The 440,769-nt window shown below is 47.9% G+C and overlaps 12 protein-coding genes and 2 long non-coding RNA genes across 29 annotated transcripts; 3 read left to right on the top strand and 11 right to left on the bottom strand.

Annotated features, from left to right (window-relative positions):
* Positions 1 to 8,740: 8,740 nt before the first annotated feature.
* On the top strand, positions 8,741 to 11,310 carry LOC115619341 (myogenesis-regulating glycosidase-like). The gene has a single exon (XM_030511359.1). It carries the CDS (start codon positions 8,973 to 8,975, stop codon positions 11,067 to 11,069), a length of 2,097 nt encoding a protein of 698 aa, XP_030367219.1. The 5' UTR covers positions 8,741 to 8,972; the 3' UTR covers positions 11,070 to 11,310.
* A 3,133-nt stretch (positions 11,311 to 14,443) lies between these two features.
* Positions 14,444 to 27,927, bottom strand: LOC115619339 (myogenesis-regulating glycosidase-like). 8 transcript variants are annotated; one of them, XM_030511351.1, is made up of 3 exons: positions 27,795 to 27,855; positions 24,521 to 24,616; positions 14,444 to 19,909 (listed from the first exon to the last, which is right to left on the bottom strand). In XM_030511351.1, the coding sequence occupies exons 2-3, from the start codon at positions 24,561 to 24,563 to the stop codon at positions 17,802 to 17,804; spliced, it is 2,151 nt and encodes a 716-aa protein (XP_030367211.1). In that variant the 5' UTR covers positions 24,564 to 24,616; positions 27,795 to 27,855; the 3' UTR covers positions 14,444 to 17,801. The 8 variants fall into 8 exon arrangements, with proteins under 8 accessions (XP_030367211.1, XP_030367215.1, XP_030367216.1 ...); XM_030511355.1 differs by having other exon boundaries at positions 14,444 to 19,976; positions 24,443 to 24,616; positions 27,795 to 27,831; XM_030511356.1 differs by lacking the exon at positions 24,521 to 24,616 and having other exon boundaries at positions 14,444 to 19,976; positions 27,795 to 27,927.
* Positions 27,928 to 29,801: 1,874 nt separating this feature from the next.
* On the bottom strand, positions 29,802 to 33,102 carry CZH9orf24 (chromosome Z C9orf24 homolog). The gene is made up of 7 exons (XM_030470580.1): positions 32,965 to 33,102; positions 32,554 to 32,698; positions 31,894 to 32,003; positions 31,705 to 31,780; positions 31,396 to 31,577; positions 30,728 to 30,784; positions 29,802 to 29,990 (listed from the first exon to the last, which is right to left on the bottom strand). The coding sequence occupies exons 1-7, from the start codon at positions 33,100 to 33,102 to the stop codon at positions 29,808 to 29,810; spliced, it is 891 nt and encodes a 296-aa protein (XP_030326440.1). The 3' UTR covers positions 29,802 to 29,807.
* Positions 33,103 to 34,013: 911 nt separating this feature from the next.
* On the bottom strand, positions 34,014 to 38,378 carry LOC115601062 (spermatid-specific manchette-related protein 1-like). The gene is made up of 7 exons (XM_030470579.1): positions 38,241 to 38,378; positions 36,937 to 37,066; positions 36,457 to 36,566; positions 36,267 to 36,342; positions 35,992 to 36,139; positions 35,257 to 35,349; positions 34,014 to 34,116 (listed from the first exon to the last, which is right to left on the bottom strand). Exons 1-7 carry the CDS (start codon positions 38,376 to 38,378, stop codon positions 34,014 to 34,016), a joined length of 798 nt encoding a protein of 265 aa, XP_030326439.1.
* A 1,796-nt stretch (positions 38,379 to 40,174) lies between these two features.
* Positions 40,175 to 136,511, bottom strand: FAM219A (family with sequence similarity 219 member A). 4 transcript variants are annotated; one of them, XM_030511346.1, is made up of 6 exons: positions 136,263 to 136,511; positions 83,097 to 83,196; positions 54,273 to 54,375; positions 50,087 to 50,167; positions 49,673 to 49,727; positions 40,175 to 48,761 (listed from the first exon to the last, which is right to left on the bottom strand). In XM_030511346.1, the coding sequence occupies exons 1-6, from the start codon at positions 136,320 to 136,322 to the stop codon at positions 48,603 to 48,605; spliced, it is 558 nt and encodes a 185-aa protein (XP_030367206.1). In that variant the 5' UTR covers positions 136,323 to 136,511; the 3' UTR covers positions 40,175 to 48,602. The 4 variants fall into 4 exon arrangements, with proteins under 4 accessions (XP_030367206.1, XP_030367207.1, XP_030367208.1 ...); XM_030511347.1 differs by having other exon boundaries at positions 40,175 to 48,758; XM_030511348.1 differs by having other exon boundaries at positions 136,296 to 136,488.
* On the bottom strand, positions 98,347 to 102,949 carry LOC115619338. Its single transcript, XR_003994976.1, has 2 exons — positions 102,364 to 102,949; positions 98,347 to 102,117 (listed from the first exon to the last, which is right to left on the bottom strand). It is a non-coding gene; the product is annotated as an uncharacterized LOC115619338 (long non-coding RNA).
* On the bottom strand, positions 108,547 to 114,107 carry LOC115619337. Its single transcript, XR_003994975.1, has 2 exons — positions 109,229 to 114,107; positions 108,547 to 108,846 (listed from the first exon to the last, which is right to left on the bottom strand). It is a non-coding gene; the product is annotated as an uncharacterized LOC115619337 (long non-coding RNA).
* Positions 136,512 to 136,688: 177 nt separating the features above from the next.
* DNAI1 (dynein axonemal intermediate chain 1) lies at positions 136,689 to 289,203 on the top strand. Of its 2 annotated transcripts, XM_030511344.1 has the most exons (20): positions 136,689 to 136,854; positions 147,799 to 147,867; positions 149,677 to 149,775; positions 150,698 to 150,778; positions 152,349 to 152,475; positions 153,846 to 153,925; positions 154,779 to 154,937; positions 156,722 to 156,781; positions 159,117 to 159,248; positions 169,097 to 169,181; positions 169,480 to 169,597; positions 171,677 to 171,720; positions 202,073 to 202,317; positions 223,491 to 223,580; positions 228,287 to 228,374; positions 230,212 to 230,291; positions 236,139 to 236,287; positions 237,168 to 237,267; positions 251,960 to 252,145; positions 288,921 to 289,203. In XM_030511344.1, the coding sequence occupies exons 1-20, from the start codon at positions 136,822 to 136,824 to the stop codon at positions 289,023 to 289,025; spliced, it is 2,130 nt and encodes a 709-aa protein (XP_030367204.1). In that variant the 5' UTR covers positions 136,689 to 136,821; the 3' UTR covers positions 289,026 to 289,203. The 2 variants fall into 2 exon arrangements, with proteins under 2 accessions (XP_030367204.1, XP_030367205.1); XM_030511345.1 differs by lacking the exon at positions 156,722 to 156,781 and having other exon boundaries at positions 136,690 to 136,854.
* A 922-nt stretch (positions 289,204 to 290,125) lies between these two features.
* ENHO (energy homeostasis associated) lies at positions 290,126 to 292,647 on the bottom strand. Its single transcript, XM_030470361.1, has 2 exons — positions 292,369 to 292,647; positions 290,126 to 291,833 (listed from the first exon to the last, which is right to left on the bottom strand). Exon 2 carries the CDS (start codon positions 291,518 to 291,520, stop codon positions 291,335 to 291,337), a length of 186 nt encoding a protein of 61 aa, XP_030326221.1. The 5' UTR covers positions 291,521 to 291,833; positions 292,369 to 292,647; the 3' UTR covers positions 290,126 to 291,334.
* Positions 292,648 to 294,960: 2,313 nt separating this feature from the next.
* Positions 294,961 to 297,441, bottom strand: RPP25L (ribonuclease P/MRP subunit p25 like). Of its 4 annotated transcripts, none has more exons than XM_030511929.1 (2): positions 297,389 to 297,441; positions 294,961 to 296,211 (listed from the first exon to the last, which is right to left on the bottom strand). In XM_030511929.1, exon 2 carries the CDS (start codon positions 296,200 to 296,202, stop codon positions 295,642 to 295,644), a length of 561 nt encoding a protein of 186 aa, XP_030367789.1. In that variant the 5' UTR covers positions 296,203 to 296,211; positions 297,389 to 297,441; the 3' UTR covers positions 294,961 to 295,641. The 4 variants fall into 4 exon arrangements, with proteins under 4 accessions (XP_030367789.1, XP_030367792.1, XP_030367790.1 ...); XM_030511932.1 differs by lacking the exon at positions 297,389 to 297,441 and adding an exon at positions 296,715 to 296,866; XM_030511930.2 differs by lacking the exon at positions 297,389 to 297,441 and adding an exon at positions 296,596 to 296,679.
* Positions 297,442 to 299,317: 1,876 nt separating this feature from the next.
* DCTN3 (dynactin subunit 3) lies at positions 299,318 to 304,198 on the bottom strand. Its single transcript, XM_030511928.1, has 7 exons — positions 304,025 to 304,198; positions 303,813 to 303,897; positions 302,507 to 302,593; positions 301,816 to 301,899; positions 301,099 to 301,157; positions 300,336 to 300,395; positions 299,318 to 299,710 (listed from the first exon to the last, which is right to left on the bottom strand). The coding sequence occupies exons 1-7, from the start codon at positions 304,121 to 304,123 to the stop codon at positions 299,621 to 299,623; spliced, it is 564 nt and encodes a 187-aa protein (XP_030367788.1). The 5' UTR covers positions 304,124 to 304,198; the 3' UTR covers positions 299,318 to 299,620.
* A 4,800-nt stretch (positions 304,199 to 308,998) lies between these two features.
* Positions 308,999 to 329,386, bottom strand: ARID3C (AT-rich interaction domain 3C). The gene is made up of 8 exons (XM_030511927.1): positions 329,186 to 329,386; positions 328,167 to 328,505; positions 316,411 to 316,483; positions 312,459 to 312,642; positions 312,019 to 312,263; positions 311,442 to 311,711; positions 311,187 to 311,276; positions 308,999 to 310,380 (listed from the first exon to the last, which is right to left on the bottom strand). Exons 1-8 carry the CDS (start codon positions 329,222 to 329,224, stop codon positions 310,238 to 310,240), a joined length of 1,383 nt encoding a protein of 460 aa, XP_030367787.1. The 5' UTR covers positions 329,225 to 329,386; the 3' UTR covers positions 308,999 to 310,237.
* A 5,641-nt stretch (positions 329,387 to 335,027) lies between these two features.
* Positions 335,028 to 338,598, bottom strand: SIGMAR1 (sigma non-opioid intracellular receptor 1). Its single transcript, XM_030511926.1, has 4 exons — positions 338,333 to 338,598; positions 337,378 to 337,578; positions 336,769 to 336,861; positions 335,028 to 336,485 (listed from the first exon to the last, which is right to left on the bottom strand). The coding sequence occupies exons 1-4, from the start codon at positions 338,484 to 338,486 to the stop codon at positions 336,259 to 336,261; spliced, it is 675 nt and encodes a 224-aa protein (XP_030367786.1). The 5' UTR covers positions 338,487 to 338,598; the 3' UTR covers positions 335,028 to 336,258.
* On the top strand, positions 338,586 to 342,184 carry GALT (galactose-1-phosphate uridylyltransferase). Of its 2 annotated transcripts, XM_030511924.1 has the most exons (11): positions 338,586 to 338,721; positions 339,001 to 339,170; positions 339,247 to 339,322; positions 339,453 to 339,501; positions 339,721 to 339,850; positions 340,119 to 340,175; positions 340,472 to 340,594; positions 340,723 to 340,855; positions 341,302 to 341,385; positions 341,475 to 341,629; positions 341,729 to 342,184. In XM_030511924.1, exons 1-11 carry the CDS (start codon positions 338,664 to 338,666, stop codon positions 341,792 to 341,794), a joined length of 1,101 nt encoding a protein of 366 aa, XP_030367784.1. In that variant the 5' UTR covers positions 338,586 to 338,663; the 3' UTR covers positions 341,795 to 342,184. The 2 variants fall into 2 exon arrangements, with proteins under 2 accessions (XP_030367784.1, XP_030367785.1); XM_030511925.1 differs by lacking the exon at positions 339,001 to 339,170 and having other exon boundaries at positions 338,604 to 338,721.
* Positions 342,185 to 440,769: the final 98,585 nt, after the last annotated feature.

Here is a 440,769-nt window from a genome sequence, read left to right as displayed (position 1 = left end):
GCAGTGTTCAAGGCCAGGTTGGACACAGGGGCTTGGAGCAACCTGCTCTAGTGGAAGGTGTCCCTGCCCGTGGCAGGGGGTTGGAACTGGATAATCTTAAGGTCCTTTCCAACCCAAACCATTCTATGATTCTATGAAAACCACACATCCCTCCTTGAAAGACATCAGCAAAGGCTGTGAAACAATAATAGGGGAAGCCAGAGTTATTATCTTGCTAGGGAGATGCTCCATCCAGGCATGTGCACATCTGTGTATGGAGCAGATCTCCAGATGGAGGAGACCTCTGGTCTGACACCTCGGGGCAGGGCAGCGGGCAGCAAAGAGAGCAGCTTAGTTCTGTGTTGTGGCATCCCTTGTCACCCCTGATGCCAGCCAAATGTGCTCCATCCAGACATGCAACTTAAGACCAAATCCAAAGGCAAATCCTGTTTTTTTGGATTTGGCAATCTTTTCATGAGATACAGGATGTTTAGGCTGCCACTGAACCCCCCGCTAGGATCGGATTGAGGAGGGTCTAATGCAGAAACTGATGCCATATTTAAGCCCTGGTGGACAGTAATCAGTTTAAAAGTGATGTGTCAGTACACACCAAAATTAACCAGTCAAACATCAGCTATTGAGATTTTTAGTGTTTCAGGACACCACTTTGGTTTTATTTCTTATACATGCAGGAAAATATTAGCATATAATATTGGTCTGTAGCCTTAAAGCTCATTCTTCTGTGATGCATTGGCTTGCTTACGGTATGCTATAGCCTCGTGTGTACGGATGCTTTCTTCAAATCATTTCCACAGCTTTTCCTGGGCTGCACCTAGAAGAAAGCAAGCTACTTTCCAGCTGTGATCTCTGCGACGTAGAGCAGGATAGTCCCATAACTGCTGGCTCTCAGTCATGTAATTTCCATGTCGATAAGTCCTTGCTGACCTGAGTCCCATAGAGCAGCTTTGTTCTTGGCTCCATCGTCAGTTTGCTGGAATGCATTGCTTTTTCTCATCATTTTGCAGCTCATGGTGAATTTAACCAGAGCGAAGTGATGATCAAGTGAAACTTCACCACCTGATGGGGTCATGGTATTACCCACCACATCTTCAAACACAGGGATCACTCACCAGACACCCAAACACAGCCCTGTCTGTTAGGGACAGGCACTGCTTTCAGGCACACAGAAACTGCAAGAACAAGCAGAGACAAATGTCTTGCTAGCCTAGAACTTGTGGGATGCTCAGGAATAGCAGGGACATCCATTAGGCTTTCACCCCAGCCTTGAAGCCAGCAAGGCATTGTACAACATGGGGTGCATCAGCAAAGCTTACAATCTGAGCTCAGCCCTGTATCCTTCATGTCATCCAGGACAGGGATGGCCCCAGGTCCCTGGGTGAGGAGAGCTGGGGCTCTGGGCGGTCTCCGGCTGTTCAGTGTTTTAGGGATGAAATCTTCCTCTCTCCCTAGGTAACCTCCTTTGGGCAAGGTGCAAATGCTTTCTTTTCAGCTGTCTGGCCTTCTTCCACTGCTTCAAAGTGCTTGTGAAAGGAACAGCTTCAGCCATGCAGAGTAATTTCTGAAAAACCCAGGGAAGTCTGTCTTGCTTATGACCAGGCTGAGTTCCATTGGTAAGACCCCTTCCACATCCCTCTGGCTGGCACTAATCACCATTCATCCCTCCATCCACATCCGCTTTGAAGATAGGCTTTCATTGCCTTGATCAAAGCTGAGGCAAGCTGAGGGGTCTAGCCATCGTGCTGCAGCAAAACCTTTGATCACACCGAAACATCAAACATTTAGGAAAATAGCCACAGTAAAGATCCTGTGCCTCTGAGAAGGAATGCAGAAGGAAAAAGATATTTTTACATACCAAAACTCTCCCACGTCCAGGAAGTGGAGCTGGTTTTGGCTAAAACAGCTTCTCCAGAGGTGTCTGGGTTAGGTGTGGTCCTTGCAGCCATGCTTCCATGTGAGCAGCAGGCTGAGACTGTGGAGAACCCAGAGCAGATGCCCTCAGCCTGGCTGAGAGCCTCATCTCCCACTGTGGGTGCATCAGTGCCACAAGAATTCCCACAGGGGCAGGTATGAGGTAAATTGCCCAGGACCCCTCACCCTGGCAGGCAGTTGGCTGAACCCATGCAGAGCCTGAAGCATCCCTTAAAGATCTACCTGGACCTCATGGTAGGTCTCTGGGTCATAGGTTCCTCACCTATGAGCTATTGGACCTCTATCTCACTGCTATTGCAGGCAGCTCCCAAGGGCTCCTTCTGAGCCTGGGTGTCAGCAGGAGAAAGCCCAGCTCAGACCCAGATCCCTTCCAGGCTTATTCCTTCACCTGGCACAAGCTCAGCTCACTGACTCCAATCAGAGCAGCCTGAGATGACAGCATCCTTTTCTCCCCCACCTTTTCCTATATTTTCACTGTCCTCAGCCTGCTCACATGATTGCAGCTGAGGCACACAATGACCTTTTTTCCCCTTGCCTGTGCTTTGCTTATTGCTCTCTGCTCAGTTTGCTTCTTCATCAGGGGGAGGCACCTCAAAAACTCCCTGGATATCCTCACAAGCACTGATCCTGGTGCAACAGGGTCTGACAGGCTCGGTGCTGCCCAGAGGATGCCCGATGACCGGTCACCAAACAGCCTGGGACAAGCCTGGCAATACTGCCTGGGTTTCAATCTCAGCCACTGACTCAGCAGATGGAGCTCCTTCACAAGGATGTGGGCAGAGCGGCTCTCAGCGTGCAATGGGAAGCTGTGGCCACTACTTGTGGCTTGGAGCAGCACATGGACACTGTGTGCAGGCTCAGGAGCCAAGAGAGAGCCATGGAAAGGGGGAAAAAGTTGATTTTGGAGGGTTTTTTTCTGACAGTTTGGAAAGGAGAAGTTTGTTCATGTAAGAGGATGAGACTGGGACTTTCCACTGCCTGCTTATATAGCAATTAGGACTGAAAGACCTGTGCAGTAAACTCCACTTTATTCCCAGTGGTGAGGTACCGTCATCCTCTGGATAAGAAAAACCTCAGGTAATATTTCTGCTCCAGACCTGAGCTGGATTTGCATGGCTTTAAGGGGCTTATAGCACTGTCAGGCTTGCAGGAGGTTACCAGCTTTGCAGCAGCACTTTCTACAGGCACAAGCCATCAGAGTCTGTGCAGTCACCTTCACACTGAGATCAGCTAAAAACCCTCCAGGCACCAGGAGCCATGGGGAGAAGCACACAGACCCTTCGGTCAGCACGGCTGCCAGAAATAAACCTGCTCAGAGCAGACTGGTGTGTGTGAGCTGGTGCAAGTCTCTCCATGCCTAGTGCATCCCCGCAGGACAAAGCCACAATCCTCCTGAGAGGTCAGACTCTGCTGCTGATATGGGGTTAATATGAGCCAAACTGCTGTTTCAGCCCAAAGATCTGGGTGAAATCCCCATGGGCCAAAGGTCGAGGCACCTCTGTTGCCCTCGCTGGAGCTATCAGGAATTGCTCAAAGCCCAGAGCTGGGGTGAGGGCTGCACACAGTGCTGTGGATAATATCCTCACTGCTTCAGGACACAAGTCAGCTTTGTTTCCAGAAGAAGCAGGATCCTGCACCACTCCAAGGGAGAGATTCTGTCTGTATCCCTCTTCAGCCACCTCCTTGGGTTGCTGCAGGAGCTCCCTTAGTGCTGTGTGCTGCTGGCAGGGATGCTGGTGCCACTACCTGCACCACATGGACTACAGAGCGTCCTTGGTAATGTCACCTTGCCCTCTGCATCCATCCCCCAGCCACTTCCCCCTTGTGCTAAGCTGTGTTGGCTTTGTAGCTAATCTGTGGCAGCTCATGCGATAACCTTGGCTCTCCCTCGCTCGCCCTCCTTGACTGCAGCGATAGCAGATACCTCTTTTGTCACGTCATCTTTACACACAGAGAAAATGGTAAGCTAACCTCTCCTGAGCCCCTTTTAGCAATAAATCACCCATACAATGCCTGCGTGTGCCAGGCAGCTATGGGAAATGAGAGCTGATGGGAACTGCTTTCTGCTTTAAGTGTGTTTTCTGTTAAAATGCCCCATTCGAAACAGTCTTAAAAGGGCTCAGTAAATGATTAATCAGTTCCTGCAGAGTTTGACAGGGCAATTGTTTATGACCATGACTTACAGCTACCTATAGCACTTTCTGCTAGAATGTGCTGTATACTCTCCCTATGAGTGCCTGATAGTGACTCTTAAGTGTTTGATAACCCCTTATAAAAAGAATCTTAAAATTGAAAACCATCCCTTTATTTAAAGACAGCATTGTTTCCTCATGGGTTGTTTGATGAGTGATGCTCTCCCTGCACCAGCAGGTAGATAAATGCATTGGAAAGGTGAAAGTCTGGAGATTCAGCAATCACATAGCTGAGACCTTAACAGAAGACTGAAAAAAATTAGTTTTTCCAGGGCTGAAGAAAGGGTAATATAACCCCCATTTTCAAGAAGGGGAAGGTGGAAGACCCGGGGAACTACAGACCAGTCAGCCTCACCTCTGTGCCTGGCAAAATCTTGGAGCAGATTCTCCTGGAAAGCATGCTAAGGCACATGAAAAACAACAAGGTGGTTGGCGACAGCCAACATGGCTTTACTAAGGGGAAATCCTGCCTGACCAACTTGGTGGCCTTCTATGATGGAGTCATAGAAATGATGGACAGCGGCAGAGCAGTTGACGTCACCTACCTGGACTTGTGCAAAGCGTTCGACGCTGTCCCGCATGACATCCTTGTCTCTAAATTGGAGAGACATCAATTTGATAGATGGACCACCCAGTGGATAAATAACTGGCTGGATGGCCGCATTCAAAGAGTTGTGGTAAATGGCTCAATGTCCAGTTGGAGACGAGTAACGAGTGGTGTCCCTCAGAGATCGATGTTGGGACTGATCTTGTTCAACATCTTTGTCGGCAGCATGGACAGCGGGATTGAGTGCGCCCTCAGCAAGTTTGCTGACGACACCAAGCTGTGTGGTTCGGTTGATATGCTGGAGGGAAGGGATGCCATCCAGAGGGACCTTGACACACTTGAAAGGTGGCCAATGCCAACCTCATGAAGTTCGACAATGTGTCCTACACCTGGGTCAGGGCAATCCCAGGCACAGTTGCAGGTTGGGCAGAGAAGAGATCCAGAGCAGCCCTCTGCAGAAGGACTTGAGGGTGTTGGTTGATGAGAAACTGAACATGAGCTGGCTTCAGTGTGCGCTTGCAGCCCAGAAACCAACCATGTGCTGGGCTGCATCAAAAGAAACATGACCAGCAGGTCGAAGGAGGTGATCCTGCCCCTCTACTCTGCTCTCGTGAGACCTCACTTGGAGTACTGCGTACAGTTCTGGTGTCCCCAACACAAAAAGGACATGGAACTGTTGGAACAAGTCCAGAGGAGGGCCACAAGGATGATAAGGGGGCTGGAGCACCTCCCGTATGAAGACAGGCTGAGAAAGTTGGGGCTGTTCAGCCTGGAGAAGAGAAGCTGCATGGAGACCTCAGAGCAGCCTTCCAGCATCTGAAGGGGGCCTATAAGGGTGCTGGGGAAGGACTCTTCATTAGGGACTGTCATGGTAGGACAAGGGGTAATGGGTTCAAGCTTAAACAGGGGAAGTTCAGGTTAGATATAAGGAAGTAGTTCTTTACTGTGAGGGCGGTGAGGCACTGGAATGGGTTGCCCAAGGAAGTTCTGAATGCTGGCAGTGTTCCAAGGCCAGGCTGGATGGAGTCTTGGGCAATATGGTTTAGTGCGAGGTGTCCCTGCCCATGGCAGGGGGTTGGAACTGGATGATCTTAAGGTCCTTTCCAACCCAAACCATTCTATGATTCTATGATTCTAAACTCGTGCCACATGTGCCAAGAGATCAGGGATGTTGCTGGGTATAGATTTGGTCTGGAGGAAGGAGGCTCTGAGAGTAGGTGCACAAAGGGGTTTAGGCACATAGCTGCCCTTCTTGCTGGCTGACGTATGGTTCATCACTCAAACTCCTTGCTTAGCTCCTATTTAACTCTAAGAGGGTCTAAAGTCCTGGCTCATTTTCTGCATGTCACAGGGCTGGATATGTCAATGTTTAATCTGTGCATGATAAGGGCTGCTTAGATCCTCAGGGTGTGGAATCCCAGCTCCTATCAGCCTAGGGGATCCCATAGGGCCAGACCCATATGAGATTAGCTTTGGGTAAAGCAGCCCAAACATAACACAGCAGTGCATCTGGCTTTTGGGGTGCTACGGGAGCATTCAGCCCATTCTTGCTTGGAAGCGGTTGCACTTTGTGTGGGTTAATTAAGTACTCACCGGAGCAGAGAGGCTCTGTTAATGTTCGTAGGAAAGGGACACTGTGATGCCATAACCCCACGGACAGAGCAAGGAAAAGGCTGGAGCTGGGTTCTGGGTCACCTACGTGCACTCCTTCTCACCAGCCCCAAGCAGCGCTCAGGGTACCAGCTTGGGCAGTGGCTATTTAATGTCTTTATTAGGCACAGGCCTTGAAGCTCAGGAGTTAGCAGCTTCAGAGACTTCCTTACCATGGTGGGATCTATCCCAGGAATCCCAGTTTTATCCTGCTCTGCCACCAGATGTGTCTACTCTTTCCACTGATCTCCCACATCTCGCCTCTCCTCCGTGAGGGGCAGGGATGGAGTGTCCACCACATCATAGGGAGGAGGAAAACATAGATGGCCCTTGGGAAATGACAGCTTGGCCCAGGAGCCCTGATTCCCTTATATACCATCTTTCTGCCACTGATCTACCCGTGGGGAAATTAAGAGATTTAAAGCAAATATCTGGGAGAGGAATCACTGCATAGAAAGCTGGGAAACTTCTCACACATCCTTTATTCTTGTAGGGATTTTTGAGTCCTGGTAAGTCCCTGTGTTTTGATGTGATTTTGGTTTGGTTTGGGTTGGGTTTTTTTGGTTTTGTGTTGTTGGTTTTTTTTTTTGGTTGGTTGGTTTTGCTTTTGTTTTGTTTTTTGTTTTGGTTTTGGTTTTGGTTTTTTGGTTTTTTTGGTTTTGGTTTTGGTTTTGGTTTTTATTTTAATGTGCTGTTTAACATAAACAAATAAAAAAATGAAAAAGAAAAAGCCGAAGTCCTGGAAAATCTACTTGCCCTGTTTCCCTCTTCCTTTCCCTTCCTTGTTTTTCACCCTGGAAAATGGTGGGGCTTATGTTAAAGGAGATTCCTGATGGGGAGAGCAAAAGGACGAAAGAAGGAAGGAAGAAGAGGATGCAAGCCCTGAGGGCAGCAACCAGGGACTGATCCAGCACATCCAAACAGCTTCAAAGCGAAAAGGTTGTTTTGCAAAAACACCAGGGCTTGGCTGGAAACCACCCACCCATGCTGGAGCTGCACAGCCGCACCAGGAGCCAGCCCAGCACGGGGAGGCTGCCAGCTCCGAGCTCTTTGAGGCTGGCAGAGTGCCCCGAGTGTGCATGTAACCCAGACTGCTCCCCAAAACCGTCCCTGGGGCAGCAGTGACCTTCCTTCTCTCATCCCCTACCCTGGACAGGGCTTGCTTGGGAACACTTTTATCCTTTCTGCCTCTTTCTCTCGGCAAAGACTTGCTCACCCTGAGAATGGATTACAAATACTGACCGAGTGGCTCATTCAGGTGTTTGGGAGGCTGCTGCAATTGACACGAAACTTGGTGACCTCTGGTATTTTCATGGTTCCCGGTGTGGCTTATCATCTCTGTATACTTAGATACTGATGTCATGGCAGTGCGAGTGAATATGCCCGGCGTGTATAGCCGGGCACAGCTCAGATGAGAAAGCTGGCTCTTTTTCCCTCTCTCCACACAGGCTGCTCCTGCAGTTTCCATCCTCTCAGAGCACACAGACCCCAGCATGTGGACAGGGAAGCTGGGAGGGAGCCCAGTTCCACGGAATGCGTTGCCTTGAGCCACCTGTCTTGGTTTCCCTGCCTGTTGTTTTTGTTGGCAGCGGATGCTCTGTCAGATGCTGTGAGCTGCACTGCACCGCCAGGCTTGGTGACTCTTGATGCAGCTGGGGTGTGTGTCACCTTCTTTTGCATTTCTCAGCAAAACAGGTTTTAATGAAGTGCTGGTCTTGCAAAAACTTCAGTTTAACATACCCATCCTCAGACTCTGTGCCTAAATATCATCCACCCCCACTACACCACAGTGTCTTGCCTGGCATGAGCCTGGGAGTTACAGGAACTGAATTAGGATAAAAAACGGAGGCGGATGTACGGAAACATCCTCTTTTTCCATTGCCAAGAGGGGCTGTCTTAGGCTGACGGCTCCGGGACAGGCAGTATGACAGGCAGCTGTAGGGCTCTGCCCAGCCATCCCGAAGCAGCACAGTGCCACAAAGTGTGTGCATCCCAACGTCCCCATGCAGCTCAGGGAAAGAGCAAAGTGCAGGGAGATAAAACATCACTCCCTGGCTGCATCACTGGAGGGTGTTGGAGAACAGCAAGAAGAAGCTGGACACTTCAGCACTGCATGTCTCTGACTGCATTTGATGCAGAGAAGTGAACAGGTGGAGAAATCCAGCAGGGCATATATAATTAATGTAAAAACAGATCTGCTTGAGATGTCCAGCTTGTATGCTCAGGTACCAGCCCCTTTCCCTGGCCTCATTCTCCTCCAGGCTCTGGCTTGACTTCCATCCCTTTACCCTTGCTCTGCAGGACGCAGTGAGACTGCAGCCAAGAGAGGGTCATGGGAATCCTGGCACATCCCCGCTCCAAAAAAGCTCAGCCCAGCTGCCAGTGAACAGGCTGTCACTGCACAGAGCAGAGCAAGCCAGAGCTGCAGGGACGGGGAGAGAGGAGCTATGGGCATTAGCAAGATTTAATTGGTTTTCTGCTGTTTATAACCCTCTGTTTCATGAAATAACACTGCAGGTGTGAATGGCCAGGCTTTGTAAAGGAGATTGTGAACATCTTCATGCAGCACCTTGGAGTTTTCTGGCCACCAGTTGGAGAAAAGCAAAATCAGCAGCAAAGTTTCTAACCGGGCATTGACGCTGTGAAAAGGAGTAATGGACAGCATGATTACCCACCGTGCGGGAAAACATGGGAATGCTCAACAGGAGGATGACAAAGAAACGTGTTTGCCTGAAAATGTCTCTCTAGTGAAGCAGAAACCATCCAAGGAGCTGAGGCCCAGGCTCAGGACCATCTTGCTGAGTCTCATCCTGTTCATTGCCGCGGTGGTGGCCTGGTGCTACTACACGGTGTCCCTGCGGAAGGCGGAGCGGCTCAAGACGGAGCTGTTGGACCTGCGTGTGGACGGCTTCGTTATCAGGAACCAGCACGGGGAGGTGGTCTTCCGTCTGGCCTTCCGCTCGGGCAGCCTGGACCTGGAGTCGTGCTCCAAGGAGGGCGAGATCCTGAGCTGCACGCGCTCGAGCCGGGGGCCGCTCAACTTCTTCATCCAGACGGTGAAGTCCAAGGACACGGTGATGTGCTACCGCGTGCGCTGGGAGGAGCTGGCGGATGGCCCCGCCGTGGAGCACACCATGTTCTGGGAGGACGCGCACTGGTACGGGGGCTCCGAGATGAGCACCCAGCACTGGCCCATCCGCCTGGCCGGCTACCAGGAGCCCGTGCCCTACGTGACCAGCGACGTCTACTCCTTCCGCGACAGCTTTGGCGGCATCCTCGAGCGCTACTGGCTCTCCTCCAAGGCGGCCGCCATCAAGATCAACGACTCCGTGCCCTTCCACCTGGGCTTCAATGCCACCGAGCGCACCCTCTTCTTCCAGGCGCGCTACAAGGACTCACCCTACAAGCCCCCGCCGGGGCAGCAGCCCTTCCCCGAGCTCAGCTACCGCGTCTGCGTGGGCTCTGACATCACCTCCATCCACAAGTACATGGTGCGCAGGTACTTCAACAAGCCCTCCAAGATCCCTGCCGAGAATGCCTTCCGATATCCCATATGGTCCACATGGGCCCTGTACAAAAAAGACATCAACCAGGATAAAGTTCTGCATTTTGCAAGAAACATTAAGAACTACCATTTTAACTGCAGCCACATAGAAATTGATGACATGTACACACAAGCCTACGGGGACTTTGACTTTGACCCCATCAAGTTTCCCAACGTAACAGAGATGTTTATAAAACTAAGGGAAGATGGGTTTAAGGTCACCCTGTGGATTCATCCCTTTATACACACAGATTCTTCCAATTTTGGTGTGGGAATTGAGCGTCAGCTGTTCATCAAGGAGCCGTCGGGGAGGCTGCCGGCCATGGTGGAGTGGTGGAATGGCATCGGGGCCATCCTGGACTTCACCAACCCAGCAGCCCGGGACTGGTTCCAGAGCCACCTGCGCCAGCTCTGGCACAAGTACGGCATCTCGTCCTTCAAGTTTGATGCAGGTGAGACCAGCTACCTGCCCAAGCAGTTCAGCACCTTCCGCCCGCTCTCGGACCCCAGCATTTGGTCACGGCGCTACACGGAGATGGCCATCCCCTTCTATGAGCTGGCCGAGGTGCGCGTGGGCTACCAGTCGCAGAACATCTCCTGCTTCTTCCGCATCATTGACCGTGACTCCATCTGGGGCTATGAGCTTGGCCTCAAGTCACTCATCCCCACCGTGCTCACCATCAGCATGCTGGGATACCCGTTTGTACTTCCAGATATGATTGGAGGAAACTTCCTCTCCGACAGGACGGATGGTGCGGTGGAGATCCCAGACCGGGAGCTGTACGTGCGGTGGCTGGAGCTGTCGGCCTTCATGCCCTCCATGCAGTTCTCCATCCCACCCTGGCTCTATGACAAGGAGGTGGTGGAGATTGCGCAGAAGTTCACGGAGCTGCACGAGTCGCTGGTGGCCCCGCTGCTGCTGGAGCTGGCCGGGGAGGTCACCGACACGGGTGACCCCATCATCCGTCCCATCTGGTGGATCTCGCCCTGCGATGAGGCCACTCACAGGATCGACTCCCAGTTTCTCATCGGGGATACCCTCATGGTGGCTCCTGTGCTGGAGATGGGCAAGCAGGAGCGTGACGTCTACCTGCCGGCGGGCAAGTGGCGCAGCTACAAGGGGGAGTTGTTTGAGAAGACCCCGGTGCTGCTCACGGACTATCCTGTCGACCTGGATGAAGTTGCCTATTTCTTTTGGGTTTCCTAACAGCTTCCTCCATTAGCTGTCTGAGAGACAGAATGGTCTCAGGGATTAATGAACCAATGACTTCAGTGGCCTGGGAATTTTAATAGTTTTTAAAGTAGCAATACTTCAGTATGAAATCTGAAGAAAACACCGTGACCTCCATTTTGTGTGGCAAGTGCTGTAGAATAACTTACTTATTAAAATATATTGGATTGCTGTCCTTGTTACTACAGTTTGACAAACACGATGTATAGAAACAGTCTCTGCTTGTAATCTTTTCCCAGTAAGAAATGCCATGCACGCTTCTGGTTTATAAAAGAAATTACATGGAGCCCTTTGTTACCCAGTTTCACGGGTGATCCCTTGAGATATTTACAATTTCATTTACTTAGTGAAAGAGGCAGTTGCAGCAGAGTACTTTTTTATAAAAAGCAGTCTGTGATTATCCTGAAGAGGAAGGCACCCAGTTTCCAGCCTGCATGTCAAATGGGTGCTGATGCAGGAGTAAAGGGAGTTTGTATTTCCCATGGCTTGAGCTATCTGAGCAAGGAGAAGGAAGCTATAGCACGTGGCATGGATTCAGCTGAGTCTGTAAGCTTGTGGTGAAATTTCATGGCAGTCAAGATTAAAACCCAGCACCAAGACATGCACAGGTTAGGACCTAATAGGATCCATTTGTTTTTTGGGATCACATTTAGAGCCAAAGTGTGCAATCTGTCAGGTCCCAGGAGAGGACTCGGCCATCATCCTCCTGAGAGGGTTCAGACAATTAGCAAACCAGCCCAAGTGCCCTGCTGCCTCAGTTTCCCCATGCCACCAGCTGTGTTAATGGAGATCCACATGATCTGACATCTTTCTGCCCATGGAGGTGACTTCTCCCACTGGAAGAGCTTTCAGCAGCACCTGCGGGCTTGGAGGGTGCACTCCACTTTTGGTCCAATTTTCTCTGGTTTTAGGCAAAGAGAAGTTTAAAGATGACATGACTGAGCAGTTTAGGAGAGTCCTGAGGTCTCTGGGCTGCAATGCACCATCCCAAAGCTAGAGACTGATGATTCCTTTGCTGACCTCAGCACGCTGCTAGTAGGCACCTGAGAGGAAAAGCTGTGTGTGGCCCCAAGGCAGAAGAAAGCTCCTTTGTTTGTGGTGTTGCCCCAGAGCTGGTCCATATAAAAAACAAACAGGAGCTGGAGAACATTGCACTCGCTCCAGCGCTGGTTTGGTGCTCAGGTGAAGCATTTCAAAACCAGCTCAGATCCCTGTCACCCATCAGTGGGTCTATTACACCGCCAAGACCCTGCATGGTCACAGCGGCACAAGAGAAGTGCCATGTGGGATGGGCCAGAACATCTTCTAGACGCCCCTGAAAGCAGCTTCAGCCACAGCAATGCTATGACTGGTGTGATGATGAGGAAGGAGGACCCCACTTTAACCCAGGGATGTGAAATGGAAAGCAGTGGTGTTCAGTGTTCACATACTGTGTCTGGTTCCTTACCATGGGCTTTCTCCCACTCTATAATAGCGGTTTCCACTAATGTATCTCCCCTGAGGATGAGAAAGCATTCAGAAATGCTTTATCTCCCAGTTGCTGTTTTGAAGCCCCAAGGGGTCCCTGACAGATGGGCTTGGGGCAACCAGGAAGTCCCAGGGGTAGCCCAGCAAAATTCCTTTGGCAGCAAGAAGAAAGCTTTCTGGAAAGCTGATGCTCAGGGTGCTGGGGAGAGGTGGGAGAGAGAGCCTTCAGCCCCATCATACTGCATCTCTGTCCCTACAATCAGTGCGCTCTGTATGCACATACATGGCTCTGCCACCTGCCTGCACGGCAGGCTGGGGGGAATTAAAAAAGCACCACAGAGACTTTCTGCAAACTCCAGGGATGTTACGAGCTGCCTGGTACCATTTTGCTGCAAAAATCTCTCCCCAAAATCACCATAGTTTTCCAATCTTTCCCCCAGTGCCTTTCCCTGCTGCCCAGCCAAGCCACAGGGAGCCACAGGGGACCAGTGTTAGAAGCACCCTGTGCTTCTAACAGTGCAGGTGGCACCTCTCCACACCAGGACTGCATGCTGCCAGAGGGACATCTTGTTTGCCTTGCTAGCTTCAGTCCTGGTTGGTTTTTTGCAGTCCCAGCACCAAGCAAGAGATGTTTGGTGGAGGTGCTGGTGACACGGGACTCTCCCCAGCCCACTGCTCACCACAGGCTGCCTGTTTTCTAAGGAAGAGCGTGTATGTTGCCCTTAATCTTTAATGATTGCTGAACAAAAAATCACCCAGCCCTACTGACAAAACATAATATCAAAATAAATAAAAATCACTACTTTTCTCTACTTGGCCTCTGGGATTTTGCATCTTTATGGCTCTCCTGGTGCGAGGGATTTGCAGGCTGGCAGCTTCCACCACGCTCAGGATGAGCTGCAATTGAGGAGGTTGGTTTTTTCCTGAGGCTGCCAGCCTGACCGTGTGCCCAAAGGCACAGGATAACCTGGCTCTGCTGCTGTCAGGTTGTCCTTTCACCATGGTGCTTCCCAGCCTTGGATTCTGCCTGCTGGTCTGTTGGTTTTTTCTTACTTCTAATAAAAACTTCGATTTTGGGCAGGCATGGACATGCTCCGGGACAGGATCTCATGGGTCAGCAGCCACTGCTCTGCCGTCACCCATAGGCACCTCCTTGAACACAAGGCAGGCTCTGGTTTGTGCACTAACAACAGGAAGAGCAGGAAAAACATTGTGTAGGGCAAAGGGGGTGGTGTGGGTCAAGGCATGACTCCTAAACGAGTTTCACACACTGCATTTATGCCACTGCCATAGCCACAAACATCTACTCCATCCCCCTCCTGACCATCAGCACTATCTGGGAAGGAGGACCCCAGGGGCACTGGGGACAGGCAGAGCTGGACGGACATTCCTGGAGGGCTTGAGGGAAGCCAAGAGCAGGATCCTGTTCTTCAGCACCTACAAATCCCCCAGTCAGTGTTGATGGGCCTTTTTTGGGTGGATGTCAGCAGAAATAGGGGTGTGATGGTCTGGTCCTCACCCCTGGGGTAAATGCAACGTGGGGTTCATTTGCCTGAACATAGTCTTCTCCAGGTCAGCCCCAAAGCACAGTTATTCCCTTTGCTGTCAGTTATTCCCTTTGCTGTCAGTACCCAAGAGAGGGTGATCCGTGCTCCAGTGGGTCATCTCTACATCCTCATCTCCTGCCACCACTGCAGACACAAGAGTAGGGTGGCTGCCAGCTCCTCCCTTTAAAACACGTATCAAAGCTGCAAGGTGCAAGCTTTAAATAAACCAACAATCTCAATTCTGATTTCAATGAAGTCTAGGGTGAAAAAAGCCCCAAATCTGCCTGTACCACCAGGCCCATGTACTTGGTACAGATGGACACAGTCAAACTTTTTTTGTTTTCCAAAATTTTATATCAATCAAGGCAATTCATGTTACAGTTCTGTCTTCATGACAATTAAGAATTAGAAAAGTGGTTAAAAACAAACCCACCAGCATAACAGTCCAACACAGGACAGCACGTACAAACATAAGCATCCAGAAAACCTGATACACGACACAGCAAGCTTCAACCTTCAATCACACAGGCAGCACTTTGACCTGCTGCTCAGCCATGGGCTGCTGTGGGCTGGGGTGGAAAAGACTGAACAGCTCCCAAACTTGTTTCAGCCTTTTCTTTGGCTGAGTCAAACTAAACACTGCTTTGGCCAGCGACCCATAGTGTCAATCAGAGAAATCTCCCTAGTAGCAGCTCCCAAAGTGTCTGTGCACAGAATACTTGTGGTCTGCGAGGTCCTAGGGGTCCTCAAGTCCTGCAGTGCTACAGCATAGTGTTAGAAATAGTGGTTTTGGTAGAGTTGGATGGAAGGGGCACCTAGAAGCCTCCTGTTGAGACAGCACTGCTGAGACTGTGCCCAACATGTGGGGAAGGCTTGGTGCCACGCACCCACAGAGAGTCACCCGTTTTTCAGCATCATCTTTTATCACCTCTCTCCCTTTCTCCTAGCTGGAACACTGAATAGCCACAGCCACTTATGCCCTAACTACAGCATTTAGAAAAATAAGGGTACTCCATAATTTTACCCATTTATTCATGTAGTTAAATAAAAAGAAAATTAAAACTTTGATAATAAAATCCTTTCTTTCGAGGGAAGGGGAAGAAGACGTGTGTCTAATGGAGAATTTCCTCCATGACCTTCCTGCCAGTGCCCAAAACCACTGCGAGGAGATTGAAGGCACTCGTCTGGCTGCTCGCATCATTTTAATAATAAACTCATGCTAACAGGAATGCTGTGTTTTCATTCATGTAGCCTCATGTCCTGTAAGTGAGGGATGCAATGAGTGGCACAGCGGAGACAGGGGAGAAGAAGACACGCAACATCTCCTGGTCACACTGGGATCCTTCCAGTCCTGTGTGAAGGATCCCACTTCTTCAGTGGCACATGAGCCGTGCAGCACCATCTCCTCCACCCAGTGACTCTCATGCCAAGGAAAGACATGTATTTCACAAGCAAAGGTTGACAGGGAAAAGCTGGAGCCCCTCAAAGCATGGCCCTTATGCATTTCTGGGGCTGGAGAAGCCTCCTCTGCACCCTCTCCTCCTTGCAGGCTGTGTTCAGATTCACCTCCAGGAGCTCCTCACCTTCCCCTCCACACTCCAGTCCAAGGGCCAAATCCTGCCAGTGCCCTGATAACTGATGCTAGGGCTCCAGGATGAACTCTTTGCCAGAGGGTGTCTGTAACTTGTAACATAACCACTACTTGCACTGGTGGCATGGAACAAACCTGAGTCCTTCATAGTTAAAAGCCACAAGAAGCAGTCTTTGGGACATGCTTATGCTCCAGCTGTGCAGGGACTACAGGGCTCCCCCGCATCTCATTCAGGCTGAAACACTGAACGATGCAGGGCAGATTCAGACCTCAAAGGGTGCATCTAAGAGTCCCTCTAACTAGACCTTCTCACATCCTAACTGTGAAAGCACTTCATATTTTGCCCCAAACACCTACATTTCTACTCCTGGACCCCATTACAACCCACCCTTAGGATTAATGCATCTCCTTTTCTGCCTCCTGCAAAGCCCAGTGGCAGGACATGGGCTTTGAGAAAGATCCTCACTGATACCCAACCCTAGCCAAAACACACCACCATCTCCCTGAGTGGCAGACTCATGCTGAACCCATGCTCAGCCCAGACACAATTCCATGGGAAACCCCACAGACGCTGAACTCTCCTTGGCTGGCCGTAGCCTGGGCAGGGTGCCCCAAACCTTCCTACCCAACACAATTCAATTACACAGAGGCTCATTACAAATCCAGGGGCTGAACCATGCTTCCAACCAGGGCACAGCTGGAAATGGCCTGCCCTGGGGAGGAAGGCAGCCAGCCCTCGATCCTATTTGCTTTGTCTTGGAGATTGCCCACAGCTCTCTGTAAATGCATCTTCCCATACAAAACCAAATGGAAAAGCCAGGAAAGAGGCACCTCTGCAGCTCCATCCCAGCTGTGGAGACTTGGGATGCAGGACCACATCACCCCGTGTGCCCTCCAGAAGCCTCTGACAACAAACCCACCTCCAGCACCACAAACACTGCGTGAAGAAGTCTCTAATTCTCCTAAGGAGAGGGGAGGGCTGCTTCAGAAAAAAACCTCAACAAAATAATCACCTCTAACCTGAGACACAGATGGATTTTAGGTTAAATTCACGGTAGATGAGGACATTCCCGCGGGTGCAGTGAGAACACCCGCTGGCACAGACTCATCAGTGCGAAAGCCGGTGTTTTCCACCCACCAGCAAGCTGGCTAGCAGCAAACGTCACCACCAACCCAAGACGTGTGCCGCTCCCTCGCGGGAACCAGCTGTTGCCAGGGAAGAGCTGCGTGGTCTTTTTGGGAAGGGCTCTGCTCCAGGCAGTCCTGCCAGCAACAAACCTGAAAGCTCATCTGTCCCTAAAAACCAAAACGGATGGTATCAGCAGGATAATCATGTAATGACGCGGGGACATAAATGCTTTAAAAAGACTAATGGGGCATGCTGGTAGGGACGGCGCTGTTCTAGGAAAGGCAATGTTGACACCTGAGGCAAAACACACAGGCAAGTGCCTAGCAGCTGGGGTTAAATGGGCAAGGAGGTGGGGTGCAGGAAGCAACGCGCAGCCTGTACAGTTAATACCTGGATATCACACGAGTAACCTGGCCTGCCTGGTACCCAGGAAAGCAGGAGCCTTGGGCAAATGTTAGTCCAGTGAAACACTAGACCAAAAGGGGAAAAAACTGTGCATGTATATCTACCTCTAGTTTGTCTTCTGGTCTTTAAAATGTCCTTTTAAATATACTTGCCTTATTACAAAACTTATGGTAGGCTCTGGTGTAGCAATGCTCCCACGTCACACACTCCCATGACCTCCCACGATCAGAACATTCCCATTGGCACTAACCAACCTCCACCTCCTGAAATCCTTGAGAACTGAAAAGGAATTGGGTTTACTATGCACCTGCAGACAGACTGACAACTCCTTCCTGACCTGTACAGAGAAAATTCTGCATACCCAAAACCAACTGGAGTCTCCCACCTGAACAACCAAATTCAGAAGAAAAATCACCCCCCCTTCAAATAAAAAAATTACCCCACGGACAGTGAGTCTACTTAATTCTGTTCCTCATCCCCAGTCTCAAACTAAATGTGCAATTAGAATTGTTATGTATGACAAAGTCCTAGGTAAGGCATGGTTATCCCCAAAGTCATGGAAGAGGCTGTTAGGAAACCCAGAGGAAATAGGCGACCTCATCCAAGTCAACAGGATAGTCCGTGAGCAGCACCGGGGTCTTCTCAAACAACTCCCCCTTGTAGCTGCGCCACTTGCCCGCCGGCAGGTAGACGTCACGCTCCTGCTTGCCCATCTCCAGCACAGGAGCCACCATGAGGGTGTCCCCAATGAGAAACTGGGAGTCGATCCTGTGAGTGGCCTCGTCACGGGGCGAGATCCACCAGATGGGACGGATGATGGGGTCGCCCGTGTCGGTGACCTCCCCGGCCAGCTCCAGCAGCAGCGGGGCCACCAGCGACTCGTGCAGCTCCGTGAACTTCTGCGCAATCTCCACCACCTCCTTGTCATAGAGCCAGGGTGGGATGGAGAACTGCATGGAGGGCATGAAGGCCGACAGCTCCAGCCACCGCACGTACAGCTCCCGGTCTGGGATCTCCACCGCACCATCCGTCTTGTTGGGGAAAAAATTCCCCCCGATCATGTTAGCAGATATGAAAGGGTACCCCAGCATGCTGATGGTGAGCACGGTGGGGATGAGGGACTTGAGGCCAAGCTCATAGCCCCAGACGGAGTCACGGTCAATGATGCGGAAGAAGCAGGAGATGTTCTGCGACTGGTAGCCCACGCGCACCTCGGCCAGCTCATAGAAGGGGATGGCCATCTCCGTGTAGCGCCGTGACCAAATGCTGGGGTCCGAGAGCGGGCGGAAGGTGCTGAACTGCTTGGGCAGGTAGCTGGTCTCACCTGCATCAAACTTGAAGGACGAGATGCCGTACTTGTGCCGGAGCTGGCGCAGGTGGCTCTGGAACCAGTCCCGGGCTGCTGGGTTGGTGAAGTCCAGGATGGCCCCGATGCCATTCCACCACTCCACCATGGCCGGCAGCCTCCCCGACGGCTCCTTGATGAACAGCTGACGCTCAATTCCCACACCAAAATTGGAGGAATTGTAGTTTATGAAAGGGTGAGTCCAAAGGGTGACCTTAAACCCATCTTCCCTTAGTTTTGTAAACATCTCTGTCACGTTGGGGAACTTGGCGGGGTCAAAGTCAAAGTCCCCATAGGCTTGTGTGTACATGTCATCAATTTCTATGTGGCTGCAGTTAAAACGGTACTTTCTGATCTTTTCAGCAAATCGCAAGAGTTTATCCTGGTCGATATTGTTCTTGTAGAGGGCCCATGTGGACCATATGGGATATCGGAAGGCGTTCTCGGCAGGGATCTTGGAGGGCTTGTTGAAGTACCTGCGCACCATGTACTTGTGGATGGAGGTGATGTCGGAGCCCACGCAGACGCGGTAGCTGAGCTCGGGGAAGGGCTGCTGCCCCGGCGGGGGCTTGTAGGGTGAGTCCTTGTAGCGCGCCTGGAAGAAGAGGGTGCGCTCGGTGGCGTTGAAGCCCAGGTGGAAGGGCACGGAGTCGTTGATCTTGATGGCGGCCGCCTTGGAGGAGAGCCAGTAGCGCTCGAGGATGCCGCCAAAGCTGTCACGGAAGGAGTAGACGTCGCTGGTCACGTAGGGCACAGGCTCCTGGTAGCCGGCCAGGCGGATGGGCCAGTGCTGGGTGCTCATCTCGGAGCCCCCGTACCAGTGCGCGTCCTCCCAGAACATGGTGTGCTCCACGGCGGGGCCGTCCGCCAGCTCCTCCCAGCGCACGCGGTAGCACATCACCGTGTCCTTGGGCTTCACCGTCTGGATGAAGAAGTTGAGCGGCCCCCGGCTCGAGCGCGTGCAGCTCAGGATCTCGCCCTCCTTGGAGCACGACTCCAGGTCCAGGCTGCCTGAGCGGAAGGCCAGACGGAAGACCACCTCCCCGTGCTGGTTCCTGATGACGAAGCCGTCCGCACGCAGGTCCATCAGCTCCGTCTTGAGCCGCTCCGCCTTCCGCAGGGACACCGTGTAGTAGCACCAGGCCACCACCGCGGCAATGAACAGGATGAGACCCAGCAAGATGGCCCCGAGCATGGGCCTCAGCTCCTTGGATGGCTTCTGCTTCACCGGTGTGAAGTTCTCAGGAAGGAAGGTGTACATGGTGCCTTCTTTTTTTCTAGAGCTTTTTCCAGAGCTGTGGGAAGGAAGATCTCTTTGCAGCAATCCCAATGCTGTCAGGAGAAGAAAACGGGTTGTTAGGAGTGTTCACACCTCCACCGAGTCCCACAGCACCTGTCTCTGAAAAAGAAGAGGATATATAAATAGTCTCAGAAGAACTTTTGAATCAAGGTACGGCTTGTCATTCATTTGCCGTCTCAATTTCACTAGCTCCCCCTGGCCCCTCACTGCGTGGAGCTGTACACCGAGTACCAGACAACAGCTTCAATTACCCTGGTCAGACAACACATGCAAAGACCAGCCCCAGCCGCATGCGGAGAACAACCCCAGGGCAATAAGGACCAAACCACTGCCATAATTACTGTTGTTTTGTTGGGAAGACTTTCAGCGGAGACTGGGAGCAGGTAGGAGGCTGAGCAGGAGATCCATCAGCCCACTGGCAGATGAAGGGACAGGGCTAACTAAGAGCCATAGAAAAAGACACCACATAATGAATTCCAGGCAGCGCTCCTAATTTTAATCAAACTGCCTCCCTGGCAGATTTAACTCAGTTTATCCACAGCACCATTCCCTCTCCGTTCCCAGCATGTCCTGGCTGCTCCAGCCTGCTGATGCTTTGCAGTGAAGGTAGGTAAGTCCCTCCTTCTCCACAGCTTCTGGATGGCCAAATGGGGCTGGAGAACTGGTGGTGCATTGCTGGTTTGGGGGGGGCATGTATGGGGTGCATGAAGGAGGTACTGCACCAGCACAGAGTGGCTCACTCCTGCCATGCACACAGACCCCTGCAATGGCCCCAGATGGCAAAAAAGCTAAATTATTGGGCAGTGAGTGGCGCAGGGCCTCCAAAGGGCTCTTCCTCTATCCAGCAAGGCTGTGTGCTGTTTCAGCTCCAGTCTGCTCCCCTCTGTGCGGCCCCAGGGAAGCAGGCTGTGCCAAGAGCCTAATGGCTTTTCCTTGGCTGCGGGCTGGCTGGGCTTGGCCAAGCACAGCGCTTGGGATCCAGAGGGGAAAAGTAAAGTAAGGACAGACGAGAGCGAGAAACAAGCCTGGCCACAGGAGTAGTGGAAGGAGAGGAGCTGTAGGGCTGCAGACACGCTGGCCAGTACCTGCCTAGCACAAGCCTGTCAGCTCAGGGCAAAAAGGAGGAAAAAGCCACTCTATGTGGGCACAAATGATGCTGGTTGCAGCCACTCCCTCTGAATGGTTTGTGGTTTTTGTATAAATAGAGGAAGAAAAAGATCCAAAATCAAATACTGAACCCCCTCCCTGCCACAAGCGTGACAATCTGGAGCACATTTCCCCTGTAACTCGAACAGATCTTTCTCCCCAAAACAGAACAGTGAAGCAGAAAAGGGTGCTGAGCACCACCTAAACCCTGCTCCTCCACTGTGGTATGCCCCACTGTAAAGCCAGAGTGGCATCTTTGCACAGGCTCAATAAAACATACAACATTTTATATTCATCTTGAACCATGTATCGGGCCAGACTTTGCAGCTGGGGATACCTTTTTGTTGCCAACTGTGTCATTTTAACCTTCTCCTGGGAGCTGGTAACTTTCTAGACTGCCAGTTGCTTTAAATGGGATTACAGCGGCATTAGGAAGCAATTAGCCTGAACAGGCGATAGGTTTAACTAAACAACTTGTCCCCTGTCCAAGTCCCACAGAGCCCTCACTCACTGGCGGGGAGCTCCAGCACGGGATGTGGTCAGCTCCAACCACCCCTGTGTCACAACTGTGTCACCCAGAGCTGGACCCTGCCCCCCAGGAGGAGAATGGGGCCCCCAGCCACCAGTATGTGTGATGCGAGGCCAGTTAAACCCAGCAAGAATTGGGCAATAAAGGCAGGAAGGAGATGGTGGTGGGAAGACGCTGTGTTTGGGATAAACCTTAATCCCCTCTATTAACCCCGCCTCGGCTTTCGGGTGAACCAGAAGCAGCACAGGATTGTACCAGGGATGGGGGAGTGGAAGGTTTGAATCATAGAATCATAGAGCGGTTTGTGTTGGAAGGGACCTTAAAGCTCATCCAGTTCCAACCCCCTGCCACGGACAGGGACACCTTCCACTAGACCAGGCTGCTCCAAGCCCCTGTGTCCAACCTGGCCTTGAACACTGCCAGGGATGGGGCATATACAATAATTTAAGGGGCATAATAATTATTTAATGGGTCATATATAATAGTTGAAGAAGGTCTTGGGTACTTGAGCAAAGCTGCAAGTAGCAGGATGCTTCTGGAAATACAGACGGGTATGCTGATCCCAAATGAGCTCCCTCCCTCCTGCTCAGCACTGGGAATTTTTGGGATGCCAGAGAGGGAGATGCAAATACCTGTCACTACGCCTCTGTCTCATACATGCCATATCTGGGGACTGCAAAGCTCAAGGGAGGAAATATATAAAATGCAGCCTCCACCGAGCAGGACTTGCAAATTATTTGGGAAAAGAATTTTTTAAAGTTTTCATGTTTTCTGGAAAAAAAGAGGAAATAAATGGTGTTTTCTTTCCCAGCTCTCATTTAGGGCTTTAAACCCAAAAAAATGGCCGATATTGATACTGTGGGGGCAGCCACCTCCTCACTCCATGTAAGATTTCTGGATTTTCTTCTCCCTTTCAAGAAGCCAGTTTATTATTTATGAACCACTTCGAAGCTGCTCTATTTTTAGGCTGTTTCTTTCTTTCCCCCTCCATGGGCTGGAGCTCATGACATGCAAGAAGGAGCTGTCAATGCTGCTGCCAGTAGAGAAGTAATGTGTTTTTCAAGAAAGGTTTTGCAGCCTTTTGTGGCCCTTGGATACAAATCTGCTCAGATGGATGTGCAAGCCGGCTGTCTGAGCTGGTGGATTTAATCCCGCTCCTGTTGGTGTCTGGGCTAGGATCAAACCCCTGTGGCTGTGCTGGACTGATGGACGTCACCCACTTGGGTACCACTCCAATAAAGATGCGCAGAAGGGTATTTGCAGGCATTACCCAGGACACCAATGCACTAGGGAGGTCTCCAAAACCCAGATCTTGCTTTATGCCCATCCAGCCCCTCTATTTTTTTGGCACTGTTAACAAAATGTACGTTCTCCAGTCGGTGATATAGGAAGTCTCCCAATCCCAACCTCCCTGGAGATGCCTCCTGCCTCACACTCATGAGCTGCAGCCCGCAGAGGTGCCTGCTTATGCAAAGCCTGTTTCAACATTTTTTTTCCTTAATGCAAACATGTTATTTTGCTCCAAGATGACATTGTGGCGACCTTTAGCTCCTTAAAAAAACAAAAAAATAAGAAAGAAAATGGGAGGGTTTCAAAGCCAAACAGCATGTTTGCGGCTTGCTGCGCTGGAGCGTCCCAGCTGACCCAAAACATAGCTTTTTCTTCCTGTTCTGTGGGAGCAGTGAGTTGTCTTGCCTCAGCTCGAGGTGAAAGCAACACATCTGAGCAGGACACACTTTAAGGAGTAAAAATAAAACTCCATTTTTTTGACCGCTTCTATTTTTACCAACACTGCTGCTAACCACAGGCTGCGAGACCCACAGCACCACTAACCCCAGCAACTTTGCAATTAGGACGTTCGTTTAAAGAGGGTCAATAACATGTAATTGGTCCCTATTGCCCTAGCAGAGTCAGGTCTGAACCATGCTGGGACCATGGTCATGCCAGAGACACGTATGCATTTCCCACACTGGGATGCTGGGAAATGCTTCCCTCTGGTGCAAGGTGCTGCGACCTCCTCCCCAAACATCTTGGCAGGAGTTAAGCTGAGGAAACACTGCAGATTTCATTGGGAAGCATCTCCAACCCCATAAAAGAGCAGGGAATTAGGATGGCAAATTAAAGGGGAAATTACTTCTCTGCAGAACAGCTGTGGGGGTGAAAAACTTCCATGTGCCCGCTCTGCAATCTGCCAAGGAGGACCAGCCTTACAGAAGGGACTTCACAAACCTGAGATGGGGGATGAGCAAACCAGGGGTTTAATTTCCCTTCGAGGGGTCTGCAGCAGCGCTGGAGTTCTCTGTAGGGCTTTTTGGAGTGAGAAAGTGTGAAGTCACCATTCCAGACACTTGTCACTGATGGGAGCGGGTAGGACAAGCAGGGGCAGCCGGTACCAGCACGGGGCACAGGGCTGATCCCCACACTGCTTCATATACACCCCATGAGCTCCCCCCATGGGTCAGAGACACCAGTTCCTCCCCCAAACCTGCAGAGCCACCCACAAGGATCACCTCAAGTACCGCACCGGATCACCCTGGGGTCCTGGGTTTGTCCCTGCAGCGCACAAACCACCCTGGGTTAATGTGGGTGGCACAGACTCTGTCCCCGAGCTAGGGCAGTGACTCTGCTTTAGCAGGACAGGGACAGTGTGGGGGACACAGTGCCCCCTTCCAAGGGGATCCCCACCTTCACCGTCCCCACTGAGGTCGCAGCAGGGAGTGACACACTGCCTGGTTTAAAAGGCTGTGGTGGGGGTGCAGTGGGGTCACTCCTGCAAAGTGACCCACGCTCGCTCTTGGGGCTGCTGCCTGCATATCACTCGGGTGCCAGGTATGGAGAGCCCCAGCCAGGAGGCAGCTCATCCAGCTGGGGACATGGAGCTGGTACTCACCCATCCATAGCCTCCCGGGAATCCCCGACTGCCGCCTGTCTCCACCACAGATGTCTTTTTAAGCACACAAAAACTGACCGCTGCTACGTCTCCACGTCCCCAGCAGCTCCGTCCTCTCCATCGCTCAGGGTGTCTCGGGGCTACGAGCTGGCTGCGGCCCGAGCAGCTTGTGTCCTGGGCAGGAGGAGGGACCAGCACGTCACCGGCGTGTTTTCTTAGGCACCGTGACGGATGCATGAGCAGCCAACCCTCCGGTCGGGGTGTGCCGAGGCAGCGGCACCCGGCCAAGAGCCGGCTGCCGCAGACATCACAGCGGTACAAAGGGCACGAACACCCGGAGACACGGGATTCGGGCTGGCATCTCACCTTCCCGCCAGGTGAGCTGGCAAAGGCTCGTCGCCTCTCGCATTCACGGTCTCTCCAGAATCGGAAAGCAAAGTAAAAACCAACCCGGGGTTTTGCCTCTTTCCTTTTTCAAGTCTTGTGGTTTTAAGCAGAGTCATGATTCAGCAGGGTAACGAGGGTGCCTTGAGTGAAAGGAAACGAGCAGCCCCTGCTGCTGCCGGCTGGTTTGTAAGCCAGGATTAAACAGCACTGGGCACCCAAAAGATAAACCCCAAATCCGAGGGGCCACGTGGATACAGAGCTCATCTGCAAAGTGCAGACAGGCTGACAGCACCTTGCTCCGTCTGCAAGAGCAGACAGGAGGTTTGAAGCTGTGGTATTAGCTCTGCCCAGCCCTAAATACATTCACCTATATTGTAAGAATCATCAGTTTACAGCTCAGTTATGTCCCTTAAAGCTGCCAGTGTCAAGGGATGCTCCAAACCCATTTAGACACCTCGTCTAGTGTCTGGCCATGAATACAAAAAAGTCACTGGGAGTCAGCTGTGGCAGCAGATGACTTAATATTTAACATTCCTGACAATTCCCCCTTTACAACACCGCCTTTGTTCTTCACCCTGTGCTAATTAGCAAGATGAAGTTTTAATAAGCTGGGTTTTCACTTTAACCCTGCACACTGCTTGTGGTGCTGCCTGCTCATGACGAAACCATGACCAAGGGCTCTCGCTTTCCCCTGCCTGGAGGCACATCAGTTTGAGCTGCAAGGATTTGTGAAGACTGAAAACAAAGTGAGCTCTCCTGGTCCAAAGTGCATTGGACACATGGGAGAGAAAGCTTCAGTGCTCTCCCTTCAAGGACATCTCTGTGTCCACCTTGGAGATGTGCTACAGCGCCTGGGGGAGCCCTGGCCCCAAAGCTGCAGTCCACGGGGTAACCCTGAGCCCAGCAGCCAGCTCCTTGGCACTTGTGGCGCCAGCAGCTCTTGGGGAGGCACCCACTAAACCCACCCAGCTTGTGCCTGACACTGGTGAAAGTAAAACACCAAATACAAGGAGCCAAGTGCCAGCATACCGGGATGATACAAATCTCTGCCCAAAAAGGAAATAAAAGTGATAACTGCAGTAATTTCATCACTCCCATCAAAGGAGCCAGGACCAGTCAGGGACGTGGCGCAGCAGGGCTGGTCCAGCAGGCAGGCCTATGAAACCCCAGCGCAAAGCATCAGTCTGCTATGAAAAGAAGCGTGACCAGCAGGTCGAGGGAGGTAATCCTGCCCCTCTGCTCTCGTGAGACCCTGCTTGGAGTACTGTGTGCAGTTCTGGTGTCCCCAACATAAGAAGGACATGGAGCTGTTGGAGCAAGTCCAGAGGAGGGCCACAAGGATGATCAGGGGCTGGAGCACCTCCCGTATGAAGACAGATTGAGGAAGTTGGGGCTGTTCAGCCTGGAGAAGAGAAGCTGCGTGGAGACCTCAGAGCAGCTTCCAGTGTCTGAAGGGGGCTAAAAGGAGAGAGACTCTTCACCAGCAACTGTAGCAACAGTACAAGGGGTAACGGGTACAAGCTTAAACGGGAGATTTAGGCTAGATATAAGGAAGTTGTTCTTCCCTGTGAGGGTGGTGAGGCACTAAAACAGGTTGTCCAAGGAAGTTGAGGCTGCCCCACCCCTGGCAGTGTTCAAGGCCAGGCTGAACAAAGCCTTGGGTGACATGGTCTAGTGGAAGGTGTCCCTGGCCATGGCAGGGTGTTGGAACTAGATGATCTTAAGGTCCTTTCCAACCCAAACCAAACCATTCTATGATTCTATGATTCTATTAGCTTATTTCATTTGCCACATGTGCTGTATAAGATACACAGCCATGAAGATTCCGGTGTCTTTTGTTGTCCCAGCCCAGTTCCTCCTGGTACAAGATGTGCTTCATCTACCACCCTATCACTCCAACAGCCCTCTGCCCAGTGATGTCTCCAGTATTCATCTCACTCTTGCTCATCTCCATCCTCCAAGACAAAACCACCCCACAGTGGGACCTGGTGCCCCATTTTACCCTCCCCAGATCCCTTCTTTAAAGAGCTGATTCAGCGCTTTGGGAGCGCTCAACATTTCGGATGCTGAGGCAGACTGAAACACAAGCTCACTCCAACACCCAAGTGCTACAATGCGATATGGGGAAGAAATGTAAACCTAAGCACATCCCTCTGGCACAGCCCCTGCGATTTTCCATACATTGAATCACCATGAAACTTCAGCTCCAGAGAGTGGCAATGGAGCTGGGCTGGTGACTCAGGACTCCAAATTTGCATCTATATACGACAGCCAAGGATGCTGGACAACCTTGGGCCCACTGCAATCATCAATCCCTTAAAGTGCTCCCTGGCAGCTCTTTCCTGTGCAGATCCAGCCATGCAGACACAACCCCCCAACCCTCATCCCGCACTGCGCTTTGGGTACCTGCTGCGCCAGGTGCCCTTTGGGGTATCCCAAGAAGGAAACGGAAAGAGAAAGGAGGATTTGTGCTTTCTGAACCAGCTTTGGCCACTCACTGCCACCGCCAGCACTTACTGATGGAGGAGCCGTCCCAGAAAACACTCCAAAACCAACCCAGCACATTGCACAACGTGCTGCAAACCCCATCTGCTCAAGTTTTCACTGCCAAGCATCTGTCTAGCGGCAGAAGTTGGAGCCGCACCTTGCAAGCGGAGCCGGGGACGTGTCTCCGGGCTCTGTTCATGTTCCCCAGGCGGCAAGCCTCCTACCCACCGCAAGAAACGCTTGTGCAGCTCCTACACCCCGGAGTGCGAGAGGCTGTCCCGCACGGTCAGGGTGACCGCGACACCGCGCTCCCACCGCGCTCCCTGCGCTCTGCGGGACGGGGCACCCCCTTCCCTGCCTCCAGCCCCGCACCCGCTCACCCCCCGCACACACCCCTCGGGGACGCGCACCCAAACCCGCCCTGGGGGCTGCTGCATCCTCCCCTCCGCGGGGGCAGCGCCGGGGGCCGCGCACTTACCGGCAACGGGGCACCAGGGCCGGGAGCGGCCGGCGGCGGCCGCAGCGGTTCCGGGGTTGGGCGCTCCCCGCCGCGCCGCCTCGCCCCGCCTCGGACCGGCCCCCCCCCGCCAAGGACCGGCCCCCCCCGGCCCGGCGCTCCCCGCTAGGACTTGCGGTTCGGTCCCCGCCACCCCCCGGCGGCCGGTCACGTTGAGGTTAATACCGGGGGGGCGTTCTCTTTGTGTTCTTGTAGCTGGGGTTTGTGACGATGTGTTTTTCAGGCCATAGACCTTGGGGAAGAGCTAAGCGAGAACTGGTGTGACTTAGTTTGTGCTTTATTTTTAGGGGTGTGTTTTGTTTTAGATGGGTTAGCTGTTGCGTCTAACCCCTCTCCCTGTAGTCGGTTTGGTTTTGGTATCTATAGTGGGATATAGGTAGGTCTTGAGTTTGGGGGTTTCTTTTCATAGGATCACTGGATGGTTTGAGTTGGAAGGGACCTTAAAGCTCATCCAGTTCCAACCCCCTGCCACAGACAGGGACACCTTCCACTAGAGCAGGTTGCTCCAAGCCCCTGTGTCCAACCTGGCCTTGAACACTGCCAGGGATGGGGCAGCCACAGCTTCTCTGGGCACCCTGTGCCAGCGCCTCAGCACCCTCACAGGGAAGAGCTTCTACCTAATGTCTAATCTAAATCTCCCCTCCATCGGTTTAAACCCATTCCGCTTGTCCTGTAACTACATGTCCTTGTAAAAAGTCCCTCTCTGAATTTTCTGTAGCCCCATTTATGTACTGGAAGGCTGTGTGTTTTTGTATCTTTGGTATAATTTATGGTTTATTTGGATGGGTTGTTGGTGGGTTCTGTTCTTTCTTATGGCAACTGAGCCTTTTCCACAAGCTTAGGGGGATTGGCATGGGGTATGATGTAGGTTCATGCTTGTTGTGGGAGTGATTACTGGGGGGCTTGTTGAGAATTGAAAGTACTGTTGATAGTGGAGGTATATTTTTTGTTCAGTTGGTTTTAGTGGGGTAACTATATTTTAATCCTATGAAGTGGGAATACTTTTAGTGGTGGAGTGAGGGCTGTTGTTAACTCAGTTTGTCGTGCTGGAGCTTGCACAAGGTTTGTCTCCCAGGGCAATTTGGGCAGTTTAGGGATGGGAGGGAAGGAGGAACAGGAAATAGTTTAACGTAAAATACCAGCTTTGGGAGCTGGGGATAGAGATTTAAGTCCTATTATTTTTCTGAGCTGTTTAGTGGAACTCTAAGAAGAGGTGTAGTCTTCACTCTTTGGTTTACAAATCCAATGATTTTATATTTTAGTAGTTGAGTATTTTGTTTCCTATTTTGTTGGAGATGCTGGGGATTCCAAGGGGAGCTTGGGGATAGGGGTACCCCTGTGGCTGTGCTGGGAGCACTTGGGGTTTGGCACTGGTGGGGCTGTGCCAGGATGTTTTAGGGTCAGGATGGGGCTTTCATGGGGTTTTCCCTGCCCCAGGCAGGAACATGGAGCCCCAGATGGCTCTGTGCTGGATCTTCTGTACCTCGGGGACCGCAGCCTGTGAATGTGTGATGTGCAAGCACACGTGAAAAGCCCTGTGTGGTGTTGCCTGTCGACACTGGGCTCCCAGATCATAGCCACAGAAGGGCATTTCATGCCTTCATTAATTATGTGCTGCTTTCAAATCCCCCTCCTTATTTAGCCCGCGCTGGGTATCCCAGATGGATGGCAGATCTTCCTGGATAACTTGGCAAAAGCAAGCACGTCCTGAGCAGCCCAGCACGAAGCTGACAAACACGGGTGCTAGTGCCTGGCTGCTGCTATTTCTGCCTGTGTTACCGTGCTCTGAGAGCTTTTCCATGCGTGCTTTCCTGGCCTGCAGCTCGCGGGTGCTGGCAGGTACCAGCCCGTGAGGGCTCTGGAAGCACTCACTGCAGTTTATTCCCCATCCCCAGGAACTTGCCCAGCCTGTAGGAGAGAGCCTGAGGGGAGCTGCTGTTCCAGCCAGTTTTAATGCAAGCCCATCTTTGCTCTTCAATAGGCAGAAGCGTACAAATCCTCGGACACAAACTCGGGGTGGATGGTGTAGCTGCCTCTCTGGACTCCTTGTGTATTTGTGAAGAGGCCTGTGTCCCACCTAGGAAAGCAGATAGAGTTATCAATCAGCCATGGAAGGAAAACTCCAGTGAGGAAGAAGAACAAAAAAACCGCTTCTGGCTGCCAGCATCACTCAGGGGTGAGTGGTGGATGTGCAGCTGCCCCTGTCCACTTTGGTGTGCGTGTTTGGGCACTGAAGCCAAATAAAAACTGAGGCAAAAAAGCTGAAGCTCCCAAGCTGGAATTGCAGGGGTGAAGGACAGGGCTGATTACCATATAATGAACAGCGTGAGCAGGGAACAGGCTCTTGGATGGAAAGAGCAAACGATAAGCAAACAGTGACAACAGAAAATACATGAGTGGCGGAAGAAACACAAATGTGGGCCCCAAACCAGGGAGACGCAAAGCTACATGCAGCCAGGCAAGATTTCGGGTGCCGTCCAGTCCCAATGATGCTGAATGGGGCCAAGCATAGAAACACCCATCCTGGGGGGAAAACTGGCAACTGCTTCTCCATGGATAGCAACAAGACACTCCACAGCCCAGCAGCAGGGTGTCCTGCCCTCCCTGGTCACATCAACTTGGCCTGAGAGATGGAAGTGCAGTGGCTGCATCGCTGCCTGCATGGACACCATGGTGGGACGTGCTACCCCTCGGGCTCTGCAGCCTGCACCATTGTCCCAGGATAACCCTCTGAGCACTTGTGTGTGAAACCCTAATGAAGAGTGAGATAGTGGCTGGCTGGCATTGGTTAAAAATGATAGGCTTCTCCCTAGGGCTCCCTAGGGCTTGGAGCAGTGCCCCGCTGAAGCTGTATGCACCTAGGCATCCTGCACTGCAAGGATGGTTGGCGGCACCGAGCAAAGGCATGGAGTATTGTTCTGGGGCTGTGATGGTGGCAGCACGGGATGTTCCTGCAGGAGACAGAGGAAATGGAGTGAGCGGTGGCCCCGAGAACAAGGGAGGTCATGTCCATCCCAATCCATCTGAACCCGAGGCAAAATAGAATGGCTTTGGTTGGAAAGGACCTTAAGATCACCCAGTTCCAACCCCCTGCCATGGGCAGGGACACCTTCTACCAGACCATGTCACCCAAGTCTCTGTCCAACCTGGCCTTGAGCACTGCCAGGGGTGGAGCATTTCCCACTTCTCTGGGCAACCCATTCCCGTGCCTCAACACCCTCACAGTAAAGAACTTCTTCCCTATATCTAACCTGAACTTCCCCTGTTTCAGTTTAAACCCATTCTCCCTTGTACTATTGCTACAGCCGCTGATGAAGAGTCCCTCTCCGGCACCCTTGTAGGCCCCCCTTCAGATACTGGAAGCTGCTCTGAGGTCTCCACGCAGCTTCTCTTCTGCAGGCTGACCAGCCCCAACTTTCTCAGCCTGTCTTCATATGGGAGGTGCTACAGCCCCCTTAATTATTTACATACCTCACCTCAAGCCATCCCATCCCATCCCATCCAGTCCCGTTCCGTCCCGTCCCATCCCTTCCCGTCCCCAGCAAAGCCATCTCAACCTTACAGCCCTCTCCTCTACTGCAAAGAGTTTCTTTCTGGTGGCAGGTGTCCCATCAAGATAGTAGTCAATCCCTCGCAGGCAGCAGTGTCGCCCAGAGCAGGGAATGTAGTAGTTCTGGAAGGGTATCCTCCCTGTCATGGTGTACACTGGCACCTTATGCAGCATGTCAGTAACCACCGCCTTCTCTGAAGCACAGGGATAGTGAGGGAAGGTTAATGTTAGAAGGAGCAGCCAGCCCGTCAGCCGGATGGACACCGGCATGGTACAGGCACAGCTACAGCCAGAGTGCAGGGACAGGGTGAGGGTAATTACCATATTGATTGAGGCACATGGGTCTCAGAGGGCACATCACGGGTATGGTGTACAGCCAGGTATTCATCTTTGTCTCCTGCAAGGAGCAATGACAACCCTATCAGGATTGCCACCCTTTTGCTGCAGAGCCTGAGGTTCAGCAGACCTAATGTGGCTCCACTTTGGGGACTCGGGAGGGGTGGGCTCTACCTTGGGCAGGAGAGGGAGGTAAGAAGATTCCTTACTCCAGGCCGTAGTGCTTGGACTTGTTCTCCAGGACATGTGTTTGTCATCACCGACAACAACTGACCTGTACTTTTCTGCAATGTGAAGGTGACAGGCAGCAGTGTCCTGTGGTGCTGGGGACATGGGGGATTATCTGAAGGATCCCAACTGTTCCCCCTCCCCTGAAATGCAATGCTATGGGGCCAGGGGGCATTTCAGAGGTGTTACTCCCAGGGTCCTTGTTAAGGGCCCGTGATGTAGGTGACACTCAGCACTTCCAGCTTGTTGGTCACTAATCCTTGCCTGCACAGCCTTGGCCTCTGGGGGTTGTGGGGTATGAAGAGGGGGTCCCCCCCGAGCAGCACCTACCACCAGGGCGTATTTAAGGGCCACAGAAGGAGAGAACCCTGGGGACCTGTGGACATGGCTGGGACAGGAACAGTCTCAGTGCTGGGGTGGGGATAGGAAGCCGGGACAAAGCCACAAGTGCAGATGCTGAGTGAGGGTCCCTTCGCCACTATGTGGAGGGAATGAAGAATCTAAAAGGGGGAGATGAACAGAGCCACTGTGCGCACCCGCATCCCCTTGACCCCATGGGGGTGTGCCCTGTGTGGCTCTGGTGGACAGCTAGGACAATTGCAGTACCTTTGGACCTGTCCAGCCAGTACTTCCCAGGCCCGTAGGCAACGGGGTCAATGGTGTTCCTGTAGTACTCCTGCATTGCTGCCTTTGCCATCAGCTCGGGTGGAATTTGGATGGCTGGAGTTGGCACCGGAGGCACCGTTAATCCCTGCAGAGAGTGGGGAGTGAGGAGGGACACCCGGCCATGTGGAGCGTCTGCCTTCACACATCAGGGCACATGGTGAAGTCGAATATGGAGATCCGTGAGCACAGACTCTCGGTGTCAAAGTCTTTCCTAACCAGGGAGCACAACCCTCCCACCCTGCATTGGGAAGGTTTGCTCCCATGTGCAGCAAAGCACCCCGAGTCCCTGTGCCATTGTCCTGCCCAGCCCTGAGCATCCACCCTGAGGTTTCCTCCTCGCACAGCACTTACTGGTGTCACAAACTTGTTTTCTTTCCAGGCCTCCAGCAGCCCCCGGTCACAGATGGCCTTTTTGACAGAGTATGGTGGTCGGTAGGAGTCGGTGTAAGTGCTGACGGGGGTCTTGTGCTTTTTGGAGAAGAGGAACATGGTGCAGCAGCCTGCCAGGATGGGAGCGCTCGGAGTGCCAGAGTGTGCCGGGAATGCCCCGCTTGGATGTGCCGCACTGCGCGGGGCTGTGTTGGGGAGCCAACATAGGAGAGGGGATGGGGCTGGTGGCACTCGGTGCTCTGCCAGCCCAGGGTGGTGCTTGTGTCATCAGTGATGTCATAACGCAGGAGCAGGGGGATTTGGTGTCTGTGTCAGTTCTATGGCTACGCTGTGGTTCCAACCTAGGGCACAGCGATTGCTGCCTGCATCCCTCCATGGGCTGTGCTGGGGGCACTTGGGGTTTGGCACTGGTGGGGCTGTGCCAGGATGTTTTAGGGTCAGGATGGGGCTTTCATGGGGTTTTCCCTGCCCCAGGCAGGAACATGGAGCCCCAGATGGCTCTGTGCTGGATCTTCTGTACCTCGGGGACCGCAGCCTGTGAATGTGTGATGTGCAGCACGTGTGAAAAGCCCTGTGTGGTGTTGCCTGTCGACACTGGGCTCCCAGATCGTAGCCACAGAAGGGCATTTCATGCCTTCATTAATTATGTGCTGCTTTCAAATCCCCCTCCTTATTTAGCCCGCGCTGGGTATCCCAGATGGATGGCAGATCTTCCTGGATAACTTGGCAAAAGCAAGCACGTCCTGAGCAGCCCAGCACGAAGCTGACAAACACGGGTGCCAGTGCCTGGCTGCTGCTATTTCTGCCTGTGTTACCGTGCTCTGAGAGCTTTTCCATGCGTGCTTTCCTGGCCTGCAGCTCGCGGGTGCTGGCAGGTACCAGCCCGTGAGGGCTCTGGAAGCACTCACTGCAGTTTATCCCCCATCCCCAGGAACTTGCCCAGCCTGTAGGAGAGAGCCTGAGGGGAGCTGCTGTTCCAGCCAGTTTTAATGCAAGCCCATCTTTGTTCTTCAATAGGCAGAAGTGTACAAATCCTCGGACACAAACTCGGGGTGGATGGTGTAGCTGCCTCTCTGGACTCCTTGTGTATTTGTGAAGAGGCCTGTGTCCCACCTAGGAAAGCAAATAGAGTTATGAGCAATGGGAGGAAAAAAATCCAGTGAGGGAGAAGAAAAAAGAAGCCATGCCAGTCATGGAATCATAGAATGGTTTGGGTTGGAAAGGACCTTAACATCGTCTAGTTCCAACGCCCTGCCGTGTGCAGAGACACCTCACACTAGACTGTGTCTCCCAAAGCTCTGTCCAGCCTGGTCCTGAATACTGCCGGGGGTGGAGTCCAGGAAAATCTTCCTGTTTCTTAGTGGAGGAGACCTTGAGAAACATCTCTCTGAGGCTCAGACTGAGGGACAGCTTTGGAGAACCCAGTGCTCCGTTTTTGTTCTCATTTGGTTTTAGTTTCTGGGCGCAGGAATTTAAAGCCAATCACATGCTTTCTGCAAAGCCTGATGCCTAATTTTTGCGCTTGGGGGGTAGATGCAGTAGCAGAGTGGTGGTTGAACAGCCTCCCCTCTTCCCTCACTGCTTTCTCAGTGCTGAAATAGCTGCCTCAGCAATGGAGACATCCTAAAGGTAAACATGTGAGGATTAAAATGTGCTGCTGGACTTGCAGGGGTGAAGGACAGGGCTGATTACCATATAATGAACAGCGTGAGCAGGGAACAGGCTCTTGGATGGAAAGAGCAAACAATGATGAGCAAACAGTGACAACAGAAAACACGTGAATGGCAGAAGAAACACAAATGTGGGCCTCAAACCAGGGAGACGCAAAGCTACATGCAGCCAGGCAAGATTTCGGGTGCCGTTCAGTGCCAAGGATGCTGAATGGGACCAAGCATGGAAACACCCATCCTGGGGGTAAATCTGGCAACTGCTTCTCCATGGATAGCAACAAGACACTCCACAGCCCAGCAGCAGGATGTCCTGCCCTCCCTGGTCACATCAACTTGGCCTGAGAGATGGAAGTGCAGTGGCTGCATCGCTGCCTGCATGGACACCATGGTGGGACGTGCTACCCCTCGGGCTCTGCAGCCTGCACCATTGTCCCCAGGATAACCCTCTGAGCACTTGTGTGTGAAACCCTAATGAAGAGAGAGATAGTGGCTGGCTGGCATTGGTTAAAAATGATAGGCTTCTCCCTAGGGCAACTTGGGCTCCCTAGGGCTTGGAGCAGTGCCCCGCTGAAGCTGTATGCACCTAGGCATCCTGCACTGCGAGGATGGTTGGCGGCAACGAGCAAAGGCATGGAGTATCGTTCTGGGGCTGTGATGGTGGCAGCACGGGATGTTCCTGCAGGAGACAGAGGAAATGGAGTGAGCGGTGGCCCCGAGAACAAGGGAGGTCATGTCCATCCCAACCCATCTGAACCCAAGGCAAAGTAGAAAGTGGGTTGGAAAGGACCTTAAGATCACCCAGTTCCAACCCCCTGCCATGGGCAGGGACACCTTCCACTAGACCATGTCACCCAAGTCTCTGTCCAACCTGGCCTTGAACACTGCCAGGGGTGGAGCATTTCCCACTTCTCTGGGCAACCCATTCCCGTGCCTCACCACCCTCACAGTAAAGAACTTCTTCCCTATATCTAACCCAAACTTCTATTGTTTAAGTTTAAACCCATCACCCCTTGTGCTATCACTACAGTCCCTGATGAAGAGTCCCTCTCCAGCATCCTTGTAGGCTCCCTTCAGATACTGGAAGCTGCTCTGAGGTCTCCACGCAGCTTCTCTTCTGCAGGCTGACCAGCCCCAACTTTCTCAGCCTGTCTTCATATGGGAGGTGCTCCAGCCTCCTTAACTATTTACATACCTCACCTCAAGCCATCCCATCCCATCCCATCCCACCCCACCCCAAACCATCCCATCCCATCCCATCCCATCCCATCCCATCCCATCCCATCCCATCCCATCCCATCCCAAACAAAGCCATCCCAACCTTACAGCCCTCTCTTCTAGTACGTAGTCAATCCCTCGCAGGCAGCAGTGTCGCCCAGAGCAGGGGACATAGTAGCTCTGGAAGGGTATCCTCCCTGTCACGCTGTACACTGGCACCCTATGCATCATGTCAGCAACCACCAACCTCTCTGAAGCACAGGGATGGTGAGGGAAGGTTAATGTTAGAAGGAGCAGCCAGCCCGTCAGCCGGATGGACACCGGCATGGTGCAGGCACAGCTACAGCCAGAGTGCAGGGACAGGGACGGGGTAATTACCATATTGATTGAGGCACATGGGTCTCAGAGGGCACATCACAGGTATGCTGTTCAGCAAGGTGTTCATCCTTGTCTCCTGCAGGGAGCAATGACAACCCTGTCAGGATTGCCACCCTTTTGCTGCAGAGCCTGGGGTCCAGTAGACCTGATGTGGCTCCACTTTGGGGGACTCGGGAGGGGTGGGCTCTACCTTGGGCAGGAGAGGGAGGTAAGAAGATTCCTTACTCCAGGCTGTAGTGCTTGGACTTGTTCTCCAGGACATGTGTTTGTCCTCATTGGCAAAAACTGACCTGTACTTTTCTGCAATGTGAAAGTGACAGGCAAGCAGTGTCCTGTGGTGCTGGGGCAGGCTTTTTCCCGGCGGTTGTGGGATACCAAGAGGGGGTCCCCCCAGGCAGCACCTACCACCAGGGGCTATTTAGGGGGCACTGGGGCAGAGAACCCTGGGGTCTTGTGGACATGGCTGGAACAGTGACAGTCTCAGTGCAGGGATGGGGACAAGTGGCTGTGGCAGAGCCACAAGTGCAGATGCTGAGCAAGGGTCCCTTTACCACTGTGGGAGGGGATGAGAGATCTAAAAGGGAGGATGAACAGAACTGTGAGCATCCCCCTGCCCCTGTGGGGGTATGCCCTGTGTGACTCTGGGGCACAGCTGGGACCTTGGCAGTACCTTTGGATGTGAAATTCCCAGGACTGTAAGCAGTGGGGTACATGGTGTTCCTGTAGTACTCCCGCATAGCTGCCCTCAGATCAGGCGGAGCTTGGATCGTCGGACTTGCCTCCGGAGGCATCGTTAATCCCTGCAGACAGTGGGGAGTGAGGAGGGACACCCCAGCCATGTGGCAGCGTCTGCCTTCACATGTCAGGGCACATGGTGAAGCCAAACATGGAGACCCGAGCACCAAGACTCCCTTCGCGGTGGTGAGCATGGAGGTCATAGCAGCACTGCAATCCCACCACCCAAGCTCCCTGCTCCCCCAAAACTGGGGACATGGTCTAGTGTGAGGCATCCCTGCCCATGGCAGATGGTTGGAACTGGATGATCTTAAGGTCCTTTCCAACCCTGACCATTCTATGATTGTATGATTCTATGGGTGAGCATCACTAGCTCCTTTTCCCCTGTGTCCACAGGCATCCGGGTGCTTTGCAGAGTGGGACATGGGGTGGGTGCACTAGGACTGACAAGTATGAGACCAGCAGAGGCTGGGAAGGGAGTTACAGGGTCAAACCAATGTCCTACAGCTGGCAAAGCCCAAGAGGGCTGGGGTCTTGCGGGGCAGATGGTTGCCCTGTTTGAATGAGCCATTTCTGTCCCTGCACAGTGGTGACATCCCTCTCCATGCCCTCTGCTGGCTCCCTTATTATAATGCACATGTTAAGGAGGCTGCAAGAGATGAGCCAGTTTGCAGCATGCTTCTCATTGGAGCCTGTATGCTTGTTAGTCCGTGTGGGGAGAAATAAACGTCCCACAGACACCCCCTGCAGTGAGGCCACAGCTCAGGGTTCCCTCCTCATCCAGGACCAGGGCCGAAAGGAGTCATTTGGTGCTCAGATCTCTCCCCATCCCTTTGCTGTGTGTTGGAGCATCTCTCAGAGCCACTCATGCCCCCACCATCACCACCCTGTCATACAGCAGCCCTGGGCTGAGCCCTGCCACTGCCTCAGTTTCCTCTTCCTCAGCAGACCCTGCCCCCTGTTCACTCTGAAACCTAATGATGGACAGGGCTGACGTGTGAGAGCTTGTGCTGGTGACTGCCAACCCAAAGAGCCTGAAGCCACCACAGGGTGCAGCTCCAGGGGACAAGAAGCCAGCAGGAAGCACAGACTCTGGGTGTCAAACTCTTTCGTAACCAGGGAGCACAACCGTCCCACCCCTCATTACACGCATGCAGCAAAGCACCCCAAATCCCTGTGCCATTGTCCTGCCCAGCCCTGAGCATCCACCCTGAGGTTTCCTCCTCGCACAGCACTTACTGGTGTCACAAACTTGTTTTCTTTCCAGACCTCCAGCAGCCCCCGGTCACAGATGGCCTTTTTGACAGAGTATGGTGGTCGGTAGGAGTCGGTGTAAGTGCTGACGGGGGTCTTGTGCTTTTTGGAGAAGAGGAACATGGTGCAGCAGCCTGCCAGGATGGGAGCGCTCGGAGTGCCAGAGTGTGCCGGGAATGCCCCGCTTGGATGTGCCGCACTGCGCGGGGCTGTGTTGGGGAGCCAACATAGGAGAGGGGATGGGGCTGGTGGCACTCGGTGCTCTGCCAGCCCAGGGTGGTGCTTGTGTCATCAGTGATGTCATAACGCAGGAGCAGGGGGATTTGGTGTCTGTGTCAGTTCTATGGCTACGCTGTGGTTCCAACCTAGGGCACAGCGATTGCTGCCTGCATCCCTCCATGGGCTGCACCCTCCTGGGTTTGTCTTGGCCCCTGCTTCCTCCCCTCCTGCAGGCAATTACCCTAACAATGGTAGGAAACAGTTTCAGCCGGTCCTAGTCAAGATAATTTTATTTTGGGAGGTGCACAGGCAGTGGTTGTGGCTTTTCCAGCCCCTCTCTCCTATGTTTCCTTGGAAATCCTGCAGCAACCCAGCTCCATGCACACAGCACAACACCAGTGCCAGGGCACATCACCTGGCACAGCGGTACCTATAGCTCTATACCCATACCCCATAGACAGGGGAATTATTGCCTGCTCTGTCTCTCCTTTTTAATTAAAAAGCTGGATTTAGGTGATCCTGTTTGGCTCGTTTGCTCTTCTGTCCCTAGTGATGGGCTATGCAGTCAGTGAGCAAACCTTATCCATCTCAGTGTGGAGAGGCAGCTGGGTTATGCCAGGGAGGGATTTGCATGAAGTGGGTTTGCTTTTCGCTGAGCCAGGGAGTGGAGCAGAAACCCCTGCAGAAACCTGGCTTGTCACACAGTGCCAGCTGAGAGCCCTGCTCTGCTCATGCCTCTGGCCCTTCTGCTGCATGTTCTTGGAGATGACCAGTGAAGACCCATGTCCATCTTGGCAGGGTGGATGCCAACCACCCCCCACCCTCCCTGAAGGGCTGCAGAGCCCTGCTCTGTTTGCTGGTGGGGCTGGGCAGCCTGGGGTACCTGCATGCCCCCAGGCAAATGTTGTTAATATGCTGTTAGAGATGAATACAACAAGCTGCACTTGATTTTCATACCCTGCTGGTCTCTGCTGAGCCAGGCTTAGTCTCTCCATCAGCCCTGCTCCCTCCAGGGATCCAGTGGGAAGGGCAGACATGGGGGTGCCTACCCTCCAGCACAACTTCATGGCCTTGGAGCACCCCAGGGCACAGATCTGTGAGGGTGGTGAGGCCCTGGAACAGGCTGCCCAAGGATGTGGTGAATGCTCCATCCCTGGCAGTGTTCAAGGCCAGGCTGGACAGAGCTTTGGGAGACATGGAATGGTGTGAGGCACCCCTGCCCATGGCAGGGGGGTTGGAACTAGATGATCTTAAGGTCCTTTCCAACCCAAACCATTCTGTAAGTCTATGATTCTATTATCTGGGCAGCACCACTCTGCAGAGATGTGAATTCCAAGCCACCCTATTGAGGAGGGATTAATCCTGCACTGGATAGGCTGCAAGCATAAGCCACTGCCTCCCCTATGGCTGTCTCCTCGGGTTTTCAGCTGCTGGTGTTGGGCTTCACATTCAGCGCTTGGCTCTTGTGCCAACAGCTTTGAGGGGCCAAAATGTCTGCAATGCTGGAGAAAGGGTTATTTCCCCCATTGATATCACATGGATACAGCACTTCTGCTTCTGTCACAGCTCAGATACAGGGGCATGAGGGCTTGCACCCCCTGATTTCAGTATCTGTGACTGCCGGGGCTCAGGGGAGATGGTGCAGTTCATACCTTCTCACCCTAGTTCGCTCCAATAAGAAAGGCTGGCAGGCTGGTTTCCATATGTATGCTTTTTAATATCATTAATTCTGTTACACTACACACAACCAGTAACAATGATAAATACTGCAATGGAAATGTTAAAAAAAAAAAAATATTATACATGTTTCATGTTTTTGGGAAGAAAAAAACCAAAACCAACCCACGTTTTTTAAAATAAATTAATGCATAAAACTGATGGTAGAAAAAAAGAAAACCCCAAACAAACCACAACACAACTGATCTGTTTAAGGCAATACTCTACGCAGACGGGAACAGAAGTACAACAGTGTGCTACATGTTCTGAATGGGAAAGAAAGAGAGAAAAGAAAACCCTTACAAGATGCAGACTAATGCTTTGGGAGCGAAAAATCTCCCCAAATCAGATAATAAAACCAATGGCCAAGTTAAGTGCAGCATTAATACACTCTGCATGTCAAATGATTAGCAGGTTCCTAACATGGACTAAGGTCAAGCTACAACAAATTTATCTTCCTAATTAAAAGGTTATTCAGGTCAAACCCTACATTTAACTCTACTTTGCATTTGGCTGTTTCAGCTATGTTTCACTATATGCAAGGACAGCCAGAAATCCCATCTCCTGCTCTTGATACTAATGCAAAGGTCGAAAGGTTTCTCCTCCTGAAAGATATTTCCATTCAACACATCCAAAAAGGATCTCACTTTTGGTGATCCTGAAATGCCTCCTGCCACCCTCTACCCTGGACACTGCACAGGGAAAGGAGACCTGGGAAGCATTCGCTTGGGTTGAGTTTTTCCCAAGCTGAGGACGTGAAATGGAGGTGCAGATTTGATCCGGACTTGGAGTGCAGTTTCCCTGCCTGCTGTAAATGTCTGTCTGGAGTCTGCTGAGAATGCTTTGCCAGCATGGGAGAAACCCAGCCCGCATCCAGGCTCTGGATACAGCCACGACATTTGCCGTTATGGTTGGTGTGAAGCTCCATACCTGCCTGGACAGCCAATGATCCCCAATTATTAATGCAGCCCTGAACTTGGCCACTGGAAGGTGGACTATAATCACAATGCCAGAAAAATCCCCCTCTTCTTCAGGAAAGAAAAGAAAAAGGACAGCAGCCACATTCTGCCAGCTTCCCCCAGTGGATCCCCATCAGCTGCCACCTACACAAGATGAGCAGTGCAAGATCTCATCAGCATCGACCCAGTACATTCCCAGTAAGGTGCATGTCTGCAAGGTGCTGCCAGGGGGCAAAGAAGCTTCTTGGGACAAGCCAGAGCCTCCTGTACTGCCCTAGAGTGTGAATGAAGCTATGGTACACAAGGAAAGAAACCCAAGCGGAGTTACTAGATGATGGCCAACAACTATTGAGGCTGCCTTGGGTTTGGATGGGAGAGGGGCATGCAGAACTGGGCTAACAGTCACTTTGGTGCAACTGCCTCTGATGCTCATCACTAGTGCATGTGGCAGGGAGGAGGAAAGGCAATGACTGCTTTGAGAAAAGAGATGAGAAGGACATGTGCAATATAACAAGGCTTGCAATTCTAGGACTAACCACTGGACACGGATACCAAAGATTACCTGTGACAACTAGCTATTCTACCATTGCTGCTCCTTCCTCCACTTCTTGGTTTGATTCTTCTTCAGTTTGGGAAGCTGTGGCTGGTTGGCATGATGGCCAGCACTGGCTCTCCCACCCCAACCCCGCAAAGCACACGTAGTGACTCAGCTACAGGATGTAGAGTGAGGTCTGGAAGCTGCATGTTCAGCACAGACCAGCTCTGCATGCAAGCAGCACCTGCTTTCAGACCTTTCAGAAAGCTATTCAATGGTGACTCGTTTCCCTTATTAAACTGAAGGTTCAATAACCTCTGTGGAAGGAGTAAAAATGGTTTAAAAATGTGCAAAAAGGGAGGGGAAAAAAAGCAACCTTCTGAATTTACTCCTCTGCAAAGACTTCATCCTCTACAAGAGTCTTTCTCCCTAAAGAACGACAGCCCTAACAGCGTGCCTTACAGCGTCCTGCCTCAGCATAGCCCACAGGCATCCCTCCTGTGCCTTTGCTGCAGGTCTGCAGCCTAAACCAGGACCATACATGCACTGTCAGGCGTGGGACCTGGTGCGTGTGTCCCAGATCCCCTGCTTCTCCAAGACATGGAGGGTGAAGGCGGCTGGCTCAGCTTGCTGCATCACACCAACTCTTCACACAAGCCTGGTGAACTCTCAGCCCCACAGCCTTCAGGAGGGTGAAGAGAAAATCCCAGCCTGCTCCCTGGCTCACCCACCATCACGCTGGTTGGATCTCCCACTGGTCTGACGTTTGGGTTTGTCTCAGCTATAAGCTGAACACAGCTGCTACCGCAGCTTTTCCATGTAAAAACTGAGCAAAGAAATCCGTGAGCTGGGGATGGAGGTGAAGATGATAAAAACCATAAGGGCTGCTGTGAAGAGAGGTTGTCCAAGTTTTCCAGCCCTCTCCATGCATCTGTATTACATCTTTGCATCTCCCAAATCATGCAGGCTTGAGGAAGGTGGGTAACACACAGACTCACAGCTCTTTTTGGGGTGCAGAAGCAAGAAGGCAACCTGGGTGGAGAGCAGTGCTTTCCAGTGAGCTCACCTGGGACAGCTGGATGGGCAACAAGCAGGGGAATGCTGCTCCAGGAGGGTAAACATCTCAGCAAGTAACGGGACTTATCTCAGCATGGCATTTCATTGGCCTTTTCTTTTCCTGGTGCCTACTGTGCTGGTTTCCAGTGGCATAATGAGGCTTCTTTTGTACTTTCCACTCCCTGACGCAGCCCCACGTCCTGTATCACCATCTTTTACTATAGAAATGGCACAATCCTTCCAGGAGCAAATCCATCTTTTGCTGGAGCAGCTTTTTAGAGAAAGAGGAAAGCTTGGAGGCACCACCAGTGGCAAACGGGTCTGGGAAGCAATGGGAAGAGCTGCTCTCCACAGGCACCAGGGAAAGCTGCAACCTGTCCTGCCACTGTCTGTGCACCAGTGCAACATGGCTTGTTCCATGGCTGCATGCACCATGATGCTCTGCTCCTCGTAATCTCAATTAGTCCCCAACCTTTGCCTCCCCAGCAAGTTGTCAAAGCACTGCTCAGCCACCTTTTAGCTGCTGTGGTCCTGGGGTTGCCACCAATATCAAGGTGGGCAAAAGAGGGTATGCAGCTGTAAATTTTTGGAAGCAATGCCTCAGCTCAGCTGGATAATACAGGGAGTTAAAATATGGATGCCAGCACCTGTGAGAAACCTGCACTAATCTTCTGCAGGTAATTCCAGGTCACAACCACTTCCTCTATGCTAAATTGCTGGCCCTTCTGCTTCATGCGAGCTTGAAGGGAGAATGGAAAAGCGAAGGAGGAGCCCAGGCAAAACTGGCAGTCTATACCCTCAGGTGGTTACATGGATGCTAAAAGTAAGAATGCAAATCTGCCGTGGGAATATCCCAACTGAGCCCTTCAATGCTCTCTTCCCTCTCATGAGCACTCTCTATCCCAGTTGTACTCCTAAATTCCTTAATTCTACTAGCAGGGGATGGTGCTGTTGGGCCACCAAATCTTCTTACACGTTCCCTGTGGCAGCATGCAGATTGAGAAGCCAGTTGTGCAAGGGCCAGCTGCCAAATAACTGGGAAACACATCCTTGCCAAACGTCGTTTAATCTCTCTACTAACCTCTACCCTGCAGCCTTCTGGCACATGCAAGCAACACCAGAAGCTGGTAAACAGAGGGAAAGCAAATTAGTGCTTTGAAAATATCCATAAAATGTCTATAGCATGCTTTTTACATCTTGCTGGCAGAGCTATGCCATCAATGGTTCCCATCGCGCATTTGGCAACGTCCATGCAGGGTGGTGGTAGCATCTTAGAAAGGCAGGTTTCCTGTCCGTTCCTTTCTGTGCTGCTGAAGGGAATGGAGGTCAAGAGGGTATGTGACTTGCCTGAGGTTAAAGCAAATGTGTACCATGTGCCAACAGCAGCAAGGGACCTCAGATCTCATTCCTGTGCTCTAACAGTCCAGCAGAGTCTCCGCAGTTGTATTTGGCTGCAATGCCAGCTCGGGGACATGGTGCTTCCGGTGTGTGCATCTGAAAGTGAGCTTTGGTCCCTGCTGGTATCAGCACTGCACTGAGATAGATAAACTCGGACAACTGGGATCTGCCCTAGGCCAAGACAGCACTTGGCAACCTTTCTAGTTACTGCTTGTTTTCCTTTTCCTGTTGTTCCATCTGGTGCCCAGCTGGGTCCTTCCTTTCTTCAAAAGCATCTTCGTGTTTCTGTTGAGTCACATACAGGGCGCTGTACTTTTCAAGCTTCCTGCCTGCTGTTGTACAGCTTGCAGGCCAGCCTGAGGACAGACTCTGCATGGAGAGGAAAGGATTCTGCTCAGGATCGTGGACCAATGTGCCAGCCAGCATGCAGCTGACCAGAGCGGGTGCCTCCTTTTGGGAAAGGAGCTGGAGAGACAAACCAGAAGCAGCTGAGTCCATCCTGCCCATGGGGGAGCATCCTAAAGTCCCTTTCTAAGTCTATGCAGCAGGCTTGGTCACCTGCTTTTGCAGCCACAAGGCATCTGCAGGCAAGACATCCAGAACAGCACAGCAGACCCAATGGCCAAGCACATGTGTTGGGGGTAGACGTGTAGCAACAACAGATAGGATCCAGTGGCTCTTCCAAGGGTTGGATTCAAGATATGTCCAGTAAGACATCAAGCGAGCCTTAAGGATGGTTGCCTGGACATCAGCCTCCTTTCAGCCAAAGTTTATTTACAACCACCATGACTAAACCATGCCATCTTAAAGACCTTCCTCAACATTAGGAGGATGTGCCTCCTCACACAGACATGTGGAAATGGGGAGTTTGTGGACTGGGGAGACAAGAGCTGAGTGCTGAGACACTGGAGTTCAAAGCCGGCTTACATTAAAGAGCAAAATTATCATGTGATAAAAGGACCTTTGCTTAAACTTGAGTAATTTGGTGACTGAAATTACATAAAATCCTAACAGAAAGCCAATCTGGCTTTAGGAGGAATCAAATGCAAGTTCCTTTATGAAGACACCAGCATCAACATCCTTAAATCCTATCCGCATGGTAATTTAGATGGACAACAATGTCTTTCATTGTGCTCCTCTCCTTGGTATTCTGTACAACTTTGGCCTGAAAATGGGGCCCGAGAAGACCATATGGTTTGGTGCAAAGACTGGAACAAAGAATAATTTGCTTTTTTGCATGCAACCTGCATTTAGGAGAGTGCCTAGCAGCTCTGCAGATTTTAGGGCTTTATAGTACTATGACAGAGAGTCAGGGCTTATACTCTTTGTTTTTCCAGGCCATGGTGGCGAAGACTGGTCTAAGGAGAGCAGTGCCAGAATGGCCATGTATCTATACACCTTCCCACAAAGTCATCACAGCATAACCTCCAATGAGGGCACAAAGAAAACCTTCTGGCAGAAGCAAAGGTCTGAACATGAGACCAGATAGGGAGAGCCAGCCTTATCTGCCGTTAATACAGACTGACAGGCTGTCCACCACATTCCATAATGAGCCAACGAACATGCCGCATGGTCATAACCTGCTTAAGGGGCTGTGGTTCAGAAGGGTTAGTGTTAAATTTTTTACGATAGCCACATGTGCATTGCCTTAATCCATTCAGCCTTCCTGATAACGACCCTACACAGGTAACTACTTTTCCCCACCCTTTCTACTTTATCCCCCTGATAAAATATACGAACACAAAGCATAGAGAGGAGAAGCCAAAAAATTACCATTTTATGGTCCTGTACTGTCACGCCAAAACAGCTATTTGTGCAACCAACACCTTCTGTGTGTGCAGGGAAAAACACTCGGCCTGTGCTTTGGTCTGTATTTGGTGAAAGCACTGGCTGTAACATTTAAATTCATCTCTCTCCCTCCCTAAAAGGTTGTGCAAGAAGTAGATGCACATTACACAATGCAAAGGGCTGAGGGCAGTTGCAGGGTTGAGGAATGCCTCAGGGCACATGGCAGGCAAAAACCAGCAATAGAGGCAATAAAAGGACTTGGTCATGGTGCCATGGGGTTATCAGGGAAGGTCTGTCCTTTGGAGGGGAGGTGTTAACCCTGGGAGATACAGTGTCAGCAAGCCTCTTTCTGTCTTAGACCAAACACGATGGCAGCATCACAGAGACCTGTGGGACCTGCAGGCTGACCCATGTAAACAGATGGCTTGTTGCTCTCGCAGGCACACTGAAATGCTCCTGAGCAAGGGCTGTGGGAAAGGCGCAGCATGTGCAGCCTGGGTGGAAGGCACAGAGACTGACTCAGAAGGATAGATGTGATGAAAATGCTGCATGGTACCAATGACGAACTGCAAAGTCCCTCTTGAGAGGAGTGATGATTTAAACAGACTCTGTCATGTCCTACAGGGTTTGGTTTGACTATGGTGTTCTGTTAGGTTTTGACTACAATCCCCATTAAAAAGACTCCTTAAGGAATGTTTTTTCCCTTTTATCTTTTCTCTCTACACAGTGTTGTTAGAGCTCTCCCCCCAACTCCAGACAACTTGCTAACCTCATCCTAAGCTATATTTTGGAAATATTCCCCCTAACATTACCAAGTGGTGCGAAAGGGAGAGGAATTCACTTGAGGAACACTCTTCCTAGAGGAGCTGGCAAGTTAACCAGCACTTCTGCATGAGAAGGCAGGGATGCTCAGTAAACAGCACCACTCAGTCCTCTTTCTGTGTTCTGGAGCCAGGGTGTCAGCGTGCTGTTTTAGGGATGGGGGGCCAAACATAGCTTTAGCAGTTTTCCATACCAGCTAGTGAACAACAGAGCCCAGAAATCTTTTGTGCCTGCTCTTTTGCTCACATGGTGGTATTGTGCTTTGTACTGCACAGAGTGAAACCACAGGATGTTAAATAAATCTTCTCCTAACCATGAAGAGGACTTTTTAAAGACTCAGCTCACTTCATGCAGATTTCAGATGGGGGATCTGTCTGCAGGGGTGGAGCTGAGGCTCTGCCTTGTGACTCAGGAATTCTGATGGGAAGCTCAGAATTGCCCTTGCTTTTTCCCTTCCCCAGGCAGTAAAACAAATGACGACCCAAGGCAGGCAGTCCTTCCTCCTGGCAGGGCAGAAAAACACACAGTTGTGGCAAAAGATTTCAACACAGAAAAATGCCAGTCCATCCCTTGCCTGAGCCCCACATATGCTGAAGCCAGCAGTGTAAGACCAGCCAGGAGAAGATGTATTTCCTAATTCCAGAAATTATTCTGCATTCAAAACAATCTGCTGGTGAACTGACAATCCAGTCCAGCAGATGTAATGCCAAGTCTCCTGACTATTCCAGCAACAAATAAACACAACTGCTCCTGATACGGGACAGCCCTAATACAGACCAAGCCTGGTTCACAAGTGGGCAGAAATGGATAGACAGTAGTTTCCTCTCATGGGTTTTTTCTTTCAGCTGAAGCTGCTCATAATCCTGCTGTTGCTGAAAACTCCCCTGAAGTCTGACGCCACCACACAGATGCCTTCAGCCTTAACAAATCTCTCCCACAGGCACCAAGAGGCACAGTGTCAAGAGAATATCAATAGATGAGCATTGTAAAAGCGTGCTTTCTTCAAGTAGCTTTTCCAGCACTGACCTTCAGGCTGTAAGGCTCCAGACCTGTCTCATGCAGGACTCATTTTTTCTTAGTTGAACAAAATTTAAGATTTTTGGAAACAAATGGGTCTCATGGGAATTAAATAAAGGCTAGAGTCAGTATACGTGACTGGACTGAACTGAGGAGTATGGTGTTCTTAGGCAAGGACTGATTCCCCAATGGATTGCAAATCAAATTGGATGTGTTTGGTGATAATTTAAGGGTAGATTGCATTGGATATGTGACTCGACAGTTAGTACTGACTCACAGTGAAATGCCACCTATTTGCCCTCTTTACAAGTGAACAAATTGTGCCATGCTAGTCCTGGCTAGCCTTGCCATGAGAAAGGATGCTCTGCTCATTCCTGTGCCCCGGTATCATTGCAAGTGAAACAAGTTTAGTGAATGAATTAAAACCCAACATCCTCTCACTGGTAAAACGTTCTGACTCCTCAGTCTCACCCCTGATCTTGTAAATGGATTGGTTTTGGTAAGGGGAATTACCTGCAGCCCCATCTGACCCTTCCCATTCTGTAACAGACACCTTACAAAACATCCCCAGTGCCTACACAAACCAAGGAGGTATCTCTAGACCACTCTGCATTCACTCTCCAGACCAGTCAGTTTTGCCAGGCGCTGCCTGGCGCTTTGAGCAACTTTTGTTTAACCATAATTTAAAATAACTTATCAACCAATCATAAAATGAATTTTTTGGTTTCTCCTGGCTCCATGAACACAAAGAGGTGCACGTCCTACCATAGGAGGAAGCAATGGCTGTTAAGTTTTACAGTTATAGTGGAAAGCATTGATCACAGCCTGCCGGCCTCACTACTGGATGTGACAGGCGGTGGAGGAGGTGGCTTGGCAACACATGCAGGTAGGGTTGACCGACTTCGGGGGGATTAGGTCGAGGTCCTCATCATCTGGGATCTCATCTAACCGGTACCCATCCTTTAGCAGCTGGATGTTCAAGTCTTGGTTGATCTGCTACAGACAAAGAGACAAACAGTCAAACACTTGAAACATCTGATGGTCAGAAGAGGAAGATGAAGGAGGTCCCTTATTCTGGAACATATTTCCTCATCATTAGCAGCTGCCCCACCAATGAAAGAGTCCCAGTTTTTGGCCACAGGTGAGGGCTGCTTTCTGTTCTAGTTTCTTCCAGAATAGGAATGTCTAGAGATAATCCAGAAGTCAATACTCTATTTTATTCTGGGATAATCTTTCCATGAAGACAAGCCCTCATTTAAACTGATGTAATAATAATGTTAATAAACCAACTGGCAGCTAAGCAGACCCGTCTCACAGTCTGGAGCACACTATAGCAGTTGAAAGGTGGTAAAGCTTTTTGTTTCTTTGTAATCTCAGATTCAAGTGCTGACTAACCAGATCTGGGTGAATAACACTTTATCACGGCCCAGAGATGGTCCAGACCATTTGATCTGGTCCCTGCTCTGGGTGAATATGCACTGGATGACCCTGACTGCCCCAAGAACTGGAAATCACAGCACACCCTCAGAACCTTTATTTGTATCCTTGGCAAGCATATGGTTGCTAAGCTGGCATGACAGCCAAGTTGATGCTTCTGTACCACATGGACCAACACTGCAGGACTAAGCAGAACTGGGAAAAGCTTGAGTGAAGCCAAAGGTAGCTGTGAAAACAGCCAACAGGCAGATTTCTGTGCCACAGCAGTGTGGGGATGGAGCCAACTGGATCACCAGGGAAGAAAGAAACATGACACAGTTTCTGCCATGGCCCCTTCCAGACTCACAGGCTACAACTGCTGGTAAATTTATTGTGTAGCCATTTCTGGCAGTACAAGACCGCTCTAAGCTGTTTCTGGCTGCTCTACTATTAGCATTCATGGCAAGGATGCACGGGAGAGTATAACTCACCTCAGCTGATGAGTATCCCGAGGACGAATATCTGGACATGTCAAAGTCATCATCACTGCAGGGAAGGATAAGATAGAGCAAAGATGGAAACAATTAGAGAGACCTGTATTCTCTGGTGAGACCTATCTTTCTCACATGAAACTGTCCTTGAGGCATAGAGAAGTTACCTCAAGGGGGCCTGGAAAGCAACTTTCATACGTGACCCTCAAATCTTTCCATGAAAGTGCTCTTTACTCACGTCTCTTCCTACTTGTTTACACATAGAGAGCAGTTATGGCATATGCCAAAGGGCACAGCAAGGAAGAAAATGAGCAGCCCGCAAAAGCTGTTTCAGCAGGCGTTAGCTTCAGTGCTGCGCTCTGGCATGAAAACTTGCTTGCCCCATAATGTATATTCTCTTAGCACTTTGCATACCTGTCCGTATCCAGGGCTACCAGCGGCTTTTCATCCGGACTCTGGTCTAATGACGAATAGCCCTTATTGGGAACAACGAGCCTGAAATAATTAAATGCCTGTTAACCACACAGGAAAGCTCTGTGCCACACATAGTCTACGGCAAAGCTATATGACAGTTAGTCTTTCCCCATCCCACTTCATTGCAAGCCTTCCCTTACCAGTGAAGATGTTTAAATGGGTGCAAGTCAGAGGAAGCAAGCGGTGTCTCTGGGTAGCTTTGTGCAATTTCACAGGGATGAACGCTGGACATGCATTGGGAACATGCTCTTCCCTGGTTAAAAAAAACTTTGGAACACTCCACCCTTCATTCTGGTGAATGTGTTCAGCTAGCATTGCCTGTCGTATCAGATTGCTGGTTTTTGTGCCGTTATTTTTTCCTAGCAATGAGTACATGACACTAGCAATAAGTAAATACGAGAAGGAGGCTGCCTAGGGAAAGGCAGAGGCTCAGTGCTCCTGCTATTCTACTGCTGGAAACCAGGGCTGTAGTCTTTCTGCCTGAGTCCCTATCCAGCCTCCCACAGCTGAACTCTTCTGAGGTCTCAGTCCTAAATTTAGAACTATGAGATATATGAGCTGGTGGGTGCAGCATAAGAGCCCACTCAGCCTAGCACTTTAAAAATCCCATTATTTTATAATGACTTTCACTTCATCAGGAGTGTTACAAAGGCTGACAATGACTTTGCACCTTTAACTGCCTGAGAGAGTGTGTGAAATGGAATACAGGCTTCAGAGCTTCTAGGGTAAGGAAAACACATTAGTACAATAGTATCTAGTTCACAACAGGGTTCTTTCATCCACAAAACTGCACAAAGACTTTGGTTCATATTTAACATAAGATTAAACAAACAAAGCAAATGGAATAAGATTCTGTGTTCAGCAGGTGGGAACTGTGGAAGTGATGAAAATCACCTCATTCAGTGGGTTGACTTGGGTTCTCTCCCAAATGAAGAACTGGTCTTTAACACCACACAATGACGCACAATGATGTTTCACTTAGTTTGGGAGATGATAGAAATTTAAAGATGATAATCCATCTCATCCATGCTCCAACTGCTCTCTAACTACCTGAAATGTTTTTCTGCTTCTGCTCAGAAGATTTCAGGAAGCCATTACAATTTTAGCAATACAAAGGCCTGCCAGGCACTGAAGATGGGCAGAGTTAGGGAGAGTCAATATATCAAGTGTTATCACAAAGCAGATATATAGGTTCATGACTACTTGTATTTTCTCACTGTGTTCATTGAAACACAAGATTAAAGAAATCAGTTTAAAAACTGATGCAGCATTTCCAACCTGGTGCACCAGGGGACTGAAGAAAACACGACCCAACTGCAAAATTCAATATCCCTTCTCATAGCACTGGGATGATTCTTCTGCTCTTGAAGCACATAGGAAGGAACTCAAGAAGCAAAGAGGCCTGAAACAGAAGCTATGATCTGGCAGCAGAAGCCTTTCCATACAGATACCAGAAGTACTGACTTCCATTCTCGCTCTCCAGTTTTCAAGTCTCTGCTCCATATATACTCACTAACAGTTGTTACTATACCAACAGCGAACAAAGCATTATCAGGGGATCTAAGAGAAGAACCCTTTGTAATGCTACCTACTTCATTAAAAACAAAACGAAACAAAACAAAAACCCCACTACATCTTTTTCTTGAGAAATATATTTTTTTTCCCTCAGTAACACAGAACTTCAGTCTTTCTGCAAGAGACAAAAACTGTGATAATGTCTCTTTCCCTCACATCCTGGTTGTCCTTATTTTCACTTCCCACTGTCCTTGGAACAAAGCTGGGTAGCAGTTGTAGCTGCTTTCATCCACAACTGTCCCAGTATGAAATTCTTGTCTCGGTGCCTTTGCTCACTTAACGCGAAATATGTTATGACACAAATCTGAGTTTAGGTTATCCTCAGAGTAGACTGCAGTATCTGGCTGTGCCCAAGTGGTGTGGGCTCTGCCTGTGCTCGTAGCATGTGTGCCAGCATCACCCCAACCTTGGTCACATCTTTTTGCTCTTAGGGAGACTGAGCATGTTATGGATTCAGATCCTTTCACCTCTAAGGTTGGCCGTCCCCTTGCTCCAGAAGAATGAATAGTGAAGTCAACGTGGTACTAGAGGCTGGATGTCAGAAATACATACAGATAATACAGAAGAACAGAAGCCTTAGGGAAGGAGGAGGCGGTGGAGTAAAGACTAGAAGAGGCAATGTGGTTTGCCTGAATGAAGGAAAACATATTTGATGAGAGCAGCAGAACTCTTACAAAGAGGAAAATGGCTTTAGCTTATTTTCCTCCTGCAGAGACCAGAGAAGGCCAGCAGTTAAGACCTGAAACATAACCTGGATGTTTTGCAGTGTATCTTCTGTTATACTGCAACTGTTACACTGTGAAAAGAAGCTGCTTGAACAAGCTTGCTGCATTTCTGCCTTCTTGGAGTTGCCCTGTCTGTGACAAGACAGACTGAACCATTCTGAGGTATTACTAGGGCTGTGCTCGTGGTACAATTTGGTTCCCAGAAAGCCAATGGAGCTGGGGGATGAAGGGACTTGGACTGGTGAGACTCCGTGCCAGACACCTCCCAGCCATATGGGAACAACAGAGCTTGGCTAAAGCAATGGCTGCAAACCTGTTTTGCAGATCCCAAGGGATGCTTCTAAAAAGATGTGTGAAAAGTAACTAAGAAAAGCAAGACTAGTGCCAGCAGGCTATGCTTGGCTGTGGAGGGGTGTACATGTCCTCTGAACAGTGCTCAGATGTCCCCAGTGGAATAAAACTTAGATGCCTGTTGGAAATCTTTTGTCAATAGGTGTCACTGTCACTGCTCTGCTCTTCCCAACTCAAATCACTTCTTTCCATCAGCAGTTCGGAAACAGCCTCTCCAAGCAGAAGTCACTGATTTTACAGGTAGGCACCTGTACTTATTCCATCTTCTCTCCCTTACCATCTTCCTCTGCTAATTTCAGTGCTTCTAAATCTCTCAAGCAACAAGCCTGCTGTGATTTCTCTCCGGAAGCTAGCATATAGCCTATTGTCAAAAGAAACCAAGTCTTTCCAGCTTTATTTGGAAGACAAGGAGAAACAGTGGGCACGGAAAACCCAGCATTTGCTGAATTTCTTGCTGCTACGAAGGGCCTGGCTCCTTTATATGGTCTCAACAATCAAACACAGAGTCGGGAGCAATGCAGTATATTACACCAACGTTGCAGAGGCTTACAGAATAAAATTTGACAAAATCCTGGCATGATTTATGACTACTATTTTGGGTTTTGGGAATTAAGGGGAACAAGGAACTTCATCTGTTGGATGTGTTGCATACAGAGAGGCTCTGACCTGCAGCTCCTGTTCTACTTAATATATGGTAATCTATGCAACTTTCCCATTCATCAGTAAACCCCCAGCATTCATGCAGATTCTTCTGTCATTTCAAGTGAGGTCCTGTACTAAAACCTGCTACCTTTCTAATAGCATGCAAAGCATGCAGTCCCATGGGCTCAGGGGGTTTCCTACCTCCTGAATGCAGGTAAGTAATACATTGGTGTACTGAAGCTTGCATGAAAAAAATAGAAATACTCTAAAACAAAGTATTCAGCTAGCAGTGTCTTTGTTTACAGTGGTCTGCAGCACTGTCTGATACTGTCATACAGAAATGTGCCAAAGCAGCTCCCGTAAAGTATGGCCATGCTGTTCAAAGCGTGGAGGAGATGTATGGCAAAGCACACAGACATGGATTATTTACAAGCCTTCATTGAGTCCATCAGTATTGGGAAAGGGTCACATCAAGAAGAAGCAGAGGAACTACTGTGATAAAAGCAGCCGAAGCAGAACTAAGCTCTAAACCAGTTTGTGTTACATGAAGCAGCATCGTGCCTCTCATGCAAGACAGCCATATCAAACCCCTGACTTTGACCAGGCTGGGCTGCACTGTCACTGGTCCTGGGCTTAGCTGTCCCTGCATCTCCCCAGGGCATGGGATGCAACACAGCACAGAGCATTTGGGCCTCCCAGCTCCAGGAAAGGCCAGCACTGCTTTCCCAGAGTGTTTGGCAGGGGGCAAATGGCAATGAATATGACCTTGCCCATTCTAAGGCCATTAGGGATCACAGTGTAGAGCACAGCTGAGTCCTTTTCCAATCCCTTACCTTGTTCGTGCCATCACGTTGTTCTTCTTGGGCTGCTGATTAACTGGGCTTCCCATGTTACCATTCTTCAGGGAGCCCTTCCGAGCCAGCTCTCTCTGCTTCTCTGCATATGGGATACAAAGGGAAAAGCAAAATCAGCACAACAGCTTGGCTGGCCGTCATACAGCTGCAGAAACCCAGGTCTGACAGCTGCAAAAGGCACAGCAGAATTAATAGCAAAGTACGTAAGCTGTCCACCTCCCAAGGAGAGACACTGCAAAGGCGGGATGAGCTGTGTCCCATTGTGTCCAAAGTCACCAGGGGTAAAACTCATGTACCTTGACTCATAGTAGCTTGTTGAGAATGCCACATGAAGATGCTCATGGAGCTTCTGGATGAGACCCAGACCCAGCTGAGGCAGAGAAAGGGCAGAGACCTTGTCTCTACCTGCACCCAGATGCTGTGTGGACCATAATACTGTGCTTCGTGCTGGGCAAGGGAATTTATCCTTCTACCTTTTCTCCTTCTATTGAGGCTGCTGCAGACAGGACCAGTGGGGATAGAAAAGTGTCTCCATCAAAGCAGCACCATCATTTAGTGTTAGTCCAGCCCAGCTTGACACCATGCCTGAGTTACTACTGTTTCCCTAGACAGCAACTCACCAGACTAACACACCCTACAGCAGAAAGTGTTGCTGCCTTTCCTGCTTCTCCTCCTGGCAATCTGTGATGTCCCCTGTGTAGCTTTCTCTTTTATCTCACATTGATTCTTGAGAGCTTGCTTTCTTTACTAAAAAAAACCCAAACAAACAAGCGAAACATTTTGCAACTGTATTTTTAAACAGCATATTGTTCGCATAAATTTTCAGATATGTTTTACTTGCTGCTGAAATGTACCTTAAAGCAGATAGTATGGCAAACTTTATGTATTCAGTGTAAAAGGGGATTTAAATTAGCTTCTCATTTAGGACAGATTGTTTCTCTTAACTTCTCACCACAGGATCACAACTAGAATTCAGGTCCTAAAGCTAAACAGGTATGCAATGTCTGTGCTCTATTAACAGAGCCCTGACTCCAGCAGGGATAGGAGCCCATGGATGATGGGTTTTCATATTAACTGATACTCAGTTTTCTGATTCAAAGTCCTTCCTTGTTTCCTGTGGGCAATCAGTTGAGTTGAGTTAGCAACTAGTTGCAAAAGTGGAGCTAACTGCCCCAATCTCATCCCACAACACCAGGCAAGGCTTGTAGGGAAAAGCTGAGGGTGGAGCCAGTAAGGCAGAAAAGGGACCAATTGAAAACATTCTCCAGAGTGTGAGAAAATGTTGGGAACTATTTTTGTGGCATGCCTGAATAATAGGGGTTTACCAGACTGCTTGCTGAGGAATCTGAATAGTGAATTCGTTTTGCTTCCCCTGCGGTGTGTGGAGTATGCTGATATATTACAGATTTTATTTGCTTTGGAGAGGCAAAAAAAGAACACTTTTTTCCCCACTTGTCGTGGAAAAGCAGCATGCCTACCAGGGTGTGCCAGTGCAAGGTCTCTGTCCCTTCTATACAGGTAAGAGTAGGGGACACATGTCCAAGGCTGCCTTTTTTGAGGGACAAATAAGCAGCAGGGATGCCTCATGACGATGAGAGTGGCTGAGGAACCTGCAGAGAAGAGTACATACTCCTGCGAACCATGCTCAGCTCTGCTGACAGCAGAGGTGAATAAATGCTCATTGAACTTGGCAGGAAAAGGATCGGATTAATAACTCTCTGTGGCATGAGCACAAAGACTGATATAAGATTGAAGTCAAAACCTTAAATCAGGGTAATTTCTCAGGACTGGAACTTGCAAATTCATTGGTTATCTCTGTCTCCAGAATAACAGGCTGGCATTTTGCAGGCCATGCGAATTTAGGTATTCAGACATAGAGGGATAAAGGGTGATTTATGGAGGCAAATGTTTACAACCCTAAATACAACGCAACTTCCACCCATCTACACCTGAAGCTCCATCGCTGACCACAAATACGCAGTGCTGAGACAACCTGCCAAAGCTTTAAGAGGGTGTATATCATATAGGGCACCTGACTGAGGAACAAGGTTACAGGTTTCATTTTCTGTCAAGGCAGTTAAGGCCTGTCTGAGCCTTTTAAATGGAGCAGAGCTTTCTGCTGTCTATTGATTGCCTGGTACAAGCGCTAATGCTCTTCTCCAACTCAGATTACTCATTCAGCTGATCAATCTGGACTTTTGCTAAGCTCCTTTTTCCTCCAGTAGGTCTCTCCATGACTATTTCTGTGCTATTACTGAGTCCCATCACACCATGTGGGTCTGAACAACACGAGATTTCCTATTTAACCCTGTCTTTCACTTACTTAGTGGCTTAGAGTGAACAATCCCAATGCATTGTACTTGCAGCAGGAGCATCCATGCTTGTCTTCCCAGACAAATTTCTTAAGCATGAATCAACAGTTCATCTCCCTCTTGGATGCTATGAATCCTGAGGCCCTGGTGGCTAAAACGTGATTGCTTCCAGGGTAAATGGGAGGCCTACTCAGCCCTGGTGCATTAGCAAAACGCTACTAACATGGTGAGGATATGCATGAGTCACATCAGGCTTTGAGGCAAGGAAACCTAGTATTTGAGCTTTACAAGAATTAGTAACTACTGCTACTTCCACGATCACCCAAGAGAGCTTTTGGGTGCTCATCTCTTGCAGTAATTCTGGGCTATAAATTCATGCCTTGCACACCAACGTTCAGGTCCATCCAAATGGAGGAAGGATGTTTTCAGTGCCTGTTTTCTGTGTGGTGCTTCCTTCTGGTGTAGCAGGTGGAGTTTGTGAACCCTATTTCTAGGCAGTGAACCCTTTCCCTCTTTTCTTTGTGACTGTTTCAGGCACTTCTGAGGATGTTACTTTCAAGGTCCACCATTTTAACAAACCCCCATAATTTCACAAATTAGTATTTCTCATAGCATCTGCGATCAGACACACACCCCAGGAAAGAAAAGACAAGGTGACAGAAGGAACAGCAAGCTAGCCTTGATAAATAAATGGCATTTTTCTTTAAAATGTGTCCCATATTGGCTGATGCTACACCCACAGAAGCACGAATCCTAAGCTCACAACTCTCCGCTGACCCACTTGCGCTAAGCTTTGTATGAAACCTGGCAACTGTGCACCTGGGCAATTCACAGAGAATGAAAAGCTAAGATGGTCCTTCCTTCTGGGACATCCCAGACACTCTGATATGGTAGTCAAGCATTCCCAATTGGACTTAGACAAGACCTGTGTTCCAACGTGTCTTGCCCGGCCTCAAGGCCACTGCTTAGCTTGAAACACTGAGCGCATGGTCCCACCACAGGGGATAGGAATAGTCTGTCCTCAGCACTTGGTGGTTTCTGGTGCTGGTTATGGAAAGGGTTTCCATGTCTGGTGACTGCCTGTGCTGCCCGCAGTGTTCCAGTACTCATAACAAACTTTTGGAAGGCAACACAGCTTGATGGAAAATTGATGCTGATCCTACAAAACTGCTTAATTCTGAGCAACTCTTGGGCACCGGAAGGATGAGGAAGGGTTAAGAGGCACTCCTGCCAAACACAGGGAGAAAATGGGACATAAAAGAACAATTGAAAAAGCAGAAGACTGTGATTTAAAGCCACTAGTTATTTTGTGTTTAGTGAGTTGACTGCTGATGATCAATGAAAAGCTAATACAGCAGAGATACAAGGTGAAGGACAAGACAAGAGACTTGGAGATGGGGAAGCCAGAATGAAACAAGGCTGCTCTTCAGCTGCTTCAGTGGAACTACTAATAATTGGCACTAAAAGAGCAGTGTAACAGCAGAGCTTCAATAATGCTCTTTACATGGCAATTACAAGTATTTGAAACAAGTTGATTAGCTTTCATTTCACTTGGCTGTTCTACATTTTATCTTTGTACCTAGTGAAATATGCACCCTCCTGTGATGCCCCTTCCCATGAAATGGTTATGGGTGACCAAGCACACTCCGAGTACATGTGTGATGGCTTGCAGAGCCAACAGGCAATCATTAGCAATAGCAGCAGGGCAGGTACAGCTAGGGGAGAGACAGCTTTAACCAAATCCAGGTTCCTGCGGGCTTTTCACTAATTTTCCAGACAGACACTTCTTTGAAGCAGCAGCATAGAGCAGAGGAGGTTGGGAGGGCATGAAACAGCCTGCATGTGCCTTTCACATTAGGAAGTATGCTCGATTAGAAGTCTGAAGATCCTGTCTGATCATTAGCAGGGTTGCTGTGTTGAGTAATGTACTGGGTTTGCAGGGCAAGGTTTTTGTAGTGGTGGGGCTACAGGGGAAGCTTCTGCGAGAAGCTGCTAGAAGCTTCCCCCATGTCTGATACAGCCAATGCCAACCTGTGCCAAGGCTGGTTGAACTGACCACAGCCCCCATTCTCCACCTCCCCGCTATACTTGGTGGAGATGGAGGTAAAGAAATCAGTAGTGAAGTTGAGCCAAGAAAGAAGGGAGGGGTGGGGAAGGTGTTTTTATGACTTGGTTTTATTTCTCATTACCCTACTCTGATTTGATTGGTAATAAATTAAATTAATCTCCCTGAGCTGAGCCTGTTTTGCCCATGACAGTAATTGGTGAATGTTCTCTCCCTGTCCTCACCTCAACCCATGAGCTTTTCATTTCTCTCCCCTGTCCAGCTGAGGAGGGGAGTGAAAGAGCAGCTTTGGTGGGCACCTGGTGTCCAGACAAGGTCAGCCCAGCACAGCTAATCTACCTGCTCCGTGCCTGAGAGAAGCAAAGCAGCATTAGCTTCTGTTTCAGTGGAGAGCTCTGAGAACACAGAGAGCTGTGCTGTCAGCCTGATGCACTGGGGAATTTGGCTGCACCAGTTCCATTTAAGCCAATCCTGGAGATTGTGCCAGAAGAGGAACACATGGAGCGACACATGTGTGTGTTCATGTGTGTGTGTATATGTGAAGAGGGGGTCCAAGATCCTTCTGACACCACAATACTACTCAGAACAGCACACAGGGCAGCCTTTCGTCTGGACCTGCCAACCACATCACATCTTGCCCCTCCTTTCTTGTGTACCCTGCCACTTTATCTTTAGGACACTTTGTCCCCTTATGACGTTAATATAATTTAAAGAAAGAACATGAATCTGCTCAGTGAGCAAGCTGCTACCTTTGTGCTAGCCTCAAGCTAGCCTGTCCTTCTTGCTGACCCCATCTGAGTCATTCAGCATCTGCTCCGAGTGATGCTCCAACGTAAGCTCTACTGGTTAACAAGACAATAGCCAGAAAGCCCACAGACCTTTCAGTAAGGCAGGAATAATACCCATGTGTAACAGAGCAAAGGAAAGGCGTGTTACAGACATAATCAGGATCACAACTGCCCCAGCCTTGCATCCTGTCTGGAAGGGGTCTTGTATTGTAGCTGTATGCAAAGGTCTTCATTAAGACGGTGCCCCAGCACGCTAAGCACTTAGCAAACCATCCCTGTGTGCTTTCACCTACCTGGTTTAGGATGTGTCAGAGGATGGGCATGCTGACAAATGAAGCATGGTCCCAGAGGGAACCTCTGTTAGAGAAAGTAATGTCTAAGTTGAGAGGGGCTGAATTCCCCCCTTACCATTGGGAACAGCTACAGCCTTAATGGACGATTTCAAGCACTGCTGTATTAGTGCAATTTTAAATGGTTACCTGTTCAGCTGGCTGGATGTGTCTAGCTACTTTATGATGAAGGAAAATGGTAATGGAATATGTGAAGCCGAATGGACTTAACGTGGGTGTATTTATGTCAGAAATCAGACTTGAATAAATACTTAAAATTATTCATTTACTTTCAGTATTTAAACAAAAGCATAACCAGTTTTAATAACATCTTCCTGTTTTGAAAAAATTGAATAGCTTCTTTGGTACGTTACTATGAAGCGGGGGCATTGATATTCCCTACACTCTCCACCAAACCAGAAATGGCAAAAGTAGTCATATGCTTCAGCCTCCTGCAGAACTGCTTCTTTCTCAACATCAGGCAAAGCAGACAACCCAGAATTTGGTCAACATCACCCTATACTATGCTGAAGAGCTATTTGGAGCACTCAGATCCCCCAAACCTAAGGTTCCCATTTGTCCCAAGATACTGTCTCTGGCTAAGGTCAGACAGTGGTGGGTGGAGAGTGGTTTAGGATGCCATTGCCTCTCACTGCCAGACCGCTTGACTATGTGCATCCCCTTCAACTGAGGCAGCCTCATGAGCACAAACACCACTCCGTGGCAGATGAGGCTGATTAGCTTCCTTTGCACTGTGGGTTGGAAGTATGCAGATGCTGACTGCTCCTGTCTCTTTGCTGAAAGCTGATGGCTGAACCTCGCTAATTCAATTGCTTGTGACCTGCCTGACCAGGAGGAGATGGAGCTTCCTGCTATGGGGACAGTGGAGTGTGGGTCCATGGGATTTGCTGCGGCGGGAAGACAAAGAGAAATTAATCCGGTGTGACCGAGTGGTATTTTTCCATCTTCAAGGTCTGTGAGATGAGATTTAGGGAGATACTTGCCTCTGTTCCCCACAGTCAGACGAACTGTTTCAGAGGCTTGAGGACTGCAGTGATTCCCTGATGAATTCTACCTTCTCAAGCAAGCCCGGAGTTTAAATTACACAGTAAATAAAATTAATCTGTCTGTTCAGATCCCACTGAGTGAAGAACAGAGTCATGAGCAGACAGAGGGAGAAAGAACAAAGTGATGACTGCAACTTCCTCTTCAAGCCCAAGTCCTCATTTCAGCTCACTTGCATCATTTAGCTCAGCGACATTAGCATGCATCTGGTTAACACTCGAACCTTCACTAACTTTCACCTCTAACAGAGAGTGTTTGTCAGTGAAGACTGTGTCACTTCTTGGAGAGATTTCAGGGTACATACATCAATAGGAGCTTTGCCTGCAGGCTGTATGGAAAGGGAGGTATAAGAAAGCTGTGTGCTGGAGCCATCCTGATATCGGTGAGGGCTGCACTCCCTGGGGAGTTTTGGGGAGAGTAAATGTGACCACACAGGTGGCATTAGCACAGGTGATGGCTGTGCCTCCCTGCATCACAAAGAATGGAAAAAGAAAAGTTCTTTTTACTAAACAGGGGTAGCAGAAGCAGAAAAAATCTCTGTGTGACCAGCTTTCTGCTCTGAATATAGGGAATATGGCTTCAAGCTGAAAGGTACCGGGTGTCAGTGCTGATTATTCAGGACAGGCCATCTGAATCTGAATCTTAATCAGGATGGTTTCTCCTAGCTTCAGAAAAAGCTGTTGAGATAAATGTCCTGGTTTTGGCTGGGATATAGTTATTTTTCTTCCTAGTAGGTAGTACAGGGCTGTTTTGGCTTTAGTGTGAGAATAATGTTAACAACACATGGATGTTTTAGGTGTTGCTAAGTAGTGCTTACCCTAAATCCAGGACTTTTCCCTTTCCCATGCTGTGAGGAGGGGCACAAGAAGCCGGGAGGGCAGCTGACCTGACCTAGCCAATGGGGTATTCTATAGAACATCCTGCTCAGTATATAAACTATAGGGAATTGGTTGGGAGCCACCAACTGCTGCTTGGGGATGGGATGGGCATTGGTCAGTGGGTGGTGAGCAACTGTGCATCACTTGGGTTTCCTGAATTTATTTCTGTTGTTGTTGTTATTATTTCTATTATTATTGTTATTATATTTTAGTTAATTTCAAGTATTAAACTGTTTTTATCTCAACCCATGAATTTTACCTTCTCCTGATTCTCTTCCCCATCCCACCTTGGGGCGGGGTTTAGCAACTGATTACATGGTATTTAGTTGCTGGCTGGGGTTAAAATATAACAAGACTCAGATAGCTAAGTTATCCAACTCCCAACTTGGGCTAGACATAGTATTTTTAGCTTAAGTACATTACTTTTGCTGACCCACCCAAACTTGGGGAAATTAGTGAACTACATCTAATTGTGAGACCTGGGTAGCAGGCATATAAATCTGTCTGCCAAGGTCTCTCTTGGACCAGGTTTTAAACATACAAGTAGCTGCATTTCCTTAAGTTTTGTTGATCTGGCTTTGGCATGGCTGAGAGCTAGCGCAAACAACAATGGGCTTTGGGTGCTTTAAGCTCCTATCAGCTTCCAAGAAGGCCTGACCAGACAAAGAACTGGTAAATGACATAGGGAGTACAAAGATAATGTTTGTGTCTCCTATTCAAAGATGCAGCTCTTTAGCTTCTCCTACAGGAGCTACTACAACAAGGGGTCAGTGCATTGCACACACAGTAACACAGGGCTCATTCTGGGGCAGTGCTCACTTAAGGCACTGCCTGCACAGGTTACAGAGAGGTTTATGATGGCCTGACTGATGTTACTTTTTGCATTTCCTTTCAGAAAACACACCAAATAAAGTGCTACGCTATTCTTTAGCACAGAGGAGGACGGGTAAATGAGTGCTTCGGTTCTAACCAAAGATATAACCTACTTACATTACAAGCATCTCTAGAAGTGGCTTTATGTTCTAGCAAGCATGTTCCAATGTCCTAGCCATGCTATCCCATCCCCAAAGCTCATTTATCTGACCCTCATGTGATTATAGGAGGGAGTGACTTCTCTGTTATTGGGCTTCAATGTGTAGGAGAGCAGGGCATCCAGTGCAACTAGCCACCTAGCAAAGAAAACCTTATGGCTTCTCCCCTTAGGCAAAAAAAATCACTATTTTGAACACGCAGCATTTTACCGCTTCATGGCACGACATAATCACAAACCATCTTTCTTAAACAGTAAGTTGTGTTTTACTGCCCGGAGAAACCATTTAACTGGTTTACCTTAAAGCCACGTAGAGCATCTGTGGCAGCAGGGTAGCAGAAAACCAGGATTCCTGGCTCTCAGTTGTATGCCTGCGCTGCCTCTGCATCCATTTTAGACAGGTTGTGACTATGTAGCAGCCAGCAGCAATTCATCTCTCTTCATCTCTGAACATCCTTCTGTACTGATTTCAAAGGCACCTATTGTTGCAGCTCCCAGCTCACAAGGACATTCTGTTGTGATTTAACCTGTGCTTTTTCACTTAATTTTAAGGGTTGAGACTTTTATTCCTAATGGCTGCAAAATACTGCATATAAAGATTTCATTTATCACCGTCAAACTGGAATATATGAACAGCATCAGTTTAATTTTTTAGGGGTTTTTTTTTCATTTTTCACATTTACCTTCAGAAAGGGATTTATTTGGTATTTTCATGTACTTTTCAAAAAATATTTTTCCTGTCAGCAAGAAGAATGAAGTTAGATATCCAGGGAAGTGTTTGCATCCTGACAAGCCCAGCTGAAAGGTTTCAGTTTGTAAACTGAACTCTACAAGATGTAATCCATAAAGCTGAGCTACTCTCTCCATTAACATATTTCAAAGGGACAGAGAGAATGAAGTTATTTCACCTGGAAAGAATTTCTGCAAATACCCCATTTCTACTCAACTGAACAGAGGTTTAAGTCAAAACCATTTGCTGGACCCTGCTGAATGTCTATTAAGTGCAATTTTACTCTCTTCATTTAAATAGCTCTCGTCATTTAAAGCATCACATGCTAATGGCATAATCTACCAGATAAACAGAGTTAATATTAGCGCCCACATCACATTTGTTATGGGTCCTGACATTCTGTGAAGAAGCATTAAGGTGACTGATGCATGTTGTTAAGTATGATGTATATTTAGGAGAGTAACAATACAAACTTACTTAGCTGAATATTCACAGCCTTCGGTTACTCAGGAGATCATCATATAGTGCATATTTGTATAATAAACACTTGAATAGAGTCTGACGTAAGTAGGCTTGAACTGCATACACATTTAGTCAAATGTACACACTCACATGAGTCTAAAATGCACATTAAATAACTTATCTATGGCAGAGAGCATGTGTTTTATAGCCTATATGAACTACAGATTTAATTTATTTTAAATATACTGTAATTGTGAAAGCTTTCACTGGCTGGCAGATACCATTGTTTGCAATGACTCGTTGCGTTCCCATCTAGTAGCCAAAACAAATAAGGACAGAAGTGCTAATGCCACAGGCAGCCCAAGAGCTTGGAAGGGACTCATAGGCCGCTGACTCCAGCTTCCTGCTTGGAAAGAACCCTTGGAATTATTCTTGTTGCCAGAACTGGGCTGCAGCTGATGTTCCTAGCTGTGTTTCTGGCTTTGATTTGGCACTAAAACATTATATATTTGATCCATTCCTCTTTATCACCTGCTGCATTGGGTTTCTGCAACCCTGTGCATTTCAAACAAAATTCTGTATTTTCTATTGAATAAAATGAAAGCAGATGGAGAAAGACAACCAGGCTGGTTAACATGGTGAATGGATGAATACTCCTCACCCCAGCCACGCTTTGAGAAATGCCTGCTCTGCAGTAAGATACCTGCTGGTTTCTTCCCTGGAAAAGAGAATGGAAGAGTGCTATTAATGCTGCTCCCCAAAAGAGGATTTTCAGGCATTGTTTCACTAGATGAATTGCCTGTTTATTATGAATCTCTATGGGAGAACAGGATATGTACAGCCCAGGGTGCCTCTTCCTGCTATTCAATTTATCAGACCAGTTCTGGGTACTCGGATCAGCAGTGGCTCAGCCAAAGAGCCATTGTGCACAGCAAACCTGCTCTCTTAACAGGATTACTGACCTGATCTCTCCCTTAGCGAGATTGCTATTGTCTGGAAATTTGACAAACAGTCTTAGAGCTCAATTAGTTATTTAATAACTTTATGATTAACCAATCTGCTGATTAAGCTTTCATTAATTAGGTTGGCAGGAATTCTATTTCAGGGGGATAGCGGCCCCTAATTTAATACATTTTCTCTTGGAGCAGGGTTGGGGATCTCTGTGAGCCCCTGTGTGTGGCATGTTCCGGCACTTCTCTCTCCTGCTGCAGCAGTACCTGCAAAAGCTGTTTGGGGCCACCTGGGGCATCATAGGGGCATGGTGGCCCTTGGGGACAGCTCAACATTGCAGCCCAGTTGTTACACATGATGCGGCTCAAAGACTCCCACTCCCCTCTTCTGAAGTCTTGCCAAACAGTGTGGAGAGAGGCAGGCAGGGTTTATCTAGGGCAGCCGCAGACCTCACAAGTGCAGTTTCAAAGAGCCTACACTGTTATTTTGATATCCATGCTGCTCTCATCTGGATTTGGGCAGGTGGCCCACCTCAGGGAGGAGCAGGAACTCCTTTCCTCTTTCTCTTTGCAAAGAGTTTAGAGAAAGCTGATGATTCATCTCTGGCCTTGTCCTCTGCCACATGCTCTGAAGGATGGGGTTCACCGGGTGCTGCGACCTGTTCCTTCTAGGGTGCCTCAGCAGAGGTGCAGGCTGTTGCCACTATTCTCCTCCAGCTAGCACCCTGCTTTGGTAGAGAAATCAGAACTGGGCTCGGGGATTAGTCCAAAGCTATCTTAAATGATTAAACCTTTTCCTATCCCCAAGGGATGCCCTGTCTCCTTTCTCAGGTAGGTTTGCTATCTGTCAGTCTTAGCCAGTAGAGGATGGTGGAGGGGATGATATGATGCTGTTGCCAGCTATTTTATGTTCCATAATGTCCTTCTCCTTCCAGATGCAGGGCTGAGGGTTTGGCAGCTGCTTTTTCCTTCCACCTCTCAAAGGGACTAGTGGCAAAACACAGCCATGCCTCAAATGGCAGAGGGAAACAGGACTGGCCAGAGAAAATTTGTGTCCCTGCTGAAACCCCTGAGGAAGGGGCTTGAAAGACAACATGAAAGACAACGTGCTGGGTGCAGCTGCTTTGAGTGCTGCAGGAGGGGAAGCAGGGCTGGGGGATGAGAGGATGTCAACCCAAACTGCAAAGTCCCCCAGCTGGAAATCAGATGTGTGCATTGCTGAGCTGAAGCCTCTGTCAAAGGAGCAGCAGTTCTGGTGCCAGGGACTCAGGGAACGCCTGACTCACACTGAAGATACCTGTAACATACAGGTAAAGATGATAGTTCTTACAGTGGAACTCTAACATCACTGAAACATGGGTTAATATTTTAACGCTGGTATATTTTACATCTTTGTTACCCTTTGTCCGGACAGCTCGGGAGCGATTTGTTAACACAAGCTGTTGGGTGCTGGTGTGCTCATTCATGGTTGTGGTTCTGGCACTGCCATCCCAGCACTGCTCACTGCTGGACCAGAGGCAGCCTCAAGGAGAGAGAATGGGTGCTAAAGCACCGATGACCTGAGCAAGGTTTAACACTGCTTTTAGGGGAACTGTAAAATAGAGTCTAGGCAAAAGGGAGGCAGGTATACACTAGGCTCTGACTGTCAGACCCACATCTCACTCCACATGTTACTAATCTTGTACAGACTCACCCTTTTCTGTCTTGCTGCAGCTAAAGGCCTGATGAGATCCCACTGATTGGCAAATGAGCCGACCTCCCCCAGACAGCAGGCAGGGGAGGTTTCCGACTCTGCCTCCCAGCTGCCGGCTCTTAACACCACAGCACTAAATGAGATTGCTGGAAATGCTGCAGCTGCCAAGTCCCTCCTATCTGACCCACTCTCCTAAATGACCCAGTGAGGCAGAAATCCTGGCAGACCAACATTTTTACCTCCCTCCTCAATGGCCAGCTGTATGCACTGAAGGGAGGAAAAATCCCAGCTTCGACTTGTTTATCAAAAGACCATTAGCTAAGGATTTTCTACAGCATTTCTAAGAGAAAAAGGAAGAGATAAGCAAAAGCAATTACAAGAATTATCATAATTTCTGTGCCCCTTGCATGCCTGGGTCAAGATGGTGTTGGGCCACAGTGTACACATGCTCAGCTTCACTTGGAACATATAGATTTGTGAGCTAAGCTGCCAACTGCATACAAACAGAAGGCTTATTGTTGTATAGTTACCTGTTTGGCTACCTAACTGGAGCTGGAGGTGAGATGACAGGAACACAATAATTGTAAGAGTAGAATAAAAGAGGAGAGAAACAGCCTAAGGGTCTCAACAAGCAAGGCTTTATCGCAGTAAGTGCTAAGGGACTAGTGAGTCTGTATAGAAGACATGTAGTTCCTTGCCTGAGGAAATTAAGACAGAAAACAGACTGTGCATAAGGGGCAAAACCAGCTAAAACGGTAGGTGTTTCAGTCATGTACCTCTTGGTTCCAACTTCAGATTGAATTGTCTTTCAATACTTAAGATTTACAACAGGCCTTAACTTGTATACACAGATACTTAAGCACAGTGAAAGCAGGTTGAATTTAATGATGAAAAAGTGGAGTGAGGGTCGGCTTTTTTTCCCCTCATAAAACACTTTGCCAGAGCCTGTGCTAATTCCAATCCCTTTTAAAGGACTTTATAAGAAATGACCCTCCTGCCCTTCAGCCAAGTGGTGCTGCCGTGTGGACAGGCAGAGGTAAAGGGATGCAGTGGGGAGGTGCTGGCTGGATACCCCACATCTGCCAAAGGAGCAGGCAGCAGGATGTGCAAGGAACAAAACCCTACAGACTCCAGTTTAGAGCCAAAGACATGAAGAGCAGCGGTTTGTTATCTTAAGGCATGCCAGGATTTCAGAGAGCCCCTGCAGAGACAGAAGCTTGCTTTATTGGTTTGTTTTTTGTTGTTGTTGGGGGTTTTTTCTCCCTTATGCACTTTTGTAAAGAAACTTATTTTCCTGTTCATAATCTGGTTTGAATCAAGAACGCAGATTTCCATTGCCAACCGACTGCATGCAGGGCTAGTAGTATTAACTGTCATGGTTTTTTCCTCATTATTTCTCTCCATACAAGCACTAGCAACTTTTAAATCACACTGTATCTCAAATTACCCAGGGGACAGCACATAAGGGTGATGGGATTATGTGTCCTGAAGACAACTTCAGTGTGAAGCAACATCAGAGACTTTCTGAACGCATGGGTTGGGGCATCTGCAGGAGACTGGGAGTGGGAATGAGGTAGCGGTTCCTCTAAGGCAGGAAGTTCAAGCAAGTGCAGGGAGGAGGAAGGAGCCGTGGTGTGTACACACGCACATATTCAGTGACTCTCTCAAGCCTGTAATCTCCTTCTCAGGCACAATATTCTGGAAAGAGCCTGGCTTTTGTCAAGACCCAAACAGGAATAGCTTTAACAGATTTCCCAACAGTACACCCCATCGATGCTGGCACATTCGGTGCCCAAAAAGGACTGGAAAAAGCCATGAACAGAGGGAAAGAGTGGCAAAAAATACTCTCTGCTTTCAATAGGCCTTTGTGGCTGCTAACAGCTGTGCTTGCGAGGTGAACAGAAATGTGCTGCCAAGCTTCAGGGAATAAAACACCTTTAACTTCTCTCCAGCTCAGCGCTAGTGGAGATGTGGAGGAATCCCAGGGACAGACAGCCTTGTCCTTCCCAGGGATGGCACTTAAGCCAAAATTTGAGGGCACTAGGACCTGCTGAGCTGTCTTCAACAGAGTCTCTCCTTGGACAGCATGTGCACTGGGGAACAAGAGGAATAATCTTCATTTCCCGATCACCCAATACACAACCCAGCAAGGCCATCTGATTGAGGGGATGTGTTCTGACTTGGAGCTCACAGGGATAAAAAACGAGGAGAGACAGAAAAACAATTCAAGCTAGCATTTTTCTATCCCCTCCATCTGTTCCCCAGGCGCCTTAAGTCACATTGGCTCAGCCCAATGACAGAAACAAGTCTTCTTCCTACCAGGTCTCCAGGGTCCTGTAAAATATAAAGGAAGGCAAGCTGCATCTCCTCTCCTGACCACACTGTGACACAGCTGTCAGAGCAGCTCTGACAGTGTCACCTCTGCAGCAGTGTATGTGGGAAAGGCGTGGAGAGCCATTGCTCTTCCACATCTCTCTGGAGAGGACAGTATTGGAAACCAGAGGCAGAAAGTCTTTTCCCTGTAAATGCATCAATTTGATGCTTAAAAGCAGTGAATTGGAATAAACGAAAACTCCAGCAAAGTGCTTCTGCTGTTTCTCTGCTGATAAGGGTGCTCTGCAGCAGCAAATTCCAGTAACACAGAGAGGTAAATTTGGGAGTTAAACCTACCACACTTTATCTCTGGGGGCTAGGACAGTGACTGGTTTTCTTAGTTTACTTGCAGTGTTAAACACACTCTGTTTACTTTGGTTGACCTCGTGAAAAATCATACTTAGGATTCACTGCTGGGTCCATCATCTGATCATCTGCAACAGACCTCATGAAGGTCAACCAGCATCTACCAGCGACAGTGCAAGGTGCTGGCGACCTGGCAAGGCATCACCCTGAGAGAGTTCATCAGATAATCTGGCAGTCTCCAAGTGAAGGAACAAAGCAAAAGGCAGCGCCTGGGCAGATGGTGCCCATGGGGTGCTCTCCCTTTGGAAATCTCTGAGGACCACCACTTAAAGGCCACCAATTGAAGCCACTTGGGTGACTTCAACACCACTGGACTGGCATAGGGATCCATATATAGTAAACCACAGAGGCTCTGAAGGACTGTCCCGAAGAACAGGTTTTACAGCGGAGTTGTTTACAAATGCCATTACTTACGCTTTCCTTCCACCTAATATAACCCCGTTTCCACCATAGAACACAGCTGAAGAGCACTCAGCTCTTTTCAACAGGCCTGTTAGTAACTGTTGCTAAGGGCTCTTTTGAGCACTAGCTACCTGATGAGGACTGAGGAAGCCGAAGTACATGATTTGTTGAGGTAAAGGACTCACGAATCTTCATTTTTAGAAACTCAAATACCCTCTGCTTAGTTTTTCACAATTCTGTGATTCTGCCTCTGGATAATAGAGCTGCTCTATGACAAGTTGCTTTATTGTTGTATCCTGCCTTTGAAAAGTTTTAGCATTGTTCTGTAACCTTGTTAGATGTAACAAACAGCTTTTCATAAGCACCTCTTTGTTCCAAACTCCAAGTCAATGAAAGAGAATTTATTTCTTCTTGGCTACAGATGACACATCAGCATACATTTTTTCCCAAGGCAACCTCCACACCTTTAACAATCTTGAACATCTGCCCACTGCCTCCACTCCTGCCCTGAAATTCTCATAAGATCAAAACAGTGTTTTTCAAGTTATTAAAATGGTAAACCTCATTCACCAGGATAGATTTTAACTTTCTCTACTTAAAATCCATTCACCTACAGAAAAAAATGCACGGATGCAAATGGGAATAAAGCATGGGATGGGAGGATTCAAGAGGATTCTTTCTTGTAATTATTGCTGGCATGCAGCAGGAAGGGATCTGTATGTGACAGCCAGCCTCTGGGTCATGATCTTTTCCTGCATAGTCCACTTAAAAACACATATTACACCAGGAAAAAACCTCTCTGCCCATGTAAGATTGAAGTGCATTTTCCAAGGACTGGCTGAGACATCACCAATACCAAGAAGAGCTCAAATTGTTCTACGAAATGGTGCTGGTGTACAGCTGCCTTAGCAGCTGCTTGATTGTCACCTGTGCTGCACCTCATATAAACATGTGCGCAACTGCCTTGAATCTAGTTCTGCTTTGTAATATCCCATTGGTACACTCTGTGAATGCCCTTTGTTTTGCAGGACACGGTGGGTACAAGAAATGAGCTGCTTCCTGGTATTAAAAGAGCACCCAGCATCGAGAACTATGGATAAAATGCAAGTCAGGAAACGTGTCTATAAAAGAACAAATTTCCCTCTCCATACACTGGAGTCTGTAAGATACAAATGAAGGAGAACATTAGTTCTAATATACTCTTAAATTCAATCACTGTACCATCGAGGAGGGTGAATTAAGGAGAAAGAACATTTTTAATGGAGTGAAAGTCAAGTAGCAATTGTGTTTCTCTTGTTTACCAGTGGGCATACCAGTGCTGACGGAAGAGGACTGCTTTGTGCAAATGTACGCAGGTTACCTAAATTACCTCTTGAAATTACTACCTACAGTGCTTGTGTTCGGAACTCAAGAGAATAACTAGACAGTTCTTAGGCAGGCTTTTTCAGTAGCAAGTAGAAAGTATATGACATCTATAAAATATAACTGCAGTCCTAACTAGAAATAAGTTCACAGGATTTGGAAGGGACCTCGGCACCTTTCCAGCCCAATGTCCAGCGCAAAACAGGATCAGCTATGGGATCAGACTGGGCTGCTCCGAGCTTTATTCAGTCAGGTTTTCAAAATCTTCAAGAATGGAGATGACACTACCTCCCTGGGAAAAGCTTTCCAGTGCTTGACTGTCCTCATGGTGAAAAAGGATGTTCTTAAGGTGATTAAGGTGAGAAAAGAAACAGGTTGGGAATGAAGCACTCACTAGATGCTACAGGCAATTTACTGCCAAATCAGGCATATTGATATCATTCCTCACTAGCACAGACGAAACTTCACATGAAGCTTTTCCATTCTTCTTACATCTCTCCAGATTACCCTGGTTATCTCCCACCTGATGGTCATTACCAGATAAATGGAGACAGCTGCCTCTGTCTTTGCCTCCTTTACTCCTGCCCTTTTTGCTTTCTCTTTCTGCCCTGAAGCAGAGGAGATTACAGCCTTGTTCTAGGTCAGATGCATGTCCTGTAGCCTCCCTAGATGCTTCAATTCACCCAGTCAGTAAGACCCAAAGCAGTCATAGCCTTTTCTAGTGCAGACATGACACTGCTTTCTAAGAAGGTGGAAACTCCCATGTATCCATGGATGTTTAATTGCGGATAGAAAGAAGAACACTGGCAACAAAGGAGCTTAGATAACTTCCTTGTGTTATTGGTCATCCTCATTCCATGAAGAGAAAAACCCAAGGGACTGTCCAAAGAACCCAAAGCCAGATTCAAGGACTGTCATGTATCGTAGCTCTTCCTCACATAGGCAGAAGTGAGTCAGCTATGTGAGCTGAGAGGAACTAAAACATAACATCTGCCTGCACAGAAAAAAATATGTTGAAGATCTGCTTTCACATTTTGCTTCACCTCCTGTCCCACAGATCAGAGGCCGTGTAAAGCCACGTTTCATCCTGGTAGTTAAAGCACTCAGGCAGAAAAAAAGAATTTAACTTGAGTCATTCATGTTCTGGCTGAAAATTAGCAGCTCCAAGAAGCACAGTTATTTTGTGACCAATTACATATTCTTTTAGTGAAATTACAAATAATTAAAAAAATAGTGCTAGGGTTTACTAGAGAGTTTTTAAGCCCAAGATACTTGTTTTTTCTTTAAAAATTGTAAGCAAAACCTGAAAATCTTAATTTTAAAAGTGGCTTCTATCCTGGACTCAAACTACCTATGCCCGACAGCATCACTTTAAATATTAAATATGCTAGCCTTGTTCAAGACATATTTTTAGCACAGTGTTATTTAATATGTCAAACACGGTTTCTCAGATGAATTTCTACACAGTACAATTGTCTCACTTGTACTATTCATCTCTTCCCTCAAGTTCCTAGTCCTACAACCAGTATTTAAAATAAATCATAGCAAATCCTTCTGTTCTGAAAATCTGCTCTTGGTTTTGGGCTGGATAGTGATGAGGGACAGAGGGGCTGTTTTCTGGCATGGAGCGACTGGTGTTACTTGGGAGCTCTATTGCAGTGAAGGGGTTGCCAGCAGCCTGCAGCTCTGAAACACCTGATGTGCTTAAACTTCATTCTCATAGCCAGATCACTGTTTACACATGGCTCATGCGCTTCAGACTACTGAGCTGTCTTGATTGTACCAATTTCATAGCAGTGAGCAAAAAAGAGGGCATGTAGGTTGTTTGTAAAAAGTGAGTATTCTCTTGCATTTAGAGCAGAAGGTAGAAGAACTCAGTTATAGCAAACATAACATGATAGTTCTGGGTTTACAGTAAAATTGCCTTAAAACCCCATAGAGAATTTATTTTATTGTGCTATAAACAGTGGTACTTTACAGTACAGTTCCCCATTCGCTAAGGCTTAGCCTGAATCACTTCAAGCTCTTCTCAAGGTATGCAGTGAGCATGGCAGGGAGGGGATGATGGATGATTTCACTGATAGGGAAAGTGGGAGGAAGCCTGGAAAAGGAGCAGTTTGCAAAGCAGAGTGGAAAGGACAGGAAACTGCTACTCATACTGTGCTGAGGCTGGAGGTAGAGATGAACGGATTGCAATAGCTACACAGGAGAACCTTGAGATGATTCTTTGAGCAAATATATGAAGACTTGGATCTACCTGCCAAGAATGTACTTGTTTCCCTTCCTCTCCCCTTGTAACTGGACCTGAAGAAAGGATGCAAATGTTGTCTATGGGGCATGCTTTTTCTTTAGGTCAGTTTAGAAAAAGACTTTGAGGAATGCTCACGTTTTAAAATCTGATGAACAATTCCCAGTTCTCCTTCTGGAAGAAGATTCAAAACTGCAGCTATTTTGCACAGCACCAGACCACGACATTTCATTTCCATGATGATGCAATAAATGCCTACCCTCAGCACAAGCTTTTCAGCCATGATTCAAGTAGTAATTAAAGCTTCTTGAACGATAGTTATGTTTAACAACTGCAGAAATGGGATCAGTCTGTCCAATTACTACTGTGACTTTACAACTTCTTAAATAAAATCTGGTCTTGGTAAATATATGGCATCTATAAAAACAGCTTTATTTTCTTTCAGTGTGACCTGCTTTGTAGAGAATGACTGCCAAGTGGAACAAAAAAAGAGAAGTGCCGAAAGTCTGAGGTTTGAAAGATGAGGAGGAAAGGTGCCAGAGGTGCTGCACAGAGCAGAGCCCAAAGACTGTGACTGGTATGGGCTGTGGTCTTCCCTGGAGAAGCCACTACCTTATCACTGCCGGGAGTGAAGCAACTGTCAGGGAACAGGCAAAGCTCCCTCTTAATTCCATCCAGGACTTGCAAGATCCAGAAATCTCTTTGCACAACTAGTCCCACCATCTGCACTGCAGCTTAATTCCTGGTCCTAAAACTCCATAAAGCAGTGGTGTTGGTTGGTATAAGAGGCTGGTGGTATCTCTGACCCCAAGCGGACATACTGAGAACAGATGAAGCTGCAGGAGAGTTGCTTCTAACAGTCTGCTAACCAAGGCAACAGCCTCTTTTGCATGTGCCCAGCATAGGTCCATATTGCTCCACGACCTGCTTCAGTCAGTTCTCACTCCATGAAACCTTTGTGGTTTCTTCTGTGCTGTCCCCTGATTTTGGGAATTGCTCCTCCCCCGACCTCTGAACCAAAAATGATGGATATGATGAAGTCTGACAGTTACTAACCAGGCAAAAATTGTGCTTAGTTTGTTACTGCTGCTTCTATCCTACCTTTTCTCCACCATTTCACGTGGTACATCTCCCTGCTTGCCACATTAAGAGCTTGGCCATGCAGGTGGATCTTTAGCTGCATCACTTGCTGGGCCTGGCACACTGGGCTCTGTCTGCCAATAATGCTGTCAGCTATAACTGGAGCCACAACTGTACCTGGGTTCAGAGGAGAAGGGCTCCTTAGGTGTTTCTCTGGTCATGCTCATTTGAGTTCTGCATCCAAGACCACTACAGTACCCTCACCTAACCAGGACCCTGTTACTGACAGGACACGATACTGATGACATCCTCATCTATTCTGCTCTCCTGCTGTGGTGCACCAAGGTTTGTGTGTTTTTCTGAGCTCAAAGGATCCTTTAAGATCTCAGAGAAGCAACACAAAGTTTAACAGGGTGCTGTGAGCATGCTCTGTACATAAGGATAGTGGATAAACAAGAACTGCAGTGAACTTCCTATATTAGCAAAAATCTGTGTATTATTTCTATTCAACAGAGCCTTACCTGCTGATGGAGCATTTTAGCTCCAACACTTAATAAGCAGGCAGTAACCTTTCCTGGCTAAGAGCTGAATGTGCAGCACAGAGAAGACATAGGACGAGCCCATGTCACTGAATAGTCAGAACAAATTCAATTAAGAACCAGGTGCAGTTTAAGGCTCATCATTAATAAATCAAATACATTAAAAAAGATTATGATCCAATACTGTCCACAGATGCTGTGATCTGTTCTGGAGCCAGTTTACATTAATTACACTGGGGTATACTTGCTTCCATTGATTGCTATGCCTAAACTCATCTACCTATGGAGACATCAGAAGGAATTACAGAAATAGTAAATCCTGGATAATTCAGAATCAGGGAAATATTCCCCTGCAGTGGGCCAGAGGATCAGGTGGAACCTACATTTAAGGACACAGGGTTCTGAGAAGCCACAAAAAAAGTACTAGTGCCATTTTCTGTGTTGTTATGTCAAAGATGCCAACACCTGAGCAGGCAGCCTTGTCAACTCAGCTGGTGTTAGTCTTTAATTTCAGGAACAAGGTGAAGATCACCTTTTGGACATCACTCTCTTTTAAACCAGTTTTCTAAGTACTTGATAGCGAACAGTGATGAAAGTAAAATGAGACCTCTGAACAGACCATCAGCCTATCACTGCTGTGGTGCTGCTTGCTGGGGTTAGGCTTTGCTAGACCAGGTAGTTTTTATTCTCATCACTACTTTAATTACTGAATTTTTCCTTCCTTCTATCAGAGAATCTCAATAATTTACTTGATTTGTTTTGCCTCACAACCTCTGAGCTGCTTCTCCAATGTAAGGTGGCAGATTATGGTGGGTCAGGACAAAGAAAACCTGTGATTTGGAGCTCTGGTCTTCTGCCTTAGGCAAAATCCCTATCCAGACACCAAGTGCTTTGGCCTATTCTCATCGCAAAGTAAAATAATTTGTATAGAAGCAGATCTTCACGATTAGCTTTTTCCTGGACCATCAGACCTGTAGGTACTGTAAAAATCTGGAGTGGCTAAAGGATGGCCAGATAACACCCAATAAAATGATTCAGCTAACTTAAAGCCTCCTCCTTCATAACCTTTTATCTGAAGGTGTATTAGCCAAGAGTGATGTGTACAACACAAGATGTGTGTCTACTGGGTTGTCTATTGGCTTGTGTGAGGGTTCCCAGTAACATGTCATGGGAGAGGTGCAAACATATGATGATGGAGGAATGGGAAAGACCAGTAAAACACTGGTGGGGTGGCATAACAAATCAAGCAAATTGTAGTGACAGAAAGAGTAGGCTCGTTTGGTGAACATCATGGCACATCATGCTCATATTCATGTGCTTATGCTTTGCTCCTGAGATTTGCTGACTGTTACCTCCCTTCCTTCTGTCTCACCCACTCACACAGTCCCTCCTGCCCAGAGCTCTCTGCTTAACTCCAGTGAATTGCTCTCTTCCAATTTCTCTTAATGGCTTTACTGTTTACCTGAGCCTGTGTCAGCCACAGCGTCTCACACACCTCTTCCTTTCTGCCCCTCTATTTCTCCTCTAACTAATCTGCAATAATATGCCTGCCACAACTGTTTTCCTGCCCTCATCTTTGCTGTTCTGTCTGCAGACAGCCCTACTGCCCTTAATGTGATGCAACTGTTCATTCTCTCATCCCCTCCAAAAAGACCCTGGAGATACCCTACAGGAAGGATGCTACAATAAATTGTGTATGCAATTTCTCTTATAAATGGGAAGAGTAATAACTCATGAAATAATGTTTAAATAAATTCCTCCCAAGCCCCAGGAGGCCTCTGAGTGGTAGGCTACGCTTCTATCTTCATGAAGAAAATCAATAGCAGTGCTATATTGCCACTGTGCTCTGGCTTCCACGCTACTCATTCGCCCCCCCCGCCATACAAAGTACAGACTGTGTTCAAGGAAATGGGTGCTCCCAGGGGAGGAACACGGCTTTGTGCACTTAAGGTAATGATGTCACTTGAGGTCGCCATGTAAACAGTTACGGATATGAAAATCTGCAGTTTTGTCAACAGAGGTGGAACCTGGGGACCTAGCTTAAGAGTTGGAGCTTTTTTATAAAATGTATCCCTAATTTACCTGCAGAGCTTCTTCCCAGAAACAACAGATGCTATACCTAATCAGCATTAATCGCCTTGTTACAGAAAAGCAACTGGGAATAGACAGTACTTGAGGTACTGACAAAAGGATACACTAATGGCATTGATTTGTCCAGCCTACTACAACCTCCCCTTACTATTCTGCCTTCTGTGTGAAAAGTTTAGAAGTCTGGGGGTTGGGCTGCATCTCCCAGCACCAGTTTTTCATCTTGATCTGCTGCAAGAGCAGCCCTGGAATGGGATCTCTGAGCAAGGCATCCTTTTGAACAGCTCTGGGACAGGATGCTCTGCTGTGGGCTTTGTGGCTTTTCAATGGAGAAGCTCTGAACCCACACCCAACCCTAAGAGAGGAGGTTAAATAACGACACCAACTGAAAGATCAGCCTCATGAGCCACATGGGGAGATAAAGGCATTCTGTTCTTTACCAGGATTAGAGGCCATCTGTAAAGTTTCAACCACAAATGTACGCATTTTGTTATGTTGAACCCTGAGGGCTTTGTAGTTCTCAGCTGATTGAATGATATTCCCAGTACTACTCCTCCCTGATCGTACAGCAATTCAGTATCTGCCATGAATACCCAGCAGCAGGCTGGAAGGTAGAAGCTAACACCACAGATTTGTCACCAGCCTCTGTCTCTAAATTGATTATCTGCTCTGTCCACTTCAGTCTCCACCTTCCAGCAGCAGGCTGGAGGGTAGAAGCTAATACCACAATTTGCCATCAGCCTCCTCTGTCTCTAAATTGATTATCTCCTCTGTCCACTTCAGTGTCCATCAAGAAGGGGCCCAGTCATAAATCAGATTCGCAGTTTTGTCCAAACCAAGCACACCAGAGAACAACATGCTACATTTCCTGACCAATCTGGCGGCCTTCTATGATGGGGCTACAGAACTGATGGATAGGGGCAGAGCAGTTGACGTCAATCTACCTGGACTTGTGCAAAGCGTTTGACACTATCCCACATAACATCTTTGTCTGGAGAGACATCCTTATCTGAAGAGACATTCTAAACCGGAGAGACATAAATTTGATGGATGGACCACTCGGTGGATAAAGAATTGGCTGGAAGGCCACACGCAGAAAGTTGTGGTCAGTGGCTCAATGTCCAACTGGAGACCAGTAACAAGTGGTGTTCCTCAGGGGCCGGTGTTGGGACCAGCCCTGTTAAACATCTTTGTCGGCGACGTGGACAGTGGGATTGAGTGCGCCCTCAGCAAGTTTGCCGATGACACCAAGCTGTGTGATTCGGTTGATACGCTGGAGGGAAGGGATGCCATCCAGAGGGACCTGGACATGCTTGAGAGGTGGCCAGTGCCAACCTCATGAAGTTCAACAATGTGTAGTGCAAGGTCCTACACCTGGGTCAGAGCAATCCCAGGCACAGCTACAGGCTGGGTGGAGAAGAGATTCAGTGACCACCAAGACTTCCTTCATCTCTCCTTGAGCCATCTGCTTGGCTCAGGCCCCACTATGGCCGTTCACTTGCTCTCATCTCCTTCTTCTCCTACAGAAACCCAAAAGGCCAGGCTGGGGTAACTCGAGAGGCTTTTATGCTCACTCTAGCAATAGGTTAAGGCTCCTGACGAGCAGAATTTCCTTCCTAGCAGTAGCTGGGCTGTGGCTCACCTACACTCTGTCTCCTAGAGAGAAAAAGCAACATTCTACAATGCAGCTGGCAGGAGGAATGTGTTAGTACCCTATTAATTAGTGAAACAGCTCTGCTCTGTTAGTGTTAAAATACCTTCCTGCCTCTTGAAGCAAGGAAAGTTCCTGGTTAGGCTGGTGGACTGATTATATACTTGACCTACAGGAGCTTACACTAAAGGCAACTTTATGACACTTGCTTCTCCTTATGGGGCTGACTAGAATTGGCCACTGTGCTTTCTGGTATTTTTGGCAAGATAAACACCAGCATGAGATCTAAGCTGGGAGGGGAACAAAACAGTAGTTACGATTTACTGCCAAGTTCCTGGTGTGATGAAGATGCCACTGCCACAAACCCTCATCATCACTGTAGCATTCCAACCAATTGCCACATTGCCCATTCTTTTTTAACATGAACTGTAACATCACTGACTGCTACATAAAAGACAGACAGACTGTCTGGATGGGGATTTCAGCACAGGGAAGAGAAATTAAAAATGCAAAATAGAAAAACAGATGGCATAAGCTTCATTAAAATAATATCTCGTCTCCTGGGGATCCCAGGAGGATCCATTGCTTTCTAGTGGATATGGTGCCCCTGAGACTTACTCTTGGGGATTATTCTGTTCCTCCGTCTCTCCTTATCACAACTCTCTTCTGTTTTCAAAAAGCTTGTGGTATATGCTCCATCTGGACATGCCTCCTAATAAGGATGTGCTGGAGACATCCACACTAAGCACTAATGTACACCCAGACTTCCCTCCCTCTCTCCCCCATGCCAGGAGCCTCCTTATCAAGTGATTTTAAAGACAGAAAAAAGCAGTTCTTGACAGAAAGCCAAAATGGGAGTGTTAGAAAAGTAAGAAATACATAATTAATATGGACATAATATCAATAAGGGTTTAGGATGATGAACTACGTGAACTGGGAGATGTTATTTCCACTTGGTGTGAGGTTCTCTTCTTTTTTGATGTGTCCCCAGCAGCAAGCTAAATGTTTTACTGTTCCATTTATAAACCAGGTGTAATCTTTAAGAATTCACTAGAAATATGTCACCTGCAACGTTTTTCTTGTATCTAACTGACCCCCAAAGCAAACACATGGCCAAATGTATTTATTCAGAAGGGGAGAAACAACAAAGGAAAAGACCATTCAAGCAGAAGGATGAATCTATGTTCCATGCACGCAGCACAGCAAATTCTTTCTGTTATACTTCAATCACTGCAGCCTCTGGAAGCAAAAGTTGTATTCATGCTGGGTTGGTATTTAATTGAGCTCACTTGAACCAAGCTTCCAGCAAGCACATATGATAGATTTATATATGAATCTTCATAGAGTGAAAAATGACATTTATCAACCTTCCATCCGAGCATTTGACATTTGAACAATTGATTCTGATTTAACAGTGAAAAATGGCACTACCCATATGGAAAACCCACAATAGGATTAAAACCCCAAACAACGGCTCTGCCAGTTAAGCTATCAAACATTTATGTACTACCTTAACTTTTTCTAGCCTTAAAGAGATTAAAAAACCAATCCAAATCCTGACAAGTTTAATGCAGAAGAGACAAAAAGGTCTAGTTGGAGGAACAGGGGCCAGAGCTAGGAGATGCGAGCCATTAAACTGCTTGAAAATTGTAATGGCTGGGCAGATTTTAAGCGTAACAGCAGCAGGAGCTGATGCGGATTAAAGGCATGCTACACTGGATTTAGACAATATAGACAATGTTAGTCTCATTTTGCCCCAGGTAACCCAGAGCTTATCTGGGTATGGCTAAGAGTAGAGAGTCAGTCCAAATGCTACTAGATATGTGTTCACCTAACTAAAGAGGCACGCTGTTTCCATAGGCAGAGAGAGAGGTGTTTGAGCAGATTTCTCTCTGGAGACAAGGCAGCCTTGCAAGACAATTGCAAGTGCCTCTTAAGCACGTAGGTTTCCCCCACTATTACCTTCATGAGTATATTGTGGTCTGCACTGAGTATAAACCAGGCAGGATCACTAGCTGGAAATGAGGTCCTGGCAATACTACACCTCTATCTACAGCAGAAATTGTTCAAACTCTTCCAATACCTCCTTTTGCCTCTTTATTGATGGACAGCAGCATTCAGCAGTAGCTAAATGAAATAAAATCTTCCCTGTGCGGAAAAGCAGAAGTTCTGGAAGAAAGACAAATCATTCTGTTGTATCTGACCTTGGGAAAAGTACGGTAAGCTCTGCAGAAGTGTAACTGTGGCGTATTTTCATGTATTAGTCCATTTTAATGATTAGTTGCCTTGCACTCAGCTAATGCAACAGGCTTCCTCTTAGCCACCTCCAGCTGGTAAATTCCAGTTTACATCAGATTGAGTTTTCCCTGTCATATTTTTCTCATTTCTATTATTCTAGTTTTCATGTGTTTTCTCTGTGGTATTTCATAGTCTGTTGTACTTTTGCCTCCCAAATACGCTATAACTAAATTTTCTTTGTAGACTCATGCATTTTGTGTCAAAGTCATTATTAAACACTCCATTAGCAATGTCCTTTCGTCTGATACCCTCTCCTTCTCAAAATACATTACCTGATGTGTTTTAAGTTCCTGGGCTTCTCAACCTACTGGCTTTGCTTAAACACTTAGAGATCTACCTCAAATTACTTTTTCATTTCATTTGCATGAATTGAACTTGTTATCTCTGAATCCAAATCTATATCCTATGATCAAATCACCTATAATGTCCTCATCACTTACTAAAGCCAAGTCACATTAGCAAATCTCTGGAGGGTATTTTTATTGCCTAGAAATGCAAGAATATCCCAGGCTTACCAATAATAGCATCAATTGCTCTCCAACTTGATTCCTGATGTTAAATTATCTAAAACAACTATTGCAGTAGCATTTATCTCTCTAATAACATCACAGAACTCTCTCAGCAGTGAAAAAGGATCCTGGTGGCATATGGCATGCTGGCAGTGATAATCCTTTACCAAACTGTGACTTGTGCTGTCATTAACACATATTGCTGCTCCCTGCCTTTTCCTGAGAAGCAGCCACTGGTTTTAGAGTATTCATGACTGCAACTGCAGGACAGGTCTTTTTGTCCCAGTGCACTTGCTCATACCTATATAAGTAGCTCAAGGTCCTTCTCTTTGCTGCATAATCTTGTTGCATTTGCATATCCAACTTTCTGTCTTCTCGTTCCTAATCACACTTTCAGTGAGATCCTGCCAATTCACTTCCTTTTCCTTTGCTGTCTATAGGTCTACTCTGTGACATTCCTTTCTGCACTGCTATGACCAGATTTGTCTGACTGTTCCATTTACCACATACTTAGGCAGAGCCTTGAGACTTCCCAAGTGCTCCCCAGCCTCTTCTTGTTTTCTTTAAAGCTGTTCTTAAAAATGACGGTAACACTAGTGTCTGCAGTAGGACTGCACGTACTTGGGTAAAACTATCTGTTGGAACATCTCTTCATAATCACACACCAATGCCCAAACTTCCCCAGATCTTCTTCAAACCTTAGCTGCCTGATGACCTTCCCTATCACTCATTTGTTAAGGGCCAGAGTTATTGCACTGAACATGTGGGCACCCACTTCTTTCAAAGCCTTCCCAACATGGCACAGCTACTCTCAATAAGCTTCAGCAGCACCCTCTCAGCATCATTTGTACTAATGTGAAGGATCAGGGGACTGCTTTCTGATCCTATTGCAAAATTTTTCAGATTTAAGATTCTATTTCATACCCACGTTCTAAGCAAAAAGCACACTGTTCCTTCATCAGGTTCTTGAGGCTCTGTGGCACAATAGTGGCTCAGGTTTTGGAGGCAGGACAGCCATGTATGGACTGCTGTCCTCTTGTTAGCATTGGCCTTACGAGGAAGCAGCGCATTGTGCTCACTGGATGATTCTGCTTCCAGAACTTAAAAAGTATTGCTCAGAAATAGAATGAGGTATGTGAAGCTTTAGAGACCTACAAGTCCTTCACCTCACAGTAACACAGCTCTATCTTTTCCTGGTAGTGGCCCAAGTCTCTGATCCTTTCCCTTTTGTTTGCAGTTATTCTGTCTTCTCTCCTTTTTACAGTCCCTCTATATTATCTTCATTCTTTATCTGGCCAAGCCTTGATCTTAGCTTGATAAAAATCTGTGGGTTTAAAAAGATACGCCTTCCTTTCAAGGAATAGCTTTCTTCCTCTACCACAGCCCAAGGTACAGAGTCCTTGCACATTTGTAGGTCAGTTCCCTCAGCAGCAGAATCACAATGATAAAACTGCTCTGTGAGCTGTTTGAGCTGAACTGGCATGCTCAGCCACATGCATGGAGATCTGCACATGATCCCATGAGCACCTCATTGTATTTCAGACCTTGGATTCAGCCTTTTCACTTTCCATCAGCAAAGACTCACCTAATTTCACTTGAAGTGGGGACGGCTTATAGTTCATGGCTACAGTCTCTCCCTCCCTCGTATCGCAATCTCTGTCCGAAATGGATGCAGCTGTTGGATCCTGTTAAAAGAGAAAACAAAACAAAACAGAATGGTTTAGCTAAAAGTTATGCAGGCTCTTCTCTAACTTGCTGTTAGGCGAGTCCATTCCCACCCACATTCAGAGTGAGCACAGAACATGCTGGTGTTTTGAATGGCTGAAACCCAGAGGCAAACCATAGGATTTTAGAAGCACATTTAGCATGCTAAAAGTACCTCTGGAAATGCCAGATTTCAACATCAGACTTACATGATGGATGATATTGGGAATACAATGTGGAGGGTGGGTCACCAGTTCAAGTTCAGCCTGGGTTGGCAGTAGTCCCAAACCATTTTCATGTGATGACTCTTTGGGGTTTTGTACGAAACGCATTTACAGTTTCACCTGGGTCTCAAGTGGACCAGTCAACCTCGTGATTAAAACTAAAAAGTTTGTGACCAGCTCTTTGTGAAAGTCCAGCTCAGAAGGAATGAGGGCTGAATGAGTGGGAGAATTCAATCTCCAGTTCATCCTGGGAGAGGAATGAAGATGCCTGTACTTCCAATACTGAATCTCTTTCATGGCTAACTGGGAAGATTTAATTTCAGTGTCTGTCAGCACAGCATCCTTCTCTGTCACTAAAATGCTCTCAAAGCTCCCCAAATACAGAGTCCGTTCCATGATGCCCACTTGCATCCAACCTAATCCAGGCAGTCTTGTACAGCACACCAAAGGGTTCAGAGAGAGACAAACTACAAATTCAGGCAGTTCTACCAGAACCTAAAAATATTTAAAGTCCTTTCAAGCAAACGTCACACCTGTTGGAAATCTCTCTAATCAGCACCATAACGAAAATTAAAATTGTTTTCAAACATTTGCCTTTTTCCTCCAAGAATCTAGAAACTAAATTGGACATGCATGCATATCCATACAGCTGTATGTGTATGTAAATTTGGATTTACCACACTAAACAACAAAATAAAGCAGCTGAATGGCAAAAATACAGCAGTTGAAATTAAATGAAGGTAAAAGTGAAGTGGTACACCAAACGACAACAACCCCAACTTTATAAATTAAAATTATGAGCTGTAGCTAGCTAGTATCGCTCAAGGAAGAGATCTTGGATGACAGGTTCCATCAGATAATAGGCACAGATCTACGGAGGGAGGGAACCAGAGAGGCACCGCCATAGGCTCATGCTGTTCTTCTTCTCTTGGGGACATGATACAGGGGTAGGTGAGACCTTTCATCTGACTTGAAATAGCCATCCTTATTTTCTGTGTCAGAACCTATTCTATGATCTCAGCTGAAGACCAGCTCTTGTGGTATCCTCTGAGCACGGGATCGGTCTCAAACACACCCAGATGTAGGGGCTAGACCAGAATCCAAGCTCTAGGAAAGGATATTCATGGGAATAGCCAGATAATATAAAGGGTATAGCTGTTTCCCAGGCATGCTAGAAATTCTCCAAGAGGGATGTGTAAGATGGTAAGTGGCATCACCCGAGTCCAGGCTTCCTGGGTGAGAACCTTATATCCAACAGTCTGGGAAAAGGCAGAATACAGCCATTTTTAAGGAGCATGACTCCAAGAGCTGGATGCTTCCTAGTGCTACTGAACACAAACAAGTCCTTGGAGCCCCAGTCTGCTGGCTGCAGGAAGGCATGGGAGTAGAAATATTACAGTTAAGGACATGGTGTGGTCGCCATATACTGCCTCCTATGATGGTGCAGTCCAGCAGAGAGCCAGGTGAGCTCACAGCCAGCAGTTCACATGGCAGAGAAGGAGCCTGGCCACCCAGACTAGCTCAGGTTCACATTGTTAAAATTATGCTTGAACTCTTTAAATCAAAACCAGCCCTTACTTTTCTCAGAAGCTGATGTGCTGACAGTAGCTTTTCCTTGTGGGTGACCTGCCAGTGACATTAGACATCCATTTGCATGAACAGAGTGAGAGGAGAAATATTTTGAGGTGCCTGCGATTATTTGGACTCTGGTCCAGAGGACTCAGACGGAGCAATCTCAAAGCTGGGCTCTAGACCAAACAAACAGAAAAGGATTCCTAGAACTCCAGAAAAAAACAAAGATGATTTTCAAAGAGCGATTCATTCCATCCTGTCTTAAGACTCATCTTAAAAGGAGATGAATCCGCCCTTGGAGATGTGTCTCCTTCTCCCCACTGACTATCGAGACGGTCTGGCAACTGGTGGAGACTGTACCCCTTCCTCTGACACAGGAGGTGGGACTGATGAAGGACACAGCAGCAGAGTCCATAATAATGCCAGTCCACACCAGGCATTCATCTCCAAGGTTTGGAACAACACTTTTCTGCCCCAGCAGCATGGCATCTCTACAGCAGACCTGCAGGGGAACATGTTATGGCCACACAACAGACCCATGACTTGCAGAGAGAGATCACAAAGCACCAGCAGCATCTGGGTGACCACCACTACACGCACAGGCCAGACTGCTTTCTCCAGAGAGTAAAATGGATCCAAAAGGAAACCAAGCTGGGCCAAAGACAGCATCCCCAGTGCCAGTGGGTATCCATCCCTGTCCCAGGAGTGCCAAGGCACTGTCGTATCTCCCATCCATCACTTCATATACGTTCTGCAGCAACGCACAAGACTCCATAGTAACAACCCTGGCTGCGAGAACGACAGCATTCCCACGCAGCTCGGCTGGAGCTGCCTCTTTGCACGAACACACTTTGCTTCTGTGCATACTGAACGGGTGCATTTCTTTCTTTCTATCTCATCCACTTAGAGAAACGTTTACTTGACTAATTAGCCTTTTCCTTGTGAATGCCTGTGAGTACACCGAGACTCACCGCAGGCTTTCGCTACTGCAATTCACTTGGTGATTTTGCCCTTTTTTACAAGCCTCTCCAGACCAACGCATTCAGCACTGACCCCGACATCAAAATCTCAGCTACATGGTGTGACCAGTCCCAGGCCAGACAATGTGATTTCTCTCTGCTTGCTGAGGGGAACACAACACTCCCAATCAAAAGGCAAGTGCTGAGATGTAGCTGCAGGGGCTCTAAATGGCTATGGAAATGTAATACTTTTAAGGGACTTTTTTGTTCCTGAGGCCTCCTTATGATTTCATTCCTAGGGGGAAAAATACATTCAATCAGGCCACTTTATGAATATTTGGCCAGAACCAGAGTTGAATCAAAGTTTTCTCCCCACATGCTCACAGCTTAATTGGGCATGCAAAACCATGGCATTCGAACAGTGGGGCAGTCAGTTCCTTACTAGCTTGTTTTTTCCTCCAGGTTTGACAAAACGGACCTCAAAAACTGCCCTCCTGCTAAGTACAGCCACGTCCTACTGTGTGTGTACCACACGCTGTTTCTGAACAACAGAAATTAATTCCAGTGAACCTTCATGGAGCATGAGTGCTGTGAATCCTTTAATATACAGGAGCACAGAGAGAAGCTGAAAACACTTCAAACCAAAATCAGGAGTTTAAGGAGGATGACACGCAGCAGGGTTTTTATTCTTTCTCTTTCTTTGAAATCCCTCCTTTTGTTTTTGTAGTTTTTAGCACAAAAAAACATCTGCCTTAATGCACCGGGTCAGTAGCCTTTTTACTCTTTATCATCTATCTCTCCCAGCACTGAATATGGGGTGGAAACAGCACCAAACAGCCAGCAAACTGTGCAGTTGCACCCTGATCAATGGAGCTGGGTGCTGAGTACAAACACACCATTGTAGCACCTTGGAAAATGCAGCTTCCTTTGCCTTCCTTGATAGTTGCTTAATAAGCCTCTTCTTTCCATCTGGTAAATCATAGAATCATAGAATCATAGAATCGTAAGGGTTGGAAAGGACCTTAAGATCATCTAGTTCCAACCCCCCTGCCATAGGCAGGGACACCTTGCCCTAAACCATGTGGCTCAAGGCTCTGTCCAACCTGGCCTTGAACACCGCCAGGGATGGAGCATCCACAACCTCCCTGGGCAACCCATTCCAGTGCTTCACCACCCTCACTGTAAAGAACTTCTGCCTTATATCTAATCTAAACTTCCTCTGTTTAAGTTTGAACCCATTACCCCTTGTCCTACCACTACAGTCCCTAAGGAAGAGTCCCTCCCCAGCATCCTTGTAGACCCCCTTCGGATACTGGAAGGCTGCTGTGAAGTCACCACGCAGCTTCTCTTCTCCAGGCTGAACAGCCCCAACTTTCTCAGCCTGTCTTCATACGGGAGGTGCTCCAGCCCTCTTATCATCCTCGTGGCCCTCCTCTGGACTCGCTCCAACAGCTCCATGTCCTTTTTATGTTGAGGACACCAGAACTGTACGCAGTACTCCAAGTGGGGTCTCACAAGAGCAGAGTAGAGGGGCAGGATCACCTCCTTCGACCTGCTGGTCACACTTCTTTTGATGCAGCCCAGGATACGGTTGGCTTTCTGGGCTGCGAGCGCGCACTGCTGGCTCATGTTAAGCTTCTCGTCAACCAACACCCCCAAGTCCTTTTCTGCAGGGCTGCTCTGAATCTCTTCTCTGCCCAGCCTGTAGCAGTGCCTGGGGTTGCCCCGACCCAGGTGTAGGACCTTGCACTTGGCTTGGTTAAACTTCATAAGGTTGGCATCGGCCCACCTCACAAGCGTGTCAAGGTCCCTCTGGATGGCATCCCTTCCCTCCAGCGTATCAACCAAACCACACAGCTTGGTGTCATCGGCAAACTTGCTGAGGGTGCACTCAATCCCACTGTCCATGTCACCGACAAAGATGTTGAACAGGACCGGTCCCAACACCGATCCCTGAGGGACACCACTCGTTACAGGTTTCCAACTGGACATCAAGCCATTTACCACAACTCTTTGCGTGCGGCCATCGAGCCAGTTTTTTATCCACCGAGTGGTCCATCTATCAAATTGATGTCTCTCCCATTTAGAGACAAGGATGTCATGTGGGACAGTGTCGAATGCTTTGCACAAGTCCAGGTAGATGACATCAACTGCTCTGCCTCTGTCCATCAGTTCCGTGGCTCCATCATAGAAGGCCACCAAATTGGTCAGGCAGGATTTCCCCTTAGTGAAGCCATGTTGGCTGTCACCAACCACCTCGTTGTTTTTCATGTGCCTTAGCATGTTTTCCAGGAGAAACTGTTCCAAGATTTTGCCAGGCACAGAGGTGAGGCTGACTGGTCTGTAGTTCCCCAGGTCTTCCACCTTCCCCTTCTTGAAAATGGGGGTTATATTTCCCTTCTTCCAGTCATCGGGAACTTCACCTGCATGCCAGCATTTTTCGAATATGATGGACAGTGGCTTAGCAACTTCATTCGCCAGCTCCTTCAGGACCCGTGGATGGATTTCATCAGGTCCCATGGACTTGTGCACGTTCAGGTTCTTAAGATGGTCTCGAACCTGATCCTCTCCTACAGTGGGCCTAAGGTCTTCGTTCTCACAGTCCCTGCATTTGCTTTCCAAGACTTGGGTTGTGTGGTCAGAGCATTTGCTGGTGAAGACTGAGGCAAAGAAGTCATTAAGAACCTCAGCCTTCTCCAAATCCTTTGGGACTCCAGTGCATGTGAAAGGGAACGGGCACGTGCAGTTTCTGAGCCCTTCAGCTGCCCTAGAAACGTAAGTGGAAACTGAGACATCTCTACCTGCCCACCCTTCCCAATTGTAAAAATCAGCCACTGTTACAGAAGATGTTCTCCATTTTGCTGTCTGTGATAAATTCTATGATTATTAAAGCAGCTCTGGTTTTTGATAAAAAACAGAAGGGCACAATTGTCCTTACCCCCTAATTTTGAGGGAAGACACAATATATAGGGTTTTACTCACCACTTCTCTCCATAGTTCAGAGACTTTGCTCTGATCATCACCAGCTGAATCAGTACGAGCTGACTGCTCAGGAGTATCATCCAGCTACCTTTGTCTCTCTCTACTACCAAGCAACGATGTGCTTGCTGTATTCTAACTTAAAGACGCTGGTACTCTCGGTACCAACATGTGTGACAGCCTATAGTGAGTGCTCACAGCTCAGCAGGCTCCTGCTTTCTGAAGCTGCCCATGTGGGTTCACTTGCTGCAAACAAATGCTAACAAGAAAGGACAAGCCCAAGTGTTTTGCTTCTTTTCCACATCAAACATTGAGTTTGGAGAAAACTGATAGATGTTCTGTGCATGGGAGACTGACTTAATGAGCAGGAAAACAAGTGAGAAACCACATGCACCCCAATACACGGGGTACATTCAGGTCACTGAGCAGTTTCTATCATTCCCACGTTGTCATCCGAGACTCTCAGGCCAGAACATTGCTCCTGTTAATAAATATTTATGCCTCAGTCTCTCTGCCCTGGGAACAGAAAATCCTATGCCCTTTGCAGATTTCCTCTGCCTCAAGCTGTATTGCACTAGGTTATCCTGAGAAATGCGGCTGTAGGCAGCAGGCTTCTGGAGAGCCTGATGTGCACAGGTGGGTAAAAGCAGCATCTCACCGGTATTTTGGACAACAGACCTCTGCAGCATCCAGGTACCTCTACAGTATAGACATGAAATATCTATGAACATAAAGTGCTTAAAAAACCCCACTGGGAACAAAACCACTGGGAACCGAGACATGCATCATCTGTCTGTGTAAGAAACAGCATAAAAGGAGAGGTTCAAAAGCTGTCAGATTTATAGTGGATGAAGCTGAATCCACCATATAGATGAACAATGATCAGTAATGGCATGTCCAGCAAGAGAAAGGAAAGCACAGGGGAACGAATGGCAGGAATGGAACTTGCAAGCCTCATAAAAGACTGTCATGCTCTCTCCTCTGCATCCTTTGGGCTTCTGCTTCAACACAACTGTACGCTTAAATATACAGTTTTTGAGCTCATTATTTCATGGAAGATGTAATCCCCTCAGCAGTCCTATAGATAAAACTTGAAGCAACAACCATGCAGGAGCACGGGAATAATGGGGTTGTTCAGAGAAGAAAAGGGAAGGCTAAGGAGAGATACAATAGATGCATTCAGATACAGAAAGGGCTGCCACAGAGAAAAAAGGAGTAATTTTTTTTTTCATGTTTCTTATAACCAGAGTAAGACATTATTACTTAAAATTGCAGCAGGATTGGAAGGCAATTTCAGAGGAAACTGTAAAGCTAAGGCTAAGGAGCTGTACATTTGCCCGATGAAGTTGTGAAATTGCTGTTGCAAGACCAGGTTAGAAAACAATTTGTCACACAGAAAAGTCAACAGAGCTGATGTGGTTTTGGGGCAGCCTGATCTAGATTTGGTACAAGGTGGTAAGATGCCTGATCTTTTTAAGTCTCTTTCCCCCATCTATCTTAAGAGAAGAGGAGCCTGCTTCTAAGCCAGACTCATTTAAGGCAGAACACCAGTTTATCCTGGGAATGAAGTTCTCCAAACTCCCCTACCCACTGCCAAAGATCATTACTGGCCTTCACCTTCTTTCTGGGTGAGCTGAAGAAAAGCACCTTTTTTCTAAGTCTCATATGTTGAAGGACCTCTAGAATCACATAGAGACCAGAGCAGAAGGCTCCCAGGAAGACATGGTTGTCACTTTTCATCGACACGTGCATGCTGCTGGATCCAGATCACTAACTGCTCATCTCAGCATCACCACCCTGTACCAAAGTGAAAATAAATGCATTTTGGTGACACAGCACCTAATGCACTGAAATACAACCCGATAGCTACTGACTCAGTTTCAACAAAGCAATAAATGACAACTGTTTATCGACTTTCTACTAGCTCTGCCAATGCACAAGTTACAACACTGCTGTTCTTCTCTGAGCAATCACTGAACAGATCTCACTTAACAGCAACAAATTAGGCCTGCAATATCCCTACAAGATCCGAATTTTGAACCTGATTCCTTTATAATTGTAAGACAAACTGGTATTTGAAGCCATTTTTTTCAGCAATTCAAAAGGCAGCAGCACTAATTTTGCTGCATGATTAAGACGTCAAGTCTTAACAATTAAACTCAACCAGAACGTCACTGAAGTGACTTTACACTGTGTACACCTGCAGTCGGGGTAGCTCAACTCACTGGCAGGTAAGTTCGGATCTTTGCTTCGTTTCAAATGGGGCAGAAAAGAAGTGCTAATCTGCCTGTGTGAGCCACACTGCTTGTGCTGAAATGCTCTCTTGGAGCCATGACCAGGAAGGGTCTGCCTGACTGCCACATTCAAGCTGAAAAAAATGCAGCAAACAGAAAGGCATAAGCTGTGGAAAGGGAACAAGATGTTTCAGAGGTCTGTTTTCCTAATCAAAACCGACATTTGCAGCACAGGGAAGAAAGTTTTCTTAGATGACGAGGTATGACTAATCCTGGGAGTCCACAGTAACAGAGGAAGCACCAATTCAGTAAACAGACCAAATGGTTTCGGAAAGCAACTGAGGGACAAAGAAAAATGGGAGTAATTACACGATTTCTGTTAGATTTCCCTCCGAGAAACCAGCAGCACAAGCAGCCCCCGGTCCTTTCCTTTCAATCATGATAGAGTATATTTAAGACTGTATTTCCCTCCAGGCTCTTCTCACGCACGTAAGCCATCACTATTGCCACATGCTTTTATAGGTTTGGTATCTTGTGCTAACTTTACATTACTTAAATTGGATCATTAACATTGCAAATTAGAGAAATGCCATACTGCACTCCTCTAACTCCCTGCAGCCCTTGCCAGGCAGCTGGTATGCAATAACTATTTAAAACCAGCTATTAACTGAGATATGTTTTCAGGATGCTTCAATACCAAAACATTTCCTTCCTTATAAAGGATATATATGAGGACATTACACCTTTCCTTTTGTACCTGTGATTAAACAGAAACAGCTTTGAGATGCAATGTGAGACACACGAGTATTTCAGGCAATAAAGCACCACAAATTCCTTGGTAGCTATTGTCAGAGTCAGTTTAGCAACCGGCATCTGGCCAAACCAGGATTTCAAAAACCCCCAAACAACTTCACAACTGCTCTTTAAAACTTGACACATGAGGAAGAATACCCTCAAAACGACTGAAAATTGAGAAGCATGTCAGAGCCAAGGTCAAGGTGTATTTGGAGGACAGAGACAGGGATAAGAGCCCAGGCTCTTGGCTACATGCTGTAGCTGAATCCTATAGAAAATTGGAGAGCTCTACACAGCCCTAGCACTGCCTGTAAGGGACCACAGCAAGATCTTGTAGTGACTTAAATTCATGCTTGCTGGTTAGTGTTTAGAACTTCTTTCAAAGGTGTGTCCCATCTTTACTTGTTCAAGGCTTTAAAGAAGCCTTAACAAGACAAAAAGTCTATTTTCAAAGAGCTAATTGAGTTTTCGACCTGAGATGAAGACAGAGACCCTCCGATGTGACAGAGAGGAACTGTGCTTCCTTCCCATGGGCAACTCCAACATCTGGAGAAACTGGCTGAGAAGGTGCAAGACGAGCAGTGCCATCTCTGCTGAAATGCCATGGTCATGGGCATATACAGAATGCTTTATAGATCCTTCCCACATGCAGCTAGGCTGTTCCAGCTGTACATGAAAGACGAGATCAAAGTCTGCCCAAAGGAAACACTAAGAATGTTGGCTGGTTCTGGCAGATATTGAAGAAATGATATATTCTGACAAAAATGTCCCGGCACAATACAAATGATAGCAGGAGAGTTTTGTTCCAGTGATCTAAGTTCCCTCCAACATCCTGGAAATTGGATAATAGCTTTCATAAGCTATGGACTGGATCCACCATAGCAAATACAACGTTACTAAGCTTTCAAAGCCTCTGGCTGTAAGAATAATAGCAGGAAAAGCTAGGATGGCTCCACATCCATACCTTTCAATAGACCGAAGGCTCAAATCTGTGGTTCAATATCACAGCTATTAGTAGCATTCCTCTGGGGCCACTTGTTCTTTTACAGTTAGCAGTTAGGACCCTTAGTTTAAGAAAGCTGGCTGATTTTTACACATTCAACTCCTATACATGTAAGATGAATGAGGTCTTGCTTTTTGCTCCTGGAATTCGCCTGGCACCTTTAATCCAATGTCTCAGGATCCTTTTCTGAGCTGTTTGATTGCTTCTCCTGTTCACTCCTTCTCCATCAATCATTTTGATCCTGCCTTTCTCCTGTACCTAGTAAATCTCCCTTCTCCCAGATGGCAGGGCTAATCTGGCTCTGCAGGTTCTCTGACTGAGGTCTCAAGTCAACAAGACCCCCACAATGGACAATGCCACCCACTGCGTGTCAGTTTGATGTCAGACGTTTCTGGAATGAAAATGTGTGCAGATTGCAGAGCTTTTTTCAGCCTCTGGATTCATGTCGAAACCACAGGATGTCCTCTCATCGAACACCTACTTCATGTTTGCCAAGTCTATTGCCTTCAACCTAAGGCACCCTCAGCGGGGTGCTTGCTGTCTATACAAGCTGAGTTTGTACACCTGCACTTTGCCTGCACTCACAATCAAGGGCATGGATGGATGCTGTAAGTGCTATCAGCAGGGTATCACTGCATCTCCCCTTGGGTACTCAGCCAAAACTGGGTCAGGAAAGAGTTAGAGTCACCAGCATGGAAATCTCAAGGACCCAGCACCCTGCATTCTAGGGAAGTTGAAGGTCTGTGAATGCTGTGTCAGGATGTTGAAGGAAGGATGCTGAATGCAGTCAGGATGTTGAAGGAAGAGCAAATACCTGTGCATTCGTTCACGGTCAAAGCTACCTCTAGCTCCAGGAAAGAAAGATGCTGAGAAAACCAATGAAAGGAGACAGGCTGTAAGCAGGATCCAAAAAAAGGCTTGAAGAAGCACTGTGAGGGCCCACCACCCTGGGATGGAGGTTTAATGAGATTTCTCAGAAATAATAATGGGTTCCTAGTGGCTTTTCAACAAATCTAAAACCAAAGACTGTTCTAACACAACCAAAAAGATGAGCAGCTGCCCAAGGCTCACACACCAGGCGTATCTGTCACACTGCAGTCAGGAGGGGATCTCCATGGCGGACACCAGCTTAGCCTGGATGGAGCAGGGCCACAGGCCATGCTTTCATACCTCCTCAGTGCTGCCTCCTGACCCCATAGCCCAGGCTGAGTGGTTCAGCCAGGATCATGGTGGGTAACACTAATGGTTTTGAGAGGGCAGCCCCGGGCAGGACTGTTCTTGTCCTCATCTTGCCATGCTCAGTGTGGCCACCAGTTCAAAGTCTTCAGCACATTGCAGTAAGCGTGGCCAGAGAAGTCGTTTGCTCATCCTGCAAAACCGGATCCCAGCATTAAAACCTTACTGGTTTCTCTCCACTAGTACAGAAAATAAAGCCACCAAGCTGAGTGCTCAGCAGCCCTTTTCTCTTTTGCATGCTTTCAACTTGTCCCAAGAGATGGAGAGCTCAATCATCAGATTTCCATATTTATAAGGAGAGAGTTTCTGTTTAGCCAAGCTTGTGACAGAAATAACCCTGCAAACAGCAGCAGGAGCAGCAGCATGGCAAACACATCTGAGGGGTGGGGATGTGAAAGCCGAGGGAGATCTCAAGTCGCTCTCTACCTTGGCACGGTTTCCCAGCCCGGCGTGAGGAATTGTGAGGGCACAAATCATTTCGGCTTCTAAAATAAGAGCTTGCCTTGCCCAGCTCCCCACGCCTATGTCTCCATGGCTAATTAGCATCCGCAGGGATACAGATTCTCCTCTGATAAAGTGCGATGTGGCTCCCTTGCCCCCGACACGTTGTTTTAGGAATATCTTCATTATGTGACTAATCAGGGAAGCCAAGATAAAGATACAGGAGCTGACTTAAAGGGAAATGGTTAATTTTATAAATGTGGCTTATAAATTATTCTGCCTCCAAGGGGCAAGGATGCTTCTTGCCCTCCTAGTCCTGAAGAAAAAAGCGCAAAACTGAGGTCCCCGATGAAAAACCTGTTTTTATGCCCAGAAGTGGCAGATTTATCATCTCCCCTATTCACTAAGCTTGCTCCCAATTCCCTCGGTTATTGCAGGGTTGCAGTTTAGGTCTTGGAGAGCCTGCCAGCCCCATGCTATCTGCTGGGGCTGGGGTCAGCAAGGTGTCTGACAGCCCCTCTGCTGCCACACACTGTGGATGGGAAGTGACAAGCCTGGTTAGCATTTTACCACATTGAACTTAAAAGTCAGCAGCACACAAAATGCCAGCAGCATTCCCAGCCATCCCTTGAGAGCGGATGAGGATACTCAGCACTGTTAGCTTTCATGTAGCATATCGGGCTGTGGAAAGACCAGAGCATACCTTAAATATTAAGGTAAATTGGGCTTGGCAGGAGCTGTGTGAAATAAAGGCAAGCAGACACCATTTAGCAGCACAAGGAGAGGGTTTTTAGAGGAGAATTTGTCTCCCCTTGGTGTTCCCTGTAATAGAGCTGGTCTCCATCCGGCTCCAGCTTGTCTCCTTGGCCTCCCGTTGACAGCACCAGAAAGAGATATCAGGCCAGACGGCTTCCGCCTCGCTTCTCCTTTGAAGGCAGCCCCTTTATCAGCCGAAAACAAGCCATCTGTCCCTGGCCCCCTTCGAGGAGCCGCAGCAGATTGCGGCGCATGGGAGGAAGCACCACTCAAGGTGGGAACAGGAGGTCGAGGGAGCTCATTGCACGCACAAAAAGCCAAACCAGATCCCTAGCTGAGCTGGGGAGGCAGATGAAAGGATGGCCGCAGCACCAGTGCTCCCTGGGACGGGCTCAGGCACATGCACGCCCGCTCTCACTCTTTATTCAGCTCCCTCAGGACTGCTGCTCCTTCTGCTGCGAAGATATGGACCAGCCCCAAAACCCTGTGTTGGGGATCCCAAAGGCATTGCTGGAAGGCAGATTGCTGTAAGCCATGGAGGATTTTGCCTGCTTTGCTCAGCAAGTGTGACTGCCCAAATCTTTGCATTTTGACATTTGCCAAATGTCTACTCTTTGGGGTGAAATTTTGCACTCTGGACATTTCTCTCAGACTGATTTGAAGTACAGATGTATTTTTACATTATTTATATTATTATATATATAAAAATTATTCTATATTACATACACAATATTTTTTATATCTATATTCCTATTTTTTGTTGGGGTGAGGTGCTAAGAACACATTTCGTCACCCTGAGCCTTCCCCTCTAAGTAACAACCCTCTCAGCATCTACAGTCTGAGGCTGAGGCTGATGAGGGCAGGGGACTAACAGGGGATAAGCCGGGAAGGCAGGCATGGTCTGCCAAGAGGACTAGAGCTGACTGGAGAAAGGGAAACAGGCTAGATAGGTAGCCGGGAGGGGAAATAGGAACGGCTGAATAATGTTGCTACAAGAACAGGACCAAGAAGACAAGGAAAACAAAGGGCAGGGACAGTGAAAGGCTACCAGGGTTAAAAGGACATAGCTGCCAGACATCTGTGGTACAATGCACCTCTGTGCTCTGCCAGGGCTTGTGCACATGAAGGACAACAACCAGCCATTGCCATTACTTCCCCAGCTGATCCCAGGCTACCTTTGAGTGACGCTCCAGAAGCCTTCTTGCATTGAAGGGATTTAGGAGCCTAACTGGCTCTGCAGCCTGAACTCAGATAAGGCTGGTGGAACGGAGCAATGTGTTCAGACAACCCTGAGCTATAATAGTGCTGCTGTGCTGGGCCATGCTGGGTTTCCCTTATAGTCCACTTCCCTCTGTTAACACTGCAGGGAACTGACATAAGAAAAAACTAGTGGAGCTGGTTTGCCAAGCTCTCAAATATATCTACTGCAGCCTAATTTGAGCCCCTGCAACCTACGTGCTGCAGAACGGTCTTTAAGGACATACTCATGTAAACCCTTTCCCTTGGTAATTCAGAAGCCAGCATGGTCCTACACTGGAGATGAATCAGGTTTACACAAGGATGGAACAGAAGCCCAAGTACGTGATTTGTTGCATAAGTTACAAGTCACATAGGGAACAGGGGAGCGGAGCGCAGAGAAGGAAAGATGTGGTTATACAACATGAGGCTGTCCTTGAGAATTGGGACCTTTATGCTCTTACATGAAATATGCCAAGCCTTTAAAACCAGGTTTCCCACAGAAGGTCACTAATAAAGTCTCCCTCCTCTGTTGGGCTCCTGGATCACAGCCCTGCAGGGGCTGAGTGCTTACAAATGCTACCAAGGTGATGAGGAGGTGCGCTTTGCGTAGGTGAAAAGAAAACTCTGGAGACAGCGAAAAATCATTAGGCCTTAATAGGTCTCTGTCTCAAGCCCTTATTCATCCAGCCACACGATCATGAGAGGGAAGGGATTTTGAAAGGATTAGGGGGATCTAGGCTTTCTAATCCACAACCTTGCAGCAGGGCTGCAGAGAAGAACAAGGACTTTGTGAAGTGCTCAGACACTATCTGTCATGCCAAACACCATGGAACAGCCCATAGAATTACCCACTTGGCAGTGAGGGGAACTTTGGTTTTATGCCTTCATCATGTGTGTACATGGCTCTGCCATGTCTTTCTGTACCTGGCAGACCCATCCTTCCTCTGATGCACTGGCATGTCTTGCAACCTGATTTGCAACCCTGCCAGTTTCCTTGCCAGCACCATGCTCGCTGCCTGCACTGCCATTCTCCACTGAGAGTTGGGAGAGTGGGAGCACTTATAAGAGCAAGAGAACTATTATAACAAATCAGAGCAGAAGCCCTGGTCTTTACCTCCAGCTTACCAAAGGCCTGTGCTCATTCACCCCAAACAAGGTAAGAAATGCTTTTGGGATCACATGGTGCTTGGTAAAGTTCCCTTTCAAGCTACAGTAACTAGAGGGCTGCCAGAGATACTGAATAGAGAATGTGTACTCCTTCTCAGACTGTTTGTTTTTATTTTGTGTAGAACCCTGCATCCTTCTTAGCCATTAACTGGTATCTTGTGCCAGCAGGTCCATAAGCTGTAGGAATGGATTTGCATCCCAGCCTCTTCCCCTCACCCCACTGACTCAGCTTTGGGATCAGTGTCTTTTAGTCCCACTAAGTTAACTCCTTGCTTATTTTCTCTAGAATGCCTCCTACTATTTGCTTCTTCAAAAAGAAACGATCTCTCAGTATTTTCACTGTTTCTTTCTCTCCTGTTACAGACCCCCAAACTCTTCCTGATTCCACAATATCCTTTTTAGGATGGGTGATCAGAAACACACACCATGTCCCAGGCAATACATTACTGATCTAGAATGCCTTCACAGTTTTTTGTCTGCATTTTACTCTCCATGACTTTTTGTTTGTCGTTTTGTCTCTGTTGCCACAATGCACAGATGGCTTCATTCGTGTTCCATGCAGTGATACTAAGTTATTTTCCCTGCGTCTCAGCTTTTCTACCCTCCTTTTCACCTTTCAAAGTGTTTTTGCAGGAGAGGTCTGAATCATCCCCTATTTTATATTTGGGTAAACTGAGATCCAGAGAAGTGAAGCTGCTCATTACAAGAGCAAGAAAGCTGGGTCCTCCTCCAGGGTTCTGGCCCCTGTGACAGAGCATCTTCATAAATGCGTTTCTACTGAATACATTTGATAGTATGCACCAGAAGGCAATAAGTACCAATATTACACTTCAAACGACACTGCAGGGGAAAAAAAGAGTGGTCAGGAGCTGCAGTTCCAGGGCTGTATTACAATCCTGAAAAGTGGTCCCTTCCTGCAAGCAGTTGATATTAAGCAGAAAATTACATAAACAAATCACAAGTCTCACAGGTCAGGCTGTTCCCCAAACATTTTGAAGGTTGGTCTCAGTATACAGGCTTCTTTCTTCATCCAATCATCTTCCTTTTCCAGCAAAATGTTTTTTCCAGAATTGCCTTGTGAACAACTTCATGCTCTTTGCTCAGTTAATTTTCTCAGGAAGTTACTCTCATTATCATCCAAACTACTGCTATTCAGACAGAGCTCCCCAATGTCACACATCCCTGATCAATGTAAAGAGTCGCCTCTTTACCAATCTGTCACACCTGACAATTTCTTCTCCCTGAGGGTCTCATTCATATAGGGATCTTGCAATTAAAAGGGGAAGAGCAACACATGACCTTAAAAAGCAAGTAAAAATGCACAACTACCCTCCTAAGGTATCTTTTTGGTTTTAAGTTTGGAGGCTAGGTCCATGTTTGTGTCTATTTCTTCTGCTCTGCACAGTGTGAGAAAAGCAGAAACTAGAGAAAAGCCACCAAAACGTAAGCATGGGATCTTCTGCGATGGGTTTCAATCTGGTTTGTAAGTTGCCTACAGAATTAATACAAGAGGAAGCATTAAGAAGACCTCTTATTACCACTGAAGCCTTTTAGCTTAATGAGGATGGCTTATACAAACGCAGGAGAGATGGTTCACATAAACTTTCTGTAAGAAAAGTCTCTTGAGCCTGGTTCTACCTCTTTGTCTTCACAGCTTTCAATTAACATGCGGGTGGGCACAGAAACACTTACAGTTCATTATTCTCTTTTCAAATACCAGTGGACATAAGATATTTAGCTGAAACAGCCCTTTGTAGATCTTTGAAATGCCATTATCATTAAGAAGACAGGCATCGGAAAGAGATACTGTTTTCCTTACCTATTACTTCCATGTTCTGCAGAGTAGAAGCAGTTTTGTGCATTAATTTAAGGTTTGCAACACCTATGCTGCTGGAAAACGCTATCTGAAATGTAAATCTTCAGAGTAATGATACATTGAAGCTGAACTCAGGCACTTGACTTATGGAGGCACAAATCAGGTACGTTGCTGGCTCAAATATCCGGAAGCCTCCCAATGAAATAAAAAATGGTAAGTAAATTGACGTCTCTCTGGGTGATCACTCTCATTATCTGGCTATACAAGATAACAAGAGAATCACAGAAGAAAGCTTGTCATTAGCTGTTAATTGAAGGCACTTTCAGGAAGTGCTGCTTAAACCTTGAAAGATTGACTGTCTTTCTGACCGCTACCTAATGTGTATGTTAGAGCTGTACTACAGCAGCCTCATTAGGTCCCTGCCTCCAGCACCACAGCTCAGAGAAAGCTTCTGATACTTTAGATGAAATGCACGTTTTAAAAAGCTCATCTCCATATAGCCTAACCCCTGGGCATATCTTCAGCATACTTTACTGCACACAGGTCTATCTTAGCTGATGCTCATGTTGTACAAACACAAGATACCTAAGTGCATTGTAATGACCTTCAAAAGAGGCAGCAGAGTCCTGGCCCATTACAATGTATAATCACAAGATGTACCGACAACACAAATCATAATGATTAGCCTGTAAGCTAAGTGCAGCTATCTTAGGACATGATTTTAGGTTTGCTTGTTCTTTACTGCTCTTTCACATACCTTCTTTTGCTCTTACCATTTTCCTCTCCTTACTCCCAGACCTTTTATTTCCACTCACTAATGGGAGCCATTAGTCTTGAAGAGGGTCTTCTGTCGAGATAATAATTCCTGGGTGAGACACTTCACTTCCCATGAAGCAGCCAGCCTCTACCTTACCTATAATGTGTGCTCTAACTTGACAAAACTTGGAAAGCTTTCAATTTACTTTAAACTGATTACATTTCCACTTCAACTCTTCTCCATTGAAGTAAAATTCCATCTTGTACCTACTTTACTTCCAAAGCAATGTTTTCAATCTAAGTTACAGGACCATCTATCATATCTGGAAATTGGGCATCATCACAAGAGCTTGTGGAAAGCATCTGCAGAACCAAAGCTTTTAACTGAGGGGTGTGATGTGGGATGATCCTGAGACAGCACACAGAGGTGGCCTGGGCCAAACAGAACAGGGTCACAGAAACAGAAATAAGGTCATGACCAGAAAACAGCCCAAGTGGTTCATCTATGGCAGGGCGATCAATAATTTAACTGTCATCTGTGTTTCACCAAGTTTGCACAGAATAAACACCATATGCAAAGAATGACATTAAGACTGAATTATGTTAACCATCAGGGCATGGTGTACATCTACCCTGTCTCTGGTTTTTACGCTTCCACTTCTGCAGAATTTGCAAGCATCTGAAGCAGAGCAATATTCAACACTGAGTATACACCTGTGCTTACACAGAGAAAATGTAATTCTCTTGAATTTCCCACCTCAGTCATTTCAGAGTTATCAAGAAGCTGTGAACTATTTCCTGTTTGCAGGAGAGCAAACAGAATTTAACATAGCAAAATTAAATTATTCTGCTCTTACACTATGTGAAATCCCTGCAGAATTACTTCGAGTAGAAATGGATATTAAATTGCACAAACAGTACAGTTTAGGGCCATTTACTCCAACTGCTCCAAGGGTTTTTCAGACATAACTACTCCCACAGCTGTAATGGAGCAGGGTTCAAGGAATTTGCGACTGCTTTTGAAGTTTCCAAAACCATATGAATGGCTGAACTCCAGTTTGAGCTCCTAGTTCTCAGGTCCAGCTTTCATATCAAGCAAATTATGGAGGTAGTTGCCTCCTGCCATCATGCCCACAATAATCCTGAGGTGCTGACAGTGACACATGCACAGAGAGACAACGTGTGGCATCTTAATTATACAGGAGCCATGCCAAACAGATTTTCATTTACAACCATGCCCAGCACCTTGAACTCATGAACACTCCTGCTCATCCTGCATAAACATTTCAGTAATTGTTCTGTATTTCCATCACACCAGTGGGTATCCAACTGCACTAACATGTTACGGTTTAGATCCAGAAATTAAAAGTACCCCAAGTAGAACAGCAGCTAGTATTGTGGTTCACACAGAGCCAAGGTGTATTTCACAACAGCTCTGTCATGTGGAGAACACAGATGCTGAAGTTGCATTGTCCCCCTGCTTCAGTTTAACTCCTCACTCTCTCCCTGCCACATCCAGCAACAGCTGTAAGGCTTCTCCTGAAGAATATTATTTCCCAAAAGGCTCCAGAAGTAGCCTGGGTCTTGTACCATCAATACAGTTGACTGAAGGTAATTACCACACTGAAGGTGTTTTCCTATGGGAGCAAAGAGGGTTTCTTACTGAGCCCCTGGAAGGAGGACTCTCTTACTCCTTCTGTCAACGTGACTCCTTGAGACTTCTGCCTGCAGATGATTGATAAAAAGAAGAGTTTGGAAAATCACTTTCCAGTCACATCCCCACAGACAGCACAAACTAATAAAGGCAGGTGAACACAAACCAGTCTACAGTAACAACTTGAATCACAGCCTCTTACTGAAAATGCAACGCATTCCCCCTTCAACTGCAATCAGCTGCCAAGCTGACAAGTCGTTCACCCACAAATTGTGACATTGCTCACAGTACGTTTTTGTATTTCCTCCATCACTTACAACTGCACAGTTCAGCTGGCAGCCCTGGCTGGTACGCTGCTTTTTCCTTGAAACAGGGTGGGTATGGCTCTTCTGGCAGCATAGGCTGCCTTATCATCCGATCATCTCCTCAAAGCTGTGGTGCTCACCAGCCTGAGCAGCTGCTGGAGTCGTGGACGGGATGGAATGGGGCTGGTATCACACCACTCCTTGCTCATGCACGCAGACCAAGTGCTTACTGCTGGAGCCACGACTGCATCAACTGGCAGGATCCAGCTCTGTGAAGCCACTGCAGCTGGGCTACACTGATTCACGGATTCTGCTGGCACATCAAAGGGAGGGGGTTGGTGCATCCCATGTCATATTCAAGATGACTGTCACAAAAATACCACAGGTGAAAAAAATAGACTCGAAGCATGAGACTCCCACATCTGTGTAAGTCTGTGAGGTAAGTGTCCATGCATCTCTGCAATGTGAAGACTCATCCCTGCTTCAGAAACAGGAGATTAGATGTCATCTGAGCAAGGCTGGCACTTCATATGCAAAGTATTACATGCTCCAAACCTCTTCTTTTTAATAAACTTTCCTCAGTTAAGGCAATGGGGGGAAGAAAGTTTCAAGGGCTAAAACAAGTGTCTTTGACATAACTGCGCTGAGTATCTCCTTGTAAAACTGTTTCCATCTGGAGGAGCTTTACATTTCCCTACAGAGCTCTCTAACTTCAGTGTTGCACCAGTGCTGAGATTTAAGAAAATAAGTCAATATTTTCGTTCTCTTTTTTTAGAAGAAAAAAATTAACAGGGAAAGGGGCAAGACTTCAGTGCAGAATTACTGAGGCAGCACTATAGTTACACTGCAATGAAAGCAGCAAAGTCTTACTTGAGCCTTGTCAAGACACCAGGGTCTAAGAACAAACAAGCCACACCAGGATGGAATATGCTGCTTTCATCCCAACCAGTGCGACAGCCATCTGTTAAGACATTCACTTATGTTGTCGGAGTAACAATTCCACAGCTGTTCTCCATGAATTGAAGACAAAGTACAAATCTAAAAGAATCATGTGTGTTTCAGAAGATGGTTAAAGAGACTCTAATTCTTTTTGCTGCATTTCAGAAAAACACAAGAAGGGAGATGCCACTGGCAAACTCCTTTCTCAGGAGAAAACAGCAAAGCACATCACTTTAATCCAAAACACACCAGTGGTCTTCTACATCTTATAACCCAAGGAGTTTCATTTAATACATATTACATCCTGTAAGAGAACATTTGAGAACTGTATTAAAGTATTGATCCTGTCTGCTAAGAATACTTCCCAAAGTATATTCAGATATATTCAGAACTGAATGCCCTGAATATTATGTTACCTACAAACAGAGGTGGAAATAAGTGAAATGAAACATAAGGATCACCAACCTCTTCCCTAGCACAAGAACCACTTTTCTAGGGCTCTTCTTCTTAGTCAAGTGAAAACTCCTCTCCTGTTGCTGTTTAACAACTAGGGCAAGCCTCATGCAAACTGGCACCTATTAAAATCCCACAGGAGGACAAGATGTCAGTTTTAATGTCCTGTGCCCCAAGCCAACTAACATAATCATTTAAGACCCTACCCAAGCATCTCTGATAGCATGTGAAATGCCCTTGGCTCCCACTGCAGCGAGCAGATGAAGAAGAGTCTGTATTCTGACTGCTAGCTCCAGATGTCAATCTCAGCCAGCATGATGGCTTCTTTTCAGAAGCCAGGACATGACAGCTTTAGACAGCGAGTACCCTGAATTATTCACTGATCTCTTGAACCTAGATGCATGTGGTCCCAATCCCTACTCACTCCTTTGTAGCTTTAGTTTGTTTCTTCCTCTGCCAGCTGCGACATTGCCACTCGTTCCTCCATGATAACTGTGATTAATCAGTGTTGGCTGAAGGTGTGCACCACAGCCTTTAATTAGCAGTCAGCAAAGCATTTTCATAAAGCAGCCAGGCTGGACCATCAGGATGCAACTCTGCACAAGGAATTAAAATCTAACCACAACTGCAGAACACACAAACTTAAAATTACAGTTATTCTTCCCTGTATAGAAATCTACATATAATGGGTTTTTTTTGGTTTTTTTTTACCCTGCAGGTACCAAAACCATGACTGAAAAACTAATGAAATGTAGCCCTTTCAGGAATGCTGCCTAATAGGTCTTGGTAAGGCAAAGACAAATTACTTTCCATTTAAACCAGACTAATGTGCAAAAGGCTGGGAATGTTAAAAAAAACCCACAACAAACCCATTATAAAAGAATTCTTTCCAAAAATTACACTGTTCTGCTTTTAAGAGACTGTCCTCTCAACTTTATGGACTCACAGAACATTACGGGATGTGTAGGCCATGCAGCACCATAAACTGTAAAGATCAGGGCTACTGCTCCAGGTTAATAGTGTAATTTTCCACTGGATGGTTTTCATTTACAATTCCCCTATTGAATCTGGAAGTCTAATTGTAGCCAAGTACATTTTCGGGTTGTTTAAGGTATAATAAAGAGCCAAATAGCTTAGAAAGGCATCTTTAACTTTATAATTAGAAACACGTGCTATTTTAGGTGGCTTATCCCTAGCATGTTTGTAAGTTTGCTATTATACATTTCAGCATGTTGTAAAAATAAATTATGACAAACCGCAGTGATTCACAGGTACAGCAAGAAACAGGGAAAAGAGAAATTACACAGGGGGAGTCTGAATAAACCTGAGACAGCAGAGTATCTGATGTTTATAAGCAAAGCGTCTTCCCGTAGGAGTGAGGACAGACAAGGAGCGTCTGCATTCAATTCCCGGGAGGCCCATTAAGCAGAAGGTGACAATGGAGATCAGTCCCCATTTGCCCACCTATGAAACATGAATAGATTTATCAGCAGATCTCAGAGGCACATACAAATGCTGTGCGCTGGTAGCCACCACCCTAGCGTAACCTCGCAGCTCCTACCCGCTGGAACAGCTAGAGGTGCTCCTCCAGCCACTTCACAGCCCCAGTTGATCCTAACACTCCAGACTGGCAGCAACCCAGCCTCTTCTAGGAAAAGTGTCAGATAGCAGCCTGTAATGCTGGAGGCAAGGCAGGCCATTCTGAAGAGCCTTGCAGTCTCTCCAATTTAAACATAATCATATGAAAACAGATCTATTGCTAGTAAGAAACAGCAAGTTCACCATCCTGGGGTGATGGCCAGCACTGGTTTCCTTTGTAGCTAGTTTGGTGAGACCAAGAATGAGCTAAGTACAACATGTGTTTCATAAATATTTTTTTATATGGGCTTTGGTATAGCAGAACTTGGTCTTAAACAAAAAGCTGTGGTTTTCTGTCCAAACAGCTTTGTAACAAACTCCTGGTTGTTGTCTTCACTGGGCTGGAACTGGCAGTTCAAATGTGAAAGGTTTTCTACCATGTCAGGAGTTCTCCAACTCAATAATTTGCCTCCTTGAGGAGGGTTATGAAAACCATGTTAGGGAAGACACAGAAGACAGAAGCTTGAATTTAAAAGGCCCAGAGCTGGTTGGTCCAAGCTTAGTGGAAGGGTCATAAATAGGTAGTTGAATGAAAATATGAGCATTCTTTAACTTGGAATAGAATTTAAGACTTGATGCTTTTCTACTGTTGCCCCTAAACAAGGCGTTGAACAATGCTGACCAGCAAGCACTATTTTCTGAACTGTATCAATGCAAATTATTTTTGCTTTAAAATATTTAAGGCTATGACTGCCGTTCCAGAATATTCAAGCAAGCACCACACATCAACTCTTCTGAAGACTCTCTCCCTCTTCCCCTGCTAGCATGGTTTGAATGTTGCTACCAGCATCCTGAATGGCATGCGTGATACAGATAAGCTCTCCTTAAGGCCATGTGTCACAAATATCTTGCGAACAGAATCACGGAATGGTCTGTGTTGGAAGAGACCTTAGAGCTCATCCAGTTCCAACCCCCTGCCACGAGCAGGGACACCTTCCACTAGAGCAGGTTGCTCCAAGCCCCGTCCAGCCTCGCCTTGAACACTGCCAGGGGTGGGGCAGCCACAGCTTCTCTGGGCACCTTGTGCCAGGGCCTCACCATCCTCACAGGGAATAGCTTCTCTGCCTAAGATCCCATCTCAATCTCCCCTCTGTCAGTTTAAATCCATCCCCCCTTGACTTGTCCCTACAGGCCCTTGTAAAAACCCCGTCTTCAGATTTCTTGTAGCCCCTTCAGGCACTAGAAGCTGCTCTAAGGTCTCCCTGGAGCCTTCTCTTCTCCAGGCTGAACAAGCCCAGCTCTCCCAGCTTGTCTCCAGAGCAAAGGTGCTCCAGCCCTCAAAGCATCTCCATGGCTTCCTGACTCACTCCGGCAGGCCCACATCCCTCTTGTGTTGGGGGCCCCAGAACTGAAAGCAGAATTCCAGTGGGGATGTCGCAAGAGTGGAGTAGAAAGGGAGAATTGCCACCCCTGCTGGCCACACTCCTTTTCATGCAGCCCAACATAGGGTTGGCTTTCTGGGCTGCAAGCGCACACTGCCAGCCCATGTTGACCTTCTCATCAATCAACACCCTATCAATCACAAAAAGGAGGTCAGGAATCTACTAAATAAAGAAAGCAGAGCTGGACATAAACACAAGATTGGACAACACCTCTTCCATGAAGTTCTGTGTGGCTGCCGAATCCTCCTGCTGCATCACTACAAGCTGTACAACCAACCAACATCCTCCTGTCCACCCTGTGCCACACACAGCCAGTGCTGGGAGTGCAGCTCTGGATGCCAGCAGTACCTGGGGTCACCCCATCCAGGCCGCACAGATGTTCAGTAAGCACAGGGGCATGGCCTGGGAGGTTTTCTTTCCCTTTTGCTGCTATTTTTTGGGTGTTCTATATAAGTAGACACATCACTGATGGCTGGGTTTTCTGCTTTGTAACTTCCACCGGTACAAAGATTTCCATGCTTAAGATGCAACAAAAGACTGTAGACTGCACTCTGCTTGCAGTCCACCAAAGAAACTGAAAAAAAAAACCAACCCCAAGCCCTTTTCTTTTAAGGCATTGTTTAAGGTTTACATTAGTATAATAGCATGCTTCTTCAGCTCCCGTTGCCTTGTTAACCACTCTCATTGCTGTAAAAAGATTACGAGAGAGAAGAAAATGTAACATCTAAGATGAAGCTCTTCTCTTTCTGTATATAAGAACATGAATGTCTCTATGCAATCCACATTTAAAAGGTATATTTGCTTTTAATATCTTTTGTATTAAATTCCCATTAGGCTGCCTAGCCAGGTGATCTGTTTAAACACACAGAATATTGAAGAGATGACAGGAGCCAGCTATCTTGGCTCTTCTGCATATAAAGCGTGAAAGTCTGAATCCTAAAACTGTATTTACATTCACTACAGAGAAGAAAGGAAATTTCCGATTTTGCAACCTGAGGAAACATTACCTCTAGCCTAAGGAAGTAAGCCAGGAATTAGATGACCTGATAAATTCTGTGACTATTGATTAGGTAAGCTTAAAAGGAGACTAAAATTAAAATTTTTACAAGTTTCAGCATAAACAAGAAGATGAGAGAAGCTATCACACATCTTACTGCCTGTCCCGCTAAACAGGCTGCAGCAGATGGACAGGCTGGGAAAAAAGCAAAGATGCCCAAGGCTTTTGCATAGAGCAGCATTCATGTCTGCAGCGCTTGCTGGATGCAGGGCATTCCAGATCACATTCTGTCAGTCACAAGGGCTTTAAAAAATGAGATTTCTATGTATGATAAAATAATGTCTTGGTATAATATGACTAGCTGTGTGATGAAACGTTGCCCCATATGCCTTGCTGTGTTCACACCAGCTTTAACACATCTCTACCCACAGCAGGTACCAGCGTGCACAGAAGTGAGATCCACCTACAAAACAGAGGTGCCTAGGTCTCACTTTAGGCTTAGATACACAATGCTAATGCACAGAACAGCAGCTGAGTGGCCATTCATTCATTATCTGCAATGTGTATCAGACTAACCAGCATCTCCCCAACAATATTCTGCAGTGAGAAGGATTTGTCTTATTATATCCAGACAGCACAACTGGCTTTCAAGTGTTCAGACTCACCTGAATGTAACAAGTTCTTCCTGTGTTATCAGCTGGCCACGGTCTTTCTAAGGATCACTACCTCTCTGCCATACAAATCAGCTCTGCAGGAAACGATCAGACACATGCCCCAAGGCAGTGCTTCTGCTCTGAAGTTGTTTATTTTATACAGCTATCAGGTTAAAAACCGTAAAGCAGAGGCAGGTGCTCTCTGGAGTTATCTTCTTCAGTAGCTAGCATTGGCTTGCACGTCAGGTAACATAGGGGCAGTTTTATGCCTGCAGTGCTGTTGTCCACCTTTCCATCCAAGGCTCCAACAATTTTCCCACCTCCAGACTGGCCATGGTGCTGCATCATCACACCAGCTCCCGGCTCATCAGCAGAAAGTAATTGAGGGTTTCCCGAGGCCATTATTCAGGTTCTCCCTGAGCTTATCTCTGGGCTCAAGAGATAAAATAGAAGACTTTAAAAAGGTTAGCGTAAAAGGCTGCAGATAACACAGTTGTGCTAGCAGACGCCAGCCAATGGGGAGGAAAGGATAACTAAGCCATTCTAGAGTGAAAATCACTGAGCCTATGGAAAATGCTTTAGGGCCACGGTAACACCCCGGTCATAATGATATGCAACAGACACCTAGTTATCTCAACTACAGCAGTTTACAGAGAAGAAAAAAAGAAACAATTTTCTTTCAAGCCTGCGGCATCTTTAACAAGATTCTCAGGCCTAAGGTAGAACAAGAAATGCAGGGAAGAGAAATGGAAATGCTAGAGATTAACTAATTTTAGAATCAACCACACGCTGTTTGCTTGCAGCTGGTGACTGACCTTTGCATTATTCTGTGCTAGCAGGAAATTCCAATCTACATTAATAAGCAGAATATTGCTCACTCTTCCAGCAGCACTTGCTTTAAAGGTTTTCTTGCACACGCAGTCCTCTGGCATTTTCTATCCACTTCTTCACACTATCTGCTCATCTCAATGCATCTGAATCAGTGCAGTGGTTTGCAACAGTGGTAACTACCATGTGGCTGCTCTCTCAAATGAAACACAATACTTAAAGAGTTTTATATGGGAAATGAGAGAGATTGTCTTCACCCCTCATAGCTATGCTGTAACAGGCATTTCCAGATGGCCACTGCTACAAGACAGTTACTTTCAACCAGGGATTCATGCAAAAACTGTCTGAGATCATTTTAGCAGTGGAGGATTTTATGAAGATGAACAGGGAGCCATTTGTTGCAGATATACAATTCTCATTAAGCTCAATAATGGCTGTACGCAGACGTGACTGGATTTCCAGGTTTTGGCTATCAACCGCTGAAATATGAATTCAAACTCTGGATTGTTTTCAACCACAACCAAGCAGGAACACAGGCTTGGCTGAGGTATGAAGGGACCTCTGCAAGTCATCTGGTCCAACCCCACCCTGCTCAAGGACCATAACAAGATGGATTTTGAGTATCCCCAGGGATGGAGACTCCACCTCTGTGGGAAACTCTACCTCTGCCCATGCTTCCATCAAAGAAGAGTATGTTTCTGTTGCCTCCCACTACCCGCATTCATCTCCGAGGGAAAAGCAGACCAGGGCAGGCAAGTGGGTGCTGAAGTGAAGAGTTGACTTGGCAGAGGTCACTGGTGAAAATTTTGGCAGCAGTGTTAAGTACAGGAATCCTGGCTTACACTAGGTTTGAAGCATTCAAATCCCATAAGCATACACACTTCTAGTAAGAAGGCATTTAACCAGCTAGGGAAAACAGCCAATTAAACATTTCTCTGCAGGTCATAACCATAGCTAGAAATTCTTAATTAAGTTAAAACTCATTTACAAAAGGCTTATTAAAATTTTTAGGACCAGTATACTCATCTTGCCATTCAGAACATAGCCTGAAACACCACATGGGAGTCACAAGATTAGAAGGCAGACAGCAGATTTACCTCTCTTACAGTTGACTTCTTCTCCTTTTGTATTTGTCTCAGTTCATATACAACAAGTTTCAGAAGGAGGCATCTAACATTCTGAAGGTGTATTTATCTCAGGGGTGTTTTCAATAATTAAAACAGCCTTTTAACTGTAGTTTATAATTGGTTTTGGAAACTATGTCAAGGTGTTTACTGTCCAAGACAGTGATTTGAAGGTTTTGAATCATTTAAGTGTCAGTGGATCGAACTGATCATCACAATCCAAAGGCAGTTAGATTAAAAAAAAAAAATGACTTGTCAATTTGCCAATTCTGTTCATAAGATTGACCCTGATGACTTAATGTTGTAAGGCGCTGCTGAAAGAAGACAGAGCTTTTCACCTCGGTGCCCTGGTTTAATTGTAGATTTTATTAGCAGTCATTTATGTAGCCAATACAAAACAGCAGCCCAGGACTCAGTCCCTAACAGAGATGACCACACCTGCTAGAAAAGCAAACTTTGCATGGGAAAGCAGCAAACCCCTGACCCCTGTGCTTCCGCATGTGAGGCAACACGATGCTGTCCTTTGCCTGCAGATGGACAGGACTTCTGTGGCTGTTTGTGCTCTGCCCACCAGCAGCACAGCGAGAACAGACGTTCTGCATGCTTCTATTCGGGAGGAGAAAAGGATCATGAGCAGTAAAACTTAGCAAAACTAGCTCTGTTTTACTCTGCTGATTTTGGAACAGTCTGGTTAGCAACTATCTGTTATTTAAAAATGTCAAAAAAAAAACCAAAGAGAAGGATGGGGGAAAACACAATGGAAAATCTCTCTTGTTCACAACTGAAACATGGCTTCAAACATATAATGCTCCTCCTTTCCAGCAATGAAACGAACTGGAAGATCCAACTCAGATACCTCAATTTCTGCAGGTGCTGACTAAATGGGGCTCCACCATACTAAAGAGCAGGACCACTTTATCAGGAATCCTGACATATTTTAATTCCATCAGCGGCTGTGACAGACAACGCAATGTTTCTCTCCCAGTCTTTTGTCCCAGCTCTGAGAATTCAGGGGTGCATAAGTATGTCTTTTGAGCCCAATATGAACTACAGAACTGCTGTGCTACTCCATCTATCCAGCACTCTGCAACATGGAAAACCTCTGTCCAAGTTTCCTGAAGCTCATCCCCTTTTTTGAAGGTCAGACTGTGCAATCTTGGAGACGGGGGACAGGTTTCTGGGAGAATGAAGCTGCTCTGTTGCCCTCCAGCATTGCATTCCCTCTCCTCTCTGTTTCCCACCATCCTCAGCCAGCTTGGAGGATACTGCCCCACTCTGGCTATATACAGCCGATAAGGAGGACCCCAAGAGGATGAGGGTTTACAGGTCATGATGACTTACACGTCACAGCTCCACATGAAAAGAACAAAACGATCCTCCCCCACAGTGCAGCGTTAGAGACAGCAGCTCTGAAATCTAAGATAGTGGGAGAAAAGCCACATTCACCAACACCCTTCCTTCCCTGTTTGAATTAAACAAATGATTAGTGGTTAGCAAAACCACCCCTACAGCTGCAGCCTGGTAGCAGAAACCAGAGAGGGCTGGGAAAGATGCTCTGGGCTGTGCAGAGAGAACAGCTTGTCTCCACAGGGACAAGCACAGTGCAGTGAACTGCCTTCCCTGCAGAAGTGGCTGTGCAAGAGCAGCTCAGTGTGCCAGGGCTCAATCTGCCAGCACTGTGTGTGGTGGAATGAGTATTTTTAGTCCACGGCATCACCATCTCTGCTAACCCCTGGCATCTGACCCACCCCAGATTCAGCTACTGCTTTCTCAGCCTCTCTGCAGGCTGGAAATGTTTAGGACTTCCTCGTTATCCACCATATGAGAAAGTGTTTGCACAAAGTTCCCAGGGCATAAAACACGCCGAGATTATTACAGAGCACTGCTGTGAAGGGCAGATGGTTCACACTGAATCTGGCTGGTAGGCTGGCCCACGCCAGAATGCCAAGGCTCCCCACTCCCATGGGATGTGCACAGGCTAGCAGAGTTGGGTGACAGATGACTTTTTGTGTAAGAGCACAGTCATTGCACTTTGCCCCAGAACATCAGAGCAGCAGAAAGCGATTAATTTTCGTTTCTACTTAGATTTTGAAGTGAATTTGTACAAGCAAAAGGAACTCTGCTAATGAAAATGGACCACAGCACGACTTGAGTGGCTATGCTCTGTTGTGATGTGATGGACAGCTAATTCATTTAAAGCGTCTGAAACACTAGTGCAGGTTTCTCCAATACGGCTCTTTTCCCAATCACATCTTTCAATATAAGACTGTGTGGGAGAGGGAAATGCCAACATTATTGTAACTGAGGCTTTCACAGAACAATTCAATCTGTTGCTTAGATTGTATTTTTCTTCCATCTTCTGCCTGAAGGAAATCACAATTTATCATTTAAACAACAAAAAAATCCCCAACTATCAAAACCTTGAACAATATACAGAGGAACATTGGGCTACTGGGGACAATAGGAGATGCATCAGAGAAGCAGGAACAAAGAAACTGAAGCACAGGGTGGAAGGAATTAAGCTTATGGCCTCAGAAACAAGATGAAAGTTAAGAAAACATGATGCTCAGAGGGCCCTTTCTGAATTATCTCATATAGTCCCGACCCCAAGCTCTTAGCTACCATGTGGGCAAAGTTCACCCTTCATCAACACGCTTTGTACTTCACAAGTTGTTAGATTACACTGATCCATAGCCAGATTTTTTCTCTAAATATCAACCCTTCTACTTTCCTTCTAAAATAAAAGTAACAGACTGTTCCATAATCAGGAAAACTAATGAATCTTGGTTACACAAAGATTTCTTTATTTTGCCCTTTAACCATCCTCTCCCCAGCTCTCTGCAATATAGCTCCCAGATCATCACTGTCAGGAAGCAGAAAGCATCACACGGACCAGGCGAGAGCACGGCCCAGCTTGCAGGCAGATGCCACACAGACCCCAGCCTGCCTTAATTCCACCCGTGCTTCCCATAGTGGGGCACTCATGTGGGTCTCTTCTACCCTTCTGCTGTTTTTCAGTGAACCTGAAATATGGTGTCCTAATTATCTTTGGAAAAGAGCTATAAAATTGGCTTGTATCAGCCAACAAAAACATATGCCAGAGGAAAATGGACAGATTCACTGTCGCATAAGCCTCCTGTCCTTCCGCAACCAAACTATGTTATGGAAGCAGGCTCTGCGCTCCAATAATTATCTCATGATACGCCTTCATGTTTCCACGTGCTGCTGAAAACATGCTGTCATTTTCTTGTGAGACACAAGCGCTTGAAAGCAGCACTTACCACAGCTAGGAAGCAGGGCAAATCAATGGCATTCACCTATATTTTAACCAAGATGAAGTGTATAATAGCATTTACCTCTAGAGATCTGAGCATTATTTAAAGATGGAAACATACTGGGCTTTTGTGCACATGCCTCAAAAACTGGAAGAAACTAGTGTGACGTTTCTGAGGGTCACCTTTCTTCTTATCCCCCCACCATGTGTATATCAAGACACAGTCTCTCTATTAAAATCCTTTTCTACTCACCCAAAGCTATAAAGCAGCAAGTTTTTAATTTCTAATTAGACCCATTAGACACAGATGTGCTTCTTCCAAACACGCTCAAGCATTTATAGGGGTCAGCCAACATGGTATTCTAGTCTTGCATAGAAATTAAAGCATGGCTCCACATTCAGAAACCAATTCTAAAAATACCATTGCAGAATTCAAAGTTAGCAAATTTCAGTGGCCCAGATCATAGAATCATAGAATCATAGAATCGTAAGGGTTGGAAAGGACCTTAAGATCATCTAGTTCCAACCCCCCTGCCATGGGCAGGGACACCTTGCCCTAAACCATGTGGCTCAAGGCTCTGTCCAACCTGGCCTTGAACACTGCCAGGGATGAAGCATCCACAACCTCCCTGGGCAACCCATTCCAGTGCTTCACCACCCTCACTGTAAAGAACTTCTTCCTTATATCTAATCTAAACTTCCTCTGTTTAAGTTTGAACCCATTACCCCTTGTCCTACCACTACAGTCCCTAAGGAAGAGTCCTTCCCCAGCATCCTTGTAGACCCCCTTCAGATACTGGAAGGCTGCTATGAGGTCTCCACGCAGCTTCTCTTCTCCAGGCTGAACAGCCCCAACTTCCTCAGCCTGTCTTCATATGGGAGGTGCTCCAGCCCTCTTATCATCCTCGTGGCCCTCCTCTGGACTCGCTCCAACAGCTCCATGTCCTTTTTATGTTGAGGACACCAGAACTGTATGCAGTACTCCAAGTGAGGTCTCACAAGAGCAGAGTAGAGGGGCAGGATCACCTCCTTCGACCTGCTGGTCACGCTTCTTTTGATGCAGCCCAGGATACGGTTGGCTTTCTGGGCTGCAAGAGCACACTGCTGGCTCATGTTAAGCTTTTCGTCAACCAACACCCCCAAGTCCTTTTCTGCAGGGCTGCTCTGAATCTCTTCTCTGCCCAGCCTGTAGCAGTGCCTGGGGTTGCCCCGACCCAGATGTAGGACCTTGCACTTGGCTTGGTTAAACTTCATAAGGTTGGCATCGGCCCACCTCACAAGCGTGTCAAGGTCCCTCTGGATGGCATCCCTTCCCTCCAGTGTATCAACCGAACCACACAGCTTGGTGTCATCGGCAAACTTGCTGAGGGTGCACTCAATCCCACTGTCCATGTCACCGACAAAGATGTTGAACAGGACCGGTCCCAACACCGATCCCTGAGGGACACCACTTGTTACAGGTTTCCAACTGGACATCTAGCCATTTACCACAACTCTTTGCGTGCGGCCATCGAGCCAGTTCTTTATCCACCGAGTGGTCCATCTATCAAATTGATGTCTCTCCCATTTAGAGACAAGGATGTCATGTGGGACAGTGTCGAATGCTTTGCACAAGTCCAGGTAGATGACATCGACTGCTCTGCCGCTGTCCATCAGTTCCGTGGCTCCATCATAGAAGGCCACCAAATTGGTCAGGCACTCCACTTGCGTTCTCTAGGAACATTTTCCTGGTGAGGAGTGTGCAACGTAACCCTGTGGCAGGATCCTTCCCCTCACCTAGAACTGAAGTTCGCAACGCTTTTAAGGACTCACAACCACATGCTGCCAACAGAGAACTGGTAGTGTCAGAGACTGTGCGATTTGGCCTGAGCCACTTCCATCACAAGTGATGCTGCGTGAAGCAGCATGATGATATTTTGCGGCAATCCAGTTCTGGACTGAGCTGCTCTTATAAAAAAGAGCATATTCCTACCAATGCAGGTGAGAGTTAACGCAGCCAGCAGATGTGGAAGAGTAACACTACAAGTCAGGACCACTCTTTGGTTGAAGATCTGGGAGGTCGAAGTCATCCTTTCTAGTTCAGAGTTCCAGTTCTTTATGCCAAATTGTTTTCCTTATTTGCTCTGTACCCAAAACATTGAAGTTTTTCAGTCTTACAGAGAACAAAACCCAGCAAGGTCTCACCTCCTCAAGTAAACCAGCCTTTGAATCATAGAAATATCAGTGGTAAAAAATAAATTGACTCACTAAGGCCCAGAGAGAGGTGGGAAGCTTCTTGGAATAATGTGCCTACCCTGTGCACAACTGCATAAAGCAGCACTTCCTTGTGACCCTTTGCTTGTGGAACTTGTGTCCCAGTTCCACATAGGGCACTGTATTGCGTCTATGATGCTGCTAATGGAAGGATTTTCAGACCTAAGTCTTACCAGGAAATCCAGCATGTCCTTCCAGCACTCCCTCCACAGACAGGACTGATGAACTTTACGTCTCAAGGTTAGGACCAAAGCTATTGAACGAAGACACTATATAATACAATGATTGTTAGTCCATGGGCAGCTATCTCTTGAATGAAAGTTTATTTTCCTTTTTGCAGTGATTCCATAAGCATACATTCTTCAGTGAGAGAAAACACACTTGTATTAGAACAGTTGAGTCTTTAGCAACTTTTTGAAACAGCAATTAGTGTAAACAAACATTTATTAATGAGAAAACCAGAACATGTTGAAATAAGACTTCATAAAGTTTTACGGAACATTAGAGTGGAGATCTGGTTGTGCTGTACCAATCAGAAAAGCACGAAGGCACAGGGCTTCACCAGGTTAGAATAACCTGGTACATAGTGCTGGCAAGGAAAGCACGTCTTTGCTCCTGCCAGTATATTCTTTGCAGCACTGATTGTTCTCATTGCATTGAATTGCCTGGTAAAGGTAGCAGGATGTGTTTAAGTCATTTATACCTTCATAACATCAGTGACTTATAAATAAAATCAGCAAGCATGGAACATAATTTTAAGTCACTGACTAACTTTCCCTTTATGCATGAGTTTTTACACCAATGACTAATGTCTCTCCATTTTTCAGACAAGGTTAACTTTCAATTTGCTACTAAATCTAGTCTTACAACATAGTACTATTTTTGCTACTGGTAACAGTCTGCATACAAAAGTAATCACCCACAGATATGTTTATCCAGTTTCTAGTGTCATAATAAATTAATCTGATTTCCCTCCCAAATTCCCACTCTTCTGTTGAAGCTACATTTGAATAGACCTGGAGGGCAAGTGCACAAATCCAACTTTAAAAAACAATGAAAAGCCTTAAACCCCACTGCATTGTCTGTAATTATAAATGCACATTTTGAAGTGATGTGTTGCAAAATTGATAAAATTTCTGACCACAGGTCCAACAGAATTTCAGAACAAACAGGTCTTTGCCTCAGACCTCTTTCACGGCCTAAGGAAAACAAAGACTTCTTCCCTTTTACTAACTCTCAACTGATTTCTCAACTATGAAATTATTATTCAACTAGTTCAGCTTAATAACCTGAAATAAAAATAAAATAAAATAAAAAATCTCTCTCTCATGCCCCTGAAGAGATGATTACCAAAGAAGCTGGGGTTTTGCATGTCAAACCTAGACACCAGGTGTTCAGATAATGACTTATCCACTTTGCCAGTTTGACCATAAAGAGTTTTTGTCACATGTTCTTCAGAATGTTTTATTTATACAGTAGCAAGTTTCTTTCACACAGGTTGATTCCAAAATAAATATTTGTCTTGAATCTTTAAAATAGCTGATTTGATTTAAAATCAAATTCAATTACATTAGGCAGTGAAATGCCTGGCAAGTTCCATATGGTTACCTCTTACCACCAGACAGACATCACTGGGTCGAGATTGCAACAATGAGCGATATCATCATCCGATTTTTCCAGCAAAGCACTGTGTCTGAACATACCTTTGCAATTTTCCTTCCACTAGACCCTGACGCATCTCCCTCTATTCTTAAAAAGAACCTTTAGTAACCACTACATTCCCCACTTTTGCAGGATTGTTCCCAAAGGCTTTTTTTAAACTGGAGTATTCAAAAAAAAAAAAACAAAACGGAAAAAAAAAAGTCTTTCTCTGCTTAACTGCCTCTTTCACACAGGACTGCTGTAAGTGCTTGGCTGAAAGGGAAGTTGAACAGTATCAGAGAACAGGCTGACAACTAACCAGACATCTCTAAAGCCTTGGTATTTGTCTCCAGGGTGCAGGAATGTATTTGTGCAGATTGGTACAGGACACGCATATACACCTAACCAGATGCTGTTCTCTTCCAGGAGCAGAAAGCAGTACTGCTTATTCACAGAAGCGATAAAATATGTGCAGCCTTGAATATTTACAGGAAGAACAACCCTTTCCACTTTCGACTTCTGTTCTGCTGACAACCAGGTGTTGAGAATTGCACTGAAAATAAGGAGGTATCTCAAAACCAGAGTCATTAATGCTTTAAGTAATTAACTGACTTATCTCCCCATAAACGTATTGACAAGAATTTCTCAAAGTGCCATTTACAATAAGTTAGCCAAAAAAACTGGATGATACTCAAACTTCAAGGTATGTTTTCTAATGTGGCAACTGCTTTTGGTCTCCGACATGTTGATTCCTATACCTGTACTGACCTTGGCTGTGCAACCCACTTACGGGGGCAGGAAAATAAGATGAGTCTAGCAGAAGGCAGACGCCTCTCCCCATGTAAATTCTGAAAAGGGAGGTAAATTTATGTTGACTTGTTTAGAAAAAGAGGCTGGTGCTGAGAGGATCACTGCAGCCATCAGCCACAGCTCAAGACCACTCCCAATGCGTATACCAAAGTGTTATATTTAATATTCCCTGGAAAAGCTCCCTCCATCCCACCAGGTTTTGGTGGAAGGTCTGTGTCTACCAAGGTTTCAGAAATTCTGAACTTGGAAAAGATTTGACTTTTAAGGGCTGTGCCTTCCCATCAAAAGCCTTGTTGGAGGACACTGGCCTCTGGCATTTCTTTATCAGCCCTACTGCTACCTAATTACAGCTTAATTGCCGCTTTCATGGCAGAACACCCACTGAACACCAGACAAGCTTGTGACTTCCTCTTCTGCATGTGGGACTGATGGACGGGTTGCTGCTTTAAAGTTCTCCAGGGGCTCTTTTCCTTTTATCTGCTACAACTTGTCATAGATGCAACAGCCTGTGTCACATCTCAGGTGGTCCCATGACCTGTATGCTGGTGTCTGCTGTCACCCCTTGCCAATAGCTACACCCTGTCATACAAAAACCCCCTTACAGACCTCTGCTCGGAAATTGCAAGCCATCTTTCCTTAGCTGCTTCATCTGCAGTCTTTTGCAGGCACACACAAAGCTCAGTGGCTCTCACATTAAGGACAGAAACCTGCCAATTGCACATAAACACACTTGGCTGTGTGCCAGTATTCAAAGTAGGATCTGACCCCACGGCAATCTGAAATAATGTGGGGGGGACAACAACAGGAGGTCTCGCAGCAAGGAAGAGTGCTTAAGGCAGGCATGTTTAGTGATACCTTTGAAAGCAAACTAGCTGATCTGCAGAACTGTGTCATGCAAAATGCCGACATCTTAATCAACAGAAAGTCTCAACCCAAACAACTCTCTGCACAGAAAAGCCTCAAATCTCTGCTGAGATATGGATATGTGTGAGTAAAAGGGCTGCATCACGGAGCTGAGTGCCTCACAGACTGGCCAGGAAACATCGCACATTCAGTCCTTTGGCACTACTTGCCCGAGAAAGACAAAGCCCTGCAAAGCAGCTTGAAGCCAGAACCAAGGCACAGCCATAATACAATCAATTGGCACCAACCTTTTACATCAGGGTTTTTTCACACTGACCCAGCAATCACTGTAGAGGTCTTCCTTGGTCTCCAGTTGCCTCCAGAGCTTAGCACACCATGGCAGCACAGGGCCCACCTACGGAAATCACTAGAACTATTGAAAAAGTTCTACTGAGTAAAATTATTTCAAGGAAAACCACAACAGATAAAAAGGCAGATCCACACAGCTTGCCCTGTTCTGAAACATTTTTCCAATAGTTGCAAAACATCCCCCTCCCAAAACACTTTCTAGACAGTTTTTTAGCAGGTAACATATCAGCAGAGTAACTCCTGTTACTCTGCAAAAGCTCTAGACACTAGCCCCATAATCATTGCCTTGCCAAAACTGCAAAGATATGCAACTCCATGCAATATTCTGCACCAGTTATAGGCTTCTTGGAAGCTTAACTACACTTCAATTATGCAAAGTGACTGTTGAGAGAAATCAAGCTTTCTTCCATATTCTTTAAGGAAAGACACTCGTGCCCAGCTTTCCTTGCTGGCACTCCTGCAGAGTTACCTATAAAACACATCCTTTAGAACCCATAAAACTAAAGTTGAATCAGTGAGCATCAAAAAACCTCCCTCCAGACTCTCTGTCCACAAGTAACCTCACTAGAAGCTGCTCAAATACGTTAGTAAGTGGAGACATGTAACCAAGAGGCAATACGACCTCTGCATGACTGGCACGCACTCTTGCATAGCTTAGAGGCAAATCTCTTCCATGTGGCTAATAAAATTACAGTGCTCTGAGGGACTCGATACTATCTAGGTTACTGCACTGCAGCTGAAAGGCAGCATTAACCAAGTTACCAGAGGTGTATTTTCATCAGAAAAGCACAAAGCTCACTGAAGGCTAAATTACCTGCCTTTTGGGAAAGACCTTGCAGTCCTGCCGGCCCCATCCTGGGATGCCTGGACAAAGACACTTAGTTTAGCATTAATTCAGGAATCCCTACACTATGTTGGAGTTGTTCATGCGGTTACAGCACAGGTGCACCCTCAGACATTCCTCAAAATGGAGAACGGTACCACAGACCCATTCATTTTCCCGTGTGGTTTTAACAGCCACCACCACCATGAAGCCAAGGACTACCTACCTATGTATAACATCCTATCTCATACTGGACAGGAGGTTCCCTCCATGAAAGAGACTTAAGAAACCCATTAGAAGAAAATGATACATCACTCTTAATGAAAGAGATAGTTACAGCCCATGCCAGTTAGCTGAAAGGCATGGCCAAATCATTAAGTTGTAAGACACAAAAACTGTTATAGAAGTATTTTTTCTTTCTGGTAAAGGCACATTCATATACTTCTTGTCTATCTAAAGTGAAACCATTTCAGAACTGTAGGTCCTATATTAAGTCAGCTTGTAACATCCTATTACATCCCTATGGAGGAATAAGAGGGGATGTGGACATCACACTCATCAGAAAAGGAGGTTTCTAGCCTAGGATGGCTGCTGACCATCATCTGACTTCAGTGAAAACAACCAGAAGATATAAAGACAAAAAAAAAATAAAAATCAATGCTGCAGGATCACATTAGAGAGCTGTGGAACACAAGTGCCTAGCACTCAGAAGCCGTATGGCTCCCTACACTGCTTCATTGCCAGGATAGGATTAATTTTGATTTGGGTTGTTTTTGTTGGAGAACCCCCACGGCTTCCAGGAAAGCCAGAAGCTGCTGCACTCCAAAGGACATCTGATGAAAACAGTCTATTCATTTAGTCCTGTTTCACCCTCATCTGCCTTGTTAGTTTCTTAGGAAGGCAGCCAGTACCTGCTGGAGGAGACCTGCCAGAATCTCAAAGGTGTTGCTTAAGTGTAAAATTGAAATTCACTTTTTAGCCTCAGATGTGCAGAGTGAGCTTCGTGCTGTTCCCATGCGTTTGCTCCTGACCACCCAGGATGCAAAGACAGACTTAAACAGAAAACCTGTTCTACAGTGGAAAGACATTTAAAAAATAATCAATTGAGAGCAGGCATCTAAATCCCTGATCTTGTTAGCATTGCTTCTGTGTACTCACAAGGCTGTCAGAGCTCTCTTCATCTATCGGAAGAAACCTTGTTTTTATCAGAAAGACAATGGAAACATTAAATATAAGTCTAATATTCAGTAAGTTTACAACGTGTTGGTTGCCTATAGCAACAGAAGGGCACTATCACCAGACACTATTTAACCGAGACTGCAATTTTAATCAATATTAACTAAGTGCACATCCAATCAGCGGTTTTGTCTTCACACACAGCTGACATTTAAGTACAACTGCCTATTTCAAGAGCTATTTTTCTAACACCCAGACCTGTTTATGAGAATATTTAAAGACACAGTGGTAGAGCACCACAAAATGACTATGTTCTTAATCAACACTGCATATAGAAAATGTAAACCTTACAAAGAAGAATCATTTATTCTAGAGAAAATACTTTAAATTTGAGGTTTCAAATGTCTGCCATTTCCTTCCTCAGGAAAGCAGAAGTCACTACCTAGTTTCTCTCCTGCAGCTCTTTTGAGGGATACAGGGGTCCACAGAAGCCCAGCGTGCCACCAAAGAGTGGCACAGCAGGGCTTTCCCACTATATCAACAACAGCTTTCACAATATGGGGACACACCACCCCAAGTGGACCATAAGCCTCTTTCCTGGAAGTTTGGGCAAAAGGTCTCTTCCACTCACCAGAAAGTGTTATTGATTTTGGCTCATCAGGAGGCTTCTGTGACTCTTACCCACCTTCTACATAGACAGAACTAAAAACCCTCCATGACCAGTTGTCCAGGTTTGTCCCTTTTTCAATAGCTCTTTAGTAGAGACAAGTTCACAATAGCATAGACTCAAACGATTTGGAGCAGAGATGAAAGATTTTGCTTTGTTTTTAAAACTCCTCCCTTCAACAGACTACAGTGCATGGAGCTTGAGTACAATTTTTACCTTCAACAGGGAAGAACCTTTCCTCAGGGCAAGGCCAGACGGATGGAAACAGCAGTGCAGGCAAAGATGACATGAGCAGGTACGATAGTTTTAGCTGGTGGCCACGTGTCGGATGCACACTGCCTACACCCCAAGTCCTATGCACGTGCTTTTGGAGCAGCCCACAATCTTTGGATTTCTTTACATAGCTAAGTGTGTGCCTGCTTAGCCAAAACAGCAAAATGACAGTTTACAAGAAGGCTTTACCTTGCAAGCTCTGAAGCACAGGTAGCAAAGGACCTGCCTCACATACCCCCTCCCTATCCATAGGATAATCAGCCAGATGGCAAGCCACCAACAAAGCCACCATAAGACAGTCCATATTCCTGTTCAGTGAATCTTGTAATGCAGCTTAATTTCTCCAATCTAAATACCAAGCCCTGAAAGCTGCTATATCTCTTGCCCATCTTCTACATAACATTAGTATCCAGAAGGGAGCTGTGTGCATTAAAAATAGAATGTGGCACATTAAGCCATTGGTGCATTTTGTACAAGCTGGAAAAAAGCTTCTTAAGAAAGCAATCTAAATAATACTGGCTTTTCTTCTTGCCACCTAGTCTCTGCATTCAAGGGGCATTCAGCATAGTAAAGGTTGGGTTCTAGGGAGGAAAGTCCTAACCTATCACCACAACCATTGCTCAATCTGTAGAAATCCTTCTCTGACCTGTGAGAGATACAGACTTCAAAGCGCAGGTCCTCTGGAGGATCATAAAAAATCCCTGATAGTTGCTTTACCAGCAACTTTTAACCCAGCATCCTGGATTCGTTTTCAACAGCTTTATCTTAGCTAAGCTTAGCTTTAGCTTAGCACAAGAGTCATTCAATAGGCAGCACGAGGCACAGCCTGACACACTGTGGCTGGCTGGTGTCCTGGGACGCTTCCTGGCATGTATGGTCACAAACTCATCTCCGGCTGTAACATCCAAGACTGTGACCATACAACTTGCCGTGGAACAAGTGACAGTAGTATGCAGCAACATCGATTCGGGTAGAAGGCAGCTAAGTTTACACATCCGTGTAAGCAGAGCTTAAACACACACTGAGGATGTTAAACACTGGCCATTGCACTGTAAGTCTACAACCTGGTGCTCCTGCATATTTTTAAAGGCTGAAAACAGGACTTAGGACTTGGGTTATATTTGTACTTGGAATATTATAGATTCAAACACATTAAGCCCATACTACACTCACCACTTACTGCTGCACCAGTCCTCTTCAGGAGGAATGTACCTGTATCCTCCTTCCAATCCACTCTCTCCTTACACCTCCTTTCAGTTCCTCACCTTCAGCTGGAGGATTCCCCTGCCACAAGTATCACTGTGCTCAGATCATCCTTCTTATGGCCCTGAAAAAAATCTGTCACTTGTAGGTTAGTAGGGTCCTCCTTTGTGGTTCTAACAGAGATTTTTAACAGCAGTTCTATCCCTGAGGTACCAGTCATCCCGATGGTCTCCCTTAGGTACTCAACTTTGTCACCTCTTCATGGAACACAACTTAGTGATGCAAGACAGGACAGAGACCAATCTCAGTAACAAGTAAAATGCCTTCCACCTACTGACTCACAGGTATGATGTCCTCGCGCATGTCGCCAAGGCACCTACTGACTTGGAGGCACATCATGAGGTAACAGCTCCTTAAATCTCCTTAAGATGATACTCTCTCTCTGCCCCCACCAGTGGGGCTGAGACCTCAGGGATCAACTGTTCTATCCCAAAAGACATGTTTACTTTCAATTTAGAGCTTTTTGATATACATTTATTGCTCAGCACACCCCTCTGCCCTAAAGGTTTTGCTCTTTCCTAGTACAAACCCAAACTTCAGAGCAGCAACCCAACTCAGGAAACATTAATTAGGCTGAAATAACTTGTTGGACATGGTTGGTAGTTTTCCAGGTGCTCTGCCAAATTGAAAGACGAGCAGATTTACAGAACCACTTACTACACTTCAGCAAGCAGTATAACAATTTTTAATAAACCCCAGTGGTTTATTAGTCGTTTCTCCATCCTTCTGTAGATGAATTACCAAGACACCTGTAAATATTAGCAGGTACAAACAGGATAAATTCAGACAGAGCTGTTAAATAAACTGGTAAAATACAGCAACAATTCCTTTTCAAGATTTTTTATTTCCAGTTTTTAACAAATGTTTCTGCAAGACAGAAGTAAGTAGTTTTAAAACAACTCTAGAAGACTTCCATCTGGTTGCTCTAGACTTCAAGAAGTCTGTAACTTGAACAGTTGACACTCAGGAGACATTTAGGAGACAGTTGACATTTAGGAGAGGTTTAGTCTGAATCCTGATCATAAGTAGCCATGTCTGTTAGGTGCCTCTTGCCTTGTGAAGGGGACAGTACACCCCACCAGCACTGGAAGAGATCACAGTGCAATCCTCTCTTTCAAACAGTACCATATGTACAGAGGACTTGGCTGGGGCACATATTTGCAGGACTTTATTGAAAACTAAGTAAGTATCTCTGGTTTAGAGTGCAATATGTGCTCACCACATGAGCACTGCCTGCACCAGTTAATCCAAAATGAAACTTGAATTCAGACAGTGTTTGCTTTCAATAGACTTTGGCTGTGGGCAGGCACTTGAAGTATTAACTAAATGTCATGATGACCAATACAGCAAAACTTACCTGGAAATTCGGGGAAAGACAACAGGTAACTTTTGAAAAATCTGACCAGGCAGTGCAAAACAGAAATTCGCATTGCTATCAGCGAGCTGTTTGAGTAAAGGATGGTATTTCCACATGCATAAGACTATTTTGAAGTTTGAGAAGATTCTGGTAACACTGACAAATCCATAATTACATTCACTATGCAGAGTAATGCAACCTGCCAGGGAAGAAGCCCTGTCTTTGAAGAGCAGGCATATGTCCATCTAAAAACTATTATTTAGGCACATTGTTGTAGTTATTCCAAAAGAAAAGACAGAATGAGGACTACTGCAATTACCAGAATACTCCTTTGGATGTGATCCCCGTTAAGGTTTTTAGATTTAGCAGTTAAGCTAAAGGAGTTTTCATCATTAGTGATCAACAGAATTAAGTCTGATGCCCCTAGTAATGACCACGAAAGAGCACTTCTATCTTTGCATAATGAAAAGGATGAACTGATTTTAACATTGAAAAAATAAAGGATTCATCATGTTTATCAATCAGGACCACAGCCTGAAGTACAGCTTCAGACTATGAAGAGCAAGTTCGTCAGCCCTGCTAAACCAAAAGAACAAGTTTGCAACATCAAGGGAATAAAATCTCAGCAAGAGTCTAATACACTTCAGAAGGTCAAGCTTGGAGCAGCATTTAATAGGCCTGCCTCAACCGTGCCTCCTGGCTGTCTGTGTATCAGCATGAAAACGTTATCACCATTGCAACCAACTGCTGGCAATTCCCTGTGATGTTAATGAGTTTTGAATTTATGCAAAGTCTCCCGGCAGGTTCTTCCGCAATACCTACCAACTGCCATGCCAATGGAGGATACCTGTGGTAAAAGCATCTAGCTTTCTCTCAGTTATTAATATAGCAAGCCAGACTTCAGTGGCCATCTGAAAAAATCTTTCAAAAACCCAAAATCAACTGGCCTTGAAAGGAGTCAACAAAAACACATCAGGACTGGTTTTGAATTCTTACATACCTATTAAAAAAAGCCCACATGTTCATATAGTTCTAAATAATCTCCACAAAAGACAAGTCAGAAACCAAGTATGAAGTGTTTGATCCTCAAGGCAATTAGGATTTACAAGAGCTGTCAGGATCAAGTGCAATCAAGTGAATCTGAAACTCTAGAATGACCTCACAGCCAGATGGATGCAGAAATTGAGAAGTCTGACGACTTAACATTGAATTTTTCTACTTTTTACAGAATTATTAACAGCCATTCAGCATCAGAGCCACTGTCAAACTACCACAGCTCACCAAGAAGAGTAAAATTGCTTGCTCGTAACACAAAATGATAAAACGGATGAGGAAATTAAGTAAACCAGCACCAAATACACACCTCTTAACACCAGTAAAAGCACTTTGTGCCTCTCAAGCCAGGTGCTAGGCTATTAGCCACCAGCTACTCAAATCAGCACTGCTATATAGGCACATAGTACTAAATATCGCTTCAAGGGTTAATCGTTTGGACAAGCAAGGGAAAAATCTGGCGCTATTAGAGTCTGTATCATGGACTAGTATCCAGATCAGAGATGAAAATTGCTGCTGTCTTGGCAACACGCACACTCTTTTTCCATCTCATAAGCAGACTGAAAAACAAGCAGGGTCCCTGTTACTGAAAAGAGGTTAAGTGTGCACCTAATTTATGCATCTCCATTTGTCAAATTGAGCACAGTCTGTGGCCACAAACCAAGTACCAAGCACTACAAATTCCACATCTCTGAAGGTTAATACAGAAGCACCTCTAGATTTAACACCCATAGTTAACCCATAGCTAACCTTATGGGACAAACTTTTTTTTGCTGGATTGGTCTCTACCTGAAGAAATTTACCCCTCAAATTCAGAGAGTAACCTTTAAGAATTCAGTGTTGCAAACAAAGAACTAAGAGTTAATGAAAGAGCGTATCTGACATTTCCCACTGCAGCACAAGGAAACTTTTCTGCGAAAAGCACGGATTACAAATTCTGTGTAGCTACGTAATCCAAATAAAGCATTCTCCCATAACCAGATAATCTCTTTATAATAATTCTTACATGCACAGCATGGATCATCTCAGTTATTTCCACAATCACTTTGCCCTAATTTTTGCAAGAGTTACAAGATACTCTTTTCAAGGAGAAGTACTTTTGTGATATGCTATCTGAAGTACATACACCAAAGGGAGGGCTTCACTCTGCTGGAACAGATGAAGAGAGGAGTGGTTTCACCTTCTACTCCATCAGAACAGCAGAGGAATTGCTATTGCTCTGCAGAATTCTAGACTCTTCAGGCTTTGCATTAACATCCTGAAGTGGCAACTCCTGCAAGACAAACCCCAGCACAGATGTGTCACAACACATTTTCAAGAAGAGTCGGACTTCCTTTAACTTTTTTATCATATACCCATTCCCCTTCATCCTAGCACAGTGATCAAAAATGGAATCTAAATCCAACTTCTGACACACACATTTACAGAAATGGAATCACTAGCCAGCAGCTTCTCCTAGGCTTATCAACTGCCAACAACCCAAAGAGAAGTGCAGCTTTTACATGCTCCAGTGGGCTAGGTGACCTCCATCTTGAAAGCCTGTGAACATGTTGTTCCTGCAACTATTCTTGGGACTGCTATTCACTTTTTTTCTAACCCTTACATTAAGGGAAATTAAGATTAGAGATCTAGACAGATCCACAGACCCAACAGATGTTGGCAGGGGGAGAGAGAAAAACGGTTAAGTGTTCCCTTGGACGATAACACTACTTTGCTGCAAGATTCTTTGAAGTTTAAGAATACTAAGCTTAGGAAAAAAAAGGTTTTCCTGCTGCTTCCATATCACATGGATCCTATAAAAGCCCTGTTACACATCCCCATGCTGTTCATATCCCTCCAGCTTGTCTCAAGGGATATCATGCTTGGCTTTCTCTTACTCTACATGTATTCCATAGCCAGATGCTACAAGAACCAAGGTTCAGGTACTGCGAATTCCCTTGTGCTTTCAAAATAAATCCATGTTTGCAACCATTAGGGGTCAATGCTACAACTAAGAAGATACTACACCATTTCCATGATGCAGACTGCACTTACACTATATCTATTTAGCCAGCGGAACAAAGCTGTCCCACAGAAGTGTGGGTCTGGAAGCGCTGCTGCAGAGCAGAGGCTATGCCAACCTAGCTGGTCCCTGTACAGGCACAGGAGCACTGCACATTTCTCTGTACACCCAAGACTCCCTACTCCAAACTACACAAGCCAAGCCTGGAATGGTGAACCTTCACTAGTTTTGATCCATCAGTGCAACTGCCTTTTTTCATGCCTCAGCTGACAAAGCAATGCCTGCAGAATGTCTATATGGTGTTCAACTGAAGGGTCTGCTCTGGCCATCACAAGCAATATATTTTCCATTTCCATCACGTGCATGTGCTTGGGAAGAAAATCATGCTTTCGTACAAAGGAGCGTATTGTTTTTAGACGTGTCAGTCACAAGATTCTGCCAGACCAAAGCTTTGCAAATGCCAGGAACACTTCTATTTGTTTTTTCTTTTCCATTAACAATAGGCACCCCATGCAATGCAGAGCTCTCTCCCTCCCACTCCCATTTCTCAGGTCAGCCTGCTCTGACAGCTCTGTGGATGTCCAGGTCCTGCAGACTTCATAAATTTTGAAATTTGTCTTTTACTACACCTTAAGCTACTTGCAACAACTGACCACAAAACAAGTTTCAGATTAAAAGCTAAGCCTTACAATCGAGTCACTACCAATGAGGATTAAGCCCTATGAGTATTAAAATAGTAGATATATTCCTCTACTGTATTAACAACTGCAGACAAAAGCCTTTATACTCAGAGATTTCTACCGTGGTCGCAAACACAGTAGAGGAGGAGAGGCTACCTCACGGTTTGAGCAGGAGAGGCTACCTCACCCCAGCTCAAAAGCTCTTTCCATGCCTGTGGCAAACTTCATGAACAGACAGCAACACACCCCAAATTCACTGGGGAGGGTAGGTAAGAAAATATTAATTAGATTATCATAAGCATCTCTGACATTGAAACGGGAACCAAGATTTGTTTTCACCTAGGACCACATAACAAAAACCTGAAACAAGACATAACCTAGGTAAACACTTTATTTGAATGTGGGTGTACTAAATGACTATCCTACATTCCCATGCAACCAGTACAACACACAAGACAGAGAGAAATGATGATCATTAGAATACCGCTGCTGTGCTTGGATTAGGAAAAGGGACTGTCTACAGGATTTATTAAACTGAATGCTGCAGAGCCCAAATGGTGAGCTCTTCATATTAATGGATGTTAGTTCAGGAAGGACACTGGAAAGAAACTAAGAAAAACAGTGCCAGTCAGTCATGAGGCAAGACACTGCTACTCACCTAATAAAAGCTGTTGGGATGCATACATACTCTGCATGTATGTAAGAGAGCATTTCTCTGCTAAGAACTTTCCCAAAGTGATAAACCTTGCTATCCTGTGAATCAGTGACGGATGTGTCCAACAGCTGCACAGATTCTCTAGCAGCTACTGTTCAAAATGAAGAAAAAGTCCACCTACAATTTCGTTCACTCCAACTCCATCCATTCACTGATATGATGGATGCCGGAGAGGGAATAGTTCATCAGGGACTGTAGCGATAGGACAAGGGTTAATAGGTTTAAACTTAAACAGGGGAAGCTCAGGTTAGATATAAGGAAGAAGCTCTTTACTGTGAGGGTGGTGAGGCCCTGGAACAGGCTGCCCAAAGAAGTGGGAAATGCTCCATCCCTGGCAGTGTTCAAGGCCAGGCTGGACAGAGCCTTGGGCGATATGGTCTAGTGTGAGGTGTCCCTGCCCATGGCAGGGGAGTTGGAACTAGATGATGTTAAGGTCCTTTCCAACCCAAACCATTCCATGATTCTATGATTCTAACTCACTATCCTCACAGTCAAACCAGTGAAGCAAGTGCTTGCTTTCTATTGCATACTACAAAATGGACACAAATCCATCGCACAACATTACACTTTAAACCTCAGAAAGAGTAACAGCCAAGAAGACTACACAGGGTTTGAGCTGGACTGATAGATTTACTAGTTGCAAGTGGCTGCATCACTATGATGTCAATTTTATAGTGCCAGATAAAAAATAACTCCAGAGGGACCTTATATTAAAAATGGCACAAGATTTCCCCGAAGATGCATGGGCATGAGCAAGTGTGAGTGGAAAGCGCAGACACGTTTCTATGTAAAATTTCTACCCAGCTGCAGAAATCAACAGATAATTGATCTATCTAGACGCAAAAAGCCAACTACTTCAGCCAAGGTTTTAAATGTCTGGAAAAAACAGGTACACCATGGTGACTGACGAACTCCCAGTCTTGCTGTTAGCCAGCTCCACTCTTAATCCCCTGCCCCATAGATCAAACCTGTGATAGAGTCTCCTCCTCTATTTTTATCAAGTTCAGCCTTCAGTTCCACAGCAAGGAATATGTAACTCCAGAGAGGCCACATACTCCCTACAGCCCTGCCGGTAAGCTGTGGGCTTTCCTTGAATGAAGGCTTGCAGAATGGAAGGTATGTGTTGTTCTCTTTTTTCACCCTGGCATTTTGCTCATCTTATCTGACTCTTTACGGATCTGCTACTACCTGCTGGCAGAAAGAGTATAACAGCTCTATCAATAGCAGAAATTGGTGTCTCAGTACGTATTAATACCAAGCTACAGATAACAAGCTCGTGGGAGTTATGGAAGAATCCCAGGAGCGCACTGTGCAGGTTTAATTTTTCTTACAGTACGGTGTCCCATTTTAAACATCTTTCTTCACTCAAGAAGGGATTTCCAAACATGACCGACAGAACAACCACAGTCAGACCTTGTGCAAAAAAGTGGAGAAGGCAAAACAGTGTGCCTGCAGAGAGCCTGCAGAGACAGTGCCAGCCACAACACCCTCCCATGTCCTGACAGGTCATCCTCTAGCTACATCCTCTAGCAGCCACATCCCTCACCACAGCTGTTTGGGAGCCTGTGCTGGATCACTGCTGGAGTTTCGGCCTGGAATGGGATGGTAATAGAAGTGCTCCCCTATGTCTGCACTGAAGGTCTGATACAAGACAGGGAGGGGACAGGACAGAACCCCAATGAACTGTAATGTTTAGACTACCACTACAGATGACACTGCAGCACATCAAACAGGGTGTATAACTAAAGGCAGTACTGTCTGAAATAGTTCTATTTCAGAACCCATAGCCTTGTGACATTACAAATCTCATGTATTGTAAGCATTTACAAAACATATAGCTGTGTAACCCTTGGGCTACATTACAACGAATACAGATACGGACATTTTCATTTTAGAAGTGTTTTCCTTCTAAAAAGAAGAGTTTATTGTGTATTTACACTAGAGACCTAATGTTACATTAATGCACTATTTATAAGCCCTACAGGTATAACCTTTCTTTTTGCCTCTTAGTTAATTTCGGTTTTCTATTTTTAGGTTTTTCCCCATTTTAGGGATGCAAAAGGTAAGACAAAGAGATCATAACACACAGTACACCTTCCCTAGGATGAGATAATCAATATTTTCCAAAAATAAAGAACACATATTATATAAGCATGATGAGCACTTCTACTGTCCACTGACTAAAATTATAGTTATTTTTGTAAAAATTAAATATCCAATAGATAATCTAATATTTTTCTTTTCTGTTTTTCTCTTCTAATGTTAAACTTTTGGGCTCTGCAGCATTCAGACTAGAAATGCACCTTTTGTATCTTCAAAGTTTCTGGAAATTTTACACTTCAGGACCAGTGTAGATTTGGCATCCCAGCTAAAAAGCCTACAGCATCACTGTAGAATGTGGTTACCAAAATCCTTAGGTTGGCTGTCATTATCACAGCTAAAGCTACCAGCCTGAGGTCTCACAGCCTGAGAAGCATTTGCAAGGAACCAGCCTGGCCACAATGCTTCAGAACAAGACAAAAGAACCATCAGCCCAATTTCTCTGCAAAGAGTTCCCATTTTTCATGTGGGCACAGAACTGGGAAACTGAAATGCTGCATTCCAGCTGCTGCATTCAGGAAATGAGCCAAAGCCTCAGGAGTTTTTTGTCTAAGCTCCTCAGAAGCTGCTGCACTTTGACAGGTGCTTTTTCTCAGGAAAAGTCATACTGGTGCCATGTGGGCAAGAGCACTTTTACTCTAATTCCATTTTTGTGCTAAGAACAGAAACTGTGTGCGTCAGTGTACAGGAGCAACGTGTGATCCAACACTCATCTGTCAGTTTGCCATCATATGCCAGCAAGTAGTCAGTGTGTGATCCCAGCAGAATTCAAGATACAACCCCACTGCATTGTGCTCAGTACATTTCTTTTCAACAAAAATACTACAGAATTTTCAAGAGTTTAGCTAACAACACAAAATACAGACTTATAAATCTCAGGGAGAGCATGTAATGAGGCTCCAGTGCTGATGAAAGGGTGGGTCTACATATAATCGCAGACTGCCATTCCTATTTCAGGAAGTATTTTGATTCTTTTTCTCTGCAGCATCCTCACTGTGCAAATGTCCCTTCATCTCCCTCTCAACAGTGTACCTCTGTAATCAGAACTACATGTTAGGAAACCTTCCTGACAAAAACACTTAGAGAAAACAAAGCAACACCAATCATCATAACAATACACCACCACCAACAGAAGTTTGAAGTTAGCACACCAAATACCAACCCCATCAGCCAACATAGCTATCTACCAAATATAAGAAATAGTCAATTTCAGACCTCATCACACCATGCATCCCTGAAATCCTGGGAATGGACTTCATCTGTTACGAACCCACTACCCAGCAGTTAACAAAGAGAGCCCTTTTTGTGAGTGCAGAAGGATTGTGACAAGTTGAGTTGGAGATCAAATAGAAACTAAGCAGAACTGAGTTTCCACAGTGGAGCTTCCAATCACATTGATAAGGAGAACATGACACTAAGCATTCAGAGTAAACAAACCCCTTGTAAATTAGTTTGTATTAATTTGAAGGGGCATGTATTTTTGGGATGGAAGCCAAGAGTCACCAGTACCCAAGAGAGGAAACGGGAATCAGAACAAAACATCCCATTTTCATGGAAAGGAGCCACATGAACGAGGCCAACTGATGGTTACGAGCCTTTCTTCCCTTCCTTGATGAATATGTACAGAATTGTGCCACAACACCAAAATAAGCAGAGTAACATGTCTTGCACAGATACAAAACACTGGGCTTCATTCCATCCCACAGCCTGCCAGTGTTTAACCAGGGTCCGTATGCCATCCTGTCCACCTGCCCACAGCAGCTCCCCCTCATTAAGTCCTGCAACGAAGCTTTCCCTGGGGCTGTGTTAGTACACAGTTCTCATAACACATGCTTTCAGAGGCAAGGCAGAGTCAAGACAGCTTATGCTTATCCAAACAGGCTGGAGACAGGAGGAAATGGTTGCCCACCTTCTTAACTTCACATCACTACATCCAATGCAGTGGTAAGGTGAGAAAGACTGAGGTGGCCAACATTGCGCCTGCAGACCAAATGGTTCCTGGCTACACAACCCCTATCTACGTGCTATTAGCAGAGAGAAAATTGCAGCAACCAGAGATCTGGCAGGCTTTGTTAGAGCAAGCAGCACTCCACCCAGCTCCAGTCTGTATTAGTTAGGTGCTGTCTTTAGCCTTGCATTGTGATGCCAGTGCAGCCTTTAGTTGGTAAAGGCTGTCAAGGAGAGAAGGTTCCCCCACCAAACATATTTGAGCTTTAAAGAAGTTACTTTTGCAAGAAGCCATGGATATGTCAGGTTCTCTGTCCCTGCTCAGTAAATACAAACTGGTTATTGTCAGGATGTACTCAATGCACACCAGATATTAGTGTACTATCATCCCTGGCAGACAGCTGATCAACAGTACCAGTATCAGTGGCAGGTTTGGAGGCTGAGGGTCCCAGAAAGGCTTCAGACTACTTTGCAAGAATGACTTCCCTTCAGCATTTAACGGCCGTACCTCTCTCTTAATTTCGATTATCAGCAGTTTGCAGACCTTTCTGTCAGATGGCTTCTAAACTGATCACCAGCAGATTGAGGGTGCACAAGATGTTGGGAGTGGACACAGACAAGACAGCTGATCCCGACTGAACTAAGGGATATCCCATACCAAATGGAGTCATGCTCAGCATATAGAGCTGGGGGAAGAAGAAGAAACTGGGGATGTTCAGAGTGATCTGTTGTCCCTGCTTGATAAAAACCTCACACAACAAGTAGGGCATGGAACTAGTCTGTACCAGTTTGTATGGACAAGTTTTTTCCCACCACGAAAGTGGGAAATGAACCAAATATCAACAAAACCAAAGAACCAAAAAACAACAACAAAAAAAGCTAAAATATATGTTCACAATTTGCCAACACTCACACCATTAGAAGTGTTTTTTCTTGTCACTGAGGGATACTTTGAGTTTGTAGACCTCCACAGGGTCCTTCTGTTCAGAAGACAATTACGGCGTTCTCAACTTTTTACAAACACTAGGTGCAACAAGGAAACAAGGATCAATAGACAACTCTAATGTACAGTTTGATATACTGGAAATCTCAGTAGTACCTTCAGTGCTAACATAAGCCTGCCAATAACCTATCCTCACTTGCTATCAAATGGATCCGTGCAAGCATTTCATTAAAGTTCCTTCCACCTCTTCAAACATTTCATATTCCCGTCTCACACAATCAGGTGCTGAGATGGAATTTGCTTACTCCAGGTGCCAAAGGGAATCAGCATCTTGAGTGAGTCAGCCCATCATCCAGCTTTCAATTTAATGCCAAGGTGAACTGTATTTCAACAGGTCTCAGGTTATGCATAACAATACACCAAACAGAGAGCGAGGCAGACGGGAGTAAGGGCAGAGGAACACACACCAAAACCTTTCCCAGATGGGAAACGGAAGTGGAAACATTCAGATGTTCTGTGGCACACAGCTGGGGCACAACATCATACAAAAGCAAGCTTGTAGCATCAAAGCAAAGCAGCTACATGCTCATAAGAAGTCTTTTGAGTGCTTAGTCTAGCATCTCCGATGGCTGCCAGCCAGCTGGCCTTCCTTCATAACTGTCATTTCAGAAGCTACCAAAAGCCCAGGACCACTCTACCTGCCCATTTACACAGCCGTGAAGCCCCACGAGCTGTATACTTCCTTTGCTGCAAAGATTCCCCAGAGTCCCATGTAGTAGTGTAACCATTATGTCAACCTCTTCATAGCTCATTAATTGAGTATAATTGCATCTATGAAGTGAAAAAACATCCTTATATGAAGAACACACGCCCTGGCAGAGGGAAGTGGGGGGAGGGAGCGGAAATCAAAGCACTCAAAGATTGGGTTTTTTTTTTTTTAATGTAAATTATTTTGTCAGCAAAACTGATTCCCAGAGCTGTTTCTTTGCAAAACACCTGGACTTTTCACACAATGAGCATCCAACAGCAGCTCTGTACTGAGAGCAGCGGCTGTTAAAACCAGCCATGGGGAAGGTCTTGGAGCCTCGCACCGCACCTATTTCACACTCATCCCGTGCGGATAATCCAGTCCCCGGGGATCACCGCGCCCCGCAGCTCCCACACCGCGCTGCGCTCAAACATCACCTAATTTTCACCCCAGATCCCTCCTTTCTTGTGAAAGTCAACTAAAACCCCGCCAGTGCTCAGCGCACCCAGCCGCTCCGGCCGCCCGTCCTTCCCGGGGGGAGCCCACCGCCTGAGGCGGCGGCGAACACCCGCCCCATCGCCAGCCAGGCCGGGAGGATGCTTCGGAGAGAAGCGGCGTTTGCACCGAAGCAGGAGCGGAGCCGCTGCCGCCCTGCCCGCGGGCGGGTTCTGCCGTAGCTCCCGGCGGCGCCGAGAGGATGGGACGATCGAGGCAGACTACGGTCGCCCCGGGATGACACAGCAGCAGCCGCCGCTGGGCAGATCCCGGCGGGGATGGCGGCGGCGCTGAGGGGACGGCCGTTATATAACGGCGGCGGCCCGCGGTCCCGACCCCAGCACTGACACCCGTTCCCCACCCCCTTCTTCCTCGTGGTGCTGCTGCTCCCGCTCCGTCCCCGCACACCGCGCTGAGGCGGCGGCTCCCGGTGGACAGCACGACCCCGCCCGCCCCTCCCCTCACCAGCGGCTGCATCTCGGCGCGCACGGCGGGCACCTGGAACCGGTCTATCTCCTCCATCATGGTGGCGGCGGGGCTGGGGCGCGGCGCGGCTCGGCACGGACGGCGGGCGGGACAGCGCGGGGAGGCTCCTCACGCTCCGAAGGACGACACCGACAATACCGCCACCCGCCGCGGCTGCTGCCTCATCGCCGCCGCCGCCGCGGTGACTCAGCCGCGCCGCTTCCGGGTCCGGCCGCCGCCGCACCGCCCCTCATCTGCATATTCATGAAGGAGGCGGGGCCACTGCCAGCACCCCCGGAGCCCGGATGCTCGGGTCCCCGCGGCCCACCCGCCCCGCCGCCACTGGGACGTACCATTGCCCCCCTCGGGGGGGGAGAAGTGGGGGGGAGGGTCGCGAGGGCACTTCGGGTGGGGGGGGTAAAATAGCTGTGTCTAACGGCGTTCTGCAGCCGGATTGGCCGCACGCCGCTTCCGGCGCGTTGCCATCGTTACCGCTGTCAACTTCCGTGCAGCGGTGGTGAGGAGCGGCCGGTGTCGGGAGGCCGCGGGGGCAGTCGCGATGCCGGCCAAGGCGGCCGATAAGTACCGGCAGGTAAGGGCTTGTCCCGCCCCGAATGGCGTCCCTGCAGGGCCTCGTGCGGCGGGAGGCGGCGGCTCGCTCGAGGGAACGCCGCTCTGCAGCCCCTGGTCCAGCCCTGCCGCCCTCAGCGCCTGCTCTGAGGGGCTGCCACAGTGCCACGGTGACATCGCCGTTCCCAGAGCCACCACACATGCCATCGGGTGTAGCACCGCTCATTTCCAGTGTGCCCCGCAGACCTGTAACCCCACAGGGCTGGTGAGACACTGGGGCTTGGCACTGCTTACGGCGTGGTTACACTGTGTGGCGTCACTGTCCCAGCACTGAGGTGTTGTCACCCTGACAGGGACACCCTGTGTGTTCCGTGGCGTATCATAGAATCAACGAGGCTGGGAAAGACCTTTAAGATCATCAAGCCCAACCGTTACCCCAGCAGTGCCAAGGCCACCACTCAACCATGTCACTGAGGGCCTCATCTGCAGGGTTTTGAACACTTCAAGGACCGTGATTCCACCACTGAGCCTGTTCCAATGCCTGATCATCCTTTTGGTGAAGAAGTTTTTCCTATTGTCCAGTCTAAACTGGATATTATCATACATGCCAGGCAAACCAGCATGTCCCAAAGCTGCAGCACCCTACACTGTGTTGCTACTGTGGCAACCTTACAAAGTCTTCAGACATCATTGTCATGCTGTTTCATCACTGTTACAGCATTTGACACTTCCCTTCAGGACAGGTTTTAATGCACTTGAGGTGTCCCCAGTCTGCCAGAGAATCTTTCAGGGACACTGAGCAGAAATTGAAATCCCTATTTCAATTTCAATTGAAATTCTTTCAATTATACCTAGCTGTAAGTTTTATCACTTTTCTTTTGTTTTATTATTTGGTCTTTGCTCAATTCGGACAATGAAGTGATGTCATGTCCTAACCTTTGTGGTCCTAATCCTTCCCTGTGAGCAGCGGCGTGGGATGTATCTGTGAGACCTCACTGTCTGCCTTCAGGCTCTGCATGGGTATGTCTGTGTGCATCCCTGCACAGGATGAAGGGCTCAGTCAGATCCATTCCTGGATCTCATCTACAACCAGATTATCAAAGTGTTTGATTTGGCCTGGCTGATAAAACTGTTTTCATATCTCATGATACTAGGTTACATCAACAAGGGCATCACTAGCAGAGACAAAGATGTCATCCTACTCTATTCAGCCCTTCTCAGGCCACACCTGTGTTCAGTTTGGGTCCCTGCTATACAAAACAGATGTGGACAGGCTGGAGAGGGTCCAGAGAAGAGTCACAGAGATGATCAAAGGACTGGGAAGTCATGTGAGGAAAGTTGTTCAGCCTGGAGAAAGAAGGCTCAGGGCAGACCTCAGCACCATGTTCCAGTATTTAAAGGGTGGCTACAAAGAAGATGGATACTCCTTTTTACAAGGAGTAACTTGGAAAGGGTGAGGGGTGATGCGCACAAGTTACTCCAACTGGACAAAAGAGGAAATTTTTTCCCAATGAGAACATTCAGCCATTGGAATAATCTCCCCAGGGAAATGGTGGATTCCCCAACATAGGACACTTTTAAGGTTTGGCTGGGCAGGGTGCTGGGACATCTAGTCTAGCTCATGCTTTGCCTGGAAAGGTTGGACCAGACAAGGTCCCTTATAACCTGGTATTCTATGATTCTATGACTCATAAATGGTTTAGGTCAATCCCAACATATTTGATTTTCGGGGTGGGGAGAAGAGCGTTAGCGTTGGTGGCCCACAGAACTGGGCTGAGAACAAGCAGCTCCTTCCTCAATCCAGAACATGTGCCAGAAAGCCATAACTAATCAAAGAAAGCAGAATTTAAAAAAAAGAGGGACCGACGTGCTTGTCCAGAGCTATGAGATGGTAACTGAGATCCCCAGGAAAGCCCCAGTGGTCTGCAAGAGGGTCTGGACTGCAGGAGCTCTTTCAAGGAGAGAACAGCAACCCTTGATGTTCATCTGATCCCCGTCCAGTTGCCCAAGCATGTTTCATCTTGTCAGTTTATCCATGCCACAGCTGTATAGACCCTACAGACCTATGTGACTTCTGAAGCTTCAGCTAATAAAGCCCATTAATGTAAGCTGGCTTTGCAGAGCCTGTGGACATCTTCCTGCTCCTGCAACCAAGGGCTGGAGCCCAAAATCCAGAAGTACTGAAATAGTTCCTCATGGCCCCTGAGGTCTCTGGGAGCCATCTGGGTGTTTCTGCACGTGTAGTAGGAGGGCTTGTGGGCTTTAGAGCAGGCAAGAATAAGAGAGGGGATCACTGTGACATTCCTAATTTTGTACCAAGAAGTAGAAATTTAGTAATTTTCATGTTACAAAGGGCTTTATAAAGTTTGCAAATGGCACAAATTCAGAACCATAAACCAGATCCACTCCTAGATTATGATGTTTATGCTAAAATTGTAAAACCCATTAATAGTAATAATGACACAAGCTAAACATGAGATGAAATGATTGCTCTGAATTTCAGTTTCTTTTATTTTTAGATTTCCACATAAATATTTCCAATCATTTTCAGTAGCCATTATCTCAAATACTCTGGAACAGAAAGGCTTTGATTCACAAGTTATTTGAAAAACTTAATTAATATGCAATGAAGGCATTAATTTTATTTTAGACATCTTGAAACATTATAAACTGTTTAAATTCTTAGGATTTTTGGCTTTTCACATAGCTTGCGTTACAGCGACTTAAAAGACAATAATTTTAACTTGTCCTGTATTGCCTTTCCTATATTTGCCTTGAGCTTGTTAAATCTGTGGCTGTTTCATGCCCTTTTACCTACTAGAATATTCTTGCAGTGGAGGAATTCTGTAGTTGACTAGCTGGCTCTGGAGTCCACAGGCTTTTGCTTTGTTTTCCCTGACTCAAGATATAGCCCACATCTCAGCGGCTTTGGGAGTTTGGGGCGTGGACAGCGGTGCCTTTGAACTGCTTATCCCAGTCGGGGTCTGATGATTGGTATTTACTGAGCCATAATGGCCACTATAAAGTTAATTGGTAAGTCAAGGTCTAGATCCCAGTTCTTGACAAGAAAATCTCTGAAAATAAGTAAGCTCCTGCACTTCTCCCTTATACACATCCCTTCTGTGTGCCAGTGCTTGTAGTAAGGCTGGAAACAAGCCTGCTATTTGCTGCTGAGGCTGTTTTTTCTGCTATGCATCATTTCCCTAGGCTTTCCATCCTTGTCCCTTTCATTGCTAATTCTCCTCTAGTACTGCTCTTTTCCCCTTTCCCTGTGTTTTTCACTCCTCTATGTCTGTATATTGCTTTGTTCTGCTTTGCCTCCTAGGTTTTTTCAATGCTGACTGCTTTCTCTTTGAAAATTTTCTGCCTGAGATTGTTCTCAAAGCTGAGATAGTTACGTGAACACTATCAGGTCCTTCTCTTTTAGTGTGTGTCACTTCAGCCTCTCCTCTGCTTTCATGGTTGTGTAGTCTTCAAATGCTTTGCGATTAACTCCTTTTGTCTTCTCCTTTTCCCTTACAGGTGGTGGTTGCTTGCCCTTCTTCTGTGCCTGTCTTGTATCTGCCTTCTTCTCTGACTTCAGTTCTTGCTTTATTTCACTCTTTTTTTTTTCATTATCAGGGTAACTTCAGCCTCCAGTTCAGTCTCCAGCCACCTGGATGTCTTTTTCTTTGAAAGAAATCTCCCATATTCCTGGGTGAAAATATGTCAAGGACCATCAGAGATAAAGACTGTGGTCTTCCAGATTAATCTTTTAACTTGATCTGAGCCTTGATTAGAAGCATCTTCAGGCTCTTGCATGTTTGTGTACATAAATAAGAAATGCGTTTGTGTGCCTGGATCTTTGTGTTCCCAGTGCAGATTTGTAAATAATAATACTTTCTTATGCTCTATTCTTCCATAACATCCTTCCTTTCAGTTCTTCCATAACATCCTTCCTTTCAGGTCCGAAATGTGTTATGAACAATAACAGAGCTCCACAGCATTTTGGGAAGATGTGGCATTTTGGAAAGGCATAAGCCAATATCCTTGCATCAGACTGAAGGGAATGGAAGAATTAGATTCTCAGCTCCCCTGACCTGACTAGGACAAACAGGACACTGAGAAGTGCAATATGCTTTAAAAACACTGACCTGTGTGGCATGTGCTGTGGCATGTGCATGGACATGCAGTAAGTTGTTGATAGGGCTGGGATTAGCACCTAACCTGGTGTCAGGCCCATGTGTGGTCCTGAGTAGTGAGACAAAGTGGCCAACGATCCTTACATTATTTTAAACCTGGCTATCAGATGTGCTGTTGAAGGTGTTGGTTCCAGGTTTCCCTGTCTTTGCTTTGTGGCTCAAGGAGAAGCCTTGTGTGAACTGTGGGAAGCACTCTGTGCTGCTGTGTGCCTCTGTAGCTGAACCGCACCAAGCAGAAGCAAGATTGGTTATGGTTTCTTAACTGAGATTGCATACACTTCTTCACACTTACAGTGTGCAAAACAAGGCTGGCCGGTCTTACCACTTAGGGGCAAACCCTCTGTCAGCAACAGATCACTTATGCAGTGTTAAGAAAGCATCTGAATTCAGACAGCAAGTGTTTCTTGTTATGCTTGATTTACAGTCTTGCACCCAATGACCTGTCAGCAGCTTCCTTCCTGTTCAGCAAGATGTCAAAGAGAATCAAAGACACTCCCCTCTCCAAACACAAGTCAACGATCAGACACATTTTACTTTTTTCCCAGCAAAGGCTTTTAAGGTGCTTACTGGCTCTTAAGCTATCCATGGAATATAAAATAAACAGTTTAGTGTTTCTCAGAAAACAGATTATAAGATGTATTGGCAAATAGCTCTTCAGTTGGCATCCCTAGTGTGTGCAAATGGATGTCTACTGCAGGGCAAGCTGGAAGTCACTTTGTTTCCTTTGGCTTTGTTTCCATTTATGTGCTTCTCTGCTCCTTGTGCTGAGCAGTGGTTTGGTACGTAGTTTGCTAATAATCAAAACAAGAATAAAAAGCTAGCAGGAATTTATTAAATGGTTTTACAGAAATGTCAGGCTTAGCTCGTAATGTCTCTCCCTCTTCCCTTTAGAATCCTACAAGCAGCTGTGCTCTTCTTTTCTTTTCAGACTACATGTTAACCTCTGTGCTCCAGAAGAAGTGGGAAGGATAATGCCTTTTCTCAGAAAGATGAAGTAAATTTAGCAAGAGTGTTCTGTAATTGCTCAGCCTTGTACTCTGATTGTCTCATGGTGATGGCTAGCATGGGGAGCAGAAAGGCTGCAGGAATGTCTCTTAAATGGTCCTACAAAATATAGTCTGTGTTTGCCATTGCCCTGATGAGTGTTTCGTTACTATGTAATTGATTTTCAGCCCTTGGAAAATTTGCTTAATATGAACTGACAGTTGAGCTTTGCAGAGTAATCAACCTGCATCGTCCCTGCCTCCTGAATTTCCTGGTATTTTAGGTTGGATCTGCAAATCCAGATCTATTCAGCCCACCCTATGCTTTAAGCATTTAGTTTCAATTCACTTTACTCAAGGAGTTACTCTATAGTGGTGTGTCTGGGTCCTCACCATGTAATGAAAAGCGGCAAGAGCTAGTCCGGAAGGGGCAATTTAAGCTGATAGTATAGGAGAAGGATGTACCACCCAGCAAAGGCTGTAGTGAAGAACTTACCCTGGATGGCAGGACTACACATGTGGTAGCATCATTGCATCTCCTACTTGATTCGCCAGGGCAGGCCTTGGATCTGAATATGAGGGATCTATACATTTTTTCCTGAAGGATTTGTGTGGTCGCAAAGTCAGGATTCAACCCAGTTCTTAAATGAACGCTTGCTCTTGAGAGTAAATCTCTGCTTGCTAAGATCAAGATGATTTATTTACCATCAGCACTGCCACTGACAAGTCAGAGGTTTTCTGCAGTGGAGGATGAAATAGTTGAAAAATAGGGCCATAGAAAATAGCTGTTAAAAAAGAGTCATACATGATTGTTCCAGGATATAGAAAAGCTTTAGAGCTTTTGCTATTCAGTCAAGAAGTCAGGTACTGATAGTCCTTGTCTGTTTTGCACAAATTCAGTTAATGAGTCTCAGAACAGCAATTTGTGGCTGTCACATTGCCAACGAAAAGAGAGTAGTAATCACTGTGGATAGAGGAAACAAGGACAAGACTTGTATGGATGCTTGAGTGTGATTGTTTTCCTCATTGCAGGACAAGCTGGGCTTACATTGCTAGGGTGTTGAGAGCAAAAGTTCCACTAGCCGTTGCATCTCTTAGATGCTTTCCCTCCCATTACATGTTTCTGTGATGCAGAAGCAAAATAGCTTTTAGGAAATGCCAGCCTGGTAGAGCTTTTTTCATTTACAGCAATGTCCTTTGGAAAGTAGCCAATTGTTTCTTCCTATTTTATTTTCCTGGTTTATAACTTAAATAAATAAATAAATAAATAGAGGAATTTCATTTGGAGACAACCCAAATATCCTACCTAAAAATATAATTAGAAATGCTTGTTGGATAGGTTAGCAATAGGAAAACTTCCTGCTGAAGGACTTGATTTTGCAGCTATTTGCACCTCTTGATGGCTTGTCTGCGTATAAAGGGAGCTGTGGCAAGGGAAAAGAAAATTAAATGCATTTAAAGCATCAATTTTCAGCTATTTCCTCTCTTCATCTGTATCATCCGGTTGGATTACTGTATCTTTGCTGTATTCAATAGTCAATTTGTCTTGTAGCATAGTCCATGTCTGGCTCAGGGAGGAATTTTTAGGTGCTGCTTTCATAAACACATCCTGGAAGAAAGGTCCAGAAAAGAACAGTCACCTCAGTTTTCTGTATCCTTAATTTAAATATCATGACTGTTCTGGGAATGACAATGATCTGTTAACTTATTCAATGTAAGATGGTCATCAGAGTAAAACATATTTAGCATGCATAAATTCTTACTCTGGCATTTTTTGCTGTAGTAGCAGAGCACCACCCAGGATGGTCAAAGTTATGACGGTGACCTGGAGGTGAGAAATTCCTTATAGCTCCTCAGTGCCTCCTACCCATTCCTTAGTTCCCTAGCAACAATGTCTCTTTTTTCCTAATATAAATCCCTCATAATTATTCACACTCCTCCTCTTGTTAATTATTATTAAAGGCAGGGATAATAGCACCATTTATTAGAAAGATTTAGGAAGACTGTTGATTTTTTTCTGTAGCAAAATCATCTTCAGTTTATACACAATTCACTAAGATGTGACTGTTTGGATTGTGATTGAAATGTTCTTTGCTGGGTGTCTGGCTTAGGCTATGCATTTAAAAAAAGAAAAGATTCTAGATGCTGAACAACATTAACCAAAACGCTAGTAGCAACATATTGTCTGAACTCTGTCCATGTTTGTAAGCCTGGGGGAGCTTAAATGAGGCAGGGAACTTACAAAAAACAAAGTGTATGATTATGGAATTAAGCTGTGTATCATGCCTGTGCCCAATGGGATGAATTGAAGGTTGCCCCAGCAACCTTAATTCTCACATTTTCTAACTTCTGAATGCTTCTCTTTCAGATGCTGATAATAGTCTGTTGACTTATTATTTTTTTTTTCTGTAGCTAATAACAGCAAAAATGTGCTTGAATTATAGAGATGTGTATGAAGGCTCGTTGTTGTGAGCATCTTGCTAGTGAATATATGATCCTTATGTTAATTCACAGTTATCCTTTATTGTTTATTTGTATTGCAGGTGCATTTGTGACCTCCTCCCTGTTGTACAAACACTGTGGTGTGGAACAAAGAAATGGCTTTTAGAGCAAAAGGTTTACATCTTAAATAATAGCTTATGGATACATTAAAAAGACGAATAAGGAATCAATGGCCATCATTCTGAGCCGTGGTGGAAGGTCACCAACTACCTGGGTGCTGATGAGGACTCTTTATAGCTAATGTGGCAGAGAAGTTTTAAGGAAAGGTGTGAAGAAGGACAGTGTGCTGGCTTTGGGGAAAGATTTACAGGGAGCAGGAGCTTGCAAAAGAAATAGCAAAAGGACAAAGCACAGGCATACCAATAAAATGGAATGTCAGGATTGCCCTTTTCAGCAAGTGGCACAGCAGTAGACTTTGTGCTGTTACCTGTGTTAGGAGGCGATGTAAAAAACTTTGTATTTTTGGCTGATGTATGTTTCATCCCCATTTTGCTCCCTGTAATAATTTTAAAGAGATCTACTAGTTTTGATGAGTGTTGTCTAGTGATAATATTGCCAGAATGCTAGGATCTTATCTATCCATGTTTGTGTCACCTTCCAGCTGGATTCCGCAGTTCTAGACCCACTTGGAGTTTATTCTGTATGTTAGCTAACACAGTTCCACATGTGTCTTCACTGGTATGGTGTTCACACTACACCTGATGTTACCTGGTGTATAGTAGTATGCTAGATGCTATTATTTTCTTTTCATTGTTACCCCTAAACCAAATTTTGTTCAGTTCCTCCCTCTGCAGATCTACATTTCTCTTACTGGCTAGTGGTGAGATGCTTACAACTGTGGGGTCTCCCTGTGTCAAGCCTGTGCCCCATCTCATCATCACCTGCCTGTACTCCTCTATGCCACACCCTAGGTCTCCTCAGGGTCTTCCTATCATAGCAGGCTTATATTATATCATTAAGTTACAGTCTTAAAACCATGATGTTACTGTACAAAGACAAAAGAAATAAAGAAAGCAAATTAGCCATAGGTCTCTGGTTGATTAGAAAAATTGCTCACGTTCTACCCTATGAACTCTTCACAACGCAGGGAGCAGGGCAGGGTTGGTGCTGCTTCCTTCCAGGGCACTCTAGCTTTTCTACAGTGCCACTTTTATATTTTAATACTGTTGCATATATGTATTCACAGGTGGCTTTTCGGATTATGTTAATTGAAATCTATGCAACTGCCAAAACCAATTACCCTCAGATTGCTTTGTCAATGCCTTTGCTGCAGGATAAATGCTTTTATACACTCATTTACAAAGGGTAATAGTGACTAGGCTTTGTTTCATGTTTAAAATCAAGAATTTGATTTTGATTTGGAGCTGAATAAAACTCTGCTCTGAAAATATGTTGCTTAAATTTTGTTGCTTCAATCACCTCTAATTAACATGTAGAGTGCTCCTTGTAGGATAGGATGCTCTATTGCCCTTTGCCAAGCAATCACACTGGGGACACAGGACAGCTGTGTAATCCAGTGGTCTCAGCAGTGGTTGTGATGTGGGTGCTTTTAGGCTATCTGATCTGCTCTGCTACCAGCCCACTGTGGGATTATAAAAGAAATGTCATAACTTTATTTTCTCCACTTGAGTCATAACAATTTGTATTTCAAAACGAGCACATTTTCTAAGCGTGGAACTGTATTGGTCTGTTCAATTTTCATTGCTTTTCATATGTGTCTTCCAGAATAAAAGTAAATGCAATTTTAGGTGGCTTAGGTGGTACAAAGAGAAGTAGTACTGAAAGACACAGCCGCACATCTCTGCTGCTGTTTCTTCTTCTCTAGAAATGTTTCTTTTCTGAATTCTTATTGTCATGTCTTAACAAGTAATGGGACTTTAGGAAAAAAGGCTTGGGGATCCTGGGTCGAAGTCATTATAGCTGCTTAATTGTTTAATACGTAGGAAGCAGATGGTAGAAATGAATATTTAATTTTCCTAATGAAGGGGGACTATGAGAGACATCTAGGAATCTCTGTAGAGACCATGCTCCTTAAGGTGTTCATAAGAGGTATGGAAAAGGGGATGAAAAATGGATAATATGATAAAGCTGGGATTGTGAGTAGAATAACTAGGCAAACCAGATGAAAACAGCAAGTGGCAGACTTGAAAAGCAAGCAGGGGTTCTTTGCATTTGCATGTAGTTGTACCATGGGAGTCCTTGCTGTGGAAGTTGTGCATGCTAAAAATGCGCATGGATTCCAAAAGGACTGAATAAATTTGTGAAGAAAAAGGTTCACTGGTATGAATAAAAAAGACAGCATTTCTGTTTTAAGTCGCTGTGGCAAGCCGAGAGGGTATCCTGGAGAAAGTTCCACAGATATCTGCTTTGAATACTGCTGGACGGAGATACTTGGCTAGGTTGACTTTTGATCTGAGCTGAAAGGCATGCTCTAACATTCTTCTAAAGAAAATCAATAAACCCATGGGAGCTTGCTCTTCCACACCTTCATTTTTCTTCCCTTTTTCTTTCTTTCCTGTCACAAAGTCAAACACTTTTTCCAAGTACCTCCTCTGCTTTTCCCATCCATCCCATCCAATGTTTTTTGGGATCCATCCTGAAACCTGTTCTTGCCCAGGTTTCGAGTGTTGTTTCCTTTCTTTGATTTATCAGCTCTCCCTCCACCATCTGGGTTTTTGGTCCTGTCTGTCCCTCAGTATCTTCTCAAAAGGATCCTCTTCATTTTTTCTCCCACCTTCTGTAAAGTTTTCATAAAGCTTTGTCACTAGTGCCCTTCTGTTATTCCTTAAACTCCATAAGGCTCCCTATAAACAACTATTTAATTGTTTTCCTTAAAGCCTGTCATAAATGTTTTTCTGTGCTTGGGAAGGTTGGCAGTGGTTAACTTTCCAGCTGCTCATCAGTGTTTTCCATAGTTTTTTGGCACTTGTGTATTTGTAGGTGTGCATCTGCTGTCTCCAGGCTCACCATGACATGCAGGCATTTGGGGTAAGAGCAGTTTTCCTGTGTGTTTGAGTAAGGCATTAGAACCCTGTGTGTATGTGACATTTAGGGGTATCACAGGTAGGCAGTAACAAGGAGAGAGCCTAGCGTTTCTTCATCCTGAAAACTGCTGTCCTGCAGTGTTAGAGTGACAGCCTTTCATTCAAATTATTTATAGCCAAAATACTGGAATGTTCGGCTTTTGAAACATACAATTGGAGCAAACATTATAAAACACATTACACTTTTATTCTGCTTTGGTTAAATTAGGAAAAAAAGGTGCTTTGAAGGTTTACATTTGGTATGTTGTTGCTTCAGGGCCAAGGTGGACCTTCAGGAGGAAAGGCAGGACCACCAAGGCTTTCTAGAGCTGCATCTAAAAAACGGGTAAGATCCACAAATCCACAAGTCTTAAAAAGTGTTTTTTTCATTCTTTATCTATGAGGTGAAAACTAGATGCAGTCTGAACAATGGCCTGTTTTATGGAATTGGTAACATTCCAGTTGATTTGGCAATAAGGGATTGCGCTAGATTTCCACTGAGAAGGGAATTACACTAGCACTTTAGAATAAAAATGGCAGCTAAAACAAAGGCACAATGTAGGTAATTTGCAATATGAAGAGATTAAAATAAAATGATTGGGGTGTAAATTCCAAAATATCTGCTCATATAGACTGTGAGAAAACTACCTGCTTGGCTTAGAAAATTCAAAACATAGCCCATATTCACTTTATTAACATAGAAATGCAAGCATTAAAAAAAAAAAAAAGACGTTAACTTTTTGACTATAATCCTCATTATAATGTTTTTACTGTTGGGCGAGTAAATGCATAGAATACTCTTATTTAATCTACCTTCCCCTTATTTTGCTCTATTGGCATGGATGGAAGAAAGACAGTTTACATGTATTTAAACAAGCATGGTAATAAACAGCTTTTCAGTTTCTTAGAAGAAATCACAGTCCTGTTAAATGTTCCTCTTTTGACCTTTTTCATTTACTTTTAAATGAAAAACATAAATAAAAACGTTAAACCCACAACACTTTTCATGTGATTCACTGGGGAAAACAGCCACTGAACTAATTGGCATTGAATTGTGAATGATAAATGGCCTACAAGCAGGTGGGGAGCATTAAATCACAAACAACTGTTCTGCCGTCATAATCTCTCGTGTATTGAAGCGCCTGACCTTCCTTACAGCTTGCCTCTTTTCAGCTCCCTGAGGGAAAAAAAAGACTGCAGCCTGTGACTTTCCCTGGATGCCTGGCATATGCAGAGTTCTCTCAGCCACTACGTGGTTTTTCACAGCATTGTGCTTTTTACTTTTGTGGCACTCTGCAGATAGCAAAGCTTTGCTGGGTCCGGTCTCTGTACCTGCAACAACCCTTCACTTATACCCTGGACTCACTAGCAGCTCTATAATGTTTAGCAGACCTGAAAGAACTGTATTTAAAGGAATGATTGATTTATTTTAAATCAACCCATTACACATTTCTAACTGAGGGATAAATTTTGCCTGGAGCAGTTAAACACTTTAATCAGCAACTTTGTGTTCTGGCAGTTTATCTGTAATGACAATTAATTGAAATTCATCCCTGCAGTGATTCATTTTCCTGTTAATGATATCATATCATGACATCAACCCAAGCGCAGCCCAAGGAGAGCAGCTCTCTGTGTTGGGAGAATGCAGACCTGCTGGCCTTCTTGAGAAAATGGTCAACATTCCTCCTGGAGCCCCATCCCTGCAGCTTTGTATCTCAAACTAATTTCTAGGTGTAGCTTACAGAATAGCACTTCAGAAGTAATTGCAGGTCCTTGACTTGTGCCCTTGAGAAGTCCTAAGGTATGGCTCATTTGGGTGTGTATGGTCAAAAGAAACAGAATTGCCAACTTTTAAACCAAAATTGAAGTACAGTTACAAAAGTTTTGTTATTGGAGTTACTCCAGTTTTGTTACAGGCCAAGAATTACCTTCAAACAGCAGCTCCTCCTTGTTGAACTCTTGCTGTCAAGTGTAGCCATTCAACAATCTTCAGTTTTGGGCCTGCCATTTGGGGTTATCTGCTCTGCTCAAAGTACAGATGAGTGTGTGTGGGGGGGGGATGCTGTTTTTATCTCCTTGCTCCATGCCTGGAGAAGTGCTGCTTTGGGAGGGAGTAAAACTTGGTGCACTAATGGGTTTGTCATTCCTCTGCTAGGATGACGACGTCTCCACTGAAGCGGGAGACGTGGCAGATGCAGGGGCAGGAGGAAAGGCTCTAGTCAAACCCCCAGATCAACTGGAGCTGACTGAGGCTGTGAGTAAAACAGTGCCTGTAGTTGTCATGAGATGTGTACAGAATTCTATAAGCTGAAGTCTACCTCTTACCCATTTGTTTTGAAGGGATTCCTGCGAGATTAAAACTCCAGTACTTGCTGAAGTACAGTGTCTGCTGCATAAACTGAAATGTCTTTCAGCATGAAAACAGAGAGAATGTACTTTGAATCACAGTTCTGGCCTTAAGGCAATGTAACTTGAATGGAGTTAATCCAAGAGGGGAATGGGGCTACGGCTTCGCTTAGACAAGGAGGACCCCAGACCCAACCTTGAGCTTTTCCGATATCTGTGTGTGATATACAGCCCTACAGTTTTATGGCCATTTTCTGTCAGCTTGGTTCAGTATGATTGCTGTCAGTCACCGTTTCAGCTGCAGTTGGCTCTTTCTTCCCACTGCCTTGTATAACTCTAGTTTGCTCCCTGTCCTCCAAGTAACTCTCAAAGGGAAGATACACCTCCCCCTACTCAGGTAGTGAAAACATTTAACTCCAGTACTGCATTTTGTCTGCAGTGGTCAATCCTGCAAGCACTGCTACTGATCTTATTGTTTACGCATTTTTGGACAGTGTACACTTCAAGACACAGGTGGTCTTCCTTGCCCTATAGAATGCAGCTAGCATTTTTGCAAGTGCTAACATAGCTAAGATAAGAATTAACATGAGCTAAAAGATTAAAGAAAGCCCATTGAAATATGATGGTGGGAAGCAGTTGACTGTTTTGGATTCTACTCTGAGCTTGCTTTGCCCCAAGCATTGTTCTTGTGAAGGCATGAGCTGCACATGAGGTATCTGCGGGAAATTGAACATCGTAGAACTACACATAAACCTGCTGATTTTTATATGCTGTATCTTGTATTAATAGTGGAGTTTTATTTACAGTAGTATTTTGTTTCCATTCCAAAGGAATTAAAAGAGGAAATTACACGCGTCCTGAAAGCTAATAATCCCCATGCTCCCCAGAATATCGTCAGATACAGCTTTAAAGTAAGTGTGGCATGACTTGTAAACCAGGATGACATTTTTTGCCATTAACTGGTTTTGTGTTTTCCTCTGATTTATAACCAGGTAAATTTCCTTTTAATGTGGCTTCATCTTGTTACGTATTTACTGTCAATGGTTCTTAAATGGTTTTTGCAGAGGGCAAAAGTCTAAAAGCATGGATGTATTAATTCATAAGTAGGATATAACAATTATTCAACTAGATCTGGCAGCGAACATAATTAGTACAGTTAATCTCAGGCGGTAACTTTCTCCAGTCTGTGGTGGTTAAAGGACAAAAGGCGATGCTTTACTCAGTCTGTAGGAAAGACAGTTATACCTCAGTATCCCCACATCAAGATTCAGTTGTTTGAATTATAGAAGAGGTCAGAAATATGCTTTGTGAAATCACTGACAAGCTCTATTCCTGATGAGTAGGAGTGGGCAGGAGAGGGTGCAGCAAAGACTGCCAGGAAACACCCAAGAGTCACACCTTCACATTGGTATGTGCAGAACATATGTTGCATTACCCTGGAGCAGTCTCTCCTGGTAGCATGAACACCTAGCAATGCAGGCTGTGGCAGGGGGAGAGTGGAACCATGTCTTTGCCTCGACTCCTCCCTTGGAAGGGTTACACCCCCTGAAAGAAAGGACACAGAGACAGCTCCTCCAGCTTTGTCACTGGATTATTCCCAACCTTGGTAAGGGAACAGGCAACCAGGTGGAATATTCCTGAGCCTGTCTTAACTCTGTACTACCGTAACTAGTTTAACCAACCAGTACCTGAGATCACCAGGGAAAGGAAATTAGTCTCGTGGAAACAAATAAGGTCACTTTCTCTTTTATTTGGAGTTGATTTTTTCCATATTCACGGGATAGAAACAGGTGATGAATGATCTGCATCTTCTAATCCTCCACAGTGACTAAAGTGGGCTCAATGCTATGCTTGATGCTATGCTGTGATTGACACAGAAAGCAGTCATATTTTTAAGAAGAAGCTATTGAAGCATCTGTGGTCTGCAGTGGCTTCTGATCACTGTTAGGTGCACCTCAAAGTCTTAATACATGGTTTGAGACCAGGTGCTTGCCTGCACTGTACAATGGTCCACAAGCAACTGCCGATCAAGCTAGCATCAAATAGCTGAATTAATACAGTGCTTTTAACCTGGGCACAGTGCTAAGAGCCTGTACTGTCTCCAGGTCAGAGTTGCTTTCTACATATGGTGATGCTTTTGTGTAAGTACAACATATTCTGGGATTTCAGCGCAACAGGACATGAGAGTCTCTTAGGGAGTGCTGTGTGTAGTAGAGGTCGATTAGAACTATATTTAAACTCCCTTGCTGTTACAGTGCTGGAGAACTAGAGGTTTCATGTTGTGCTTCTTTTTGTTGTATTTTTAATTTATGGATCTCAAGTGTCCTGAGATATAGGAAGAAATTCAGTGTAAATATGCAAATAGCAAACATATATTTATCAGTATGGATCTTCTTAGCTTTAGCAATTTAGTCTACATGGTATTTCTGTTTTTAAAATACTTTTTCTCCACTGATTTTGGTGTTTTTTTCCCCTTGGTAGGAACGAGCATACAAGCAAATAAGCCATGTGAATCAAATGGCTATTCACTTCTCTTACAATGGAAACCTAATACCCAAAGATTCAGATGAAGGCAGACGACAGAATATGAAATCAACCACTGGAGCAGGCAGGTTTATTATCTGAAACCACAATAATTTTCAACTGGGCGCTATTGACACTTACTAAACATGAGAGAATGACCATGCTTCATCACCGCAGAATTGAACAGCTCCTATTTTGGCTTGCATCCTTCTTGGGAAACAAAACTAGAAAAAAGAGTCAGCCAGATATTTGCTGCTTTGTAGAAAATGGTGCACGCTTCCTGAGCCATGTAAACACTAACACTGATATTTTCAGAGCTATTTAGCGTCTTTTAAACATCTTCCACTAACATTAGTTGAACATACATGTCTAAACTCCCTATCCTGCCTTGAAGGTTTCAGACATGATATCAAAGCAGAAATGTTTGGAGGCTAGGTGATCATACGGGAAACTGTGATATACTTCACCAATTTTTGCGCTCTAACTCTGAGATCTCCTTCTAAGCAATGTGAAATTCAAGATATAGAGCTAGTTGGACCTTTCATTTGGGCTATTATCACCATTCTGAGGTTTTCAGTCAAAAGACACCTTAATCAGAGGCTGAAAAGCTCTGTTGTTAGTAAAGAGTTTTAGGTTTGAATTTTCAGTAGGAAAGAGGTACTGCCTAGCAATTTTCTAGTATTTCTGCTGTTTGCCAGAGGAGTTGTGTCACAAAGAGTATACTTTCAAGGTGGTAACTGTCAGGCATACTGATAACACAGGATAAGCTCCTGAGAACAGTTGTAACTTGAAGCTTCTGAGGGTAAGCACATCTTTTATTTTACACTTAACAAAATGTGCATGATGATTTGAAGTAGAACAAAGTGCTGAATGGGATCTTCAATGCCATGAAAGCGTGGATTGTTGTTGTGGGCAATGTTTTTTGTAGATTCACAACTAGCTGGTTTCAAGCAGCTTAGTGCTAGCATGACTGCACACTCAAGACTGTGATTGTAATGTTGACATCCACCATTCTCTAACAAGACTAGTGTATTATATTTATCCATATAAACAAGAACAAAAAATGCTGTAACTCTTATATTCCTTGAAGGCATTCTTCATGGTTATATATAATTCCAACCATTTTTGGAGGGCAGAGAGGTCCAGAGCTGGTGGGATACCCAGAAACAAAACTATTCAGATCAGAAGTGGATTTAGGATTTGATTTGAGTTGAAATCAGATTTTTTATTTCAGCACAGCCAGTATTACTGCAGTTTTGTTCTAGTAATAACATTTTCTCCTTCTATGGCTTCAAGCAAAAAATCAGCCTTCAAATTAGGGATTGGTTACTGTGTTGTCTAATGAGAAAAAGATGCGTCTGTATATTAATGCTTCAGAAGATAGAAAGATCTGCAGAGTATGGGATAATACATCCTATTATCCTGGACTTACTCACTTATCCTTTGTGTCATCAGAAAAGGCTCCTGCTGAGACTTCTGCAGAAACATCTGAAGAAACACAGGTTAAAGATGAAGAAAGCACAGGAGATAGTCAGGTAATTCTCCATAGTCATCTGAGAGCTGTCCATTTTATTTTTAATATTAGATTTGACATTCCTTTCTTATAAAATGGGCTTGCTGAGAAGCTTCTGTTATTGATTCTTTTATGCCTGAGATGTCTCTGCTGTAGGTGAGATCCTGCAGATTCTACTCAACAACTAGGGTCCTGCTGCCATTTTTCAGTATGCAGAAGTTATGTAGGGGGATGGGGTCTCTCACACCAGAAATCTGTCTTTATGCAGATACTGTATCAAGATAGAGTGTACTTTGAGGGGATCTGGAATATTCCTGTGAAAGATGACCGTTCCTGAAAGAGAAATTGGTGAAAAAAAAAAATGTGGAGGGGTGAAAGCTGCAGGCATAACTACATGAGAGAAGCAGTAGCTTGATTTAAAGGCAGTTGGCTGATCAGGAAAGGGGTATGCTGTGAGAAGTTTGTTCTTATCTACACAGTGTCAGGCCCTGGAATTAAGTTCAGACTAGTTTCAGATAAAGCTCACTGTCTAGCAAGGAAATGAACACATAGGTTGGTAGGATTTTAACACAGTCTTCTGGTCCCCAAGTCCATTTTATCAAAGGCAGTCATGATCTCTTATCTTACTCATGTCAGGCTTTGTTTTAAAGTAACTTCAGTTCTTGGTTTTCTGTATTCCTGTTTAGATAACACTTAGGAACCTCATTGCTCTAATTGCTGGAAGTCTCCTAATTCCCATCTGAAATATTGAATCTTCAGTTACAATCTAACTCACTAGACAGCAGAAATCCACCAGTCTAAGAAGTAGTGCCTGTGAAGAAGGAAAGAGATGTCAGGTTCTTTCAGAGTGGAGTCACTGCTTTATTTTGTTGCAGGCTGCAGGAGAGGAAGCAGCAGAGGAGTCCAGAACAGCAGAAGCAGCTGAGACAGCAGAGGATGAAGAGGATCCTCCCCCAAAAAAGCAGGAGAAGAAGCTTGCAAACCAGTTCAACTTCACTGAGAGAGCTTCAAGGACTCTCAACAACCCTTTGCGGGTATGCTGCCATTTCCTTCAGTGACTTGAGTGATCTTTACTTTGGGATCATCTGTGTTTGTTTCATATCCTGTGACCTCTGTAGATACTATTAGGAGGAAAAACCAGTATTTTACTGTGGTAAAACATTCTGGGTGGTGAAAATGGTGACAGAAAAGTTCTTGCCTCTTGGACAGCCTAACGTTTTGGTGCTACTGTAAATCCTTAAACTTCTACTTGGATTTAATACTTTTCATGTTGATTTTCTCATGTGCAAAAGTATCGAGCAGTGGTTAGGGTAGTAGCTGAAGGCTTGGAATCCATGAATTCAATTTAAATTTGCCAGAGAGTCCCTTTATGGCCTTGTAGTTCACTTCTTGCCCATGGAGCAGGGATATAAGTGCTGTTATATTAAAAAGATAATGGTATTTATGCTTGTATTAAGCACAGGTACTACGGTAACAGACCCACGTAAGTATGACAAATCTTTACTGCTGCTACATGAGACATCTCCCTCCCGCTCTGTGCATGCACTTTCCTATCAGCACAGACCCTAGACCTTCCTTAAGCTTATTACTGAGCCTGCAGCCACTCCCGGTGAGTGTATCTTCACCAGGCCTTCTGACTGAGCAGTACTGGTGATGCTGGCTCCTGGCTCAGTGCTCAAAGAGGAGCTTTCTGAATTGGTGATACAAGTTGCAGAGAGAAAATTTTTCTATTTTCGTTGCTGCCCTGGAATCAGAGTATATACAGCTTCCCCAGAGAGCCTGTCTTGAAGCTATTACACCTCAAGTGAGATGCCTTTGCAACTGATGGGCTTGGAGAGATCTAAGAGTTACGTCATTGCTGGAGCTACTGTCTCCTAGAAGGCATACTGTCTTTGCCTGCTAGGAGAGAAGGAGGACCTCAGGAGAGTTTGTCCAACAGTGGGGTGCTTACTGCAAAGTCTGAGCTAAGATTCTGCATTTCAAAATCCCCTTTGGAGGCCACCGAGTTTGTCAGTTTTCTGCTCTCAGATCTGCATGTTCTCTTCCTATTGATTTTACTGGGAGAGGCTCGCACGCCACTGTGTGATTCTGCCTTTGAAAGCAGAATATAGACCTTAAATAGCTGTGAAGTACCGCTGTGTGCTGTACAGGATGTGCAGATTCCACCTCTGAGACTGCTCCATTTCAGAGGTCAGTGAAATACTACAGGCAGCTTCTTAAAAATGTCCTGACACAACAGTTTTTTGAAAGAAAATGCTGCTCCATGAAATGAAAGTATCAGAAATATATTCATTTATTTCAGAATGTTTATGAAAGGGTGATAAAAATATGATTTAAGTAACATCGAATTAATTGTTTATAGGTTATCATTCGGTTCAACTTTTTTGCTTTGACTGCTGTACCCAAGTGAGGTTTTAACATGTAGGTCAAAACTTTACAAATTTGGTAGGATATCATAACTGATACAATAATTGGTAACAGATTGTTTCAAATGGTAAAGTGAAAGAAGCCATTTCAACTCCTTCAAAATGAAATACTGAAATTAGTTTTTTTAAGTATGTTGGAAAAAAAAATCAGAACCTTCTTTTGATCCACGAGTAAATCTATTTGTAATTGCATGATCACTTATAATGTTTGTGCCATGCTCTAGGAGTCATTTGGATGTTGAATTAATCTTAGATCAATATTTTTCTAACTACCTGCTATGAGAAGGCTGTTTCCACAGAAAAGAAAAGAGTCACTGAAAAGAAAAGAAAACTGTCACTGAAAAGAGTTTCAATGCAAAGCTTACACTTCTTTATGCTTGTTCTTTATTCAGGAAAAAGCATGTCAGTCAGAGCCTACACCTTGTAAAGATTTCTCATCCAATGTTAACCAGGTATATCCTTTTAAAGTTTGTTAGAGTATATGTAGGAAACTGAGATATAAGAAAGGAAAAACCTAATTGCTATGTTTACATTCCTTGCAATGGAATGAAATCCCATACTGTGGCCTTGCTCTTTGGCTTAAATTTGAGAGCAGACTAGTATGGCCCTCTTTTCTGCCTTAATGGGTGAACTTGCTAATGGTTTATATTTCTAAGGTCAAGTGTATTGGTTTAATGGCTTTTAATTGATGTATCACTTGCCAGCCACCCTGTCCAGTCTTCTTTAGGAGTCTTAAATGAGTGGAAATAGGGAAACCACAGTGTGAGAATGGTTCTGGACTCAGCAAGAGGTGGGCTGCAGCTTGCAGGCACTGATTCCTCTGGGGACACGGCTCTCTCTGGGGTGGGGACTGTCTTGCTGCTGAAGATCTCCCATCACTGTGTGGTGAGTGAGCTGGTTATTTAGGAGGAGCTGTGATTCAGAATTCAATACCTGGTCAGCTACCCGACACCTCTATCAGCTGATCCCATCAGAGCCAGGATCAATTGGGACTAAAAATACAGGGAAATAAACCAATGAAATAGCACTTAGGTCACGTCTGCATGGTCTGTTTTGAGCACTGTGTTAAGAGAGTGGAGAACTATGAAGATTTCATACAGCTGGAATGTTACAAGGGTTCATTGAAGTTTTGGGAATGTTGTTAAGAATTTGATATATGCAACATTGTGTTTTTGACTTTGTCTAAGTTCAGCTGTATGTGAAAGCAGGTTTCTAAGCCTGCAGCTGAATGCAGTGAGAACTACTGCATAAGGAACGTGGAAGGTCCACACTAAGCCTATTGCAATAGGCTCAGCTCTGTTTTATATAGTGGGAATGTGCCAATTTACTAATGATGAAGAACTATATAATATTTTCTCCATCTCTTAAAAATGTAAAACAACCTTGCATGCTATTTTACACATAAAATATGCTATAGCTTTCCTTGGAAAGGGAATCCAGCCATTTCTGCTAATTAATTCTCACAGGTATTTGCAAAATGTGTTTGTGTTTGTCACTGTTGCAAATATTACTTCATGCTAGTGTATCAAACTGGTATTGAAAATATTATTTTGTTACCAGTGTACCACAGGAAGACCCAGGGGAAGGTGTAAGGTAATGGCAGCAACTTAAAAAATACTGTTACGGAAAAATGATAGGAAGGGGAGGGAAGGTGTCTCCGTAACCCAGTCTATTCCTAAGCTATCATAGAGTAATTGGCCTAAGATCTTCTCCCTGCTCCAGTTAGTTTCCTTTCATTTTTGATGGCCTGAGAATTAGGCCAGACAGAGCTATTTAAGACAATCAGCCTGTTGCTGAAGTTCTGCATGAAATGTTTGAAAATTAAGAGAAAAAGTTTTCTCTTGCTTTCTTTTTAGTCTGTTGAATTTTTGAGTGGATACAAGATAAGATAATATTTTAACACAAACTCTTCTTTACCTCAACTCTTTTTCCTTTTGTTCTTCCTTATGCTCACAATTTTCTTTTTCAAAGTTTTGTGTTCTGCTCCTTCTCTTACTCTTCTTATCACATCTTCTTTGTCATTTTCCTGATGTTTGGAATATCTTTCGATGTTTTGCCTGCAAATTTAAAACAAAATACAGGGGTTTTTTTGCTAAAGATTTCTGTTACCACTTTTTTATTCCAGTGCTCTAGTCTGTATTTCGTGTTTGAATCATATGTGCTTTCCTAAGCTGATGTGTCGGAATTAGATTGCCTTTTGTTTTGCCCTGTAAGTAATGTACCTGTTTCAGATACAGTACTAGCACTCCAATACTGATGAATAATTCTTAAATAGAAAAATTACTTTTGGGTCTACTCAAGTAAGGCATTTGTGTCATGCGGCATAGCAGAAGATATAAAGCTGCTCTCAGTTTCCATTTGATCATATGCTGCAGAATTGGAGTCCAAGATTTAAACTGTGTTAAGCAGCTACGATTTAATTTGCCAGCACCACATGAAAAATGTCATAAGGCGATGTTTAATGCATGTCTCCTATTAAGCTCTGATGAACTAGCCAAACACAAAGTCCTACAAAAAAGATACAGGGTCAAAGCACCGAGAAGCGTGTTGGGGGAATAAATCATCAAGAATGCAATAAGGTGTTCTTAAAAAGTAAGACATACCCCATCAAGCTTTAAAAATCCTGGGCTTCAATCCTTTACTCTTTGTGCAACAAGCCAGCTGTCTTCAGCTGATTGCAGTGGCAGTGTTACAGTTGTGAGGACACATATTTTTGTGATAGTGTAGATAGCTGTTTTCTGGCGTATAATCAGGTCCTGTTAAATCCTGCCTCTGTCTGTTGCTCAGTGGGAGATCTATGATGCGTATGTGGAGCACCTTCAGAAAATGGAAAAGGAGAAAGAGAAATCAAAACCTCAGACAGTAAAGAAAGAAGAGGTGAAGAAGAAGGGAAGAAAGTTTACCTCTCTGGAATTACAGGTACGTTTCATAATGCTGGAGGAAGGCTGCTCAGAGTGGTGGTGGATGGCGTCCATAATGCAAGTCAGGGGAAATAGAGCAAGTCATGCTGGCTGTGTAGCTAGTTGTCTCAGTTGGCAAAAAAATTAGTTGGAAAAAGTTTAGTTTCATTAGGAACTGTATTTCCAAAACAGGATTTCCATTTTGCTGTACTTTGTATAGGAATATAAAACAGGGTTAAGCCATAATCTTGTCTTAAAACCTGGTTTCCAATTGAGATATGTCTCTTTTTTTGTGCATTATCATGTTTTTGGTAGTGTGCATCTCATTTTTAATTAGCATGTGAGAGATAAAAGAATAAACTAAGTAGAAACACTGTGTGACTTTTCAAAGAATTCTAAGTGATGCAGAAGTTTTAGGTACAATCTTCCAATTTAAAAGGCAAAGAAATTCAGGATTCTTTCAAAATGTTAATAAAGCACTGCTATTTTAATGATAATTTTATAGATTTATAATTTATGTATTTTATAGTTATATGCATAAAAATGGTATATAATACATACTTTATATGAAAGTTAATCATAGTTAATTAAAATCAAAGCCTACATACTTAAATAATGATTCTGGGAGGCTTGACCTAATTTGAAGAAGGATCTTTGCGCATCACTTATTCATTCAGTTGGAAAGTGACAGAAATGTCTCTCTCCAGTGTCTGAACTGCTATGCCACAGTCAGTAATTACACAGTATGGTGATACCTCAGTCACAGTGATGTGATCATCCCAAGAGGGGTCAGCCACTCGAATTCCTACGGAGCAGCAGAGTGAATGTCAAGGGCTGCTGGTCTGGAGTGGCCTCCATTAGGCTGGGTTCTCAGATTAGCAGGTATCATAACTCCTGCCAAGCTCCCAGATGCTGTTTTTGTGATCTTGCTGTGAGGGTGATATTGACTCCTAATCCAGCATACTCTGTCAGGAGTGCCTTGCAGGGGTGCCACAGTCCATTCTGCTAAAGTGACAATATCCCCATCTTAAAAATGTGATCCCAGTTCAAGCACTGAGAATACAATACGGCAGTGCTGACAGATTTTATTCATGTTCCAGGATGTTTGGGGGGTTGAGGGGTTTCAGGAAGTTTCCATTAAGTTTTAACAGAGTTTGATCTATGCAGAATTGTGGTTGTACTTTCCCCCCAGTCCAAGTTAAACCATTTCCAAGACAAACTGAAATAATTTCTATCATGACTGGAGCAAAATGCACTGAGAGCAGTAATACAGAAACAGGGGAGTAAATTCTTAGTTTGCCCCCAGAATAGGTGTAGATATAGCAACATAATTAAGATATATCTATGTAATAGAAGCTGGCTACTGAAACTGGCTTTAGCACTTTCACACTGTGTGGCTGATTCAAATGTAGAGGATTTGGATTGCTTAGCTACCCCAACAGCAGTGTGCCAACAAAAGCCTTATTGTATAAACAGACCGGAAACATGTTCTGTTCTCTTCTTCTGAGAGGCTGCTTCTTGTGAATTGGGCCAATGGAATTCGCAGTCATTTTAAAAACTAATAAACCTTTCACCTGAGTATCTTTTGAAGAATTAAACCTGAAGTCAGTAGTACAATTAAAGGGTGTACTGCTAAAAACTAATAATAAAATGAAACAAAAATTCTACCAATGAAACCATATAGTAAAAAACCTTCTTCATGCTCCATGCTGGAGCAGGGGGATGCCCAAAGGAGGCTTTGACCCGGTGGGAAGCCCATGCTGCAGCAGGCCTTTGGCAGGAGCTGTGGCCCCATGGAGAGAGGAGCCCTGGAGCAGGTTTGCTGCAGGACTTGTGACCCTGCACTGGAGCAGCCTGTTCCTGAAGGATGGACCCCATGAGGGTACCCACGCTGGAGCAGTTTGTGACGAACTGCAGTCCGTGGGAAGGGCCCACGTTCGAAAAGTTCATGGAGGACTATCTCCTGTGGGAGGGATCACATGCTGGAGCAGGGGAAGAGTGTGAGGAGGAAGGAGCAGCAGAGACAATGTGTGATGCACTGACCACAACCCTCATTCCCCTCCCCTGCACCACTCAGCAGGAGGAGGTAGAGAATTTGGGAGCAAAGTTAAGCCTGAGAAGAAAGGAGAGGTCAGGAGAGGTGTTTTTAAGATTCAGTTTTTATTTCTCATTACTCTACTCTGATTTGATTGGCAGTAAATTAAACTTATTTCCCCAAGTCAAGTCTGTTTTGCCCATGACGGTAAGTGGTGAGTGAGCTCTCCCTGTCCTTACCTCAACCCACAAGCTTTTCTTATGTTTTATCTCCCCCGTCCAGCTGACATGGGGAGTGACAGAGCAGCTTGGTGGGCACCTGGTGTCCAGCCAAGATCAACCCACCATGGTCACTTAAATGGATCTAGAGAAAAGAGCACGTGCTACATCCAGGAGCAGTGATACAACATTTGAAACTTTTCTTCAGTTTTCAATAAAGGCAACAAGCAGAACATGGAGAGCACAGGATATCAAAGAAGAATGATATAAGATTTTCTAAGCCAAAAATAGTTGAAAGTGGAGAGAACTAGGCAGAAGTGTTGTATCTGCTTGTCCTGTTCTCACTGTTCCTGAGCCATCTGCTTATGGTTCTGATTACAGAGAGGATTCTGGCCCAGAGATACTCCTGGTCTGATCCAGTATGACTCTCCTCATGTTGTTATATGAGTGTAGAAATGACGGTAGCTGAGGTAGAAGCAAAATGCAAAGAGCTTAATGCAATTAAATTGGTGCAGGCTGGCTCCTCTCACCCTGAGATGGCAAGGAATGAAAACACAACTCTGATAGTAAGGATTTTTAATTAATCTGTCTGAAGAGGGGTGGAGCTGTGTAACTGGAGTATAACAAGGATATATTATATGTCAGAGTAGTAGAAACGGTTCCATGAGTCTGAGCTTGAACAGTATATGAGGCAATAGAATTAATAGCGAGGAAAAGAATAGAGAACTGGGAGTAAATATGAGATGGAATAAAATAGCATATGTTTGCCAAAGGTAGGTTGTGTCCAAATAACCTCGCCTCTTGCTTTGGTAAGAGAAGAAGTTGTGGTTTCCTTTAACAAGGGTAGTATAATAAAGATAATCTGGCTGAAATTCTGCAAAGTTATTGCTATAGTGTCTTTAGGAAGTTACCAGATACACCAGAAAAGTTGTTATTAGTACAGATTGGGAGGGATCACTGGAGAAGAAGACTACATTTTGGAGTATCAAAGCAATCTTTGGTAAGGTGAGGGCTTATAATTTGAAATGACAGGGAGAAACATGAGTGTATTTCTTGGTGAGCTTTGATATGGCTATGAAAAGACAAGTATATTGCTGGAATATATTGTGTGAGGGATAGCAGAGAAATACTTCTGTTATGCAATACGGGGTGGTATCTTGAGTAGTACAGGGATATATGATTTTGATCTTTGCAAAGATGATAGATTACAAGCCTGCGTAGATACGGGAAAGAATACAAGAAACGGAAAGCTTCAATACAGAAGACTAAAAGAACCTTTGCATATTTCTCTGGTAATGCAAACGTAGAGAAGGAGTCTGAGGTAACTAACAGAGAGGGAGAAGAATTACTAAGGCAGAGAATAGTGTTGACAGAAATACAGATGGATGTGACCCATTTAGGAATATGTTACAGCTGGAATTTACTGCACCGAACAGTCTCTAATCTCACCTGAAGCAGAGGTCGAATGGTTTCTTCAAAAGTCCAGATGAAATTTATATTTATCAATCAGAGAAAATACGCATTCCTGATTCATGTGAGGACCTGTCGGACTTGTCTATCTCACTATAGCCTTACCCCTTTCTGAGAGGGGTATGCCTGATGAGACAGCTCAGCCTACAGGGTCGTAATTACCATTTGGGAGCTCTTGGATGACCACAGTTATTTCTGAGATAACAGCTGAAATTCAAACGTAATTAACCTTCACATTATTGTTAACCTGTTCCTGGTTATTCCTAGGAGTGGATGAGTTGTTACTGACCCCTTCGTCTTCAATCTGCTATTTACAGCGTATCTAAATTAAAAGCAAATGATGGAAATGAACAGATAAGTACAATCCTGGAAATTAATAACTACCCAACAGGATTCAGCCTGGTGGTCCTTATTTGGGATTGGCAGTGTGTTTTTGCAGTGCATGGAAGTGTTGGCTGGGTAACATGACAAGACCCCTGTACTGCGCTTTTTTCTTTGCAAGCCAGGAGTTCTAATAGTCACAGTATATAGGCACAGATGGAACTAAATCTGGCCACTGCCATAAAAGATAATAAAAAGTACTTTTACAAATATATTAGCAGTAAAAGGGGGGACCTTATTGCTCTCTACAACTACCTGAAAGGAGGTTGTAGTGAGGTGGGGGTCGGTCTCTTCTCCCAGGTAACAAGTGATAGGACAGAGGAAATGGCCTCAAGCTGCGCCGGGGGGGGGTTAGATTGGATATTAGGAACAATTTCTTCACAGAGAGGGTGCTCAGGCATTGGAACAGGCTGCCCAGGGCAGTGGTGGAGTCACCATCCCTGGAAATGTTCACATCCCTGGAAGTGTAAATGAGGCCCTCAGTGACATGATTTAGTGGTGGTCTTGGCAGTGCTGGGGAATGGTTGGACTTGATGATCTTAAAGGTCTTCTGCAGCCTAGCTTATTCTATGATTCTGTATGTATTGCCAGAGGTATGAGCAGTTATACTGCACTGGTTTTAGGATGGGGTTTGTCTTCTGGATATGCAGTTATACACCAGCAGAAGGGTTTTTTCATGCTTTAGCTTACTGGAGTTACACATTGGAACTGACCAGCTGCTGAGAGGCAAATGTGAAGCAATTAGTGTTAATGAATAGTAGAGCAAGACCAAGACATTTATTTTGAAAATATTATCCCATTATCCATCTTACATATGATTCAATTAACATTATTGCTGTTCTAAAAATAATTTATGCACAGAAATAAATGAAACAAATTTGTTAGCTCATGAGCTCTCACTACATTTGGCTAGCTAGTCCAGAGTTAGCCTACAACAGAAAAAAAAAGTTTTAAACAGATCTTTCAGAAATAAGATAAATTAGGCCTATCACTTCCACTGAAAATTTATTTCAATAACACACAGAATAAATCAAACATGAGATAGAACAGGATGCAATGAGAAAACAACTTACTCTCATCCAGTGTCATGCCAAAAATGTAGTTATTCATGGCTGCATTGCTGTCAGCAAAGCTATGTAACAGAGAAGCTGACTTTAAGCTTTTTTGATTCATCTGAGAGTTTCCTGCATTGCAGGAAAAATTCCGTTGAATAATACATTGTTTCTGTATTTACAGGTGTCTGTGTGGGGATGCTGTTTAAAGCCTACTTCCCACTCACCATAAAGAAAAAAAATTATAGATTCTGAGTATCATAGAATCACAGGTTGGTTTGGGTTGGAAGGGACTTTAAAGATCATCCAGTTCCAAACCCCTGCCACGGGCAGGGACACCTTCCACTAGAGCAGGTTGCTCCAAGCCCCTGTGTCCAACCTGGCCTTGAACACTGCCAGGGATGGGGCAGCCACAGCTTCTCTGGGCACCCTGTGCCAGCGCCTCAGCACCCTCACAGGGAAGAGCTTCTACCTAATGTCTAATCTCAATCTCCCCTCTGGCAGGCTGAAGCCATTCCGCCTTGTCCTGTCCCTACATGCCCTTGTCAAAAGCCCCTCTCCGGGTTTCTTGTAGCCCATTTAGGCACTGGGAGCTGCTCTAACATCTCCCTGGAGCCTTCTCTTCTCCAGGCTGAACAAGCCCAGCTCTCTCAGCTTGTCTCCAGAGTAGGGTTGTTCCAGCCCTTGGAGCATCTTCATGGCCTTGCTCTGGACTTGCTCCACCAGGCCCACTTCCTTATGTTGGGAAGTAAATGCAGTACTCCAGGTCTCATGGGAGTGGAGTAGAGAGGGAGAACCACCTGCTGGCCACACTTGTTTAGATGCAGCACAGAATATGGTTGGCTTTCTGGACTGCAGATGCACATTGCTGGCTCATATTCCATTTTCCAGCCATGAATACCCCCAAGTCCTTCTCCTGAGGGCTGCTCCCAATCCATTCATTGCCCAGCCTGTATTTGAAGGTTTGGGATTGCACTTGGCCTTGTTGAACTTCGTGGGGCTTGCACAGGCCCACCTCTTGAGCCTGTCCAGGTCCTTCTGGATGACATCCCTTCCCTTTAGTGTGTCAACCACACCACACAGCTTGGTGTTACTACAGATGAGGCAGGATCTAGCATTCTGCTTGAGTACGCATAAGTAAGCCTTATCCTCTGATCTTCAGCCCAGAATGGTGTCTTAGGATGAAATTCAGAATGCTTGCAGTGCAAGTTTCCTTGGATGTGTAAGAGAACAAGAGCCGTGATCCTGCTCATGTCTGCAGGGTACAGCACTGTCATTCATCTCCAGCTTTTTCCAGTAGCAGATGCATATTGAAACTGAAGGGAAATTTTTGCCTGCATAATAGGCGAATGGAAGCTAACGCAAGTGATGGACCAGCAGGGCTCGGAGGATCTGTTCTTTATAGCTTGTATCTATGACTTTACAATACGGGAGAGAAAAGGGTTTATTTCGTTTCTCTTTTTCTAAATGAAAATGTAACCTTTTCAGTATTTAACCTGTGTCAGTTAAGCTTACTCAGAGCAATATGATGGTGGCAGCCAATGGCATTTTTATAGTCATGATCCTGATACTGTTGGGCAAGTGTTGGAAAAGGTTAATTGCCTTTTCTTTAGGAAGTGTTTTAGAGAAAGACAGGTCTTATTGTGGCAGAAGCAGTAGCGGTAACTTAAAGTCAAAAGAGAGAAATCTCAGCATCTGAGAGTGTTGATTATTATGTGAGATGTCTCGAGCATCCTCATTCTCTCCGTCTTTAATTTCTCAGTATTTTTGAATTCCTCATGTCCAGGGAATATCATGCTGTGGTAAAAGTTGGAATAGAAAAAACCCAAAACCCCCCTGTATCTTTTCCTATGCTTTCCTAAATTGCGAATGTGACAGTAAATTCTCTGTGCTGTTCTCAAGAAGTTTTCCCACAGATCCAGGGAAAACCTGAAGAAGATGATAGTGGCCACACTGATTCAGATCAAGGCTCTAACCACAAGTGAATGTGTAAAGGGTAAGAAGACAGCAAGAGTATAACCCAGACCCAAATACTCTTCTAGCCTTCAACTGTTTCCATCTATTTCCTAAGCTTTATATGCTTTGGCACATAGATGGAAACACTTGTTCAGTCTTCCTTGAAAACATGTAAAATTCTTGCATCTACATCTCCCTTTGACAAGGACTTCCACAGTTGTGTCATCCTTCTGTGAGAATCACCTCCTTTTCTTTATTTTGAACTTGGCTTCTACTAGCTTCACTTGACACCCCTACTTTTTTGTATCAGAAGAGAGAGTGAACAACCAGTTCCTGTCCATCCTCTCGGAGCCATTTAGGATTTCATAGACATGTCTCATATCTTCCCAAAGCATCTCTTCTCTAGACTGGCAAGTCCCAGCCTACTCAGTTTTTCCTGGTACAGAAACCATTCCAGACTTGAACCATCCTTTTTGCCCTTCTCTGAGCTTGGCTTCAAGTTCTACTTTATCCTTTCTGAGATGGGGGAAGACAACTGCACACATTACTGAAGGTTTAGGCAAAATATGGATTTATTAAAAATGTTTCAAATTGCAGAATTGCTTTTTCTTTTCTCCTTTGTCATGTCATCTGCGTGTAGTCCTTTAAGTTTCATGCTCTTTGAAGCAATGCTGTCAGTCTCCCTGAAGTCTGTGCAGAGCCCAGGAAAGAAGCAGAGTTCTGGGATGCACATAATATGAAGTCATGTTCTTGGTTCTGACTGTGTCTGTGTGGTCTAGTTTTGGCAACTCATTTCACTATTTCTTTTCATGTTCAGGGCACCCTCTGAGCTGTCTCAAGGATGACAAGTTTCTTTTGAGTGTTGTCACTGTGGAGGAAATCATGCTGTGCTGGCAGTCACCAGTCCCTAGCAGGAGTTTGAAGATGAAAGGCTTTGAAACACTAATGGGGCTTTGGGGCAGTGGTAGTAGATGGGGGTTCAGGTCCTTGGAACAGAGAACTTTACATATGCCTTGGTATGCTCACATGATGGCATAGAGCTGTGCTGTCATTATCCTCATGGCCCAGGACAGTCTGAGGACTTCTAACCTCTGTCCTTCCAGTTGCTGGCAGCCAGTCTTCTTGTCCTCCTTGCTGGTTAAACCAGTTTGGATTTTCCTAGTGGCACACCCAGAGGATGGAGAGCACTCACATGAAAATAGGAATAGAGTTTAGTAAGAAGTTGATCGAAACACTGTGGTAGTCAGGGCTCTGTCAGACAAGCATACCAACCTGCTGGCAGTCAGACACTCCCTGTTACCCTCTCTTTTCTCCATTTGTCCATGCTGTTTCTTCCCGCATCCACCTGGATTGTTCCCTTTCTCCACCCTTTTCTCCTTCCATATCAACAACCTGGTTTTAATTACTTTTTCCCTATTGGTCACATTTTTGCTATGTCCATACTTAAGTTTGCTATTTCTTGCAGTTTCCTAGGCAATCTTAGCCTTACATGATATAACTGATACAGTCACTAAGGGACTGCTGGCCTTGCAAGGTGCCACTCCCCAGACGGTTTCCAGTATTTGCATACTTATGTCCTCAACATAAAAAGGACATGGAGCTGTTGGAGCAAGTCCAGAGGAGGGCCACGAGGATGATAAGAGGGCTGGAGCACCTCCCGTATGAAGACAGGCTGAGAGAGTTGGGGCTGTTCAGCCTGGAGAAGAGAAGCTGCGTGGAGACCTCAGAGCAGCTTCCAGTATCTGAAGGGGGCCTATAAGAATGCTGGGGAGGGACTCTTCGTCAGGGACTGTAGTGGTAGGACAAGGGGTGATGGGTTCAAGCTTAAACAGGGGAAGTTTAGGTTAGATATAAGGCAGAAGTTCTTTACAGTGAGGGTGGTGAAGCACTGGAATGGATTGCCCAGGGAGGTTGTGGATGCTCCATCCCTGGCGGTGTACAAGGCCAGGTTGGACAGAGCCTTGGGTGACATGGTTTAGGGTGAGGTGTCCCTGCCCATGGCAGGGGAGTTGGAACTAGATGATCTTAAGGTCCTTTCCAACCCTTACTATTCTATGATTCTATGATTCTATACATGCAGGTGCATCTGCATACCTTCACACACGCAGGCTTGCCCACTTGTGGTGTTCCCTGGCCAGGAAGATAGGATTTTCCACAGTATCAAAATAGTTTCCAAAGAGCTGGAAAGCAAATGGCCCTTTTCATATTGATTGTGTATTGTATGAGCTTATGGATCTGTGAATTCATCAAGTTGGAATTACTCAGGGATTGACTGAAGGACTCAAAAATCCTGTGATCTTTACTTAATACATGAGACCTGAAAGTTCTCCATCTGGAGATGAGAGGATGCTCATGCATGATCAAGCATCTGTGATTTCATTACTGAAGCTAATGAACTGTAATCAATTGACATGAGGGTGGGATCACGTGTGTGTTTTTAGCTCGTCCCATCCTGAGGTAGCTTGAATGAGTTGAGGAAGACAAGACTCTAACTGCCTTCTCGGATAAGTACCTTCCAGTTGAGCTTAATCACTAACACTGGAGGGTAGCTCAGCTGTGGATGGCATCTTGCTAAACTTATAATAAAGTAATTGCCTTAATTCAAGTACCTTTATCATTAGGTGCAGGTGTGAGGAGCTTCAAATTATCCTGTATTCAAGATGAAAAGACTAGAGTTTTTTGGTCACACAAGATCTGAAGGACTTGTAAACAGATAGAAAATACATTTTCTCTTCCTTGTTTTTCTTTTCAACAGAGTAATGAAATAGCCAAGGTCTCAAAAGTTGCTAAAATAATGGAGCGGATGGTGAATCAGAACGCATTGGATGACATTATACAAGGTACGGCCCTGCTGGGAGAAGTCCTGCAGATGAGTGGACATGGCTGTAGGAAGAACAGAACAGAGTAGAATAGAATAGACAGGGCTAAAATGAGCAGAACCTTCTGACTCACACAAGGCAAACAGCACAGCAGACCGTGGGCATGCGGAGGACTTTCCACGTCAGCCCTGCTCTGAGCTGGCTAGCTAGGCTGTGAGGATGAGAATGTTCTTTAAAACTTCCCAGGCACTGCACCGTGCTGATTTATTTCCATTTTATACACCGTGGCCTTTTCCTTGTTTTTTTTTTTTTGTTTTAGATTTTAAGTATTTTGAGGATGAGTCGGATGAATACAGAGACCAGAAAGGAACCCTACTCCCATTGTGGAAGTTCCAGTATGACAAAACTAAGAGATTTGCAGTTACTGCCATCTCCTGGTAAGTCTCTTTATTACAAACTTGGTTCGCAGGGAAGTAGAATTGCATGTCATGGCGCTTTACAAGTCTGTGCTGGTTTCTCTTGTAACACTGTCTTGAATAATTAGAATCAGCTGCTTTGGCAGCACCTGGACATGCCTGGTGCTTCTGGATGCAAAGCCTCTTGTGTAAGGCTGAATGTGCCAGGGTTCTACCATCCAGCAAAAGGTGAAGGCACAGCAGGCTGTGTGCAGCGCTAGGGCAAAGTGAGTTCAGTTAGCAGAGCAAAGAAGAGTCCCTTCTTGGGAAAACTGGGATAGACATCTCTTGTCTTTGGACAATATGCTGTAGGAATCAATCCTGGAAAGCCCAGGAGAGGAGAAGGGATAGCAACTATATTTTTGACAAGGATCAACACAAAAGAATAAAAGCAGCAGAAGGGGGAATGCAAATATTGCATGTGCCACACAGGCAGCACCATAGACTATATGATGCTGAGGCACTGATACCAGGCAAGATCTTTATGCATGGTACATATTCAGTTGCTGTCCAGACAACAGCGGTATTTGTGTACTGGGATCTTACACAATTCAGTTTAGTAGGTATTTGCCCTGCAGTCCACTTTTGCATATTTATTCCTGGTTAGTCAAAAAAAGATCACTGATACTTTCAAATCAGTGCTCTGTTTCTGAGATGTTATAAGCATGATTATTACCATGAAAAAAAACACTTGTCACAAACCTGAATGGGTCCTTTTACTGTTTACCATGCTTGATCCTCCCCAGAATTGGCCTGTTTCATGCACTGAACATGACACATAGTCAGCTCCTGTCCTGTGCTCCTTTGCAGCTAGGCCTACCCTCATTTGTCTGTGGGGCAGTGTGAACACATCTACATCTTGCTAAAGAGGGTCTATGGAGAAACTGAGCAGGATTGCAGTCTTCTGTCATTTCAAACCACTGCAGTAATTATACTTTAATAGAATACCAAGAATGCAATTGTGAGAATTGCAAAACAATAGGGAAATGAGATGTAAAATTGGGGGATATGGGATCTTTAACACGTAATTTGTGCTGCTGTTATTTTTGGCTCCAGGAAGTGATAACAGGAAGGTGCCCCTGGAATTGGAGTAATTACTCCAAATTGCCTTATGTAATAAGCTTTTCTAATTTAATTTTTATTCTTACATTGTTAGCAGTGACAGTGCATTTAGTGGATAAAACAAGAGCATGAGGATACCTATATATTAGCCCAAGTAAAAAGGAGAAGTTAAAAGAGAGATGGATTTATTATATCAATTCATAATAGCAAATGAGAGAGAACACTCAGTAGATAATTTTCGCATCCATTCACGTAACAGAATTGTTAGCCTCTGGGTGTGCTGTGTGAGCTCAGGGACAGCAGCAGTACTGACCTTTGTCCCATGTGAACCCTTCCGTAAGTGTCCACATACAGCAGAAGTTGTAAAGAAGGTGTATGTTTTTCAAATAAAGGGATTTTAGAAGACATAGTAGATGGCTAGTTGCTCATGGCCAGTGTGCCTCAGCAAGTATACTATTCACCAACTGGGTCAAAAGGGAATTTCCCTTCCTGGTCTTTGGGAATGATCATGAATTCATGAATTGATACCTGTCTCTTGAACTATCCCTTATTATTAGGTAGGGAAAGTAAGTTTATTGGGTATTACTTGTTGTGGTTTAGAAACTCCTGTATTCTTGCCCCTGAAAATGGAAACCAACACATTCCTGCCTTTTTCCTTTCCTTAAAGACCTAATTTTTAAAAGTAAACTTTTTATGATTATGAAATAAGCCAGGCAATGCTGGAGATTGACATCGTGTCTGTCTGTGCCTTTTTTATTCTTTTCATCTACTGTTGTGGTCTTCTGATGTTCTATTTTTTTATAGATCCTGAGTCTGGAAGAATACACAAACTTTGCTAGTGCATATGTTCAAAGGTTCAAGCCCTCTATGTTCAAAGGTTCAAGCCCTCAGACTGTATGCAGTCCCGTGAGAATGGACTCTGATATTAATGTGTGAAACACTGTGCATTTCTATGGAACTATATGGTTAATTAAAAAATGCAATGTTTTCTCATTACAGGAATCCAAAGTACAAGGACCTATTTGCAGTGGGATATGGCTCTTGTAAGTAACAAATGGAATAGAACCATTGAGAGATTTAAAATATTAAACAGGTGCAGTAAGATCAAATCATGTAATATTCTGGGGCATTGATTGCATCTCACAGCAAGGTCTCACCTAATTTCAAAGCAGTAAATTGAGATTTAACTGAAGATAGGGATTAGGCCTTTATGTTCCAAGACATTCTGAATGCATAGGCATAGGGAGTGATAGCCAGGGCTTTTGGCTTATGACAGTGCTGACTTTCCCTTTGGTCAAGGACTTGCCTCTAGAATCTTAATCCCTTTTATCTTACCTCTTGGGATCTGATTTCTGTATTCCTGCCCTTCTAATTGCTGAAAGACCAGATATGTTGTACTTTGCCAGAAGCTAATAATGAGAGACTTCTCTAAGTATAAACTCATTGCTTTCTTCTTAGGAGACACCTTTCAGGGGTGTCTCGAAGGATAAGCTCTCCATTAGGACACATCATGTCTGGATACTGTGAAAGGCAATTTTGCTCCTGTAGTGTCTGGGATTGGACATGGGATAATTTTGAGTAACAGTGAACATAAAGCTTGTGGGTCTCTGTGTTACTCCATATTATTCTCTCTCAATATTACTGCTCTCAAGTTCAGGAAATTGAAAAAAATTCTAACAAGCTGATGTTTTCTTACCTTTTGTGTTGTTTAGCTGTGTGCATTATAGCTACCTGCTCAGTTTATTATAATTTTTTTAAGAACATGGGAGTCCATATCAACAGCCTTGCATTTCCTCCTTTTCAGTACCTCTTGTTGCCTAATGACATACTGACTGCTGTGTTCTGAGCATAAACAGACTGGGAGAGTTGTGGTATGGATCTGTAGAATGTTAAGTGATATGGATCTGTAGAATGGGGAAAGTGAAAAGAAGTCAAATGTTCGTTATTGCGTGAAACACTAGAATGAGGGAAACCTTATGAAATTATTGAGTAGCAGGACTAAGACAAATTTAAAACAGCATAATATGATACATAATGAAATTGTGGAACTTTTCTTCCTTCTTTTGTGATCTGGAGGACAGAGATACACATGAATTCAAAAGAGGTTAGATAAATTCATGGAGGGCCGGTTTGCTGTTGGAAGGACAAACAATTTGATTCAGTAATTTCTTAACTGCAAGTTGCTGGAAGCTCTCTACCTGTAAGACCTATATTTGCTAAGGTTCTCACAGTAATACTCACAGTTGCTATTCAGTACTCTTGGAAATAAGATACTTGGCTACAGAGACATGGTCCCAGATAGTAATTCTTATGTATTTCTCTTTACTCTGACAATGAAACCAGATGGATTGTCCTCATTTATACTAGTAAGAATTGCATTCTGCTTGCAATATTACAACATTTCATTTTCTTCTTAAAATGACAATTTTCTCTTGAAGTTCACTCTGCCTGAGCTCTGGAAATGTTCCTGTTAGTTTGCCAGGAAGCCTAAAATGGCCTGACAATCTCTTCGATCTTTGGTTCTGCAGTGTCCATAATTACATCACCAGTCTTTTGTGCAGCATGCATTTGGGAGAACTGCCAAGATACAAGTAACACCTTTGTTCTACAGCCCAAAAAATACCTTTTGAAACAAAAGGTCCCTTGTTTACTCTAGGTCTATTTCACTCCAGAGTGGCAAGTTCTGTACAAAGAGGGCCCTAGGCTGTGCCTTGCTATTGTATCCCATTTCTGGAATTTTTACCAGTGATTTATTTGGATGGGGTTTCTGATGCTAATGGCATTTCTTTGGCATAAGGCAGTCTCTTCTGAACAAGGAAATACTGTCATTTTAATTTGCAATTCAGTATTTATGCTACTTGGCTGGAATTAATTTTTATTCCCATCAGGAGGAGCTGTCTTTCTGCTTTTGTTTTTGCATAAATGAGATTGCTGGGTTTCTGGCTAGACTGGCAGCCTGCAGTGCAGGGTTCAAAGAGGCTGTTGTGGGTGTTGGGCTTGTGTTCTGCCTTGCTGATGGGAGCACTACAAATACAAGTTCAAGTCTTCGCAATCACCTCAGTTCATGTTCCAGAAGCAAGTGTGCCTCTGACAGCCTTCAGAGATGGCTTTTTATGTGTATCTCCATCTGTCAGCACAACTTGAGTAGGGAAAAACAGTATCTGTATGGCCAATGTATTTTATCCTACTGTTTCTTTGCTCTTAGTGAATGTAACTTGCCAGTTACAAGGATGCATGAGGAATATGGACTCACACCCAAAGCACCCAGTTTGAGGTATCTGGCAAAGGTATCTTCACAGCGCTCGGTCTGAAGTGGGGCCTCATTTGTTCAGAAATAGACCATGTAAAGATACCTATACTGCTCTAGCTTTCTTGTACAAAATCAGCACGAGCAATGCTAGTACAAGGTCCTTATACTGGTGTGACTGCATACAAAATGAGTTGTTATGGCTCTGTGACTGAACTAAATTGGTGTAAAATCTGGGCCAGTGCTTTCACAGAGTTGAGCTAGTACTTAATAGATGTCCTGGTGCTGAGGAGTGATGATTGAACACTGAGATCATGGGGCAGCTCTCTCCTACAATGTAGTGACAGGTAATTGCAGGGAGACTGGGTATGCTTACTGGGCAGTCTTGTATTTTCCCATTTCTCAAATGCACTGTCTAATAAAGATGGACAGTATTTTATTTACTGCTCTCCACTGATTGAGGCTGAAGGTTGATTATTGCAAAAAGGATATTCCTGAATAGCACATGCTCAGAGTGCTTCTGAGGGTGCAGGGAGAGGAGAAAATGAGCTAAATGGCTTTAATAGCAAGGTGTTGCAGCTTCCTGCTCACCTTCGTGCTTCATGGGCATTGCTTGCTCTGAGGGAGGTCTAATGCCTCAGCAGTTCTGTCACACTTCAAGTCAATTGAATCTATTCATCCTCAGCTCTCCACGAGCACTAGCACTAAAGGATGAAGTATAGCTCCTTAAGGAGCTAGCTCCTCAGTAGCACTGAGAACCAGGAAGGGTATTGAAGACAAGATAGCAAGGTGAATATCAAATAAGATTGGCATGGTCAAGGAGTGTGCTTCTGTTACCTTTCAAACAGTGTCTCAGCCAGAATCTGATCCTGTACAAACAACTGAAAGGAGGATTCATTGCTACACACTATAACTGATGAGTGATGGTGATGAATATTCACAGAACCAGGCATTTAAATTAGAGATTAGAATAAAGAAAATGACTGGTAACAAAACTAATTCACATACAGAAGGGAAAAGTATTCTGCAGGGACTGAGAGTATGTTTGGAAGTATGCCGTTTTCCTCTACCTCTTTTTGTGCAAAAAGCCTGGGTCCCCTCTGTCTGAGAAGCACATAGTGGAAGAAACAATTAGTAGAGAATTCCCAATCCACTATTCACTCCAAACATTTAATGAAAATTGGTATCATCTCCATATTACACTCCACTTATTTTCATATGCGGCCTGTTCCAAGCCCCAAAACCTTCTACTTTTCCAAATACTTAGTTTTCTAGCAAAATATTTCTCTGCTAAATATGAATTCAAGAGGCACAAGTAAGGAATAACAGACTGGTTTGGGTGTGAAAGGACCTTAAAGCTCATCTAGTTCCAACCCCCTGCCACGGGCAGGGACACCTTCCACCAGAGCAGGTTGCTCCAAGCCCCTGTGTCCAACCTGGCCTTGAACACTGCCAGGGATGGGGCAGCCACAGCTTCTCTGGGCACCCTGTGCCAGTGCCTCAGCACCCTCACAGGGAAGAGCTTCTACTTAATGTCTAATCTAAATCTCCCCTCTGGCAGGCTGAAGCCATTCCGCCTTGTTCTGTCCCTACATCCCCTTGTCAAAAGCCCCTCTCCAGGTTTCTTGTAGCCCCTTTAGGCACTGGAGCTGCTCTAAGGTCTCCCCTTAAGGAGCCTTCTCTTCTCCAGGCTGAACAAGCCCAGCTGTCTCAGCTTGTCTCCAGAGCAGGGTTGCTCCAGCCCTGGGAGCATCTTCATGGCTTTACTCTGGACTTGCTCCACCAGGCACACTTCCTTATGTTGGGAGCTAAATGCAGTACCCCAGGTCTCAGATTGTGGAGTAGAGAGAGAGAACCACCTGCTGGCCACGCTTGTTTAGATGCAGCACAGAATATGGTTGGCTTTCTGGACTGCAGATGCACATTGCTGGCTCATATTCCATTTTCCATCCATGAATACCCCCAAGTCCTTCTCCTGAGGGCTGCTCCCAATCCATTCATCACCTAGCCTGTATTTGAAGGTTTGGGATTGCACTTGGCCTTGTTGAACTTCGTGGGGCTTGCACAGGCCCACCTCTTGAGCCTGTCCAGGTCCTTCTGGATGGCATCCCTTCCCTCCAGTGTGTTGGCTGCACCACACAGCTCAGTGTCATCGGCAAACTTGCTGAGGGTACATCAATCCCACTGTCCATGTCCCTCTTGAAGGTGTTTAATAATACTGGCCCCTGAGGGACTCCACTCATTACTGGTCTCCACCCAGGCATTGAGTAGTTGACCACAACACGGAGTGCAACCATCCAGCCAGTTTCTTATCCACTGAGTGGTCTACCCACCAAATCCATGTCTCTCTAGCTTAGAGCAAGGATGTCATGTGGACAGTCTCAAAGGCTTTGCACAAGTCCAGGTAGATGATGTCAATTGTTCTTCCTTAACCACCAGTGCTGTGAGCCCACTGTAGAAGGCTGCCAAGTTTGTCAGGCATAATTTGCCCTTCATGAAACAGTGTTGGCTGTCACTAATCACCTCTCTTTTTCCATGTGCCTTAGCATAGTTTCCAGGAGGATCTGCTCCATAATCTTGTTGGGTACCAAGGTGAGACTGACCGGCCCGTAGTCCCCTGGGTCTTCCTTTTTTAAAAGTGAGGGTTGTAGTGCCCCTTTTCCAGTCAGTGGAAACTTCACTGTTCTTCTGCCATGACTTCTCAAACATGACGCATAATGGTGTAGCAGCTTCATCTGTCAGTTCTCTCAGGACCCTCAGATGCGTCTCATCAGGTCCCATGGACTTGAGAAGACTGAGACAAAAACGTTGTTGCATACCTTGGCCTTCTCCATGTCTGTTGTGTTTAGCCACATCTCTTGTTTTTTTCATTGTTGAGTATAGTTTCTTTCATCTTCCTTTGTTGTCCTATGTACCTGAAGAAACCTTTCTTGTTATTTGATAGGTCCCTAGCCAAGTTCAGCTCCAGCTGTGCCTTGGCTTTCCTGATCCCCTCCCTGCACTCTCAGGCCATATCCCTATAATCTCCTCAGGATATATCCTTGTCTCCACTGCTTATGCATGTTGCTTTTGTGTTTTAGTTTGGCTAAGAGGTTTTGACTTAGCCAGGCTGGCCCCCTGCTTCCCCTGCTCAATTTCTTGCACATCAGGATTGAGAGCTCTTGTACCCAAAGAAAGATGTCTTTAAATATTTCCCAGCTCTCATTCACTCTATCTCTGAGGGCATTTTCTTAAGGGATCACATGCATTAGTGCCCTAAACAGCTGAAAGTTTGCCTTTCTGAGGTTAAAGATCCTGATTCTACTTTCTACCCATCCTGTACCCCTCAAGGTTGAGAATTCTACCAGACAATGATTGCTGTAGCCCAGGATACCTCTAATCTTGACCTTTCTGATAAGTTCTTCGACTTTAGTGAACAACAGGTCTAGCAGCACCTCTCTCCTGGTTGGGCTCTCCATAATGTGTGTTAGGAAGTTTCCTCAACACACTCCAGTAGTTTCCTGGGCTGCTTGCAGTTCACTGTGCTGTTTTCCCAGCAGGTGCCTGGGTAGTTGAAGCCCCTTATCAGGATCAAGGCCTGCGAGCCCTCTCCTGACAGGAAAGGCCAAGGTACCCTATATCCAGGTTCATCCAAGAGAAGGAAGTGTATTAGGCACCCTGTACCCTGATGGTTTCTGAGGGTGGTTCTTACCTCATGATGCTGTAGAAAGACATTGGAACATTAAAGTCTTGGCAATCTAAGTTAGGGCAGATGATACCCTCTGACATAAAGTGTAGGATCCTGAGCATGTAAGCAAGACACTTGTGCCAGGCATCAGAAGGGACTTACTGTGTCACTTCAGAATTGTGAACTACCCTGCTGGGTATCTTCTCTTCAGCCATGAGCAGTCTGTTAATCAAGATAAACTTGCAGAAAATGCAAGTCTAGGAAACCATTCATTCCTGATCCCAATAGAAGAACAATTAAAGCACTGAAGCATAAGCTGTTACCATTAACTATCCTAAGGCAAGCCTATAGGAGTTCTGAGCATGGGGAGGATGATCTTCTTCTTGGAATCAAGAAAGAAAATGATGGACAATAGGGCTGGATCCCATCCTACCTTCATGTGCTGGCTGGAGGATTTTTCTTAAAAGCTGGATGGGACCATATCTTTCAGAATAATGCCCAGTTTCCTTGTCAAACCTCCCCTGTATACTGTTCCAACTTTGAACTGGTCTGCCCTCTGGTAGATGTTATCTCACTGCAAGGTTGGATTTGGCTAACTTAAATTTTCAGCCATTGAAACTCGTTATTCTCTTGACAGCAAGCTCAAAAGCCTTTCCAGCAAGTCCCTTCTCCATAAGCGATATAAGCTCCCATATGCATTGATGAAGACCTCTTTCATTTTTCTCTTCTTTAGGCTGAACTCATCAAACCATGCTCAAGATTTGTTTTCCATCTGCTGTGGTATTTCAGTGGCCTTTCTCTAACCTTTCTCCAGCATACCCGCATTATTCCTGAGCGCAAACGCTGTACCAGGCATACTCACCTAGTTTCTCTTTTATGCATGCCACCCACTGTTGTGTCATCTCAGGCTCTCATCAAACATTTTATATCATTATGTTCATTATATCATTATGATCATTATACCAGACAAAAAATATAACCAGTGCTGGACTAAGGACGAATGGCTGGAAATCTGCCCTAGAAACCACCTCTGTTCATTTCTCTTTCTGTTTACAGCTCTACTTTAGGCTCTGGCAGTGAACCACTTTTTAATCCAGCTAGTACGTGCTCTGCTAATTCCATGTAATATAAGTTTTTAATCAAATCTTATGGTGTATTTAATTGAATGCTGAATGAAATCACAGATATATTCTTGTTAGCACAGTTATTTCATCGGTCATCCTGACAAGAAGGATGGCAGCTTCGAAAGGACATTTACCCTCTCCATAGGTCTAGGGATCTAAGTAGTAGGGGAGATAATTAGCTAGGACTCAGGTCCTCACACTGGAAGAATCGCACTGCATACAGGTAAGGTCTGTGATCATCAAGTTATGTATGTTAACTACTTGTTAGAAGTTATAATTCTTTATCCAATCTTGAAATGTAGATAAATCCTTCAAGTTTTCTGTGAGATCTGTCTAATTATGGAAATAATTTAGGAAGCCCAGCTCTCTGAAACTCGCAGATACATTAGAAAGTTATAAAAAATCAAAATGAAAAGGATTTCAGAAAATTGTTAGCCCATCTCCATGCAAAATAGTACTTTATTTAAGACATGGGTTTGATGACTAAACTTAGTCCACATGGTGAAAATTGCATAGACTGTAATTCCTGGCACAGTTGAGAGAAGCCCTATAGATGATGGGCAATCATTGTGACAAGGACAGCAGTGTATTTTTGGGAAGGAGAACCCAAAAGCCTGAAAAATCTGATTTAACTGTATAGGCTGTGGGCTTAAGGAGAGGCAGTATTAGAAGTTATACCAAGTATTTGTGGGTATTTTCTTCTCTGCAATGGTAGATTTAAAGGTTTTGATGGAGCATGTGGAAGAGAGTCTGGATTGGATTTACATAGCAAGTTGCTATTAAATTTGGTATTTTCTGATGAATGACCAAAAAGCTGTAAGTGAAAGCTTTAAGTGGATTGAATACTGCCTAACAAATTCAGATCTCTGAACCAGCCCACAGAAATTCTCTTCCAGGTGGCTTTGGTGATGTTTATATATTTAAATTATGTTCCCAGGACAGGCAGAGAAGACTTCAGGGAGTAGAGATCCCTCCTAATCTTTCCTTAAGCTCTATTTTTATGTTGGGAATAGAGATTGAAAACCTTGTCAGATAGAGAAGAAGCATTTTAGATTGCTTAGACGCAATTGCTTGGCTTGTATAAGGCTGTGTGCACATGCGATTCATGTGAGGGCTGTGCTGGAGAGGCGGGGGCTAGCCGTTCTCTAGTCACATAGTGGTCTGTGTGCTGAGCCAGGTCCAGCAGTGAGCTTCAGCCTTTTGGAATCCCACCCAGCAAACCCACTGAAGTTTTCTGATTGCAGTACCACAAAAAGCTGATAGAGGTTCATGTGGTCCACAGAACTCAAAGAGAAGTTCATATTGCAGTCTGGATTCAGTTTGCTATTTGGCCTACATTTGTATAAAGCGCTAAAATGCCATAACAAGTTCCAGATTTGGGAAAATGTCTCCGTGTCCATTCAGTCTTGCGCCCAACACTCTTCTGAAGTTGATAAATAAGTCTTCAATGATAAAAGGCCTGGGAGATTCACTCTGATTTTTTGGTAACAGGTTTGAGAACTGCATTGTACCAGCATGGTGGCTGAGTGTTTCCTTTTAGCTGTGAATATATTGTTTATTGACATTTTGGGTATTTGTACTGTAAGTTGAAAGACTGTCACCTTTTGTGAATTCTGGTGTTGCCAGTTATTAATGGTAGTTGATATAATAGTTATATCTAACTGTCAGTAGTGAATTTATCTTGAGGAAAAAAAAAAAAAAGAGACAATCGCAGAATTATAACATAATGGTTGCTTAGTTGCCAGTGATTTTGATTTATTATATTTGTTCTATCAGGCAAACTGAAGCCCCACTCAGTAACATCCAAAGTTGCTACTGTAGGGGAATATCATAATAGAGAGAAAAAGTAATAATCAACAAAATAAGCACAGAGAAAAAATTAAAAGAGACTATATAAGTCTTTATTTGTGACTTGTTGAAGAACATTTATATGGGCATCGAGTATCCCCAGAATCAAAAAGGAAGACCCTGGAGGACATGGGCCTGTTCTGTGTTAACTTATGAGTACTGTTTGTGCTATGTGACTTTTTAATAGCTGTAAGGAGTTTTCCATGACTACATTGTATTAATTAAAAGAGGCTGCTGGGGAAAAAAAAGGCAAGAAATAAAACATAGCGATCAGATGCCTCTGAATGCATATCATAAGTCCTTAATAACTAGGTCTAATACTAATCTATGTTTTCATCCATGAAGAAGAAATAAACTGAAAATTACTGCTGAGAAAATGTTTTGATGAGACAAGTATCTGAGAGGTGGTAAGAAATGGAACAATCGCATCAAAGAACATTCTAGATTCCTAGTTGTAGAGGGCAAGGCATCATTCTGCCTTACAGTGTCCAAGTGTGTGTTCAAAGGAATTCAAGCCATGCAACCACAAAGGGAGGAGCCCTATCTTGAGGAGTAATGTTTTTAAAAAGAGCTTGTGATGAAACCCCAGTGCTGTACGGCATCAGAGATCCTTACCTCTATAGAGAGGGGGAATTGGAACTGAGGGGCTTAAACAGCCTTTTTTACTTGGTGTTGGAATGACCACCCTGGAAAGGCATGCTCACCACTGGTGGCGTACCAAGGAGAAGGGTGATAAACTGGGAAGGGTTCTAAAAACAATGAAAGAATGATCTAAGAACAGGACAACTGACCTGGAGAACAAATTCAAGGAATTGGGTTTGTTCCTCTTGTCAAACAAACAAATAAATAAAAGCTTATTAGGTAGTTGGAATACAGTCTGTTAACTCCCTATATTGGGAAAGCAGATCATGTAACAAAGGGATCTTTAATCTGCCAGACAAATGATGTAACAAGATCAAAGAAAAGCTGGAGCTACATGAATTCAGTCCAGACAAAGTGTGGCTTTTTAATAGCAGATGGGTAACCGAGAACAATTAATTTTGGCATGTGGTAAATTCCCAACCACGGGAGATTTTAAAATGTGGAGATTTTAAAGATGTGATGTTTCTGTCTAAGTTTTGGTCTGTTGCAGCCATGATTTTTTCATTTAAAATAAGGTTTAATGTAGAAAGTCTTATGTTCTTTATATTCTTTATATCTTACATTTTTCAGGATTCTGATTTATTCACTCTTCTAACCTTTCTAGAGGCTGCTCTCTGCACTGTTGGAGGCTTTGAAGTTCATTTGCAAAACATCTGTACCTCCTCCATGGTCTGAAGGTCCTGGAAAAACCTCCCCAGTGGAATCAGTGTTAGAAATTTAAGCCATCATACATCCGGTTTATTGAGATAACTAATTGTAGTCAATTAAACGTAATTACGCTGAAAATCACAACACTTTAAAATCTGTTTTTCAAATACCTAGTATCTCTTAACATGCATACAGGCTCTGGGAGTAGTAAAACTGACAGTACCTATTAGACTGTCAACTCTGTTAGTAAATATAACCTAATAAGTATAATACATTAAGTGAATCATATGAAAGATTAATTTCAGTTGGTGACTTAATTACGGATTTGTAATTTAAATTCTGCAAGCTTTGCCTAATTTTTCCTAGCATTAACCTTTCATTTAATTTTAAATCAACTCATAACATCATTTTTTGCTGTAGCATTTTGTTAAGCATCAAATAGTAAAGAGCTCTGTTGTTGTGTTTGGGGAAAAAGGTATATTAAGAGGTTTTTTACAGCCTGGGGATAAAAGGAGCTGCTCAGCCATCCTGTTGTGTCTCTGGTGCATTGCAGGCCATTAACTTCAATGCACTTACCTCTCTGTCTAGCCTAGTTAGTTTGATTAGTGCATTTTTATCCACAGGAGACTAGACATTTGTGTGCCACAGAGTCCTACCTGTTTGATAAAGCCAGTCTGACACCTTGCCTTTGTTAGCTTTGTCCACGGGAACAGCTACATTTAAGTTACTGTGGGAATTCTTTTTTTAGCATTTGCACAACAGAAACCAAGGAGAGCTGGATTAACATTCTTTGTTATTGATGTCAAGGTGATTGTCCTGTAATGAAAATCTGCTAAAAGACTTTCCACCTGTCTATCCTGAGAGACCCCTTAAATCAGTAGCAAAGATGATCAACGAATATTAAGGACAGGCAAAGCAACTCTACACACTGTCTTTTAAAAGCATCATTTTATGCTTTATTTCAAAGATTAATTTTCTGAAATAGAAATGTTCTTAAGCCCATGTTCTATAAGCCAAACATTATTTGTTTGGGTTTGTATTTCCTGTTCCCTCGAAATACAAGGGTTACATTGTCATCATACCTTGACTTTTCCATAGCAAAAGTCCTGGAATCAAGTCTGCTTCTCACACTAAGCAGCAAAAACATTGTCAGGGCCTTAAGGGTGGTAATAGGCTCTAGTGGCCCTGACCACCCTCACCAGCCCTGGCTGCCAAGGCACCTGCACTGCTGTATGTTATCATGCTTGGGTATCAGCTCCCCATCTCTTAGGGAGCGGCCAGTGATTCCTGCACCCAACCCCAACATGTATTCTGTTTACCCAATGAACCAATGCTGAGGTAGATAAACAGCAAAGTAAAACCTGGATAGAACTCAAGCCAACATTACTTAGTTATGATGTATTTACTTATCCCAGATGCTTATATCAACTTGCCTTATTTTATTTTTCATTGCTAAAACCTTGATATGGGCTACAAAGCAGATTTCCTAATCTGAGTGCTTTGAGTTCTATCTGAGAGATAACAATTGTAAGACTGAAGATGCAGCCTTGATTTAACATTTTGCATTAGGACTTCAAGGATGAGGTTCAATAACATGGATAGATTCATAAATGATAATAAGTTTGTAAAGGGCTTTTACCTAACAATAATCCAGATTTATATGGCACTTTCTTCAGAGGAATTCCAGAGCCTCCATGCAAGGGAAGTCTAAATGAATTGATTTGTTTAGCCTCCATAGTACTGCAGAAGTATAGCAGGGCTGATAAATGCCAAGGAGGCATAAGAGCTGTTTAAAGCCAGTGCAGGCACATGTATTAGTTTAAGGTTGAGTTCAGTATGCTGCGGATTTGCTCTGATTGCCTGCCAGGAAAAGGCTCTGGGTCCAGTAACCTGAGAGGTCTTTCTGTTTCCCCTGCTTCTCAGATGCAACTGTGGTTGTGAAATCAGCCACACAAATAAGGAATGCCACTGACTCCATAAATTTTATTTATCACCTAATGCATAGTTTACTGTGGTTAATCAGCTCAGTATTAAAGCTTAAAAGTTTTAAAATCCTTGCTAAGAAGATAGAGCTATTGTTAATCTCTAATGACTATACGAATGTATGCTCAATGATGATACAGATAATCTGTACAGAATTCTGTTATGATTTTTTTAAAGTTAACTCTTGCAGGCTTAGATGCATTTTCCAGTTGCATTCAGAGTCTTTCAAGCTAAGGAGACACTTTAATGGTGAATTCCTGGGTGGAGTCTGTAATTTGGCAAGCAGTTCCCTGAGGGTAAAAGAGGGTATTTTGTGTGTTGAGGGGGTTGCTATATAAAACATCCTTATTTCTGTCTTGTGATGTGGAAGGTGCCGCAGGAATTCTTAATGAGCATGTTGATGTGTGGCTGAGATATAGTGGATATACTGGCTTGAAATAAATTTTAATGTCTTTCAGCTGTAATGCTTAAGTACCCTCAAACATGATGCTCCTAGCATTTTGTTTGGGTTAGATTACCTTATATCATTACAATACTTCTGTATCAGTGCGCTGAGATGAAATTATCTGTCTCCTCTCAGTTAGGGAAAAGATAAATCACTGTATGCGAGGTCTGCAGAGCCAGCAATCAGACCTTCTGTACAGACATTATTACTAAAGCAGTCTGTGGGATAGAATTTAAAGAAACAGGGAGTCATAGAATGTATGTGTCCTTGTCTACGAGGGATAAAAATAATGTATTTTAAATTTTGATTGCAATGTAAGGATTTATGATGTCTTCACAGAAAGCTATTTGACATATGAAAGTGAGAAAACAGGAAAAACTAGAAGTAGAAAAGGTAATACTAATAAGCATTGGGAGTTCATGTTTCAGGGAATACAGAAAATTTATTCGGTAGTTAGGAAGTTTTTCCCTGAGGGTGGTATGGTACTGCCAAGTCTGATCATTCAGAGATCGCAAGGCAGGCTCTCAGAATCATGAGATTATTACAAATGATAAGGCTTGACTTCCTTTTATTTGCCTCCTGTGCTTTCAGGGTAGAATCTGTTTTGTGTTTTAAAACTTTCCTTTATTGCCATGAGAGCTTAGCAATGTTTTGTTCTGAAACAAAGCAGAAGGAGAACTTGTGTTTCAATATTGAAGCTGAGGCTTGGGAATAAAAAATACTCCTACTATTGCGGCAGTCCTGATAAACTTTCAGGGATTAGCAGCCCTGTTGTGACTTCTGTCTATGGGATGCCTTGCACAACTCTCTAAGCTGTGAGAATGTATCCCTTCATACCTGGGTCGGGGCAATGCCAGGCACAGCTACAGGCTGGGCGGAGAAGAGATTCAGAGCAGGCCTGCGGAGAAGGACTTGGGGGTGTTGGTTGATGAGAAGCTTAACATGAGCCGGCTTCAGTGTGTGCTCGCGGCCCAGAAACCAGCCGTGTGCTGCGTCAAAAGGAGCATGACCAGCAGGTCGAAGGAGGTGATCCTGCCCCTCTACTCTGCTCTCGTGAGACCTCACTTGGAGTATTGTGTACAGTTCTGGTGTCCAACATAAAAAGGACATGGAGCTGTTGGAGGAAGTCCAGAGGAGGGCCACGAGTATGATAAGAGGGCTGGAGCACCTCCCATATGAAGACAGGATGAGAAAGTTGGGGCTGTTCAGCCTGGAGAAGAGGAGCTGCATGGAGACCTCAGAGCAGTCTTCCAGTGTCTGAAGGGGGCCTATAAGGATGCTGGGGAGGGACTCTTCATTAGGGACTGTAGTGGTAGGACAAGGGGTGATAGGTTCAAACTTAAACAGGGGAAGTTTAGTTTAGATATAAGGCAGAAGTTCTTTACAGTGAGGGTGGTGAGGCACTGGAACAGGCTGCCCAAGGAAGTTCTGAATGCTCCATCCCTGCCGGTGTTCAAGGCCAGGTTGGACAGAGCCTTGGGTGACATGGTTTAGGGTGAGGTGTCCCTGCCCATGACAGGGGGGTTGGAACTAGATGAACTTGAGGTCCTTTCCAACCCTTGCTATTCTATGATTCTATGATAATGTATCCCCTCATGAATGTAGAGGCAGTGGTTCATGAATAAATGGGCTTCTGTGACCTGAGAAGAATCTCAATGGGGTCATGACTATGCAAATCTGATGACAGCTATTGCCATTTCACACTCCTGTGGGACCAGCTCACAGCTCCACTCTGATCCCTGGAATACAGTAAAAATCACTCCTAAGTTACAGATGTGGTCCAGCTTTGCTGTTGTGATGCTCCCTGCTGTTCATTTGTTTCCGTCAAGCCATTTTAGTTTATCTGTAACGATTAGATTGCTGTTGTGGCTGATTTTTTTTAATGTAATTTTCCAAATTTGTATTCCCACAATAAAAGTTTTGCAAAGGAAAGATTCATTTTTTTGCAAAGGAAAGTTTGAAATACATTTTCAGATCTGCAAAAGGGTTTTCAAGATTTCCAACCAAACCATAAGCCCCACTGGGATCTGCCATACTTTAAGAGCATCAGAGCTTAGCATCTTCCTTTATGCCGCTTGTACTATAGGATCTCTGACAGCCTCTAATCCTTCCAGACTTCACAGCGTGCTCTGTAAATTGCAGTTTCCTTCTCTCCTTTGAAACGAATTCTTATTATTTCTTGCATATGGTATTACAGCTGACAGTATGTAGTCCCAGCCTGAATACTAATTCCATTTCTTGAGTTGTGCTAACAGTGTATAAATGATTGCAACTGAACTTTCAAGAAAGGTGCCACCAAAAGGAAATCTTAATTAATTTACAAATGACAGTCAGTTGGGACTGTGTTCTATGTTGACCACCAACTGATTCACATTTTAACAAGCTATTGTTTTCCCAGTTTGAAACCTATTATTTCTTGAATTGTCAGCTTTCTCCAAGACTCACTGGGTGCCATTTGCACTATTAATCATGCATTTTGTCTTTTACTTAGCACATGTATTTACATAGCTGCAGAATTAGTTAAGCGACAGGAGGGAATGTGACTTCCAGCTGAAGTGGAAAAAGAAACTCTTGTCAGTTTGTGCAAACAGCTGCAGAGCAGGAGTTCTGAAAGCCATATGTGATCACCAAGATAACTAGGGAATGAAAGCTTACTGTCAGTTGGGATGATTGATTACCACACCGTACTGGTATTTTCTGTGTTGCGCAGGAGAGCGCAATCAGGCAATGGCTAAAGTACTGCTAGGTTTTATTCTGATTTCGTGTCTAGATTTACCAGCATGTCTGGCTATGGAATTATATCTAATTTCTGTTTACATAAACAAGATCAGAATCAGCCCACTGTTTTCATTGGGAAGGTATCTGATGATGCCTGCTTTCTGCATTACAATGTAAGGTTTTTCCTTGTTTGTTGGAAGGAACTGTAAATTAGCACATTGGTTTGATTTTAATCTGTGGCTGTTGAAGGGTTGATTTCATACAAAAGTCAAAGTATGAAGTTAAAGACTGATATAAAATTAGGCTGGAGTGGGCCTCCAGAAATCATTTCTATGTATCAAGACATTCTTAATTCTTAATTCTCAGGCCTAATGGATTCTGAGAAATGTGTGGCACTTTGAAGACCAGTGTCTTAAAGCTCACAAGGACAGGGGCTCTTATGGCCTCTTAAGCAGCTTGTCCCAGGATTGTCAGATTCACTTGCTGGAGAAAAAACCTGCAAGAGTGGACCTGACACCCCTTGCCAGAGGGTTTGTTATGTCTGACATTCAGAAGTAAACAAGCAGAGGTTGGACTGGAAACCAGATGAGGGATTTCCCACTTCAGGCAGGTAGACATGGAAGGACACATCCTTCTTGGAGGAGAGTCTCCTTTCCTGTGGCTGTGCTGCCTTATGGCAACACCTTTTAATTCCTTGTGTGAATGGGCATGCAGGGGACCTTGAAGCTCATCACAGATGATGCTGAACTGACTTTGGAGAGAGACTTCTGCAAGGGAACACCTCCCCAAAATAGGGTTCTCTTGCGTGAAAACATCCACAGAGAAACATGCATGGGTTAATGACTGGCCATACATTTTGCTCCTTGTTGGGAGATTTTCAAAGGACACTGAATACCAAGGAAGCATGGCTCATTACCATCGCGAGCCTTGTCCCCTAATTTAAAGAGAGGGCAAAGAGGGGCCTGAGTGCCTGGGTCTCTGAGGATGCTCCAGTGCCCTCTCTTTTGTGTGCTGTATAGAAACAAAGCAGAACAGAACACCCAATATGTCCCCTGGAAACTATGCCAGCTCTTGTCAATCAGCTGTTTACAGAGGGGATCTGTGGGAATGCTGGCTTTCTACAGGCAGAGTCGCTGGTGAAGTATCACATGTGTTAATGTTGGCTGGCATCACCTCTGTATTATAAATATCCCTACTGGATAGTGGTGCAGCATTAATTATTGCATGTTTTCATGCCAATTTTGCTTGCTTTTTCTAATCAAATATTTACAAACAATCTCACCATGCTCTTTGGCATCATGAGGCGGCTCTGGAGGAAACCATTAATTTTCTGCTGTACAGCATTGGCTGATTAGATGCTTTGTGGAAGAGGAACTGGTATGAAAGCACAGAAATGAAAACAGCAATACTACTGCCAGACACCGTAGTCTGTTGCTACATGTTGCTTTCATTCATCAGCTGGTTTTATTCATTTGTCTGAAGCGATGCTAGTGAGTGAGTCTTACCAGAGAACTACACAGACTGTGAAGCAGTGCTCAGGAGTGCAGGAGTTTGCCTTTCTTGCTGTCTTCTCTCTATACCCCCGCTTCCAACACCAGAGGTCAGCTTTCTACTATGCATTTGAAGCTGTGACATCTAGCAGTTATAAAATACAATGAAACTAATGAGGAGATCTGACCCTCTTCCAGACCAAACCTGGCTTGCAGAAGGATCAAGGTAGAAATACTTACGGTTTGGGTGACCTGTCTTTCAGTTCTCCCAGCAGATCTAATTTCTAGTGCCCTTGCCTTCCGGCTTGGTGCTGAAGATGTCTGTTTGTTGTCTAGACTGACTTCAGAGCCAATGGATGTGACAGCTCCTCCATGGTGACCTGGGATTGCAGAGGGGGCAGGATCTCTGCCTGCCTGGTTTAGTTGCTTAAATGGTCTCCATTGCTGTGGTGTCTGAATTCCTTTCTGCCTTGACTGTCTGTGTCTTCCCAGATGAGATCAGGAAATGCTACTTCCTTTCTTACTGAAAAAGCCAAGGGCCCTACAGAAGACAGCATATATCCAGAGCTGCATTCACCTCAGATCCCATAGGGCCGTCCTAGAAACAGAAGACTCTGTTCCAGCAATTCCCATAAAGGGGCAGTGACTCTAGAGGCATTTTTTTCAGAGGTTATCCAACCTGTATTGCTGCTTCTCCAGACTTGTGCCATCATACCATGATCCTGTTTTAGAGAACCACTAACTTGCCCCAACCATCCCCTGCTCCTGCAAACAGCAGGAAGCTTGATAAGCTATCTGTCTGTCTTTGCTGGCTAGTATCTTGCCAGAGAGCTGGGTCACTGTGCATCTTTAGAGACCTAGTCCTCCATAAATGTCATTTAAGAATGGCTAATTATATAGACAGAGTGTTTCATGCATGTAATATTACCATCAGTACCTTAAGATGACAATGCCATTTCAAATGGTTGTTTTTTTCAGCCAGATCGGTAAGCACAATGTCGCTGGGGATAGAACATAGAGGAGGGAAGTAAAAACAGCAGAGCAAAAGAGAGGTCAGGATGTTTAGCAGCAACCCACGGTTAATTTTTTTTTCCTGTCAGTTATGAAACTGGGCTTGAAAATACTTTCCTATCTTGATGTATACTCTGAGATAAAAACTTCCAGCTAAATCTGGAAAAGCAGTTGCATAAGTGTGTCTTACGACACACTGACAGGGGATGCTGTATGCATTCATGTACTAGAGAGTAGCAGGAGAGATGAAGTGCTACTTCTGTGTATGACTCTGGTGAGATGTTTAAGATGTTTACTGGAATGTTGTATCCAGCTATTAACAGTTCAGTCTTCAAAATGGATGTTAAAGTTGAAAAAGGTTCAGAGACGAGCCACAATATGTCTCGTGTTTGAAAACTCTGCCTTACAGTGAAATACACAGCTCAACTTAGCTTATTAAGAAGTTTAAGTAGTGGTTAGATTACTGACCATTACTCATTTGAAGGGAAAGGAAGGTTATATCTTACTCTTTCGCCTTACTTTTTCATCTAGGACAGACTCTGGCAACTGGAATTAGAATTCAGAGATCTCAGGAAGCTGGAAATAAATTGAGTTTTTAATGGTGGATGTAATTAAGCATGGGAAATAAATACAGGATTTATTCATCATGACTATCTCCTTTGGCCTTAGAATATATAAATCTGCATTGGGCTCATTGCATCATTAATTCTAGCAATATGTAAGTTACTTTTTAAGCTTGTCATTAGATAGCTATCTAATTATTGTACCATTCTGCCCTAATTATTCTTAGGGCAGAATGGTACAAAGAAATCGTGTAAGGCTCCATTAAAGACTTTTTCTTCAAAGTCTTTTCTGTCTTTTGTTCTGAAGATGAGTGAGGATCATTTTTCAACAGAGCAGATCAGTAAAAACCTGAAAGAAATCTATCTAATTTAATGTTTTCATTAGAGTTTAAACTTGTGAGATGTCCAAACTCTTCTTAGCTTACATTTGGTTTTTACCTGCTGCAAAACAAAACCACATATTTTTCAACATAACATTTTGCTCCCTGCTTAGGGAACTGAATCATGGTTTTCAATTATCCATTTCATGCTTGTTAATATTTGCTATGCTGACAAACTGTCCAAATATACCCAGGAATATCTGGATGCTAAGCTCCACTGACTCATATTAAAGGACACTTCAGGTTAAGATTCTATCAGAAACACTTTAAAAATTCTGACAATTGAAGAAATAAGTGCAGACCAAATTGTAACTCTTTAGAAAATTCTAACACTAGTTATACTGTACTAACGGTATAAAAGACTCTGCACATCTTGTGGCGGGTTGCTGCTTTTTGGTTTTTTGTTTTAATTATTCTGACTGCTGCATGTTTTGTTCTGAAGGATATCACTTTGCTGTAATATATGTGAGAGAGAGTAAAAGTGAGTTTTAGGATATTGTGGGATGAAATCAGCTAAGGAAGGTAGGAAGAAAATATTCAGGGATGCTTACATCTCTGTATCAGTGAGGAATCTAACTGGTGAATTGTGTAACTGGTCTTGAGTTGTGTCTTCATCAACTACTCTACACTCCTGTTTTCCTGGCTAGAAGATAAGCAGAATACAACTTTCTCGTGTCAAGAACTTGAGGCTGCTCACAGTGACTGCTGTTGGAAGAGAGTCTCACCTGCTGTGAAAGAAAGGCAGCAGGTTTTGCTCCAAGATCTGTTGCCAACTCAGTCCTGAGTTATTCTCATCAGATTCCTCCAGTTATAAGAGATCTGACTGGGATTCATTGGCATTCTCCAGCTGCTCCCATCAAATGGTGCCTGATGAAGTGGTTTCCAGCACTGCCTAAGAAGTCTTCATAGACGGTCAGTTGTATCAGCTATTTTATTTTTTGGTGAGTTCTTAAAAGAGAAGCCAGCACAGAAGATTCTGAAGATGCTGATACTGTGGATGCCAGATTGTGGATGCCACGGATTTTGAAGTTTGGAGATGTTTCACTCAGCATTCCTTGGGCATTCTTGGTGCTGTATGATTGTATCTTTGTGTCCAAGCTGTAAGACTGTGCTCAGAAGACAGGATCACCCCAGCAGAACACTGGGAGCTGTTTTTCACATTGTAACAAGGTATTTGCCTTCTGAAGTGTCCGAGTGTTTTGCTATGTTCAGTTTTCCCGCTAAGCCTCGGCTTACCTGCGGCCAGATGCAACTCTTCTACCTTGGGAGGTACCCAAATGGACTCTCTTCCCCGCCTTGGCTCACACAGGACAGTAAAGTGATGCTCTATGCAACACATACTTTCTAAATGCTGCGCAGTCCCAGGCTTTGTCCAGTTCTGCAGAGATGCTGAAGGGAAGCCAGACTGCCCAGTAGCAGCCTGGCTGGTGGAGACAGGAGATAATGGGGAGCTAAACTCTCCTCTAACTACCACAGTGAATCCATGCTTTTGGTCAGACCTGTAGTCTGGTTTGGTTTATGTAGTGGGTGGCTTCCCAGAGCTGGGACTCTATAGAGTTGGCTGTCACTGGGGAAAATTTCTTCTTGTGTGTATGAATACCTGATGGGGGGGATTAAAAAAAAACAGAGCCAGAGTCTTCTCTGTGGTATCAAGTGAAAGGACTAAAGACAATGGACATGAACTGAGATAAAGTCCCTTTAAACAGAAGATAGACTTTCTTTACTGTGAGGATGGTTATTCAATGGAACAGTATTTCGACAGCCTAGAGAGACTGTGGAAGTATCTCCTTAGAGATATTAAAAATCTGACTTAACACAGTCCTGGGCATTGTCATCTACCTGAGTGTGCTTTAAGCAGAGGGGATTGGAGTAGATGATCTCCAGAGGTGCCTTCCAGCCTCAGCTATTCTGTGATTCTTGTCTTCCTAGTTCATCTTTTATCCAAGTAACAAGTGGCAGAACAAGAGGAAACAGCCTCAAGCTGCGCCAGGGGAGGTTTAGATTGGATATTAGGAACAATTTCTTCACAGAGAGGGTGCTCAGGCATTGGAACAAGCTGCCCAGGGAAGTGGTGGAGTCACCATCCCTGGAAGTGCTCAAAAACGGTGTAGATGAGACCCTTAGTGACAACCTAATTGATTCTCTGATTCTGTATCTAAGTGTGAGCCAAAATTTGGCCCATGGTTTGCGTAGATACTTGGTGCTTTATGTCAGCCTTTTGGACCAGTTCCATTCCCTAGTTTCTAAACAGCTAGTTGCTGTCTGGAAGTTTCACACTGAAAGATCCTCTCTCTTCTTGCTGTAACTGCCTTATCTCCCTGCCTTTGTTATCTGATTAAAGGGTTGAAAGCTATTTCTTTGTGCCATATACATTGTGAACTGGCTTTATTTGAGACTAACAAATATAAAAGTTACTTACGTTTTCATTCAGTCATTCAGTTTTTTGGAAAAGTAATGGTTTTTCTCCGAAATCTGCTTTTAGTAGCTCTTAGAACCCATTTGTACTAACCACCAGTCATACACTTCACATATCTACTTGAGATGCACAATATTTCAGGGACTAAAAAAAAACCCAAGCCAAAGGGGGAAAAAAAAATATTGTGAGAAGAACTGAGTATCTGGTATATATTCCAGCCTTATACAAAGACGAATGCTGAAAGATACTGTCCAGATTAATGATCAGTAGCTGGTTGCACAGGGCAGTGGGAAGAGGACCATTAGGGATCTGGGAGATGCTTCACCACAGATTTGTAGGAGCCCAGACAGCATTCTAGAAGAGATATCATGGGGCTTATATCCTGTTTTTGTACAGTTCCCTACGCATTTGATATTAACCAGTGCTGCAAATGAGGTAGGGGTTGAGCTTTAATGGCTGCCCTTAATATTCATTGCTCTTGAAGTACATGGCTGTGCAAAATTTCCTGCAGGTTGGCCTGTGTCTATAACTGTGCTGTTCTTTGTGTCTCAATTAAAACTAGGTCTTCTGCCAAATGCCTTCAGAAAAGTTCTGAGCTGCAGTACCATTTCTAATTGCCTGCTTCACGGTCTGGGCTGTGTATGTCCATCTCATCAGGCATCTGTCTGCTTTCAAGAGGCCACAGCACCACTATAAAATTCTAACATTCCTGTCCTTTCATTATGGAATACACAAGCATCTCCTGCAGTCCGTGCCTCCCTCTCAGAGCTCTTCAGGTCAGGAATAGTGAGATGCTGACAGCCTGGCTTGTTTGCAGTAACAGCAGGCTGGTGTGATTATCCAAAGGCAGCGCATTTGCACGGAGCTATTTATTGCATGATCGTGGGGATTTCTGAGCGTTGTGTGCTTCCTGGAAGACCCCCACTTGGCCGCTTGATGGCACTCTTAAATATTTAGTTGGCTGCAAATGCTCGAGTATGCCAGGTTTTTGTAGAACAGGGATAGAGGAAGCAGAGCCTCAGGTATTAAATAGCGAAACACTATCAAGAATGCATCTTAAGTCGACCAAAACAAGAAAGGCAGGAGTTATGCCAGATGTGTAATGGGAGGATTAGCGTTTGTCCAGCTTTCCAGACGAGTGCTCTGCCTCTTCCTAGATGTTGGAGCCAAGAAGTGTCTTCCACTCCCTTGTTTCTGAGGAGCTATGGGAGCAAGTTACATGAGATTTTTAGTCTGTCTAGCTGAGAGTCAAAACATAAATGCATTCCTGAAAACAACAGAGTGCTGGTTTTGACCTGATTGATAAATGGAACTTTTATAGCCCTCATCAGTCACCATCTTCCTCCCTCATCTGTGGTGTGTGTTCACAGAAGTGCTGTGAGAAGTGTGGAGAAGAAAAGACTAAGATCAGAGTAGCTAATCTTGGCACTGCAGGGTGTGGAATACAATCTCCCTGTTGATAGTCTTGCACCTTTATTGTAGAAGATAAAGATATGGACTCTCCGTTTTGTTTGAGTATCTTCAGAGTGTAAGTTAGCATTCATAACATACGGTCAGTTGCACTGTTACTATTTACATTGTAAAACCAAGCCCTTATGAATATCTTATTTAAAGAAGAAAATTTTAAGAAGAATCATGGTGCCTGCTAGACCTATCATTCAAAACCCTGTCTGATCAGAATGAGAAAATTCTATTTTTACCTACAGCATTGCAAACTCAGCCCAGCTGCATATTCCTTTTCTTTTTGCAGTGCTCACCTGCTCTCCTTTATGTGAAGCAGTGGAGAGCTGAGTTGCAAGCCAGATTCTCCTCCTGCTTTCAGGGAGGCACTACATCTTTTCACCTCCTTCTCTACTCTCCTCATCTGCTGTGAGCCTCTGCTCTCACATGCACTAACAAACACCGCATTGTTCCAAGCATTTCCTAAATCTCTCGGGGTTTTTTGGCCTGGTTAACTGTGGTCTTTCTTGTGTTACTTTGCGAGACTGTATTTTAGAGTAAGATGCAAACACACCTAACAGCTTGTTTTCTTAAAGGCTGTTTGTACCTATCCATCCCTGCTTCTTGAGGTGTGTGTCTTGCCTCTGACATGTGCAGGCACATAGCAGTTATTAGGGTTGTGACATGGCCTCAAGATGTATATAAATCACAGCTTGCCTTGTCATCTGTCAATTTTGACTTTTCTAAAATGTCCAAATGATTTAGAAATTCTGGTTTTTTTCTCCCTCTCTTTTCCAAACTGCAGGTTTTGTGCTTCCTAAACAGAGCCCCAGCTAATAATATTAACTTGATCGAGAGTATTGGATGCTGGAGAGGGACTTTTCCTCAGGGACTGTAGAGATAGGACAAGGGGTGATGGGTTTAAACTGGGATAGGACAGGGGGTGATGGGTTTAAGTGAAACAAGGGAAGTTCGAGTTAGATATAAGGAAGCTCTTTGCTGTGAGGGTGGTGAGGCAGTGGCACAGGTTGCCCAGAGAAGTGGTAAATGCCCCATCCCTGGCAATGTTCAAGGCCAGGTTGGACAGAGCCTTGGACAACATGGTCTAGTGTGAGATGTCCCTGCAGGGGGTTGGAACTGGATGATCTTAAGGTCCTTTCCAACCCAAACCATTCTGTGATTCTGTGATTCTATGAATTAGCCCAGCAGCTTGTTATCAAGCTGAATGTTAAAATTTACGTTCAAACATCTGTATCAGCAGAAATCAAAATTATCTACAATTTGCCTCCAGTGCATTGATGAGCCAATCTTGCGGTGTCAACACTGCTAACCAGAGGGTAGGTATTTCCCTGGGTGGAGGGTAAGTGCCCATGCTCACCAAGTTTGTTCCAGCACACATGGTCTCAACTTCCACTGACAAATGTCAGAAAATAAGTAAATGTCATCTGAGACAGTGTCTCAAAGGGTGTGCTGTCGGGATCCGTGGTGGCCCTGGAGCTAGGCATTGTCTTTGTTGGTACTCTGGATGGAAATATAAACGCGCAGCAGATGAAATGTGTGACTGATGAAAAGGCAGGTGGAGTTGTAAATCATGCTGCGAACAGGGCTGTCATACAGAGTGATTAATCTTATGGTAAGCTGAAATTATTCAAACCAAATGCATTTTAATGCAGCCAAATTTAACATTATACCTCTCTAAACAAGGAGGAGTGCTGCGTTTTGGAAGGCAGCAACTCTAAAAAAAAAATGAAATATAAAAAAGACTTTTGTGGACAAGTGATAAATTTGAGTTCCCAGCGTGATATCTTGGCAAGGAGGGTGAACATGATCCTGTAATGCAAACAGGGAGTCCTCAGCAGCAGCAGAGATATGATTTAAGCATTGGCGAGACTGATACTGGAATATTGTGTTTGGTTCTGAAGCCAACGTTTTTCAAAGCTTGCAGAAAAACTGTAGACAGTTCAGTAAAGAGCCCCAGGTTGATTAGAGAAGATGCCCTAAAGGTGGAGACTGGACAATATCTAGTTGAAATTTGGACTGCAAGTGGATTTTGTCTGGCCCTACCACCGGTTCTAGCCATGTCATGTCCTCCGCATATCTGTGGAAAGTTTCTTAATGTTCTACTCTTCTCCACATCTGTTGAGAAACAGCTTTCTCTTTGCAGCTGTGAAGGCAGTGCATTTGAGTAGTGTGACAAAGCTTGTGTTGGCTCCCAGCTTTTTGCTGAGCAAGCCTCACTATGCGGTGCTGGTGAAAATGAATGGGATTTTTTGAGTTCAGGCTGTGAAGGTTATCAAAAGTATGCTGAAAGTAGTGTTCAGTTTTAAAGTATGTTAATGAAGAGAAAGCACCAGATAAGGAAGCAGTCCTTCATCCAATCAAGATAGGCATAATAAGAATTAGCAGTGGGAAGCCAGATAAGTCAAATAAGGAATTAGGTGCAGCTTTTTAATCACTCAAAGCGATTAAACATTGAAACAAACTGCAAAAGGAAATGGTGGCCTCTCTGTCTTTTGAGATCTTCAAATGAAGTATGCATATCCTAGCCAAAACCAAGTTATCAGGCTCAAAACAGGATATACCAGTAATATTTGTGAGCTGTGAAACAGAGGAGGCCAGGCTTTCTGGCCTTGAGCTATGAAGTAATGAATTCTCAAAACATTTTCTTTTCTGGGAAGGGACTGTTTTGAAAGTTCACTGTTAGTCTTTTCCCTGCCCACAGCATGGTTCACAGTCAGATCCATAGTGATCAGGGCTTGTGTCAACACAGCAGTATGCTCAAGTACTTCTGGGCATTTTGGGGAATAGGAACAGAGTGGGCATTAGTGATCCCAGTTTAAATTTCCCAAGGATACTGGGATGGGGCCTCCTTGAGCAGAGCCCTTTGAAGTCCTAGTTCTGCTCCCTGTTCTTTCAGCTTGCTGTGGTGTCTTTGGCCATCCATTCCTTCCACTGCCCTTTGTCATTCCCTTGGTGTAAAAAGGAGTGCTGCGGATACAGGCACTCTGAAGTGCTATGCAAGTTCCAGTTATAATTGTTTCTCCTCAAGAGCCTTTGAAAACGCGTTCAGCAAATGCCCAGATTCTCTGAGCTCCTTGGAAAGATTTGTTCTTCCCTGATTTTTCTGAACTATTGGCATACAGTTAAGCTCGAAGTGCCAGCTGTTTCCTTTCTTACAGCACACCCATACTGCGACCGCAGCAAAGTGTGGAGTTGGCAGAGCTACTTAAATAAGCCAGGAGACAATCTTGCTGAAGCAGCGCAAGCTCACCCAGCATGTTTCGCAGTGGGTTAGATTAGCCTGTGCTCGGTGCCATGCTGCACAGCTTTTGTTCACTGGTAGAAAAAAAAAAGCATTGGGAATTCATTAGTTTATGACTTGTTCAGTCATCTGTCTAACCAAATTCTTAGGTTGGGCTCAGGGTCATGTAGACCTGGATAATAATAATAATTTGCTTGAGGAAATATGCTGGCCCATGAATAACCTCTCTTTTTGTCCTCTACATTTTAAATATCTGAAATGCAAGTAAACAGCTTGAGCCATTTCTTCGGGTACCAAAATTTTTGTCTTTGAAATTGATCTCTTTGCCCCAGAGGAGATCACTTAACCGTGTATAAAGCACAGCCAGCCCCTTCCTTTGCTTCTTTAGAAATCCAAGCCTAAAGGATAGAGCCCCAGCCAGCAAGCTTTCAAAGTGTGGGCATGACTAGGAAAGTAGAGTAGATGGGCTTGTGCAGCTGTGATGCTCAGAAACAAGCAGCTGTTCACAGCCATGCTTCTCCATCTCGCTGCTTTTTTCAGATGGGCTCTCGGAGGAGAAAGAACATATTTTAAGCAGCTGTGGTTCCTTTTAGCATGGGTGATTTCTTGGCCCAAGCCATATCAGCAAGACAGCTGGTGGACTTGATTTATAATGTGTCACAGGATCTAAGATGTAAGGCTGCAGTGTTTGGGGTTTTAAATCCTCCGAAGAGTTTAAATTTGCTAGTTTATCATACAAGAAACTGTAGCACTGGCTTTTTGTGTAGTAAAAATATCTTCTCTTAGTGGTGACCATGGAGATTTACTATGTGAATGCAGTATTTACCCCAAGCATTGTAGCTTCTAACTTGAGGATACTTTTGCATTGAGCATACTGGTTCAGCCACTAATCTTTTTGGAGGAAATGGAGGAAAACTCATGGTCCATCAAATAACATGTTTTGATCTAATATTGAACATTTGCTGATTCTTTTAAGTTCAGCAAGGGAAAATGGAAATGAAAAATCTGTTAAAACAGACATACCAGGATGAAAGATGCTTTTCAGATTTTTGTTTTGCATGAACTATTTGGTCATAACACAATCATATTCTGAGGTACTTTGTTACCACTAAATCAGTATTCTTCTGAAAAGAAGTTTGAGGTTTTGGGTTGACTCTCTCCAGCCTTAAATGCAAATGCAGATGAATATTTTAGATAGCGGTAATGGTTGGTTTGAAACCTATTTCTGATTGCATGTGATGCTTACAGGCTCAGTTCTCCAGATTGAGACCAGTAAATATGCTATTTTCATCTTTCATCAGCAAAACTGCTCTTCCCACATATACTTATTATGTGTCAGGGTCTGAAATCTAGCCTTTGTTCAGGTGAGCATTGAGGATCATCATGACATGCCACTTTTCCTAATTACAGCAAGAGTCTGTTCACATCCTCTTCTCGCTGTGCTGCCTGTATCCTCCTGTAGATTAGAAGAATAACTCCTACTGGCACTGTTTGTCAGAATAATTGTCTAGTATCTCTAGTCTTCAGCCCTTGTTCCAGTTTGCACTTTGTGGGCCTGCATGGGGTAGAAGCTCTCTGTTCTTCCAGTGCATGCTGGTGCATCCATGCAGTGCAGAGTAGTTGTCTCCCATATGGAGCTGCTGATTTCACCTCCAGCAGTGGTGTAGCCATTACCAGCTTTTGGGTCTGCACCCTCTGCTTTGCTGTGTGCCCTGTGGTCTTCTAACATTGGTTCAGTGAGCTATCTGTGTCCTGACAGACCAACTACACAGGGTTTGGGGCACACTGCAGTGCTCTGCTAGTTTTTAATGAAACACCTTTCTCTTGAAAAGTCCATGCTTCAAAGCTATACCACAATATGCTGTTGTGGGTATGTGCTGTCCCTGCCATTACTGGAATATTGAATATCACTAATGAAATAACCCCCTTTTTTTTTCACTTATTAAAAAACGTGTTGGTATGTCTTAGTTTAGTACTTTGCGTGAGAATTCACCCTTTACTGAAATGGATTTATATGCCTGCTCTTAGAAGGTTATTGTTTTACTGGTATTTATGTGCCATGCTTCAGTGTTAATTGTGGATTATTCCCACCACTTTGCCTTTCACCAGAAATAGGCTGTACTTTAGCAATCATATTATTCAGACTTACGTGTAGCATTCACACATCTGTGATTTAACCCACATCTACAATATTTCGTAACATAAAGGAGACAATGAGTAGGATTCAGATCCTGGATTAACATGGGTTTAACAGTCAGTAGAGGGCCATTACAGCCAGTGAAGCCCAGAGAATAAATCAGTGGACCCAATATAGGGATTTTCTTTAAGGTGGGTTTTCTTCACTCAGTGAACTGGATAGATGGATCTCTACTAATAGTAGCAGGATCTTAGACTGAGCACTCAGACAGCCAGCCACACATAGACCTGCATACAGGTGTCTTAATCCACAAGCTGAATCCCATGTTTCACTCTGCCAGAGCTTCTTCCCAAGATCTTGCTTTTCCCCTGCCTGGTTAACTTCCAGGTGGACTTGCTAAAGCTGCTTAATTATTTTACCCGCTAAAGGCCTGCTCCATCATCTCTAATTGAGCGACGTGGCTGGCCTATGATACTGCCAGATCAGTGGACAGAGAAGCACCTCCAAAGCCCAGTTCAGGTCTTTGGTGGCTGAATCAACCTCTGAAGAGGTGTCTCCTCTGCTATCTGTCTAGGGAGCATGGGGAACAGCTGTCTGAGGCTCCTCAGCACAGTGCCAACAGGTACAAAAATGAATATGCACCAGAGACCTTTTGGAAATGTGCCTGGCTGGTCAGCACACTCCAGGAGAAATAAGAGCATGAAGTAGGTTGAATTCAAAGGCTGTCTTACTAATTTGACTTCATTCTTCTGTGAGTCATGCCTGGTAGGTCATTTTCACAGCCCTCCCAAGTGTTCTTGCTCCTAAGGAGAAGTGGGATTCATCCTTATCATGGCTGAAGCTCAACTTCATACAAGTTCAATGACATTACTTGGCTAGGAAGAAAAATAATTCTGTGAATGGAAAGGACAATTTATTATACTTTCTGCTAGAGAAAGTATAGTCAATTCCTATTCAGATAGAATTCTAGGAATAAGCTTTCCTCAAGTTAAAAATGTTATTTGGATTCCAATATGTTTAAAGTAACTCCAGCACTGGAATCATACCTTTCTGCAAAAAAAAGGAAGCCATTCCCCCTGCCTAGCTCAAGTGTGCAGAGATACCTGTGAAAATAGAGTATTTCCACAATCCAAATGCAAACCAGCAGTAATAGTTTTGTTGATGTGTGTTTATTTACTGGTTCTTTGAATGTCCTCTATGTGGCCCTGATAAATTTGAGGTAAACAACATCTGTACCTGCATGCTGATTTGGGATCAGCTTGCTGCCACGGAGAGGTGTCTGAAGTTGGTGTTATCACTGGAGTACACATTTACCAAGTCCTTATCCTGCAGGCTGGTCAAAATGTTAAGAAAAGTAGGAAGCACTTTTAAAAGAAAATGACTGTTCTGGGAATAGGATGTATAGTGCATACTTGGTGCACAGGCAGCAGTAGATTTGCTTCCCGTATACTGTGTGCCCAAGGGCATTTGACAGTAAGAAAAAGCACATGGAGGGATAGCGAGGATGCTGTCAGAAAGCATTGTTTTTGTAGATTAGGAAAGCTCATTTTTTGCTTCTGGAGAGCTTATTTACATCAACAATGTAAAAAAAAAATCAACAGCTTTTTCCCCTTTTAAAAGAAATTGGAAATTGTTTTTTAGATAAGGGAAAAAAACCGCAACAAACCCAAAACAAAACCAAAAAACCAAACCCTGCCTGACAATTACACATCATGATAAAAATAAAAAAGCACAAAGGAGAGATGGCCTTTTTCAGAATAGGGAGAGCTAATTTCAGGCAGTGAAAAGGAAAGATTAAAGTAAATAGAAAAGAAAATTGAAAGTCTTGGCAAAAAAAGAGAGCTTCTGTGCCAAGCAAGGAGGAGATGTTGGACATAAGCAGAAAATAAAGCTGTAGTGACTTGTGCATTTTACAGTTATGTGTAATGCTTTACAGATACTTCAATGAAACGGTTTTCTTTGAAGAAGCAGTGTAATATCAAATATTGCCGATATAGAAATTGACATGCCACTATCCTTGGTTCAGCCTACATGTCTGCAATGTTAGTGAAATCCTAGCCCAAAGAAAGAAGTGCCCACAAGGTTCTTTTTAACTCAGCGTGTTTTCTCCAAGGCTTCTCAAGTCTCTCTCCTAGAAAAAACCTGCCAGACCAGTAGTTTTTCTGCATAAGCACATTGTCCCTGTGTCCTGAGGATGACATATCAATGGACGAAAGGACATTCAGATGTAGGCACGCCAACATGACTATTTGGTCCTGTGACAGAAGTCCTTCCCACGTCTTTGCATTCAGATGGGTGTTAGGCGTAGGTGAGTGCTGTCAAATTGTAGAGAATCTTGGAAACTGATTTAACAGCAATGCTCCTCCTTGTTTAGATGACTTAATGAAACAGCGCCAGGGGATGCTTCTGCTCTACACCATGAAGAACCCCTCCTTCCCAGAGTATATCTTCAGCAGCGAGAGTGGCGTCATGTGCCTGGACTTCCATAATGACTACCCCTACCTCATGGCAGTGGGCTTCTATGATGGCAATGTGGCCATCTACAACCTGAAGGCAGCCTCCCAGCCCAGCTACAAGAGTTGTGCTAAGTCAGGAAAGCACACAGAGCCAGTGTGGCAGGTAAGGGTGCTTTTCCTCTCCTTTAAGTGGGCTTTTAATTGGGCTGAGTTTGGGCACAGTAGGAAAGTTGCTGAATGGGGAAAAGTGTTAATTTAATACATGCATTGTCAATTGATTATTAAGCTAATTTTGAAATATATAGAAAGGCAAAACAACCAAGGAATTCTTGGTCCTCAATGGAAATTAAATATGTGAGCAGCAGTTTGCTAGAAGCAATTATTTCTCTTTAGTTTTCATCATTATAAATGACTTCTGTTTGGGGAGGAACTGATTTTGTCTCAGCAGACATGCAATGCTATTTATGTTCCAAATACAAAATCACAGAGCAACAAGTGATGAGCAGTGTTTAAAACGTGTGTTAGCCCTAAAAGAGAGCTCTATCAGGCACAATAAACCCAGGGGCAGCCACCTATGGAATTGGCTGCCACTGGGATTCAACACATGTTACTTTGTAGTTGTGCCTGAAGTATTCTAGTGAATTAAGAATGGTGATGTGGAGGTAATGCTCTTAAAGTAATGCAACTCTGGCATATGTCATAGAGAGTCACCAGATGGATGATATTGTGAAGGACTGGGATGAATGTTCTGTTACACCCAGCTAACTTTATAGTTATGTCTACAATATAATCTGAGTTAAGACTGAAGCACTGGAAGCTATTTGTGCTTCTGATCTTATTTATAGGAGTAAAAGTGCAGCAGCAGGAATTTCAACGTGGTCTGTGCGCCTGCTGAGGTGCAGGGGTGTTTACAGGTGTTACTGCAAGCTTCTCCCATTGCCACTTAGGCTTCCAGTATAAAAGCCTGACAAGACAGTAAGTCCTGTGTTGCTGTCACCTGATTTAGGCTGTCATACAGTCATGCATCAAGGCACACTGCCAATGTTCCTTGTGCCATGCATGGATTGTCCCTCAGTCATGGCTCCTTGTTATTGCATCTTCCAATAGAAGTCCAAGGGATCCTGATGGGACTGCAGATGAATGTGAAATATGCCAAGAGCAAGACGGGCGCTTGCTATAAACAAAGAGGTTATGCAAATGTAACATTTCAGAAAAGACCTGATTTTTCTATTTACTGCTTGTCTGTCTGAAGCTTTTCCTCTAGCAAACATTTTCAGCTCTTACAGGTTAATATGGTACCCCAGCCATGGGTTGTTATCATAATAGAGTGTGTCAGGCACACAAAGAATTCCAAGCTTCTCCGATTGCCACTTAGGCTTCCAGTATAAAAGCCTGACAAAACACTAAGTCCTATGTGTACCTTTTCATGGTCTTGCTTCAGCATGATACTGGGAGGTCAGCAATTGTTACTGCACGCTACAGATGCCAGAATCCCAGATCATTTGTACCCCAGATGATAGTGGGAAGAACAGAGTATGCTTAAGGGGTGTTAGTGGCCTCATCCTTACAGACCAGAAACAGGTACGTTCAGCACTAGAGGCAGTCTGTACAGGGCTTTTAGAGGTAGGTTTATGTGTACCACTTGGCAGCAAAGTGGCTCAGAGATTAAAAAAATCATTAGGTGCTCTAGGGAGATAGTTCTGGAAAGGAGACAAACTACCTCATGGGTATGGATAGATGTAGGTATGAGCAGACTTCAGTTCCTGCTTGTTCGTTTTATTTCCAAAGGCTGAGCAGTAAGAATCATTATTCTTGGTTTTCTTCTTCAATAAGGTACTGGTATTTTTAGTAAACATTACGGTTTTTTACTTGCTACAAAACTAGTGATTAAGGTTAGTAAGATTGCACAGCAATCAGGAGAAAAGCTTGTACTTCCGCTGGAAAAAATCAGAACTGTAGGTATTTGTCAGTATCAGCCAAAAGGTTTAGTAAAGGTTTTCACTTCATTTGATGGGAGGAAAAGTGGCATGGACCATCTGTTAGTTTGAGACATGAGATTGTTATTCCTCGTTCAACATTAAATGATTCTAGAAAGTGATGCCTCATTTCTCATAGTAAGTTCAAAGATGCTCTGTTCTCCCCCACCAAGACCGCAGCTAGTCTGAAGCCTGGTCTTTGTGTAGACCACCCTGTGCAGTCCTCACTTTTGTAGAGACTGCAAGTCCATGACTTTGAAGATCAATTAGGAATGTAACAACGTTCTCCTGAACAATTAGGAGCCTTTGTTCTCCGGACTGCCTGGCTCCTTCCTTTTGAAACAATACAGCCCTTTCACAAGGGAAGCAAAATGGGAAATGAGTAAAGCAGACTGACAGTTCTTTTCTTGTGCTATTTCATTTTCAGTGACTTAGTAATATCTCGGTAAGTTTGCATAAAAGAAAGCTGATGTAACGTAGCCCATTATTAAGAGCAAAATAGAATAATATAAATTTTCTAATTCTGTTTCCTAAGAATGAGTTCGTCTGCCTCATACTGCTTCCCATATTTTTAAAGAGCATAGCAATGGCTGCTTATAGATTTGGCAATTGTCTTCCATGTATTAAGTGCTACTGCATTGTAAATAATGGAAATTTCTGCTTGCTTTAAATTACACATTTCTAACTCCTTACTACCAAATGATTAAGGTCCAAAGCCAGAAAGGAATAAACACATACAGAGAGAGATGAATGTATATGCATGTAGTGCCATGTGGCTAATACATCACTGAACCTTTGGTCTTAGAGGAATATAGAACTAGAAATGGTCTCCCAGGTCAGTAAATTCAGGCCTCTGCCTTTGACTGTGAACACCAGCCTAAAAGGAGCCAGGTCCTGGGAAACGGTGTCAAACCTGTTATGTTCTGCTGGTCGAAAGTCTGTGTGAGGTTAAGCTAAACCCCGCTTTAACCAAAACAATGCTCCAAATAGTCAGCAAAATCCTCGCACTCCCATCATCTTCAGCAGTGAGTACTCCTAGAAAGCAAGTCCCTGGACAGGGTGTCTGTTTGAGCCAGTGGCTCAGTCCCAGGGCTTTGCTCTCTATGTCAATTAACACGGCCAGAGTGGGACAACATGGCTAAACTTTGGCACCCAGAGCCCACAAAAGCAGTCTCCTCTGGGAAGCAGTGACGCTCTGCTGGGAAGGTTCTCTCAGCATAGACCCTCTCCCTTTTCCAACCTTTGTGCTTTGTTTTTCATGTCTCTTTTCTTTTAAAAAAATATGATGACTAGAGTTTATTTACAGCTGAGAAGAATGCTTTTATTTACCTTTCATCACTGGGATATACTAAATATTTTAGATTTGAAGCATTTTGAAGCTGGAGCAGTTCAGAAACAAGGATTGATAACTGAAACTATCTGCTGCATCACAGTTTGTTTCTGCTGTTCAATCTCCTTCCTAAACCGCGTCTTCAACACATTTGTTTTCACAGGTGCTTCTAGTTTGCTTTCACATCAAACCAAAACGACGTTATTTCTGCTTGGTGCTGGCGCTAGTGCAGAGCCATGACTGCTGCAGAGGGGTGGAAATATGGTTTTTTTCACTTGCTCACCATCACAATTGCTGGTTAAATTCCCACTGCAGTGTTGACACTAAGATCTGCAAACATAACATTTCTTTTGGCTGTGCATACAGCAAATTTCAGCTGGGGCGGGCTTGTCCATGTGCACAGCGTGGTTTGGAATTGCTATGGAGAGATCACTGGTTAGAAAAGCAGCTTGGTTCATTGTTAATTTACTGGAGATGATCTGGCCTCTCTGAGGAGCTGATACCATGGAGCTTCAGATGGCATCCTGAAAGAATAATTTTCTGCCTTATATTCATGCATGGGGGGAGAAAGAGGTGGCCACCATTTCATAGTTCTTCAGCAAATGCCATTCAGGTTTAGGACATAGTTAGGACATGCTCATGGTTAGGACAGAAAGGACAAGGCAGACAGTAATAGCCTGGAAACGGCCAAAGGAAACTAGACAGAGTGTCCGCTTGCAGAACAGTTTCCCAGTAAAACTTGTGGAAGTCCCATTACAAATGTAAACCAGATAAAAGAAAAAGTAATCTACCTTGGATTTGGAGAAGGCTGAGTTCTGGTGTCCTCAACACAAGAAGGACAGGGAGCTGTTGGAGCAAGTCCAGATCAGGGACTGGAGCACCTCCTGTATGAAGACAGGCTGAGAGAGTTGGGGCTGTTCAGCCTGGAGAAGAGAAGCTGCGTGGAGACCTCAGAGCAGCCTTCCAGTATCTGAAGGGGGCCTACAGGGATGCTGGAGAGGGACTCTTCGTCAGGGACTGTGTGATAGGACAAGGAGTGATAGGTTCAAACTTAAACAGGGGAGATTTAGGTTGGATGTAAGGAAGAAATTGTTCACTATGCAAGGGTGCTGAGGCGCTGGCACAGGGTGCCCAGAGAAGCTGTGGCTGCCCCGTCCCTGGCAGTGTTCAACGTTAGGTTGGACGGGGCTTGGAGCAACCTGGTCTAGTGTGAGGCATCCGTGCCTGTGGCAGGGGGGTGGAACTGTATCATCTTAAGGTCTTTTCAACCCAAGCCATTCTATGATTCCATGAAAACACACCTGAGACTCGCTCACTGGAATTTGTCCTATAGTTGTGTGATCCCTTCTTCACCTTTACTTTCTGTGTACTCAAACTAAGGTCCTTAAATAAGCCTACACTGAATCTTAGCAGTTCATGAAGCCATCCCAGACTCACTGAAGTCTTGTTTTGCTGATGAAAGTTCAGTTACAGAATCCCTTTAAAGTCATCATGACCTGCTTTTCTCCACCCCACTCTGTGATGCTGGGCACAGCTCCACAAAAAAAAAGGCCTCTTCAGGAAGCTGATTGTATTCACTGCACTTGAGGGTGTAGTGAATACAATCAGTGAGAAGAAAAAGCATTTTGTTCATAATCCACTGTCACACCAGCACATTATTTCATTTCTGATGATGGGCAGTCTCCTAAATGTGTCATCTGCAGTCAGACAAACAGATTTTGCAGCTTGCATTGCTTCTGAGATGTTACAGCTTCATCTAATACTTTGTTCCTTTGGCTTCAGGCAAACAAAGAGTTTGATGCAAGGGAAATACAAGAAAAAGACAGAATGTTGCTACCAAGGTCAAAATAAAGATTGGCTTTCTCAGAACAGGCTCAACGCCCTTCCTGTTACCTTCACTGCTAAGGAGCAAAAAATAATAGGTATTTGTTGGGGATAGTTCAGTGGAAAAACCTTATTCAATTCCAAAAGGATACTGTTAGGGGATAACTTTAGAGGAGAAACAGAAATCTTTAGGAGGAAGAAGAGTAACAGAGACCTGAAACCAAGGAGGCTGGACCTGAGGTAAGGATGAGGGGCATCAGGATGTGAGCTGGCAGGTGGGAGAATGTAGCCTGAAGGGATAATAGGGCAGAAACCTGACGGTGATAATCATTTAGCACAAAACCTCTAGAGTAATGCAAGAAAACCACATCTCTTATACTAGGACAGTGCAATGTCTGCATAGAGGACTTTCCAGCCCCAGCTTTTTACTGCTTTTTTCTTGCTACCAGCCCTGCCTTGCATACCTGGCGCAGTTTAACCTCTGATGTCTCAGGAGTAAAGGATGCCACTGTATCCTCACCAGAGAGGTCACTTCAGTCACTCAGCACATGCACAGAAGTACAGCGGAGTGGGAAGAGCATCCACCAGCCTGCAAGGGTGCGTTAGGGGTCCAGAGACCTCGTCAGAGGCTTCCTTGTTGGAGCCATCCTTAGCTGCAGTCCCGCTCCCTACACTGAACTCTGCAAACAGCAACAGGCTGTTGCAGCAGTAGTTGCACTGGTCTGTTGAGGACCCGACACTGCACTCCTCACTGCAGCACCATGAGGCATTCAGTGGCCCACAAACAGCTGACACATTTGCTTCCTTGTCTTCTCCTGGAGGGATATGTGGGCAGGAAGGGCTGTGCTTGGGAAGGATTGCCGTATGCTTGCTGTAGGAAACAGGGTCAAGATCAGCCACTTTCTGGTTGTCCTTAGTTGCTGAGAGAGCTCATTGCAGCTTTATCTGCTGGAGGAAATCCTGTCTCCAACAGAGTTGTGTTTCACTGTTTTTTGGAAAGGCTCTGCTGAGCCATAGAAATTCATCTGGAAGGTCTGGGGTCATTTAGGCATGGTGGAGGTGACCGTAAGTGCAAGACATGGCTGTGGCGGAAATGATGGATAAAATCTTTTGCAACATCTTTGTACCTTGTTCAAAACCTCTTTGATGCTTTTTGAGCCACTTTAACGTTACGCAAGGTAAGTGTCCAAATGCTTATTCCTAAGTATCTTTGATAATAATGACCAAAATCCCTGAGTTTTTAACTTCAATGTTGTATTGTTTGAGATGACATCAGACTGAACCTTCTGGAGATTCAGTTTCTATAGCTGTTTATTTTATATTGTGCCTTGGGTGTGGATTCTTGTGGGTTAGAAATTCTCCTGCAAAACATCCCTTGCGCGTCATGTAACGTTTGTCTGAAAATGAGATTTTTCTGCTTTGATGCTACATTTCCCTCTGTACTTTATTCAGATGCTGAACTTCCTTTCTGCAGTCTGCTCTCACTGCTGCTTGCTAAATACATTCTTCTCGAGTGCTGTATTGTTATTTTCCCCCTCCTTCCTTTTGCTTGAGATCCAAACCATATTATTGTGGGTTGTCAGCCTGTCTCTTCTATAGTGTCTGCAAGCAACGTATAAGTAACGTTCTTTGCCTGTTAGTCTCACTGGTCCTAGTTTGCGGAGGAAACTTCACTTATAAAATTTAAGAGTCTCTGAAGGCCTTGGAATGTTGGAAAATCTTAGCCTGAGGTTTCAAAGGGCAGAGAAGTTTGGTTTCTCAGATCTTTGAATCCTTTTTTACTTCTTTATAGCAGTCTCAAAAGTTAACTAAGTATTTAATAGGAATCAGGAAATTATGTTGGATCTTAGTGGAAAAAGTGTATTTCTTTTCTGACTTATGGAATGTCTGGTTGCTGGATCTTTAGAATAGATGTGGGAAGCATATGGACCAGATGGGTCTTAATGGCACTAATGCGGCCTATGAAACAACAGAATGCTCCTCTGAAGAGGATGAAATAGAGACGAGAGCAATAAGGGCAGAGCTGGAGGCAAGCTGGGCAGGGATGGTGCAAGCAAGGTTACACAGATACACAGCGAGATGTGGGGACCTGGGGCTGGCCATTGCTCCCACCCTTCTCCCACCTCTGGTGCCATGGTGAGCTGTCACAGCTTAGTGTGGTATCCAGGACCCTCAGCACCTGGCAGGCCTTGGGGCCGTCTCTCCCCATTCCTGCTGCAAGCCCACTCGATCCTGTGATGATGGGAACCTTCTGTCAGTCACATTACAGATGCTGCCTCTGATTTAGCAGCATCAGACAGCTTGGGGATTTGGATTCGAGCCTGCCTGACATGTGTCTCTGCTTTCCCTGCACATGGAGCACAGGAAACTTCATATTTTGTCTGTAAATTGGAAATTTTGCCTGATGAGCACAGTCAGAATTGAAACCAAGAGCTCTGAATTGCAATTGGTTAAGTACCCATGAGCTTAGCTAGCCTTTGGTACCCATTCCTTGGCTGCATGCTGTATCTGACTTGGGAACATGGCCACTGATTGGACAAAAACGTGAGAGTCTAATGTCTGGTTCCTCACTCCTCAGCTGTTAACATACCAGCCTAATAAATGCAGTTGGAAGAGGTGTGAGGGAAACAAGCAAGCAGGTTCCTGGTGAAATGCTGTGTGAAGCAGAACATCAGAATCCCAGCAGCAAAAAACAAACCGAAAGCAGGGCCAGCCTTATCCTGTGCTATTTATAGCTGAGCTCTGCTTCCTCCAGATAAATCTGAGTCTCTGAAGCATGAGTGATGCACAAGCCCCAGGCTGGGCCTTTGCCCTGCATCAGTTGCGCTCCCATGGCCGTGCTCTCTGCTCAGGTCGGTGCTGAGTCCCTCCCAGTATCACCAAATGTGCTCTCTGGTAGGAGAGATTTTGCTACCCTTTTCCTGCACCCCATATTTGTGGGTGATATGTGAACACAGTGATCAGGTGGCCTGATTCTTTGCCTCTCTCTGCTGATCTTGAGCCCTTGAATTCACTGGTACTCAAGAGATGGTGTCTGGGGCTCTGAGTCCCAGTGTCATGTTTAATCCCAGATGGCAACTAAGGACCGCACAGCCGCTGGCTCACTGTCAGCCTGGTTGGATGGAGAGAGAATTGGAAGAGCAAAGGCAAGAAAACTTGCCTTTGGGTTTGCATGGGTTGAGGTAAAGACTATTTAATGGATAAAGCAAAAAATGTTCAAACAAGCACATCAAACCACTTCCCATGGTCAGGCAGGTGTTCAGCCATCTGCAGGAGAACAGGGCTCCGACACGAGTAATGGTTACTCAGGAAGACAAATGCCATCACTCTAAACCCCTTCCATTTTTCTTCCCCCACCTTTATATACTAAGCATGACTCCATATGGGGTGAGATATCCTTTGGGTCAGTTGGGATCAGCTGCCCTGGCTGTGTCTCCTCTTCTTGTGCACTCCCAGCCTACTCACTAGTGGGGTGGTGCGAGGAGCAGAAAAAGCCTTGGCTCTGTAAGCACTGCTTAGCAATAAAGAGAACATCCCTGTGTTAATAACACTGTTTTGGCTGCAAATCCAAAACATAGCCCCGTACGAGCTACTACGAAGAAAATTAACTCCACAAAATCAGTGCACCCAGGAAGATGCCGTGAAAGTGGAGGGCACTTGATCTAGTTGTCAGAGAGAAGTGATTTCCAGAAGAGTATTTATGGGGCTAAATGTGAAGTGGGAGTTTATTTTATGGTGTGTCCTCATTGCTGGTGAACACATCTAACTGTTTCTCCCCAGCTATAAGGAAGTTTTCAAGGACTTTAGAGGAGAAAACCCCAAGAACGCTTGTAGTAAAGCTTGCAAGTAGCCATATGCTGCTAGAATGAGAGAAAGCATTTGTAAGTTTTTCAGATGGGAAGTTCCTGCTATTGCCTGTAGCAAAAGCAACCATCTTTGACTGGATAAGTCTGTTTTTGGCTGGCACGTGTGAATAAATCCATCAGCCAGCCTTATGCCCATGGCACAGGTGACTGATGGCCTGTGGTCAAAGGCTGCTCCAGAAGCACCCAGGCGTTGTGTGTTCTGTTCCAGGGTGTTTTGAGATGCTTTTGGTTATTGTAGCAGTAGGTTGAAGAGTTCTTCCTCCTGTGTCCGTGCTTGGTGAGATACAGTCCTGCCAAGCTGGCGGCCTTGAATGCTGCCTAAATTCTCTATAGATGAAGCAGCTGCCATCTTTGCAGTACCTATCTCCTGTTACCAAGCCTGTCAGCCACTCTAACCAGCTCCTAACCGGCCTGTTTGTTAGGAAAGCTGTATTACATAAAAAGACAGTGGGTAACGTCAGGAGACATCTGACTAAATCCCTACTTCTGCTACAGATAAGATGGCAGGAAGTAGCTTCGGTCAAAGTTGCTCATTAAAGGTGTAAAAGAGATGAAGGAAGCCCAAGCTGACTGGAAGGCGTTGGGATCTGTGAACATTTTGACATACATCAGCTCTCTAAACCATTTCCTCTCGAATGCAAACAGTACAGCCAAGTATTTAAATGTTATTGGCTCCCATTTAGGACTAGTTAGTCCTTGCAGACCTTATCTCTTTAATGGCTTCTGTCATGGTGGCAAATTTACTTCCTAAGCTGATCATTCTGTCTCGTTGCATGATTTCGCAGTAAAACATCAACAATTTTTCTACAAAGGACAGAATAGCACTGAGAACACTCCTTTGCTTAGCAGCTCCCTTATCTGCAGATTGCTGTCATAGCTGAAATATTTGCGTTTAAAAGAAAATGCAGATTTTAAGATAGGAACATTTTTCAATGAATTTAAGTTTATATATATATATATGTAAATCAAAGTAATATTTATTTTTATCTCTCTGTCAGCTTTTACTCACACTCAGAAGACTTGTCTGCTGTACAAAGCAGTCTCATCTATTGAAGTGAATGAAGCAGTAAGAGTGTGGTTGAACATGACATGCAGTAAACTCATGAGGGGTAAAACTGAATTTAAAATCAGACTGAACCTTCCTTTCTGAAACTGGGGAATTTCTGTGATTCTGCTCGTGAATCACAGAAATGAGAACTGGCGGAAACATTGAGAATGACCTCTTCTTCCCACCATGCCATCACAGAAGTTGTGTCATTATTCCTGAAGTGCTTTCTTCAAGATGAGATCGAGCAGCCTAGATGTCTTCACCAGTACTTAAATGAAGTAGGTACTGACATAGTAGGTAATGACTACTATTGAGTAATGACTAGGTAAGTCATCACCTACTATGTCTTGGATAGTACACACCCCTTAATGCTTGTGAAAAGGATTTCTGTAATTCCCCCACCCCTCCAGCAGTATAACGTTGCTGAGTCCCGCACCAGACTCTAATCCTTTTCTGCACTGCTGTCAGTTAACCAGAAATTCATAAATTTCTCCTTGTTTATATGGTATATCTCATATGGTTTCTTCTTCCTGTCTGTGTCCCTCCACACTTGTCTTTACCACATTTCACCTTACTGTTTTCAGACTGTGCTTGCAGTTTGTCAAGATAACTTTGTGTCCTGATGCTAACAGAATTCTCTGTGTCAAATTGTGTATTTTGTAATCCACTGTGCAAGCTACTAATGAAAATATTGAATAGAACTGGATCCAGGACAGTCCCTTGTGGGAGCCATCTACAGATATTCTCTCAAGTGGTCAGGAAATTGCTGATTTCTCTTGAAAATTCATTTTCAGTCACTCATCCATTTCACAGTAATTCCATATAGACCTTCTTTTCTTAGCTTGCTTCTGAAAACATCACAGGGAGGATGGAAAAAGCCTTGCAAAATTAAAGGTAAATAACATCTACTCCTTCCCTCTAATCCTTAGATCCATTAATCTGCCAAGGAAGGAAATAAATTTTGTTTGACAAGATCTTTCCTTGACAAGCCCATATTCACTGTTCCTTATCTTCTTATCCGGTACATACATATGGATGACTTAATACTTTGTTCCAGCTCTCAAAGTTCAGCATTAGGCTAGTTAGACAGCCTGGTCCACAGACCTTTAACCTGTCCTTCCAGACAGGTTTTGTTTTGGGTTTCCTGGAGGTAATTTTGCCCTGTTCCTATCTTCCAGGATCTCTCCTGACCTCTAGTTTCCATAGACAATTCTACTGATACGGAAGTTGCTTCAGCTGCTCCCTTAAGCACCCTAGGTTGAATTTCAAGAGGCCTTGCAGAGTTGGATATATCAGCAATTCTGGCCTGTACGTTTTGTTAAATGTCTAGTTACAATTTGTCTTTCTATATGGCACTGAAAGAAGGAAAGCCTTAATACTTCTGCTTTACCTGTGGTTTCTTGTAGGACCTGCCTTCCTCTTAGTAAACAATAACTGAGGTCTAAGAGGCAGAGGCTCAGTTGAATCTTTCTGGGCTATAAGACTTTGGCTCCATACAGGCACTGTCATCCTGGCCCGAAAAGTCACTTGCCTTTCAAAAGAGAGTGTCCAACTTCTTCCCCGTGCAGGTGTCTCAGGCAGCATCCTCCAACTCATGAGCGTTGTTTTTCTCCACAAAGTTTCTGGATGCACAAAGGCTCAAGCCTGACAGTGGCAGCCCAGCATTCCCTTTATGGCAGGCTGATTATTCCTCTCTGGGGTGGCTGCTATTCTTTATCTGCGCCTGGATTCATTCATTTGCTGTGCTTTTACCAGCACTGTGTCTGGAGCTCAGGAGTGTAGATGGGGACTAGGCTTTCACAGAAGGGCTTCTGAGAACAAAATCAAAAACTAATGTCTTCTATGACAGAGTTGTCCAAAACTCTTTTTTTTTTTTTTGGAGATCTTTCATTCTTGCTAGATGTTCCAGACCAGAAATGCTATCTGCTTCCCAGTATAATAGACAGAAATGGTAAAAAGCCCTGATAAAAGCGAGCAATCTCTTTTTCTGAGCATGCACCACAGGCAGGACCCTTTATGCTGTACCTTGCCATCCTGGCTTCAAGACAGGCATGGTGGTCACCCCATGGCTCTGGTGCCCCTCACTGAGGGATCATCCGGGGTTACCATGGCTCTTCCTTGCCTGCCTGCCTGGGTTTACCTTTGGCAGGAAGACCAGACCCACACGCAGCCAGGGCACAGCCAAATCTTCTCCTGCCACAGTGGTATCATATGACCAAAGTCCAACCAGGACTCAAGACCTCCTTTTCCCCTGAGTATAGGCTTAGCCAAAGAAGCTGACTGGGCTGGTTTGACCTAAATCTTAGAGTAAGCAGTCTGCACTCACTTATCATAGGCCTTTAAAAAATTCATTATTGCCTTCAGTCAAAGTGAGTCATCTGGATTTAGCTCACTTTTTTGGTAAAGAGTGAAGCTTTCTGTCTTTCTTCTTCCCACCTCCACATAGGATAACTTGTACTGCTGTCCAAGATAACACTGGGGACTCCAGACACTGCTCTGCTCCTCACCTGTAAAATTTGCTTTCCCTGTCTCTTGCTGAACAAAGACTGATGCTGGAGCTACTTTGCGTGTGAGTGAAGGGGCCTGTGCTTTCTGGGTGATCAACTGAATAATTTTGAGGGGATTCCTGTGACTGATTGCAGGAGAGCAGCCTTCCTTTTTGCATGTGTTCCTCCAGGTGCCTGGCCTTGGCTTCACTTCTGATACCATGCTGAGGATCCTCAGCAGGGTGGCAAGGTCCACTTATGGTGCCAGGCTGGGGTGCATGGCAAGCATCAAACGAAGAATGACTGGCAGTGTTCTCGATGGATGGTGTTTGGGGACTTTGTTGTAGAAGCACTACTTTGTCTCAGCAGCAAGAAAGGACAAATGATTTGCTCCAGCAAAACAGGAAGTCGTCAGACTCAGGATAAGTTAACTGTCTTAGGGGAATTTATTGCAGCAGATCCCTTAGGCAAACAGCAGAGGCAAGGGACAGAGGGAAGAGAATAAACAACAAAAAACCCAGCAATTTTTCTTTGACAGGAGGAGAATGTGAAAGATATTTCTTCTCTGCTGATAATGACTTGATGTTTCCGGATGCCAGTCTGCTGAAAGTTGCTGGCAGGAACCAACAAGAAACACATTTGGAGGTGACAGAGGGAAGAAATGAGAACTGTTTGCTAGCTCAAATCAGAGACTGCTGCAGAGGAGTCCAGGAGAATATTCACACCAGAGCACAGGGGAGATGAGATCAGCCCGGCTGTGGAAGGTGTGAGCTATGGAGCAATTTATTGTAGATCAGCACTTCGGCATAAGCCCTCAGAATAATGCTGAGACTGACAAAAAAAGAGGATAGCAGCAAAACGGAGAAAATATCTTTTACACAGACCAAAGGTGCTCACCAGTGGACTAACATATCCACGATTGGAAGGGTACTCGTGGTTGGAGTCTGGTCTGTCTGCCTCTGCAAACATCTCACTGTGTTCATCTGTCAGCTGGTGACCTGCAGATTGTGTGATGGATACAAGCCAAACTGCATCCATGATAGCTGGCTAAATCACAGCGCAGGTTCAGCTCTTCTTCTGCCTTGATAAAACCCCAGACTGTGCTGATGCTTTGCTTTGATCCAGGCTTGTGCATAGACATTGGGGAAACGTGGTTTTGATGGTGGGTCACAGGACAGGCACAACTAGAGTAAGCTGTGGGCTGATTCCCTCACCATGTTTGCATACTCTCTTAAAGAGCAGACGCTTGCCAGTGGGAAACCTTGAGTAAGAGTCTTCAGCCAGTGTGAGTCTAACAAGTGTCCAAATCTCCCTTCTTAGCCCTTTGTGCCCAAGGTGTGGGGAAAACAGGGTGGCTGGGAAAGCCCAGAGGAAGCACGTGTGCTCCTGTGATGTACAGCTGGGCTCCTGCAGGACACTGCGGCTCAGTTCAGCTATGGAGCCAGATGGGTGAACTCCGTGAGCTACGGGGCTGGGCAGAATGGCAAGCTCTCCAAGAGGGGCCCATACAGCTGCACCTAGAGCTTGGCAGTGAATTACGAGGAAACTTCTGAAGTACAGACATGTGTCTAAAGCTGAGTATTAGAGAAAAGCACAAAGATGAACTAATAAGGAGAAAGCATAAGTGCAAAATGAGCTGTGATTATCCTGGGTCGTAAAACAGAAGGGGACAATATTTGGGAAGTGTATTAGAAGTTAAAGGAATGAAGAATATAGACTCATTACGAAAGAAAGCTTTCAGCTAATAGTAAGTGATAGAGAAGCATGAAATATTTGATGCCATGTTGTTTAATCTTACAATAAGTGTGTGAGACTGGCTGCTTAGTATGATTAATGTAACGAGGATGAAAGCACAGGTCAGAATAGGGAAAGAGAGTGTTAAAGAATATTTAGATAAGGCAAGTCCTTGTTCATCAGCAAGATCAGCTTAAATGTACCCTGTAGTACTTAAAGAACAAGCCAGAGTGATTTCAGACCACTAACAAGCATTTCAGAGAGGTTTTGGGCTACATCTGTCCTGCATTTTAAGCAGAGGCAGATGTTTATGTGCAAGTCCATTTACAGCATCTGAGCTGATTAAGTACCTTGACTCAGACTCTGGGATGGGGTGTGCTCTGGGGCACGGATGAAGGGAAGTATCATTCTACTGTTGCCTATGGACTCACATACATTCATGTGTGATGTGGGCAGACTGGAATATGATACACATAAAGTTTGCTGTCATCAATCCTAAAACATTTTTCAGTGATGCTGAAGAGCAAATGTCTGGATAGAGGTTTCTGTAGGTGCTTTCCTCAGAGGGACTGTCCTCCCATGCAAGAAGAATAGTGGCATGGACAGAGTACCATTGTCCGGGTGACTCATCTAGGCTGGAGGCAGCCGAAGCCAGCCACAGGGACACACAAAATGTGGGTGATAGCACAGAAGTGCATCAGGCTGCACTCTGAGAAGCATGGCCACAAAAAGGAGGTAAGGTCTCAAAAGGCCAAAAGAAGTGAAAAAATAATTGCAGGAAAATGGTAGGATTGGTCCCAGGGAATTACTGACTAGCCAGACCAATTTTGATGACTGGGAAGACAGTGAAACAAATGGCAAAACCGTTTGTAAGTGTCCAGATAATAAGGTGATTCAGAGAAGCCGTCATGGATTTGTCCAGAATAAATTGTCAAGCCAGTATCATTTCTTTTGTTTCAGAGAAATGGGCCTCATGAAGAAGGAGGAGGCACTTAAGGTTATCACCCCTATCCATCTTGACTTTACTAAATCTTTCGATCCAGACTCACACAGTGACATTCTCATAACCAAATTAGAGAAATATGAATTAGGCGAAATACCATAAAGAGGCTGCTCAGATGGCTCGGGCAGTATGGGCAAAGAGCGCTTATGCAGAGCTTGCTGTCAGACTCTGAAGGTGCTTCAAGTGAGACCCAGCTGTCAGTCCTGGTCTTCTTTTGATCAATACTTTCATTAACAACTCCGATTACAGAATAGGGAAGCCCCCTTGGGAGGACAAGGCACTTTGCAGGACATGATTATGTTCAAAATTATCTTGATAAATTGAAAGAAGAGCCCAAAATCAATGTGATGAAATTCAATAAAGACAAGAGCAAATACTGTGTTTAAAAAGGGGAAATTAAATGCACAGATACAAAATGGGATGACTGGATAGGCGGTAGATTGCCAGAAGGGAAGAATATATCAGATCACTGCCAATGGTCAGCAATACAATACTGTTGTACAAAGACATGTGTCATTCTGATTATTAGCAGGAATGTAAGTTGTAGGAAGTTGTAACTCCGGTCTGCTAGTGCCTAGGGGTGGCCTGATACCATGTGTGTGCAGCTGCAGAGAAGAGTTGAAGTTGAAGGACAGAATGATGAAGGTTTGGAGAGCAGGACCTGTAAACTACAGTTGAAACAACTCGTTTTGTTGGGTTGGGAAAACAGAGAAAATAGCAACATTTTCTTGTCCATTTAAAGACTGCTATAAAAACGGGAATAAAGTGTTGTTCTCTGTGTCCACTGGGGAGATGGTAAGGAGTAATTGGCTTGACTTGTGGTAAAGGAAATTTCCTGTATAAGGCCAATTAAGCACTAACATATACCGCAAAGTTGTTGAGTGCCTATAGTTGGAGGCTTGTGAGAGCAGCCTGTGTGAATTGTCCCCAGTGTGTGTCTGCTCCTGCCTTAGAGCAGAATAGATACTTTTTTCGTGCCTCTCCAAACTCTGCATTGCCATCAAGGCTTTGCTTAGCACTGTACTGATTGCCAGGTTGACACTGGCAGGAATTTGTGCCCAGGTCATATTGGGATGGCTTTCCTCAGCAGTTGTTTCTTTGCTGGAGTCATCTGATCATCTTACTGGGCCAGTTCATGAAAGAGTGATTTGATAATGCCTTTGTCTTTCCTCTTCTCTACCTGAGGCATACTTTTTTTGTGCTTTTTAGACACTGAATGACTGAAATGCTCTTACTTCACTCAAGGGAGGTGGCAGCAGGGCTGTGGTACTCCAACACTGGCAAAGGGCTTCTTGAAGGAGAATCAAAGAATCATAGAATCACAGAATGGTTGAGGTTGGAAGAGACCACCTGGGGCTCATCTAATCCAACCTCCCTGCTCAAGCAGTGTCACTCAGAATTGTGTCCAGGTAGATCTTGAATATCTCCAGGGAAGGAGAACCCAGGTCTCTGGGCAACCTATCCCAGGAGGTCACCCTCACAGTAAAGAAGTTCTTCCTCATGTTCAGGTGGAACTTTCTGTGTTTTAGTTTATGCTCATTGCCTCTCAGCCTGTCTCTGGGCATCACTGAGAAGAGTCTGGTCCCATCCTCTTGACACCCTCCCTTCAGATACTTACACATGTTGATAGATCCCTCTCTGAGTCTTCTCTTGGCTGAACAGGCTCAGCTCCCCCAGCCTTTCCTCATATGAGAGATACTCTAGACCCTTAATCATTCTAGTAGCCCTTTGCTGGACTTGCTCCAGGAGCTCCATGTCTCTCTTGTTCTGAGATGCTCAGAATTGGACACAGCACTCCAAGTGAAGCCTCACCAGGGCTGCGTAGAGAGGGAAGATCACCAGCTTTGACCTGCTTTTCCTAATGCACCCCAGGATACCACTGGCCTCTTGGCCGCAAAGGCACATTAGTGGCTCATGGACAAGTTGTTGTCCACCAGAACTCCCATGTCCATCTCTGCAGAGCTGCTTTCCAGCAGGTCAGCCCCAGCCTGTGCTGGTGCATGGGGTTATTCCTCTCCAGATGCAGGACCCTGCTCTTGCCTTTGTTCAGTTTCAAAATACTCCTCTCTGGCAAGCAATTGCTTGTCAGTTGATGTGCCAGCATTCCATGTGGCATCCCGCAGCTGATGTTTGGCAAGCTGAGGGCCGGCCAGAGAGATTTGTGTTTGCAGTAACAGGTCTTACCTTACACAAGAGGCAGGCGGACCCTGCCTGTGGCTGCCTGCAAAGCACTCAAGTCAGCTTCATGGCCAAGATGATTTTTACCATATTTTGTCAGTGCGAGTGACTAACAGCCTCTGTGCCATGAAAACTGATCAAGCAATATTTCTTTTGTAGGAGTGACATCAGAAACATGGGAATTTTCCAATCAGATTGGATAAATGGTGTAATCTTCAGTTGCCATAGACAAAGATGCTAGTATTCCCTTGCAAAGAATGAATGTATTATTGTCCTGCTAACCTGCTGTACATAGCAGTGAACATGCATGTTTTAATCTTTATTTTTATATGAACAAATAAGGGTTTGAGTAGTCTCAACTTCTCTATAAACAGGTTTAAGAAATATTAAAAAGCGGTAGGCTCTTCTAGCAGCAATGAGTTTCACACGGTTTGCACTGCAAAAATAGTCAGGTTAAGATCACATTCAAAAAATAGCAGCAGATCCTTGACTTTATTACAGGTCTCATCATAATCCAGCACAGCAAAGGACTTGCTGCTCTGTGTTTACTTGTCTCCTCTGTGTTGTTTACACTCACATTCCTTTCTCATGTGTTCCGTCACTCTTCCTGTACTGTAATTGGACTTCAGCTGTAAATAGTTTCACACAGCCAAAATCCTGGTTGATTATCACATGTTTCAGGAAAGAATTAACTTCTTGCTGCTACACACACAATTGCCCGGTTCTCTTGTCAAATGTTCAAATCTGCACAGCACGGATACTGCTAATGACAGGAGGTTGTGCCATGTCCATGGGTCTCTGGGATCACAGAAAAGGCCAGTTCTGAGCAGATGCCTGATTTAATTGCACTATCATGAAGGCTAATTACTATAATAAGCATTTAAGGGACTCAGAGATCAGGAGAAAAAAGATCACAGACATTATTAAGATGTCAGTGTATTGAAGGAAAATTGAAAGTATTAAGTGCCGATTTCTGTTTTCTGAAATTAAAGCTAATGTCACTGAGAGTGCTGACAGTCATCTGAGGGCAGATCCTGATGCCCTTGAGGGACTGTGTTCAAATTGTCTACAATATGTACCTAACTCAGGTACTGTTGACTGCTTTGAATGTAGGAGCAGGAGTACCGAAGCAAATCGGCCTGCTTGCTTTTTAGGGCTGATGACTCCACCTGTGTGCATAATGAATGAAGAGAAGGAGTTGTGACACCTAACTGAGTACTGATAGTAGAAAACTTGAATAGATCTCCATCAGGGAGAGGGTATTTGAAGTGGGAAAACCCTGGGGAAAAGCTCTTTGCTTGGGGAGTGCTGAAAGGAATTAGCTTTGGGAAAAAAAACCTTGAGCTCATAATAGTGCTTACATTGTTGGTCACGTCCAGACAAGGTTTCTGCAAAACGCTGTGTTGTCATAAACATCAGGACTCAGGAGCTGTGCCTGCATGGGGTGATCAAGGTGGACTTCATCCTGAGTCTCCATCCATGTGTTTTCCACTGGTGTGGTGGGCTGTCACTTGGTTCTAGCTTGGGTGAAAAACATCTACACTGTACTTGGCTAGAGCAGAACTGGGAACTCAGTTGCTGCTGCCCCTGCATAGCTCAAGCAGGGTGTAATGGATGCCTGGATGTACGCTCTGATAGTGGGCAAGCTGGGACTCTCCCTTCGGAGAGGGTCTGGACCAGTTCTGATCCTAAAATGTACATTGTGTAAGCAACCTGGATGGTGGCTCTAGACTTCAGGATGGCTCAGATGCACACTAACTGCAGTACAGGTATGTGTCACTTGCATTTATCTTCCACGTGCAGCTCAGGACATTGCTGGGTTCAGGCTGCAGGTTTCAGATACTGGAGAGCCCCTTTTCTTGCAGTTTATTCCTGTCCTAGTAAAGGATATATGAGCCACTTGTGCTAACTACTTCCAGGTTTGAATGGCAAAACCTGTGTCACAGTGTTTTCATAGGAGGTTCTGTCTTGAGAAATAGCTTCCTCTCCCTCAAGTGCAGTCAGTTTAACTTAGAGGTGGCCTGGAAAGTGTGACTGTTTTTCCCAAATATTTGGGGAAGTGAACTGACGAGGAAGAACACAGAGAGCTGTGCTGGACATACCAGTAAAAACATCTTGTTGTCAGACAGTTTTAGTGCAGCATTTTAAACATGACCCTTTTTCTGTGCTCAGTATGAGACACATTGGACATGTGTTTGTAACTAGTTCCTCCGAACTCGTCATTTCTCACTCTGAATTAAAACTCCTCACTACACCTACCCCTTCATTTGAAGCAGCTGCTGGTGACCATCACTGTCAGCAGAAGCTCATGATCCCAGGGCGATGTTCCTGGAATAGGTATACCCAGCACATTCTGTGCTCAATGGCCTGTCTAGAAAATCAGTGCTCTCCATATGAACCTGTCTTTATATTGTTAGCTGTTTTGTTCCGGACCATAGTGAATTATGCATTCCTTTAATGCCAGATAGCAGAAGTGATTCCACTTGGAGGCTTAGGATGTCTCCTATGCAAGGATGTTCAAAGGTATATGCCTCTCAAGACTCTTCAGTTGCACCTTACGGACATGAAACTGGCATTTTGATGTATTCTCAGGTGGATTCCTTTTACATTTTATTTTTCCTTCTTCAGAATAGTGTGTTCTAGGTCCTGTTCAGTAGAGGATTAGTTGCTCTTTGCCGAGTCTCTTGCTGGATTTTTATATTCCACAGAACTTCTCAGTATAAACAATTTTACAAAACAGAATTAATACTGTTTTTCTCAAGGAAGGATCATCAAAATACCCAATCTGTGTAAAGTAGTGAGAATGCTTCTTTTTTTCTGGAATGGGTACCAGATAACTAGCTGGTCATAGACAAAGTATTTGGTAAGCTGTAGGGCAATCATGCCCATTTATCATGTTTATGGAATGAAGTTTAGGGAGATGTAACTGCTGCACTGCTTGGACAGGAACAGATACACCTGTGAAAACGTCAGCAGAACCTGACAAAGTGCCTGTCCCCATCCTGAACTGACAGATGCCCACAGAAGTGTGTGCCGACAGGCTCAGTGACAAGTCATCCTTTTCCCTTCAATCTGATTGAATTCCCAGATCTGAAAATTGAGCATTCCTAATGCTTTTGGTCTAACTGAAATGTCTCTTCTAAACTGTAAGCCATTTATCTGAGTTCTAATCTCTCCTGCTCAGCTGTCACAGTCAAAAGGCAAATCTCCTTACAAGGCAGACAGATGCTCTGAAGGTGTAGGGGATTTCAATTTTAATGGAGACATTTTCATGTTCCTGAAACAGGAGTGTCCCAAGGACCCACGTCACATGTTGCCTGCAAGGGTTCTTCTATACCCCACATAGAGACAGAAAGCTAATTTGAGGTTGTCTGGCTGAAGGGTAACCATATGACACTGCACTTGGAGTAATTAGCTAAGTGGGAAGGGATTAGTTTGTGCAGGGTCAGTGGTGTACTCAGGTGTCTTGGGGAACTCTCTGAGGCACCTCTGGAGTTGTTTGGAGATGTCTTAGGGATCTCTGGGATGGTGTTGTGCCGCAGCGCAGAGTGCTGCAGAGCTCAGACACCTCACAAGGCCCATCCTTGATGTCGACGCTCCTGCTACTGCTGGAGGAGATGGACATGGGTGGGTGCAGAGTCCCCAGGGGTGGTGCTTTGCCCCATCTCTGGAGCATCCCTGCAGGTAAGTGAGTAATGGGAGTGCTGTGCGCCCTTCTGAAATTGGCTGTGGCGGTAAGGGTGTTCATACTTCCCATGCAGCAGTAGGCCTCTGAAGTGGAAACCAGCTGCTCTTTAGGAAGGAGTTCAGAAGATCCTGCTGAGGACATGAGACTCTGCCTTGCTAATGCTGAGTGCCCTGTGCTGACTGGGATTGTCTTCTTGTTTTAAGGTCAAGTGGCAGAAGAATGACATGGACAACAATCTGAACTTCTTCTCTGTCTCTTCGGATGGACGGATTGTTTCGTGGACTTTAGTTCAGGTAAACAGTTGGTGGCAATTTCTTTTCCCAGCCAAATTATAACCAATTGCCCTCAAAGTTCAATGATGCATTATTTTTATTTATAAAGAGACAGCTTTGAAAAGAAGTGTCAGCAAAAGATTGTAGGTGCAGTTACAGTTGGCCTGGGGCTCTGTGTTAAGCTTCAAAATGAGTGGAACCAGCCTACTCCTCGCTACCTAATCTTCATCCTGCCTGCACCGGTAACATACACCAGTAAGTGGTGCATGAGAGAACATTTTCCTGCTTTGCAGCTGCAGGAATTCAAGACTAGTCCTTGCTCTGAAACTTCGTTTGTCCCAGAAGCATCACCGGCAGACAGACCAGAATAGTCTGCTTTCTTCCCCAGCTTCAAGACTCTCAATCCCAAAATGTTCCCCTACAGATTGCAGTTCAGAATGGGAGAGGGACGGTGCAAATTTCTCCCCTTGTGGCCAAAATGGCACAAAGCAAGCTCACATTTGCAGTGAGATGGCAACATGCAATCAGACAGGCAGAGGGTTTCCCCCTGCCGTGACATTGCCAGCTTCTGTTAACTTGTTTGCATGCCCTGCCTTTGATCACTCTTTCCTTGAGTATGTATGTTGATAGAAACTTAGCATTCATGTCCCTAAATGACCCTTAGATTTATGTCTCTGAATCTCAACATGCATTTTTCTGTTAGCTTTTGAAGATTTCAAAATCTTTTACTTAAAAAATTATCAAATTGTCCTAACTATGAGTTTGAAGCAGCTGTTTCATTATTCCCCAACAAAGAAATTTCTTTATGGTCTTGGATGCTCATTTTTCTAACCTGTTATACCAAGCTCCGCAAGGCTTGTCTGTTCTGAACATTTTAGGCCTTGCCGCCATGGGCAAGGATTCATATCTGACACTATATAGAATCATAGAATCATAGAGTAGTTAGAGTTGGAAAGAACCTTAAGATCATGTAGTTCCAACACCCCTGCTGTGGGCAGAGACACCATGTAAGTCTTAGTCTCATGTTCACTTCAGGAACGAGAGCCTCTTCTAATGAACACACATGCAGATGGCATTGGTTATTAAGTTCTTTTTTATAAACTCTTCCAGGTTCATACATGCAGCTATAGATACAAAAATCCCTCCTGCAAGTATGTCCCAAGTTCTTCTCTCAGAAGAACTCTCAGAGCTCCCTAGACAGGGACAGGCTAACACTGTCCCAGCTCTCAGCTCCTGTTTTATCCACTGAATAGAAATTCCCAAAAAGTTTGTGTTGAAGCAGGTACACATGCGTTCAGCTAAAGACATCCAGTTGAGGTGACTTGGCAGGTTAAACCTGTCAGCTGAGCCTCAGTATCTGAGTATACTCAGCCTTCTCCACTTAGGAGGCAAGAAACACTGGGTTAAGTCTCTTACTTCAGAGAAATGCCACAAATGGGACAACCTAAGAGTCTGCAGATGCACTTTGATGTCAACTCAACTGCTAAAAGGTCTATTGCAACATTTCTGTGATTCATCTGTGCTTAACTGTGTTCCCATACTGTAAACCCTGGAGCATGTCGATATACCTAATTAAGCATCCTTGGTGTGACTTCTAAGACCTCCATCCACTTAATACAATGTCATTTCTACTTATTCCTTACACTTCTGTTTTAAAATTGGCTGCACCCATGTGAAAAGCACACTTTTAAGATATTTTTGAGGTGAAGTTACCTCTGAAATTGCCGGAGCTGGCATGTACTTAGCAGGCAGGACTGGAAAACAGCAACATTTTAAGTGCTGTCTGGTTTCTTTTTTTTGTACAGAGATTCAACAGGGAAAGAAAGAAACAGAATGAAAAGGGCATTTTGGTACAATTTGTAGGTTTGTATCCAGAGATGAGAAGTGGACAATCTGATTGAATTCCAGTTTTACAAAAGAGCTATCTCTGGGTTTTACTTAGAAAAAATAGAAGAAACTCCGGAGGTTTTTTGTTCTTCAGATCTATAGTGCAAATAGTGAATAAATGAAAGAGACCTTCATTAATCTTTCTTAACAGGACTATCCAGAACTAAAGCTTCTTCAAACACTGATAGCTGTTTGACACTTCCAAAGCTGAGAGCAGAAAGTTAATAAATTCTTTCTTCCAGCTGAATATTTGGCAAGCCACACAAAAGATTCAGATAGAAGAGTTATCAAATGTTAGCTAGGGACAGCTGATCTGGCTTGACCATAGCGGTTGCCTGTTAAAAGTGGACACAGTCACTTTGGACAAACTTTATGAGACTACACGTGAGCTGCGTGTGTGCTTAGGCTGTCTTGGCTCGGTTTTGGGTGATCATGAAGGTGTAAAACGGCAAGGAAGAACGCAGGATTTTTGCAGCTGGATGATGCTACTCTCCCTCCTTGTGTGCACACCTTGCCTATCAAAAAGGAGGGCTGTAGAGCCACATTAAAGAGTGGGATTCAGCCTGGTGCTGCTGCCCAGGCTGATGCTCAGCAATCCCAGATTTGACTAGTAGCTGTAGTTCGCCCTTCCTACATGACCTAGAGCTAAATTACTGAACAGGTCTGTGCCTCCTTCATCACTTGAGGCTAATAACAACTAAAGAGAAACAGGCAGCTGCAAGGCCTAATTCACTAATGCTTACAAAGTGCTTTACAATTGTTAGGCAGAAGCAATGTATTACTGCTCAGTATTCCTGGAAGGCCAAACTGTCGACAGTCTGTTTACCCAGAGGAATATACAAATGGCTTTGGCAACAAACAGCCCCAGGAACAGATGCATTTTCCAGACTGTAGAGCTGGAAAAGCTGGGTACAAACTAAAACCAGCACAACAGGGAAGTGTGCACGAGTAATATCCTTTGTGAAGGTGAAAGGCTACAGAAGCTGTTCACAGAGGTCTTGACCAGATGGAGGTGCTGGGACACATCTTCAGAGAAAGGCTGCAGAAAGGTGTGTACTTACAGAGAAGATCTCATGTCGTTTGCCTTTCTACCAGCACAGAGAGTTTAAGTGTGCTAACATATCTGTGGATCTGCTCAGATCGTGTGTCTGACCTTGCTTAGACGCACTGGGTATATCAGCATGGCCAGAGTCAGGCAGGTCCAAAGCTCCTCTTCCGACCAGACTCCTGTGGCAACCACTCATGGCTTGGACAGGGCAGATGCTCCATGGTGAACAGGCAGACCTGGGAGCCTGAGCAGAAGCAAGTACCTGCTCAGCATGTCCTGACTCTGCTCCCAGCAGCCCACTAGCACTCCTATTTGGGTACAGAGTGAGCAGCACACGCAATACGCTCTGCTACTGGATGCTCTGGGCATCACTCTTTTCAGTTCTCGCACACATACACCAGCACATATGTCTCTTTCTTGACATCACTCCTGCCTTGACCCACTGACTCCAACTTGATGTGACCCACATGCTACAAGAAGAATAACAGAAGGTAGGACTGTGCAGGCTGCAGAGTCCTGCTGCTTGCTGCTTTCTCAGAGAACAGTTCCAGCCATCAATAGGTCAGGGCACGCTAGTGTGCAAGAGTGCAAATGAATGAGAAGGAAGTACATTATTTTATGGGTTTTGACCTTTCTTGAACCTTCTGTAAATTTGTACTTCCAAAATATGATAAAAATGTCTTGCAGATCACTGTCCCCTCTGGACTGCAGTACTGAACGGACACTCACGAGGTCTTCTCCCATTTTCCCTAACATGCAATTCCCAGGGATTGACTTTGCTAGGCAGAATCTCTTTTTCTACCTGAGTCCTGCTCTGGGCTTAGAGGAGGTCCAGCTAAAGCTTGATTCACTGAGCTAAGAAGTTATGTTTTGTTCTCACAGTGCTCCAGTGGGAAATCTGCAGATTCATTAAAACATCCAGTCCTCAGCCCACACTGCTCACTAATTTAATCTTTAGTTCTTTGTTCTTTTTATCAGCCCCAGGGTATTCTTATATTCACAACCAACTCCGTTCGGCAGTGGTATTTTAATTCCCAATGCTAGTCTAAGAATGGATCTTTACCCTCTCATTGTTTCCTCATATTCATCCACATTGTGTCTATTTTCATCTGTCTTCTGTCTTCCACCTTGACTGTAAACTGTTTGGGGCACAGTCTTTTTGCCCTATGTGCACACATCACCTGGCACAGCAGTGCTGTGGCCTGCAATGAGAGCTATTTAGAGCTCTGCTGATAATAGCTACACTGGGCATTTTTCCTCTGGGGGAGCTGCTAGCTAGATGTTCTTGTTATTTGAATCTCAGAGCCCATGAGGTTGTAAGTATCGGGAACTGAGGCTGCTCTGGGGTTAATAGGAAGATGGTAAGAAGCAAAGACTGGCAAGGTGGTGAGTTACTATCCATTAGTGTGGGTTTTAATCAGCTCCATAATGGTATGCAATACCCATCTTAAACCACGCAGGGTGGTTTCGCTTAACACAATGATTTAAGCTGGCAGTGTCAACCTCCACTCAAAAACATTGACCCCAAAGCCCAAAGCTTCCTACGTCAGCTGCATGTGTCTGGGTGGTGTACCAGTGGCTCTCAGCTCCAGCGCGCCAAAGCATTAGTTTCCTGGAGGTTTTATGTAAAAGTGGCGCGTTAGCAAGTTGCCAACTGCGAGCATGAAACATTAAGCAACATTTGGACAGCTTTTTAAAATTCCTCCATAAAATTTGCCATTTCAAATTACTGAATGTCTCTCTATTGTTGCTGTAAACCATGTTATTCATGTGGAATCTCCTCTGCCTGCAGAATGAGCTGGTTCATACAGATGTCATCAAGCTGTCAGTAGAAGGAACAACGGCGCAGGGGCCAGAGGGTCTGCAGCTGAAAACACTTGGTAGGAGCCCAAGTCCTTTCCATGCTGATTAATTACTGACACAAAGCCTCTAATCAGTCATTTGGGAATTAAATTGGGAGTAGGGTGTTGAGATGGAAAGGAGCTAAAGAAGGGTTACACCTCCTTGCTTTCATCATGTAGTAAGGCAAAGTCTGTCTGGAGCAATAGCTGCTAATTGAGTCAAATTTTGCTGGTTACACCTTGCCTGTACTTGGAAAAGAAAGGTGAACGTCAGTTCAAAGCATGGTGGTTTTACTGGGATAGCCCAGTGTGGACAAAGCACAGGCATTACCTGTATTTGTCAAAACTAAGTCAGTTTTGTTCTTCCTACCAGACATTAATGTGGACTGGCCAAATCAAGATGAAAAGCAGCCTTTGCCCTTTCCTGGGTGCACAGCTCATCCAGCCAGCAGTGATGAATCTCAGCAGGTTTTGGCTCTCTAAAAATACAACATCTCTTCTGACCTACTATGTTAGGCTCTCTCTGTACAAAGTAGAAACAGTGCAGTCCTCCTATGCTGCATCACCTCAGCCTGACCATCCTGTGTTTGGGGTAAGATGGGATGAGTCAGCTCTGGAGGTACTGGACTACACAGGGAGCCTTGAGGAATCTCCTAATCATCCTATTGCACCTGCTTTTGGCTGTGAAGCTGCGGCCTGGGTTTTGAGAAAGCACTTTGCATTTAAGGATTGCTGTTTCTACACAATAACTCCTGAACAATTTGTAAGAAGGTTTGCATAGGTTGCAAGAGACCAGCGAAAGCAGTACACTGCAGAACTCCCAGGGGCTTCAGGATTATTTGTTAGCGTTTCTGTGAAATGGATTTTCAAATACTTGTCTTGAATATTTAACAATCTATTTAAATGTTAAAAATGCAGACAGTATTACAGAGTTGAATAACCTTAACAATTCCTTTGAGGACCACATTTTGTTAACGTTGAAGACATAATGTTTAAGACAGCTGCCTTTGCAGAAAGTTCTCTGTAACTATGCGCTTCTCAGCCTTGTCTGCTTTTTTATCCTCTGATGTTTTCTCTGGGTGTCCCTGTTGGTCAACAGCCCCAGGTTGCTCTGGCACTCAGCAGACATCCCATTTCTGCTCAAGGACCCTCCTGAAATTTTTTCACTACCATCCGAATTGGCTTTCTTGGATGATGTTGCATCTACTTCAGGAACAGAAGCCACAAAATCTCAAGGAGTCACATCCTGTTGTGGTTGACACCTCTTTTAAATACAGTTTGCAATGTTGCTCCATTCGGGGCTTTTGAAGTTAAGAGGATGCTTCTGTGCCTGGCAGAAGATTTCTTCCCAAATCACATCCTTTGCTATTGGCTTTACTGAAGAGAGCCTGCTAAGCTTCTGAGCTAAGGATGAAAAGGGAGGTGTGATGTGGTGTTTCCTCTCTGGACTCTTTTATGCATAAGAAACCATTTCTATTTTCTGTGAATACTAAACAAACAGAAAAGATCTGTTCTTCTCCAATAGGAGGCAGGCCTGGCCCTCAGGACTCTTATATTTGCAACAGGCATTTGGCTAGGAATTCTCTTTGGTAAGTGAATACCTAGCCAATCTGTTCTTCCAGTTCCCTTCCAGTTCTTACAGTTCTCTTTTCCCTTTCTGTATGTAGGCTCTTCAAATTGCAGGTCTTGGGGACAGGCACAGCTTAGTGTAGGTCTATAAGTGTTTGCAGAAGGGCTGGCTCTAATTTCTCTTGGGAGCTTCTGGCTGATAAATCACTCCTGAAAACCCCGGCAGTGTGTGTGTACCATAGGCAGGGAGTGTGTGCTGGCCAGATGAACCAATTCTCTGTCTGACAGACCTTTCTTCTGTTACCAGGCTGTGGGACATCGTTTGATTTTCACAAAAAGATAGACTATTTGTTTCTCGTTGGTACTGAAGAGGGGAAGATTTATAAGGTAAGAACAGTTTCTTTGTCTCTTGTTTTACATCCCCTGACCTGTGCTTGTCTTTTAGGTTCATCATCTTAACTGTTTGCTCAGGCAGTAATAATGTGAAACTTCAGAGCCTGGTTATGCTCTCAGATCGCTGTGGTGAGCCTGAGACCAGCATAGAGACAGAAGGGGTCACGGGGAGCTCTCCGCACAGACCCAATTAAGACCTTATTTTGCGGAATGTTTTTCATGCAAACTGCATCCCAGAATGCTTTGCAGATTGTGGCTGTGCAAGCGAGGGGCCAACTATGATCAGAGCAGAAGTTAAAAGGTGCTGATCCTCTGTCATCATGGCTATGGGGGAATGGTAGGAAAAATGTCAGCTATTTTCTTTTTTAGACCTGTCATCCTGTGAGCAGTGAGGCTAATGAAGCCTTTTTCCTATGGACCAGTGTGCCACAGCTCCTTCCCTTCCACAATTACATCCCAGATCCTTTCCCCAGCCCCACTTTTTCCTTACCCTGTTGTCTCCAGAACCTTGCTCTCTACTCTAATCATTCCTTTCTCTGATCACTCCCATGCTATCCGCAGCTCAATGATCCCACCTCCATGCTATAACCCTTGATTCCTGCAGACAGAGCTGGCTACCTCCTCTCCAGTGCCCTCCTGCAGCTTGTCCCCTTGGTGCTCAGCACCAGGGGGGAGCTGCAGCCAGCCAGCTCCAGACATGTGGTGAGGGCAGTAGCCAAGCTTTGTTTGCCCTTCCCAGGATGGGGGCATTACCAGATGTTTGTGCTCTGCAGCCATCTCTTTTTACAGAATAGGGAAGGCCTTAACATTGCCAAGTCCCAGCTTTGCCTGAAGTTGCCAGTGGGATCAGAAGTTGTTTGGGAGGAGAGACAAGCAGTCAGCAGGACACAGACATTGTGTTTTCTTAAGAAATCAAGATGAAAATAGAAAGTTTTGAGCTCTGCTGTATATAGCCTTGAAAATAAAGCCAGTTGCTGCTTACTCATATAACTTTGTTTGCACAGCATTCCTCTGAGCTAAGTTTGGGGCTTTGTTAATATTGTAGCCACATCCCTTCAATGTGGGGGGTGGGCCATCAGCAGGAGGCTGACGTGCAGAGCAGATCCATCCAGACATCCCTAGAGGATGCTGTAAGCTCCTTCACCATGTCCTGCCTGCAAAAGGGAAACAAAACAGAGAAAAAGAACCCAAAGGAAATGGTATTCTGAAATAAGTATCAATCATTTAGGCAAGATGGACTTAACAAATATATAGCCCTTCCACAGGGATAATTCTGATTGAAATCTCTCCCTCTGCCAGGAAGTATCTAGGGAAGATTTCTGAGTAGTGCTCACTTGCACTGCACCAGACAGATGCAGAAAGAAGGGATGTGGGAGAAAGGTGGGAGGCTGGGCAGGTGGGTGATGGGCAGTGAAGTAGGTGCAATGGGTTTTTTTGTTGATGCTTTCAGGATACAAAGCATCTGTCCAGTCATGGGCAGATGTTCTGAGTTGTCTGGTCACCACAGGAGTTGGTACACTAGGTATTGTACTCCAAATTTTTTGGATACTGTTGTGTCTAGTCCTGGTCAAAAGGCAGTAGGGAATGACATGTTTTAACTTCCTCTGTGCTTAGGTGAGTGATGGATGTCAGTGAGTATGACAGCACGTGTCTGTGATAGGTGGGGACCATCAGTTACCCTTCAGGAGGTATGTTCAGGCTGGTGTCCTAGCTCAGTTACAGAGCAAAGGAAGTCCTTCATGGAGGAGCACTGAATAGGAGCAGAATTTAGCAGCATTTGCATTGACAAAGCTGTAGGTATTCCTGCCTTGGATGATCATCAGCGAAACTAAAACTAGGATGGGGTTTTAACGTAAGGAATGATCCCTGCCATGAAGCCAGATATTTTAACTACTTCTTGGGTGGACAAATGCAGAAATACTGTTTTACAGGTTCTTCTATTTTATGGGTACTAAGCCTGATTTCAGGTTATGGTAAGCAACAAAACATTCCTGCACTGGAATTTCCTGTAAGTCTTAGGGAAAGTTGGACCAGTCTCACACTGTGCAACACTGCCCTATAAAACTCAGGTGTTCCCATGGGCAGGAAGAGCAGTCTTCCATCAGATTGTATGGGCTAACACATGGAAGAGAAATTGTGTGTCTAGCACAGGCAGGCCTCTATAGTATCCACAAAACCAGGGGGAAGACTGCTTGCAGCCTTAGCATCCCCTGAGTTTCAAAAGCTTTGGGATCAACTCCTCCAGACATTTCTCAAGCACACCATTCACTTTCATCACACCCTTTACTGAAGCATTGTATGTCTGAACCCATTTCTGGAGCTACCTGTGGACTGCTTCCCAGAGCCTTCCTCTGCTTGGATGCTGAAGACAGTGACAGTGCCGCAGACCTTTGAGCAGCCTCTTGGGTCCTGTGGCTGCACTGAGTAAGAGCTGAGCTACTCAGGTCTCTGTGCTGCACTTGCCCTTGCCACTGCATGTTGAGTGAGAGGGACAGTCTTCTTACATGAGGTATGAGTCAGGGATCAAACATGGGCTGCTGTCCACACGGGCTGGATTTTAGATTATTTATTACATAAATTGGAAAGTGAATTTCAGGAAGGTGTTTTTTCAGAGACCAGGCACGCCCACAAATAGAATGATAATATGTTAGTTCTTTAGCTGCAGAACAATTATGGTGAAAATTTTTAAATGGCTTAGTTAATAGCATTTCTGAAGCCAAGAAATCATTATCTTAATTACAGACAGACCTATCACCTTTTTTCATAGAGGACAAACTGTTTCTGCATTAATACGATTCTGTAATGCAAAACTGCCTCTTTGCATATCTTACTTGCTGTTTAGGAATTGTTCAGCTTTGGTAGTAAAAAGTATGGTCTCTGCAATTCATATTGAAACACTATTGAGGCTTCAGGTCTTTGGTCAGAATTACTTCTTAATAAACAGGCTTCAGCAGAAAAATTGTGATGAGATTAGAACATATTCATGTAAGAAAGGGGTTTTTTTCAGTCTTAGGCAGTTTGAGAGTGTAACAAATGAATATAATAAAACTCAGTGCAAGACTGTGTAGAAGGAAAAGGTAATTCTTTGAACTCAGCGTTGTGAGTGAAAATGCTGTTTGTGGGGGAAGATCAGGGTGAAGGTCAAGCAAGCAGCTCCTGGTAGGAGTCTGTTATAGACCACCTAGCCAGGATGAAGCTGCAGATGAAGTGTTCTTCTCGCCACCTTGTCTTTGGGCTTATGTTTGTTCTGTTCTGTTATCTTGTCACTTGACTGACTGCTTTTGCCATCAAATAACATGGGTTCTTTCTTTTACCATTTCCTCTTGTTTCTCCCAGTGCATTCACATGCCTCTTTTTTCATTCATAAGCCTTTGTACAAATCTTAGCATTTCTGTTGCAGATCTCTACAAGAAGGCACTGAGCAAAAACCAGGGAGTCTCAGTGTTTCTGTTAGTGAACTAAAGCAATCTTCTGTATTACAAGGACACTAATAACCATCCATTCACCATGGATGCGGAGGAGTTTTGCATCAGGCTAACATCTAGCATGAGCTGAAGTGCTGTTAATGAAGATTATTTTTAAGTTTTGTGTCCTTGGAGTTCTCCTTTCCTCCCAGAATTCATCCCCCATGTTTTGTAGCCCTCTCACCAATCATCTTCATACTGATTTCCTGTATTGGTGTAGACACATTCTTGCTTTCCCATCTCATCACAAAAATACCATTTACTATTCACATACATCTACCACCATTTAAATAGGAGAAAAAACCACTCTCAGCAAATTGGAGCAGTGCTCTTGAAGATCAGACAGGCTGCACAAATGCCTGCTCCCTGAATCTGCTCATCCTCTTTGAAGCTATCTTGTCAGAAGTTAGGCATCTGCCCTACAGAACCCTTTTTGCTGCTGAATTCATGGGAAAACCATAGATCTCTTTCCTTTTGGGACCTGGACCTCAGCTCTGGGGCAGACTTGCAGACTGCAAAGCCAGTGCTGTGGATCAGAACATCCCAGAGCATGGCAGGGCTCCCCTACAAGTGCCCAGAGAGTTGCACTGATCAGAGGCTCAGCCCCAACAAGGCTTTGAAAACAGAGTGCTGAGCATCACAGTTCTGGTGGATGCAGACAAATCTGGTTAGTATCTCACTCTTCAAACTTCTCAGGTATTAGGGACCTTCAATCCACATACTTGGAAGGACAGATGGTTAAAGCAGCTTCTCTCTTGTGTTAATTACTCGTGACCCATTCTGACTATTCACAGCAAAGTGACTTTCAAAAGAGGCCAAGTACCAATTTTCCTGGTGGCTGAACATTAAGAATTATGAAGTAAAGTTATGAAACATGCCATTAAAGGACATTTCAGTCCCATAATTACACACAAGGACAGTAACTCAGAGACAGAGCAGGCACCAAACAGTTAGCAAGCTATAGACACTGTCAGTAAATCTCAGTGGGACATGAGCAACTTCCTTGTTTCTGTTTCCTACCACAGCAAGCCTCCCAGGGATGCAGGAGCTACTGCTGTGTGACTAGTTTAGCACCCTCAATCCGGTACTAGTGCACAAGGACATCCGAAAAAACAGGTCTGAATACCCAGTGAGTGTCATGTGTAATAAACAGTTAAGCCTTACGATTATTAAGAGCTTTGGTTTGCAGGAAGTAAAGTCAAATAACACTTCAGCAATCCTGCTGCTTGGACAGATGATGTGTTGCTGCATTCATTAGGGATTAATGAAAGGTGCTGAAAAGTCCTTGTAGTGGCAGTACCAAGGCAGACCAACAGAAAATCCTGAAACCAACCCCAGCCTACTGTGTGGATACAGCTTGTGTGAAGGAACACAACTGAGAGGGTATTACTTGTGAGATGAGGTCATTGTGGCTAACAAAGGAAGCCTCCATTCCCCTCAGTGGGGAGGAGGTTTGGGGAGTATAACCTAATTTTTCTGTGTACAAAGAACTGACAGGATCTGGATCAAGTCCCGTATTCTGCTCATGCAGGCAGCAGATTGTAATTTCTCCCCCCCTTCATGAGCTCACACAAAGAGTGTCTTTTCCAAGGCTCCCAAATGTTTTCCAGCTCTTGCACACATCCTACGTTTTGCCACTCATCAGCTGTGACACTGCTGGCCTGACCCTCACATGCGTGTGCAGGGTTTGCCCAGTTTACAGGCTGCTGTCCCCCTGCTCACTGGGACATGCCTGAGCGCTGGCCAACCTCTTGTGGTTCTCACACCCCTCCGAGAAGTCACAAGTAGCACAAGATTAATAACTGCAGAGCCATGTGATGGGGCAGGCTCTCAGAGCAGGCTGTTGCAGCATCATAGCACGGAAGGCACTTCTGGCATGTTCCCAAAATCCTTAGAGCCAAAGAGTCCAATAGGTCATTCTTGCGCTGAGAGCACTGTTACTAGAGGTCTTAATTGCGACACTTCAAATGCACACGGTGCTGTGTGCTCCTGAGCAACACAAGAGATGTTTTCCCTTGCCTTTCCCGAGAGCCTTTTTCAGGGGCATGGCAGGATCCCGAGCTCACAGGAAGGTGGTGGAAGTCCTGCTGTGAAGAAGGGGCTCAAGGGCCTCTCTGTGGCTGTAAATACAACCAGAAAACTTTATTCCTACCTCTGTGTATTGCAGAGGGGAGCTCGGTGTCGCCTGGAAGTGAGGTGAAACAGCATGTGCTAAGTTATTTTGTTTCTGTAGCCCCTCTGGGTATCAGCCACCACTTTCCAGCCAGCCCAGAAGAGCCTAGGAGGCCATACAAGTGTTCAGAAGCATCTTTCTGCAAGAATATGAGCTCCAAGAGAAGGTCTAGCTCTGATTACTGACTAGTTCTTTCCTTTACAGTGTTCAAAATGCTATTCAAGCCAATTTCTGGATGTGTTTGAAGCCCATCACATGGCCGTGGACTCTGTCAGCTGGAATCCCTACCACTCAAAAGTCTTCATTTCCTGTAGCTCTGACTGGACAGTCAAAATCTGGGATCACACCATCAAGTAGGTCCTGCTGGGTTCTGGCATGGGCAGGGAGGTCCAGCCTGACATGCTAGCCGCAGATATCGACTCTGCTTATACCTCAGCCTCGGTTTCCCTCCTAGGCATTGATATTGCTAATTACTCTCTTATTTCTGTTTCTGAGGCTAATGACTCAGATTTGTACGCCCCACGTATGAAATTTAGCATTGGCTGCCCCAGGAACTTGCCAAGCATTGCAGCTCAGCACAGAGCCTGACTGCTTTGCTTTGGACCTGTTTTTATTCAGGCAGGACCTACTGTGGTGGGGTTATTCTTCTGGAGAAATGCTGTTGAGAAATGTCAGGGGCTGGCTTACGGCCTCAGGGCCAGACACCTCCTAAGAGTCAGAGAGGAAAAAATAAAATAAAATAAAAATTGGGACATTTAAAAATACATAATGAAGTTCAGGGTTAGTGGTTGAGCAATGTCTGGTTTCAATCAGGAAATTGATTTTTTTGTGTATCAGTCAGAGTCAAATATTTTCTGTTGCCAATACTGCTCTAATATTCAGTGTTGTTGTCAGAAGTCCAGAGAGGGAAAATCACTTTTTCCCATATGATTATAAACCAGAGAGACTCCATCTTGCTGTGTGTGTTGGGAGGAAGCTTTTCAAGTGCTTTCAGAAAGAAAAAACCACTCTTTCTTCTCATCACAGCAGGACCCATCCCAACCCATTTGAGTTGATACTGAGCTTTGCTCTGTCTTTGGCTCAGGTGATAGCTGTTATCTGACATAAATACCCATCTCCCACTTCTGCAGCTGGCCTTGAACACAGGCTGCAGCATCAGTGTTTATAACTCGGTGTTTCACTTCCAGAGCGGCATGTGTATAAAAGAGTTCTCTCTGGTTCTTCTTTTTACAGGACTCCGATGTTTGTTTATGACCTGAATTCTGGTGTAGGAGATGTTGCATGGGCCCCTTACTCCTCCACGGTCTTTGCTGCAGTCACCACTGATAGCAAGGTGAGAGCCTGGGAACAACACTGCTCTGATTTGAGCTGAGAGAAAGTCAAGGGAGATTAGGGTTGAGTGCGGGGACATGTCAGCCCAGTCCTGGCCTGGCATGCCAAGGAGCTGCAGATCTCCCATCAGCAGTAATCCACCACAGTGACAGGCTGAATTGGCTGCAGCTTGCCTGAGCTGCTTGCCTCAGGATGGGAGGGTCATTTTGGTAGCTTACGGCCCTAAAATTCCTTTTTGCTCAGTCTGATTACAGAGGACACAGAAGTCATAAAGTAATAACAGAGATGAGGAAACCTGAACAGCAGTCTTTCTTACTCCTTCTCCCTTAAGGTCTACCACACCCCTACAAGCAACAAGGCCAGAAATCTCTCAGCTGCAGCCCAGTCATCCAAACAGCTGATTTAAATCAGAGGGCTTTTAGCAGATGCTGAGGATCAGCTGCACATCTCACTGCACTCTTGACAAACCCATCAGAAATGCATATATGGGCCCTCTCTTCCAAGCACAGGTGCTTCCTGGGGGCCAAGTCTCCCAGCCTCTAGTATAAGAAAGCTAAACCTCTCTGCAGTCCTAGTTTGCTCCTCTTGCTGCAGGAATGGAGGTACTCAGAAGATAGAGAGGAAAGCAAGGATTTGGGGAACAGGCTTCTTTTTCCTATGCTTTCCTGCCTTTGGCGTGTATGTTCCTGGGCATGAGTTGCTCACTCCTTCTCAGCACTGCTCATGCTGCCTTAAGGTAGGGGTTGCAAAGGCATGAGAGTCCCTGCTTGCTCTTGTGTTGAACACATCAGTAACAGTGTGCAGCTTGCATATGCCAGGATTGAAAACACTGAATTCCCAATGTGTGAAATCATCTTACTAACCACTGCATCCCTGGGGGTGGAGAGATGATGCTCCAGATCAGAGCACCCCTAGTACAAGCTGACATTAGGGTATTGGTTTGGAACTTCTAAGATGTAGAGAAGCAGTAGAATTAAGAGGTTATATACTTACATTGGTATTAAAAACTCAATTATAGTAATATACCATGGATCAGCCAGTAGAACTTTGTTCCAATTAAATAAAATCAACATTTTCCCACTGTGTGAGGCTGTGTTCATGAGTAATGATTTGGTAATGACATCCTTTGACCAGTCCTAATATTAAGATGATGGCAGTTATATTTTTGCCCCTAGCCATTCATCCTAGTATCTCAGATGGTTAATTTGAGCCTGGTGACTAGCCAGGGCATGTAGTTATCTATCAACTCTGATTTTGTACTCTAAGACCACGTTGCTCTGTCACCATGGTCTGAATGTTTTGCTGATATAAACTGGAAAGTCTGTGCAGTTTGGCCAAATTACTCTAGCAAAAAGATGGCCTTTATATATCTCTATTATTGAATTGATGCCTTGGCAACTTTATTGCAGTTTAACCTTTATGTTATAGCAAAAAATTCATTTCACTGATACACTGGCTCAGGCTGTGAATTTGTCTCTCCCAAGTTAAACAATACAAATCTCTTCACTGGGCACCTGGTCTCCCTGGGAAGCCACAGCCTATAGAAAGCAGTGTTGATGCTTTTCCCTTGCAGGCAGGGTCACAGTGGGGCTCTTTGTTCATGAATATGTCTGTCCTCATTCTCCCTTATATGAAATGGAAGGTCTGCATGAATGAAATTAATGCATTCATAATGTGACTCATCCTCTGATTGTTTTCCACAAGTGAAGTTTTGTGCGTCCTCAAACCTGGTAAGGGTCATGCTGACCTTCACAGCTCTAATTGAGTGGTGGGGTAAGTGCTGCAGAGACCTGTGGGTACCCCAGCTGTGTCCTGGTGCCTAACTGTGGGGAAAAGGAGAGAGATACTTGCAGGCAGTGATACATCTTGGGCAGCATGAGCAGATGGAGGGTAAATAATGGGCATACTTGGATTCTTTATTGATGTGATTAAGTTTCTACAATGGTAGCTCTATGGAGGCTTCGTGCTACTTGCTTGGGCCAGGTTCTACCCGCTGTAGGGAAGCTCCTAAGGACTTAGCAATAGTTTGTGCAACAGGGTCTTTCCACCCCACCCCTGCTTGTCCTAGCCACTGCTGCAGTGACTCTAGTTGTGTGGTTGCAGAATCACATCAGCTGCAGCATCCGTGGGCCTGGAGTTTGTATGAGGCCATGGATAAGACAGTCAACTGTCTGGCTTGGCAGCACTACACCCAGGGTATCTCACTTTGTCTATCCTACCTTGGATCTAATTCAGTAATCCTAATTTAGTAGGATCTAATTCTGCTTTATGCCTGTAATCCCACATTCTGAGAAGAGTGGCCATCAGCCAGGAGCAGCCCAGAACTGGGCTACTTAACAGGAAAGGCAAGAGCTGCCTTTCCATCACAGTGGGCTGGCCAGCACTGATGCTGATAGAAATCCTGGGCCTCTGTGTTAGCCACTAACCAATGCTGGTGCAGCAGGGTGTGTCTGAGCCATGGTTTAGGTTCTATTTTGAGCAGAACCTTCTAGATCTGCAGGGGAAGAGGAGTATTATACTTTGTGGCACAGTGCCCTTCTTGGGAATAGCTCAGCACCTTGCAAAGGGTAGTCTCCATTAAAGCTGGGAAAGGTCTACATTAACAGGATATTAACAGGGTATTCTAAGATTCTATGATACAGAAAACAACAGGACGTGCAGCCAGAAAATAAAACATTAAAGGCCTCCTGTTCATAAGCAGCCTCTAGCTTTGCATCCGCACATAATTATGCCTGCAAAACTTGAAGGTTGCCTGGAGGTGGTTTTAAATCAGACCCTAATTGCAGCCTTAAAGGGATACCTGGTGTATTTTGGAGAACGCATTTCCTTATTCAAGCTGATGCTATGCACCCAAAAGGTGTGTATCAGCCCCCTGCCTTGTAAGACTGACTTGGGAATTGGGGCATTCTAAATCTAAAAATCTCTCAATCCCCATGATTCCAGGAGGTGAAGATTTAGGAAAATCTGTAAGTATCATGGGCATTATGATAAAATGTGTGTGTTGGCAGCTGGGCATCTGCTTCAGACAGCACCACCTCTTCATAAATAATCCAAGTGTGCACGTTCTGCTGCTGATGCATTGGATACTAACTGCTACTATTGCTCTCTATTATGTTCTGGGTAATTTCCTTAGTCTCCTGCTCTGCCCGATGGCCATTTTGTTTCAGAATGAGCGTAAATGATTTCAAATGAAAATTGAAATAAAATGATCACTGAGATATGTGTATGCATGCCAAGACCGCCTGGAAAAAGCCTCCCAATTCTCTAACGAGGTGCCTAAATAAGTGGCCTGTTTTAAAAGGACTGGACAGCCAGCTGCTTTTATGGAAGCTAGTCTCTGCTGGATGCACTCAGAGTGGTTGCTATAGAGCATTCAGCTTTGGTTTCAATCAGTGTGCTAAGTTCACTGCAGTTTTGCTCCGTGATTGCATTTCAGATGACACTTACATTCCTTGAAGACTCCACAGTGGTTCCTAAAGCAGACAAGTGGAAAGATCTGTTATTTCTAAACATGAGTCCTGCAGCTCAGTTGGCTGGCAGTAGCTCTGTGGTCCCTTCAGGCCATTTCCTATGGAGACCTGGGTGCAGTTACTGATGTGATCAGTGCTGAAATAAAATGAGGTAGAGAACACCTAGTTTAGTTCATGTTGTAAATGGTAAAAACTTGACAGGAAGAGAAAGGTTAGCTTTGGAAATAAAAAAAAAACAAATATGGAGATGGATTTGGATACCTCGACTCTTAAACTTAGGGTGCAGGAAATCTAGGAATGCTGGTCAGAGCAACAGGGAGGGGTGGAATTTAATCCCTGTGGCATTTGGTAGGATTTGCCTTTGAGAGTTTGCTTTAATCCCATCTCAAACAGGCTTAAAGCAGGGGGAAAAAAAAAAGAAAAAAAAAAGAAACATTTAAAAGCAAGAGTCATACTTGAAATTTTGTGCTTGGTCTTCTTTTACTTACTTTCCTTAAATAAGGCAATGGTGCTGGCATTTCCTCCGCTTCTGGATGACTCCATGCATGTGGATGCTTTCTTGTGCTGAATTCATGCATGGATTGTTCCCCCTGTTAAAAAAGCTAAAGACACCCATGTCACAAGTGTCCCTGGATGGCTGGATCCCAGGCTGTGGGCCACAGCTGCCCCATGCAATGGCCGTAGTGGTGTGGTTGAGCCTGGAGAAGGAACCCAGCAGCAGCCTGCCAGTGCCTGCAAGGAGGTCATCAAGAAGGTGGAGCCGAGCTCTTCACAACGGTGCATGAAGGGACAATGAGACACAACAGCTGAATTGAGTTGAAATGAGAGGTTTGGACTGGATATAAGGAGAAACCTTCGCTGTGAAGGGAGTCAAGTAATGGAAGAGCTTGCCCAGAGAGGCTGTGCCATCACTGTCCATGGAGATTTTCAAGACCAGATTGTGCGGAGCCCTGAGCAACTGCATCTGACCTCAGAGCTCACGCTGTGGGCAGGAGGTTGGGGTAGAGGCTTCTTAGTGTCTCTTCCAACCTGAATTACCTTCTGACCCGGTGACACTATGAAAAGTCCTGTGTGAGAAGGGGGATCCCAGGAGTTTTACAAGAGGCTTGCACTAAGTACAGGTCCATTTGCTCTCATGTTTTTGTGGTCTGTATCCTTCATGACTAATGCAGCTAGAGCAAGGTGATGTTGTAGCCATCTTTAGTAAATATTGATAGCCTCAAGATAAATGCCATCCAAATGTGAACTCTGCAGAGAAGGCCGCTTAGACATATGCTCTAGGGCTTTTCCCCATTACTGAAGCTCTTGACCTTTCAAGATGTGAAATACTTGAAACAACCTAAACCTTCAGGAAATTAGCTAACGGTTTGTGCTGCTCGGGAAGTGAGTGTGCCCTTTCCTGCTTATACACATGTATTTTACTGAACAACTGTTCTGTATGAGAAGTCTTGAAGACCATGTTCCTGTTGCATCTCAGCATCAGATAAGATGTCGAAAAAATGCCTGTTGTCTTGATACCCACTGTTTTACTTTCTCCTCTTGGGAAAGAAACGCTTGTTTAGCACTGTTGTGTGTTTGTTCATAGAGCAATTTGCAGAGGCTTGCTTGCAATTTAGCATTGACCGGCAGCAAAATCCAATCTCTTATTTTAAAAGCATGAATGATTTTGCAGATAAGAGGCTTGCTAAACCTTTCAGGTTTGCAAATATTTCACTGGGTAGTTTGGGCCTAATGCTGCCTCTCCTTGTAGGGCATGAATCAGGGGTGCCAGCAGACCTCTCAGCATCAGTCAGTGCTTTTGCCCGGGGGAGTCAGGACTGTGAACCCCTCATGGCTACAGATGTCCCTGCTGCATTCAAGTATTTCCTCCTACCCTTCTGCAGTATCCCATGGGGTTCATCCATACGTTATGGGGCCACAACTAGCTCTTCAGGGCTGGGATAGGGCATCTTCTGTCTCTCTGCATCATGGCCTGGGCACTTGCTGGGGAGTAAAAACACCAAATGAGTGCAGGTCCCCCTGCCATCACCCAGGAGGACCTTTGAGTAGGCTGAAGTGGGCAGGGGCTTTCTTAAATTGGCTTTGAAATTGCATTCACAGCATAAGTGGTTGTTTCCGGTAAAACTGTTCATTTTCTTCTGTCACAAAACCTAAAAGGCTCTTTCTTATTTCCTGCTGAATCTTTGAGATTGATGTGGACTGCTGGGCAAGCTTTTATGTCTGCTTTCAAACAAGGGCTGGTAGCATATCAAAGCTCAGTGAGGTAGATGGTCAGAGACCCTGGAATTAATGCTGCTTTCTTTGTGCCAGTCGGGCTGTCTTTCCTTCCCCCCAGCCACCAGGCTCTCTGTGCACTGCTTCTAGGGAATAAAGCTAGCCTTGGAAGGTTGCTTTGCCCTGAAGGGTGTGAGCCTTCACCTCTATCCTGCTGCAGCTTCCATCCCATCATAGGGTGCTCTGGTGGGCTCCAAGCCTCAGCTACTGAGTTGAAGTGGGGTGAGGTCAGCACAGTAGTTGGTTTCAGTGCAAAGCCACACATAAATGTAAACCCCTTTTGCCAGTGGCGTTGCAGGAATTGTTTCTTACAGAGATGCTCACAGGCCAGTTTTTCATCACTAGAGCTATAGCTTTTTCAGGTTATGAAATACAGCATTTTAACAAAACCCATCTGCTGAGATTAACTAGTTCATTCAGCCACACAGGAACCAAGTTTGCCTTTTTCTGCTTTCACAGACATATGAGTGGAAAAAATGATTTGAGTATTATCTCTGGATTCACTTGATTCACTTATTAGACTTTGCATAAAAACATACGGGGTGCACAGAGCCCATCAAGAGCATCTCTGAGAATAGAAAGCTGCTCCTAGGTGCCTCTCTGCTCTTTGTTATATTCCTTTCTTAAGAATGGCCCTTCACTTAGGTTTCAGTTTGAAAGTGGGAACCATTTGCATTAAGGCCCCTGAGAGCCCTCAGCTATCTGCCCATCCCGCTGTACAGAGACAGCAGCTCCTGTACCCTGGTGCTTGTTGCTTGGCATTATATAATGACCTGAAATCTGTGCTGATTCATTTTAAATGCCAGTCTCCAAACCATGACAGTTCGATATCTGCTTTATGAACAGCTTTGCTGGCCTGCTGCGGGGCTGCAGGTGCCAGAGAGCAGTGACTGATTCTCCCATCAAACCTGATGCTGCCCTTGCTTGTGCAACTGCCTGCCTTCACCCATGCCCCAGCCTCCAGTGCTGACTGTCTGTAGCAGGGCATAGCCATTCTAGGGGGAATGGCTTTAAGCTGGAAGAGGGGAGGTTTAGATTAGACATTAGGAAAAAATTCTTCCCTGTGAGGGTGCTGAGGCGCTGGCACAGGGTGCCCAGAGAAGCTGTGGCTGCTCCATCCCTGGCAGTGTTCAAGGCCAGGTTGGACACAGGGGCTTTGAGCAACCTGCTCTAGTGGAAGGTGTCCCTGCCCATGGGACAAATCAGTGAATGATCTGTTTGTAAGTACTGGTAGATGAAAGAACAGCCAGTCTAATAGGGCTTTAGTAAGGCCATATCACATAAAACAGATCTAATAATGTTCTTGAGAGAAGCGAGCCTGGTTGATCAGAGGAAGGAGGTGTAACACATGTTTACAGGTTGACCTCAGGAACGCTGTTGCCACAAGCCCATAAGCAAACTATGAAGCAGGTGAGAAGATGGATGTGACATGATGGAAGTCATCCTCAACAGAGTGTGCAGTGCAGCTAGGGATGCTTTGGGTACTGAAGCTGGTGCTGAAACTCAGCAGTAATTTGGGGGGCACTAAGCAGACAGGATTTACAAGTGCCTTTGTGCCAGAATTGAAATTGTAAATGAGCTTGACAACCTCAGCAGCAATTTGCAGTCAGTGAGCTAAAATTCAATAAAGACACAAACCAAATGTGCAACATGAAAAGATCACTAATTGGGGAAGCAGAAGGACTGTAAGGGATGCTGGGCCCAGGGACTGCCTGCGCTGCTGTGTTCTCACTGATACTGTGCTGCTGAGTCAAACCATGGGAGATGCAGGGCAAAGCCACCCTCTGAGCACAGCCAGGGTTCAGGCTGGACTTTGCATGCTGGTCTCTAAAGAAGGGTCATCTTTGCTGCTGCAGAAGGGATTGCAGAATAGTGCAGAGGTACCATCAGCCTAGCTGTTGCAGGAGTTCAGCACAGATTAGCTTTTCTGTTTGACTTTAACCTTTCAGAAGTGATTTGGAAAGTAACATTAAATTTGGTACAAAAGTGAAGATCAGAGGGAGGTTTTGTGATTCATTCCAAAGCACACTATTGAAGTTAAAGAGTCAAAAGAAAAAATAAAAAAGAGTCATGGGTAACATAAGAGAATCATATTAGACCAAACTAAAGTGCAAGCAGCAGGGGTAGGATGCATCAGCTATTTAGCACCAGATTACAGCATTCAGAAGTGAGCAGGACTGAGGCGTGAAGGAGATTATCCTAATCACTGAGACTCTCGGAGCAGAGCCAGGCTGACAGAAGTGTTAACTGACAAGTTAGCTTGGATAAACAAGCACTTTCTTGTAAAACAATGTCACAGGGTTTCCATAAAACGTCAAATGGTCCTCAGCCGTCTGAATGAATAGCATCTCTTCCATGTGCAGAGGCTTTGATTTCTTACTGACTCGTGGGAGATGAGTCAAATCAGCTGAGGCTGATGCTGTTTTCCTACCATGTCAAAATGGGAGTGACCCAGTTCTTACTGAATGAGGAAGAGCAGAGATATGCAGCCCTACAATGAAGCAGCTCCTACAGTTCAGTCAGGTGACACAGATGCTCTCTTCCCTCCTGTGTCATGCACCCTAGAGAAGTGGGCTGGCATGACGCAGGGCAGAGGGATGTGCTTTAGGCCCCCTCCCATACCCTGGGACATACAGCCAGCTCCTCACTGGCAAAGCTCACGTGGCTCAGCCCCAAAAGCAGCTTTCACAGATGCCTGCTTATCCTTAGAATCATAGAATGGTTTGGGTTGGAAAGGACCTTAAGGTCATTAATTTCTCCTGCCATGGGCAGGGGCGCCTCGCACTAAACCTTGTCACCCAAGGCTCCATCCAACCTGGATGGACTCCATCCTTGAGCAGTGCCAGGGATGGAACATTCACAACTTCCTTGGGCAACCCATTCCAGTGCCTCACCACCCTCACAGTAAAGAACTTCTGCCTTATATCTAACCTGAACTTCTCCTGTGTAAGTCTGAACCCATCACCCCTTGTCATATCACTACAGTCCCTAACGAAGAGACCCTCTCCGGCATCCTTGTAGGCCCCCTTCAGACATTGGAAGACTACTCTGAGCTTAAAGCTACTTCTGAACATACTGTAACAGAGCTGGGTCTGTCCTTTTGCCATTAGCATGGAAGTGCTGTGAAAGCTCATGAGTTTTAGGGTCTGCCTAGTGCTGGTGTGGTGTCAGGGCCACCAAGGACCAGCATTCCTGTGTCATCACAGAAGCAAGGAGGCAATGAATGTTTTCTGAGCCCAGTCTCCTTTGCTCCTGCCAAGCCCCAGGCTTCAGAGGGACCAAGGACTGTCTTACAACCCTTATTTGTAACTCAAAAATGTCCTTGTAGAAAAAATTAACTGTATTTGAGGATGTTCTGGCTGCAGTAGGAGTATAGAAATAATACAAAGTAAGGTCGCCACTGCATGGTAGCTTGGCTTTGATGTAAGTTGGAGCTGCCCTTCCTGCCCATTATCTTTAGTATGCTCCAGCAGCTGACTTGGTGCCAGACAGAGGCTGCCGATTACATATATTGCCTCAGAGTTTGAAACAAATCATCTGTGGAGTTTGCAACTGGATGAGGTATCATGGTTCAGTCAAGAAAATTAGGTAAATCCATCATGAAGACAGTGAAAGCCAAGCAGTGAAAGAGATGTCAACTGGTAAAGGGCAGCATTATATTAAATTATCCCTCACCTTTTTGCTCTTACACCAACTTTATTCTTTGTTGCCAAGTTACCAGGTACATCTTCCTTGTTCTTACACACATATATATTTTCCCCCAGCCTTGATTCTGGTTGCTGTCGGTTGGTTTTTGAACATGGTAGCGTTGCCCAGATCACTGCTGGGGAATGAAGGCTTGCAAGCCTGGAAGAACAGGACAGCATAGGTTGCAGCCACTGCAGGCCCAGCGTTTGTTCAAAGCATGCAATAAAGGTAGGGTAGGTCAAAGTAGCTCTAGAGCTCCCTACTTCATGGACCACAAAAACCAAGTAGCTTGTTCTGCTGGCAGGGAGGTTGGTTGCTTTCAGGTGGTGCTGTTTGGAGGGTCGAGCTCTCCACCAGATCTCCTGGTGTTTCCCTCCCTGGGCTCACAGGGCTGATGTGCTGCAGGGAAAGGACAGAGGGGTCCAGGTCACCTCAGAGCTGCTGAGTAGGTGGGAGCCTGGGCCGGCTTTCAGGCTGTAAGTGCAGTTTGCAGAGCGGGCAGTGGGAAATGAGATATTCAAAACTCTGAACTTGTTTTGGTGGTGGAGCTACAGTAATAGACTGGACATGCACCATGCTTTCAGAGCAGCTGTGGGAGCCTCAGTGGGGAGCCACTCGATTTTGGTAGGTAGAATACGTTTGTGTGATTCAGAGACAGGGGAGCTGATGGTCTGGATGCAGCTGAGCTGGATTACTTCTCCGGCTGAGAGTCAGGCATCAAAGCAGCTCATTTATGTCAAATATTTTCTGCAACTGTAACACAGCAGAGTTAGATCCATTATTGCCTGTACGTCAAGCATGCAGGTTCTGTTGTTACCCTGATGGTAATTTTAAAATGTTCCTATTGAGTAAAAAGCATCAGAGAGAGGCTGCAGAATTCACCTGATCCCATCTCAGATAACTGCGCATCTGCTTAAATTTAATGCTCCTTTTCAGAGGTTACTGACTTCCCAGAGTTACTGTTCTTCCATTAAGAAGAAGTTTGTTTTGAGCATCTGCCTGGCATATCTACCGTCAATCTGTCCAGCACTTTGGTATTGTAAACCTAGGTTTCTTTTGATGGTTGTTGATGTCAGCTCACAAATCCCTATGCTGCAAAGAATTACTTAGTTCAACAGCTTGGGCTTCATTTGGAGGTGCTACTTGTCTTCCTGCACTTCCCTGGAGTGGACACTCAGGTTTAGAGGGACCATAAATAAAATAGCTGTTGGAGTCATTGGTTACTGCTTCATGCCTTATTCTCCCTGGAGATCTGTAACTAAGCTGGGAGAAGCAGGCGAGAGTTCTTGCACTTTTCTATTTCAGACATTTTTATGTTTCTTTTACCCCTCTCTCTGTGCTTCTCCCCATATTTCTTGTTCTTGGAGTCTGAATCATGTTCCTCTAGGGAAGTGGCCACATCTTCTTCTTAAGGGTTCCGTAACAAAAAACTGAGATGCCCTTTTCCCATTATCTGAATGCTTCTTAGCAGAAAGAATGAGGGTGTCTGCCACGGTCTGCAGACCCTGCAGGTCCCTGGTTTGCTTCTATGGGATCTGCAGAAGATATCTGAGAAAAGTGTGTTTATTGTCAGAGGCTCCAGCTCCCTCCCTGGGGATGTGCACCACAGTGGAAACTGAAAATCAGAGGTCTGAAACCTCCACTCTGTAGTTTCTAAACCACTCCTGGATGAGTGTGGGTAAGCGATCATGGCTCCAGGTCTCAGGACCGGCCTAGGCAGCATGAGAAGGAGTTAGCAGAACTGGCAGGACAGAGGGAGCTATCCACAGGGGCACCTTCACTGGTTTGTAAGCTCTGACCAGAATACTGTGTTGACATGCTTTTTGTTCCTTCACAACTCTCAGTACCATTAAGACTCAAGCTGCTGCCCCAGCACAGGGCACCACACTGCCCTGTTGCTGTATGCTGTCTTCCTATCAAAGCTACACTTTCTGCGTTAGGAACCCTGGCCAAGTTACTGTGTTTCCCATGGAGTCATTGAACTGTGAGGTCTCTCATTCTGACAAGCATCACCACTGTGTTGGTGGAGATAACAGTCTGGGTGATGCTATGGTACCAAGTGAGGCATCAGGGGTGAGATGGATGGAAGGAGGTCTGCCCTGTGAGCTGTAACAACCCAGGACAACATGGCACACTGTGTGTCAGTGAGTAGGTAAATATGTTTGCCTGCCACATGTGGAAAGTTATACAAATATTATCTCTCATCAAAAACTCCCGTTTGTGCCAGCTGCCTGGCAGTGTCTGGATGGCAGCTCTCATCTGGGTGCTCCTGGATGAGTGCCTGCCCTGAGAAGGAAGGTGCCCTATGGAGGACAATCTATACTCTGGAGGGATAGGGGCCACCAGCGCACTGCAATGGGGAGAAACTGTGTGATGTTAGTGAGTCTCTGGGGTGGGAGATCCAACTGGATCCTATTCCATAATCTTTAGTCCCAGGACTTGAGCCAGCAGGGCAGCTCATGGAACTAGGAACCCCAAGGGAAAGATGCAGGTTTTCAATTCTTTCAGCATGAAGCCCTGCCCCAAGCCCCAGGCATATAGTACTGGTTGAATGCAGTTCTGCTGCTTTACAGCACTGTTAAACTGCCTTAGGTGTTATGGGAAGCCCTGTGCACCTTTTAGGTTACTCCTGAAGCACCAAAACTGGTGTTGGCCTGACCCCATTTCCCTCTCTCCTGAGGGTGCCTGTAAACCTCTATATCAAAGCCACTGAAGTCCTCCCGAAAGCCCATGGCCCACCCCTCCATCTGGACGTCTGACAGCTGATATGAGGCTGATGTTTCCAGCTAAAGAACTGTAATAGATTGTTCTTTTCCATGATTCCCTTGGCAAAGGAAAACAAGCCCATTTGTTTAGAAGCTCATAAAAGGGGAGCTTTATAGTAGGAACATTCATAAACTTGTTTGCTTTTGACCTTCTCCACAGTTGCTGATGGTTTCGGGTTCTTGTCCCGGGCATTGTGCTTGTCTGGGCTGTCAGTGACATTTTTGAAAGGCAGCCTCACCCAAAGTAATTTGCATTGCTCAGTGCTCCAGCACTGAGCCTTCAGACATGCCATCTTTCTCCACTGCAGTGCTGGGCAGGGTGTGCTGGTGCGATACATTGGCAGCCTTACAGACAGACTTCAGTGGCTGCTGAAAAGAAACCTGGCCACTAAATCCATGTTGGGTTTTTTTCTCCTAGATCAATTGATGCCTACTCAAGTGGTGGGCACTTCACAGGCTCTTAGGTTACTAAGCATCAAGCTTGTGCCATTGCAGGGGGGACAGTTGTTAGTTGTGCCTTTAAATTAATAAAAATCTATTCTGTGAAGGCAAGCAATTAAATCTTCAGTGAGTGTGGGTCATAGAGAGCTGATATGCTTGAAAGAGAGCTTGTCCTTCTCAGAGATAGTAAGGCAACAGGCATAAAGCAGAAGCCAGGACAGCCACCTTTATTTATGCCCAGATGGGATTACCTTGGCTGGACTGTGGGACCTCGAGTGTCAGGTCTAGATTCAGAATTTAATGCTGGCATCTGATATATTGAGAAGATAAAAATGAAAGCTTTTTTTCCGCCTATGCTTTTTTGACTGGGGCAGAACTCTCCAAACTGCAGATCCTCATCTGTGGCTGATGCTTTGGATTCCCTTCTTGAATTATATTGCCATGGATTTCTTCAAAATATGTCTGAGAACCCTGTCCACTTTTCAAGCTTTTCTCCATCTAGAAAAGCCTTATTTTACTTCAGTCTGGAGGGAGTCATCTCATCTTGTTTTCTGCATCTATAAAAGCTTTGTATGGTTCTTCTGCCCAGACCAACGACACCACAAATTGCTAGATGTTGAGTCCTGTGAAGACACAGCAGCTCATGAGGCTGCCTGGGACGTGTGTTTGCACATTGCACAGCTCTTTGCTATACATGAATTCAGATAAAATTCAGTAACTCATTGGTGTTTGCTGGGAGAGTACATGTACTGATTTGATATGAAACCTTGCATACTCCCTGGAATAAGCTTTTATAGGGTAATACTCGATTTCACATAATTCCTAGATTCAAATTGTGAACATGGCACAATGTTGAAATGTCTCATCTGTTTCCTAAGTGCTGGTAAACAAGACGCAGCTGGCAGGAGATACACAAGTAGTTCAGTCCTGATTTTCCCCATATTCCCACTGTACTTGTTAGCATAAAATAATCCCTTCCTTATTTCTTCTGAAGACAGGAAAGGGAAAAGAAACGTAAGGCTGTAAGTCTCCACAATGGATTCAAGGTGGGAGTCCAGCATGCTGGAGGCTGCCTACTTCAGCACCAGGAAAGAGAGGGATGTCATGTTTTATTAGCCTTTACAGGCTGTATCAATGATGGGAACTAATTGCAATTATTGGGAGATAACATTACATGAACACATTCTCTTGAGTAACTACTACTGTTCGCTCTGGATTCACAATGAAACGTGCATTATCGTGCAGCTGTTGATGGAGCAGGTCTGTGTCACTGCTGTATCACTGCTGTAGGTCTGAGGTCTGTGCCAGTGGGAATCCCACCTGAGTCTGTTTCCCTTCATCCTCATGTTTCCTGTTTGGCCAGTCTTAACCTGACACTTCTGTCAATGCTGTGGGAGAAGGACATGTGTGCATAGCATCCAAAGCAGCTGGACTAGAGTGGGTTGCCAGCACCAAGCTGTCCCGTGCTTTGCCTGTGCTTCCCTGGCTTTACCCCAGAGTACATCCTTAATCATACAGTCCATGTTCCTATCACTTCCCTATTAATTACTGGTTTGAGTCTTTAATGTTATTATTAAGCTGGAAATTTTGGAAAGCTGTACTATAAGGGGTAGTAAGTATTTCTGACAGCAGTCCCTGCTTTGTGCATCAATCTCTGTTAGGCCCTGATTTAACACCTGTTTGACTCATTACTTGCAGCACTGAGAAGGGAGATTAAGACCTGTGAGGTTAGCAGTGCTGGCTCTGAGCCTTCTCCAGTCCAGATCAGCTGGAGCCTTACCAAGGGTCTTGGAAAGAGCTTGCATCCACAGCAGGGAACTGTTGTTCTCTCCATGGGTCCCTGCAGGGGGGGGACAAGCCCTCAAAAGCATCAGGCAGCTTCTGCACACTGGTTACTTAAAAGAGGATGAAGGTTCTGACTGCAGATGGTAATTGTGTGCTAAGGCTGCCTTTCCATGGGACCTTTTCTCTCTTTTTTCTCCAAACATTGTTCTGCTGCTGAGGGATGTTCTTGCCAGATTAATCCCGTTTGTGTTCTTTGCCTTTTTTTCCCCAGGCCCATGTGTTTGATCTGAGCATTAATAAGTACGAAGCTCTCTGCACGCAGCTAGTGGTGACCAAGAAGAAGAATAAAATAACCCATGTCCAGTTTAACCCTGTCTACCCTGTTGTCATCATTGGAGATCAACAAGGCCACGTTGTCTGCTTGAAGCTCTCTCCCAATCTGCGCAAGATGCCCAAGGTAAGGACAACCTGCACTCCTCTAATGGAGGTACAAACCACAGCAGGTCTCCGTTCCTTATCACTGTCCGCTCTCCTTCTTTGCAATGATATTGGCAAAGCTGCACTTTCTAGCAAGGTGCTTAATATTACCTCAAGCCTTTTGGGCAGGATGTCTGGGAAGGTGGATCCCTGCCTTTGTTGCTGTACAAGTAAGGCTCAGTTTGCTCCCGGGCAGGAGTGGGGACTGGTGGGAAGGGGTTTGCTGTCTGTGGGCGCTTTCTCACCACGGTCCAGACAAGCCCAGAAGCTCTGCAGAGGTTCATTTTTTTTTTTCCCCAAAGCTCACATCTTTTCTGAGCTTTAGGTTTTATTTGCAAAACTCATTGAAACCAAGTAAAGGAGGTCCCAACTCCTTCCCGCGTCTTCCCACAGAGCCCATGCTACCTGTCTTCTTGTACTCATCGATCATCAGATCCTGTCCCCTGACCACCATGTCATCTCTCCTGTAAAGGAGCAAGCATTATGTTTAATTTGTGAGGGCACTTGGGATCCTTGTCTCAAGTGACAGTATGTGCCTCTGTGAGCTGGTGAAGCCCCTTTTCCCACCCAGCCATGTGGGCCAGTTGTGAAGGATGATGACCTCTCCCACATGGATGCTTTACTAGACTTTCTTTCTGGGCTTCATCCAGCTATGAGCTAAATGGCTGTAAATGCACTGTCCTCTCTGAGCCCATGTAATTCTCATATCCTCTTGTTTAGTGGTGCTATTTCAGTTTCAGGCTTTTTAGAACTGATCCAAGAAAGCAATCTCTCAAAATTAACATCTTTTATTTATATACCCCCAAAGGTTTTAATACTCTACTAACCCACTATATTAGGCAAGGTCTTTGGCCAGGAACTAATCAACTTAGTGTCACTCCAGAGTCTTCTGTGTGATTTTTAAGAAGTTTCTTAAGCTGGAAACCACTGGAAATGTGAATCTTCCCTGTGCTGCAAGGGCATAGAAAACACAGAAGCGTGGCTGTCTGTTTAGGGCTGGGCACAGGAGCTGTGGAAGAGAATGTCTCATATGCTTCAGGCTGTTCTGTTTCCTTCAAAACCACAGCCTAAGACCATCTGAGCTCTCAGGGCTGTCACCAGGTTGGCTCAGGACAAGTTCCCTGGCTGCTTTATGAGGTCATGGTCTTTCCTGGTCATGGGCAAGCACCATGTCTGCCATGGACCTTGGCTGCACAAGGGTTCAGCAGTGAAGGTGGGTCACAGACACATGAACGTGGCTGCTCTCCTCCATGCCCCAGCTGTGGGCTGTGCAGCACCCAGCAATACTGCACTGTGGGTCAGAATGAATTTGAATGTCTCCTTCCATTCCTAGTGGCCAGCAGCAACCCTCTGTGCGGGTACCAATGTTGTCATCTCCCTTTGCCAACTTTCTTCAGAGGCTAGTTGCATCTTGTTGACAAAGCAGTTTAAACTGTGAGTTTGGGAGTCCTCAATCACTTATTGCTGGGCTTAAACCAACAGGTACCATGTCCTAGGCAACATATAAATGGGATGGAAATGGACACTGCTGCTCTGATGTTGTTAAGCTATCTGTATTCTCTTTGCTTGGTTAGGTTTGAGGGGACACTGAACTAAATGTTTCTTGCACATGTGGAAAAGGAGGGGTGTTCAGGCATGGGTGGTGATGTGTGCAGGTGACCCTGGCTATAGCCAGCTCTTCTATGAAAGAGATGAGAACTTAAAACAGGTAACATGTGGTGCAGTGGCAAAGTGGCAGATCTGGCCCAGCCAGCTCAGCCCAGCGGCCTTTCTGTGCCGTAAGTGGACACTTGTGAGCTGTGTTGCTGAGCCCATCTTTCGTGGCTGATGTGGCATCTGCTGCACCAAACAATGGTGTCCAGGACCCTGTGGTGAGGAGGGTTAGCCACTGTGACAGGGTGCCATAACAGAGAGAGGCCAAGTCCTGGCAGAACAGGCAGTGCCATCCTCTGCCTCGTCCTGTCCACCTCCTTCCTATCCCAGCACCAGCCTTTGTGTCCTTAGTTAGCAGCAAGCCTCCAGCGGTGTTTGCAAGAGTATTGTCTCACTGTCAGATGTACTTCGAGAATATTGATCCTGGCTCCTCTGAAGATCAAGTCAGAATGCTCTTTAAACCTTTACTCTGTGCAGCCAGCTTTCTTCTGTAAAATTACTTTACTTCTCCCTGTTTTCTGCAAGTCTCCAGAGCCAAGTTAACAGTGTCAAAATATCCATGGATTTTTGTAAGTGGAAAGGGTCCAGAATTGCGCAGGGGGATTCTGGCATCCCAGCCGTTTCCTTGCAGATAGAGAAGCCTGCCTGTGCCTGGCTTTGTACCTGGTTAGCCCAGTCTGTTCTCTCAAGCAGTTGATCTGCACAGAGCCCGATGGTAAAACCTGCCCAGCACCCAGGAGGACACATCATGACGAGCGCCTCTGGAGGCTGGGGCCGTCATACCAACCCCAGCATCTGCGAGCTCAGCTGCCTGGTCATTCCCATCAACTCCTTTGGAGGTGAGAAGGTGCCTTTTGCTGAGGTCTGGCACAACTCAGAGTGCCAATGGGACAGAGCAGCCCGGGGCTCATCCAGGTCCCAGTACCCCTCTTTTTCATAGGGGGTTTACCTGTGAAGCTTCTTCACCACCTTCCCACACAGCTGGGATAGCTGCTTTTGACAGGTATGACCAGCATACTAATCACCTATTTTTGAGAGAGCTCTTAATAGCCACATGTCATTCCAAACCCCGTTCTTCCCCTTAAAATAGACGTGGTGCTGTCTGCTCCATGTTCTGTGGATTCCTTAGCTGTTGCTGTGCTTCCAAGATAAGGCCCGCCACAAGAGACTGAACTAACTTCATCCCAATGGGATTTCAGCCTTTTTTAATTTATTCTGGTTTGTGGTGGATAAGTGGAAATAGGGAGGGTAAGGACTCTTGCATTAGATCTTGGTTCATTCCTCTATTCAGGTCCTTGAACGAGGAGTGGAGGTTCAAGAGCTCTTTAAATAATTTGCAGGGTTGGTCTGCAGCTTAATTAATTCGTGTTTGTAAAACACTCTGGGATCTTTAAGAAGTGTTATTTAATACCTGAGTTTTGCTGTCAGCAGTGTCAGCACAGCCACATTTATGAGCACTTGGTAGAACAAATATGCCAAGGGGCAGAACTTCTCAAAAGCACTCAGGTGGCGTTTTCAGAATAGACTTTCATAAAGACATACAGTAAAAGCTTCAAAAATGCCTAAAACTCACTGTGAGTTTTGGCCTCTAAATCATTTAGTGGCACATAGGAAAAGGTGCATGTGTTGTTGAGGGGAAGCCGGGTACAGGGGCTCTACCGCCTATCAGGCATTTGTGTCAAGGGCACACAGAATCATAGAATCATGGAATGGTTTGAGTTGGAAAGGACCTTAAGATCATCTAGTTCCAAACTCCCTACCATGGGCAGCGATGCCTCACACAGGAGGCATAGAGGTCCCTGTGCTTGTATCAAGCACACTGGGAGCCTTTGTGTCTTTGCCTTGGTGATTTGGGTCCTGGAGCCCTCCCTAGCCCCATAGGCTGAAGTCTCTGGGGACAGAGACATCCCCTTGCCCCAAGGCGGTGAGTTGTGTTTATTTCCACGAGGTGTGATCCTGGTGGAGGTTTTCCGTGCCTATTGCTGTTGTCTCTGTATTGTGTGAGTCCTCTGGGAACACACTACCCAACTGCTAAGCACCCGCCTCCCTGAGCAGCCAGCCTTGCTTGAGCAGAAAGCTCATGGCAACAGCTATTGTCCTGTGAAAGGTAAAACTAGGTTGAGTCCTTCTGCTCTGAACTGGGACAGAAATGCTTGCAGTATTTCAAGATGCAGCACTAGGAGCAAGTGGCTCTCCGCTGTTGTCCAAGCCGGTTTTGGACTCCAAGTGCTCCTTTAAAATTGCAGTAGTTGTCAGGCAGGAATTGTTTAACTAATAAAGTATTGTTCCTAATTTATAACGACCTTGCGGTTGAGTTTACCCGAGGGAAGCATTGCTGTAAGAAGAATCAGTTTGGGGCAGAGATGTTTAATTAGTAAGCCTTCCAGGTTTCATTCGGGGGTTGGAAGAAATTAAAGCATTTTGTCATCACAGTCAGAAGAATGTAGCTGCTCATGGGCTTTGGTTTGCTGTTAAAAAAACCTGCTGAAATAGCCTGGCACAACCCCTGTCAATGCCAAAAGTAAGCAGTAAAAGAAGTGTGAGGAGTTTTTAGAAATGCTGAGAGACCACAGCAGAGTGGGAGAAGGAAAGAAAGCAGGTCAGAGAAAGGTTACGATGCATTTGCTGAGGCTAAGGCAATTTCTTGGCCAGTACCCAGGCTGACAGCCAGGGAGACAGCCAGCTTCTTGGCCTGATGCTTGTCTTGGGTATTTATCTTGGATTATCCAGGATGATTATCTCAGTCTCTGTCCCTGCTACTGGTTTCTTCACCCGCAAGTCACCTCTTTCTTGTCCCTTGGGGACAATTGAGTTCCTTCCCAGGCAATATATCCAGGCTGACAGGGTCTAGCTGGCCGTAGGTGGATTGGGAAGAGGAACACGGCTGCTGACCCATTGCAGGATGCAGGGTCAGGGCTGTGCACAGCTCAGGAGCTGCAGGCACACACTTATGAGTCCAACACAGGTTTCCTTTGAGCAACTTGTGGTGTGGGGACAATGAGGGGCATGAGATGGCTCTGAGCCTTCCTGGGTGCATGTGGGACTCCCTCTGTGCCTTATCACACCAGCCACTGTCACCTCCAGACTCCCTGTGCCTCCCTATTGACAGCCCTGATGGGTTTGCCCTTGGCCAGATCCAGCCAAGGAAGGGCCATTGAGTTTCACTGTCTGCAGCACTTTGGCTTTTTGGCCATAGCTGATGGCAGGATCTGGGAGGGACCACTCAGGATTTGGGGGACTGTGATGGACAGTGGGAGGGTGTTGGGATTTTCAGGAGGTGAAGGGGAATTTGGGGAAGATTGGTGGAAGAGTGTGAAGTTTTAGGGGGACAGTAGGAGAAACCTATTATTCAGCCTGTCTCCCTCACCAGCACTGCCTCCTTTGCTATCTCCTGGGGCTTGAGGTTGCTTCCTCCTCATACTCCTGAGCAGCACCCATTGCACACAGTGCTTCCTCAATAGGTAGACCTGTTTTGGCCCTATCCCCAGCCTCAGTGGGATGCATCTCAGGTCCAGAGCTAGGACGGTGTGAATGGACAGTGGGATGCTTGATCCTGAACCTCACTGCTTTGTAGCCTTGTGTTGCTGTGACCAAGGGTGACAGGGAGAAACTAGAAGGATTTCAGGACCAAAACCGATCTGTTTTGTTCTTAGTGTTTTCCTGTAGCTGTAGAAGGTGTTTCAGTGTCTGTGAGGAATGAACCAACCAGCACAGGAAGATGAACCTGAACTCACTCCTTCTGTCCCTGGAGGGGATGTCGAGACGTGCCCATCTGCAAATGTGACTGTATTTACAGAACAAAGCTATAGATTAGATATTCTCTGAGGCCACATCAACCCTGGTGAGTGGTTTAGCGCTGAGGGAAGTACATTTTATCCCCAAACTTTCTATTACAACAGCTCTTACATGACATTATTCTGAGAGAAATTCTGACAGCAGCTGCCCATTTCTGAGCAAAAAGCACTCACCTCTCCTCTCCAAATGGCTTGAGTCTTGCTCTTCTAGTGGTATAATTCTTAGTCCCTCTGTTTTCATGCAAATGCTCCTCTCTCATTGAGATTCCCAGAGTCACTTGTGTGCTGTTGGAGCAGTGGCCAATGTTCATGTGTCTCTTTCAGGGCTGGCTAATCACACAGTGACCCAAAAGCATAGGGTGCAAGCAGTGCTAGAGGAATTTGGCATCAAGTGCTGCTGTGCCTTGCTTACATCAGGACCGCCTCCTCCAGATGCATCTTGACCCCCTGATAAGGAGGCACAGACAAATAAGCTGTGGTCTCATAAATGCTGACCTGCAGCTTCATGGCTTTGCTTCCTCTTGGGATTTGCAAATGCTTTTTGATTTCCTGTCAGTCCCTCCTCTGTTATTTAGACTAGTCGCAGATAGCTGCTCTCTGTGCAGTTAGGGGAAGAGCTGAGCACCATGGCATTGATCCAGGGACTCATGAAACCCTGTTTCTGCCCATTCACAGCTTTCTGTGTTGCTTGTGTAGGCAGTGTAAGGACATATGCACCGGCTTTGACTCCTTGGTACAGGAAGGAAACCCATTGCTGGGTGCCTTCTACAAGAATAAGAGACACATCTACAGGGACAGGTCGCCTGAGCCTGCCTTGGATCAGGAAGGGCTGGAGGTGGTTGCTCTTTCAGTCCCTGCTGTTGGCACATGCTGGTCCTACCACACGCTGAAGCCAGCAAGAGGCTTGTATACAGCTTGCCAGTGTGAGCAGCACTGCTTGTGACCTGTGGCCCTTTTGCTATGCAGATCTGTGAGTCATAACTCTAAATCAACATCTACCTAAGGGAATAGTGATGTGCAATGACAAAAGCAGGCTCTCCTTCCCCTTCTGCCTGCTCCTTTCCTGCCATGCTTTCCTGCCCTGCCACTATGCTGGGAAACCCATTAGCAGGCCCCCAGGATCCTTTCTTCCTCCATTGTCCCCCATCAGAATATCTCCCAACCTAACTTAGCCTGAGATAAAATGAGGGAACTGTTTGGACCTGGTAACCTGTTTCTTAAGAAAGGAGGTGGTTCATGTTCTTCTTGGGCAGAACTGAAGCCTTGGGATATTTATCCGGAGACTCCTGCACAGGAGAGTGGCTTTGTGGCGGAAATCTTGATGTCCAAGAGCATCACACCAGAGGTACAGTGAGTTCTGAATCCCAGACACAGATGTGACAACCTTAGATACTGGCATTGTTTGAAGAGCTAACCCAAACAAGCCAGCAGTAGATCTAAAGGACTTGAATATTCTATTATTAAATCAGTTTTCTTCATTTTTTGAGAAATAACTTTTGAGTTATTTCAGACAATGTGAAGGGAGAAGAGAGCGCTATGTAACTGCAGGATTGCTGAACCCCAAGGTCAAACAGCTGGGTTTTTATTCCTTTTCACTGTTCCTGGCCACGTGTCTTCAACCTTACCTCTGTTGTGTAATGTCATTTCCTACGACTCCTCTGTTTGGCAGTTGGTGGAGGGGCAACATCAGTGTATTTACAAGTTATTTTAAGCTGAAGTCAATTCTCTGTGGTCAGGATAAAGTGTGTTTAGTACATTTAATGGAAACATTGGCATTTGGAGCATGAAAAGGTCCCATTTTAAGAAAAATCAGTAGTACTTACTTATAAATTATTTCTAAAGTGCAAGTCTCATCCTGTGAGGTGCTGTGTGGTGTCAGGGTGACACTGACAGAGTCAGGAGCACTGTCTTTGACTTCCTAGTTTCCTCTTTGAAGATTTATGTAATAAAAAGTGTTGCCTGTGTTTGGAAGTGATGCAAGACCACCCCGTGTGCAATTCTAGGGGTTTGGAGAAAAAACGTTAGTTTTTCTAGCACTGGCACTAGGCAAGTCACTGAGCTGAATGCCCCTCTCTAGACATAAATCTGGTGTGTGTCCATTGGATTTGCTGTCCTCTGCATTTTTAAGAGTAACTGAAATCTGACTTTGGCCTTATATTAGTGAGGGCTTATTTTACTCCTTCCCTTGTATTTCTCCACAATGGTACAGTTATGTTGCTACAAGAACTGTTTTATCTGCAGGCATTGCATCCTCTTCCCTATGAACAGATTGTACATTGCTGTGTGCCATCCTAGAGCTCCCTAAGCTCCAGCAGACTGGGCTTTGCTCCTCTGCAGCCCAGTGAGCCCTTCACTGCCTGCTCTGGAAAATTCCTAATGCATGATAAGGAGCCCTGCTTCATGGATTCTAAGGACTTGAATTTTGGTTAGATCTACGATTGCCTGAATATGCCTGTTCAGCCTGAACAGCTCCTGTTTGAGACGGAGACTGTTTTCCCCAGTGGCTTGGCAAAAAGCCGTGGCAGCAAAGGAGTGGGCACAGCATAACATTATGGCAAGAAAGGCACTGCCCAGCCTCACGGGCAGCTTGGCTCGCCTTTCCTCCCTGTTTCTTTAGCTGTCCTTTGTGAATTCATTTCTATGCACAACTTCAATCCCCTCCAGGAAACTGAGGGATCCAGTTCTTTCCCTGAATAACAGCCCCGGTACAAAGGCAATGGGACCCCCGGGGGAAGAGGCTGTTTTCAAAGCATGCCTTTGACAGAGCCAGCAAGGGAGATTTTTTGGGAGACTCATTCTCCCAGCAGTGGCTATGTGTGAGAGCAGGTCTGCCAGCCTGCATCCTCTCCTGTAGAGGCTATCTGGTGCTCAGCACCCTGCCATAACTGATCATGGTTGTCTGTGGATGGAGGCAATGTCTATCCACATCTTCCAGGTCATCTGAGGGTGAATTGCTTTTTTGCCAGAGAGCCCCAAGGAGCTCTTGTGAGTGTAGCTATTCCTGAGCAGTGGCTCTGCCGCAGCGGTGTGAGGAAGAAAGCTTGTTAACTCAGCCTCCAAGGCTGTTTGAAGGGCAAGGTGGTGGCTCATCATGATGATGTGGTGCAAAGCAGTGGCTGGGGCCTGGGACACCCAGCACTGGTCCTGGACCTGGCCTCTGCATCTCTTTGGATGAGATGCAGCTCCACTCCATGTGGAAGTGGGATGAGGACATGGATCTCCCTGGGAGCCACAGTGACCAAGTGAGAGGTGTCCATAGACACTGTGTACTTGTTCTCCTACAGCCTTTCTTCTCTGTGCATCCCTCCTGCGGAGTTCTGTTGGGACACATCCAGTACAATCATACCTCAGGAGAGGAGACAGCGTTGGGGTGCACTGATGGACAGCCCTGTGCCATCAGGGCTCAGTGCCTGGCAGGCTCTCCTGCCTTGTCCATCACAGGAAGACAATTGAATGTCACAGGCTATCAAGCCCAAAGTTTCCAACTATGTTGCTGGAGGACTGGTGAAGATTTGGAACATGGCACTTAGAGATGCTTGCTAACAACAGGAAGACACAGCAGTGATGTGTGCACTGTGACAACTCCAGCCCAGCAATCCTGTCTTGGCCCTGTGCTGCCTCTCAGCTGTCTGTGCTAGCAGACAGAGTGAGAAGGGGAGGATGAGAGAGCAGGTTCCCCTGTGGGACAGAGGGAAGAGGTGACAGTAGCATGAGGGAAAAGACGAGGAGCTGGATCATGGCATGAGCAGGGAGGAGCAGACATTCTGCAGGTGTCCTGGCCAGCAAAGCACACAAAAGCCTGGGATACAGGTGAGCAGGTCCCTTTTGGCTCTGCACCTTCATAAGTGTTGGTTTGGCTTCCATTTGTGCTGCTCATGCAGTTTAGGTGGAAAAATGTAACTAATTCTCTCCAACTCATGGCTGCCAAGTGTCTTGGGCACCTGAGACCTCATTTAGCAGGGATGGCAAAATGGGACACTGGTCTTCATTTGCAAGACCCATCCCAGTCATGGTTTTTGCATTGCCTCACTGAACCTGGCAATGCCCCAGAGGTTGGACAAGGTGGGCTTTTACTGTCCTTGGTTGTGATATCACATACCTGGTCCCTGGGCATTGTCTGGGCACCTTGGGGCAGTCCCTCCCTGCAGAACACGGTGGTATTTACTGCAGTGACAAAGGAAGGAAGTTTGTTATGACATGGAGTAGGAAGAGATGCAGCTACAAGAGCCAGGGGAACAGCTTGAGATTTGGCATATCCCTGTAACTCCTCCTGAGCCACTGCCAGAGCCTGACACAGCCTTCTCCAAACAGTCAGCCTGGGTTGGAAAGGGCTGAGGCTGCCAGAGGAGACACGGAGGGCAGCTCCCTGCCTGGGAGATTTTGTCTGTGCCATTGTAAAACACATCCCAAATGTATTGCTGTAAAAAGCCCTTCACTTGCAGGCTTCACTTGTGTGTTTCCTCATATTGGGTGCATCAAGCTACAAACTTCCATATACCCCTGCAAGCCCTGATAGAAACCGTAGTGCTGCTCCCAGTCTTTGCCAAGCCTTTCCACAACTCACGTTCGTGCCACCTACCTGCATCCTCTGAAAGAAAACAAAGGGAGACACCTGCACCAGCAAGCAGGCCAAATAAATGGCCCTTGTTCAAATTAATTTGATGGGCTCAATGGGGAATTGTTTAAATGAGAGAAGGGAAGGGATTGCCGGTGAATAAAACATCTTGCTGCTCACGGTGATGGAGCTGACGCAAAAGGATTATTTTTATCCTGTGGAGAAAAGGAAGAGAAGAGCCCTGCACAGCAGAGAAGAGGGGCTGCCTTACAGTCCCGCTGGGTGTGGGAGATGCAGTGACGGCTGCAATCAAAGCAGCTCCAGGGTTCTCCTGGAGGGAAGCTGTTACGCTCCAATTCGCTGACTGTTTCTGTGACACAAGATACCAGGCGCCAACTGTGTGAGGCCGTCTCAGGGCAAACATCCCCTGCTCTCCCCTACTCCCATGTCCCACCAGGGAGCTGCCAGTGATCCCACTGCTCCCAGTCTGTGGGTGTCTGAGCTCCTCACCCCGCCATGGGGGCCTGGTCACTGCAGAGACCTGTCCTGCCTGAGCAGTGTTATGTTTCCCACCTCCAGCCCAAATCTTCTCATTGCCCCTGATCCCATGAGCTGTGCCCTTGCTGCATGGTGTCCTATTGGTGCAGGTTTCTCACTGCCATCCCTGGTGCAAATCCTTTTACGTGCCTGACTGTGATGCTCCCATTTCTCTGCAGTGGCACAGCTGACTGTTTCACAGCATCACAGGAGTGACAGGTCCCATCCAGGTGATTATCCCCCTAACCCCAGCCCTGATGGCAGAACACTCCCTCCCCGCAATCCTGTATTTGTGCAGGGAATTGTCTCTGCTCAACTGCAGTATCTTGCATTTGTCCGAGTTAAATCACATACAGGTTTTCCAGGTCACATCTCTGGTCCAGCAAACTAATTTCGAATTCTGGTCCTGCCTTCCTGGACACCTGAAGCCTTCCCATCTGTCCCAATGTCTAAGCACTAACAAATGCTGACCAGATTGCCTCCAGACCATGGAGCCGTGAGCATTACACAAAACCCTGTGCTGACAGCTCTGGGTACAGCTATTCAGCTGGATCTTAACAGCTTCTACCCACTTCATATAGATCTTGTGCCTCACATGAGGATTGGAACATACAGGTAGACAATGGCAAAGTCTCCCTGAGGTCAAGATTAATGACTCCTCTTTCTTTCCTGTCCTCAATGTCTAGTATCTTGTTGCAAAATGAAATCAGAGTGGTTCAGCATGACTTTCATGGTACAAATCTGTGCTAGCTGTGATGCATCTCCTCACAGGCACTCGCAGGTTGTTGGTTGTTCCAATCATCTCTGAAAAGTGAGGTTAGACTGGAGGTCTGTCATTCTTTTAGGTGAGTTACTTGCATTTACCTTTTTCAGCTTTCTGATCCCTGCCATCCTCTGAAATTCCCCAAGGTAAATGCTTCAGATTAAAGCCATTAGGTCAAGCCGATGTGAAAATAGTTGCCTCCCAGGGGGCTGGGATGTTGTGACCAGGATGGTCTCAAACACCATAAGCAAGCAAAAGCATGTGGGCAGAAATTACACCCTTTATCAGGCAAACCAATATCCCTGGGATGAAAAGAGAAGTGCATGTGCCCTAAAGCTTGTCTTTTATTCCCCAGATATATATTAGTTGAGCTAATAAAAGGCATTGCATCTCCCTGCCAGCCTATGCTGTCTGGGTACATGCTAACCCATGCCTTGCTCAGCCAGAGCAGATGTCTCCCCACATGGTTGCTGGTATCAGCTGTGATATCCTGAGGACCTGGGACTGCAGGGAAGAGGGAAAGTGCCTTTCCAGGAGTGCAGAGAGAACATGTATGTCAGCACTGCTCAGTCTCTGCTTTCTGACTTTTTTGCCTCCTCTGACTTTCTGATGATTATATTGACTTGCTGTCAGAAGTCAGGCACTGAAACCAGAATGTCCAGAAACTGGTTTTGCAAATGCAGCTGCGAGACTGGAGGGTGCTCATCCCTCTCCAGGATTAGGCCTCCTGTTCTTCTCTGTACTGAAGGAACCTGCTAAGCCAGGAAGTCAAATGATCTGATTTTGTCTGGCCTGGGCAACCGAACAGCATCCAGTGGAAGTGCAGGAAATCAATGATTTAGTGTCTTTTATGTCATTAAAAAAAAGAGTGTGTCAGGTTGTGCACGGTTAGAGTTTGTAACAGCAGAGCAAAATGCTGACGGATTGCGTTTCAATTACTGCTTGTTCAAGAAGAAAAACTGTGCTATAAAAACACTGCAGCCCAAATGGCTCCTGCAACCTCGGGGATGGGAAACTCAGGCTGCTCAAGGACAAGGGAAACCCAGCCTGAGAAACCTCAGCTCATCCGCTGCCTCAAGGCCAAAGGCAGGGCTGTGGAGGTGCCATCTCACTCAGCCCAGCTTCACAGGGTTTCCCAGCCTAAAACACCAGCAAATGAGAGGGGTCTGGGTCCTGCTCCTGCAGCGGGGAGAGGCCTGAAGTGCAGTTCTGAGGATGAAGATCCTGGTGTGGCTGTAGAGGACAAGGACTTGCAGAGGGATCTGTCATCCTTCTGCAGTGGCAGGGGAAACTCTCTGGTTGCTTTCCCTTTGCCTGTGTGGGGAAATATCATTCTTCAAGGTGTTTATACCCTACACATAGCCAGGGATGTGCTGCCAGGCATGCTTTTTCAGAGGCTGGTGCTGTAGGCAAGGTCTTCTGCAATTAGTCAGATCTTCATTTGGAGTCAAGCTTAGGCTGAGATGTAACTCAGAAAAGCAAGAATAAAATGGGACACCACCATTGCCTACCTACAAAGAAAGAAAGAGAGAGGGCTTGGCACAGAAAGCTCCAGACCTCGGTTCCCTTATCTCTGAAACAGTCTTAACAGTTGTGGTCACAGGCTGAGCATGTTTTCCCAAGAGCAAGGCAATCAGCTTCTCCTCTCCTCTCTATCCCTGCCCTTGACCCAGCTTGGAGTCACTGGCAGAGGTTCGCTGGAGAAGGTGCAGCCTGCACCCCATGCTTCACAATGTCCCCCCATGATTCACAATGCTTCACAGTGCTCCACAGTGGCAGTTTTTGCCTTCTGCACGTTGCGGTGAAACCAATGATTATACCTTGTCCCTGCTCCTCCCTGTGGGTGAGTAAGCCCCAGGTCAGTAAAAGGCTTGGGCAGAGTGAGCTGAAAGATGCTGCAGAAGTGCCACAGAGTATGTGATGCGGCTGAAGGAATTCGAGGAAACTTAAACACTGCAATCAAGCTGTTTTCCCTGCTTCAGAGAGAGTTGCTTGTCTAGCAGTGTGAGATCTCCTAAACGTGGCCACACTCCCTATGCACTCACAACTCTGTGTGCTTTCAACCTTGCTTGGCAAATGCTGTTTGACTCAAGCCTGTGATAAACCTGAACCAAGATATTATTTATAGCCTGAAAGAATGGTTTGACATGGACTCTGTCTTAGAAATAAATACCCTGTTTAAAAGAAAAAGCACTTCACAAAACCTGCATGGATTCACTTTAAATTTCTTTTTTCTTTGAAAGAAAAAGCCCTTCACAAAACCTGCAAGCAGCTGGGACCAGCAAATGTTTTAAGGTAACTGTAGGCAGGGAGATGAGTGTGGCAAGGTTTGATGGGGTATTTTTGTGACCCAGCTCTTGTTGATAGTGCTGTTTGTGTCAAGTGTGAGTGTTGCTGCTCAGTAAATAGCACCAGCAGCAAGACAGACTCTGCAGCAAACCCAGATGACTTGGTGCTGTGGTGTTTTAACAAAGCCCATCAGAGCTTTGTTACCAGCCAGACGCAAGGTAGCACAAGGTGGGTAGAAATCCCATGCAAACCACCCTCACAGCTGTGGGGCTGCATCCTGAAACTGGAGAGGCTGGAAGAGGCTGGAATATTGTAAAGGAAAGCGTGAATTCCCAGTGTACCACTGAAACACTGACCAAACGCAGGGCCTGGCTGTCTCAGGGGGGTGATTCGGGAGTGAAACCAGGGTCCTGTGTTTGGGAGTGACGTTACCAAAGCCATCACCAGCTGCAGTGGACACATCCAGGGTTGACACTTCAGTGGACGTGATTCATTGACACAAAATGCAAACTAAGTCTTCAAAGAGCAAGGGGATTTATCTGAGGTCTGGGAAATGTAATTTCAAGGAGCTTTTTAGGAGCTTACAAATAAATTAAGCCATAACTTCATCTCAGCCTAAAAGCACCTGTATACAAAGGGATTCACAGTGGCGGAAGCTCTTTGTATTAGCCGAAAGAGATAAAATGGGATTTGGCTGCTAACCAAACTCAAACAAGGACATATTTATCGTGGCACTAGCTTGTCTGTGTCCCTCAGAGTCCTGTTCAAAACTCCTTGTCTTTTACTGGAAGATGTGCTTTAGCTTCAAGAGTCATTGATGTGATGAGTTTACTGACTCAGGCTGTGTGAATCATAATGGTTATTTCTGGGTCTAATGTTAAATGTACTTCTGCTTTTGATCTTCTTGAAATGATAGGGGATTGACAGGCAGCATCACAGAAAGAGATTCACACCTTTTATAAAGAGGTAATCATAGCTTGGAGCAGGCCAGGTAGCTGTATATGTAGAGATTTACAGACTCCCGAACTCTTCAGTTCTCTTCATTCTGGTTTATTTATTAGCTCATGTGTTAAATAACTGTAAACACTCAGAGACAACAATGTGTTACAGTAACAGCAAGCATAAGTCTACATTAAATCAATGTTATCCCTTTTTTGCCATTGAGATAAGGCTAGTGGGAAAAGATATACTTGCCATACATGCCTGGGATCATATAAGCACCCCTCTTCTCAGTAAGCACAGGGAAACAGTCCTCACTTTCTGACCCCTGTGGTGCCAGCTCTCACAGACTCAGTCCAGCTTCCTCCTTGGTCCTCTAGCCATCTGCCTCAGGCTCCTGCTCTCCATGGGTTTTCTCCAGTGCTCCCTGGTTGTCATTTTTCACTGGGAGACCTTCTTCCTCTCTTTACCCCTCTAATACCAGCATTCAAACCCATCTGTACAGCTTTCTGAACCTGTGGATACCCTGGGAGGAGGGTGCTGGGGAGCTTGTTCCCTCTTACAATGTGCCGGTATTCCCCAGGGGCTGGGAATTGCCCTGTTGAGGGTTGGATTGCTCTGCACCAGTCCCAATGCTATATATGGCTAAGAGAGGATTTGCTTAGAAATTTGTCTGCAATAAGAGCACAACAGAGTAGAGTAGGGCTGCAAAACTCATCCTTCAGTTTACACTTGGTGGGGAAGAACATCCTGGGATCACAGAGCCACAGGCACGTTCAGTCTGGAAGGGATGTTGGGAGGTCTGTATTCCAACCTTCAGCTGAAAGCAGGGTCAGCCCTCAGATAAGACAAGTTTGCTCAGGGCTTATCTTGAAAACCTCCAAGGGTGGAGATCCCACAGCCTCTTTTGAGCCCTGTTCCAGTGCCTAACTGTTGCTGTAGAGAGAAACTCTCTTGTGTCACACTGAATCCTTCCCTGTTTCAGTTTGTGTCTGTTTTAACTCATTCTCCTGCTGCACACCTATGTAAAGAGCGCATGTCTGTCTTCTTGATATGTCCTCCTGTTGGGCGCTGTTAGATCACCCAAAACCATCTCTTCTCCAGGCTGAACAAGCCCAGCACCCTTAGTGTCTCCTCAGTGCAAATCCTCCAGCCCTCAACAATCTTGGTAGTCTCTGCTAGACTCAGTATGGTTTATCAATATCTCAGTTCAGCCCTTAAACTACTTCTGCCTCTCTTCCCGCACATAAAACTGGAACCTTCCTATCCGTTAGCTGAAAATGAAAACTTTTTACAGTCTGTTTTTCATCACCAGCAGCAGAGAACAGAAGCACTGAGTCAGCACAGCCGTCATCTCCTTATATTATTACCTTCTTCCCTAGAAAGTGCCTTTTTTCCAGTGACTAAGTGGCACCGTATAGCATAAGGACACGAGGTGAGAGGGGTTCACCCTCTTCGCTTCCTCCTACCTCCCAACTTTCATTAACCCTCACACAGTGTTTCCTAATTAGCACATTCTGGCTTGGAGCTGCCTGCCTGTGTTACAGCCTTCTGAAGAAAATCTGCTGAAGCTTTATCTATTGTATGACAGGAAATATCGAACACTTAAGCTTCTGCTACTAAACTGACAGCAGCTCTTATGCCATAGCATCACACATGGGTGGAGCGTGGTTCTCACCTTCAGCACCCGTAGCTTGGCTTTACCTGTCTCTCCTGTGCATCTTCTCCTGTGGTTGTGTACTTGCCTTTCGTCAGACTTTTTATGCCAATCCACAATGACGAGTGCATGGCTGAGCTAAGCCAGGAGATTGCAAAGGTTAGGCCAGACGTGGGAAGAGTAACGGGCTTAAAAATCAATCGAGCAGTTACCAGTAGGATAAGTGGGAAGATAGCTCAGCGCAGTCTGCAGATTTATTGTGGGCATTGTCCTCACTGGCATTTCAAATTTCCTATTGATTTCTTGGGTGATTTAACAGAGATCTAGCAGAAGTCTTGAGAGGGCCTGGTAGCATAGAGGGTCACAAGGACTTTGAAAGACTTTGCATCAGATCTCCACATAACTTTGAAACATTGGAGAAATCGACTGAGAGTTGGGTTTGTTCAGCCTGGAGAAGAGAAGGCTCTGGGGAGACCTTAGAGCAGCCCCCAGTGCCTAAAGAGGCCAACAAGAAACAAGAAAGCTGGAGAGGGACTTTTTACAAGGACCTGTAGTGACAGGACAAGGGGGAATGGGTTTAAGCTTAAACAGGGGAGATTTAGGCTAGACATTAGTAAGAAGTTCTCCACTCTGAGGGTGCTGAGGCGCTGGCACAGGGTGCCCAGAGAAGCTGTGGCTGCCCCATCCCTGACAGTGTTCAAGGCCAGGTTGGACACAGGGGCTTGGAGCAACCTGCTCTAGTGGAAGGTGTCCCTGCCTATGGCAGGGGATTGGAACTGGATGAGCTTTAAGGTCTCTTCCAACATTAACCAGTCTGTGATTCTATGATTCTATGACAACATAGAAGGAGGTGAATTCACTGACGACCTTTGCAAAGTACCAGAAACATCTGCCAGGGCTGGTCTCATCTGTGCTTGATCCTGCTTTGGTGCTTTGGACTTGAATTTACAATAATAAGCCCAACCTGTTTAGTAATCCCATGTCTGCAACATGGTGTGATTTCAGCAGGGAATGAGGTGAGAGTTTGGCTCATGTGTTCAGCACAATAGCATCCAAGCCCCAGATGGTCATAGAGGAAATGTTGCATTTGTCTATGGTTAAATCAGGGTTTGCTGGAATAAATCAGCTCTGTTACAGGTTCTCTGCTGCTCTCGCTGGATTTTGGCTCATTTACAGATGGCTTCTGGGGAGGTTAAATTACAAACAATAACCATTCACTATGATCCAGGCTTCTTAAGGATTTTACAGGCTAGGGAGAGGCTGGCACTATTTCCCTAGTTACCTTCTTCTCACCTTTGAAGCAATTCAGCTCTCTCTTAGGGGTTTTATGCATCTTTATGGCAAATAGGGTGTTAATGAAAGTATAATTACTGGAATTAAATTTGGGTTTAATTTTCTGAGCACATGTGGCCCCTTTCTGTCTTTCTTTTGTTTCCTGCTTGGTTGCCAGCTGTGAAAATATCTCTTTTCAGGATCGTTCTGGATGCCGAGCCACTTGCGCAATGCCAGGCGTGCAGCAGCGCAGTGGGCTCATCCCCTGCTGGGCTGTGTCTCACCCAGCTCTTGAAGGATGCTGAGCACTCCTCCGCAGTGAGGAGGAAGAGCGTGATCAGCAAAGTGCCTGGAGAAGAGACCACGTCCTGGCGTTTGTGGTGTCTGCATCTCACAGCACTTTGTGCACGCAACCCACATGGTTTTGCAGGAGAAGGAGGGGTGAGGCAAGGTTACTTTACAAAACATTTGTTTCCACCATTCCTCTAGGTCAGTTTAGGCATCTTCTACATGTTGGTGAGGAAGAACAATTTTGGTTATCATCTTGAGGACCCTCAAAACATCACCAGGTTATTGTTCAGTCTTTACTGCTTCCTCCCAGACCTGCAGCCTGACAACACACCTGGGTTTCAGGGAGCTCCTCGCATTAGGACAATACCAGGAAGATCCATACATGGGCTCAGATCAGAACGGGGGCAGGAGAGTCTGGGAAGAAGTGACCCCTCTGGTATGGTGATCTGACCACACTGGGGGAATCTACAGCCAGAACTGGTATTCAGATGTGGCAAAATCTTTGCCATCTCCCCCAAGGAGATACCTCCTCCAAGGGCCCTCCAGGACAAATGCTGGCTGTTTGCCTCACAGCATTGCCCCAGCCGTGTTCCTCTGTCCCAGTGTCGTGGTTTGAGCCCAGCCGGTAACTCAGAACCACACAGCCGCTCGCTCACTCCCCCCCCCCCCCCTTCTTCCTCCCCCCGCTCCCGGAGGGATGGGGAGGAGAATGGGAAGAATGCAACTCCCACGGGTTGAGATAAGAGCAGTCCCGCAACTAAGGTATAACACAAAACCACTACTGCTACCACCAATGATAATAACGATTAGTGAAATAACAAGGGGAGAGGATACAATTGCTCACCACCCGCCGACCGATACCCAGCCCGACCCGAGCAGTGATCTGGGCCTTCCGGGTAACTCCCCCCGGTTTATATACTGGGCATGACGTGCTGTGGTATGGAATACCCCTTTGGCTAGTTTGGGTCAGGTGTCCTGTCTCTGCTTCCTCCCGGCTTCCCCTCCTCCCTGGCAAAGCATGAGACTGAGAAAGTCCTTGGTTGGAATAAACATTACTTAGCAACAACTAAAAACATCGGTGTTATCAGCGTTGTTCCCAGGCTGAAAGTTAAAAAAACACAGCACTGCACCAGCTACTAAGCAGGAGAAAAATGACTGCTATAGCTGAACCCAGGACAGTATCCACCCCTTATTCCATACCATTCACGTCATGCTCAGATCCCACATCTCTCAGCACACCATCACCCCTGTCCCATATATACACATATATATACACCCACACCCACACACAGAGAAAGATATCATTCCCTAGTCCATGGACCAATCCCTGTAAAATTGCTGAACTCATCCAGTCCATGATGTCAGGCTCCATCTCTTGTAATAGTCTTTCAGGGCAGGAGGGACGGTACGTAGTGTTGGGTTGTTGCCTGCTGATGATACCGCCAAACTCATCTGGTCACTGCTGAGCTCGTCTGGTTTCCTCAAAATTCATTCTTTGTTGAGGTGATGATCGGAGGGAAGTCAGGGTCAATGGCTGGCGACCTGAAGATATCTAGCTGGTGGGCTATAAAAGTGTTCTAGAGCAGGCAACAGCGTACAATTGAGTTCATTGGCTGTTTTCCCCCAAAATCAAATCCCCTTGAGGTACACATCGGACTTCCCCATCTTCCCGCATTACCCACCAAGTATATCCAGGTCCCTGAGCAAAAGCAACCCCACGAGTGGGTTTGCCTTTACCTGAAGCAGGAATAACCCAGACTGTCTTCCCCAACAAATTCTTTATGTGCACCACAGGAACTTTATCCCCCTCTACAGTACGTAAAAGTTCTGATTGGGCTGGGCCAGCCCTGTTGGCAGATCCCCTACTGTTGACCAACCAGGTGGCTTTTGGTAAATGTGTATCCCAGTGTTTGAAAGTCCCACCACCCATTGCTCTCAGTGTAGTTTTTAACAGCCCATTGTACCGTTCGATTTTCCCAGAGGCTGGTGCATGGTAGGGGATGTGGTATACCCACTCAATGCCATGCTCTTTGGCCCAAGTGTCTATGAGGTTGTTCCGGAAATGAGTCCCATTGTCTGACTCAATTCTCTCTGGGGTGCCGTGTCGCCACAAGACTTGTTTCTCAAGGCCCAGGATAGTGTTCCGGGCAGTGGCATGGGACACAGCGTATGTTTCCAGCCAGCCGGTGGTTGCTTCCACCATGGTAAGCACATAGCGCTTGCCCTGGCGGGTTGGTGGGAGTGTGATATAGTCAATCTGCCAGGCCTCCCCATACTTGTACTTCAGCCATCGTCCTCCATACCAGAGAGGCTTTAACTGCTTGGCTTGCTTAATTGCAGCACATGTTTCACATTCGTGAATAACCTGGGCAATAGTGTCCATCGTTAAGTCCACCCCTCGATCACGAGCCCATCTATATGTTGCATCTCTGCCTTGATGGCCTGAGGTGTCATGGGCCCACCGGGCTAAAAATACTTCACCCTTATGTTGCCAATCCAAGTCCATCTGAGCCACTTTAATCTTAGCAGCTTTATCCACTTGCTGGTTATTCTGGTGTTCCTCAGTGGCCCGACTCTTGGGTACATGAGCATCTACGTGGCGTACCTTCACCACCAGGTTCTGCACCCGAGCAGCGATATCTTGCCACAATGCAGCAGCCCAGATGGGTTTACTTCTGCGTTGCCAGTTGCTCTGCTTCCATTGCTGCAACCACCCCCACAGGGCATTTGCCACCATCCATGAGTCAGTATAGAGATAAAGTACTGGCCATTTTTCTCGTTCAGCAATGTCCAAGGCCAGCTGGATGGCTTTCACCTCTGCAAATTGACTCGATTCACCCTCTCCCTCAGCAGTTTCTGCAACTTGTCGCAGGGGACTCCACACAGCTGCCTTCCATCTCCGATGCTTTCCCACAATACGGCAGGACCCATCAGTAAACAAGGCATATTGCTTTTCACTCTCTGACAGTTCATTATATGGTGGGGCCTCTTCAGCACGCGTCACCTCCTCTTCTGGTGACATCCCAAAATCTTTGCCCTCTGGCCAGTCCATGATGACTTCTAGAATTCCTGGACGACTGGGATTTCCTATTCGAGCTCGTTGTGTAATTAGTGCGGCCCACTTACTCCATGTAGCATCAGTTGCATGATGTGTAGAGGAGACCCTGCCTTTGAACATCCAGCCCAGCACAGGCAACCGGGGTGCCAGGAGGAGCTGTGCTTCAGTTCCAATCACTTCTGAGGCAGCTCGGACCCCTTCATAGGCTGCCAGTATCTCTTTTTCAGTGGGAGTGTAGCTGGCCTCGGATCCTTTATATCCCCGACTCCAAAAGCCAAGGGGTCGACCTCGAGTCTCCCCTGGAGCTTTCTGCCAGAGGCTCCAGGTAGGACCATTCTCCCCAGCTGCGGTATAGAGCACATTTTTCACATCTGGCCCGGCCCGGACTGGTCCAAGGGCTACTGCATGAACTATTTCTCGTTTAATTTGTTCAAAGGCTTGTTGTTGCTCAGGGCCCCGTTTGAAATCATTCTTCTTCCGGGTCACGTGGTAGAGAGGGCTTACAATCAGACTGTAATTTGGGATGTGCATTCTCCAGAACCCCACAACACCTAAGAAAGCTTGTGTTTCTTTCTTGTTAGTTGGTGGAGACATTGCTGTTATCTTATTGATCACGTCTGTGGGGATCTGGCGGCGTCCATCTTGCCATTTTATTCCCAAAAATTGAATCTCCTGTGCAGGTCCCTTGACCTTATTCCGTTTTATGGCAAAACCGGCCTTCAGCAGGATTTGGATTATTTTCCTCCCTTTCTCAAAAACGTCTTCCGCTGTATCACTCCACACGATGATGTCATCAATGTATTGCAGGTGTTCTGGAGCTTGCCCCTGTTCCAGTGCAGTCTGGATCAATCCATGGCAGATGGTAGGGCTGTGTTTCCACCCCTGGGGCAGTCGGTTCCAAGTGTACTGGACGCCCCTCCAAGTGAAAGCAAACTGTGGCCTGCATTCTGCTGCCAAAGGGATTGAGAAAAATGCATTGGCAATGTCAATTGTGGCATACCACTTGGCTGCCTTTGACTCCAGTTCATACTGAAGTTCTAACATGTCCGGTACGGCAGCACTCAATGGTGGTGTGACTTCGTTCAGGCCACGATAGTCTACTGTTAATCTCCACTCTCCATTAGACTTTTGCACTGGCCATATGGGGCTATTAAAGGGTGAGCGGGTCCTGCTGATCACTCCTTGGGTCTCCAGTCTGCGGATCAGCTTATGGATGGGAATCAAGGAGTCTCGGTTGGTGCGATATTGCCGCCGGTGCACTGTTGTGGTCGCAATTGGCACTTGTTGTTCTTCGACCTTCAGCAACCCCACAACAGAAGGATCCTCTGAGAGACCGGGTAAGGTGGACAGCTGCTTAATTTCCTCTGTCTCCAAGGCAGCGATACCAAAAGCCCATCTATACCCTTTTGGGTCTTTGAAATACCCTCTCCTGAGATAGTCTATGCCAAGGATGCATGGAGCCCCTGGACCAGTTACAATGGGGTGCTTTTGCCACTTCCTCCCAGTCAGGCTGGTTTCAGCTTCCAGCATAGTTAACGCTTGGGATCCTCCTGTCACTCCAGAAATAGAAATGGGTTTCACCCCTTGATACCTTGATGGCATCAGAGTACACTGTGCACCGGTATCTACTAGAGCCTTATACTTCTGTGGGACTGATGTGCCAGGCCATCTGATCCACACAGTCCAGTAAACCCGATTATCCCTCTCCTCCACCTGGCTGGAGGCAGGGCCCCTCTAATAGTGATCACAAAATTCTCCACTTCTGTCTTGTAGAAAGGGATTAGTATTCCTTATCACAGGAGCTGGAGTAAAATCAGCTCTTTCGCTCCATCTGGGAAACTGCTCGCCAGAGACTGGAGCAGCAGCTTTCCTGGGAGGATCATCCTTGACCATTGTTCTCCTCTTCAGTTCACGCACCCGTTGCTCCAGAGCTGAAGTAGGTTTTCCATCCCACTTTCTCATGTCTTCTCCATGATCCCGCAGGTAAAACCATAGGGTGGCCCGTGGCGTGTACCTCGTATATTTTCTTTCTCGAGCAGTAGGGCGCCTTCTGTTGATAGCTGAGACATGGGTTGGTACGCGTGGAGAGCTGGATAGATCGGATAAATCGTCTCTCAATTGTTTGAACTCCTGGGACAGTTTTTCCACAGCTGAAATGATGGAAGGGGTGAGATTGTCTTCGAACTCTCGGAGTTGACGAATCAGGAAATCCACTGTTGGTGATACTCCGTCATTCCAGGTCATTGATGCCAATGTGTGGGCATATGATGATGGCGCACTCCGTGTAAGTTTCCGCCACATGGGTCGTGTACATTCGACTTCATCTGGGTCTACGGATGTGTTCCTGGAATCCGGCCTACGATAGATCATCTCTATAATGGCTGATTCCCTCAGGGACTGGATGCCTTTCTCTATCGTGGTCCAGTTGGCTGAGCGATTCGTAATATCGTCTTTGTAGGGAAACCTTTCCTTCACAGCTGCCAGGAGCCGCCTCCAAAGACTGAGGGCTCGCTTCTCTCTTGCAATCGCTTTGTCAATTCCTCCTTCCTTAGCAAGTGATCCCAGTTGGCTTCCCTACCTTCTAGTTCATGACCGTCGGCCCCATTGTCCCAGCACCGGAGCAACCAGGTGACAATGTGCTCCCCTGGAAGACGGGTGAAATCTTTTCGCATATTCCGTAGTTCGGTTGAGGTCCGGGGTCGAGAAGTGACCTCTTCTTCTTCTTCCTCTTCCTCTGACCCACGTAGTAGTAACTCTTGTTCAGGTGCTGTTGCATATAGTAATGGCACTGGGTCTTCATCTTTCTTCGCTTCGCGGGTTGCTCTTTGTGCCTTTCGTTTGCTTTTGCTTACAGGGGCAACAGACATTGTCACAAACTGGCCATTTGGTTTAGCTGCAGTGTTTGTCACTGTGGTTGGAGTGGCTGCAGTGTCTGCCACTAGGATTGGAGTGGTTGCAATGTCTATTGCTGGGGTTGGTGCAGCTGTTGTGCTTGGGAGTTGAGTAACACCAACAGCTGCATTATCTGTTGCTGTCGGGGTTTGAGTAGCTACTGTGCTTGTCACTGGGGTTGGTGTAGCTGCAGTGCTTGGAGTAGCCATATTGTCTGTTGCTGTCGGGGTTTGAATAGCTACTGTGCATGTCACTGGGGTTGGTGTAGCTGTGGTGCTTGGAGTAGCTATATTGTCTGTTGCTGTCGGGGTTTGAGTAGCTACTGTGCATGTCACTGGGGTTGGTGTAGCTGTGGTGCTTGGAGTAGCTATATTGTCTGTTGCTGTCGGGGTTTGAGTAGCTGTTGTGCTTGTCACTGGGGTTGGTGTAACTGCTGTATTTGAAGTTGGAGTAGTTGCGTTGTCTGTTGTGGTCAGGGTTTGAGTAGCTGTTGTGCTTGTCACTGGGGTTGATGTAGCTGCTGTACTTGGAGTAGCTGTGTTGACTGTTGTGGTCAGGGTCTGAGTAGCTGCTGTGCTTGTAGTTGGCATAGCTGCGTTGTCTGTTGCTTTGCCATCAGATCCAGAGACATTTTTTTCCCTTTGAAGGTGCTGGATAGTGTTGAGCAGGGCTCTGTAGGCATAGGCCAAGCCCCAGCACGTTGCCAAAATTTGTCCCTCTCTGGTATAACCAGGACGACGGCACACCTCGTTTAAGTGTTTTACTAGTTTTTCCGGATGTTGCACTTGTTCAGTGGTGAAGTTCCAAAGCACTGGAGGGGCCCACTGGCCTAGGTACTTGCCCATACTATCCCACACACCCTGCCACTCATAACTGTCCAGCCTCAGGGAAAATCTCCTGGTGGTCCTCCTATATCGTCGTCTAACCCTAGACCAGATTCGAACCTGATACTGCTGAATTTTTGACATTAAACGAAATAGGATGTTCCTACGACGGGATGGCCGTGGGTAAAACACACTCCGTATGTTTGCCAACATGCTGATCCCCAGCACAATCAGCAGGCAGGTTTCAAGGGTACTCAAAGGCCATCTAAAACCTTCAGAACTCTCAATTGCTGTTGCAAATAGGCTGGTGGGGGAACGGGGGGTGAAAGAGAATGCTTCCTTCGTAAGTTTACCCCCCGAGGAGAAAAAAAAAGATATGCAATTGCTAAAATATTTCATTATATACCTCCCAATGTATAGTGGTGATGGCCACGCTGGAAGCACAAACCAGACCAGTTTCATGATCAATGAGTCTATTGTATTACAAGTCATTACCATGAAGTACAGTGAAACAAGAACCTTAGCCCAGGCCCCCCAGCCGATAAACGCTAAAACAGCAAATAGTGGCTGTAAGTAAGGTACAACATGCTGAAACTCTGAGATCAAGCGCAACACGTCTGAGAGCCAAATAATCACCATTGTGACGAGTAGTAACAATGAATGCTTATCACAAATATGATTAAACACACTCTGGTCAGATCTGTCGTTATCTCAACCTTTCGTGCCCCACGTTGGGCGCCAAAAAGAACTGTCATGGTTTGAGCCCAGTCGGTAACTCAGAACCACACAGCCGCTCGCTCACTCCCCCCCCCCCTTCTTCCTCCCCCGCTCCCGGAGGGATGGGGAGGAGAATGGGAAGAATGCAACTCCCACGGGTTGAGATAAGAGCAGTCCCGCAACTAAGGTATAACACAAAACCACTACTGCTACCACCAATGATAGTAATGATTAGTGAAATAACAAGGGGAGAGGATACAATTGCTCACCACCCGCCGACCGATACCCAGCCCGACCCGAGCAGTGATCTGGGCCTTCCGGGTAACTCCCCCCGGTTTATATACTGGGCATGACGTGCTGTGGTATGGAATACCCCTTTGGCTAGTTTGGGTCAGGTGTCCTGTCTCTGCTTCCTCCCGGCTTCCCCTCCTCCCTGGCAAAGCATGAGACTGAGAAAGTCCTTGGTTGGAATAAACATTACTTAGCAACAACTAAAACATCGGTGTTATCAGCGTTGTTCCCAGGCTGAAAGTTAAAAAAACACAGCACTGCACCAGCTACTAAGCAGGAGAAAAATGACTGCTATAGCTGAACCCAGGACACCCAGCTCCAGCAACACAAAGAGCAGGACGAGGATGTTTGCTGGTGTGCTGAGGCTTTCAAACTCAGTAAGGTGACAGGCTTTATACCACTGTTATTCTCTTAATGTAGCACTTAGTGTTATGCATGTGCATCAGCTTCAGTTAACCTCTGCTAATAGGTTCCCTCTAGTCCTTAAATCTGCAATTAAGTGCCTGATAGTTGTTTCTGCCAACTTGGCCACTGTCTTGCTGAAGCTGTCAGCTGCTGGTTAACCTTATTCTATCTTTGGTACTGATGAGACTTGCTGAGCGATGGAGAGATTACCTTGGGAAGTGCTTACCTTAAGGACCTTAAATGACTTCTACGTTGTTTTCTTCCCAGCCTGCCTTTGTTTCGTAATACTCCATTGCAAAGATACTCCATTAGTTTTAGCAGCCAGTTTAGCAGATGGGTTTAACTGGTCTATGGCCCTAAAGTAATTACATTTTGGTACAACAGAGACACAGCAGTGAACATGTAAAATTAATTCAGGTGCAGCATCCTGGTCAGTCACTCAAAGCAAAGAGCAGTTTAGGGAGGCCATCTCTTGCCACACTGTGACTGTGCTGTTGGCAGCACGGACAATCACTAGGAATAAATCCCTCTATTGTTTCCATAGACAGTGTTGCCTTGGCTTTTCCCATGGTCAGTTCTTTCTTAAGATGTTTATTAGCATCAGAGAGATTGATTACTGCTCGTATCTTTCTTCTGTCTCTGTTATAATTAAAACAGCAATATATGCATGAAGAAATTAGATTTTAATAATGCTTTTCTAAATAGGATGTCAGGGAGCTTAGTACAAAGACTTGGGCTGGAGCCAGATCAGCATCTTAAGACTGGATTGTCATTAAAATGACTGCCTTCTGCCTGGAGAGCTCACCCGAACACAGACTCTAGATCTGCTTTTTAGTCAGACTGCACTTCATCTTTGTCTGCAGACAGGACAGATGCTCCTAAGTGGCAGGGCCAGAGTCAGACATGTGTAGGGTCATGTCACCAGTGCGTGTGGAATCTAGTACTGCTGGTGGGACAGGAGCATCTCCAGCTCCAGCCCTGACTCCATCCCTGTCACTGCACGTCAGGGAGCCCTGGGTTGCTTCCTGCAGAGCAGTTGTTGATCAGGTGAGGGCAGATCTGCTCTCCGCTGGCAGTGTCTCCCAGAAGGAAGTGAAGTGCTCTGTGGGTGCCTGTGCCGCAGAGGAGCACTCCCTGAGCTGCCTCCCAGCACGTCACTGGCTTTCTCCTGCAGTGTTTTATCCTGCCTGCTTCTGGCCGATAAGCAATCCTTGGGCTCTGCATTTGCAGTTGGGCCAGGATAACTCCTCTTTGTACAGTTCTTACTCAGACCCTTATGGGCTTAGAGGAGACATCCCAACGGGCAGTGATGAGCATCATCCACTAAGCAGCACTGCGTCAAGCCCATCTTCAGGAGAAGATTGACCAAAGCTGCAAACCGGGAGCTCCCAGGCAAAAAGGGCACTGTGGTATGTTACAGCTGAGCTATGTCTGTGTGGCAGGAGGGGATTTCTCAGCAGCTGTAACAAGGTCAGATTCTGGGAATAGCAGCAGGATTTCCCATGGATGTCCTGTGTCCAGCTTCTTGCTGACCCTTTTTAAGCTCTTATTTACATGCTGCAGCATAACTCAGTCGTAACTGATATGATTTAGCGTGACGTCCCACATAGCCCGGACTAATAGTGTATCTGTTTTCCAAGCATGAAAGTGTTTTTGTGGTGTTTATCATTTGCTTGGCTGTTTCCTGTGCAGCAGGTGGAGAGAAGCTGTGCAAGTTGTTTTAATTTGTGGCAAATGGGAGACACGGTCTGAAGTAAACAGGATGCATTGTGGTGAGGGTGGAGGAAAAATAGGAAGAGAGGGAAATGAGGTGGGAATAATCGACTGAGGAGGTGAACAGAAAAAGATCTCACTTGCTAGCAGTGCCCTGCCATAGCAGAGGTGTTGTACTGGACAGCACAGGTAAGAGAAGGGTGAGAGGGACACATGAGCTAATCCTGCTGCAACACTCAGCAGTGCAAAGGCCTCAGCTTCATTCTAGGGTAACAGACTTGAAGGACATGAGGAGCAAGAAAGCAGCAAGGACATCATGGCCAGCTGAGAGGCTGGGAATGCTTTCTGCACACCTAAAGGGGAGCAGGGAGATGTGCACACCTAAAGGGATCCAGGGCTGGCAGGGTAAGGAAGGCAGTGCTCTGAGGTTAAAAGACAGCAGCAAAAGGCTTAGAGAAAGGGTTTCAGTGGGTGTGAAATGGACATGCTAGCAGCCATCAGGGTTGGCAGCACCATTGCTGAGGGGTTTCAGAAGAAATGACCATGCAGGTGATGGGATCAGAGCGTGACAATGAGCTGCTTGGGGCACATTGTGGGTCAAATGCTGGACAAGCATCTGTCGAAAGCAATTTAAAAGTAGCTGCTCCCACCATGGACGAGGGTGGACTGGTGTACTAACCCTTCCCAGCCCTGCTCTGTGTGACACTGATTTAAATGAAAACTATTCACGAGACTGTGTTGTTGTTGAGATGACACAACTGCTCACACAGCTGAAGTACCTAGTGCTGTTTCTGGAGCGCCCCTTAGTTCAAGTGCAGCCACAGAGAGAGGGAGAGAGCGCTGTGGCCTGACATTAAAAGCCAGACTGAGCTCTTTCAGTAAACCGAACGGTATCAGCTGCAATACATCTTTCATGCCATTGACATTTAATGTTATTAAATATGGGGCATCTGTGAGTGAAGACATTTCTTTTCACTTCTATTTGTAGCAAAACTAATTTTCCAGTGTACTTTTATTTGTCCAGAGTGAAGTATATTCACACACTTTCATGTTAGTAGCAAACAAGAATGGTTTTCTATGAAAATATTCCTATGAGCTATATTAGAAAGCTGGCATGACAGCAGTTTTAAAGAAGGTGGATGTTAAGAGAGAAGCAGCAGCTGGACTTTCTTAAGGCAGTTAAAAGGTGATTTCAGGGGATATACGTATGTATTAACAGTGGTGGTCAAAGAAAGAGGTATTGTTGAAATTACAACTTTTAAAAATATACTGCTCATGCAACTGCAAATGATCTCTCATGAGATGCTATGCCCTATGAGATAACGGCAGTAACAAAGTATTGCAGGAGCTGCATATTCACATCCGTGTTAGGTTTTATGAAACTCTAATCGGCAACTGCTTACTGAGCTGTCATGCAAAAATGATAAAGTAAGGCTGAAGTAAGAAAAAGAGATGCTGAGTAATAAAGAAATGTTGCTGGGTGGCTGATGGTGCTACCTGCCAGCTGGCATCGAGGGATGCAGCTTAAGGCTGCCATTGTCCCTGCACATTTCAGGGTGTCTCCCTGATTTTGCCCCTTTGGATGGGTTTGATGTATGTGCCTGTGGGTGCTGTGTCTGCCCGAGCCTCCCGCTGCAGCGTTGCCAGCCCCAGTAGAGAGGTGCTGCAGATGTGGTAGGCACAAGAGGTAGGGAAGCCTGAGCATCTTTAGGATTGTTTAGGTTGCCTTCAGGCTTAGTGTCTGGGCCAGTTCACTGGAATCGTGGCAATACTTGAAGTCAAGCTAGAAGCCAAGGTATTGCCTGTCTAGTGGTTTGTATGGACAATCTCAACCAAAACCCACTTCTCGCTTCGTTCCTCCCCAATGCTGAGGTCTGAGAGATCCCACAGCGAAAACTTTGGGCACTAATAATACCCACCAGCCTTTCCATCCAATGCCATTATAACACGTGGCATGTGGGCAAGCTTTGGGCAATGGGGTTTCTCACTGAGTGGGGCTAGGAGCTAATCCATCCCATCCAGAGGAGCCTGGTGGCACTGCAGAAAGTCTGAACCTAGTAGGGCTGAATCTAGGGCTGGAGGGCAGTGGGGGATGCACTGCCTGTACCACAAGGAGGTGAAAGAAGGGGCATCCCATCCCTCTGTCCTTATTCTAACAGTGGTTTACACCACCAGGACCCTGTGGGCTGAAGACAAAAGCTTTTGGGCTTGTTACTGCACCCCAGCCCTTTTACAAAGCCTCTGTGGGTCAGGGAGGGTAATTGCACACTGAGCACACAGAGTTGCACACTGAGCACACAGATCTGTGGACTGATCCTCCATGCATATTGTGAGGAGTTTGTCATCTCACCAGGCCGCTCCGTTCGAGGCGGCTGTTGTTGGCTTGTCTCAGTGACTGAGGGTAATGATGCCCAAAGGCAAAGCTGTTCTCCATCTCTCACACACGTACACACAGACACACACACACACCGCTCACAGTTAGAGTGCGGCCAAACTGTCCCCAGGGCTGGCAAAACCCAGCGTGACCTCCTGAAGGAGTGGAGAGAGTGTTGCTGATGCTTCCTAATCACACCATCTGTGTAAGGCAGTTATAAGGCGATTTGCTCATGTGGCCCATTTCAGACCATAATGTCTTCGGATAACTTTAAAATTTATCCTTCACTTAGAGATTGGTGATACGTGAACTGAGAACCATGACCACATCCCTGTTTTGAATGCTAAGTGTCAGATATGGAAAAGGCAGAAGACCAACTGGTTGAAATGGGTTTGGTGGGTTTCTGCAGCTGGTACTGGGATAAGTTCAGGAGTTAACAAGTTCAGAGGAGCTGTGGGGGTGCCATGGGCCCTGTCTATGCTCAAGTTTGGCCTCGTTCACTAAATTTTTCATGCATGGCTGCTAAATGTAGTCTTACTATGGCTATATTTAGGTGCCTAAATTAGTGGTGTGTAAGAGACATTACTTGTGGCTGTGGAGTTAGCAAGGACAGGGAACTTTCAGTGTAGCTGCAAGCCAAATCACTTTGTCAGTGGCCTGAGCAGAAGAGCTCAGTGCTAAACGTTTCTTAGTCTTTAGATGAGCCTGGCCTTGCCTGTCCTGCACCCCACGGCGCCCACAGCACCTTCCTCATGTTGCCCTGTGCCCAGGGCTGGTGAGGCCATGCTCCACACTGCAGTCACTGTGAGATGGGCTGTGGATTCAGCAGCTTCCCGTGGTCAGCCAGGGTATACAGCTAGATCAGGCCAGCCAGCAAGTGCTTTCAGAGGGCTCTGTCAATGCTTCATTAAATGCTGTTAGCACAATGTGCTTTGGAGGCATTCTGCTTAATTTTTCTTGAGCTCCTTGCTGAGGGCCAGTAGAGATTGCACCACGAGACCTATTAGCATGAAAGCAGAAGTCAAACTCCTCCACAGCTTTGCCTGAGGCTGCTGAAACCCACGGGGAAGGGTTTAGCTTGTCCTGTGTGCACAGCTTTTGCTTGGCCAGAGAACACTGCGAGGGGGGTGAGCAACAGTGTGGGGTCCCATCCAGCCTCCAGCAGAGCAGACACAGAGCTGTGTGATGACTGTCCTCCCTTATGGCCATGGGTGAGGGCCTGACCTTGTTGCTCGCTCTCTGCTGCTGCAGAGCCTGTCCATTCCATCAAATTATCCCTCTCCTCTCACACGGTTGTCTATAAGCCAGCCAGCTCTGTAGTATGCTCCAGGCAGGTATCCGTCATTTAGACATAGGTGAACCTTGCCCACATCCCCCAAGTATCACCCAGTTCCCTTTGGTTTATTCCCAGTGGCACTCCCAGCTCCTTCCAGGTCTGATCCACTTTTGTTTGCAGCTCCTGCATGTTGGATATCACTGGCATTTGCTCCCATGCCTTTACTGGCAGATGGGTGCTGCTGAGCCACAAGCTGATCCCAGTGCTGTGTCTTTGCTGGTTCCAGTGGTTTCACTGGTGACTCCCAGCAAGCAATGGCAAGTCAGCCATGAGCCATGTCTGCCCTGCTGTGCCTTGGCATGGTCTAGTGTAGGTGCTAGCAGAGATCTCTGACTCGAATATGTGAGCTGAAGCAAGGAGAGGTGCTTGACCTGAAGTGTTTTAGCTGAAGCTGGAGGGATGAGCATCTTTGAGGCCAATGATCCTGTGTGGCTGCTGACGCCTGAATGACCCAGTCATCCCCAGGGCTTTTCTGCTGGTTTCATTCCCTGCAAGGAGAACATTTCCTGCGTCATTTATTTCCAAACCGTAGCAGAATAAACCTAAATCCTTATCTCCAGTCTGTCACATAATCCTTCCATGGGCCAGGAGCAACACTGTCAAATCAGGCTGTGAGTGTGACTCGAGGCTCTCTGTGGTTGATAAGCACGTTGCTGCTGCATGTAAATGGGCTTCTTAGGAGCCCAGTTGTGGTCCTGGCACAAATATCATCCCCACCTCAGTGGAACTCCAGCTTCATATCACAGCAGGTCATATCACTCCCCCATTGATATACGTTTGGTCAGTGGCCCAGGGAGCTGGTGAGGAAAATCTTGCAGTGTTCGTGAAGGAGTTTGGGTTTCCTTTCCTTTTCCTTCCATTTCCTAACAGAAATGCTTCAGGGAAGTCTCCTTTTTGCTTTCATTCATTGAACTCACCAGACCCAGTGTTGGTGCGTTTGCTAATGGAGGAGACCATACCCTGGAAGTGTCACCTTAACCTGCCCGTGAGCAGGGTAGAAAGAACAAGAACAGGTCTTCTCCAGAAGCAACACATTTCTGGAGACCTGTCAGGCTGTGTACCCCTTCCCACTGAAGGTAATGAGGATGGGAGTTTTGGGCAGCCCCGTTGGTGGCTTCTTGGAGCTTCTCACTCCCTTCAAAATCAGTCTGTAAAAGCTTAAACCCCTTTTGCATGGGAAGGTGGTGTCCTAGGTCACTGGGCTGCTATGTAAAGTGGCCAGATCCTGTCTCAGAATGCCTGTGCCCAGAAATCCCTTCCCATCAGGAATGCCAGAGACTGGGATTATCATCAGTGTCATGAAGACAGCAGGGCAGGGCCAGGCCTGTGCCCCTTGGCCAAGACTCAGCAGGGAGAAGGGTCCCCTCTGCTCCCAGGGAAGTTATTGGGACTTTTCTGTCTGTTGGTGCCAGCGTGGTTGACTTCCTCACTACTTTAAAACATAAACATGTTTTGCTTCATTTAATCTAAACCTTACAGCAGATGTTTTATGATTATTACACCGACAGGGTGGGGGGAGAAGGATGCTGAAAACTGCCAGCTTTTATGGGAGAGTTTTATTAACTTGGCAGTTTACTGCTCAGCTAGGGAATGAAGGCATCAGCCAAGACACAGAGAATCCAGTCTAAATAACTTCCATATCCTAGATGTAGCATTCGGGATGTGCCAGTGTGGGTAGGGCTGGGGCCAGGTCTTCGAACAGCCAGTCCTCATCCTTGTCCTTGCTCTGTCCTCACCCCTAGGGCTGCCCTTCAGTCATCTTCCACCTCTTGCTTCACTTCCAGTGTCAGTACTCACCTCTGGGGCTGAGAGGACCATCAAGGGCCCTGCAGCAGTTGTGCCCACACTCCCTATAGGGCCAGGACTCCCCTGCCTCAGTTCACCTGCCTGGAGAGCCAAAACTGATCCCAGGCATAAGGCCAAGAGAGTGTGAGTGCAGAGGGGGACTTGGCCATGAACACAGCAGCATGGGGATATGTAGGGAGTCTCCTCCCCATCTCACCTCCCTGGGGTCATGCTGTGTGAGCAGGGCAGAGTCCATCCCCACACAGCACCTTCTCTGCCCATGCCATGAGCTTTCCTGGCACGTCCCTCACCACCATTTCAGCCAAAAGCATTTTGCTCTCCTGCTGGGAACTGTTAACAATAAAATTGATGCAAACACTGCTGTGAGCAGCTCTGGTACCCGCTCAATGAGCTCCTCAGGGACAGACCTCCCATGTAAGCACAGCTCTGCATCTGTCAGCTCCACAGGGGGGATGCTCTGCCCCGGCTCCCCCTCAGCTCCCGATGAGCCCTATGGATGTGTTACAAGCAGGGATGCAGGTGGAGAATGGGCTCAGCTACATCCCGTGTGGCAGAGCCCCATGAGTGCCCCTTTCCACACATGGCATCTGTCAGGAGGGAAAGCCCATCGGCAGCCACACATGGAGGTGATGCTTCCCTGCGCCATGCATGCTCCAGGAAACTGCAGCATCCCTGCTCCAAGAAGAGCTGTTCCTCAGAGGCCTGGTGCAGGCAAAGCCCCTGCATCTGTAGGAAGCAGCCGCCTGCATCCAAGCAGATGCCCTGGTGCTGTGCTGGTGCGGCAGTAGCCTGGCCACTCACATGCACAGGCACCCTGGGAAAAGCAGATGGAGAAATAAAGGGAAACTTTCCATTCCAGTGCACCCAAAAGGACATTGTAATCTTCCTTCCCTGTGTCATCCTGCTTGCCTAGTTATGTGGCGTTAAATTAGGGCTCTGGTTCGGTTACGGCTCATTACAAGCTTGTGTGTGGCTTTGTTGCAACTTGCTCAGTAGCACCAAAGGAGCGGAGTCAGTGGGAAAGTCAAGGTTTCAGGGACAGCTCGGTGACTAGGATCTGGGCCTTGCCTGTGGCTGGTGGCTCCAGCAAGGCTCAGACACGGTCCCCATGGACCTGGCTTTACTACCTGGAGACCATCAGTCAGACTCAACCAGTGGGGAGAGCAAAGGGCTTGGGATGGAAGCAGGTTGATGGGAGATGGCTTCATCATCTCCTTTTCCCAGCTGAGCAAAGCAGTTGCCTCTTTAGTTCTTGTCCCGCGGACCTGCGTATGGTGCTGTGTGCGACGCAGGGTGCCAAAGGGAGCGCTTTGAATGCTGTCAGAGAGCAAAGCAGCTTTTCTGCAGGAATAGCTAAGTCCTGAAATATCCCCAGCAGCTGTGTTTATCCCAACGCTCCTGCTCGGAGAGATGCTCGGCTGTGACGTGGGCCGTTAGTACAAACACCACTCGCAGTGCCCGGATCGGAGCCACGAACGGTATTGCTCACTTAGAGACATTAATACAAACCAGCCCTGTCCCGGCATGCAATGGATGGGCTTGGTCAATAAAAATAGCCTCAGCTCATCCCAGCACTCACATGAGGAGTGGGGATCTCTATGGGCAGCGGGGTTTACAGTTGTCTCCATTCCCCCCTCCAGGGCTGCTTTCACCCCAGCCGTGTCCTCCAGCGGCTGAGAAAATCTCTGTTCTATCAGGATTGGGCTGGGCTGGGAGAAGGAGGAAGCCCAGGGGTCATATCATAGAGTCATGGAATGGTTTGGATTGAAGGGACCTTAAAGCTCATCCAGTTCTAACCCTCTGCCATGGGCAGGGACACCTCACCCTAGGCCATGTCACCCAAGGCTCTGTCCAACCTGCTCTTGAGCACTGCCAGGGATGGAGCGTTTACCCCTTCTCTGGGCGGCCTGTTCCAGTGCCTCACCACCCTCACAGTAAAGAACTTCTTCCTTATATCTAACCTGAACTTCCCCTGTTTCAGTTTAAACCTGTTACCCCTGGGGACTTCTAGAAATGTAGAGAGATCCCTACAGCCGTACGACTTCCTTTTGTTGTGTGCTGGCATTTTTTTGCCAGCACTGAAGGAAAGGTGCATGTTTGTAATTGCTGCACCCGTGACCATTAGAGGAGTTGATTCAGCAGGAAGAGAATTGATCTTTCCTAAGTGGGGAGAGAAGAAAGCAGATGCTGCTCGCTGGAAACGTAACCTCCCAAGAGCATCCCTGTGCAGAGTCTGTGCTTTGGGGATGGCACAGAGCTAGGGACCCGCCGCCACCTCTCCCAAGCCCTCCTGCCAGACTGGGAACCAGCCTATGCTTGGCATCTGCTTTCTGGAGTGCCCAGAGCCATGCTGACACAGAGGAGCTTCCCAGCCCTGGGCAGGGATCCCCCCAGTTCCAGAGGCAAGGCGAGAGCTGGCAGGGTGGCAAAGGGGAATGCTGTGAGCGGAAGGCAACACTGAGCAACAGGATTAGGCAACTGGGTGGATGCTATTTTGGAGGAATCCCACAGGGTAGATGCTCATCTGCAGGAGGGCTCGGTGGGCTGAATGTGGGCTGGAACAATCCTCTGCCGCAGCTGTGTCTGCCATGATATGTGTCTGGAGAGCCCCAAGTTATCACTTTCCCAAATCCCCTGAGCTCTGATGAGAGCAATGCACCGGTGCTGCAGCCCACAGTGGAGGGACATGCTCTGCCCAAAGCACTGGGTGGCACTGGTACCTTTAGCAGGGAGATCATCCCCCAGCAAGCCTTGAAGCTCCTGCTGCTCCCAAGCGAAGGAGGACTGAACGGGATGTGCTTATTTCCATCATGCAACATGATTTCTCCCAGGATGCTGGTGGTTTGCTCTAGCACCCAGAGAGGGAGCTGATGGGAAGGCTGGGAGAGGCGCTGGGGACTGTGGGAAGGGCTTATCCTCCCTTTCCCATGCTGGAGCATGTGTTGGGGTCGGGCACAGGGGTGTACAGTGAGGCACGGGGCTGTCCCATGGGACATTCAGGGTATGCCGAGGAAGAGGAGAGCCAAAACAAGGAGCTGAAGCTCACCGGGGAGCCCTGACTCACTTCCCCCCCCACCCAGGTTAGGGGCTCTCAGCAGGCACCAGCCCTCCCGGGAAAAGCCATTTGGGTGCAAAAGCACCCATCCCCACTCCTGTGACTGCCTCTGCCCAGGAGCACAGGCATGGGATGGGCATGGTGAGACCATTTTGGGGAGGTCTGGACACTGCACTGCTGTCACTGCCCTAGGAGCGGTGCATACCTGGAGCCTCCCCCTGGAGCCTGGGGGGAAAACCGGAGGGCTTAGAGGATGGTCCTGTCCCATGGAGCTGAGAACAGTTGGGAGGAGAGAGGCAGAAGAGGGTTTGTGTTGCTCTGGATCAACAATTCCACTTCTATCCCCACCCAAACCCTTCCGTACCACCCTTCTGCATCCATGGGGGCTTTTGCACATCTCATGGCACCTTGGGCGTGAAATACAGCCACAGGCAGGTGCATCCCCCGCTGTGGATCAGCTCCCAGTGAGAGCTGAGAGCTGGGACACAGCAGCCCTCCTTGCTCACAGCTCTGCCTCACTTGCTCTCTTTGCAGGCAAAGAAAGGCCAGGAGGTCGAGAAGGGCCCCGAGGTGGAAATTGCAAAGCTGGAGAAGCTGCTTAACCTGGTGAGAGAGCCGGCGAATAAGACAGAGATGTGAGCAAGGGGGAACCGCAGCTCTGCTGGGGCCGCCAGCCGAACAAGCCCAGCTTTGATCGGTGGCTGCTTGGCATGCAAGCCACGGCCCTGCGCCGCCTGCTCTTTGCATAGCAGGAACACTTCGCCTCTGTGCCCCGGCAAATAAAAGGAGGTGCTGGGAAAGCTGCGGCAGGCAGACATCTCGGGTCAGGCAGACTTCACTGCATCCTGTCCCACAGAGCCTTTCTCACCCTTATCTGGGCTTGCGCAGGGGGAAAGCCCTATGGAGGGCTTAAGGAAACCTCAGGGCTGCAGCTTCACAGCAGCCAGCCCCACCATGAGTATGGCCAGAGAGATTGAGCACTGCGCCGCAGCACCACAGCTGTGTGTGGGGTCAGCCACACGTGGATTTGGGGTGGTAGCCTAAGCCGGTGGGTGGCTGGGCGCCTGGCCTGGCCCCCCAAGGCTGTGGGAGAGGGACGCACCATCACTGCAGCCAGCGATTCACAGCAGCACCCAGCCACCGGGGCTGGGATGCTCCTGCCTCCCGCGGGGGGCTCAGCCTGCTCTGCCCCGCCGATGTTGGTGGCAATGGCTGGAGGTTGGCAGAGCCCTCCCTGCGCTCCGGCGCTTTGCAGCAGAGGGATTAGCTGCTGCGTGGCTGTGGTGGCAGCAGCAGCAGCCGTGGTGGCCTCCCCGCATGCTGATGAGCAGGGACCGGCTGTCACCGCCGGAGCCTTGCACACGGCTGCCGGGACTGGGGACCGCAGATGCTCGTTCCAGCAGGCAGGGGTGGTGACAGGGCTCCTCCAGCTCGCTTGTGCCCCCCGCAAGCATCCCTGTGACTTAAAGCCATAGCTTTGAAAGTCTCCAGTGCCTCTAGCACCGATAGTTGGGGTGCTCCCTGCTGAGCCCCCAGCCCACAGCAGGCATTAAATAGCCAGCCAGGTTGCTCACCCAGCCACAGAAGGATGCAGATATGAGCCCTTCCTTGTCACCGTCACCCAGCAAACTGCGGGCAGTCCTGCAGCGACCAGCCCTGGGGCAGCCAGTCCTCATCCCTGCAGGACACGCAGCCTCCACCAAGTTCATCGGGCGCTGGGCAGAGCTCAGAGACGCCTCCTGGGTCCTACAATCAGTTTATTAGTCTAGTAAAAACAACGCTACAAAGGGATGCGTTAGCTACACCTGATGTGGGGAGGAACTGCAGGCTCTGCCAGGCCTGGCCAGTGTCCCTCCCAGCACAGCCCTTATTTCTATCCCCATATTGTAGAGGCTGTGCCAGGGGGGCCTCGGGTATTGCTCAGCTCTAGGATGGGCAGAATAGAGCCCTCCAAAAACCTCTAGGCAGGGCAGGAGAATGCAGCTGCCAAGCTTGGGGGCAACCAGACCACCGGCATCCCTTCCCACAGAGCCAGTGTGGTCCCTAGGGAGCGACGGGGCTGGAAGACCCTTCAATGCCGTTCATCTGGGCACCCTCATCTCCCCATTGACTCCCACCTTCCCAGCAAAAACCCATCCCAAGCTGCTTCCAGCAGGGATGGGGATGCCAACAAAGGCACATCTGCTGCCCACAGACAGGTCAAACCCCACTGGCCTTGACTGGGAGCAGGCAGGAAGGCAGGCAGGGACAGGCAAGGAGCGAGGAGGAGGGCTGTTTGCCTAGCATGTTGGTGCTAATGCTGGAGGGGACTGACAGACAGACCGGGGATGAACGGACAGACCATGCAGATCCTCTTGTGGCTCATTAAACTGGCTGCTGGGGCAGATAGATGCTAAATGCCTCCATGAGTCTGGGGGCACTTGGCACCCCAGGGCCATCCTCAAAGACACCCAGACTAACACCCTGCTTTGCCAGCGGGGCCAGGGCTGCTGGGGCTCCCCCAGGCACACCCCACCATGGGACAGCGGGGCGACAGGCGATGCCAGCCCCATTGCCTCCCCTCTCTGAGCCCCATTCAGGTCTGTGACACACTGGCCACTGTCCCAGGCCACAAGCACAAGGAGAAGCCCACAGGCTGTCCCCAAACGGGGTGTGCTCAAAGGCAGGGCTCCTGCTGTGCTCGCTGGCCACTGGGACAGGCAGGGTTGTCACCATAGCACATTCCAGCCTCTGTCTCTTTATCCCCATGGTCATTGCGGGCATCTGCAGGGACTTCACACACCAAAACCACACAGGCAAAGGGCTGTGCCCTGCATCACAGTCCCAGCCAGCACCTCAGTGTCCCTTCTGCTCTCTACTGTGCCCAGTCCAGATCCACAGTCCCAGCGCGGGCATCCAGGCTGGCACAACTCCTTCGGCACAGATGGGTATCTGGGTCCCCGGGCAGCTCAGCGCTGCAGCAGGTACTTCTCTTCATTCTTTGCCTCATCCACTTCAGGAGCCGGATTGTTCTTGGGGCAGGAGGGGGTCCTGCAGGCTTTGCAGAGGATGAGGAAGAGGATGAGGATGAGCAACGCGATAACACAGTTAAAAGAAATGGCCACGATCGCCCCGGTGGAGAGAGCAGCCCCCATCGCCGCTGTCCCGCGGGGAGAAGCAGGTCCCGCAGCTCGGCCCCACGCTTGGGATGCCAGCGCAGCGATCGAGAGCGCAGCCTCCACCCGCCGGCATTGGCGGGGGACGAAGGGGGCGGCGGCGGCGCTGGCGGTGGGACGGGGATGGGGACGGGGACAGGCGAGCAGCAGCGCCCCGTCGCAGTTCGGGCGCTCGCAGCTATGTCCTGGGCTCCACCACGCTGCTAGAGAGGAGTGATTGGAGCTTTCTCTTGGCTTGCCCTCCTCTGGCAGGACAGCGGGGACGCGGGGACCCCTCTCCTCCCTCCTGCACCTGGAAGGGAGAAAGTCACCGTCACCACCAGCATGAGGGGACAGGCTGCCCGACCCCTCCGGGAGGGCTGTGGGGTGCCAGAAGGCAGCGGCCCCCGCGGCTCCAGGGGCTCCGATGGGGTCTGGGGGCTGCAGCAGCTCCCAAGCGAGTTGCTGTCTGGGGACCCGTCCCGTACCCTCATCCCCTGCGAGGGCCACCAAGCTGGACGTGCCCCATGGGAGACCCACGGCCTCGTCCCGGCACAAACCCGCCTCCCCGGGGCACCCCCAGGCTCTTTGCTGCCGCCTGGACCCCGCCGCGACGTCCCGCACCCCAAAACGGGGCGAGCGGCTGAGCTCGCAAGTGGCTGACCCCACTTGCACTGCAAGTGAGGTCCGGGACAGCCGCCCTTGTGCTTTACACCGGGGTCGGGCTAAGCCCCTGTCTCGGAGGTCCCCGGTGCCTCTAATTCCCGGCCGCGCCGAGCAGCGGGACTCCCGCAGCAACAGGTCCCGCCGAACCCGCGCTCCCGCCACAGGACCCCGCTGTTACCCACCTGCCTCCGCTCCGCCCCGGGGGCCGCCGGGACCCCCGCCGGCGGGGGGGGGGCGGACGACGCTGCCGGGCCGGGTCCCGGTGCGGGAGCGGAGGGGGGTCCCGGCGCGGGGTCCCGGCGCGGACCGGGACGCTGGTGCCGGTGCGGGGCCGCGGGGCTGGTGCCGGTGCGGAGCGGGGCAGAAGCCGACCCGGGCTCGGACCCGCCGTGGGCCGCCCGGTGGGTGCCGCAGCCCCGCGCGCTGCCCGCTCCCTCCCGCCGGCACCGGGGGAGAGGGGCGTGGCTAATGGCGCCCCGCCCCTGGCCATTGGTTACCGCCCCCTTGCCCGAAGTGCGCCATTGGCCGAGCGCTCCGAATCGGGTCCCGCCCCCTTCGGCCGGCGGCCACGTGAGCGGCGGGGTGCGGGAGCGGGGCGCCGCTGGGCAGCGCGCGCTCTGCCGGCCCTGTCCCGCACAGCCCGCACTGCCCCGCACCGCTCCGCACGTCCTGCACTGACCCTCCCTGCACTGCCCCATCCCGCACTGCACCGTCCCGCACTGCCCCATCCCGCACTGCACCGCCCCGCACTGCCCCGTCCCGCACTGCCCCGTCCCTCACTGCCCCATCCCGCACTGCCCCGTCCCGCACTGCCCCATCCTGCACTGCCCCGCACGTCCTGTACTGCCCCATCCCGCACTGCCCCGCACGTCCTGTACTGCCCCATCCCGCACTGCCCCGTCCTGCACTGCCCCGCATGTCCCGCACTGCCCCATCCCACACTGCCCCATTCCGCACTGCCCCGCACGTCCTGTATTGCCCCATCCTGCACACCCCACACGTCTTGCACATCCTGTACTGCCCCTCACACCCCCCATGTCCTGTACTGTCCCATCCTGCAGTGCCCCGCACGTCCTGTACTGCCTCATCCTGTACTGTCCCGCGCACCCCCGCACCCTCCGCACGTCCTGTACTGCCCCATCCTGCACTGCTCCGCACATCCCGCACTCTCCCACACATCCTGCCTCGCCCCTCACATGCTGCCTGCTCTGCCTTGCCCAGCCCATGCTGCCTTCTTCCCCACACTGCCCCGCACCGCCCTGCCCAGCCCCGGGGCCCTGCCTGGCGCTCCCTGCTACCGCCTCATCCTGCCCTGCCCTGCCCCTGCTCACACGTGTGCGCGCACATGTGCACCCTGGGCTTGAGGATGCTCAGGGCTGCGCTGGGGGCCTTGCTGGGACACGGGGGCTGCCACAGACCAGGGGGGTGATGGGTCTTTTATGGACATTCAGTGCTTGGGAATCCAGCCTCGAAGGCAGAGCCACTGCTGCCTGTCCTGTGCTGTGGGGAAACTGAGGCAGGGGGACAGGCAACTGCCCACCGTGACAGAGATGCTCCCGGTGAAGGACACAGAAGTGGCACCCAGGGGCACACGGTGACTCTCCCCACTGCTGGGGGTCCTGGAGACCCCAGGGGTCTGGTCCCAGCGCCTGCAGCCGCTCTGGAAAGCCGCGGCTGGGCTGCACGGACATACAGCAGTGACACACGGGGGGATCTGCTGCAGCCTCGGGGCACTCAGTCAGCCGAGGGCCGCTTGTGAAACAAAGCAAAACAACTCTGCAGGTTTGGTGAGAAGGCATTAAAATCCACCACCGCCGCGAGGGGGGATTACACCGGCTGTTCGAGGATCCGGCACTTCTCCAAGAGGGTGCTTTTAACAGTAAACAAACACAAACACATCGCTTGCCGCAATGTCAGAAGCTGTTTGTTCAGACACTTGAGCATCTTTCCTTGACATTTATTGCTAATCTCCTAATTAGTCAAAAAAAGCAGCCTCCTCCTTAGACATACGTGAGCAGCAGCTGGGAGCAGCACCGAGATAACGCAGCTTAACTCTGTCCTGTCACCTGCACCAGCACTACGGAGGGGTCTCGGCATTTCCTGACCACCTCATGAGCTCTGGGGCAGAGCCACCAGAAGGCAAGAAGATGAGGCTTTTGGATGGTGAGAGCTCCTGCTGGTGCAAGGGCAGCATGGGAGAAGCCTTGTCTATGCAGGCATCAGGTTGTGTGGGTAACCCACCATCTCTCCTGCTGCCTGGATTTAGGCAAAACCTCTTCTTTAAATGCTTGTATTGTTTCTTGTTGACTTGACGAGGCAGAGCATCAGGTCCTGCTGCAGCTCGCCAACACAGGCAGTGACCAGGAAGAGAGCAGGACAGCGGAGTGTGAGCAGGGGCTGTGCTGGTGGGAGCTCACCCTGTCACTCCGTCCTGCCCAGCACCACTCACCAGAGCTGCTCCAGAGGGAAACTATTGTGCTAAAACAATTCTAGTTGGTTTAAAACAACAGAACGAAACAAAAAAACAGCAAAAAGAAAATGTTTCCCAGAAAACAAGCCCACAACGTTGACCTTTCTTGGGTATTAAAGGTGAACACCAAAGGCAGGAAGAAATCCTCCCACCTCGCATCTGTTTTCAGTCAAGAGAGGAGCAGCGAGTCCCGTCTTCCTCTGGGAAGCTGAAGGAGCAGAGCTCCAGCGAGCAGCCGCAGCAGCCCCAGCAACGGCGCTGACAGGGTGACCTCCAGCGGGGTGAGGAAGACATGACAAATTCCACGTTACATGAACAGGAAACTTTATTTCAAACCCACCCCTGTGCATGATAAAGGAGCAGAAAGGGGAAAGAACAGTGTCCTCTGGAGCTTACCACCACCGCGGGCACTCACACACGTACAGGATTTCAGGTTGGTAACGACACGACCCGACCCCTGCCACTTTGGCAGAAGGAAGGATAGAAAGGGAGCTGTGTGCACGCAGGTGGAGTTGTATTCCTGCAGTCCTACGTTCGAACTGCCCTGCAGGCTCAGCAGATGGACTCAGTGGGAGAAGCCCCGTGCCCCACTGTCTGGGAATGCACATCAGGACCCATCTCCCCTCCACACCGCAGTGAGAGCCACCTCCTGACTGCAGAAAGAGTGCCTGGTGTGCACGGCTCCTGCCCGGGCCACTGCACCACCACTGGTGAGAGACCCACAGCCACTGCTCAAGCACAGACACCTCCTGTGATCCCTGAACCACACCTAACGTGTACCGCCTGGCAGCCCCTTTGACAAGGGAACTTGTCAAAACACAGCTTCAGACACCTACAGACACAGCCCATTGAAACGGTGAACTCCTCCTGCCCTCCCCTGACCACTCTGCAAGCCCCCGTGTTCAGCAGCAGCTTTCCAGCAGCAGCAGCAGCTGGTTTGTTTCCGACGCTCCCCCAAACTACACCCGAACGCAGCGCTGCTGCGTCAGGACTTGGCGCAGGGCTCCCGAGGCGCTCCTCCAGTGGAGCGAGGGTGCTTCCCCATGCCGCCGGCTCCCCTGCCTCCACCCTGCTTCCTCTTCACCTGCCCCTGGGACTCTGCGGCAAGTGTCTCAATCCAGAAGGCATCAAAAGAGCCCGGAGCCTGGTACCCGGGCTCCTGAGGATTGAGGGCGTCTTTGCTGAGCAGGACACATATAGCGGGAATGTTTCTCTTCACTGTCAAGGTATCGAGGCCTGCCTCAGGCACAATGGGTTCCCAGATCTCTTCGATCTGTTTGAAGAGCACTTTGGTGATCTGGTGCAGTTCTTTGAGCCTTCGTTTCATGATTTCCACGCAGGTGATGGTCTTGCTGACGGCCTTGCCCGAGCCAGTGAAAAGGATCTGCCTCACCGAGTCCAGTTCCATCTTGCTGATGGCATAGCCCATCAGATTCCTGATTTTGCTCCCATCCTTCACCTTCATTTCAATGATGTCAGGGGGCAAGTTGGTGAAAGGATGAAGACAAGGTTTCTCCACAATTTTCGTCTTCTTATAGTTCTCCATTCTGCAGTGCTGAAAAGGGAAACGGGTCTGTTAATACAAACTCCCACAGCAAAGGAACCCTCATTACAATTAGCTACAGCCTTTCCTCTAAAGGGCACTCTGAGCTGTCAGAGCTGGAGGTCCTGAAAAGGCATATCCAAAAAATCAGGAGGAATGCCCTACTCACGCTGGGGAGCCACTTGTGCCCGGTCTTCCCCAGCACGAACACTGCCACAGGGCAGCCTGGGTCCGACAGGCAGGTGGTGAAAGGAACAGGGTTGGTGTTGTGGGCCTAAGCTGGATGAAGTAAGAAGCAGGCTGTACCTCAGGGCAAAACAGAGGCTGGGTGAGCTAAAGTTATCAGGATCAGAAGCCAGGGGTACACTGACCACATCTGCACCCCGTGAGACGCACCAGAACACGGGCACGATGAACCCAGGCACGGCTCCCTGCAACAGCTCACTTCTGACACAGAAACAAGGCTCTGAGCCCCGTGGATGGCCAGCCCCGGTGACAGGGCAGGGACTGGATACCTGATAAAGCTGTGCACATCACACAGGAGACAGCAGGTCAGGGGCTGCAGGCAGAGACATGTCGCCAGCAAGAAGCAAGACGAAAGAAAGTCAGATGATGAACAAAACCCGTGTTCTCTGAGGGTAAGATAGAAAGGTCCAGCCTCACACCTCCCCTCCCTGACAAGACTGGGTCCCTCTACGGGCAACTCTAATCCGAGCAGGGCGCTCCCCACCACAGAAAGCCCAATGTGCCAAAGTGAGCGGCACCAAGGCTTTATCTGCAGGCTGTGAGCCCCGTTTCACCCACAACCAGCTCCTTGTACCCCATCCCCTCTATGCACATAGGAAACACACGAGGCTTCCTTAGGGCAGCCACGGGGTGACAGCGGGGCTGGGCACACAGCGGCTATGGGGGTGCGGGAAGCCCCCACTGCTGTGGGGCTGCGAGGGGGGCTTGGCGAACCCACTGCTATGGGGACGGGCGGGGGGGAAGAAGGGGCGGGCGAGGCGAGTGCCCCAGGGGAAGGCCAGGCCGCTGTGGAGGGAGGCGCGGCAGGACGGAGGGCAGGCGGCTGGAGGGGAGCGGGGCATGCGGCGGGCGGGGAGGCCGCATCACGAGGGCCCGCGGGAGGCCGGGCCGCACCCGGAGGGCGCAGGGGGAGCCCCAGCGCGAGAGCGGGAGCGGGTCTCACCTGCGGCCGCCTCAGAGAGCCCCTCGCCGCAAGATGGCGGCCGCCGTGCGCAGGCGCGGGACGCGCGGAGGGAGGGAGGCGGGACCCCCCGGCTGGGTGCGGGTCTGCCCCCTGCCGGCGCGGAGGCGCAGCTGGCACCGCCTGTCCATGGGTGCATCCATAAAGGAGCATCCATGAATACAGGGATATCCAAAGGCTGCTGCTGGCACTGACAGATACTGGGTGAACGCTTGAGGTGACACACACAGGTCAATCATAATGATCTTTGTCTCTCAAGTAAACAAACATTTCAGGCAGAAACATGCCAAGATATGAAAAAAAAGATATATATACACACATCGGATCTCCTCAGCAACGTTGGGAATGTGGAAGGCTAACAAAGCATACAGAATCTCAGCTCTGTGATTAAAAACTTCAGCTTCTGAATGTCTAAATAGGCAATTAGTATTTTTCTTTGGCATGAGGAGCAAGTGGGATAACATCTTTTCCCTCGAAGTCTTTGGAGCTTTGATGCATAGTAACAAAAATCAAAGATCTGGAAACCATTTTCTTTTTCTTTTTATGAAGAAGTCCACGAAGAAGGCTGAAGAGATTTATTTTTGTTGATATGAACTGTGTGAACTCAAAGATTGATCCGTGTCAGGCAATATTATGCTAGATACCCAAAACTTAGCCGTCTCCTTTTAGCTTGCAAAGTCTCTCCTAAGAGCCTGAAAACTGACCTGAGGCTCTTGTACACCTCAAGCTCAGTCTGACGCATCTGATCATCCCACAGCTTGTGGAGTACAGGATTTTGATGAAGAAGGGAGAGCGCTGCCGTTAGCACCGTTTACGTTAGGAATGGTCGACCTTGGCATTCTCTTGGCATTCATCAAGCACCTACCAAATCTCAGTCAGTGGCAAGGAAGGGAATGAATAGTAAAAAACTCCTGAAGGCCATGCAGAGAATATAGTGCATTCTGGCAAACAGAATAATAAACTCCAGCAGTTCCGCCACTGGAGCAGCCTCTATGCCAAGCCCCAGCGCCAACAGCCCTTGCCAGGCTCCCGGAGGGGCCCGGGGTGCTGTGCCCAGGGTCAGCCGAGCTCCTCCGGGCTTCCCTGCTGGGGTCCTGCGCCGCTGCTGTGCACACAGGGCTGGTGAGTGCCTCACCGAGGAGGAGGGTTTGGGACCCTTCTAAAAGCATGGCTTGGGAAGAGCTTTGTGCCAGGAGAAACTCCAGGTGATGGCCAGGCTCACTGCAGGGGAAGAGCCCGCTGCAGGCTCCAGCTTGCAGCAGCCGATGGATGAGCAGAGGCAGGGTAAAGGCAAGAGCCGCTGCCTGCTCCCAGCACAGGGATGGGAGAAGGGCCCCGGGAAAGAGCCCTGTCAGGCCAGATCCCCCCGGGCACTGGCAGCTCTCATGAAAGGGAAGGAGCCAGAAGAGCTTGTGCCACAGCCCGTGTGCTGCAGCATGCGGAAGGCTGCAGGTCTGGAAGGGATTTACCTTGGCCCAAGGCTGAGTGAAAGCGCTGGCAATTTGCAGGCTGCCACAGGATCTCTGCAGTGCAGAGCCTGGGAAACCCAGGTGCTGGGGGACCTGGGTGCAAGGAAGAGTCTTAGAATCATAGAATCAGCTAGGTTGGAAGAGACCTTTAAGATCATCGAGTCCAACCATTCCCCAGCACTGCCAAGTCCACTATTAAACCATGTCACCGAGGGCACCATCTATGTGGTTTGTGAACACTTCCAGGGACGGTGACTCCGCCACTTCCCTGGGCAACCTGTTCCAATGCCTGAGCACCCTCTCGGTGAAGAAATTGTTCCTAATATCCAACCTAAACCTCCCCTGGCGCAGCTTGAGGCCGTTACCTCTTGTCCCATCACTTGTTACTTGGGAAAAGAGACCGACCCCCACCTCTTTGCACCCAGAGAGGAAAAGAACCCAGTCAGTGTTTCAGTACTTTACTACAATTCACAGTAAGAGCAGAAAGGGATTTTAAAGTATGTTAAAAATCAAAATGCACTTCAGGGAAGACTTGCAAACCATGGGATATTAGCGTGGCTTCACATTGGAGCTGACACAGCTCAGACACGCAGAGCCGGGGTGATCCTGTGCGTGTCATTGGCAGCATGCTCACGCCAAGTGGGAAGATGCAGATATCTGTGGGGTGGAAGCAGTGTTTCAGCCCCTCCAGAGAGACCCAAGGCCAGCAGGGTCCGCTGGGTTCTCAGTGCTCCTGGCTTGGCCATTACTCTGCCACAGGTTTTGCTTCCTTGGCAGTTTCCAGCTGAGTCAGTATTTCATTCCACTGGACAAACTGCTTGGAGAGAAGCAGGGTCTGGATGCGACTCTTAAGGAAAAAGATGTGGGAACTGGAGGGAAGAAACCAATCTCAGAGCACCCCAACAGTCCCGGTACAATCCTAATTCCTCAGGTGAGGAAAAGCCCGGGGCACCAGGCTGCAGAAAGCTTGCATGGACTCAAATCATCCAGGCGCTGAGCCACTGCCCAGCACCAATCAGTGGAGCCCAGGAGGCACTTCTGAACTCTGCATTTCGAGCGTCCTTCTACAGAAAAGAGCAGAGCCTCCCTACTCACCAAGGTTTTCAGACGTGTCTCAGCACTGGGATCCTATGCAGCCAAGAGCAGCTGCTGTTTGGTTCAGGCAGGTTGCAAGGACCAGCAATCATCTGGCAGAGATGCCAACGCACAGAGCAGATCCAGCATAGGGGCTCTGGCTTGCAGTGGCACCCTGTCCTTTCCTTCTCAGAGACAGACAGTTTTGACCCTTAGCTCTGCTCCCAAGAGGGGTATGACAGGGACATGGGGGTCACCACATCAGAAAGGGCACTGGCCACTGAACCCAAGGGAGGGGATCCAACAACCTCTGACGGTGGGAATCAGCCCAGGAGACAGGCTGACAGGGCAGTTCAGCTGTGCATGGCTCAAGGCTCAAAGGATACCATTTTGTTATAGTCTTCAAGGAGTGTCTTGACACTGTCAGTGAGGTGGTGACGCTGCTCCTGCAAAGAGGGGAGCCGCAGTGAGTGAAAGATAAGTAAGATGAAGGACATCTGTCTTCCTAGTCCCTGACAACACCCATCCAAGGCCAGAACTGAGATTACAGCTCAGGCCCTGGCTGTGGCCACTCACTGCGGCTGGAAGGATTGAAACAGCCAAGAGAAAGGCTACAAACACCCATGCTTACAATGCAGCAAAGCCCCTGGACTGCCTCTCATCATCCATGCCTTGCTTACCCCAGAATGGAAACTTACAGCTAAATGCTGAAAGGGGCATTAGGCACTACCCAGGCTACCCACTGCCAGCTCCAGGAGTGCTCAAACGGGGAAGGAAAGGGTGAGGTGACAAGGTAACAGAAGGCAACAGCCTTCCAGAAACTGAGACACTGGAAGACTGCAATGCTTTACCTCGGTGTCCCAGTGAAAGGGGGAATGCCAGCTGGTTAAACCCACTGCCACTTACTGTCACTCAGGTTTGAGCAGTTACAGTAGGCAAAGTGCTTTTCCAGCTCAGACTCAGTTGTCAGAAACCATTAAGTACTTCCCCCCCCAAGTGCTTAAACTTAAGACTGCAGTATGAATATCCTGGGACTGAAAAAAACCTGCTATAAATTCAAGCAATTGCACATACAGGAGTGTCAGTTCAGCTACTGAGAAATGGTTCCTCCTCCCTGCTAGTCAGGACAGTCGAGAATATTCATGCTACCTGCTGCTGTATGTGGATTTGAGACAGTCGCTGTAGTTTGGCTGCATGGTCAGGAACCGCTGAGGGCACAGAAGAGAAATCCATTTAGTTTGTTTCAAAGCACACGGGATTAGTTGTCAAAATAAAGACCATTCCTTCTCCACCAGAGCATCGCAGTAGAACTCTACCCGCTGAATGCAAGTGCTACACACCACAAACACACCTCTTATATGATTAAAAAACCCCACTGGCTACCCTGTATATTAAATGCCAAGTTTATCTGCTAACTCCTCTGGATGGCACGAGTTTGGGGATGCTTGCAGTGAGGGTTAATCAAGAACTACATCAGAGTAAACTACCTGGATGAACATTATGGCAAGCGATTAAAAAGGCATCTCCACCCATGCCGGGAACAGGGATGCTCCAGAGGTAAAAGAGCTCATAGGTAGGAATTCCCTGCTTGTCTCCATCCTCTCTGCCATGATGCTGTCTCTAACCTGCTTCCTGACCTATTCTATCACATCATTGACCTTGCATGGGACATCAGAGCAGCATGAGGGAGGAAAAGACATCCCGCTAAGCTTATACCTATTTTACTCACTCTGGGTTGTGTGCTTTGCTGTCCTCTGGTCTGAGGCTCATGAAAGAAAAAACACACAAAACCCAGAAAACAAAACAGGACAGGCGACAGCCTGGGGGTGGCATTTGCAGCTCAAACTTGCAGAAGAATATGCGTACCTTGGATGCTGGTACTGTCCAAGATGGGCTGAAGGTTCTTCACCTGCTCCAGAAGGGCTGCTCGGGAAGGAATCAGATGCTCCTCTGGATGGGGAGGGACAATAAGTAACATCAGTAAGTACAAGACGCTGCTTTGGCTTTTCACCGATACTTGGCGATGTAACTTTCCCAGGTGATCTAGCTGTACAGAATGGGGGGTGGTTATGACTTTGTTTAGACTTTTGTGTTGTTTATCTCTGGATCTTGGTTCACACCAATTTAAGGCAGGAGAATCTCCACCAAATTTCATTCACACATTTATACCAAGACAAGGCTGAAGCCTTTGGGGCAAAAGAGGACAAGGCTAGAAGGTGTTTAAAATACACCTAAAGGTCTTCCATTTTTGTTAAAGCCTCGAGAGCGTTGGAAGTGAGGTGAGAAAAACTGTTCTAGTTACAGTTTTTCTTTCCAACCTTTTATCAATTTAGGATTAAACTGATCAATACTAAAAAGATCCACACTGATAAAATTGCAGCATGGGAGCACTAAGAGTGACAGACATGCTTGTACAAACCATCTCTCTAATAGCTCTAAAGGGGGTGCCTTACCAGATCTTTAAAACTAAAGAAAAGACATCTATCCCAATCCAGCTTAGGTAAAAGACAACTTTTATAGCGCTAAAAAGACTCCCCTGTCTCATTTCACGCCATACCTGCCAAGATGAACTGCAGCTTTATGGTGTCTGGAATAGCCATACGATCAATGTACTGAGGATCAAGGTATTTTATTACATCTTCAACTAGAGTGAAAAATAGGTTTGGAGACAAAAAGTAGCAGAGATGTTACTGCATTTACAAGTGCAATTTTGCCCTATGCTACACATCAGGTTACTGTCTATAAACCCTGCACATTTAGTTTGGGGCTTTTTCAGATTAATTTCTATAGCACTTGAAAATAACGTGACTTTGGAACACAGTGACCAAGAACTAACAAATGGCTCAAGTCACATATCTGCTTCATTATGGACACCTGCAATACTTGCTTTTTATTTGGATTATGATGAACGCCCATAAAGGCAAGTGAAATCTGCTTCTTCCTGCCCCTGGAACACAACCAGCCATTACCCCTCCATCCTGGTCCTCAAAACCATCTACAAATACACAGTTTACATTTTTATACTGAATGTCCAGCACAGCCTTGGACCACAACAATCCTCCTTAAGCAGCCTGCTCCTGCTGCGATACCAGACAGCAAAGCCTGGCCAAGAGACACATTTCTGGATCAAAGCACCACCCCGGTGCCTGCTCCTGATATCCCCCAGTTTGGAGGCAGCTCCCAGTATCCATCCACCAGTGGCTGTGTGTGATCCCACACACAGAGGGGATAATGTGCCCAGGAAGTCCACGCGTGCAAGAAGTCATTTCAGGAACTCATGCTCCAACAACCCTCAAAGGCTGCACTTTGGGTGGTGCACATCACTGCGCTGATACAGGCAGATACCCTGCAAATAACAGGTTGTGGGGCCTACAAGGGTGCTGGGGAGGGACTCTTCATCAGGGACTGTAGTGATAGGACATGGGGTGATGGGTTCAAACTGAAACAGGGGAAGTTCAGGTTAGATATAAGGAAGAAGTTCTTTACTGTGAGGGTGCTGAGGCACTGGAATGGGTTGCCCACAGAAGTGATAAATGCCCCATCCCTGGCAGTGCTCAAGGCCAGGCTGGACAGAGCCTTGGGTGACATGGTCTAGTGTGAGGTGTCCCTGCCCATGGCAGGGGGTTGGAACTGGATGATCTTAAGGTCCTTTCCAACCCAAACCATTCTGATTTCCCACACCCAACAGCTATGCAGCAGAATCACGAGCAGAAAGACCCCGCTCAGTTCCTTATTTCTCTGCCAAATACGCAAAACAAGAGCCCCAAATCCAAGGGGCTCGCACGGGGAAGGAAGCCACACAGGGGCTTCGAGTTCCTCAGCACCCCCCCCGCCCCCGATACCCCCTCTCCAACCCAACTCACTTTTCTTAAACAGGATTTTGATCCTCTCCCTCTTGCTGGCGATGTTATTCAGCGCCACCTGCACCTTCACCAGCTCGTCCGCCACCTGCAGAGGCACCGCAAGAGGACGGGCCTGTCACACCCCGCGGAGCCTGGGCCTCGACGTGGCCCGACCGGCCCCCAGGGCAGACAGAGCCATCCCCTGACCACTGGAGCCTCCCCCCCGCCGGCACCTTGCGCGTCCCGGCGGCGCCACCGCCGGCTCCGATGCGCTGCTCCAGCTCCTCCAAGCGCCATTGCAGCCGCCGCAGCTCCACCGCCCCTGCCGCCATCTTGCCGCCGGACGGAAGCGCTCGCGCGCCGCTTCCGCCCCGCCCCGTTGCCGTGGAGGTGCGTTGCTAGGGCAGCCGTTGCCATGGAGACAGGGGAGGGGAGGGGAAGGGGAAGGGAGGGAAAGGGAAGGCAAGGCAAGGGAAGGCAAGGGAAAGGAAGGGAAGGGAAAAGGGAAGGGAAGGGAAAAGGGAAGGGAAGGGAAGGGGAAAGGGAAAGGGAAAGGGAAAGGGAAAGGGAAAGGGAAAGGGAAAGGGAAAGGGAAAGGGAAAGGGAAAAGAAGGGAAAGGGAAGGGGAAAAGAAGGGAAAGGGGAGGGGAAGGGAAGGGAAAGGGAAAGGGAAAAGAAGGGAAAGGGAAGGGGAAAAGAAGGGAAAGGGGAGGGGAAGGGAAGGGAAAGGGAAAGGGAAAGGGGAAGGGAAAAGGGAAGGGAAAGAGAAAGGGAAAGGGAAAGAAAAAGGGAAAGGGAAAAGAAGGGAAAGGGAAAGGGAAAAGAAGGGAAAGGGGAAGGGAAAAGGGAAGTGAAAGGGAAAGGGAAAGGGAAGGGGAAGGGAAAGGGGAAGGGAAAAGGGAAGGGAAAAGGAAAGGGAAAAGGGAAGGGAAGGGAAGGGAAGGGAAGGGAAGGGAAGGGAAGGGAAGGGAAGGGAAGGGAAGGGAAAGGGAAAAGGAAGGGGAAAAGAAGGGAAAGGGGAAGGGAAAAGGGAAGGGGAAAGGGAAGGGAAGGGAAAAGGAAAGGGAAAAGGGAAGGGAAGGGAAGGGAAGGGAAGGGAAGGGAAGGGAAAGGGAAAAGGAAGGGGAAAAGAAGGGAAAGGGGAAGGGAAAAGGGAAGGGGAAAGGGAAGGGAAGGGAAAGGGAAAGGGAAAGGGAAAGGAAAAGGGAAAGGGAAAGAGAAAGGGAAAGGGAAAGGGAAGGGAAAAAGAAGGGAAAGGGGAAGGGAAAAGGGAAGTGAAAGGGAAAGGGAAAGGGAAGGGGAAAAGAAGGGAAAGGGGAAGGGAAAAGGGAAGGGAAAAGGGAAGGGAAAAGGGAAGGGAAGGGAAGGGAAGGGAAGGGAAGGGAAGGGAAGGGAAGGGAAGGGAAGGGAAGGGAAAGGGAAAAGGAAAGGGAAGGGGAAAAGGGAAGGGAAAGGGGAAGGGGAAAGGGAAGGGGAAAGGGAAGGGAAGGGAAAGGGAAAGGGAAAGGAAAAGGGAAAGGGAAAGAGAAAGGGAAAGGGAAAGGGAAAGGGAAAGGGAAAGGGAAAGGGAAAGGGAAAGGGAAAGGGAAAGGGAAAGGGAAAGGGAAGGGGAAAAGAAGGGAAAGGGGAAGGGAAAAGGGAAGGGAAAAGGGAAGGGAAGGGAAAGGAAAGGGAAAGGGAAAGGGAAAGGGAAAGGGAAAGAAAGGAAAGGGAAGGGAAGGAAAGAAAGAACAGGGAGGGGAAGGGAAGGGAAGGGAAGGGAAGGGAAGGGAAGGGAAGGGAAGGGAAGGGAAGGGAAGGGAAGGGAAGGGAAGGGAAGGGAAGGGAAGGGAAGGGAAGGGAAGGGAAGGGAAGGGAAGAGTGCGAGGTCCCTCTCAGGGTCAGGGAGGGGCGGCCGCGGGCGGTCGATGGTGATTTGCACTGCAGAGGGAGGCACGGCGGCCACCGGCGGTCGATCACTGCTTCATTCCGGAGTGGTCCTCCAGGAAAGAGGCGCTCGGATATATTAAAAGAAATTGACAACAGCGATCTATGGGCCGCGCGGATGCAAGGGCCTTTGAAATCCAGGAGGCTGCCGCGGGCTTTCCCCCAGGCCTCTGCCTGCCCGGGTTCACCTTTCTCCTATCGACCACCGCAGGTGATGCTCGCTGTGAAGTGATGCACTAATGAAGGCAGCAGCCGGCCCCAGCCCCACCGCTGCCTGCAACTGGCACTTGCAATTACAGGGATCTCTCAAAGGCACGAGATGAATTCGTGGTAAGCAGTGTCCGCCACAGAGAAAAGCCCAGAGACTTTCCAAACTGCAGCGGGAGAAGCTTGTGAGTCTTCAAAACGCCTTCAAAGTGATGTTCCCTGCGCCCAAGGGCTCAGCTTGCCCATGTAGCCTCAGCAGTGCCAGGCTGGAGGGCAGCCTCCGTTCCTCATGGCGGGGAGCATGGGGCTGGGTGTTGCACTGCCATGCCACAGGGAACACCTGGTTTAAGTCCCAAGCCATGCTTTTAGCTCAAAACCATCTGCTAATGGCAAATACTTCGTTAGCATGGCTGGCAGTTCAGGCTGGATGGCTCTGGGGACCCTCCCAGTGCCCTTTGCTGAGAGCAAAACCCACTGTGCCCTGAAAAGCTTTGTCCTTGTAGATGTGTTCCTACAGGGAGTTGTACAGGGCTGCCAGGATGTAGGAGGGAGCTGTGGGGTGGCCCAGGGCCCCAGCAACCCCTATGGCCTCCCATGTCTCCCTGAAGGAGCTGTGCACAGCACTCAGGCAGGAGGAGCAGGCTGAGGCTCTGTGCACTCTGCCTTTTCTCCCAGGGATCGATAGCTGGGCTGTTGAAGAGGGATCTTCAGAGAGGAAGAGCTGTGCTTTGTTCCACAAAGGTGACAAATAGAAATAGCTTCATTAGCAGAAGCGACTGCAGGCTGCAGAAAGGGCTGGGGGCTGTGTACATAGAGCTGGTCTGTACATAGAGCCATAGGTATTGGCTGTGCCCAGCATGATGGGCAGTGCCCACAAATACACAGATGACCATGTTGAAGGGTTTCAGACCACCCTCTTCCCCAAGGCAAGAAATTCAGGCAGTCCTTGCCTGGGAATTAGGCACTTGGGGTATTTGGGATTGGAAGATATCCACCCGTTAGGTTCCTACCCAGCCTGTGAGGAGCCTTGAAAAGGGGCTGAAGGCACAGCACTGGCTGCTCACAGCCCAGCACAGTGCACAGCAGATCTGCCCCCCACTCCTTGGGGCTGAGAGAAGGATTTCAACCGTACCCCCATCCCTGTGATGATACTAATACAACAGCGGCCTGCCCACAGCCCAGTGCTGAGGCCAGATCCAGCACTCCTCCTGCTAATCTGGATCATCCCCGCATCCTCCATCTCTTCCCTCCTGCTCAATTACAGTCTCTGCGGGACATGGGAAGCGGGCATCAATCAGGGCTGGTTACTCAGGTGACAGCAGCTGTGTCTCTGAGCCCCCCAGGGAGTGTGGCAATACACATCACCCCCTGAGCTGTGTAATGAGTGGGGATGCGGTCCTGCGTGTGCCCTCCCGGCTCCCCGGGGCCCTGGCGCTCGATGAGCTGTGGCCAGCGCTGCCTGGCAGTGACAGGGGACACAAGACCCCAATTAAGGCTGCATCGATTCCATTCCGGCTCTGCTTGCAGTGCTGTGCCGGGCTGTGCCGTGGCTGCAGGAGTTCTGTGCCAGCGCGCAGCTGTATCACAGCCCTACAGCAAACACCCTGGGACCAGCCTGGGGCACTCACAGACACACAAATACACACACACAGAGGGGAACCCCACTGCAGCCCGGTGTACACTCAAACACACACACTTCACAGACCTCCTCGCCCCCATACCCACCTACAGGGATCCTCTGGAAAACCCGGACTGGTCTTCAGCCATAGGGTCCTCCTCGGGGGTCCCGTGTTCCCCTCTGTGTCCCCAAGTGCCGCTACCCCGAGGCACTTGGGGCAGAGCAGCTGCAGCACCCTGGACAGCGCCCGCGCCGCCCGCGGGGCCCGGGGTGTCCGGGCTGGGGGTGTCCCCAGAGGTATTGAGGGGTGACCCCATGGATCTAGGGCTGGGGGTATCCCATGGGGCTGAGGCTGTCCCCAGAGGTATATGGGCTGTCACAGGGGCCTGGGCATTCAGGGATGTCCCTGGCGGTGTGCCCAGAGGTATTGGGGTGTCCCACGGAACGCATGATGGGGGTATATCAGGGGGACTGGAGGTGTCCCCAGAGGTATCTAGGGGTGTCCCAGGGGTCCGGCCTGGGTCTGTCCCCAGCGGTTGGGTCTGTCCCCAGGCGTCCTTGGAGAAGGGTCCCCAGGGTGCTGGGGTGTCCCCAAGGTGCTGGGGGCCTGGGATGAAGCTGTTCCCGGGGACTGGGGGTGTCCCCAGAGGTACTGGAGGGGCTAGGGGTGTCCCCAGGGGTGAAACAGGTTTCATCCCCTTAGATGCCAGGAACCTGGCTTCATGGATGCCAAGGTGAGCCTGTCCTCATGGCTGTGATTGGCGGAGTTGTGTCCCCCCATGGGAGCCCCGCAAATACAAACACGTGGAAATACATGTACATGTGTGAGCATGTGCATTTGCACACAGATGTGCAAGTATGACTCTGTGTGTATGCCAAATTCAGCATGAGTGTGGTGACTGAGCTGCCTGAATGTCTCCGTGCTTTCCCATGCACACCCATATATGCACCCATGAGCCCCCATGCGTCTGTCCATGTCTCCCAGCTCCAGCTGGGTCACCCATGCCCTTTGTGGGCACTGCCCATGTGCGAGGCTGGCCCAGCACTGCTTGCATCTTGCCTGGTGCACCCTCACAGCCCCAAGGCCAAGGCTTGAGCAGCCCCACAGCCATGCTCCTTGCCTCACACGGGCAGCCTAATGGTGTTCCCTCCCATGGGTGAGCTGCCACTGGGCAGCTTATGGGGCCAAGTAGCGCCACAGCCTGGCTAGCATGGCTGTGGTTGGTGCCCAGTCTGACCCAGCTCATGCTTGAGGGCTCTGGTGGCACCTTTTCCAACTTGGGACCCTCAAAAACTGAGGCAACCCTGTGCTGGAAGCAAAGGTGAGGTGGGCTATGAAACCTCAGGCACTATAGCTGGGCTGTGGGGGTGTCCTGCACCCCCAAACTGTCCCCAGACTGTGCCCTGGACCTTGGCGGGTGGCACCATGTCATGCATACCACCACGTCCACACTGGTTTGGTTCAGCAGTTTGTTTCCTTTAATAGATACACAGAGTCGTGTGGCTGCGGTGGGAGTGCCGGGGGGGAGCCCGGCGGCACCGAGCCCCGGCCCCCCGCGCTGAGGTAGAGGTGAACGTTGCTCCACGCTCGCCTGCTTTGGCACCCAGGGGTGCAAGCGGGTGGAGGAGGCGCCCGCCCGGCCCCAACGAGGTAGTTCGGAGTGCCCTCTGTCTCCTTGCCCCCCATCTGGGGACCCCAGCAACTGGGCAGTCTTTGGTGGTGGGGGGCACTGCTGGGCCTCCCTGCCCTGTCCGTCCCCCCCCAATAAGCTCCTTCCAGTGCACAATCCCCACTCCCACTCCAATAATCCCCATTTCCACCTGTCACATCTCACCCCCACCAGTCCCACCAGTTTCCCCAGTATCTGCTTCCCAGGGTGAACCCTTTGCTGAGGACTTGGGGGGCTGAGATGCCACCACCCTGGGGTGGCCAGCGGGCACCCAGGACCCTGGGGGTGTCTCAGGATGGGGGCAGCAAGCCCAGGCAGCGCAGGAGGGCTGTGTAGGGGGGTCTGCAGAGGGTAGGAGGTGCAGTATATAGGGGATGCAGGATATAGGGGATGCAGTGTATAGGTGATGCAGTGTATAGGGATGCAGTGTTTTCACTGAGGGTGTGCACAGGTGAGGTAATGTGGGCACCAAGGGTGTGTATAGGGAATGCAGTGTGTGCACTGGGCACGTGTATAAGGGATCTAACGTGCAGGTGATGCAGTGTATGCATCGAGAGTGTGTATAAGGAACACCGTGTGCATAGAAATGTGTGTAATGGAGACAGTATGTAAGAGATGCATTGAGTGTGGCAACCTGGAGGATGCAGTGTACCCATTAAGATGCGTACAGAGGCTGCACTTAGGTGCACTGATGTGGGCACAGGGGCTGCAGTGTGTAGGGGATGCAGCATGCAGGGCCCAGGGGTGCCCCAGGCAGCAGGGCAGGCAGGAGCTGTATGGAGGGGTCACCTGGGGGCAGCACCAGGAATGGATGATGTGTATGTCCAAGGGCATGCGTGTGGAAGGGACCCCAATCATGGGGATAAGGGGCTAAAGGGGCCACACGGGTGCTCACAGCCTTGCATGGACACAGCTCAGTATTGCAGCAAGACGCACCTTTGGGTCCCCCATCCCACCTTGGTGTCCCAGCTGGGTCCCACAGCTCAGACCCCCCCAGGCTCTGGGGTGGGGGGGTGCATCTCCCCTTACGGCGAGGTGCTGGTGGGAGTGTGATTGTGCGAAGGGGCTGGGAGCAGTGGGTTCGGGGCAGGCATGGGGTTCGGCCGGCTCTGGGTGCTCCCTCCACTGGGTGCCGGGGGTGCTGGGGGCCGGCGGGCAAACAGGACGCCTGGGGAGCAAGAGCAAGGGGGTTAGGGCAAGCCATGGGTTGGGGGCCCTGCTCTCATGGGCCCCAGCACCCTTGGGGGCTCCATTCCCCCCATCACCTTTGGTGTCTCCGCCAGCCCGGCCACCCTCACCCACACGGGGCAGCCTGTGGGGTGTCCCAGGACCATTTGGCTGGCAGCCCCTAACCTTTCCAGCCTGTTAAAATATTTAAGTCCTGAAGGAAAAGCCATAGATTTTAATTGGGGGTGCCTCAGCTGTGCAGGCAGGGAGCTGGAGGGTATGGGATGAACTGCCTAGCCAGGTAGGTGCACATCGGTACCCCACAGAAGCCTCTGTGCCGGCAAAGCACCCCAACATCTTCCCCTGCACCCAATACCATGCTCTGCAAACAGCCAACCTCTGTACACAGCCAGAGACTCTCTGAGCACACCAGCATGGGGTGACCCCAGATCCAAGCCCTGCCTGCAGGACCCCATGGTGAGGGTGCCTTTTTGTACTTCAACGCCTGAGTGCATCTGTCCGTCCATTCATCCATCCATCCATCCATCCATCCATCCATCCATCCATCCATCCATGCATCCATCCCCCAGTTTCACCCTTCATTGCTAGCCCCTGCTGGGGGCCAATTTCCAGCCTTGCTGACCCCCTCCTTCTACTGCCCCCTCTCCCCAGGCCCTGCCACTTCATTACAATGGATTTTATAGTAAAGACATCAGATTGAAGGAAGGACTTGCTGGCCAGGCAGTGGCTATAAGTTATTGGATTTCCCGGCCGCAATTACACAGGCCAAGCGGCCTTTCTATTTACCTGTGTAGACAACTCCATTTATTTCTATTGACATGTTGATACTGCTAATGCCGTTGGTGGACAGGTTCAATGCGGTCTCCTGTCTGTCATCTGGGGAAAGGAAATACCAATATGAGTGTTAAGAGAAACAGAAACAAGAACCTGCCCGAGAGAGAGAAGTAGGGCTTCAGCCTCTCCAGGCATCCATGCTGCTGCTGCTCCCTCCTGGGGTGCCAGGGGATGGGGTGACCAAGCTGAGGTGTTGCACCCCGCTACCTCGGTTGGAGATCTTGATATTCATGGGGAACTGGGAAGCCACGGCCAGGAGGTTGTGCTGCAGCGCGTGTTGCACCAGCTGCTGCTGCTCCTCCACTGTCAGAGCCACCTTCTTCTCCGGAGGCTCCCCCGTCTCCAGCTTCTCCCGTAGCTGCTCCAGCACCACTGCCTGTGAGGCGGCTGCTGCTTGGGCTGCTGCGAGATGGTGGCCAGCCAGTCCCACCGGGATAGCGATGCGCCCCGGCACTGCTGCTGCCAACATGCCATCCTCTGCAACAACCAAGAGACCTCAGCGTGTCCCCCACATCCACCCCATTCACCATCCCCACTGGTGCCACCTCCATTCCTTTAGCATGGGGCAAGCAGGCCACCACCCCCAGCATCTGGGCTTGGTCCTTCTCCAAAGCCAGGAGAAATAAACCTTTCTCAGTCCCAGAAAGGGACTAAGAGAACAAAATTAATCCTATTTTCCCCAAGCAATAAGGGCAAGAGCAGACAGGGAACATCCCTGCTGCTGGAGTTGTGTCCATCCCCGGAAAGAAATGCATGCTGGGGGGAATACGTATTCCTCACCTACCTTTCTTAACAGCATGCAGTTGGCCAAGCTGGCCACAGCTGTGTGTGGAGATGCTAAGAGCTGGCAGAGGCAATTTTGGGGAGCCCAGCAGGGTTGGGGTGCTGACTGGCGAGTAGTTGAAGAGTGCTGTGCCAAAAGTCTGTCTCCGTCCCTCCCGACGGTTGCTGTCGATGGCAGCTTGGAGCTCACCCGGAGAGCTGAGCGCCCGCTTCTCACATTCATAGGGATACAGGTACTTCATGTATCTGCATGGGGAGAGAGCCAGGATGAGACCCGCACCACATGCCTCCCAGCCAGCCCTGGGGTGAGCAGGAACCATGGTGGTGATGGCACCTGTGAAGGGGCAGAGCCCTCCATCCCCTTTTAGGACACCCCATGAAGGACCCCACTTGGGCTCTGGGACATCCAGAGCCAGTGGGTGCCCCTGGGTGGGTGCTCACTGCGTGCGGAGGGTGAAGGCAGCGCTGGTGATGGAGGTAGGTAGGTTGAGGCCCTTGGTGATCTCCCGCCAGATCTTCTTGTTGATGACTTCGACCAGGCCACCCTTGTCCGTCACCAGCTGGTACAGCGTGTACAGGTCCAGCACTTGCTTGGCCATGATGGGGATGCGGTTCACAGGCGTCCCTTACAGCCGCACGTAGGAGAGAGAAAAGGGTGTTGGGTGAGCCCACAGGGACCCATATTCCCTGGAAACACTGTCCCCACCTTGTCCCCACTGCTGCTGTGGGCACCAGCTGCCCCACAAGGGGAGACACATCTCTGTATCACGGTGAGCACCCGTAAGCATGGAGAGCAGCACCATGGCCGTGAGCAGGGCAGACGCCAGCATGCTGGCACAGGGTCCCAATTAATGGAGCTGTCAGTGTGGATGGGTGCACTCTCATATGGGAAGTGTGGGCACAGTGGGATGGCAAAGTGCCTCCTCCAGAGCCCCTTAGAAAGAGTCATCCTCCACAACTCTCAGAGCTCCCAATAGAGCATCTCCCCAAAAAATCTCTCAGAGCATCCTATAAGGACTCTCTCTGTATCCCCTTTCGGAGCTCCATAAAAAGGGACCCGATCTAAACTTTATAAAGTTTAGGGGCTCACCCTATAATCTCTCTATAGAGGTTTTCTCTCTCAAAAATCCCCTCGAAGCCCCACTGAGAGAGGCTCCCTACCCACAGATCCTTTCCCAGCAGTCTATTTATACTTTAAATAGTCTAACTATTTAACGGCCTTCAGTGCCCTGCCTCAAGAGACTTGACCCCAAATACCCTTCAAATGCCCTCAGCAGAGATCCTGATCCTTGGTCCCTCAGTATCACCCCCCTCCCCGAGGCCATGGGGTATGGGGACATGAGGTTACCAGGCCTCTGTGAGCCCAGCATGGACCAGCATGGTCCCCACAGCCACCACGTCTGGTTACAATTCCCCCCACACACACTTTCCAGCACCCCCAAATAGCCCCACAACCTTACTCTGCCCCACTGCACCTCGGGGCAATGGTCCAGGCAGGGGCTGAAGGATGCAGCAGGGCAGAGGAGGGACGAGCATCCCATCCCATCCCATCCTGCCCCATATTTATTCCTCCTGCGGGGTGGCGGGGCACAGGCGGTATCGGAAAGCCATCCATTTGGCCGGGGGAGGCTGTCACGGCTGCGCTTCGCCCCTCAAACGAAGCCGTCACTCACCGCCATCCTCCAGCATCCCTAATTTATGGCCCCGATATTGGCTCAGCTTCTTCACATAAGCCTGAAAAATGAGCTCTTTTTATTCCTTTACTGAGTTCATTTAACTTTTTTTTTTGTGTGTGTGTGTGTCTCTGTTGTTCGCCTGCTTGGGAAGGGGGAGAGGAGTTTATCCTCCTGGGAAAAACGCAGAGATATTGACTTGATACCTGCCAGCGGTCCCCCACTAGCCCTGCCTGAAGCTGCCCGCACCAGCCCCATCACTGCATGGGGGCTCGATTTGAGGACTCCCCATCACCCCAATATGCCAATGAATGTGCAGAGTCTCACCTCCAGTCGATGGACCATGGATTTCTTTCTTCTTCCCCCATCCCCAGCCATGGTGGCTATCCAAAGTGGCTCACCATTAATCTCAGGGCTGCGCGGGGCGGGCGGCCGGTGCCCATCCCGCTGACAAAGGGACCTGTCTGCATCCCCGTAGAGTGATGGCCCCAGCCCCGGCCACGGCGAGCAGCACAAAAGCTCAGGGAGGTGATGCGGCCATTGTGGCGCTGCAATTAATTCTTTGATTGATTAATGGCCCCGTGTTATCAGCAGGGCCCTCGGCTTGGCAAGGAGATGGCGGACTCTCGCTGAGCAAATGCAGAATTATTCACTCCATTTCCCAGTTGGCCATTTCTGGAGTGCCACAGAGGCTGGGGCATGGGAATGAGGTGCTCCACAGCCTGTACCCCATGTCTGATGGGGGTGATACCATCACCCCCATGTGCCATTGGGGCTGGGTGTCCCTGCCTTAAGCCATGAAGGCCCGGATGTCCCCCCTCAGCAGAGCTGTCCTCAACCCATTTTTCAGCCCCACTAATTTTCCAACCCTCTGGCAAACGCCAGTGCCAAAACTGCCCTGACAGACATCGGAGGGACATGGCCCCTTTAATGAGGGCTCATCCTGTAGGCATTTATCCCCACTGTCCCACTGCCTCCTTTGGGATGCAGTCTGGGAGTGGCAGCTGCCTCCCCGTGCACCCCCGGGTGCCCGGGTAAGCACCCATGCTGGCTCATGGATGCTGCTTCTCATCCAGCTCCTGATGGTGATGGGATGCTGTCCCTGCCCTGCTGCCCTGTGTCCCTTTTCTCTTTGCTACCTGGTTCCAAAAATCAACACTCTAACACGTGCATTCCCACCTGCCTGCCCTCCTAGGGGAGAAAAGTGACCCACTTGGAGGAGATGTGGGACAGAGGGGACAGGAGCGGGACAGCCGGACACACAGGGATGAGGAGCAGGGAAGCATCGGGCTTCCTCCCTCCTCCCCGCACCACCATGCACTTGCTTAATTAGCCCCGGCCCCAATGGTGAGAGAGTTAATTAGCTCTGGAGAGAGAGATAATGAAGCCGCAGAACAGCCCATGAATCTTGTGTCTGATGGATGCTGGGGGGGCCGAGGCAGCGCTGATGCTCCCACTTGCTCCCCACAACCCTGCACTAGGGCCAGGGGGACTCGGGAGGCACCCCATCTGGTACCCAGATCCCCATCCTTGTCTCCATCCTGGCACCAGAGTAAGCCCCATGGCTGTGCCAGCCACCTCAGCACAGCCCTGAGTGACATGAATTTGTGGGGCCTCTGCTTGACCCACAAGTTAATCACTGCTGCCCCACAAGTGGGCAGATGCCCTCAGGACACTCCCCATGGGCACTGGTTTGGGGCAACAGCCCTTTTCTGCTCACCCTCGTCCCACACACAGCCAGCCCCGCTGCTCCTGCACACCCCCCCCAGCCTTCCCCCGTTAATTAGCCCGGCATTAACCTCTGCCTGGGGTTTACTGGCTATTGAGCGGCATGTTCATTAATCCACACACCAGCAAAAGGCTCTAATTAATACGGCTGGCCACACGCCCGTGCTCGGCAACTTTTAATTGTCACAGGCCCGGACAGGGAGGGCGAAGGTTAAAGCATTTATCGAGTCCCCAGGAGCCAGCTCGGCCCCCCATGCCGATAGCAAAGATTTCCAATGCGGCAGGGCTGGCTGGTGAGCCCTTAACCCCTGGGTGCCCGGCGCTACCTGGAACGCTGCCTGCACTCCTGCAGTACAGCTTTGTGGGCATCCCTAAGGATGCTGGTGATGGGCATCCTCATCAGGCACTAACGGGCATCAACAATGGGCACTAGCCAAAGGCATCCCCAGCAGGCAGCACTAAAAGGTCCTGCTAATGGGCATCATCAGTGTCTGATGGATGCTGGGGGGGACGAGGAAGCGCTGATGCTCCCACTTGCTCCCCACAGCCCTGCACTAGGGCCAGGGGGATTTGGGGGGCACCCATGGGGTGGTATCCAGATCCTCATCCTCGCCTCCAGCCCACCTCGATGGGTATTGCTAATGGTTGCCACCAAGGGGTATGCTGATGGGCATCATCAGTGGACATCCCTACTGGGCATTGCTAACGGGCATTGCTAACTGGCATTGGCATTGCCATCATCCCCAGCCTGGGGGGCCCCAGGGAGCCCCTCTAGCCAGCAGGCACCCCATGGCGGGTGCTGCCTACGGAAATAGGGTCAAATCTGCTGTGTGTGAGTTTACACAAGCGCATGTGTAGATAGGGGTGGGAGGCACTACAGGACCTGCCTGGGGGGCTCGCAGAGACTGGGAGCAGCTCAGAGCACTGTGAGCCCCCCCCAGGCAGCCAAGGCAGGGGTGCCAGTGGTGCCCACCCCTGCCACCCACCTTTACCTCTCTTCTGCATGAAGCTGAAGAGGTCATCCAGGAACTCCTTGCGTTTCGGGTCCTCATCCAGTTCATAGAGCTGGGGGCAGGAAAGAGAGCAGTCAGTGCTGCCGGTACATGCAAGGGACAGGGCCCTGTCTATACCAGGACCCAGCACCACCCCTGGCCCCACCAGCCTCCTCTGCCAGCAACAAGAGGCTCTCCTTGTGTCACGTACAGGATACCTCAGCGCACCCTCCATGCTGGCAGCGCTGGGCTCTCCCTGTGCCTTGAGCGTGACATGGGCAGCCCACACACCACTGACTGTGTTGCAGCCTAGCTGCAGAGATGCTGCATCCGTGCCTCAGTTTCCCCTGTCCTTCACCTCCCTAGGTGGAGGGATGACTGTTTTGCCCTGGGAAGATGATGCCAGTGTAGATGGGACAGCAACAAATCCCAGTTCCCTGGGACCTGGACGCTCAGCCCTGCTCTGTCTCAGCATCCTGCTGGCACTGCCCAGTGCTGTTGTTCACCACGTCTCAGCATGGGATCAGCATCCTCATCACAGGGACACACATCCACCTGCACAGCAGGGATGCCGGTCCCATCCCAGGGCAAGGTGAGTTGGCAGGACCATGGCACAGGGTGCCATGAGGGATCTGCCAGCGCTGGGGGCTGCCACACTCAACGGGGGTGACAGGGCTATTGACAACATGCTTAGCACAGCCCAAGCTGTGTCACCCTGAGACAGGGCCTGATCAATGGCCAAGGACAGCATGAGGTGCCTCTGCAAAGGGACATACTGCCAAATCCTCCTCCTTCACCTGGGCACAGGGACCCCGAATCTGTCTTCCTCAGCTGTGCATGGGGGACCAGGGTGTGAGTGAGCACAGCAGTGACACATCCCCGCAAAGCACAAGGACTTCCCATAGAGTGTGTGTATAACGCAAAGCCAGATGTGGGTGTGCTGTGTGCAAGCACATGAGCACGAAATCATGTGTGCACGAACACTGGTCACGGCAAGTTTGTGGGTGCACTGATGTGTGTGCAAGCCAGTGAGGGTGCACGTGGTTACACAGATGCACACATTCAGCTCTGAGGATACTTATGTGCATTGAATGGTTGCAGGTCTGGACACACGGACACAGTCTCCAAAGCTGAGCTGATGGACGGCACCACAGAGGCAAGTGAAGCCCCTACACCAGGGACACGAAGCGCCGGCTCCGTGCAGAAGCCAGGGCTCGCCTGATTCCAGCACAGTGCCTGGGTGACCATGACAAATTGGAGCCCGCCAGATCGATGGCCCAGCAGTAAAAGTCAGAGCACATGAAGGAAAAATTAGCACCAATCGAAGGCGCTATAGACACCAATTCCTCCCAGCAAGCCCGGCAAGAATTTAAAGCCATTGAAAAGAAACAAAACTCAGCAGTCCAGAATGGATTTCCAAAACATATACAAAGAAATGCAAGCTGCAAGCTGGAAAACAAAGTCAGGCACAAAATTGAGTCGTTTAAAAAACAATTGTGCTGGGAAAGGCCGTTAAAAACCAATAGAGTGGGAGCACCCCCCCCCCTCCACACAGCACATCATTCACCGAACAGATAAAGGGAGCTTTGCTGAGGGGATGTCAGGCTATAAGGATGCGGGGATGTGAGGATGGGGGGGATGCACGGACGTGATGGGGACATATGAATGCAAGGAGGTGGGGATGCAGGGACATCAGAATGTAGGGAGGTGAGGATGCAGGGACTTGAGGGACCTGGGGGGACACAGAGAAGCAGGGATGCTCCTACACACACCCCACAGTTCCCATCACCGGGCAGACACATCTAACAGAGTTCCTCATCTAACCCATGAGTGCCAGCTGCCTGTTCCTTGTCTTACAGATGGGTGTTAAATGCCTGTCCCTAATCTAGTCTATGGGTGCTAACACCAGTCTCTTACCAGACCCATGGGTGCTGACTGCCTGGCTCCAAGCTGCTCCACGGGCTCCATCCCTGCCCCTTTCTTACCCTCTAGGTGCCACTTACCTGTGTCCCCTCCTTGTAGCAGGGTGCTCTCGGGGTGCCCTGACCCCTGTGTGCCAGCACCCTGTGCCTCCCCTCGGCCGTGGTGCTCCCTGCCCTGCTCTGTGCCCACTCCTCATCGCCTGCACTTTCCCTGGAGCTCCTCAAGCCATCGATTACAGTAACTAGGTCAGGCTCAGAGCAGAGCTCCAGGGGGGCTGCTTTGATTTCTGCCCCAGGGAGGCTGTGTGAGCCAGGCTTTGCATGCATCCCCCTGCCTGCAGCAGGGCTCTTACCCCCAAGGCTCTGCGCTAACCCTGTTTCCATCCCTGCAATCTCCTGGCTTGTCAAAGCAGAAGCAAACACCTCAAAACAGCAATCACTGTCTATCCTGTAGCAGGGAGAAAGCCACTGCCTTCCCAGGGAGCCAGTGGGCTCCTACACCTGTGTGCCACTTGTGTTCCTCCTTCTCACCACAGCAGGCAGGATCCCACCCGTGCTGCCGCTGCCTTCAACCCCCCAAACGTGTGATTTCCAAGCGCTGGAATCTATTTTTACACCATTTATTAACCTCTAACCTTTTATCTGCAGAGCACCGAGATGCAAAGACACATTACATCAAATGGGGAGCAAAGGTCGGCTTTTAAGTGGAGACGAAAGCGGAGCTGAGTAGCAGGGACCAGCCAGCAGGATCCTTCAGCGTGCCGGGGATGCACTGGACATCCCATGGGATTTGGGGATGCTCAGGAGATGGAAGTGGTTTGGGGGAATTCTTGCTGCTAAGAGGTGGGCTGGGTCCCAGTTAAGGCTGGTTATGGGATCCAGGCATCACTTTGCAGAAGTGGCACATGGGTGGTGGCATGGGTAGTAGTCTGCTACAGCCATCAGGCCAGGAGGGACCCCAAAACAGCCCCAACCACGAGGAAGAAGCCAACTCCATCCCTTACCCAGGGCTCTGGGACCTGGCACTCACCCATCTCCTCCTCCTGCAGGGTGGGCACTGTAGTCCCCTCCTGCCTCACTTGGGGACTGACCATCTAAGAGGCAGGTCACAACCCCCCAGGGTCACACACAGTCCCTGTTGGGACACACACATCTCACATGGGTGTACACAACCCCACATGGGTGTGCAAGAGCCCGTGCAAGCATATACAACCCTACATGGCATGCACAACCCTGTATGGGCTCACACAAACATGAGTGTGCACAACCTTGCATGGGCACGCACAACTCCACACAAGTGTGTGCACAACCCTGTGTGCACACGTGTCCCCAGGGCCACGCACAAGTTTGCATGGGCATGTACAACCCTGCACTAGCATGCACAGCCCTGCATGGGTATATAGAACACCACATGAGTGTGCACAACCCTGTACATGTACACACAACCCACACAGGCACAAATCCCTGCACAGGCACTTAAAACCACATTTGGATGCTCACAGCCTCGTATGTACAACCTCAGGTGAGCAGACACAAGCCCAAGTGAGCGTGCACAGCCTATCATGGGTACACAGAACGCCCCATGAGCATCCACAACCCCAAATGTGCACGCACAGCCCTGCATAGGCACGCACCCTAGATGTGCATGCACAACTCTGGATGGACACGCACTACACCAGATGAGCACTCACAACCCCAGTTGGGTATGCACAACCCCATACACATGTGCACAGCCCTGTATGGACAACCACAAGCCCAGATGGGCATGTACAACCCCATACATGCATGCATAACTCTAGACAGGCACGCACAACCCTAGATGGCCATGCACAGCCCCAGGCAGGCAAACCCCCCCAGATAGACACCCCAAACCCTGCAGGGGCACACACCACCCCCAGAGTCCCCCCGGCACCTCGGAGCAGTCCAGCAGGCCTTGCTCAGGGGCAGTTGTGCAACACAAGCAGTGGCTCCTGCTTGCGGTGACCTATGAGCAAGGACCCTTTTAATCGTGTTTGTATTGATATAATTAGTAACTCATTTAACGCCATCGATGTAACTATATTCCTCTATAAACAGAAGTATTAAACTGTCAAGCCATGGGATCGATATCCCACCGATGCGCACCACAGCTCTGCTCTGCCAACCTTGGGGACCCCGACCACAGTGCTTGGCACCCCCAAAAACCAAAGCAGCCCCAGCACTACCCTACTTCCACCCAGCACTACCACTTGGGTGCTGGTACAGAGCCAGAGCGGGATGTCCTCACACTCATACCCAGGTCCAGGGACCCCGCTCTGTCCCTTCATCCCATTGCCATGGCGACATCTTTATTCCTTAAGGGATGGGGATAACGGGGCTTGTCAGGCAGGTTAAAGGTCAAAGGGTCAAACATGCTTTATTAAAGGGGTATGAATAGACCTTGTGCCTGCCCCTCCTCCTCACTGCGATTAAATAACATCGTTAGCACCTCTCACTCACCCAGGAGATGCCTCTGATGGATGCGGGGACCCCAAAGCCCAGCTGATCCCTTAGAAGAAGGATGCAGTGAGGTGATAAGCCACTCCCAAGCATCTCAGGTGTGCCCTGTCCCCCTGGACCCTCAGCATCCTGCTACCAAGGGGAGCAATAGCAGCAGGACCCCCCGCAGCCCCTGCTCAGCTGCCACCTCCCGCTGGCAGCGCGGGCTCAGATCAGCAGCCAGGATTTAATCCACTTAATACGAACTGTATCGATCCCGGACCCTGCTTGGCTCCCCCCTGCTTCGCACCCCCTCCCAGCCCTGAGCCGCTTAATATGCACCACATTGATTAGCACACTGCTAATTTTTCCATCTGGCTGCCGTTCACGCAGGGAGCTCAGGTAGTGCTCATCCGCACACACACCCCACCAGCCCCCCAGGGTGCAGCCGCATGCCATGAGTGGCTGACTGCTGAGGTGCTGTTATGGGGTCCTTGCACCCCTCCCGAGCATCACTGTCACCTCTGAGCTGGAGTCTCTGGCTGCTTCCCCAGGGAAATGGTGCACAGCCAGACACTGGGGTGTCCTCTGTGTCCTGATGGCATGGAATCATAGAGTCGCAGAATAGTCAGGCTTGGAAAAGTCCTTAAGATTGTTCAGTTTCAACCCCCTGCCACGGGCAGGGACTCCTCACACTAGACCACGCTGCCCAAGGCTCTGCCCAACCTGAAGGTTGGACATAGCAGGGGGACAGGAAAGCCAACTGTGCCTCAGTTTACCCTTCATGCTTGCAACCACGGGAACTGGCTCTTCCCAGCGGATGCATGCTGGGGTGTGCCGGGACCCCAACAGTGTCCACAGTCAGAGCTCCCCCAAGCCATGGGGCACACAGAAAGGAGCCAAGTGCTTGTGGATGTCCTCCCCCTCTCCCCAATGCTAGAGCTGGGGGGCAGTTCACTCCCCGCCGGGCACAAACCACCCCCTGACCTTGCAAGCCACCGCTCGCCTCCACCACCAGTCGTTAATAAGTTAATGGTTATGGGACGGCTTTGCTGGGACACCAGCTGCATTCAAAGGTGCTGCCGGTTCCTGGGGAGGGGGACTGCTCTCCTGACCCCACAGCCCCTGTGGGCTCCGAGGTGCTTGCTCACCCCAACATCCCCAGCCTCAACAGTCACCCCACCGGTGTGGCCGGACCCCTCTGTCCAGAGCCCTCTCCCAGTGCGGCAGCTCCCCCTCGAAGCCTTTCATCATGCTTAATATTTAACGGCGCTTTATAGAGCAGCAGGTTTAATCAGCACTGATAATGTGGCGGATCCGGCAGGTCATTAAAACCCCCCTTCCCCGCCACAGCGGGCATTCCCGCTGCTGGGAGGGCTGCCTGCTGCAAACATTAACCCGGCTTCGCTCAAGGTTGGGGACTGTTTGATGGCAGCGCTGGCCTTGGGACGGCAGCCCCCCTACCTACAGCCCGGCCCTGGGGTGAAGGGGGGGGCTCGCAGCATCCCCAATCTCCTCCTCAATACACTTTGCAGGAGGGGAAACTGAGGCACAGGGTGCCGGCATTGCTTCCCAAGGGTTGGAGACAGAGGGAACACACTGTGTGGTGCCACCACAGGCACCATCCGGCCCACATCAGTCCATCTGGGGGCTGTGGCACGGGGAAGGGAGGGTCCTGCCTGCCAGCAAGCGTGCGTCCCCCATGATCGGCCCCTTGTTACTCGTTCATGGCTGAGCAGGCAGGGAGTCAATGAGGGGATTTGTTCGGGTTAACCTCCCTGACCCGTGGTGCTTGCCATGCCACCACCTCCCCCTCCATCCTTGTTTTCCTCTCCATCCCTGCCTCTCCTTCCTTGTCCCTCTTCCATCCATCCTGGGATGACCAGAGCTGGGGTCCCCCCTCCAGTGCCAGCACCTACCTGAGTGTCCCCCAAAGGACGTGAATGCACACACACTATACACGCATGGATGTGCACACCGGGCACGTGCTTGCACACTTGGGGGGTCTGTGTGTGCACGCACCTTCTATAGGGCTGGGTGAGTATGGGGTGCACAGCTGGGGGGGCTGTGTGCATGTCTGCTCACAAAGCACCTAAATGTGCTCTCCCTTTTCACACACTTCCCTGTGCACACGTATGCACTACTTACACACTCTTCCTGTGCACATATACTCCTTGTGCACATTCATCCATCCCTTTTACACACTTTTCCTGTGCACATCCCCACATCATGTGCACATTCACACAACCCCTAAACCCACACACACCTTTTGCACACACACACCCTGTGCACACTCACACATCCCTATATACGCTCTCCGTGCACACAGACACATCTCCTGTGCATGCTCACGCATCCCCTGTACGTGTTCCTCCTGTGCACACATAGACTCATCGAATGATGTGGGTTGGAAGGAACCTATATCACCATGTATGTGCTCATACATCCCGTATGCATTCCCTCTGGCTGTGCACATAGGCACACATCCTGTGCACACTCATGCAAGCTCTACAGACACCTTCCCTGCACACACTCACCCCTGTGCATGCTCATGCATTCCCTATGCACTCTCTCCCTGGTGCACACTCGTGCACCTCCTATACAAGTTGTCCTCTATGCACACTTACCCCACACACAGCTGAGCTCGGTCCCATACCCCCATGCATATGAAAAAGCCCATGGGCACCGTGGTGGGACCAGATCCCACCTCCCCAGGACCAGATCCCATGTCCCCACCACAGTGCTGATGGCAGTGGGAATTTACGTCCAGTATTAACCCAATCAGTGGATTAACAGAGGCAAAAGTCAGTGAAGGGGTGCATCTCCCCAAGTTCCTCACATCCGATTCTGGCACAGTAGCTGGAAGGGAGCCAGGGTGGGAGCTTCTGCCAATGCTTCTCTCCCACTCGCAGCACCTTTATTCTCTGATTAGTTTTCACAGCTCCTGTTTGGAGGTCCCAAGAGCACATGCAGGCATACCCATACACACCAAGACACTACACACGTGTCCCTACACATACACACGGGTGTGTTCAGACATGCATGGTGTCCTGGGTTCAGCTACAGCGTTGTTCCCAGGCTGAAAGTCAAAAACACAGCACTGCACCAGCTACTAAGATGGAGAAAAAATCACTGCTGTAGCTGAACCCAGGACACATGGGCACACTATATACGTGTGGGCACACGCATGGTGCATACACACACCTACACAGACACACATATATGCATATGTGCTCCATATGTACACGCACACAGAACACCGCCATACACACTCCCAGCCGTACCCCAGCAGCTCCCCGCTCCTGCCCTGTGCCCCTGCACTCGTCCTGGGCTGCTGGAGCTGCCGGAGCTGCTGCTGCTGGGGATTAGTACACTGACCCCTGCCACCACCACCACCTCCCCGATGCAGGTGGTCCCAGAGCTCTGCCTGCACGTTTGCTGGCGAGAAACCTCCAGGGAAACATAGACAAGAGCAAACACCACGTCCATCATCCCCCCAGCTCTGCAGTGTAACCAGAGACCCTCTAATTTAGCTCTGGGAGCCCTTCGGTTGTGAACTGCTGCAGCTGGGTTGAAGATGCGCTGAGGGGAGGTCTGGGGCAGGGAGATCACATCCCTTTCCCAGGATCCCCCTCCTGAGCTGATTCCATTCCCCGGCAGGCAGGGACAGCCCTACAGCAGAAGGCAATGGGGACAGAGGCAGGATGGTGTGCAACGGACACCCTGCCACCCCATTTTGGGATGACCCCGAGGCACGGGGCTGAGGTCTGTGGCACAAGGAGGGCTGCAGCCAACTCAAAGCACTTTCCTCCAGGCTTTGAAATGCACAGCCAACAAGCACCACTAAATGTATATAAAAGGCGGATGGGTGCAAGAGATGACTGTCATTATCAGGGACAGACAGTGCAGGAGCAGCACCACAGCAAGATTGGCAGAAGATGATGGCAAACCACTGCATCCCCGAATTAAACACTGAGGCTACCAGACACCCGAGAGGACCCAAAAGGCTGGCTGGGGCTCATACCCCCTCCACACCCCAGTTGCTCCTAGGCAGGGACAAAGGAGTTCCAGGAAGGTCCTGATAACCCCCAACTGCAACCAAATGGGTCTGAACATGCTGGTGGGGCCCTGGCAGGGAGGGCACTCTCCTACCAGCAAATGCTCTGCTGCCAGAGAGCTGGACGCAGACCCCAAATGTCCGAGTCTCTCTTGCTCTGAGCCTTCCTGCAATACTACCTCTGGGAAAAGCCGGGGGACAGAAAGAGAAGCCCTGGGTGCTGCTCTTCCATTGCTTGGAGGAAACAAGGGCATGCATCCCTCTGTGCCAGGCCATCATGGCTTGCCAGCAGGGAAAGCTGAATTCATAGGCCTGAGCTCGCACCAGCAATGCCAGATTCTTCCTGGTGCCATCCAAGTCAAACATGATGCAGCACCACAGCATTCTAAAGTGGTGGCATCCCTGTCCCCAGGGAAGGGGGGTCCATGGGTATTGCATAGTCAGACCCCAGTCAGTCCTAGGGCCAGGGCTGCCTTGCAGAGCCGAGCGCAGGAGACCTCCTGGACCTTTGCCCAGGGCTCTACCCATATGTCCTTATCGAGTGTACATAGCCCAGCGCCGGGGGCTGATGCAAGAGGCAGGGGTGAGGGGGTCTCACAACCCCATAACATCAGAGCAGCCCTCCCAGATCAGAGCAAAGGTCTCGCCAGCCCCCCCAAACTGGCGCCACAGGAAACATATAAAACAAGGGCAAACACAAGGGATATTTCCCCAAAATGCTCCTCTGCGTTGAAGCAGTGTTTGCCTGTTAACCCTCAATGGGTTTCTGCACTGCAACCTTATCCTCTGCTCCCATTTTTAGCACCACCGCACTGCGTGTAAAACCCTGAGCAGCTGATCCTGCACCAACCTCCCACCCCATCCCCATCAAAGCCCCCTCCTTGCTGCAGAGAACCCACCCTCCGCAAACCAGCCTGGATTTGGTGGTCCCATTCACTTAACTGTCCCCCCCCCCAGGAAGATGACAGACCCCGAGATCCATCCCAGGTGATGCCAGCAGTGCCATGATGGCATGGGGCAGCTTCGAGCAGGGGATCCCTGTTGGAAACACAGCCCCAGCCACTGCAGGGTCTCTCTCTAGCTCCAGGACCCCCATGCCCACACCGCCAGTGCCCCAGCAGCTTGTAAGCAGGTACACACTGCCCTGCGTGCTCCACACTTCACAGCCCAGCCCCTGTGAAAGCTGGAGAACAGACACCCTCCCAACTCAGCCCCTGCGCAGAGCAGAGAACCTGTTCCCCAGGCTGGGCAAGGCACAGCCCTGCAGCCTGCGGGAAGCCAGCGGAGACACGTCCCTCCCAGGCAGGGGTATGTCCCCTCCCAGATGATCACAGGGCAGAGATAGGAGTGACAGACACCCTGCAGACCCCAAGGCAAGCCAGCACTGGAGCCTGCTCCAAACTGCCACCTCATACACAGCAGCACCACGCAAAGGCAAGGAAGGGCTGTTCCCATAAACTCCTTTCCTCTCTCCCTGTCCCATCCCATATAAGCCATCCAGAGGCAATCGGGCCCCTTGTCCCCGGAGTACTGAACATAAGGGACATCCCACTGTCCCCTGGGATATGCCACAATGTGGGAAACCCACTGTGTGGGTCTCTGGAGCATGGATCCATCACTTTCCCAACCAGGGTTGGAGAAAAAGTAGAGCAAGCAATGAAGGAGCCAGCTCTCACCCTGGGAACTGGTGGCAGGATTTATCCCCCTGCCCTCCATCTCCCGGCATTCACACCGCGCTGCCGGCTGTGCTCCTGCCCCGCAATGGGGAGCCCGCGCAGCCCCAGCCAGGGCCAGGGCGTGAGGCTGAAGGACGAGAAATGCCGGGGATGCTTTCTCCTCGTAAAGCCGGGGAGGGAGGAGCCGCTTCTCACCTCCGGGCTGACCCCGGGAACCGGACAGTCAGCCTTTTTCTGCGCGGCGGGGTCTAACGCAACACTTCCCGGACGAGATACCGGGGCTGTGCGGGTCGCACACCCCGCACCTCCCAGGGCTGATTGCGGGGCAGCAGCTTACCCCGGGCACAGCTGCGGGGCACATGCTGCCCGTGCCCTGCCTGCAGCCCTATCTGCTGCCTCGCAGCACAGCACAGGGTTGAGCCCTGGCCCCTCCGAATAACACAATAGGCACAGCACCTCCCGAAAGTCGGGTCCCTGCTGCTTGTCCTCATTCCCTCCTGCCAGACACACTGTGAATGAGCCAGGAATTCCTCTCACCTCACTGTCCCCTGGGCAGTGCCATCCTAAAAAGCCACACACCAGTTGCACAGGGACATCTTTGCCACTCCTCTCTCCCCCCACAATGAAGCTGAGTACACGGGAAGCGCAAACCCGACCTGGTGCTGTGCTGTCCACACTCACACCGTGCACAGAGAAGCACCCACTGCATGCAAACCAGGGCAGCATGGATGGGATACACACACATTAAATAGAGAGGCCTTTCCTTCACCCCATATGCAAGCCCCCAGAGCCCTGTCCCTGCACCAGATCTCCATGGCACGGGAGTCTCCCCTATGCCCACCAGAAGTGAGGTGACAGGGTCGACACGCAGCTCCCTCCAGCCAATATAAGAAATCAATGAGCCACATTGACCATCCACAATATGCCCTGGCCCTTGCAGAGACACAGGGGAGCTCGGCTCCATGGCCCACCAGCTCCTTGGGATAACCATGCCCTAGAGCCCTTGCCCTTGTTTGTCTCTGAAAAACCTCCATGGACAGGCGACACACTGTCTTAGCCATTACAGAAAGCACCAGGGATAGAGCCTGCATGGGTGAGGGTGGGCACAGGGTACCAGGTGACTGGACAGTGGGCACCCCGTCATGCTGTGGGGCATGGGGACAGGCACAGGGGACACCAAAGAGATGGAGGACATGAAGCATGGGTGAGATGGAGTTTGGTGGCAGGGAGACGGAGAGCACAGGAAAATGCCTGTTGGGGTGGGACAGGGCTCAGGCACAGGGGCAATGAGGGGTATTATGGGGGTACCCATTTGTGGCAGAAAGGGGCTCTGGGACAGGGGTGCTGGGTTGCACTGACTGTACTTGCCTGGGATGAGGTTTGGGGGCAGTGGAGGTGGACTGGGGAGTTCACATTTAGGGTGGCATAATGTCTGGGGGTACAGGGAATGTCTGCTTGGGGTGGGACTGGGATGAGGCTTGGAACAGTGGGGTTGCCCATTTAGGGTGGGACACAAACAGGGGGCAGTGGGGGGTATAAGCATCACCCATTCAGGGAGGGCTGAACCCCGAGTTTGGGCGCCGTGGGGGACACCGGGTATGCCCGCCTGGAGCAGCCGATGCCGGGGCGGCGGATGCCTCCTACCTGCTTGAACTGCTCCTCGTAGGTCCACTCGTGGTGTGGGGGAGGTGGCGGCTCTCGGGGCTCCCCTTCTTCCTCCTCCTCCTCCTCTTCTTCTTCCTCCTCCTCTTCCTCCTCCTCCTCCCCAGCGGCAGCGGGCGGCGGGCGCGGGTCGGGGGCCGGGCGGCGGCGGGGGGCGGCGGGCAGCGGCCCGGGGCCAGGACCGGGCTCGGCGGGGGCCCGTCGGGGAACGCCGTCGGGGCCGCGGGCCAGGCGGGCCGCCTGCTGCCGCTGAAGGCTCTCCATCACCGCCGCCAAGCGCAGCCCCCCCGCCGGCCCCGGCCCCCGCGGCGGGGCGGCCGGCTGCGGGCACAGGGCACGGCCTCAGCGCTGCCGCCGCCGGAGGAGGAGGGAAGGGAGGAAGCACCCCCCACTCCACCCGCTCTTCCCCTACGCTCCTGGGGGCCCTGCCCAAAAGTTGGCGGCTGAGCCGCCACCGCACCGGGCGCGGTACCCGCTGCCGGAGGGGCTGCCCGTCCCGCCGGGACCACCCGGCACCCTCCCCGCTCCCACCCGGCACCCTGCCCTACCGGGAACCCGGCCCTCCGGACTCCATCCCCGCTCCGCCGGGGGCACCCTCCCCGCTCCCACCGGGGATAGTTCCAACGCGGGACCCCCGCCGCTGTCTTGCGGGGAGCCCCCCTCCGCGTTCCGCATGGGAATGCATGTTCTGATTGTACCCCCCGCCCTGGTTCCACCGGGGACCGCGTCTACCCGGGGGCCCCCTTCCCGGTCCCACCGGAGACCCCCGCCCCGACGGTCCCACTGGGAACCGTCTCCTGTCGAGCCCGCGCCGCCCCGGCCCCTCCGGGAACCCCGTCCCGATCCCACTGGAGATTCTTCCCTCGGTGCCTGTCCTCCCGGGACCCTCCTCCCGCTCCCACCGGGGACCCCGTTCCCCGTCCAACCAGGGGTGCCCCCACCCCGCTCCCACCGCGCACCCCCGCGCTACCAAGGCCCCTGCGCTGCGTCCCGTCCCTCACCAGGGCGGGTTTGGCCGCCAGGCTGGGGTTTTCCACCATGCCGCCGGCTCCGAGCGCCGCCCGGGGCTTGCCCCGCCGTCCCGGGGGGCACGGCCGGCTGCTCCGCCCGGTCCCGGCCCGCCGCTCACATGGCGCCGCGCCTGCCGATATTTCTTTTATTCCGCAGCAGATGAGGGTGGGTGGGATTTTTCGCTCTTGTCTTTCTTTCTCTCTTTCTTCCTTTTTTTTTTTTTTTTTGTTTTTTTTTTTTTTTTTTGATCCCTCTTTTGCAACAAGTGGCAGGCAGGCAGCAACACCCCTCCCCGCTCCCATTTGCTAGCGCACGTCAAGAGAGTCATCCGGGGAGGGCCGGGCTTGCGGCAGCCCCGGAGGCTCGCCCCGGGACCGGTCCGCCGAGAGCCGGGCCGGGGCAGCCCTGACCGGGGCCGCGGGAGGGGATGGGGCCGGGGGTGCGGGGGGCTGGGTGGGAGCAGTGTGTGTGTGTGTGTGAGGAGAGTTCATAGTGGGGTGTGCAGAGGTGAATATATGTATGTATGGAGAGAGGCGAGTGCATAGAGGGGTGTGCAGGGTGTCCAGGGGCGCATACATGTATGTATGGGAAGAGGGAAGTGCATGGGGAGGGGTATGCAAGGTGTTCGGGGGCACATACATGTATGTATGGGAAGAGGGAAGTGCACGGAGGGGGTTATGCAAGGTGTCCGGGGGCACATACATGTATGTATGGGAAGAGGGGAGTGCACAGGGAGGTGTGCAAGGGGTCTGTAGATGCGTATATAAGAGCTGAACCTATTGCATGCATACACGGAGGGTCTGTCTGCGTGTGGATACCTATGAGGGCTGGGAGAAGGCAGCGCATCGCCTGAGTGTGTGTGTTTGTGCAGTCAAGTCTGCGCTTGCGTAGGTAAATGTGTGCACGCTGGGCAGCTGAGCACGCACCACATGCATGTGTGCAGAGTGTCTGAGCACGCATGTATCTGTGCATGCTGGGACGGGTGAGCGTGCTGCATGTGTGTGTGCAGGGGAGCCTGTGCACACACACCAGGAGCATGCACTGCTTGTGTGTCTGTACGTGCTGTCTGTGCATGTGTCCAAGCATATACGGAGGCATCCACACCCCCAAAGGGCTGCTTCAGGGTCACTTTTCCCAAGTAACAAGTGATAGGACAAGAGGAAACAGCCTCAAGCTGTGCCAGGGGAGGTTTAGAGTGGATATTAGGAAACATTTCTTCACAGAGAGGGTGCTCAGGCATTGGAACAGGCTGCCCAGGGAAGTGATGGAGTCACTGTCCCTGGAAGTGTTCACAAACTGTGTAGATGCAGCCCTTAGTGAAATGGTTTAGTGGTGAATTTGGCAGTGTTGAGGTGACAGTTTGGCTTCATGATCTTAAAGGTCTTTTCTGATCTAGTTGATTCTGTAATTCTATGATCTGCCAGCCGTGTGCGTTGTCAGAGGGGCTGAACGTGTGCAGTGTGTGCATGTGCATGTGTGCATGGTGTTGGGGACAGCAATAAGTACTTGTATGTGTACATAGGGAGCTGTGCGTGTGTGTTTTGTCTCCTCACCTGCAGGTGTATGTGATCTGTGCTGGGGGGTGCACTGTGGGCACAAGCGTGTGCACACGTGTGTGTTTGGGAGAGATGGGTGTGTGTACCCACACTGTCAATCTGTGTGTGCATGTAAAGGGGTGTTTTGGGCGAGCTCCAAGCACTGAGCCCTGACCTCTATCCACAGGACCTGGCGGTTGTGGCAGCACACCCCATGCTGGGACTTCTGAGGGGTCCTCTGGAGGGGTGCTGTGTGTGCCTGGACCCTGGTTGGAAGGGTCAGACTGCAACAAAAACAGGGTCCCAAGAGCCCTGGCCCCTGCCTGGCATGGGCAAGATGAGGCCATGCATCTCCTTTGGCATTGGAGGGGCTCATTTCTGCTAGCTTGCCTTTGCAGAGGGGTAAACTGAGGCACCAGGTAGCATCAAGTGTGTCTCCAGACATCAGAAAAGGGTGTAAGCTGTGGTGAGCGTGCTGCACCCTGGCCCACTGATGCACCCACAGCACCTCACTGTGAAGCACAGGGCTTCACTAGCCAGCACATCCCCACCATGTCTCCGCCTGCCTGCCTCCCGGTTTTTTCCTGACCCCTTTTTCTGTGCAGGCAACTTTGGCAGGAGGCAAAGGAGGTGCCTGCTCTTCCCCGGGCTTTTTAGGCCAAGGCAGCTGCAGGACTTGCATAGATCCCTATGGATGAGCAGCATCATCGTTCTGCAACACTGGGACACAAGGGACAGTGGCTTTGGCCCCATCCCACAGTCAGCTTGTCACCAAGACCTCATGCTGCTGTACTGGGTATTAGTGGCATGGGGTGACGGAGGCTTTGGGTGCCTGCTGGCTCTGTCCCCTCTGGGACCACTTGCATGCTGCAGAGGCGGGTGGTGTGAGCCAAGTCCTGCCTTTTCCTTGTGGAAGCAGCCACTGGGCACAGCTACAGCAAGGAGCTGGCTTCACTCTTGCACCCCACAGCGTGGTACGAGCCTTTGCCCTACTTCACTGCATCCCTCTGTGCGGAAAAGTCACTGCTTTTGAGCATCTCTGGAGAAACTGCCCCCCATCCTGCCATGGTGCTGGTGACTCCCAGGGCTCCTTGAGCTCACGGCAGTGCAGCAGCAGAAGGCATGGAGCAGCATCCTCGCCAGAGAGGCTCTTGTGGAAAAATGAGCCCCTTTCCCGGGACTCAGTGCAGCTCCTGGCCCCGCGGGGCCCCCGGGCGCTGTTTATCTTTGCGCAGGAGATAAATTAGCTGTCAGCCATCCCATTTCGGGGCTGGGCAGCTGTAGTTCGCACTGGCCCATCCCGTTTAGGCAGGGTTAGGGACCTCCCAGCACTTGCCAGCCCCTCTGAGCGTCACTTTGTTGGTGGCTGGACAACGTTCTTGCTGAATTCCCCCTGGGAAGATAGGACCTGGTCCCATTTCAGAGGCACCCACAGGACCAGCTGCTCCTCCCCTCGCCGGGATTTGTTCCACATGATTCCATCAAACATGGCTCCAGCACTGCTGTGTTGCACCTCAGGGTGCTGGCACCCTCTGCACTCTGCTGTGTCCCATCCTCTGCACAGTGGGATGACGAGGGAGCTGGGGCTAAAGGCTGAGCAGGATGAGCCAGGTGTGGTGATGGTGATGGGACTTCTCCCTGGCCCAGCAGGAACCCAGGCATCTGGGGGATCTCCCTTCTCCAAGGCAGAGGGGTTGGGGTGCTTGGATCAATGTAACACCCAGGGATGGAGCATGTGTCTAGGCTGGCTAGTGGCAGCGCCGAGGTCTGCATGGGGTGCACCGTGTCCCATTGCACTGGGCATGGCCATCAAGGGACCTTGCACTGCTAGATCAGCATGACTTGGGTCCTCCCTAGAACCTCCAGAGTGACAGAGTGGCTCTGGGGCTCTGGACATGCTCAGGCTCTGCCTGGGGCAGCAAGCAGGACCATGTTCTCTCCACTCTCCGCTCAGCATCTTTGCACTGCCGTATTCTGGTGATGTTCCTAGCTGGAAAGAGAGAGAAATCCCCCAAATGGCTATCGATGGCTGTGGTGGAGACAGCATGGATAGATACTGGAGGTATAGACAGGCACAGCAGACAGCAGAGCAGAGTAAGAGATACTAGGAGCAGAGAGATACTGCAGGAGGAATCAGGAGATAGATCCTGTGGGCTGATCAATACCCACTGCATGTGGAGGGACAGCAAGATAGAGCGAGCTGCAGGAGGAAAGTGTTTAGTGGGCAGCGATGTACATTTGTCCTGCTGATGGCTCCAGGGAGATGCCACTCATGGTCACTTCAACTGTGGCTGAGACAGTGCCAGACCCATGGTGCAGATGCCTGTGGCTGAGTCTCCTTACCCATATCCAGCCACCCCAAAGGGCTTTGGTATCTTCTGAGGTGCCCTGGGATCATAACTGGCCTCTGGTTACTAGAGGGTGCATATCTCCCATCATCCTGATCACATCCTCTAGGCCAGCAGGGATGTTCCTGCCATCTGTGGGCATCTTGGAGGTGCTGCGTACCTGTGTGTCAGCAGCCAGTGGGGAGAGGGGCAGCTTGGGTGCAAGCCCTGGCCCTGACAGGCTGTGGCTGGAGCTGGGTGACTGTGAGTGAGTTCCCACCATATGCCTCAGTTTCTCCACATGAACCAAATGATGGCAAGCTGCAGGGAGCTGGGTCAGTCCAGCATGGATGAGAAGGAATGGGGAGGAAGGGGCAGAGGCAGCAAAAGCCTGATGTGCCAAGGACCCATCTCTCATCTGCTGGTCACTGGGCTCACTTACATGATCCTTAACAGGCTGCAGACACCCACCCTGAAAGGAAGGTCTGCTTTTTGGGACCTTTGATTACCTGGCACTGTCCTTGCTTAGTGCTGGGATGGGGATAATCCCTCCTGCTGTAGCAAAGCAGCCGGGGCTCCTGCACCCCAACCCAGCTCCATCCTGGTGGCACTTTGCCAGAGACACCCCATGCCAGCTGGTTTGTCTGCCGTGCACATCCGATCTTAGCTGGGGATGGTGAGGTCTCCCTGGAGAAGCCCTTTGCCTGGACAGCCGGCCTCACAGCCAGGCTGGGAGGGATCCCTCGCCCGTGATGGAGTTATTGACATGGGCGCTACAGAAAACACTGCTGAGATTGTTCACACTAATGTTATTTAGCAGCAATATTTCCGTAATAAAAGAAATCAATGGGCAAGAGAAAAGACCTGTCCAGACCTTTGATTTTCTCATTTTAATGGCATACTTATTTACTCCCACCAGCGTGCCCATCGGATTTTCATTACGCGGCCTTCGCTGTAAGTGGAGCGGTATTGATACGAGCTGCTGAGTTAGCTCCTTCCCATGCGGGCCAGTGTGGGATTGCTCGTGTTCCTCGACAGTGCTCTGCTAAATCCCAAGGAATGGGCATGGCATGGGGCCAGGGTGTCCTCATAGCCCATGGGAACACATACACGTGCGCACACAGAGCCTGCCCACACGCATGTGTGCACACATGTGGTCTGCTCATGGGCACACAGGCATGCACACATGTATGTCCTTATGGTCTATACGCTGTGGACTGTGCACATGCATTTGGCTTACCTGCACAGGCACACACACATGCCTGTTCTGCCTGCACACATATGCATACATGAATGTCCTACACATACATGCCCGAGCACTCGCACATGTGCAATTGCTCTGATGCTATGGACAGATGCCCAGTTCTTCTGCACGTGTGCAACCCTCACCTGTTCTACTTATATGCATACACACACCTATGCATGCCCAACTGCCCTGCCAATACAGATACACACACAAATCACCCTGCTTGCCCCTATACACACACGTGCAAGCGTGACCTGACTTCATGTGTACACACACCCATGCATACACACAGCCTACATACTTTAGTGTTTCCCTTGCATGCTCCTCTCATGCTGGGAGGGTAAACCTGTGTATATGTCTGTGTAAACCGCTTGGAACCACCAACCTGCCACATCTGGCTCCATCCACCCCTAGGGCCACATGCCCAGCATTGGAACAAGACGGAGCCCCCTGGCTCTTGGGTCCCCCATGGAAGCAGCGCCCTGGCATCAGCCCAGCTTTTGATCCCCAGCAATTGCCGTGGAGAGAGGAGTAACAGCACCATCTCCTGCCAGTCTCTGGGAGCAGAGATGGGGCTGATCCTGCCCAACACCATACCCCCAGCTCCCAGCACCCCGGATGGGATGGTGATGGTTTCCCCAGGGACACCCAGCAGGATCCCTGCTGAGCTGGGAGCCGGCTGCCATTCCCCATGGCAGGGGCTCAGCACACTCCAGAGACTTTCTCAGGGACCCAAGCAGTTGGGATGAACAGTTTTATTACCGATACCTCTTTTTGGGTGGCAAATTAAAAGTAGCCCATGTGCAGGGCTGCCAGTCAGCAGGACAGGGACAGTCTGGGGAGCAGGAGGAGCAACATGCTACAGGACTGGTGGCCAGGGACACACACGTGTTTGGCAACAGTGTGGAGGTCAAAATCCTCCACAAAGCAGTGAGCCCACACGGGTCTGGCTGCAGGGCTGCAATCAGGGTCTGCAGACAGGCTCGGTCAGGGACTGCAGTGTTCCCTTGGCTGGGACCCCACAACAGCAGCCAAGAGGAATGGCTGTCCCCAGAGAGGGTCTCACAGACAGGGGAAGCGTTTCGAGGGGCAAAATCCTACCCTGAGCAAAGACAGAGGTCTGGGCACCCGCAGACACTAGGTAGGTGCATAGCCCAGAGGCCACACGGAAGGGGCTCTCCATTAAGGCGACAGACGGTGGCTTTCCACCTTGGAGGGAAACTGCAGGGAGGGGACTATGGGAAGGGGACTCTCTTCCAGCCCTGGCTATCCCCTGGGACAGGTACCACACAGAGGACCAGGAGGGACTTGCAGCACAGAGGCTGGGCATCCCCCCACTGCTGAGGGGTCTCAGTGCAGATCCTGCCCCGTGCCAGAGTGACACTGTGTGCTGCCAACCCACGTCAGCAGGGACGGAGCCACGGGAGACGCTGCCAGCTGGACACAGCATCCTGCGCTGCCCGCAGCCCCGGCAGACTGCCAGGGAGATGGGAACTTCTCAGCTGACCTTTACAATGGGTGCTCTGGATCACCCGGTGCACTCTGCCCTGAGGGTGGCATCCTCCTCCTTATGTCTCACGAGCAGCAATCTTGTGGAGCATGGGGACAGCCAGCTCCAGCCCCTCTCCTGCTGCATGCCGAGGGCACACAAGGGTGTTTGTACCCTGCAAGGCCACTCCAGCTGCGAGGGATGGAAAAGCGGGACACGGTTCTGATCAAAAGGAAGAGGCAGGTAGTGAAGAGAACTGGGGGTCTGTATTGCTGTGACCACCACAGTCCCTCTGTCCTGGCACCCAGCTGGCCCATGGGGAACAACAGAGCAATGTGGGGAAGGCACGGGGGGGGTCTCCTGCTGCCTCTGCTAGAGCCTGGGCTCAGGGAGGAAGAGGAGGAGGAGAAGAAGGCTGGGAGGAGAGGAGCCAGCTGTGCACAGTAGGGCGCCCTGGCAGCCGGGCTCAGCAGCCCATGGTGCTGAAGAAGGCATTGGCTTCCAGGAGCAGGCCCTTGGCGTAGACACGCAGGGTGTAGAAGAGGGTGACGAAGTCCTGAGTGCTGAAGAGGGTGTCAGCCAGGGCGAAGGCAAGCGTGGAGGGGATGAAGCCCCGGCCGTACTCCACCATCCAGGTGCCCGCGCTCCACTGCACCGACGTGGCCTCTCCTGCCTGGTGCACGATGGTGTCCCCTGCCAACACACAAAACCAGCACGGCTCCCAGTGGCTGCCCTGCATCATGCCCAAAGAGGAGACACGTGGGATTTGGACCTGCAGGGCTGAGCACTCCAACCTCTCCCCAGTCTTGCTCACTTTTCTGTTACTGGCACTCACTGAGATGCTGGGATGTGCCTCTGGGGACACAAACTGCCCCATCCTGAGCTCTTGGCTTCTGCCAGCTGGAAGAAAGAGGCCCAGCGACAGCGGAGTGGCTGTGCCCCAGGATGTGGATGCAGCCTGCAGGGCTACATTTACCTGGATAGTAGATCTCACTTCTGGTGGTCCCCTCCTTCCACTGCCGGAAGGTGCCCGAGATGACGGTGTCAGAGATTTCCGCCCAGTACCGACCTGCAGGAGGACAGACAGCACTGGCTCAGTGCATCCGTGCCTGGACAGCTCAGGAGCCCAGGGCTGAACCACAAAGCAGCCCTCCAGGGAGAACAATGCCCAGGGCCTTGACTCAGTGAAGAGCACAGCTGGGTCTTGTACCCAGGCTGCCTGTCTGACTGGTCACATACCACCAGCCCAGGCTGCTTGGTGTCCGTAAGCCCCATAATTTCCAGTGTGTTTGGCATTTGCTCCCTGCTGAAGTGCTGGGAGATGCAATGCCTGCCACTGCTTGCCAGCTGGCTGCAGAGAGCCCTGGCCAGCCAGCATGGCATGCACAGGGACCTGCACGTGCTGCAGCACACCATGAGGGACAGTCTCCATGCAAAGGCTGTTTTCCAGCATCCTGCACCCATAAAAGTAGAGGACCAGTGGGCTCCATGCACTGGGCACTCCACAGCCAGGGCAGATGGATCTGAACAAATGGGAAGAGCTCAGAGAAACCCCACTGCCCACCAGCCCTGTCCCCCTGCTTACCTGAATGGCCCCCGGTATCAACAGCCGTCCCGAAGAGCAGCACGTACTCAGTGAGCGAAGCATGCAGGAGACACATGGAGCCCATCCACCCACCCGCGTTCACAAACACCCACTGCAAGTCCTCGTCTGGCAGGATGTGGCCTGGGTGCTTCTTCCGTAGCTCCACGATGATCTTGGAGAAAGCCAGCTCATGATCCAGCCCTGCAGCACCCGGGGTCGCTGTGAGTCCCTGGCACAGAGCTCTGCCAGCACCCCCCCCCCCAATCCCCTCCACAGCCAGAGGGTCCCAGCACATCCTTAGAGGGGCCTGCCTAGGGAAGACATCTCCCCTCTCCAGCCTTCATACCCCGTGGCTACTGCCCCTGCTCCACTGCCTCCCTGGATGGTGATGGAGGACATGCAGTACAGAGTGCTCCAGTGCTACGGGTCACCCAGGTGCTGGGCAACATGGGGGACCCAAGCAAGGTGACAGTGCCCCTGCTCTGGTGACATGCAGCCCCACCGCTGCCACTGCACACTCTGTGTCCTATGGGGCCAGCCCTTCCCTTCAGCCCTAGTTGGGCATCGATCCTACCCGTGACCTGGCCCAGCACCGAGAGCCGCTTTAACCGCGATCCTGCCCCAGCCGGGCTGGGTGATGCTGTGAACCATCAGTCCCATTCCCCCACCTCACTCCCCGTCCCCGTTCCCCGGTACTGATCCTTCCTCACTACTCGTGCTGCTGCCCCAATCCCAGCCCCTCGGCCTCCCTCTGACCCGTGTCCCATCCCCGCCATGATCCCAGCCTCCCTGTACCGGAACCTCCTCGATCCCCGTCCTCGCTACAGCTCCCTTCCCCAGCGCCGCCCCGTTTCCCCCCACTCCCGATCCCGCTCCCCGCTCCCATCCCTCCCCGGTCCCGCTCCCCGCCACCCCCTCCACGGCCGGTGGGCCCCGTCCCAGGGGCGGCGCGTACCCGCGTGGTGCCGGGCGAGCTGTGCGATCTCGGCGGGGGTGAACTCGTACCGTTTGGAGGCCAACCAGCCCCGCAGCCCCTGCAGCACCAGCGCCAGCGCGCCCAGCGCCAGCCCAGCCCGCAGCGCCCGCCGCCCGGCCACCGCCACCACCATGCTGCCCGCTTCGCTCCGCTCCGCCCCGCCGCCAGCGGGACGGGCACCGGGACCGCCCCCACCGCAAACACGCCATGCCCAGCCACCAGCGGCCCTGCGCCGGCGCGGCGGGGCGGAGGGAAGGGACTGCTGACCGAGGGGCGGTGCTGCCGTCGAGGCTTCCGGGAGTGCCGTGGCATGGAGCCATCGCCGTCGGGGGAGGAAGAGAAGGGGGGCGGCCGCTTCTGTGCCAGCGGTACGGTCGGGGCTTCCGCCCTCCGGACCCCCGGCAGAGCGCAGCGCATCCGCGGGAGCTGGGGCTGCGGGGACCCTCAGTGCATAGGGGGTGGCAGCGGGGAACCCCCCGGACTGAGAGAGGGAGGAAGGGGTGAAGCTGAGGGGGGTGTAAAGCGGGGTGCAGACCCTCTTGCTGGGGGGGGCAGGGTGTGGGGGATGCCCGGCCCGTGGGGGGGGGTCTGCACTCCATGTCTCTCCCTCCCTCCCTCCCTGACGCCCCACTGCTCGCTCTCTGCAGAGCACCAGCATGCTCGTTACAACCCCCTGCGGGATGACTGGGTGCTGGTGTCGGCCCACCGGGTGAAGCGGCCCTGGCAGGGGCAGCTGGAGAAGCCGCCCCCCGAGGATGTGCCCCGCTGGGACCCCAACAACCCGCTCTGCCCCGGGGCCACCCGGGCCAATGGCGAGGTACCACCAAGGACGCAGGCGTCCGGGCTCCCCCCACTGCCCTGTCCTCCTCTAATCCCATCTCTTGCCCTGGCAGGTGAACCCCCAGTATGAGGGCACCTTCGTGTTCCCAAATGACTTCCCGGCCCTGCAGCCTGATGCTCCAGAGCCTGGTAAATTCTGGGGGGAGAGCAGGCCGATGGGGACCCCCAGGCTGATGTCCTTGGGGGGCTGCGGGTGGCCTGGAGGGGCATGGGTGCTCCTTCAGCACCCTTTTCCTCCCCACTCTCTGTCCTTCCCCAGGTGACAGTGATCACCCCTTGTTTCGAGCTGCAGCGGCCCGGGGGGTCTGGTAAGTACCTCCATGGCTCTGAGGGGTCCGGTCCATGATGTCAGCCAGGATCCATGGGATGAAGCTGTACTGAGCCTTTTCGCCTCGTAGTGCTGCCTGTTCTGCACACACCTGCATTTTGGGGGTCTCATCCCTGTCCCTGGTTCCACTGCACCCGACAGGACTGTGGGAGTGCCCAGAGACACCCCGCAGTCCCAGGCATGTGTGTTTCCTCCGCAGCAAAGTGATGTGCTTCCACCCCTGGTCGGACCTGACACTGCCCCTCATGTCTCTGGCAGAGATCCGGGCTGTCATCGATGCATGGGCAGAGCTGGCGGCGGAGCTGGGTGCCTCCTACCCCTGGGTGCAGGTCCGGGGCTGATGGGGGCTGCCCTTCTCTCCCTGCCCGGGGGGGCTTTGGTGGAGGCAGGGGGCCAGCACTGGGTGCTCTGGCAGTATTTGAGGTTGGGACCATCGCTGTCCCTGCCTTGGGAGACATCGCTGTTCCTGCCTTGTGCCCCTTTGAGCCTTTCCGCATGGGTGTGAAGCTCTGCTCTCCTTTGGGATGCTCTCCTGGTGTGCTGGGACACCACGGACCCTGGCGCTGGGACCTGCTGGCTGCACCTCTTCCTTCACAGATCTTCGAGAACAAGGGAGCAATGATGGGGTGTTCCAACCCGCACCCCCACTGCCAGGTGAGGCTGTCCCAACCTGACTGGCTTAACTGTGAGTCCCTACGGGCCACCCTATAATAAACCAAAGGGCAAGATGTGAGCGGGAATCCCCCCACCCTGGTCCCAAAGCTTTTTGCAGAAGGATACCCTCATACCTGTCCTGTCACCTCCCCTCCTTAGGACTGTCCCTTGTGGTGCCACATGTCGAACTCTCCACCTGGTGGCAGCACGGACCTGCAGATGGGCAGCGTGGCTGGGGCACCCCTGTAAATGCAGGGTGCAGGTAACCCAGCCCTGTGCCCCAATGTCCCTCCTAGGTATGGGCCAGCAGCTTCCTCCCGAACGAGGCGCGCTTGGAGGACCGGACCCAGCGGCAGCACTTGAACCAGCACGGCGTGCCCATGCTGCTGGAGTACGCTGAGCAGGAGGCTCGTCGGAAGGTGAGGATGTGCCTGTTGTCCATATCCCTTCCCTGGAAGCTGGATGGGTGCTGGGGTGGACCCCTGGGAGCGCACATCCCCGGGGTGTTGGGGCTATGTGTATCCCCATGGAGCGCCGTGTTCCGCAGGAGCGGGTGGTGGTGGAGAACGCGGACTGGCTGGTGGTGGTGCCGTACTGGGCTACCTGGCCCTACCAGACCCTGCTGCTGCCCCGTCGCCACGTCTGCCGCCTTCAGGACCTCCATGAGGGCGAGAGGGACAGTGAGTGGCTCTTAGCCTCTATCCATATCCATATCTTTTGGGATTGGCCTTCATTAGGAGGCTGCTCTGTGGCAGCACTGCTGGTGCTGGAGGGTCTGTGTCCCCTTGCGGTGCTGGCACCCCGTTTTGCTAGGACAAGAGTTGGGTGTCCAGGCACAGCCAGTATTGGTAGGAGGACTAGTTTCCTTTTTCGGGTGATGAAGCACATGGTGCTCCATACTTTTGGGGCAATGGCTGTTGAGGAATGAGGACTCCTTCTACCACATTGCTTGGGTGGTCTGCATGAGTGGAGAGGGGAGGAACTGCCAAGTGCATCCCTCCTGCTTGTCACCAATGTCCACCTGGGGATGGGGTGCTGAAGGTGAGCCCCCCTAGGCCTGGTGGTCTATCTGCGTTTGGAGGTGGCTGGCCAGCTTGGGGTGTGACTCCCCAATACTCCTTTGCAGGCCTGGCCTCCGTCATGAAGAGGCTGCTCATCAAGTATGACAACCTCTTTGAAGTCTCCTTCCCTTACTCCATGGGCTGGCACGGTGAGTGGCATGGTGGGGACCCCCACAACCCTCTTATCCACATCTCCATCCCCTCCATGGAGCTCACAGAGTGGCTGCACCTCTGGCAGGAGCCCCCACAGGTCCCTACCTGGGGGAGGACTGCGGGCACTGGCAGCTCCATGCCCACTACTACCCACCTCTGCTCCGCTCTGCCACTGTCCGCAAGTTCATGGTGGGCTACGAGATGCTGGCACAGGCGCAGCGGGACCTCACCCCAGAGCAGGTAAGCTGAGCTCGGGGAGGACTGTGGGCACCAGGGGGTCCTGTGACACGGCCGTCCCCAGGACCGGCCACTGGTTGTTCCTTGTGCTGTGTCCCACAGGCAGCTGAGCGCCTGAGGAGCCTCCCTGAGGTGCACTATAAGCAGAGGGCCGAGGAGATGTCGTGATGGGGAGCAGTGGAGCCAGCCCTTGGCTGTGCTTGGTGGGGCCAGGAAGAGGAATCAGCTGGGAATGGTGAGAGCTGAGGCCTGGCAACTCATGTCACTTGTGAGCCCTCTGATCTACAGCTTCTCCTGAGCCTTGTCATGGCTTGGCGCCACTTGGGGACTGGTTTTGCGTGTCGGGATGCCCCAGTCGTAATCCTGTGGCATCATCACACAGGCGGTGCTGTTCTCTCTGTCTCTTTCCCTATGTCTTCTGCCACTACAGCGTGCTCCTGCCACCACTAAAGGTCTGGCGCTCCTTACCATTCCGGTCTTACTGGTGGGACTGGAAGTGCTGCCTATCCTGTGGAGGAGCACAGATCCCCCCAGTCAATAAAACCTGGAAGCAAAGTGCCTCTGCCTGTACTGTTGTGGCTCCTGGCCCTGGTTGGGAGGTTTGGGGGTGTCTGGTGGGGACCCCCAAGTGTTGTGGGAGGATAACGCTGGGGGCTGCAGGGGATGTGCTGGCAGCCCTGTGCGGCTTGCTGCTGTCCCTATCTCTGCGTTGCCTCCTCTTCCTCCCTGGGGGGAGCTCTGAGTCTGTTTCTGAGCCCTGCAGGCTTGGGGAGGAGTGGGAAGCAGGGAGGAATTGATGCCGCCCAAGGCTTAACCGGCTCCTGGGAGAAGGCTGAGGCCTGGCAGACTTACTGCATGGACGCTGCTGGCCGGGATACTTGGCTGTGGAGCTGTTCCTCTTCCTCCTGTCTGCCTGAGGCTGCCGGGGTGCAGCCCTTGTCGTGCTTGCCTGTCGGGATGCCCCAGTCCTAATCCTGTGGCATCATGACACAGGCGGTGCTGTTCTCTCTGTCTCTTTCCAGCACTGCAGGTTCTGGGGCTGCTGTGCTGGCCTGTGGGGATGCAGCAAGGGGCTGGTTTATTGCTAGCCCAGAGGCTGTCCTGTTTTCCCTTCCCTGTGCCCACTAATGGTGTGGGACAGCAGCAGCCCAGTCCCTGGGCTGAGTTGAGGGATGCTGCAACCAGCTCTGTGCTCATTTCCCCAAGGAAGCCCTGAGCCTGTCCTGGACAGTAATGTCCCACAGCTGATGTGAGGGGATGCCCAGTGCTATTTGCCATCGTTTTCTTTGCACGAATAATCTTTTATTTGTCACTAAAGAACCATTCTCATAACTCTTTAATGAGGCCTTGTCAAATCTGTGAGTGGGCTCCTGGGGGCTGGAAATACTTTGCAAAGAGAGAAATGCTTTCCACCTACCTACAAGATGACAATTTTTGTGGAGGGCTGTGCCCCCCCTCCCCCATCTGTGCATCATTTCCCCATCCTTACACATGGGGCTGGGGCAGGGAGAAGGGTCGGGCCAGCATGGGTGTCAAAACCACGCTGGATGTGTCCCTCGTGCATGCTGGCCCTATCCTCCTTCCCAGTTACCCCATCTCAGAGCCCATAAGCCATCCCACCACTTGCCCACCCCATGTGCCCAAGCGTTTTGGGGTGACTCTTGATCCTGGAGCCACCACTGTACACAACATCCCCCTGCATAGCATGGTGGTGGGGTGGGGTGCCCAGCTCAAAGTCTGGCCTCTTGCAAACTGTTTTCTTCCCTCCTGGTACAAACAGTGTCATCTGGGCTTTGCAACCATGCCTATTGCAGCTCCCATCCCTTCTCATCGCAACAAGTGCCTTCATGCCAACCTCCGAACTTTCGCGTTTTTTCCCCAGGGCCCTGGAAAAGCGGCAATGAATTGACTTAAATGCGTGAATCCAGATTGGGATAATTAGCTGCTGAACCGGTTGTAACAAAGCTAGTCATCCCCCTGCACGCGCAGTTAGCTCTGATTTAATAGCCCACCGGCTCTGAGCCTCGGCTGCATTGCCTCGGCCCGGGGCCGTAAATGAAACTCGCAGTAAGTCAAGCGATATTAAACTTTACAGTCGCCGTCTTTTAAAAATGAGACTTTCTCTCCCTAATAAATCAGAGCAAGTGGGATTGTAAATATCGAGGCAGGATCCATATTGCTTAATTAAACAGCGCCTAATGAACAGCCTGTTTGTTGTGTTGTGATTTAGGATGGAGGCTGGGGATGCGGCGCGTGCCGAGGAGCACTGGTACCCGTGCTGGGATGCTCTCCCCAGCAGGTAGCAGCTGCTGGAGTTTAGCTGCTGCTAAAATAGATTGGAGATGGACTGAGAATTAATTACCTCTTTTATTTTTTAATAAAAATTAGATTTCCCCTTCCCCAAAACCCATCTGAAGCATCTAGGGTGGAAGTCAGCAGCAGGTGAAGGAGGAGCAGGGATACAGCTGGGTTGGTGTGGGAACTGGACCCTGGCTATGCTGAGTTCCCCATTACTCATGGTGGATCCACCCTCTCTTGCCCCAGTATTTTTAGCTTGTGGGAGGGGTGTGAAAGGCTGGAAGGGAGCAACGAGCCTTCTCTGCGGCGTGGGGAGGCATTGGGCTGGTGTGAATGGAGCTGCTAGGGATGTAAAGACATTGCAATTCATAGGACCCATCGCTGGTGTGCTGTAAAGCCCTGAAGCCTTTTATGTTTTGCTAGTTAATGTCCAGTTGTAATCAAAAAGTTATTTATGATGAGGCCATCAAAAACACCTACCTGGATGTGGGATGATGGTGTAGAGGGATTGCAGGATACCCAGATGTTGCTCCTGACCTGGCAGCATCAGAGGGAAACTGAGGCACTTTGGGATTCCCTGTAGCGATGTGCCTTGATGTTGTTTAACTTTTGCCTGGGAGCTGTTGGAAATCCCAGGAAAAGTGTCCCTGCAATGGCATCACCCTTGCCCTGAGCCCCCGTCCCCCAGCATCAGGGCAAATACATCCTCCACGATCCATGCCCTGAGCTGCTTTGGAAGGATGAGCAAAACTTGCAATGAGGGGAGTGAGAGGAACTGAGTTGAAGGTTAAGTGTGGAATTACCACATTAAAAGTGCACTGAGATCCCATGGAGGCGTTTGCTCCCTCTATGGTGTGTTAACAGGGCTGTGAGCGATTAGGAAAGGGCTGCAGTGCTTCTGTATCAGGCTGGCACATCCTGTGCTCTGTAAGGAGCCAGTGATAAGCCCAGTGGGAGATGAGGTGATGTACAGATGCCTGACGGGAGATGGCCAGGATTTTAGCCTTATTTCCATCCCATTTTCTGATGCCGCTGAAACAAATGGATCAGTCTTCCAATGGATATGTTTTTCCCAGAGTTGCTAGGGCTTTGGCTTAACTGGGACCAACCAATGTGCTCACCTGGGTTGTAGAAATGCCTGTCTCTATCACTGCTGCTGTCCTGCATGCCTGGGAGACCCAAAGCAATCCCTGCTATGGCACTGACTCCTTCTGTGGCCACAAGTAAGTCCTGGGATACTACTTTGTGATGCTGCCCTGGTACACAGAAACCCTTTGGTGCAAGCTCTCAATGATGAAGGGTAACTGCTTCAGGTGCGTTCATCACCTTTGATTCCGTGTCCATGTCCCAGACAGATGCCAAAGGCTGCAGACCTGCTGAAGATCCCGCGTCACCAGTCCTGCCCACCCCTCTTCCTCTCTTCCCTGCCTCTCAGCGCAGGTGAGACAATAAACATTGAGCAAAGGAAGTTAATCTGTGACCAGAGTGTTTTAATCAGGAAAAAAAAGTTATTAGTGCAGGCCTGCTGGCTCCTGCCAAACTGCAGTTTTACTGTCCTCCTGGTACTGGGTTTATGGCTGTCATTTCATTCCAGTTTTACTGTTGTTTTTGCCCTTATCGTTGAGTTTCTCCTTGCCTGCTGCTGCCTTTAACTGAATGGAGCTTTTAAGAATGCAATAAGGAAGAAATTAGTAAATTTTTAGGGAGAGAAAAGAGGAGGAAGGGAGGAAGCAAGGGAGGGAGGCGGGGAGGGAGGGAGGGTGTAAGGAAGGAGGAAATGGAGGAAGAGAGGGAGGAAGGAGGAGAAGGAGGGAAACAGGGAGGGAGGGATGGCTAAATTCCTCCTATTTCTATCTGAAAAGACAGCATCAGGCACTGAACATGAAAACAATTAAAAATGTTAAGCAGATGCTAAACACCCTGGTGCCCTGCAGCAGACGGCTCCATGCTGCGGGGAGATCGGCTATGCCATGAGAATGAGAAACAAAACCCAAACCCCTTTTAGTTCTCGGCTGAAATGGACACACAGGAGCATGGGAGCAAACCCTTGGGCAGCGAACAGAACCCAGTTTGTCCTGGGCTGCCTGGAGCATCTCCTCAGGGCTTGGCAGCTGCTTTGGCAGGGACTTTCCAAAAGGCTGAGGCCAGCAGGAAGCAATTTTGGAGGTGACTTACCCATACCTCAGCCAGCTGGTGTTTTCTTCCTCTGCTGATGGTCACTGAGACCTCCCTGCAAGGCATTTTCAGAGCCCTTGGGACCATGTTTCGTGGGAGGGCTGCTGGTCCCCGGTGGACACAGTGGGATGCCTGGATGCTGCCTGCCAGCAGCAGAGCCATGGGCTCTGCATGGGCTTTAGGACAGCAGCCCCAGGGTGAAATTTAATTTGTTAATTATTTGGATCATGAAATACCATCACACTGCAGCATCCATGTGGTCACGGAGCAGTGGATTCCCTTGGCTTCCCCTAAATTTACTGCACACCCAAGGCTGGGAAGGCTTGGCTCCCAGCAACGGAGACCTGCTATTGCATGTGGTTTTGGGCTTCTCTCCATCCTGGGACCCCATTGTAGGGCTGGGACCTCCGTTTAGAGCAAGAGAAATCCCAGGAGGGTCCAGATTCCTGCTGGTTTCACCTGAAACGCAGGGGAGAGAGGGAAGCAGGAACAGACGGGAGGGCAGGGGACTGCAGAGCTGACACGCTTGAACACAAAGAGGCTTATCCACCTGTGGGGAAGATGCTGTGAGGAGGCAGGAGCCCCTGCAGGACTCAGGATCATTGTTAAATCCAGTTGGATCCTGGCATGGGCAGTAACAGGCATCCCAGTTGTGCTTGGTACCCCCTGCTGCTGGAGCCAGCTGTGAGAGCTCACGAACATCTGCGCCTGCCCAGTGGCCATTGGGAAGGGGGAATCCCCCTTCATCCTGATGTTCCAGAGAAGGAAGCTGTACATTTTTGCTAATTATGTTCAGCGATGCTGAGGGGTCAGTAACAAAGACCTGGGAGCAGTGAGACATGGCAATGCCAGGATGGATCCAGGGTGGAAAGTCACCCCCTGAGCTTTGCCTGGGCACAAGGTGACTCCTGGCAGAGCCCCTGGGAGAGTGGAGGGGGTGGAGATATTCTAATTAGATGCTAATGAGAAATTAATTAGTAGGTCTTCAACCTGCCCAGAGCCCTCAGGCTTCCTTGCTCAGCTCCAAGCCAAACCACCCGCTCCAGTGCACCCAAGCTGTATTAAGCCTGCAGGGTATGATTGGAGCTGGGATGAACCAGCTGCTGCTCCCCATGCTCAATTGCAATAAGATGTCCTCATAAATGACCCCTGCAAAACAAAACGTGACAGATAAAAGCCAAAGTGCATTTGCAGCCTGTTTGCCTTTGGTGTTTAATCCCTTGCTTATTTTGCTCGCAGTCATCTATAACTCATGGCAGCTTGCCTGCTCCCTCCCAGTTATGCGCTTGGGCTGGGAAGCATTAGTCCTCTGGACTGCCCTTTTTGTCCCTGTGGGCAAGTTGCTGCCCTTCCCTGTGCCTCAGTTTCCCCATGGCTCAAATAGGATCAATAACACAGAGGCCAGACCATGGCAACCTCAGCTGACTGGGCAGTAGGAGCCCTTGTGTCAGTTCTGGAGATGTTCCTTGGCTGTATGAGGACTGGTGTGACATCCCTGGTGTGACACCCTCTTGGTGCCTCTGGCTTGGACTTGGCTCCATCCCACCTGCCATGGGTAGTGAGGATATAAGGAAAACCTTTTCCAGCTCTGGGGCTGGCTGCTGCCCTGAAACTATGCTGCCCAGCAAACTGCTGGGTTTGTGCACCCAAACTGCCAGTGCAATACTTAATTCACACAATGTCCTGCACAAAATCCTTGTCTCTAAACTGGAAAGGCATGAATTTGATGGGTGGACCACTTGGTGGATATAGAATTGGCAGGATGGTCGCACTGAGAGAGTTGCGGACAATAGCTCAATGTCCAACTGGAGATCAGTGACAAGGTGTTCCTCAGGGGTTGGTGTTGAGGAAAATCTTGTTCAACATCTTTGTTGGCAACATGGACAGTGGGATTGATGCACCCTCGGCAAGTTTGCTGGCAACATTAGGCTGTGTGGTTCAGTTGATATGCTGAAGGGAAGAGATGCCATCCAGAGGGACCTTGACACACTTGTGAGGTGGGCCGATGCCAGCCTCATGAAGTTCAACCAAGCCAAGTGCAAGCTCCTAAACCTGGGTCAGGTCAATCCCAGGCAGAGCTACAGGTTAGGCAGAGAAGAGATTCAGAGCAGCCCTGCGGAGAAGGACTTGGGGGTGTTGGTCAAGGAGAAACTGGACATGAGCCGGCTTCAGTGTGCACTCGCTGCCCAGAAACCAGCCGTGTGCTGGGCTGCATGAAAAGAAACATGACCAGCAGCTCTCCTTCTGCCCTGCTTTTGTAAGATCCCAGCTGCAGTCCTGCATCCAGGTCTGGGGACACCAGCGTCAGAAGGATATACACTTGTTGGAGCGAGCCCAAAGGAGGCCACGGAGATCCTCCGATAGCTGGTACACCTTTCCTACAGAGACAGGCTGAGAGAGTTGGACTTGTTCAGCCTGGAGAAGAGAAGGCTCTGGGGAGGCCTTAGAGCAGTTCCCAGTGCCTAATGGGGCTACAAGAAACCTGGAGAGGGGCCTTTTATAAGGGTCTGTAGTGACAGACCAAGGGGGAATGGCTTTAACCTGACAGAGGTGAGATTTAGACGAGATATTAGGCAGAAGCTCTTCCCTGTGAGGGTGCTGAGGCACTGGCACAGGGTGCCCAGAGAAGCTGTGGCTGCCCCATCCCTGGCAGTGTTCAAGGCCAGGTTGGACACAGCCTGGAGCAACCTGCTCTAGTGGAAGGTGTCCCTGTCTGTGGCAGGGGGTTGGAACTGAATGAACTTTAAGGTTCCTTCCAACTGAGACCACTTTATGGTCCTTTGATTCTATGATTCTATAATTCTATGACTCACTGATTCGAGTTAAATCAAATTAAATTAAATTATTTTTTTTAAATAAAAATTGAATTCTCACATGGACAAGAAAGAGAGTGAGAATGAAGACAGGATGGGTCCCCAGCATGCCAGTTTTCTTTTTAACCCTTCCCATCCCGCTTTCAAATTCCCCTGGGGATCAGAGATGCTCAAAAAGCAGCCGGCTGGCTCCAGCTGCTTCCGCCATCCTTCAGTAACAGCAGGACCCTGCTCCATCATGCTCCCAGCAGGCTCTCTCAGAAGTAGCCAATACATTGGCACTAGAGAAAAGAAATGACCCTCAGCCCCTGCCAGGGTCTAAAATTCTGCCCCCTGAGGACTAGCCAACGCATTGGGGGCTGGCGATGATTATGATAAAACCTGCGGGACATCAAGGGCATCACTATGATTTGTGCTGTCTAAACGTTAATCAGAATAATAATGCCTATTGAGACAGCTGTTTTAAAAGGCTGTGATGTCGGAGTAAAAATTCCAATAAAACTCTATTAGCCCTTCCTCGTTACACTAATGGTGCCTGCTGCTAAAAGCCCCCTGCTATAGACACCCGTATTAATGGGCTTATTACAGGAAATAAAATCTGAGGCTGAACATTACAGTGAAGCCTGATTAATTCAGCAAGGTAATCTTTTTTTTTTCCTTCCCCCTCCTCTCTCCCTTTTCTTTTTCTCTACCCCTCCCTCTCCCCTTTATTTAATGAATGTGCTTCTTGAAGTGCCAACTTTGGAGCTTCGCGTGGAATTTGGTGATGATTTTAAACTGATTTTGTTCACAAAGAGACACATCTCTGCGCCAGCTCTGGGTGCAAATAGGGAGAAAGGCTCTTCAAATGTCTCCATCAAACCAGGGAAGACAGGAAAAGCCATCAGGCCACGAGTGAAGATACTAGGGAGTGAGGGACACTGAATATCCTATGGATGGTTCTGCTGTGGTGGCTCTCAGGCTGGGACAGCCTGTTGCTTGTCCCCATGCAGGGGACATTGGCCAAGGCGAAGCTGCTGAGGGGGCAAGCAGCCATCCTTAGCTGCTCCTTCACACCCTTTTTTCTGCTGATTTCTCCTCTTTCTATCCCTGCAGGAAGGGCTGGACAGGGCCCTGGGCTGTATATCCGGGTTTGCTGGTGCTATCCCAAACCCAGCATGGTGGTACCCGGCAAGGCTGGCACACCTTGCTCAGCCCAACCTCAGCACAGGATGAGAGGTAGAAACCCACGACAGACACACTGCTATTCACCCAGGCTATAAATAACTGCCATAAAAATCCTCTTCCCAGCCTTTTTGTGCTCTGCCAAACCCTGCCAATGGGAAAGGAGACGGCATCTATTTTATGGGCGGCTGGAAGCCGGCTTTGCATTTCTCTGGCTCACATAATCCCACAGGTACCCTTGTTTCTTTTCTTTTTTAACAGCCTTTTGATTCACATTCTTCCCAGCCAAGCTTAATTACAGCTTCAGCTCCTGCTGCCCTGGTATGGGGAGGGGAGAGGGCAGCTCTGCCTGCCTGTGGCAGGGGCACAGGGCATGAGGTGAGAGGGAGTGAAGGATGGAAGAGAGGAAAGAGGGATGAGGAGAAAAAGGAACTGGCAGGCAGGAACTAAAGAAGGAAGGAAGAAGAAGAGGAAGAGGAAGAGGAAGAGGAAGAGGAAGAGGAAGAGGAAGAGGAAGAGGAAGAGGAAGGAAGAGGGAGAGGAGGAAAGAGGGAGAAGAGGGAAAGGGAGAGGGAGAGGGAAGGGGAGAGGGAGAAAAAAGGAAAAGGAAAAAGAGAAAGGAAGAAGGAAGAAGGAAGAGGAAAAGGAAATGGAAATGGAAAAGGAAAAGGAAAAGGAAAAGAAAGTGCAACACAGGTCTATGCCCATCCTGGGAAGCCCAGCATAATGTCCAGGTCTCGGGCTGGGTAATGACTGTGTTTACTAGCCTAATTTTGTTTTAATTCACCACAGTGAGAAGCTGTGAACACTGTGAGCTTTGAAGTGTTGTGGGGGTACTGAGCAATGGGCTAGCAAAGCCTGGTCTTCCTTGCTCTTGATTCCTTGAGGACCTGTTGCAGTCATAGACTTTGAGTCAAACACGTAGGGCATGGGCCAGTGTGCTACGGGCTTGTAAACTGAATTATAACGTAGGGAATTTGAATTGCACTGGAAAGCAAAAGATGGTGGGATTGCACAGATCCTACCAAACAGTCCTCAGGGGTCTGCAGGTAGAGCTGGAGCTGGGGTTTCCCTTTTGGGGAAAGGTCTTGTTGCCTTGGGAAATGCAGCGTGCTCGGGTGGCAGGACCTCCCCAACAAGCCTGTGCCCACCATGCCTGCCAATGCGAACACCCCTTACACATCAGCATCATGAGTCCCTCAGATCTCCCTGGCTAGGTTCGTGCTGTGGTTGCCTCCACATCTCACCCTTACTGGCACCAGTAAAGGTGAGGGTCTCCATGTGAAACCCTGTGATGAGGGAGGACAGTCTGGTGAGAAGGAAGAGGGGGGAAAAATTGCAGAAGGAAGAAAAAAAGAGAAAAGGTGAAGAAATCAATTTAGTTACAATAAAGCCTCTTACTGTATTAACTGCTAATCCATAACTACACAAACACACAGAGGGAGTCCTTGGAATAAAGGCATTTAATTAAGCTATTTGCTCAAAGCTGGCTCTGAAAGGTCTGGCACGATGCAGGAATGGGCACAGAGGGACCCTGGGGAGATGCTTTCCACAGCCACCATTGACCTTCCCCCTTCCATCAAGTGCTGTCCCCTCCACGGGGACACATCTCCCCCACCAGCAACATCTGGATCTCTCTGAGGTTCCCTTTGCCAACTGAGGGAATATGTCCTGGCCCTCCATGGATCCCGGGGAGCTGATGGGTTGCTCTCCAGCTGGGGTGGGAACTGTTGGCATCGTGGTGTTGTTTGCTCTTTCCTCCTTTCCTTTTCCTTGCAGGGAGGAGGCCAAGGGGCGGGAAAGCGGGGGGGTTATAACTCTTCTCTCCTTTCATTTGATCTGCCAGTGGGCTCAGCGGGGGGAAGACCCTGTCTCGGCAGGCTGCCCATGAGATAAAAGGCAGAGAAGGCCTAGCCAAGACATTTTTTCCACTGTTCCCCCCACCCCTTCGCCCCTTCCTCCATCCCCCCAGTTTTCTTGGCAAAGGACGAAACAGGAAAATGAGTGTACTCCTTTCAAAGCCCTTCTTCTTTCAATATTGAACCGGGCCTGGATTCCCTTCTGGATGCCTGATTGCTGGCATTCCCGCTCCCCACGCAGCCTAAACTGTAACAGCTGAGGGCTGGGGATGATGTCGGGGGGCTGCGAGCATTTTTGGGGAGGCTGGAACAGAAACACCAGCTCCCTGCTTCCCACCTGGGCATCCCTGCTGCTCTGCACCCCTGGCAAGACCTGTCCCACGGGGGTGCCCAGTCCCATCACTTCTTCCAACCTATGAAGCTCTGCTGCGCTGACATGTCATGAGTTGTGGGGTCTCAGCTCCTGGCAAGCACATGGGTTGAAAGATGTTTGTCCATGTCTCTGTGTCCTGCAAGCCTGTGCTGGGGTGGGGAATCAGCTCCACTGTCCTGGGATGCTTGTCAAGACTGGGGAGTCCTGTCCTGCCCTGAGCTGGGATGAAATCCACCCCAGGAACCTGGCAGAGTGCAGCCCAGCTTTCACTTGCTGCGTTGGACTCAGCCGAGTGTTTCACTTTAACTTTTTCCAGAGATTTTCTTTTGATTTCATCTTTTTCTATTTGATTTTTTTTTTTTTTTTTTTGAAGAACGATAACGATCTTCCATTTCCAAATGAAAAGTCATTTGGCACCTGGGCAGGGTGGGGGGAGAGAAGATTTATTTTTCATTTAAAGCTGTTGAAACAGGATAGTTAAACCGTTACATGTCTTTCTCTTTTTCTTTTTTTTTTCCCAGAAGGTTTTTGGAAAAAGAAATTCCTCTGAACTGACCTTTTCTTAGGAAGTGTTTTGATGAACTGGCATTTTCTGGATGAAAAAGCATATGTGTCCAAAGTTCCTGGCCGTTCCCAAGGGAAAGGGCAGGAGTGGAAGGGCTGTGGGAGCTGTGGGTGGAGGGAACTTGATTTTGGTACGTCTCCAGTGCTCTGTGGGGGAATACTTGGGGTGGCATGGCAAATTCAGTGCAAGGATCTCAGGGCTAATGTCCAAGGTGGTGGGGAGGGCTCTGGCAGGATGGTTCTCTGGGGATGCTGATGGGCTGAGTGCAGTGCTATGAGGAGGAGCGGTGGGATGGGGCAGTCCAGTACAGCACTCCCCAATTCCTCCTTATCAGCCCTTCAGCATCTCTCATGCCTCTTCTCTGAGAAGGAGGGCAGCCCACTGGTGAGGTTTGAGTGTAAAGCTTCTATTGCAGCTGCTTCTGATTACTGCTTGAGATCCTCTGAGGTGAGAGGATTTGGGTCTGTAAAGGGGCAGTGGGGACGGAGGGCTGCTGGGTGCAGTCCACTGTGCTCTTCCTGGAAGGGTCTCACTCATCAGCACATCCTCCCCCAAACCCCAGTCCTGGCAATGTGCTCTCGCTGGGGCTGGAGGCAGTTTGCCTTTGCTTTGGCACGATCCTGCTTTACATCAGGGTTGCAATAAACTTTTCAGCTCTAACAGCCCAAGGGCTGAGCTGAACATCCCGTGGGGCAGCATCCAGATGTTCTGCAGAGCTGCTGCCCCCAGCCAGGGTGCCCACCCTGTCAGTGCAGCTCATGCCGTCCCCACTCGCAGGAGGCCTGCGTCTTTCTCGCATCCCATGTGCACATGTGAGGGATGGGACTTTGGGAGGCCCCAGGAAACGCTCTCTTTGGAGCGGCTCCCCTTCCCTAATCCCATTTGGGTGTCCTAATTTGCTGGTTTTCCGCACATCTTGTGTGCCATGTTGATTCGCTATTGAGCTGGTTTATTAATCAGAGTGTCAGGCAGGGGCAGATCAAATGGCTTACGAGAGCCTAAGTACATTACAGCAACGCTATTATCTCTCTCCACCAAATTTGTAATCTCCATGAAAAATTAGAGCAAGCTGCTTTGACGAGCTCCATTCTCCATATGCCCCATGAGCGGGACCCTAATTATTTTACCTTTCTTTAACTCTTTATTAATCCCATCCTCTACCAGCCGTCTGTTATTTTGCCTGGGATTGACGCAGTAATAAAGAAGATTGGCTTCACAGATGCTTTTAAATCCCTGTACTCACAAGCTGCTGATGGGGAACCGTTCTCCTTCCATTGTGTTATCTGCTGGAGAGGTAGGCAGCTGCTTTTGGGGGGTCCTGCACACTTTTTGGGGTGACCTTGCCTGGCACGGTGGCAGTGGCTGGGGATCCTTCCTGCGATACCCAGCAGGTGGCGGTGATGTGTAACTAATTTGTCCCAGCCTTTTCTTATCGGAGGCTTTTAATGTTTTATTTGGCTGCAGGTTGGCATTATCCATTGCTCGGGAGTTCAGTGGGGGTTTGCCCTGCAATGAGACCTTTCTTTTCATGTTTGCTGAGCTGGGCACAGACAGGGATGGCACCCTTTGGTGTTCATTTCCCTTTTTGTGCTCTCGAGGCCATGCCATGTGCAGACTATCATATGGAGGGAGAACAGGTAAAACCTCTTATCACTCCTGCAAGTCTAGTTGACACGGGCTTTCTGCTCTTTGATTTTATGTAATACCTTTCGTTTCACATCTTTCAGCACTTTACAATTGGGCCATAAAATAGTATATCTATAGTAATACCTGTTTTGAAGGGACAAGATGAGGTGATAGGATCTGTGTGAAGAAAGCAGGGGGAGAGGCCGGACGTGAAGCATAGGGAATGCCAGGGAGGAAGGTGGTGGCAGAAGGCTTGCTGCCCAGGGGTTGGCTTGCCTTTGCCTGGTATTGCCATCACTGGGCAATGTGGACTTGAGTTTCATCTGAAATGTTGCTCTCCAGGACATTGATGCACCCACCAGGACATTGATGTGGCTAAGGGGGCTGCTCTTGCTGCATCCCCACGGCCAACCTGGATCCTGGGGACATGGATGGAGACAGGATGAGATGAGACTGAGATGAGAGGAGGATGTAGACAACATCTCTGCTGCTGACTGCTGGTATGGCTTTGGGTGCACCAGTGTTTGGAAGACTGAAAAGCTTAGCTGTGGGGGGTGATGCTGTGGCCATACTTGGCCAGAGAAGAGCATGGTGAAGCTGGGGGGCCCTTTTTCACTCTCTGGGGATGAGAAACAGCCCCACAGCTCTCACACAGAACCTTCCAGGCAGCTATTAGGCCAGCTGTTGGCCTCTGAAGAAGAGACTGGGTCAGGCCTTGTGAAAACTCATCGTTTCTCCCCACAACAGCTGCGTCTGAGCTGAACAGTAGAGAAGCCAGAGGGACATGGCAGGACATGGAGCCAGCACATGGTGAGAGCCCAGCTGCAGGCTGACGAAGGGCTGGGACTGTGAAGGCTGGGTTCAGCACAGTTCTGCTCCCAGGGATGCTCAGAGTCCAGCTGCACCCTATGGCTATCAGTATGCAGAGCTGCGGGGCACAGTGCTCCATCCCACTGCCCCTTCAGTGTGGAAATGCCTATAGATACCAAAGGGATCTTTATTTCTAGGAGCCACTTCCCAAGAGAGGCTAAAGGATTTCCCAAATTCAGCATCCCAAATGACTGACCCCAGTGCCATTGCTTTGCATGGGAAGTAGCTTATTCCTCTTTGCTTTTTACTTCTTGCTGCATTTACATCCAGGTGTTTAACTCTGACCTTGGATCAATTTGAAGTTATCCATTTTTCCATGACAAGGGCCTCTGAGATGATGAAAAATTGACATGGTGTAATAGCACAGAAGTGTCTCTGGATCTGCAGCCAGTCCCTTCTGCAGTGTGGAAATAAAGCCCTCCGAACACTGCAGAATATCTGAGCAAATCCAATAGTGTCCCATTTTTATATAGGTATATATATGAGTATGTATATGTGCGTAGCTTTGAACACATGCGTGTTAATATTCTCCACCCATTACATTGCAGTATCTGGCCATTGGAAATGCAACTCCCAATGCGGGGTTCTAATGGGGTATGTTTTTATTTGTCCTTGTTATAAAATAGGTATCTCCGTATTAACTTTGCAGAGCATTATATTGATGTAGGGCAGTAAACTTTATGGCAGATTTCACAACCCTGTTAAGTGTATCGTCTTAGACCGTAATATCTAGCTGGGAAGACAAGTGAGACCCTTGCAAGAAATACACAGTTAGGAAGGTGGTGTGAAGTTGGAGGAGAATAGAACTGATGCTGATACCTGCAGCATCCTAGGGTGTGCACAACACTCCCCACGTACTAGGGAAAGGGTTTGCTCCCTATACGTTGGCTGCTCCCAGAGTCTCCCAAAGCTATGTCTGCCAGCAGCAATTGCATCCCTCAGGTTTCTGGCTGGCTGCTCTGGAGACTGTTTGCTCTCCTGTCCCTCTGCCTTCCACATCCCCAGTAAATCTAATGTGATGCACACTGTGGTCGCTGGTCACAGATAACTGCTTAACTTAAATCCTGCTCGAATTCCCTTGACTTATCTGCTAAAAGGGATCATGGTTATAAATAGAGCCCTGCGGACATGTAGGCCTGTTTGGACAGGGGCTTGTTTGGCAAGGAGTTTTACAGAAGTTTGAGCAAATTGCTGGGGAGAAGCTGAGAGATAATAACAAGGAAAATTATATTAAACTGACTTCTCTGCTCCCTCCTTGTCCCTCGGCTGTTAGCAACCCATCAGACGAGTGTACGTCTTAAGCAGACAAGATGACACAGGTCTTTGCAGCTCCGCTCCAGTGACTGCAGAGGTGAAATGCCATCTTGGAGCCTGGAAAAGGAGGGGAAGGTTTCCCCATGTGCTGCCCTCAGTGGTGGACAGACAGGCAGTGTGAAGGTGAGCTGTGTGCCCACCGAGGCACTGATGCTGCAGGGATGTTGTCTTTCCTCCCCCAGCTTCTGGTGGCTGGCTGCCACTGCTGCCAGCTAATTGGGATGCTGATAATTATTACTGTTTCATGATTTAATTTTCTCCTTATTACACCCTCAGTTTTAGTGGGGCTGAGTGCATTGCTGTAAAGACTTTAGGAGATGGAGGGAGTGATCCTTGTCTTGCAGGTGAAACCAGATCAGATGCAAACTGTGGCTGGAGAGACTGGTTCAAAATCCCATTGCTTTGGAGATGTTTGGAGCCACAACAAGGACCAGGCTGGGCAATGGGTTGACAAGGCTGGGTCTGAAATGGGAGAATTAAGGAAAAGTCTCTGGGTTACGAGTTCAGCAGCTGCAAAAGGCAACCAGTGAGAGGGGCTGTGTGGGACCATTGATGTGTGCAGAAGAAAAGCCCTCTTGGTTCTGTGTCTTTCAAAGCACTGCACAGACAGTGTTAAAGGCAAAAACAACCCAAGAAATTAATTCATATGGATTTTGACATAGGATAAACCCTGCCTGGGTAGATCAATCCACTGGACAGGAGAGCTTGTCACTGCCTGGTGATGACTGGAGTCTCCATCACAAGAGTTCTTGCTGTTGTGTCTTCAGCTGGGCCAGGAGAGACTGCAAAGCATTATCTTGCTCAGTTCTTATAATCTGTCCGGCCGTGATCCTACCTGAGCCCCCAGAACATGCATAATTCAGTGCCATGGACACCTCAAGTACATGACAAACATCTTTTCTATATGTTGACTACACACAGAGCACCATCCTACAGGACCATTCCTATTGACAACTTACAAACGTCTTGCCTCTGCATAGGGCAGTCACCGCTGCAGCAGGGACGCTCGAAGACCTTTCACCCAGGATGAAGATCAGCACATTTGCACACATAGATAGGACAGGACCGTCTGAAATTCCCACCTGGAGAGATCCCTAAAAATTCATCAGACACTTAATTGTGAAGCTTCTGTGGGGAAGTTTGCAGCCAGCAAATGGGTTGTAGTGACTTTCTTCATCTTTTTGCTGGCAAAGCTGTTTTCCTTCTTTCCTCTGTCTGGCGACCAGACCGCAGCAGGGAACAGGCAGGTTTTGCTGGAGACTTGGAGCTTTGGGGTACTGCAGGGAAAGGATGTTTGAGCAGACATTGCTGGCTGGAAGTTGGCATCAAGACCCTTCCCTGCTGAGCAATGCATGGTCAGGGCTTGGTTGCCAAATGAGCTTTGGCTTGGGCCAGATTTTCCCCATGGCCAAAGGCATGGATAGGAGAGGGACTTGGTCGCAGGGAGCCTGGGCTGGTGCCTTAGAAGAAACTGAGGGCTCAGAGAGTGCGACTCCAGGTTGATGCCAGCAGTAACTGAGGTCACCTTGTCCCTGGGCTTGTCCTGGGGACATGGAGCTGTGTAAATGGGAAACGCGAGAGGCAGCTTAACAGAGGGCAATTTGGGTAAAGCAGCATCAAGAGTGTCAAAGTAGATTTGTTTCCAATATGGAAAACACCTCTGCTGGGAGCATAGGGGAGACTTAGGAGCTGTTACTTTTGGACGAGAGAGGCAGTGAATTTGATCTGTGGACAAACGGAACTGGCAAAGCTGACAGCTTTTGCTCTGATTGCTTTGCTTCCTCTGCGCCGGGCTATGTCTTTCTTTTTTTTTATTCTCCTTTAATTCTTTTTTCCTTTTAATTTATTGAAATGCTCTGGATCCCGATTCACTTTCTTCACTCTTTATTTCTTATTGCTTTGGCTGAAACATTAAATCCCCAGTATGACTTGAGATCAGGGCAAGAATAAAAATAACCCATGGAAAAACAAACCGACCCAAGGACATGAAAACAAGCTGCAGTGTTTCTGGTGTTCAGTTTTGGTACCAGAGGGTGGGTGACTCTTGGGAGCTGGACAGGGACATGAGGATGACAGCCTCTGGCATGGAGGGCGGTTACTAATCTCTGCACAATGGGGTGGCTGAAGTGAATTTGTGGGCTACTCTTTGGCTCCTAAGGCACAGGGTGTCTGCTAAATTAGCTGTATGACTTGATGGGCAGGATAAAGGAGAACTCTCCCTGCCAAGGGGTGAGGCCGGAGGTTTTTCCTGCAGCTAAGGAAGTGCCAAGAAGGAAGCCTTGCCTTGTGAAATGTCCTTGGAGAGCTGCAGGGGCATGCAGAAGTTGCTGCCAAGTGACTTCCTTGCCTGATCCTGCTTTTCCAGAAACGAGCATCCTTTGTCTCAGGGAGAAACTGAGGCTCAGGGCAATGACGTGGTACCAGTAGGTGGGGAAGGCTTAGAGCATCACCCTGCATTCCTGGGCATCAGCCACTTTCCCTATGTGCAGACATCTTGTGTAGTCAATGTGTCATGTTAGCCTCCTTTCATCAGCCTGAAATTACCATTTGTAAAAAAGGAGAAAGAAACCCAGATCTTCAAGAAGCCATTCAGGCTGTTGTTTGATTTTTATTTTCTTTTTTAGAATCAAAGAAACAGATGTTTCTTTTTGATATTAATAGGGGTACAGGGCAGGATCCTGCTCTTGCTTCCAGCACCGAGAATCTGGAGCAAAGCATCCGTGTCCCCACTGGGGACAGGCACTCCTGTCTACCATGGGCAATGCCTGGCCCCCAAAGCTTCAGGAAAGGGGCTTTCCCCTTTTTGTGGCACCTTGCTATTAATAAGATCAGTCACAAATGCATTTACAGGCTGCCTGCTGTGGTGTTGCTCTGGGAATATTTCTCCTTCCTGATTGCTATTGTGTCTACCTCGAAATGGGGCCGCTGCTGCCTTGATAACTCGATTGAAAGACTGCTCTATTGCTGCAGCCTCCCTCTGTGCCTTTAGCTCAGCTTCTGATTCAATGGCTCTTTTCTAGCACCCTCTATGGCTGCCCCTTAAAGAGACCTGGATGGCCCATGGCAGCTCAACTCATGGATTTCCTAGGGAAAACCATTTCCCAATAGTCTTCTACAGCCCCGCTCTTGTCTCAGTACTGGTAGGTGCGTATCAGCCTCCTGCAGCACCTTCTGTATTAGGTACTAGTTTGGAGGATGCTTTTCCACAGCAGATTGGCTGTTGCCACATGATCTGTCTTGCCGTTCAGCTGCAAAGGAGCTGGTGAGTAGCTATTTGCCCTGCCAATGACCTTGAAGCATGGGACCAAGAGCTTGTGTTCAGATGAAACCTCCTGCACGTGCTGCATGGACATGGTCTGCTGTCAGGGTCTGATTCTGCAAGCCGTGATCTCTGGTCTGTGTCAAAGTTGGATTTAGTTCCTGGTAAACAAGCTTAGCAAGCTGGAGCTCGAGCAATATGGAAAACTGATTCCTTGGAGCTACAGTTTATTATCGCTTTCTCAAAAACAGATCGTTGCTCTACAGATCGTAACAGGTACTGTATCCACTCACAGGGTATGCGAGCTGAGACTAAGGAAGGAGCTCAGTAATGCACTGGGCTGAATCTCAGCAGCAGATTGCCAATGGAGCTAGCAAAACTGGGAGCTGTGACACCTAAAGAGATGCCTGGTGGAGGCAACAGCTTCTCATTCCTGCCTCCTCAGTAATCCTGCCCTGCAAATGGGGTATGTATGCCCTAGAAACACATCGTCCTGGACCCAAGATAGTGCCCATCAGCAGCATCCTGCTTCTTTGAGAAGCAGCATCTCAGGAGTGGCTGACATGGTGGTTTTCTACCACCAAATTTAACACCTCATTTGAGAGAGAAGACCGTTATTTGGGAGGGATGTGCTGCACCTGGTCACATTGCATATAGCAGTGTCCACGCCTCCAGCACCTCAGATGTCTTGACAAAGCCCGAGCTGCTCTGTGAGGATGCTGGCCACCTTTCGTTATAGGTTTTGCATTATCTGATCAATGCCTGAAGTCTCTCACTGCTTCACATTAGGGCTGAGGTACGAGGACCGTAGCTGATTAGATGCAGAAGAAAGCTCAGGGCTGGATCAGAGGCATCCAAGATGTCAGATCCTCTTACTCATCAAAATACAAAAGCAAGAATCTCATCTGGCTGCTTGGCTGTGCTGAAATAATAGCTCATTCAGAAGGTGGAATTTAAGTCTAAAAGCTAACATTTGTGGTATGTACTTATAACAGGCAGGCACAGGGAACCTACCCATACTGCATTTAATTCCCTTCACAAGCTCCTTTGATCCAGGCATTACTATCCAGGCAAAACCGGCACAAATTTCATAGCAGGCATCATCAACTGTGAGCTGCCTAGCACTGGGACTGAGAGTAGTTGCATTATCATTCATTTTAATTGAGTGTTTGGACTAACCATGCTGGCCAGAAGTCTTGCTCCAGCTTGTCACCATGAGCTCGTTACTTCCGAAATCCAAAGGCTTTCCTGCCTCACAGACAGGAGGTGTAAATATGGGGCACTCACCAAGTGCCTGCAGTGGGTCTCAGTTACAGTGCGTTGGGTGATGTACAGGCCAGTGCTGGGAGGGAAGGGGCACCCCATTTAGCCGAGATGGATGGAGCCAGTGGGCTATTCATGAAGTCTGCTGGATGCCCACGGGATGTGTGGGGTGAAATCCCTGCAGAGAAGGGGGTGGATTCTGGATTCCCAGGATGTTATTACTCTGCCTGCACTAGGACAAGCAGGAGGAACCTTGGGGAAATGAGGCATTCCCTTTCCTTTGAAGACAGGGAGGTGACTGCTGGAGTCAATGGTCCTGCTCCAATCTCCTCCCACAGTCAATTGTCCTTCAGGACACAGTTTTTCTTGAAAAGAAGGAAAGGCACTCCTGGAAGATGGCTCAGGCTCATTTTGAACACATCAGAGCCAATCTGGACCAGAGATCCGGGTGGGATGTGAAATACGCTCACTACCTGGACTCCTCCAGTAGCCTATGCCTAGCACACACCAAGCAAAGCCCCCTCCTTCTCCCAAATAGTATTTCAGCCTGCCACAAACACTGGGCTTGCTGGAGCATGACAAGTTGCCCTGCTGACCTTTCCTTCTTGTACTAAGAGACAGTGAAGAACATATTTAATTCCTTCCTGCCTGTTTATTCTCCCTGGTCCTGCACAATCTCTTTTCCAGGCAGCACAGTCCCGCCTGACTCAGTTCCTCCTGGTGCAGAGGCTGTTCCAGACCTTGGATAGTCTCCATTTGGTCTTTCTGAGTCGGGAGAGAAGAAAAGAGTATAGTGTCCATGGATACAGATTTACATTGTGGCATGGTGATGTTTGATGTTTTACTATTGTTTCCTCACAGCTGCTACCATTTCTGTGCTGCTCCCCATTACACAGGGCAGCAGCACCCAGCTCACAAACCCGGCAGACCCCTGAACAGTTTATTTCTATTCTCTTTATAGACCCTGTATTTCACTTGCCAGCTCATGGCTGAGCAGTTTTGCTGGGTCTTTTGGCACACGATGCAGGCAGAAGATGTTACCTCACTGTCTGCCTTCTTCCCTAGCTCATTCATGAACGGGCTGAGCAGTAGAGGTCCCTATGCTCCCTCCTTGCAGGACTCTACCCCTCCATTGAGAAACTGGCCATGCATCCAGGCCTTTTTGCCCATTTCTAACCAGAGGGAAAACTTCCCTTCTCTTCTGGTGCTTCCTCAGTTCCTTTAAGAGTTGTTTTGCTGCTTGTCTTCAGGTTTGTTTTGAGATGGGCCTTAAGAAAGCTTCCAGGATGGGCAACTTTCCAAACCTGCTTGTAGTGTGTTGGAATGAAAATGGTCCTCTACTTTGTTCTGCTAAGGGCTGTCCTCACCTGATAATCTCACGGCCCTGCAGACTCTGCTGCTCCTGTGGCTGAAAGAGGGACCATTCGTTATTATGGCCATGGCAAATTAATCTTCACACTCTTTTCTGGCTACCTTACTGTGTATTTACATTTAACCTGCCAGAGGGTGTGTTCTTATTTAATTCCTCATTTGGACAAGCCTTGAACGTGTGAAGACTGTCTCTTTTCTTCCCTTGCCTGAAAGGGCATCTTTAAACATTCCCTATGCCACCTGCACACATTTCATCTCTTTTGCTCTTTATGTCATTTAGATTCTTTTTAATGACCATCCTTGTGGCAGTATCATTCCCTTTTCTCAAGTAAACATTGACCAGGTGAATTTTTGCCATCACTACATGTATGTGATGGTCGCATTACATGTGGGTTTTGGGTACTCTGGGCGCAGAGGACACAGCAAAGTGTTATGGCTCCTTTTGTGGGATGCCAAAACCTGTCGCTCAGCATCACACCAGAAATGCTTTGTAAATGCTAATTTGGTTTCAAAGAGCCCCTGGAGTCATGGTAGGAAGGGAGTTTGGAGGTGTTCTTCAAGCTGGAAATTGGCAGCAGTGTTGTCCTTACCACTTCCCCCAGGAGAGGTCTCTTGCTCTCCTTTCTGAACCCACATCTCTAAGAGTTGGTCCTGCAACATCGTGGAGTGCAGCAGATACCCCTGCCTGCCTTGCAACTCTTGTTCTGTCAGAAGAAGCATAACATATCCAGCTGGATCCAGGAGATCTCTTTCCATGGTCATTTTGGAGAGAAATGGTTCTCCAGATGACAAAAATGGCTAGTGAGCTGGAGAAGAAACGTATGCCAGGCCTTTTTAAAATGTTCTTGCTGTCCACCTTTGTTTGTGCAGCAGCTGAGTTGTCTTCATTAGTAACTTTGCAGCTCACAATGTCTGAGCATGCTTGCTCTGGGCACTCCCCCATGACCAGCCACGCTGTGTCAGGAGTTGTTCCCCAACACTGAGATGCTCTTGTACGCCTGCAGCAGACCCGGAGCACAAAGGTAAGATGTTTTCATGGCAAGCTGCACCATGGCTGGCAGTATTTACCGGATTGCTCTTCAGGCTATTGTTACTTTGCCCTGCAGGGATGTTTCCTAAGTGTTGTTGGTCCTCATGGCTCCTTTGGAAACCAGAGAGTGTGGTGAGCAGAAATGGGATGGGGTCTCTCAAGGACGGGGTCCAGCCCTGCTGCAGCTCCCTTTGGGTCTGCATGTTGGGGTTTGTGTCTCACTGCTCCCTGGCAGGCAGACACTGGGTACCCAGATCAGGCAGGGGAAGAAAGGCCAGCAGGAATTGCTCCAAGCCTGGCAGCTCACCATCAGCCTCCATTGCATTGCAGAGCTGAGCTGAGGCTGATCTGGGGAACCTTTTGCACTGGGATCAGCCAGATGAGCAGGGGTCTTACAGTATTAATTAAACATCTGGAGAATCTGGCGGGAAGCCCAATTCATTATCCCTGATGCTCAAGGATGCTTCCACGACTTCTTCCCCTTCTGCCTCTTCTCTCTGAGCTTCTTCCTTCCAGCACATCACTGTTTGCACACCCTGGAGAGACCCTCGCTTTTGGTCCAGATGAGGAAACATCTCTTCCAAACTCTGGGGGCCCAGGAGGGTCCTTCAGTCTTCAGACACACTATGGGCACCACGAGGTGATGGGGAGGGCAAAATGGGGCAGAAAAAGCAGGCTGAGTGGCATTGCCTTTCTTGTGCCCTGCGGGATTGCCTGGAGCTGCATTTTGGAGTGTCCCAAAGGCAAGTGGCATGTCTCTGGCTAAATGCAGTGTTTGCAGTGTTTTTACTCTGGTGTGGGGCACAGCACATGCAGCTGGGTGATACATCTCTGGGGTTTCCCTTCTAGCACTTCCCAGGCTCAGAAAATAGCTGTTCCTCTGCTCTGGGATGTGTTTCCAACCCTGCATCCCCAGGCTGCACCCAAACCCCAAGCAAGCAGCTCTGCAAGGGTCAGGGTGTTCAGATGCCTTGTCTTTGCTTATAACTGCAGCTACCTGTGACCTGTTGGGCAAAGAGGTCCTTGCTGCCTGCACAGACTGCTTGGTGCCTGCTTGTAGCCTGGAGCCCTTTATCTCTGCCACCAGCTCTCAGAACCTGGCTTTGCAACCATACTCCTCACTCTCCCAAAGGGGCACTGGCAATATCACCTAACCATCTGATGAAGCTGAGAGGGCAAAAGGGCCATGGTATGAATGCAGCAAGCTCCTCTCTGCACTACTAGTGCCAGCAACAAACACGAGGAAGGCCAGCTCCTCGATACTGCAGTTGCAGCTCTGAGGGTATGTACAAAAATGTGACAAGCCATGGAAAAACACATCTGCTGCCTGGATCCTTCCTAAAGTTTAAATGAAACTGGTAGGCTATGGGAAACAGTTAGCTTGCAATTAGTACATGGGAGGCACAATGAGGTAATTGGCCACCAGTTAACAGGATGAATGTGACGACCACATTCTCTGCTTACTGGTGTTTGGATAATTTGCAATCAGCAGACTTGTTAAGCAGTTATGAATTACACAGGAGGCGCAATGAGCTGGAACTTGCTAACAAGGGCACAATGATGCGTGGCTTGCACCAGGGACATTTATTGCTCCCAGGTGACTGCTCCCATCCCACATGGTTATCGCCTCTCCTTGCTGCTCCCTTTCCCCAGCTGGTGCAATGGCCCTGCCAGGGCTGTCTGCTGGTCTTGGCCCTATGGAGAGGGAAGGCAGGAGCCCAGCTTGGTGATGGGCTCTGGACCTTAGTGTCCTCCTGGACAACCATGACCAACTTGGCAAGACCATTCTCCCCTCCTCTCCTCTTTTTGACCAGGAGCAGTCAGGAGCATCTCCCCTGACAGTGCAGGGGAGATGCAATGGGACATGGCAGGGTCTGGCAAAATTTGCCTGGGATATGTCAGGTACAAAAGGGTGGCTTTTGCAGACAAAGAATCAGCCTGTTGAGGGATAAACAAGTATTCCAGTGGGTGGTGTGAAGGAGAGGGATAAGCAGATATTCCAGTGGGTGATTTTAAAGAGAGGCTGGATAGCACCAAGTTGAGGACAAAGGAGGGCAAAGAGGAAGGGAAACTTTTGTGATGGCCCAGAGTGAGCCTGCAGAATGGGTCTTGCAGGGCAGGGAAGTCCTGAGCTCCCTCATGGCCCCAAGGGACTCCTAGAAAGGCAAATTTTGTCATAGGCAGAGGGAATGGCTGAGAGACGTCAAGAATGCCCTTGAAAACATGGGATGTTTTGGGTCTTTGCCTAGGAATTACAGCCTCTCTGCAAGGAGACGTGAAGTCTAGGTCTGGGCAGGTGCCCATCTCTGTAGTGGTTGTTTTGCTACCCTCACATCTGGTCACAGCAAGGAACTGAGGAGGGGAGGGAAGCAGGCAATTCTTGGTTGGTGTCTGTCCAGAGAGACAGACAGACACAGATGTGCCCGTGGAGGCAGCCGTGTGGCTGGGTCAGCACTGTGCTGGACCAAGCCAATTGTCCTGCTAGGAGATGGAGATAATTAGCTTGAGCTCAGCATGATGCTTATGGTACTTTTGGAAGATGCTGCCTGAGATATTTCAAGGGCACACGGCTAGGCAACCTGTTAAATGATCTTACAAATCTAACAAGATAACCAGTCCCCCTGAGAAGCTGAACAAACAGTTGTATTTCCATGTAGAGGAGGTGAGCAACCTCTGCAAACATCAAGCCGTTCATCAGGAGGCTTGGGGGAAGTGGAGGAAAAACCCCCAGAGGCCACAAAATGGGAACAGAAACTCTCGTAAAGCAGCTTATCTTCAGCAATTTGCCTCTTCTCCCTGGCTGGAATGAGAAGCTGCAGAGACAGCATGAAAATGAAATATAACCAGGAGGAATACCCCATTTCAGCTCTCCTACATCTCTTACTGCTCCCTCTGGTCCGCGATGCTCGTCTGCAGAAGTCCAAGGCAAAGTGTTATTGAGCTGCTGGATCTGATTGAATTTTTTTCATATCCCCAAAGGGCCACAATGACCGTAGTACTGCTCTGAACAGAGAGGACATCGTTAGCTGGTTGGCATGACTGGTCCTCGTGAGACCCATGCAACGCCTGGCCCTGACTGCTGAACGAGTGGGTAGCAAGACCAGCTTTTTGGGTCTTCCCATGTGAGAAGTGATGCAGAGATTGGGAGCAAGGATGGAAGCTTAAACCTGCTTTGATAAAACACTTAGATAACAGTCATATGCCCCACAATGTCTCTGTGGACAGGAGCTCTCTGTGATTCTCCCTGCTGGCTTTGGTGAGCTCCAGATGCACCTTTGGGATTAATCTGTTGGGAAATGGACCTTCCCATCCTTGGATTGAATTTTTGGCTTTGGACCCCTAGGGTTTGACTTGGCTCTGCGCTGCTCACCAGCTGGCAAGCCCTGGGGGGCTACCAACTTCCCTGGGAGAAAAGCAGCAACTCACAGCTTTAAAAAGGGCTCTGAGCCCCTCAAGTCCCACAGCAAATCAATGAGTGAGCATGGACTTGGAGAGAGCATGGACTTGGAGACATCTTAGTGGATGCTGAATGATCCTTCCTTTGCAGGCAACAGTGAAGGGATGCAGTGAACAGCCCTACTTGTCTCTATTACACAGTGATGAAATAAGGAAGGCAACATCCTTTAAGGGCACCCTTCTCCTGAAAACCCTGTCCAGTGCATGGCCACCATACTGCCTAGGGGAGCTAATCTGCATATGGCTGTTCTGGGCCCAATAGGTAAGGATAAAGATGCTGTTGTTCTCCGCTGTCCCTCCTTAGGCCCTGTTTTCTTGCAGTGCTGCTGGGGAGGAGAGTTGGCAGAGGAATCAGCCCTGATTTTCAGGATGTGTTTTGCCACCTCTTCAAGCTGTTCAGCTCAATCCAGCGGGCTCTGTGCGGTGCAGCTCAGGAAGCGGGAGCGCAACCCCTTCCCTGGCTGCGCTGCAGGCAGGAAGCATGAGGGCTCTGAACCTTTGGGAGCGGGGAAGATGCACTGTGAGCTTTTGCAGCTGGTTGCAGAGTCCCTCCACAGTTTTTGGGCTCTCTGTCATGTTCAACTACCAGATGAACCACAGTCTTCATCTCCCTCCCTCTCTGGGGGAGCCCATCTGTGTCTCTTTGGCTTTCGGATGGAGGGTGCTGCCCAGTGGTCCGTGCACAGTGGGACACCCAAAAGGGTTGTACATTGGCTCCCAAGCCAACGCTGCTCAAGCCTCAAGAAGCACGGAGATGGCTTCAATGACATCAGGCTGAGCTGTGAGTGGAGCTGGCTGGGACCACATGTATTTGTTGGCCAACTGGCCCCACCAAAGGCAGGAGCAGAGGCCTGGCTGCAGTACCTGTTTCCACCTCCCTAGTGCAGCCAGTGGGGGAAAGCAAGCCCAGGCCAGCAGGGCAGTGAGTATGACGGATGAATTGAGAGGAGATGAGCTGGGAAAGGAGGCTGGTGGTGGGGCTGGACTGAGCACACAGGAGCTGGACCATGATGCAACCTGCCAAAGGGCAGTGGTGGCTTGTACATCCTCCTCCCTGTTCCTTGGGAGCATAGAGAGACCTCAGCTCCACATATCTGTGGTTTCTTTGCTCATTATAGGAAAAATGAAGGGTGAAGACAGGTCAATGAATCATTACTGTTTGGTTTGGCTAAGCCGCCGCGCTGTGTTTAGGAATGGCTGATTCTTTTTCTTCTTGCGAGTTCTTCTCTCTTCCCCCGCTCTTTAGGGTTTTGGGGTTGTTTTGTGTTTGGTTTTTTTTTTTCCCTCGATTATCCTGAATTATTGCAAGATGGTGAAACAGAAGAGCTCCTCCTTTCCTTGGGTTGGCTTCCCTTGCAGCAGATGTCAAATAAAAGAGTCCGGCTTTTGGATAACTCATCCCAAAAGGGGGTTGGTGCATCCTGGATCTTTCACCCGTCCCATGCTGAGACATTGCAGGGAGCCACTGGCGTGGCCTTCAGGCTCATGACAGCACTTTCCAGGGAAAAAAACAAAGTAAAAAGGAACAGGATTTCTCTATCTATTTCTTAATTACGTACTTTTTTTTTCGGGTTCTTGCTGGAACATCTGTTCTGCATTTGTGCAAGACGTTAGTATCTCTAGATTTGTTCATTCCTTTGCTGTTGGGATGCTGGGGTTGCATGGTAAGAGGGGTGAGCACCCCACCATGCACGTGTACCTAGGCACACGTGGCAGGTATACTACATACCTTGAGGTCGTGCTGGTTAAAGTGTTTGAAGACCCATCTCCCTTGTGCTGTTGAGGCTGGGAGGGGATGCAGCACTCCTGTGTTTGCAGTGATGAGGGCTCTGGAAAGACAGGGGGCAATTTTCTCATTTGAATCTGTGCTGGGTTATAATTTTTCCTAATTCCTCACCTGTCATGCCACAGAAGCTGGGGATGAAAGCTACCTCTTACATATCACTGCCTGATTACACGGTGTCAGAAGAGGCTTCAGAAAATTATTCCACAAAGGTGGCACAGAATGGAAGAGGACTTGGAAGAGAGCTGCACACAAGGGCTACAGCCTTTGCTGCTCTCCCAGGGGTGAGGGATGCTATGGGGACCAAGATGTGGGGAGATGCTGCTCCTTTGAGTAGCCTCACACTCCCAGGAGCCAAAAATCAGATTTAGATGGAGCTGCATGGGAAAAGGCAAATCTCCTCTAGAAATCAGAGCGTGGCTGTCACCCTGATGACATTGTCCCTTAGCAAGGCATGTTTCTGTCCCTTCTGTCCTCCCAGGCAGGGTAGGGATGGTGATGGAGCAGACCGGCATCCTGATGGAGGTCAGGCTGGGGAGCTGTTAATCCCCTGCAAGTCTGCAACAGGATTGTCCTGGGGTTTGCAGCAGGTAACTGGAGGGCTAATCAGAGAGCAAACTGCTTGTGATATAATCAAATCAGGGAGAGGCTGCTGTGAGAATTGGAGGTGACATTGCAAAGTGGTGGTGGTGGGGTTGTAAAACAAGGCATGCGCTCCCTGAAGGAATGCAAGCAAGCAGCCAAAGAGTAACAGTGGGTCTGGCTAACAGAGCCCAGTTCAAAGGCATGTGTTGTGGGTGAGGTTTATGGTTTTCTTCCAGATATTTGCATCCTAGTAAACATTCCATAGGCTCTTTGGGAAAAGCAGGTTTGTGTTCCTTAGATGTCTTTAATGACAGAGTGTCCTGCAGGGGCAGTGAGGGGGCACAGATTCATGAGAAGACTATGCCAGTGCTGGCTGTACAAAGCAGTGGCACAGCAGCATAAACTGATAGAGGGTTGTCATCTACCACCCTCCTGCCAAACATGATTCCACCCCATTGCATCTTACCTCACCAGTTCTCTTGTCACTGCATGGTAAGCCAACTAATAGCAGTGATCTGCCTGAAAGAAACATATTTTGGGGCGTGTGGAGCATGTCAGGTTCTTTTCAGCCAGATGAGCTCCATGAAAGGACTCATTATGCCATGGTACAACTAGTGGTTCCCAAGCAGGGGGACATGAAGGGTGTGGGTCAGGACTGCAGGTGGGACTAGGCTGCTGCTCAGGGAATAGCTTCAGCGCTTGGGTTGGCAGCAAAGCCAAACCTGAGACCTTCTGCTCCCCTGAATCACTTCATGAGCTCCCCAGGGTCTCAGTTCTCCAGCAGTGAGTTGTTACCTGCAGCACACAAGCGTCAGAGAGCCTGAACTACGGAACCCATGCTATTACACTTTACCCACATGAAGAGCTTGGTTCAAGCATCTGCACTCTTGCAGGCTTGAATTCCCTGTCTCTCCATCTCTTATGCATGGGCTTTCCTGACCAAACTTGAGCCAGAGGCTGGCTGTGGAGACCTTGGTGCGGGCACCTTGCTCAGGTCTACAGAGAGCTGAAGCATCAGAGGTCTCTGATCCATAAGCTGGCCATGTCCGCCCCGGGCTGTGCCCAGGGCAGCTGCAGGACAGAAAGAGGTGGTCCAGACTGTGGTGAGTAGCAGCCACCAGTGTCTATGCAGTGGCTTGATGTGAGGTGATGCCTTCAGCGTGGTTTTGAGGAATAGGTGCCCAAACCCAGTCCCAAACAGTGCAGGGCCCTTTTCTTCTTGCCCTGTGAAATTTGAGTGCTGCCGTAGCTGTTTGTCTTTATGACCCTTTACTAACTATGGCCTAGGGATCTGGGGGTTGCCTGAGTTGCAGCCGTAATAGCTCTGCCTGAAGTGCTGCTGGCCATCTCATAGGAGTTAACAGCACTTGCTGTGCTTTGACACGGGAAGCACAGGGCTGCACTTGAGCTGCCTGAAGCTGCCGAGGAGACTTAGCTGGTCTTGAAGCCAGCAGAAAGGGGTATTTAAACCTTATCCATGCTGGCCACGGAGGCCCGCTTCCATTTCCCAAGTACCAGAGAGAGTCAGATGATGGATGGGGTAGGAGAGCATGAATAGATAACACAACAGATCAGGAATAAATTAGCAATGGGCAGTGCCTCACTCAGCTCCCTCAAGTCCAACTCTCCTGCAGTGCAAATGTTTTCCCCGTCTGCACCTCCAGATTCGTTGTTTAATCTAGTTTCAAATGTCCCAGGCTTTCCTTGGGATAAACTTCTCCACAGTCTCATAAATCTTCTTGTCAGGAAGTTTTTTTCTTGTTACAGACCCGAGCATTTCCCTTTCTTAATTTCATGCTGCTTATCCTCCCTTCTCTGTGCCAAGCCATCCCCTGGACAGGTGCTGTAGTGCGACAGGAGCAATGTTCTCAGCAGTGGCTGTCTCTCATTCTGCTCTCTTAAGGGGTTATTTCTCGCTCAGTGCTAGTTCCTTTCCTCCTGCCTGGTCCTACCTGCAAGCAGTGAGTGCTCTGGGATGTGATGGTGGTGGTGGGAGAAGCATAGGATGAACCTGATGGGGCAGTAGACGGGTTGGTGAGGCTGTCCAAAGCTTCTAGTCCTAGGATCAGCTTGCCTTAGCCTACCATGCATCTAGCTTCTTTCTAAAATACCCTTCATTCCTCACATCTGGCAGCCAGGAAGGATGCTGTGCTCCCCTGTTTTCTGGTGTCCAACCTGAATTTTCTTTGCTGCAGTTTCAGTCCCTCCCTGTTTTGCTTTGCCCAGCATGGCCACGATGATGATTCCTATCTACACCTTGAGGTGGCAGGAAACGCTGGGTCTGAAAGTCCTTTGGGCTCTCCTGGGAAAGGGCTGTAGGCTGCTGCTTTTGCTGCTCATCTGCAAACAGATGAGCGCAGAGAAGTACCTTGCAGGTTAATCTTGAAACTCTAAGTGTGGTCAGGTTGGGTTGCAGATGTTGAAGCCAGAGTGTATTTATTCATTTCACAGTTTTGCTTATTTATCAGATCCTGTGATCATTAAATTGTGCATTACCATTTGGCATGTGGCAGGTTTTAATTCCTATGGCTGGTTTATGCCCTCTGCAGGTATTAGCCTAAATGCATTTCCTGACAAGTGATGGATGCTCCGAAAAGCTGTGGCAACATATTTATTGATCAAAGCTCTCCGTAACCCCAGCTCACTAATGCAAGCTCTCGCAGCGCCAGGAACTATTGTCTCCTCAGACTGTTTCATTAACTCAGATGTGAGGGTTTGGACTTTCCTTCCACGCAGGATGGAGTAAATCTTAAGCGGTGTCAGCTCTGACAACAGTTCCGGCTCGCTAAGTAGGGTAGACCTGGCCTGTGTTTGGCAAGGGGACCTCTGAGGAATATTTAGGGATAGAGAAGCCCTTCAAGGACTTTACTGGGAATGTGGAGCCAAGAACAGATCTCCCAGGTGTATTTGGGATTGGAGAATGCCTCTGCAACTGCCTTTCTTGCCGGTGTGTCTGACCTGACTCTGTACTTGGTCGTGCAGCAGAGGTTGGGAGCACAGCCTCTGGGTGCTGCTGCAGTTTCTCCCTAGCACAGATGGAGTTTGCTAGTGAAGTGCCAACTCAAGGCTCCTTGCAGGGTTTGCAGTGCAGAGTCACTTGGTGCTGCAGAGAATGGGATGTATGTGCTGACCGCAGGGCTGTGCTTAGAAAAATCTAGTAGGAAAAATTCTGCTTAGAAAGCTCTGGGTTTGCATAGGAAAAAGCTTCTGTTAACCCTTGCAGAGATGGAGGAGCATGGAGGTACCCTGGGTTACCCTCTGTTTCATGGAGATGTACGTGGATTCTGATGAGCTCAGAAAGCTAAGGGCTACCGTAACAAGAAGAGATGAAGGGTAGTTAACGGTGTGTCCAAGCTGGTTAGAAGGCTGTCAGGAAACAAATTCAGCCCAAAGGTGAGGTATGGAGGCTTGGAGGAGTGATAGATCACCTGGGTAGTGACAGCAGGGCTGATTTGTGCTCCTTGCCTGCCCACACACATGGCAAAGTACATTGTTGAAAGCTTTTCCCTCTCTGCACTGGCAAAGCACTGCTCCTGCCTGCTCTTCCCAAACCCAGCCTGAATGAGTCTAACTTCTTCAGAGACAAAGACCAGAAGCCTTGAAAATCTCCACATACTATTGGGAGAGATTAGGGTAGACAAATGCAGGATGTCATGCCCTATCCAGGGTCCCACTAGAGCTAGGGCTTCGTGAGATGAAATGACCCTGCAAGCAGATCATGCACAGAACTGTGGAGGTGGCACCACTGTCCTTGGTGATTTGCAAACCTCATCACCAATCTGAAATCTGGGAATTACTTCATCCTTGGAGCAAGACAGGCAGCTCCTTGGCACCTCCACATCGCAAGATCCTGTGGATGAAAGCATGTTGCTTGGGGCTGGATGTTCATGACTGCTGCTAATGCCTTCCCTTTGCCCTATGCTGTGCTCCAGTGATGGGAGAGGATCTTTATGCCCCAGAAGCAAAACCCAGCAATGTAAGTGGCTGCTACAGTGGACAGACCATCCCATTCGCTTCCCAACACACACTCTTAGACTCCCTTCCCTTAGTTTGCATCTTGCCAACCATCCCGCTGTGCTCCCCTGAGACCATGCCACACCATCCAAAAACCTCAGCCCTGCACTATCACCTCACCTCCCTTGAGCGCAGCAGGGTGGGATGGTGTTGTCTGGGGGGTTATCGCAGCCCAGTGCCTTGAGGTCAAAATGGTGAGTTCATGCTACATGACAGCAGCTTTGTGGGACCACAGCTCCGGGGCAGATGGAGGTGAAGCTGCCAAGCCCACAGCTGGGAGGGAAGAGGTGAGCAAAGAGCTGGTGAAAGAGCGGTGTGGGATGCTGTCGGCTCCTCGGTTACAGGAAACTCCAGCTGATTCAAACCTGCTGGTGGGGTTGTTTTTGTCTGCTGGAAACGCTGCTCTCTGCTTGCCCCGGAGAACAGTGACAGCCCACATTTTGCAAACATTTCCGGAAACCAGCTCCTCACCCCTTCTCCTGCGGTTTGCATGGCCTGAATGCCCTGGTAGGAATACACCAGGCTGTCAGGAGAAAGAACTCTGCCTCAGTGTGACACTGGAGCACTCCACAGGGCTGCCTGGCTGAAACCCCTATGGCTGGTAACCTGGGCATGGGTTATCTGGTGTGCCCCAGGGCAAGATGCTGGCTCGTGTCCTGTGACCTCTGATTCACACAGCCTCTGATTTGGGGCTGGAAGCTGGAAATGAAACCCTGATGTCCTTAGGCCGTAAGGCAGAAAGCTGTGCCTTTGCCAAAAGATATCAACAACATCATGTTCACGCCAATGTCACAGCTGCCCAGCATGAGCATCTCTGGGGCTGAATTGGCCACCAAGGTGGCCAATTTCACCACCAAACTCTGCGGTGAAAAATGGAAGAGTTTCCTGCTGTCCTATGCAATGCTCCCCAGAATGCCAGAGGTGTCAGAGGGTTCCCATCCAGGTATTCACCACTTGGAGAGAGATACTCTCTGGTTATCTGACTGTTAGTAGCCACCCATTAGATTTTAAAGCCCTCAGGTGTCTGCAATGTTGATCACCAACACTGATCCTTGATCACCAATCTTGGTGAAAGGTGTGTTCACAGTAGTGAACTGGAGACAGGGACACTGTGGTGAGGGTATGTCATAGAGGTGTGTGCAAGAGGCCTTCAGGAAGAGCAGGGCCAACCCTCCTCCCACCTCATGGGCTGGCAAATGCCTGGGCAACAGAGTAGGAGAAGAACATTTTCATCTCAGACAACACAGATGGAAGAGCTCTTTCCACCTTCATCTTCCCTGCTGGAGACTGTTGAAGAGAAATAGTTATTTTATAGCAAAAAAGTGGGTCTTACACTGATAGAGAAAGATTACAGCTTAATGTGAGAAGAAAGAAGCTAAACGAGGTTCTGATGCAGTGAGGAGGATCTTTATTGTTAAGCAGAATCTTAATAATGCATAGTGTTGTACTCTTCTTTCAGTAGTTTTATTCCACTATTATAAATCTGGTTTTAGTGATCCCATCATTTCAGCCTTAACTCCTATTTAGAGCTGGCCTGGTGGAGCCATCTGCCAGCCGAGAGAAACTCTTCCCTCCCTTTCCTCACAGCAAATACTGGGAAATGCCCTGCTCCCACAGATACTGCTCCCAGATACCTGGAGGACAGCACTGTGTCCAGCACAGAAATACCACAGCCCATCTGGGGCAGAAACACCTCCCTGGCACGGCAATAGGGAGGGAAAGTCTCTGGCATCCAATGAGAGAGCAGAAACTGGGCAGGGAGAATTCCTGGTGGAAATGGAGATGCAATTGAAGAGGAAAACAAGGCCAGGTTGGACGGGGCTTGGAGCAACCTGGTCTAGCGGAAGGTGTCCCCGCCTGTGGCAGGGGGTTTGGAACTGGATGAGCTTTAAAGTCCCTTCCAACACAAACCATTCTGTGATCCTATGATTCTATGTCAATACGAAGAGAGTTGGAGATGCCATCCCTTTCACACACTCTCTCCAAACAGTTGCAAAACCACTCTTTATCAGAGGAAAAAATAACAACCAAACTATATATGGTTTGTTCTAGAAATCGCCAGAACAGGATGGAAGCCGGCAGATTCTCTTCTGCATCCCATTAGTGCCTGTATCCCTTTGCTGCTCCTGTTAGGCTGGAGACAAGTTTTGGGAGCTACTCTCTTGCAGGCCGAGATGCAGCGCCCTGAGCTGAGCTTTAATTAACAGAAAGTGGCAGTTGTTCTGCCCAGCGCAGCAATCTCAGGCTTCAATTGCTGATTGAGGCAAGAGCCATTTCTCACCAGGTAGAGGAAATACGGCTTGCGTCGGAACATAAAAGATTGTTTTAATTAAACCTGGTATTTCTGAGCCCACTGCTGGCTGCAGCCAAACGGAGCAGGCAGCTGGAGTTGGTCAGAAAATTCCCACAAAAAAAGGCCCTTTTTTCACTTTGTAGGCTACAAATGGAGCACAATAGAGCTGAAATAAGGCTTTTCCTTTGTTCAGAGGTGTATCTGCCTCTTGGCCATGCAGGCACCAGGTTGGGCATCACAGAAACGCAGCTGCCGGGGGGGTGTCACAGAGGAGGAAGATCTCTTCTGCGTGTAGCTCTGGGTGCTATGTTTGCCCCGAGGACTGACTGCAGCCTGGGGTGGCCCAGTGAGACCAAACCCCAGCACCATCCATCATTCTGTTTTTTAACTGTTCTCCCCTTTCTCCAGCTCACACCCAGCTCCACAGGGGCCTTTGCAGGAAGGTTGGTATCCAGATTAGTTTCTGCCTTGGCCATATCCCACCCATGTACCAGAGTGAAGAACATTTCCAGGTGCACAGGCACTGCTCAGGGTTAAGTGCAGCTCCTTTTCTCTATCTGTTTTGTTGGGGTTTTTTGACAGGCCAAGGAGCCTCATGCCGGCCGTGCCTGCACATGGGACAGGTGATGTGACCAGAGCACTGGACTGCATCTGTGAAAACGGGCTTCTTCTGAGCTCTTTGGTGGTGCTCAGGGCTCTAGCAGCTCCCAGACCATAACTATGAGCCAGGGGAAGGGCTGAGCCATGGCGGTGAGAGCGTGGGACGTTTAGCAGTACCATCAGGCCATAGCATCCAAAATGGAAACTTCCCAGTTTCCTTTGTGCAACTAGTTGATATTAAATCCTTGCTTTATGGACTAAAATAAACACAGTTGAGCAAAGATATAAAAATATGTCTCCATCCACAGACAGAAACACACTTACACGCCACATATCTGGAGTTTCAAATGCTGCGTTTGCCCAGAATGCTGCTTCAGCAAAACCAAAACTATTTGCAGAACAGAGTCAGTCACAAAAAAAAAAAAAAAAAAAAACCAACTTTCCCAGCTCAAAAATTTTTGGGGGCAAAAGAAAGAATGGCTATTAAAGCGAAACTGTCTGCCAAGGTATTTTCAAACCAGAGAGCTGCAGATGAATCCAAATGGGCCTGTCTCAATGTTGGAATAAATTTAGACAAACAAACAAATAAATTGAGACTAGCATGAAACTACTTGAAATGATCAAACCAATCTGAAGGTAACATCAGTTACCTTCCTTCTGCCCTGGAACTACCAGCTTGTAAGAAGATAAAAGATCCCACATTTCCATCTCGGAACAAGACAGGAAATAGTTCTGCAACCTCAAATATTTCCATAAATCATAATATTAAAAAAATTATTATTTATTTGCAGTATCTCACAGTGCTTCTGAACTATTTCCTGCCAATGAGTGATCTAAAATTACCTGATTGAGGCGAGAAACCAAGACATTTTTGTAGTGCATCAGAGAGGCTTGTCAGTTGTCTGGGTCCCAATGAGACCCAGCTGATTTAAACTGCATATGCAAATCTTAATTAATTAGCAATTAGGAATGGTAGCTTTGCAGGAATGTCAGATTGGAAAGCCTGGCACTCAAAAATGTAGGCTCTGGCTGCTTACTCTCAGAGTGTCAGCCCTTAAGTAGGACGTTGTTAAAGCCTTTATAACAGGGATGTGCCACTAAGCTACGGGCTTTGGAAACATCCAACTCAATTTCATGGAGCAGAAAATTGATGGTAATGTGTCAGAGAGAGCCTGTCCCAAACTGCCTTGTATGGGGGAAGAAGGGGATGTGGAGTTACAGGTTGTTATCTCTCCTTGCAGGCCAGGTCTGCATTCCTGGCTCTCCAGCCAGATGCCCTCTGTGGTGGCCTGGGGACACCAGCAAACATCCCACCTTGTAGATGTAGAGGTCTGCTTCTCTGGAGGCCTAACTACCCCATATAAGAGCCCACCTCCCATCCGTGCCACTGCTGGGACTAGCTCAATCCATGCCAACAGAGGGATTTGGCTAAAGCTAAATTTCACTTTGGATCACCCTGGCTGGAGCCCGTGGCGTTCATTCATGTGGATGTGTGCACCAGGACAGGGCGTTGCGCAGCTGAGCTGGGGCTGTGGTGGTACAACACAGCAGTGGGTACTGGGCAGGGCATGTTTCCTACCGCAGCCTCTTCGTCCCACGGGAGCAACCGCTCCCCTGCGCTACTGCAGGCGCTGCCCACATCCAGCTGTTCTGCAGCTGGGACCGGTTTCACAGCCCCACCGTTTCCAGCGTCCCAGTATGAGTAGGAGGCTCTGGGCAGAGAGGATGGGAGAACAGGACAGCCAGGGCTTGGATACCCCCGGGAAAGCCACATCTGCTGGAAAGCCCCCTCCAAGGGTTTTTCTCTCTAAGCTTGTGGCTCTCGTCCTGCATCCTGCCTCTGCCATTAGCCAGCCTGGCCGGTTCAAATCATTTATTTCCCACACAGCCTGAAAAACCACATTTCTAACCAATTTATTTTGGGGACCTCTACACATTTTCCAATGCATTTTCCAGCAGAGATGCAGATTTCTGGTGCATTAAAGCTCACTGATCATTGCTCTGATCCCTCCTGTGGACCCCACAAGATGTCCATGTGTACTCCAGCAGGGCAATATGAGATGAAAAGCACTGACCTACATTTCCACATGAAACGTTCGAAGTGCCACGCATGAGTAAGACCACTGCTTTGAGCCAAATAATGAGAATGGCTGTCCATGTTCACCCTCACTTAAAGCCTTCACCATCAAAATGGGTCTAGGAGCAATGGCGAGAGCCAGACAGGGTACATTAGAGACCCCCACAGGGATATTATTGTGCTGCTGTGATTTTAATATCCTTAGACAGGAGATAACCCATCTCCACAGATAAAAACAGGAACCCACATGAAAAATGCAGCCATTATCCAACTAGACATAGTTTCCTCATCTCTGGGAAGCGCTGAGTGGAGGTAAATGCACACAGGATTGAAATTTCAATCTGCTCCAACTTCCTCCTGGGGCCAGAGCTATGTGGAGAGAAAGAAAAAGATTTACCTCTTTCAGGAGAGACTTAAAGCTTTTTACATATGACTAGGTACTTGGTGTGGCATGCTGACCAGGTCTATGCATTTAATCTCATTTCATCTCATTTCGTTAGAGCTTTAATCACGTTAATGACAGTCCTAATATTTCAGGATGGCTCTGGATCAGCGGCTGAACTCTGAGCGTTTTACTGCAAAGGAGATGATGCCAGAAGTTAGACACTGCTCAGGTGTCCTGGCATCCCTTCTGCTCTGCACCAGCATGTTGCAAACACCTCCTGCAGAGATGGAGAGGTGGCACCAGCTGGAAATCATCCTCTCAGCTCCCTCCTGCCACATTTTCTGCTCTGTCTCTGTGCATTTCAGAAGCGTCCTTTGGGGGTTCATGCCTTGAGCAAGACTTGTGGAAATAAAGACAGCTTAATCCAGAGTAGGAGGAGGCCAAAGGGAGGCAAGAAAGGTCTACAGCTACATAAAAGAGAGCTGCAAAGAGGACTGGAATAAGCAGAGCTCACCGCCACTAAGCACAGACAAAAACAATTGCAGGCACTCAGTGGGGAAGGTTTAGGTAAGACATTAAGGGACATTTTCCAATTATATGGGCAGTGCAGCACAGGAATCAGTTGCCAGGAGGAGGTAGGAGCTGTCAGCAGCTGTTTTAAAGAAGCAGTTAGCCCCCTGCCCAGCCTGGCAGTGCTGGGCTCAGCTCGGGGCAGGAGTACGGGGTTGCTGGCTGCCCGTGATCACTCCCAGCATGACGACTTCCATAAAGCAACATGTGCTCGAAATGCACAGCAGAGAGGAGACAGCCCAGTTATCTCTGCGTTGGTACCCGCTGCTCCAAGCAGGCAGGGAGCAGGTGATGTTGTGTCTGCAACAGCATCCTATGGGTCCTGTTAATCACACTGAAATAATCAAGCCCGGGGAGTCAAATGTATTAACTGCTAATTACAGGCGTTGCTAACCCTGCAGGCACTCTGTGCTCCCTGTCACCAGGCTCAGCCCAAAAGGCAGGGACCCTGACACTGTGAAGGGGAAGTGACAGCCCGGAGCCTGATGTGCCGGCCTCCCCACCCCATTGCTACCAATTCCTCTTCTTCCTTGCTCAAGGGCACTCACAGACTCCTGGACACATGCACACTGCACTAATTGAAGGATGTGCTAATACTGCTTAAATAGCCTTCCTGTTGGCTCCTTCCATGAACTTGAGCAACTTGCTTGATCCTCCTTGCAGCGAGGAAAAAGTACTTGGCCAGAGCCTGGCACCGGGCAGAGGGAAGGCTGAGAGCCAGAGCTGCAGTGCTCTGATCTGACATAGCATTGCGTGTCCATGTGGTGAAAACACATGAAAAGCTTGAATTCTGCTGGCATTTCTCTTCTGCCTGCCCATTTCAGCTCTGCTCATCTCCACCCAGGATTCAGCACTGCAGCAGATGTGGAACAATCTTGAAGCGATAGTGACAGTCTTTAGCACAAGTGGAAGCTCTAATGAGATGAAGTGAAATGCTAAAACACACCTTTGAGCTACACCAAACACTTTCTGAAATGCAAAGAGCCCTCCCTAAGGAAAAGCAGATCTTTTCATTTATTCCCCATGGTCTCAGCTCTACACCAGCACCAGAGCAGGCTTCAATTTCAAACCTGAGCTTTCTCTCAGCGGAAGAGGGGCCAACGTGGCACATGAAACAGGAGGTCGCAGAACTAGGAATATGAAATCTCACATCAAAGCAACGACAGTGCCTGTGTGTGTCATCACTGCAACCAGACACCCAACTGCTGGGCAACCACTGATCCCAGCTCACAGTTCTCACAGACCTCATTTCAAATAGCACATCTCAACCACTTGTTTAATTGCTCGATATTCATCTCTTTTTGAATTGCTAATTACTATGATCTTATTTGTGTTTGCACTAAATAGATGCCCAGGCAGCATTATGTTCATTCTGCAATGCTACTTGCCAGGTCTTTCACCAAGCTGTGGCTGCTTATCTTCCTTTCCAAATGAATTTTATTCCTTGAATTAACTTGGCTTTACAGACAAGGCTTTGAGCATGGAATAAATTAACTCATTAGCCTCAAATAACCCAGAGGCCAAAACATGCCATGTTTCATGGACTGTTTTCCAGCCCATACTGTCCTGGCAGAAACTGCAGTCAAGAGGGTAGGATATTTTCTCAGTGACTGCCCTGGGGATCTCCTTGCATGTACACAAGCTTTAGCCCTTGCAAAAAACACCAGCAAGTTTAGATCAAAAGTTGCCCCCAGATTTCTCCAGCAAAATCTTTCTGATTGAAAACCAAAACAAATTCACCAGAAAAAGAACAACTGGAAGCAAACCACTACAGTTCAGAGCAGGTGAAAGGGGGATGTCTGCAGAGTGGTGATGGATTATGAGAAAGAATCTCATAAGGAAGCCTAACCTGCCCCTATTTGTGTGTGTGATGTATGGTCAGACGCATCACCTGTGATGCATTTTATCCCCTTCTGCAGGTCACACATCCCAACATGCCAGAGGAGCCTCTTGCCCAAGGCCATCTTCCAAGATCTTTTAAAGTTTATGGCTAATGAAGCCCCATGGACATCCACAGCATTTCTTCTCTTTTACATTCACCTCCAAAGCAAGCTGTTTGTTTGCAGGCTGGCAAGGGCAGGAACTCAGCCCATGGCCAGCCAGCTCCCAGCCTGACCCTCAGCCAGGGCTTTATACCAATTGCTCTGCACAGGCTTTTATGGCTCTTTCAGCTGCACTCAGCTTTAATTGTGCCTGATCAAAATGCACATGGTCAGCTTTGATAATCACTGATGATCAGGAGCTTTTAGGAGGCAAGCGACAGGGCCAGTGCTAGCTTGATGGATTGGGTCATTAGGAGCAGCTGTTTCCCTCCTTGACTTGCTTTTTAAAGGGAAGTTTTGTTATTTTCTTTCTTTGCTCCTCTAGAAGCTGGGTGAAGGTGTTTGGGGGTCCCTGGGTATTGCACACTCTTAAAAGCCTAAGAGTATTGGTGGGTATAATGAAGGAGGTCGTCATAGTCCTGCCATGTCATGGCTAGCATGTACAGCAGTGGATTTGAATAGTAATTTTTGCATAAATTCTAAATCATCTGCCTGCTCTGTTGGTACTCAAACAGCACTCCTGACTGTGAGTGGAGCATCTCCATCATCACAGCTCCCCGTGGCGAGGTAAGAGATACAGGCGGGGAGCAGAAGTGCAGAGGGATTAGAGGCAGCTTCCAATGCAGTATTCACATGCCTGAGCTTTGCTTTCTTAGCTGAGTGGGCTGGAGGCACGAAGGGCTTCTCTGCAGTGGTCCAGCTGTGAGCATTACCTGGGGATTTGGGACTGTAGGTCTGCCTCTCTTGCAGCAGCCCCCATCCTGCTTGGTGCAACCTTGTTGGGGTGCTGTTGCCAGATCACCTGCCTTCCTCAAGGAAGAGCTGTCATTTTACAGATGAAACTTCAAGACTTCAGCCCCTCCAGGATAGAGGAGTGTCTGTAATCACCGCACACCAGTGCAAAAGAGTATAAACACAGTGGTTGTAAATAGAATTAGAGAATATTTTGGGTTGGAAGGGATCTTCAAAGGTCATCTCGTCCACTCACCCTGCAATGAGCAGGGACATCTTCAACTAGATGAGGTTGCCAGGATAACACCCCCTTGCTTTAGAAGAACTGAGCTGCTGCCAGCAATTAGTGAGTTCGCTACAAACCACAGAAGATTTCCAGCCCATCTCGTGCTACCTTTCCACTTGGGATATTTGAGCTGTGGCTTGGGAAGCCCATATGCACCCAGAGAATGATACAGCCCCGGCATCGCTGCCACACCACTGTCCTCAGCCTTGCAGGGTCCCTTCACCAGGGCCAGCGGTGCTCATGGCTAAAAGCTCTGCCTTGTGCCAGGACCTGCTGCTGTGTGGAGAGCAGCCCATGTGTCTCCAGACATCAGTGGCCTCTCTAGAGCAAGTTCCCACCCTACAGACAGAGCCAGTGACCTGCTGCAGCCGCTGAACCTGGGAAAGGATGCTCAGAACCAGCCTCCAGTCCCTACCCAGGGAAAAGCCAGGCAAGGCAAAGCGAAGCTGTATTAGAGAAGCCCGTCAGAAATGCTATCACAGCTCACTCTACCTGTAGATCAGGCAGCCCTGAGCTAGAGGCAAGCTGAACTACTTTATAAAGGCACAGTAGGGATTTCTGCCATGGTAGGGCTGAATGCATCCTTGGAGCAATTCACCCTCAAATGTCCCATTGGTCTCTGGGGGTGCATAGAAGATTAATTGTAGGTGCTAAGTATCTGCCTCCCTGAGGACACCTAGTTCAGCCTTTCCTGCTCTGCTGAGATGCCATCAGTTTAGGAATTAATTACAAATGTGAGTTGGAAAAAAAAAAAGTAATAATTTTGTTTAATAAAATAAAAAAAGTGGGGGGGGAGGGTAGGAAAGAAAATTTGCCAGAGCCATACATTAAAAACAAATTATGCTCGTCAGGCAGGTGAGCCAAGGCCCGCCAGGCAATTGGGAAGGCAGTTTGCAGGTGGTAATTGAAAAAAGTGAGAGGCAAGAGAACCGCTTAGGCGCTAGCATAATAATTCTCAACATTCGTGAGCAACCACCAAGTTATCTACTAGCAGTGGGGAAAGGAGCTGCCCTATGCTGTGTCCATCCTGAAGTCCCCACTGGGCTGGGGTCTGTATGCCTAAGACCAGGGCAGGATCTCAGCAGTGATTCCTCACTGTGTTCTGTTATTAGCCCTGATCACCCCTGAGGTTTGTGGAAGGTCTGTGAGTTAGTGCCAGGGCTCCCTTTGTAGCCCAAATTATGCATTATAGCACAGCGTGAGTATTAAACACTTACTGCAGGAGGGATGCTGCTGTTTCTTTGCAGTTGGTTGCTTCTCTTTCCAGCTCCTGCCTTGGGAAAAGCCTTGGCACCTCATCCTGCTCTGCTCTTCTCGGCATCCCTGCTGGGTCCAAGACTTAGGCAAAGCCCAGGAGAGACTTTGTCCCCAGGGAAAGCCACTGAGCTGTCCCCAGCCACTTGGGAGTTGCGGGCAGCCTTGGCCGAGGCTTTCCCTAAGACTGCCAATCCTAGGTAGCAGCTGAACTGGATGTGTGCAAGCATCCAGCTCCTTTCCTGGGCTGTCATGGCTGGGAGGCGCTCCTCCTCTAGTGTCAGGGATTTTCTTCCTGCGTGAGCTCATGAAGTGTGACGAGGACATTCCTCATGCTCTGGGGTCCCTCTCTGCAAGGGGAAGCAGACCTCTTGTCTGCTGCAGGGTGGGTAAGGCTCTTGCTATGGAGTTGAGTCCATGCTGGCTCCTATGCCCGGATACTCCTGAGGAAGGTCTGGGGAGTCTTTTGGTCTCCTCTTCTTCACCTCTTAATCAAGAGGCAGCCTTGAGAAACAAGGAGATGTGGATGGAGTGGGGTCTGGGAGTGTTTTCCATCTTAACTGCTTTGGTTGGGTTGTGTTCACACATTGGCAATCGACACAAAATCAAGCGCTGAGTTTGCACTAGTGAATATCTGCAGAGCATGCTGCAAGGAGTGCATCAGCTCCTTCACTTAATGGCTGGTTTGGCCCAATTCCCATCCTAGCCCCTCTCACCAGGACTTCTGCCTGGTGTTGTTTAACCAGGTAATGTTTAACCTGGTTATGTTTAATCCTAGCCACTGCTAATAATCCCTTTTCTAACCCTATTTCCACCTTCTCCCATCACTCACTCTCTCCCTCACAGTTCCCCTGTGACCATTTCACAGCTCCTATATGTTACAGGTTCTGTTGCTTTGATTGCTTCCCATCCGGTGGGTCAATCGAGATAAGGACTCATTTATGTGAGATGCTGTACATGCAGAGACCATCCCTATCCTGCGAGACTGCAGCTAGCTTGACAAGCCATGGTTTATCCTTGGAGGACGGGGGAACAGAGACTCAGACAGATGTGGTAACTTGCCCCATGTTGCACAGAGGACCCTGTGTGAGGAGCAGTCCCAATCTGAGTGTGACCGTGGCCCTGCAAAAGGCATGTGGAGTGCTAAAACCAAGACGAACTAAGCACAGCTGGCATAAAATCCATGCAGTACATTGAACTGTAATGATTCTGACAATAAAGCAACCCAATAAATATTATGAAATGAAAACAGCCCTCCGGGAGCGTTTGCTATCGATTGCTGAGAGCTGGCATTTGTGCAGCAGATTACGTGCAAGACAGGTTCGCTCTGCCTTTTCTTCTTTCCCTTTTAAATGCAGAATGAAAAGAACTCTCTGGAGTGCGTGCTGGAGGGAGACCCCCTCCCTCTTGCGTTTGGGCGCTGTCAGAAAGGGAGAAAAAGAGGTGAGCAAGACGGGGAAGGCTGTGCACCAAGCGGGAACAGAGTGTGGGGATGCAACTCCTGCCCTTGCACGTGGTGACAGCTTTGCTCGTGTACCCTGCATTCCCACCTGCAGAATTAGGGATAGGTCTCCATCCCTATGGGTGATTAATATTCCCATGGGAACATTCATATGCCCATGACTGATGCACAGCTTGGGTCTCCTGCCCCAGTGTGGGGTGGGGGAAGCTGGCTGGTATGTGGGGCTGAGCAATGGGATCTGGAGTGAGTTTGTCTACATTGGGAAAGACTTGGCATGGTAGGAGGGGGATGTTTGCCGTCAGCACCTTGCAAAGCTACAGCTCTGGCTTTCCTGCCTCCCTGTCCCTTACTGAAGCACGGGTGACTATAAATGCTCCTTGGCTGGCCTGGCACATGGACCAGCTCTCTCAGCTGGGTCCCATTGGGTTGGTGCTGTGAAGATGGGAGCACTGATGTACTCTGAATCACTACTTGGCACCTCACCCAGTTTCCCTGGTCTTTGCCTGCCATGGTGTGGTGTCCACACTTCACCACCACCACCCAGAGTTTCCTTTCCCATTTCCCTTGTTCTCCTTTTCTTTTGGTGTCCCACGGGATGCTCAGCTGAGCCAGCTCTCATCTCCCTGTACTGATCATCTGATGCTGTGTGAGCAGAGGATATGAGCTTGGACCATGTAGTGCAGGGGTGTCCCTGCTGCTGCTCCTTGGCCAGTGTCAACCATGGACCTGAACTTCCCTCACACATAACCCCATGCTCCACAGCAAGCCCTCCCTTTGGTTTCACTGGGCTCCTGCCTGCTGCTTCTTCCATCCTCTCCACCTGGCTAATTAACCCTGTTCCCAGTGAGAGCCTTCCTACTGCTGTTAATTACAGGAACACCAGCCTGCGAAGTAAGTGTGATGGACTGGTCCCTACCTGTGCTTTCTAACAAGGAGGAGCAAATTCACAGAACGTGAGAGGGGATAAGGGAATTCCTCATAAATTCAAGACATGAATCAGGTGGGCAAGGTATGTCTTCTGATATGAGGAGTAGGATCCATTGGATAAAGCTAGGTGGAGCTAGGCAGTAAACAAGTAAACAAGCAGTCCTTCCAGCAATAGGCAGAGGATGTTCAGCATCCTTGTCACGGATGCTAAAAGCTTACCTGGACTGGAGGGAAGACTGCACAATTTTATACAAAAGAGAGGTTCATAGTTACACTGAATTACACCTCAGTCAGGAAGCCCCTGAGCTGAGTGGCTGCTGCATTTTCAGCAAACACCTGAACACTGCCAAAACAGTGTCATTGTCAGCACACCTTGGTGCTGAGCTGTGCTCCTCCAGAGCACAAACCCTGCTCACTGCTCCTCAGCTGGTCGCGCTTCCTCTCTGCCTTCAGCTCTCACCATCGCAGCACAATCTTCTCTTCTGTAGCCTCAGGGCAGGGCACCAAACACTGAGAGTCATTGCTCAGGCACTGCTGGCATGTTTGCCATGAGTAGCTCTGTACTAGAAGAAATAAGTTTAAAAGCTGCTGTGACACAGCAAGAGATGTCCTAAAGCGTGTGTTATCTCATCAAGCGCACCCAGGCTGAGCTGGGCTCTTTCACCAGCCTCATTTGTCTGAGCAGCAGACTGATTGCGATTTGCAAAGTGACATCTCCAGAACTCTGGGTGGTTTCTGTATTTATTTTATTCTTCTATTTTCTTTCTGTTGTTGTTGCTGTTTTTTATTGCAGAGAGCTCTACTGCAAACAGCTGGAACAGGGACAAAAAAGAAAACAAGAAAGAACAGTTATCCCTCACTGGGGGGAGAGGATAAAATAGCTGCATCTATTGTGGGCATTTCATAGATGTTATGGTGTTATGACCGACTGCTGAGTGCATGACAAGAATGGGCCCAACTCTGCTCTAAGATACTTACAAGAATAAATTTGAAGTATCTGTGCTAGAGTCAATAGTGATTACGTTGGGTTTTTATCAGTGAGACTTATAGCAATTGAAGGGTTTTTGAAGGCATTTCTGAAAAAAATCCCTTTCCTGCTGGCTAAAGAGATACACTTCTTTGCTAACTGGAAATAATTGTATGCATTTGGATATCAGCATCTGCTAAATAAGTCCAGGGCTGTGTATTAATGAGGGCACTGCAAGAACTTTGGAGGACAGGCTCGGAATTCAAAATGATGGGGATGGATCAGAGCTAGTGTCTGGAATCAGCCAGACGAAATTTAGTACAGAGAGCTCAGGGTGCCACATTTAGGAGGGATAAATGAATGCATGCATGCGTAGACAGGAGAGCCTAGAGAGGCAGTGGGATGGCAGGGAAGGATCAAGGGGTTGAGACGGATCACTAACTTAGCATGAGTCAATAGTGTGATGGTTTAGCAAAAAGGGCAGCTCACCTCCTGGGATGCATTAATGTTGGATGTTGGATGTGAGCCACGGAAAGCTGCAATTGTGCTTTGTCTGAGCTGTGTCCAAGCCTGGGCACTGCAGCTGAGGGCACCTGCAGATGAACCAGAGAAGAACAGCAGCATGTTTGAAAGGAGAGATGCTAAAGTGGGCCAGAAATCAGTGTTTCATTCCTATGAAAACACCTGTTTTTCAGAGAGGGAAGATGAAGGACATTGGTTTCTAAAGAGCTCAGTCCACTTCTGAAAATGGACCTCAGTTTGGCTCTGTGGGACAATTGCCCTCACTTCTTGCTATTTCTGTCCTTCAGACCTTCCTCCCAGGCCATGAAACCCTTCCCCGATGGGATCCCACCCTTTGACATACCAGGTTTCTTTTGGGGATGTCTTATGATGGAGAGCAAACCATCTTCACCTCCTTTGTTGCAAGTTATCTCCACTATCTCGGATTCCTTGGGTTCATTCTCAATCCTTGATGGGAAGTGGGCTTCTTGACTGACTTCTGGGTAGGGAGCCTAGCTTCACTGTTCATGTTCCAGGCTTTTCCTCTGCTTTATTTCTTTTAAAAACTAAGAGACTTGTAAAAGTGGTTTCTGAGCCAGCAATGTCTCTTGTTTTTTGAGATATGCACTCTTAAGTCTGAGCAATGCTTGGGAAAAGGGTAACCCAGGCAGCAAACACCACCTCTTTCCTACTGCCCTTGAGACCTGTGTTTGGAATCTCAAGGACAAATAGAAATAAACCAAAAAAGCAGCTATTTATGCATGGCAGTGGAACTGCTTTCAGGCTGACCCTTTCCCACTGGAAAACGACTGGCCCCTCGGTTGCAGAAAAACCTGTGAAGATGCTGGGAGGCTGCACAAATGGTTCGTTATCTGCTGCCTGACAAAGGCAAGAGGCAGACTTTTCTGCACCGACTCCTTCCTCTTTGCAATGCACTGTGCATACCGGCTTCTGGGTGACATTAGCCTTTAGACGGGTGTGTGTACACCGGAGGAATACGGGAATGTCAAGCGTATCCCAGAGTGGCAATACAGCCTGTGGATTAAGCTCTTCTTTCAGTGATATTAGGACAAACCTGCAGGAGGTCTCTTGAAATCAGAGGGGCAGATTATCTTGATAATAAAAGCAATCAGAATCTGCCCTGCCCACCACTGACTGCAGGATTGTCAGGGATGTGCAGTCAGGGATGTGAATGGGGCAGGGATGGGCAGGATTTTTTTCAGGGTTTGTGGCAGTGCTCCTGCAGAAGGAGGAAGGATGATGTGCAAGGATGCCCTTTGCCTCTGCACACCCCAACTCCACGTTGTCACTGTGTGTGGTGGACTAGGAAACAACGGTGGCAGTGCATTCATTCATGAAAATGAATGAGAATGCCTGCCTTGGGAAAATTGCAGCCTAAGGTGTGATTTGTCTTCACCAACAGTGGCTAAAAAGAGTCAGATGAACCATCTCCTCAAAGGGCTTCATTTCCACTTCTCTTAATCATGCCCATCTCCCCACTTCTGCACAGAGAGAACTCGAACAGCCTGCTCCTCTCCAAAGTCCCAGCACCCAAGCTACAGCCCCGTCCCCTGTACTGGTCTTGGCAAGTGCTTCTCACCAATTTTCCTCCTTGTTCATGTCCTTGCACTGCTATCACAGCCTTCCTGGCATGCCTTGGATAGCAGACAAACCTACCCTCATCCAAATGTCCATGTTATCTGTGGCACCCCGCAGATGCCATCTCACCAGCCCCATCAGGGTGTAGCCAGGGCAGGGGGTGCTGTAAGGGGAAAGGTCCCTCTCAGACAATTTGAGGGGCTGGGAGGGCACTGAGCAGGTAAGTCCATGCCCTGGGAGCCTTCTCCTAAACCTGCCAGGATAACTGCCTGGCTGAGCTGGGAAGAGGAGGCTGACACTGGAGAGCAGAGCCTATAAACCCTGACTAGTCAATAACTTCTGCCCCATCCCACCAGCCCTAGATGAATGGGCTTGCAGGGTGAAGCACTCACTCTCTGAATGTGATGGGAGCTGATTGATACAAATCAGCACTCACACGAGCTGAAGCGCTCAGATGCCTGCTGCTTAACAGGGCTTGTGAGCAGTGTCTGAAGTGCTAGTGTTCAGATGAAACACGTCCTCTTCAGAGGGATGCACTTCCCCGTCGGCTTTGCCTTTTCATTCCTCTGGCCTTTTTTTTCTGTCTGTCTGTCTTCTTTTTTAATAGGGGTTTAGAATGAGGTCAGTGATGGAATATGAAATACCACTTAATTTTAAGGTATAAAAGACAGGATGCCCTGTTCAGCATTTGAACAGTGATGCCTCTGGGTTGTCCTGTCCTGTCTGCCAGCAAGGGCTGCGGGGACTAATGTTAGCCCAAATGTTGCACACACACACAGACACACGTACAGGCACCTGACAAAGACCCTGCACATCATTTGCCACACCAACGTTTGCATGCAAAAGCTGTCACCCCATATAGCCATTATTGACCAAATACATTGCCAGAGCATCCCTCTGCACCCAGCCTACAAAGCCTGTTGCTTGAGTGTTTTGCTGTACTTATCACACACAAACACACCACCTCTCTCATGCACTTCTTCAAATGAACAGAAGAGCGCACACAGAGGCATGGTCTTCTGTACGCCATTACCTAGGCACAGTAATCCTCCCTGACACACACTCTATCCACCATTACAACCTCTTCCCTGAGCTCAGCCCATGTAGCCAGTGTCATCCTGCACCCCATCTCCCACATATGACCCACGGACATGTTCATGTGGCTGACCCACAGGCTGTCGCTTGCCCTCTAGCACCCCTGCCTGCTGCATGGCTGCTGTGAGAAATTGCTGTTTGGTTCCTTAATTAGCAAGGAAAGCAAAACTAATCAGGAGCAGCAGCAGCCCAATGTCCTACTTGGACAAACAGAAGGGCTGAAGCAAGCCCTGAGTGCTGTGCAGAGCCACGTCTCCTGGAGCTCAGGGTGTCACTTTCACAGCAGAAATGAGGATCGCCAGAGACTGAGTCTCATTTTGTTGCACAGGCTGCGCACACAAGGGTGTCAAAGGCCTGGCTGGGAGCAAAGTGCGAGGCAGAGATAAGCCCCCTGTTTGTTTATCAGTAGAGTGATGTCAGATACTGTTCTTCTCCTCTGAAAAATAGACCCAGTGAAGGCATACAGCTCAGGCTGCCTGGGGAGAGCAGGCTCCAAGGGGCAGGCTCTGACTCTGAGGATCAATGGCTGGCTTTGCATCTCGGGGACACGGTATCCTCTGAAAGACACCTCCAGCAGCTTTCTCCAGCCTCTCTGCTCCAACAGGCTGGCTGGACTTGCAACAGCTGGCTACCACCAGTTGCCAGTGCTCCCCCCAACCCAGAGGGTTGCTGATGTCTGTCTCCTGCATCATCTTTCCTAATGCACCTTGTTCCCTCTTTGCCCTAGCTCTGCCTTCACCCCTCTTCTCTCAGCTCTGCCAAAACCTTTCTGCACTCCTGTCTCCCTGCGGCTCCCCATCCCTCATGCTCCCGGCCATGAAGTGGGGACAGCGGAGCTTCAGACACTATGTGCTGCAGGGAAGGGAGCCCTGCAACCAGCTGAAGTGTAAACGGAGCTTTTGAGTGATCTGATTCTTGCTGTTTCCTTTTGTCCCCTGTCTTTGTCAGCGCAAAGGGACTCCTGACCTCGCCACTGTGTTATTTATCAGCCGCCGCCTTTGATTCCCTGTACCGAAGATGCAGTCAGCTCCGCACCCAGGTTTGCTGGCAGTCGGCTTTCTGGGACTGCATGTGCTTGAGGTTTGATCTCCTTTGCTTTATGCCTTTGCAGCCAAAAAACCCCTGAGCTGTGTTGCGAGGAATTCCTTAAAAGAAAGGAGGGGAAGCATCTCCTCAGCAGGGCAAGTCCACCTAGCTCATGAACCGCCTGCCTCCTGTGCAGTGCTCATGCCCAGGTACCTTGAGCAAAGACAACAGGGACCTGTTGTTGTCTTTTGGACAGATGGATCTAAAGGGAGGGAAATTAGCATGGGAAGGGAGGCTGGGTGTAGGACAAGGCATTGAAACTAGACCTCCTGCCCCAACCTGGGGATGCTCCTCTTGCCCCTGGGGTGGCTGAGCAGGATGTGCATGGTGCAGCATAACCTGCCTGCTATGGCAGAGCCCCAGGCATAATGTGAGGCCAATATAATCTCCTTGGGGGTGGAATGGTTGCAGGATCTGCTGTAGATACCATGTACAAACTCTGGGTTTTGGGGCACGATGTCAGCAGCCCCCAGCTAGGATTGGGATGGAGAAACTTACCAAGCCAAAGCAGGAGGAGGAAGCAGTATGATACTGAGCCCCTGAAGCCTAGCAGGGGCACATGATGCCACTCGGACCTGGGGGGAACTGAGCCCCAAGGGTCTTGGTGGTGTACTTCAGCCACTCAGCCCCCATCTCTCTGGCCTCAGTGGGGTGTCAATGCCAAGCACGGGCACAAGCTACAGCCAAGCACATGCCGGCAGGGTGATGTGCTGCGTGCTGCCTGCTCGCGTACACAAGATGCAGTTTTCAACTGCTTCATGTGTCTATAAGACAGGTGTTCTCCAGCAGCAGCAGGGAGAGATTTACAACAGTTTATCTGTTTCTAGACGTGCAGCGCAGCTCTGATGCGGTTTGGGCATTGCTTCTCCCAGGGGCAAGGAGAGAAAGTGGAGTCAGGATGCCTGCGCTCCCAGCTGGGATATGACAGCACTGCCAAGAGAGGGGGCTGGGGCTGGGGAACTGCAAAAAGATGTGTCCAAAGTCCATCAGTATCATCCCAGGGGGGAAGCTGTTGATATGCGTGGCCTTCAGCCTGAATCCATTTTAGCCTCACAAATACACTGGGGGTGGCTGGATCTTGGTCCCAGGCACTATTCCCTCCAGGAAGGACAAACTTCCCTTTGCCCTTCCTTCACCCTTCACTTCTGGGGTGAAGCAGAGCAGCTGCAATAGCCCCAGGGGGTTAGGCATGGGGAGACAGGCAATGCAGGCTTGGAAAGAGGGAGGTGTTGAGGAGGAGAGTGGGCACGCTGGAAGAGAGGAGAGCATGCCAGGGGAGCACTGATAAATGGAAAAGGCAATTAAGGCACAAAGAAAGAAGAAAGAAAGACCTGAAAGGTAACTGACTAGAAAATTAAAATTATTCAGCTAAAGAAAATAGATCTAATGGCTTTGATGGGATGTGGTCCCGGCACATCAGCACAAATAGCACGTCAGGGGAAGTTTCCTTAAAGGGGTCAGGGACAGAGAGAAGCCCCAAGTTCCCTGGGGTCCCCAGAAACCACTTTTCTCCCCACTCACAAGAGCAGGTTCCTTCCAGGCTCCTTCCAGGCTCCTGCCCATGGTTTCCTGCTGCAGCCCTCAGGCCCCCGGCTGTTAAACTGCTCTCCCCAAGGTGGCGAGAACACATTGTACCACAGCCTGTGTCTTCAGCACATCATGGCCAGGAATGCAGGAGGCCAATTGGTTCTTTGCCTGCAGGGCAAAATGCCTCCGCAGTGGCTTAAGGGGTTAGTTACTCCACCCTCGGTGCTATACCTTGCTTCTGTTATTTCTGAATCACAGCCTGTATTTTCTCTCTTATGGTTCCTCCAATTTGCTGAGATTGTTTCAGGTTCTACAGTCCTGTTCTCCCTGGTGTTTGCAATCTCTCCCAGCTTGCTGATAAGCCTGTGGCTGGAAGAGGTAAACACCTCTTTCCATCGTCTGAGGCACCACTGAAAATATTAGCTGAGCCAGGACAGCCCTCATTCACCTCATTCAACAGCCTCATCATGAGACTGATAGAAAAAAGCGCATGAAAAGAGGGAGAGGTGATGGGGACGAGGGTTGTGGACGCCAGGAGGACAGGGAGTGTGGGCACTGGTGCAATACTGGTGCTGCCAAGAGCAGGATCCCAGTTTTGCTGGGGATGAGCCAGGCTGTGCATGTTGCTGGAATGATAAAAGCAGATGGCAAAGGTGTGCATCTGATCTGGAGGAGCTTGTTCAGCCTCTTGCTGATGAGGCCCATTCTGCATGGCAAGGGAAGCCTAAACCATGCCCAGGGAATTAATTGTAAAGGGACAACAGATAGTCCCAGAGGGTGGGAGAGCAAACGGCCTGGCCATCCCAAGCCATCCCTCCTGCTGCCTCTGCTAAAGGGGATGTGGGAATATGGGTTGTGTTCACCAGTGCCAACTGCCCTGGTGCCCCGGATAGCAGCCACTTTAAGGATGGATATGAGTTTGGGTAAACACCACAGGGTGCTATGTGGTGGCTGTGAAGGGCTGCCTTACTCCCCCGTTCCCAGCATTTCTTGCCTAACACCTTGTTCTGTCTCTCTTTTCCTCCAGTCTGGGCTCCCAGCTGCTTGTCTGCTGAAGACATGCTGAGAAAACATTGCATATTATAGAATGAGAAACGGTAAACACAGGTTTCTTGCTAGCTTTCCACTTGTTTTTATTCTGTGAGCATCGGCTAAAGCCGACAGGGATAGGGTATTTAATTAGAGTATTGTTTTTCACCTGCCTTCAGGCTCTGCAGGGTCTTTCCAGGAGGATTGCATTCCAGTGAAGTTCCGGAATGGCTTTACTGTGGAAGCGATGAGGGGACATCCCTTCAGTGTCTCAAGTCTGCTGAGCACAGCTTGTGCTTTGGGGTTATCATTGAGCAGGGCGTGGGATGCCAGTTGGAGGAGAGGGAAGTCCCATATCCATTCCAGGGCTGTTTCTGGGCTGGACTTAGATCCTGGGACAGATCCTCCCAGGGTCCATCAGATCCCAGTGGATTCTCTCTCTGAGACAATACTTCCACATAACTCTATTCCTCTTGAATATCAAGTTCCTGGAAAAAGTGCTTATGGTTTGCACTCAGTGTGTTGCAACATCTTCCCCTAAGGGTTCCCAGGTTCTTTATTCACTCTAATTAATAATGATCTCCCTTACCATCACAGTAATTTATTTATTCAGCACCAAGGCATGCTGTCTTGCAGGCAAAAATACCTCGCGTCCTTTCAGTGGTGCTGGTGGAAGCTGGAAGTCTTGCTTTGAAACCAAAATCATGTCCCAGAGTTTGATCAAGGACACCAGCTGGTGCTGAGGCTGCAGCCAAAGGTCTCAGCCTGCATTTGTGCTGTGTGGGGCTGAGCAGAATTGCTCCTAAACACTTTTGAAACCTGCTTTGCATTAGCTTGGGTGCATTGTGCCAAGACCCTTCGGGGATGTTTAGGAACTCTTGCCTGGAGCCTGCTGGCTGGTGGGACCAGAGCTGTGAGACCCAGCTTCTCACCTAAGGATGCTCAGGCACATACTGCCTTTTGGATGAACGAATCAGGAGCTAAAAGTTATTTGAGGTTAAATCCATCATAGGCTTGTGCAAAGCATCATTTATGAATCCTCCTGAAGCCCTTCAATATCCTTTCCCTTGCCATGGACAGAAGCTGTGCCTGGGAGGGGTGGTGAACACATATACATGCCAGGGATGGCCTGGCTCTGATGTGGGGGCAAATTCTGCCAAAAAGCAAACACTTCTGTTGCAACCTTCCTGCAGTTTGTCCCCCTGTGTGACTCTTCTTTGGGAGAGGAGAGCAGGTCCTCCATGAGTACCCCCCACTGCAGAGTGGGCAGTGCCCTCCAGCTTTTAACCCCATGATACCCCATGATACCCAGTCTGCAGAGATGATACTGTCTAGCTTTAAGTTGAACACATCTGCAGAGCAGCAGCTCAACCCTTCTGGACTGTTAGGAAGCAGAGAGGTGGGAGGAGGCAGCCGATAAGCCGAGAGGTACAGGATGCCCGGTAAGATTTATTGTGTTGTGTTTTCAATTTACACATTGACACAAGACAAACAGATGAGATTTCAGTACAGCAAGCTCAATTAATCAGGGCTTTGACAGCTGTGAAGCTGGACATTATTAATCCTCTTTGTAGATAGACCAAAGGGGTAATAATTACACTTTTCCCAAAAATAATAAGGAATGACATTCCTCCTGTTGCCCCCTCCCCCTTTCTCTGCAAGAACATTTCCTAATCACAGTTCCTAATACTATACTAATTGCAAAAATACTTCAGCTCACCTATTGTTTGAAAGATGGGAAGCAAAACACATAAATGTAAAATCCTGAGAATAGTCTTTTTGGGGCTCTAAGTTTCATAGGGAAGGAGGCATCCAAAGCCAGGACCCTGGCATTGTTGACACATTTCTCTGTGCACTTGGATCCACGACACTCTGGATCCATTGCTTTTGGGATGTGTAGTTAACAGGGAGGCTGCATGTTTGGGATGCATGGCAGGGAGTTGTGGGATGGATTCATCACTGTCTGTGAGCAAAGATGCTTGAGAAGTTGGGCTGTTCATCCGGCCACAGCACCTGTATGACCTGGAGATGCTGTTGGCTGAGCTGTCAGCGTGGTCCTAATGGGATATTCCAGCCTGCTCTGGGGCAGGAGGGTTCCAACCATCAGAGCACAACTCACCCTTACCTATCCCCCCATTCAGGGAAGGGAGATGCAGCCAAGGCATCTGCATCGACCAGGACTGGGTAGGATGGACTCCTCTAGAAGCAGGAGAAGGGGGATGTCCTCACTCCTAGTCTGAACCCGGTTTTCCATAGCCACACTGCAAAAGTCACCCATTGCTGGCCCTGCATACATGGCTGGAGAAGTCAGACAGGCAGAGCAACCCGTTGCTTTCCTGTGCTGCACCACGCAGACACCACCCTGATCCATCCACCTCCAGACAATGTCATCTTCCAAGTGGGAGACATTTAAACAGTGAAATGCCAAAGGAGCAGCATGGTATTTAAAGGCAAAGATGCAATTACTAAAGTTCTCGGGAGAGCAAGCACACAAATGAGGGAGGTTCGGAGAGAGGTTATTTATCCTGCTCCTAAATCCGTGGCAGCGCCACGTGTTCGCTAGGAAGGGGGTGTGCAAACACGAGGCTGATCAGAGTGTCTCCAGAGGGGACGGGTTTGTTTGACAGTTTGCCACTAGAGCATCTGAAAAACCTGACGTTGCCTGCGGCCATGGGAAAGGTGACAAGCTGCGGTTCTCTCAATATTACACCTGACTGAAGCCTCGTTACAGGCGTTAGTGGCAGAGGGAGCATCAAGGGGTTGGTTTACATCTGCGCCCAGGAGATGAGAGAGGCAGCCAGAGAGGAAAAGAGCCAGGAAAAAGTATTAGTGGCAGGGTAGGTTCTGGGCTGTGGCTCAGATCAGGTCCTAAATACTCTGCCTGCTGTTTCCTCCTCTCTCTAAGTCTCTTCCCATGATATCTTGCATCCCCACCCTCCCCTGCATCACCTATAGGAGCTAATAACTCAGGGGTGCTGATGGAGGGGGTCTGTTTTGTCATGGAGATGGAGACATCTGCATGCTGATGCTGGTGCTCTGAGCTGCTGGGTGGTGCAGCAATGAATGGGGCAATAGGTCCTGGTGTAACCCTGATGGTACAAGCCACAGCCCATGATGGAATTGCCCAAATGGGCATGGGTCTGAAAGTGTGGACAGCCCAACTGTAGCACCCTGGGAAAGGAGAGCCCAGCCTCTCCCCATTTGCCTCTTCCCCTGTTTCAGCACTGGACACATTAGGAAGCTTTCTGCCAGCATCCAGCCCAAATCTTTGTTCTTCTGCATCTGTCAAGTGCCTTTGGTGCTGGGTAATGCTAAATAATGCTAATTTTATTCCATCTGCCTTGCTTGTGCTTAAAATCGCTGTTGCAGAGAAAGAAAAATCAGCATCAGCTGGAAGTGCCATCTTTGAGAGAGAAATGCCAGAGAAGCAGTGGGGGCAGGACTGCAGAGCTGAGAGAGGTTAGAGGCTGCAAAGACAGTGGTGCCCATGTGAAGCTGGGTGAGGAGAGAGGATGTTGAGGCTCAGACCCTCTGCAGCAACCACTCCTCAACATCTGCCACTGAAGCAGAAAATCTGCTTCTTTCTGGCGCTGGTAATTTTCCCTTTGGTTGAATGTTGTGGTTTGGCAGCTCACAAAATCCAGCCATAGGGCGGCTGGCACGTCCACACGGTGTGAACGGGTGATCTGTAAGTTTCACCTCTTCATTCAGAGGTGCTGGATAGTTTTCCTGTGTGCCCTTTGCACCTCCTTGCAAACTTGCAAAAGATTTGAAGCTTCTTGCCAACCACGGAGCATTGGCTGTGACAGCTGTCTGGCTTCACAACTGGTTTAGGACACCATCATCTGTAGTTGCCCATAGACGGATGGATACTTTTGCTGGTGAGAGCAGCTTTGGAGGGAGGATGGGTGCCTGTGCAAACCACATTGATTTTGCATGGGAGTGAAGCAGGGAGCATCTCCAAGCAGCCAAGGGGGCACAGTGGCAGCTTCTCCTGCTTCGGTGAGGTGGAGGAGAACATCCATCCAGCGAAATGAGCCTCTGACATCTACCATGGTGCAGGTCCTGCCGAGCCTGGGCTCCCCTCCAGTGGCTTTGCTTTTGGCCCTTGATCCCAAGCAGCAAGATGGGATTTTCCTCCCTTTCCCAGACACCTCTGGATGCTGGTGGGGAATTTCCACCTAAGCTTTAGGTCAACCCAGGGCGTTATTTTATTTGACCCTAATTTTCTTTTAAGAGCTAAACTAAATGGAGGGGAAGGTAAAAGCATTTCCCCTCTGCCCTGCCCTCCCTGCTGGAAGGTTAACACATCGGCCATTTCCTGCCTGTGCAGATGGGATATGCCTGGAGTTCGTCAACTCAAATTCAAATTAACTCTCAATTCAGTGGCTTCGTGTGAGGCCCCGGGGGCAGGTGGGGTGAGCAGCAGCTACAGATGTGGTCGGGCAGGGAGAAAGGCAAGGGGCAGAGGGGAGCTGCCAACTGGCCCTGCGGAACTCGTCCACTAAACCCCAATGTTTACAGGAAAACAGAGAGCAAAGAAGGGAAAGAGAGCACGAAAGCAGGGAAGAAGGATGAAAAGTAAAGGAAGAAGAGGAGGGGAGAAGGGAGGAGAGGAGGGGAGTATAGAGGAGAGGAGGGGAGAATAGAGGAGAGGAGAGGAAAAGGGAAAAAGGAAAGGCAAAAGGGAGAGGGAAAGGGAAAGGGAAAGAGAAAAAGAATAGGGAAAAGGAAAAGGAAAGGGAAAGGAAAAGGGAAAAGAAAAAGAGGGAAAGGGAATGGGAATGGGAAAGGGAAAGGGGAAAAGAAAAAGGAAAGGGAAAGGGAAAGGGAAAGAAGGAAGGGAAAAGGAGAGAAGAAAGGGAAAGGAAGAGAAGGGAAGCCTTAGGAAAACCTGGGCTTCCTGGGCTAGAAGGAACTCTTTGGAGGTGCTAATCTGACCTCCCATGTGCGCTAAATGATTGAAATAGAATTGAGCAAACATAGGTGAAAAAAGTCCCCTGAATATTTGCTTGTCCAGAATAATGAATTTGCTTGGCCTGGGCTGTGCCCTCGCCTGTGTTTGCTGTCTGCAAATATCCAGCCCTCAAGTTCTACCTGTGCAGACATTTAGGGAGAGCCAGTTGCAACCTAGTGCACACAAATTGGTGCAGAGATGAATTGGCTGTTGCCATATTCCAGGCAGGGAGCAGGACCCAGCAAACTGCTCCAAGCAGCCATCCTGCCGCCACAGGGTCCAGCCTCACAGCAACTCCTCTTAGAAATACCACAGATTTTAACAGCATGTTAAATAACTGGGACTCGCCATCTGCATCTGAGGAGTCTGCAATCCACTTCCAGACATGCCCTAGGCAGAAAAACAGGAGGATGGTTTTACTTTGTGTGAAGTTTTGACTTCGCTCCTGCACACAGCAGTGCAAAAAGTGGCTGATGTAAGGCGCTGTGCTTGCGTACAGGTGTGTTTGGAGGGGGGACATGTACAGCTCTGTGTTTACAGGGCTTGTATATTTGGCTATGACCTGGTGCATGGTTTTACAAGGTCAGCAGGATCCTTTGTAGCCCTCAAGGCTGCTCTAGAGGGAAACCTCTGCCCAGCTGTGGCCAGATGTGGAGACCAGGTGCTGTCTGCTTCTACTTAGCCCTTCTGCTCCATTCCTGCAATGTTCTCACTGATTCTGTTTGCACCACCTCAACTGTCCAAAAGTCTTTCCCAGTTGGCCAAGTCAGTCTCCTGTCTCAATCCCAGCCCTGTGGATTGGTGCAGATGCTGTACTGCAGTGATGGGCAAAACAGGAGCTGTCATTCAGCCCTGCACAGCTGGCACTGTCCTGCTGGGATGTGGGATATGGGATACACCCCTAGTGACCCTGAATGGCTGTGAGGGTAGCAGGGGGGTCTCCCTTCCAGCCGTACTTCTCCCTGTTCCCCATAGATGGGAGCAGAGGTCTCCTTTTCCTCCAGCTCCAGTTTGGTGGGACAGAGCAGACCCTCTCCAAGCAGGGGATTTCTGTCCAGAGGAGGGGACATCATGCTTTGCAGTCCCTTCTTCACTCACTTGTTTTGAGGTCTCTGAACGATATCTGGTCTGGATGGTCACTCTGCTGCAGTGGGGGATGCTGTCAGTGGATGGGGCTGCACTGAAGCATGCTGCAGTGGAGCAGTCCCACGCAGTGATGGAGAGAGAATACTGAGCAGCTCTGTGGTCTCTCCCTAGAGCAAAGCGAGCCTGCAGGAAACGGGGAGGATCACCTTTGGGTATGGCGAAACCAGCATGGTGTGTTCAGTCGGTCTCCGATGTGCCTTTGAAGGGTGGGTTGATGCATGCCTACTTACACTGGTGGTGCAAAAAGCCTGGACCCACATTCCTCCAGTCGATGTCAGCAGTAGTGTTGTGGGGTCAGGATGACCTAGACCCACATCCTGTGTTCCCCATCAAAGTCATGGGTTGATTTATTTTCCCGCTCACCATCCCCTCATATTTTCTGCAATTCTTCTATGTAAATCGTGACACTGATTAATAACACTTAGTGCTTTCCAGCTCAGAAGCACATTGCAAGTATTTCCTAATTAATCCTTGCAACACCTTCATGAGGGAAGGCAGTGTGCCACCATCCTGACTTCCCAGGCTCGCAGCCTTCTGGCGGACAGAGATGGAAGTGTTCATCTGTACATCGTTAGCCCCACGCTGCTGCTGCTTAATGAGTTTCCTTGCAGTAGAAGGGAGCATTGTGCAGCGCAGTTTGGAGCAGATGGATCTTGCCTGCATGCCGCTCCAATAGGATGAGAAGCAGTGCAGACAGCAGTTTCCCAACTTGCTGTCTCTTTGTGGGGCTTGTGGCCAAGGGCAAGAGGACAGTACCTGTGGGGTGCTCTCCCACCCCTGGCACATGGGTCCTGCAGCTCCCATGTGGCTGCAGCCCAGCAGGTTTAGCTGTGGCTTTGGGGACACGGAAGAACCAACTCTGCCTCCAACCTGGGAGCAGTCTGAAGCACGCAGAGGCATGAAGAGTCAGTCAGGAGAGGGTTAACAGCCTTCTCTTGGAGGCATGCTCTGAATTGTCACCTCCTTTTAGATACTGCAATAGCCCAAGCCATGGGTGCTGCTGTATCTCCTGGAAGATGGAGCCTGGGAAAGGGTTAAAATGTAAAGTTTCACAGCTGCAAGCGAGGAGCAAGGAACAGATCATTTTTACCCAAAGCAATTTCCCTGGTAGATCATTTTCCCACCTCCCCTCCGCTATTATGGCAGGTAATTGCGGCTGAATGACAAGTTCACCGCTCCTTTCCCAGTCCTGCTTTTCCTCCTGCTCTATCTTGCAGCCAAGTCATGAAACTGGTTGCTGAAGATGTCAAGTCCCAAGGTACAGCCCTCAGCCTCCCCTCAGAATGCAGCAGCAGAAGGCAGGCAGCTCGGCTGTCTGGGGCACTGGCCTGGGTGCCAGCGCACCCAGTGACTTGTCATATGTCCTGCATCAAGCCCATAAGCTTTAAACATGCCTCCTGTAGCTTCAGCTCCTGGCAAGGGCTATTTATGTCCAGTTTTTCAGGACAAACAGGGCTGGTTGCTGTTCTCACCTGTGTGTAACTGGGAGGTATGCGGGACCCACCTGCGCTCCTGCCACCTCTTCTGCCATGGTGCATCGCTCCCCATGCTGGGCCCCTTGCTGTTCACCCCCTCCTCAGCAGCCCCAGGTCTGCATTCCCCTCCAGTGCTTCCCGGAGAGGTGGGATGCCCCCCCCCCCGGCCCCTGCCCCTTGGGCTCATTAAAGAGGCTCACACAGTGCCCTCTTGACACTTGTAACACGGGAGCACATGCCTTCAAAAAGCCAGGCTCTGGTGATATCCCCTGGGCCTGCCGCTGGCTTTCCTGCCCCTGCTCTCACAGCCCTCTTCAGAAGGGTTGTAAATTTGGCAGGAGCTGCATTATTTCCAGACCAACCCTGTCTCATGTTTCCCCTGTCACTAGCTTAAGTGTCTCCCCTTTCCACTGGCTCCATAGCTTCCCCTTGCCCCATCTGCCCCTATTGGTGCCTGCTGCCCACCCTGCCAGTGTTTCCAGGCATAACCTGGAAAACTGCCCGGTTTTCCAGGCAGAACCAGACCCTTGGCTGGCACAGGCATGTCTGGGAATGGATTTGTGGTACCCCTGCATGCCCACACTGTCCTCTGTGCACACACACAAACATACATGAATGCAGAGATGCGCACGCACAGCTATGTGCACGCACAACTGTGTGCACCCCCATCCTCGCATGCAATCTGGGTGTTAGGAAGCTATTCACAGTGCATCCTAAGGTTTCGGATGCTTTGGTGTCAGAGCTGAAAATCACCTGCCTTTCTGGTCCCTCTTAGGGATAGAAACCTGCTCACAAGCACCATCATCTCTGTCCTGCCCCATGAGGAAAGACCTCGGCTTCACACGGCCATGCATTGGGTGGGCATCCTCCAAGACATCTGTGCTGTGATGCCTCATCTCTCTTACTGCCACCACAGCAGCTTGAGGGCTGCTCCGCGTTCAGGGTTTGTGTGTAAGAGAGAGATGCAGCAGGGCTTGTATCATCCTCTCTTTCTCCCATAAAGTGGCCAGAAAAATCACTGCAGCTTACTCCTTGGGATGTGACTCAAACCACAGAGTATCCTGCAGCATCCTTCACTGTGTCACCCAGAGGCACAGGTCCCTGGATCTAGTTCTGAATACTCTGTCCTCCCCATCACTGTGTGGGAATCAGCTTCACAGGGCCTTTCCTGCTGGGAACATGCTGCTAGCAGTACAAGCAGGGCCCTTTTCATCTCACCCTCTTTTTGGAAGCTTTTTGGCAGAAATCAGAAAAGTTGCTTCCTCCTTGCACCCACCAGGTCTTCAGTGTCTGGGTAAAGCTAGTCTTGTTTGGAGCATCTCAAAGGTTCATTATTCACTAACCCTACAAGAGAGTTTCCTGGCAATTAATTTTTAGTGGGTTGAAAAATTCTCTTCCTAACCTTGCTTTCTTAGGAACAAGCCTCCAAAGCCCTGCTCACCCTCTTGATGTTCCTAATCATTATCTTCCACTTTCCTTTAGCTGTTTTAGAAACCAAAGCTGGGGAAGAAATTGAGAAGTGTTATTATTTCATTCGGGTTAAACTGTATCGCTTCAAGTTCCACTCCCTCTGGGAACCATCATCAGCATATCTGATCAGCAAACATCTGCCTAAGCCACCCGCTCACCCCTCCCGGGAAACTCAGGGGAGAAAAAATCCCTGAGACGAAGCCACTGACGTCACCCCCAGCCTTTTGCTCTTTCCCCCCGAGTTTTATTTCTAAGGGACATTTGCATAGAAAGAGGATCTTTGTTTCTGGAGGTTTTCCCAGCTCCCACTGGTGATTCGACACATCTGGAAGCTTAAGCCTTTCTCTGTGGCCACGGCAGAGATTGGAGCAGCATGCTGGTGTGGTCCCTGCCTACCCCTTTAAGTCCAGCAGCCCCATGGGCGCACAATATCACACTCCAAATGTGGTGGCAAAGGAGCTTGGGCACCAATCTGGGATGGCCACGGTGGAAGCAGCGCTGTGGTCTCAGCATCCATCCCATGCCTCAGTTTCCCCAGGCAGAGCTGTACGAGTGCATATGAGTTTCAGAGAGCATTCATGTGGATTAATTACCACCCATAAAGTTCTTTTAACACATGAAGAGTGACACTGATGCATAAACAACAAGAGTAATTTGTACAGTGCTCAAAGGGAATGAGGTGCTAAATTAGTAATACAGCAAACATGGCCATAACAATATATCAAGTATTGCTGGCGCAGGGACAAGCTCGGCTACAGCACATCACAACCCACCTCCTGCACAGCCTCCAAAGCCCCTGGATACCGAGCCACCACCTTCTTCTGCTACCCCCCAACAGACCTGCTGACTTTATTGACTAAAAGGAGATTTTTACGACTCAGCTGGCTAAAACATGTGTATTTTGTGGTGTTTCCCCTTTTTCCCAAATCATGTATGAATTTATTCTTTTTTTTCTGAAGATGAAAAAGAATGGGTTGGGGGAGAGACTTTCAAAGAACTCTCTTTGGTAAAAATATCCGCTTGTTTCATAAAAAAATAAAAAGGCATTTTTACATTTAACTCTCCTCCAATGGAAATTTTTAAACAAAACAAAATTTTCCCAGGCAAATAACTTTTTTTTTCCTCAGTTGTCAAAACGGCATATTTTATCCACTCCACTCCTAAAAATAATGTTGAGATGAAAAACATCTTGTGGAGTTGCAAGAGCTCTCAACCTCTGCAGTCTGTGCCATGAGGAGGGAGGGCAGCAACAAGAGCATCTTCCTCAAGGAAGTGAATGCTGCTGTAAGGGAGATAACTGCAGGGATAAATCCTAAGGGATGGGCTTTTTGTTGTTGTAATCTAGGGCCTGCAATGTCACCTTTAAATCCGCATGGGCAGAGAATGCTGAGCTGGGGACAACGTGTTGGGGCGTATTTCATTCAGCTGGGTGATGCAAAATGCACATGCAGGGTTGTACCTTGGGCTGCACCATCCAAACCCATCCCACCATCTTCTAAACTCCTGCTTTGGAAATCAGGAAGGATGCTCTGGCTCATGGCCAGAGCTTCATTACCTGGGAAGGAAAAACACCTCTGGTTTTGACCCCTGGGCAAGCTTCCAGAACAGGAGGCTTGGAAGAACAACGCAATTCTTTTACAGAGTTTTATAATTGATCTGAAATCACAGGGAAGCAATTAATGTGGAGCCCCGTGGTATTGCTTCAAAGCAAGGCTGGATTTTTGACCTCGTAACAGCTAAAACCAAGAAAAGGATCCAGTGGAAACTGCATTTTGAATGAATGAAGCTCCTCCCGCAGTGTTTGCAAGTGCAGCTGGTTTTCAGACAGATTCTTTTCTTTTATTCTTTCTGTTGAAAATGCCAAACTGTTGAAAGCAGAACAGCTTGTGAAAATGCTTGGACTACAAGGAAACTTCATTCTCACAGAAAGAAAGAGGGAGGAAGTGGTCAAAACATCAAAATGCTTGTGCATAATACACTGTAATGTATATAAAATAATTTAATAGTAATGGGTAATTAAAATCAGGACAAAACATTTTGATTTTATCCAACTGTGCCTAGTTGAGTGACTCAAAATTATTAAATTCCAGTTCACAGGGAAAACTCTGCCTTTGTTTTGTTCCATTTTGGAATGAGGGCTGTTTTGAAACACCGGACTCTCCCGAAGAGCAAACTCTGCATTTCCTCCCAGCAATAGCTGCTGGGGGAGGTGGGCTGGTCTGGTGGAGGAGGGGAACAGGGGTCCCTACCAGGGAGCTGGGCAGGAGCTGGAGTGGATTCCTGGAGGAAAACCAGGTGTGGGACTGACCTGCAGCACATCAGAAAGTCATAGTGGGGAAGGGCAATGAGCCGAGGCGGGCTGGTCTCTGGGGATGACTACAGTGGTGTACACTGAATATACAACCTCCCAGGACCTGTGTGAGCCACCTGGGCCAGTGACATCTCCATGAGCAGCGGTTCCCAGTGGGAAACCAGTTGGTTGAAAGCACATGTGCTGTTTGGGGTAGAGTAACACATGCCAGGGTCTTCTTGCAGGGCAAAACCACCTCCTTCCTCTGCTCGTGTGAGCATTGCCTCCACTCCTCCACCCTGCACAGCCTGTTGCTAGTCCAGAGGTTACAGCTCTGGCTCATCACTGCCCCTCACACGTCCCTTGTTTTTCAGGGCTGCTTTATGAAAGCAAAGACAATCTGCTACGCTGGTGACACAAGCAAGGATGGTGAATTAAAGCCATGCTCATCTCCAGCCTCCTTTCTTATACACTGCTGGCAAGTCATGAGTAAATCAGAGATAGTGAGTGACTATCTTTCTCTGAGCAGAGCCAAAGGAAGATAGGCCTGTTTTTCATGATTAATTACTCATTAATTCATTTTGCATTAGAAGAAGTACTACCTTCTGTTTCCTCACTGTGGGCTTTTTTTTTTTTCTGTTTGTTGTTTCAGAAAGGCAACAAATACATTTAGTCAAATGGTTTTCAAAGAGTTATTGTGAAATGGAAACTTGAGCCTTGCAAATGTGACTTTCATTTTGGTTGGCTTTTTTGGTTTGTTTTTTTTTTGGGGGTTTTTTTGCCTCACCCCTGATTAAACTATTTGCCATCCTTGGCATGAATTCATTAAAAGTTTCAGTTGACTCAAAACTGCATTTCTGGGGCCAGTAAACTCTCCATCTAAAGCCTTCACTTTACGTGGTCCTATAAATAACATCACCTGCCCTTAGGCTGGGTTCATTGAGGGTCTGCTGCAATAGGGAGATCAAGAAGAAGGATGTGGCCATGGAAACCTTGATGCTTTAGGGCTGCTTCATGGATGGGGTGTAGGAAGCTGCAGTCATGGTTTCACAGCACATTGCCTGGGGTAATTTTGTTATTGCTCACTGGATGACATGGAGAGGCCTTTTATTGGGAAAGACTTCTCTCACCTGTTTTAAGAGCCATTTTGACAGCCTTGTGTCCTAAAAGAACCCTCTATCCTCTGAAAAGAGTGCACCCTTCTCTTTGTCAGGCAACAGGAAACATCTGCAAACTCTAAAAGTCACCATCTCATTTGCAGTAGCTAAACAATCATTTAAGGGGTAAAAGTTCCCTCTTGGAGGGGAAAGAGGGAGTTTAGCTGATACCCTCTGTGCAAACCCTCTTATGACTAAAAGCCATCTTAAAGTCTTCCTCCACCACTGTTTTTACTTACAAGTCCAGTTCAAATCACTTTTCCTCTGATGGTAAGAGCATGGGATTTGCACGTCCAAATTCAGAAGTCTCAGCCTAGCTGTCTCCACCTGAGCTGGTGATCATGGACTTCCCTTATTGCTGGTGAGACAACACTGTTTTTTTCCAGGGCAGGGTTTCTCTCCTGCTCCACCTCCAAAATACATGGTCCATGCATGGTCCAGGATGAGCTAGACCCTCCCCAGGTCTTACAGTGTAGCATGGCAGGACTGCCATGGAGAAAGTGGGGACCTGAAGCACAGCCAGGATGACGACAGGACTGGTCCCAGCTCTGTCTCCTCCTTCCCACCGTCCCACGCCACAGTTGCACCTTGAGCTTCCTCCTCCATGGTCAGCTGTGCCCACCCTTGGTGCCCCTTTGTTTGGCTCTCTCTTCGGTTACTCTTTATTGCTCTTCACATCCACTGCAATTTATTTGGGTCTGAATGTGATAAACTCCATATTTGGGCTTTTTTTTAAAAGCCAAATGTTTGTGGAAAGTAATACTTAGCCAGACTCATATTCCATCCTTAACACAAATCTAATCCAGATACAAGCCAAACAGCAGGATGACAACTGCTCTTAATACTCACCGTGCTTCTAGCATCACAGCTTTCATTAAAGAGAGAAAATAGCAGCTTTTTAATTGCTTCAGGATTCCTTGTACCTGCTTCCAGGTCCACCCTGAGCTCCTGAACCTGCCCTCCACCTTGCAGGGGTATCTCTGACCCTTAAACCCTTGGTCTTTCCCCCTTGTTGCTGCAGTGTGGCCTTTCTTAACCCAGGTTGTTGAAGAAGCTGAATTGTCTGCTTGCGTGGGAGTGTGCGAAGACGATCAGTGATTGAGGTGACCGCATTTTCAAAGAGGATTTGATTTAGTCTATTAATTGGATTTAGCCTATTAATTAATTTTGATTTGGTCTATTAATTTTCAGGCTTGGTTCTGATAATGTCTTTGTTATCCTCTTTGTTGTCTCTGAAGGTTTCTTTTTACATCTGTCTACCAAGCTCCTGTGATGCTCCTGGGCTAAGCGGTGCAAATGCAATTTATGATTCCAAACGTTTCTTTGTGGAGCTCATAAACAAGTGCTAATCCACAGAGATGATTAACAACGCAGCTCTGCTTCATCTAGGGGGTTAGCAGAACTTCGGTGGAAGGGTGGCTCCGGGGTCTTGGCTTTGCATCTGAACCATTCCCAGATGTCCCCAGCCCAACCCAAACCACTGCAAGAGGACAGTTGGAGCACCTCTATCAGAGAGGTGTGGCACGGTCTCCTGTCCTCCACCAGGAAGGAGAAGAGGTTACAGAGGTATTGCAATGACAAGATGCTTCCCTGGCTCCCTGCGCTCCTCCTCAGCAAGCCTTTCTGTCTCCAAGGAGTCCCACCATGTGAGTAAGTCTAGCTTCCAATGAAAAGATATCTGGAAGCTCTGTCTAGCTCCTTGTCCTGCTGACCACTCTCTGGTCTTCTCCTGAGATTGTTTTCTTATGGTCCAGAAAAGAGGTGTCAAAAGATATGTGGTAGAAAGCATGGGAAGATGGCAGGCAGCAACATGAGAACCAGAGGACAGAACAAATTGATTGCACTTGTTAAAAGCAACCCAAAGGAGGTGGTTCCATGTGCAAGGTGTGATAGACCTGTGGAACCGGTTGCTGCGTGTTGGTATGTGTCCTCAAAGTTTGCATTTGAGTTTGAGGAGAGACTAGAGAAATTCACAGAAGAAAAAGCTCTTCAAGGTCAGTAACTAAACACACAGAAACAAGCTCTGGGTGGCTCCTCTCTCAGTGGGGTGGGGAGTGTGCTAGGAAGATTTGTTATGACACACTTACTTTAATCTTAGAGGCTTTCTGGGACACTGGGGAAATGGGTGTTTCATCCTACCCAGCATAGGCTTCCTGGTCTTTTGAAGGCTGTGTCTCCTCTAGTGAAGTAGCTGGCTGGAGCCAGGGTAGTGTTGACACGTTGAGGCTGAGCTGACGTCCACAGAGCACTGAGTCTTCCTGCATGCACTGCTATGTGTGAGAGACATACTTAGTGAGACAGGGATGGAATATCTGCTGACTCTGGGCTCCCGCATATGATCCCTTGATCCCTTGAGGCTGCATGAGCAGGATCCAGGCCTTTGCTAATGCACAGGACCTGCAGGAGCTTCCTTTGTGGAGGGTCTGAAGGGTCCTGCCAGGAGCAGAGAGCGCAGCCTGCTGTGTGCTTGTGCACAAGTGTGCATTTGGTGCTGCAATGCGACCCGTTCCCACCAGAGCTGCTCTGGTTTGGATCTGCTCTGGAGTGCCCATGACTGGGCTGTAGATTGGCACTCTGTGTTTGCAAGCTGTATTTTGGGTGGGTGGGAAAGCAGTAAAGACAATCTCATCTGCCTGTTTCCTGCATGATTTTCCCAGCCTGAGGCTTTGCCAGCTTGCAATTCGTTCCATGGACACAGCCCCTCCTGAGCTCACTCCCTCCTCGCACACCTTCACCCTGGAAACACTTCCCTCTCGCTCCTGTGCTTTCCAGCCAGTGCCTGACAAACCTTCCTGCCTCCCTATCCCACATCTTCCTTGTTACCAGCCTCTTGAATGATCCAATTCAGGCACCACAAAACACTGGAACACTGATGTGCTCTGTGATTTACAAAGCACACTGCCTCCAGTGAATTCCTTGCCTGACGTTTTCAGAGACCTTTTGGGTAGCAAAGCAGCTATACATCACAGAATAGTTGCTTTTTTTCTACTCATTTTTACATTTCAGAGGATTGAGGAATTTCTGAGGGTTTCTCCAAGCAGCTACAAGTGTTTTGAGCTGAAAAGATGGGCTGGACTCAGAGACTTGAACATGAGGTCTCTACATATTTATAGGAGAAGTTAAATCTCAGCTCCAGGGGCCTTTCTCATCTTTTTTTGGGGAAACTGTAAGCAATAAGCTAGCACAGAAGGACGGCAGGATTTAATACCCTGAGCAGGAGATAAATAGACTGTCCTTTGCATGTGTCCAGAAACCCATTGAGGAGAATGAAAACACCATCCTGGGAGCCCCTAAGACAGACATGAGCTCTCCCCCAGCTCATGAGGATCCAGTTGCAGTTGTGAAGTCCCTTTTCTCTCCACCTATGAAATGTGTGACCTGGAGCAAGCAGATGCTGGGTGTATGCATGTAGGTATCTGCCCTGCAACAGCTTCTTGGCTGAGACCCGGCACACTCCTTTCACCAGGAGCAGCACAAGCAGCCCAACCGCTGCTGTCCCTGCAGACCATGGCTGGGGTGGGAGTGATGCTGCACTGCAGCAAAATGGTAATTGAACAATGGCCTCTCTGCTGTTGGGGCTTTCATCCCACCATTGCTGTGGCCAGGGCACAGTCAGGGAGAGCCAGAGAGGCTGCAGCCTGGAAGGGCTCTCAGCATCAAGCTTTGGCTATCCTTATGTCCTAGGACAGGTAGATGGCTTGCTCGATCCCTGAGCTCAGTGGAGGACATACAATCATAGAATCACAGAATGATTTGGGTTGGAACGGACCTTAAGATCATACAGTTCCAACCCCCCTGCCATAGGCAGGGATGCCTCACAGTGGACCGTGTCACCCAAGGCTCCGTCCAACCTGGTCTTGAACACTGTCATGGACAGCATTATCCTGGTTCCCTCGGTCTGGATGGGGAAATCTTGAAAGCCCAGTTCTCCACCGTGCAGGAAGCCTGCGTGTTGGGCTATGGAGGAGAAGGGAGCTAGCTTTTATCCAGATGGGTCCCTGCTTTTTCCTTGCAGTAGAAAGGGAGGAACAGAGGTTTTAGTCTGCACCACAGCTCTGCCCTCCCTCACGCCTTCTCCCTGGAGCTGTCTGTAGGGGAAATGCATGTGTAAAGATAATAGCCAGGCTAGCTGGTGCAGGGATGCTGTGTGACCAGGCAGACCCTCAACAGTAGCTGAAATCTCAGTGTACGTTTCAAGCCTTGAGAAGGAGAACATGCAGGCACCTCACATGTTATCCAGTGAGGCCTTGCACAGCAGAAATTGTAATGCACCTTTCTGGAGTGATGAGCTGAAGGTTTGGCAGCTGGGGTTCCCAGGGAGATGCTGTCAGAAGCTCTGTCTCCATCTCTTCCACTGAGATGCTTCTTTGCCTAGCTGCATCCTTCCTGCAGAGATACCCTCAGGAGAGCTGTCCTCTCCCTGGTCTCCCCTGTTGCTCTGCCCAAGCATGTCTGGCACACCATGCAGTCCTAAGCTGCCGGTATGTGTGGCAAAGACCCTGTAGAGGAGCAAAGAGGCTGGAAGGACGTGCTTATCATACTCATTTCCACAGACCTGCTCAGCTAGGTTGAAATCTAGGTGCCACAAAGCATCACGCCTGGGTGTTTAAGCCCTCTTGACAGCTGGAGTGGTCCAGGGAAGGCACCCTGGGGCTGATGCAGCAGGAGCAAGAGGGAGTGTGTCACACCAAAAAGGACTGGTGACAATTAGTTCCAACCACAGCAAATGTAATCACTGAATTATTCAGGAATAATTATGCCTTGATAACAACATTACACTTTCTATTTCCCTTATTGCTGTTCTTGTTAAATATAATTACCATGCAAATTGCACAGTGTAAGCAAGCCCAGGTGATTAACGGGGCCATGGGGGACTTGGGAGCAGACTGAGGTGACTGCAAGTACATATCTCTCTGCTTGCTCATTTGTCTGTCCAGATTTGCACTTGGGAGATCAAAGAATCATACCATTGTTCAGGTTTGAAAAGATCCTGCAGATCATCAAGTCCAAACATTAACCCAAAACTGCCAAGTCCGCCACTAAAACCATGTCACTATGGGCCTCATCTGCACATCTTCTAAATACCTCTAGGGATGGTGACTCCACCACTGCCCTGGGCAGCTTGTTCCAGTGCTTGACAATCTTTTCAATGAAGAAATATTTCCTAATCTCCAATCTAAACCTCCCCTGGCACAGATTGAAGCCATTTCCTCTTGTCTTATCACTTGTTACCTGGGAGAAGAGACCAACCCCACCTCACTACCACCTCCTTTCAGGCAGTTGCAGAGAGCGATAAGGTCCCCCCTGAGCCTTCTCTTCTCCAGACTAAACCCCCCCAGGTCCCTCAGCCGTTCCTCATCACACTTGTGCTCCAGACCCTGCACCAGCTCCATTCCCTTCTCTGGCCCCGCTCCAGCACCTCAACGTCTCTCTTGTAGTGAGGGCCCAGAACTGAGCACAGGATTCGAGGTGCAGCCTCACCAGTGCCCAGTGCAGGGGGATGATCCCTGCCCTGGCCCTGCTGCCACATTGCTGCTGATACAGGCCAGGATGCTGTTGGCTTCTTGGCTGCCTGGGCACAAGCTGCTCATGTTCAGCTCCGCCAATGAGCACCCCCAGCTCCTTTTCCATGAGCAGTTTCCAGCCACTCTGCCCCAAGCCTGGAGCGTTGCATGGGGCTGTTGTGGCCCAAGTGCAGGACCCAGCACTTTGCCTTGTTGAACCTCATACCACTGGCCACAGCCCATTGATCTAGCCAGCCCAGATCCCTCTGCAGAACCTTCCTATTCCCCAGCAGATCAACACTCCCACTCAACTCAATGTCATCTGGTAACTTACCAGGGCTGCACTCGATTCTCTTGTCCAGATCATCAATAAAGATAAGCAGAACTGGCTTCAGTACTGAGCCTTGGGCAACACCACCTGTGACTGGCTGCCAACTGTACTTAATTCCATTCATCACAACCCTCTGGGCTCAGCCATCCAACCAGGTTTTTACCTAGCAAAGAGTACACCCTTCCAAGCCATGAGCAGCCAGTTTCCCCAGAGGAATGCTATGGGAAACGGTGTCCTCACACAACTGTAAAGTGAGTTCAGCTCTGATAAGAGAGGAAGGACTGAGACACATGGCTCAAAGCTGACCAGGTATCTGCCAGTGGGAGCATCTGGGGTGGGCTCTGCTATGAACACCTCTGGATGCAGTGCGGGACAAACCAGGTTCTGATTTCTCACAGCTGACCTTCAGGAGCTGCCTTGCACACAAATGCCCTGGAGTGAGGTTTTCCCCCACCATGCAGTATTTCTGGCCAATCCCATGGCCATCCCACACCCTTAATCATGGTGGCTGGATGCATGCTAAACTTTGCACGCTCCTATGGCTTGTGGTTCATCAGCATTGGTCTTCCAGGTCTCACCGTGCAACTACCTGCACAGGTAGGAACTAGAAGATGCTGTTTTCTTCCCCCCTTCCTTCCTATGCTCTCATCAGCACATAGGTGTCTGAAGGATGTGAACAGGAAGGCAGAGGAGGATCTGTTAAATATGATGAAGTGGAGGAGTATGACAGAAACTGCTGAACAGAGTTCCCTGGGGGAAGCTGGGAGTGTTATCACCTAAATCAGTGGAAAAGCTGCTGAACTAGCCCACAGTATGGAAGGACAATCTCACAGACACCCTGCGGGACAAGGACAGCTCCTCACTGTGAGGTCTGGGAGCTGGGATGCTCAGCCCTGGGGACCTGTGTGGGGTTAGCCCTCCGCCCAGTCTCCTGCTGCCTCCTCATCTGCTCTCTTGTGAGGTTAATGGACATGGTGCTTTCCCTATGCCTCTCATTTCTGATAGACCCCAAAGCCTCTAACCCATATCAGTTGGGTCTTGGTAACTGACCCTTATCTCATGAATGCAAAACAAACTCCTGATTCTGGCCATCATGCCTCTAAAGGACTGGGACCTGGCAGATGCCAGGTAGTAGATACCTGAGGTAGCAATACCTCAGATCTTCACTGTAAAGCCAACACTGAAAACCAGAGATCTTGCCCAGCAACCATCCCAGGGCTGCAGCTGGGGCAAGGATGGAATGGGAGGCAACCTGCTTTTGTCTTCTCCTTTGGGCCATCTCTTTTTTTCTCTCTCTCTGCCTTTACTGAGCTGAAAACAGCAGGTTAAGAGCATTTACCTGTTGTGCTTCCTTGTGAAACCGTGAGACAAGGCTAATTATAGGGTGCTCAGCTCCTCAGATGAAATTCTCTTTCTATATATACATGCATCCATACATATGTGCACCGGGTTTATTATTATTACCATACCAGACAATCCTTCTTCATTAGGGCTTGGAATTTGCTTTCGATGCTTTCAGTCAGATCTTTAACATTATTTAAACACAGTGGGTTTGAGAGAGTTTTTGTTGTTTTTAATGCAGACCAGATTTTGCTGGGATAAGAGAATGGAATTGCTCTTCATCCAGACCAACAAGCTGCCTCCCTGGCTGCAGGAACCAGGAGGGTCCTCATTGCTGAATTCATTGCAACCCCTTTGAAATCACAGCGAGGTTTCCAAGGAGAGGAAGAGGAGGATGAATCCCTCTTTCCACCTGTGCCACAGCTTGAGGGTCAGCATGGATCATGGTGGCACAATGAAGGCTCTACTGAATTTGGGACACACTCCCTCATCTCCCCCGTGCGTCACAGCGCTCGAGGATGTCAGGAGCACATCTGGTGCACCCAGGCGCGTGACGGGGATGGAGTCCCCATGCTTGGCACAGCTGGAGCTGTGTGTCTGCTCACATGCGCCTTTGAATGCTCAGCCCTGCTACGTGGTACATCCCCACTGCAGCGCCGCGCTGGGACTTCTGTCTCTCCAGGACCCCATATGTCAGAGGCAACACGTCATCTTGGATCCCCCACCCAGCTGGGTCTGGTATGTGCATCCTGGAGGAGGGAGAGGCCACAGCCCTTCGCTGGGAATGTGTGAGATTGAGGCAAAAGAGGGAGGAAGTTTTCTGAGATTCACATGCCATAGGGATGGGGCCGTGTCCAAGCAGTCCCAGCTGTGCAGTTGTGGGAAAGGCAGGCACAGACTTATTTTGTGAGCGGTCCTGCTGCACCTAAATCATATTTAGTGGAAAAAACATGTTCTGATCAGGAGGGAGGGAGGAAAGAAGGAAGGGAGGAAGGGAAGGAGGAAGGAAGGAAACAAGGAAGGAATATAAAAAGAAGAAACAAAGAAAGAGATAGTCTTCAAATTATCTTCATTGGCTCTAAGCTAGACATAAGTTGGGTTTCAGAGTAGCATTTCTTCCGGAAAGTGAAAAAGGGATCCCTTGAAACATCCCTCTGGTGTAGAAGCATTTGGTGGGAGACATGGGAGCAAACCACTATCTTGCAGAGATGCCAAGGTGGAAGGGAGAGTGACTGAAGCTGAAATAAAACATTGGCACTACAACAAACATCAGTAACTGGGCCATGAATAAATATAAGCTGGTGATGAAAAGAAACTACCCAACCAACAAAAGTCCTGGAACTGCCTTCTGCAAAGCAGCAATGAGGAGAGAGATTAAAGAAAACACAGGCCGCGCCCCAAGACTGAATGAGCTCTTTGCCTCAGTTTTTGATAAGCCAGTGCTGCTGCCCATGGGAACAAAGGCATGAAGCGTAATTAGAAATGAGGGTATGGAAATTATCACAGCAAGCCTGGAAGCAGAGCTTGACGATCCCAATGCTTTGAGTTTGCTGGTGCTGCGTAACCTCCATCCCAGGTAACTGGCAAGTTGGCTAGTGGGAATTCAAGCATCTCCCAGGACATGGTGTAGTGTGATGGGGTTAAACTGGCTATAACTGAGGCCGGAAACCCTATTTCCTACCCATGAGTGCAGGAGGCTCGAAGGGGCTGCTGCTGCTGGTAGGAGATGCTGGTAGGGCTGGAGGTGCAGCCCTGTGGGAAGCTGACAGGACTCCCAACAGGGTTTTTTGTTGCAGTATAGCCAGACTCATGTTAGACCCTGGAGTCTGCAGAGCAAGAGGTGTCCTCAGCAGTCCTCTGCAGCACGGTGGAGGGGGAGCCACTCCTCCACCTTTGCTTTCCAAACCACTGCCTCACTTGGCATCATCAGTCGAGAGAGCTGCCATCCACTTGAGGCTCTCTCCTTCTTCTTGTCCTGATTATTATGATCATTACTGTCTCATTTCAAGCTGTAAATCAGAAATATTGTGCCTCGTATTTTTCCTCCCTGGGGAACGCATAACTAGGGGTGAGATTGGCTCTGAAGTTCAGTGCTGTTCTGTTGAAAAACTGCCTCAACAAATCGAAACTGTCTCACTTTTTAGAAGAAGTTTTGATTGGAATCAATCTTTCCTTTTTTTTATGAGCATAAAAAGGGAGTAGTTAAAAGTAAGATTTATTCCAAATTCATCTTATCAGCTCTGAGACATTCAATTTTGTAATCAATTCCCACAGGGGCTCCACCAAGAAGCCCATATTCAGAATCAATCTTGTATTTCATTAGGTTATTTCTGGTGTTAAAAAATAAGATTGATTCTTACTTTATGTTATAGCGCTACAGCAATTTATTTTTTAATGATATGAGGTAAGAATCAATCTCTGGCTTCTTCCTTTTTTCTTTTTTTTTTTTTTATCCTACTTTTCCTGCATTGGTTTCGTTAAAGCCAAGAGAATTTAGCAAGTTCTGAAGGATTTTCAGATTATTCTTGTGCAAATTTAGACCCCATTGGTGCCAGTCTGCTCCATAGAGCAGCAAGAGGCCTGTTAAAAGGCACAATCTGCTCTATCCTGAGATTTCAGTAGCACATTCCAGAAAACTGCTGCAAACATCATTCACCCCTGGTTCAAAGCCTTTTGTGACAGAGTGCAAAGTGCAGAATGCAGCAGTGCAAAGCCTCCAGGTTTTAAAATCCTGGATCCCAGGAGGACTTTGCCCTTTGTCTGGGTAGAGTTTTGCTGGGACCTATAAATGTCCCCTTTCTAGTTCATCCCATCTTAGCAGACAGGACATACAGACTGCCCATGCACTGCTCTCCAGTCCCTGGCATTTGCCATCCTGACTTTCCAGAACTCCATCACCACATCCAGCATCCCCAGGAGCAGGTTTCGTACCTTTCTCTCCCAGGGAGTCCCCTGTCCTGCTGTCCAGGAGCAGATGAGCCTCTGAGATCCTCAGCCAGGCAGCAAACAGTGAGGACAGAGATAAGAGGCTGCTGGCATCCTGATGTCCTGCATCAGGAGGCAGAGGGAGAACTCATCTCCACTTGCTCCCTGCCTGCATCTTGTTGCCAGCTTGGGCAGCAATGTGAATCTTATCCCACTCTGATGCTGGCATGATGCTGCTGCCTTCTGTGAGAGGAGCTGGGAGAGATCTTCTGGTTGGTGCAGACCTCTGTCAGAACTCTGCTGCTCACCTTGCACCCTGGCAGCATCTTTTGGAGGAGTTTCTAGTCCTGTCCATTCCCAGCACCCCACTCTTTGCCCAATTACAGTGGTTGTTAGCATTCCAATAGTCACAATGACAATAATTATAGAATCATAGAATGGTTTGGGTTGGAAAAGACTTTAAGATCATCTAGTTCCAACACCCTGCCATGGGCAGGGGCACCTCAAAGCCCCATCCAACCTGGCCTTGAACACTGCCAGGGATGGAGCATTCACAAATTCCTTGGGCAGCCTGTACCAGTGCCTCACCACTCTCACAGTAAAGAATTCTAACCCAAATCTTCCCTGTTTAAGTTTGAACCTATGACTCCTTGTCTTATCGCTACAGTCTCTATGCTGATAGTGAGTCACTCTCCTTTAGGCCCCCTTCAGATACTGGAAGGCTGTTACGAGGTCTCCAAGCAGCCTAAATAGTCAGCTATCCATGACCAAATCAATCCTTAACAACTTATAATGAGTTTTGATTCATAATGAGTAATTCAGAAGTTCCTCAAGCAAGCACAGGTGCTTTTCACAGGTAGTTGGGAACTTACCTTGCTCATGGCACTGGGACTTGGATGTCACTGTGTTTTTATTTGCATAATTATTCTGCAGACACTTGGATTTTAAGAGTGGGACTGTTCGAAGGTTCCGCCTTCTCTTTTATTCCTTTTGTTTCCCTTTGTGCCTAGAAACAAAGCTTAGTTTTCCAGCAGTGAGGAGAATAAGCACCTGGAGTAACTGATCCAGGAGGTAGCCCATGAATAGAAGGTCCTAAAACTCAAGAAAATGGACCTCATGGAGTCTTGCTGGTCCTGGTGGATTGAGGCACCCAAGGCAGCCAGCCTTCACTCTCCTAGGGTGCAGAATTTGCCCCTGTGTTATGCAGATTTGATTCACAGAGAGGAAGGGCGGAGTTCTCTCCCTCACTACGTGGGAGTTACTGGGGCAAGGTGCCCAAATTCTGCTCATGGTGGTGGGGTCCTAGCTACTCTTTAGTGCACCACTGGCCATTTAGGCTTGGAAGAATGAAGTTCCCCAGGGCTCAGCCCTCTGCTTGTGACTTGGTCACCCCAGAGAGTACATGGTTTGGAGGAGAAGCTGAACAGTGGCATGCCTTTTCCTGCTCCAACACCACTGGAGCCCGCTGAAGTCCCTGACAGAGCTCTCATTAACAAGGTGTAACCCAAATATCAATGTCCAGCAGAAGTGAAAAGTTGCCAAGAGTTTATCTTACACACCCAGCAGTAGAACAGCTCCCATTCTCCAACCCCAGGTCTACATTCCCAGCTGGGCAGGTGGGGTCTCTGGTGTTGGTTGTCCTTTGTGTCCGAGGCTCAGTCTTGACCTCAGGGGAGGGCTGCACCCTTTTTCCTTCAAGCATCAGAGTTTACTGGGATTTCTCCTCCTCCTTCTCTCCCCAAGGTGATCATCCACAAGTCAGCTCATGCAGTGGGCACACACTTCCAGCATGGCTTGGCTGGAAGGATGGAGGTGTGCATTCCCATGGGAAAATTGCTGCCAGGTTTCACCACATATGCTTGGGACTTCTGAAGCAGCATGGCAGTAGCAGGAGATGCAGGGAAAACGAGCAAGTTGCACACCCCAGAAGTGTGAGGGGTCTCTATAAAGCGGAGATCCATCTGCTCACTCACGTGTTATGTCCTTGTGCACATTATGGGTGCAAATGTCCAATTTTGTCTCTTTGCCCTCTACTCTGGCTGTTTGCTCTTGCATGTCTCTTGCTTGTCTCCCTCTTTGTCACTATGTACATATCTGTCTATCTGTAGCACTGTTGTTAGTCTTCAAAAGCCCTGAGTTCATTTGATTTCATTATCATTTCCCATCTCTTGAGCTCTATCTCTTTGTTTTTCCCCCTTTTCTCATTATAATTTACATGCGGCTTGGGTGCATGCTGGAAATGAAACGCGAATTTGATAAAGCAGCCACAGCTCTCGCTCCCAGCCATGGCCTGAAAGCCCTGAACCCTTTGGAGAAAAGCAGGCCCCCTTTTTTTTTTTTCATAAAGGGGGAAAAAAAACCTGGTTTTTTTTTCCATTGCACTAGCACAGAATGAAATTCTTCCAGCAATTACCAAGAGATAATGGCCTGAAATTAAACAGTCCTATCTCACTCTCTAACTATAGGACTTTTTATTTTTTCAGACTATTGAATATCAAGTGAATAATAATCAGGCAGGCATTAGGCAGTCACATTCAGGATACCTGGGACATGAAAGTACATACACATGGCAGAGCTCCTTTTATTATTTGTTATTAACAGCAAACCGTCAAGATACACAGAGTTGTATGCAAATGGAGAAAGACATTAGCCTTGTGCCCAGCAATGCATTGCTAAATCACCTATAGATATCAGTGTTGCCTTGCTCATGGGAACATCTGATTGATGGAGAGCCTGCCCTGCACCAAGTGGGTGCGGGAACAACCTTCACAGCTCTCCTCTTGCCCGTCTGTGCTATCTACATTTACTGCAGTGTAAATGCTTGCAGTCGTGTCTTCACTTTGCAGTGTGGTGCCAGGAACATGTAGATGTAGAGAAGGAGTTTGGAAGGAGGATGGAGATCAGGTCAGGTCTTGGTGCATTATGCGGAGATTTTCAGAGCCCCAGACACTCCTGCTCTCTCAGAGGGGAGTTGCAGGGCTCTCCTATGGCCATGGAGGTGGCACACAGTGTCTGAGCAGCCTGGCAGAGCCAGAGCCAGCACATTGCTTCCTGCTGAGCCAATCTATCTCATCTAAATTACCCAAGAAATCTCAGCAAAAAAATGTAATTCAGCTGTTCTGACTTAGACATAGCTTCATGTAAAAGTGGAAGGGGAGAAATCCAGGAGGGTGGAGCATGACTCCTAAAACCAGCAAGAGTTAAAAAGAGATGAAGAGACTTGAGCACCCTGCTCCCTGAGGTGTTAAATACCCCATGCATGACCTCTACAAAAGGTTTGCAAAGATGAAGCACAGGGATGGGGGCAGGCAGCCTCCTGCAGCAGCAAAGATATATATCCAAGGAGAGCCTGGGTCTTGCTGGACAGAGCCTGTCCTTGTTGTCAACCTGCAAAGGTATTTTGAAACCAGGCACTGCATTTCAGAAAAAGCAGAGGGCAGGGACACCTCTTGTTGAGAAGGGAGCATTCCCCAACATGGCTCATCCCAGACGATATCTGGAGAAGGTGGTGAGGCTGGGGATGGTCTGCTTCAAACTGCATATGGCAGTGACCTGCCATCATCCTATCACCCACACAAGGGGGTACAGATCACTCAAATGCACCCCAGATTGAGAGCAAGCTGTGATTTCTACCTTGGAGCATCACTCACTGTCTGTCCTCATCGAGTAGCAGGGGTGCTTCCTTCAACTGTGACTTGTGTTGAGCTGAAGCTCAAAGGGTAGGAAGGAACAATGGAACTGTGGGAATGTTCTGGATTCTTGACATGTTTTTTTCCACCAGAAGCTTGGATTCATCTCATGTGGATCCCTCCTGCTTCAAAAATATTTTTTAAAAGATCTTTTAAAAGTTGTTGAAACGCCTGCCTTCAATACCTGCATGACAACAGACTTTTTCTTTGCTTGGAGATACCTTAGCTGTATAATACTTTTCAATTTACAGTCACGATTGCAAATCAAAATTAAAAGGGAAATCACATCAAATACTCCAGAATTCACCAAACAGCGTGACATGTTTTTGAGTGAGGGGGATTGATGGATGGCTTTTCAGTTCCCAGGAGTAGTTCTTTCTCCTGAGGTGAGACTGGATGATGTTTCAGCATGTCAATAAATCCTCCTGGACCAGGCAGGACACATGGATGAGCAGACCTGGCCGTCTACCCATGTAGGCAGGCAGGGGCTCTGCTTGTCTAACATGAGCTGGAATCCTCCAGAAGGGTTAACAAGATAACAGGGAATGGTGGAGCTGTGCCTATAATTTATTTAAGCTTTCAAAAGGCTTTTGATAAAGCCCCTCATAGGAGGCTATTAAGGAAACTTGGTAACCACAGGATGAGAGGAAAAGCCAAGGCTAGGATTAAAACCAAGATAAGATGGGAAGGGAAGGAGCAGACAGCCAATTCTCTGCAGGCAGAAAGGTTAATAGTGGAGAGCCCCCAGGTCGCCCGAGGCCCTGAGTAGTTGAATATATTTATTAATACAATCACAGAGGGGATGGGAACAGCATGGCTGTGGAGGTTGCTGAGGGCTACCACAGCAGGTCCTGGTGAATGTGGATGGGGGTGAGATGTAGCAGAAGTCCTGTGGCATTGTAGGATGAGGCAGATGATGGATGATGCTGTACCTGGGACTGTGATTAGGGCTGGCATGAGAACTTGGGCACCCCAGTGCATTGTACTTGCTTGTGGGGCATGCAATGAGGCGGGTCATGCAATGCACTGCCTGGGGTCTGCCAAAGGAGCCAGCTCACACCCAACACCAAGGCACAAAGATAAGGTTCAGGCAGTAACAACCCCAAAACATAGCAAATAGGCACCTCTTTACATCGTGGGACTGATTTATACCAGCTGAAAAAGTACCCCAAAGGCCACATTTCAAAGACTTACCTATATCCCCCAAAACCATCATTTGCCATTTTTCATATCAGAAACAAGGGTGGCATCTCCTTCTCCCCAGCAAGGCAGGACTGCAGCCCTCTGGACTCAAGTGCTGTGCAAAAGCTGAGTTCATTAATTTAAACATTAATCTAAGGGATAAACAAGGTCCGTAAGAGAGGTCTGGAAAAGCTACCTGATGAGCATAAAAAGAAATATCGGCTATTGACTCAGTGAACATTATCCATCCTGTGCAAACAGCCCTGTGGAACAAGCAGTCTGTGGACACCTGATTAAACAGTGTTTATGATAACTGGTTGAGAATGTCTGTTTAATTACTTTTGTGTGAAGGAATGCAGATTTGTGTAAGAAGTCTTTTTTGTATTGTTTTTCTGGGCACAACCAGCTTGAAAAGCTACCTAGCTTGAGAAACAGCTGCAAAAAAGGGTTTGGAAGTTGAGAGAAAGCTTTTTGTATTTTCTGAGAGAGGAAGAAAAGATTGCACTTCAAAATGTCTCCTCATTTAAAATAAATTACCCAATTGGAGGCAAAAAAGAAACCAGAAAGCAAAAGCACAAACTGGTATAAACCATTTTGAAACTATTAAAATTATTAATATGAGGTATTTCCTAAAATTTTCATTAATTCAAACGATTTTTTTTGTTTATTTTCCATTCACAATTATGATTTTATTTTTCCCCTTAGAAAAGTTAAATTTAGAAAATTGGTGAAACTTTTGGTGACAAGGCCTTTGAAAGAAAATTACTCCCGTCTCAAATCCATGTAGAGATGAGCCGTGTAAAGAGGAATTAGATCTCTGCAGTAATCTCAGTCATGGGGTTTCCTAATTGTTTGCTCCATGTTTTGAACATCCGCACCCTTTTAATGGATTTTCCTAGGTTAATTATACCATTATTTCACCGTGCATGTATAAAACTGGCTGTTCAAAGTCAACTGTAAATGAAAATTGCACTTGTTAAATCACTGGGGTGGCTAACTTGTTGGCTGCAAAACAAAACCGGCACCCACTAATTGGCCTTTAAACAAGGATGGTGGGGAAATGTTGAGACATGTCTCTGGCATCCATCGGGCACCATCCAACAGCAAACTGAGCGTCAGGAAAGCAGAAGTCAATTGAAAGACCCTCCCGCTGCCAAGGTCAGCGCGCTGCCGTGCTGTGGCCCAGGGGGACAATCTGGGAGGCTGAGCTGTGAGCACATTTTCTCTCTTCTCCCAGGTCACTTGCTGCCTGCAATGTTAATTATCCATTAAGAAAACAAACAAGCAAACCCATCTCCCTGCCCAAGGTGACTCCAGAGGATACAAGGAGACTGGGACAGCCCCCCTTGCCTGCTCTGCTGACAGAGGAAGGTAGACATACACTTGACCTGTGTCCACACTGCTGCTGACAGCAATTACACAATAAAATCAAACATATGAGCAAAAATCATCCAAGGGATGAGCTTTCCAGCTCTGCTGTTACCCAGCTTAAGGTGAGACAGTCTGTGATTTTTTTTTCAGCCTTTCTGGATCCTTCTATTCCTCTTTGCTTTTGCCCTCTTCTCCTTCATCCTCACCCTCATTAGGCACAGATAGGAAAATAAGATGCTAACAAAACATCCTTCAGCTGAATTTGCCACCTTGTGGATGTCGCAGCGTTTTGCAGAGATCCCTTCACGGTGGCAGAGAGCAGCAGGAGGCAGGCTGCATGTGCTGGGACATCCATGGTTTTGCCACCCATGCCCCTCAGCTGCCCCTTGCCTCTCACTGGGCAAGCATCAGCAAGAACGTGCAGCCAGGCAGATAATGTCACTTTAAACACCCTGCAGCTGCCTGGGACTCGTGGGCTGCCAGGACACACCACAGAATGCATCTCCTCCCTTGAAGCATCCTCAAGTAGTTGTTTTTCCTTCTTAATAGAACAAGGTCAAAGTGCCGAAGCCTGCCGTTGAGCAGAGTTATTGTCTTCCACCAAACAAGCGTTATGTTAAGTGGCAACCAGTGTTGCAGCTATATTTAGTTCTATCTCTGGAACTTATGATGGCAGTCTCTAAAAATCCTGATTAGAGACTAGGAAGTCTTTGTCCTCGGGGTCCAGTCCCTCCAGCAGGAGAGGTAAAGGCAAAGCCATGCAGCTGGGATAAAAGCACGTAGCACTGATTGCAGCTCTCCTGGCTGATCCTGGAAGGACTGTTTTGTGGACATCATGTAACCAGGGAGCTGGAGGGCACAATCAGGGGCTTTTCAGACAGTTCCCTGCCTTGGGGCAGAGCAGCACTAGTGAAATCAAGCACGTACTTCTCTCACCATCCTTACAGACGCCAGGCAACAGAGCCATAGTTGTGCAGAAAGCTTTTTTATTCATGCTTCAACAAAACCTCTCTTGCTGCAATAGGCAAGTGTTTTAGAGAAAAAAATAAAAGGAAACTAAACAATTAAGTTTACCAAAGAGCTGTCTTTTTAACTTGTTTGTCATGAGCTCCTGTTTGCTGTAGCACCTCTTCAGTGCTGAACACATTGCTCACTGGCAACCAAACACTCATTGGGATTATTGATAATGTAGTCTGGGACATAAGTTGTTTAAGAACAGTACTAGAGACGGGTGGTGATTTCAAGATTAATGATAATACAGTCTGGGACAGAAGTTGTTCAAGAACAGTACTAGGGACTAGTGGTGCTTTCGGGTCCTGCGGATGGGGTGTCACGCTGCTACTCAGTGGATCGGAGAGGACCTCTGCCATAAGATGCAGGTTCCCTGTTGCACTAAAGTGCCAACTATACCCCCTTCAGGCATCAGCATTGGTGTCTCATCACCAGGCTCATGAGAGTCAGTACGAAGTTGTGTGCACATACACCACGCTAAGGGAAAATGAGTTTCAGTTCAGCTGAAAGTTTGGAAGGGGATTTGCTCTGGAGGAGCCTCGCTGGCCCGGCATGGGTTGAAAAGAGTACAAAGTTAAAAAGCAGGCTACGTGCCTCATCAGGTTTTTGCATCACTCAGCAAGGTAGCGATCTCGTTTAACATATTTATTAATGATCTGGAAGGAGAGGTAAACAGCTTGTTAATTACATTCTCCTGCCTCAGTTGGGAGGCATTGAGAATGCCAGCGCAGATTGGGTAATAATAGAAAGAGACACCAGAGATGTTAGAAAGACAGGAAGGAAAGAAAATGAAATCCCTCTTGGGCTCATGCAAATTGCAAAATAATCCAGGACTGGGGTTTTTAGCAGGAACAGTGAGACTGTTTAGGAAGAGACCAGTGGCCAGCAGAGAAGAGAGGGATTTTAGAGCAGCTATGCAAGTTAAGGTACTCTTAGGAGGGGTGGCACAGGAGAGAGCTGAGCATGAGACTGTGAAATGATCCTCCCCCATCTCCCCGCCTGCACACTCAGGCTGCCATGCTCCTAGCTGTATTATCAAAGCAGCAATGACGAACTGATGCTGTCTCAAAGAAGAGTTACAAATATGATCAGAGGCCCTGGGGAGGGGGAAATTGCTTCATGAGGAAAGATTAAAAGCGCTTATGTACGTCAAGCTCAGTTAAATGATGTGCAGGGAGGTGGGATAAGAGCTGACAAATATTTGAAGGGCATGAATCTAGCAGTGACAGATTTATCTGTCAAAAATAAACACGAGGTAGGAGCTCTTGTGGGTTGCAGGTGTCATTGTGGGTATACATAACACCTGTCACATTGCAGGTCAGGGAAGCACTGATGCCTGTGTATGGATGCTCCTCTGTACCAGGATTTGAGATATTGAAGGGAAGGGTGGAAGGTGAAATATCCATGTTTAACACCCTGGCTGATGCAATATCTCCGAGAAGGTTAGGTCCAGCCTTCTCCTTATCAGAGACTGAACTATCTGCTTGTAAAGTAATGAGGAAGGGGGAAAGTTTCTGAGTCCCTTTTGGCTGCTGGGAGATGGGAAGGGAAATGGGAAAAAGGAAGGAAGACCTGGATGGTCTCAGCAGGCTGGGACCTCCAATATGGATAAGCCTTAATGTGCCTCTGATGCCCAAGGAATTGATATTGTGAAGGTTAACGCATGGCTGCAAACGCAGCCTGACCCAAGAAAACGGCTGCACTCCCTGGCTCGTCTCACTCTCAGTCAAATATAGGTATTTTTTTAATTGTGGTTAAAGAAGACAGTCTGGGGATGAAGAAAAGCTCTGCCATAGGGATGGATGTGTAAGGAAAGATCTATGCAAAACTGCAAATGTGGTGTTTTGTCAGAGAGAGAGGCAAGTGGTGGGAAAACAAGAACATGCCTGTCATTGAGGAACAGGGTTGTATGCCATCAATACCTGTCCACAGCCTCAGCTGGCCCTCAGATCTTTCTGCTTCAACAAAAGTGGCTCAGGAAGCTCCTTAGGGTTGTCAGGGGGGACACTGCAGATCTGTTTATGGATTCATTGAAAAAAAATGCTCTTCTCTGTAATCTGTCAACCAGCATAGGTGGAGGAGGGCTCTGGAGCTGGGACCGCAGCTTCATCTTGGCTCTGTTTAAAAGTCACTGTCTTGGTGTAACAATCGTATAAAAAAATGAAGCTTCTAGAACCAAAATCCTGGCTCTGAGCCCTAGGAGTAGCTTATTGACAGCTGAAGGCCATGTAACTTGGCTGGTGCAGGTCAGAAGTGATGGGTCTACCACAGGATCTCCAACAGTGCCTTCCTTACCCTCCACTGGTCAGGATTTTCTCTCCATTGCAGAAGTTCCCTAAGCAATGCAGGGGAGGTCACTTGTCCAAGAGACTTTTAAAGAAAGATCAGCTAAAGCAGATGCCTTGCAGAGAACATTCCTATGCCAACTCCAGAGAAATGGACCAGTAAATCTGATGGCTTTTTCCCATACTAAAAATGCCAAGCGGCTTGTTTTTCTGATTCATGACACAGTAGCCTTCTATGCACTCTTCAGGGTGCTTATGCCCTCCTCATGCTGGCTTCTGAACAACTCATCTGCCACTTCAGGCTGCATCTGACTGTGGATCCTCTCAAAAAACCAAGCTCTCTATGCAATGATATCAGAGAAGGGTCCTTTCGAACTTAAATTCCTGTTCTCCAGCTCCTGCTAAATACAGCACTTAGAGCTTTTACAGTGCTTTTCATTTTCAAAGTACTTTACAAACATTAATAATACAACACACATGAACTCCACTGCCACAGTAATACCCTAATCCTTTCTTTTATCTCCTCTCTGGGCTCAGAACTTCCAGCCCAACAGAAGCCCACAAGATCTGGAGTTCTCTGACAAATAAACACCATTAAAAATAATCTCTGGCTACTTCTCTTCTTCCTCTTTCAAAGCCATCTCCCTGCAGCCCTTCATGCCAATAATCTATTAATCCTGTCAGATGCAGGGTTATGAACCACGTATGGTAATTGGCTTGAAGAATACTTTATTTCTGGGTTAGAGCTCTCTGGACTAGCTTCACAGCAGCTTTATAGAGGGACTACTCACAAGGACCACATCCTTGTGATCCTGAGACTCAGTGAAGGCACTAGATTTTCCACCCTTGGATCTAAACACAGTTCTAGCAGGAGGCTGGAACCTAAGAGCCAGCAAGCCCTTCTTTGCCATCCCTGAGTGGTGTGGCTTGCCCTTGTGCATCTCATACAAAACAGTAGGATGTTCTCCCTAATCCTGCTGCCTGCTCCGTGTGTGCCATACAGACCAGGCAGCAGCCCAGTGAGTGGGCTGACCCAATACAAATTGATCCCATCATATATTATGGAAAAATTAAATTGAATGTGACTTGCCCTAATGTGCCAGGCTGCAAGCTGCAGCAGTTTGGTGGCTGTTTCATGAGCACCCTGAATACCCCAGCAGTGTGGCAGGGAACCTCCAGAACTGAGCAGGACAGGGTTTAATTATTTCATTCATCCCAAAGTACCTTGTCTCTGAGTCAGAGCCACCAGCCATGCAGTTGTGTGTCATGGTGGGACTTCACTCTTGTTCCTTCAAGACAGGGTCTGGCTTGGCTTGTATTCCCTACGACATCCCTGCCTGTTGCTCTGGATGCTGTATGGGTACACACTGAATGATTCCAGCTTAAATCTGCAAAACAGACAGCAGAGGTGTCAGCTGCAGTTTCCAGCTAAGGCATGACAAGGCTATGGAGTCAGCCTTGGTGTGTCTCACCTCTGATTACACCGGGTTTGTGGCCCTTATGACTCTTCCAGCAACAAAACCAGGTCATTGCTAAGTGCTTTGAAGAAGCTGTGGGTCAGGAAGGAGATCCATGGCAGGAACATGGCACTAGTCCAGTGTCCTCACCACAATGCTATCCTTTTCTGGGTCACGCCTTGCTTTCAGCTTGCTGTGGTTAGCAGTGATCTTTGCAGACACCTTTACAGCATCTGCTTCCAATGCTTGTCTGCACATTTATTTTTTTTCCTATTTGTCCCCCCTCAGATGTCACCAACCTTAAAACAGAATTTCAGTTTCTTCTCTTGATTTTGTATTCAGATTTAGCAACCTGCATCACAAATTTATGCTTAATAATTCTTCTTATCAAGCCATCAAGTAATTTTCCTCCCTCAAATTACTGCCTCCCCCACTCTCTCTGCAGATCCTCCTCCTCTTTCTCCATCACTTTTTTGTATCTGGCAATATTTCAGACTCCTTCCGTAATTTGCTTGACTGTGTAATTGATCAGAATAACTCAGTTTTACTACAATTTGCTTGAAATCCCTTTGTTAGCAATTAGAACACTTTGTTTAAAGACAAATAAGATTTAATGTGACTCTCTCTCTTCCTTGGCAGCCTCCCAGTCTGGTCTTTCCATGCCTCCTTGCGGCTGTCTGCTCCCTGCTCCCCTATTCAACAGCTGGCAACAAGTCCTCTTGCCTCTGGGATTCTGCCCTCTGCCTCTCACGCCACTGCCACCAGTGCTGCCCTGTCCAGCTTTCTCACTGATTTCCCAGGGTTTATTATATTGGCATGGAGCATTGGCATTCCCCTCCCTTCCTCTCCTCCCTCTTCGTTAAGATGCTCAGGCTCCCAGTGCAGGAACGAACAGGTCTGAACCAGCCATCAGGACACTGAAGTGGTTTTGGACCACGTGAGTAACAGCCTCAAGCCCAGAGGGCAAAGAAGCTGCCTGTTATAAGACAGCATGCAGAATTATGAAAGGGATATAGGAGTATGTAGGTGATACGCATGTTTCTGGATTCAAAGTCTCCTCCAGAGGTACATACAATGCCAGCCTTGAATGTGACAGCAACTTTGACAGGCTGAGAAAGTTGGGGCTGTTCAGCCTGGAGAAGAGAAGCTATGTGGAGACCTCAGAGCAGCTTCCAGTGTCTGAAGGGGGCCTACAAGGATGCCAGAGAGGGATTCTTCATCAGGGACTGTAGTCATAGGACAAGGGGTGATGGGTTTAAGCTTAAACAGGGGAAGTTCAGGTTAGATATAAGGAAGAAGTTCTTTACTGTGAGGGTGGTGAGGCCCTGGCACAGGTTGCCCAAAGAAGTTGTGAATGCTCCATCCCTGGCAGTGTTCAAGGCCAGGTTGGGCAGAGCCTTGGGCGACATGATCTAGTGTGAGGCGTCTCTGCCTAGGGCAGGGAGGTTGGTCCTTGAGGATCTTAAGGTCCTTTCCAACCAAAACCATTCTGTGATTCTATGATTCTAATGTGCCTTGGGTGTCTTTTCCTGAGTATCTGCCATTCCTGAGTATCCAGCATTCTCAGCATACTGGAGACAACCCCTGCATGATAAATGCCAGAGATTAGCTTTCATCTCCATTGCGAAATGGCTCTCCAGCTGTCTGGACTACTACAGCTCTGATGCTGTCGAAGTCCAAGGTCTGTCTGATCCTTCCCTGTCTCACACAACTATCTCCTTTGCCTATGGCTGGCTCTGAAGGTGACAATCAGCTGCAACCTGTCTTCTGTCAGGAGGGCTGTTCCTTCACCCAGTGTGGGGAGTAGGGTAACTGTTGCTTCAGGACCTGTGTTTTTGTCCGAGACTTTTGCTATGGTCTTGGCTTCACTTGGCTGTGTGAGGACCCAGTACTGGAAAGAGCCTTTCTTGCTGTACTGCTGAAACCTAACCAGGCAAGAGGCATCTCCTGGGACCTGGGCTGGCAGCACATCGTTAACCTGCACCAGCACCAGTACCTTGAACCAAGTGGTGGCAAGCCAACTGATGTCAAATGCAGAGCAAAACTGCCTCAGCTTTCTGGAAAAGCCTCATCAGAAGCATTGTATTCAGTGTCTGCCTTGCCTTGTGAAACTGCATAGGTATCTGCCTGGGATGATGCAGCCGTGCAGGCTCCAGAACCGTGGTTATTTTTCCCAGGGGATTTTGGATCTAGCAACATACATTCAATAGCCTGATGCATTGTGTGCTGGCTGGGAGGAGCTGGGGAGAAGACCTCATCCAGACACTCTTCTTTCTGCCCGAGCAGGTAGCGGTGTCTGTCAAAGCAATGGAGGAAATCCATGCGGTTATAGTGGTGTGTCATGGAATATCAAAACATGCCACAGGATTTCCGGCCAAAATGTCAAGTAGGGTCTCATGAAAATATCTGACACCGGAATTACCCACTGCCAAAGCTCAGTGGAATTCCAGTGCGGCTGGACAGTAAAAGCCTGTTATTTGCAATTGACTCAGCACTGCTCTGTTAGCATTGGGATTTGGGCTGTTGAGCTCCTTCCAAGTACGTTTCATAAACCTGGGTTTAGCTTCTTGCTCTGAGAGCATTTTCTGCAGAGCAGTTTGTATTCTGCAGTAGGTCCCATGCCCTTTGGCACTTCACATTTTGAACAAAGATATGCAGCATTTTAAATATTCTAAAATGAGCTCAGAAGGTGCTGCACATAACAAAGGTGACCAGGGACCTAGAGTCTCTAGCTTTGTTGGAGCTGTGACTAGCTGATTTAAAACCCTTAACTGATTTTAAAACCCCAGCCTAAATCGATATGAGTTTTGGAGTTAAATGCTTAACAAGAGGAAAGTGGTATTGAGTGACAGCACACTGAACAGCTTGCTATAAGCTGAACATCAGGGGAGCTGCCTGTTTGGATTGGAAATAACTTCTTTTATACCAGCATTTGCAGACTGACATTTCTGGTCTGAACTGTCACCCGGGACTTGAAAATAGCAAGGAAGGGAAGGAAGGTACAGCCTGACAGAATAGGCACCAAAACACACCCCAGTTCCACAACTACTGCTTGCGCTTTGCCATAGGATCCCCAGAAGGGGAAGGAACCAGAGAAGGGACCTGGCTGCTGGGATCACCATGTGGCTGCTGCTGCTGGAGGCAGCTATGCTTCACAAAAGGGACATCAAATACACCACCATGTTATTTGCATTGTGTCTGGGTTTAATTCCTAATTCCTACTAGCTGAGCTGGGTTTTGAAAGGAACCTGTTGCTTTTGTTTATCTGTTTTGGATCTTTACGCATCAAAGAGATATATTTAGTGATGCAGTAGTGAGAAAAAATGTAGGTTACTTGCTTCGGGGAATTTATCAGAAAACTTGTTTTCCTTAATGTTGCTGCTGCTGTTCCTCATCACCACCAGCCACAAGCAGCACTGTTTTTCCCAAAATGGCTCTTTAAGAAAAATACTTACTGTCAGGGTATGAAATCTGAGTATTGAAGGATCATTTTACTCCTCAGGCTGAGAAAGGGTTAAGTTGAGATGGTCGGAAGACAGCAGCTTTGCCTGCCTGCCCTCTGCAATAGCAGGAGGGACACAGTACCACTTACTGCTGCTCTGGGGCTGTTGGGCTGGAGACATCTCAGTGCTGCTGGCTGGGATCTCGGCCCAACCTGAGCTTGCAATGCTCATCCTCTCATGGGCCAGCAGGCTCCATGCAGGGTGGAATGACCTCCTGTATTTGTCCAGCTCCAGTTCTCAATGGTAAAACGTATCCTTGGAAAGCAAGCAAGTTGCGGATGCTGGTGGAGACTATCTGGAGGCAGATGTTTTAAGGTAAATCTTCCTGTGCCATCTCAATCCCTGTGAGCTTTCTGGTTAGATTTCTCTGGGAGTCCAGGAGCAGAGTTAAGGAGATCTAGCCCCTTCCTATACTGAAGTTGGTTAGTTTCACATTCATATCTCTTTGTACCAGTGGAGGTCAAAGCCAGGTAGCATCTCCTCCTCATCCCAATCTGATAAAGCAAAATTTTTGGGTAAAGCAAAAATGGCCATCATAGTCCATTGCTGAGGATGGTGAATCCCAAGCCCAAATGTCAGTGAGCTAAACCGACCATTTCTTGATACGAGTTTTGCTGTTCTTCAGACTCCATGCAGGATGTCCCATCTGGTGTGAATGGCAATGCTTCGGCTTATATTAGGCTTCTACAGTCTGACCCTGGCACCCCTTCACACTCCTCTTACATGGTGGAAACCTGCTTGGCCTCTGTCTTCCTCTCTCTTTATCTCTGTAAGGTGATGGGGAGAGGCAAAAGCCTGCTTCATTTTATTGTTCACTTCCATACAGATCCTTGAGATCCTGCAGCATGAATCTTGCCCCAAGTGTTGTAACTCCTCTGCGTTGCTCCTGGCTGGTCAGGACAGCCCTGATGTAAACTTGGCCAGAGGAGCCAAGACAGCAATAGTCAAAGTAGCAGAGCAAGCAGTTTATGCTGTAAAATCCCAATCCTTGCAAAACATGCAGATGAGATTCAAATTCACCCCCCCCCTTGCAGTACGAGTAGTCATCACTCACGCTCTCCTTCCTTCCCTCTGCTCCTCAGTGGGGTCCAGAGGCCAGTTATAAAACGTTCCTGTCCCTGATCCCATCCCGATGGCTCCCGATGCAACACCACATTCCTTCTGCCCGCTGACTGAGCTCCTCTGGCTCGGGGGATGGGAATCCGGAAGGCTGATGCGTGCCTGTGTTTATTTTTTACACACTCTTGCTGTTTTATGGTGTTTTTTGTGGTCGAGGGGTCAGCTGGGAGCAGAAATAATTTGCCTGCCTTGGGAAAAGAAATGTATCCATTAGCTTTCTTGGCTCTAGCTGGAAGTGCTCTGCTTCTCCCTCCTCCTTGCCGGAGAGGCAGAGCATCTCCAAACAGCCCCAGGGACAGCGGAGTGCTAGCTGCATCCAAATTCTGTCTGGCAGAATCAGACACCACCTCTGGGTTACGCTGTCAGAACAGGTCTTGGTGGGTCACCAGCAGTCACAAGCCTGGGAAGCCCAGGCTTGGAAATTGGCAGGAAAGATGCTGCTACCCAGGCAGGGAAGGGTTCTGTCCCAGAAGTGTTGTGGTCTGTGTTCTAAAGGTTCAGCTGAGAGGGGTTCTTGTGTTTCCCGTGCTTGTCCTGTGGAAATCGAGCTAGCAATGGCCACACTCCATCTCTGAAAGCTTCACTCATTTCCCCTCTGCTGTGTCTGGTGCTGCTGGTCATGCCTCATAATGGGCATAGATAACCAGAGGACTGTCTGAAGCTCCCCTATGTACTTTTGTGAATGGAAACCTTGCCAGGCATTGCCTTTCCAGGCAATTATTTCAGACTCTCCCTCCCTCTTGCCAGCATAACCGGCACTAGTCCCCATGGTTGTGCATAGAGACAGCATAGGACCACAGCCCAGAGGAGACACCAGGATCTGCTCCACTGGGTTCAGCACCCAACTTGGTAACTGTGAAGGAGACATTTGTCCCATCAAGGACCACACAGGTCCTGTGCCCCTTTTTCGAAGCTGCAGAGCAACCCACAACCTTGTATTTCAAAACAAGGGAAGAGCCAAGATCCCTCCTCAATGTATGAGGCAGAGAAGATCCACTGCTGAGCTGAGCCCTGAAGGGAAATTTCTCCAGGCCAGCTGGTCCTGGCCAAGGGCATCTTTGAGATCTGCTGCTTGCATGTTGTACCACTTTTCCAGTCCCCTGCCTTAAAGACTGTTTGTCTGATCACCAGGCAGAAGAGCAACTAAGCTGGAAAACTGCAGGGGATGGAGAGGCAAGCACCATGAAGAAGTCAGAACAGATTTAAAAGATGAATCTTCCCCATGACATGACGTAGCTCTTTCTATGTGGTTTTAAGCAATGTGCTGACAGCTGCTTTACCATCATCACCCTCCTCCCCCCATCAGAGTGAATTTTGTGTCGGCAGATGGTCCCAGTTTGACAATCCTGGAGAGTGAAATCCTCTGTCTTATCCTGTAGAGGAGGGGGATGGACAAAGCTTCCCATACTGAGATTCTTTAGCCATGCCCAGGAAAGGGGAAACAGGCATGTGAGTGCTATGGATCAAAGTCCAGGCTATGTCCAACTATGGGAAAATGGGCAGGGCTCACTGCAAGCTGGATTTTTTCTTGCAAAGTGATTTTGTCTCCTGTGGGAGCCAACCTAACCCTAACTGAGCTCTTCTACAGATCTGAGGACAGATTCTAGTGCACACACAGCACTGTGTGATAGCTGAGCTGTCAGGGGTGTAAATGCTATAAAGCAGCAGAGAACTGGGAACCAGAGGATCACAATGGGACGTCTGAGGTGTTTTTCTGCTGCCAGATTGCTCACACACCCTGCCCAGCAAGGCAGAAGTTTGACTATGGGTCTCTCTGCACTGCAAAAAGGACGTCTGAGCAGCCACATGTGCCTCTGTCAACAGGGACGTTCATGGACATGATGGATGTGCCACTGAACACCTTGAGTGTACTTCTGATTCAAGAAGTTTGGGGGTTTCCATGTATCATAGAGAGGAAATGATCCTTCAGTAATTAATCAAGGTAGTGATTAATGCATTTTTACCTCAGCTGAGATTTAGCAGCATTATTTTTCAGTCACAGCTGGAGAGAAGGAAGATAATAAATCCTGAGTGGCAGAGGGAGTAAGCACAGAGAAAAGTTGCTCATTGTCCTTTCCAACACAAGTACTGGGGGCAGTGAGTGAAATTAGCAGGTGCCAGATTCAAAACAACCACCTAATGCAGTTGTGAACTCCTTGCTGTGGGATGTCGGGGTGCTGAAGACTTTAATGAGTTCAAAAAAAGCTTCTGGAGACATCAATGGAAGCCACACTTATGGCAGAAAGTCCCAAGATGCAAGCCACTAGGCAGGGAGAAGTATTGATTAGATATGCTGGCTCATGCTCCTGCTCCTCTCTTGGCATCTGCTGTTGGCTAGTCCTGGATGCTGAGCTAAGGGGACCTTAGGGATGATCAGACAAAGCTGCTTTCAAGCAGCAGTTGATTGCAAGATTGGTTAAATTCCAAGTGTCCTGTTGCTTTCCTCCCAACCTGATCTGTGTGGGCAGCTCGCACAGCTCCAGCTCTGATGCTGCTGCCAAGCAGGTCCCAGATTTCTGTATCCCTTGGGTGTCTCTGTGTGATCATCTGCTGTAACACAGGCTGCAGCAAAGACAATCTTGTTTGTTGAATGAAAAGAGCCCAAGAAGATTTGTCATTTGCATCACCGAGACTAAACAATACCCTTTATTTAAGAAAATAATAAAATAAAATGAAATCATTACTAGCACTGTTTTCTTCAAACTTGTAGTGATAAACACCCAGGCAGAGCTTTTCTAAATAATCTTGCAGCCTCCCTTCTGCAGCAGGCGATAAAGCAGGAATAACAAACTACCTGGAACTGGCTACACACCAGCCACCACTCCGTCAGCACAGATAGGAGTTAATTATTTCCTATCAGCTGGATAGGTCTGGGAAATAAGAGGCAATGATTTCAAGGCTCTTCTTGTTAAGCAACAGCAACAAAAAAGGGAGGATATTAGGATTATTGTCTGCTTCTTTCATGGAGAGTAACAAGGATGGTTGGAACAGAGCAATTAAGGAAGAAGGGATTTCATCTCCAGCAACTGAGTTAATGAAATAAGAGATAAGTCTATGAGAGCAATCCTTGAAAATACTGGGGATAATGTAGTTTATCACAGGAAGGATATTTGAATAACAAAGATTTCAGTCTGCTCTTGTAATGCCATGATAGATATGCATAGTGATGGGAGAAACACATGCTCAGGCCTTGAGCTGAGCATACTCTGCAGGGAATTATTCCACTGTGGGGGCTGCCACCACCACCTTTTCTCTTCACTTCTTTCCCATCACACGCTGCCCTATCCCTCGAATGTCAGTGGTCTTCTCAGCAGTCCTGAAAAATTCCTCTTCGGCTTGGGGAGTTTTGCCACAAGAGACGGTCTTCAGACTTCCTGTGTGGAAATGGGGTGAGAAATGTATTAGGATTCAGCTTCCGGCAGCTGTGCCCTGAGCCAAACACAAGGGACCTGGGCCCAAGCCCTCCTTTGCCCATGCCAGCACTGCAGCACTCAGAGCAAATTGGCCCATTTTCTTTTGCTGCCCATGACTCAGTCCTAAGGCAGAATATCTTCTCTGTACTTATTTCACTGTGATGACCAAAGCAGACCAGTATACTCCAGTATAATATTGATGCAGGACTGCAGATAGGGATTCTAAACCTCTTTTCCTATACAGGTGGCTTTCACACCAGGAATCTCTCTCTAGACCAAGATTTCTCTTCTTATTTCAGCCACAGCTCCATTAGCAGTGTGATTTTTACTGTTTAAATCTGAGCCACTAAAAGCCTCGGTTTATAGTTTTGGAGTTATTCTTCTTCACACATGGAAATAGTTATATAGGCATAAGGCACCTTTAGCCTGAGATAACCAAGTCCATGCGAGGGCAGGTTGTACCACTTTTAACAATACCAGCACTGTTAGAGAGTTAGCTATCACTTGCTAAACACAAACAAGCCCCGTGTTAGAAACTCCTTTTCTGACTGCTGTTTTTTATAAAAATGGTGCTCCGTTCTTCTCTAAGACTAATGAAATACGATACAGGAAATCAACGTGGCATCGGATATTTATTAGAAATGTAACCTAAACCTGAGAAACATGTCAATGCAATAAAAATACAGATTTGCAAAGACAACAGAACATGACCAAATGCATCATAAGAGATAAATCAGAGACTACCTTCAGCTTATATTTGGAAAGATGACTGTTCTTTATTCACTTTAATCATAAATTCCTCAAAATAAGACCTCATTTATACCAGAAACAAGCTGCCAAGGGTTGTATTGCATTAACCTTCTAGGGATTTCTTCAGATACGATGGGCTAGGCTTCTTGGCTTGAGCACAAACTGCCAGACTCATTACAGACAGGATGTCTGGACAGGTTGTAGTGAGGGGTTACGCTGCCTGAACCATCACCTGCCCCTTCTGCCCATGCAATCCAAGACACTGTGGGTGCAGGAGATCTCAGCTTTTGTCCTAGTGACAGTGGTGCTGTAAAAAGAAATACAGACATGTCCAGCTAATTATTTATAACCCAGTTCACTGAGGTCCTTGTGTCAGACGTGGATTTATGGGAAGTCACACATATACATACTCACAGGCATGTTACATCCGCCCTGGGACTGTGCCAATCCCACATTACCTATTAAGCAGCCACCGATGGTGTTCATCATCTAAGACGGCTAAGCTTTATCATCCCCCACTAATATCACTGCTTGCAGCTTCATTTGTGTGATCTACACTGTGTGTGCAGGTCTCTGAACATCTTTATTGTGGACTGGAACACCCTTGTCCAAGGGATTTTATGTGCAAATCACAAACTGGGATCATCCTGAGGGTCGTCTTTGCTCCCACTGGGAAACTGGGATAACCAAATGCAATCCATGGGCACTGTTTGCTCTTTGTTGGTGAGCAGCTGTGCCTGTCATTTGTCTCCTGCTCTGTGAAAGGGCAGACTGTGCTCATGCAGGACAGGCATAGGCACAGGATGGTCATAGGTGTCACTGCAAACACAGGGACCAGTGTCCTTTGGGTTCAAGTAAGGATGACAGGTCCAACTTCAGCTGCTGATGACCAGTTGGACTCATTGGCTTTCCACAGGCATTTGTGCTTGGTGGATCAATACCCCATTGAAGAAGCTGGCTGTGGATCTGCATATCAGGAGAATGATGGATGTCCCTTGCCAGGCAAGGGAAAATCTGTGTGACTCAAATGAGCTGTCAGCCTCAGGCAAAATGAACATCCCTGGAGCTTAGCAGCCACCTCAAGATTCTGGAACCTCTCTTCAATGCTCCAGTCTGCCCTCACTAAGCCTCACAGCAAACATGGACCTCTGTCAGCTTCCCCACTGATTTGCTCAGAACAGATAGATGCCACCCTTTGAGTGAAGGAGCCCATGTAGCAGCAAGTCTCTGCTCAGCCCTTGCAGCATAGCTGCTGTTCCAGCTCATTAGGGTGCTGCTGGAGCTAATGCTTTAGAAGCAAGGATGGGGCGGGTAGGCAGCCCCCTGAGCATGGCTGTGTGATTGGAACTGTGCAAATTGTCCCTTAGAGGTACTGGGGTGTTAACAGAGCATTTACGGTCAGTCTGGCTTCATGTCTGCTGCCATCCTTGACTGCAGAGGGCCTGTGGGAGTGGAGACAGGTATGTGCAGCTAGCCTGCCTAGGAAACCCTTGCTCACTTGATGCTCTGTGATCCCTAAGATCAATGAAGCATGAGAACAGCTCCTGCTGTGGGAAAGCTGGGTGCTGAGCTTACAGGAACTTATCCTTTGAAGAGCTCCACTGTGAAAATAACAACCTGGTGGACTTCAGCCATGACAGGACAGACCAGAACTAGTATCTAAACCATGTTCTGAAGTGGACACAGTAGGGGAAATGCAGTAGTCTTCTCTGGGCTCCCACATGCAGCTTTCAGTACTCCCAAGAGACTGCTCTGCATACTCCACGACAGCCTGGAGTATTCTTCAAGAGGGTTTAGGAAATCAGTTCTCATCAGCTCCAATACCAAAATTGTTCAAGGGGCTTGTCTTCCCACTTCATCTTTGAGATCTGTGACATCCCCAGCATTTGTTAGTTTAGTTTCACATCAGAAACTGACTGCAATCAATGGCTCTCTTGGGCTGTTTGCTGTTGCAGTGTAAATGGCTTCATCACAGCAGGCTTTGGTGTTGTTCCTGATGCTGTGGTTTCTCTTCTAAGCACATCAGGTTTTCCATCCTGGGTACCAATGTCTGTAAAAAACAACGTGAAGTCTCTTATTCTCCAGCAGGTTAAGGGTCTCCTGAGCACTCTGCCCACTATACAGTCTCTGCTCCACAGCGCCTACTCTTTATCTGTCTCAGTAATTTGTGCTTGACGTGTGGACTGATCGGTCCAGCTGGATGTGCTCAGATATGCACCTGTAAGCTTAGCTTGCTATTATGCTTCTTTGCGAATCTTTTTTTCTTTGTCTTTTAAACTGGTAGACTCAAAAGCAGCCAGCTAAAATACAGACCTGTGTTGTGGCTGTTGTTTAGACACACAATACTTGGCAGTTCTTACTTCGTACAAATCTCAGGCTATATAGATGAGACAGACAAAACATGGAGGAAAACAGCAGAGACAAAAATAACTACCCAGCAGGGACCTGCCAAGATTGTGAAGTTCTCTACTTTCCTCTTAGCCATGAGATAACACCTAGGTTATGCTTCTTCCCAATTCACCCCTTGAGGTGGTTTGCGCTGGGGTACCTCTGCTAGTAGAGCAATACAGATGGTGATGGCGAAGGAGCCTGTAGTGCATAGGATTGCAGCTTACAGAGGAAAACTCCTCAGCTTTCTCCTGCAAGCTCCTCTGGGGTCAATTCCAAGCAACGTAAGCTCTAGCTGTGGCTGTAAATGTGCTCCAACTGCACTCCTGCAGCAGTTCTGGTCACCCTTATCAGAGCTGCACCCACTCACACTCACTGGAAAAATCTGGCCAAGTATATTTGTCCTTTGTGTCTGATTCCCTGTGTTTCTGCCTTGTCTTGCATGGATTAGCTTTGATCAACCTGAACACATTTAAACAGCCTCATCACTTCTTAGCTTTTGTACTGTCTAAGAGGAGTAGACATGCGCATCACACTTCAGTTGCTGTTTGGAGCCACACGAATTCATCTCCTGATGGCTTCCTCCTTCCCAGGGAGCCAAGCCCTCCTTCCTGCAAAGTTGCACTCAAACTTGGAAGCAGCTTCCTTCTCCAAACAAGCTTGACTTTTCTCCTCAGAAGATTTATTTAGGCTTGTTCCTTCATGTCACAAACCAGTTATTTGTATGTCAGAGTGCAATACGGCTGTATTGAACCATGATGTCTGTTTTGTACCTGTATTGAAAGATTGGCACCGTAGCAGCATTTGTTTGAACTTGCCTGCAGGCAGCCTGTTATGCTGGAAGACGGTAAGGCTTCAGTCTGGGACTGTTGGCTTTGATTTGGCTTTGAATTGCTGGCTCATCTCCAATAGTTTAATGGTCTTCCTGCAGAGGTATCAAAGCAAGCAGAAGGGGGAGGGAACAGAGGCTCTATTTACTAGTGGGGCTCTGATCCATGCAGGGAGTGAACGTTGGCAAAATAAGAACTTACAAACAGGCCAGGCTTAGGCAGTGCTGACCCCAAGCAAGATTTGGACGATGATTTTGTTACAAAGCAAGCTCCAGATTCAGAGTGCAGCATTGCTCCTTTGATTACATACGTATAGCAGGAATTTCCCTTAGGATAGCTCTGGTTGGAGGTCACCCCTCACCACAACCACATCGACACATCCAGAAGTTTGCAGCCTATGCTTAAGCACTTGCTTTTAAGGTCTCAACTGGAAGTTCAGCCTATACAAGGTCATTCAAGGCCTACGGTGCCTCTCTGAAAGAACGATGTGTTATATCGCTTGAGTTATGAGGAATAAGTCTTGGCACAGAACTGCTGCAGAAAAGCTACTGTATAATGAGGGACAGTAGGATGTCCCAGGACTACAGGTGCTGCCAAATGTGGCTTGGGACAGATACTGTACATGGCTTACTGCCATGCCAAGAAACCTTCTAACCCCAGACAACTGAGGTGGAACCTACTGAGGCTCATGACTGAGACCACTCAGTGCATGCTTTTGGGGTAAAATGCTGGCATTGTGCCTGCTGTCTCCTCTCAGAGACATGCAGCAGGGTCACTGGAGCTGACTGTACACACATAGGTGAGTGCAAATCAGAGGTAAACTGTAACAGAAGCGTCCTCGGTCACCATGTGTTGGGTAACTTGCTCAGGGAGGAGACCTCTCACAGCATGTCTGAGCTCTTAGAGGATTAGCATGTGCTGGCATGTTCATCCAAATCCAGAAAGAGCAGGGTACTTCATTCTTGTTTTAGTATCCTTCCTTGCAAGCAAAGCTCCACATCTTCTCTCCCCAGAACAGTAACTAATGACATAGCTGATCATCCTCAGTCTGCATGTCAGATCTAACCAGCATGCCTTTGTAGGGGACATTTTGCAACAGAGACGCCTCTGCCAAATACCAGCCTTTCAAGAATAATTATTCTTTGGTTATTTTTCATAAAGCTTCCTGTATCTTGTGACACCATGTTAGAAAGTGGGAATTAATGTTATGCTGCTCAGCTTTTCTCCCTTTCAGCAAGCACTGATTGTTTTTTGTTGGTTTTCTTCTGTCTTGGCAGGTTTATTTCTCATATATATTTG

This window comes from Strigops habroptila, chromosome Z (assembly GCF_004027225.2).
Source record: "Strigops habroptila isolate Jane chromosome Z, bStrHab1.2.pri, whole genome shotgun sequence".
Taxonomy (NCBI): domain Eukaryota; kingdom Metazoa; phylum Chordata; class Aves; order Psittaciformes; family Psittacidae; genus Strigops; species Strigops habroptila.
The sequence above is the reverse complement of the archived record's forward strand: the minus strand, read 5'-3'. Positions and strand labels throughout refer to the sequence as shown.

Excerpts from the sequence above, each read along its gene's own strand:
- DNAI1 (XM_030511344.1), top strand. The coding sequence starts at position 136,822 with ATGCCGGCCAAGGCGGCCGATAAGTACCGGCAG. Across the intron at positions 171,721-202,072 it reads TGCAGTGGGATATGGCTCTT|ATGACTTAATGAAACAGCGC; the intron begins GTAAGTAACAAA and ends CTCCTTGTTTAG. Across the intron at positions 252,146-288,920 it reads ATCTGCGCAAGATGCCCAAG|GCAAAGAAAGGCCAGGAGGT; the intron begins GTAAGGACAACC and ends CTCTCTTTGCAG.
- ARID3C (XM_030511927.1), bottom strand. The coding sequence starts at position 329,224 with ATGGTGGAAAACCCCAGCCTGGCGGCCAAACCCGCCCTG. Across the intron at positions 312,264-312,458 it reads GCCTTCACCCTCCGCACGCA|ATACATGAAGTACCTGTATC; the intron begins GTGAGCACCCAC and ends CTCCCCATGCAG. Across the intron at positions 310,381-311,186 it reads AAATGGAGTTGTCTACACAG|GCGTCCTGTTTGCCCGCCGG; the intron begins GTAAATAGAAAG and ends CTTGCTCCCCAG.
- FAM219A (XM_030511346.1), bottom strand. The coding sequence starts at position 136,322 with ATGATGGAGGAGATAGACCGGTTCCAGGTGCCCGCCGTGCGCGCCGAG. Across the intron at positions 83,197-136,262 it reads GCGCCGAGATGCAGCCGCTG|GATCCAACAGCTGCATCCAT; the intron begins GTGAGGGGAGGG and ends CTCTTTTAACAG. Across the intron at positions 54,376-83,096 it reads CCCACTTCAAGTGAAATTAG|AGAAGCAGAGAGAGCTGGCT; the intron begins GTGAGTCTTTGC and ends TCCCATATGCAG.
- DCTN3 (XM_030511928.1), bottom strand. The coding sequence starts at position 304,123 with ATGGCGGCAGGGGCGGTGGAGCTGCGGCGGCTGCAATGGCGCTTGGAG. Across the intron at positions 302,594-303,812 it reads CAAAATCCTGTTTAAGAAAA|TTGAAGATGTAATAAAATAC; the intron begins GTGAGTTGGGTT and ends TTTTCACTCTAG. Across the intron at positions 301,900-302,506 it reads GCTGCAGTTCATCTTGGCAG|AGGAGCATCTGATTCCTTCC; the intron begins GTATGGCGTGAA and ends CTCCCCATCCAG.
- RPP25L (XM_030511929.1), bottom strand. The coding sequence starts at position 296,202 with ATGGAGAACTATAAGAAGACGAAAATTGTGGAGAAACCTTGTCTTCAT.
- SIGMAR1 (XM_030511926.1), bottom strand. The coding sequence starts at position 338,486 with ATGGTGGTGGCGGTGGCCGGGCGGCGGGCGCTGCGGGCTGGGCTGGCG. Across the intron at positions 336,862-337,377 it reads TGATACCGGGGGCCATTCAG|GTCGGTACTGGGCGGAAATC; the intron begins GTAAGCAGGGGG and ends GTCCTCCTGCAG. Across the intron at positions 336,486-336,768 it reads AAGTGAGATCTACTATCCAG|GGGACACCATCGTGCACCAG; the intron begins GTAAATGTAGCC and ends GTGTGTTGGCAG.
- ENHO (XM_030470361.1), bottom strand. The coding sequence starts at position 291,520 with ATGGGGGCTGCTCTCTCCACCGGGGCGATCGTGGCCATTTCTTTTAAC.
- GALT (XM_030511924.1), top strand. The coding sequence starts at position 338,664 with ATGGAGCCATCGCCGTCGGGGGAGGAAGAGAAGGGGGGCGGCCGCTTC. Across the intron at positions 338,722-339,000 it reads CGGCCGCTTCTGTGCCAGCG|AGCACCAGCATGCTCGTTAC; the intron begins GTACGGTCGGGG and ends CGCTCTCTGCAG. Across the intron at positions 341,386-341,474 it reads TTACTCCATGGGCTGGCACG|GAGCCCCCACAGGTCCCTAC; the intron begins GTGAGTGGCATG and ends CACCTCTGGCAG.
- LOC115619339 (XM_030511351.1), bottom strand. The coding sequence starts at position 24,563 with ATGGAGAGGACGGAGCTGCTGGGGACGTGGAGACGTAGCAGCG. Across the intron at positions 19,910-24,520 it reads GACGTGGAGACGTAGCAGCG|CATTGGGATTGCTGCAAAGA; the intron begins GTCAGTTTTTGT and ends TTCTCCTGACAG.
- CZH9orf24 (XM_030470580.1), bottom strand. The coding sequence starts at position 33,102 with ATGTTCCTCTTCTCCAAAAAGCACAAGACCCCCGTCAGCACTTACACC. Across the intron at positions 32,004-32,553 it reads CTGGCTGGACAGGTCCAAAG|AAAAGTACAGGTCAGTTGTT; the intron begins GTACTGCAATTG and ends TTCACATTGCAG. Across the intron at positions 31,781-31,893 it reads ACCTCCCTCTCCTGCCCAAG|GAGACAAAGATGAATACCTG; the intron begins GTAGAGCCCACC and ends TGCTCCTTGCAG.
- LOC115601062 (XM_030470579.1), bottom strand. The coding sequence starts at position 38,378 with ATGTTCCTCTTCTCCAAAAAGCACAAGACCCCCGTCAGCACTTACACC. Across the intron at positions 36,343-36,456 it reads ACCTCCCTCTCCTGCCCAAG|GAGACAAGGATGAACACCTT; the intron begins GTAGAGCCCACC and ends TGCTCCCTGCAG. Across the intron at positions 35,350-35,991 it reads CTAGAAGAGAGGGCTGTAAG|GAACATCCCGTGCTGCCACC; the intron begins GTTGGGATGGCT and ends TGTCTCCTGCAG.
- LOC115619341 (XM_030511359.1), top strand. The coding sequence starts at position 8,973 with ATGGACAGCATGATTACCCACCGTGCGGGAAAACATGGGAATGCTCAA.